Genomic DNA, 502,200 nt, shown 5'->3' on the forward strand with positions numbered 1-502,200 from the left:
CGGGATTTCACACCAGTTAAATGAGAACATGAAATAATACTGTATTGAAAATGCTGTTGTCAATTGTCAAGTGCAGAGATATGTTTAGGCTGTTGTCTGGCTAATAGCTAAATATGCTTTATTAATGGACACTGATGGCAGGAAGTAAGTTGCTTAAATGTGCATTAATAGCTATGGGGACTAATGGCTACTAGCTAGAGAAAACTTTAACTCGCTCCACCTCCATGGGGGTTTGGGCACTGGAAGGCAGTCACCAAAGGAGAAAGAAGCCAAAATTATTTCAGCTGACGGCAGGATTCCTAGTGTATGCTGTTTGCTTTTGGAGGGCTGATGCTGTTTTAAAGACTAGCATTGTCAAGCTAGGTGTCTGCCTGCTCCTTCAGTTCAACTTGCATGTTTGTAAATAAACATATTACAATAACACCCACTGGCACAGCTCTTTAGTAGCAAAAGGATCCGCACAAAGCAGCTGCAATAGGTTGGTTATTATGTTTTATATGGTAGCAAATTCCTGAATGGCAGCAAAATGTGACCTCCCAGAGTTCAAAAAGAATTTGGCACACAAAAGTCCATTTTGGAGCTTCTTAATGAACTCCCAAGTTTATTGGAGGTTTCCTTGAGAAGTGAAGTGTGGCTCTTGTATATGCCTGGCGCACACACAGAAGGCTTTCCCCCATTCCAAATTATAGCAGTCCATACAAAAATGCAGACACTGCTGCACATTGTGCTGCTAGCTAAATTAAAACAGGATTCATATCTGATATACTGCATCAACACTAGAAGTTTTCCCTCCATTTTCTTTCCATTTCCTGCCACATTGTAGTTTTCCTTCCTTCCTTCCATCTGTTTCCTCCCTCCTTCCCAGGAAGAGCATCAGGACCACTGACTGACAAGAGAACCAAGGTCCACCGAAATTATGGCAAGGGGGAGATGAGGTTGGCCTCACTTACATTATGATTGTGATTTGGATTTCTTGCCTGCCCTTTACCATAAGATGATAGGGGATTTTACAATATAAGAAATCAGTTCTGTCTTGACTTCCATCAAAGGTCACAGCAGAGAAGATAGCAGCCTTCCAATCTAAGTTGAAGCTTAGCTTGGTGGTAAAACTACCGAACATATTCTTGAAAATCTTGGTTTGGAATCTTTGCTTCCATTGTGGCACCTTCACTCCATGGCTCCTTATTTGTGAAACCAGATTAATCAGAGTAATCCTTCTTTGGACAACACTTGGATCTGCTGGAGAAATGGTGTCATAAAGACATTGCTGCTGTTTCATTTATTTAAAGTTTTGCTTCTAGGATGCAGTGCAAGGAGAGAGGGTTAGAATGGCAGGTGTATTTCTTTGAGGCTGAAAATACAGTTTAGTTTTATACAAAGTGTCAGCATCAAAAGAATGGCATTTCTGATCCCTTCTTCCAGTTGCATCACCTGACCATGTCAGCTGATGACCCAGCTCCTACGGGACCGCCTCTCCTGGTATGCCCCGCGGAGGACCTTAAGGTCCACAAATAATAATATTCTGGAGATCCCGAGTCATAAGATGGCTAGATTGGCCTCTACTAGAGCCAGGGCCTTTTCAGTACTGGCCCCAACCTGGTGGAACGCTCTTTCCCAGGAGACCAGGGCCCTGCGGGATTTGTCATCTTTCCGCAGGGCCTGCAAGACAGAGCTGTTCCGCCTGGCCTTTGGGCTGGACTCAGCCTGACCCCTGTGCTTTTCTCCCTCATGGCTTGGATTTATGGCCTACTTGAAATGAGGCTGCACTTTAACTTTTAATACTGTATTTTATCTGTATTTTAATTGTTTTTATGTTTTATTGTGGTTCTGTTGGTGTCAGCCGCCCTGAGCCCGGTTTTTGACTGGGGAGGGCGGGGTATAAATAAAAATTTATTATTATTATTATTATTATTATTATTATTATTATTATTATTCTCACAATCAACACAACAGCTTTTTGTCTTGTAGTTTGCCAGTGTGAGTTCTCTCCTCATATAAGACATACTAGTAAGAGACTGAAAAGCAATCATTCTGCCAGTTAATATTGTTTTTAATCCATCCCTGCTTGTTCCATATAATTTATTCTTATACATAATAATCCCTGTCTCTAAACATAAGGTTTGTCCTGTTTGCCTCAAACATCTTGTAAATAAATATCTTTTTGCCCAGGCTTTCTTGGGCCCATAAGATTGGACTCTGATAATACTGAATTTCTGTTTTTATAGTAGTGTTTTACTGGTTTTTGTGTTGCATCTCTGTTTTTCTGAAACCATGCTATTGTTTTTATATGGTATTTTTGTATACTGCTTAGAGATTGTTAAATATTTAAGTGGTTTGGAAATCAGAGAGAGTCTTCCTTTGAATACCACTTACTGGGGATAATAAGCAAGAGAATGCTATTGCCCTCATATTCTGTTTATGAACTTCCCACAGGCATGTGGTTGAACACTGTGAGAGAACAGAACACTAGACTAGATGTGCTTTTGGGCTGGTCCATCAGGACTTTATTTTATGTTCTTATATTTGCTAAGGAAAAATTCTGGGATGAGAGACTACTCAACAGCTTAGCTCGTTGGGGTCCAAGTCCCCCGCGGGTTGATGCAGTCAGTAAAAGAAGAAAGTTCCAGCCAAGTAATTTGGAGCAAAACAGCTGTCAGTAGACTGTTATCTTTACTGTTGCGCAACAGGTCCCCACAGGAGTAAGAACCCCGAGCATGGGGTGACAGTGGCTTTTTAAACTTTCCACAATCACCCAGAATACAGTTCGTGCAGCATCATTGATACATCATCTTTGCATCACTGACATGTCATAAAAGGGGAGGGGTAGACAGGGGTTACACTAGTTCAACCTTGGCAAACTTGTCCAGACACGTCTCTTAACACCTCTCAAGTACCTATCACCAAAGAACAACAGAACTCTTTACATATCCTTGTCCTGGGGCAACTCCGGGGATGAGCTCTTGGGATTTTATGGTTAGCTATCAGCTCAGAGTTTTCTTGGCAGGGATACTGGAGTGGCTTGCCAGTTCCTTCTCCAGGTGGATCACGTTTAGTCAAAACTCTCCACTATGACCTGTCCATCTTGGGTGGCCCTGCATGGCATAGCTCATAGCTTCTCTGAGTTATTCAAGCCCCTTCGCCACGACAAGGCATTGATCCATGAAGGGGAAGAGAAGAATCCTTGGAAAAGACCCTGATGTTGGGAAAGATGGAGGGCACAAGGAGAAGGGGACGACAGAGGATGAGATGGTTGGACAGTGTTCTCGAAGCTACGAACATGAGTTTGACCAAACTGCGGGAGGCAGTGCAAGACAGGAGTGCCTGGTGTGCTATGGTCCATGGGGTCACGAAGAGTCAGACATGACTAAACGACTAAACAACAACATCAGCTCAGAGATTGCCACCCTTGGGCACTCCCTGCGTGGGGTGTTGTGGATGGATTATGGTGGGAGAGAAAGGTAAAGGAGTCCTTTCCTCTAAGGCAGGGGTGGCCAACTCATCACAATCTACCTGTGGGACATGCCTGCTCTAAGGCTAAAATGGTGTTGGAATGAAGAGAATCGGTCAAACTACTGATTTTATATGAATTTATAAAGCACGGTATCTTCCCTGAGCTGTCAAGTTGAAAGGATAAATTCAGGCATATTTGTAACATTGTAACAACTTTAAAGATGTGCGCCCCCGTAATTTTCATCAGCAAATGGAGGTCAGAATTGGGCATCATCTCAACACACACATTCACTCATGGATCCATGCATTCTTTTTAAAATGTCACCTTAACAAAACAATAGTTACCAAGCTTATGGATACTGGAGTAAAATGCAAGGTGATTACTCTGTAAGGCAAAGAACAATATGGATGTGCTCTAAGGATACTTCTGGCACACAAGGGAAGCACAAAAACACATACACACAGCTTGCCCTGATCCAAGTCACTGATGAAGTCAGAGTGTTCTTGGAGCTCCATGCAGGATAGTGGTCTGTCATACACAGCTTGTATCTGTCACCTGCCTTTATTAATCATTTTCTTCATTTTTTCATATCTGGCATTGGAATGAAGTACCTAAACATATCAATAAAAGATTTGGTATGACAAGTAAAAGCCTTTTTGTGTAAATGTAAAGTATTAATTCAGTAGTGAATTAAATATATTTTAATACATCCTAAGTTTTGAATTACAGCAGTACAATGGAGTTAGCAGAATGTTGGCTGTCAACATTCTGACTTTTTAAAGGGAGAATAACCCTATACGACACATAGCATAGGGAACAATGTGAAATGTTTGAAACAGTGCTGAAAAACATAAGATCCCATAATCTCCCCCCTTTTAACATCTGTTTAACACAGTTAAAAGTTTGAACGCAGTCTCAGCCTACCAGCTCAGCTTCCATCTGCCCATCAGAATTGATGTTTTAAAAGTCTCAAATGTTACAACCTTCCCTCATACGAAAGTTGCTCTGGCACCTTGATCATTTTGGTTGCCTTTTCCAGGACCTACAGTATACTTCTTGAGGTGTGGTGACCCAAACTGTACACTGTAGTAGAGTTGTCTCAGCCTGGGGGGTTGTCTATGTGCTTAAAAAAAATAGTTTCTCTAAGCATTATTCGCAATGTTTATGTGTGTGTTGCACAGGAAGAAGCACTGGTAAGTCCTGTCCATTTGTAAAAGGATTGATTGGCTTGGCTGTGGAAAATCCATCTGCAAAGATGTATTAACATGTGCCTGGTAAACAGTGGAAAAACACTGGCTAGGATCAGAGCGCTCCAGGCAAGCACCCAGAGTCTCTCAGAGCTGACAGGGTTCTCCATTCCTCCAGCTGAAGGCTGCATCTTGCATAAGCTTTCACAACAAAATATTACTTACCGGTATGCTAAAATCCTTAATGTGAGATGCCCTTTTAAAGAGGTTGCTTCATTTAATAACATTCATTGTATTAGCTCCCCCTAAAGTAATCACTGACTTTGATGAGAACATGCTCCGTGTTCCTTTATTTGATCTGGGAATAAAATTAGCACGTCTTTGCTTTGGTATCTGCTCCTTTTGCTCAAATAAATAAACATGAAGCAGTCACTGACAGAGAAAATCCAAAGCTTCTCTCTCTCTTTCTCTTTCTCTCTCTCTCTCTCTCTCTCTCCCCCACCTCCCTCCTGTTACACACCTTTGATTTTATGTAAAGAGGATTCTCCTACAACACAGTACTCTCTTTAAAGTACATTAAGCACATTGTGTTTGCTTTCTTCTGCTGCTTGTTTCCCATGTAAGGGGAAGGGGAGGGGCAGACACAGAGTCTCCTGTCCCAACAGAAGAGTCCTCTTATCAAGTATCCTTTCCTTTTGGTACAATTGGCTATATTGTTTACTGTGGTTAATAATCAGAGGTATTAATAGCCAAGACCCACCCAAAGCCAACAGGGTTCTAGCAGTAAATCTTGTCAGTGGCCTAAACTTGCACAGACTCACAGGCATGCTTGACTTGGCTCCTTTTTCTTAATGTGCTCTTAACACATGCTCTTGATATGTAACACATGGGCATAATACTGCTGCATTTCAATTGCAACTATGTTTGGAATGCAGCACACAGTTCTGGCTGGGCCATCTCAGGATGGATATAACAGAGCTGGAAAAAATACAGAAAGGGCAACCAAAATGATGAACTGGACTGAAGCAAAATAAAAAAATTCCTTCAGTAGCACCTTAAAGACCAACTAAGTTTATATTTTGGTATGAGCTTTCGTGTGCATGCACACTTCTTCAGTGTATCTGAAGAAGTGTGCATGCACACGAAAGCTCATACCAAAATATAAACTTAGTTGGTCTTTAAGGTGCTACTGAAGGAATTTTTTTATTTTGCTTCGACTCAGACCAACACGGCTACCTACCTGTAACTGGATTGAAGCACTTACCTAAAAGTAAACTAACACAAATCAGATATTTTACAGTTTATTGGTTTTTTTTATATCCTACCTTTCCTCCCAGGATCTCAAGGCAGCATATAGAGTATTCACTCACCCAAGTGCACCCTCACAACAACCCAGTGAGGAAGATTAGACTGAGAGAAAGTAACTGGTCCGAAGTCACTCACAGTTGGCTGAGAAGAGATTTCAGCCTAGGTTTCCTTGAGCTACTGGTAACTACTATACCACACTGATCTTCCAACCAATGAAAGATAAATAAAGGTGTGTACAGATGTAGCTGCAACAAAGGAATAGTTATGTTTTTTTCCTGGTGGGATGAGCTCTGCTTGAACTAGACTCTTCAGTATTGCAAATCCCAACCACTGAATATCCCCATAATAAGTGTAGCCCCCTTTTCACCAGGTCAGTAAAGAAAAGCACTAAAACTTGTGTAGAAGGAGCCAGGGTTCTCAGTAGGTGCCATGCCTCCACCTGATATCCCCTAAATTGTGGAGTACAGCCTGTTAAAGGGGTTCCTTGGACTCCTGTTTATTGCCCTTCCTTTCCTGATCTGCTCAGGGCACAGTAGCAAATATACCTAAAACCCTGCAGCCAATAACTGGTTACTAAGATTCAAGTCAATATGTTAAATACATTGCATAAGGATTGGCTTTTGTTTATGCTTTTTTAATAATAATATAATAATAATAATTTATTATTTATACCCCGCCCATCTGGCTGGGCTTCCCCTGACACTCTGGGCGGCTTCCAACAAACATTAAAATACATCAAATATCACAGATTAAAAACTTCTCTAAACAAGGCTGCTTTTTAACAATTTAACTGCTCTTTTGATTGTTATTTATGTAGAGCTCCCCCCTAGTGCTTTTATGAACCTGGGAATACCAGTTATGGCAAAAAGGTGGCATTCTATTTTCAAAATAAATAAATGTACTCCCTGCATCTTTCAGAAGGGGTTACCAAGTGACAGAGCTGTACTGGTGGTGGAAGTTTCATCTAACAAAATTTCTCTTTCTGGTTCAGGCTTTTAACCACATTTTCTGTTAATCAGACTTGTTCTCTTTGCTGATCACCCTTTCTGACCTTAATCTTTGTGAAGTCATTCCAAAATCCCTTCTTGGTGCAGTCCAAGAGTGAGAAACATCTTGTCTAATGACTGAATGTGATTATCCAGGCCTTTCTATTAGGCCCTCCTCAAGCCACACCATCTCTCTTCACTGTCCCTACTTTGTACCCTCTTTGAGTATTCTTTTACCTGTCTGGAATGCAGTGGCAGAGAGCAGGCGTGCTGCCCCCAGGGGCGGGGCATGCGTTCTGGGGGCGGGATGTCCAGCATGGGTGGGCAGCCGCGATGGTGCCCCTGGGATTGTGCACTGCCCGGGGCGGTGCACCCCCACCGCCCCTATCTTCGTACGCTACCGCTGGAATGGATCCTGGAACTCTGATAATGCCTCTTTCTTGCCTGGATGAAGAATCAAGAAAGGTGTGTGAGTGCATGTAGAAACTAGCCCATTCTACAAGGGCTAAATTTGCATTCATTGTTCTGCCCACTTTTGCCTCTGGTCCCACCCACCACTGGCATGTGGCCCTTGAAAGGCCACCTCTGCCCTTTTTGTTAAAACCATCTATCAGATCACTCTTTCTCGGTTCTTCAGATCACTCTTTCCTTCAGATCACTCTTTCTCGGTTAATTTCCATCACTGCATGTCTCATTTCTTCTAGGGCTCTTGGCTCTGTGTCCCAGAAACTATTCCCCATCTTTAGCCTGCCCCTGTGTAAAGTTTCAATCCCAGTCCAACCAACAAATTTCCTTTCCGTCACAGGACTAAAAGCTATTGAATCCCCTGAGCAACTGAATACTTCACACCACCACCCCAGCTCAGTCAATCAATGGAAGGAGCTCCCCTGCCACACACACAATATGGATAAGACTATGCAAAATATACATATGCAGACATTTTCATCAAAATTCTCAAGGTTATCAGTGGGGCTAGCTGCCTGCTTTAGCATACAACCAGGCTAGAAATGGAAGACTTCTAATTCCATCCTCCAACCAACTCCCAGTAGCAAAATCTGGCACTGAGCCTCTTCTTAGGAATATGGTAGTTCTGCTCTTTTAAGATATGGCTGCTGAAATTCAAATTTTTCATTGATGAAGCAGACTACTGCTGTTCTTTGTTTCGTGTGTTAATCTGTTTTCTAGATAAACGGCGTTTCCGTGCACTGCTCTGGTTTGCCAGAAGCGGCTTAGTCAGGCTGGCCACATGACCCAGAAGCTGTCTGCGGACAAACGCTGGCTCCCTCGGCCTATAGAGCAAGATGAGCGTGCACCCCCAGAGTTGTTTGCGACTGGACCTAATGGTCAGGGGTACCTTTACCTTTTAAAGAGTATTATTTTAATAACTGTCAACATATATGCCATAAAATATGTGATACTCCTGTCTAGATGGGGTCTGGGGCAGGTGTCCCTGTAACCCTACCTAAGCTATTCTAGGGCTATCTCCTTTTCCTCCTAAAATAGCAGAAAGGAAGAAGACTGAAACCTGTTGTCTTCTCTCACAGGGATCAGACTGAAACCAGGAAAAGCTGTTGCATTAAGAATTACGTTAAGTAACATGGTTTCACCAGCTACATGATTTAGCACTAATATTTTTGATAGCGAGTACATGTTTCCTCTTGTCTCTTAAGATCCTACATAGACTCCCTCTGGCTGCACTGGGATTTGGCAGGAACTCTGCATCAGGAAGAAGGGGTGATTCTGGGATTGGAAAAGGCCTCTGGGGGCAATATATCTCCTGACAGCGTTCGTATGTAATAAATTGTTAGTTATTATAAGCATATGCAATCATAACTCTAGCATGGGAAATTGTGGTTGTTCATTCTTTATCCTAAGCCTCCTTGTAAGGAAAGCTCCAGGGATAGTGAGTACACATTTCACATCATTATTTTCTACTGAGGTTGGGTGGAGAGGAGGGCAGAGATCTACTTCCACCTTCAACCCAAGATAAAATTGATTATTTCTAAACCATTCCCTAGTCTTTCCTTCATTTCATTTATTTAGATCAATAGCCACACCCACACACCCTGGAATGCAGGAATCAGTGGCAGACCTTGGAGTCTCAAATTTCAGTGGCACAACACTCAAATTTTTAGTGCAATACTCAAATTCTGCGCCACCCATCTCTCACCCCCCATTCTACATCATGTTTGTGGCACCCCCAAGGTTCTACGCCCAGTGCAAATGAACCAGTCCTGCTCCCCTAAATCCGCCTCTGCAGGAAGCCTCAAGTTGGGTAGTACTTCATTTTTACATGGGTATAGGGAACCTGTGGCCCTCTGGGTGTTCTTAGACTACAACTCCCGTAATCTCTGACCACTGACCACATTGGATGGGGCTGTTGGAAACTAGAGTCCAGTAATATCCGGAGGGCCACAGCTTCCCTGTTGGTGTCTGTGAATATAAACCTTAAAAACAGAACTTAAAATACTCTACCCCAGTCACAAATTGCCAGCTTAAAGGATTTGGAGCACTTATGAAAAATGCTTAAGCCTAGACTTTAGTAGATCTCTCAAGGAAAGAAATTCTACAAGTTTTGGAAGAGCCAGTGATAATGCTTCTCTTTGGTCACTTCCAAACAAATCTCATTTTGAACAATCATCCTGATTTATTTTCACAAAAAAATATGTGGAGTTTATATGATGTTGACATGAAATGGTTGTTATCCGGCATTTTCCACTGTAGTTTTCTATTACTTTTCTTATTCCAAAATGCTCTCTCTTTTTTGATGTGTATTTGAGTGCACAAGTGCAATGTAGCTGTTGCTATTAGCTAGCCCGGCAGGTGCATTACGTGACCCAGAAGAGCAGCAAATGATCAGGCAGGACACCAGGTGCTGGGATGAAATCAGGCCAAGTCTTTTATGGAATGCAGTAGGTGGGATAAGGGTTGCCATAGCAGTAGGGTCAGGATCACAGGACAAAATGACATGAACACCCAAGGGAGAAGGCTTCTTCCCCCTCTCGCCCCTGTGGCGGTCCACGGGAGAGCTTTCCCCCATGGGTTCCTGCAGAATCCAAGGTGTGGGCAAATCTTCCCCATTTACAACTCAGTTGAACCACACACCACCCAGCAAAGACATCTCACTCAGATTTGGCCCAGAACTTTGTGTGGGTTATGAAGCTGCTGTCTTATTGCATAAGAGTATATACCAGCATCTACCTGAATGTGTGAAAGATCTGCATAAACATGCGACTAGTGGGGGGGAACCTATGTTCATAGAATATTCTCGTAACACAGTGAATGTATGGAATGCTCTTGTTTCACTTTAGGGGCTGCAGTGGAACATAGGAAACTCCTATATACAGAATCAGACCATTGGTCCACCTTGCTCAGTGCTGTCTGCACTGACTAGCAGTAGCTCTCTGGAGTTTTCCTACCTGGAATGCCAGGGAATGAACCTGGGACTTCCTGCAGGCAACGGAGATGCTTTTCAACTGAGATATGGCCCCTCCCCTAATGGGACAAAGGACAGGAAAGCAGTCTGTTAGGTATGCTGTGTCCAGACCATTCTGGTTTTTATAGGTCAAAAGTGCTTGGCCTAAGGCTATCTGTTAAGGTTACTTGAGTGAGGCAAGAGATGAATCAGGAGCTTGCTAGTATGTACCCAAACCTCTTAGTTAGACTAAACTGAACTAGGTTTGGATGTATCTATAATGTCACAAAGCCCCAGCTCCGTACTTCTCATTCCTTATTTGCTTATTTTAGTAGCTGTTCAAATATCTCCTCTTCCCAGTTGGTGTCAAGGTTGTCAGCATTTATCATGACAAATTATGGACAGTCTAGCTGTTCACCATGTCAAGGGGCAAGATCAAGGGGCTTATTATGATGAGAGTATAACCATGGATTACATTGTTTTAGTTTTAATTATTAAATAAGGAGTTGGAAAACAGGTCACTAATACCTAGTGATCATTGTGGCCTATTATCCTGAAGAGCAATTTTCATCTTCAAAGCAATTGCATTAAAATAATTTCTACAAATTATCCTTATTTTTCAAGCATGCTTGCTGTTCAAGCATCTTTGCTGCCCCTACAATTTTTGTATTTCTACCTCATACACATTTAAAAAAACAAAACAGAAATGGCAGAATGGATTGAAATTTGTGCCTGCACAAATAAATATAGGCAGACTGCATCATAATCATGTGTTTTCTATTTATTATCTTGAGAAATATGATCATGGCTTGTTGAAAAAGGAAAAATATTGTAAAGAAAAACATGACTTTATTTACTAATCTGTTTCTTTAAAAATGTGCCCTTCATTTCCAGCCCACAAGATTCTCAAAGCAGCTTACAAAAGATAAGAATACAATGAAGTTTATCACAGTAATAAAAAACCCAGAATCCAAGATCAACCAGTTAGTGCTGAGTGGGCTGTCTAAAATACAACGGCCAAAAGGTTATGGGTGGCAACCCAGCTGGCAAACAAAATATTCAGGAAACGTTCCTCCCTGTAGCTTTGTGCATTCAGGAACTGGTCTTCTGAAAATCTGGCAAACTTCCCTGGCACATCTGTGAACACTCAATGATCATAACAAGCACCATCATATTATGGGCATAGAAAACATCAAAGGCTATTGAATATCAGAGTCCCAGCTCCCTCTCCTGGCAGAGCACTGCAGTGGTAGTTGAGCTGAGGGTCTTTGAATGCTGAGAATACCCCCAACACAGCCCATCAGGAGAACTGGAATTGATCAGAAAGCAAATATGTGTTTGGCTCTGCCTTCCCTGAGCAACCGAGTCTCTCCATTAGGGCCCTACCAATAATAAAGCCAACATAGCTCTACTGGCAGATTAATACTGGATTAGCAAAAGCAGGCTCTAGTCTAGTGCTGGACATCTGTGACCCAGCTTTAGCTGAATAACTGGATATGAATTTGAGGTGTAATAGAATGTGTGTGTTTTTTCTGTGCATGACTTGTAATTCTTAAGATTGGCAGATATTTTAGTTCCTAATCATTTGATTCTTAGATGGGTGTGAGTGTGTCTGTGTGTGCACAGCACTATCTGGTCCTGAGTCCTCATGGTCTCCCTTTACTGCCTAGTTTTACAGGCAGGAGGAACTGTTTCCCAAGATGCAGAATGCTTTAAGTGCTTAATATTTCACAGATGAAAAAAGGTACACTCTAGTAGTGTACTTCTAGCATCCCTTGCTCACATCAGAGATTACTGCCTGGGCCTTGTAGCTGAAATCTGTTTTTCACGTGCCTCTTCCTGCAGCAATTTAAAGCAGAGGGAATTTGTTCCTCGGGTTAAAAAGAAAGCTTTTTAAAAAGAGCAGCTTGTAATATGCAGTCAACAAATTGAACCATGCTCGTGTCAGTGTGTGAAATGGTAGCTAGCATGTGTATGCAGACAAAATACATTTCATCACGTATATTTTACACAGAGAAGTTCAGTGGAGTTAAAGTTATTTCAGTGACATTGCACCTCAGCAAGCATAAAGTAAATGTTTCATGATATGATTTTAAACGTCATGCAAATGAGATGTCGTACAAAAGATGCAGATACGTTTTCCCCATATTGATCACTGCAAATATAGTTGATCAAAAGGGGGGGAAGAGAAAACAGAAAAACCTTTGTAGATTCAGCAGGCCTGGTGGTGTGGGATGCTACAGTAGTTAAACAATTCCGGACAAGTAGCAAGGAGAGAGAGCACCACTGCATTACTGGAAAGATGAAAGCTATTTATTCCATATCCGAATAAAATGAAATGAAATATTGTAATATTATTTATTTAAACACTAGCCCCGTGGTGGTGAACCAAGGGTCACATTCCCTCATAGGCAACTTTCCAGGGGCCACATACCAGTTTTAGGAGAGGCCAAAGGCAGAAATGAGCACAGCAGTGAATGCGATGTGCCTTGGTAAAGATTACATTACAGCATTGCAGAAATAGGAGGTTTCTACACATCCATCCTCCTTCCAAGCAAGCAAGAGTTGAATGACACATTCCTACCACCAGGCAAAAGCACTCAAGGAGCGGATGCAGAAAGAACTGTGGCCTGGTGGGGGGTGATCTGGGGAGAGCCCTGAGGCAGGGGCAGAGCTTCATGCTCCGCCACTGGGGGCAGATAGCAGGCGCACAGCCCCCCAGGGACGTGGCACACATATTGGGAGTGGGGCACGCTGCGTGCAGGGGCGGGGCATGCATTTTGGGGGTGGGGCGGGCAGCCATGATGGCGCCCCTGGGATCTTGCTGCCTGGGGTGCCCCGCCCCCACCGCCCCTATATTCCTACGCCCCTGCCTGAGAGTAAAGTCAAGAGGCCTGGAGGGCCTGAGATTTCCCACCCCTGCACTAGCACCTTGATTTCAACAGAGGCACTACACTTGCAAATTCCCAATTGGGTGGATTGGAAACTGCATTGCAATCCTGGGCACATCATGGATCCACTTTTGATCCAAAGGCTGGGGCTGCATCCATTATTACACAAATGCTACCAATCTACTGTTTAAACATTTTGAATGGGTAGCAGGGCTGCAGCAGGAAGTCTTTTTGATCAGGACATAGGAGATTTTACACATGCATTTTTATCATAAAATAAGATGTAAGATGCATCCATCACCCACTCAGATTCACATCTAGAAATCTGGGAGAAGGATCTGAAGCCCCAAGAATGGCAGCTCTAGCATTCCATTCTAAGAAAATGTTGAAAAGGATGTCCTTTCTCAAGCAGACTGTGATTTACCTGGGACAGGTAACAATAAATAGGGACTGTCCCTACTTAAACAGGGATCCCTGGAGCTTGTGCAACTCCAAAGTGCTGCCTTTTCAGAATCTCTTTTTCTACTATTTGTGGCATGGGAGACAGGCTACATGTGGTGAGCATTGCCTTATGTTCAGGCATCTGCTGTTGATCCTGCATTTTGGAGAACATCCACATACCTGCCAACATTTTGAACACTGAAAAGATAGTTGCCTTTTCTCTCCTGGGTAACACTCACTATCCACCGATGAACAAAGCAGCACCCAGGCCTGAGAGCAAAGTCACAGGAAGTAGCTACTTTTTAGGGTTCCTAACCAGTGAAATAATGTTTAATTGCTTAGTGAATTCTCCTTAAACCAATTTATTGAATGTATGTATTGGCAGAACTTCAATGTGTATGGGGATTTTTAGATTGAGGTATGAGATAGTTGCTTTGCTTATTTCAATATCAGTTACCACTCATTGGCAGGGCAGGAAAGGCCACCTTTTCAACAAGTATTCAAATCCTTTTGAATACAATATGAATTACATGAATTAGACATGATTTGATTCTCACTCCCTTAAAAAAACAGTGTGCATGCACATGAAAGCTCATGCCAATAACAAACTTAGTTGGTCTCTAAGGTGCTACTGCAAGGAATCTTTTTATTTTGTTTTGACTACGGCAGACCAACATGGCTACCTACCTGTAATTAAAAAAAACAACTTATGGTAGTTCCAGAGGCACAACTATGGCATGTAAACCAAATAATTTGTTTAGGGCTCTGGAATTTAGTGCTACCCATATAGCATCCCGAAAGCTACTTCTAAGTAGGATATTTTCAGGATTGTGCATATACAGTACTGAAATTCTGCAAGAGCAAAGAACAGCCACAGAACATGACAGTGTCTACATAGTTCAGTTTCCTTAGAAACTTACGGTAGCTCTTTTTAAAAGGAAGTTTCTAGTGCTTATGACTGCAGTGCACGTGGACAATGCATAGTAAAATCTTCAGAAGTCAGAAGGTAGAGAAAGAAGGATTTCCAGGGGGCAGAGGCTGAGGCATTAGTATTTTGTATAGTGGTTACTTACCTCTCTGCCTGACTAGCAGGAAAATAAACTGCACAAAGTACAAGAAATTGTGAACATTGGTTTGAATTTTCATAATTTACAAAAGTCACAGAAATAATTTTTTCCTTTTGCAGAATGTGGCTCGCCATGGTGCATAATTGTAATTTTATTTTATTTATCATGCTCATTCCTAGAGCTGGCACTGCAGCACATCAAAAGGAAATTCCAGTTTGAAGAATAAGCACATCCCTGGTTTCTCATAAGCTTAGAATAATGGTTTAATTTTCAGTTTCATTCTCTCTTCCCACAATCTCAATTTTTTTGTGTCCTTGAGGTTTCTTACAGACACTTAAAAAAAAAGCTTTTATGGTAGTGATTATGTTCTTGCAGTAACATCATCTTAATGTATTTTGTCCTAAAGTATGCCTTGGAATTGAAAATTAAACTTTGCTCCAATGTTATCTCCTGGCAGAAGTCCACTGTCGTCATTTAAGTTGCCTCAACAAGCCATTTGGACCATTTGCTCTCTTCTCTTCTTTTCTTTTTTTAAAAAGTTCCCTTTTAAATAGGTTTCTGCCTCCCTTTTTTCCGTTCCTTCTTCAAAATGTGGACACCATGTAGAATTCTGAGTAGGCTTTACACTTGTTCTCAGTGCTTTGTTTTTGAATTAGTATTTAACTGTCCATGTTGACCCTGCACTTTCCATTTACAAGGAGCACTAGGAAAAAGCAAATGATAGTACCTGGTAGCATTCTCTTCTCTAAGCTAGTGACATCACCACCATTGGAGCAGTTCTCTAAGTAAAGCTTTTATTTACTTCTAATCTCCTCAACCTGTCAAGCTACGAGGGATGTAGCCAGGCTATTAGGAAACAGGTTGTGGTGTCAGAAACCAGAAAACATGATTCAGTGAGGATGAAAACACTGAAGTGCTTGTTCCTAAGGAACCCTGTCACTCCCTCACCACAAAGCGTAATCTTCCCAAACCTGATTTGGGGTTCGGGTTCTTTTGTCTCTAAAGCAGTCGCAGAGACAACCAGCTGAGACAACCACTAATCCTACATTATTCATGTAAAAAGGCCTTTTTAATGAAACAGGTCATGTCTGCCCTGTATCTTTGCGGCAGGTCTGGTGCTAGTTCAAGGCACCTCTGTACAGTATGATGCACATCTTGCCTGTCGTACTTCCAACACAGGCACAAAGCTAAGGGGGGAAAGCAAAAATGACATGCAGACTTGACATCCAATACCAGATTGAAAGTTGCCCTGTTTGTGACACAGCCCTGATTCTACCCCTGCATCTCTGGCAAAAGGCATTTAGCACCTGTCAATGGTCACATTTCAATATAATCTCAGTTCATTTGATACTGGGAATGCCAATCAGTATGCTTTAGGACTGAGCTCCCTTGGCTACAAAAGCCCTAGTCAGTTACTATGAGAACCAGTATTAAATTATTATTGTAGGGGCTTGGGGCTGCCCTTTCTGGTTCCATATCTGCCCTTCACAAGTAGGGCTAATGTCATGTGGGAGGCTGGGTGTCACCATGTGCTGCAATCTATGTGATATTTTTTTTTTGTCTGGATAAATGGCCCCATACAGTCTCCCTCTGCTTCCATAGTGTATGTGATTGTGAGTAGCAGTTCCACAAGTTGACATTATGATGGATAACCCTTGTCCATTCTTTCTTAATCAAAGTGTGAGGTTTGCTGTTCTAGTTTTGTTTTGCAGTTCGCCTTGTTAGAAGGATATACCAGGGCAGCTTTGTATCAAATCATCTTCTTGTGGTGAGAAAATATGAATTGTGACTTTTGTAGTTAACCTTATTTACAAATATACAGGTGTAGCAGATGGGAAGCAAGTACACCTATAGGCAGTATTAATCCCAAAGCAACATCAGTCCAGTGCCACAATATCCCAGGCAGGCTGCTTTTGCGAGCCACAAAGCTTTGAGCAACATTTTCCAAGCAAGTTGCAATCTCATGCTGGGTTTTCTCTTGTTTACATTCAAAATGCAAAAACTGTTTTGTGCAGCCCCCAGCCAAACAGCAGGTAAGGTGTGACACACATTATTAGAGCCTAGAGTAGTAGCCACTGGTTGTCAATGACTATTCATCATGACTATCAAGTGCCAAGCTACATTAGAAAGAGCCATTTGCACAGAATCTAGGTACATGTTTACAACTGTGTGTCTCAACTTTTCATGTCATTGTTGATTTGGCCTCAAAACCATAGAAAAATAGTAAGAAGCGGGCATAATGGCTTCCTTTAAAAATGCTGTTATGCAAATTACTCTAGGGGGTTGCGGGGGAGAGTCCTAGGAGGAAAATAGATACTAAACTACATCTTTCATATAGTTAGATTATTATTGCAAGTTGATTGGGCTGTCCATACTACATTGTCTAAACTAATAACATATAAATTATACAGTGGCACCTTGGTTTGCAACCGTTTTGGATTACAACCACATCAAACCCTGAAGTGTGTGTCCCTTCTTTGGGATTACAACCTTTTTTTTAATTACAACCATTTATTTATTTTTGGAGGCCCCATTGGCGAAAGCGCGCCTTGGGTTACAACCTGTTTTGGTTTACAACCAGACCTCCAGAACAAATTATGGTTGTAAACCAAGGTATCACTGTACTTCATATTCCCATGGTGCAGAGAGAAGAGCTTTACTAGCTTGCATATCAATGGATAATGTCTTGTTTATCTGGCTGGTTACTAACCAAATAGCTGTGCTTAATTGAAAGCAGGAACTGATGATGCAACTGCATTGAGACAGGACCTCTTGGCCTCTAACTCACCAGACACAGGATGCCTATAACTAGAGAGTAAAGGGAGCAGGAGACTAGATACCAACATGATTTACACACACTATGAGTTATGAGAACCAACACCACCCCTTGTACACCAGGAATTACCAACCTCTGTATTATTGGGAACATTTGGCCAAGCCTTGGAGGTGTATTATTCTCACAGATGATCAGGATGCAGACACCTTTGGCGATTAGTGAGTGATAGCTAGTGATTGTGCATTCCTCCACTCATTTCCCACACACTTTGTTCCTGTACCACTGGTGAGTAATTTTATGCAGGAGGACTAGAAACTGCTGTCAAATCATGAATACTAGACATACCTCTTTTTAAAACAAAGTTGTCAGATCTCTAACTCTATTCTGCACAATAGCATTTTGCTCTCAGCGTTGTTCAGATTTCAGAGGCCTTGTTTTCGTTGGCAGGAGAACATATTGCTGGATTTATAGATTTTGACCACCACCAGAACACTAATACAGAACAGCAGCTTGGTTATTCAATTCTGAGCCATGTGTTATCTAGGAAGAAGTTTCAACAGTAACAGCACCAGCATCAATTGCATATATAATTAGTAGGAAACATTTGTAATCATATTGCGTATCGAGGCCCCGTGACCACCCTCTTCCCCAAGATGTAAATAACTAGACATCACACAAGATACTTGGTTTAGGATCAAATAATGGCACAACTTTATTGGTTGCAAATATGGGGTTTGGTCATAGGCATTGTGGTAAGCAACTGTGCATGTCACTCCCTACCGTCTGCTGGGAGTGTTTTGAAGGGTGAGCCTGTGGGGGGGGGGACTACTATGCCCTATGACCTACATCAAATCGGGGCCTCCCTCAAGCAGTTCCCATTGGAGGAGTGGTATGGCCCTAGCCCCCATCTGGGCATCGGACAAGAGCTACTCCTCCTGAATCCTTTTAATAGGATACCCATACCCGTGGAGGGGCAGGCAGAGGCTACAACCTCCCCTCCAACCAATACTATGCTTACCCAGTGCCTATCTGCCAATCGAGGTGTTAAAGGCTCACCGCCAAACCACTCACATATTTTGACCAGCATATGTTTCAGAGAGTGTGTCTCATTGCAATTGGTTGGTTGGTTCCATGCCCGGGGGAACACCCCCTTACTCCTGCCACTGTTGGCCCGTTTGGCGGCAGGAATACGATCTGGCCTGCGATAGGCTGGTTGCCTGGGAGGCTCGTGGCCTACCTGCAAAGCTACCCGTCCGAAGAAAGGGGCAAACAGACTAAACCACAATGACTGTATCACAAAAGAAAACTAGCTCTTTGTGTTGTGTTTTTAATATAAAATGTACATACAGGCAGTGACTGTTTTGGACAAGTTCACTATGTGTGCAGCTGCACATGCATGCATCAGGCAAAACCTGGAAGCGGCCCCAAAAGGTGGGGAACAGGGCAGAGGCGGAACAAGGTGTTTGCAGACATTTTCAGTGGTGTTTCAAATATATGCAAATTCACTTAAACACGTGGTGCCTTGGAACGTAACCCCCGCATAAATTGGGAGTTGCCTGTATGTGATGTAGGGAGAAAGTAAGCTATATGTTTGCTGTAAACCGTGTTGTATCATGGCCATTAAGTGAGGAAGTAATGTTTTCTCTAGTCTTTGCTTTGCTAATAGGGAAAGAAAACACTTTTGGCTTGAAGATGGCTACTTAAATGAGTTTAAACCATGGACAGTGGCTGCAAGCTACTGAACATACCTACCAAGCAATATGGGGAACTGAAAACATAGTGAGTAGCACAGTTGTGTGGAGTTAAACCAGGGGTAAGAAAACTGTGCCCATCATCCCTGAAAATGAAGTGGACCATTGGTCTAACTAAGGACTGATTCACTGAGGATTTTTTAGGTGTACACTTAAAGCTGTTTAGTGTGAACTAGAAAGTTAAATCCACTCATCAAAGAGTTAGGACTAACTACCACACCCTGTCAAGCACACACCCTGTTGAAAACCAAGATTTGCTGCTGTGTAGTGTATAGAACAACCTTTAATTATACAGTGGTACCTCGGTTTAAGAACGATTCGATTTACGAACTCCGCAAAACCAGAAATAGTGTCCCGGTTTGAGAACTTTACCTCGATCTAAGAACGGAATCCGTACGGTGGAAGGGCACTGGCGGTGGGAGGCCTCATTAGGGAAAGCGTGCCTCAGTTTAAGAACGGTTTCTGTTTAAAAATGGACTTCTGGAATGGATTAAGTTCATAAACCGAGGTACCACTGTATAACAATTATACTCTAGGACAGCCTTTGGCAACACTGGGAGGACACCAATCAGTCTTAGGAAGAGGGAGTAATTGTCCTTCCACTTTCGACCTGGCATGGTTAGGGCATGAGGAACCTAGAAAAATCAACAGAAACAGAGAAGAGGTTATTATTGTACAAGTGTTGCTGTTCCTTCCAGGCAACAATAAATAGGTATATTATGAACGGGTGGAAATGCCATTTAGTATGAGATGAAATGCCTGGAGTTCCATAAATGAGGACTCATCTCTGCTGTAACCTTGGACAAGTCATTATTTGAGAAGGATGTACTGTCCTTCCACAAATCTTTAGCACTATGCTCAAACAGTGGTTCCTCAGGAAGGCACTTTATCACCTTGACCATTGTGATGTTGCCTACAGACAAAGAGCTAGCTTCTGCAGAAATAGCTTTGTTACTTCATAACAAAGGAAAAACAAAAATTCAATGTGTTATGAACCATCTTATCCTCTGCTCCAATCCCAGCCAAAGAATTATTGTGTTTTCAAAGGCAGAAAATGAACACTATAATATGTTGAAATGGTAGATCTACTTGGTGTTGTAAGACTCGTCAGAACAGCAACAAGATGGATAAGCTGGTAATTAGTTACATAAGTCTAAGGAAAACAACCTATGGCCTAGGAAAGAGCTAGGGAATGTGGCCCTCCAAATGTTATTGGACTCCAACTGCAATTTCCTGGTCACAGGAAGCTTAGACTAGCTTAATTAGCTCTTAACATTTGCCAATTCTGGGGGATTAGGTATCGTGCATACAGTTTAATACACACGGGGCTAGCTTAATACACACTGGCTCAATATATACAGGTGTGGCACCCAGTATTAACTCCTAGCCTTAATTAAACACCTACTAGCCCCAGGAATTTAGGGTGTCTAGCACCCACCAATTCATAAAACGATGTTTAGCTGAATGTCTCCCTCCTATGTACAAAGCCTGATCCAAGCAAGACAAAAGCTTCTCAGTTTCTTTCTCCTCCAATTATACACAGTTTTCGTTCACTTTGCTCAGCAAATGTTATCAGGCCTTTTCTCTTTGGCCTCCCTCTGTGCTATTTAAGTGACTTGTTAGGAGTTCTGCTCTAAGAGCATGAGAAGAATCGTGCAGGATCAGACCAAAGACCCATCTAGTCCAGCATCCTATTCTTACAGCGGCCACCAAGGTGGCTATGGGAACCCTAAAAGCAGGACCTGTGTGTAATAACAATCTCTCACCATTTGGATGATCTAAGAAACGTTTCTTCCCTTGAGTCACATCTTGGGCCAAAATACCTTCCCTCTGACTGAGCTAAGCACCCTGATTCACTGATTATGTAGTAGGCATTTTCAGCTATTCAGTATATTCCCAAGGAAACATAAACTCTTGCACTTCCATGGCAGGAACCTAGCTGGGATTGGAACAATTTTGCATTTACAAATCTTCCATAAGCAATAGATTTTAAAAAGCAAGTTTCTAGCAATTATGGCTTCAAAGAGATGAACAATGCCTGCTGAAATGAAATGTTAAAGCCCTGAAAGATGGCTTGCAGTCCCCCTGCATAGTTGATATGCTTGTTCTTGGGAGCATCCTTAAAATTTAAACGCTTTCTAATCCACTTGTTCAAAGATGAAAAAGTCTGCAGACTTTTTGCTCCCATTCAATACTAAGTAATTGTGGAAACTCAGTAATTTGCACATTGGGAAATAGTAGGGGAAATGCAAAACATACTTACTTACAAATTAGGTTTGATCCCAGGCCACAGATACTCAATTGCATTGTTCTTTACAATATATTTTAAAAATAATAACACAAAAGGAAGGAAAGACTTAACAGACTGATGGAAACCAAGCCATACCCACACAGCCCTAATTGCCGGTAATAATCTACATTGTAGGAAAGGAAGTGTTTTCTTTGCCTGGATTATACTCATGGTAAACTCAGAGGCTCAGAAAGTGATAGTTCTCCTGTATATCTGGACTAATATTCTAAGATTTTAAATATAATTGTTTGAAGCACAGGGTATAAACAAAGTTCCGGTTGTTGCCATTTCAGTCTGGCTTTGCAAATGAGAATAAGTAATGGGCTCATTTTTCAATTAACAATGAACTGGAGTGTTGCATTTATTAATGAAATATGTGGCCATAAATAGTTATAAATCTAAAATGATTGCATTTCAAGTCCCACAGTATCAATTCTGGCAGAGCATTTATTGAGATAAGTAAATGTTTTGAAGGAGAGCTCCATGAGTGGTGGTTGTTGTTGTTTTTTGCCCCAGTGAAGGAGTTCTGTTATATCAAACACACACACACCCAAACAAACAAAAACTCACACAAACCCTAAACTAAGAAAGTAAGCTTCTTGGGGATTTAATTTTTGCTACCTCATAAAGTGCTGTGTGGTGTAGTGGTTAAGAGCGGTAGACTCGTAATCTAGGGAACTGGGTTCGCGTCTCCGCTCCTCCACATGCAGCTGCTGGGTGACCTTGGGCTAGTCACACTTCTTTGAAGTCTCTCAGCCCCACCCACCTCACAGGGTGTCTGTTGTGGGGGAAGAGGGGAAAGGAGATTGTTAGCCGCTTGGAGACTCCTTCGGGTAGTGATAAAGCGGGATATCAAATCCAAACTCCTCCTCCTCCTCCTCCTCCTCCTCCTCCTCCTCCTCCTCCTCCTCCTCCTCCTCCTCTTCTTCTTCTTCTTCTTCTTCTTCTTCTTCTTCTTCTTCTTCTTCTTCTTCTTCTTCTTCTTCTTCTTCTGTGTACACTGATCATATTATAAAAATAATAAAAAATAATAATTTGCATCAAATCGGGGAATACTTTTCCTAAATTGTGCAGTGCCATAACTCTGCATCAGCTATGGGTTTCAACTGATTTGAAGTGGGAGAAGTGTTGAAATCAGTAAATGCTTGTAAGTGAATGAGAGGGAACAGGGCAGAATGGATTGCAGAAATTTTCTTCCTGCAGCAAATCTTTGAGAAGTGTTTGTCTAAAGCTGTTTTCCTCATATGAGATTGAAGTTAGGAACCTACCTGTTTGTACAATCATTTCCTAAATGCATCATCTTGGGTACGATGCTATTAAAATGAACAGCATTCCAGCACATGTACATTTGGTTTCCTGGGATAAATTCCTAAAGCCGCCAAAGGGAGTGGGAATTCTGCCATAAGAGCAGGATTGCCCTCCCAGTGTTTGCAGGGATTATTTAGTTGCCTTGGAAACTAGAATTGCCAACAATTAGGTATTGGTTCTAAAAACTGGCACCCAAATTAAAAATGTTTAGGAGCTGATAAGAATTCCTTCTCATGTTTGTACATGTAAAGTGAAAGTAGGACAGTGGCAAATAGACAGGATTGGATCAAACCACATCAATCTCTCTTGAAAGTCAGTGGGGCCATTCTAAATTCAGTGCAGACAACTAGTAGCTCAGGGGCTCTAGGGTCTTCCCATCTGGCCCTAAGGAACTTTGTATTAGCAACTTTCTTCTGCAAGAGGTAAAGTATAGGCCAAGTGCTATTTAACCCACTCTGATCCCATGTGGATAGACCCCACCTCAACTGCTGACTCTCATTTGTCACTGTCTTGGCTCATAAACAGCTGAGATGCATAACAAGTAGAGACTAGCGGGCAGCTTAACCTGTTTTGTTTTGTTTTGTTTTGTTTTGTTAAGTTCATGGTTAGTTGCTGGATAAGGGTCTGTTTTTCTCCCTTTAATTTGCTCCTTCTTAGGATCTGAACATGCAGCCATCCATGATAGGCAATTGCAAGCCCTGGATTAGGAAGCATTGCACTTATTTATTTATTTATTGCACTTATCTATTTAACAAAATGTACATATCAGTTGGCTGTAATAAAGCATCCAAGTGATCTAAAAAAAAAGCACCCACACACAACATTATCAATAAAAGACAGTTAAGACAGATATTTTAAAATATTCAAAAGATAACTGAAATCGATGTAAACTGAAAAGAGATTAAAACACTTGCTAACATTCTACATTAAAACACAAGTCAACATTATGCTGTGTGTGACATATTGCAAATGAACTGGGCAGCCGCCATAAGGAACTGAGCTTTGGGCACATACTAGTCAGTCAATGAAGAATGGTTAAAGGGATTGTGGAAGCCTATCAGGAGCCAGATGAAATTGCAGCCGGTATGGGGCATGACAGCTGTCCTGTGGTGCAATGGCAGAGGTAGCTTGGCCTCCACCCACTTGTCCTGAGCAGTGATGCCAGCCAGCTGCTGTACACACCAAAAGGGCAGCTGCACAAAACAGAGCAAAAATATCTCTGGGGTGCATGCCTGGGCAGTATGCATGGAGGTCTTGGGCTGCCCAAGGGACAAGGCAGCAGCTATGGATTGTTCTTCAGGATTTATTTCTGAAGTCTTCCTCATGAATGGCTAGAGCTGCAAGGCAGCAGACGTTTAGGATCAGTTTTCCGTCTCCTAGGTGGACTTCCTTCCCAGCTTGATGAGCCCCATCTGCCCCTCATTTCCCCCAACAGCACATGCAGAAACCGCCTTCTTGACTGATGGACCTGCTATTGGTCACATCTGCTCAATTTGCCAGAGCATGTCTTCACATGCAGGGGAAGTCCCTAAGTCACCAAGGGTTTAAACTCCATTGGCTACACTCAGGGCTATTTTTCAGCCGGAACTTGCAGGAACTCAAGATATTTTGAGCAGAGGGTTTTTCATCATCGTATGATATTTTATCACTCAATAGCCGACAGCTACCGTAGGTCTCAGGATCTTGCACTCAGCAGAAGCCACGTGGCATGTTCAACTTCCGAGGCGTGTTCGAAAACTGACACATTTACTTCTGGGTTTACAGTGTTCAAAAACCGAAATGTTTGTCAACGGAGACTTTAGAAAACCAAGGTACCACTGTACCAAAAGTACAACTATAAGACTTGACACAACAATTTTTTATAAACTAAAATTATGTAAAACACTTCTTTTTACATTAATAAAATTGACTATGTAACTATCACAACCTTACCCAAACTCAGAAATTTCAAAGATCACAAAATCCAGGTCACAAAGGAAATGCTTAAATGTGGAAAATATAAAGATGCCTTTTTTATTTCTAAAAAATTGCAAGTCTTCTGCTCTGCCTCCCCATAATCACCTGTCCAAATAGTAACTGTTTGCTCAGTTCATTATTTGTTTTTCAAAATCTAATAGCCATTTTCCAAATAATGAATTCAAGGTGGCTTACAAAACAATACATTATACAATATTTTCAAATATTTATTTAATCCATTTATAGACCACAATATTGAAATGATAATAATCGGTAAGTTGTTTACAAATGTAAAAATACAAAAACAAACCCATAACAATCACAAAGCTAGAATACAAATACAATGAAAATACATACTGTCAATAAAAATAAAAAATCCAAATTCTAAAAATTAGCATATAACAAACAATACTCCTAAAAACAGCAGTCAGGAGAGACCAATATTAACATACCAGGCTGGAGAACAAACTGGATGTGTTTGAGCTGCAGCTATTCTGAGGTAAGTGCAGTCAGCTCCACTGGGATATTGAACACTCTATTAGGCATTCATAAAGTGTATTTTTTATAATAAAAAAGGGAAATTATTACAGCCAGTTTACTATCACAGCAGGATAGGCTGTTGCAGAGTAAACAATTACAGCATACAGACATTTTAAAAAAGAGACTTTCAGTAATGTGTGTAGCAGGTGGGAGTGGGGGCTCAGATCTGCAGTGTGGGACTAGACCTGTGTGAATTACTCAATAGTTGCCCCGCTTTCCTTTGTGAGATGTTGGCAGGTTTGCTTTGCATACGGTAGTCAGAGGAGAACCTACAGCAATGTCTGACTAAGTGTGGTGCTGAAGGGCTCAGAGGGAGATGATTAGTATAGCAGAATACAGATGATACGAGTACCAAAGCGTATCCCTGTTTTCATCTGTAAAATGTTGAGGTGTGTATGTATGTACACACACACATACGCATGCTGTGCTATGAAAAAAAAAGGGTTGGCCTAATTTCTTTTCCATGTGCATATTCAAGATGAGAAAGAAAAAAGAAAAAGAAATCACATGCTTTCAGATGAGGACTGGCGAGATGAGCATTCCCTATTAAGAGGGAAGTGATATGGATTTGATGTGTTCTGTTTCCTAGTACTGTGAGCTGAGCGCTCTGGAGCTGATTAGGTGAACGCTGCTTGGAAGAAGAAGAAAGCACCAGGGCTGGGTTTTTGCCTCCCTCCCTCTCTCCCCCTTTAACTCTGGCTCTTTTTATCCGTCTTTCCTTTCCTCCTCTGTTGCCGGAGGGTACAGTTGGCTTTCTGAATGCACTACTTCCTTTTCCCTGGGCCTGCTTTGATTGCATCTCCTATTACTAAAAGGAGAGGGGCAACGAGAGGGGGGCAGGTGGTGGGGCCTGCTTCTTTTTCATTTCATTTTTAAGTCGGTGGTCTTTTTAGAGAAAGGAAAATCATTAATAAAAGAAAACCAGCCAAGAGGCTGTGCAGCTCCTGTGCAAAACCGTTCCCTGGCAGCTGACTGTGTCTGTTTTCTCTCACCTCTAAAGGGAATCAATACAGCTTTAACTGATTTCCCTGATGCCGACTATTCTTGTGTGGCATGACTGTCACTGCAGTCATTCTATTAGCCCATCATTCCTACATCCTCTCCCTCCCTCCTGGCCTCTCCTCGCTGTTTCCTCTGACACTGTTACAAACATACTCAGATTCCCTTACTTTCACATTCCCATTCATATGCTGTTTCTCCTTTTCCTGCACTTGACTTGCCCTTTCCCTCGGTCCACAGTCACAAACACAAGTTTGCATAAAACCTGGCCCGCTGGATCAGGCCAAAGGTCCATCTAGCTCAATATTCTGCTCCCAGCAGGGCCCACTGGAAAACTCACAAGCAGGGCCAGAAGGCAACATTTCTGGTCCCCGCCATCTGCTATTCATCTCCCAACTTGAGGGGAAGGGGTTATATTATAAGCGGCCTCCAAGGAGTTCAGAATGACATACATGTTCTTGCATGGCTAAGTGGCAGTGGTGGCCAAAGGTGGCTTTTTACCAATGCCAGTCTAACTTTGGTCACTCAGGTTTCAGAAACATCCAGATTGGACTACATAGAGCTGTAGGGTATTCAGAAATGTCAGTTGGTTCAAAACTCACTGTCAAAATATGAACAGGAGCAGACTAGTTGGTACCAGTGGTATAGCATGGGTTGCCAGTGCCCGGAGCCGCAAAGAGAGGGTGGGGGTGGGAGGGAGGAAAATGGACAGAGCATGCATGTACATTTGACTGCCTAATGCCACAGAGCTAAGAAGAGTTATTCCATTGTTTGGAGAGTTCACTTCCTGGTTCGCATGGAGAAGCTGTTTTCAACGGAGCCCAGAGATGGAAGCGTTCAGTTGTATTGAGGCAGCACCGGGTGTTGAAATTTTGCGCCTCTAACAATTTTGTGTTGAGGGCAACCACCCCTCTGGGGGGACCCCACTCTACGTCACTGGTTGTAGCATATATTACCCCAACTTGTATCTTCTTCCTTGGCAGACAGCTTGTTCCGAAGTCCATTTCGAAGCACTTGTCCCTATCTGTAACACCCTAAATAGCCTGAGGCCAACTTGTCTTGCCTATATAGTCATACCTGTATAATTAGGTCTACATCAGAGGCCTCGTTCTGTGTAGCTCCCATCATCTGATATTTGGCAAGCGAGGATGCAAAAGGGGCCTTTATAGAAGCATAGGATTTGAAGAGGCCCTAAAGGTCATATAGTCCAAACCCCCGCCAATGCAGGCATTCTATTTAGCATTTCTGATACGTAGTTTTCTATCCTTTTGGCTGCTGCACACCAGATGTGGAATGGCTTTTCTGAGTCCACTGGGCTCTGACACAATTGGCCTCCTGATAAGTAGTCAAAACATGGCAGTTTAGGAAGGCCTTTGTGGACATGGTTTTGATAATTTGCTGTATTGTACGGAGAACAAGTTTTTTGCTGTTACAGTTTTCTATCTGTGTTGGTAATTTTCTGTTCAGGTTCATTTTGTTTTATTATTTAGTGATTGTTTTGTGATGATTACTATCAGCTGTACTGAATAGTCTTTGAAATTAAAAAGGCATAGGGACATTTTAAAAAGAGGGAGGGTGAGTGTGCTAGCTCAACCTAGACCAGGCATAAGCAACCTTGGCTCTCCAGATGTTTTGGAACTGCAACTCCCATGATCCCTGACCACTGGCCCTGTTAGCTAGGGATCATGGGAGTTGTAGTTCAAAAAAATCTGGAGAGCCAAGGTTGCCTATGCCTGGCCTAGACCCCATCCTCATCCCCTTCCACTTGGTCTACTTGGGGAGGCTTCCCATGCAATTCAGAACCCTGGTTTTCTTCTTCAGAATTTGTCCCTCCAACTTGTTGGAGGTGGGTGTGGGTGGCGTAAAGCTAATGTGCTTGTTCCCACTCTCCCTCATCCCATTTTGGAAGGATCACCTGAAGGCCACATTTTGAGAAACACTAATAATATGGCGAGTTTGAATATTTTGATTTAGCTGTCATTCCCGCACCTGCATGTAGGAGTACAAATATGTGCAAAATGAAAGGACAGTTGAACTTCCAGATAAGTCTATGAAATTCCAAAACAAAGTGTTTTTGAATTCTAGATTTTATGGGTCTTAAAAACCCATCAAAGCAATAGCATCACACAGTAAGCACTGAGCGTGCAGTACTTATCCTAACTAGGCCAAATTTTTACTAAAGGGAATAAAATTGCCTAGGGAGTACTCTAGATGGGTTATTGCTTGCTTGATTCTTTATGCATTTGTTAGATGTGTAAAATGGTTGCAGTAGGAAAAAATGCTTAGAAAAACAAAGATATGTCTAAAGTAATAATTAAGATCAAAATCTGAAACAGACATAAGCCTGATTTATACATTCACTTGCTTTCTCTTCACTTGACTGGTGCCTCAATTCAAAATCTTTATTGTGGTTCTGCCAAGGGGAGCAGCCTATTATGCAGTGGCTCCAAACAGGGGCTTCTCTGTGAGGGCACCCTGCTGTGGAATTTCCTCCCTTTGGAGATGTATCAATCAGCTTCATTATTGGGTTTGTATCACCAACTCAAGACACTTGTTTACCAGGCCTTTGAGTGATATTGATGTGCCATCTGTATTGCTTTTTTCTTTCTTTCTTATCGAACATTCAGTGGTTAAGGGTTTATATGTACTATTTTTATTGCCATTACTGTATTGTGAACTGCCTTGTGATCCCCCACCTTCCCCCCAAGTAGTTCAGGGTAGTTTATTCCCCTGTTAATTTAATCCTTACAACAACCCTTGAAGGTAGATTAGGCTGAGAGATAGCAAGTGAGGATTTTATAGGAATCACGATTGAGGGGAAACTATTCCATTATTCCATTTGTCCATTTACTGGAAACCTCATTCAGTCCATAAAAACCACGCTCATCTTCATCATTCCCATTCATTTCCATTCTTCTTTTGCTTTTAACGAGAGACTGAGCTGCTCTTCTGCTGCCTTTAAGTGCTGTGTTTTCCATCCAACTGGTATTATATCTTCAGGCATTTTGCTAACTTGCAAAAGGATCAGACCTGTCAAATTTCAGACAGAGAGGTAAAGGAGTCCACATTTTATATAAAGTCAGAAAAGCACACAGACGTTAATTAGAATAACTAGTATCTGAATTGGTAAGCTACAAACTACAAGTAACTAACAACTAATCGCAAGGGAACGTATCTCAGCTTAAGGCTCAACAGTTTACAGTCCCAATCCCCTCCTTCCCCACTCCATCTCTCCCTCCTTCCTGTAACCTTCAACTGACCTATCCCAGCTTCTAGAGGAAAGCAAAGGAGAAAAGAATGTGTTCCAAAAGGATAATGAATGTATAGAAGATATTCTGAATTCATTCATGACTCTGGCATTTGTTGCTTAATTAATAACAAATGGACCCCATTTGTTTCACATTTTCATTTCTTAAGAAACAAATGCACATCCCTTGTCTGATTTGAACTCAGGCCAGAGTTGGCATCAGCACCGGGCACTCTGTCACACCAGAACCCAGGTAGAGCCAATTCTTAACACTTGCCCTGAGCCCTTCCATTACCAGGTCCTGGCAGCCACCAACTTTGTTTTCAGCTTCCAGGACATTGTGAAGCCAGTCCCCACCCCCGTGCCTCCCTTATGTTCCAGACAACAACTATGGGTTGCGTTCAGTGCAGCACTAAGCAAAAACCTCTGTCCTTGTGCAATGAAACTTTCTTTGCCTCTTCTCCCCCCATGCACCTCCTATTTGATTCTAGGTGTTCCCCAAACCTTCTGGAGCAAATTTAGGGACAGATGGGTCATGCACAACCGGAAGAGAGGGGTAAACCCCATCACATTAGTGCTAATCATTGCACTAGTGGAACTATTTAGTTAAATACAACCCTTAATTTCCAGGGCACTGTCATGGAAAAATGTGACTACCTGGAGTTGCTGCGTCCACCAAAGTAAATCCCGTCAAACCCACTGTAGTCGGACAACCACCAGACAACATCTTGCCTTGGGTCCCCTCAACCCTGAAGCTGGCCCTGCCCAGGTCTTCCCAGGCCCAGTCTGATGCTCTAACCACATCACAATAGCAAGCACTAGGAGAGTCATCCTTTCTCTAGAATTTTAACTGAAAGCATTCGGTTGCTAGGATGATAACAAGAGCAACAACAACAATTCAGCCTCATTCTAAAAGCTGCCAACTTCTGGCTTGCCTCTATTCCTGCCACTCTTTTCCACACACATTTGTTTGCCTGCAGGCAAGACTTTTCTCTAATCCTGTGACATCATTCCAGAGATGATGCTCTCCTCTTAAAGGAAGCCAAAATCGCCCTCAGATGTATCTTCCTCAGCTTACTTGCTGTGCCTGTATGTTAAATTTTTTATCGCAGTCCCAAAAATATTTAGGTGGAAAGAAGAGATCCATTGATTTTGATTAAGCCCGTTACTGGGTAACATTGCAAGCCTCAGCATATTTACTTGGAAATTAGTCCCAGTGAAATCAATAGTATTTACTAAGGAGTAAACATTGGTAAGAGGATAAAGATAGAATTGGATTTAGGATCTCAGCCTGTCTTGAGCTACCGTTCTTTTATGGGCAAAGCCATCTGAATTGTCATTTCGATTCCATTATCAGCTGCTCATCTTCTGCAAACCAGTTCACTGAATTCCATAGCTGCCAAGTTATCCCTTTTTTTAAGGGAAATTCCCTTATGCTGAATAGGCTTCCTCGCGAGAAAAGGGAAAACTTGGCAGCTATGCTGAATTCGGAATTGACAATAGATAGCTCATTGACAACAGGATAGACAGGCATTTGCAGAATGTGTGTAACCATGTGGGAACTGGGAGCCAGCAATCTGCAATCATTGTCTACTGTCGGAGGCAGAAATGTTTCTGAATACCAGTCACTGGAAACCACAGGTGGGGAGAGTGCTCTTGTGCTCGAATCCTGCTTGCTGGTTTCCCAGAGACAACTGGTTGGCCACGGCAAGAACTAGATGGGCCATTGGCCTGATCCAGCAGCCTCTTCTTATGTCCGTAAGCAAGAAAGAAAATTGTACATGTTCTCCACAGTACTTCCCTCTTAAAGTTGCTTCTTTTTACTGCTTGAGCTGTTGGCAGCATCTGAATTTGCATACATTTTGTGAGGGAGAGCCCTGTAGGAAAATTCCACTATGCTCTTGTGCAGCTTCCATTCATTTCAAGGAGACTTGAGCACAACTAGTTTGTGCTGGGTTGGGTGCCTAGTATGTTACCTACATCCCTCATTGGCAAATGGTGGTTGAAGCAAGGCTATTGCTGATATCTTTGAGTTTTGGTTACAAGCTTCCAAGTGCTCGGTCCATAAATGAAAGCCACCTCATGCTAATGGCCACAGTGCCCACCCTTATCACACAACTGAAATATTAATAAAAAATAATTTATGTCATGTGACTGCTTTTTAACTAGCTGCTTTCAAGACTTTAGATCAGGATTATAAAAGACACACATTTATAAATTATTGGCCTGGAGCACATAGGCACCATATACTATGGGGAGCACTTTTCTAGCACTTTAAATTAATTTATTGTTATTCATTCCAGCTGTCTGTGATGTAAACCTTTAGCTATAAATTTGTACCATCATCCAACACGCCATTAAACTAAAGTGGTGCCCGTGCTACAGCATATAATAAAACATATGAATAAGATTTCTGTGGGGACAGAAATCTCCCCACCCCACCCACCCTCTGCTTAAACTCTCCTCTTGGTTAATGACACAAGAGAAGTGAGAAATAATGTAAGTCATTCTGCAGCTGTGCATCCACTAAAATATGGCAGGGGAAGGGTAGTGAGACGCACATACCACAGTATGGTTGGATTTTGACCCTCTGGCAAATTGCTCCAATTCAAATCCTAAATCTGAAGTTTGGGCAGAATTCTTCATGAAATAGATGACAGGGGTGGTGCTCACACTAACCCATTTGTAGCACAAAAATGTCATTATTTTCCTCAATCCAGAATTGTTTGTTCTCGTCCTCAACATTCAATTTAGATTGATTCTAGATCCTTCTGTCCACAGGAGTGGGTGTTACTCCATACCTGTTTGGACACTCTCTACTTGATCAGGTTATCTGCGCCTTTTCTTCCTTGCACATTCACCCAGGGTGAATGAATGGTGGTTGTGATCAGGGAATACACCCACCCACAACATCATGGGTTTTGTGTGGATACAACCCTCATTTCTAGGACCCCATGTGCATTCCTACAACATACTGTGATCTAATTCTGATGCAACTAAACCTTGTTTGTGCCAGTTTCTCCTTTCCTACAGCTTATACTAAGAATGGTTATGCCATATCCCTATAGAGGAATTATCTATGGGCTTTATTATTATTATTGTTATTATTGTTGTTGTTATTATTATTATTATTATTATTATTATTATTATTATTATTGGTTTTCTTGGTTTACAAATATATGTGCAATGTCTCTCATAGCATTTTTACAAATCAGTTTCAATTGTTGAGACATTGGGAAGAAAAGGGGGAGAGAGGTAGATGGGGGAGGGTGGGTGGGTTGGGTGACAATGTTTCTATCTTGCTTAATATATGTGGGTTTTTTTTTGTCAGCATCACTTGTGTAGGTTCTCTGCTGTTCACTTGTGTTCCTTTGGTGGTGAGAGATGCTGGGGTTGGCCTAGGATATGGTTGTTCATTTGTGATTGGCTGTGGTGATCTTTGTTTCGTGTGTGAGTGGAGTGGGTGGGTGTTTTGGATCAGGTTGTTGGTGGATTTTTGTCATTGTCTTGTTGGGCTGTGTATGTATCCATGGGCTTTTTTAAAGACATGTTGTGAATGGGACCACATTCACATTAGACCTTTAATGCACATTCTTTCCCTGAAATAATTTTGAGCAATGTACCTCAGTTTACCTGTCAGAGCTACAACTCCCAGCAACCCATAACAAACTACAGTGTCCAGAATTCTTTGAGAGGAAGAATGCGTTTTAGATATGCCTTAAAGGTATAAAAGGTAAAGGTAAAGGTATACACAGTCTTTAATTTGCCTTTGAAGAGATAGATGGTTACTCTGATGCTGAAATCACATATGCTGAAGTAAGCTGCAGTGAAATTTGTGGGGCTCGATACCCAAGTAAACATATTTGGGACAGGACTTAATGTCATACAGATGTCAGCTTTAGCACTGATTCCTCTTGAGATATTTGCACACTTCCCCAACCTGGTACCCTCTATATTTTGTGGTCTACAAGTCCCATCAGACCACCCATTGCCCATGCAATGTATTGTGCACAGTGTTCACAGTGTTCACAGTGTTTATTATATTTCGTTTAGATTAGGGATGGGGAACCTGTGGCCTTTCAGATGTTCTACACTCCAACTCCCATCAACCCCAGTCAGCATGGCCAAAGGTCATGAATGATGGGAGCTGTAGTCCAGCATCTAGAAGGTTCCTTATCTCTGGTTTAGCCATATATGTACCCTGAAAGAACATGCCAGAATAAAGCTGTTGGTCTAAGTTGCCAGAAGACCTTTTGATGTTACTAACAACGCTACAGGAATATGCATGTGACAGAAAATTATGAGCTAATTTAGATTTCTCAGGAAAGATCTTTTTTTTTATAAAAAAAATCATTCTCAGAGAAAGCTCATAATTAGTAGCCCAGATAGAAGTAAAGTGGAGTAGAGCTTGCACATTGCTAATGGAAACCAAAAAAATTGCCCTGCCTCCTAGCCAGGCGAAGTAGCAGGGCTTGAAGCAAAGAAATTACACGCGCACACACAAACATACACATGCACACTAACCCAGAGAGGTGAGGTAGAAAAGGAATAAGGAAAGGATGTATTCTTATCAGAGGAATAGCTTCTTGAATGGCAGCAAAGTATCAAAGCTGGAGATACTGTACATCCTCAATGATTTCATACTCAAGGTCACCACTGGAAAAGAGGGAAAATGTATATGATTTGTTTTTGTGGTGATAATTAAAGGACTATTAGTTGGTTCCTATTGCAACTAGTAGTTATTGACCTCCAGGTTGCTATGAAAGCCTAGATTTTAGAAGATGGTTGCCTAGGGCAAAGAAATAGTCTTGCTGATCATCCAGCTAGACCCTTGTCAGGCTCCAACTGGCTTCCAGCCCAGCTTGATGGAGTTGATGCAGCTGCCCTATATCAGCTCCCTAGATGAGATGAAAACCTGCAGTATGAGATGTCTTCAAATCAACACTCCTATGGCCTTCTCCTTTGTATGCCTCACTCTTATTGACATTTCTATTGCTGTCTAACTGATTATTAAAGCCAACTTGGCTTCCTGAGTCAAATGCTTTGTTGCTCTTTACATAGCTGCCAAGTTTTCCCTTTTCTCGCGAGGAAGCCTATTCAGCATAAGGGAAAATCCCTTAAAAAAAGGGATAACTTGGCAGCTATGTCTTTAGCCAACTCCTCAGGGCTAAGGACAATGGGGTGAGCCTCCCAGACCTGAACAGAGATGAACACCGACAATGAGCTTGTGCTGAGAAGGGTACTAGCATTTGAAAACAAAAACAAAAATGCCCACTTATATAAAAAGATGTTGGCATCAAGGGATAAGAATGGTGAACAGGCATATGCTAGGGTTGGCAGCATTCTTAAACTTCCACAACACCTTGAGGCCTGTTTCTTGCAATGCGCTCTTTCAGATTAGGTGCCAGGAAATGTTAATTACTGCAGTGCAATTTCTTGTTTTCTGTGGAGCAATAACGATTAATTTATGCCGTTTGGGAAAACACTTTCAACTTATACATTTTTTATTAAAGATCAATAAAAGTAAGTCGATATGGTGCAAAGCGTACAGTACCAAAACAGAAAGCTCTTGTTTTATATACTTGGGATGTAATAAAAATTCGGTGTTGATATAGTCAATGCCTCTCTGCTCTAATGATAGGCCGTCATGCTTCTCTTTATAATCAAGAAAGCAATTAAAAAATGCTGGCCCTTGCACTTACTAAAATAATTAGCAGTTCTTTTATTGAGTGCTAACACAATGGGGTAAGACTGATTGGGTCTTACCACAGGACCTGAGTAGTCAATAGGAGGTGTTCTTTTTTGAACTGTTTATTTATATCTTGTTTATTTAAAATTATATTCATAGTAAAACAGATGTTTTTAGCTGTATGTGCAGCTAGGTGCCAGGCTGAACTGCAGCCTAATTTCACCTGATGGCGTGTACTGAGCTTCAAAGATGGAGTAGTTGAGGTATGCAAGTTGTAATACCTCTCCAAATTCAGGCCGTGCTAAAGCAAGAGCATGCTAGCATGACACGAATGAGAGCTGGAGCCCTAAATGGATGTTACCATGTATTAAACAAATCACAAAGGAAAGGATGTGGTAGCCTAAGGGTTAGTCTCCATCTATGCAGGAGAGGTAGTAGGCTGTTGGGGCAGAGCTGTTGTTTTTGTATGGCTGTATGTCTCCTGCCTAACAGAAGGTTTGGGTTCTGCATCTTCCTTGCAACCAGGCCCAGCTTTACAAAATATGTTCTGCTAAATGTAAACAACCCACAGTGTGAGTGTTACATTGTGATGATGGTTTCCACCTTAATGGATCTCCACCCTCAACTCAGAGCCAATCTGCATGCCTAGAAAAGATATCTGAGATAAGAGCAGGGATTGGGTAAATGGTGGCTGATGTCATAAAGGTACTGCTTCTTCTCCAACTATGACTACATTTCCATATTCATTCCAGCCATTTGGGAAACGGCATCCCATTGGTTTTGACATAATGCTTCTTGGATTGGAACCTAAATATTTCAGCTGAACCAATAAAGAGGATACTTCAAGAGAGCTTCCTTTTCAGGAAATGGAGTTAGCTTCAAGCTGATAATGTCAAAAAATAATATTCAGAAAATAACAGATTCTAGCTAGCGTGTCGGCTCCTCTAGTCTGCTTTAAGTGGAAGCTGATGATCAACTGAGTGGAGAACAGGAAAACAGCCAGTGCAGAGGTCAGCATCACTTCCTAGATCCAGCTGGTTTAGTTTAGCTTTTTAAAATTAAGTTTGGCTCAAATTAATGATGACAGTTTAAAGGGGACTCATTCACCTATTTAGCTGACTTTCCATCTGAAACCAAGCCCCTTCTGTCTCCTTGTATTTTGTCAAAGGATTTGTGGTTGGGATCCCAGAAAGTCCACTGATTATCCCAGATTATATTCCCCCTCCCCTGTCTTTTTGTTCTGTGGTTATTTCCCTCTGCCCTTTCTTCCCAATACCAGGAGAGTGCTGTGGTTGCTGCTACTGCGATAAGAAACAAAGTGCTGTCTAATTGATTTTTAGGAGTGGCTTCAGTTTGAGGATCATTGAAACCAGCAGGCCAGACACATTTGCTCTCAGATCCTGGGTCAAACCCTAGCTTATAGCTCTTGCAAATTGGCACAGCTCCTGAGAGTCAGTAGTGCTATAGAGGTTTTACATCTGTTGAAGGTCTGGACAAAGCTTGGTGAGCTGCTTGAAGGCAGTGTCCTGGAACAAGGTAGATCAAGAATAACCCTGTGCATAAGACCATCTGTGTTTACTGAATGCATGGAAGGGGGAGGTTAATGGAAGGAGGTTCTGACCCTGACTTACTTATGCTTGGTAAACTGTCAGAGCAGGTCTTGTGTGCAGCAAGCCCGTGCCCCCACCCGTCGCGCTGGAAAACGGGGGGCGGGGGCGGCGGAGGGATCCGTCGCACCACGGCGCCAGGACACCAAAGGTGCTTAAGACGGCCCTGTCTGGAGGGCCGAAGTTTGGGGATGCCTACCCTAAATGGACCACCGCCAGGGTGCTAGAAGAAATCTCTTGACCCATAAAGTGCCCCTGCAATCCATAAATCATTGTAGAAAGCCCTGCATGACCACCTAAATTTAGGCTGGCAGCTCTGAGTAGTCATCTCTGTAGCAGCACTCATTCTGTGCAACTTCCTCACAAGGGAAGCTCACCAGGCTAATAATCTATTTTATCTGGGTTATGACTGCTGGTGACAGAAAGCAAGGAGGGTCCCTGTGGTAATCCCCCCCCCCATCACTCATAGGGACCAAATCACACACAAATCACTTCACAAGCCCTCAATAATCCTTACAACGGCCCTGTAAAATAGACTAGTTTTATTATCTCTAAGGCTGAGATGGCGGTTCGTCTGAGGCTTCCCAGTAAATTAGGGATGAAGCAAGATTTGAACCAGTTCACAGAGCATTCTTGTTTTCATAGCAGCTCATTTTCTCTACTGCACTAGACACCTTTGAAAACACACAATAGAAGTCACAGATAGATGGCATTCGAAAGCAGGACACATAGCCACAAATCTAAAACAGTAACGCTGACAAGCATCAACATCCTCAAAATCAATTTGTCCTGCATGTAAGATGAGTGGCGGAGATCTCGCTGGTGGAATGTCTTCTTCCCTTGCTCCAACAAGCTACAGATTTCATTGTTGCACAGAATCAAACTATAAATAAATAAAGCAAAATGCATTCCCTTCTGGAAATAGTTTAATTCACATGAAGATAATCGAATGGGACGTAAGCACTGAAGCCTTGTCGGCTCTCAGGGCTCCTTTCCTACGAGCCATGTGTGGTGTATCAGCCTTTTAAATAGTAAGACAGCAGGCAGCACAACAGATGGATCCAGCATCCATCCAAATAACTATGTTAACGAAACAAACAATGGACAAGCATTTACGCTCTTTCTGTGCACTGGCAATTTCTAAATATAGGCAAAAGGAAGCTCCACTTGTGGGGCTATCATATAGGCTATTAAAGGGAATATTTGCTGGTTCCTGCAGGGTCTAAACAGCCTTCCTCTCTTCTTTTCTGTGGCAAATGCACACCCTAAACTAAAAAAGGCTTCCACTTTCAACTAATAATTGAATGAAATCTAACAGGCCACATTGTCTCTTGCAATAATGGTGTTACACACTCCCTCCTTCCCCAAGCAGTGAGAAGTTTCAGAAGCAGTGCTACACAGAATTTAGTTTCCTTGTGAGGAAAGAGCACTGGAGACGTGTGCTGTTTTTACGATAACTGTTTATTTATAAAGAGACATGCTGAGCATAAAGAAGCAGAGAGGCACCCAGGCAAGCAGTGCCGGTCCGTAAATCAGCATAAGCTCTCCCTCCACGCAAAGTACATTTCCTTGGGGCCTGTAAGGCTGGAGGTGTTGACCTGGAGACTAACTGCCAAGTCCAGATGTCTCCCCACCCCCCTAATTTAAATACTTTATTGAAATTCATAGATAATATACACAATATACCAAGATGAAAACAATTGTGTACTAATAATCTTATATATGTTTACAAAAATTAAATTTAAATTAAATTTATGCAATCTCTTTTTTCCTGTCTTTTTGCTAACATAGAATAGACTTCCTAACATTTCCCGATGCATATAACCTTTCTGGTGATGAATGTACTTATCATTATTACCTTACTCTTTCTGTAATTTCTAATACTTTCTTACAACAATTTGTACCTTTTTGCTTAACAGTTTCTTAACAGTTCGTTTAGACAAGGGTCATTCAAATGCTGCCATAGATTTTGTACTGCTGTTACTCTGTAGATATCTCTTATACACATCCCATTTTTTAATAAATGATTCTCTTGTATTACCTCTTAGCCTGTTAGTCAATTGCACCATTTCTGCATATTCCAGTAATTTGCACTGCCAATCTAATAAGGTTGGAACTTTTCCCCCTTTCCAATTCATTGTGAGCAGTATTCAGGCTGCAGCCGTTACATATAGAAAAAATTCTCTTATATTTTTTTGGAATGTCTTTACCTAAAATTCCAAGCAGAAAGGCTTCTGGATTTTTTAAGAATGTTAACTTAAAATATGTTTTTCAGCTCATCATAAATGAGATTCCAAAACTCTCTAATCTTTCTGCCTGTCCACCACATGTGATACATATCTCCTTCACCTTCCCCGCACCGCCAACAGTTGTTCGCTATGTTTTTATATATATCTGAAAGTTTTGATGGGGTGAGATGTCATCTATATTGCATCTTTAACATGTTTTCTTTAATGATGTAGCATGCTGTAAAGTCCATGTCTATTTCCCAGAGAGTTTCTCACTCACTCATCAAGATGGTATGTCCAATGTCCTGAGCCCATCTAATCATAACTACCTTCACCTTCTCCTCCTGTCACCACCGTGGCACCTTGCAAGTCAAGGGAATGCTTGGCTTGGTTTGTGCTGCTCTAGAATGTCCTCATCCCTGATGGCCAAATGATGGTATTGAAGAAGCTGGTTCAGAAGTGCTCCAAGTACTATAACAGAAGGAGCAAGTAGGGTCCCAGTACCTTTCCGAGCACAATTCAAAGTGTTGGTGCTGACCTTTAAAGCCCTAAACAGCCTCGGTCCAGTATAACTGAAGGAGCGTCTCCACCCCGATTGTTCTGCCCGGACACTGAGGTCCAGTGCCGAGGGCCTTCTGGCGGTTCCCTCGCTGCAAGAAGCCAAGTTACAGGGAACCAGGCAGAGGGCCTTCTCGGTAGTGCCACCCGCCCTGTGGAATACCCTCCCACCAGATGTCAAAGAGAAAAACAACTACCAGACTTTTAGAAGACATCTGAAGGCAGCCCTGTTTAGGGAAGCTTTTAATGTTTAATAGATTATTTCATTCTGGTGTTCTGTTGGAAGCCGCCCAGAGTGGCTGGGGAGGCTCAGACAGATTATTATTATTATTATTATTTGAAAGGCTGGTGGTTCTGTTCTGTTCAGGGGGAATTTCCTCCAGGTCTATCAGAGCCATTCAAGATCCCTTCTTAACAGGCTTGACACAGGCGCATAAAAAACTGTCATACATTGAGTCAGACCATTCTTCCATCTAGCTCAATATTGTTTACTCTAGGTGGCAGCTATTGTCCAGAATTTCAGACAAGCGCTTTCCCTCACCATACCTGGAGACACCAGGAACTGAACCTGGGACTTTCTAAATATAAGGCAGATGCTAAGTTACTGGGCTATGGCACTTCCTCCTGGCCCTTCGTCACCTCCCTGGTGTCTTCTCTCTAACTTTTAAAACTAGCCAGTACAGACTTAAAAAGCAGGTCATTCTGCATAAATCAGTACTCTTAAGATAAGTCATTCACTTTATATACTTGACTGATTATTGATGATCTGCTGATCTTTGCTCATTGACCAAGCATGGCCAATGGTCAGGGATGATGGGAGTTGGTAGTCCATCAGTATCTGGAGGGCAGCAAGTTCCCCAATCATGCCCTATTGCCCTAACACTTCCTTTAGATGCTTCCCTGTTTTACACATATCTCTCTCACACACAAAAACAAACAGACAAACAGCTTTTCCTCCCACTCACCTGAAGTCAAGAAGAGGGATAGTAAAGAAAGAGGGAAATGAAATGACCCAAGTACTTTAGGATAGATCCAGGCTAAGTTAGTTGAAATTAGTTCTCACAGAAATGACTAAGTTCTATTGATTTCAATGGGACTAACATTTAACTAACTTAAGGTAAAGGTAAAGGTACCCCTGACCATTAGGTCCAGTCGCGGACGACTCGGGTTGATTTCAATGGGACTAACATTCAACTAACTTAGTTACATCATAATTTAAAATATTCTTCATTGCAGGGGGCTGGATGAGATCGCCCTCCCGGTCCCTTCCAACTCTGTTGTTGTTGTTGTTTAGTTGTTTAGTCGTGTCCGACTCTTCGTGACCCCATGGACAATTATATAATTCATGGTTCCCTCTTTCTTCCCCCTCGTGTTTTAAAGCAGTGATTCCCAAACTAAGTGCTAGGACATACTAGTGTACCAAGAGAGGGGAACTAGGCTGCCTTGAAAAATGAAGGCCACAATGTTATTTATACACACCTACCTAGGAGTAAGTCCTATGGAACTCAGTGGGATTTCTTTCTGTGCGGATACGTATAGGATTGCATTGAAAGCCACTATGCTGGGTGCACAACTGCTGATGCAAGGAAGCCCAACACCATATTGATTACTCTTTCTCTGCCAGCATATGAGCATTGACATCATCCTGAGAAATACAGTAAGGACACACAGGATTCCTTGATGCAGCCAATACTTCAGCTGACAGGCACAGAAGTGTCCCTGAAGCATCACCATTGCTCAGAAAGCAAATTAATATCCCTGAGCTGTGGCAGGACAAAAGGACAGTGAAACACCAGCAGGCAGTGCTATCTGGACAGTTGCAAGAAGGATGTGTCCCGCCTATAGTTTTGAGAGCTAATCAAGACAATATGTGTGTACTTTATTTTATTTTTTTAGTATGGGGTAGTGTGTGCTTCCAATTTTTATCCAGGAAAAAAAATGCCCCAGATACCAAAATATTTCAAAGATTCCACCGCAGTTCAGTGGAATTCCCCCTGCTTCACCAGCAGAATAAACCTTGTGTCAAGTCACAGTGGAAATTTATGGGAAGGAAAGGGAGGCATGAAAGCAAAGGAAGTTTGAAGGGAGCCATTCCAGTTCTTGTGTAACAATCTGACAGTTCTTTTTTTTAAAAAAAAAAAAGCAGAGGGATGTGGCCCAGTTAAAAATTAAACTAAAATAATATTCCAAGTTCAAACCAGGACAAATGTAATCTTCTTTAGAAGCAATAATAAAATAAGCTGGAGTAAATTTTAAAAGGAAATTTAATGGAAAGAACATCAGCATGCATATGTGTAGATACACAAGCTCTACTGAACTCTTGTCCAGTCAAACAAAGATTTACAGATGCCTTTCTTCACAGAACTGTTGGCAGAAGAATGGTCCCTTCCCAAGTTACTAAATGGAGCATATGCTCAGCTTTAATAAATAGCTAGTCAAAATGCTATTTATTTCATTGTTACTGTATACCACTTGTCCCCCTGCCTGTCCACCCCATAACCCCCTGGATGAATAAAAACACGGTACAGGGCCTACTACTGACTCCCCATGTTTATGCCCTGAGAGTGAAGAAACAGGGTTGAGAATCAACCAGGCTAAAGTGACCAGTATCACCTACAAAGAACTGAACAATTAGTTACTTCCAACAGCCCAGGTAAGTAGAATTAAGAGGTGTGAATGGAAAAGATTTTCCTCTTCTGTTGACAGATCAGGCTAGTGAGGGAAACTCCACCCTGGAATGCTTTGTATGTGACAAGAGGGGAAGTCATTAAGTTAAAAGTAGATTTTAAAGGAAAGGGTACTATTATTCCCAAGGCTCTTCACACTTAAAAACCAGGATATGGAACCAGAAACTAATTCACATACAGGAGCACCAGAGCAGCTCCCTCCACAGGCAGTTAATTCTTGCTCTTGCATATTAAAAGTACAACTTTGGGCAGCCTTTGCCAACCTGGTGCCCTCCAGTTAGCCAGCATGTGTTTACTGGGGCTGATGGGAGTTGTAGTCCAAAACATCTGGAGGGCACCAGATTTGGGAATGCTGGCTTAGGTGCAAGAAGAGTGAAGTACAGCTCCAATTTGAATTCAGAAAAAAGGTGTGTTGCAGCTATCAGAATTTTTGCCCTGTTGGCAGACCGGTGGAAGATCTGTGAGATTTGTATGGAGGAAGATGATCTCTTAAACAGACAGGTCCTAAATGGCATAGAAATGAATGAAAGTGGCTATTGTGCTTAAAAGCATAAAAAACCAGTGTTTAAACTACATCCATGTCATGTGCTGGGAATGTCTGTTGAGTGAAGGGAGCCCCAGAGTTTCTACAGGCTGCTTTATGTACCACCATGATTCCAACAGGATTTTGGCTTCTGTTCTCCCACCTCTTCTTTTGTCAGATCCCTGCTTTTGGGAAACTGGCCACTAGACATTTGCCAAAAGGAGAAAATGCCACTAGTGCATGATACTGAATCTGAAATGAGTATTCCAAAATAATGAAAACTTACCTAAAATGTGAATGGCAAAATTTGGAATGTGGCCAGGCTTTGCATGTGACATTTTGCCCGACAGCCTGAAATTCAAAAGCTTTCAACTGGAACCTCTTGAAGGCTTTGATTTTGGCAAGCGTCAACTATGAAATCTCATAAACTGTCAGCCGCCCAAACACAATTGCATGTCATTTATCAAATGGTGTCAGTTAGTAACACAGTGATTCTGTCCTCAACGTACACCTGTAGTGAGTGGAGGTGAGATACAGCAGCCAAACAATACCACTGGGCTCCACCAGCACAAGGGGGAAACTGGACAGAATTCAGGATGTGGTGGAGGGAGAGTGGAAGTTAGGCTTTGCATACACACCCATTTGCTCCTCATCCAATGCACTCCCATTGCTGGTTTCGGAAGTGGCATACACGTGCCACTAGCCACAATCAATATCTGTCCTGTTGTTTCTTGTGAAATACTGCATATTGATGCATTTTCCCGCAAACAGTGCTTTGATCCAAATTGAGTAAAAGAACCACCTAGCTGTGCTTTAAGCCAACACAAAGTACCTCTAGGCATGTTGATACTACAGATGTAAGCTAGTACAATGGTCATTCTTCATACGTAACACTGAGGTTAGAAGCAAATTTGTGTGACAGGGAGCTAGAGCTTACTAAAAGAATTCCAATTTCCTTACCAAACTACAAGGCCCAGGATTCTTTGCAGGAAGATTTGCCAGCTAATAAAATATATGTTTGCGGATGAGGCCGCAGGATAAGTATTTCCTGCAACAAGGATTTATCTGGTAAGGCACATGACATCACTGTGCCATACTTGCAGATCCTGCTAGAAAATCTGGACCAGTCTTAATCAGACACTTTACAAAGTAATCTACATAGAAGTGCCGCAGCACCATTCTAAGCATATTTCCTTAGCAGCAAATCCTGTTGGTTGAAACGGGATATTTAAAAGGAAATAAGTTTAGGAGTGCCTATTTATCTAGTAGCTTTGAAAAATGCAGCCTTCCTAATTCTATTGACATGCCTGTGAGTAATATAGCAGGGGAAACACAATGCAACCTATATTATTATCTAGTGGATGTTACCCAGACTCTGCAAGTTGTGACTTCAGCAAGATTTGCTGAAGAAAACCCTGTTTGTGTGGAGTTGGTGGATGCAGAAATACTGGCAATTGGGAATGCAGGAGGTAAAATACAGAATGTGACAATGAGAGAGAATCTTCCAGGCTACCCTGATCTCTTTCTGTTTTCATTACACTAAAAGACAGCCAATTTCAGCAAACAATATAGTAGATTTATTCATCTGCAGAAGAGCTAGCCGTGTAGGGGCCTTGAAGGGGTGGAGAAAAGGAAAGCAGAAATGGGAAAAGGCTGATTAAACAAAGCAGTGGGGGAGGAACACTCTGGAAGGTTCCTGCACGCAAGTCTGCTGCACTAATGCTTTATGTCACTGCAGAACATTAAACGGGCACTTAAAAGGGTAATTAGCACCTTTTCATTGGACCAGAAATCAAAGGTGTAATTTACCAAAAGTCAGTGAACAATGTAAGAGATCTAATTGAATCATAGTGTAGAGCTTAGCCAGGGTGAAAAGTCAGAAGAACATCTTTGGTGTGCTCTGTGGTGGTTATATTAAAGCCACTGTCCTCCTAAGCCCACTGCTACTACCAGCTTGCTCTCATCCCAACCAGAAATGCCATGAACATATTCATGAAGATAGCTGGGCCAGCCATGATCCTAGAGTTTTATTCTATCATTGATTCTGTAATTGGGGGTTTTCTACAGTCTACAGCTGAACCCCTAATTTCATGGGCAAATTTTAGTTACCTAATGGTGCTCAGCACATCACGGCTTAACAGATGTTAAACATCAGCCGTAGCACCTATGCATATTGCCTTCCTGAACTGCCCATAACTGTCTCCTTACTTCCCCCTTCTATCAAGGAAAACAGCTGTTATTCCAGGTGGAATAAACCAAGTGGAGGCTGCAGAGGGATCCTCACTTTAGGGATGGGGCAGGAAATGCAGTCAGGAATTGGACTGCATACTCCACTTTAAAAACTGTCACGATTATTTTATTTTTTTTAATGACTGAGGATCCCTCCTTCCACTCTTGCTGCCACTCCTCATTATTGCTAGTCTTCTTCCTCCTCTCTCCATGTACCCCACAGACAGGCAAAGGTGCAGTCACAGCCCCAAGAGCAAAGCAAGGAACAAAGATGGGAGGAGGGGAAAGCAATGTGGCTTTCAGTACTAGCTTGCCACCATACCCCAATGACATCCCTCACTCCTCCTACTTTCTACTTGCAAGCCACCTCTGTAAACACCAGCTGATCCAGCAGGAAAGAGAGTGAGACAGCTCTGCTAGCAGCAATGTGGCACAGAACCCTAGTGCAACCTCTCCCCACCCCGCTTTATTTAAAAAGCACAAAGATGTGATTGTTTTGCTAAGCCTTCATTCATTTCCACTGAAACGTCATCTACTGGATGAATGTGGGAGTGGAAACAATACCAAAAAGTCATCATATTGTTGTGACACCCTAGCACCGTAGTGCAACAAAAGTGAGAATTTTTTTAAAAATGGAACATTTGGCTGTGGTTGAGGGGGAAATACAGACCACACATAGATTGCAAAGTGTGACCATCGAGAAAGATTTGAAGGCACAAATCTAAAAGCGGAAGCATGTATGACCATCTCAATATCCTCAAGAGCATAAATTGCCCTGAACGCACATTAAAAGTCTTGTCTTAAAGGACGCCAAGTTGCCCCATCCTGTTGTCCCCTTCGGCCATTTGAATTTAAATTGTTAGCTCCTTGGAGCAGTGATCTATCATTTGCTGAAGTTACTCTACATAATTACTACAGCTATTGCATTTACTAAAATGATGATGATGATGATGATGATGATGATGATGATGATGATGATAGCATCAATAATAATATATGTATGACCTGTTAGCCATGGGGTGTCTCCAACTCAGGGTCCATGAGGTGACTTGAGCTAGCTGCTAGAATTTAATGTGAAGCAAGCAGAAAGCACTGTTCTCTTGTTCAGACTAGGGCTGCATAGACATCATACATTTTAAAGCATACGGTTTCCCCCAAATAATCCTGGGAACTATAGTTTTTAAGTGTACTAGGATTTGTAGCTCTTTCTGCGTGAACTACAGTTCCCAGGATTCTTTGGGGGAAATCATGTGCTTTAAATGTATGATGTGTGTGCGGCCAAAGGCAGAACATTAGGCTCCTAGTGTTTATATTATAGTCCAATCCAGAGGGTTCATAATGGCTGCCAATCACTTTGAGGAGGGGCAATATTGTACACCCCTAGTCTTTTCTGTATTCAAAGTGGGTTCTTAGTACAGACTTTTCATAGTAACTCACAGCCTTAGACACTTCAAGCCCCAGAGTCCCTGACAGTAACCTTATCAGAAAATGCTGGTAGACCTAATCCACTTGAAGGACTTTGACAAAATTGCAGATTCTCTCTTGTGTAGCAGATCGCTTTAGATAAAAGTTGGATTCCACCCAAAGGCAAGCATTTATTCCCTTATTATTTCATAACTGTGGTAGATTTTACAAGTACCAAATGATAATGGCTGTTCAGTTGATCTTTACAGATGATATTGAAGTAATGGCTGATGGTGAGGAAGATTCAGTTTGGATGATTAATGTCTGTGGCCTCAAACTAAATAAAGACCAAGGCCATGTAAGTGAATCATATGAAGGGAGAAAAAGGATGAAAATTCTTAAAGCAAGGAAACAATTTAAACTGTTAAAGGGCCTCTTCTCCATATTTCTGTTGCTCCATTTCACCTCTGGTCAAAAATTTTTTGTGGCATGGGCATAGGCAGGGGGGCAGGAGGGGGCAGCTGCCCCCCAGAAGCAAAAAATTAATGTATTTTACAATCCATAACCAGCACTTTTCCCCTTCAAAAACTGAAGTGGAAAGGGCTTTGCTTTAGCAAGAGCAGCTCAGTCTCCGCTTGCTGGGGGGGGCGGGGGCGAGAACACAGCTATAACAAAAACACATCAAATAAATAAAGCAAAGTGGCTACCGGTAGTTAAGCAGTTAAGACAATGGAGCAGATATCCCCAGGCAATATGTGATAGCTCACCACTTCACCCTATTTTTCTTCAGTGGGAGTTGTTAATGAGCATTCGGGGATCGCATTAAGAGTTCTATTGACAATTTAATGAGGGTGCAGAGGTTTCAATTTGACTAAGGTGGCTCTGCAAGGCTAAAAGAAAGTGAATAAGAAAAGGGGGGCTGTAGCTTTGATAGACACAGTGATGTTTATAAAAAGCAGTGGTGTTCCAGTCTGCCTCTCCTCCTGCATCTGTATACTGTAAATCAGGGGTGGCCACCTCCCAAGAGACTCTGATCTACTCACAGAGTTAAAAACTGGGAGTGATGTACCCACTTTTGGGGGGTTCAGGTCAAAGCTGTTAAGTTTTTTTAAGGAAGGGAAGCCCTGTTTTGGGGGGTTTAGGTCAAACTTGTTGAGCTTCTTTTAGGAGGGAGGGAGGCCCATTTTTGTTTAGGGCTTCAGGTCATAGTTCAGCTTTTTTTAGGGAGGGGGAAAATTTTGGGTGAGCTTTTTTTAGGGGTGCCAGTGATCTAGCAGTGATCTACCACAGACATCCAGTGATCTACTGGTAGATCACAATCTACCTCTTGGACATGCCTGCTGTAAATCAAGCAGAGAGAAAGCTGCTTACAAGGTTCCTGTACAGGCGTACCGGTATCTTCCTCTTGCTGCAGAGTTCCAGCATCACAGCGTCACCCAGAGGCACCCACAAATATGAGTTATCCCTCTCTCTATTTCTTCCTTCCTTCCCTCCCTCTTCCATCCTTAATAAAATACTGGGGGGGGCAGATAAGCCCCACATAAAAAGCCCATCAACATGGGGGGGTGACTCTTTCAAATACGGTATTTACCAGTAATTGGGGGGGCACCTAGGCCTCTAGGAGTTGGCTGCTATGCCTAGGGAGTAGGACAATTCAAGAAAGTAGAATGATGCATATGCTATGGTAATATATCAATAGAATCATAGAATTGCAGTCGGAAGAGACCACAAGGGTCATCTAGTCCAACCCCCTGCAATGCAGGAATTTTTTTCCCAAGGTGAGGCTTGAACCTACGACATGGTTGAAATATTATGCTGATATGCAGCAACGCCTTGGAGCCGTCGTGACTGCGGCCGTGCCTTCCCTCGCCCGCCCTGCCACCCCCTCTCACCTGCCCGACCCTCTCGTCCTCTCCAGCCAAGCAGGGTAGCCGCCGACGCTGCCAGCCCCAGAAGCACAAGGTGGCCACCGACGCCGCTGCCACGATGTCATCAGGCCCGCTGGCCCTGTAGCCCTGCCCACATTCCCACTTCGTGACCCCTCCCCTCCCATGCCTTGGCCCCACCCCTGAACGACCATGGCTTCCCCCCCCTAGTTTTGATTCTGGCTACGCCCCTGTTTTGCGGGTCTCTGTAATAACATGAAAACCTGTTTACAAGGGACAGAATAGCCCAATAAAGACAGCAAAAAATAATAATTGCAAACTAAAATTGTGTGTGTGTCATAGCTGCCAAGTTCTCCCTTTTTTTTTAAGGGAAATTCCCTTATGCTGAATAGGCTTCCTCGCGAGAAAAGGGAAAACTTGGCAGCTATGAATTGTGTGTGTGTGTGTGCGCGCGCGTGAGAGAGAGAGAGAGAGAGAGAGAGAGAGAGAGAACAATCACATTAGCATTGAATCATAGAATTGTAGACCTGGAAAGGACTGTGAGGGTCATCTAGAATCATAGAGTTGGAAGGGTTATCTAATCCAACCCCTTGCAATGCAGGAATCTCAGCTAAAGCATCCATGGCAGTGGTCCACCCCACATGTCACTTTTTTCCAGGATGACAAGGAACCATTAATGAGTCCTCTTTGGGTTTGGTCAGTTAACCAGCTACAAATCTACCTAACGCTTACCTCTTTCAACACATACTTTACCAGCTTCCTCGTGAGAATATGATGGGGGACTTTGTCAAAAGCCTTACTGAAATCAAGATACACTATGTCCACAGCATTTCCCTGATCCACCAAGTTTGCAATTCTATCAAAAAATGAAATCAGATTGGTCTGGCATGACTTATTTTTGAGAAACCCATGCTGGGTCTTAGTAATCTTGGCATCCTTTTCTAAATGCTCACAGACCGACTGTTTAATTATCTGTTCTAGGACCTTCCTTGGACTCAACCTCCTGCAATGCAAGAATCTTTCAGCCAATGTGGGGCTTGAACCCACAACTTTGAGATTAAGAGTCTGATGCTCTATCAACTGACCCATAATTACAGCATGCTAAAGTTGCAAAATCTATCTAGCCTGCTGCAAAAAGTCCCCCCCCCACCTGCAGTTGTCAACATGGACTTGTAAAAAGCCTTCTGATAGCATTTCCCAGGCTCTGAGAAGGGGCGGGGCCAGATTCCACTTCCTGTTAGCTCAAAGCCTGGCCTTTTCCCTTTCCAGCATTTGGAAAGAGAATTCAGCAGCCAGCCTTCCAGCTATAAAAGCCTCACTCGTCAATGCAATCCTATGCCTGCCAGCTTGTAAGTAAGTCTGTCTACTGCATTCAGTGAGTTTTATTCTCAGATAAGTGTACACAGAATTGCAGCCACAGTTAGTTGAGCAGCCGGCAGCATGGAGGAGCATCCGGGGGGACAGGGAAAACAACAGTCCCACTTTCAGAACACCCTTCCTCTGGGGGAAACAAAACCCTCTCGTCTCTCTCTAGCCTATTTAGCATGTATAAATATTTATTTATAAAACCATACATATGGAGTGGAGCTGACTGGATGTGAAGCGTGGGTGACAGAAATGGAAGAAGGGAAATCGGGCTCAAAGTGTGCTGTTAAAGGTGAATGGGTTCCTTGATGAATTTTACACAAACTACACAGATTTATTAGCACAACCCTCAACTGACTTACAGTGTGATTCTGCACATCTGCTCATTGGGTGATTACCATAGGTCTTACTCCCTGGTGTAAAGGAATATGTCTATGTTCAACTTAATACTCTTGCAAAGTACCATACCAGTTACCTGCTCAGATGTGGACATTTATGTATTTGTTACTTACTGACTTTCACAGACTCAAAGAACTGTAGAGTTGTATGGGACCATCCCTCCTTCCTCCCAAAAAAAAGCCTGGGGATTGTTTCTTTTGGGAAAAAAGTCTTTACCAGGCCCCTACACTTGATGAAACTAGGCACTAGGAATGTGTTCCAGAGTTGGGCTGCCATGACAGAGGACCTCCTCATTGCCACGTGGCTAACCTCAGGTGCTGGGTGCAAAACAGATTTTAGGTTGCACCAAGGATTATTGGGAGTGGAAAACAATGGCTGTTCTTTGAAAATATTGTTACATGCTACCCCAATCTCCAAGCGGTGTGAGGTTCCAAGGGATCTAGGCGCTTACCCCCAAGGCTTGTGTTTCCTTTGGAAATAAGGCACAGAGGAGACTGTGGTGTCTTTATGATATATGGTTTATATCACACATATACAACCTGAGCCTATGATGGAGGGGCTCACAGCATTACACTCCAGGAGGTCCTTGCTTTTCCCATGGCCTCAGTCTTGGATGCCAGCAGAAATCAGCCATGGCCCTCTTGTCTCCTTGCTCAGCTTGCTGCGTTTAACAGACTGCCACTTTTCCTCTCTAGATTACAGCATCCTCAATTGCAATCCTAAAAACAACTGCCCTCCTTCCAACTCTAAAACTCCTTCAAAGGTTTTTGTCTTTGTAACTAATTCTGAGTTAAGAGAGGGACTCCTTCCATTTGCCCTCGGGCATAAAGCCACACATCCGTGTGGGCCATTACCAGACTGGCTCCTGGCTTATAGTTTAACATTCTAAATCCAGTGTCTGGAACCCAGAAATGAGAAGCAGGGTTCAGGAATTAGAAGAGGATCCATGCACCCCACAAACTCAAAGCAGTATTTAAAAAACAGGAACAATTTGGATTCGTCTCTTGCACTGATCGGAACACATGGGTTTGAAGGACACAACCTTTGAACAGACATGCTATATACATGAACTTCCACAGTTTATGTCATTAGAAGAAAACAGTGCAATCTGCCCTCCCCCGGCATATCCTCCGTCATAATAAATTTTAATTTCTTGAGCACCGGTTTGAGACTTTGCCTCTGATTTTACCATTCCAGCGTTGCTAGCTGTTGTTTTGTTCTCTGATGTTTAGTATTAGTAGGATTTTTTCTTGTTAGAAATTGTGGTCGTTAAAAAAAATGTAAGCAGCTTAGGGAATTTGTAATTGCGCCAGGCAGGGTATATCATTTCTTGAAGAAACAGATAACAAACCATCACTAGTACTGAATCTGTTGCACAACTGAGTCTGATTTAGTGCTACATAACTCACCTCTTCGGTTACCTGTGCCTCTCATGCAGAAAAGTGGCCCATGCCATAGAAATGGTCCGTTCATTTCTTAAGCAGTCATCACCTGTTCATCATAAATCATTCTACTTATCTTTCTCCCAATTTGTCACAGAACCTGTCAACAACCAGCATAGCATGAATGCTGCAACTTCCTTCCAAGGGCTCTTCACAATTATTTATCTTGATGACGTAAGTGCCTGGTACTGCTTGCACCAGATGTTAGAACTCGGAAGACATGGAGAACCTTTTTCCAGAATCAGGATTTGAACAAAAGGTCTGATTTAGCAAGAAGAAACAGATTCACCATCAACACTAGGACCCAAGCATTCGATAGCTTATCTTTCTCTCTGAGCAGATCCTTAGTTGCAAACCCCTTCAACATGATGGAAATATGGAGGCTGAACTGTGCTGAAAGTTGTTTATATTATCTTATTTCCCCACATGCACAAACTGTCTAGGGCGGGGGTAGGCAACCTAAGGCCCGGGGCTGGATGCGGCCCAATCGCCTTCTCAATCTGGCTGCGGACGGTCCGGGAATCAGTGTGTTTTTACATGAGTAGAATGTGTCCTTTTATTTAAAATGCATCTCTGGGTTATTTGTGGGGCATAGGAATTCATTCATATATTTTTTCAAATTATATTCTGGCCTACCACATGGTTTGAGGGACGGTGGACCAGCCCACAGCTGAGAAAGGTTGCTGACCCCTGGTCTAGGGTCACTACTAGACAGTCAGAATTTTGCAGGAAATATTCGAGCACTATCCTGGGAATTTAGATTTGCACTATTAAAGTGGATGAAAATGTTCTGTCTCCCCTGAGCAACAAATCTACTTTTTATTTATTTTTTAAATAAACTTTTTATGATTGGGGAAGTAGTGGCAAAATGCTCTGAAAAATGTTGAATGAATGAATGTTTAATGGGGAGACATATACCCTGTTTCTCATATTTTAAGACATACCCATAAAATAAGCCATAGCAGGATTTTTAAGCATTCAAGGAATATAAGCCATACCCCGAAAATAAGACATAGTGATAGGCGCAGCAGCAATGCCGGCCGTGGCAGGAGGAGGAGGAAAAATATAAAACATCCCCTGAAAATAAGCCATAGTGTGTTTTTTTGAGAAAAAAATAAATATAAGACATGTCTTATAATATGAGAAACACGGTAAATGCCATGCAAGCAAATCAGAATTAATGCAGGATGAAGGCTCATCGCCATATAACATCTCCGCAAACAAATCTGAATGAATTCTCAATGAAGATGAGACATAGTTTACCCTCCGTATAAGCTCTGTGCAAGCAAATCAGGACGAATGCTCAATAAACAGGTCATCCGAAGGAGCCTCAGATCTTGGAAAACTTGTAAGATTTGCTGGAGCCACTCAGAAGTGATATAACAACACAACAAACAATATTCAGAACAGCTGCTGGTCGTCTGTAAGAGAGAGAGGAAGAACAATTTTCAAGGGCCCCTTAGAACTTTTAGCTGGAGAGACAGGAAGAAGGGCACATTCCTAGATGTCCCTATACTAACCTTCTGGAATAGTTCAGAACAATATTTTAAAAGACTAAATTGTTCCCGTGTCCCCAATTTAACAGTCACCTTGGGCAAAAGATGCTGGAAAATTCAGAAATGCGTCAGATTGTTTCATGATGCAGCTCTAACTTATGTTGGTGGTGGTTATGCAAGAGAAGGTTCCTTGCTTTCACTTGCTTGCTAAATTGTTCCATGAGCACACAGATGGCACATGCATTGAGCAGAATAGTAAACCATGAGAAAAGAAAGCATTGGCTACAAAGGCTACAGAAAACATTTCTAAGGGTGTGAAATGATCTGACTGGTCATCACTTGTAGGATTGTGATACTGTTGCTCATTCCACTTCCATACAATGACTCCAGGGCCAGTTGGACAATCTTGTAAAGTGCAGGATATAATAGGACATAGCCTTTCATAGGATTAAGCTACAGTGGTACCTTGGTTTAAGTACACAATTCTGGAAGGCTGTATTCAATCTGAAGCGTACTTAACCTGAAGCGAACTTTGCCATTGAAAGTAATGGAAAGTGGATTAATCCGTTGCAGACGGTCCGCGGAGTACTTAAACTGAAGCGTACTTAACCTGAAGTGAACTTTCCCATTGAAAGTAATGGAAAGTGGATTAATCCGTTCCAGACGGGTCTGCGGAGTACTCAACCTGAAGCGTACTTAACCCGAAGTATGAATGTAATTGGTTCTGGAAGTCTGTACTTAACCTGAAGCGTACTTAACCTGAAGCGAACTTTCCCATTGAAAGTAATGGAAAGTGGATTAATCCGTTCCAGAAGGGTCCATGGAGTACTTAAACTGAAAGTACTCAAACTGAAGCGTACTTAAACCAAGGTATGACTGTACTAGGGGTGATGGGGGCTTCGGCCCCCACAATAAAATATTTGAGTGAGTCAGGCCCCCACAAAGTTGATGGGCATTCCCATTCAAATAGTGTGTGCGCACTGCAACATGTGATTGATTATGTGGGGTGGGGCTGACCTGTGGCTTCACAATATTTTATTCAAGTTGTTACCCCTGTACCCTTCCATTTCAGCCCTACCCCAGTTGCTGAATCATTTATTTATTCCATAAAGAAAATCAGAAACAGCATGGAAAGCGTGGGAAAGGGAGCAGAAATCAAGAATGGAGGCTTGTGTGGTTTAGGGAGGTTCAGTCGAGAATTGGGCCCTCAACTCCCCAAATCTTTTAAACAGACACCTCCTCTTCTAATTCTTCAACCAAAATCCATTGCATAAACTTTCAAAAGCAAGAAAGGCCCTGTTGGATCATGTAGCATCCTGCTCACATAGTGGCCAACCAGAAGCCTGCAAGCAGGACGTGAGCATAATGGCACTCCTGCAAAATAGAAAATGCAGGAATCTTAGGAAATGATTTCTGAACTTGTCTGCTTCTGGATTCATCCTGGTTCCATGGCACAAGTAAGCTCCAGATCTTCTGAATACATACATATTGCAGAAAGACTGGTTAATCCCTTAAAGATAATCATTTCCTTCTTTTGTTTATGGAAAACCTTTGAAGACATTTTGTCCCTAATTCTCTGTAGAGGACTTCTGTTCCTGATTTTTGAGGCGCACAGCATGAGAGAGGTATCAGGAATAGTGCAAGCCAGAGCAGTGTCATCACCCTGGGTGAAATGCGAAGCCAGCTTTAAATTCAGCAGGAAAGGGAGAGGAAGCCAAGCAGCAGTGGAAGGAGACAGAGGCCAAGTCAGACCTGGAGCCCAAGCCTGCTCCGCAGAGCTTGGTTTTCACTCCCTATCAGGAAAAGTCGAAGGAAAACAGCTGACTATGGAGTAAAATCAGAATTGGCTGGGCCGCTTTGGTAGATCCTTAGTAGATCCTTCCACCATGCTGGGCCGCTTTGGTAGATCCTTAGTAGATCCTTCCACCATGCCTATGGCTGTTCTTTATGCAGCTTACCTCCTCTGCGCTTCAATTTAAGGTTCCTAGAAATCGTGTCCTCCCTTAAAGAAGGCACACATTGCGGTGAGACCTGGCAACCAAACCCTTGTGTTTTGGGTGGGAAGGATTGGACAGCCACAGCACCCTTGATGCTGGGTTCAATCAGGCCAATGAGGCGCGAGTTAAATGGAGCAAGGGACCTATATATGCCCGTGCACGTGACCCAGAGCTTCCTCTTTTGGTGCGTGCATCGGAACACCCACCCACCACTTCCTATTTTTAGGGCTTTTGCGCTTCACCTTGCTATGCCGTCATGTGTCGTCTGTCGTTGGGACAGGGTCACGGCAGGAATTTTCCCCCTTGGCTAATTGGTTGGTGCCATTTGGGTTTCGCCTGCCGCATAGCAAATCATCACAACTTGCAAGGTTACGGATAGGCTCTGGTTCAGGTAATAGGCATGGGGGAATGCTCTCGCCATCCCTGTGTGAAGGGGTATTCCGTTAAAGGAATCCAGGGACTCAATGGTTTGGTCAACCCTGTGAGGGGTTGTGCCCGTGCCTGAGTCCAGGGAGACATCTGGGTGGCAGACATAGCATATCCCTGGCTTTCTACCTATCCGGGTGTTCACCCTTGGCTGACCTATGCTGGAACCCTGGGTCAGCGCTACCTGCATGGCAGAGAGCTAGTTGAGTGGCCTATGCAGCCACTCACTTGCTGTAATCAATAAAGTTGTGGCCTAAATTCTGCCAAAAGCCAAACCAAAATTATGAGTCTTGTGTGAATTTATTTAAGGGGGAGGTTTAAAGGTCTGAACATGCAATTGCCAGCCAGTGGGTCAAGGGAGATAAACTTTCACCAGAAAGAGAGGGCAAGATCTCAGCTGAGGCTGGTCATACAGCTTTCTTTAGCAGCAGCAAGAGTTTCCAAGAGAGTCTTCCAGAGAAGGCAGATGAAAAGAGGCCATTGTGTGTGGCTTTTTCTATGAAGAGCAGAAACTTGCCAGAGATTTGGGACTCAGTGAATTTGAAATTTTCTTAAACTGTGAAACACAAGTCCTTTAATTTTTCAGGAATGCTTCAAGGATGCAACAAATCAGCTCTACAGGATTCTCAATTAACCATAAATCATTTTCTTAGCGTGCAATGAAGGCCAGTGTCTGCTCCTTACCCTGAGCTGCAACCAAAGTAACACACGTTGCATACAAAAGGATTGTAACAAAACTCAGGTGATCAGGGGCGGAGCTAGGGGGCGTAACAGTCGGTGTCCCACCCAGCGACTCCCAAGACGAAGGTGATTCCAAACCACAATGCAAAAAGCATTGATGTTGCCTTACTTCAGGGTTCTTGCACATTCTGCAGTCCATTCTACAGAGCTTACTTGCAACTTAATTATAGACATCCTGCTTTTCAGAATTGTGAGAGCAGAAGAACTCCTACCTTGGCCGTAGTCTGTTAGATTTTCAGAGATTGCACTGCAAGACAAAATCACTATACTGTCAGGCAAACAAACTATAGAGCGAGATATTATCATTCTTGGTGTCCATTGTGTGGGAGACAGCAGAGGACACAACAAATAAAACATGAACTGTGAAACACCAAGACAGGCTCAATCCAAGTGGGATGCTTTCACCACAATAACTACATCCATTAGCCTGCATTTTTCATCTATATACTAGCAATCAGAAATGCTAGCAGCCAGGTCATTGTACAGAAAGAAATGGAAATTGGAAAACTGGAAAGGTGGCCTCACAGGAAAGCGGGGAAGAAGACAGATTAGAGTAGGATGAATTCTTAAAAAGGAGCCTGCCCAAACTGAAGCAGTGGTTTGTTCAATTGGACATTGAAAGCTGCAGTCCTAGGGATACTTGACTGGGACCTCTTTAAATGCAGTGAGATTTACTGCCATGTAAACATGCATCAGACTACACTGTAAAAATAATGAAATGTAGAAAACTTGAAACAGGTTGCCTGTGTTTTGCAACACAATAAATTTGTCAGTTCATACTTTATTTCAAATGTCTTTCCACCCAGAGGTTGTTACTATCTGCATGCATTGAAAAGCTGTGATGGAGAGAGCCTGGGGCTGCTGGCAGTATTTCTAGAACCTTCCTTTTGAGCAGCATCATATGTATCAAGTAGAAATGTCAAGTTGTTAGAATTCCAGCAACTAATACTATGTGACCCAATATTCTTGGTGTGAATATTGTTATTGTCTCTTTACTTCCCTGAATAGCAAGAAGACCAAGCGTGCCACAGGTTTTAGTTTACTTTGGATGAGAAAGCACTGGGGACTTGTGTTGTCTTTAGAATATCTACCTATATACAGTGGTACCTTGGTTTTAAGAACAGCTTAGTTTATGAACAACTTGGATTAAGAACGCTGCAAACCCGGAAGTAGGTGTTTTGGTTTGTGAACTTTGCCTTGGAATAAGAACAAGTTTCGCTTGTTCGCAGGGGAAAATAACCCGAGGTTGTAGCTTTGCCTTCTTTGGAATGGCTATTTAGGAAGGTATTCTGTTGATTTTTCTTTTGGTTGATTTCTGGGTCATACTATTTGTTGATTTGTGTTCAGAGTTTGAGCCTATATATTTTACCACAATACATAAGCATTATTAATCCAATAAGACTCAGAGCCTAGGCCCTAGCTGGATCCACATGACAATGCTATCTTGTATAACTCCAAAATATTTTCGCTCATCCCCAGAGGGTTACGTCCACACTTCATGCCACAGAAGACTCTCTGTTCCATATGGATGTCTATACAGTAATTCCTGTCTATAGAAGTTTTTACTCAGAAAAAGAAACTTAACAAAGCTAAAATGCGAAACATAGCCAGCTGTAGCATCCGGAAGAGTGAGGTACTGTATATTCCTGTGTATAAGACTACTTTTTAACCCAGGAAAATCTTCTCAAAAGTCGGGGGTCGTCTTATATGCCGGGTTGTATTTCTTATACAGCGAGTATATCCCAAACTCTATATTTTAACTGGAAAAGTTGGGGGTCGTCTTATACACCCAGCAGATTTTAGGAGACCATTAAAAGGCAGAAAATTTATTGTTATATAACAAATAAATATAACAAAAAATGATTTGTTATATTTGTTAAATCTCTGGGTTGGGGAATCCACAGCTCTCCAGATGTTGGGCTCCAACTCCCATCAGCCCCAGCCAGCATGGCCTGTGGTCAGAGATGATAAAAGTTGTAGTCCAACAACATCTGGAGAGCTACAGGTTCTTTCTGAAACAGAAAGAGAAGGCAAACAGGAAATAAGATGTGTTTAAATTTTTAAAGAATAGAAGGGACTTTCAAAAATCCTCACGCTTGAACCAAGTGTTTGCTTCAGATGGTCACTTCACAACTTTAGCTTTTTGATCTGTGACTTGTTTCACTTCTTGAATCATCTCCAAGTATGCCTTTAGTCCTTTCCCTCAAAACTGTGACATCCAGTTCTATTTTTCTAGAAGAAGTGCCAGCACTCACTGTGAACACCTCCCTCATTCTCTTTGAATGGTAATGGTGCCCACCTGATAGGTGCCAGAACTGAGTTCCAGCTGTAAAAAATCTTGTTACATCCTATTACCTATGAAAGAACAGAAGGGTTTTGCTTAGATTTTAGCCTTCTGCATTCGGTGAGGGCCTAAATTTACCTCATGCAGTTGTGCTTTTTGCTTAGTATATGCATTATTTATACCAGTGTGCTAAAATAGGCAAACTAAATGCTCTGTGAATGCCTTACACTCCTTGTCAAAAACTGTGGGGAATATCTGTGAATCCCTCCTTTCTGACCATTAGCTAAATGTTACCAACCTGTTGGCATTATGTAATACTGTATTTGAACACCGACATAGTTCCACTGACATTACAAAAGGGGTGAAGTGTTGTGAAGGTCATTAGAAAGAAAGTGTCCTCTCATTAAATCTGCTATTATGTCATTCTACAGTAAGAAAAGAAGGCTGTGCAACCAGGCTACCTTCAAATGCTGAGGCTGGAATTCAAAATAAGTTGTCATCAGGGAACCTCAAGCACACACTGTACTCTAGATTGCTTTGGCACATGACTGACAAGTGCACCTTGTCGTTGGGCTGGGCTTATGTATACAGTAAGTCCACAACCTATGTGGTGGTTACGTCGCGGGGATTGCACCAAAAGCAGAAATTGTGTATAGTCAAAACACACTAGGTTCAATACTTGGTGGAATAGCCAAAGTCATTTCCCCCAAACCTCACCACTTTTCACCCCACCTTTTTTGGGGAGGCGCACATACGTAAAGCTGAATGCACACAAGTTAAATGCACATAAGTCGAGGGCTTACTGAACTTACTGGGCATCGGTTGTTTGAACTTATCTCAGCTCACTACATTCCTGAAATGGCAGGTCCCAGTACAACCCATATCTGACTAGAAATATTAACAAAGTACAGTTCTTAGGATTCTTTGGGGAAATGGGTGAGGTGTACACTGCCATAATGTTTATCTGAAAAGAATATGAGATCTATACAGGATGATTGGATGGGAGCTTATGACTGTGTCAGACCTAGCTCTGCCATAATTGGGAGCCAGGACCATCTTTAGCCACCAAGAATAGATCTCTGTTCAGCTAAGTAAGCAAATCTGAATTAGAGGAGTTTGGGGGGGGTATTACTTAGCCCACTTTGGTCTGATTTCATTATGTGGCTGGTCTCCCTGCAGTCCCCCGCCCTTCCTTTACTAGAACAAGATAGTGGCTGAAACTCTGCCCAGTGTCCCCCCAAGTCCAAGACCCCACTGAATGTTCCTGACATTGTGAAAAAAATGTGAAAGGGTAATGAACTCAAGGTACTGGCTGCCATTCAACTTACATTTACATTATCCTTTTTGGGAAAACACAGTAACCACCTGATTCATCTATCAGTTCTAAAATCAAAAGTGTTATTTACAAGGTGTGAACCTTAGTAGATAAAATTAATGGATAAGATTAGTACAGTTAATTGGTAGATTAAGCAACCAAAGTTTTAGTTGATTAATTGGTTGAGGTTATTTTAATCATCAAGGGCAACTTTTAATCAGTGCGCTTATGATTTAAAGACTGTTCTTTTTGGAAGCCATTTTCTTCATGTGCTATTGTAATAGAAAATAAATGGGGAAGAAATATAATATAGCTTCTTTTTTGTTAAATTATAAGTTACCTTGCATTTCTTTCAATAGCTCAAACCAGAATTAATATTAAAATATGGTAATATGCACATTTGTTTACACTTAATTGCTTGGTTGGACAGATGATTAATCAGATAAAAAACTTTTAAATGATTGACAGCCATAATGTTGTATGGTCAAAATGATTCAAGTCTGCTTAATATTTCCTCTTTTAAAATGAGTGTTTCCCACTAGCAACCAACCCCCAAAAAATGTCCTTGTGTGAAACTGCAGGGAAGATTTTCTTATTGACTTAAGAGGGAGTATCCAAATAACGAAAGAATCCTGTGGTGCTGCCTATTTCTACACACATGAACTCTCACAGATTTTGGTACACAAATACTCACAGGAATTAACGGTGGATTAGAAAACCAGTGTGCTTAGTCAGAACCTGTAAATTCCTTGGTTCTTTCTGTCGCAACAGATCTTAGGTTCCCAGTGCAGTCAGAAATGATTTGCCCTTACATCGCCATAGCAATAAAAGCAGAAGAGTCTTTGGGTGTCACAAAGGGAGAGTCTGCGGTTGAATCAGATTTTAACAGTCATGCCTTTTTCATTACTAGTGTTATAAGAATTTAAGGTCTCATATATATATATATATAAAATGTGTTCATAAATTTACAAGGCAAAAACATACATAAGTATATAAACCACGTGTCTGAAATAGTACGGAAGAGCAATCCTGAAACTATTTTGACTCTCCCAAATTGACCTCAAATTTTTCTCTGCAAGGAGGAAGGAAATGGGAAAGCCTCTCCATTGTCTTTTGCCTACCTGTCTTTAGGGCATCTTTGTGTACTAATAGGGTGAGCCTGTGACCTGGATTCAGGAATTAAAGTATTTGCCATCACAAGAGAATGGCCAGGCTGCCCAAGTAGGCAATCACTGGCCATTGTCAGGCATCCTGGCAGACAGGATTTCTGTTGTAGACCGCCTCCTTCTGTGATGTATGTATGATGTTTGGGGGGTGGTAGTCTTGAGTGACAGGGTGGGCAATTTCAAAAGTATATAAGGGCTTGCACACCATGATTCTGGGTTCCTCCTCCCTCCTGCACGTGGTGAGTGAGAACGCTGTTGCAACAGTTTAATAAAGATCAGGCTTACTAGCTGCTTTGCTTCTCAATATTCTCTGGCTGGACTCTGTCGTTTTCTCCTACAAATAGGGAACCCACTTAAGGACTCTATACGGGCTCTTGGATCAGAAGATTGGCGGTTTGAATCCCCGCAACGGAGTGAGCTCCCATTGGTCGGTCCCTGCTCCTGCCAAGCTAGCAGTTCGAAAGCACGTCAAAGTGCAAATAGATAAATAGGTACCGCTCCCGTGGGAAGCTAAACATTGTTTCCGTGTGCTGCTCTGGTTCGCCAGAAAGCGGCTTAGTCATGCTGGCCACATGACCCGGAAGCTGTCTGCCAGCAAATGCCAGCTCTCTCGGCCAGTAAAGCGAGATGAGCGCTGCAACCCCAGAGTTATCCGCAACTGGACCTAACGATCAGGGGTCCCTTTTACCTAGGTTGTCTTACAGTGCAATCCTATACATGTCTACGCAGAGGCAAACTCAATTCAATTTAATGGGGCATATGTCTTTGAGGCATCTTGCTTTGCATATGCTCATGGTACTTCTGTCCTCCTTGGTATCTGGTCACCTGATTTTCAAGCAACACATTTAGTAGCACATACAGTTTAGCCCTACAGTAGGAGAAGGGGACGACAGAGGACGAGATGGTTGGACAGTGTTCTCGAAGCTACCAACATGATTTTGACCAAACTGCGGGAGGCAGTGGAAGACAGGAGTGCCTGGCGTGCTATGGTCCATGGGGTCACGAAGAGTCGGACACGACTAAACAACAACAACGGTTTAGCCCACAGTTACACATCTTTTGTTTCCATTATTGAAACCTGGGGTGTTCTTTTGTAAATGTTTAATTTTCCAACAAAAAAAAGCAAAATCCGTTTATTTTCTGCCTTCATTTCTCTTTTGCAGAATTGGCTTTTTCCCTTTCTTGAAACAAAAGCTGAGAGAAAAATCTAGAATTAAAAAGGCAAAGGGACTTCAGTGCTATCTATCACAGGCATCCCCAAACTGCGGCCCTCCAGATGTTTTAGCCCACAATTCCCATGATCCCTAGCTAACAGGACCAATGGTCGGGGAAGATGGGAATTGTAGTCCAAAACATCTGGAGGGCCGAAGTTTGGGGATGCCTGATCTATCATATATCTTCTTGTTTTCTCGAAGGGAAAAGCAATAGCTAATTGTTACAAATACGGTACTTCCGAATATTTCAGGGTATGTCTCTGAGTCATAGTGCAAATATTCATGGTACATGATGTTTTCCAAGGAAATGCCAGGATAATGTGTGAAATTCTTACTAATTGCCTGCATAGCTGGGGTAGGTGTGGCCTCATTTAAATACAGGAGCACACACAGAGAGAGCAAGTATGGTCTATTCTTACTGCCTGCATGAATGAATTTAATTTTGCTTAAAGATGTTAGATGATACACAGTGAGTAAAGAGTGGTCACATTAGGGCTGGTTCCATTTCCCCCCCTAATTGCATCTTTAAGAGGGAGCAAATTAGTCTGGAAAGAGCTGTGAAATCCAGTGTCTCCGTGTTTGAAGCACAGCTCTCCATGTGCCTCAGAGGGAACATAGGGTTGGTGTGAAAAGCACGTCTCCCAGATCATGTTCTCCCATCTTCTCACCATAACATGTAGTTATGGAAATGTGTGAAGTGCTATCTTCATGGACTGTATTTCCCAACAGCTGCTGTGGGGCTGGCACTCTCATGAAACAGTACATGGAATATTGCAATTCTGTTTTGTTGTCAGCTCTAAGACCTGTTCCAAGTGGGCCCATAATCAGGAACTTCCTGGCACTGGTGGAGGAAAAGGAGTGCACCGCCCCCCGGCAGCACGATCCAGGTGGGGTGCCATCGTGACTCCCCCCCCACGCTGGGGGTGGGTGGCACACCACGCCCCCAGGACGCACGCCAGCCCCGCCCCCACCTGAAACTCTGCCACTGCTTCCTGGTACCTCTCCTTGGTAACTTACTATTCCTCTTTTCTCTCTCTTTTGCCTTATTTTATTTTATTTTATTTATTTATTTTTGCAAATAAGAGCTTCTAGTGTTGCCTTTCTTCTAATTTCAGCCCCTTCCCTGTGGAATCTAGAATAATTCACCAAGTTGAGTGCCGAGTATACATTTATTGCTTGTTCACATGCATGGAACTGCACCTTCTTGAACACAACTAGCTCACCATTCAGAACCCAGTCTGCTATTTCACATACTGCAACAGGGAAGGCACATTTTGAACTGTAGAAAAAATAGGACAGTGTCTCAGATTTCAGCCATATTTCTGTTCTTTGGGTTAAACACCCTCTGTCTTTCTAAATATTTTACTGGGGTTATAATTTTTAACAATGCATACTTAAAATATATAGCTTCTCATGCATATATTCTCAGCTTTCCAAATAATATGGACTTCTTTATAACAACTTAACCTCTAACTTACTAGAATATTCTCAAACCTCTAACTAGAATATTCTCAAACTGCAGTCTGCAAACCACAGGGCGTTTGCAAGCTTTGCTCAAGTGGTCTAGAGACACATTGTGGAACTCTAAAGGATATTTGTACCTAGTCATATGGTTATTAAAACACGAGCTATGTATGTGACTTGATTTGTAGAATAAAACATATTAATTACATGGCCCACCAGGATCCCTAGCAATTTTCAAGTGGTGGGGTGGGGAGCTTGAGAACCACTGACTGTGCTAACCTAAAACTTGGAAAGGTGAGTTTGTACTACAGGTGAGAGAGGGGGAAATAAAATATAGGGCAAGGAATTCAGGTTAAGGAAGAATAAGGAAGTGGGTTGCTTGGAACATCACTATTTATGCTACTGCTTGATCTTATAATTGCTGTGTTTGCTTTTAAATCAGTGCGGAACAGGGTTTTGCAAGATAAATAAATACAACCTTCAGCAATATTTGATAGTATGTGCAAGGGGGTGGGGTGAAATTAGGTTGGAACAAGCACAAAAGAATGTCACTGTTTTCATCTGTGCAATCACAGGTGGAAAGTTGCTCTGTAATGGCTGGCTATAAATCTACCCCAGATGACTCACTGAGAGCAAGGTTACTTCAGTCCATTGCTTTTGTTGCTGCTGCCCATGGTAAGGTAGGACAAGGGTATCTTCCAAAATTGGGCATGGAATTGCTACCTATAAGAAGAGGTGCTTTGGCTGGTCTGTGGTGGGCAGACCACCTCCTCTCTCCTGCACCTTCCTCAGATTTAGGCCTGGTGCTAACACCCTGGCACCACTTCCAGCCATACGGTATTCACTTTAGGTGTGGTCAGTCATAACTTGGAGGTATCAGCTTGCCCCAAGCAGCTCAGTGCCTCATATAAATTTGTGGGGAGGTGTAGCAGAAAATGAACAGTGTCTGATCATACTACATGGTCTTGAGTCCGACTCAAGAATTGGTAGACTTCCTTGGAGGAGATTTTTGGGTGGTATGAGTCAAGGCACAATTGGGGTGTGGAATAATTTGTTCATGTAGGAAATGGCAGAAATCAAGCAGTGCAAGTTCTGTGCATTTTGCAAAGGAGGATGTATTGTTATGTTGTTGTTGTTTAGTCGTTCAGTCGTGTCCGACCCTTCGTGACCCCATGGACCAGAGCACGCCAGGCACTCCTGTCTTGCACTGCCTCCCGCAGTTTGGTCAAACTCATGTTCGTAGCTTCGAGAACACTGTCCAACCATCTTGTCCTCTGTCGTCCCCTTCTCCTAGTGCCCTCCATCTTTCCCAACATCAGGGTCTTTTCCAAGGATTCTTCTCTTCTCATGAGGTGGCCAAAGTATTGGAGCCTCAGCTTCACGATCTGTCCTTCCAGGGAGCACTCAGGGCTGATTTCCTTAAGAATGGATAGGTTTGATCTTCTAGCAGTCCATGGGACTCTCAAGAGTCTCCTCCAGCATCATAATTCAAAAGCATCAATTCTTCAGTGATCAGCCTTCTTTATGGTCCAGTTCTTACTTCCATACATCACTACTGGGAAAACCATAGCTTTAACTATATGGACCTTTGTCGGCAAGGTGATGTCTCTGCTTTTTAAGATGCTGTCTAGGTTTGTCATTGCTTTTCTCCCAAGAAGCAGGCGTCTTTTAATTTCGTGACTGCTGTCACCATCTGCAGTGATCAAGGAGCCCAAGAAAGTAAAATCTCTCACTGCCTCCATTTCTTCCCCTTCTATTTCACTTAACAATTTCCGTGGGGGGGGGGCATGGTAATAAAACGTCTGCTATATTTAGACTGAGAGGAACGCGGGTGGCGGTTCGAATCCCCACAACGGGGTGAGCTCCCATTGTTTGGTCCCAGCTTCTGCCCACCTAGCAGTTCGAAAGCACATCGAGTGCAAGTAGATAAATAGGTACCGCTCCAGCAGGAAGGTAAATGGCGTTTCCGTGCGCTGCTGTGGTTCGCCTGCAGTGGCTTAGTCATGCTGGCCACATGACCCGAAAGCTGTCTGCGGCCAAATGCCGGCTCCCTTGGCCTATAGAGCGAGATGAGCACCGCAACCCCAGAGTCATCCGCGACTGGACCTAATGGTCAGGGGTACCTTTACCTTTACCTTTATATTTAGACTGGATATTTCAGTACTGTTTAAGAATCATGACTTGGGGTTCTTGTTTTGGTGATGGTGATAATTTTAAAAAGTATCACTGAAATCATTACTTTTCTGCATCCTAGATGCTTCTAAAGAAAGGCAACATCAGTAGCTACAAAAAAAGAGAACATTATATCATTAGAGACAGGGTTTAAAATTCTATTCTTCGTGCTACCAATTAAAATGTTGCAATGGCCTCTATGTAGTACTCATATGATCACGCCTTAGCTTTTCTATAACAAGAGCTATTTTGTGTTTCTTAATTTGTGGTTTTGTAGAAGTCATTTGAGAAATTGCTGCCTCAAGAGGCCAGCTCCAGAGGTCAGCTTCCAGACCAGCAGTGATCACACATCTATAAGTGAAACAGGAGATATCTCCTGGATTTGAAAGGTGAGGTGTAATCAGTGGCTGGAGTGTGGAATTTGGGAAGAAACATACATATTTCAACAGCCATAGACTTTCCTACTGACCTTAGGCAAATCAATGTCTCTTAACCTCTGTTTTCGTAAAATGGGAATAAAGGTGAGCAACCTGATAAACAAAACAAAACAGAGAGCCTTGTGGCACCCTAAAGGCTGACAAATTCATTATGGCATAAGCTTTTGTGGACCATAGTAATCAAATGTGTGATGTGCAATCCAGAGTTATAGGTATATGTATACTTGGTTTGAAATTCAGAATCATATGGACAGTGATAATTATATAATTAACAGTGGTAATTCACAGAACAGGTCTTGATTATATTGCTATCCTGGCATTGGCAGGGCAACTCACACATGTAATGTTCTGGGATAGTGTTTATAGTGATAGTGTTTAAACTCTTGATGTAGTATAATTCAGTGGTTTCACGTTGCTGATAATTAACCTGATACTGTGTAGTACGTATTACTGCAAGGACAAAAAGTAGATACACAATATCTCTTAGCTATGGAGTAGATAGCAGTTTTTAATTGTGTTTACTTGGAGAATTTATAGTCTGGTTTTCAGCCCTTTTTTCAACAAAACAAAGTATCAATAAAATTAACACAGTACAACAATAAAAACAGAGCACAAGCTTTAAAACATGTTAGTTATAAAAAAAACATTCTGGAGGAGATTGATGTTGGCAACTCGTTTAAAAGGTATATGTCGGAGCCTGCTGTGTGCTTCCAGCCTGCAAGGGGGTAAAGTGTCAACCTCGGCTCCAAACTTTAGGTAGTACTGCCACCACTCCACATATAAGTCTCTAGACATCCAGACTCAAGACAGTATCTGCCAGCATGAGCAAGTTAGGATCCAGCCAATTCCTGATGCAGCTGAGCTAGACCGGCATAAGGCCCCACATCCCTGGTTGGCTAGTGATACTATGGTGTAACTCCTTCATCCTAGCTCAGCCAAGACAGCCAGCTGAGCCAAGGTAGGCAGAGATCTTGCTGGCATAAGCCCTAGGAAATGAGTGCTCCAAGGGGCGGGGGGGTGGGACTGGGCAGGGGGTGCTTAGGCTGGATCCTAAGCCCGTTCATCTTGGTCATGTGACCTGGCAGCGAAGTGTGAGTTGAACAGCAAACATGGAGATATGTGGGCTTATCCACACTTACCTTTTGCCTCACTCTTTCCAGGCACAGGTCCACACTTTAAAGTTCTGAGTCCAAGTGCCCCCCTTTTCTTTTGCTCCAGAGCTTTCCCTGCAAAAACTTGCTCTGTAAAGCAGAATTGGAGCAAAGATCAATTCAGGTTTTCTGCGGGTTGCTGTTTGCTCCAAGTCAGCTTTAAAGAGTGGGCTTTCACAGGGAAAGCTCCAGGGGGAGGAAAGGGGGCGCTTGGATACAGAGCTTTAAAGTGCAGGCCATGCCTGGAAAGCAAGGAGACTTGGGCTGTGTACTCACCATGTATTTAGTGCACATGACTCCTCCCCCCCCACCTTGGGAATTGTAGTTTAGCCCTCACAGTTCCAAGCACCCTTAAACTACAGTTCCCAATATTCTTTGCAGGAACTCATGTGGCCAGCCCTAACTTGCTGGCTTCCCACTGGAACTATTTGAGGTTTGTAGTTGTTATTTCCAGTTGCAGATGGGAAAGAGAATTGAAGGAGATGTGATTCAATGAGCTCCAGATTGAGCAAGGATTTGCACCAAACCTAGATATACTTATACCAACCCCAGTACTTGTCTGACGGGACCATACCGCCTGTCTCAAAGTAAGTGTAGATCCTTCAGACTTCATGTTCTAAGCTGAAGATCATGTACACCTAGCCTTTTCAGTGGCTGCTTTCAAAGAATCCACAGTAATGAAGTTCCATCTCATAATATCAAAGAGCTTTTCTTTTCTTCAGCACCCTCTTTCTTTCTTTCTTTCTTTCTTTCTTTCTTTCTTGCAAGCAAGCAAGCAAGCAAGCAAGCAAGCATATTAAAGCTTGCTTAGGTTGGTGTTCTTCCTTTGGGAGTAGAGGACAAAGGTCAAATTGGATTAGATAGCATGAAGTGTGCACCTTGGTTTTGTGAACTACATGGAAGAAAACACACAAAATAACAGCCGGCAATAAAATCATTACAGACTTCAAGAGGCACAAAAGGCAGAAACTAAATGTATATGCAATACATAAACATACCAGGAAAGATTTATGCATGGTTAAACCCATTGATTTCAATTGACTCCTTAACCATGCTTAGCTCCGTGGGTTGAGGTCTGATGTGGCATTTAAAGAGAACTCTCTGCATATTCTTCACCCATGGTGAGCCTGGTTTCCTTCTGGCTCTACAGTTTTCATTACAAGCTTCGGGTGAAGACAGATACAAATTTCTAAATGGGATGGAAATGGCTTGAACACACTTTCTTTGCCCAGGAAGCAAATGCCTCAGAATGCAGCGTACAAACCAGTCCTGACACACTCAGAATATATAGCTGTCTTCACACTTCCATTCTAGAAAGTTGAATGCTATGTTGGCTATTATCCTTCCTCACCCAGTGTTTTAGGCAGGTTTGCCTGCTCCATTGTATTGTTACTAATAATAATATAAGTTGCACCTACACTTACCAATGAGAACATTTTCAAACCACCCCAAATGCTCTACAAATGTTACATCAATCTCCACTATGTTGTTGGAATATGACCCTTGCCCCTTATTTCAGAAGAGGTTTTTTAAAAAATTATTTTTTATTTTTTTAAAATATATACAGTATTTATTTAATAGGCTCATCCATGTTTATTGGATATGTTGTTCCACATATACCATGTGACAGCTTTAAAAAAGAAAGCTCCCTCGAAAGAATTTTAGAGAAGGCGGAGTGGAGAAAAAGTGTAAAAACTCAGGAAGTCATCAATTACACTCAAGGGAGCTGCCTGGTTTTCTTTCTTTTTATTCTTGCTATTGCAAGAAGCAATAGCATCAAAAATAGCAAGAAATAAAATGGTCTCCTACGTTACAACGCAGCTCGCCAAATAATGTTTGGCTTGTTTTGTTACCTTGTTTCAGCATAACTAAAAAAAAAAAATCAGTGAAAGAGTTATTATGATTTGATTTCACTTATTTAGGTGTTGTGGCAGTTCTTAAGGAAGAAAATGAAATGCCAAATTTCTCCTTGGTCTTTCTTCTCCAATTCTCTTTCCGCAAAGCTTGAGGGGAAGCAACAGCTTTCCCTAAGAAGACAGCAATGCAATTGTATCACTGTTGGGTAAAATTTCAGTTATAAAAATGAATATACTCCCAAAGATGCTATTCCTGTTTCAGACAGTACCTATAGTTAATGACATCTGAAATTTTAAAGAGTGGCAATAAGATCTATCTGAGTTTATATGGCAGGGGAAGAAGCCCAGGATAAAACATAAGATTCTGATTGATACAAAAGAGAGAGGTGGCTATCAACAAAAGAAGAATGGCATATTAAACTGTTGGAATATGCAGAGTCGGCAGGGATGACCATTAGCATAAGAAACCAACATGATAAAAGATATAAGGAGGACTGAATATTATTTATTAAGTATATGAAAAAGTATTATGGACAGATAATCAACCTAGCAGGATGGTAATGCACTCATCAGTATTAAGTAATAATTAAAGTGAGGAGTAGAGATAGACTAGAGAAACCAAGAAAACACGAGAAGTGGAAGAAAAAAGCAACCATGAAAGAAGAGGGAGTCTGTTAATGACTGTTTTCTTTTTTAAAAAAATTCTACTTTTATTATTTACAAGGTTTTTTGTATTAGTTTTGCTAGTACTGAAATGTATCAGAAACACAAACATCAAAAAGAAAGAAAGAAAGAAAGAAAGAAAGAAAGAAAGAAAGAAAGAAAGAAAGAAAGAGAAAGGAAGGAAGGAAGGAAGGAAGGAAGGAAGGAAGGAAGGAAGGAAGGAAGGAAGGAAGGAAGGAAGAAAGAAAGAAAGAAAGAAAGAAAGAAAGAAAGAAAGAAAGAAAGAAAGAAAGAAAGAAAGAAAGAAATGTCCCTTGGTAAAAAGGTTAAATCACTTGCACCCCAAAGGGCACAGCTGCAGCCAGCTTTGCAGCCCCCACCACCTCTGTATCTTTGCAGCACCTTTAACTAGTTACGATGGACAAGATTTGAATGTACCATGCACAAAATTGAACTCACAGCTCCCGTGAAACCAGTCTATATCATCAGGGATAACAAATGGAAAGGTTTCCGTAATAAAGTTGTCAGATACCACTATAGCTACAACCATCTCTGCACAATATTTTGCAAATTGATCAGTGCAAGCTTCTGGAGCAGGCTTCCTCAAACTCGTCCCTCCAGATGTTTTTGGCCTGCAACTCCCATGATCAGTAGTCAGGGATAATGGGATAATGGGAATTGTAGTCTCAAAACATCTGGAGGGCCTGTTCTGGAGGTTCCACCAACTCCCTCTGCAGGCCAGAGCATAATAAGACTTTTACTGCCTAGAAAAGCTATACAGTGGACGCTCCGGATATGAATAAAATTTGTTCTGGGGGTCCGTACTTAACCTGAAAAGTCTGTAACTGGAGGTGCCACTTCTGTGCACACATGTGGCATGATAGAGTGCTTCTACACATGTGGGGGGGGGGCGAAACCCGGAAGTATACACTTCCGGGGTTGCCACGTTTGCAACCCGAAAGTTATGTACCCGGTATCCAGTGCGGTACATAACTCAAGGGTCCACTGTACATGCTAGCTGGTACTTGGGCTCTTCCATACTTGCTCTTGCCCTGCCACTTTCCCCCGGGGAAACCCAATCTTTACCACTGATTTGGAGCAAACATCAATTAGGTTTTCTCTGGACTGACGTTTGCTCCCCATTTATTGCTAAAGAGTGGGTTTTCCAAGGGAAAGTGGTGGGGCACAGGACTCAAGCCCAAGTCTGGATGAGCCCAATTGTTAGGTAAAACGTTGGTAGAAAAACAGACTTTTTGTCACAGAGTAGGCTCTAAAAAGGGCTTTAATCTCAAGGGTTTTTTTTGCCACTTGCACCTGAGTCACTATCATTAGATAGGATAGAGAACTGATTGAACTCTGTGGCTGTGTTGGCACACCCCACTAAACCAAGCCAAACACGGAAACATACTGGTTCCTAACTAAGATGACAGCCACTTTGCATCCCCCTGGGCTTTTCAGGTCAGTGTAGGAGTTACTGAGTGGTATCCAGCTACATTTTGCTCAGAGGAGATCCATTGAAATGAATGAACATGAATGAAATTAGGTCCATTAATTTCAACAGGTCTACTCTGAGTAAAACTTCATTATAAGCATTGTAACTACCACCCCTAGGCTGTTTCCCTATTCCCGAATTTGACCTTGGCATCAACAGAACCAGCAGACATGTCAGAAGGAAAATGCCCCAAAGATGTCAGGGATCTATCTAAATCCATAAGCTTTGAGGGCTGGGTCATCTAAATAGGTCTCCTACCCTTGCAGCACTCAGATTGTGGTGAAAGGTGGAAACTAATCATATGTTTATCGCCCCAGGAAGAGCTACTAAGCTCATATGTGGCACATCTGTGGTTATCTAAAGGGTCTTGCCCATGGTCCGAAAAGAAGCATGTTACAGAGAAAAGCCCAGTGCCCACATCACTTAACTCCCAGTTTTAGGCTTAACCGCAAACCACACTTCCAATGAATTCTGGCCAATAAGCATTTCCTTACATAACATTTGAAGAACAGATACGCTCAGTGTAAAATGACTTTGACATTTTCCGCATTAAAATATGTTTTTCCCCTCCAAAAAGAATATTGTAGCATCCATAAATGACAGGTGTGCAAGGGCCAACGCAAAGGAAATTTCACGCAATACATTAATTTAAGGTATACCCAAGATGTTCAGTGTGCACATTCAGACATAGGTGTACACTGAAATATAATGTGCAAATGAGACAAATGAACTTGTATGTGTGCTCTGCCCCATCCCCATCTTTTGCACATTTCTTCCATACAATATAGGGGTGTTGTCTGGGTGCTAAAAGAACAGTGGCCCCAGCATAAGAAGAAGCACCATCTTCCAGGAAATTTCCCCTCTAGCACCCGATCTCAATGACACTGTTGTTTATGTTATAAGAATTTTGAGGTCATATATATATATATAATAATTGTTCATAAAACATGTACATGAATGTACAGAAACATGTCTGAAGCAGCACAGGAAAACAGGCCTGACTGACACCATTTTGACTCTCTCTGACCAGGTGTTCCTCTGCAAGGAAGAAGGGGGGTGGGGGGAACCTTCTCATTGTCTCAGGAATTAAAGTGATAATCCCTGGCATCCTGATACCTGACTGCCAGACAAAAGGGTGTGATTAACTTGGCTGGGAAACAGGGAAATGTAAATATCTCTCAATTTTGTTGATTAGGTTCTGGGGGCAGGGGGCAGGGTCCAGGGTGCTCAGATTACTGCCACCAGACCTCCCCTTTCATGATGTACCTATGATGAATCTAGGGAGGGGGGGTCTTGGGCTACACCCCTTCTGTGACATATGGATGATGCTTCTGGGGGGTGGGCTGAAACCAATTTCAAATCTCTTTTTAAGGGCAAGACATCTTTGTTTGGGGTTCCTTCCTTGTTCTCCTGTGTGAGAGGAAGGACCCTGTTGCAACAGCAAAAATAAAAGTGCCTTGCTTCGCACGTCCTGGTTTGGTCTCTGTTATTTGGTGGGCAGGAGACGCTTAAACTTTGTCTGCTTGCCAGGATACCTGGACTCTTCCTGGGTCAAGGATCCACTTAATTCTAGGGCCGTGTAGCTCTGCAAAATTTTTACAACAGTTTGGCGACCACTTCGGGGACCCAGTTTTGCCTTGAGCTCCGGGTTCACTGAGGAAGGGGAGCCCAGCGCGCCCTTGCCTCTTTTGCAGGGGGGTAAACCAACCTCAGGACCCGAGGCACTTGGTAGTAATTGAGAGTCCAAGCGGGACCCCCAGGACGAAGCAACGTTTAAAGGGACAAGGCTGTTTTTTTTTAGGAACCAGTTGGAAGCTGGAGACAACGGGATTCGACTGAAAGGATCGGTCGTGAGTATTAAAAGGGGACACCTTGGGTGAGCTAAGAACCACAGCAACTAAAAATCTATTTCTCCACTTGGACTATCCTTTTCTACTCTCCTCTTTGGACCTTAGTTGCAGCAAGGCTGCCAGGCACAGTTACAGAGTAGAACTGAGGTCCCGGGCAACAGTCTTTACGTTAAACGCAGAGCTTAGAAAGACTGTCCCAGCTCCCTTCTGCCAAACTGAGCAGAAGTCTGAGCAAACTGTCGCTTTTCTACCAATCTGGGAATCTGGCTATCCCAGCTCTGTTTCCTATTCCTCTGCTCTTAATCTTCGGGTGAAGACGCCCCCCTGCCACGGCGACCCTTGTTGGGTAGGACCCGTGACCAGGGAATGCAAGTGCGCCTGTTCCTTTCTACTCTGTATTCCTCAGTTCCGACCTGACATTGCGTAGGCAAGCGTTCAGTAGGACCTGAGTCTAGTGTGTAAGAGGCAGGGAAGTTGCTGTGGAACCCTCAGGCAATTGATGACCAGTGGGAGGGTTCCAATAGGGTTTTAGCTGCACCAGGCCGCCTAGTAGTTAGTGCACGCGAACGGCAGGCAGGAACACCACTAGGACGTGGGGGTGAGTCATAGACTCGGGAAGTTAAGAGTGTCCAGGAACAGGGTCGGGGACCCAGAATTGCAGTATAAAAAGACAGAAGTAAAATGGGTGCAACCCACTCTAAGGAATTCCTTTCCCAGACTCCCAACCGAGGCAAAGCACAACTGAGGCTTTGCTCCGGTAAGGACTTTGAGGATGAAAGTCCACTCCAATTCGTTCTCTTAAATTGGCATGAAATCCCCGGGGCGGACAAGCTTGAAGGGAACCAATTGCAAAAACTTTGTAAGAAAAAAACATAGGGTCCGATTTACTATGGACCACCCAGATGAGGGGAAATGGCTACCAGGAGGTTCCTTTAACATACAGTGAATCTCCGCTTTAAAATTAACCCTGGTGAACTCTGAATGGGAAAAGTTTTGTGAGGAATCCTGCAAAGTATGTTATGGTATAAAATTATATATGTTTGCATGTTACATGTTGTCTGTGTTGTCTGTTACGTGTATGTGCGTCTGTTCCTTGTGTCTGCTATAGATAGTTGTTTCCTTTAAAGTAAATGAGAGATATAATCCAGGTTTAGGAAATTAGGGGTTTGTGTTTAAAATTTGGCCATGACACCCACAGACTGCCTTTTTAAAGCATGCATAGTTTAAAATAATATAAAAATTAAGGCAAGCTTGCTTAAATAATCTTATGTAAGGGCTTGATCAACCCAAAAACATGGCAAATATTTAAAAGAGTGGAGGTAGTGTGTAAAGGTTTGTTTTAAAGAGGCTGTAGAAGGCCATTGTTTCCTCTCCAAAAGTAAAAAGAGGGGGCAGGATGAAGGAAAATAACGAGCTGTAAGTTTAAAAATGCTTGCTCAATGCTTTGAAAATATTTTAAACTTGAAAATGTTCATAAACTCCAGCTATAAGTGGATAAGAGATGTACTCAAGGTTTAGAATGTTATGGGGTGTGTTTAAATTGGCTACAACATCCATAGACTGCCTTCTTAAGTGTGCATAGTTAAAACTGCCAACTTGTTTAAATTTCTAGTATAGAAACAATGTTGAACCGATCAATCTTAAACATTATAAATATGAGATGGAGGTGTGCAACCAGAGGAGAGCTAGCTTTTGACACCTGAAGAACACACAAAAGGGTAAACAAACAAACTGCACTTTCCAGTCAATATTGGTGGACCATCCTGTTAAATGAAATACGTAGACCATTTTTGAGAAATGCTTCTCCCAAAGTACTAAAACAACACATCTGGTTATTCTTTTGTGGGGCAACAATTTTTAAGAAAAATTATAGCCCCAAATGGGGGATATTGTTATAAGAATTTTGAGGTCATATATATATATATAATAATTGTTCATAAAACATGTACATGAATGTACAGAAACATGTCTGAAGCAGCACAGGAAAACAGGCCTGACTGACACCATTTTGACTCTCTCTGACCAGGTGTTCCTCTGCAAGGAAGAAGGGGGGTGGGGGGAACCTTCTCATTGTCTCAGGAATTAAAGTGATAATCCCTGGCATCCTGATACCTGACTGCCAGACAAAAGGGTGTGATTAACTTGGCTGGGAAACAGGGAAATGTAAATATCTCTCAATTTTGTTGATTAGGTTCTGGGGGCAGGGGGCAGGGTCCAGGGTGCTCAGATTACTGCCACCAGACCTCCCCTTTCATGATGTACCTATGATGAATCTAGGGAGGGGGGTGGTTACAGGTAGGTAGCCGTGTTGGTCTGGATCGAAGTAAAATAAAAAAATTCCTTCAGTAGCACCTTAAAGACCAACTAAGTTTTTATTTTGGTATGAGCTTTCGTGTGCATGCACACTTCTTCAGATATCTGAAGAAGTGTGCATGCACACGAAAGCTCATACCAAAATAAAAACTTAGTTGGTCTTTAAGGTGCTACTGAAGGAATTTTTTTATTTTACTAGGGAGGGGGGGTCTTGGGCTACACCCCTTCTGTGACATATGGATGATGCTTCTGGGGGGTGGGCTGAAACCAATTTCAAATCTCTTTTTAAGGGCAAGACATCTTTGTTTGGGGTTCCTTCCTTGTTCTCCTGTGTGAGAGGAAGGACCCTGTTGCAACAGCAAAAATAAAAGTGCCTTGCTTCGCACGTCCTGGTTTGGTCTCTGTTATTTGGTGGGCAGGAGACGCTTAAACTTTGTCTGCTTGCCAGGATACCTGGACTCTTCCTGGGTCAAGGATCCACTTAATTCTAGGGCCGTGTAGCTCTGCAAAATTTTTACAACATTTACATAGCATTTTTAGTGTTCAAAGCACTTCACGTACATTCTCAGCCATCTTCACAACAACCTTGTAAGGTAGGTCAGCATTACTGTCCCCATATTTCAGATATACCATCACCAGCTAGTGTGGGGCAAGGTTTCCACCACAGACCTCTCTTAGCCCCAGCACTGCACCAACTCTAGACTCAGCTATGGCTGTGTAGCAGAGCCTCAGCAATGTCATTTAGTAACCAACAATTATGATTTTTAAAGTGGCAGTGGGAAAAAAAAATCATTGACAGTAGCTCGGATGAAACTGGCCAGAATGAAAGCAAACCACATGGAGACTGATAAGATTCAAAAGTGGCAGACATGTGAATCAGCCTTAGTTGAAAACTGTAGTCAACTTGCTAGAGAAAGAGAACTGAGTAGTCTGTATCTATAGAGCCAAATGTTTCATTAGTACAGAGCTATCTCTTTAAAACTGTTTTAACATCTTAAATGTCCACCCATCCCTCATCCCATTTTTTGGGTTTATTTTTTTGCCAGCATTCCATGACAATCCCCTCCCCTCCAGTGACAAATCCATACATATTCCAGAAATTTACCATGGAAAGCCCTTAAGTAATTATTGTGCATTTACATAATTAGTGCAAATACATGCAATTATCATGTGTGCCTACACAATTACCAGCTACAATAGAGTCCTAATAATCCTTTAGTAAACTTTATGGCAGGGAGGGGATTGAACATGTCCTTTCATAAATAATATTTAAAGCACTCACCCCGCTGGCAATTTGCTAACATAGATTGGCCTCGCAGATAATAAGAAAAATCAACCCTCATCATGAGTTGGGTATCAAATACATTGGTACAATGGTCCTTTGTGCCTGCTTTACCCACAGCTGATTTGCTGGGATGAATTTATGCCCAATAACCATGATTTAAGCAAAACTGGTTAAGCAAAACATAGTGATAACAAGCAAACTGGGATCAGAAAAAATGAAATGCTGTACTGCCAATATGAAAAAGAAGGTTTATAATACAAATATAAACATAAAACCCCCAAACATAATTATTTTTATAAAAATTAAATGCGTCTTGATCAAAAGGTCTTATTCAGTGGTCATGAACATCAGGTGTTTGGCATATACATATGTAATGCAAAAATATTTCCAACAATAAAGCGACATTATTTAAAATACAGTAGCTGAATTTTGTTGTTGTTGGCATTTGTTGTTGTTGGAAGACAGTGGAGAAATCAGAAGTAGCAACCCAATTTAATCATAATAATTTAGAATAATATGAATTGGTGGGGGGATATCAATGTGTTTATCTTTTATTTAAAAACCTCACCCAATTAGAATAATTGTAATCATCGTTATCAAGCCAAATGGTTGCCCCATATATATATGCTAGTATATCAAAAATTACTGTGAATTGAAGGTGTGGGATTGCAAGGAACTACAAAAGAATATCTCCAGAGTGGGGGAAATGGGTAGCAAAATGGCAAATGGAATTCAGGGTGAGCAAGTGCAAAGTGATGGGCATTGAGGCAAAAACATTTCCTAACTTCATAGGTTATGAACTGACCAGGACAAAGATCTTGGGGTCATGCTGGATAGCTCGATGAAAATGTCAACGCAGTGAGCAGAAGCTAGGACAAAGACTAATTTCCTGTTAGGGAGCAGCAAGAAAGGGAATGAAAAGAAAACTGCCAATATCATAATGCCATTATACAAATCTATGGTGAGACCACACTTTGAATGCTGTGTACAGGTCTGGTTGCCTCACCTGAGAAAGGATATTGTGGGGCTGGAACAGGTCCAGAAAAGGTTAACCAACATGGTTGAGGAGATGGAGCAACTGCCTTATAAGGAAATACTGCGATATTCAGAGGGTTTTAGATTAGAAAGTAAGGAGGAACATGGAGGAAGGCAAGACCTCAGTCAAGGGCTCATCCATATTCCATTTGCTCCACCACTCTCCCCATGCAAATATATGTTAAAAGATTAAGAAATGGGTCCTCAAATGCATGTTTGAGTTAAAAGTGGGTGCTGGGTCTGAAAAGGTTAGAGACTCCTGTTTTAACCAATACACCACACTGTCTCACGTTATTCCAGCCAGGGACCTTGTGCTTTTAAAAGCCGCATGTTATGCAGAAATTAAAGAGATATGCCTTTCCTCCATAAGAGATATGCAGGGATAAGAAGTGCTTCACCTGTAGAGCTTCTGACCAACCTGCACCTATGAAAACACACAGGGGTATTCTCAGGGGTATTTTAAAAGATGATGCTGTTAAGGTGCTACACCCAATATGCCAGCAAGTTTGGAAAACTCAGCAATGGCCAGAGGATTGGAGAAGATCAGTCTACATCCCAATTCCAAAGAAGGGCAGTGCCAAAGAATGCTCCAACTACCGCACAATTGCCCTCATTTCACACGCTAGCAAGGTTATGCTTAAAATTCTACAAGGCAGGCTTAGGCAGTATGTGGACCGAGAACTCCCAGAAGTGCAAGCTGGATTTCGAAAGGGCAGAGGAACCAGAGACCAAATAGCAAACATGCGCTGGATTATGGAGAAAGCTAGAGAGTTCCAGAAAAACGTCTACTTCTGCTTCATTGACTATGCAAAAGCCTTTGACTGTGTCGACCACAGCAAACTATGGCAAGTTCTTAAAGAAATGGGAGTGCCTGATCACCTCATCTGTCTCCTGAGAAATCTCTATGTGGGACAAGAAGCTACAGTTAGAACTGGATATGGAACAACGGATTGGTTCAAAATTGGGAAAGGAGTACGACAAGGTTGTATATTGTCTCCCTGCTTATTTAACTTATATGCAGAATTCATCATGCGAAAGGCTGGACTAGATGAATCCCAAGCAGGAATTAAGATTGCCGGAAGAAATATCAACAACCTCAGATATGCAGATGACACAACCTTGATGTCAGAAAGTGAGGAGGAATTAAAGAACCTTTTAATGAGGGTGAAAGAGGAGAGCGCAAAATATGGTCTGAAGCTCAACATCAAAAAAACCAAGATCATGGCCACTGGTCCCATCACCTCCTGGCAAATAGAAGGGGAAGAAATGGAGGCAGTGAGAGATTTTACTTTCTTGGGCTCCTTGATCACTGCAGATGGTGACAGCAGTCACGAAATTAAAAGACGCCTGCTTCTTGGGAGAAAAGCAATGACAAACCTAGACAGCATCTTAAAAAGCAGAGACATCACCTTGCCGACAAAGGTCCGTATAGTTAAAGCGATGGTTTTCCCAGTAGTGATGTATGGAAGTGAGAGCTGGACCATAAAGAAGGCTGATCGCCGAAGAATTGATGCTTTTGAATTATGGTGCTGGAGGAGACTCTTGAGAGTCCCATGGACTGCTAGAAGATCAAACCTATCCATTCTTAAGGAAATCAGCCCTGAGTGCTCCCTGGAAGGACAGATCGTGAAGCTGAGGCTCCAATACTTTGGCCACCTCATGAGAAGAGAAGAATCCTTGGAAAAGACCCTGATGTTGGGAAAGATTGAGGGCACTAGGAGAAGGGGACGACAGAGGACAAGATGGTTGGACAGTGTTCTCGAAGCTACGAACATGAGTTTGACCAAACTACGGGAGGCAGTGGAAGACAGGAGTGCCTGGCGTGCTATGGTCCATGGGGTCACGAAGAGTCGGACACGACTAAACGACTAAACAACAACAACAACAACATTCTCAGGGGGGGGGAATGGCAACCTTACGGTAGTTTATTCATATTTTGGACCGTTATTTAATCTAAAAAGTAATTGAATCATGATGCTTATTGTGGCATGCATTTGAAAACACAGCCACAGACACCTTCATTGTGAACTAAATCTGTAGTTCAAAAAAAGTAACATGTCAAATTGTTTTAATATTTTCCTTGGTTTTCTTGCTGCTGCTGCTGAATCATAATGTGTGTGTGTATGTGTGTGTGTGGTTATCTGGAATGAGATGATCTTCACCATAAAGCCTCTTTAGCTGTAATTCACTTCCACTGTCTGTACTCTTAATAATCACATGCCAGATTGGGCTGGGCCTGCTTGGTTTGGTGTCACATGTAGGGTTGGATTGCATAATTTGGAAGAGATTAAAAGGAAAATTCTGACTCTTGAGGTCACTCAAGCTCACCTGACACTTTGGTGTGTGCACAAGAACAGGCTTGTTAACAAAGAGTATTTTCAGATTAGGTTAGTCAGGCTCTGAAAGTTCTCCTGTAAATGTAACAGATACTGTACTTGCCTGTTCTTTTTGTCCTGAACTGTTGCTTAATGTTGTTACATACATGCCCTCCCACATTTAACAGATGGAAATAGGGATGTGCTTGTATTCTTACACCAAGGATCACAGGCTGAGCTCCCTTCCTCCCACTGTCACAATGTTGCTGAAGCTTTTCTGCCTGCATTTACTGCAATGTTTACTGACTGATCAGCACTTATTTGGGGGCGGGGGGAGGAAGCGGTGCACCAGCATTTTGTATCTGCATAAACTACAGTTAGAACTGGACAGGGAATAACTGATTGGTTCAAAATTGGGAAAGGAGTACGGCAAGGCTGTATATTGTGTCTCCCTGCTTATTTAACATATGCAGAATTCATCATGTGAAAGGCTGGACTGGATGAATCCCAAATTGGAATTAAGATTGCCGGAAGAAATACCAACAACCTCAGATATGCTGATGACACAACCTTGATGGCAGAAAGTGAGGAGGAATTAAAGAACCTTTTAATGAGGGTGGAAGAGGAGAGGGCAAAATATGGTCTGAAGCTCAACATCGAATAAACTAAGATCATGGCCACTGGTCCCATCACCTCCTGGCAAATAGAAGGGGAAGAGATTTTACTTTCTTGGGTTCCATGATCACTGCAGATTAAGTCACGGAATTAAAAGATGCCTGATTCTTGGGAGAAAAGCAATGACAAACCTAGACAGCATCTTAAAAAGCAGAGACATCACCTTGCCAACAAAGGTCCGTATAGTTAAAGCTATGGTTTCCCCAGTAGTGATGTATGGAAGTGAGAGCTGGACCATAAAGAAGGCTGAAGAATTGATTCCTTTGAATTATGGTGCTGGAGGAGACTCTTGAGAATCCCATGGACTGCAAGAAGATCAAACCTATCCATTCTGAAGGAAATCAGCCCTGAGTGCTCCCTGGAAGGACAGATCGTGAAGCTGAGGCTCCAATACCTTGGCCACCTCATGAGAAAAGAAGACCCTGGAAAAGACCCTGATGCTGGGAAAAGTGGAGGGCACAAGGAGAAGGGGACGACAGAGGACGAGGTGGTTGGACAGTGTTCTTGAAGCTACGAACATGAGTCTGACCAAACTGTGGGAGGCAGTGGAAGACAGGCGTGCCTGGCGTGCTCTGGTCCATGGGGTCACGAAGAGTCGGACACGACTAAATGACTAAACGACTAAACAACAAAAACATATGCCTTTATAGCCATACATGTGCATGAGATTGAGAGGGAGAAGACTGAAATCTGAAAATAATAATAATAATAATAATAATAATAATAATAATAATAATAATATGAGCTGAAGCTTTAAAAATGCACCCCAAAAATCTTCCCAAAAATGAAATAGAAACAATGATTTTCCAGGGTCAGATACCAGATATTAGGGCAGGGCTCACCCAGTCAGATGGGTGATATATACCGGTATACACACACACACACACACACACACACACACACATGCAATTTTGCCCATTATACATAATTTTTGCAAAGCAATTTCCCATAATGTAATGCAGGTTATTGTCATTAATATGTACATTGTTATGCACTCTTTACCCTTCTATATGCATTTATGCACATTATTTGACCGAAGAACTACAGAATTTAGAGATGTGCACATTTCAAAGGATGACTGTGTTTCAGTGCACATATTATTTTGGAGAGCGTGAACTACACCTTAGAATGTGAACTGAATCAACTTTCTCCCCCATCCCCACCCAAGTATATTTGTAATGCAGTCAAGCATGCATGGAAAATCAGCATCTATGCACATGAGCGCCAAGAAATTAGTGTCCTCCTCAAGTCCTGGTGAGGGTATCCTCAGGAATGGTTGACATGTGATCCTGAGCATGGCTACTCTTCCATAAGTCCCACTACTGAATGCAGTGAGACGTCCTCCCTAGCAAATGTTTTTTGGCTTGCAACAATAGCCATTGCAACGAAGCTAGAATATTGTGCAGTTGACTTTACTCACTGTTACTACAAGCTCAGAATTCATTATAATGAGAATGCACAGCCAAACTAATAACTTAAGACTGCAGCTGGTTAGAGGGGGTGGCTGGGGGGCGGGAGTAAAAGGGAAGCTCTGGTTTAACGCACCGTTCTCTCGGGAGAAGGATTCCAATCTGTCTTCTGTTATATGAGAGAAATGAGTTTAGCAGAATCAGTCGGGTCCCCTTGTGGCTAGACCCACCGCAGAGTGCAGCTTGATTTGGCACCGTTGTCTGTCCCTGCTTACTCAAGAGGGCCTCAGTCGTACCACACCAGTAGAACACTACTGAACCACTAGTAGTGCGGTGCATTTGAAGTCTGCACACTGGCTAAAGGCTGGCTGCAGACACTGCTATCGGTTACAATCTTTCAGACAGGATTGGTTTGCGGAGATGACCTCTGATCCTTGTAAAAGCCAGTTGATCTGGCCCAGCAAGGATTCCCCTTGCATGGGAAAACCTTTGATTTGCCTTTGTAACTACAGTACATTGACTCCGAAATTGCCCCTCTCCCTAAAAGTGTTGTTTCAGGAAAGCTGTTCTGATGTGTCTGTCCCTGGTTACAGGTTTTATTATCCCTTGTGGCTATCATCTGCTGCTCCAATATAAACAAGGCTGGATCTAGTTTTTGGGGGGAAGCGGGTCGTCAGGGGTAAGGGGTCCTCTAGGGAGCTCTCTTCTCCATCGCTGAGCCCTGGCGGGTTAACATGCCACCACTGAACAGCAGCAGGCGCCAACAGCACTTGCAGCAGCACCATGTGGCTGCTTTGAGCCACCATTTTAATTTCCCACAATGCACCAAAGCAACACTGTATTGTGGAATATTAAAATGGGTAGATCCAGCTGCTTCATACTACTCAGAATGCAGGGCCAGGGAAAAAAAGAGAGAGAAACATTTAATGAGAATCAAGGCAGGCAATAAAATAACCAATAAAATTTTTGCTTTGTCTTAAGAACATAAGAAGAGCCATGCTGTATCAGATAAACTGCCACTGACCATGGAAGCAGAGCTGAGCCATCATGCCTAGTAGTTAGTGGTAGCCTTACCATCAATGAATTTGTCAAATCCTCTTTTAAAGCTGTCCAAATTGGTGGCCATCACTTCATCTTAAATCCCACCGTACTGAGAAAAGAAATGCCTCCTTTTTTTCTGTCCTGCGTTTTCCAACATTCAGCTTCATTGCCCTTATCATAATCTTTAAATTCCAGCCGAGTGCAACTCACTTCTGAGTAGATATGCTTAAGTTTGTGTTTTGTCTCCCATTGAAGACAGTGGAATGAGATTTAATTAACATGGGATTCCTAACTTACAGAACGTACTGCCACAAGACATGATGATAACCAATAACTTACATAGGTTTTTTGTTTTTCGTTTTTCAAAGGATTGGGTATGGAGGCAATCAATAGCTGCCAACCATGACAGCTAAATGGATCCTCCAGGCACAAAGGCAGTATATCTCTTGAAAATGACCACCAGCTTCATGATCCGCTTATGAACACCAAGACACACCTTGCTGGCTACTGTCAGATACAGAATGAAGGACTGGATGATTCCTTGGTGTGAACCTACATGGCAATTCTTACAGTTTCATTGGGACTTGAGCCTGAGTAAGTGTACATATGATTGCAGCCATTCATGACGAATTTTTCCTAGACTGTGTACTGGGGATAGGGGAGTAATTTGATTCAGTGTGTATTTAAAAGCAAACTACGTACCTAATTTGTACTTTCCAAAAGAATATGAGGAGAACAACAACAACAACCCCATATCTATCCATCAAAATCTGCACTTCTCCAAATTTTGCAGTGCTGTTTTCCAGCCATGTAGTGTATAGAAAAATGTGATTACTGGGGCAACGTGTTCATAACAATGCACATATTAACAAAATAACATTCCAGAATGTTACACATATTTATGGAAAGCAATTTCTCCTAATGTTTATTAGGCAAAATTGCATATAAAATGTGTAAATTAGAAGATACTTATACTAAAATGCAGTTGAATTTTCATAAGGACTTCAAAAAGAAAAAAATCATAAACAGATGTGGAAATGTGGCAAACTGAACCTAGGAGTGGAAAAGTGAGAAACAGAGAGAAAACAAAATGGACAGAGTCACCCATTCCTGCTAAATACCAAGTGAAAGTGTGCAATCTAGTCTTATAAACACATCTAAGAAACGACCATTTATTTATCAGACCTGCAAGTTCCCCAGTTGAAGTCTTTGCAGAATTGTTGAGCCATTCCCTTAAAGTTGTGACTCGTTAGCAAGTTGATTGTTCAATAAGAAAAGAAAATTAATTGCAAATTAATATGCTATTAAAGTGAGATGCTAATGGCATATCATCTGTGTTATTATAATGAAATGACTGCATGGGTACAATGTCATCATCACTTACTTAAGAAGGCTGGGTTTATTCATCCCACGCTTTAATAATGGGCACCAAAGGCAGTGATTTATGGCTCACGTTGACTAAACAGTATCCATCTTTTTAATCTCTGGACTGCTGGGTAAAATTATTGGGGTTTATATTCATCTCAAAGGAAGGGCAATGAAGTGTAAAAAATAAAAGGGAAGGAGCCACTATACTTCAGTAAGATCTGGCTGCTGTGATAGTGTTATCCCAGTACTCCTGGGGCTTCTTGAAAACATTGATGGAGAACCTGAGTCAGATATGGTCTATCCATAAATTACTGGCATGCTGTCACAAGGTTACAAACTTTGCAGAACCATCCAGCATATGAGTAGGATTGCAAACTTTAACCAGTAGTAAGGTGGTTGAATTCAAAAAACGACAGGGCACCTGGATTAATAATAATAATTCCCATTATCCCTGACCACTGGTCCTGTTAGCTAGGGATGATGGGAGTCGTAGGCCAAAAACAGCTGGAGGGCCAAGTTTGGCAACCACTTCTTTACATAGCTGCCAAGTTATCCCTTTTTTTAAGGGATTTTCCCTTATGCTGAATAGGCTTCCTCGCGAGAAAAGGGAAAACTTGGCAGCTATGCTTCTTTAGATCAAGTAAGCATAGGATTTATTTCTGCGCTCTTGGTAGTGAGCAAAGTTTTGCTTCCCTCCCTTCCTGTCATCCTCTTTCTTCTACACAACTGTCAAAGGTACAAGAACCCTCTCGTCTTGAACCTGGGCATCCTTATTAGCAGATGAAGTAAAATCTTGTATAGTGTGGAACTACCCCATAGGAACAGTAGGGCCCTCCCCTTCCAGGTCACAGCTATGAAGAAGGCATGGAGCATCACTGGTTGGCTCCTCATTCCAAGGTTGAGGTAGAACCTTGCAATCTTCACCTACAAACCTCTGCAAGCTCATGCTCCCTCATGCTTCTGAACATGGGTGTACATCTTCTCTGCCTGAGAGTAGATTTCTCCTGTGTGAGAATGAACCTAGGAGTACAGTGGTACCTTGGTAGTCGAACGGCTTGGCTCCTGAACAAATCAGCTCCCAGAAATGAGTGTTCCATTTTGTGAACGTTTTTTGGAAGCCAAACGTCTGACGCGGCTTCCGATTGAGTGCAGGAAGAACCAATCATGACTGATTTATGTAGGACAGCATCATACACTTTCAATGTGTGAGCCCAGCAGGATTGTACCTCTAAAGTTCTAATCAATTAATGGATTGACTAACACCAGTTCTAGCACAACTGTGCTGGCTGCCCATATGTTTCCAAGCCTAATTACAAGTGTTGGTTTTAACCTGCAAAGCCCTATATGGCTCAGGACCCCAGCATCTAATGGAACACCTTTTGCAAATTGAATATATCTGGACCCTGGATTCATCATCTGAAACCCTTCTTTTGTTGCCCCTTCTGCGAGAGGTTTAATGGAAGGATAGGTGCCACCACTAAAGGCCCAATTCCTCCATTGTGTGGAACAGCCTTCCTGATAAGATGGTATATGCAGAAGGCCCACATCTGAAGAGTGCAGTGATCAATTTGGGATAAATAAGGGATGAGATGACATTTCAGATATCCTGGTCCAAAACTGTATAAGGCTTTATCCGCAAAAACAGCACCTGGCAGCCAGTGCAATTCTTTCAGTATAAACTAATGGAGCTTAGATTAATAGTCATTTTGGAGGCTGTTGTGATTCTGGTGTGTTTTTTCAATAGGGAACAAAATACTTTAAAAATTCCTTTTAACAATGAGTAGCAGCATTGATTAGCCAATTGTACATTGTTTCACACTTCCTCAAATATCTCAATAGGGCATTTATGTTGAAGCTTTCTTAATATGCAGATTTATTTAAATTAAATCAGTTAATTTATTAAATAGTTAAGAAGACAGGTGACAAATCACCTAAAATTAGAGATTGACACCTCCAAATAACTAAATTTCTGTAATAGTGCTATTAAGAACTATACTAGGAAGGAAAATGATCAAAACTTGCTCATTTAACTAGTGCTTAAAAACTTTTGAATGTACCAATAGGCCATTTCACTAAAATGACTGACCTGCTGTATTCAAATCAATCCTTATTATTATCATCATTAAATGGTATATAGCATGCCAGTTAGATAGGGACCAACATAGAACATACCGTGCCCAGAATCCTATTAAGAATTGTAATTCACGCTGGCTGGAACTAGTAGTCAGTCAGTCAATCCAATCACCACCATCACTGATCTTCTCTTTGAGGAACCCCTGATTAACTTCTGAGAAACCCAAGGGCTTCCAGGAGCAGTTTGAAAACCCCTGTGCTAGGCCATATGAGTAAGGTGAGAAAAAATAATCAAGATAGGCATTCCAGATTAATTAACCCAGAATAAGAGTTACATCTATCTGTGCCATTAGAGATGTGTGTACCCCAGCAGCAGGGCGCACAGTCTGCCACACTAATCAACAAGAGTGCTTGATGCTGGAGGTGAAACATGATGGGTAGGGGGAAATAGGCACTTAACCGTATCAGTTTTGTTCTTAGATTGGAACTTGTTGCTAAGCACTATGCTTGTTAAATAATCACCTTGTAAACTTGTGGCACTGACAAATGCTTTGAAAATGGTCATATGGCACACAATGCCATTTGCATTTACCATTAAAAACTGATTATATCTGAGGAAAAGAATATGTCTTCCATACAGAGATGGTAAAAAGGTTAGCATCTGGGCATTGCTTATTTTAGACACTGATTTTCTGTACGCTGCTTACATTGGGCAAAAGTTTCCTCCAATGTTTTTGGAAGGCAGCGATGGTTGTTCCTCCTCCTCCTCCTCCACCACCACCTTGCAGTCCACTGGCTTTGTTCACCCACCACCTTTCTGGGCATGCAACAAACAGCGAGGAGGAGGAGGAGGAGGAGGAGGAGGAGGAGGAGGAGGAGGAGGTGGTAGGAGGCACCTCCTCTCCACAGGTGGCAGCACCTATGAAGGGGCCTCCGGAAAGTATTTTGCTGAGAGTGCCTTAAAAGAAGGAGCCAGTAGAGGGCAAAAGGAGGAAACTGAGGCAGGAAGAGAATTGATGCTAATGAATGAATGAATGAATGAATGAATGAAGAATTCTCATAGCACTCGAGACCAGGATGGGGCTTTATTATTTACTTATTAAATTTCCATCCAACCCTTTGCAGGGAGCCGGGCAGACAAACAACGCAGCAAAATGATACAAGTAAAAATAAAATAAGTAGAAATCTTTTTTTAAAAAAAAACCAAAGCAAAACATTAAGAACAATTTAAAACGGCCACATAGTGAAAATTGTCAGCGCATCTGGTTTGGCCACACTGGGTGCTGACACCACAACAATGATGCAGAATGAAGCGCAAGAGGCAGGGGGGACCAAATTATAGTGTCGCACAGGGCGCCGCTGAAATTTGAAAGCCCAAAGTCCACCGCTGAGTCTATGTTATGTGTGGAGGGAAATGAAACTCCCGGTGGGCTGCTTCAGAGACAGGGTGGCTGAAGGAAGCGGGGCAGAGTCCTCAGTGGTCTGAGGACAATGGGTGGTGGAAGCATGGTGCTGAGGAAAGGTGGTGCCAAGTTGAAAGCAGGACTCAGTCAAAAAATGCAACACAGGTTCTAGGGGCCAGGAGAGGTTTTGCATTGCTGGCAGGAAGTGAGTAGGCAAGGGATGCTTGGAAGGCCTGTTTAGAAGGGTTGCAGACCAGAGGGCCACCATTACATAGTTCTAGAGCAGGCATCCCCAAACTTCGGCCCTCCAGCTGTTTTGGACTACAATTCCCATCATCCCTGACCACTGGTCCTGTTAGCTAGGGATCATGGGAGTTGTTGGCCAAAGCATCTGGAGGGCCGCAGTTTGGGGATACCTGTTCTAGAGCAGCCTTTCTGAACCTGGTTTTTTAGACTACAACTCCCATCAGCGCCAGCCAGTGTGTCTCATGGCCAGGGGGGATAAGAGCTGTAGTGCAAAACAGCTGGAGGTCATTCACATTGGGGGAGGCTGCTCTAGAGTTCAGACCCTAACAGGGAGGTTTCATTTATTTATTTAATACATTTAGATCCCACCTTTTCACTTAGTAATCAAAAGCAGCTCATATAAAATATTATTATTATTATTATTGGATTCTGCCCAATGTGGCTTCTGTCATCTTTGTGCACCGCCAGCTGTATGGGGTGATGAGGGCCAAACTTTATTTATTTGACAAAAGGTATTTAGATTCCTATTGCAGGGGGTTGGACTAGATGACCCTCTGGGTCCCTTCCAACTCTACAATTCTATGACTCTACGATTGCAATAAAACCTCAAAGCAGTTTATCAAAATGAGCAGTGGGGGCAGATGTCACATATGAATTTGAAGTACCCAGCTAATTATTTGGTTTCAGGCTACTTTTTAATTAAACAATTAATTACTTAATTAGTTGGCAAAGGAAAGAGTTCTGTGGCACCTTAAAGAGTAGCAAATGCTATTACTGCCTAAATTCTTGTGGACTAGTGGACTCCAGTCCCTGAAAGCTTTATGTCAGAATAACATTTGCTAACGTCTTTTAAGGTCTCACAGGACTCTTTGTTGCTTTTGTTGCGAGAGACTGACAGGGCTGGCCCTCCTGGAAATCAATTACTTAAGCATTACTTTTATGCTCACAAAGTTCTTTGGAAGGAATTTACTCAATAAATCTCAGCCATTGAGTCTCGGGAAAGTTGCAGGACTGAGAACTTTTAAATATCTATTTAATGGTGAAAACAACCAATCTGTAATTATGTCTTAATACAGCATCTTAACTAGGCATATGAAAAAGCAGCTGTCCACACACACACACACACCCAGACGAAAACAATATCCCACTGTATTTTCCTTTGGGGGGGCATGCCCCCACTTAACACACAACTTCGCATGCATTACTAGTGGCAAGCGAGGTGGCGATTCAAAAGATTGCCTCCGCCTTAAAAGCAAGAACAGCAGCAGCCAGGCTGAACTGGCTGACTAAATAAAGGGAAGGAGGTGGGAAGAGCTTGCAAAAAAAAAAGCTCTTCTTTGGAGAGCCGAGGGGCATAAAGGGCCAGTGTCCCTTTAAGGATCTGCATCTCCGAGAGCAGAGCCCTGTTTGTGTGACCGAGGAGGAGCTGCTGTGTGTGTGCGTGTGCGAGTGTGGCGAAGAGGGAAAGCTGTTGGCACAGGCATTGTTCCCTGACGTCACTCAGCCAGCTCTGCTGCTGCTGCGGCTGCGGCTGCTCTCAAACTTGTCTTTGTTATTCAGAGCTCTCCATCTGACACGGCGGTTGCCTGCAAAACGCGGAGCCCGGGACAGCGGCTCAAGCTTCGGATCGGAGCCGTGGCAGGCTGCAGTTAGTATCGGGGAACTTTCCCTTGCTTTAAGGATGGAACAGGGCAAGGGAAAGACACTTATCCTTCCTCGTGGGTGGAAAGGACACACGCGCACACTCTGAACGCGTTAATACCGAACGGGGCAAGCCTGTTGACCCCAAACAACCCTCCCCAAAGCGATCCTGTTCATGTTTGCCTGAAAGTAAGAGCAATGGGGGGGGGGGTTGCCCTTAAGTAAATCTGTAGGATTGCAGCCCAGCTCCTTACACGCTTACTTGGAGGCAAGAACCCCTGACACCATTCCCCTTCGGCACCCCCCAAAAAATCTTTGAGCAAGCTCCCCCCTCCCCGTTAATGGACATTGCCATTCAAATAGTGTGTGTGCACCTCATCATATGATCAATTATGAGGGGCGGGGCTTCCTGCCCCCCCCCAATATTTTATTCAAGATGGCACTCCTGAGTGCACGCAAGTCAATGCCTATTTAGTGATGAGTAAGCCCCACTGAGTACCGCAAAACTTACTGTGGAGTAAACAGACACAGGGTAGGAACCTAGGAATCTGTCCTCAGAGTCGGGCCACTGCTCCATCTAGATTTTTTTTCTAGATTTTTATTTTCAGTGGCTCTTCAGGGTTTCAGATGGGGTCTCTCCCTGGAGATGCTAAAGACTGAACCTGGGACCTCCTTCTGCATGCACAGCAGATGTTCTTCCACTGAGCCAAGGCCCTACTGTATCACTCACACAGGATGGGGGCTGTTGGTGAATAATCTGAGTTGCTGGCAGTGTTTATTCTTTATTTGTGTAGACCAGGAGACCTGTGTAGTCCTAACTCAGCCACTGGTCCTGCAAGAGCTCACAGCTTATCACACAGAGACACACAGCCCTCTTTTCTGTTGTATGGCTTTTCAGACACCCCTTCACAAAAGCAAAGGGGAGGCAGAAATACTGGCGTGGGTCTTAGGAATTCAGGATTAGGTTTAATTAGGAACATAGGAATCTGCACCGTAGGGCTGTTGGGGTGAATGAATATTAGGGAGGTGAAGAGAAAATATAGAACCACTACCCAGTTTTCCTGAAATGTTGTTATTTAAATTTGCATAACGTGCTTCCTCCATAGATCTCAATATTTGAATTTAAGTAGTTTTCTACCCTGATCATAAGCATATTAATCTACTCAATGGGGTACTAACAATAATCAGGATCTCGGTGTTACTCAGGACCTAGATTCAAGCCCTTCGGAGCACAATATGCAACCTGCTGTTTGCCCGGAGGTTCCACCGAGTGACATTAATTTTATTGCCAAGTAAAGATAACGCTGACCCAGGTGGCTCTGTGGGTTAAACCACTGAGCCTAGGGCTTGCTGATCAGAAGGTTGGCGGTTCGAATCCCTGCAACAGGGTGACCTCCCGTTGCTTGGTCCCAGCTCCTGCCAACCTAGCAGTTCGAAAGCACATCAAAGTGCAAGTAGATAAATAGGAACCGCTACAGCGGGAAGGTAAACGGCGTTTCTATGTGCTGCTCTGGTCTGCCAGAAGCGGCTTTGTCATGCTGGCCACATGACCTGGAAGCTGCACGCCGGCTCCCTCGGCCAATAATGCGAGATGAGCGCGCAACCCCAGAGTTGGTCACGACTGGACCTAATGGTCAGGGGTCCCTTTACCTTTACCTAAAGATAACGCTACGCCTTTTTACTTGGAAATCTCTTTAAACTCACTGGGACCTCCTTCCGAATAAATACCGGATCGGGCTGCACATCAGATTGTTGCTTGGGTCTTACAAAAACAAAATCAACAGGCGCTCTCCTTAGGTTCGGGTGGCATGGCATCCAACGCTTCAAATGGACATTATTTTGGAGGGGTGCAGAGGGTTTAGGTGGGGGGATGGGGCTGCCAAGGAAGAGAAGTCAGATGAAATCGGTTAAATGAGTCTTTAATTGAGGGGAAAGGGATGCGGTGTCAGAGAGCACGGGGAAATCCGGGCGTCGCCAACCTGGCGCCCTCCAAATGTTGGGGACTACAACTTCCGTCCGCGACAGCGGGCGGAGGGGGGCGCTAGGTTTGCGATGGCTGCTCTAAAGTACCTCCTGCAAGAGGATTGAAACACGCCTCGAGATTTCTTTGATCCATCCTTGGAAATTAAAGCGCAGCGCTGGTAAAATGTACTCTAAATGCAGAAGTCCCGCCGGATCATATAAAGAGCACTATAAAACTCCGCAGCTCTGGGCCTCCTTCCAAGTGTGAACGCTGCGAATCTGAACCTCGGAGTAAGCCCACCCACCGTGAGACCCACGTTTGGGATCCGAACCCCACGTACCCGGGAGTAAGACCCCTTGTGTTCAATAGGACTCTGTGACTTTCGAGTAAAGGATGCATCGAGCCTTGGGTCTGTTAACAGGGATAGCTGGGTGTATTAGGTTCCACCCCCCCCCCACTTGCTTCAAAATCAATTCCTCCCTCCTTTCCCCAAAAGAAACGGGGCGGAGCCTGGGCGCTCTTTAAATCGCTTCTCTTCAGTTGCATAATCTAACAAGCCCTGTTGGACTCGACGGGCGTGGAATATATATTCGACTTCTTAACAGCTCGTCGTAAAACATTGCTAGGCCTGCAAATATTTTGTCAGGGAGAGAAGGGATGGTAGCGAGGGTCGGGGCTCTTAGAAGACAAGGACGATTTAGCGTGGTAATCTAAATCAATCTATCTATTGGAGACCCGGCTGGAATCCCCCCATTTGGAGCTCATGAACTCTTCCGTTGATCCGAATCCGCCAGCTTTTCAAGACAGCCTGATGGTGGTATTGTGCGCCTAAGCTTGTATGCAAGCCCTGTGTGTGAAACGCGTAAAGGGGGGCAGAGAGCAAGCACCACTTAAAAAAAAAAAAACCTGGCGCTGATTTTCGAGGAAAACGTGCGCTGGGATCGGGCTGCTGCTGCTGCAAAAAAAGGAACTCGCGCCAAAAATACTTTTTAAAAATCAGGGGGAGAAGAGAAGAGCCGGTGTGCCTGTCCCCCGCCCATAGCTGCCAAGTTTTCCCTTTTCTCACGAGGAAGCCTATTCAGCATAAGGGAATTTCCCTTAAAAAAAAAGAACTTGGCAGCTATGCCCCCGCCGCCTAACGGGGCATTGGATCGGGCTGCGAATTTAAAGGCAGAGAGGAGGAGATAGATCCGGTGAGAGCTCTGTGTAGTCGGGAAATTTTCACAAAAAAGGCACACAAACCTCTCTTTCAATTAACATCGAGACCCAGCAGCCTCCTCGCTACCGGGGCTCTGCTATTAAAACACACACACACAAACACACACACACGCAGCTCCTCCTCCCGGGATCTGGTTTCCACTCCCCTCGTCTCCCCGCTCCCGGTTCTTCTCAGAGGAAGATCCGGGTGTTGTGCAGAGTTAGGGACATCCTCGCCGCCTCCTTCCGCCTCGCTGTGCTAGGCGTCTTGCAAATCCCCCTTAAACGATCGGACTTTTCCTAAAGAGGAAAAAATATATTTAAAGTCAACGCGTTTCCTGCCATTGGCTACCCCGCCTTCCGATTTTATTGGCGCTTACTCAGAAGTAAATCACGGCTGGGTTCAAGTGGGTTAAATTCCTGGATAAAAGTGGGTGTGTGGGAGACACGGGTTGCCCCGTCTTACCTGGGAGGAAGCCCTATTACACCTAAATTAGATTTACCTCCTAGGAAGCAGGTCCAGGCTGCACATTACCGTGCGCGGCTCGTGGATAAAGCTACTGGTTTTCTAGTAATTAAAAAAAAAACCCACAAAACTCCCCCCTATAATATAAAGCACACACACACACACACCGCGCGCGCGCAAGGACCGTGTCAAAATACAAAATGTTTAGAGTGGACTGGTTTCCATTCACACGCAGAGAGTAGCCTAAAACAATGGTCTTAAATGGCCGTGTAGACTGGGAAGCGTTGCCAGTTTAAAAGTGCACTGGATTATGGACGTCTTTCTATGTGGGGTGTGTGTGTGTGGAAATTGCAAAAGGGTGTGTGTGTGTGTCCCTCCCCCCCCCTTCATTAATTTTTATAAACAGTCGGGCAATGGTGTGCGCGCCGCGCTCCGTTTCTCTCGACAGGAAGTTCTTCCCTTTGATGAGGGTGGCGGGGAGGGGAGGGGGAAATCTCGAAAGACAATTATTTGCGTTGTTCAACTTGGCTCTTAAAGATTTTAACTTTAGGTGGTCAGAAGGTGCGGTGGAAAGCGGGGTGGCGGGGAGGGGGGGGAGAGGAGACAGGCACATGCAGGGAGAAAAAGCTTCCTTCCAGGAGAGACAGCTCCCTTTCAGATAGGAATCTGGGACAGATTTTGCCAACAGCCAGAAGCAGGGCCCTTTGGTAATAAAATAGCCAATGTAATTTGACACTTCAACTTGCTCTGCTCTCTGCTAGTTGATTCACTTATTCTCCCACTAACACTGAGCTCCTTTTCACTGTCTGTGAGAGGTTTTTTTAATTTAGATTATATATATATATACATCTATTAAAGGCAAGAAATAAGAGATTTTTTTAAAGTAAAATTTTAAAAGCCACCTGAACCAGACCTGCAGCAGATCCACTGGAAAGAGGGAATATTTTGCTTTGCCTGCTTTCTTCCGTATGATTTTCCCCCCTTCTTGCAAGCCTTGCTCATTCTCCCCAGCCTGTAGGTAAGTTTCGTCTCTGTTCATTTACATCTCCTTGTGTGTGTGTTTTTGGAGGGGGGGGGGGTACTCCGGCCAAGGTTTGTAGAAACAATGGAAGTAAAAGCGAGATAAGGAAATGCACCGAAATCCATAGATATGTTGTTTTATGTTTGGTGTGAAGATTGGAAGCGGCGGCGACGCGGGGGGGGGGGGGAAGAGAAAAGAAGAAATCCAGGAAAACAGTGTGAAGACTTCTTAAAGGGGCAGCTTGTGTTTCTACGTTTGGCAATGTGGGGGGTTCGCGAAGACAGAGGCAAAACCCGGGAGATCCTGGGGGAAAGGCGGATGGACTTGAATCTTAGTTTGCTGTATTAATATATTGCTTTATTTTACGATAGCGGGGGGGGGGCATGAAGAAGCCAGACGTTTACTGGGGATCGCTTTTATTTAAAGAAAAAGAATCGAAAAGCGGTGCGCATGTTAGAACGTGGGTGGGTCGGAATGAGTGGAAAAGAAAGGAGACATACACGATTATATACATATAGATCGGCAAAAGGTGTTTTTTATGTGCGCGCGTCTCAAGTTTGAAGAGCCCAAACAACGTGCCTATTTTTGCACCCTTGACTGGCAGGGGTTGGGGGGCAGGCTGCCGGCAGGACCCGCGATTTTGCGCCCTAAAAACAAAGGAAGGTTTCAAATAATCCGGAGAGCTTCTGGTTCGGGGTTTTGTTTTGTTGTCCTTTCTCCCTGCCCTCCTGCCTCCCTCCTCCCCTCCTGGCCGGCTTTTTAAAAAAAAATTATATACTTTTGCTAACTGGTTTTGAGAAAAGGCGATTCCTTTAAGATCCTCCCCGACGAGAGCCTAATCGATCGATCCGGAGGAGGGTTTGCAGGGGAAGATGTAAGAAAGGTGGGTGGGAGGGGGAGAGGTGGAGGAGGGGGCGCCGAGCTTCTTTTCCGGGCGGTGGGAAGCCGGAGCGAGTGCAAATTCCTTGTGTCTGGATTCTGAAAGCCAGTTGGGACTTGGGGCCTCTCTCGCCGGCCAGGAGGGGCGCGCGGGGAGGGTCTCCCCCCACCTCTCCCTCCCTCTCTCTCCCTCCCCCGTCTCTCCCTCCCTCTCCCATTTCATCTGTCCAGGAAGCCAGTGAAAGAAGGTGGCGGGCGGGGGGGGGGAGAGAGAAGAGTCTAGCCCCTGCTTTCTTGGTACTCTGAACCGAGGGTGGGCGCGCGGAGAGGGACCGAGGGAATCGTTTTCCAGGGGAGACAAGTTTGAGCTATAGCTGGCTGCAAGGAAGAAAAAAACCCGAAAAGTAACATGGCAGTTAAAAGGCACTTGAGGAATGTAAACATTAAAAATAGGAGCCATCTGAGTTGAGTCTTGGATTCCTGGCCACGAACTTTTTGGGCAGGTCTCCTAGGCCGACTTCCAAAGGAAGATAATGGGAGGGGATATAAAAGTTCCTTGGTCGGGTTTCTTCGCCTGCCCTGAAAACTCTTTGGATATAGGGGTGTGTTGGGCGCACGTGTGAAGGTTCTAATTTGGTAGCTGACTTTGGTTGTAGGAGTGAGACCTTCTGAGATGCCTGTTGCCTTCTTCTGTCTTAATAATTATGAGCATCGTTAAATAACTGAGGAATGATGACGACGAGGAGGAAGAGAACAACCGCACACAATATGATGTTTAGATCTTTTCTTTTCTTTGCCTGATTGTGGTTCTACAGCCTGTGCAGCTGGGAAATGTGTAAGCCTGCAGTCACAGAGGGAATTGAGACGGTAGCCAGTTTTTAAAGTCTCAAACCCCTGTCATCACCACAGCCTGCTTTTCTGCACTGTATATACATGTTGGTCTTTAGTTACTGATCTGAAAGGGTTTAATGATTCTCCAGGGCCAAAGTAATAGTGTGTATCTGTGCATTTACTTCAACAGGCCTAAGAGACGCTGGGTGTTCTGACTGCTCCCCCCACCCAGACTGACATGAGAGTGGAGGATTTAACTTGGCAGCTTGAACAAATGCCCTCTCAAAGGTTTCCAGGAGACAGTAAGAGAGCAGGAATAGGAGTAGAGGGATGGGGGAAGAGATGAATGCCTGGGTATAGTCTTTAGGGTGCTACCTAGCTGTGCTTTCTTTCAAATATGAAATGGCTATTTAGGCACTGTGAATACAAGTGTGTGCCTCAGTGAGGCAATGGGCTTATCAAATTTGAAAGGGCAAAAAGCCTGTTCAAAGCTCTGGCGCCCCAAGTTCTAGATAAGTGGGACTTCCAGCTGCCAGTTCTTTTTTCTTTTAAGCATGTTTAGCAACTCATAGCTCGCCTTTAAACTGCAATATGGGACTTGGCCTTTGGAATTGGAAAGGTTAATGATGGAGTCACCTCCACCAAGTTGTAATGATTACTTTTTAGATATTTGGGGGGTGGGAGTTTACAAGGGAGGATTATTGGGTGAATGGAAGCCCAGCCTGGTGCTAGCCGTAAAAGGGTTAGAGAGTTGGACCAAGGTTCAAGTGGAAGCTCAGCCGTGGACTTGCTGGATTCGGTTGCTGTCTCTTGGCTTCTGCTGCTTTCCCCTCAAAGTGTTACCTTTTCTCAAAGAGTACTTGTGAGGATGTATATCATAAAAGGAAATATAGCCTGCCTTGGGAATTATGCAACAAACAAACCATCAAAAATGAGGACTAGCGGCTTGACTTATGAGTGGTTTAAGTTATTTTATTTCCCCAGTTAGTGTACCCAGGCTTGTAAATAGCCACTTGCCTAAATGCCTCTGGTGAGTAAGAAATGCCTCCAAGCGATCAGACAGGGAAGCTTTGTAAAGATTGGCTCTCATTCTTCTTTGGCCACAAACGTCTAAGGCAGGAATGTTTATAGACAAGCTGGTAACTTCAGTGGATGTTTGCAAGGCTGCTGTGAAGTATTTGTTACTGTGTCTTTAAAAAAATTAAAGTTCTACAGGAGAAACTTCTTATTTATATTATAAAAACAATGTGGCTGTGACCATGCAGGAAAGTTTTGAGAAAGGTCTCCTCCCCCTACTTTCCTTTAAAGCTATAAGTGATTGACACAGGTCTGTGTGTTTGGCTTATAAATAAAAATGTAGACCTATTTGCAAGTCTGCTGTAAATTTTTTGTATTCCAAATCCACATACACTGAGGGAAAGGTTTTGTTGAAGGGTCTAGCTAAACCACATGCTTCCAAGCATTGTTGTCTCTCACTTTAGGAGAGAATTGAGATTCATCTTGCAAAGTTGGTTTCTGCCTCCAACTGTCCCTGCTTTTGATCAAGGCAAATTTACTACAACATCAATCTTCCTTTGGCAGGGCCTGATTCAGGTTTATGAATGCCAGAAGACTAGGGCTGACCTTTTTCTGTTCAGATTGAGGATGTTGAAACACCAGCCATCAAACAAAAGACACATTGAAAGCAAGGTCTTGCAATGGAGCACGTGTGACTTTCAGACTGGTTGCAAGCATTTGCTTGATGCTGATTTCCTCTGTGTTTTCAGAGTATGGAGGCTATTGGGGGAGGGGGTGCAGAGCACTTTAAAAAGCTGTGTAAGGTTTGAGTCTTCTTGTGGGGAGGGATCTTAAACAGGAATGGGCTATCATGAGTGTAATAATTACTACATTTAGAGATTGGGCCCAAAACTTTTAAAAACAATTTCCAGCCACCACAAGTCACTAAGAGCGGTTTTCATTTGCTTTGCTGGATCCTTTGCTGATTTCAAACCTAGAAATTAGCTTGGGTTCTTTCAAGTCGTCTTTGTTCAGGTTTTCTCCCCCCCCCCAAAAAAAACTAGCAAAATAAATAAATAAATAAATAAATGGCAGAAAGCAACACCACCAGAAACACCAAAGTTCTGTGGAAACCACAGTGTAGTTGCCAGATCTGGATATCTGTCATAAAGACAGTCTTTTAAATGCTTTTAACTCAAAGGGAAGATTTTGCTATCATTGTAAAAGGGCAATTGACTTTAATATCTTACTTGATGGGGAAACTTAGGAGAGTATCCCATTGATTTGCAGTGCTTGTGGTCCCTAACACTTGACATTTGTAAAAAGCAACACAAAAAACCTTTAATAATATTACTGAGCTTAGTATTAACTCAGTATTGCTTAGTGTGTCCAATATGCATCTGTGAAAGAATTTTTTCTCCAAAAGGAGTTTGTTGCTGCATAAGCAACAAAAGTGTGTTGAGTTTGTTGCTGTGCAAGATTTATGCCTGTGCACACTTTTAAGATCACGCTGGGCAAGCCAAAATGAATAATGCTGTGTATCTTGCTGAAAGGCAAGATATGTACAAGTGTCTTCTGTCGATCATCTCCCCACCCCCCACCCTTCCAAATAGGGGTTACTAGGGAATTCTAAGTAGTAAAATTCTGCTACATATGTTTCTACTCAGAATTTTTCCCCGGTGTGTTACATTTGCTCTTGATGTAATGCTTCTTCCACTGCCAGAGTTCTCAAAGATTTTTGTGATACTACTTGCACCTCCCCCTTCTCCAAGTGTTTGAGAGGGGAGGAGGGGGATTGCATCAGTGGAAGCCCTGTGGAGTGAGACTGTAAGGTCTTGTGCAGTTTTAGTATGTGTTTCAAATGACAGGATAGCTACGTTGATGCAAACCTGGTACCATATATACTTTCACTCTCTCAGTACAATACAGTGGAACCTCGGTTTATGAACACCTCAGTTTATGAATTTTCGGTTTATGAACGCCGCGGACCCATCCGGAACGGATTAATTCACTTTCCATTACTTTTAATGGGAAAGTTCGCTTCAGTTTATGAACGCTTCAGTTTATGAACAGACTTCCGGAACCAATTACACCCATGTTTCAGTTTATGAACGCTTCAGTTTAAGTACTCTGCGGACCCGTCTGGAACGGATTAATCCACTTTCCATTACTTTCAATGGGAAAGTTCGCTTCAGTTTATGAACAGTTACTCTGCGGACCGTCTGGAACGGATTAATCCACTTTCCATTACTTTCAATGGGAAAGTTCGCTTCAGTTTATGAACGCTTCAGTTTATGAACAGACTTCCGGAACCAATTGTGTTCATAAACCGAGGTACCACTGTAATGGGATGAGGCACTACTGGTCTTGCCACACCTGCTTTATTTTTACTGAATGATTCTCCACTGTCAGATTTTATAATCCTTTGGGGTTTTGAGCTCTTGACAGTTGATGACCAGAAAGATCATAGGTCTCAAACATGGGTTCTTTGGATTTTATTATTCCTAAGCTTGGGCCTCTGTTGTCAGGAGGTTTTGAAAAGTCTCCTTAGGTGTATTTGTAGCTGCTACACCCAAGCTACTTTTCCATGGACCCACCACCCCACATACATTTTTGGCATCTTAAATGGTTCATTAAGATAAGTTTGCAACAGTTTAGTTAATTAGAATTTGCGAGCAGAGGCAGAACAACAACCATTATAAAACATGTTGCCATCTTTGTTAAAGGGCCACCAGTGGAAGATTGCATTTCATTTGTTTTGAGTGGCACCCTAGGAACTCTTGGGAGTTGGAGGTGCAAGACGTAACTTTACCACATAAAGAAATGTACATATACTATTTATGAATTGAGTGAGTGCAATGACTAAAAAAGTACTTGGCTTTGTTTTCAGTTTAGGTGAAAATATGAGTCAAAGGACAGCAGAAAATGACTGTATTAATGTATTGACCAAGTGAATGTGCTTATATATTCTGCACTCTGTGAATATGAATCTATGGTTTCCCTGGGACTGTCAAAGATAATTTCATTGGGGAAAATCTGTAGAGGTGAGTTTTGCTTTAGATTATTAAAATGAGATTTGGTCATAGCTCTGGCTTTGAAGGGAAAAAAATGCCCAGTCTCTCCCCCCCCCTCCCCATATTGGGTGATTGGATGCTATTGTCCCTTTTAAGAGTTATGTCACACCATACATTTAAAACACTATTATACCACTTTTAACTTTCATGGAAAATCCTAGGAACTGTAGTTTGTTAAAGGTGCTGGGAGTTGTAGCTTTGTGAGGGTAGCACCCTAAACTAACTTCAGTGCCCAGGATTCTCTATGACTGCTAAAAGTGGTATAACAGTGCTTTAAATGTATGGTGTGGATGTGACTTTAGTGTCAGCCCAAGGAGACCTGGCTCAGATTCCTTTCTCAGCCATGAAACTCACCTTGTGCCAGTTGCTATTGCTCAGCCTGACATACCTTGCAGGATCATTTGTGGGTCACATCATATATGCTGCAAGGAACATGGAGAAATAGCAGATGAAAAAGAAGTTGGGGTGGGAAGGTGTGCCTTCTAATGCAGGTGTGGGCAGAGAGAGGCACCTGATGAAATACTCCTCTACTTAGTTGTTAATGGTACAGGAGCTCTCGTCTCCTTTGTATCTAGTTCTAGTCACATCAATGTTGTTGTTCTTCAGTTGTTTAGTCGTGTCCGACTCTTTGTGACCCCCATGGACCAGAGCACGCCAGGCACTCCTGTCTTCCACTGCCTCCCACAGCTTGGTCAAACTCATGTTTGTAGCTTCGAGAACATTGTCCAACCATCTCGTCCTCTGTTGTCCCCTTCTCCTTGTGCCCTCCATCTTTCCCAACTTCAGGGTCTTTTCCAGGGAGTCTTCTCTTCTCATGAGGTGGCCAAAGTATTGGAGCCTCAGCTTCACGATCTGTCCTTCCAGTGAGCACTCAGGGCTGATTTCCTTCAGAATGGATAGATTTGATCTTCTTGCAGTCCATGGGACTCTCAAGAGTCTCCTCCAGCACCATCTATAGTGAGACAGCAATGCAGGCAGTACTGGTTATCCAAAGCTGCTTTGGGTTTGGGATTTCATGTTCTTAACAACTGCATGGTGTTCACATGATCGGTTCATCCTCTCGCTGCAATGATTTCCTGTCTACTCACACTGACTCCCAGTGGCATCAGCTTGTGGTGAGGCAATTGTGTGCACACAACTGCCATTGAATACAGGCTGGATCAGCTTTTTGGCATGGCATTGTGAACCTTCCAGTGACATGCCAAAAAAGGGAAATCAAGCCATGGCTGTTCTTGTATGTGAAAGGGCATGGCAATGAGATGGCATGGCTAGAAGTTAGCATGAGCACCCTACATCTTCCTTTAGCTGTTCTAGTTACATGAAGGGGTCCTGAGGTGAGTGGCCAAGAATGCAGAGAGAAATCTTTGAAGTTTGCTGCAGTACTGTACTCCTTTTCATGAGAGAGTTCCTCCTGTTTGGGTTTCAGGAAGCTCACCAGACCACTGTTCAGTCTGCAGATTTGTTTACTGCTGTCATCAAGTGAAGGAGAAAAAAGCAGTGGGGGAAATGGTTTCAGATCGGAGTTAAGTTGTATGGTAAAAATGCTTCCTAACTGTGAATACAACTTTAGGCAATGCTTTCCGCAAGGAACACTGGGTGTAGTAGGGGTGGATTCTGAAATATGGTCTTGTACCCCCCCCCTAAAAACCCCAACAAGCAAATAAGTGTTTTACAGCACGGAATAAATAAAACATGTGTCCAAGTAACTGCAAGAGCAGTACTGAACACTAATCAGCTGTTTATTTTCCCCCAATCCATTTTTTTAACTTGTGCCTTCTTAAGAGGGTTTGCAGATTAAACCAATAACTGGTTAAACACGAAGATGAATATAAAATCAACAAATACAGGTGCCCAGATAGCAAAAAAACATAGCCTAATAAAAGCATTCATGAACTAAAGATCTAAGTGAACAAAAATATTTTTCCAAGCTGCCTAAAACAGTACAGTGTGTGAAAGCCTGGTGGGTTTCCCTGGGGAGGAAATTCCACAGCTGCAGTGCCACTACTAGAATGATCCTGCTCCAAACAGTAGAATTTGTCCTTTTCCCAACAGGAGAAATTTGGTGCTCTTCTGATGTTCTTAGACCCTAGGACAGGGATAGCCACTGAGGTATCCTCCAGATGTCTAGAGCTGCATCTCCCATCATTCTTCGGCTGATGGGAATTGCTTTCCTGCATCAGGAGGGCATCTTATTGGCTACCTTGCACAAGAATTATAAGTGTAGGTGCTTGCATGTGTCCTGACTCTCATGGTTAATATATACTGTAGACAGTTCTCCCTGCATTTGTCCACTTTATCAACTTTGACCCCGCCCCCAAGACTGCTCTGTTTACTGCAGAAGGGGGAATCAAACATACTGTGTAGGAACCGATGCCACACACACAAACACAGTATGTTTGATTCCCCCTTCTGCAGGCAATGCCCTCCTCACCATTATTCCTTAACAGTAACTGATAAACTTGCCTTCCTAATAGTGATGCTGTTGAATCTGTTCAAATGAGCAGCAGTGAATTCAGAGCCTGTGAGATTTGGAGGTGTTGTGCCCTAAGCTCTTCTCTCCTCCTTCCCCAAAAGGAGAACAGAAGCTTCCAATGCTGATTTGTGGGAAATCATAATTTGCCGAGAAAGCAGAAACCCAAAGCATGTTTTGATGCTGTTTTTGCTTACATCATAGTTTGTCAGGTTTAGGCAAAATGGGACACTATGATTTGCCACAACCCAGCACCAGAAGTTGCTAATCTCTTCTCCTTGCATTCAAGCCTGAGCTTGTGTTTGTGATCGGAAGTGGATGGTTTGCCATCTTGTGAACTGCCCTGAGACCTGCGGGTATAGGGAGGTATACAAATTAATTAATTAATAATTATAATTCTATATGAATGAGGTCCACATAGAATAATAGGGACCCAGGTGGCGCTGTGGTTAAACCACTGATCAGAAGGTCAGCGGTTCGAATCCCTGTGACGGGGTGAGCTCCCGTTGCTCGGTCCCAGCTCCTGCCAACCTAGCAGTTCAAAAGCACGTCAAAATGCAAGTAGATAAATAGGAACCGCTACAGCGGGAAGGTAAACGGCATTTCCATGTGCTGCTCTGGTTTGCCAGAAGCGGCTTTGTCATGCTGGCCACATGACCTGGAAGCTATACGCCGGCTCCCTCGGCCAATAATGCGAGATGAGCGCGCAACCCCAGAGTCGGTCACGACTGGACCTAATGGTCAGGGGTCCCTTTACCTTTACCTTTATATGAATGAGGTCCACATAGAATAATAGAATAGTACAATTGTAAGGGATCTCAAGGGTCATCTAGTTCAATGCCCTGCAGTGCAGCAATCTCAACACGGGGTCCCCCATCCAATTTGAACCATATGTGCTATTGGTTTTGTTGCTGCACCACTAGGAAGGCTTGGTCCATTTGAAAATCTCCTGTATATCTGCCTTGGTTTGTAGTTTGTAAAATGGGAATAACCTAAATTTGCATAGATATTATAGGAATATGCAAATGAATGATTGGAGGTCATGCCTGTACATCTTGTGCCCCACTAAGCTGCATGCTTCCCCACAGAACACCTTAATAAATCTTATTTTGCTATTTCATAGAACAGGGGGGAAACTGGGGTAGGTTTTCATGAACAGGCCAAGCAAGACTATGGTGTTGTGGTCAGCTTGGTGGCCTGCAAGTGGGTGTGTAGTTGTGCTGACAATGGCCTTGCTCCCGTTACACAAGCAGCAGAATGCAGGGTAGGACAGACTATGCCACTTTAGATTGGAAGTGGATGCCGTAAATGAAATAATAATTGCAATGTTGCTATTCAATACTCCAGTATCTTCTTCCAAGGAGGAAACTAGCACAGCAGCCACACTCACAAACAATAGAGAGTTCTCACTTTCTTTCTCCATGGTTTCTTTGAAGAGGATCAGCGATACCCTCAGGAGCTGTAATCCATGGACACAGTGCTGGCCAGCTTGGGCTTTTTTGTAGTAAGAATCAGAATGATTTTGTTACTTTTAAATGTTTGCTGCCTCTGCTGACTTTAAGAATGAAAGATTGTAAAGTGTGGGGTGGGGTGGAGGACTAGCATAGCAGAGGGATAGCTGTGTTAGAGTACTCCTTGCTGTCTTGGGTGATTTGAGCTTGTTAATTTTGCTTTCAGGGAATTCTTCTGGACAGGCAGTAATAATAATAATAATAATTAATAATAATATATAAAAACGCTGCAATAAAAAAGAGAGAAAACACACTGCAGTCTGAAGTGGCACAGTCCACTCTATCACCTTAGGTTTATAGTTCCTCACTTCCGTTGCATGCATAGATCAGGCTAAAGTCTGCCCACAGGAAGGAGAAGTTTATACCGGGACCAGAAAGGGTGGTGGCGGTACATGGGGCAAAGGTTCTTGGGCTTTAGAAGACCTGTATGGTTTTCTGCAGATATGCAGTCTTTGTGAGGAGGGCTTGTGGTTGATGCTTGATCATGGCTGACAATCCTGACAGTTTGTCTGCATAAGGAATTTGATTTTCCTCCAGCTAAACATTTATGTCGGGGGTTGGTGGAAAGCTGATTTATAAAACAGATGTCCTCATACGAGGACATCTTTTCTGCAGTCCTTTATAGCCTGGCTTGCTGAAATCACACACCACCCATTCTGTGATTTGTTCCCTGCTTGGCACTGGAATCTTATCTCCCTTTCAGAGGCAGCATTCAGTTCCTCCCCACTTGATATCTGTTACAAGGTCAGAGACATTACTGTTTGCTCCAAGCCTGCTTTGCTGGAGTAGGGAAGCATTCAGGTAGCACTCGCTTTTGCCAGCCTAGCCACCTTGTGGGAATCACAACCAGTCTTTCATACACTGTCTTCATTTTGAAATGGGAAGGGTATACATTTTGTCTTTCCATTGTCCATGACACTCAATGCTCCCTGAAAGGCTAACATAAAGTAGGGACTAAGAGGTGATCCTACACTGATTTATTTTTGCAATCCTAAAACTGACTCTACCATAACTATTTTTTTAGCAAATCATAGTTTGGAAACAAGCCGGCTGCAAAACACCATATAATTGCACATTAATGAAGTATCCCATTAATATTGTTAAAAGTACTAAAATACTGGTTAAGCACAAACACAGAGACTCAGTTCTGTTGTTGCAGGAAATCATGGTTTCCTGCTGTTCAAACAACAACAGCAACAGCAACTTTATACGATGCCTTTTTCCTTGATGGGACTCAAGACAGCTTACAGATAAAAACAAGAAATGCTAAAAACATGGAAAAATTGCAAGTCTTTAGGACCTTCCCCAAACCCTCATGTTTTACAGATCTGAACTACTGGAAGTTCCAAAACCATGGGATCACCATCCACCATCCACTCCACAGACCTATGGGATGGAAGAGGGCGTCCTGATATTCCGATTCTGTCTTGTTTTCACTAACACTCTGTGGTTAGTTTAAAATCAGAAGCAGATACTTCTCTTCTCCTCCTGGGCATGAAACAATGTTTCCCATGAAGCAGGCAATAATGTGTAGTATGAGACAGGCAAAAATCTTTAGTCTAATTTATCCTTATGCATTTGTCTTTTTGATTAGTATTTTAGTAACGAAATATAAATAGGCATATTAAGGAATATTAATACAGTATATAGACTAATATTAATACAGTATATAGACTAAAATGTGGACAAGAAATGTTCCAAATTGTCCAGACAGTATGGAAAACCACTAATGCACTGGTCTTCAGTTGGTGGGTCGCAACAGGAGCACTACGACCATGCAAATATATGGTAAAAGATTAAGAAATGGGTTCCCACATGCATGTTTGAGTTAAAAGTAGGTCTTGGGTCTGAAAAGGTTGAAGTTAAATGCACTAGTGGATGGTGGACACGAATGTACACGAATCAGATGTATTTTGTACATTCCCTAGATTGGGAGTGTCTTGACCTGTGGGTGGACCAACACTCCCATTGTTCTTGACCATTGATTATGATGGCAGGGCTCATGGGAGTACAACAGCATCACAGCTTAGCTTCCTTTGGCCTAAATGATATGCATAGATTCCGTACTGCCTGGGCAAAATTCATGTCTCCTAAGATGTGAGGATGTATACGCTGTCTGGGTTACAAATATGCTACCTGATACTCTTATACTCATTCTTGAACATTGCCTGGAGACCAGGCAGTGTGCAGCAACCTCTGCACATGTTCTCATGTGCTGATTTTCCAACATCGACTTGAACTGGTGACCTGAGCAGAGATTGTCCCAATTCTGCTCTCCTTCCTCCAATAAACCAGGTCATGTCAGGAATATTTCCCAGTCAGGCTTGGTATTTGGGCTCTGAAACCAATACATACTCCTGTTACCTGTTTTTACCCCTGTCATCCACTGTTTGGCAAATAGGTCTGACAACATGATTTTGGTTGGGTGTGTGGTAGTTCTGCCAAACATAATGAATTGTGAATGTTTGTTTGTTTGTTTTAAGCTCAGAAAGATGGATGTTGGCAGACATTTTTATCTTGCGATAATTTTAGGAAACGTTTAGCATGTGTGTAAAGATGGAATAAGAGCAATCAAATTAAAGGAGCTTGTCTTACCTTGAAGATGCACTATAATTTATGTATGACAAAGATAATGTTACCGTGTCGTTAATGACTTATGTAAGACGAGTACAGTTTGCTTTTGGTCAGAAACAGACACTTGATTTCAGAAACGTTTAAAGATTAAGAGCTGCTTGCTGGTTGGTTTCTGCTGATAAGAATAAGTGTACAAAGATTTGTATGGCTTCTTATTTTGATAAAAAGTATTTCACTGTCAAAGCTGCTGCTGAGTTTTTTGTTTGTGAGGATTTTTTAATATAATACCTCTTGCCCAGAAAGTAACAAAATCAAGGTTGCACGTTTCATTATTCTTCCTTACACGTAACACTTATTTTTTGTGTGTGCCTTCATCTAATGGTTCTTAAACTATGGGGATGGTCCCCCTTTGAAGATGCAGGTGCCTTAAATTGAGAGGTGGTGGAGAAAATTCCAGAGCAGGATAGGATCTTGGGACAGGTGGACACTTTTTCCTCCCTACCAGTTACAGCCTGAGTGGGTTAAATGCCCCAAGACTTGTGGTATTGACTATATCACTGCTGCCCCGTCATTCCAATCTTATATTATGAGATGCACATAAACCTGGTAGTTTTTTCCCCTTAAAGAGCAGGTTTAGGGGAAGGGATTGCTATTCATTTTGTTCTCTACATAACCAGCTGCCTCTTCTTCCACTTTTCCAGTCACATCCAGGTTTTCTACTGCTACATTTTGTCCACCTTTATTGCTAAAATGAGGACTCCGCAATTTTTGGTTGGCCTTAGTAGCCAATCTAAAATTGGTAGTTACAAAGACCCTGCTTCTCCACTGTCTGGAGAGCACCATCCCTGCTCTTCCTCTTTTCTGAGAGCCCCATCAGCACAGCAGCCAAGGAATACCCTTGCTCCAAAGCAGGAGATGGTGTCAATTTTTCAAGAAATTTCAGACTGTTTTAGGAGTCACAACAGCTCAGTTGAGAAAACATGTCAAGCTAAGGTTAAGGGAGCTTAATAGTTTAGTATGATGATTCGATTTCATTCAGTGGACAAACCAGAATAGTAAACTAGGGTTTGTGCTAACTATGGATTTTTATGCTGTTTGAATTGACAAACCATAGTTACAACCACTACTCTGCTTTTAGACGTATCTGAACCTAGAAGCTGGATCATTGAGTAGGGAAAAATAAATTGTGGTTAGTAAACACCATGGTTTGGCATAACATCTTAAACTAAGCCCTAAATATATTTATCTGGAAAGCTGTTTAAACCTGGCATTTATCCTTTTGATTGCTTTACTGGATCAGACCAAAGGTTCACCATCATGTTTTCAGCACTCGCCAGTCAAATGTTTTGAGGGAGCCCACAATGAGGCTTTGGTCCAAGGTACGCGAGTTATAGGTTTGTGGTCTAAAAGGTTCAAGACCAGGCATAGGCAAATGCAGCCCTCCAGATGTTTTGGGACTACAACTCCCATCATCCCCAGCTAACAGGACCAGTGGACAGGGATGATGGGAATTGTAGTATCAAAACATCTGGAGGGCCGAATTTGCCTACGCCTGGTCAAGACCGTCTATAAAGCAGCAGCAATTATTCAGATATACACTTGTCTCTGAACACAGAAGTTGCATTTAATTCTCAGGGCTAATGACTATTGCCAGGCCTATCTTCCACGAATCTGTCTAATACTTTTTGAAAGCCATCTGAGTGGACTAAATCTCTAAACTGAAAGTAAATTGTTGTGGGTTTTCTTTTTTAGGGAAGATCTTGACAATTTTAGGCTGCAACACTATACCCACTTATTGAATTCATTATGATGCTTGTTACGTAATAATCCCTGACACTGAATTTGCCCTTTTCACTGTGGCAGGCCATGCAGTTCTTGGTTTTTATTTCCTGTGAGCTTTACACGATCTTATATTTTTATACATTCATTGTCCATGGAACTTGGGGCCGTTTGTATGAAGCTACTTCTTTTCATCTACTCAACACACGTGACAGGTGGACGAAGGTTGCAATTCTGCACTCACTTAGCTGGGTGCAAGCTCCATTGATACCATGGGGACTTAATTCTGAGAAGCAATGCCTTGAACTCCATTGTGAGGGTGATTTGTTTTTTTTCCTTCAAATATTCAAATTTCCTTCAAATATTTTTATTTTATGAAAACAAATATATAAACAACAAATAACACAACAACAACAACAACAAAAGAAAACACAACATTACAAACAAAAACAAGAGCATATAAAAGAAAATAGACCTTTCACAATTTTTCATCCTTTCTAATAATTTTGGGGTGACTTCCTCATATCCCCCCATACTGTGTTTCACTGTATTTCAACTTTAGCAATTTCTATTTGTGAGGGTGATTTGTTCCTGTCTACCCTTAAGTTTCATAACTGAGTAGAGATTTGTACCTGGTTTCTCATATCTGAACCCAACCCAAAATCTCCTCCCCGGGGTAATGAAAGATGGTATAAGCCCCACCAGCAACTTTCTGTATCCTAGGTTGTATCCTTTTGCACTTTATTTCATGCTGTTTCCAGGATCCCTACGAAATGTATTACTTTGAGCACAACAAACGTACTTTGGCTCCTTTTGAGAAAGGTTGAAGGTTGTTGGTTTTTTTTTTTTAAAAAAAGAGACTAATGATTTTTGTTGTGTTACAATATCCACACTTTAGTACAGCATTTGAGTTCCTTCGGAAAAGCTTTGGGAGTGAATGCCATCTGGCTTTGGTAGCTTATTTGTTTTTATTTTGTCATTAGTGTCATTAGTTATTATATCTATTGTAACCTCTTTGACATTGTTCTTTTGATGTAGAAGATGCTTGAATCTATTAAACATTTTGGCCACGAACACTGATGCAGATAGTTTTCCCCATGGGAGATGTTAATTAATACAGGAGGCACACTTTATTTTAATACCTGAAAAAATGTTTGAATTTAGAGTGTGTAATGGTGTGGATTTTGCACACTTTCAGAAGAGCCTATCCCATGGAGCTTCTGCACTGTTCAAGATGTGTTGCCCATCTTGGGGGGGGGGAGGCACCCCAGAGGAGTGACTTATGCGGAGAATCAATGGTCATCTCATATGAGGCACTGGGAGTAATTGAATTACAGTATCTCATTATACTTGATGCAGAAATGTGGCAGGATTGCGTGCTCCCAGCAAAAGAACCCGATTGGGAGGGGACTAGGCAGCTGGCACCTTCCAAGTCCAAGAAGCTCTGACATGACACGCTAAAAACAATTTGACTTATCCCCCCCCCCCCCGGAGTGAGCAGACTATTTGGTAGAGCAGGGGTGTCAAACTCAAATTCATCGGGGGGCCGCATCAGCAGTTTGCTCACCCTCAAAGGGCCGGTTGTATCTGTAGGACTATGTGTCCACTCTTTATTATTATAAATTATTGTCACTGCATTCAATTATTACTGTTTTTTGTAATAATGTAAGTAATAACTAGCTCTGAAAGCAAAAACATAGTCAGAATAATGGCAAGTAGGTATTCAAATGTACAATTATTGTACAATTTATTGAAAAATGATTTTTGGTAACAGAGAGTAATTTTTTAAAAAAACATACAAATATTGCCAAACACTGTTTATTACACATGTGGCAAACACAAGGCATTAACTTTTTAAAAAACTTTTCTGACTAGATTTTACTCGCTTGCGGGGTTCTTCTCTCCTCTTTTATAATGGGCTAATTCTTGTTTTGTTTTTGGAACCGAGAGGAAATGCCTCTTAGACATTAGCTCCCTCCCTTCTTGGGTTAGAATGGAAAAGGTGGGGGAGGACTGCAGCTGACAAATATTATCCCTCCTTGCCATCGATCGGAGAGTGTATAGATGTGAGATCTTGAGGCCGGCTGCAAAGCGGCTGCTCCCCGTTGTCTCCTAGCTCTCTCGCTCTCCCCCTCAGAGGCTCCCGGCTTGTCCTCCTCCCCTCCCTCCCTCCCTCCCTCCTTCTCTCCCTCCCTCCCTCCTCTCTCTCCCTCCCTCCCTCCCGCCTTCTTTCCATCCATCCCCGCTTGTTCTCCTCCCCTTTCCCTCTCTCTAAAATTGATTTCAAGGCGCTGCCAGCCCGAGAGCAGCTGTTGAGCTCTCCAGAGGGAAAGTGAGCGCTCGCTTCCCTGTCAATAGCCTCCCCACTTCTCAAACAGAAAACAATCCTCCGTGAGCTGAAACTGCCCGACCAGCCATCCCTCTCTGGTGCCAGCAGAGATCTCTAAGAGATCTCTTTCCCCGTCCCCAGCTCCTCAAGCCCCTTCCTTTGCATCAGCCTGCAACTCCAGCCTTGCCGCCTAACCAGACTTCTCTCGAAAGCAGCGGAAGAAAGGCAGCGGGTGAATGAGCTGATGGTACCCAGCAGCCCAAGGGTTAATCTGCCCGGGTGGGCTCCGGCTGCTTCTGAGAGCCTCCCTCCCTCCCTCCCTGCGTCTCCAGCGGCCACTAACCTTGCTCAATGGCTCAGGAAACGACCCACTCTTGTCGCCGCCATTCATTTCAGGGGGCTTTGCAGGGCGAACTCCCATGGAAATGAATGGCACTTGCGCAGTAGGGTCGATCTCTCTCTCTCTCTCTCTCTGTTCAGCTGGGGGGGGGGTCCAACAGGAACCCCCGGCACTCACGCGGCGGCGGTCTCAGTGGCTTAGGAGCCCTTTGGGCAGCGCGAACACGCTGGCTGCCCTCAGGAGCTCCGTGGCGCGCGCCGTGATGCCTCGCCGGAAGCCCAGCAAAGAGAAATTCTCCCGCTGCAGCTGGACTCCGCCCCCCTGAGCCCTATTGGCTGGCAGAGGGTATGATGCGGCGGCGGGGAGGGGCTGGTGCAGGGGGCCAACTACGCCCCCCTGCAGACGCGGGAGTCGGCCCCATGCAGCACAGGGCGGCGGCGGCGGTGGCAGTGGCGGCAGCGGGCGGCGGGCGGGCTGCTCAGCGCCCCCTGCATTCTGGCGCTCTAGGCCACATGACGAGGTCTCGCGGGCCGCATGGCGAGGTCTCGCGGGCCGCATTTGGCCCGCGGGCCTTGGGTCTGACACCCGTGTGGTAGAGCCTCAAAGGGCCTCCAAGACCCAAATCAAGGGCTGGGGCATGAGTGGCAAGAAGCATTGTCAACGTCTCTTTAGCATACCTCAGCTATTCTCTCTCCTGTATGAGCCAAGCCTTGGGCAATGCCAGATAATGAATACTTGAGAGATGGAATGACTCTGCTGCAGCTCACACTCAGTGGTGTGGGAGAGCAGGGACTGAGTGTCACCACTTAATTTCACAGTGTGGTTTATGATGTCATGTCCCTGAGCACTATTTGCCAATCTTTCTTGGAGAGAAACCCACCAACGAAGCTGAGCAGATCAGCTGACACTTAGCAGAGCGGAAACGGTCTAAATTAATCCCCATGGAAGCAGTTCTTAGAATCTTTCTTATGACGTATCCACACAGTGGGGAGAAAGGGTGAAAAAATCCTTTATCTTACCGGTTCACAGGATTTCTAAAGAAAAAATCTTTAAAGTGCTACGTCGGGTAAGGATAGCCTCTAGTTTGCAGATGTTCCCGTGTCTTCATGACTAGTTCTTCCCAGCAATCCTGCTGCTCTTCCTTATTGCTCAAACTTTACATTGCTCAAAACTTCCCTTTTTGTTGTATGAGAAGGGATGTGGCTGTGGGAATTGCCATGAAGAGCGCCTGCATTTCAGAATGTGATGTTGTGTCACTGCTTGCTGCAGGGTGGGTGGTCCAGAAGTTTGCCTGTGTTTGGCATGCAGTGAAGTGTAAATGTAGCCAATATTGCTGTCCCTTTATCTCATGCTCAATTGACTGAATGCACAATTGAAAATATATCTCCTATTTTTAAAAACAAGTTGCCAGCCAGGGCCCTTAAGATCAAGCAATGCTCCCAACTTCCTCCCCCTAATTCATTCTGCAGTCCAACCTGCTGTTCTGCCTAATTGCTCCACCAAGTTCTTACTGAGGGGTAAATTTAGCTTAGACTACAGTCCAAATTGGGAAAAGTTAAAAACAAGTTCACTACCTTAAGTGAGAACTAGGCTGCCTTCTCTGTTTCCTTCCCGAGCAAGCTGAACAATCCCTCCCTTCCTGAAGTGTTAACTCCTCTCTCTCATTTTTAAGTCTCCGCCTTTCTCTTCACCCACCTAAGGAGTAGTGGTTTCTAGTTGTTCTTGGCTGATGTCATGTTGGCTTATAGGCATTTGTGACCTACACTGGCACCCTAGCAACAATGACATCACAAAACAAGAGTTAATGCTTGGGTTAACACTTGAAGCCACATGTGAAGCTGTGGGGGTGAAAGTTGGGTAGGCAGGTATAGCTCTGAGCCTGTACAAAGCATTGCACTGCAGCTAATAGAATATATTCTTTACTGCCAATTCTCCAGGTTGCAAATATGCCCATGTTCCCCCTCAAAAGGTTGGCAACCCAATCCCTGGTGTACAAATTTCTCTTTATTTTTTTAATACCTTAAGGTAGTTTTAGAGTGGAATTTATTGATATTTAGCTTGGGCTGAAGTGATAGATTAATTAACTTTAGATTATCATAATCAATGGGATGCGGGTGGCACTGTGGGTTAAACCACAGAGCCTAGGGCTTGCCGATCAGAAGGTCGGCGGTTCGAATCCCCGTGACGGGGTGAGCTCTCGTTGCTCGGTCCCAGCTCCTGCCAACCTAGCAGTTCAAAAGCACATCAAAGTGCAAGTAGATAAATAGGTACCGCTACAGTGGGAAGGTAAACGGCATTTCCATGTGCTGAGAATACATTTTGAACAGTGGGGGCATTGCATTAAGTGTATACTTGTTTTTTGAGGTTGACTTCGTTACTGACATGTACTGTTGTACTTAGAATCTGAAGATAGCTAACTTACTGAACAAAATGCGAGATATAAGCCAATACACTTAGAGTTCAAAGCTTAATTGGTTAAAATGCAGGCACTCAATAGAAATTACTTAATTGGCTGGTAGCCCTAGGTCCAAGAGAGCTCTGTGCAAAGTACTTCCTAGTTGTTGTCCCCCTTTTTAGTGGGCCTTGTGTATTTTATTGACAGCAGTGCACCAGGCAGCCAATTCGAGGTGCCAATTAAATCTCCGACAATACCCCAGAGTTAATGCCACATTGAGGAAACTAAATGGGGGCTAGCTGTGGTTGCCTAGCACTGCCCATTGTGCTCCCCACCTGCCGAAAAGAAAAATTAAAGGACAACCAGGGCAGGAATTAGCAGTGGACGCTGCCAATGTACCAAGGCCCTGACAGCTGCCCAAGGATGCCAGTTGCTAACACTGTTGCAATAATTTATGACGGGGGTCATAAGTTATAAGGCCTTGGTCATGTGATGGGTCTATGCAAGGTTTGACAAAGGAGCTCTTTTCAGATAATGCCTGAGTGATAGGTCCCTTAATGTTCCTCCATTTGCTGCTGCCTCTTAAAATATAATCTCTCTATTCTGGTGCACATTGATTGCTGCTTACTTCTTTCTGAAGGCTTCTGTGACTTTTAAGTTAAGCTCCAAGGATTGGGATAACCCAATGCACACTGTACAGATCCCTTTGCACTGTTGCCTCTGATATTGGCTTTGATCTGTCTGTCCCACCTGTCTAAAACTTCCCACACAGCCTTGTGAGTAGATGCTGGTTGTAAGTTCAAGCAGCTAGTTAAAATAATCTTCTTGCTTTCAGCTTTACAAAGGTAGGGACGTATGGCTTACCCTTGTTGAAAGGCTCCTGGAAAAAGACAGGCCAGGACATCTTGACTACTGGCTCGCAGTGCTCCTTCCTGAGAGCTTGTGTGGGGAAACGGTACTTTTGGCCCCAACAACTATCTGCAGGCTATCTTCAGCCGCCTCAGTGCTGAGATACTGCTAAGCCTCTGCACCACTGCATAGCCCAGGGAAGGCTGAGAATCCTGCCTAGCTGGTTCAGAAACAACGTGCAAATTTATCATTTATGAGCCAACATAGCAGCACCTCTGCTTTCCTTGGGCTAGAATGGGGAGAGATTTCAGAGAAAAATAGAGACATTATAGAGCTGTGCAGTAGCGGAGGCCCCCTTAGGAAAGGAGTTGAAAATAAAACTTTGTAATGCCATTATACTAATTGAGGGCGCAAATGCACTTCAAATATCGTGTGCTGTTCTGGTTGCCTTGCATTGTTGTAGAGCTGGAAAATATTCCGCAAAAGGCAACCAAAATGACAAGGAGTTGGAGCAACTTCCCTATGTGGAAAGGTTGCAACATTTGAGGCTTTTCGGTTTAGACAAAAGGTGAATAAGGAGGGACCTGACAGAGGTGTATCAAATTATATACAGTGTGGAAAAACTGGTTAGGGAGAGGTTTCACTCTCTCATAATAGCAGAACTTGGAGACATTAATGAAGCTGAATGTCGGAAGATTCAGGAAAGAGAAAAGAAGGCGCTTGTTCACTCAACACATAGGGAAACTACAGAGTTCACTCCCAGGTGATGCAATGATGGCCACCAATTTGGATGGCTTTAAAATAGGATTAGACAAATATGGCGGATAAGGCAACAAATCTAGACTGCTTTAAAAGGGAATGGGGTAGACACATTTGTGAAAAGTGGGCCTGTCGACTACTTTTAGTCATTTTCCGGTTGTGGTAAAGTTTCTAACATGCCCCAAAGCCACCTTAGAATCATAGAATGGTAGAGTCCCCGAGGACCATCTAGTCCAACCACTTGCAATGCAGGATCTTTTGCCCAGCATGGGGATTCAACTCACGAACTTAGGAGTCTCATCTTGTTCAAAACAGGAAGATTGTGGGTGGGGCCTATGCTTCTACACACACACTTCTGTTCCTCCTCACCTTTTGGCCTCATGTACTGATACAGAGTGGGACACGGGTGGTGCTGTGGACTCTAAACCACTGAGCCTAGGGCTTGCCGATTGAAAGTTTGAATCCCGGTGACGGGGTGAGCTCCCATTGCTCGGTCCCTGCTCCTGCCAACCTAGCAGTTCAAAAGCACGTCAAAGTGCAAGGTACCGCTCTGGTGGGAAGGTAAACAGCGGTTCCGTGCACTGCTCTGGTTTGGTTTCGCCAGAAGCTGCTTAGTCATGCTGGCTACATGACTTGGAAAAACTGCGGACAAACATTGGCTCCCTCAGCCAGTAAAGTGAGATGAGTGCCGCAACCCCAGAGTTGTTTGCGACTGGACTTAACTGTCAGGGGTCCTTTACCTTTACCTTTTTTTACTGATACAGAACAGCTGAAGAAGTTGACTTCATAAACCATAGTTTAAAATTGGCATGCTTTGAAACGGTCAGTGGTTGGTCTTAAACCAGGAGATCGGTTCTTCTGATATGCCAAGACAGGATTAGTGGGATGTGAAACTAAACTCTGGCAAAGTCCTCTTCAGCACTGGGGGAGCAGAGTGTATGTGAGTCCAAGGCTCTGTTCAGGCCCACAACACTAAACCATAGCTTAGTAATGCATTGCCAATGCATCCTCTGTGAAAAACAGGCCTATTCTGTACCCTACACTGATCCTGGTTTTAAAATTACTCAACAGTTCATGAAACAGAAAGGGGCAACAGAGGTTGCATTCCCTGCTGTGATGAGAAATAATGTGAGAATAAAAATTGGAATTGATTTTTTAAAAGAGTGCTTTGACTGTATACCTGGCTGCTGGTACACTTACTTAACCACCAGGACACTCGGCTATTCTGTTGTTTTCTGATTTCCCATTTCTCATGTATATCCCGTCTCATTAAAAAAAAAATAACAGTCAGATATGCCAACTGAGCTCAGTTAAGTGGCACAAATGAGCTGCTGATGTGGGGAGGAGGAAATATGCAAATTTATTGTTCACTGCTTATTTTTTTAACTTTGAGGTGAATGAGTGATATACTGAATTAATTAATGATGATTGAACATGCATGTTCCTAGATTTTTGACCATCTTTTCACACAATCCAATGCTCATAGAATCACGGTGGCAAGACCTGCCATATGCACACCTGCATAATATCTAAATGGACAGGCTTGCATGACCCTGTTCAGATGTAATGCTAAACTATGGCATGTGCTAGAGGAGGAGATTGGAAGCACCTGCTTCCTCTTTTAATTTAACTGCTATTTGTTGTTGTGTCTTAACTTGGGAGCTGACTGGTTTATGGTGGCTTATTAAAATAAGAACAAACCAGTGTTAGAAACCACAGGTTGATCTTGGCTTGTTTGAGTGAACAGTAGTTTAAATGCATTTTGTACTTGTTGGATATAGCAACAAACCTAGTTTAGTTTAGACCTTGGAATGATGCTTTCAGTCTTCTCTTCCTCCTACCGGTAGTGTGTGTTGCAGGCAGAGGGGAAACGCTGAGGATAGAGCAGGCCCATTCCTGTAATGCTAAAATATGGTTTGGCACTGTATCTGAAGCAGCCAGTTCTGTGAAAGCACAGTCCCTGACCACATACATGTGTAGCGTTAGTATACACAATACTGTACCATATTTCAGAGAGGCCTGTGAACTTGCTGAGTTTAAGATGCACTGCCATGATCTTGCTTTGCTGTCAAATGTGCTATCCTTCAGAATGATGAAGGATAGTTTCTTATAGAAAGATGGTTTCTATTGCTTGGGTAATCTTAATTCTTATGTGTATGACATCAGAGCTAAATAGAATAATGAATAAAGCTTAAAAAACAAACAAAAGAACAACAACAGATAGCTTACTATATTACATAAGAAGCAGAACAGCAAAGCATGGGTATGGTTCAAAAAGTCAGCGATAAGCTTCTGAAGGCCATTTCAGTTCTGACATCATTTTTATGGAAAGCAGTTCCTGCAAAAATGGGCTTGAAGTCCACACATAGGCCTATGTGATAAATTACAATAAATAAATAAAATTTCCGAGTTATGACTCTCCAGCCATTTTGTGACCACTTCCCTTCTCGAAATACAAAGTGAACTCAGAATTTAGCCGTTAGTAACTTTGGCTGCGGCAGCAGCTGCTTTCCATTTTGTCTTTTGACTGCTCTGCAGTTCTTCGTCTAGCTTGTGACGATATCATCACTCCACTTGCAACCTAATAAGTGTGTTAATTGTCTAATGAAGATTGATCTTTACTGTGATGTGACACATTCTAAATGAATTCCCCATGATGCTCTAATGAAATCTCCATGTTTAGTGCTTATTTTGAGACTAAAACGTTGTCTTGTGTGAGGTTCTCCACAATACGGTTGGGCCAGAATGAATGGGTGCCCTTCATTTCAAGGCTTTAGCCCTGTCTTGCTTCTGCTTGAGAGATTGTGAGCTTCTTGGGGCAAGGACCTGTCTCTTTGTTAATGCGACTGGCTAAAGCAGCCTTATTTGCTCTCACCCCAGAAGCCAAAATGCTTGGAACTCCCTTGCTCCCACCTCAAGGGTCCCCTCTGTCATGTTCCTAAGTTAACCCTGAAACCCCTCAGTATGAAACTAAGGGCCATTTCACAAATTATGTTCCAGAGATGGCCATCCTGCATTAATGGGCTGCCACAAGCAGAATTTTCACATGGCCTCAAATATAGGGAGTTTACTTGGCTTCTGTTTGTGCATTTGGCTGTGGAGTAAACCTGATTTCAGAAGCCCATTTTGCTTAGCAGTGCATTCATGAATCTGGTGCATTTTAGTTTTATTTAGTTGCAGAGACGTGAGGGCTTGGGTGGCAGATGGTGTTGTTGCTGGGGAACACCCACACCAGCCTGGATTTTTCTGTCCCTTCATCTCTCTTGTTCACCTTTAGTGATGTAACAATTTGTAATATTTTAACTTTAATATGGAATATTAGATTAAATGCCTTAAAAAATTAATAATTGCTTTGGATTCATAATGAATGTGGCTAGTAGCCTGGTCTTTTGCCATGCACACACTCGAGAAGTATAGCAAAATTGTGTCAATTTAAACTGTAAATGCAATAGGCTGCAAAGTAGGGAATAAAGTTAGAATTTGTTGTACTCACGGGTTAAATTGTATTTCTCTCTGAGTCTAGTTTGAAATATGATTTTTTTTCCCCTGCCGTCAAATTGGCAATATTGAAGTCCTCCTACACCCATATTAGTTTAATGTAATGATTGGCAGGTGTTTGTGATTCTCTTTTTGTTGTTTTTAAGTAACTAGAGTAAGGAGCACAAGAAACTCGCCAAGCACATTCTAGTGCTGTGTTAATTTACATTATTTATTTTAAAACAACTTTTGGTCAACATTTAAGCAGAAGGCCATGTAATCCTATGTGTGTGTCCTTGAGAGTAAGATGCACTGAACACAGCAAGCATGAGTGAACATGCTTAGGATTTCACTGTGGCAAAATATTTATCACAAAACGTTATTTTTGAAATGAAGATGCAGGCAACAAACAGGAGGAATGCATATGATAGTATAGCAAAGATTAGTAATTAAGAGGAAATGAAGACACACTGACTGTTAGCATGTAAAGCTAATGGTTTAGTGTTTCGTGTGCAAAGGAGCCACTGTGAGTCTTGGGCTCAGATGCTCCCCCTTCCCTTCTCGTCACGCAGCTGGAAGGATAACTTCAGCAGAGTTAAATTTCACTTTCCATGAAACTTGGCTCGTTGGTGCATACAAACCAGAAATTCTGGTTTAAAAGGCACTCTGTTTTGCTTCTCAGCAAGCCATCGTCAAACCATGGTTTATGAAGTGGGCTTGTTTAAGTAACCAGAGTTTGTTTGAAACCAAACGACAAGCTGGGCTTCCGGGGAAATGAAACTAAACTTTGCCAAAGCTCTCCTCACATGCTCCTCATTCCCCTCTCCTCCTTCTGCATGACCAGTTTTGTGGTGGCTCCTTTCAGCTCCTGTGCAGAATGCTAAGCAATGGTTAAACTTTATGCATGGACCAAGCCACTGATTACAGCGCTTAGTATATCTTGAATAAGATTGTGAGGCTATTAAAGTAATACAGTATAAGGCAGGCACCCCCAGACTTCGGCCCTCCAGATGTATTGGACTACAATTCCCATCTTCCCCGACCACTGGTCCTGTTAGCTAGGGATCATGGGAGTTGTAGGCGAAAACATCTGGAGGGCCGCAGTTTGGGGATGCCTGGTATAAAGTGTTTGCCTCCAGGGAGCAAGGATTGATGTCCCACAGAAGAAGCAAGGATGCTTGGGCTAAGCACCAGAAAATCCAGATGTATGGCAGCCCTAGGCCTGACTCCATGCTGAGGGCAGTCATGGGCTCCTCCTCCTCCTCCTCCTCCTCCTCCTCCTCCTCCTCCTCCTCCTCCTCCTCCTCCTCCTCCTCCTCCTCCCCAGGTGTGCCACATATCTCTTTGCATGCATTCCTTGTGGAACGCCGCTTGCCCACCCACAACACCAAAGCCAGGGAATCATAGGCTCAAATCCTTATTGGCTGCTGTGATTTTCTTGGGTGGCCTGTTCCCCAGGTGGGCTTGTTTAAGTTGCTTTTTGATGCTGCTGTTAGGCTTGGGGAAATGGCAGTTCTTAGCAACCTGCTTTTCTGTAGCCGTTTTAGGGATATGGAAACAGTTGCAAATGCACTGTGCTTTTTTATAGCTAGAGAGAATCTCAGTGCAACGATAGTTACAGGAGAAGCTATTGAAATTTTATTATCAATATTAATAGACTTCAGATGAGTAAAGCACTTCCTTTTAGATCTACATGACACAGGAAAAGCTCTTGCTCTTTTTGCACATTGAAGTGTGTATAGTGTTGTTTGATGGAGATCTTTAGCTGTATTTATATAGCATTTCCCCAGTAATCATTAAAACAGCTCTGTAAGCCCAGACCAGAATTGTTTCCTTTCTGATGGATCCCTTGGTGGAGTGGTTGTTGTGGCTTGCCTAAGGCCGCCTAACAAGTTTTGAATTGGGCACTTCCAGGCCGAGGCTGCACAGTCTTGGCTGCTGTGCTTGCATTTAATGTCTGCCCAAATTTGTGGCTGCACTCTCCAAGTCCTTCACACCACTTAATGCAGCCTGCCGATTTGGTTTGATTAAAACGGTGTCTCTGGGTGTGTGCTCTAAATACCTTTTTGATTTTCCACCTACAAAACCAACTGTGGAATTGCCGATAAGAGTGACAGCTGCAGGCAATAAATGAGAATAGTAATAGAAGGTTCAGTGCTGGATAGAACATCATAAATCATGAGGAGAGAGCGGTGTGTGTGTGCTGACAAATCGTGGAGCAGCTGCAAACAGCACTTTCCAGGTAAGAATTATTGCTCCAGCTTCTGATCTGTTCAGAAACCACCTTTCCCTGCGCATGTAGGTGACTTTCCCCATCGCACAGCCAGTCACGGCTAGGCAATTAAGAGAAGTGCAGTCGCTTTGGGGCTCGATGTGGTGTGCCTACAGGATTATGGACTTTCATTTTTACTCATGGTGCATTTAATGGTGGTTTTTCCTTTCTATTAGGTGCATTGACTAAATCGAGGCTCTTTTTCATTTGAAAACTTATTTCAGGTGATTGTCCAGGAAGTTGGGAGAAAACAGTTCTCAGCAGTTGGGGCAATTATGGATTGTTTTCAGCTGCCTTTAAAACAGCTCCCCCCCCCTCTCTCTCTGTGTGTGTGTGTGTATTGGTGTTTTGTTCTGCTGTCTGGGCACAAACCACCAGGAACATCTAAGCAAGCTCCGTGAAACCTGCGGCCTTTGAGATGTCGCTGGACTTCAGCTTGCATCAGCCCCAGCCAGCATGGCCAATGAGCAAAGAATGATGGGTGAAGAAGCCAAACAGCATCTCGAAGGCCACAGGTCCCCCTGTCCCAGCATTTCAATTATTTGGTCAGGGTGCAGTTGTGGCTGGGAAAGAGCAAATAATATTGGTGCCCTCCCCTTATTGCTCCTGAAACAGAAACGTCAAGAGTAAAGAAGAAATGTCAGTGCTTAAATGCTAAGCAGGGAACGAACATGGCCTTGACATTGCCTAGGTACGTGCCTGGGGCAGCCCTCCTGCTGCAGATGGAGAGGGCTCTGCATTCCTGGCTCCATCTTAGTCATGGGCTGTGTGTAGTCTGCGCTATAAATTTAAAATTCTAATTCCAGGCAATATAAACTTAACCTGAACTCTGTGCCCTGTATAAATTATACAAATCAAGCACATTTTGTATAATGTCTCTTAACTTTGCATAATGCATTCCTCCATTTCTGCTGTTTTGCATCCAGGTTAGTTCTGACTTTGCCAGTCGTGGGGGGAACATCAAGGGCCCTGAAAGCCCTCTCCCAACCACTGGAGTGGGGGGATAGCCATTATTCTGGCTTCTGAGATTTCAGCAGGCGCTACTCACACAAATTTTCAAGAGACGCATAACTTAACTACCATAAAGTTCAGAAACTTGCTCTTTTTCTGAAAAGAAATGACAGCTAAGATTCCCAGGAAGCTGAAATCTATGTTCAGTTTTGCGCTGTGTGCCAACTTCTGCACTACTCCAGAATTGCAACCTGCACATAGCCCTGATCTTTGTGAAAAGAAGTAACAGAGAGCTGAATGCTAATTTTTGAGGGAGGGGCTGCTAGAGGGTCAGACTTAGGGGAAGTGACACAAGTAGATAAGGATGGGTATTGGGTTCACCCTAGTTGTTCTGAAGGGTGAGTAAAGGGCCATTGTACAAGGAAGCAGAGTTAATGACTTCCTTCTATCCATTTTTCAGCCAGACAGCATGGGAGCTGAAGATCAAGGCATCAAAATCAGGGTGTGACAAAGTTGATTAGGGAATTGTTTTCCCCACTATGCCCAGCCTCCTTTTCTGTCACGTGACTTACCACATTGGGGCTCATGACTGTGATGCTCTGGAGCTTAGGCAGCGAGGAGCGAGGAAGGAAGCAAGAGAGCCACCTATGGAGTGGAGTGGTTAACACAGTGCAGTGTTTTGTTCCCAGTGTTTGAAATTTGCCAGGCGCATTTTGTACCTGGCTATTGGCCACTTGCAACCAAGTGAAGATGCCTGGGTGCCAGGATGGTGCCTGACATCTCCACCATTTGGAGGTGCATGCCTGAGGATCATTGGATCTGGACTGTTTTCACACACTCATATCACATCCTGTAGGAATAGGCCAGTATATAGGTGAACTGTCCCTGGATAAAGGGAACTTTCTTCTTTTAAGTTCACAATGTTCTTAACCTAGCTTAAGGCTGACATCTGAACTAGCCAGATGTTTAACTGAGAATCAATCACAGCCAGTCCATCATTTGAAAAACAAGACTTTAGAACTGTCTTGCCCAAAAATGGCAACTAGGCATTCTGTTTTGGCGACTGTAATCTTGGTTTAAGGAGACATTTGGTGCCTAGCTTATATATCTTGAGTTTCTAACACTGTTTGTTCCCCAGGTTTTATGCTTCTCCAGTGTGTGTGTGTGTGTGTGTGTGTGTGTGTGTGTGTGAGAGAGAGAGAGAGAGAGAGAGAGAGAGAGAGAGAGAGAGAGAGAGAGAGAGAGAGAGAGAGAGAGAGAGAGATGTGATTGACATTCTTATAAGTATGGTCAGAAAGCTTGCTGAATCTATTGCTGAATTTTTGTTGCACATCTTAATTATTCTGTTGTGATACAGTGTGAGAAATTGAGAGCACCTTTTGGGGATGAGTGTGGGATGCAATTTTTCAGGTGCACAACTTTATTGCTTACATTTAAACGTTCACTTTTGGAAGGATTTTATTTTTTTCTGTTCCCCCTCCCCAACAGGGATTGTTAAGTGGCTTCAGATATATTCTTAAAAGACAAAGAATGCTTTTTAGATAAGCACCTAACTTTCAGATGCACCTGTCTTGGCTGAAGAAATAGAAAGAACTTGCTCTTGGCAAATATTTCATTTAAGATGTTTCAGAAATTCTTGAATTGAAAACATGGATTGAATGAAGTCAAATCTCACTGTTGTTTAAAAGGAGGGTGTTATTTTTGTTCTCACAATGTGTGATTAAAACCTTTTTATATATCAAAGTTTGGGTTTTTGGGTTTTTTTTAAAACCAGGGGAGTTGCTACTAACATCTGCTGTAATGTAATTGCTGCAACAACACTTGGTTTGTGGAGTAAGCAGATACTGAAAATCTTTAGGTGCTAGGAATTTTGAAATATTATCCAGCAGAGGTCCATTTCAGAGATTCCACAGAGGCAAACCTGGATTTCTTCCTATGTATACAACCATCCATCAAAAAGATGCATCCCACCATGACTCCAGGAGAAGTGTACCTTACAATATAGATATGTGCAACATGACTTTGTCATATTTAACACTTAGTATTACGTTGATGTCCATTTAAAAAAATTGTCACGAACAAGGTGATGGCGACAGCAAAGGAGCAATGGGACCATGTTCTCCAGCTTAGTGTTTATGTCCAAAATGGGGATAGTAGTTTATTTTTCCTCAAATAAACATAACCAGGAAGCTTTGATGCAGGAGCTAGAGCAGGCATCCCCAAACTGCGGCCCTCCAGATGTTTTGGCCTATAATCCCATGATCCCTAGCTAACAGGACCAGTGGTCGGGGAAGATGGGAATTGTAGTCCAAAACATCTGGAGGGCCAAAGTTTGGGGATGCCTGAGCTAGAGCATCCCCAAGAGATCAATGGCTGCCCAATCTCTGCTTGAAGGTCTGCAAGCAGTGCTGGCTGCCTGGAGGTACTCACTATGGTTTCGAATGTCTGCAGTATAGTCCTGTTAGGGGTCTGTTGACACATCCCTGATCATCACTCAACAGCTTCCATGTGTGAATGAGTCATCACAGGTCAAATACCACAGAATTTCCATATTGTCTCATGGAGTTGCTTCACACAGTCATTATGTATGGATGCGCACATATGAATTAAAGGATGCAGTGTTTGACATGAACAGGATTACCCATGGTGGTGGTGGTTTTTCTATGGTCGAAGGAGGTCTAGTAGACAGTGCATTAGATCAGGTACCCCTGGATTCAAATTCTACCATTCCCTGCCAGCGAGTTATCTCATGGGGGCAAGTTACCATTTCCGAAGCCTGAGTTTTCCATTCATAGGCACAGGCATACTAATAACCTCGCACTCAAAACGTAAGGCACATTAGTGTGTCATATACAGTACTGATGATAAAATACCTCGAGTTGAAGCTTTTCTCAATTAACAAACATGTATTTTTGTTCAAATTGCTTGGTCATTGTTAGTTGTTGTGATTTTTTTAAAAGCGCTTTTGGATATTGAGTAATGTAATTGCTTGAATAGGTCTGTCTCCTAACCTGTAACATAAATGAGTCAAAGCCACTGATTATCCAGGGGCTCTTATCCTTTATTTTTTCTGCAAACTCAGCCCTCCCACACTCTTCACTGGACTATAAATCTGGGAGAGGTGGAAGGAAATTAAGGGGTGCTTAGGAGGAGACGGCATCTGGTTATCACATAATGCATATTTTAAATATTAAGTTTATTGCCACAAGAGATGGTGATGACCACCTAGCTGAGATTGCTTTAAACAAGGATTAGGCAAATTTGTGGAGGATAGATTGAACCACAGCTATTAGTAATGACTGCTTACTGCAGCCTTCATATTTGGAGGTGCTATACTTTTATCAAATGCTGAGCACAAGCAAGAAGGAATGGCTTTCTCTCGTCTTATTCTCCTTGTGAGCTTTCCAGGGTCATCTTTTTGGCTGAAAATTGCTGAACTATTTATGCATTTATTTATTACATTTATAGCCTGCTCTTCCTCTGAGATTCTCAGGGTGACCTTATCGTGAAGAGTAAGTAATAAATTGAAATATTGTTCTTGTTATTATTGATAGTAAATAATAATACATGGTTCTTGCCCACCTTGCCAAAATCTATACTCACAACAACCCTTTGAGGGTGAAAGGGAATGACCTGGTCCAAGGTCATGGCTGAGTGGGAGTTGAACTTGGGACCACTTCAGTCCCAGCCAAATGCTCTTCAAAACTACACAACCCTAGACTATATATACGCTTGGTCTGATCCATAGTTCTAAGCATGCATGGATTTGGAGCTACTGACTTGAGAGTGTGGTGTGTGTGCACGTGCGCATATGCTTTCTCATTCATTTCTTACCCTCCACATTTGTTTTCCAGGGTTGGAAAAGAGAGTGGAAAGGGAACCTGTTGAACAGTGACTTCCCCTTGCTCTTTTCTAGCAATAGTGGGTTCAATGTACCTTAACAGTGTAGCAATCCAAAACAGAAATGAGAGGGTAGGAGAGATTCTTGGGAGGGTAGAGATTGTTTAGGGAGCAAGAGGGAGAAAATCTACTTGTTCTGCGCTGGGTAAAAGTGGAGGGATTAATCTGGAGAAATGGTCTTCTTGCCGAAATGCAGCATCTCCTCTCTAGTCAGCTCCCCCAGAAGGACCAGGGCTCCAGAGGAAGGAATTCAGAGCGATGCAGAGAGGTTGGTTGTGCACACAGTACATCTACAGAAATTCAATGCGGGCAAAGAAGAGCAGCTGGTTCTTAGCCAGTGTGCCTTTAAATGCTTTTTTGCCGCACAGCTGGAAGCTGAATTGAGCTTGCTTCAATGGAAGAAAACTCACCCTTGGCACTTGTGTAAACACAGTTTGAGAGACAGCGACCTCAACAAAGGAACTGCAAATGTATCTTGCAAGGCAGGAACATGGAGCACATGATGCCTGATATACACAAGTTGGGTTGCCAGGTTTTCTTTTTACAGATGTTGGCCATCACCCTGGAGTAGAACCGGGGTAAAAAAATGGACACTTGGCTCTTGTATCAGTTCTCAGCTTGGGTCTTTTAGATGAAGATGATGATCACGACAGAAGAACTGGGTGGTGTTGAGGCTGCAGTCACTAGCTAGATTTCTCAAAATGTGTGCTGCTTCACAGTATGCATATATTTAAACCATAGCTAAGCCTAGCTATGGTTTAAAGGGAAGCATGCAGCTTGCTGGTTCATGGGGCTTAAATTGCAATTGCTTCACACCTCCTGCTGGGAAACCTGTCGTATTCTAGCTTGGTGTTATGTCTGAACTTGCATTCATGGTCTCTGACTCTCCAAACAAACCACGAGCTGTAATCAAGGTTTGTTCCAGGCTTCTTTAGGGGAAGCAATCCATAAACCCAGATTTGGATGCCAAACCATGGCTTAGCTTAGATGAGTGGTAGAGGAGCAAAACAGTCACCATTTTAGCCCAATGGACTTCCATGCTGCTCATTCACTTTTAATCTATTTTTGAGCTTAGACGTGGTTAAAGTGATGTGTGCACCAGTGCATCATGTTTGGCTACAGTGAAGTTGCCCTCTGCTTAATCATTAAATAAGCATATACCTATGCCTGGGAGCCCCATTTGGGCTGCCTCACACATGCCCATTGCATGTTCCGAACGTGCACAGACTTTTTACACTTTCCATGCTTTGCATGGTAGCAGCAGCAAATGCAATTGTCATGGAAAGGGGCCCTGAGCTTATGGGGCCCAGAGGATAAAACATTGTCAATTCTGAGCCTTGCTTTTCGCACCTTTAAATATCTCATTTAAAAAATGTTTAGTCGCTAGCTTTGGGTACATAACAAAAGGAAGGGAAAGCAGGGTCCATTCTCCCCCCCCCCGCCAAACAACAACAACAACAACAGCAACAACAACTGTCCTGGAGAGTAGGCAGCTGGCATGTATATCTGGTTTGCAAAATGGTGGGCACTTCAAGAGTTCTGGGTGTTTTGTTGTCATCCCCACTGATTTAAGTGGGGGGAACTTAAATCTGCAATTAGCGCTTTAGTTGATTGATTGCTGTATTAATTACAGCTTGCAGCCCAAGTAATAATTAGTGATCTTATTGGTGCTCTGCTTTTCTGCTGCATTTATACAATAGCCACTGTGTAAATGGCTATTAGTCAAGGTAGCTGAAGAGCATTTGCATGTTCGGAGACAGCATACCAGAAGCCAGGGAGAAACGATGGGGAAGGAAGGTTGGTTGTCGTCATGTCCTCCTTGAAATCATGGCAGAGGCACATCACTGGTCTCTATCAGGAAAAGGATGCAGGGACCAGCTGGTCTGATCCAGGAGGGCTGATCTTGTATACAAGGTATGCAGTGTTACCAGATCAGTAAACACAAATCACTGCAGCAGGTTAATTGTAAGTACGCTGTAGTATGCATTTTTATCTAAATGTGCTGTGCAGAGATTGCTAAATTCCAGATTTTTGTTTTCTACAGGCATATGGCTGTGTGTTTTGCCCACAGAAATAGCTTTCATGCATTGGCAGATTTCTCCTCTCTCCTCTGTCCCCTCTCCCTCTCCCCCCCACCTCTGGCCCCACTTCCCTTGCCCCATGTTGATCCAGCTTGTGGGGAGTGTGGGTAGACATGGTTACATTGGTCCTGTAGCGCTCTTCCTATTGGTGTATGTTTCCAGCCATAAAAAGGGTGAGCGGTAATTTTATTTATGTTGGTCTCATTTCAAGCTGTCACTGTAAATCTATTTTACTTGTCACTTTGTAAATCATTATACAGTATTAAGCCTTTTACCAGCTTTTAAGAATTCTGCAATCATTTTAAGCACCTCCCCACCCCACCCCCAAGCCTGGTTCAAGTGCCTGGTTCTCCTATTACTGTTCCTTTACAACTCTTGACAATATTGTACGTGCTTAAGAGGAAATAGTTTGTCTTCAGAATACGGCTGACATTCAGGAGCAGAGACTGCAACAAAGGAGGCTTTACAAGTTAAATAATATTTTGAATGTTAAGAGTTGTAGTGTTTTTCCTATTGTTAAGGGAGATTTGGCTCGTGTCCCAGGACTGCAGTTAACTTTGCCAACAAACCTTATTTATCACCACTTAGAAGTTCAAGTTTTGAAAGTGCAGCTTGCTCACTCTTCTGCCCTCCCTACAAAACAGCAGTGAAAGTGAATGCCTACATTCAGGTGCAGAAAAACGGCACAAAGTTGTTACAAAGTATGTGTCTGAACCAGGGCTTTTATTTTCAGCCGGAACTTGCTGGAACTCAGTTCCAGCACCTCTCAGGTGGGTGCCATTGCCATTTTAAGACAACAAGAGAGGTGTTCGTGGAGAGTTCTGACACCTCTTTTTCTAGAGAAATATCACTGGTCTGAATCCGCATGCATGCCCAGCACTCACTCACGTGTATTCATGCACACACCACCAAGATCTTTCGATAGAGTATAATGTGTGTCAATTATGTGTATGTGTTTGGCCTTAGCAAGAAGTTCTGACACAAAAAGAATAGAGGAATAGGTTTATTATATGAAATGAAAGTGATGGAATATATAAATGCTGCTTCAGACAGCCAAATTACAATTTAAGCAGGCGGCAAATCCTATAACATGCAGCTTGATCTAAAGAATGAAAGAATGCCCAACTATTCTCAAAAGCTTATAGGATGTGAGCATGACAATTTCCCCACAGAACTCACACTAATAGCCAATCCAGAAATGGAGGTAGGGGAAGGGGTATGATACTGTACCTGTCTTTAAGGTGGAGTGGGTATTGGTTTCTTGAGGGCACTGAGTAAAACTCTTGTTGGAGCTTTGAGAATTAACAAAACATTTAGAATCTAGGGTTTTTAATCCTAAATTCAGCCAATACAGTAGGGAGGGGAAGGATAGTTTTACTGTTCTGTTGAGTTTGTTTCAAAGTTTACTATCTATTTCCCACTTTGTCCATTTGCCCATTAACAATTGAAGAACATGATGCTAGTGAAGGCGACTAAATTGGCCATCCTTGTCTGCCTTCTGTTTCAAAGTTATCCCACCATTATCTTGATGGCGTCCATTCAGGCATTGAGGAGATTTAAGTTAGATGATCCTTATATAAGTTGCAAGGAACTCAGGATATCTCCTGAATGCCTTTTAGGACATGTTTTTGAGATCAGACTGGTACCAGGGTTAAGAAAGTTTGTAACGGTCTCCTGTCATGTTAAGTTATGCCAACCTTTTAATCCATGCTGTGGTAAACCTTAGAAAAAGTTCAGATTGACACACACCTATTCACAAAGTGTAATAGTGGAAAGGGAGTTACTGTCCTAAGATGACAGCTTTTTTAAAAATAAAAAGGACCATGTTCTCTTAATGCCTTTAAGAAATGGGGTGCGTGTGTGCATTTTTCTTTTTTTAGAAACTAGAGATTTCCTGGGGCTAAGGCCTTTTTGAGGGCCCTGCATCTGATCTGGAAAGAAGCACTGCTCCTGAATGGGGAAAGCCTGCAGCTGCTCATTGGAAGGCATTCTGTGTATGCCCAGAGAAATTGATTATTTGTTAATCATCATTACATCACCCCTCTATATTTCTAAATAAGTTGCATGGCCAAAGATGTGATGGGTGGTGTTTAATGGTGATGGGCAAAGTTAGGAATTGATAATCAGCACTATTGGGGGGGGGCAGGGCGGGAACTTATGCCAAAGATGTAAATATGTCAGTATGGGCTGGCAGACGTTTGCACATTTCTAATCAGTTATTGAAATCTATTCAAGATACTGCTGAGGTTTATGAGAGGGTGATTAAATTTGCAGAAAGGTAGCAGCACTGACACCTTTCTGATGTTGAAATTTACAGGAAATAATTGGCTAGTTCAGATGTTATAGTCTCCCTTTGATAACACACAATTTTCTGGCCCAGGAACTAGCCATGTGTCCACTTGCCCCATTCCTCTGGCTCCTCCCCTCATTCAGCAAAGTTATATTGGTTTCTTAAACTGTGATGTCTGAACCAGAAAATTGTGGTTTAAGGTCCCCTCCAAACCAGGATCCAATCCTGGTTTCATAATTTGGTTTGGAAGAGCTCTTTAAATTAATTTGTAAGTGCAGACATCACAGGAGACTGACAATGATACTGTGGTTTCTTAAGCAAAACTCTGGTTCCTGAGAGCAGTAGGAAAGGGCAAGGAGCAAAGAGGACTTCCAGAGGTCACTGACCACTACAGTTTATCTGACTTTATGGTGTGTCTGAATCAAGCCAGTTAGACGTGTTTTGGCAAACTATACCGTTCATCTGCCCCAAGGAGCTACAATTTGAATGTTGGAGAGTGAAGATCATGAAGGGTGGAAATATGGGCTTGCATGCTACTACTACTACTACTAGTAGTAGTAGTAGCTGCTGCTACTACTATTTATTAAATTTATGTATCACCCTATTCCCGTAAATCTCAGGGTAGTTTACATAATAAAAGCAACCCAATAATGCCCCCTAGGTACCGTGTTTCCCCTTTTTTAAGACACCGTCTTATAACTTTTTCCCCTCAAAAAAACACACAGTGGCTTATTTTCAGGGGGTGTCTTTTTTTAAAAAAGTGCTGGTACAACTGGGACCCACTGGCTCAGGACGCTCAGTGCTCTCTTCTGCGCGCTGCTGGGCGTGTTGTTGGCGCTGCCAGTTCCGAGCGCCTGCAGGGTGGGGTGGGGGGTGGCAGTGCTTTAAACCCCCAACCCTTTAGAAAGCAATGGAAGTTATGGACCGTAACAATCCTTAAGAGGCGCAGGTCTTAAAAAAAACCCTGGTATCACCCTTGAAGCACAGCCTTCCAAAGTCAGGGGGGAAGAGGTCTGTTTAGACAAAGGAAAGGATCGGGGGTGATTCTGCGCCCTGGGACCCACAGAACTACTTTAAAAATCCCAACCTGGGGGGGGGGTCAAATAGTGAAGCCCCATAGCCCTGTAGCAACAGAAGGCACATTCTGAAGCACCCGAGCTGTTCGGTTCCATAAAAAATCCAGGAACTGTAAAATCAACAACAATAATGGGGGGGCACTCTATCCAAAGAGTTAAGAAGGAATGGGAAAGTGTTGAGTTATATATGGAAAAATATGGAAAGGAAAGTTAGTTAAAGATAAAAAATAAATAATTATCGCAAGGGAAAAAATAACATCATAAAGGGTAATAATATTAAATATAAAATAGACAACACAACAGAAAAAGCAAGTATATGACTAAATGAGATCGCACAGGAGTGAGGGAAGTGGGGAGAGAGGGAGGGGGGTAAGGAATGGAAGGAGGCAATGGTTGGAGGAGGGTATAGGGGGATGAATTAAAGGAAAATTAAGACTGAGAGGCGCATGGTTTTTGTTTTTTAAAGATGCAAAGGCTTGCAATCAGCCAAAGTATAGAGCCCAACTTCCAGGAGACTGCGATCTACTTGCGGATTTATAAACTGGAGGTGATCTACCCCTGTTTTATTGGTGTTCAGGTCAGAGTTGTTTTTAGAGAGAGGAAATATCCCATTTTTGAGGTTAAAGTAAAAGTTCCTGACCTTTTTTTTATAATGAGGAAATGCTGCTAAAACTCCGTTCTTCATTCCACGAAGGGGAGAGGGGGCGGGGCCGGGTGCTCAAAGACAAAAGAAATGGAAAAGGAGATAGCGATCAACTGCAGCCTCCTGCAGCCGCCGGGAGAGGCAGGGGCTGCAGCCGAGTGCTGCTTCGCAAACAAACGGGGGAAAGTGCTTATAACCCAGAGAATCCAGCTGAAAAACACGAAGCAGCAACAGCAATTGCACACACACCATCCCAAGCCAGCACAGTAACCAAGTCCCAAAAGCAAGAAAGGACTCAGCAAACACTGCTGCGGCCGGCGTTGCTGCTGCTGACTCGGGGAGCTCAGTGCTCTCTTCTGCACAGCGACTATCACTATGGCTTATTTTCCGGGTACGGTTTATATTTCTCAAATGCTTAGAAATGCTGCTATGGCTTATTTTATGACTACGCCTTAAAAAGGGGGAAACACGGTATTATTGGTATGGAGCCAAAAAGTTGGCAGCATTTATGAGTTTTCAGATGCCTGATGGAAGAAAAAAGAGGTGGCTAATGTGAAATGTGTACCAAGGAGGGAGTTTTCGGCAGAAAGGGAGAATGGATGGTACCATTTAAAAGAGCATGAGACTTTTGGGTAGCTGAGGAGGGCTGAGTTGAAGTGTGAAGGTCATACACATGAAAATACTGGAAAATAAAGGAGAAAAGATAGCGTGATGAAAGGTCTCAGCTGGTGTAAAGACAGCTTCCTGTGGTCTAAGATTTAGACCCGGATCCAAGCAACTTGCACTAACTGAAGCTGCCTCCTAGCTCAGTGGGGCTTCCCCCAATCCTTCCCCTGTGTGCCCCATACTTTCCCCAATGCACCATGATGGCAAGTTCATGTTCAGCAATAATCTTCCAGCCTGTGGCAGCAGCCTTTCTTGTCCTTTTTTTTTTAATGTAGACCTGCTTTCCAAGTTTGCTGTAATGTGTTTATAGCATTGCACGACTTAAATTGAGAATAGGAGTGTCACATGGATTTAAATTAATCTACTGATGGGAAGTAGTGCTGAGCACATTTCTTACGTCCTTGTAGAATTCATGTCTTCAGATAATTAGCTGCTTTTCTTAAGAAGCCGTTTGTTTGACATAAGCTGTCATTAATAAGATGTCTTCTGTCTGACATGGTGTCTTCCACATGTGGTTGTCATGACAGCATTCTGCACTTGCAAACTTCGAGGATGTGGGTCTTGGACTCTTACTGCCTTATGATATGTCTCCAAAGTCTTATTTCCTGTCCATTCCCAGGAGTCTAATTGTTATATGCAATAACGGATTATCAGACCAGATTAAGGCTGTGCAAACTTTCTTGAATGCATAGTAAATTGTAAAGTTGTTTTGAGGCTTGAAGCAGAATGAAGCGGGGAATCTCTCATCTCGGACACTCACTGTGGATCAGGGTTAACTTTTTCAAACTCTTAATCTTTATCAAAGAGCTGAATTGGATAAAATGTTGAAGAATTATTGTCATCAAGGATTGACACGATAGGGATTTAGGGACAATATTTAGGGACAATATTCTCTCTTTCACTCATAATACTTGAATTTGAGGTTGTCCAATGAAATCGATTGACAGGAAACTTAGAACAGTCAGCCAAAAGAAAATATTTCTTCACATAAAGCAGAATTCACATATAGAATTCACTGCCACCAGTCTTAGAAACTCAGATATGCCAAATGGCACCTTAAATAATATTATTATTATTATTATTATTATTATTATTATTATTATTATTATTTATACCCCACCCATCTGGCTGGGTTTCTCCAGCCACTCTGGGTGGCTTCCAACAGAAAAATGAAATAAAATAATTATTAAACATTAAAAGCCTCCCTAAACAGGGCTGCCTTCAGATGTCTTCTAAAAATCTGGTAGCTGTTTTTCTCTTTGACATCTGATGGGAGAGCGTTCCACAGGGCGGGCGCCACCACCGAGAAGGCCCTCTGCCTGGTTCCCTGCAACTTGGCTTCTCACAACGAGGGAACCGCCAGAAGGCTCTCGGTACTGGACCTCCGGGCGGAACGATGGGGAGAGATCCAGCAGAACTAGGAAACAGCTCTCACCTTTGTCCCTAGCCCGCCGGAGATCATCAACCAGTGCAACCAAGGCAGTTTCAGTCCCATGATGAGGCCTGAATCCCGACTGGAAGGGATCCAAATGGTCCGCTTCTTCCAGGCGTGCCTGGAGTTGTTCAGCAACCACTCGCTCAATCACTTAAACACTATGTAGCGACATAGTGGTTGCTACAGTGCATTATCTAGGTGCTGTTTTTTGTTTGTCTTTTTGCAGTGGAATCTATTGTTGTTTTCATTTTTTTCATTTCTGTGCTGCTTTATATTTTAAAGAACAAATCTCAGAGCAGTTTACAACACATTAAAACATCAAATAAAACAATCTAAAATAAAACAAATTCAAGCTTCAATGAATTTTTTTCAGATCCTTCTCTAAGTGACATTTTGCTTTCCCCAGTCACCAACATGGCATCCAGAGACCTCTGTGTGATCGCGATTGGACCCACACCAGCTGCAAAACGCGCCTGGCTCCTGGCTGCTTTCTAACACTGGCTGCCACAGGTTGTTGTGACAACCATTGGCTGAACTTTAAAAGGGTCCCACAGACCCTGCGGTGGGCCTGTGTGTGTGTGCATGCACACATGCGCAAACACTATTTTCTCCAGCCAATGGGAAGCCGGCCAGCATCACGGAAGTGGTCCCCGCTCTGCTCCGTGCCAGTTTAGTGCAGTGCATGGGAGCCAACCAAGTGGGCGGCGGGGGATCCCTGAGCGGGCGGCGGGGGTCCAAGGGCTGGTTAAACGACCCCCATGGGCTGCTTGTGATCCATGGGCCTTAGGTTGCCGATCCCTGATCTAGATGGTCATAATTGGAAATGGGATGCTGAACTAGAGACAAAGCATTCTGATCGCACAAGACAGTTTTTATTTTTCTTAGGTAGTGGAGTAAGAGAGCTGAAAAAATGCCAATATATCCCACATCTGGCAACCAATGCACCCCTTTGGTTTCAGTGAGTACATGGGTAGACGAATCCACAACGCCCAGGACACCAATTTCCACCGCCCTCTAGTAGCTATGGTGGCTCATTTACCAGAAGTAATTATTTAGTGTTAACTTTGGAAGTGTATACTCAATTCTGACCAAACTAAGCCTCCTGATGTATATTTTGCTGTAGGCAGTAGATTTTAGGCAGTAGATTTTAACGGAGAAGGAGAAGAGGAATGACACCCAGTTATTTTAATTTGGGTATAACTGGAACTATAAACTGTTTATTATTTTGTTATTGTTTTTTGTTAATATTGGTTTCTGATGATTTTTGGGGTTTGTGTAGGATATTTTGTTTTTTAATGTTTGATGTTTTATTGTGTTTATATATGTTGTAAGCCACCCAGTGTGGCTGGAAAAACCCAGCCAGATGGGTGGGATATTAATTAAAATATTATTATTATTATTATTATTATTATTATTATTATTAACATTTTGGTGTGGTTAATATGATTACACACACCTTTGTAATAAACCAGAGATGTGGTTTGCAGCATTGTCCCTCCCTGCTAGGCTCATTTGCTTGATCTTTACAACTGACCTGTCCTGTCGCTGGGGGCACTCCCATGGCACACTGTTGTCTTCCCCATTTCTGTAGGCTCTAGGGGGCTCATTGTTTGGAGGGACCCAGAATTAAAGACACAGATTGGATGAGATAACCTTCAGGTGCCTTTCAGTGCTGTGTTTCTAGACGGTTGTTTCAAATTCCTTTGTCTATAGTACTCGGTGTGCTAAACATATAACAGAAGGCACCATACAGCTGCTTCTTGAACTAGGTAAAGATCCAATAAATCAAACATAGGGGGGAAGAGAGAAACTCATCAGATGCTTAGCAGGATCTCATGAATATTAAGTACATTTGCAGTTAGGCTGCCTCATTCTATGTTTTTTTCCCATTTAAGAAAAATCCAAAACAATAATGTGACTGGCTAACACCACTCCAGCTGTACAGGAGAGATAAAATATTTGACTTAGGGTGATTTTTATCAATTTGTTCCAGCTAGTGTTTGATCGACAGGAGAAGACCTTCCATCAGAAGGATTTGTAGTGCCTAAGAATTGGTACCTCTAGATTGGACAGTGGGCAGCTGTTAGATGTTGCAAATGTCCAAGATGGACTAGGACAATTGACTGGTTTGTCACATATTTATTGCAAATTTCTTATTGAAATTGTCTCATCGTTGACTGGCTTGCCACATATTTATTGCAAATTTCATATTGAAATTGTCTCATCGTGATTTGGGATGTGAGATTACATTGTTCTGAACTGAATATTTATCCTAAATGACCCTGCCATACTCATAATAATGTTTATTTGTTAAGAGTCTTTTCCTTTGATCACACTCAAAGCAAGTGGTGGTCCAGTAAATAGATGTGTTGGACTGGGGAGACCTGTATTCCCATCAATATGATCTAAGGCTGTTTCTCTCCATATTATTTTGAGGATAAAATTGAATAATTGCATGTCCAGCCCTGATCTCATGGGGCAGGGGGGGAAGGCCAAATACTACAGATATTTATCTGAGTATCCCTAGAGTGAGCATTGGGTTCCTCCACAGTTTTGAAGGACTATGTAGGATTTTACATTGGTACCTTGGGTTGTGGACCTTATCCGTTCCGGGGTGGCGTTTGCACCCCAAAAAATCCACAACCTGAGCAGCGCTTTCGTGCATGCACAAAAGCGCGATAGAGTGCTTCTGCACATGCGCGGTGTGCGCAGAACGCTTCTGCACATGCCCGCACGGCGAAACCTGGAAGTAAACACTTCCGGGTCTGCCGCGTTCGTATCATGAAAAAACACAACCCGCAGCGGGTGCAACTTGAGGTATGACTGTATGTAGATTGTGTATAGCACTCTAAAGTGTTCAAAGCATATCACATACATTATCTCAATCTTTACAACAACTAGGTGAGGGAGACTAGAACTATCATCCTTTATTGCAGATGGGGGAGTGCTCTGTTTGAGGTCATCGGATGGGTTTGTGGCAAAGGTGAGATTAGAAACTATCCAACTTGCTGCTTACACTCATAGTCTCTAGACTCCATCAGTTCAAATCACACACAGGCCTAATTGTTGTCTAGGCAATACCACTTTTAAAAAAAAAAATCTCAAGAGGTACCAAATGAAACTCGATTTAAAATGGGGACTTGATACTCCTGAGTTATACTTTGGTGATTTGTAGAAGAGAAAGCTTAAGTGTGGGAGGAAGGGAAATCTTTCAGGATACCGCCATAGCTCTGAAGCATTATTATTAAAGACAACTACTGCCTTATTGTCCCTCTTCCTTCCATTCCCATATACACGCTACAGAGTGAGTTCTTATTTCAAGCCACACAGAGCAACCTCTTACCATTTGTAATTTATACTGGCTTGCTTTTACAAGAAACAAGATCTGTACTTCCTGCTTGACCGATAACGATGCAGTTTACAACCAAGAAGTTAAGAGCACATCCGTTAAATCGAACAAACAAGAGATGAAATAGATCCCCTCATCCCACATTACCTTCTAGAGGCTGTGATTAGCACTTCTGTGACTGGGGGAGAAAAATTTGTAGGGAAATGATGTATTTGCATATGATTCAGCTTCTGAAACCACTTGCCACATTTTTCTTTAAGAGTAATACCCCTTGCACTAATTCTATTAACTTGGTTTTACTGAAACTGCTGTTCAAATCTATAGCAATAATAAAAAATGAATTGTCTGACCTAGTTGAATCATGTAATTTGCATCAATCCGTACTCAAAAACAGTTTTTGAGAATTGCATAGTTGAGACCCTTTCAACTGACTCTGAATAGTGTACATCTGATGGCTTTAACCTTTGAACCGCCCGCAGCTAAGAAGTGGACCACAAGTTCACACACTTCTCATAAAATTCTCCCTCTCACCTTTAATTGTGTTTTAAATATATGTTGGTAATGACCTTGTGGTTAACACTAACCAAGTCCTTTCTTATCCAGGATTTGTTAGCCAACTAGCAGTAAAATGGCTTCGGTTTGAATCCCTACCTAGGCACCCATCCATCTCTCTCTGCCACTAATTCTGTTACTCCTCTAGCAAGTTATATGAGCCAGTAAAAAACTTGTAGGGCAGGCTATTAAAATTAGTTGTGGGCTACTAATATCAGTGGACTATGGTTTTGTTGTAGGAGATTGGATGACCTCTGTGGGGCCTCTGAATGTTCAAGGGATCTTGACCCAAAATATTTGGCACCTCTGTTTTCAAGTACAGTGGTGCCTTGACGTACGAATTTAATCCGTTTCGAAGGCACCTTCATAGGTTGAAAAATTTGTAAGTCGAAAAGCACCATTGGAAACGCAATTTCCCATAGGAATGCATTGGAAACGGAAAAATTCGTAAGTCGAAGCAATCCCATCTAAAAATTCGTAAGTCGAAGAAACCCTGTCTAAAACCGCCACGGTTTCCGTTCGGATGTCGAGAAATTCGTAAGCGTGCGGCCATTTGCCCCATTCATAAGTCGAAAAATTTTGGTTGTTGAGTCGTTCGTAAGTTGAGGTACCACTGTACTCCGTGAAACTGTTTTACAGCTACAGGTTCCATTTCGGACCTCCAGTCTGGAAGAGTAACTATCAGCATGCTCTGTTTTATTGCACTGCAGTATGTAAGTAAATCGGTGGTAGGCCAATAACTCATCGCCAACCCAGGGGTGCCTGGATGGGCCTGTGATTTCATGCTGAGAAATGAGGGAGTGAAATAATACAATGTAACCAAATTTTAGCCCTGATGTATTGCATGTTGGCTATTTAACTGTTTTGGTTATTGCTAAAAATTGTGGTAGGAAGCCGCCAGAAAATGAAATGCGAGGAACTGTGTATAATAATAAAATCAATTGGACTGTTTCCCCAGTAATTCTAGAGACTGATGCATCATTAATGTTGGTAATACAGTGGCTGTCAGACCACAAACTTCTCAATAAATGTGCAGCTGGCAGGCTTTGATGGAAATTGGAGGCAAGCAGAGAATGAGATTTAGGGCTTTGATATATGGGGTGTCAGGCATGTGATGAAGGTTTTATCAATTTCTGTCGCTTCTGTGTCTTGTGCTCACTACACTTGTGGCCTTCCTTGCCGTTTTCTCTGGGTGGCTGCAGTGCTAACTGAGCTTTTTACATGCTTAGCACTGGGAATATGATTTTAAAAAGAAGAGCTGCTGTTTGTGTTTCCAATGGGCTGCTCAAATGTTCCCCCACAGGAGAGATTTTTCATTTCAAAATTAGCAGTGGTGGTTGTGTATCTGTGTTTAGGAAATGCAGCCCACATAAACTGAGTTGGAAGTAGTGTTATCTATCACCTGCACTGTTCAAAGCCTTTAACAGGGATGTGAATGTACCACAGGTTTTGCCCAAAAATGATAGAGAAAAGAACACCATATGGGCAGAGGAATCAGTTTCTTGAAACTCTTTTCCTTTTCTTTCAAAGCAAGCTTCTAGTCCTTATGACTACAAGTAGGTGCTTAAGAATGTGCATGTGATCTCAGAAGCCAAACAGGTGGCTGAACAAAACTTCTAGCAATTGGGAGCAGAGCTTCAGGGAGTAGAGCACAGATCCTTGCCTCTTCCAATAACTAGGAAATTAAGTAAAACAATAACATGATAAGATAGCATGCATGCAGTCTTGAACTGCAGAATTTGTCTGAATTACCTTGGCACAGAATTTGTATAAGCTTTCTGTTTACACAGAATTTGTGTAAACACTGCTGTGCTTTGAACTCCTTGTGACAAAAGTATAGCAAAGGGTAGTTTTTCTCAGTAAGTTGCAGTGATGTTGGTGAACCACTTACTTTTTCCATGGATCCCCCCCCCTTTTCCATAAGTAGTAACAATGAATGGGTTCCAATTGCAAATACAGTATCGGGCATGCTTGGCACTTCCAAAGTTTTCAGCTAGGTTTGCTATATACAAGCCCCCGGGAGAGCACAGTCGGTAGAGCATGAGACTGTTAATCTCAGTATCTTGGGTTTGTTATAAGAAAATACTGCTCATTTTCCCTTTATGGGGTACTCAAGAGCCTGTATAGAGTTGTTCTGTAGGTTCCCTATTGGTAGGAGAAAATAACAGAGGCCAACCAGAGAATATTGAGAAGCAAAGCAGCTAGTAAGCCTGATCTTTATTAAACTGTTGCAACAGGGTGCTCACCCCCCCCCCCACACACACAGGAGGGAGGAGGAACCCATTGGTGTGCAAGCCCTTATATAGACCCTGTAGTGTAGCTCAAGACCACCCCTCAATACATCATACATACATGACAGAAGGGGCGGTCTACAACAGAGGAGGTGGTCTGGCAGGAAACCCGCTGATAGGTTTACCTGGCTGTTAATGGGTTTACCTGGAGAGCCTGGCCATTCTTTTGTGATGATAAATACTTAATTCCTACAGACTGTTCTCCTGTACTATTTCAGACACATAGTTTATATACTTACCGGTATGTACATGTATGTGTTTGCCTGGTACATTTATGAACATTTATTTTATATCTTAGACCTTATAATTGAGCTTTCTTTAGGGAGGAGAAAAGCCCCAATTTTGGGGGGTGCAGGGCAAAAAGATTCAGCTTATTTCAGGGGAGCCAAAGTTCTTGAGCTTCTTTGGGGGGAGCCTGTGATCTACCAGGGATCTACCACAGACGATCTACCTGTTGGATGTGCTGCCCACATTGGCTAGCCCCGCACACCAGAAAATTTTCCAATGCAATGTGGAGTTTTTCTGATGCAAAGTACTGTAATCTGCACAATAAGTTTTGCAATTATTCCCCCCCCCAAAAAAAAACTGACATCACTGATTATTTGCAGTATAGTTTTTAATATCAGTGTACAGGGGAGAATATTCTGCTTTGTAGAGCTGCCTCAGTAAAAAAGATAAGTAGGTCTCATAATTGCTTATCTTTCACTAGATGGTGCAAACTTGTTTTCTAAAACCATTTAATTGGTTGCTTTTTTACATTGTTTTGCTTAACTTCTTTTCAGCTTTATCATCATCATCATCAAGTTTAGTTTTGTTGGTTTCTATTTTTAGTAAAATTATTTTTTCTTCATCCAAATTGACTATTCCTTTTCGTATTTAGTTTTTAGCATCTGTGGAAAGACAGAAAGGTATTTCATTTATAAAATTTACTATTTTCCACCAAGAAGTCAGCTTATGGTATGGCAGCTTTCTGTGGAGTTGGCCAGGATGAAGGGTGAACTCAATGAGGAGGCCATAACAAATACCAGAGTAAACTGGCAAATTTTGGGTGCCAGTCAAATTCTACCATTGCAGCAAAAGAGTGTGCCTCAGAATGCAATTGCACAGCATTAATAGCCATGTTAGTGATACAATGGAGGGTCCCATCCAAGTGTGCACCACCCAACCCAGTTTAGATGCGACTGTGTCACAGAAGAACATAAGTACCACCAGGTGAAATCCGACGGGGAATATATGTTACCTGTGGCCAAGTTTAGCACTTGCTTGTTAGTTATTGTAAAGATCAAATGACAGCCTTTTTTGCAAGGTTAGGTCAGGAGGGCATAAATGGATGGAAAGTGGGACAACTATCTGGAGGTTTAAGGAAAAATAAATAGAGCCGGTTTGCTAAGAGCAAATACTGATAAGGCAGGTTGTGTTGGAACACAGCTCATTTACAGGCTGGATGGAATATATAGCCAGGTACAGTAGCTATGGTCTGGGGGACTGCCCTGGTCTAGTCATTTTTGAGCTGTTGTTCTGTCCATTGGTTCTATAATTTAATAGCAAATAAGGCATTTGACAAGTAACCCCTACTTTAAAAAATGTTAATTAACCCATTATAGAAGAGCATTAAAAGTAATAATATGTCAGAGTAGTAAAGAACAGAGACAAGCGAGCTGATTCCAAAAGTAACTGTTTTCTAGGGGACTCCAATCCTTTCCCTGAAAGCTTTGCAGAGTCCATTGCCGGAAAATATGGAAGCCCCTCCTTGGAGCAGAAAATGCAATGGATTTGGTGGTAGCATTGGCTTCTGCCAACTGCATGACTTCTTACACCTTGGTTTTCTGCTTCCTCCTGAAGCCTCTACTCCCGTTTCTTGTCAAGATTTGCTTGTATTGGGCACTTCCAGTCTAGATTGAAATGGGTTGAGAATTGTCCACTTTGCTAGGAAGTGCTTTAACAATTAAAAAAACCCAATCAGCTTGCAAAAGTTTGAGATGAAGATACTTGATGGTTTGGAGGACAACCTACTGAAGGTTTCACAGAATATTTGCCCAAGCTGCCAAGCAAACCCAGTTGATTGATTGGTGCGATCAGTTGCCACTAAAAAGTGATGGCTGCAAAACTAGAAATAAGTTCCTAAGCTGAGCTCTCTTTTTTTTAGGGACCAGGTTTTTCAATGTCAGTGAGCAGTATAACATATGACATCAGTGGAGAGCTGTGCATATATATGCTCTCTCTCTTTGCACATGGTAGAAGGTCAAACTGACTGAACTTTCCATACCCTTCAATATGGTTAGCATCCTGGCTGCTTAGTCACATGTTCATTTTGAAAAACTAGGTTGTTGCCTCCTCAATTTTTCAATAAGAAACAGAGTTACTGAGTGCTAAGGGCAACAGCCACAATAAGGGGGAGCAGAAGTTGCTTCAAGTTTATTGCTTCAGAGCTACCAGCTGAATTCTGTAGTCTTCTGGAAATCTCTCTCTCTCTCTCTCTCTCTCTCTCTCTCTCTCTCTCTCTCTCTCTCTCTCTCTCTCTCTCTCTAGCTCTGCAATCATTATTTATCACAAGGTGATGCAACTTTGAGTATGTCTTAACTTCCCTCCCATTCACAGATCAACAGTGCTGTGTAAATACTGCCCTTCAAGGCAAATAAGTAAACAACACTACTCTTTCCCTTCTGGTATACTTTGTCCAAGTGGGAACCAGTTCAAAATTGTGGTGTGCCTGAAGAATAGTGATAGTTTATTACAGAGTTGTGCTTGTATTTCCACCAATACTCATGCTTGTTCTTGAAATAGTGGTGAAATTTTTTTGGGCTAAGTATTTGTGGTTTCCAGTGACTTGTATCCAGAAGCGTTGCTGCCTCCCAACTGTGGAGGCAGAGCATGACCATCATGGCTAGTAGCCATTGATAGCCGTCTGCTCTGTGAATTGTCTAGTTCTCTTTTGAATCTAGTTAGGTTGGTGGCCATCACTGCCTCTTGTGGGAGTGAGTTCCATAGTTCAACTATGTGTTGTGTGAAGAAGTACTTTCTTTTATCCATCCTGAATCTTCCTTCCAACTCTCAGCTTCATATGGTGTCCATGAGTTCTACTGTTATGAGAGAGGGAGAAAATCTTTTCTTTGTCCACTATTCCTATGCCATGCATAATTTTATAAACTTCTAACATGTCACCTCTTACTCACAATTTCTCTAAAAAGTCCCAAATGTTGCAAGTTTTCTTCTCAGTGGAGCCACTCCATCCCCTTTATCATTTTGGTTGCCCTTTTTTGATTCCCCCCCCTAACTCCTATAATATCTTTTTTTGAAGTGAGGCAATAAGAACTGTACATAGTATTCCATAGTATTCCACATGTGGTCACACCATAGATTTGTATAATGACATTATGATGCTGGCAGTTTTATTTTCAATTCCTTTCCTAATGGTCTCAAGCATGGAATTTGCCTTCTTCACAGCTGCCACACACTGGGTCAACATCTAAATTGAGCTATATAAGCTGAAGTCTAGATATTAGCTAAGAATTTAAATACATCTGTGCCATCAGTTATGACACACAGTTAACTATCTCTGGATGATTTCTTGTTTTGAATGTTGAAGATGAAAATCATACATATTTTTCATTCATGTTTAATATGTTTTTCATGCTCAAGCATCTTCAAAAATGGAAAGCCATAGTTGATCTGCATTATAAAAAATAACTGGCAAATATGTAACAAGAAGGCAGAAGGGGAGAGTGCCACCATTATCCAAGAAATTTAGCCGTGCAATAAATAAATAAATAAGATTCCCCCGCTGAAAACTTTAGATTCAGTAGAAAAGAGAACAGGCTAATTCTGTTCCCTAATTAGTCTTAAGCAAATTAATTTTGGCTCCTTCTGCAGTCCTAAAATAAATCATTCACCTCTCATCTGTTCTCGTTTTCCTTTGGAACTGTAGAATCAGCAACTGTGTGTACGTGGAAGAAAATGATAGCGCAAATAAAAGAATGCCATGCTAAGTGCTTGGCTTATGGCTTTCGCTGGCTTCCCCCCCCACCTCACGTGGCTCTGCTAGTATTGTCACAAGTCTTAGCTTTTATATAACCGTTTCTCTGGGTGTTTGGACCACCTGTCCTGGAAGGTAGGTGAATATTTATTCTCATCCCCATATTACAGATGGGCAGCTGAGAGATGTGTCAAGGGGGACTGGGTGCTACAGAAGATCCCGATGACAACAACAAATTATCATTGGTGAACTCCTGTTGTGTATTGTTGCTACCATGCCCTTTACCCTAAGAGATTGTAGCTTTGTAGGATTCCCACATTTGGTTAGCTTCAAAGGTAGAACTGCATCAGATGCCTTCTAGCTATTTTGCAGCAGTTGCCTCATCCATCCTAGACTATTGGTATGCTTAACGGTGCAGGAAGGTCTACCAGACTGTTCAGGTGACCCTGTAAAGTTGGTATACTAATTATTTGAATCTGCTGGATATGAGTTGTCTGTAGCTGAACTACCAAATACCTTGAGTGCACTTAAATTCTCATCCTGTACAAAGTTGAAAAGGTCTCTGAATGTCCTTCTAATGTATTTACTGGGGAAATGTGTTTGAGCTGGAATTAAATGGACTCCCTATCTGTCACTGACTGTCTCTACTATAGACAGGAAGATCTGATGAGGAATATCTGTCGGTGTCAGGAAGAATAGGTGATAACTTTTATTAAATTATGTAGTCTCGCCTAATCTGTTCATACAGCTATGTCTGTTAGAAGCGACAAACTAATATGTCATCAAACTTGACAGCCCCCTTAGTTGACTGTACAAACGTGAAGCAAACTGTCATTTAAAGACTTTGGAAGTGATGAGTTTGAGATAAAAGAAATGCATTCCTCAAGCTACAGTTCAGAAAGTGTGTGTGTGTTTTTGCAAGTGGGAGAAACAGAACGCTAAAGTGGATTTGAGTTACAAAGTTGGGCGAGTGGGGCACAAATGCTCAACTCTTCTATATTTTTTGTGTTTTCTGCTAAAGGACGGTTGCAGAGCTGAATTTTGCACCTAACAAATGTTGGCATTCATGAGGATTCCTTAAATCCAATAGTATATATATATTTAAAAATATCATTTTATGCGTGAAGGGCATATACATGGTGCATTTTACAGCATATCAGAAGCAAAACATGGCAAGGGAGCTCCCCCCTGTCTGAGGGGGAAAAAAAGAGGACTGTGATGGTGGACAGAGGGAAGAGAGGCATATAAAGGGGGTAGCAAGAGATGAACACAAACATTTATTTATAAATTTCAGGGATTTGATGGAAGATGGGGAGAGGTGGCATTTGAAGCATGAAGTTTCAAGCACAAGGGGGGGGGAGGGAGAGCAAGGGAGAATGGGAATGAAGCTTCTGAGTGAACAGGAGATATCCAGGAGGCTCAGAGTAGTAGAGCTGAGTGGAGTGAGGTGAGCCATTGGTGCTTCCATTGTGTTGAAATAAAAGAAGCAGCTTTTTTGGGCAAGAACTCTGGGGGAACTGAGTTCCCTTACCTTTTAAAAAAATGTAAAAAAAAATTTTTTTTGTCTGAGGGTGTTCAAACTGATATACACCCAATGCCTGAGGCAAAAATACACCTCTATCTGTAAACAATGAAGTTCTGGCCATTTCTAATCCAGATCGCTGTCTGCTTGAGTTTATTAATCACATTTTACATTTCGACACTGTCGAGGGTGTGTGCGTCGCACTGTGACTGGTCCCGCAATAAACAAACAAGCAAACTTTGTTGTGAGTTTCCCCCACCTTTTTTTCCAGAATAAAAGCACGGAATACAAGTTTTTGACACATGCTTGTATAATGGGTAGTCATGGACATTTTTATTTGCAGATGATCAGAATAGGAAAATTGTGGGTTCTAAACATGAATTTCTAGGTAACGAACTGTGTTCTAGCAGTGAGATAAAATATTTTTATATTTTTGCTCCCAGTCTGTAGGAGAATATAGCAGGGCTGATTTTTGCTAAGGGCGCATTGCAGAGCAGATTTGCATTACAAGTCTGGTGGTCGAGTTTTAAAAGTCTGATTTGTTTCTAAAAGAATGGTTCTCCTGCGGTAGGAAACCTCACACTTCTCCCCACTCCTATTTCCTCAAGCTTCATGGATATTCCATATATTTTGAGAGATGAGTCATAGGGTGAAGGAGCCTGGAAAGCAATGAGCACTGATTGCCTCTTTAGCCCCAGCCAATAATTGCTTGATCCAACTGCCACCCATTTAGAGTGACTTTAATTCTCACCAAAATGAGGAGCTAATAGCACTGCCTTAAGCCAAGGCAGATGCTGGGCAAGTTTCCTCAAGTATTCGGCCAATGCTTCCCCCTCTTCTTCTTTTGGCTCGTAATATCCATGTTGTTATGTTTCTGGCTCCTTTCTGCATTGTGTCTGCCAGCTGTGCCAAACCATGCCGTGGGTTTGTATAACTGGTCGATTACATTGTGGCTGAATAAATATATTTCCACTGATCGGTTCCAGCTCCCAAACATAACACCTTTTGGCTTCCAGGGAAAAAGTTGACTATTGACTCCTACTTGCTGAGTTGAAGAACCATTGCTAACAGGGAAAACCCAATTATTTTAAACCTTTTTGTGGTCAGATTTGTTGTCGTATACATTTGAATCTGAATTTGGGTCAAACCAGGCACTGCCATCAGCCAGTCTTCACCCACCTGCCTCCTGAGTTACAACCTATCCATCCAAAGGGCGACACTGGCTGTCAGCTTCCTCCTCTTTGGTGTCGCCTTTATAGAATTCAGCGAGGAGGATGGGAGCAAAACCATAATTAGTTGTCTCTGCTTAACAGTGGCTCTGGCTCTGCTAGTTTTGGCATTCATGCCCTCTGCCCTAACACCAATGTTAGAAAATCAGATATGCAAGATAATCACCAAATTGCACCTTAAACCTAGGTTATGGCTGCCACAACAGAATGTCTAGGTGCCTTTTTGCAGTTGAATTTATCATCATCGTCATCAACATTATCAATCATTTCATTTCTATTGTTGTTTAGTTGTTTAGTCTTGTCCAACTCTTTGTGACCCCATGGACCAGAGCACGCCAAGCACTCCTGTCTTTCACTGCCTCCCGCAGTTTGGTCAGATTCATGTGGGTAGCTTCGAGAACACTGTCCAACCATCTCGTCCTCTGTCGTCCCCTTCTCTTTGTGCCCTCAATCTTTCCCAACATCAGGGTCTTTTCCAGGGGGTCTTCTTTTCTCATGAGGTAGCCAAAGTATTGGAGCCTCAGCTTCACAAACTGTCCTTCCAGTGAGCACTCGGGGCTGATTTCCTTAAGACTGGAGAGGTTTGATCTTCTTGCAGTCCATGGGACTCTCAAGAGTCTCCTCCAGCACCATAATTCAAAAGCATCAATTCTTTGGCGATCAGCCTTCTTTGTGTTCCAGCTCTCATTTCCATACATCACTACTGGGAAAACCATAGCTTTAACTATATGGACCTTTGTCAGCAAGGTGATGTCTCTGCTTTTTAAGATGCTGTCTAGTTTTGTCACTGCTTTTCTCCCAAGAAGCAGGCGTCTTTTAATTTCGTGACTGCTGTTACCATCTGCAGTGATCATGGAACCCAAGAAAGTAAAATCTCTCACTGCCTCCATTTCTTCCCCTTCTATTTGCCAGGAGGTGATGGGACCAGTGGCCATGATCTTAGTTTTTTTGATGTTGAGCTTCAGACCATATTTTGCACTCTCCTCTTTCACCCTCATTAAAAGGTTCTTTAATTCCTCCTCACTTTCTGCCATCAAGGTTGTGTCATCAGCATATCTGAGGTTGTTGATATTTCTTCCGGCAATCTTAATTCCAGTTTGGGATTCATCCAGTCCAGCCTTTCGCATGATGAATTCTGCATATAAGTTAAATAAGCAGGGAGACAATGTCCAGCCATGTCGTGCTCCTTTTCCAATTTTGAACCAATCAGTTATTCCATATCCAGTTCTAACTGTAGCTTCTTGTCCCACATAGAGATTTCTCAGGAGACAGACGAGGCACTCCATTTCTTTAAGAACTTGCCATAGTCTGCTGTGGTCGACACAGTCAAATGCTTTTGCGTAGTCAATGAAGCAGAAGTAGATGTTTTTCTGGAACTCTCTAGCTTTCTCCATAATCCAGTGCATGTTTGCAATTTGGTCTCTGGTTCCTCTGCCCCTTCAAAATCCAGTTTGCACTTCTGGGAGTTCACATACTGCTTAAGCCTGCCTTGTAGAATTTTAAGCATAACCTTGCTAGCGAGTGAAATGAGCGCAATTGTGCGGTAGTTGGAACATTCTTTGGCACTGCCCTTCTTTGGGGTTGCGATGTAGACTGATCTTCTCCAATCCTCTGGCCACTGCTGAGTTTTCCAAACTTGATGGCATATTGAATGTAGCACCTTAACAGCATCATCTTTTTAAATTTCTATTCTGCTTTATAATTGACAGAAAAAATCTCGAAACAGTTTACAGTACATTAAAACATCCAATAAAACAATCCAGAATAAAACAAATTCAAGCTTCAAGGAATTTTTTTCCAGATCTTTCTCTAAGTGACATTTTGCTTCCCTCATATTTATTTGCCTACTAAATCTATGCCCCATAGTAGAAGTACTCTAGGAAGCCAGTATGGTGTAGTGGTTAGGGTGTCGATCTAGGATCTGGGAGATCAGGATTGAAATCCCCACACAGTCACAAAGCTCACTGGGTGACCTTGGGCCGGTCACAGCCTTGTAGCCTACCTCACAGGTTAACTGAGGGGGTGTGTGTTGAACCATCTACTCCTTAGAGAAAAAGGTGGGATATAAAAGCAATAAATAAGTTTTTCTGCTTGCCTGCTTAAGAAAGCTGGAGGGACCAACCAGATGGAGATATCGCCAACCTGGTATCCATAGATTTCCATGACTCTATGATCTAAATTTCTGACATTACATTGATAGGTTCCATAGGGAATGGTTCTCTACTGTATATACACTCTACCCCTGTGTTTGAAAGGGCTACATATCTTCCTCTGGAAGTTAACAGCGACAAGCTTTTCAAGTTAAAACAAGTTGCAGTGGGGTCCATGCTTCTTTGCCAAAATGGAAACAGCAGTTATTTAAAGGATAAAATGAGTCTACCTTGTCCAGAACTCCTTGGAGGAAGAGCATAGCAAAAATGTAATAAATAATAAAGCTACTACATTATGAAACCTCAAAATGCAGGACTTGGAAATAAGAGTGGGATTGAGTGTGCCTTCCCTCTCTTAATTACCAGAAGTCCTGGAAATGTGAGGGAACCTTACTTTTCCAATCAGTGAAAAATCTGCAGAGCAAAGGGTCTAAAATGTACACAAATTCATCAAAATCTTCCTTAGTTTGCATATATTTTGCAATTTCTTCATTTGTTATTTTTCTGGGGAAAGAAAGTTTGCAAGTTTCTTTCAAAATTCAGAATGAAAAGGATATCTCTTGTGTCAAGATAATGAATGTTTTGTTCTCTATGTGCTTATGTGTGTGTTCACCTCTTCCTCCTACCCCAAAGTCTGATTTTGGAATTAGGGAGAGCGACACTTGGCTTAAATCCTCACTGTTTGTTTTATTTAATTATCTTGTTCCTCCTTGTGTGTTAAATTGGAATACAGCCAAACAGCTAATGTTGTATTAAGTTATTGCTCTATTATTTTGTTCAAGGAACAGCAAGCCTGCCTTCCGTGGAGAAATGGGGCCACTTATTTTTCATCCGTGGCCTGTCTATAGAAGTTGTCATGAGTTAATGTGACAATTTTCTTCTTCTGTTTCCCCGCCCCCCTCCTCGATGCTTTTTCTCTTATTAAAAATTACAGCAAAGAGCTGATCCAGATTAGGAAGGAACGGCACATCCGTGAAGTATCTAACATAATAAAATTAATGTTAACATATAAGATCAGGACCATTAAGATCCTAAGGTAATTAGAGATTGAATTAGCCTTGAATTGCATCTGATTTCATCTGTTTGAGATGGAAGACAAAGGAATAGTATAATAACTGAGCAGGCCAGGCTTTTTAAGGTCAAGTTTTTCCTGTAGGGGAAAAGGAGGTGGGGGGGGGAGGAGGAAGATGAGAATAAGATTTGCTTTGTTTCTTTCTTTTATGGAGCTTGCTGTTCAGTCTCATGAAAGATTAATCAGACTGGCTACAAGGATAGAGAATCTCTGTTGCGGTGCCATTGCAAAATGGTGGGTTGGGAACTGGGAATGTTTGGGTGTTTGAGAAATTCTGCTTCTGTTAATTCCGAAGGAAAGCAGCCTTACCCACACCTCCTGAACTAGCATGTGGATCAGAACAAAATTATCCATCAGGTTTTGCACATCTCCAGATTTTGTGATACAATTCCCACCTAAAAAATAAAAATTAAAAAACCATATTTTAAAGGATAAAATACATTTGGAAAATTGTGTATTTAGATTATATAAGTACGTATATAAATATTGTCATGGGTTATAAAATGTGTTCAAATACATATTTAAATAGGGATTTTCATATAGCTTGTTTAAAATAAAAAAGCTCAGATTATTGTTGAAACAGGATAGAAGTAATTTATGAGTGAAGACATGCAAAAGTGATTCAGACTGGAAATAGATCTATCCATAATCGCAACCAGCCATAATCACACCAGAAAGGTGTTTTGTTTTTTAAGTGCCAATGAAGCAGCAAAAGGGAAAATGATCACTGCAAGCAGTAGAGAAAAAGGCATGGTCTGGGAGGTTGGTGGAGAGGAGTTGTCCCTCACAAATACCGTGTTTCTCATATTATAAGACATGTCTTATATTTATTTTTTCCTCAAAAAAACACACTATGGCTTATTTTCAAGGGATGTTTTTTTCCCCTCCTCCTCCTGCCGTGGCCGGCATTGCTGCTGCGCCTATCACTATGTCTTATTTTCGGGGTATGGCTTATATTCCTTGAATGCTTAAAAATCCTGCTATGGCTTATTTTATGGGTATGTCTTAAAATATGAGAAACAGGGTAGTATAAATATAGGATGATAACAATTCTGGAGTAAAACAGAGCCTTGTTTAAATGTAGGAATGGACGGATGAGTCTACTTCTGGTCTCTTGTCACTCTCGAATGTGTTCATGTCTAAATCTATCCTGTTCCATTTCTTATACTAGTCTGAATATGTTTCCTTTTTTGCACGTTGCTGAATTTGTACCCTGCCCTTCTTCCTTCAAGGAGGTCAAACATAGCACAAGTGGTGTTACTCCATTTGTATCTTTCCAGCATCCCTGGCAGGAAAGCAAAGATGAGAAGAGAGTGTGACTTGTCTGAGGCCACCAAGTGTGTTTCATCATTGCACAAAGATCTGAAATCTCAGCTCAACATATAATAGTAATGTGAATTTCACTTGCATTATCACTGTCATCTGAACAATAGCCCTGCAAAACATGCCAATTTGTCCCTATATTGCAGGCTGAAGGGAGGACAGGTGGAGGCTCAGAGTCAGTGGCTTGTCTAAGGCCACCTAGTGAGTTTGTGCTTGGGGTAAGATTTGAATGAGGCACTTCCTGCTTTACAACCTACACATGGCACTATGCTGTTCCAGCTCTCATCCAGATCCTGCCCTCTAGCTACTACCGGTAGTTGAGTGCAAATTTTGGCTGGCTGGCTGATTGTCATTTGTATATTGTGAATTACCTCTTTAAAACTATTTGGCACTGGAGACCTCTTCACACATTACATTGCTTAGCGATTTACATTAAAGCAATGTACATGAGAAAAGCATATTTTTGTAACCGCATAATGTACAGGTACTGTATACTTGTTAGGGAGCTAAGAGTACAAGTACTGTATACTTGTTAGGGAGTTGTAATCTGTGTTGAATTTATATTCAGTGGCAAGCTCAGATCTGTCTCTGTCTCCATACAGTGTGAAATAAATGGTAATTAATCATGCTAGTGCGGTGGAACTGCCAGATGCAGGGGCACTATACCTCTTATTTCAATGCACTGGGGAACAAAGAGAGGTGATCTATGGGTGCCATGCCCAGCTTCTGCTCTTCTAAAGACATCTGCTTGGCTCCTCTTAGAGGCAGAATGTTGGGCTTAATGGATGGACCTTGGCCTGATATCTCAAGGCAATTTTTCTGATCTTGGAATCAGGTTTGTGTTGCAACTACCTAAATGACATAATGTTGAAAAATGGGCACAGCAGCCAAATGTTATGGTAACGTGTTCATGTTGCGTTTGTGTCTTTTGTATTTTCACACTTACTGACTAGTAGTCTGTAGCAGAAATACTCTTTATGAAATGGCATGGTGAGGTGCAATGAAAGGTTCAAAGTGCAGTTGACTGAAAAACAATAGCCAACAGTGTCTGTCAAGGCCCAGTCTTCCTGGCACCGCTGTTGTGGCAATCTGAATACAAGGCAGGTGTGTTTTCAGAAGGATGATTGGTGAGGTTTTAGAACACGATTCATGATACATCCAGAGAAAGATAGAGGAAGCATTATATTTTACAACATACAGCAGTTTACATAATAAAGTATCCCACAACCACAAAACTCCCCGATGAAAATGCAGAAGCCACAAGAGATGTGGATTTACAGTTGCACAGTGTTGTAGTGACCCGCAGATCTAGCTTTTCTTTTTAGAAGACTATGTTTAAATGCCTACCTGGCTGTGAAGTTTACATAGAGGCCTTGGGAAAGTCGTCGTTATCTGTTAGCCTACCTCACGGGGTTGTTGAAAGGCTAAACACTGCTCTGAACCCCTCAGCAGGAGGGTGGAATGCAGGTAGAACTAATGAATAATAGATTTGAGGGGAGCAATTGAAATTGTTTCTAGTTAGGGGGATACAGCTATGTGCTAAGAGTGTGCATGGGCTCCAAGATTTGCCTTTTATCCATATTTGTGGTTTTTGTTTTGTTTAATCCAATCTGTTTCTGATGCACTCTGTGTTTCCCCTTGCTTCTGTCTGCGCTTCTGATTCTGAGTCACTGTATAAAATGTAGCATTGTGCTCCCCATTCTCTATATTGGGGAACCTAAAAGTGGCTGTAACTTCTCGCATTTTGCTAAAGTGGATGACATCAACAGATTCAGGTGTCCCTCTGAAGTGGGTTAAGTCTGCCAAACAAATAGGTCCAGTTTTTTGTTGTGGAGGAAGTAGAAAATGATCTCATTTTCCTCCATCACCCTTGTTAGTACAATATCTTTATAAGGCCAACTAAAAACAAAAAACCCCTACAAAATCTGTATTAGTGGGAATTTGTATCTTATTCGTCCTTACTTTAAAATAATTACAAGGTGTCCAAGTGGTGTGTATTGTGACTTGTGCATTAAAAAACAACTTTGCAGCCTTACACTGCCCTTTTGATGCTTGTTTGTGTCCTCCAATAAAATACCCTCTGACATTTCTCCAATAAAAATAGGAACCTCCTCCTCCTCCTCCTCTTATTCTATTATTATTATTATTATTATTATTATTATTATTATTATTATTATTATTATTATTTCCCTGCACATCTGACTGGGTTGACCCAGCCAACATATATAAAAGCATTGGAAGCATTTATATATGCTTCCAACATATATAAAAACACAAGAAAACATTAAACATTTAAAAAAGTCCCTATAAAAGGCTGTCTTCAGATGTCTTCTAAAGGTTGCATAGATACTTACGGAATCTCCTTGGCTCCATACCCTCCAACATTTTTCCGATGAAAATAGGGATGTCCTAAGGAAAAGCGGGACAGAAACTGGAATGGCTTCTGTAAATCTGGGACTGTCCCTGGAAAACAGGGACAGTTGGAGGGTCTACAAAAGACCTTATAGGCCTCTTTATAGGCCTTCCAATGTGAGGTTGTCTAGAATGCTGCCTGCAGAGTTCTGAAGAGCCCTGGGTTTGGTTTTGTCCTACTAGTGGACCTCCCGAGAATATCTGGTTGGCCAGTGGGGGGGGGCAGGAGTGGAGAATCTTTTATCTGTTAACATATCTGACCCAGCATGTTCTCAAATGTCTCAAAACCATTTGTGCATTTGGTTGAGCACCATTGATAAATTTCATATAATCACAGACTGATAAGTTTGAAGGGTCTCCAAGGGCCATCTAGTCCAACCCCCTGCAATGCAAGAATTTCAACACGCAGCTCCCCATTCAGTTTAAAACCACAACGGACCCAGCTTAACTTTGCAAATGTGCTCGCAGTTTTATTGCTGCACCACAAACTACTACTCTCCCCCTTTCTCTTGCAGCTTCTTCATACTGTTCCCATTCTCTCATTACCTGTAAACATAAACGAGAAAGCTCTACAGTCATACCTCGGTTTAAGTACGCTTCGGTTTGAATACTTTCAGTTTAAGTACTCCGCGGACCTGTCTGGAACGGGTTAATCCACTTTCCATTACATTCAATGGGAAAGTTCGCTTCAGGTTAAGTACAGACTTCCGGAACCAACTGTGTACTTAAACCGAGGTACCACTATACTGAGATTGGCATTGCTACCTCCGCAAAGTGAGGAAGCGAAAGTCTATTACCAGTTAATGTTTGGAGTAATTATTACTGCAAAAGTTAAGTTTTAACTAGTGTAACTCAGAAAGTGTATGGAGTCTCAGATGTGTTGTCTTAGTGAATTGTCCTAAGGAGATGGTGAGGGAAAGGTGGAAGGAAAGAGCTTGACAATTTACTGTCATCAAAATTAAGTCTCATTCAGTTAAGTGTGAGAATTTGTTATTTGTTCTGTATCCATTGCTGCTCCTGGCAGATGCAGTAAAACATCCAGCATCATGACATTGGGATACTAGGGAGCTCGCAGTATGCCTTATGGAGGGAGGGAAATTTGACACAGAGCTGCCACCTTTGGTAGCAGCCAAAAGTCTGTTTCCAAATATGGAAAACTTTTGTCTGCAAGTACACGTGTCATGCAGGTAAACTCATCATACAGCCAAGGTTGGCTGCAGCTCCACACAGAGTGTGCATGTCTTGACAGAACCAAGTTTGCTGTCACATAATGTATAAATTGACTTTCTGTGTCGTTGAGTATTCAACTCTTGTTAGCCCTGCATTGAAAGGTTCATGTGCATGTGCTCTTGGCTGGGTTGATTGCGTCAAACAAAAATTTCCATTCCACCTCTTGTATCTTGAGCCCACAAGTGTTTTTCCCCCCTTTCCCTTCCTGCCAAAAATAAATTCATGCCTCCTGGGTTTGTGTTCTGTGTACTGCGCTATGCAATATCTACCCAGTGAGATGCTCCAGTGGAAACTGCATTAATGATTGATAAAACCTGAGAGCTGGTTTAATTCTCCCCCCCTCCCCTGTTTAATGGCTATCAATAATTTAATGCACTTACTGTGAGTTTTTTAAGAAATGGTGCCCACACTTAAAAAAAACAACACAAAAAACCTGGCCTGGATTTAAACAGGCTCAGAGATTTAATGATTAAAATGCTCTTTGGGAGGAACTTGAGGGACCACTGCCCCTCTTTGTGAACACTAAATCTAAAACATTTAATAGAAATATTTTAACCAAAAATAATACAACCCCCCCCAAGTTCCATGATCTTGCAAAATAATGTTCTGAATTGCAAAAACACGCACACACAAACCAAAACAAAAACAGTTATAGAGGTAAACAAAGGTCTGTGCTAGCCATAACTTCTAGCTATATAATGGAAAGTGTTGTCATAAGCCTGACAACAGGAATCCCCAATAAAATACCATTCCATGGATGATATTTGTTTTCCTGTCTATCCTGCTCTGCCATGTGTTCTCATAGAGGCCTAATGTTTTGAAATCACTTTGTTTCGTTTTGTTCTTTGGTAGTTTGAACCACAATGCCTGCTGTGTTTTTTTCCTTTCCCCCTTTCCTTCAAAGGAAATGCTCTTGGACCCCATTCATATGTAGTGTACCTTTACTGTTATAGATACCGCTCCCCCAATAATTATTATAATCAGTGCTTTTTCTCCCTGGGGGTACGCATACCCCTAAATATTTTGTGAATCTAAGTTTGGCCTCATTGAGGGGCAGTATTTCAATAGGAGTAAGAAAATGAGAGTACCCTAACCATTTTAAAGAGAAAAAAGCACTGGTTATAATTATATTATTTATTAAATGCATATACCGCCCTTCATCTGAGGATCGCAGGGCTGCTTACAGTATCAATGACTGCCTCCACGCTGGGCCAGGTACACATAAAGACTGCTCAAAGTGCTTTGACTTCCAGACATCTTTACAAACCATGCAAGCAATGCCTGGCTTTTTTGAGAGGCCCATAGCTGGCATGGTTTGCTAACGTGCCAGGAAGCCAAATCACATGGCCTTTCACACATCTGGTTTGGCCTGGGAGCAACTGCAGTCATTATAGCAACCACACTGGACAGGATACATATACTGTAAAGGGGTGTTGGAAAATAGGCAGGTGTCCAGTTCCAAATCCCCACTGAAAACACTCAAAAGTAATGTAGTTGAAAATGGTCATAAGCATTTGCAAGTGACATAGGAGTAAATGCTCCCAAGTCCAGAGTGGGGGAGCAGGTAGAGAAGCAGGGGGGGGGGTAATTAGGACTAATCACTTTAATGATGAAATTTGGGCTACCATTTACCAAATAGTACATAAGAATTGTGCAGCTCAGTGTTCCCTACATTGACTGACTCCAGGTTTTCAGGCAGAGGTCATTCCAGTCCAACCTGGAGTTTCTGTGAGAAACCCGTGACCTTCTACATGCAAGAAAGATGCTCTTACCACACAGTAAGGTACGAACCTGCCAAGTAATTGGGCAAATATTATCACACTTATCACTTGATCAGAAATCTGGACCAAGGGGCCAGTGGCAACATTTCCCACAGCAGTTAGCGGAATAAAACACTTGACTGGCTAAAGAAGTGCGTATGTAAACGCCATGGTAAGTTAGCATCTGATTTCCTCAGTACTGTGTTCATGCAGAAGTCGAACTCATCTCCTAAAACCTTCCTAAGTGAAGGCTTTGGGCTAGTGAAACCTCCTTCAGTCATCTATCCCTACACGAAATATATTCCATCTGCATTAATTCAGAGTCATTTCCCCCCAAAATGTTGCTACCTCCGCATTTGACTCTGAATTTAACCACAGGCAGAAATTAGTGGCAGCTCCAGTCTTATCTGCTTGGCCTGCCCTGGACTCCCAAGTGGACATCCAGTTTTAGCGAGAGGCAGATGGTATTTATTTACAAGCATGCTCACAACACAGCTTGACCGAAAACCTCCATTAATGTGCTGCTAAATTGGCATTTGATAATTTCCAAACCTCATCTTGCTTTCCTCAAAATTCTGCAGACGTTTTTGCCCAGGCAGGAAATTGCCATTCTTCCCTCCCCACTCCCAAAATGTTGTTGTAGATGAAATCCAGTGGCAGCTCTTGCCTTGAGTATGGTGAGCAGGGAGACGAAAGCAGGTGGAATAATTACTGCATGGTGCAGCAGGATGTTCCCTCCTCTCCTTAGGTTAGTTGAGAAGGCAGCATCGCACTGTGAAGTTTTTCCCCCACAATGAATATACCTGCAATCATGTCAAGTAGCTCATGATAGTAAGAGGAAATTAATTTCGCTGGCAGCCAATGACTACCTGAGTGCGAAGCTGGTTTATGCTTGGAGTGCTCCGTGGTCAGACTTTTGTCCACTGGCTCTGTGAGAAACAGCTGGCAGTCATTATGGGCTGATGGTGGCAGGAAATACAGCTGTGTGGGAAACATAACTGCTACTTCTGAAAAGGATGCATATGGGAAGGAACTGTGGTTTTCGGCAGGTCGCAATAATAAAGCAAACTTTTTCTGTTGTCTGCTTTATTAAAAAATATGGGCTTTGGTCAAAGTTCCCTCAACTAGAAAACATGGTTTGCTTTAAACCTCTTAAGTATGTGCGCCTGACTTTGGACGTAATTGTAAGTCCCCTCACCTTTCGTGATGGGCAGAGTTTAAAGAAGACCTGCCGCAATTGCAACGTAAGGAATTGAGATCCACGGGAATGTCAGATATTCTGACACTCGTGCTAAGAAGCAGGAGTCGACAGCAGAGCAACAAAAAAAGACACCTCTGCAAAATACATTGCTCTGTTATAGATGGAAGCTGCTTTTTTCCTGCCAGGGAAGTTGCGGACATTGTTTGCAATACCATCAAAATAAAAGATGTTCTAGATGGAGGTGGTGCCTGGCGAGGAATGTTGCGCCCAAGTTCTTCTGACAGTAAAAGCTCAGCATTGAATCAGAGGCAAGAGTTTTACCTGAAAGGTGGCGGCTTTAGTGGGGCAACTTTATGATGCGGTGATAAAAGACATCTCCCCAGGGTGCTACCTGAGGCACAAAACAGGCAAATATAATACATATTGACAGTTATTTAAAATAGTGTTAAATAATGCAATTTTGAATTATGGTGCTGGAGGAGACTCTTGAGAGTCCCATGGACTGCTAGAAGATCAAACCTATCCATTCTTAAGGAAATCAGCCCTGAGTGCTCCCTGGAAGGACAGATCGTGAAGCTGAGGCTCCAATACTTTGGCCACCTCATGAGAAGAGAAGAATCCTTGGAAAAGACCCTGATGTTGGGAAAGATGGAGGGCACTAGGAGAAGGGGACGACAGAGGACAAGATGGTTGGACAGTGTTCTCGAAGCTACGAACATGAGTTTGACCAAACTGCGGGAGGCAGTGCAAGACAGGAGTGCCTGGCGTGCTATGGTCCATGGGGTCACGAAGAGTCGGACACGACTAAACGACTAAACAACAACAAAATGCAATGCTTGCTTTTTATCATGGAGCTAGTGGAGACTTGGGGGAAAGTGCCACTGCCTTGTATATATTGCTATGGTGTCTTTGTTACACCCTCCTTTTTTACTTTTACTAATAGTAGGCTTCATTTAGGTTCACAATAAAACTTTGTGAAATATCTGGATTTTCTCCCCCCACCTTTGTGCATTTACAAACTGTAGTTGCAGTATTTTCCTCTCCCCGTGCCTGTAATGTTTCAGCGTACAGTATATGATTATTACTGGATTAGTAAGGCTACGCTGTATAGCAAATATTTTCTTTTGAATTTATTTGTGCTTGCTTCTGATGTATGTAGCATTTATAACTGCATTCTGGCTGACAAAGATAGATCTTCAGGATATACATTTGTTACAAACTAAGACACTGTTACCTGTCCGCCCCCCCCCCCTCCCCAAGCACCATTTCTAGGTGGAATATTAAAATTGGCTCCTGAATACAAAATAATTGAGTTGTTTTTGCTGTAAATATTATCTAGTACATGCTGTGAAAGAAGAAGTCTACCAGTTTGGGTGATTGTGCATTCATTTTTGTTTGTTTCCCAGGTTAGAGGATCTTGTGTCAATCCAGGGTTATCCCACATTTCGCATTGCATTTTCCTGCTACTTTATTGCAAAAGGTCTGATCTTTGGGGGAAGTGGGTTTTTTGCACAAGACCTCCTAATCAGCTATAATGGTGCAGTTGTGAATTTGTCAGGATGTGAGTGAAAATGGCCATTTTCGGAAGCTCCTTTTTTGACACACCCCCCCCCCCAACTTGAGTACTGTTCTAAAGGGACTGTGATCTTTCCATTGAAACAGTGCTCGGGCAGATGTAATTGTCATCACTTCTCCTCAGAGTTGAAGTGTTCTGGCTGAGTAAGATTGACACATATGTATCATACTGCCTATAGCAGAACTGATATGTGTGCCACTCTGAAGGGTCGTGTTTTTGTTTTTGACATACCGTACAACAGTCCTCAGTGTGTCCTGCTGTTCTCAATAAATTTTGTCACAGCTGTTTTCTACATTTCCCTGCTCTTGCTGAACGTTCATTTTGTTCAGCTTTTTTCTTTTCTTCCCCTTAATAACAGATTTCTTTTAGAATTCTTCCTCAGATCTACTGTTTGCTAATCTGTACACTCACATACATGCCTTGGACGGCCGCTCCTCTTTCTGCTTTTGGCATTTTCCCGCCTTCTTGTAATTCTGTTTTCTGGATACAAGCCGCTATAATTCCTGCAGTTATCTTCAATGTTTATACTATTGTACGATGTTACTGTAAGCTTATTTATCATTATTGCCTGTATGGCAACATAGGATCAATTTTGTCTTCTGTTTTATATGCAGCCTGGCATTCCTAGATTAATTTTATTTTTTTTTATATACACCTTTTATGTCACTGCTGTGGACTGTTATTAATGTCTGATGTCTTAAAGCAGAATTGAGTGGGCCTTATTGCTGTGTCTACATTCCCAGCTTGTTTTTTTATTTGAGAACAAATTTTCATATGCTTCGTTGTACTATATAAATTTCTCCCACATCTCCTTAATAGTATATTTATACAATGCTCTCTTCTGCTTCCCTTCACTCTATTGTATGAATCTCCTACATTGTTTTTTCCCTCCCCCCTCTCAATCTTTTGATATATTTCCAAAACACAGTCTATCTCTTTTTAAAAGCCCCCCCCCCAATCTTCTGTCAGTCTTTCTTGGATTATTATTAGTGCCGGGTAACTAAACTGAAATCTAAAACATTTCTTCTAGCCTTGTTTTTGCAGTGTGTGTATGAAACACAATTTTGTACTCTTAAGAATACACAATCTCTTTACCCCATTTTATCAGATACACATGCCATTTTTCTCTCTTTCCCCCTCCCCATGGGAAGTCTGTCCATTCGGAAGGCGCCCGTTTTACTTAATTGAACATAATAATTTTTTTATCAAAAATGTAGATGAAAAGGTAGAAATCAGATTCTCAGAGGCTTAGTGAGGGCAGCTGGCCAGGCAGAGTGACACTGTTGCTGTTTTTAACTAACCCAGAACCCATATCCTAATATACTGTATAGGGCATTCCATTAGATATTGCTGGTGAGGAAGAAGAAGAAAAAAACATAAAGGTGACCACTCTTCATTGTGATTGAATTTAGCAGCAGTCCCCTCGAAGGGCCACGATTGACCTGAATTCATCATAGTGCTTGTCTCTTGCAGTGAGTGAGAGGTGGCAGGGACGTGTAACATTGGTTGCCTGCCTAATTTGTAACAGCACTGAGCCTGTCAGTGCATCTGGCATGAAGCTGAGGATACTTAGGATGGCGTACTCAGTGGTTGTGGAGTTCGTTAGTGCAAGAGGTTATGCTTCAACTTTCCTCCTGAGCTGTGTGTTTCTTTGGGGAGGGTTTTCAGTGCTACAATGTAGGTGTAAGGGTTGGTTTTAGTGGAATAAACGTATTTGGTATATTTTTAGTGACATATAAAAGCTGAAATGTTTTGTGAGCTGTTGTGAGCCTACGGGGTGATGGTGGGCTATAAATCTGAATAAGGGAATCTTAAGTGCTGCCAAACCCACATTCAGAAAAGCACCTGATTTAATTTTGGTTCTCTGGGTCCGAGCTCTGACCAGAAATTACCCTGCTCAGCATGAGCTCTAATGAAATCCTGGCTCATGCTGGTTTGGCTGCAGGCTCATTTTTGCTAATGGTATGGCTTAAGAAAATGATTGGACTAAACCCATTAGAAAAATTTACAGTTGCAGATCTTTGTAGGAGGATTGTGAACACAGCTGTCTTCTCTTCAATTATCGCTTAAATTTGATTAGATTGAACCTTTGGGTTCTCTTGTCATGCTTAACACGCTGTTCTCTAATTTTTGTTTGCTTACTTGTGGTACGCTGGGTGTCCGTGCATATAGGTGTGTGGCTTAGCAAACTGAACATCCATAGCCTTGCAAGTTGGTGGAAAATGGGTTGGTTTGTAGGGTATATCAAGCAGAACCTTCAACAAAATTATGCAGTGCTGTTCAGGATTCCTGCCAGTCCGTTCCATTATTCTCTGCTTCTTCCCCCGCCCTCTATTTTCCATCTCCTCCAACAGTCAGCCAGCATTTCATGCTCACTAAGCATGCTCAGTTCTCATTGGACTGTTTCCAATTGAGGGAGATTCTGACCCAGGTTTTCAACACTAAATAGAAAATGGTTATTACCTTGTTTTTAGATATACTCATGTATATCTGCATGACAAACTTAACCTAGTTTAATAATCCCTTGTCATGGCTGGATCACTTCCTATTGAGATTTACGCTTTCAGAGGCTTTTTTTTCCTCCATAGAGGTGGGGGACCCAGAGGCTAAAAGTTCTGATTGGTTTGCAGATATAGTGGTACCTCGGTTTACGAACTGAAGAAGTCCATTCTTAAACTGAATCTGTTCTTAAACCGAGGCGCGCTTTCCCTACTGAGGCCTCCTGCTTCCAGTGCAGCTGTTTAAGCCAAGGAGATGATTATTGCCTGTATATGGGAGGGGTCATTGCCCTGAATGGTTGTGCATATTAGTTCCAGGGACAAAGACCAAATGAATGGGCAACAATGACTGTGACAGAAGGAGGCCCCATTCTGAGGGAGGCCCACTGAGAGATTCTCAAATGCCTGTAGTGGACACTTGGTCTAATGATTACTGGAACCATATTTGTGAAGTGATGGGATTATTTGTGTCGTGCTGTAAGGATGCTTAGTAGGTATTATCCTTCCTCTCTTTTTGTTCCCTGATAGATGGGAGACTAACACTGCAATCCTAGCCCTATTTACCTGGGAGTAAGCCCCACCAAATTCCATGGGACATATTTCTAAATAGGCAAAGTTGGGATTGTGCTGTAAAGCCTACAAATGTTGAGGCACTTTAGATTTAACTAGTACAGCAATTATAAACTGGCTCTGCCACCTAGGTATCTGTGTAATTTTTTGTGTCTAAGGTCATGGGAGACTTCATCATATCGCCCAAAGCATCTTAGTGTTATAACAGTTTAATTGAGAGGGATGTATTTGATTTATATCACTGATTACAGTGTCTGTCTTCCTTTTTTTTACTTGCATTTTTATTATGCCAACACTGGTCAGTTTTGGAAAGTTGAGTTGCAATTTGGTTCATTGATTGGGGTGCTGCATTTGGACTGGTCAGATATTGGTGAGGCTCTCCCTGGGTGGCCTTAAGGAAGAAGCCACCATTACTCAGCATCAGTCCCCCATCTGTAAAATCAGAATATTAATGACTTACCTCTTAACATTTTGGCAGGAATGACTAAGATAATGGTCATAAAGCACTTTGCATATATGTGTAATCCCTCAACTCACAAAGCAAGTCCTCAACTGACATAAGAATTACATTCTGGGGGTTGTGCCTAAAGCCAGAATTGCATATACCGTAGTCAAAACACAGTGGGTGCAATGGCAGGTGTGATTGCCAAAGTATTTTTCCTCCTGGACCGTACCCCCTTTCAACCCACTCTATATCTATCTATCTATCTATCTATCTATCTATCTATCTATCTATCTATCTATCTATCTATCTATTGCATAAAGCTAAATGTCCACAAGTTAAATGCACGTAAGTTGAGGGTGTTCTCTCTCTCTCTCTCTCTCTCTCTCTCTCTCTCTCTCTCTGTGTGTGTGTGTGTGTGTGTGTGTGTAAAATATATATAAAACACCATGGCCTGCCTAAGAGAGGTAAAACATTTGTTAAGGTACTTCTACAACAATTAGCTAACTGAAATTTGGTCTTGAAGATACACACAACTTTAAATAGGTCAATCTAAAATGCGTTAAAACGTCTGTTATTGATCCAGTGGTACCTCGGGTTACAAACGCTTCAAGTTGCAAACTCCGCTAACCCAGAAATAGTACCTCAGGTTAAGCACTTTGCTTCAGGATGAGAACAGAAATCGTGCTCTGGCGGTGTGGTGGCAGCTGGAGGCCCCATTAGCTAAAGTGGTGCTTCAGGTTAAGAACAGTTTCAGGTTAGGAACAGACCTCCAGAATGAATTAAGTTCTTAACCAGAGGTACAGTTATAAGATAGGATCCTTGTGGTATTGAGACCCAGCCTATGTTGTGTTATCATTGTTTCCATTTTTAGTGGTTATCATATGCTCCATCAAAAGACCTGAAAAGGGATAGCTAACTGCTTTCTTTTTTTCCTTATCTTTTTATTAGGAAAAACCTTGTGCATTGTGGATTCAGGCATCACTTCCAGCTCCCTTCCACCTTTTCTCCCTGTTTGTTAAGAGCTCCTGTAAGCTAATTGATGGTGACCTCTTCAGAGAGTTAAAAGGTAATTATTTGCCCGTTTAGGTGTTCTGCCTGTTAAGTTTCTTCCTGTTAAGTTTTCTCATGGGGCAGGGAAGAGCAATGGATGAGGTGTAGATTAGTTTGCCTGTGTGGAAATTTTTATTCATACATCACTTCTGAGCTCATATTAATTGCTTTCCCTCCCTTTACACTAGTTAATATTTTTTATGTATTAGGAGGCAGTCCTCTTGATACATTTTGTATACACATTCCAGTTTGTATTCCTTGCATGGACAGCATTCCTTTTGAGGGCTAGTACAGACATAATGCTGGGAGATCATTCAGAATCATGTGGTTCCTGCTCTCCTCTTCTCCTCTCCAGCAAAATATTTTCTCTGCTGGTTCTAACCAGATGCCCTTAACTAGCTTCCAGTTCTAGCTAAGGGGGACCCTGGTGAACATTTTTCATGGTTAGCTGAGATGCTGATGTAAATCTTAAGTGGAAGACAGGCACTTAGTGGAACGGGCTGCCTCTTACTCAAGCCTGGTCCCAATATCTTAAGCAGGGTGGTGAGTAGTGATAGTTAATTCAGTTTGCATGCTACTTTTCCATGCAAATCTTCCAAAAGTGACTCACAACACATTAGCAGCCATACAACAACAAACCTAATACAATATTATAGTGAGTAGTCTTATACCATCTCACTTCAAAACATTGAAAGATCTACATTGGCTCCCAGTACGTTTCCAAGCACAGTTCAAAGTGTTGGTGCTGACCTTTAAAGCCCTAAATGGCCTCGGTCCAGTATAACTGAAGGAGCATCTCCACCCCCATTGTTCTGCCTGGACACTGAGGTCTAGTACCGAGGGCCTTCTGGCGGTTCCCTCGTTGCGAGAAGCCAAGTTGCAGGGAACCAGGCAGAGGGCCTTCTCGGTGGTGGCGCCTGCCCTGTGGAATGGCCTCCCATCAGATGTCAAAGAGAAAAACAGCTACCAGATTTTTAGAAGACACCTGAAGGTAGCTCTTTTTAGGGAGGCTTTTAATGTTTAATAGATTATTTTGTTTCATTTTTCTGTTGAAAGCCGCCCAGAGAGGCTGGGGAAACCCAGCCAGATGGGCGGGGTATAAATAATAAATTGTTATTATTATATTATTATATAACATCCAAATACACAGTTCATTTTTATTGATCAGAAACAGAGTCATATAAGAAAATAACACTGCCTTCCAAAATATTTGGTCCAGAATAAACTCATCAAACTTTTTCTCATAAAACTATATCCCCCTTCACGTATATTTGAAGGTCAAGGAATGCCTACTAAATATCTTTACATTTATTCAGAATTTCTCTTTTTATACAGTCATTTTCTCATTGGTGGCAAATTCATTTAAAAATATTTGCTTCAGGATTTGTAAAGAAAAAGTAGGGTTTTTCTTTAGACATGTGATAGGGCAGCTTATTTTCCCTTTAATACCTTGCAAGGTCAGCAAATCAAACTTTGAATTATGAGCACTCTGCCTAGTAGTGGGATCTTCTGCTGATACCTATGGTACGTCTTCACAGATTATCAGTGAAATAATTTCTCAAGACTGAGGGATGCCAACAACAACAATTTATAGAAGTTAAAATGCAAAAAGCAATCGGCAAAATAAAACATTACAAACAAAATTCAATTACAAAAAACAAGCAGAATAATTAACAGCAAGGCAAATATTATCTGAAACAAAAGAACAACTTTACAAGTATAATTTAAATACAAAAATACAAAAAAGAAATCCAGGTATAAAGTATCATTAGCAACTAGACAAAATAACTGAGCAGAAGCTACAACCCTGCTCCTGTCCCAGAGTAACATATCCCAAACTCATCCTTAGCATTCTCTTTCATACAATGAACACTCTCAAGCATTCCCACCAGCCATGCCCATTATGACACAGTTAACCCCCAGCTTGGCATTTGTCACAGACTGTTTCCTCTACTAGCTGCTGACATGAATTGTGAATGCATGTAAAGTGAGCTAATAATTATTTTTTGTTGGCTATTTAACTTTTGTGCACTTAATTTCCATAGCTAACCCACCCATTTATCATTGCTGTCCTTCTCCACTTTGCCCCTCCGAAGCCTTTGCAGACTTTTAGCTGCAGATGTGTTTCTGTCTACAAGTGTATGGTGTTTCAGGGTTCCCATTTTGTAGGCAAGATGCGTAGGTGTATTTTATGCCTGATTATACTGGGCGGGTGTTTTTTTGTTTTTTGAGACGGATGTTCTCAAGGGTACCAGAGGGGAATCCTGGATTTGACACAAGGGTCCTTCTGAAAATCCTGTCCATAATCCTTTCCAAGCATTAAGAAGCATTCCTTTTAACCGTTTGCAATATAGGGAAGGAAAGAGCAACACTTCTGATAATAAGGGAAGTAATTTGTAATTGGGCACTTTAGGTAGGATATTTTTAAAAAAGTACCATATAGAATAAATATTATTACCACCCCAACACACTTTGGGTGTCAAGTTGCATAGAAGCAGGTGAATATGGAAAAGTATTTCCTGCTTGGTTCACAGTGAAGAAGATGAGAGGTGAGGAAAAATATTATTCAGCCTCTTCTAGTTAGTCATTTGTGTTCTAGAACAGAGCATCAGGCCTTCTAGGACTAGCCCTTCTTTGAGAAGCATTTGGGAACCAGCTGGCCAATTGAAGGCTTCTTCCAGAGCCAACTGGATTTCCCTGACGCTCATGCCATGTAATTACCTGTCTGTTGCTTTGTCTCTTACTTCCTTATGCAAGAATGTGTGCCAAATTTGCAGGAGACTTAATCTGCACAGAGAGAGAGAAGGAAAACATGCCCCTCCCTTTCTCACACACTTAAAACAAAAACAAAAAAGCACCCACCACCCAACTGATCCTCAAAGTCTTTACTAAAAATACAAGGTTCTTCCTGCTTTGGTCAGGTAGTCCATGAACCACAAAGACTGGAAGGAGCTGAAAAGGTTTGGGAGGAAAGGGAGAAAAAATGCTGATCTGAAGGAGCAAATTTGTAAGACTGAAATTCATTCAGACTGGAGCTGTGTCTGGTAACTAGATGAGTGAGTGTGCATGTCTGGGCTGATCTGCGTACCTGGGTGGCAGCTCTTGCAAAAATCTAGCACCACCAGCAGAGTTCATTTCTAGTTCTTGGGTCCTTTGAAGCTGCCACAAAATCATACAGGTGAGACTATCCATGTTTTTGAGCTTCTGGTGCCTGGTTTACCAGTTTTTCTAACAAGGGTCCCCCCAGTTCTCTGGCATTCTGACACCGCTTATTTGAAATCTTATATACAACTAGCAAGTTGTATTCAAATGAGGATTCTTATGTAGCCAAAGTGGCCAGGGGTGCAGAGAGGAATTAGCACTTCACAAAACACTATACAACCTGAGATCTTTCAAAATTTGCACTTTTCCCAATTTTGCAAGTTCTCCAACCAAAAAGTGTGTACTAGAAATCATGTATTAGGAGAAAGTGCACATAAGAATTCATGTATTGCACATACAGAGTTCATTAGATTTTGGGTAACTGTGTATAGAGGGAGAAATATATCCTTAAAGGCTGTCAGCTTTTTAAACAAAACAATTGCAGACTGATTGATTGAGCAGGGATATACGGAAAGTAAGGTGGTCCGTGAGATACCCTGGATCCAAGTTGTTAAGGGCCTTCTGAAAAAATGCAAGACCCATGAGCCTGGCCTGGTAGCATACAGGCAGCCTGTGTAAGCTTTTGAGCACTAGTGTTGTGTGCTGGCAATAGACTGTTCATATCTAGCCACTGTTCATATCTAGCCACATTGCAAAAAAAAAAAAAAAGCCTTGAGGCTACCAATACAGGAATCACCATGGCCAGGCTATCCATGTTCAAGAGTGGCCATAGTTGGCATACCAAAAAAGCACTTCTAGTCAACAAGTCTACCTGAGCCTCCAGCGACAAAGATGGTTCAAGGGGGGTGCCCAAACTGCCCATCTAGAACATGGAGTGGCCAGTCTCCCAGACACAGGATCCACCAATCCACAGTGCCTCCATTTCCCCAGGGTTCAAGCTCAGTTTACCGGCCCTCATCCAGTTCACACTGTTTGCAGACTATGGTCCACATCATGCGCAGCCTCTCCTGACCCAGTTGTTATGGAGAAGCAGAGCTGTATGTCAGCATTATATTGTGGTGGGGGGGGGGGAGAGAATCTGAAGGAGCAGCCAGTGAAAACCTCTTGAGACATTTGGCTGAGATGCTGGGCTTCCATAGCGCACATGTGAGCAAGCAGCAAGCCCTATGGCCACATCTTCCCTCAGTGTAATCTGGGAAATGGTGGGTGTGGGTGAGAGAGGTGGCAGAGATGAAGGGAGAAGTGGCAGAGAGTGAAAAGGGCTGATCCTGCCCAGTGCTTGTATGTAGCACTCTACCAACTGACAGATTACCCCCTGGAAAAATACGGCCCTTGATGAAGATAAGGGTGCCAGTCCATGTCACAGGATGATCTGGGAAACAGATTTTATATGGCACATAGAGACAGAAGGGGCATATGCAGAGGACTTAAGTGTATCCGTACTCTATTAGGAGGGACATTTACAATTTTTACCGTCATAAGTACTTCGTTTAGAATAAAAAATAAATTACTATCTTTCGCTTTTTAAAAACACAAATGAAGTCTTTTCTTCTTCCTAACCTTCGTTTATATCTCTGCAATCTCCAAACTGAAAGGTGATACTGCTTCTAGCTAACATATTTTAGGTGTGTGACACTCTGGTATGTTAAGCACTGTCTCTAATAACTTATCTTTTGGTGTGGTAAGCCTGCTTTGTTTGTGTTTTTCTGTGCTATTACATAAATCAAGTGCAGTGTTCCAAAAGCTCAGAGCAGCCTTTCAGCAGGATATTTACTTAGTGTTTGGATTTTATTTTAAACCAAACCTTTGAGATAAGTTTGAAGTTGAAATTCCTAATTGGGTAAGCACAAACCGTTTCTGAGGGCACTTGCAGCAATGTAGGGCTGTCTTCTCAGTGATCATTTGCGATAAGAACAAATATTTATGTGTGAGTTGGGTGTGCGGTTTGTGGTCACCATTATGTATAGACAGCTAGCATTTGCATAGTGATTTCTCTACAAAGTGAAACTTGTAAAAACTTGTAAAATTCAGAATTCAAGCCTGATAGAAATTCCACAAGCATCACCATAAGATTAGCCTTGCTGCATATGGGAAGTACCATATAAGCTTTGCTAAGATCCTTGGCAAATTTCAGTCCCTTGCCGTGACCTAGTTATTTTGTAGCTTTCCATTGCTAAGAATGTGCTGTGTATTTTTCCTTTGCTGCTCATCTATAAAATTAGGGATGTATGGCACCACCCTCACAAGCTTTCACTATTCTTCTTGAGGGTTTGGGGGGTTTTTTTGCTTTCCTTTTAAATTTCTAAAAGGTTTCATCTAAACAGGAGTCTCAAAATTTGACTCAAAAACACTTTAGCTAAAGCTGGTGGCATTTTCTATTGAGAGTGATCCACAGATCACTGGACTGCCATTGTCTTGTACCTACTAACAGGTATAAGCATAACTGGTTAACAAGAAGATGAGCTCTGAGCTGGGAAGTCCCTGGTCGAAACCTTACTTGGATGCAAATGTACCAGGTGGCCTTGGATAAAAGCAGCCATTGACCCAGTTCACACATAATGCTAAGCTAAATCAATGCCTTAGCAAGAACAAGCAAATGTGTAGGTTCCAAAATGAAGGTTGTGACCACTGCACCCTTTCACCCTCCTGCTGCAGCTGTGCTATAAAAGGCTAAGCTATGGTTAGTCTTAGAATTATGCTCCAACCCAATCTTGTGTTTTGTCTCATTCCATACATACCATTAGCAGGAAGCCAAAGTTTGTTCTTTGTTCACAGCTCCTGGTTTGTTCGGGAGAGACAAACTATTAGTTGCTAATCTATACCATGGCTTCCCTCCAGGCACAGAGGGGGTCTGTTTTCCTGAAGTTGCACTGAGCCTCAGCGAGGCATTTCACTGCTTTCTGAATACCACTGGGGCTCAGTACAATAGGGGGTGAACCCATTCCCCTTTCAGCTGGAAAGTAAAGTAGGGAGAGACTTGCCCTTGTGGTTGTACTGGGCCCTGGGCATGTTGGAGTGCCTCCAAAGCTCCGTATGATGTGATCTGCCCCCCTTGAATAGTGGAGGCAGCGTGAGTGGTTAGGATCTCCTACACACGAGTAGGACCCTGGCAGGGACACATGCCTGACTGGCATGTTCCCTCCAGGTCGATCGTTCGGGAGCTTCAAAAGCTTTCTTCAGCCCGAACATCACAGCGACTGATGCCAAGAAACATCAGCACACTTATGGATCCGCAGAGTTTACGCAGTTATGCAACAGAACTCAGCAACTCAGCATTTGGGCTAATCTACTTTTATTTACATATAAACACACATGGAGCACTGCAACATGGCTCCCTCTCTCTCTAGCATCAGGCACCAAAGAGAGAGAACAAAGGACAATAGTCCCACTTCACGGAACAGAGTAACACAAACACCCCGTCTCTGTCACTTCCCACTCTGTGGAATGAAAAACATATACTGTCATGTGGTAGACAACAATCCCATGACTGCAGACAGGGGGAATGAATCCTCAACAGCTCCCACTGCCAGCCATAATTTGCAGCACTTTGCTTACAAGTCTATTGATTACCAATATAATGTTTGTAGCTTTTGCAATTGCAATGCATCATATGATTTTTTTGTTAATGAATTAGAAGTGTAGATCTGTATAAGTGTCCTGTGGTGTGTGTGATATAGATATAGATCACAGCACTACAGACAGTGCTTACCCTGAATCCATGACTAGGGAAAACAAAACTGTGGAGATTAAATAGGCAAGTTTCTTTTCCTTTATCACCCGTAGAGGTCTGTCTAGATTATTCTTTCTTGCCAGTACAAGATAAATATGCACTTCTGATGGAATCTGCAGGGTGAAAAACATCACTCCATCTGTGGTCTACATATGAGCTGGAGAAGTTTGTGTACTTAATTTGCCTGCTTTGTTCTTTATAGGAACAGGAAGGGAATAATGTATATGTCCATCATCTGTCCCCAGTTACCCTCATCAATTTGTGACACAACAACTTCTATAGCATGGGAATGGAGAAAGAGAGAAATAATTTCTCAATCCTGCTGCTGACATGATATGTCATTTTGTAATGAGACACCAGCAGCGCTGAATTCAAAGGCAGCAACTGAGTTTTATTCACCATTTAAGTCGCTTGGCTCGAGCCCCATAGTTTCCTAAATTCTACTGTGTGGTTTTTCATTTGTGATACAGAGTTTATTGCCATTTCCTTGTATAAAAGCACTGCCATGAAAGAAGTGGTAATAGTTTCTTGGTGAGTAACCTCCAATTTTCCGCACATCAAAAAAATAAATGAATGTAGGAGACCTGTTTTAGGATCCCCCCCCCCCCAATATTATTTACTTTCAGAGAGCATGAGGGCAGTTCATATGGGATTTTCAGTGGTCTCCTATCCAGGCACCAGGTCAGCCATGCTACAGCAGTGGGCACTCCTGGGATATGCAGAGTTATATATAAAAAAGTTGTTGTTGTTTTTGTTGTTTTTTTAAAAAAACGCCTCTGCTTTGGGCATGACAATGTCATAAAGCCAGCACTGGTTAAAGTATTTGATCAATCAGAAGTTCAGTGAGTTGCTTAGGGTAAGCTCCTGTCTCTTGACCTGTTGTATTTCACAGGGTTGTTAGCATAACATGGGATAAGACCTGGTGTAGGATACTGTTTCAGGCAGGGGTATAGCTAACCTGTTGCCCTCCAGATGTTGGACTAAAACTCCCATCATCCTTGAACTCTGGTCATGCTGGCTGGGACCGATGGAGTCCAACATCTGGATGACCACAGATTGGCCACCCCTGGTCTAACTGAATTGGGAAGTTCACATATTCCTCTGCCATGAAAGACAGCCGTCTCCCGTCTTCACTTCCTGTCTGAATTATGGCAGTAACAAACTTTACCTACCTTACAGCGTTATTGGAAGGATTACGAAGTTTGTTGAACATTCAAAAGCATTTACCCATATATCTCAAGCATTATCTCTTCACTAGAAATATATACCACCTTTCATGTAAGTATTTCTGTGTGTACATCACATTAAAAACTCCAAAGATGTACGGTGAAGCAACAAATGAAGAAGCAATGATCAGAAAAAATGTCTGTGTGAAATATTTTTATAACCTGCGGTATGTTGGGATAAACTGCTTGGAAAGATGGGTGGGATACAAATGCAACAGATAGTGAGAGCCTCTGATGTTTTTTCCTGGATTCATAGATGTGCTGGTGCGGAGCCAATGCTAGTTTCCTTTTAACTGCAGCTATGAGGTTGGGAATGAGCCGCAGGAGTGTGTGCTGCTTCTCTTTCCTCCCCTTCCCTCACAATAATGGGTAAAGGACACATCAGTATTTATATTTGCCATGGCTAAGACCAAATGGGCTTCCATTTAAGTAGGATTCAAAGGCATGGTTTAATACTAGTTTTGAATCTTAGTTAAATGTGACTCCTGGTTATCCCAGGAGCTAATTTTGGTACCAATGTATCCTGTAACCACAGTTAAGAAGGGGCCAATGCTAACAATTGTTGTGGCCTTAAAATTTTCTAATTTGCTGTTTGGAAGAAGCTGACCTAGGCTGTCTCTACAGGAACAGGATAAGGTTGCATCTGCTTGGGAATATTCCCATGGTACTGCACTATATAAAGTCTTCTGAGACAAGCATGATACTGCACTATAAAGACTTTAAAGTGCAGTACCATGTGTGTCTTATCAGAAAGTCCCATTGTAGAGCATATTGCCTTAGAAAGTGTTTGTTAAGTCTGCAGCCATTCCAAAACAACACTGTTGTCCTTACACTGATGCAACACTGGCGTAACTTAGTCATTATCCTACACATGCTCACCGCAAAAGCCGAGAGAAAACTGCTGCTACAAAAAGCACAGACTCAAACAACAAAGGCCCACACCCTGTGGCAACACTGTTGGAACAGCAGCAGCAGGCTGAAACAACTGCTGCCTCCATGGCAACATTCCTGGTTTCCCCCAGTCATGGGCTGGCATGACGATGTTGGCCCTGTGTGAGGCAGCTAATGTAGGAGCCAATATACTCACAATGATGGGAAGGTTCATCTAGGATTTATCCCTGTCCCATTTCACACGTAACACATGTTCCACTAGGCACAGCAAACTCACAGTGCCCTGCATAACAGAAACCACCATGGCACAGACAGCATGAACTCAGCAACTGAAAGCAAAGCACAACACCTGCATGGCCTCTTTTGACATGCAGATCTGAGGCCAAGCTGTTCTTCTGCAAGCGAAGGTACATGTAAGAGTATGGCAAGTTGAAGCAGTGGTTGGGACAGGATGCCTGGCATTCAGCCACAGTTTGCTTACATTCCAGTGAGAGTGCATCCCCACCCTTTGTCTCCAATGTGGGAAACACATATCCCAGCTGTTTGATTGTTTCACTCATGCCAGGGATAGCTCACCTGTGTGCAATACCCATTTGGCATGTTTGCCACACTTTTTTGCACACTTTTTGTAGTGCCGGGGGAAAGAGATATAGGAGACATTTGAAGCCACAATACTTTGAAGCATAGAATTACCCCTTCCTTTGTCTATGTGGGGTCCCATCAACAAAGTTCTCCCTTGCATGATGTTGGGAAGCCAGGTGCACAACACCTCGGCACCTGCACTGCAATGCTGACCACTGCTGAGGTAACCTAGAAAAAACAGTCATCTGCTGTCTATATAGATGTATATATCACACACCCATACGTACACTGTTTAGATAGGTTGTTGTTGTTTAGTCGTTTAGTCGTGTCTGACTCTTCATGACCCCATGAACCAGAGCACGCCAGGCACTCCTGTCTTGCACTGCCTCCCGCAGTTTGGTCAAACTCATGTCCGTAGCTTCGAGAACACTGTCCAACCATCTCATCCTCTGTCGTCCCCTTCTCCTTGTGCCCTCAATCTTTCCCAACATCAGGGTCTTTTCCAGGGAGTCTTCTCTTCTCATGAGGTGGCCAAAGTATTGGAGCCTTCAGGATCTGTCCTTCCAGTGAGCACTCAGGGCTGATTTCCTTCAGAATGGATAGGTTTGAGCTTCTTGCAGTCCATGGGACTCTCAAGAGTCTCCTCCAGCACCATAATTCAAAAGCATCAATTCTTCGGCGATCAGCCTTCTTTATGGTCCAGCTCTTACTTTCATATATCACTTCTGGGAAAACCATAGCTTTAACTATACGGACCTTTGTCGGCAAGGTTATGGCTCTGCTTTTTAAGATGCTGTCTAGTTTTGTCATTGCTTTTCTCCCAAGAAGCAGGCGTCTTTTAATTTTGTGACTGCTGTCACCATCTGCAGTGATCATGGAACCCAGGAAAGTAAAATCTCTCACTGCCTCCCATTTCTTCCCCTTCTATTTGCCTGGAGGTGATGGGACCAGTGGCCATGATCTTAGTTTTTTTTTATGTTGACCTTCAGACCATTTTTAGATAGGTCAAATCAGCTCTTGGCTTTAATAGAGTGTGTATTACAAGTACACTTAACCTGTAACTGATAAAATACGCAAGGAAAACATAAGCATTGTCAGTATGCTAAACAGAAATCAATTACTTTTGAGTTTTGTTTTTCAAATGTACAGCACCTATCTATTTATTATGGGCACTTTAGAATTGATGGTGATAATTGGTGCAACTGTACCCAGGATTTGTGGACGAGACTGGATGTGTGCTAGAAGGTTAGGAAATTACATTCTTGGAGTGAATTTGAAAGATAGATTTTCATTCATTTTCAGTCATGCTTAGGATCAGATTTTGATGCGTCACTATATTCAGCAATGAACAGATATTTCATAGGTTAAAAGCAAATGATATGAACATTAATTTCTCCATGAATTTGACTGACATGGAAATATTTGAATTCCTTACTTTTCGGCTAGTAGGCTGGACCATAGGCCTCACATATAAAGTAGGAAGAAGCAAGCAATCATTAGGCTTTGCTGCTATGGATTTGTGACACAACTGTCTGCAGTATTAAAATATCAAGGCAGACTCTCTTCAATTGAAGTTATCTTTTGTATCTCTATCAATTTTTTACACTGTTTTCTTTGTAAAATATTGGAGGGTGTGCTTAAATTGATGTAACACTGAAGTGTAGAGACTCTGCCTAAATGAACTTGCCACCCTTATGTTCTTCTTGACACCTACATTATCACTCCATAGATCATTCCCTGAGTATCCCATGCCATGCACACCATCACCATTATATTTTGTTTTAAGTTTCCCCAGCCTGCTACACTGATCAAAAAGCTGAGGATGTTTCTTTAGTGCTCACAAAAAACATAACTGCCCTATATTATATGTATCAACAGTTTAAAGTGCCAGATTTTTTCATTTTCCCCTTTTCAGAGAAGAATTAAGGTGCTTACAGATTTTCTAGAAAGGCACCCAGACTTAACACCCATGGCATGGAAACAGTAAACATGTTCTACCATGTGAGGTAGCACATGCTCACTTACAACTTGGGAGTCATCATTTACTCACACTTTATGCTTGTTTTTGCCACCCCAATATTCCTCTGCAGGTTGGAGGAAGAATAGCATAACCAGAAAAGTAGGCTGAGTGTAGACTCCCCGTTAACAACTAGTTCCCTTCCCTCCACCAGCAAGGTCACTTTGAGGAAGTCAAGCATAGCACTCCCCCTCCCAACTTTTCCCAAAATAGACTGCCTGCAAGTCCCATTGTCACAGCCATTACTCCCATATCACTCCTTTGCAACTGGACTGGCAAATGGGGCGCAGAGTGCTGGGACTCAAGGGGCCTGATTGGGCCCTGGCGCCCCCAGTTGCTGATCCCTAATGTAAGCAAAATGGGGGCCTCTGTTTGTTTTTTTATGGACAGCACATGTAATGAGTATTCTCTTTTTATAGAAATATGCCTCCTTTTCACTTCTGTTGCTTTTCCTATTTTGAAAATAAATCCCAGGCTTCGGAGTTCAGACATGCAAATCATTCAGCTCTGCACACATTGGGTCCCTTTCTTCTCTCTGCCTCCCCCCCGCCTCTCCCCCATTGTGCTTGTGATCTGTGTTAATGCATTGATGGCACAGACTCTTGACTGCAAAGGGCTTGTACATTTTTAGGTCAGCTGTGGATTATGGCATCTTCCCCCTCATCACCCTAATAGCATTTGCATGCCGTCGTCACTTGGTTTGAGAAGAAAGAGGGGGAAGCTAGATGGAAGAAGCTTGAACACCACATTGGTAATAAAAAGAGATGATTGGAAGCGTGTGATCCATGGCTCACCAGTGTGTGATCCATGGCTCACCAGCGTCACATTAGTAGCATCCCTAAATCAAGAGCTCATTCATTTTAACCAGAGGTTAATTAATCAAACAAGAGTGCATACAATTATAAGCAGCTTTTAATGAAGTGAAGCAGCATTATAAGCAGTAAGCAAAATGCAGGCTACATTCGTCTGAGGCACTTGTGTCTTGGAGTGGACTAGCAGTTTGCCATTGGCATTGCAAAGATGTGATGGTGTCCTTTGGAAGCAATATGTGTCTTGCTGTCAGGGAGGTGTGCCATTTGTGTGGAAAGGAGAGAGGAAGCTTTTGGCAGGCTTTGACACTGCTTCAGATAGCCCTGCGTATATGCAGATATTCTTTCTCTTGTGTGTCAATGGTTCTTAAAGACAACGTATCCCTGTCTTATGTGTCTCTGTGTGTAGGGCATGATCCCCCTTGTCCATCTGGAGGACAATGGAGTATGGCTCTTTATCAATCAGTCCCTAAGCTTCTCAAACAATTAGCCAGCTGTGGAGGTAATATATCTCTCTAGCTTCAACTGCATGCTAGGTGGTGGACTAGGTCCAACACGCATAGGTCCAAATGGCGTAGCCTTGCAAATTTACCCTCTGCCTTGGCAGTGCTGAGTATCGTGGTTTGCTTCTCCCACCTCCAGGTAGGCTGGAGTGAAGCGGGAGTGCTTTTAAGTGTTGTGCATCATCATGCTGCTCATTCCCAGCAACCCATGTTTTATCTTTTACTTACTGTGACATGCAAACCACCCCATAGTAATGACTTTTGTTTTGCATTATCCACACTCTGCCTTACAAGGACTGATGGCTGGGTACTGGAAAGGTGCCATGGCTTCTTTGTTTTTCCTTGTCTGGCTGCAATTTCTTTTCTACACTGCTAGGTAATGCTGTGGAAGTTGGCCTACATTACCCAGAATGCATTCCAGATTTATCTCTGCATCTGGAGATGTAAATGATTGTTTTGTTATTTTTGTGTGTGTCACTCACACTCTGGCATAAGGGAAAATTCTCTTGAGACTATAAAAGTGGAGAAGAAAATATGCCCTGCATTTTAGCTGTATTGTGTTTCCCTGAAATGTTTCCTACCATTTATTAAAACCTTTTGGGCCCTTGGTGCAGGCTTAACTTGATCCTACTGGCAAGGGCAGTTTGTAATGCTATTAGGATAGCCCAGTTCCTTTCTTTGCGACCTCCCTCGGGTTCTGACATCTCTGTCAGAGTGCCCACTGTCACCACCTACAACCCACCTGGGCCCATCAAGCTCTGCCACACTCTTCCCATTCTTCCTGCGGATTGGGCCATTTCTTCCATGACATCTCCACGACAGTGTTCAAAATTAGCCAGGCCCTGGCTTTCAACCACTTGCGACCAAGTGAAGATGCCTGGGTGCCAGGATGGCGCCTGACATCTCCACCGTCTGGGGATCATTGGATCTGAACTGTTTTCACACACTAATGGCCCACCCTGTGGAATTCTATCAGTTATTTCTGGAACCAAATTGCCTTTTCTGTGCAGCCTGAGCAGGAGGCAGCCACCATTAAGAAAAAAAGGTCTGAACAGGCCAGTATATATGTGGACTGCCCCTGGATCAAGGGACATTTCTTCTTTAAGTTCTCAATGTTCTTAACCTAGCTCAAGGTTGTCATCAGAACTAGCTACGTGGGGCTACCTTTGAAGGTGACCCGGAAACTACAACTAATCCAGAATGCGGCAGCTAGACTGGTGACTGGGAGCGGCCGCCGAGATCACATAACACCGGTCCTAAAAGACCTACATTGGCTCCCAGTATGTTTCCGAGCACAATTCAAAGTGTTGGTGTTGACCTTTAAAGCCCTAAACGGCCTCGGTCCGGTATACCTGAAGGAGCGTCTCCACCCCCATCGTTCTGCCCGGACACTGAGGTCCAGCTCCGAGGGCCTTCTGGCGGTTCCCTCATTACGAGAAGCCAAGTTACAGGGAACCAGGCAGAGGGCCTTCTCGGTAGTGGAACCCACCCTGTGGAATGCCCTCCCACTAGAGGTCAAAGAGAACAATTACCAGACCTTTAGAAGGCATCTCAAGGCAGCCCTGTTTAGGGAAGCTTTTAATGTTTGATGGATTTCTGTATTTTAGAATTTCTGTTTTTTGGAAGCCGCCCAGAGTGGCTGGGGGAACCCGGCCAGATGGGCGGGGTATAAATAATAAATTATTATTATTATTATTATTATTATTATTATTATTATTATTATTATAGCTAGTTGTTTAACTGAGAATCCATCACAGTCAGTACATCATTTGAAAAATAAGACTTTGGAGCTGTCTTGCCCCAAATGGCAACTTAGACATTCTGTTTTGGCAACTGTAACCTTTGTTTAAGGAACAATTTGGTGCCTAGCATATATATCTGAGTTTCTAAAGCTACTCCACAGGACTCATGACAGGAAGCCTGCACAATTTATAACCCAGCAAGCTGAAATCACAAGGATGGCCAGCCTGGTCCTTGGTGAGCATCTCCTTTTTCTTGCAGTCCCTTACAGCCATCAAAAGCAGGAGATTTTGAGAGCTGCTGGTGGGCCACATTCCATGGTGATGGGCTGCATTTGGCTTCAGGGGAGCAAGTCCTGGTGGCCTGTTTATTGTATGTGAACACAGTTATGTCTAAGCTTCTCCTGTTTTTTATTCCTTGGACTGTGGGCAGTGTGGTATTGCATTGTATACTCAGGCAGCATTGGACAGTGGAGAAATCCACCGTGAAGCATTGAGTGAGTCCTTATTCCAGAAGGTCATAAACTCCCCCAAGCCTTTAAAATGAACCAGTCCCCTTCATGTGATCCCTCTGAACATCAGTTGCAGCATTAAACTGGGCAGAATGCAGAGTCTCTGAGGGCTGTGGTAATTCCCTCAGCATTCTCTGATATTAATGGTTTGCTACGGAAATAATTGGGTGGCCTTGGGGTGGGGAGTACACCATACAGACCAGCCAATTGGAGCTTGTACCCTCTTATGAGAGGCAAATTATATTCTTTGTGGAACTCTGAAATAATTACTGAGTTATTACTGAATTGTCATGCTTTAATGCCAGTCTGGAATAGAGACATTTAAAATTTACTTATGACTTGATTTAAAACAAGGCTTTTAAATGCATGACTCTTAACTATTAATTTGCTCATAACAATCCCTTTGTATGCAAGGTCCTTTAAAGCCTTGTAGGATAAAGTTAATGCACGTCTGTGAACTGTAGAAATATATCCAATCATGATTTGGCAGTAAGGTACAAATTGTGTCAATGAGTGGTGTCCCCCTTTTCTTACCCCCACCTCCAAATGCTAAGCTGCCTGTAGCTATTTAAAGTATTAAATTCCCAGGAGCAAAGAAAGCCCAAGTCCTCAAGCAGCTCAGGGTTTTAGGAGCTACTGCTGTCATAAATGCTTATCTTTCATTCTACGTTTGCATTCACACATGCACCCCCTTGGTTTTTCTCCACTTGATTACTGTATATTTGATGTCCAGTAGTGGAATAACTGACCCCATAGAAAAAGATTTCTGACCTCTTCATACATTCACTTAATGATGAAAATCCATGTGTGAATGAGCTGTGACTGAAAGCCTTCCATGAATGGAAGGGCACGCTGGTAACGCTCAGTACAACTCCTAATACACTTCATTTACACGTTCAAAAATCAGCTTCCTCACGCCTGTTTCCCTCATGTCTTTAAGATCTTTCACTTAAGAGACAAGGACTCTCTATATATTATCTGAAAGCAATGTACATGTTTCTGAATGCCAGGAGCCGCAGGACACAAGAAAACATTTGGAAAAACAAGGGCTTCTGCCAGTTCCTCACAGGCCTAAACCACTATGGCAGACAGTGGGGCATTTTATAGTTGGCATGGTATCTGCATGACATGTGAAACTGCCTAATACTAAGTTTCACCCTTAGCTCAGTATGACTGACAATTGCTCTCCAGGATCCCAATAGCCCAGGTTCTGTTGAACTGGAAATGCCAAAGACTGAAGCAGTTGTAGGACTTTCTAAATGCAGAGCATGTGTTCAATCCCTAAGCTGTGAGTGTTGCATGTTGACTGCAATGAATACTCATTAGTATCTTCCATAATGAAGTTGGCACCAACTAGCCACAAAGACCCTCACAGTGATGGAGTGCTTACAGAGTCCAAGAAATGGGTACCTCAGTTGCCTACACAAGAGGTAAAATAGTACCTGGATGGGTTCTTGGTTATTTTCAGAAATATCTGTGTTTAGAGAGGGAGGAAATGAATGTATAGTTAAGAAAGCCTTGCATATGTGTTTCAGATACATTTTTCAGGGTGAAGTCTCTTTATCTAACAGTGCTTTGAAAGAGTTTAATGCAAACCTTTGCCATTGTGTGAAATGGATCAGGTTTCATATGCATTCTTCATTCCATAATAATAACCCAGGAATAATGGCTCTTGCCATAAGCTTTGTTTTGCTTGCCAGTGGTGATGGCTGTCACCAGTCTTCTCTTCACCAAGTCTGGATGCTGCAATGGGAGGAGGGGGCATGCACGCACACACACTCATGCCAAAAAATAATCTGGAATATGGTAAAACATTTTTGAAAGCTAGCAGATCAATGTCCTGATAAATAGCGTGATAATAGGCATTAAACACGATTGCAGAAATACTATGAGTTGAGGCCAATGGGTAATCCATAATATTGATTAAATGCTTGGTTTCAGTACAAGTTTAGAAAAGCCAACACATCATTTTTATTTAGCTTTTAAATCGGTCCAAGCTTTCCTTGTCTTTTAATGTCTTCTATTTTTAAAGGGTTGGTTTTCAAAAGACGTATCACAAAAAATGTTTTTTGTACAATATTAAAGACAGCGTTGACAGGGATAAGAAAGGTGTGTTTATCCATGCAGGGTGAGGGCCAAACTAGTCTAGTTTAAGGCGAGAAGGAGGCTACCTAGGGATTCTAGTGTTCATGCTTATCTCATGACTAATATTCTCTTTTGTCCTTACTGTTCACTGAAACGTAAGGTCTGTACCCTTCCCTCTCCATTCATTGCTCTCCTTTCTTGCTTTCTGATGCTGCAGCTCTTGCCGAAACCTTTTTGTTTCCTCAGATATCTTCATAACTCATTTTAACATATAGTTTTCAAAGTAGCTAGCTATTTATACATTTATTTGCATCATTTATTCTGTGTGCAGATGTTGCATTTGTATATATGTTTAAAAGAGCTTACAAACAATTGAACTTTTATACTTCATGCATTTCATGGCCTTTGGATCCCAATATTTTACAAACTGTTTTTCTCTGTCAGCCAACTGAGGGGACTACTTCATGCATCTGGCAAAGTGGACTCCAATCCAAGCAGGGAATAAATCTACCACAAGAAATCTGTAAATCACTGAAGTGCAACAAGACCTGGTAGTTCTTGCTGCAGCAGACTAATGTGGTTATCTTTGCTGTTGCTGTTGCTGTTGTTGTTGTTGCTGCTGCTGCTGCTGCTGTTGTCATCATTTAGTCGTTTAGTTTGTGACCCCATGGACCAGAGCACGCCATGCACTCCTGTCTTCCACTGCCTCCCATAGTTTGGTCAAACTCATGTTCGTAGCTTCGAGAACACTGTCCAACCATCTCGTCCTCTGTCGTCCCTTTCTCCTTGTGCCCTCAATCTTTCCCAACACCAGGGTCTTTTCCAGGGAGTCTTCTCTTCTCATGAGGTGGCCAAAGTGTTGGAGCCTCAGCTTCAGGATCTATTCTTCCAGTGAGCACTCAGGGCTGATTTCCTTCAGAATGGATAGGTTGTTTGATCATCTTGCAGTTCATGGGACTCTCAAGAGTCTCCTCCAGCACCATAATTAAAAAGCATCAATTCTTTGGCGACCAGCCTTCTTCATGGTCCAGCTCTCACTTCTATACATCACTACTGGGAAAACCATAGCTTTAACTATACGGACCTTTGTCGGCAAGGTGAGGCCAGCCATTGAAGAGCCAATCCATTTGGTTAGGAATGTGCATGTTTTTATGCCACATAGCATTTTTCATTCTTTTTGAGACAGAACTCTGTGCTAACTTGAAAGTTTACATACTCCTATCACAACTCAAAATTGGTCCAGTAACCAATTTCACATCACTTGAGCGTATGCTCTGGTTTGTAGCATTTGTAAAATGTGGGCTTTTCTTTCTTTCTTTCCCACTCTTGGTTGAAACCTGGCAGGAGATTGTTTGAGGTAAATTGTGTTGGTAATCTGTCCCTCAGGCACATAACCCTGCTAATGAATTACTAGAAAAATCCTTTGTTTACTCACTGTCACCATTCCTGGCTGTTTAAAGATTTGCTAGAGTAATGCAAGGCTTGTAAAGCTTTGACACAGCCTTTAAGAGCTTAAATGTTTCTTTTGTGTGAGGACTTCCTTGCATACATAGGCTGGGTTTCACTCACCCTGCCCCCTTCACCTGTTTGATGTATTGGATTTGATATTTTCCAGCATGGAGGAAAGGACAGTTGACTTTGTTCAAGCCATAGACAAAATATGGAAGCACATAAGGGCAGGGAAACTGTATGAAGGTAATTTTGCCTGAAATGGTGCTTGTTCTCCAAAGGGTATGGATCTGGACTATGTCTGGATGGGGGAATCCAGTACATGTGGTCCTGAGTATCATATTGGAAGAAAGGCAGGATATAAACATCCTAAATAAAGGCAAAACACAACCCTGGCTTCTGATATGAATTCAAAGGCATCACATGGCCAAGCCTCATCTGAAACTATTTAGGCTTTCCTATGAAAGGGCCCGTACAGACTGCGCATGTGCGGTGCCCCGTGTGGAATGCGCACGTGCGGGGTGCTGCACAGGCGCCGCACCCGGTACCAGCTGGACTAGGAACACCACTGTGTGTGAATGGGTCCATTGAAGTCCTCAGAATCCATCCTTAGGTTTTTATGAAACCTAAACCCAGAGCTTAATTTATGCCAGTGCTCAGCTCTGGAATCTATTGACAGCCCGGAGATTTGAAGGATGATCACCTGCAAAGCTGCAGGGAGAAAGTGTGATTTGCAGCAAAGGGGCAAGTAAGGGTGTGTAAAACCCTTCTGGTGCTTGCTCCCTGTGCCTTTCCCCTACAACTGCCTCTCCCAGCCTCTGAACAAATGCAGACGCTGTTTCAGTAACCAGCACCCACAGGTTTCGGATGAAGGTCTAGGGCAGGGGTCAGCAAACTTTTTCAGAAGGGGGCCATTCCACTGTCCCTCAGACCTTGTGGGGGGCCGGACTATATTTTGGAAAAAAATATGAATGAATTCCTATGCCCCACAAATAACCCAGAGATGCATTTTAAATAAAAGGACACATTCTACTCATGTAAAAACATGCTGATTCCCGGACCGTCCACGGGCCGGATTTAGAAGGCGATTGGGCCGCATCCGGCCCCCGGGCCTTTGTTTGGGGTCCCTGGTCTAGGGGGCTGCTGGGTGTAATGTCTTGGTAAAACCCGGCACCTACTTAAAAAACTAAATAAAATGGAAATAGAAATTTCAGCCTGCCTGAAAAGTGCTATCTTTTCTGTTGCTTGTTTCTCATTGACTAACTTGAATGTAAAAAGGATAATCCATTATGAAATATTTCCAGCCAGCGGAGACGGAGGAGGCGGTGGCGACTTGCAAGTAAGAGTCTGCAGGCACAGCTTGTGTACATATTTGTTGAAAGCTGGTTGGCAAATGGAGCCGCTTTTCAAACGTGTTCTTTCACCTATCAACAGAGCACAATTCTTGAGTACTTAATGTTCTGCAGATTGCATAAGCGCTGCTCTGGAAATATTTGGACAGGCTGAGAGCTCTTGTTTTCCTACTACTTTGTTTTGCTGCTGCCGTAGGCTGAATCCCTTGAAATAGAGGCCGGACTACTGGTGTTGCGAAATAAATTCCATTGTAAGGTTTATTTATAACACTTGGAGGGATAATTTATTTCCCCCCCCCTTTAGTCTGGTGTGTATCAGACATGTTGTCATCAAGAAGAGCAGCAGCCTCCTGGTCATAACTGGGCTGTTAAAAGTCTTCACCCAGTAAAATATCCTGCACTTTGCAATAGTTTGGCAACTATCAAACGTGCTGAAGCTCAAGAACAAAGCTGTTCCAGAAAATTCTGTGCCGGTGCCAAGGCTCCAGGGCTTCCTGCGCTACATTTGAATGTTTTATTTAGTCAGTTATTTAAAATATTTATAGGCCGCCTTTCCGGGTCAAACCCTCTCAGGGTTGTTTCCAGCATGCAAGCCACCATAAAAATTAAGAATGCAATGCAATGCAATGCCAGCAAACAAGCACTAACAATATAATGTAATCTTAGTATAATAATACTGAAGGCAAAGCAAATGATCATACAGCACCAAACCAAAGAGTGGCACAATCAAACTTATGCAAACACAGGTTTAAACAAATAGATCCTGAAAGCCTGATGGGGACAGTTAGACTTCACTTGGAACGGAGTTCCCCAGGCATGGGGCCATCACAGAGAAGGCGGCCCTATCTGTTGTACTCATCAATCTAATTCATTTCACAGGTAGGCAGCCAAGGAGGGCCTCCGGGATATTCTCAAAGTGCAGTCATGTTAATATGGATGGAATCAGTACTTTCAGATAAACTGGTTCCAAACCACGGAGGGCCAGAAGGCAAATCCCATCACTTTGAACTGAGCTTGCACATGCAGCAGCATCTAGTACAGTAAAGGTGTTACATGTTCCAGTTGAGGGTAACCAGAACTATTCAGAGTATTTGAAATGCAGCTGCAGTGTGTGTGTGTGTGAATATGAATAATTTAGGCATTCTAATATTGGCATTAGAATATCGATCATTCTAAATCTCTTTCCCACCATTGAATTTAATGCACATGATGTTGATGCTTTCTTGGCCTATTAATTCAATCTCAATATCTCTTTTCTGGGTTGATCACTGCCAGTTCTAATGCCATATGTGAAATTAGGATTGTTTGCCTCAATGTGCATCACTTTGCACTTCTTTCAGGGAATCTCATGTGCCATTTTATAGCCCTTTTGCACAGCATTCAGATATCATTTTGGAGCTCTTCACAGCTGGTTTGGAACAGTTCAGTCCCTCCTGAATAATTTGGTATCATCGACAAATTTGGCCACCTTACTGCTTACCATATGACTCCATATCATTTGTGAACAAATTAAATAGTACCACTTCCGATATAGATTTTTGGCGGCAGGGGAATACCACTGCTTTCTTCTCTCTGTTGTGAGAATAGTTTGTTCTCTGCTACCCACTGCTTCAGTATTCGAACCTCCCATTGTTCTAGGCGCATTTTGCGGCAGGGAATTTCATTAGCGCAAGTTGTTTCTGAGCTCTGGGTGCAGTACTGCACTTAAAATTTCAGATTACTGTAAATTTGCAGAGTGGAAGGAAAGGAGGACCTTTTTCTGCCTCCCCACTTCCAGCTACTCTCTGAAGACTGGAGAAGGGGGGGTGGGCGGGGGAGAGGAAGGACTAGAGTGACCATGTGAAAAATGCAGTTCATTCATTTTCAGCTTTGTATTCTTGTTATTAAAAAAGTGTGCCTGGACATTCCATTGTTGCGTCCATAACCTAGGTTTAAGGTGCCATTTATCTCCTAGCTTTCATATCTCAGTTTCTAACACTGCACTGCTTCCTTTTTTTGTTTTGCTCCTCATATCTTAAAACCACTGAATTATGGTAACTCCAAGAGCTTTTGGAGAGGAACTTTGTTTTTTTTTTAAAAAAATGGAAGTCCACATCTGCTCACCCCTATCCAGATGCTTGCCAGCATTATCACAGAATTCTAAAAGTTTAATGAGTCAGGACTTCCCTTAACAAGAAAAAGCCATGCTAATTCTTCCATGGTCAGACTTGTTCTTCAGTCTATTGATATAACAGTCTTGGCTTTAGAGATACTCTGCCAATTTTTGCTGAATAAACTTTTTTCCTCACTCACCTGGAATATCATGTCTTTCCTTTGATTCCCCCCTTTAAGATCAACATTATATTGCTTTCCAGGAGTCTGGTCTTAGTGTCAAGTTTCTTATTTTTGTTAGAAGAAGTCTCATCTGACTTCTTAATGAAGTCTTCAATATATGCCATCTAGATCCAGTGACTTAGTGGTTTTTAATTAGCCTCAGAATTTCATTGTGCTCACTCCATGATCAACCCAGTTCTTCAGATGCTTCCTCTGAAAAGAGTTCAAGCATGGGTATCTGTCCAGCATTTTTCACAATGAAGACCACTACAGCCTTCACGTTGTTCCTAGAGACTCTGAGAAGCACCAGCCAATTCTTCAGTTATTCTGCCCTTGAAAATGTATGCCACTGCTTTAAAAACTTCTCTCTCCATTAAGTGCACATTCCTCCTTAATATAAAAACGGTTAATATAAAAAGTTTCACAACAACTCTTTACAGGCTATATTGACAATTGCTGTCAGAAACCTTCCCAATGGACGCCACATGAGCATGTTTTCTATTTCAAAGAGCAATGCAGAGAAGACAGTGGTGCAAAGGAGCTTTGAAATGAGAGCCTCAGCCCATCCTGTTGCAATCAGTGCAAGGCAACACAGTCCCATCACGTTGCTCTGAGTATCTTCTTCAATTATATGTGGGAACTAAGCCAGATTTCATAGCTGGAAAAGTCTTTGGGGCTCTTCTATAATCTTTTTGTTTATTTGCAGGATGGGGTAGGAGGTTAACAAAGGAATGTATAGTGAGTATAGCTTCCTAATTGGCTCTTGTTATATGGTTTTCTGTGGAGGATATATCTGATTCTGACCTTGTTGTTAGGGTACTCACAGCAATGATGGCAAAGATAATCTAAAATGGACTCGATTGATAAGCTGTGTACAATTGCATGGGGTGGTGAAACATAAGCTTTAATGGGCTACAGTCCACTGTGGCAAAATACAGAGGCAAGGAGAAACATCAGAAACCTCACCCTTCACTACACTGGTCCTTCAGTTCTCCTCCACAGAAATTGGCAGTTGTACTTTTTTTTCTCTTTGGTGCATTAAAAAAGTGGCATCTTCCTTCTTTTTGTAACAAGTTGGAAACCTGTTTTCTTTGCTTCAAGGAAAATCAGTTTTGTTGGCATAGCTTAGAAGTGTATTACTTATCACGCTTTTTGTGGCAAATCATGAGAGCTTTCCCTCATCTTCTCCCCCCTTCATTTTCCTCTACTGACACATGCTGCTCAATTGTGGTGTTATATTTAAACAAATCAATTTTGTTGCAGAGTTTTTCCCTGTCACGATGATCACTTTTACAGCACAAATCCCATTGATTTTTCCCGCCCCACACCCTTGAAGGAAAAGGGAAGGGGGGTGGGGAGAGAGAAGAGAAACCAGTTGATGAATTGCATCAAGATCTCTGGAGAGACTAATTTTGTGGCTTCTTGGAAGAATCAGGCTCCTGGCTGCTTTCCATTCCTCTGTTCCTCTTGCTGGAACAAGCCTCTGCTCCTGATGGAAGTAAAATGGTACCCACACGGGAATGTGAGCTATCATAGAGACTGATAGAGAGAAAGCCTAAGCATGAGAGAGGCGAGGGCTGCAGGGTTGAAAGAGTATTCCAGCTGAGGTCAGCAATGGCTTGTCAGCCAGGCCGTGAACTTGGTCAGACCCCAACCTTTTTACCAAAGAGAACCCAATTCTCAGTAGTAATGGCAGGCAGTATGAAGCCCTCCTCTGACCGCCCTGACAGTCTGCCCTTAATGTTTACATTCTGTGGACTTGAAGTCAGAATAATTGGTGTGCAACATGCTGACTTTGATTTTTCTTTCACGATTTTCAACTGTTCTTTCCCAACACCACCTTTTTCTTTTTCTTCTTCTGATCGCAAAGACAGCTAAGTGGAAGGGAATGCCTCAGTTGGGGTGTATGTGTGGTCAGTTTACTTGCTAATATAATTGCTTGACTATTTTTTCACAAATCCCCCCCTTTTAAAAAAAAGCAATCTCTGTTACCAAGACTTCATTTTTAACTTGCTGTCTATGCTAAGCAAATAAATGATTGTAAATTTACCCACTCTTACTTTTCATCCCCTAATATAGGGGTGGGCCACCTTTTATTATTATTATTTAGAAGACATCTGAAAGCAGCCCTCTTTAGGGAAGTTTTTAATGTTTGATCTTTTATCATGTTTTTTATATTCCGTTGGGAGCCACCCAGAGTGGCTGGGGAAACCCAGCCAGATGGGCGGGGTATAAATAATAAATTATTATTATATTATATTATATTGTATTATATTATATTAATTTTATTTTTCATACTGAGGGCCATATTCCCTCCTGGGTTGCCAGTGGGGTGTGTGCCAGAGGAGTGGATGAAACTAACAAATGTATTTTTGACATTTTGTGGTTAGTGTTCCAAACACACTGTTCTCCATCCAGACAAGCAATAGTTCAAGGGTGCATTCCTGTCAAGACAGGGTGCAAAGTAGGTTCCCCAGTGTGAGACCTGGGAAAAAGAAGTATTGACTGAGGAGGTGCTGTAGCCTAGAAGAGTCCCAACGAGAGAGGTGGGTTGCATTTGGCCCCTGGGCTTGAGCCCCCCCCCCAAAGGTAAAATAGCCACAGAATGTAGACTTAACCATGCAACTTGAAGCTTGCCTTCTCAAGCATAAGTCCATGTGATTCAATGGGACTTACCTTTTCATGAGCATGTCTAGGACTGTAGCTTTAAAACACTAAATCCTAAAAATCCAGCTCACACAACTTCACAGGCTTCTCCAGGCTTTACAGGATAGTCAGATGGCCATACAGTGCTCCTGTTCAGATGGTCACCCTCCACTTCCACTGGCCCCCTTTGTCCTGGATTTTGTCCAAGAAGAACAGACATCAGGAATGGCCCTCAGACTTTTGACTCCCCCTTCCATTTTAGTTGCCCCCAGTGTGAGAATTACTTAATAACCAGGAGACCTTATATCCTTAAAAGTAAGATGCTCTCTTACCCTGGGAGAGGAGTTGTTATTGTTGTTGTTGTTGTTGGCAGCGGCATGAGCTGAGAGTTCAGTTGTTCCAGGACCTCTCATTCAAATGGGAAATCCTGGCTCCATTGTTTGGCTGAGAGTGAGACTAAGAACTGCTGCTGTTCTCCCCATACAGACCTGAAGGAGCATCATCTGCAAGAGAGATTTCCAAAACTGCTACTTGGTTAATGTACTCAAAAGTAAAAACAAGGTGAAGGGTTAGTTCCTAGTGCAAAGAATGTAACACTTTTATTTGCATGCTGCTCTATTTTGATTTCCAACAGCTCGTTTAAAGCATTTTAAATTGACCCAAAATAGTTTTAGTTGCAACATTCTTCCACTCCTTTATTATTATTATTCTTGTTCCAAATGATTTTTCTGCCCATAGTGGACCTGTTAAGTTTGTTTTGGAGGTAAATCTCATTGTAGTAAACATCCTGCCTTTGTAACTCTCCCTTTTCCTCCCTCCTGCTTTCCTTGTCTAAACAACTCAGAATTTAGTGCAGCAGCTGTGGGGGCTGCACTATAGAGCCTGACAGGAGTGCTATGCTGCTGTTGGCTGTTGTTTGCTGCGTGCCATCAATCATCCGCACCACATGGTCCTTAGCTTCCAGCTGTGTGTATGTGTGTTAAATGCATGGTGGACAATAATAATCTGCAATAACCTTTTTTCTACACTATGATGGAGCATTGTGCTGCTGATACCTGGATTATATCACCATTGCAAAGTATCAAACTAGAAGGGCAGTCTCTCATTCACAAAAAAGGCATGGTCTATGGTATCCTGGTTCTGGAAACCGACAGCACAGCTCCATACTTGTAATGTGCTGTGTGCATTGGAGCAAAGAGCAAGGCATAAAACTCACCTTGCAGAGTTGAGTCACTGATGAAAGGGTGCTTTTTGACACAAGTGTGGGTTTTGATTAGCGAAGAAAAATGCCTAAAAGACCACATATAGGCATTTTCTTTTTAAAAATTGCTAAAATTATGAGGGTTTTAAAGTGGGTGTTTGTTTGTGTGTCCCCAGCAATATCTGTTTAATGTTTCTTGGTATGTGGCACCAATTGCACTGCAATAGTTGCATAATGGTGTTCACAAGAACCAACAAAGGACTTAAGTTCACATTGCTTCTAGGCCAATAACATTATTGGAAGGCCTTACTGGCAAACCATTGTTTAGGAACACTTGCCTGCTTTTGTTTTACATTCTCTCAACCCTCAGCTTCATAAATTCAACACCGTCTCCATAATACAGCATCCTCTGGAAATGGAGGAAATCCAGTAGCCATAGTTTGCCAAATCATTGTTAACCTTTCTTCACCATGCTTTGGTGTGATGTCCAAATAGAGCCTTGGATTATACCGTAATCTGGGAAATTCTCTGGGAAAGATTTAGACAGGCTTTTCTTCTAGGAAAAAAAGGTGCCAGTATTGCATATCCTTGAGTTCCCCCAGGAAAATAAGCACTAGGTTTAGGTGCTGGTTGTGATTTATAGTCCTCCAGATACTTTTAGGTAGCTCTAGCCTCACCATGCCATAATAATTACATATCCTTCTTGATAATACACTCCATGTACTGAATGCAATTGATTCAAATGTGAGTTCTTGGTGACTTGTCTCATATCTAGAACTTTGTTTTAGGATGGAATTCTTTCTGAGCCAAGCATCTTCTGGGGGCTTTTAATCCCTGGGAAAATAAGCACGGAGTTATTTCAAAGTATATGTTTATATTTGTTGTCACTCAGTCTTTAGCACTATCATTAATTAACAGTTTTTGTTTTCCCGAAACCAATTGGATACATCGGAATATAAACTGAAATGGAAATAAGGAAGGCTGGGATATAGAAGGGGACTGCATTGTTACAAGATAATGCTACTGGCTTGGCATTGATCTCAGAGCTTGGAAGGGCTGGCAAAAGAAGCAGGATTTTGAAAGGTGACCCATTGCTGCTGGTCATTATCACTGTATTCTACATCCAGTGTGGGGAAGCATGTGTCTGAATACCAGTTGCTGGGAATGGCAAGTGGGGAGAGGTCCTGCTTACAGCAGATGCCCACAGCATCTGGTTGCTCACTGTGAGAACAGGATACTAGACTAAGTGGGGTTTTGGCTTAACCTCATATGTTCTTATGCAATAACCACCTATCTTAGTTTCACCCATTGCACTTCTCTCTCTCTCTCTCTCTCTCTCTCTCTCTCTCTCTCTCTCTCTCTCTCTCTCACACACACACACACACACACACACACACACAGTTAGAGCAGAAGTATATAGTAAAAGCTGCTGTTAAAAGGATGTAGAGGAAAGCAGGGTATATAACATATTGCCTCCCTCCCCCCTCTGCACCCAGCCCTAAAACATAATATTTAGCCAGCAGATCAGTGTTGAAGATGCATTCCCCACTCCACACCCCAAGGAAAAGAGGGAAAATACAGCGCTGGCAAAGCATGCTTGATGGAGGATTATTGGCCATGCTCAAGAACCTCAGTGTCATTAGCCTTGTAAAGAGGCAGCGAACTGCTTCTTGCTGAGGCTAGTGGGCAGAATAAAAGGCAGCCTCACACGGTGGCCTTTTCTCTCCATCTGCTCCATATCGTGCTCCATACAAATTAGATTTGGCAATGAACCCAGCTATCAATGGGAGTGTTAGATACCGGACCTGTGATTATGCTTCCCAGGCCTGCCCTGGTGCAAAAGAGTAATACCAGCAACCAGGCAATCAAAGGCTGAATGTGCTCAGTGGGTAGAAGGCAAGGGGAGAGGAGGGCTGGTATTTCTGCAGTGCTTAAAGGTAGTTTCAGAATGTAAAAACAATTGATTTGTAAGTGGCAATTAGGAAAGCATTATTTTGTACATGGCTTTGGTGCATTGACTCCAAACAAACAATTTGCTAGGAAGCTTTACTGGTTTTCAATCTTATTTGAAACCCTGTCCTCCACCCCCACCCTCCACACCATATATGAACAAACCTGCTATTTCCTAGACTGCCACAAGCTATACGAGTAGGGGGTAACCTATACTTTATAAAGTACAACTTGTAAAATATATCTATCTCTCGTTCAAACAAAGAAACACACACACACATCTAGGTTCAGAATAATTTCAGATTCTTATAAATCCTAAGGGCACCACCACCACTACCAACCACACCCCCCAAAATTAAACATGCCAAAAACTTTCTGCCCTGCTGTGACAACATACCAGGAATCAAGAGAGGTGAGGCAAGCAGAGGTGTTAAAGGTGGAGTAGGTGGCTTCAAGAGTGATGAGGCCACTGGACGAAAAGAGAAGGATATAACATAAATGCACCCCATCACCCCAAGATATTCTTAAGTAATTTTAAACAAATTTATAATTTACAAAAGTAGAGATTGCTCTTTACTTGACCTCATATGCATTAATTTGTTTTAGTGAAATAAACTTAATTGCTTCATTTACAATTGACAGGAAATCATTCCAAGTGGTGGGATTTATACCTACTCTTTTAGAACACTTTTAGATAAACATAGTAATTATTTGCTTTTCTGCTTGTAAAGTCCTTTGTATCCATTGGTAAGCAGGCCTTGGCTTCTTTTATTCTTGCCCTCCTGTTACCCAGGAGGAATGAAGAAATAATACTATTCTCCTTTTTAATTTTCCTCACTGAACCCATTAAAATCTGTAATCTAAATTGCCTCTTTTGTGGCATTAATTTTTTTTAAAAAATAATAATAATAGACGTAAACACATGCATAATATGTAGCATATTCTGCATTGAGGACCTGATTTCAAAAAATATGAATGGGAAGACTGCCGCTAATTTGCATGTTCTAGCTACCATTTTAATTTGAGTAATTATTGTTTGGCTCTGGCTGGGAGTGCTGCACTCAATGCATTGAGGTGTGTGTGTGTGTGTGTGCCCTCAGAAATGGGGAAAAGATGTCCAGCGCATGCTCTCTAAAGAATTTCAGGAAGACTGGGGGGGGGGACCTGAGAGTTTCAAATCATGCAACTATGAGGACCTGAATCATTCTTTTAAACTGACAACTTGGGTTTCTTTGGTTTTGTTTTGTGTTTTGACTTTTTGTGCCTCCCTGCAACCCATGGCTTTCATCACTTCCTTCACAGAATAATAGAATTGTATAGTTGGAAGGGCCCCCAAGCATCACCTGGTTCAACACCCCCTCCCCTGCAATGCAGGAATCTCAACTAAAGCATGTATGACGGATGGCCATCCACCTCAGGCTCGCCTCCCTACTATTCCTTTTTCATATTCTTTTATATTTTAAAGAATATAAAGAATACCTCCCTGCTATTCCCGAACAGGAACATCGAGGTGGTAGTTTGGAGGGGGACCACTGGGTCTAACAGCAGCTACAGTTATGGCACAATGGAACCAATTGACTTACTGGTAGTCACAGAGTTGCTGCTAAAAAAAAAGTAATTCCTGCTTTACACCCCATAATGAGTAGTTAGAGAAACCTGTGACACCAAGGCAGGTGACTTGCACATTCTGCAGGTTCTCTCCAGCTTCACATTATTGGGTGTTGAGAGAAAGGGAGAGCATGCCATATGGTTTGATGATACTGTATCACGTTTTTTCTTTTTCTTTCTACGTGTTTTGGAGAGCGAAGGGGGAACTGGATGCAAAACTGCTCATTTTGGTTGCAAACCTGTGCTTAACATTATGCCCAGTTTAACTCTAAAATCTCATTGCAACAAAACCAGTAAAGTCCACTTCATTCTTTCAGCGAACTTCCACTGATGTTTGCAGCTGTAAACTTTAAGAACATGAAGGGAAGGGAATCCCATGTTTCTTGGAACCCCAATTGGTTGTGATTTTATGACACACATGTCTCTTCCATGCTTATGTTCCACTATACTGGATGAAATGAAGCCACTTTGTTATGCTTGCACCAGATTTTAGTGCTGCTTCCCAAAGTGACCCCCTGCAAACCATGCTTTTTAAATTGCAAGCATGCCTTCCTTCTTTCTCCAGATTTTCCTCACTGTTCTTACAGCTAACCATAGGTTCCTGTAACATGTAGCTACACAGACCAGATTACCTCAAAACTGTGGTTTACAAACACATTTAAAACCATGGTTTCAGTGCCTGGTTTTACATGTCAACCTTGGTTTGTGCACCACTAATGGTGTGAAGAAAGGATCAAATCACTCTACTGAGGGGTAGGAGGGAGGAAATCTCTTATCAGCAGCCATGCAACTTCATCAGGGCATGATGAAGTCAGAAATGGAGGGGTTTGTGGGGAAAGAGAACTTCTGGGGTCTTTTTTTATTGTTTGCCACTGGGTGTGTGGTAAGTGGTATCTTATAGAGTGACAGCTATAAAATTAGATAATCGGTTAATCGCTGGCAAATTAGCCTCATGTCTTTTGCAGAGAACAAATACGGTATTTATGTAAAAGTTGTTAATAGTTTCTTCCTTTTTTAATTGGCAGAAATAAATGCAAAATGCATGATAATTAGGCAGCTGATGAATTCAGTTGTACAATTATGCCTAAAGCTATGCCCCAGCACTTAATGCTGCATGCTCTGAGCAATCAAAGGGAACCTATTTATATGGTTTATTTATAAAACAAAGTTACAGATGAAGTAACAGTGGCAGATAGACTTCAAACACAGCAACTTCAAGTCAGCATTCTAAAATGTTTATATAGTTTGCAGGAGATACCTACCTACTGGGTTGGCAACCTGATATGTCCCCACCCCATTTTAAAGTTCGGATTCATAGCTGTAAATGTATCTAGATAATATTGAAAAAATAGCCTTAGTTGGTATGTGCATGAAGCCCCAGTGCATGTCTGTGTGGCATGTAGGAAAACATAGGAAGTGAGTACTTCTGAGGATGGTTATAATTCTGATTTTGTTGACCTCAAATTGCAAAAGTGAAGTGGTACCAATTTTAATTCAGGAAAAGTGACTTTCAACTGTCAGTTGTCTGAGGAAAGGATCTCTCTCTCTCTCTGTGTGTGTGTGTGTGTGTGTGTGTGTGTGCATACATACACACAGAGAGACAATAAAATATGGGGAAATAGGTTGGCAGAAGTGTGGGGGGGCACTGAAAGTTATCAGATTGTGGTGTGTCTGAGGCTGTTGTCTGAATGATGGATATTTCCCTATTGAGACGTCTTTTCAGCTTTTGAAGAGGTATAATCTAAAACCAAATCAACAGACCCAGCTTTTGCCATAAGCAACTCCTTGCCTTGCTATTTTGTACTTCCAACCTTGGGCTTTTCATCAAGTAGCCTGCTATTTTCTTTCTGACAACCACACATTACAAACATAAAAATTTACTAGTCCTAACAGAGTAGAAATTGGCACTTGCTCATTTTGAGAAGGCTGCAATATAAAAATCCTTTCTGGTGTGTGTGTGTGTGTGTGTGTGTGTGTGTTGGAGTGGATGTTCCTAACACTATTAGACAGGGGCTTCATTCCCAAGTAACTGCATTATCTAACACGAAGATGACAGTTGGTTACTTTGGTGCCAAGAGGGCTGTTCAAGCCACTGAAGGGTGATCTTCACCCATAAGCCTGGCTTCCTTCTGGCTTTGCAGTTACCGTAGCCTAAGAGTCATATGTAACGGTGTATTGAACCATTCAGCTGGCTGTTTTACCCTTTCCCTTCCTATATTTACCAGTAAAATTTACTGTTGAATGGAGTCCCACTCAACTCAACAGGATGCACTGGGCAAACATGCATTGGATTAGGCTGAAGTCCTATGCATACTCATTTGAGAGTTGAGTCCCATTGGAATTAGTGGGAAAACATGGCTAGGATGTGACTGCAAATCTCTAGCCATACTGACTACGCTAATTCTGTTTTCTTCTTGTTCAGTACTTGCAGTGCCTCTCGACCCAAAGATGACTGTTTCTTAGAGAAGGGCAAGTTCCTGCCATGCTAATACCATGTTGGCTTGAAAATAAACTCAGCTACTTAAAAACAAACAAGCAGAAAATGGCTTGGCCTATTTCCAAGAAAATCAGATGCACCATCCTAGCTGTGCAACCTACAAAAATGGACCCCCCCATTCTAGTTCTTTAAAAGCCTGCCTTACTGATCCAGTGACAGCAGCTGCAGTAAGAGGGGAAAGACACTATTCCCTCCCTCCCTTCTCCTTAAGGGTCCCGGGGGGGGGGTCCTTTGTCCCAGCACAGGGAGGAAACTAAAGACCCCCTTCCTCTCACTCCTCTGGTGCTGGAATGCTGCCCCAGCTCTTGTGGTATGTGGGATCTTGAAAGGAAGGGAAGGGAAGGGGAAAGGTTGTTCATTGGGGGGTGGTATTGAGTGAGTGGATCAGATTTTAATCTGAGCCAGATAAGAATTTGGATGTGTGTGATGCTTGGGAGAAATGCAACTTTGGGAGGGAATGATAGCATTGAACTGTAAGAGCAATGGGTGAAAACCCAACCCAACCTACTCCATTTGACCTTGTGGTGTCAACACTTCACATAAATCGGGTTGCACCTGCTGAAGAAATAGGGCAGGATGTCTGCAGAATGGCATTAGGCTTGCTAGAAGAGGAGAAGAGAAGAGAAGAGAAGAGAAGAGAAGAGAAGAGAGGAAGATTAAAAACTTTGCCCCTTCCCTGCCTTCAAGTCCAATTGGGCCAGTGTTGTACAAGAAAGCAATATCCAAGTGTCTGTTAAGGACATAGACTCTCTGTTAAGGATTTTTGGTTGCTATATAGTACTGTGCTCCAGTTCAAAACCCATATTTTAGTTACCTCTTCCCGGGAGTAAATATCAGAAAGAAGGTAAGATTCTGGCCAACTGGGAGTAAGATGGAGGAAGAAACAAACTCCATTTTTTTTTCTGGAGGCATGGGGACTGCCATGCTTTGGAGTGAGCAAGCAAGTGGTTGGTTGTTCTGATGGAAAATTTAAAAATAAATAACTTTTTTCAAGTAACCCTTATGAAACAAGAAGTCTTTTTCCCACTCAACCGTTCTCCTCCACTGGTGGTGTTTATTCTCCATCTCGGTAACTTGCAGAAGAGCTGAAAGTGTTATTTGTTCTAATTGCTTGGAATTTTGGCAGACTAGATGAGACGCCACTCATGTTTGCCTGCCTGGGCATTTATAAGTTGCAGCTGTGCTCTCCTGGTCTAATCACACTGTTGGAAAGTCAATCTAGTCCTGCAAAAATGTAGTCGCCTTTGTTGCAGGCTATCTCCTTTCCATGCTTTCTGAAAGAAAAAAGAAAAGAACTTTAGAAGAGAAGTGATTGGTTTTTTAATATACAAGGAAGCTTTGTGGAGGCTTCACTTGGAGGGAAACATTCCTATCAAATGCAGGCTTTCGTGTCCCATGTAATGGAAGATTATTATTATTATTATTATTATTATTATTATTATTATTATTATTTTATTGGAGAAATTAAGTGGCTTGGAAAATTAGGAAAGCAAAAAAGGAAACCAAATTCAATAAAACAATTTAAATCATGTGATTGAGTCAGAAATCTACCTTGCTACAGTTAACTGATTCCAACCTTATAAATGAAGTGTTGATTTTTCAAACACTGTAACTACCACTACTACCAGGAGCCAAAGACTTTTATCAGTTATTGCTTATTAATATATGATATTCAGTTCCCAGTCCCTTGGCCCTCTCCCCGTCTCTTAGTTCCATGCTAAAAGTATGCATGCCTTCCTAAGCCTGGGTCCACCTTGACTTCTCTAATACTACCTCCACTTTCACTTCTTCAACTCTGAAAACAATCTTTAACTTGGGAAGGCACACTTGAGCGCTACCGCAGATTGCTTTTTGGTGTAACTAAGTGTTGTTGTTGTTACATGTAAATCTGAAAATGTAATGTCTAGTCTGTTTTTGAAAATGTGTGCACCATGCATCTGATAAAGTATTTCATAATGAGCCTATGAAAGCTCATTATTAGTACTTAAGATTCCTCAACACTCATTTTTTCTGCATCAGTCCCTGCCAACTATCTGGATGTTCATTCATCTGAGAGCCAGAAATTGGTAGCTCCCCTTCAAAGTGCACACTCATTGGCAAATCTCTTTGCTGCTGCGTAGTGATGTGGTTTACACAATAAAATCCTGGCTTAATAAGCCAGGGCAAGCTTCATATCCATACAGCCCCTTCATGCAAGTAGGGCAACAAAACAAGAAGTCACAGTTAACCATAGCTTTCAGTTACCTGGGAACTGGGGACTATGGTTAATGGCTTCTTTGTTTTCCTGCTTGCACAAAAATAGCAGTGAAGCAGGAATGAAAGAGCTGCATGTAAATATACAGATTTGTTGATAGCCTCACTAATTAAGCTAGTATTTGGCCCTCTGAACATGGTCAATGTGCTGAATGGCTGCAAGAGCAGCAAAGGAACAGAAAGCTCTGGTGTGTTGCAGCACATGTATCCAGTAGAAGCTTTACTCTATCACCCAGCTCTTCCCATGTGTATAACAAAAGGTAGAAAATACCTTCAGGGGCACAAGCAGCCTAATCTGAAGTTAATTCAATTTGAAATTAAAGGGATTTTCTTAGAAAGTTTGTAAAACCACAATGCTGCCAAAATCTATCCATAAATGAAGGTGTTAGCATGCAACAGTTTCCTGCATTGCTCTATAACAGGCATCCCCAGACTGCGGCCCTCCAGATGTTTTGGCCTACAACTCCCATGATCCCTGGCTAACAGGACCAGTGGTCAGGGAAGATGGGAATTGTAGTCCAAAACATCTGGAGGGCCGAAGTCTGGGGATGCCTGCTCTATAATATAAATAACAACATGATAGTTGACTAAAAAGGCACCTTCTCATAACTTTTTGGCCCTAAGTATTGGCAACAGATCAGCAGCCCCTGAACATTTCTGACTGTTTGATGGAAAGGCAGCTATGCTGAGAGTTGACAGGAGAATATTTTAGCATTCAAAGGCAAGAGAATTACGGAAGTGGCAGAATTGTATTAGGAGCGACATTCATACCCCTTGGATTCTTCTGTATTTAATTCTTTCAAAATGCAGATGCCTACAAATTCTTGAGCCTTAGCATTTGCATTGTGCAGGTGCACACCCCGAACTAAGATATAGTCAACCAATTTATGAATTTTAGTTGAGTAATCATGACCTTTTGAACTGATTGATAAAATTTAAATGAGCCTCTAACCCCAATCTTTGATGCGGCTGTCTTTTTGAGACACTAAAGGAAGTGTTAACATAGTTGCAAGTGAATAAAACCTGCCACTTACCCTTTCCTCTAAATAATGGTTACATTTAGCATTTCTTTTTTCATTATATATTACAGTTACAGTATATCCCCAGCAGCAACATTGTGTAAAATCAGCAACAAATTGTGCCATACTGATATAGCCACCTACCCACCTACCTGTCGCTGCCATTTAACCAATTAATCTACTGATTAAAATTTGCAGTTCTGGGAAATTCATCACCTTGAATGGGAGGAACTTGTATATTCTCAACTAGCTTCTACTTGTTTTGTTTCCTCCAGAATGTTTTTTTCTTAAAGCAAATCTAGACATACGCCCAAATATGAGAAATCCCATTTGTGTGTTGTCAATTTGATTTAGGCCTTCTGTCAGACACTGGAGTTTTTTATTTAAATCAAATACTAGATCAGTTAAATAAGAAGGTAGCACAATGGTTCTGCCTTGGTGAGCTGCTTTACTGCTCATCTGATGCTTAGAAACCAGCAGATGCTCAACTGCTATATCATAAGAGCTGATGGAGGTGCAAAAGCCCTGAGTGGTGTTCAGCAATGTGCTTCTGCTAGTGCAAGGACTTTTGGCCACACAAAGAAATAAAATCTATTATGGGGGTTCCTACAACTATTTGGAGCAGGTTTGGGTTGGGCACGTGGAGAGAGGAGATTCTCTGCCAAATCCTTCTGAGAAGCATTCTATATTTCTGCCACTGAGCAGAGAAGAACTTTCAGCCAGTGTGTTATAGCTAGAGGGCTCTGTTTCAATGTTTCTGGGAGGTTCAAAGCTCTACTTGGCTGCAAGGTTCACTGAATGAATGAATCACTCCCTCTTGGGTTTGGGCAAATCACTGTCTCTGCCTAAGCTACCTCCCAAGTGTATTGGGAGGCTAAAATGCTCTTCTCATCTCCTTGAGTGGGAGGGCATGATACAAATGTGATAATTTATCAGAAAATTTATCAGAAATTTTGTTCTACTTTTCTCCTTGCAGAACAAGCCTGGGGAGTTTGCCATCAAGTTGCACATCTTACCACTGGTATTGAGTGAGAGATTAATCAGACCAGCAGTTTTTGTTCCTAAATGCTGAACCACCTAAAGGTAACATTTCCACTTGCACTATGAAAAATTGGCAATTCAGAATTTGGAGGTTCCTGTATTATGTTGCCCCCTGTGGATTATGAGAGTTTATTTTCATTATGACAGGTAGGGTCTATTTTACAGAAATATGGTTGCAGCAACTGTTGGTGTTGTTTGATTAAATTTTTGACCTTCCGAATTTTGTTGGAAAGTATCTGCTGTATAAAAATTAGGCAAATTCATGGAGAGTAGGTCTATCTGCAGCTTTTAGGCAGTGCTTTGGTAGTCTTAAGAAAAGGCACCCTCAGTGGGTTTCCTTAACTGGTAAGAAGCAGGGAACATGAGTTGAATTCTCACTTTTGCTTCCAACCCACTTGGTAGCACCTTGCAAAGTAAAAATAGGGCAGAGGGCCCTTTACTGGCCTTGGAATCTCAGGAAATGCCTGGTCTCACTGTCATCTGGAGCCAGCCATGGTTATTAACTATGACAGCTGAATGCAACTTGCATGTTTGGAAGCGATGCATGCTTGAGTGTTGGATGTTCAGAATAAAAATCACCATGAGAACTAGTGCTGTTGAGCCCTGGTGCTTGTTCACTCTGCGCTTTCCCCCCTTGCTTCATGTATGAAGGAAAATTTTTTACAAGCCAGGGTCCAAAACCTGTTTTGAGGTCCTGGTTTGATATCAAAACACTTTGCTGTGTTGAGGCAAAATGGCAAACAGTGGTTTGTCACAAACTGGAAGTGAACCTTGGTCTAACCATGAACGGCAATTCTGTCTCTTTATCCCGTGTCTTTCTTCAACATGGCTAGTGTAGTTGAACATCTGTCTGCTTCCTAATGAAGACAAAGGATAGATTTGTACCCCATGTGTGAAAGAGGGGACAGAAAGAGGGAGTCGGTCGAATGAAGTTCATTGGTGAAGAATCTTAAAGGGGCTAATTTAGCTAGGAACAGAATACTCCTTTTCAATATCTACTTCTGTGGAAGCTGACTTCTTGTCGGCATCACTCCTTTGTTGGGAGCTGTGTGATAACTTTCAGGAATGAGCCACTGAAGGGTAAGGAAATGCTGGCTCCTGTGGTTTAGTATTAAGTCATCTTCATGCTTGGGTGGAGAGGACTGGATAGCAGCACACAGATGGTTGTTAGAGGCAGTAGGGAGATAAATAGATGGCCTAGGTTACCTTGAAGCAAAAGAGGATGGCTGCTAAGCAATTGCCCACATACTTTCTCTAGTTTCTTGTCTCCTGGAGTAATCATTAGGCCAGATGTCTCTAGGGGGGTGGTGCTGGTCCCCCCCCCACAAATGTGTGTTTGTGTGTGGGGGGATGCACTGGTGGAGGGGGTGAGCCACAAAATCAGTCCTGAGTCTTCTTCTTGTGAAATGCACTCCATTCTTCCCTCCCCCCACTCACAATTTAAATTAGTTATTTGCAATAATTTGTTTCTTTGTTTCTTTTATATAGGTTGTCACTGCATTTCCAAGTGTGTTCACCTGATGCATGCCTTTGTGGTGGTGATACTTTGCCCTTGTAGCTACTGATTTGTAGCACAACAATTGATGTACCAGTACTTAAACATAGTCCCCCATATTTCAGCAAAGCCATGTTGCGGTAAAATTTCTAATCCCAAGAGTAGCTTGTATAGCATATTTTGTGTACTTTTTATATTAATTATGAAGATAGGTGTCCTTAAAGCACCCACCAATGAGTTTAAAACATGGATCTGTTGGAATTAAGAATCAGCTGATGTGACAGGTCCATCTGTTGCAATAGCAGCTTTGTACCAGCTTTGTGCTGATACAGAATCCACAAGACATAAAAGTTGATTTTTTTTTAAGAATTTCTAACAATTTGTAAGATGAGCAAAAGTTATGCTACAGCATAGTGTATTTTGTGTGGCTGAAATGGTGCTCATTGGTTAAAAGGTTGGTAACTCTTACATAACCCAATATTTGCAACAATCTTCTGTGCATTTATTAGGGCAGTCATCCAATTAAACAATTTTAGTTGAATACTGTAATTGTTTCCTCTTTATCTGATTAAAATCAGATTAAAATTTACAGATATTTGCATATTATTATTTTTTTAGAAACTGAAGATATGAGCCTGCAATTTAAACAAAAAAGCAACCACAAATAGTTAGGTGGAAAGGCCCCTAGCATTTTCGGTTTAATTTCCTGTAACAGTAGAAGTAAAATAGTCATAAAATAATGCCCTTAACTCTCGGACCCACAGATTAAAAATGACCCCCAATGATTAATCAACTGAAACTTTGGTTGATTGAACTACCAATTAATGCTTGAAACATTTTTTGGCTGATTCATACAACAATTAATTGAAGTAGGACCAGAATCTTATTTAACTGAATAAAGAGGTTCAGAACAATTAAGGGTCCTTAACTTCCTATTTCATCTTGAGATATATCTTGGGATTAGAAGGTCAGCAACCCCTTGGATATAAAATAGTTATCAACAGTTATCATCCCTTTAATGTTTTCATTTTGACAACTATTGCCCTCCTTTCCCCCCACAAACATGCAGCTTTTTAAAGGCCACCTCACAAATGGTCACAGGTGACTTGACTGTCCTTCTAGCAATACAATCTGAACATGTATATTTTTTCTAGATAAGAATTTCCCAAACATAATTTTGTCGGGTAGTCTGTCTTTCCTGCTCTCTCAGTCTCAGCAAAGAGGAGAAATTCCTCACAGCCCATAACAGATTGTGTGCTTGCTTATTAATATGTTGATATTTAGCAAAGCAAATATTTCATGTTATTTGTTTAGGTTGCCTGGATTTTTAGCTGTTCATTTGTTGTGAGCAATTACACTCTCAGGACTCTTGAGCTCACATAATTTCCATGCAGAACCTGTGCTTTAAGGAAAATAAAGATCACAATTTTTTGAAGGAGGAAGGAACTGTGCTTAGCCACTCAGAGTAAATGTGCACATTTCTAAATAGAATAAAAAAATATACCGTATTTTAAGAACAGTACAAAGAATCTTGAGTTCTGTAAGGAGCTGCCATGAAGAAGGGGGCTAGGACTTTTACCAGGATGCATGAGAGAGCAAAAGCAATAACATCAACTTGTGGAACAGCAAGCTGGACATGTCAGGAGATGCTTTGGCAAGTTGAGTAATTGGATGGGATGCACTACATCCCTTCCGAATGTTTTATTTTAAAGACTCCAGGGAGAGAGATGCAGGGCCACTTTTGGAAGGATATGAATAGTGAAGGGCAAAGAGGCTTGATTCCAACTCCCAAAAGGGGCTTGCCACATCTGTACTGCTTCCACATCCTGTTTTCATCTATGGATTGGCAACAGGGAGTCTAGGCAGTATCTCGGGGAGCTAGATATGGCTCAAAGATTGCCAATTGTTGACCTCTAGTATAACAGGATTTCCAGGGATCAACACACATTATGTGGATTGGGTCCCATGTACACAAACTCCTCCTATTTAAAAATTTGTACCCCACCTATCTGACTGGGTAGCCCCAGCCACTCTGGGCGGGTTCCAGCATATACAAAAACATAATTAAACATAATTAAACATCAAAAACTTCCCTATACAAGGCTGCCTTCAGATGTCTTTTAAAGGTTATACATATTTTTTATTTTATGGTGACTGCATATTAACAAATAACAGCCCTGTGATGACAGACTGGTAGTGGCTATGTGAGAGACATGGAAAGTCAGGGGGTGAGTGCTGCAATATCAATATTTTGTCTTGGTAGGAAGGAAACTTCATTTATTTCAAGGGAGTTACTTCCAAGCAAAATGTACAAAGCCAGCTAGTTGTGTTTTATTCTGTAAAGGCAGGGCATTTGGGGTATGTGTGAATGAAATAATGTGGGAATGAAGAATGTGCTTAAACAAACATGCCCCAGTATCTTCCACCATCCACTGTTCAGCTAGCAGCACCAATCAGTTTCTGGTGTTTTTTCTCCTGCTCTGGAAGGGCCCACCTCTCAACATTCCTTTCTCAGATTGCTTAGCAGCAGTGGTCAAGTGTCCTTAGCAATGGTGCTGCTTGCTGAAGCCTGAAAGTTGTCTCCACATTTTGTTTCATAACTTTCATTAGAAATGTTTGATTTACAGCAAAGAGTCTGTGCACCCACCTGTCGGCAGCCCTAGTTGGCCTTGTTATTTGTGAATGTAGCAGCTACTTGTATAGCTTATTTACTAGTGCAATTATTGTTCTTTTTATTATTTGTTAAATGTCTATCCCACCCTTCATCCCAAAGAAGCCCAGGAGAGGACAGCCCACTTGTGAATTAGCATACAAATGTGTTAGCTGACTTGAGCAACACATTTAAAAAGCAGTCAGTCATCTTTGCTGTATGTGACCCTCAAATCCTTCTGTGTTCTTGCATGACCTTTCTGCTTATAAAAGAGAGCTGTTGTATGTGTCAGGAGGATCTTGGCTTTGTATCATTTCTCTCTGCCTTAGCATTTAAACTGACTGGAGACAGAGGCTGCTGCCTGACCCAGAGTGTTGCCGCATGTGAGCAGAGCTCTCTTGGGTATAAATACATCATGTTATAAAAGGAAGATGACTGAGAGCAACTGCTCTCTGGCGTGTTGATCTTCTTCCTGGAACTGCTAGCAATGATTCCCTTCTCCTGAGATCATCTCTCTAGAGTGATTCTAAGGACAACATCAGTTCCGAGCCCGTTGTGGAAAACCACACTAGAGGAGGTGCAAATGAACCCTATGGGATTCCCTGCTCTCAGGGTGGTGTCCAGGCAGAAGAGCTATTGCCTATTGATTGTACTTTCTTTCTTGGTTTGTAATGCTATGCCTCGTTCCTCAAAAGAAGCCATTCTGTTTGTGTGATCTGTAAATCAGTGAACAGAGAAAAACTTACTTTTTCACATAACTGGAGCACCCTCTGTAAGTTTATACAAGGGGTTGAGGATTTATTCTTAAACCAAATGTAGTGTAGATATGTGCATGCAATGTAATATAGATATGGAATTATAATTCACACAGATTGCAGTTTATCTGTGTCTTGAGGCTGGAGGTTGTCCTTCCCATCTTCCTTGCCTCCCATTACAATTACACTGATCTGAGAACAGCCCTTTCTATCAGCTGCAAAACAATTGCTGCACACTCCACATGGCAAGTAATTTCCTGCTTCTGCAGCATCAAATCCTTTCTTCCTCCTGGCCTTGAGCAGAAGCATCAAGGTGACAATAAGATGGGGAAGTTTGTTCCACCACCAGCAGGACAGTCTCCCACAAAATGGACCTGGAGGAAGCTGTGTAGATATGAGGCTGGCTCTAAATATTTTGCTTCTACAGCCCCCAAAAGGGCCACTTCACATTTTTGACAGTATCCAGGTTCCATCGTTGGTGTTCTAGTGTTTCCTGTAGAAACCATGTTGAGTGAAAACCAGTGAGGTGTGTGTGTGTGTGTGTGTTAGCGTGAGCTCATGTTCCTTCTGAGTGTTTAAGGATATGTGTCTTCCCTTCAGGATTTGCATATTTAACTTGGGGAAACCCCAGTGTAGTCCCAATGCTATGAACAGTTTAAAGTTGAAACTGTTACACATTCTGCATTTTAAAAACAACAACACAGCACTCTCTGCACTAGTTTCCCTGAAGCATTATTAAACTCTGGGTATTTATTTTTAAGTAGTGCAAACCTTTAATGCTTGAACTTTCGCTAGCATCTCCAGTTAAGGGATCTTGGGTGGCAGAGCTGGGAAGGTCCTCTGCCTAAGATGTTGGAGAGTCACTGCCAGTTAAAATAGACCCACCGGTTGGGGCTGATGGGGGTTGCTGAAGTCCACAATATCTATTGTAACAGTTTGGAGAAGGCTAGGAGTGGCAGCTTATGTCCTTCCTTTACGCCAGTGCTTTTCAACCAGTGTGCTGTAGCACCCTGGGGGGCCTTGAATGATGGTCAGGGGTGCCACGGGCAACACTGGCCTCTGTCCCTCTTTCCTTCCTTCCCTCCTCTGATGCCCTCTTGCATCTCTGCCTCCCAAAGACTTGTACAGCTGTTTGTTGCGCCAGCCCTCCAGAACAGGAGAAAACAAGCTTTCTCCATCTTCCATGTGACAGCCCTTTAGATAGTTCAAGATGGCTATGATATCTCCTCTCAGTCTCTTCTTTTCCAGACTAAACATACCCAGCTCCTTCAACCATTCCTCATAAGGCTTGGTTTCAAGACCCTTGATCATCTTGGTTGCCCTCCTCTGCACACGTTCTAGCTTGTCAGCATCCTTCTTAAATATGTGTGTCATTGCTAGAATCCTCTAATGATACAATTTCTAACGATTCATTTCCTGATATTTAGGTATCCTAATGTTAACATCAACTCCTGACAGCCATTGTAAACTGTGGCTATTAAACCCTATGTTTCACATTAAGCCAGCTCTATTGTTTGAATATAGATTAATAATGAAATGCCTTTTTATTGCTTTCTCAGTGAATACTTTTTTGTACAAAGTTAATTTGCACTGTTATGTCAATTCTGTCTAAATTCAATCAAGGTTTTTCTTTTAATTATGTTTTCTCCACATTAATTTCCATTTGATTTCTCATCTCCTATTAGGTATTTAAGCCTTTGCTGGGTGATTTTTTTTTTACCCCGCTCATATGATTGGCTTCACCTGAAATTGGAGGCACTCCTATTAGGAATGAATTAATTTGATTTTCATTCAAGCAAGGTTTGCTTTAATAATGATGAATTGCACAAAATGTAATTTGGAATCATTATTGGTATGACATTAATGAGCAAGAAATAAATAAAAATAATGGAAGAAACACATTTGATACGGAACTTCACACTGTATCTTTAGTTTTGTTGATGTTAGTTTTTTAGTCTGAGGTTACACACTGTATCTTTAGTTTTGGTGATGTTAGTTTTTTAGTCTGATGTTAGTTTTGTTGATGGCAGGATGACTACAGGACCATCATTTTAAGAGTGAATAGTAGACACTGGGTGGCAGGCAGATGTGAATGTCTGCAGCAGGCATCCCCAAACTGTGGCCCTCCAGATGTTTTGGCCTACAACTCCCATGATCACTGGCTAACAGGACCAGAGGGACAAAGTTTGGGGATGCCTGGTCTGCAGGATCAGGAGTCATAATTGCTGGGGAGCTGGATGAGCTGATGGCTTGAGATTCAAGGAGGTATTTTCAGAAAGGAGTTGCCCAAATCCAAGTCACTCTTTGCCAGGATTCTGTCTGAAAAGAACAGGATACAAGAAAGTATCAGACAAGAGGTGAATGCAAGAGGGTAATAAACCAGATCAGCAAGATCTAAACCAGAACTGTTGCGCAGGCCCAATGTGGAATTATTTCTTGCTAGGCCTGGTCGGGAGAATAAATAAACTGTCTGGGGGTGAAGCAATGATGCAATCTCAAGAGGATAGTTCTGTTATTTGATAGTCTTGTTTTGTAGCCATGGATTTCTTGCTAAAGGAGGAACCAGCCCACAGTGCAGGAGGTTCCAGGTTGAAGTCATGGCTAATGCAACAATGGATCATGTACCAGCAATAAGTGGTCTGGGGGCCCGGAAAAATGATTGACCTATAGAATATCTCCTATCATTTTTTTGTCAGAGAGCTGAGGTTTGGCAAACACACAAAAAATCTGATATCCTAACTGCCATCTATTGGACAAAGACCTCCTTTGAACATCCCTATAAATAATTATTTGTTTGTGATTGTTACATGTAGGGTATGATGGCTAAATTCTAAAATAGTGTAATAATAAAGCAAAAGGACAAACTGTGCTGTAGTGAAAGTAATAGCTGTAATGAAGGATCAAGGGAGCTGAGATCTTGTGATGGTGTACTGAATGGTTTGCAAAAAAAAAGACTTAGCCACGAGGAGTAAGTCATGTGTTCTTGTTTGCAGTGGCTAGGTTTGATCATAGTCCAATACCAAATGTCACTACAGCGAAATGGAACATGAATGTCCTTGGTCATAACTGAGCTGCCATTTAAATTACTGCAAAAATACTTGAACTGGGGAGATACAGGGAAATGGCCAACACAGTTCCTTGCATTGCATGGTTTCTTTCATGCTGGCTGAGAATATGTAACTGGTTGATAAAAACCACCCGTTCTCTAGCCTATCTATTATCAGGCAAAACCTGTTGTCTAAACTTGTAATTATTTTAGAGTTCACACAAATTAGGTAATCCACAACTCAGCTGAATTCTTCTTTTTAAGACTTAATTGAAGCCTTTAAAACAGTGGGATTCTTCCAGCCTTTCTTTTATGCTTACATGTGGAATGGTGTCTTTTAATCTCCACCGTTGATCATCTGTACAGAAGCAGGGGGTGTACTCATAGTTCGATATTAATTAATACAGAATAAAAAGGGTGTGATCTTGTGCATACACCCTAAAATAAATGGTGTGTTATTTGGATCGTTAGCTTTGTCAGCTGGATTTTCCCTTAAGCTGTTAGAGAACAAAAGTCCTTCTGGCAGATATTTTTAGACGCTGAGAACTTGTGCTTGATGTTACAGTAAGCAAGAGGAATTCTGGACTGTTGCTTCAGGTTTGTTTTTTTTCTCAAGGCAGCTCAGGCAGGAGAATATATCCAGTGACCTGAGAGGGAACTGTCCTTTTCTTTTTTCCTGCCATACCACTGCTCTGTAAAGACCTTTATGCACATTTATAGAATAAATGCACATATTATTGTCTGTGATTAATACAGCATCACCAACATAGGCAGTGTTTTTCAAAGTCACATAAGCAAAAGACAAGTTGTAGCTTCAAAGAGCTTGCAGTCTAAATATGAGGGGCGGGGTAAAGGTAAAGGTACCCTTGACCGTAAATGCTATAAACGGCATTTCTGTGTGCTACTCTGGTTCTCCAGAAGCAGCTTTGTCATGCTGGCCACATGACCTGGAAGCTGTACACCGGCTCCCTCGGCCAATAACGCGAGATGAGCGCCGCAACCCCAGAGTTGGTCACGACTGGACCTAATGGTCAGGGGTCTCTTTACCCTTACCCTTACCTTTACCCCTGACCGTTAGGTCCAGTCGCGGATGACTCTGGGGTTGCGGCGCTCATCTCGCTTTACTGGCCGAGGGAGCCGGCGTTTGTCCACAGACAGCTTCTGGGTCATGTGGCCAGCATGACTAAGCAGCTTCTGGCAAAACCAGAGCAGTGTACGAAAACGCCGTTTACCTTCCCATCTACTTGCACTTCAAAGTGCTTCGAACTGCTAGGTTGGCAGGAGCTGGGACTGAGCAACAAGCTCACCCCATCGCGGATTTTCGAACCGCCAAACTTCTGATCAGCAAGCTCTAGGCTCAGTGGTTTAGACCACAGAACTACCTGCGTGCCTGAAGGGTGGGGAGATGGATTTAACTCTTAACCAGGAAAAAGAGGAGAGGAGAAGGATTCACATCAGGTTTCATGTTCAACTAAAGGGCTGTGTGATCCTGAAGCCTGCTTTTCAATCTCTTAACCAGGGTTTTTTTAGGCTAGAACTTTCCGGAACTCAGTTCTGGCTTTTCTCAGGTGGGCGCCATTGCCATTGTAAGAGAACAAAAGAGATGTTCATGGTGAGTTCTGGAAGCTATTTTTCTAGAAAAATAGCACTGTTCTTAACCATGGTTAACAGGTTTGGCTCCAGTATGTCTGTACCAGCACTGGCCAAAAAAACGTAATTAACCAGAAAAAAAAATATGGGATAAAATGAACCATTATTGGACTTCCACAACCAGAAGCCTCTTTTAAGTCATTAAGGTTTTTTGTTTTTTGTTTTTTTAAAATACTATTCCATTTTAATCACATGAACTGTAAAAGTAAACATGCGGTGGAGAAGTGGGTAAAACATTATACAACTGCATTTACTATACAGTAGTGCAAACAAGAAGAAAGGTGCAGTAGCCAACACTTCACAGTAGCCTTGCAAATAAATCTCTGCAACATTTATGAACCTGCAAAAAATGTATTATCCTGCCTGCTGGAGCATCTGTATGTTTGTAATTTGTGGCCTAAAAGGAAAAAAGGAACCAATTATTGTAAAGCTTCCTTGACTGGTTACCTAAAGGCCATTCATTGTTGCCACAGGCAATCAAGTACAAGTGGCCATTTACAAGCTGGCTTCATAGGCAGCCTTTTAAAAAGACACCTGCAAAAAGCCCTCTTGCTCTTGCACCTACTGCCACATTTTTAAGGTTCTTTGGCTGCAACAGAAAATTTCTCGTCATAAGGACTGAACAAACCCTTTCACATTCTTGGGGCAGTTAGTCCTTTGTGCCTCAAGAAAAAGAGATGTTGGTGAAGTGCTGAAACAGAACCAATATTTTCTTTGCTGAATCTTTTCCAAGCAAGTGAAGTTACTTCCCCTTCTTTTTCTGCCACTCCCCTCCCTTAAGAGGGAAGCAGTGGGTTTTTGGTTTTTTTAAAGGGGGGGGTCAAGCAGAAGGAATGTCATTAGCACACATGGACACCATGAACGATGCTATTTAGAAACCTGCACGTGTCACAGTGTGCATTTGGCCGTTTGTCACATTGCTATTTTTGTCTCTTTGGTACAAGTGGTAGTATCTGGTTATTGGGATAGGGAGGGGCAGTGGTGGATGAGTTTTCTTCAAAGATGAATGTGGGGTGTGCCATGGGAGGGCAATACGTTTGAGCAAGATAGATAGATAGATAGATAGATAGATAGATAGATAGATAGATAGATAGATAGATAGATAGATAGATAGATCTGTGCAGCATTAGAAATATTAGAAACAACAACAACAACAACAATTTGTTTCCTGCCCATCTGACAGGGTTGCCCTGGCCTCTTTGGGTGGCTTCCAGCATATATAAAAACATATAAAAACCTTAAATCTTAAAAAGCTTCCCTATACAGGGCTGCCTTCAGAGGTTTCCTAAATGTTATATAATTACTCATCTCCTTAACATCTGATGGGAGGGTGGGTGCCACTACCGAGAAGGCCCTCTGCCTTAATCTATTCTGTGCCTAAAGCTGGGGAGTAGATGGGGCCTTTCACTGGTACATTTCTAGGCTGAATGCAAAATCAGACTGATCTTTGGTGGCATGTTACCCTGCTATGCTTGGGTCTATGAAGCCTTTGAAAAAAACCAGAGGCCTACTCTTGCATGCAGACTCTCCGCTGTGTCCCTGTGGAAGAGGAAACGACACAAACACTTACAGAATATCTTCTGCCATAGCTCTGGTGGCAGTCCTATATGCATGTGAGACTCTGAGTATTGTATATGGAGTGTGCTTAGTGAACGATGCTCTTGTTCTCTAAGTAAGCATTTTAAAATACTGTAGTGCTGTACACTGGCACCTTGGTTGTCAAATGGTTTGGCTCCTGAAGAAATTGGCTCCTGAACGCTGCAATCCCGGAAGTGAGCGTTCCAGTTTGCGAATGTTTTTTGGAAGCCGAACATCCAACGCAGAAGCTCCTGCAGCCAATTGGAAGCCGCGCCTTGGTTTTCGATTGGTTCCGGGAGTCGACCGGACTCCCAGAATGGATTAAGTTCGACAACCAAGGTACCACTCAAAATGTCCATTCCTGCAGCTGGTCCCGAGGCAGGATACAACTTCTTCACAAATAGAGAGACAAGCTAGGAATAATACCAGGAACTGGGGGCTAGTTCTAATTTCACTCCCCCATATTCATCCCCCCCTTTTTTTGTTAGCTGAAATGCTTGGTAAGCAGCACCGTAAGTAATTTTATAAACTGATCCTCCAAAACCCTGAGCACACTTGACATCACAAAGGAGAAGCAAGGAAGGATAGCATGGGACAGAAACGCTGGTGTGAGTTTTTAAACTGTAATCTTGAAAGGCTAAACCAGGCATCCCCAAACTTTGGCCCTCCAGATGTTTTGGACTACAATTCCCATCTTCCCTGACCACTGGTCCTGTTAGCTAGGGATCATGGGAGTTGTAGGCCCTCCAAGTGTTGTAGGCCCTCCAAGTGGTGTTGGACTGCCACACCTGTCAGCCTTAGCCAGCATGGTCTGGGATGATGGGAGTTGTCAGTGTTTTGTGTATGTGTTTGATAAAATATGGGTGGTACTCCTTAGTGGTGAGTCCCATCACAACAAAACCCACTAGGAGTTACAGATTGGGGATGAAATTCAACATTGCAGTATCCCAGTCCTTCCATTTGCACAAGCATTGCAGGTTGCCAGATGAAATACTTTCCCCTCCCCAGTGCTGCTCCGAGGGTTCTCCTGAGTCCTGACCCCCTTGACTCAATTTGTGAGGAGGAGGAGAGGTGGGAAAGCTCTATTGCATAGGTGGAAGCCTTTGTGCAGGGCTTCTGATGATCGGGCTTGTTAGGTGAGTCCCACCCTAGGTAATTAAATGTGTAGTGAGATTGGAGCTTTGGAACTCCCTCCCTAGAGAAGCTAGAATGGCTCCCTCCTTGCTGTCCTTCTGCTGGCAGGTGGAGGAGAAAAACAGGTCTTAAGGAATTGCCTGCTTTTAATGAAAGGGCTGGTGCCATGCTATTTTTATTGCAGTCTTGTTTTTAGCTGTAAGCCTCATAGAATCATAGAGTTGGAAAAGACCACAAGGGTCATCCAGTCCAACCCCCTGCCAAGCAGGAAACACCATCAAAGCATTCCTGACATATGGCTGTCAAGCTTTTGCTTAAAGACCTCCTTGAGTCGCATCAGGGGAAAAGGGAGGGTATAAATAAATACAGGAGCAGGAGGTGGCAGAGGAGAAGCCCCCACTTCAAATCTCACCTTGGCTATAGGTGAACCTGGGCAAATCACTGTCTCTCGGCTTATTCTGAAATAATAACACTGGCCCACTTTACAAAGCTGTTTGTAGGGATTACAGTCTTCTTGGGTTTGAAACGCTCTGAACATTCAAAGAGTGCTAGATAAATGGCCGGTTAATTTGACAAACATCTTTCCTAAATCTGACTGAACATTTGGCAGTTAGAAGAATAACTTTTCATAAAACTCCTATGAGCAAATATATTTTACAAAAGTTAAACCAGATGGGTTAGGTTCTCACACCCTCTTGTCCTTGGGAAAAAACCTGTAACTGGGATCCTGTCTTTTTGTTGTTGAGTCTATTCATAGGATTGTTTTTGGAAAGGACTTGGCACTTCCAGGTCTTGGAGACTGACCTGTACATCAAATGGTTTCACTTACCTTGTCTCAGACTCAGAGTGATACATGAAAAGGAAAGGGACAATTTGCCTTGCCTGGCTTGTAAGTTTCTGCTATTAGCTCCACACCCATGTTTGCCCCATGGCATATGAGATGCCACTAGACATTATCTCTGTACCAACCCCAGCATGACTCACCCTGATGTATTCTGGGCTCCTTCCCCTGATTGTGAGATCTGAAGCTCTGGAGAACTGGCAAATCTACCAGCTAATCCATTGCAATTAAACTTTCCCCCACTTACATATGCTCACACAATTGTGGTATAATATTACCCTATGTTGATTCAGTTGGCCTCAAGTAGAAGAAAAATCTAGTCATTTTTTTCAGTGATTAGATTGGAAAACATAATCAGTTGGACTTGCCTTTGCTTATTTTTCTTTTTTCTTTTGTGACTGCTTTATTTTCCACAAAAGCTAGAATGAAGGCCAACCTAGTCTTGAAGTGGTCTGATGGTACTGCTTCAAAAGTGAAAATATAAGGCATCAGTCTAAGGGTGGCAATTGGACCTTTTTGCCTCTTGCAGCAAAAAGGCTAAGGCCAGGTCTGTAGGAAGGGTGGGTGGATGGTGGAAATAGTTTGCAAATTGTACAAAATGTATGTACAGGGAAGGGGTTATAATGAGAATACCTGGGTTTCATTTTGCTGTGTCCAGAGCCATGAGAGCTGAAACCCTGTTTTGACTTTCAGATTCATGGAAAGGATAAATGGGCTTCACACTGTGCCACAAACATTCGATTTGGTCTCTGATGCTCACTGCCTCTCATGCTTATAATACAATGGGTTGTGCAATATGAATCTTTAGTTTGTTGCATTTTTTTCACATTGTCCTTGAGCAGTTCTTTGGAAAGGCATTTCATACATTTCTTAAATAAGGTAATAGGCATGAAACCTAAATAAAAGTCAATCTATGTAGTACCAAAATTTGCTGCTTTTCTTATATTGTATGCATACTGCACAACTATCTTAATATCTGTTTTCATTTTTTAAAAATAGTAATATTATAGTACCTATGATGAGGAGAAAAGTGAATCCATTCCTGATTTTATTTTATTCTGGTTTTTGTTTAGTATTTCAAAAGCCAGATGTGTTTACACTTCTGTCAGCCATAACCCAGCCATTTGGAATTATTTTTTATGGCTACTGGCTATTTATATTTTCATCCTGTATATCTCTTTTAAATGCAGTTCTGCAGGAGAATGGCTGGAAAACTAAATGTTTTGTTTCCTTTGGGTATTAGCAGTTGACACTGGTGGATGTGTCAGACACTTTCTGGGCTCCTCTCATATTACACAATGCAAAATATAAATTTAACATGTGTAAAGGCAGTTTTGGCTAAATTCTTCTGTCTCAAACACATATACTTTCAGCCTTGTGACTTTATTATTACTATAGAACCACCTAGGTGCCCTAGCTTAGTGTCAAGATTCCTTATTTATTGTAGCAATGCCTGAACCCAACATGAGGCTCCTATAACTTAACTTTGAAGGTCCCTCCCCCAGTTGTTCATCTTCACCTCATAGAAGACAACAATTAATCATTTCCAAATGGGTCCCTTTAGCTTTTATAGACTTCATGTCCCTCCCCAAAGTTCTTTATAGTGGTGACCTTCACCACTATAAAGATTGAACATGGAAACATTACTTAGGAAGGAGTGTTGAATCTGTTTCCTTTGGAAGCCATACAGCAATATCTGCCCACCTTTTTTTCTCAGCTCTGGATTGCATTTCTCTTTGGATCACATGCAGATATGATTATTCATCTCAAGCGGTATATCAAAAGCTAGAGATTAATCATAAATTGTGCCTCCTAGCCCTCTCCTTGTCAAGAGACTTTCATAGGTATGGCATTACCGATGGTTGACATAAAATACATGCTGTTATTGAGAACTGAACTTAGAACATGGTGCTGGGTTAAAATTGGAGACTTCTCTCTCTTCCAGTCCTCTCCACATACAAACAAACCACATTGCAACCAACTGAATGCAAGCAACCGAGTTCTGGACCCTCTAATCTCTCACAACGCCTAAATGAATGAATGAATGAATGAATGACTCACCCATGTGATGCTAGCACAAACCCTATGCAATAGAATGAAATAACATTACTCCCCATCTCTCTCCCACTCCCCTCTCGAGAGATGTCTATCACAATAGTGTCCCATACCAAATGCAAATGTTTTGATTCATACTTTTCCTTGTTTGTTTTATAACACAAGAAAATCTCTTTTAAAAACCAAATTTTAAAAAATGTTCAGAAATTAAATATTTTAAAAAATCCAATACATAAGAACAATGATCAGGCATTCTCCTTGCAACTGTCAAACAACTCAGTTTATGCTGTCTTCCAAGGCAACACCCTCTCCTTTGCCCAGTAAGGGTTCAAGGATGAGACTGTGCTATCTGGGCAGTGTTATTCTGGATCCCTGTTTCTGTTAGTTGTACCCTGCATCAAAGTACCCTGATGTGTTGCTATGACTTCCCTTACGTTGATGCAATCACCCATATTTGGGTGGGTGGAGGGAGCAATCCATGCTACATAAGCCCCCTCCCCCGCTCCAAGGAACATAGAGGATGCGCCCGACATGCACATTTTAATCTTTAATAGTACATTTCATCCCCTTTCATGGCAGACAGCTTCGGAGTCAGTGGTATAGGAGAAGAAGCCTGGAAATCACAAGTAATTGACTAGGAATGCTCCACTTCACAAAAATCATCATCATCACCTTCTGTTATTAGTGCCTCAAGACAATTTACAAATGTACCATAAAACAGTTTAAATAGTTTTAAAAAACAGCACAAACAACTAAAAAGAGGTTTAAAAACAATACAGGATGAACACCTAAGGCAGAGAACTTTTCTGCCCATATCTGTGGTTTTAAAAAATGCTCTTATTAAATCATGAATCTAGATTGTTTACCAAACATGGTGACTGACATTCAGAAGTTAGCAGTTTTCATGAAATTTCCAGACTCATTTGTAGGATCTAAAGAAAAAGAATATCAGTTTGACAGCTTAAAAAAAAGATATATATGGAGGCTCATATCTTGCATTAAACATAATCTGGTGTTTACTCCCCTTTTCATGTTTTAGCTCACACAATTTGCTGCAAGTTTCTTGGGGATTATGTAAACAGTTATTAGTACCATGTGGTTTTAACTAGCAGGGGGAAATCCTGGAGTGAACCTGCTTTCCAACTGACCTTTATTTTTATTTTCTAATACTCAGATTAAGCAAGGGAGTCTTATAACAAGAGTCATCTCTTTAATGTAACACTATTTGCAAATCAAAAGAGTGACCTGCACCAATACTGCCTTTAGAAGAGGATGCCTGTAGGTTAATACAAAACTATGATGAATTCAACAGCTGGTTCAGAGGCTTCCAAAGTAAAATCCATCCAAATGAAAGAGAATCAATATATGCATAGGAACTAAACGCTGTGCTACAAAGTAAGGTTTTATTTTGCGGTTGGAATTCAATCTAGCTCCTGCTTGCATGCCCCATTACTGCTGAAGGTATTTTGAACCTGGCCCTCTCAAAGATGCTTGTTAAATGACTGATTCCCATAATGACAGGCTTCCCTGACCCATTTCAGCACCGTTATCTTAATCATAAACCTGTAATTTCTCATGTTAGGCTGCAATGGTTGCAAAGGTTTGTATAACATGATACAGTACTTTATAGCAGGGCCGCGCTGAGAGTTGGCCACCCCTTTGAGGGTCATGTGTTGCATGTTTGTGTACCCATTCCCACAGCATACATATCTGTATAGATATATAAAGGTAAAGGTCCTTTAGGTCCAGTTGTGGACGACTCTGGAGTTGCGACGCTCATCTCACTTTACTGGCCGAGGGAGCCGGGGTTTGTCCGCAGACATGGGGCCAGCATGACTAAGCCCCTTCTAGCGAACCAGAGCAGCGCACAGAAATGCCGTTTACCTTCCTGCCAGAGTGGTACCTATTTATCTACTTGCACTTTGACATGCTTTCGAACTGCTAGGTTGGCAGGAGCTAGGACCGAGCAATGGGAGCTCACCCCATCACGGGGATTCAAACCTTCTGATCGGCAAGCCCTAGGCTCTGTGGTTTTAGACCACACCCATGTCCCTTGTATAGATAAACAGATACACACAGATTCAGATTTCACACACGTAACAGAGGAGAGGGTGGATCCTTTTTGCTCACCTTTCTCTGTCCCCCCCCCCCCCCGGTCTTATCTTTCCCACACTTGGTGTAATCAGTGCTTTTGGAATGTTGCTAAAGAAAAAAAAATAGTGTTGGCATTATTGGCAGTCCTCTCATGACTGGGAATCAAATTATCTCCTCCCCATATCACAGGTAGCTGAGAGAAGGTTTAAGGCCACCCAATTCCTAGGATAACCAGTAACAGCATAGCAAAGTGCAGAGTGTCACTCAGAGGTACTTTCCTGCATAGTAATTTGGAAGTCTGGGCAAACTGGGTGGGAAGGAAAGGGATCTGGATGCAGAGAGCAGGGAGTTCCTGTTCACTGTGGATGTGCTGCTTAGGGCAGTGAATCAGCCTTTGCAGTTATTGGGGAGCTGGGTTCAGCAGAACGCACATGTAACCATGACAGTGTGGCATCAGCTTTTAAGCTGGGTTGCCACCATCCTCTCCTATGGATTTGAACAAGATTGCCATTTTAAAAAAATGCTGCCAACTTCCCACCAAAATGTCAAAGGCTACATGGGCCACCCCAAAACTCTTGGCCTGCAAGCGACAAGTTAGCACCCCTGTTTTATAGAATAATATAATGAAAAGCTAAGTCCAGTCAGTTGGTTCCAGACTTAGTCATGCATAGATTAGACCCACTGAAAGAGGCCCTGTGGGACTTATTGTAGGTTAGGCATCGCTAATTCATGTCCCATTGATTTCAGGGAGTCTAAGTACAATTAAGTCTGGGCCCAACTTTAGATGAATTTACAAGCTGAATATAGAAGAGAAGTGATACTGCTCAATTGCAGAGGATATGGTTTGCTCGCCAAGGTCCATCCCCCAATTTCTTTGGCATCTCCACATTAAAGGGATCGCAGTTAATAGGGGGAAAACGCTACAGTACTTGAGACCTTGAAATATGTGTGTGTGTGTGTGTGTGTGTGTGTGAGAGAGAGAGAGAGAGAGAGAGAGGAGATAACTACTGTAAGTAGTAGATGGAGAGGACCATATTGAGATGAATGTGAGTAAATGTAATCACATTGCCTTTTGTTCACATAATCTTCTTCCACCAAAAGACTCTCTTTTTATACTGCATAAAAATACATTGATAGCATTTAATATTAATTGGTGCTGAGAGCAGTGCAATTAATCAGTTAATTCTGTCAAAAAGCAGAGATTCCTAATCATATTTAATCAGATTCCCCTATGCCAGGTGTGCCATTAGTGCTAAATCAAACAATAATAACAATGATTTGATTGGGAGGTATTGCCTTATCTATTAAAGGTTTTCAGTGCTTGATATTTCATAAGTTCTGAAGGTAAAAACAATACAGCATGTGTCCAGGTAACTGGAGTTCCCCAGAACATTATTCTACTTACCGTACATAATTTTTTATTTTATTTTTATACAGTGCTGAGCAAATTTGCCAACCTATAATGAACAGCAGTTGCTTTTTCTGCTTTTTTCCAAACTACTCCCTAATAATAATAATAATAATACCCCACAATTCCAGGTGTTAGAAGTTAGAAGTGTGTATGTACAGAAATCATTGAAAGATTATTCCAGGAGAAATTAAATAATTGGAATGGGGGCATGCCTAACAGACTCAAACTGAAAACAAATGCTATGAGATAGTCACAGTTCCCTTATCTGTGTTTAGTATATGCTTTGGGAGCAAAGTTGGAATGCTTGCAGACATTAATGGATATATGATAAGAGGGATTTACTGGTTTTTCAGTTAAAGGTCTATTAACAATTTAATCAAGATAGAGCAAAATGTTTTCTTGTGAAGTTAATTGTTGGTAAATGGTATTAATAATAGTTATTTTAGTACTTTGCTTGAAGGAAAATGGGACTTAAAACTGGACATAACAGTGTATTTTCACAGTTGCCGGAAAATGCCACTGATTGGACATAAGAGGCATGCCAATGGTCAACCTTCTCTTTCTTCCAGGTTCCCCTCCACTTGCTGAATGTATCTTGAAGACTTGTGATCTATTCTTGTCTAGCCTAATACATATATTAGCTTGGGCAATGGATTATTTTTTTTGCCGCATACCAGCTCTGCCGGTTATGCTGAGCAGCCAACATCTTGCTAATCTCCATTCCTTCCTGCTATTGCCAATGCTTAATGCAGTCCTTGCTTGGTCATTTTGTTGGATAACTGCAGGGCCCTCTCACGTCTCAAGATTTTAGAAACGGAAACGGGGATGTCTGGTAACCTTAGTGTAAAAAACTTGCAGACTGTGGTTCTGGTGGAGAATCTGGTTTCCTGAGCTGTCACTGTTCATGTTTTTAAAACCAGACTTATTGTCCTCCTGATTAAGTTGTTGTAAACATAATAGTAGTAGTAGCAGCAGCAGAAGAATAATAATTATATTGTGCAACAGTAAGCTTGTAACATCATGAAATTAAAATAGTTTTATAAATGATGTAAATTCTGGTCAAATAAATCAAATTTCAAATTGGATAAAAATGGTTAAACTTGTCCTTATACAAATAATATCCATTAAAATAATTCAAACAAACAAAAAAATCCCAGTATAAGGTTTCAAATTGAAAGTTAAAATCAATTAATGTGGCAATCCACACTGACAGTCTTTTAGAAGCTAGCCCTTATGGCTGCAAAACTTTGCATCAAAGGATGTGTGGACAACGCTTGCATGCATTTCAGAAGCATTTCAGAGGATTACCAAATAAGGCTTCCAGTGTTTGGGGAGGAGATGCTTGCTCCTCCCCGTAACTAGCAAAATCAAAATATATTTTGTATTGTAGAATAAATTATGCAAAACAAAAGAAACTGTGCAGATTTGCATCAGTTAAACGGGTCACAGATCTAGCCTCTCGTCATGTGATTTGGCCAGTCTAGATGCAGAATTTTACGGGTGGTTTTTTGGTTGTTGCTATTATTATTATTTTAAGTGAGGAGTACACACAGCTCTGTTGACTGGCTGCCATGGGAACTGTCTGGCCTGAAGCATCAATGGCTAGAGAAGGTTAGAGAAAGAGGTAGAGCTTAGAAGCAGTGGAGGAAGTTGCTTCCTAGAACAGTGGGGGAGAGGGATACAGCTGAGTGCCACCCCCTCCTCCCTCTTGCAGGGTGCCCTGAAGCTCAGCAACATCTGTGCTTAGTGCATTGCATTTTCTTGTTTAGTTTGGGTTTGTTTGTTTCTTTTCTTCTGATTGTTAGGTTTTACTGCGACATTGTACGCAGCAGAATGTATTGCTGGGGTCACGTGCAAAGGATGCTGGGCAGTACATGATTTTGATCTGGGCACTGTCCTATTTTAACAAGAGTTTTTCAGCTTGTGGCTAAACAGTTGTGCTTTCATCGTTTAAGTTTTCAGTACCAGGATTAGCATTGTGTTTCCAAATCCTCCCCAGATTGACCTGGAAACGTTTCCTGTAGTTACGTAAGAATAACCTATTAGGGAATGAGAAAGAGAACATTTATCTCCACTTAATAAAGGATATGCCCACAATCTCATCCATCTGAAAGATGTGATTTATGACCTTTATCTATCTTGCTAGGATTAAACTGTTTAGCCTGCCATTTGATTCGTGCATTTAATTTGTTTTATAATATTAAATAATAATATTTCTGTAGCTGTGCAAATTGGGGAGGGGGGGTCTTCATAAAAATCTTAAATCTGATTCACATTTTTTAAATGTTTCCTTGACATGATAGCATAACAAGGGAATCAATTTTACAGACACTTTTATGTTCCTATCAAGAGTCAGTATCCCGGGGGTAAGGGTAGATTTTTCCTTAACAAACTCTCATGGGAATTCCTATCAGCAATAATATGCTCGCATTTGTCGCAAACCTGAATAGGTGCTTCCTGCCTGGACTAGTGGCTCTCAGATATTTTTCACAGGGTTTGTGGATTATCTTACTAAGAACAACAGCTCTGTGACGTGAAATAACACTGGGCACCTAGATGCTTAAGAGCATGAGAGAGAACCAGGCTGGACCAAAGGCCTATTAGCTGAGATAGCTCAGTCGGTTGAGCATGAGACTCTTAATCTCAGGGTTGTGGTTTTCATCCCACATTAGGCAAAAGTATTCCTGCATTGCAGGGGGTTGGACTAGATGACCCTCTTGGTCTCTTCCAACTCTGCAATTCTAGTCCAGCACCCAGCAATAACAGCCAGGTGCTTTCAGGAAGCTCAAAAGCAGGGCAGGAAGGAAATGTCCTTCCCTTGTCAATAGCCCCCAGAAACAGGTATTCTGCCTTTCGACTGGAAAATTTCATTTAGCAACCATTGAGAGGTCTATTATCCATCAGAGTGAGTGATGGAAATCAGGAAATTGATTTTCAAGTTCCATTTCAATTGGGGTTCAGGCATGGTTTTGGCACAGAAACTGCTTTTGTCACCCTGTATCATAACCTCTATTGGGAGAGAGGGCAAATGAGGCCCTGTTGATTCTCTTCAACCTCTCAGCGGCTTTCGATACCATTGACCATGATATACTTCTGGAGCAGCTCTGCAGTGGTTCCAGTCATACTTGGATGGTCGTTTCCAGAGTGCAATGCTTGGGGAATAGTCTTCAGCTGTGTGGAAGCTTCACTGTGGGGTTCTTCAGGGTTTGGACTGGTGGTCAGAGAACTTTGAATCCAGGCCATTACAAACTGCCTACAGAACTTTTGTTTTTAGGAAACCATAAATGGAGGGAGGGAGGGAGGGTTGGATTCAGTCTAATTTATTTGAACTTTGTTTCCATTGAAATCAATAAGAATTAACTTAAATCATGAATAATATGCCCCACAGTGGGGCCCATGTTCAACTCACCCCCTTCATTTCAGAAGCCTTGCTTAAAAAGGAAAAACTGCAGTTAACTGTTACTGCAGTTAAACTGAGAATCAGAATACTTTCTGATCTACTGCAAATTACTCTGAGATCTATCAGTAGATTCCAATCTACTTTACATCCCTGTGGTAATGTACTGTAATTATTAAGAGACAGAGCCAGTTCACATGTAACAGTAAACCCAAACCATGGTTTAGCTGAGGGTTGCGGGTTAGGGAGGGAATGAGGCAATATTGCAGCTGCTTCACTCCTTCCCCCAGTCTTGCTGCTGCTGTACTTCCATAGTTTTGGATTAATCCGCAAGTGGTAAACCAAAAGCAAACCTTGGTTACAGCTTGTCAGGAGGAAGACAAACCACAAATCCTTGTTCAAATGCTAAGCTAAGCCAAACGATGGTGCAGCACTTGATAGGGTGACAGCAGCGGGACTAGGGGAGGAGTGAAAAGTGATTATCTTACTGATTTGCAGCAAGTCATGGTTTGGCTTTGCATTACATGCAAACTGGGACACAGAGATTTGAGAACCACTAAGTTGTTTCACATCTTTCCTATGTCATGAAGTAGTCATGTAGCCTTAGGTAAAATGCTATCTATGCCTCAGTTGTTCACCTGCAATTTGTGAATGACAATACTATTTTACAGGGCTGTTGTAACATTTATCAATATTATATATTAAAACATAGTTAATGTTATAAACAAGCATGGGGAATCTGTGTTGGACTCGCATCATCTTTCACCAGTGGCCATGCTGGCTGTTGCTGATGAAAGTTTGAGTCTAACAGCCTCTGGAAGGCTGTAGGTTCCCCATCGCTGACCTGAATGCAGCAAAAGAATTGCCTGTTAGTAGTACTACTATTAGTACTACTGCAAAATAAGCCACACTGAAGGAGTCTTTTTAAAAGTGGGGGGTGGGGGGCACCCTCATCACTTACTATGAACATTTGGTGCCAGCAGTTTCACTTTCTGTGGAAAGAAAGCAGCCCTTAATGTTTAAGGTGGAAATCTACATTTTACCAAACCTATCCCAGGATATTTGCTCCTAGGACTAATCAGCCTGTTGAAAATTCCTAACACAGTCAGACACTAGAGGCATTATCTGCATGCATACTTCACGTCTTGTGAAATCGTCTCTTGGGCTTGGCTCTAGATGGTTTCCATGCTGTGTCAGAGATTTTGTGGCAGATGAACAGAATCACTGGGTGGAAACCAATTGCGGGTGGCTGGAATCCTTGGAAGTCTGCATGTCAAAAGGCAGTTGGGAAATTAAAAGTTCATCTCTATGCAGTACAATGAAAAATGTAGGATGAAGAAGTGGAAAAAATGGTGAACACAGGTTCAAATCTTTAATTTCACCAAAGTAGATTTAGTTATTAAAAGCATTTTTATTTGAAATTGACCTCTTTGTAGCCTCATGTGACAAGTGTTTATGAAGGTGGAGCCTCAATTTTTAGCATAGCCACCCTTTGCAAATTGAGAAAAAATTCATCAGCAAGTATAATTACAATGAAGCACAACCTGAAAGTTTGGCTGGTAGTGTTTACTCATCCCAATAGAACAGGGGTGTCAAACTCAAATTCATCGGGGGCCGCATCAGCAGTTTGGTCACCCTCAAAGGGCCGGTTGTATCTGTAGGACTATGTGTCCACTCTTTATTATCATAAATTATTGTCACTGCATTCAATTATTACTGTTTTTTGTAATAATGTAAGTAATAACTAGCTCTGAAAGCAGAAACATAGTCAGAATAATGGCAAGTAGATATTCAAATGTACAATTATTGTACAATTTATTGAAAAATGATTTTTGGTAACTGCACTGGGTGGTGGAGGCTCGCTAGGGTTTCATGCAGGACCTTTGCAGAGCTACTAGTACCTGGAGATGCTGGGGTCCTTCTGCATGCAGGACAGATGTTCTGCCAGTGAGCCACCGCCCTTCACCAAAGGGACTGGCTGAGGTTGACTCACTGGAGCTGCTCTCCTGGTTCCAGGGTTTAAGGGCCAGAAGTATAAAGCAGCATCCTATGTTTCTGAGGAGAGGGAGAGGGAGGGGAGGGGAGGGAGGAAGGGAGGGAGGGAGGGAGGGAGGAAGAAAAGAGGGAGTGGGAGGGAGAGAGGAAGGAAGGAAAGAGAGGAGAGAAAGAAGAGTAGGAAATAAGGAAGGGAATAAAGAAGAAAAGAAAAAGAAAGAGGGAGAGAAGACGGAAAGGGAGAAAGAAGGAAGGAAGTAGAGGGAAAGAAAGAATAAGAATGAGGGAGAGGAAGAAAGATAGGAAGGAAGGAAGGAAGGAAGGAAGGAAGGAAGGAAGGAAGGAAGGAAGGAAGGAAGAAGAGGGAGCAGGAGGGAGAGAGAAAGAAGAGTAGGAAAGAAGGAATAAAGAAGGAAAGAAAAAGAAAGAGGGAGAGAAGACAGAGATAAAGAAGGAAGGAAGGAGAGGGAAAGAAAGAATAAGAACGAGAGGAAGAAAGAAAGGGAAGGGGGGGGTCGCCGCCTTGATTCAGCGCCAAAAAAGAGCGCGAAAGGACCCAGGGGCAAAAAGCATTTCCCGTGCAGCATGAGGCAGCAGGTGTCCGTTTTAGGAGAAGTGCGTAAAGCCTCAGAGTTGCACGTTCGTGAGGCTGAGCCGCTGCTGAGCTCACGTTCATGAGGCTGAGCCGCGGCAGGAGGAGGAGGAGGTGAGGCAAGAGGAGGCGGAGGTGGAGGCTTGCCAGGTCGGTGCCCAGCAGCGCCGTGCGGAGAGTCCCGAGCCTCTGGGACGCAGCAGTGCTCTGTAGCACTTTGAATCCTCCTCCTCCTCCTCCACGCGGCGCTGCTGGGTGCTTTGTCTGTGCTTCAGTAGCAGCAGCAGCAGCCATTTCCAGGCGCCGAGCCATGGCAGGAGGAGGAGGATTCAAAGTGCTACAGAGCTTGGGACTCTCCGTGCAGCAAGCTGCCTCCTCCTTCTCCTGCTGTGGCTCGGGGCGCTCCATGCAGCGCTGCTCCGGCTGCCTTTCTACCCCCCCCGGCTCCAGCTGTTTGTTGGCGCTGCGCTTCAGCAGCATGGTCCCGCTGCTGGGTCCCGCTGGCTGGGGCGCTCGGCGGGCCACATGACGAGGTCTGGCGGGCCGGATTTGGCCCCCGGGCCTTGTGTTTGACACCCATGCAATAGAAGGTAGACAAAAGGGAGGGAGTTGGGTGTTTTTTTAAAAAAAAAATAAATAAATCACCACCACCAAGAGGATTAGAACTGGTGGCTGCAGTTGCATGCATGTATAATAGGTGCTATACCGAAGCAGCTGTTTTTCAGGTAGACCTTGGCAGGGCCGGCTCATCGTAGACCCCCAGTGGCGCAGGGCACCATGGCGCCGGCCCGCCAGGAGGGCGCCGTGAGCTGCGCCCACCCACTGGCTGACCGGTCCGCCACGCAGCTGCGCCTGCCCGCCCGCCTGCCGCGCAGCAGCGCCTGTTGCACCCGCGCTGCGCGCGGCGCCCACCCGCCCACCGGCTCCGGGGGCGCTTAAGACGGCGCTGGACCTTGGATACATGAGACCAGTCTAGGACCCTGAATGCAATACACATGCATGTATGATATCATTGCTACACTGTGCATTTGTTGACATTTTGTGAAATGTCAAGAACTTGCCTTTAAACTGCTTTTCAGTCTCTTGCAAAGCTTTATCCCACCCTGTGGCAGTGCTATCCTTGGCCTCCAGGACCCCTAGATCTCCCAGGGCCCAAATTCTCAGTCCTGCAAAAGACAAAACTGGATCTTCGAAGCTAGCTGTTGCATACCCTCCAACATTTCTCCAATGAAAAGAGGTATGTCCGGTTCCATAATGATAATTTTACTACAGTGGTACCTCTGGTTAAGAACTTAATTCATTCTGGAGGTCCGTTCTTAACCTGAAACTGTTCTTAACCTGAGGTACCACTTTAGCTAATGGGGCCTCCCGCTGCTACCGTGCCGCGGTGGCACGATTTCTGTTCTCATCCTGAAGTAAAGTTCTTAACCCGAGGTACTATTTCTGGGTTAGCGGAGTTTGTAACCTAAAGCGTTTCTAACCCGAAGCGTTTGTAACCTGAAGTACCACTGTATTTATACCCCACACATCTTAGTGGGTTGCCCCAGCCACTCTAGGCAGCTTCCAACATAAAATAAAAACATAATTAAACTTTAAAAAACTTCCCTATACAGGATTGCCTTCAGACGGCTCGAGGGTCGGATAACTCCATACCCCCCGACATTTCTCCAATGAAAATAGGGACATCCTCAGGAAAAGTAGGGCATTCGGGATCAAATCAGAAACTGGCATGGCTTCTCTAAATCAGGGAAATAGGGACACTTGGAGGGTCTGGCTGTTGCAGGTGATCGCATGACAACTTTGCTCAGAGATACCCCCCCCCCCAATTCATTGGCCCAGATTTCCTTTGTCTGTGCCTAAGTTTGATGTCATCTGCAAAAGGAATATATGTATTTATACTACTAGGGGAATCCTGGTTTATTCATAAAAGGGCACAGATAATGCTTCTCCTCCCACTCTCTGTCGCTGAAGGATGAGTCTCTCTTGATGAGGCTCGGCTGCATGCTTTTGATGGCTTTATTTTTATATATAAAGACTGTGTTTGTATTTTCAAAGGTCAGGTAGCTTTTGTCCAAATGTACTTTTCCTGGTTTTAAGAATGATGCCTCTTTAATATGATTCAACCATCTCCAGAAGCAGCAGCCTGTCATAAAGTTACTCTATTGATCTGTCAATACCCCCGTCCTGTCTGCCAAATGAAAGATGTTTTAAACTCATAACCCAGGCCAGCAGCTTTCTTATTGTAAGTCGGACAAAAAATGGCATTGATCTTCCCAGCTGAAGTGTTCTTTTCACAGCTTGCCAGCATAAACACAATGTTGTCCCTTAGTCAAGGCTAATTAGCTAATAATTTAAGGCAATGGAGACAGCAGTCTTAGTTTAATTCAGTGTTGGGGGAAAATAGGCAGTAAGGCTTAAAACATGCAGTAACTTTTCTGCTCAGCTATGTTAAAAAAAAAGTGTCTCAACTATTTTACTTGCTGTTCTTGATCTTTCCTCAGCACTAAAGAATAATGTTCTTGTTAAAGCAACTACAGTGAGGGAAAAAATATTTGATCCCCTGCTAAATTTGCCCGTTTGCCCTCTGACGAAGAAATGACCAGTCCATAATTTTAATGGTAGGTTTATTGTAGCTGTGAGAGACAGAATAACAACAGGAAAAACCCCAGAAACCCAGAAGACAAAAGTCAGAGATTGATGTGCATTATAATGAGTGAAATAAGTATTTGACCCCCTATCAACCAGCCAGATGTCAGGCTACCTGGTATCTTCACTGTATGTAAGGAGCTGAGATTAGAAGCACCTGCTGTAAGGGAGAGGTCTTACCTGTAATCCCAGCCCGTTACAGTACCTGTACAAATACTTTCCCCCCTCACTGTAAGTGGAGCTCATTGTTCAGGCTTTATAGACAAATCAAAAGACAGAGGCTTGCTATCTGTAATACATAGCATTTGGCTATCAAGTTAAGAAGAGCTTCATGATTATTTGTTTAATGAAATCAAATCATTGGATTGATATGGCATGCAAAAGAGAAACTAAAACTAGGGATTGAATGCTGCACTATGTCATATCGGGGCTCCTCCACCTTTTGGCACATTTGGAAATCTAGGAAACTGTTACGGAGACCACAGATGGCCATTTCACAGAATAAAAGCTGGCAGCACTCCCCACGCAAATCGGAAAAACGCGCGTACCCCTTCTCAAACAAAAAAGCAGGTGTCCAAGCCCTCCCAAAGGGCTTGTTAAGGGTTTTATTGTTAAAAAAACACAAAAGTTCTGAAGGACAGGGCATTGGTGCATGTCTGTGGGTGCCATGGTGCCTAGTTTAGAGACTACAGTGTGAAATAAATGGCCAGGTGGTATCCTAGATGACAACAAAATATTCAATCAGCCAGGTTCTGAAGTTCATTTGTGGCTGGACTGCTTCCAGGGTAATAATAATAATAATAATAATAATAATAATAATAATAATAATATTTATTATTTATACCCCGCCCATCTGGCTGGGTTTCCCCAGCCACTCTGGGCAGCTTCCAACAAAAAAATAAAATACAATAATCTATTAAACATTAAAAGCTTCCCTAAACAGGGCTGCTTTCAGATGTCTCCTAAAAATCTGGTAGCTGTTTTTCTCTTTGACATCTGGTGGGAGGATGTTCCACAGGGCGGGTGCCACTACCGAGAAGGCCCTCTGCCTGGTTCCCTGTAACTTGGCTTCTCATAGCGAGGGAACCAGCAGAAGGCCCTCGGCACTGGACCTCAGTGTCTGGGTAGAATGATGGGGGTGGAGACGCTCCTTCAGGTATACTGGACCGAGGCCGTTTAGGGCTTTAAAGGTCAGCACCAACACTTTGAATTGTGCCCGGAAACGTACTGGGAGCCAAGACCGGTGTTACGTGGTCTCGGCGGGTTTGGTGTTGCCCTTCAGCAAGATGCTGTCTGCAGGTCCCTGCTTCTCAGAGTACTGACCTCATCACTATTCTTGCAGCTGCCCATTTGCTTACCTCTCCCTTTGGGGCCGAGTCCTCACCATCTCCCAGGAGGAGAGGGCAAGGTAGGCTGAGGTTGCAGCTCCTCCTCTTGCTGTTCACTCCCTTTCCTGGAGAAGAGAAGTGAACAGGCAGCATGAGGTGTATGAGCAGTGACAATGAGTTCTAAGGCCCTTGTAATGGAGCCTGGCAATGCCCCAAAGTATTGCTCAAAATCATCAAAGGGAGATTAGTTACTATGAAATACATGCAAGTCACCTCTTAGTCCTCATAGTCGATATGGCAAAATGTGGATATGTTGAATAAATGCACTTGGAGTTCCATAGGAGCTGAAGATGTCTCATTCTCTTAAACGTCCAGCACACATCATTGTTTTGCATTGTAGAATTTGCTGTGACGTTTTACAGGAATAGTAAGGACCTGCTTATGTAGACTTCTGAATGCAGTTGGAGTTGTTGCGTGCAAACCAGAGCTCCTACACCCACACCCACCCACTAGCGTGAATTGGCAGATTTTTTTTCTTCTAGCTTAATGACTCCAGAATAAAATAGAGTTGATTTGACTATGCATCTTATTTTATAAAAGCCCTATAGAAAAATTGTGATCAGTATCTCTGAAGAGCTTTCTCAAATGCCCTTTTTTGTTTTTTAAAGGGAAATTTCATTCATGAAAGTTAATGTGTTCTGAGTTATCTTCTACTTTTTTATGCCTAAAGATCAGAGGGTATCACATTTACAGTGAGACCTCTGAATGTGACTTACTTGCAACTACCGCTGGAAAGGGCAGCATATATAAACTATGATGATCTATAAGCCTACTTTTGTCCTCATTTTGTAGTTCATTCTGACCTATAGAGAGAGAAAGAGACCCTACTAATCCTGAGCTACCTGACTGCAAACACCTTGGGTTGCCTCTAGCAAATGCTCAAGCTGAGACTTTGGCAGACCTCCTGTAGGAGTTTCCAGCTTTTTTTTGTCTAATTAGGGATGAAATAATATACAGGCAAGTGTTTGACTTCCCTGCAAAAACTCCCATTCCCCACCAAGATAATAGTCTGATGATGCAAACAGTTGTGCAGTTCTATCACTTGACATGTGCCTATCGGATGAAAATACTGTGATGACGTCCTCTTGCTTAGCTGTGACAGCAGAAAGATTTTGGAATAAATTCACCCTTACTAAGGCCTCTAGAATGTACCATTTGAATATAGGGACTTGTTTCCTGTGATGTGCACATAACAATCTTTTAATGTTTGGATAAGCATCTTCTTTAGTTTGTATACATTTTCTTTTATTTTAAGCACACACAGGCTGTTGCGGCATTTTGGCTCTCTTATAAATAAATAGGAAGGGCTTTTTTTTATCCTTTAAGTCTCTCTTCTGAAAATTCCCAATAGCAAATGTATCTAATTTTCAAGACTGCACTCCATCTGTCAGGGTGAGGGAAGGGGAGGGGGAAGTACATTAGTAGTCTACACATGAACAACTTATTAGTTCATTTGGTCTATATGGAGTACGGTGATTCAAGACTGATTTAAAATATTCATCCTCAATTACTGGTGCAGCACAGTTCAAAGTGCTGCAAATCTGCACATTTGACTGAGAATTTGAAGGAAAATCACTGCAAATGTGTCTCTGTGTAATGAATGGAACTATCATTCTTATATAAATACTTGGTGTGTGACTGTTTTGTTGTTGCTTTTCTCTTCCCATAAAACGTAGGGCATACATCCCTTCTGATTTCCTGTGCATTTCATATGAATATAGGGCAGTGTCTCTCTTGGGCATGCAAAATCACTTCTATGAAAAAATAGGGCTTGCTTACAGGACTCCAAGGTTGAGCCCACGGAGGAAGTTCGAGGGGGCACAGTGCAGCCACCTTGCTGAAACCAAGCAGGTCTGGTCAGTAGCAAGATGGAAGACCACCTTGAACTCCCAGACACATTGATCTTTTTGATAAAAAAGACAATATATAAATGTACTAAAAAATAAAGACAATCAATTAAAATAATTTAAAATAGGGGTGGGGAACCTGTGACGCTCCAGATCTTGATGGACTTAAATTCCCCTAATCCTTGACTGCTGGACATCTAGAGGGCCACAGGTTTCCATACCTGATTTTTTATTTTTATTTTTATTTTTAGAAGCATGAAGAACTCCCCACAGAGTTGTCATCTTAACATCTGATTATGTAGGCTGACCTAGCGTTTGAACCTGGCTCTCCAGGGCCTGCAGGCTCAAAGACCTTACTTTACTCTGCCTTGCTACTCTGCCCGGTGTGCATGCAACATGTTGCGACATCATGTCATGACAGTCAGCTGGGGGTGTGCACTGTGACGGCAACTGCGTTAGGGCCTGCGCCTCTGCCATGGGGCCTCTATTGGGGCCCTCAAAATTCAGCTTCTTGAAAATCTGAGTTGTTATTTATTTTATTTTTAAAAAACTAGACTATGGGCTGTATCCAGTGCTGTAGCTCCACCAGTGCAAGTCATTTCCTTTCCCCTGCAGCCCCCTGAGTCCACGCTCAAAATCGGGCAACCCTCAAAATCAGCTCACCAGGGTTGGGGGATCCAATGGAGCAAGTGGATTCAGTGCTGGGGGAGGAGGGAAAATGGAAGTCCCATTGTGCCAGCACAACCCCACTAGTGGAGCATTGATTACAACCCTAGGACTGCAAGGAAATGCTTGGAAGTATATGGACATCTCAGAAGGAAGAGACGTTGCTGAATAAGATTTCCAAAGGTCATAAGTTGAGGCTCTGCTATTTCACAAAGCCCTTTGACCCCCACCGTATGCCTACCAAGAACAGAATAAATTATGTAAAACGAGAGAAATCAAATACTTACATTAAATGTACATAATTCATGCAGGTCATGGAATCCAGCTTTTTTTTTAAAAAAAAAACACAACGTTATTCTGAGCTATCAGTGCAGATTTTTGATCTAATGCAGCCCTAGCCATATTTGCTAGGGTGGACAGAAACACCTTGGGAAGTGCCCGGCTCCTTTTAAGCATCTGAATGCCATGGCAGAAGCCTGCTAAATCACCCTCTTCTAACTCTGTTGTAGAGCTGAAAGGATTTCTTCGCCATCTTTACGTTTAGCTAAGCTGGCTAAAAAACAGCCTTGGTGGAAAATAAGGCGTCCCCCCACAAACGGTCACGTGAATTGGCCTTAATTATCTTTACTTTTTCTGCACTGTTTCTCCGGTTTAGAGGGGCCTGCTGTGACTCTTTGAGAAGCCTTGCTCTGGAGCATGCATGTAATACCCGGCTTGCCATCTGTTCAGGTTCCTTGTTGAAAACGGCAATGTTACTCTACATTTGTGTATAGAGAGAATGAAGCTAGCACCACAGGTTTTCACAACTGCTTTTTACTGTCAGGCTCAGCATCTTGCTTTCCTGTGGCAAATTGTCATTGACATGAGTTTTCCGGTAGGTGAGACAGCCAGAGTGAAAGAGGCACTCTGTTCTCTCATTGAAAATCTCAGGAAAAGCTTTGTTTTCAGAGCCCCCATAAAAGAGTAAAACTTCTTGGACAAACTGCAGCAAGGTGGGATGTCTTTAAATAATTTCTTTTAAAAATAAGAGTTCTGAACATAAGCAATTTTGTAGTGTTTGCAAAAAATTTACAAATTAATGTCTCCCCAAAACCAATTAGAAGCATAAAACGCGAACATTATATTTTAGTACTAACAAAAACAAAACAGAAACCTCCAGTTCACCAGGGACTATGGAATCTTGAGAGTGGGTAAATTGTAGGGTTTTCAGGCCATTTAAGCTCAGATCCTGAGAGTACTGTACAAGTAACATCAGAGCCGGGTAGCTTTCCTAATGTTGCTCAGAGCAGGCTCATTGTCGCCTCTGCTATATTTTTTTAAGTTGCTTTCGTTCATTTCATCGGTATTTACACCTGCCTCTTCTGCAGAAAGTGGGGGAAAGACCAGAAGAATGTAGCTGGAAGAGGAAGCTTGCTTCCATTGCTTCTGGCTTCTCGCTCTTGATATATAACTTCTTCTCCTGAAAATCGCGAGAAGAGGGCTAAAACCTTGAAAGCGTAGTTAAAAACCCCTGAGGCATGGCTGGTAAATGAACTTTGCCTTCACACTCTTTCTGCAGTAGAATCTATCAGGAATTGACAACCTGTAATATATAGCAGATCTTTTTGAGATGTGGGATAGGATTCTTTGCAGAGAAATACTTGTCAGTTAGCAGAGGCCACCCCGTTAGTAACTTAGATGGACTATAAGATAGAATGCTAGTATAGGAGTACACTTATTTTGGTGATGTTCATGATTTTCCAAGGCACCTTGGCATTTTGTGGGCTAATGAACCCCTACTCTTTCCGTTCTTTGTTGGTCTGCTTTACCTCTAGCTATACTGCAGCATTTGAGGCCCAAGCCATTATTTTCATGACCAAGGACGGAAATTGGCATACAACAACCCTATAGTATTTTCTGTGCTTTCTAGCTGTCTCATTGGATTGTCAGTTCTTCATAAATTCTATTTCTTCAAGCTGACAGCATTTCATTAGGAAGGGAAGCCCCAGGATCGTATCCTAAAGCTTTCCCTTCCTGTCTTGGAATGTATATGCAGGGCTACCAGTCAAGGGACAAGTTGCGTAACTTCTCCTTTGATAAATCACTTGAAGAGAGTTCTGAATATCATCTGTTATAATTGAACAAATTGCATGTTGGGGTCCTGGGGATGGAATGTCTGCATCTGGCCACTCACCCCCTGGTTATGAAGCTCAACTCCTATTTCCCACATGTATTCTTGTAGCCAAGATGTTGGGGCAATCAGTTGAGTGGTGAGTTTCTTTTGGATACTCAGCCCTCATCAAGCGCTTCATCACTTGAGTTAGTGAAGACGCTTAGGAATTGTGTAAATTCATCATTTCCAGGGAGTCTGGACTGTTTGGAAGTTGCCTGACCTCCTGCTCATCACTGCAAAGTTGTTTATTTAGCAGGCTGACGCAGGAGAATTGGAATATGCATATGATGTTAGTGAATGCACTACATACATGTGCCTTATGGAAATTGTGTTATTGGTCTTTGTATTTACGAGGACCTGCTTTTTCAGGTACCATCTGTCTTGGATGCTTTTGCTATATACAAAGGACTCCATGACAGCCATCTGGGTGTGTGAGTTTGTGTGATTGCAGCTTGGGGATGGAATGCATATATTGTACCTGAAGGATGCGTATTGTTACCACACATTTTGGTTTACCTATTTGGATAAGCACAGCAGTTGACGCAGAGAGGTGTGTGCACTTAAAACAATAACACGAGAAAGAAATAATAAGTAATATCTGTTTTATAACAGTGACATGAAACCTTTCAGAGAGAATTAACAAGTTGCATATTCCTAATGTCCAGTCAAGTATATATTTCTCTCTTCCTTCCACTCATTATCTTTCCCCTGTGTTGGTAAACTTCCTGTTAGTTGTATTGAGGTCTTATCTTAGTATTTAAAGGTTTTTAGCATTACTGATTCTAGATTCTACTTTTTTTGTTGAGTTGAAATTGAGATAGATTTAGCAAGTGTGTTTTAAAAGGAAAGGGGGGGGGGAGAGAGATGGTGCTTGGCTTGTCTGCAGGCAAAACTCTCCCAGACTGGAATCCTTCAATCAAACAAGTTTGTCTTTTGGATATTTTTGTCCTCCTTCACACTTTAAAATAACAATTGCCTATAATTGCTATGTGCAAAGTTAAAAGCACCCTCTGTGTTTTGAAGGGTAATAATTTTGGTGTCAAAGTTACGCTTATTGCATTTCACCAGAGAGAGAAAGAGAAACTGAATGGTTAAAAACAAGCAAGTCTAATCTTGCCTCAGCATTTATGCACCTATGAGTGATACTTTCATTTGAAAATTAAAACCGAGGCTCGCACTTAGGTGGGTGGTTAAGTGCTGTTATGTAGCAACAATCTGTTTAAGAAGACACTGAAACACTCTTGCCCTTCCCCTTGTTAGACTTTCATATCAACCTTGTTCATGCAGATTTGGGCTTTCTTTCTTGGTCATCCATCCATCACTGATTCTCAAAGCAACAAAAGTTGCCAAACTAGCTGATGAGTCACCTGCACTAGCAGTTTTTTTTGCTTTTAAGTGTTAATTCTGAAGGACTCCTCCTGCCTACAGTTTCTTATTCCATCTATTGTGGGGATTGAAAAAAACCAAAACCTCTGAAGGTGACTTCTGCTCTCAACAAACAAGCCTTTGGGGCATTCCGTCAGCCCTGCCGAAGAGAAGCCTGATGTGACACAAGCAGAATGTTCATGCCCACGAAGTATTTGTGCCAACTAAGCTGAACTGGGCAAGTGTCACTACATTCACATGAGTCGAAGGAAAAAGAGCTTCTGTAGGTATTCTAGTTAAGAATCTGTGTCAAGGCCAGCCTAAATATGGTTCGGGATCCCCAAGTCCAACAGAAAACTCTGCTTTGTTGACAATACAAAAGCACAGGATCCTGCTAGAATATATGTAGTAGGCTTGGTCAATCCAAAGGCTTGACACTGCCTGCTAATTGAAAGGGTTATTGCTGCACAAAACTATTTCCTTCCATGTTTGAAGTAGACTCAAAGGATCTGTGCATCCACAGGCCTTGTTCAATCTAGGGTAGATTCTTGATTCAAAACTAGGTTCCTTAGTCTTGTGGTCTTTCCCGTTACCAGAAGACAATCCAGTTCAGGGGTCATATAAGACTATCACAGGACAGCATCTTGCACAGTTTTTCTGCAAAGGACAAGTTCACAGGATTTGCACTGTTTTATAACCCCACATTACTTATTCCTGTTTCAACCCATAAGGAAATGGCAAGATGGTGGCATGGCCATGGAGCATTTTGCATTGCTTTGGCTGGTACCCTCTTTGGCTTCCACTGGGTCCTTGTGCCTGCTGTCTATACACTAGGAAAAGCCCTGCTGGATCAGACCAAAGGTCCATGGAGTTCCACATCCTGTTTCCCACTGTGGCCAACCAGATGCCTATTGGAAGTTCACAAATAGGACGTGGGGGGAATGAACTTCTTTTTGTTGCTGTCCCTCAACAACTGATATTCATTGGCATGCTACCTTTCAACTGGAAGATAGCATTTGGCTATCATAATTAGCAGCCATGGATAAATCCACCCTCCCTGGATCCACTTTAACAGCCATCCAAGTTAGTGGCCACCGCCACATCTTTTGGCAGTGAATTCCAGAATTTATTGTGCACTGTAAAAACTCTTCCTTTTGTCTGTCCTTCATCTTCTGACAATCCCTTTCAATGGATGAACCCCAACCTCCCAAACTTATGAGGGGGGGGAAATCCCCTCTATCCTCCCCTCTCTTTTCACTTTCACCACACTGCTAAAGCATTGTTAGTGTAGGAAGGGTTTCTTTCAATTTTAAATGTGAAATTTTCTCAGGCAAGAGAGAGAGTTGGTGAGATCCTCCAATATGTATGTCGAATCCCCTTTCCCTTTATTACAAAACAGAACAGCACCTCTGACCCCTGAATTTTAAAAGGCTAGTGTATAATCATCAGTATTTTAACTAGTACTGTAAGATAGGACTTTCTACAATTGTGTAGGAGAGAAGAAAGGAAACTTGCTTGGTGTAGTGGTTAAGAGCGGTAGACTCCTAATTTGGGGGACCGGGTTCGCGTCTCCGCTCCTCCACATGCAGCTGCTGGGTGACCTTGGGCTAGTCACGCTTCTCTGAAGTCTCTCAGCCCCACCCACCTCACAGGGTGTCTGTTGTGGGGGAGGCGGGGAAAGGAGATTGTTAGCCGCTTTGAGACTCCTTCGGGTAGTGATAAAGCAGGATATCAAATCCAAACTCCTCCTCCTCCTCCTCCTCCTCCTCCTCCTCCTCCTCCTCCTCCTCCTCCTCCTCCTCCTCTCTTCTTCTTCTTCTTCTTCTTCTTCTTCTTCTTCTTCTTCTTCTTCTTCTTCTTCTTCTTCTTCCATTCTTGGGGAACACAGTACAGATTTAGATGTAGCACCATGCCAATCTGTGGACCATCCAATAATTTGAGGCAAGGGACTTCATAGTTAGCCCACACCTAGGGGATGTGGGAAATTTGATTAAATGCAGCTGCTTATTAAATGTTTGGGCATTCTTTTGAGTCACAAACCGGCTAGAGTGTCAACACTCCAGTAAAATTAATTTCCTGAACCTTCTCTGCTGCCTGGAGGAGAGGCAGGAACACAGGCTATGTGACTCCAAAGGATTCTTTGATAACTCCCTCTTTCATAACAAACCATTCTCACTGCTTTCCCTCTCTGGGTTACTGGAACTGGACTTCAGGGACCTGTACTACTACTATTACTTTTTTCATGCAGAAAGCACACATTGCTGCTAAGCTTGGAAACCAAATGAGTGCCAGGTACTTAATGTCATAGTCTTTTTGGGACCCAGAAAGGCAGGGCAATGGGTCGCAATTAAGTGAGCATATTTAAGTGGCAGGCAGCTGAGGGACTGCTAAATATCTTTCCTCTGTGATCTGTCTGCTGCTCAGTCTGAAGAGGAGTTGCACTGCTTAGGGAGAAATGTGCACATGGTTGGTTCCTCCCAATCACCTAACTCCCAGGCTAGGGGCATTCTCTCCCAAAGGTTTCTTCCTGTTGAATTGAAAGGCCTGTCTTTATTCCCTTGTAAATATTCCCTTGTGTTAACCTTGTAGCACTTTCCGTAAAGCTCTAATGCCTTACTCCCAGCTCTGCTTATTTGAGCTGTGCCCTGCCTGACAAGGGAGTAATACTATTAATACACTGATGCTCCACAAATAAATGACAGCATCTCCTTCACCCAATTTCAATGTTTATAGTTGTTCAATATCAGCCTCCTTATAGTACAAAAAGTACAAATTTTGAGTAGAATTTAAGGATATCTTACATTATTTGTATTCAGGATTTGTTGCATTTTAATCCATACCAGCGTGAGGGGGATTTAGGTGTAATTTGCTAGGCATTTTTGTCTTTTAATTAGAGCAGAAACATTTTGGGGAGAAAGGAATATAAATGCACTCAAAATAGAGACGTACACAAAATCTGAATTTCAAATACCCCAAACCCTGAAGTGAAATATCGCATATTTATTTTTCCTGGTAAGGCATCCCTGCTCTGTAATTTCTCTTGGGGGGTCATTCAAACCCAGATTTGGTACCTTTTAGGACTGATCTACAGCACTTTCAATCACAGAATCCATCTTTAATTGTGACCTGCAAGAAGAGGACTTTAAAAAAAGAAAAGAAAGAAAGCATATATGCCCGTATGATTGGGCAATCCATTCAGATGGGTGGGATACAAATAATAAATCATCACCATCATCTACCTTTTTTATCTAGGTTTATAAGATGAAGCCAAGCAACCAGACAGACACAAAACCCCACATAGATATATCAAACCAAAAAAGAAATACTCTAAAAACATCCCACCTGATTTTAAAAGGCCATAGTTAATCAGCCAAAGGCCTGGTTCAAGAGAAACGTTTTTGCCTGGCACCTAAAGATATGTAATGAAGGTGCCAGGCAAGCCTCCTTAGGGAGAGCATTCCACAAGTGGGGAGCCATTGTAGAAAACGCCCATTCTCATGTTGCCACCCTCCAAACCTCTTGTGGAGAAGGAACATGAAGAAGGGCCTCAGATGATGATCACACGATCTGGGTCTGTTGGAGTTGGAATTCAACCCCACCTGTAGTTCCATAGGTTCCCCAGATATGTATAATGATTGCTGTTCAGTCTTCATGTATTTTTCAGTTCATTCATGTAGACAGCCAATTGTCTCACCACCTGTATTGAATAAAAAGATTATTGCAGATTTTTGAATATTGAAAGAAACTTGTTTCTTTTTTCTGTCAAAAACATAAATGTGCCACAAGTGATAAGCGTAGGCACATTATACCCAGTGGAGGATGCTGGGGGGAAATATGTTTATGTATTTTCCAGTATGTTTATATATAATCATATACCTATGTAAACTAAAATACAAAAAAATATATGTTTTTTTTAAAGTCTTCTGCCATGAGCCAGTACATTATAAATAAATATTATTCAGCCTACGACAGGAGGGAAGTGTTAGCATTGCCTCCATTAGCACCTTGCCAACAGGGCATTAAAAACCTGTTCCACCAGCTTAGTATGAACTTTCTCCTCTGCCAGACAAGGACACGAAAGCTATCTGTAGTGGCAGAAATGTATGGGCGATAGGTGTGCTAAGAGGCAGGAATGCACAAAAGGTCTAGTACTAGATTGATTCACTGTTCTGCTGCTCTGTACTTTCTGAAACTTAATAACTTGGCTACCCAGTTTAGCTAACACCAACTGCCTTTTCAGAAAAACATGTTTTCCGCATGCTGCTTACCCTGAATATTGACATGCAGGTCTGAAGATGACTATTTGAGCATATTCCACCAAGCTAAATCTTCTCAACTAAACACTTTATAGGGTGAGCTAAATAACCAGAAGAAAATAATGAAGACTTTTGTCCACTGGGAATCCTTTTCCCTTTCAGCTCTGAGCCTCTTTTCAGAATTTGTTTTGGGAAAGAGAAGGAGAAGGTTAAAAGTTTCAGAAGTTGCATTTGAGAGCCATGGGGACCACCAGGAGGCAAGGTGTCTGCTCTGGGATGAGGGGAATGGTTATCCACTGTAGGCTTATAGGATCAAAGCCCTGTAAAGGGTCCCCAGGCCATGTGCTACCCCTAGAGACATACCAGGGTCCTCACAGTCTCTAGGCCTCATCATCAATCACTGGGGGACAGCATCTAAGAGGAGTGGTTGGCTGGCAGCCCCCTCCCCTTTAATGGTCACTTAAAGTTTTATATGCTAGCACAGACCACTTTCCCAGCCCTTTTCTTCTTAGCACACAAGCTACCCCCTTCCTCCCCTTTGTCTTGTCTACCATTAATATGAAGATGATGATGATGATGATGATAACGACTTAGAAATAGGGGTGCAGGGAAAGAATTGTTTTAAACTGCAATTACAATCCTGGCCTGCCACAGAGCCAGGAAGGCAAATGTGGGAAGGGGGTGTGTGTCTCTGGGCAGGGAATGAAAGGAATAGGGAGAGGGACAGAGTCAGAGACAGGAGAAGCTGCAAATGCTTCATGAGTAATTTTAAAGGGTCTGAGCAAATTTCTGGGTAGCTAACTGGCAACCCTGCTTGGAGCAATGATTTGTGCAACTAGAAATATATCCTTGTAAGCCTCTAGGTATTCAGGGCAGATTTTTTGGAAGGCCTCTGAAGCTCCACTCTTCTGGAACACCACCTGTTCTCTTGGTGCCAAGTCTAACATGTGCTAACAGGCCCTTATTAACTGCTTGCCTGCTTTCCTCTCTCTGGGTAAGCACCCGAGAACCAGATCCTGCAATATCCTAGCAGGGCCTCTCTGAGGACATGCAGGTTGCTGAAAGAATTGGCTACACCTCTTCTAGCCTTTATATGAGGCTGTCTTAGGAGAGAGTTGATATTTACTCTTGCAATACAAAAATGATGTTCCTTCAATCTGTGTCCTGGATCCTTCACACTTTTGTTCCTGGGTATGCTGTCCCTCAGATGAATGTCTCTCATTTTAAGGGGGCTTAGCTTGTGGGCGTTTTTTTTCTGAGTAGTTGGAATTGCAGAAAGCACCCGTTTTGGATCCATATGTTTCTGAGCTTGTTTGTGGGCAGTTACCCTGTGTCAAGCACAGCATTGTGTCCCTGCAGAGTGACTTGTGGGGCTGGATTAAGGGTGTGGGGCTGGATTAAGGGTGTTCTGCCCTGTGCTATAGAAGCCTGTCTGGATACACAGTGTGCAGGGAAATTGTGACGGTTGCAAATGTGGCTGTGTGTTGCCATCCTTTGGCCCACTTTGCCTGGGCACCTGCTGAAGATGGTTGACCAATTTTCTTAGTCATAGGAACTTGGAAGCCACACAGTGGGGTGTTCCAGGTGCATTTCCTGTCCTCACTACTCAGGAAGAACCACACCTTTAAGCTGTATTGGAAGTGATGGGCAGATGATAGGCCTCACTGTTGCTGCCACCTGAGGTGAGATGAAATAACCTCTGTGGAGCATCCTGGCCATGCTTCTTCTGGGCCCTTTAATGAGGTAAAGAAGTGGCATTTATTTATTTAATGCATTTATATCTCACCCTTAAAAATAACCATCCAGGGGCAAGAGCAAGGATCAATGCACATAATAAAACACACCAAGAAAGCAATAAAATCAAGATATCGTGCTGCTACTGGAGAAAGAGGAAAGTGTGCCAGAGAGGTTGAGGCTAGGAGTGTCTGTCCCCACCTGTCAGGGCACTTTGTTGCTTTCTCACAAGAAACGTGCTCCAAACTCCATAAAAGGTTTTTACAGAGTTTTATTATATACATATGTACAAGACAGAGCAAAAAAGAACATGACCGTCTAGTCCAAGTCAGAATCCGGAAGTGCCGCTTGGCGGGAACGTTTCCAACAAAGGAACTTTAGTGCTCTCAACCTGCGCTTCTGTTCCCGCCGTTTGTCCCTCCTATGCACCTGGGGTGAAGGGGCGGGCATATTCCCCTCTCCCCCTGAACTGCTTAACTGTCGAGCCCGTCTCCCCTTCCACCATACTCTGGTCCGACACTTCTGACCTTCCCCAGTGCTCCTGTGAGCTGTCAGCATCCCCCTCTCCACTGCGAGAGCCTCTGACATCATCCTGGAGCTCAGGCACCTTTCCACTGGGCTCCGCGCTGATTCCTGGTGTACCCCTGACACTACCCCTTCCACCATTATAATTTTTCTGAACAAAATCTAAATGTTTTCCAACTGTTGGTTTTGTATCTTTTCGCAGCTGCAAAACTTCTTGCTTTCCAGGACCTGGTGTTGCTTCTCTTGTGTTAATATCTTTCCCTGGCCCCTTTTTGGCTTGAAACATTTCCACTGTTCCCTTCTACTTCCTAGCTCTTCACTAGTCCATTTCCCCCACATCTGCTTTCCTGGAAACCTGTGGTTTGTTTTGTGCTTAAAAGATCCCTTCCAATCTAACCTTTTAACTATATACTTCCTCTTTTTTTAAGTTGTCTTTGTATTCATTGGTATGATTTGACCCAGGGCTTGTCTGAGCTCTCTTCACTGTTCCCAGTTGATTCTGATCTCCTCTCAACAAAATTACTCCCAGTACATTGCCTTAGTGTGGTGTTCCTGGTAGCTGTCATCTTCACTGTGTTAGGGCTGTCTAATTACTCTCCTGCAGAATCCTTAGCTCAGAAATCTGTACTTCCCTTATGACAGAAACTGCAACAACTCACTTTGTTTTGCTGGACACCCAGGCCAGTAAAGTAAACATACGTCAAAACCTTTCTTTGTCTTATGTTAACAGAGAGCCTGGTTCTGTGATCAAGGAACAACACACCCTCCGCTTTATTGCAACACAGAGATCTTCACTATAATAAATACTCAGCATCGCCTACAAATAAGGAACACAAATTATAATTTTGCTTTTCCTCCACTGACTGTTTCTGTGCTCCCTCTGCTGGATCAGGAAGCACACGCTGCCCCCAGAAAACCCCAAAGACTGCAGTAGTGCTGAAGCTGTATAAAGAATAAGGGCTGTTACATATTCATACTGACATACAAACAATATTATTGCACATTAAGATGTGCAGTTTACCTGAAAGGGGTGGCAAGCAAAACAATTTGCTTACAGAAAGTAAATATCTCAGGCAGTTTATGTAGACAGCTTCACATAAACTTTAAGATTTAGGGTTGTTTCAGTTAATCAGCAGTAACGGTGGGTAAGGAAGAGAATACAGTGATACCTTTGGAGCATGTCAGCATTGCTCTTGAGTGAAAATAATTGCTTCCAATTAAAACAATGCACTGATAAGGTATTAGTTGTAAATGACAGGGCCACTTCAAACAACATCAGCAAATTTCAAGCAAATATATAAAACTAAATTATGTAATCAGATAGGCTTGCTGAGAACAAAATGTTTGTAGCTGGCATCTAAATCAGTATAGTGAGTACCTGTGTGATATTAAGAGGCAGGGAGTTTCAAAGAATTGCGCTGCTGAACTGAAAGATTGCCTCCTAGCATATAATGCAGAATGACTATTATATGGCCCTGGTAGAAGTGCAAGTTCTACAGATCAAAGCCATCCAGTAGGTGATCCTTCAAGTAGGCTGTTTTTGAGATAGGGGGGGTGTTACCTAGAAGACCGGACAAGGATAGTGCTTTTTGGCATTAATCTAGTCAAGATCGATGGTCGTTTGAAAATTCATAAATATTTCTGTAACATTCTCCCACTGTGGCTCTTCAGACCTATGGAAGAGAGCCTGATAGGAGACCATGCTTGGCTGATAAAACAGCACATGGAAGGCACATTGCCTATAAGCTTTCCATTGACAAAATAGCTTTCCCCAGAAATCTCTGTGATTTGCCAGGGTAATTTGTAAACTTTGTCTTTGTCTTGATGGGAAAATGTCTGGGGGGCACCAGGTTGGGAAAGGATGCTATAAAAGAGAGAACAGCTTATTGACTGTGGCAGGGCTAGCCAACCTGGTACCCCCCCCTGACCCATTGCTGCTAGACAGTGCTGCCATCATCCCTAACCACTATCCATGCTGGCTGGAGCTGATGGCAGTTGGAGTCCAGCAACACCTGGAGAAGAGCGACATTGGCCACCCTTGTAGTATGGGCTAATGGTAGGGTTGCTCAAAGCCCTGCTACATAGACTGTACATGCAATGCTACAGTGGAATGGCCACAGAAATGGAGTGGCACAATTAGCAGGCAAAAAGAAAAGAAAAAGGAAGTGGAAATTCCACATGCTACAAATAGCATTTGCTGTGAGCTCAAATAAATGTTAATTTGTAGCACCTGGAGTTCCTTCATTCCTTCACTTTTTTTTTCTTTTTTAACCTGCTTCTGTGGAACTAAACACCCACACTTGACTATTGCATGTAAGAACTTTTGAATAAGATTCCTATGCAGGCAGCACCACACACACATGATCTGCCCACTACAAAACGAGAGTATATTATTGTCATGCTTGTGTAGGGATTCACATACGTAGGTGCCTGTTCTCACCCCCCCCCCAAAAATATGTTCCACAAGTACAACCTGTATGCAGGGAATATTTATGAAACACCCCTATGGTGCAGCTTTGTAGAGGACATCCTGGCTGCAAGGGAGTGGCCATAGCTCTCCCCAACATGACATGGGTGCCAATAAACTTGGGAGCACAGGTTGAAGGAAAATTGGGGGATCCATTGTGGGTAGCAGGCAAGCCATCCTAGTGCCATTGAGGGAAAGTGGATATGTCAGGGACAAACAACAGCAGCCTATTGAACTTTTGGTACGTGATATTGTATATTCTGTCCTGCAATCAAATTGTGAGAATGCAGATGCTTGGTACCTTTGGTAATAATGTGCCTTTTTATTGTAGGAAATTGGATCTTGTTATGTGAAGCTTCAAAGGGCCTAGTCATTAGCGGCCGCTAGATAGGAAGTGCTCGTGGAACACTCTGGTAAGATATTTCTCTTTTGACCAGTTGTATGCATACAAGTTATTTGTTCATTCTTGCTCCATTATAAGAAATTAGGGTAAGGATAAGTATATCTTGCATGCTACACAGCTGGCCCTGCCATGCAGCAGAGCAAAGCAACCTAGTCCTGGAGGCACCATAGATAAATGGCAGAAACTGGTGTCTGAACGATGCAGCAATACTTTTTGGCTTGTTGGCCCTAGCTGGGAGTGGTTGGGGTATGCCTTTTGCATGATAGTTCAGGAATGGGGAACTGCAGGCCCAGGTGCCAAATGCAGCCCTCCAGTGCTCTGTATTTGACCACCAGAACTCACTCCAGGTCACTCCTCCTTCCCACCCCATGCCACACCATCACCACCCTGCTCTGAAATCTCCTTGAGTGTTTGCCTGTCTGAAATGTGTCCTTGAACTATGATAATGGCTCTTGCTTGTCTGATGGAGGGCAGAGATGTGTAGACACTACTGTGCTATACAAAAGTAAAAATAATAGCAGTTGTGGCCCTGGGAGTATGGCCCAGAAAGCCTAGGGCAGAAAATGCACTAGTTAAAGAGCTATTGGTATGATTCATTTCAGATGTAACGACACTACGCTTGAGGAGCCTTGGGCTCATGTTCTGTCTCTTCCCCATGTGAGGGATGAAGATGAGAAGCTGTTTGATGAACCACAGTTGCTCATGTTGATGGGAAACTGTGGTTTGTTAAAAAACCGTGAATAGAAATGTCTCATCTCATGTGCATAAGAGGGGGGAGGGGATGAGGGAGTGCACATGCCTGAGGCTCAATATACCTCTTCAGCATAACATTGCATAGTTGCATATTAGCCAGGCCTATGCTGGGCCTTGAGTGCTGCCAAACATTCCTGAGGTTCTGCACAGCCCTATTTTCTCTCCTTAGGCTCCTTTTCTATAAGAATGTCTGCTTGTTTTGCGCCGATGTGAGGGGCTGATCTAGTCTAATATGACAGTAATCCTAGCAAACAGATGTGCCTTGGTCCTGCCTGCCATCTGCTCAGGTTCTTTAGCATCACATGAGGCTGGCCGGAGGACGGGGGGGGGGATGGGACACAACCCTTTGGATCTACATGTAACCTATGTAAAATTAGAGCACAAAACTATTATTACAGTCAGTAAAAAAGAGTACCTGGAAACATGAGAAGCACCCAGGTCAGACTCTTTGTCCCAATTATCGTAATATTATGTACTCTCCCTGAAAACAGGTCTTTAAGGCCTGGGACAGTGGCCTATTGCATCACTTGCTACCTGATCCTTTAAATTGGAAACACCAAGAATTGAATCTGACACCTTTAGCATGCAAATATGTGCTCTGTCAGTGAGTTGTGGTTTCTCTCTCATTGGATGCAAATTGGTTGGTCAGTTTCAGAGCTTTTTGAGAGACAGGCAATAGTCGTTGCTGTGGATAAGGAAAGAGATGGATTTCTATTGCAATCTGTGGCTGGTTCTTGCTTGTTCAGACAATTTGTACTCTGTTGTTTTGTTTATGTGCTGGCCTGGTTTTGTTTTTTGTTTTGTTTTTTGTACCTGCTGCTCTCTAGGCAGGGATTGAACTTTAAGAAATAAGAGATCTGGGTGTTTTTTTTTTACTTTATTCAAAACTGTTGGTTTCTAAGGTGAAAGACTGCAACAGGCTCAGAATGTAATAGGTGCAATTACTGCAAAGGAAAGTTGTATGGCCTCTGTTCCCCTTATTACCCAAACTGACTACTCTCCCACTCAAGACTGTTTTCTGCCTCCACATCCTTCTGCAGTCATTAGACATTCCTTCTGGCAGTACCAGTCACTTACACAGATGGAATAAACCATACATTTACTGGCAGAGATGTTCCATCTCCCCCACCTCAGGCAGGGCTTTGTGGAGTCTGGAGCTTGCATACCGGTAACAGTTGATCCCAGCTCAAGATTCAGTAGATCCCAGGCTAGCCCTCCTATGTTTCAGGGCCTTCTGCAGGCTAACAGGGGAAAACAAGACTTGCTCAATCTTGCATGAAACAACCCTTTAGATATTTGAAGATGGCTATCATATATCTTCTTAGTCTCCTCTTTTCCAGGCTAAACATACCCAGCTTCTTCAACCGTTCCTCATAAGGCTTGGTTTCCAGACCCTTGATCAACTTGGTAGTCTCTCGTGGAGAGCAGCTGTGGTGTCACAAGCCACATTTGCAATCCGACTGGGCCTGTTAACATTCTCTGATCTTATGACTGACATCCCTGCTCTAGATGCTCAACTACATCATCATACATTACCAGATGCTAGAGTGATATACTCGGGCCTGCTTCAGCTTAGGCTATTTCCTTCAGTGCCCTAAGTAGTCAGCTGACACATCTTTATGCCCAGGAAAAGATAGAACAAGCTTTTTTTGTGTAGATATGTTTCAAATATTATATAGGGGGAGTACAGTGGCCGCCATCTCCTCTCCTGGTACCCACATGTTTGTGTGTTCAAGCTGAGTCATGGATTTGAAGCAATTTATTTAATTCCTCATTATATTCATATCCCGCCTTCCCTCTAAGGTGCTCAAGGTGGCATCTCCCCCTCCTCATTTTATCCCTGCACCTGACAGTAAGGTATTTATATTTATTTCAGAGACTGAAAACAAAGTGACATCGGTTTCTTTCTGTGTTGATGAAATGTGTTTTTAAGCAGTCTTGTGCTAGATACAAGCAATTTCCCTTCCCCTCCCTCCAAAAGTTCAAGGCAGTTTAGAAAAAGGACCACACCTCATGGTGTTTGCACACATCCCACTCTTTCACCTCTTGTTTAGCTAGATTTCGTGTTGCTTCGAAAACCTGCAAAAAACGTTTAACCAAAGGTAAGAGAAGGCAGTGGAAGACAGGAGTGCCTGGCGTGCTCTGGTCCATGGGGTCACAAAGAGTCAGACACGACTAAGTGACTAAACAACAACAACAAAGAGAAGGGCACCAGAAATATGCGGAGCTGAGCGTGCAAACCAAACCTCCTGTGTGTTCGATCCTTCAACGGTTCATTTTTGGCGAGTGTCACCATAAGCAACATCCACTAATCTGATTTGATAGCTGTCATCTTGAGAGCTGCAGTAATGCAAACAAAAGATGATAACTCAAACGAGGTTAGAGTGAAGAGCTGTTCCCCAAGTCTTGCTGTTGCCATGTGGAATCCCCAAGTCAAATTAGAGTGTGGCATTCGTTCCTTTAGCTCCTGGGAGTCTGCAGATAAGATTCAGACAAACTCTCTCTCATTTCCACTTGGAACCACAGTTCTTTGGAGACTCCCTCTAAACACCAACTGAGGTTTGATTCACGTAACTGAGAGGCTTATTTTCAAAATGTGTTGTCCTTTTTTCTGGTGTGGCAAACTAGTTCTGTGCATAAGGTTCACTACACTGCTAGATGCCAATATACCCAAAATTGGTTGCATCAGGAAGCAGCTGTGCTGCTTTTCAACTTTGCTGAGTGTAGTCATTATAGGGTGATATTCTTAGACAGGATGAGGCTGGAACTTTTCCACCCTTCAGAAAGAGAATTTATGAGCTGGGTGAAGTAGCTAAGTGTGGGGCTTGAACTCTGGCCTACTTAGGGGTTGCAAAATGGAGATATTTTTTGGCCCTCCGCCTACTACTTTAGAAATGCTTTTCCTTTGATGGTAACTCTTACTGTTCTGAGAAAATATATTTGGGTATTTTGTTTGGCTTTATGTAGTTGCGCCACAAATTCCCAAGTGAAAGAGAAGACATAATTCACAACAACAGACCAACACAGAATATACAAGTGACTAAATCTTGGGTGTAAATTTTTGTCTGGAAGAACTAACATGTTGATGCAGTGCAAAACACTCTTCATTGTCAGCCTGACCTGCACATACTTATTCGCAAATAAGTTGCACTCTATCAAGTGGGACTTTTCCCGTGTAAGTGTCCATAGGATTGCAGCCTTGTGGTAAAATAATTGCAAGATGGGCCTGTAGTTTCTCATGTCAAAGAGTGGTACTTTAGCCAAGCTTTCTTCCTGAAAAGGTAGTTTACACATGCAGGAAAGTTGTTGGGTTTGTTTGCTTTGTTATTAAATGTGAGGCTTCATTCAAATTATATTATCTCCCCAAAAGAACTGTACCACATGCTGTTTCCTTGTTCTGCTGCCAATCTCTGCTGAGAGAGGGTTCTTCAGCAAGTATTGCTTTCTTGCCTGAGTTGTTTAAGTCCAGCTTGTTTTTTACACACTTCACTGGGCCTTGATATTGCAAATGATACAGCTTTTTGTATGGCAGTCCCAACACATGGATAAATTTCTTTTCCTTGCCTCTCATACGAGCTCCAGTGCACACTCACAATGCAGGCTGGATCTTAGTTCAGGCTCCCTTTCTCTGCGTTGATTTAGATCTGTTTCTTTGCCTTCCTTTAATCTAGTTCTGTGGTGTTAAATTTCCTCTCTGGTGATTACAGAAGTATGAAAGGCTGGGGAGAAAGTGAGAGAATCTACTGTAAGTGTGGTGGGTTATATGAATATGAATATGAAGTTGGGAAGGGGAGGGGAGCTGGCAGGTGTAGAAATTTAGAGTGGTGTGCAGAATTGGTTGTGCTTTGTTCATTACTTCAGTTTTTTTAAAAAAAAAAAGTATTGGAAATGCTTGCTACATGAATGGCCTGACTGATCTTAAGGCTTGGCTGCACCTTTAGTTGGTAAGACCCGCCGACAGTTGCACCAATACAACACTGATATATTGCCTCTCGTGTTGCAGACACATTTCACACCACATAATCCCAAATGGGAAAGAAATATTTGCCTATGAAGCGCTGAATGACATGTAGAGGAAGGAGAGCAGGTTCCATATTGAGAGTTGTGGGTACTAATATAATTTTGCAGCAAATGAAATTTGTCTTTAGTGGAGAAAGGCTGTATCTCAGTGGGAAAGCATCTGTTTCTCATGAACAAGGCCCTGGGTTCAATTGCTGGTATCCCCAGAGAAGAAATTGGAGACCCTGCCTAGAATCCTGGAGAGTGGCTGCCAGTCAGCGTAGACAAGATTGAGCTAGATTAGATTCATGCATTGCAGGGGCTTGGACTGGTGAGCCTTCCAACTCTACAATTCTATGATTCTACGGGGTTGACAAAGAGTCTGCCAATATAAGCCTGCTTCCTGTATTTTGTAACTAGTTAAAAATTGCATAATTTACATAAATATTTACAAATATTTACACAAAGCCACTTTTTATAATTTATTTTGTGTTTTTTTGTTTTGTTTTGTTGATGGTGTGTGTGCTTTGGGTTGCTATTTTGTACCTGGCAAGGAGCAAGGATCTCTGTAGGATATTAAAAGCCAGCTCCCAGCCACTGTAAATCTTCCTCAGCCACCTCTCCGGTTTCTAAGATTTAACCCAGAGTTGCCCACACACTTCCAAGCATTTCTTTGTGTCCGTAGGGTCTATTCGTTCATTTATATTTTGGCATTTGTGTGCTGCACTATAACACAAATTCCTCTCTCGGGCATGCAATAAAAACAATGCAAAATGAAACATAAAAACATAAATTCGATGCTAGATTAATACAACAAAAACAGATTTAGAAACAGAAAGGTCCATGCTATATCAAATGTTTAGGAGGCCTGGGTAAATAGGTCTTGACTATGTGCTGAAAAGGCCCTCTCCCTGGTGGTTGCCTGCCTTACTTCATTAAGTAGAGCAGAAATGTACCCTTTTTGAATCTGAGAGATGGGGTGGTGGGGAGGCTTCTTACACACACACACACACACACACACACACACACACACCCCACACACACACCCCTGAGCGATCCGATGCCTCAGTAGCATTGGACTTCGCGCAGCTGAGGCGTAGAAGAAGCCTCCACCCACCCCAGCTGAGGGATCCGGTGCTGCTGAGGCCTCGGGGTCACTCAGATGTGGGGAGCAGTTTCACAGAACTGCCACCCCACTGCTGGCTTGGGCAAGCCAGTGCCGGACTGGGGGCTCCTTTAAATGCTGAAGGGAGCGGCAACCGGGTGCCCCTCAGCTGAACAATTTAAACATGCGGAGGGAGGAACAAGCTGTATGGCATCTCTCCGACACAGCTTGTTTCTCCCTCTACACTGTATGAAGGCAGACCATGATGTCAGTTTCACTTAGCGGTATACCGCTGGTGAAACCGCTGCGCTTCCGAGTCCCTCTGCTAGCAGTACCCCCTGGATGAAGTTGCACTGCTAGCAGAGTGTCTTAGGAGTGTGGTGGTTTCATCAGTGATACACTGCTGAGTGAAACCAACATCACGGTCTGCTCCTCATACCAGTCCTGGGTGATATATGATGTATCGCCCAGGCCTAGGCAGGATGTAAATGTACTAAATAAACAGGCGGTTATTGTTCAATCAAAGTGAATGCAATGTTTTGGCAAGAGGGAAGAGAGGAATCCCTTGTCCTCCAGATAATTATTTATGGTTTGGCAAGGAGCTATGCATTCTTGGAAATGTAGGCTGCCTAGCTAAGCTTCCCATTCATGGGCTCTTCCCAGTCACTCCTTCTGTCCAGGCTACATGCCTTACCAGCTCTGTTTTTCACCTTCCTTGAGTGTTTTGGTCAGTCCGGAATGTGCCCTTGAACTTTTGTTAATGCCTCTTGGTTGCTAGGATGTTGAGGGGTACACATAGAAACTAGCCCCCTGTACAGAGGCAAAATTCACATTTGTTGCCTTGACTGTTTTGGCCTTTTGCCCTGTTCACTGCTGGCATGTAGAAGGGAGTATGACCCTCTGGCTGAAAAAGGTTCCTAGCCCTTGTCCCAAGGGGAAGGGAAAACATCTTCCAGGTGAAAGGCTGCAAGATCTTAATGAAACAGCAAAACCTGTCAAAAGCTTTTCTGCATGGTCATTTCTCTGAAGTTCAAGAAGGTTGTCATCAAAAGTATGTTTAAAGTATTTTCCTCTCAACACATTTTAGAAATATATACGGGGTGTGTGGGTGTGTGTAGTTCAGAACAGTGTCGGAACATTTGGGAACTGGAAAGCTTTTGCGTAACTAAGTTCATATCTGCATATTAGTCTGGAAGGTCAGAGCAGTTCATACTGGAATTTGTAAAGCATCCTGAAGCATTCCTAGCGGTAGCTAACAAAGCCCACCTAATATGTCTAGAGCTGGGCAAATATCTTCCCAAATAGCACTGTCAGCCTTCTCTCTCTCTCTCTCTCTCTCTCTCTCTCTCTCTCTCTCTCTCTCTCACACACACACACACACACACACACACACACACACACACAACCAGCCTATTAAACCAGCTTGATGATCACATCTGTGATCAGGACAGAACAGAGTAATCAACTGTGCTCAGGAATTAAATATAAAACTGCAGCAGCCCTGAAAAAAACATTTTCGCAGCAGCAACATAATCCTATTCGCTGCACATTATCTGCAGCCAGTATCTGCTGCTAGAAGAGCTCTCTATGTTATTTAAATGACCATCACATTTGGATCATTAGGAGGCATTTTATAGGATTGAGGTTATTTGGCAGAAAGTCAGGGGTGAATTCTATAATGTGCCTTTACTTTTTGCTCTCCAAATATACAGATTAGAGGTTTTACAATAACAATTACACCTTGGGTTGCAGCACTATTTCCTCTGCTTCAGACCATCGTATATCATCTGTGGCCAAATTCACTGTTAACATGTATCTAAATAAATGCTCTGGAGAAAAAGGAAACAGAAATATTGTGTGGTGTTGAAGAAATTGCTGGATTTGAAATTTTTTAGGAGCCATGCCCAAAGGACAGTTGCCCTGTGATTCTGTTTGTAGGGGTGGGGGAAATTGTGTCAAAGACAATGAGTGCAGATCTGTGAAAATGTATGAAGGACACAGAATTTTATGGTGAATTGTTTGTCTATATATGTTTCTTCACAGAGTACATGCAGGCTGCATTCAGACAATATGTACTTTATTCCATTTCCTCAACATTTCCTAATTATTTCCACATTTTATGTGATCTTTCTTGTCTTGTAAAAGCCGCTTATAGATAGGTGGTGTTTAAGCTGTTCTGGGTATAGTGGCATTTCCTCTGGAAAGATCAGATGTGCACTTTTTTTAGTCCTTTCAGATCCAGTTTTCCTGTGGTGGCCCAAGTGGTCTCTCTAACATGGAGCACCTTTCACCAACTAAGGCTGATATGTTAACTGTGAATCCCCCTTGGCAAGCTCTCCATATTCACCTAGGCTATTGCAGCACATCATACCGGGAGCTTCCTTAGACAACTATTCAGAAATTACAGCAAATGCAAAATACAGCGTCTGGTTACCAGCTTGGACTGGGTGAAGTAGGAAGCGTATATTAACAGTTCTGAAGTAGCTACAAAGCTCCCAGGATATTTCGGTACACAATCCACACTGTTGCTTCTAACCCTTTAAAGTCCTAAACTGCTTGGGAAGTGGGAACCGAAAAGATTGTCGGCTCTTTCAGGAACCTGTCCTAATATTCAGCCGAAGCAATCTTCTACAAGTGTCTTTTCCATCACCATCAGATGAGGATGCTGTGACTAAGCCTTCTCAGTCATGTATCCCATCTTTGAAATTTCCTCTCAAGGGAGGTTCATCAGGTACCATCCCTGTACTCTTTTTAATGTCGGGGGAAAGTTGCTAGGCTTTAATGCGGTTTTTTCCTAAGCGGTAATTTGATTGCTGCTGTTACCAGTTTTAGTGTACTTACTATATTGTTCATTCAAACCGTGGATAAGCTATTCTCAGCACTTCAGCTGAAGAAAGGCTAATATATTTCATAAATAAAATGGAAAGAAATATTTAATAGGCATTGCTACTCTGTCTAGGGATTTAATTGGAAAGCTACTTATTTAAAGCTATGGATGTGGAGTTTGCACGTGGTCAATGCTGCCTGGATGAAATTTGTTGACTACACTGTCAGTTCGTTTTACCTTCACTCTCGGATCAGTGGACAGCACATTTGCTTGGCTGGTATCAGAGGGAGTTCTTCTGTCTTATGTGTAAGGTGCCGAGGGAAGGGGGGGGGAGTGCTTCACAAAATGAACTCCCTAAATAAGTTATGATCATGGGTTTATATAATTTATGTTTGTTTTCCCCCAGGACAAAATATAAGAGAGATGTTTAGGTAAAGGAGCATAGAGATGATGCTATCATCAGCTGAATTTGTATCTGCCACCAAACATGAAGCTATGACAGAGAAATACTGTTGAATGTATAGGATTGTCAGTGGCAACCAGTCAGGCAGGCACTCCCTGAAATTTAATTTCAGGGGGCAGAATGTTAATACCTGGCCATGCTGCCATTGTACCCCCGTATTTCTTCCCCACCATACATTCCCATTTGAGGGCACACTCCTGGGCTGACTACATGGCCAACTGCATGAGTCCTATATTTGGAGGTATGTGCACATGGGCATTTTTCAAAACAACCCGTTTTATTTAGCAAGTTAATTAGTGCTTTGCACCACAGATTTATGCTTTGACAAAGTGCTTCTCATCTTTCCAAAAGCAAATGAACATGTATGCTCCATAAAATAATATGCTATTGGACTTTTAAGAAACTTGCCAGGAGAACCTGAACCATGAGATTGCTGTGCTAGAACATTATTAAGGCCAGAATGAATTGCTGCAGAACTCTATACTAAGCAAACGAATTGTTGCATCCACACTGCTAGGTAGCTAAGATTTTGCTCAGAAATGCTGTAGGAAGAACGTGGTTCAGTGGGACTTACTTTTGATGGGGCATGTTTAGAGTAGGTCTAAGAGTTTGGGGTTTATTTCTTACATTGCTGAGCTACAAAAATATGTTATCTGCTGTTTAAAAACTAGTAATCACCATTCTGTACCAAGACAACCCAATTTTTGTACTAAATGAAGGCAAATTATTTGACCTATATAAAATACAGTTATCTGCTTAATTTGCATCATTTATTCTACTTTTGTTAGTTATGACAGAGGGCCAAGATGGTATGCAGATTATGTCCATCTTCTTCTGTGAGCACTAAATCCTATTGAGTACCAAGGTAAAAGGTAAATGAGCACTGGACAATTAAGTTCAGTCAAAGGCGACAATGGCATGTGGGACTCATCTAATTGCCACCACACTACTAAAGGGCTAAAACTTGATTTTTCTTTTTCTTTTAAGGCTAATATTCTTAGGGTGCTGTAACCAATACTGAAGGTTGCTGTCAATATCTTTCTTCCTGCCCCCACCCCCCACTTTCCGTACTTGTGCAGATTTGTAGAATTTACACACGTGTGTTATTATGATTATTTTATTATCATGCTGTCTTATTATTATGCTTTTTATTAATGTGGTTTGTAAAATATATTCTTAATGTTTTACACTGCCCTGGGATCTTTTGATGAAAGGTAGAAATTTTTGTCCCAGTTCACATAAGAATCCAGCAGTGTAATACATCCTATGGCAAAGTTATCCTTTATCTTCAACATTAGTGGAAGCAGAGGTGTTTTCACAGCTACTGGTGTCAGTAGAAGTAGTTTTATTGCCACTGCAAACTGAAAGGTTTTTTCAGATGCTCCCAGAAGTGTGAAACAGGTACTCTTGCATGAAAGGGCTTTCTATTTTTAGTGTTTACACACTGTTACTGGCATTATAATGGCAGTCATATATTTGTACCTCGCCCCCACCACAATTTAATTTGGATTTATCTACTTGCACCGGTGTGCTTTTGAACTGGGAGGTTGGGAGCAGCTGGGACAGAGCAATGGGAGCTCACCACCGTTGCGCGGATTCGAACCGCCAACCTTTCAGTCAGCAAGCCCAAGAGGTTCATTGGTTTAGACCACAGCTCCTGCCAACCTAGGAGTTCAAAAAGCACACCAATGCAAGTAGATAAATAGGTACCACTGTGATGGGAAGGTAAAGGGTGTTTCCATGAGCTCTGGCACTTGTCACAGTGTCACGTTGCGAAAGGAGCGGTTTAGTCTGCTGGCCACATGACCCAGAAAGCTGTCTGTGGACAGATGCTGGCTCCCTTGGCCTGAAAAGCAAAATGAGCACCACACCCCATAGTCGCCTTCACTGGACTTAACTGGTAATTGTCCAGGGGTGCTTTACCTTTACCTTTTTTATATACTAGAATTAGTGCTAAACCTCCAGAACAGTGGTCATCTCTGTGTAGGTAGATTCAGATGCCTATTTTTCTTTCTGCCTGGGTGATTTTCCTGTAATTACTGTGCGGTGGGATCTGTGAGGAACTGGGTCACATAATGGATATCTGTTACATCTGCAGCTAAGTCAACACTTTGAGTGCATCATGTGACCCATATCCACTATGTAGAGATTGCAAGCTTCCCTGCAAGCAAGCAAGCAAGCAAAAAACACAACTCTTGCAAAATCGTCTTCCAATGAGGATATTGACTAATGGACTTTCCTCAAAGAGCCTTGAAGGGTTAAGCACACTGTGCAATTAATTTTTGTCCACACTATTGTAGTGGTAACAGGAGTGCCAATTTATGGTTCATTAAATACAAGGGCTAATCAGTAACCAGTCTGGTTTTAATTCCACTGGCTTCATGAGCACATGAAGGTCACCACAGGACTCAATGAAGCTTTTAAACCAAATTAATGTTACTGTGCTGAGCTGTTTGATACTTGCAAAAAGCATGCCAGTGTGTTGGAATGTGCTTTGACCCAAAAGTGTACTTGTTATATAACCCACTTAATATGTGTTTTTATTTCCAGCGGTCATCTGGTACTGTTACCCTGTTCTAGCGTTGCAATATAACTGACAAGTGAAATTCTATTGTAGTTCCAGCATAATAAGCATCTGTACATGTTTCAGTGAATGGAGCGCTTGATCAAACACAAACCAATACTTTAGGGAAGGGGTCACCAATCTTTTTTGGACCAGTGGGCACATTTCGAATTCTGAGGTAGTCACAGAATAACTGCAATGGGGGCGATTATGACAGAGTACAAAATGGCTGCCTTAACAAATGTGGCATAGCTCAAAATGACAACCATATGCTTTTCATGAGAGGTCAACTATGACTTGCTGGTCCTGAGTGTGGAAATCCCACAACCCCCTGGGAAAATTGCTCTTTAGCACTCAGTTGGAGAAAACGGCAACCGGATTTTCTGCAGAATGGAAATTGGAATGAAAAATGGAAATTGCAGAACGCACAAAAATACACATTTCCCCAAAAGAGACACAAAACTTTTGATTCCTATGCCAATATGAGAAATTAAAGAAACCGCTCAGACCCATGCCTAGAAATTGCGGAGAAAGCGGGAAACTACTCAGAGTCGTGCTTTCTAGGCACAGGAAAAGCGGAAGTGTGGACGAGCTCTGGCTCCCATTTCACAGGTACCTGCACATTTCAAAGGTACCTGCACATTTTGCACCATAATTTTAATTCTAGGAGGGCTGGAGGCTTGGTATTTTTATTTTTTTAAAAAAAAGAAAGCTTGGAGTCTGGGGCACCTGCGCAGAAACACAAGTGAACACCATCATACATAATGGGTTGGTGACCCCTGATTTAGGGCATGGCTGCTTCCATACAAATCCTCCTACTTCTGAGGCACCGGGAGAGACTTTCCTCCATGTATTGCGTTGTTTAGGAGGTTAGACTGATATTGACAAGAAGTAGCATTTTCTGTGATGGCCTCGCAATAATGTTGCTGTTTCAAAGCTAGATCATGGAACAGCTCCCTCCATCACCCATTGAGGGGTTCATATGTATAGCTCAGGACATACTTAAAACCTGGCACAATTCAGAGGCTAGGACAGCAGTAGTGCTGGTTGATCCATGGCTGTCTCCTTTGTGTGCCTCAGCTCTGACAAACCCTAGAAGTTCGTTTTGCTCTGGCTGTAATTAAGATCCTATCTTCCTGCTGTGACCTGGAGGAGTGGAGGAGGTGTCAGCAATTCCTTTGGACATTTGTCATACTCGGCATTTATTTTCAGAATTATGTCTACCGTAATCAACTTAAATCAGGTTTGCTTAATATAAGGACTTTCACATTTAGGTCTACTTCTGCTCTCTGGCTAGTGTCAAATAACCTCTGTTTTTTATATTTGCAATGAGCCACTTGTCCCAGCATGCTTTGCTATAACCTGTTAGACTTTGGTACTAAGTACTGTACATGCTAGCTTAACACGCAGTCTGAAAAGCATATCTCCTATTCCAGCTCAACATGATTGCAAAGTGTAGAGTGGAACTTCTGTCATGTTTTCTCTTGGATTAACACCCACCCTACAGGGGATCTAGCCAGTGTGGTGTAGTGGTTAAGAGCAGTAGACTCGTAATCTGGGGAACCGGGTTCACGGGTGACCTTGGGCTAGTCACACTTCTTTGAAGTCTCTCAGCCCCACTCACCTCACAGAGTGTTTGTTGTGGGGGAGGAAGGGAAAGGAGATTGTTAGCCGCTTGGAGACTCCTTCGGGTAGTGATAAAGCGGGATATCAAATCCAAACTCCTCCTCCTCCTCCTCCTCCTCTTCTTCCCAACTTGAGAGCGTGCACATTTTGTTGTTGTTGATTGTGTGTGCATGTGTTTTAATGGTCACTGTATGGAATACCCAGCACTGAACCTGAATAATATGTGAGAATATGAAGTCCTTCAGCACCCCAGAGGCTAACCATTTTATTTTGGCATAAACTAGTTTTTAAGGTGCTACAGGACTCTTCATTTTTTTGCTATGCCTCTGAATAATGAAAATTGCAATTTTCAGTTATTGACTTTGAAAGATACCGTATATGTGTTAAGTTTTTGTCTCTGAGGATACTAGGGGGTGCTTGTTCATGGGCAGTGGTATCAACTGCTACTAGGAAGACAACATAGGGGTTTGGCAGACTTTAAGAATAGAAGTTTCACACTTCAAAAGACTTTGGAGCAAAGATTGTGGATAACTGGAGGCCTTTGTAATGGAACAAAAATAATACGAAGGCACAAAAGAATAAATACATGAACATTGTTTAATATTTGTAAATTGCAGCTTCTCTTTGTTTTTGGTGAATGCATATTTTATTTTATTTAGTTTGTTTTTTATTTATATAAAATCAATTATTAAAATATTAACTTTAAGAAACATAGGGGTTGTCTGTATGTTTCTCTGCCCACATGCAATAGGATCAGAGACATGCCTTGGGTTTGCCCACACTCCTCATTTATTTGAACACTGACTCTTCTGATCCCGAATATTAAAATCCATTTTCTCCAGTCTGGATCATGCAGTCTTCTTCCTGTGTATGTAGGATGTGAAGGGGTAGATTGTGCCTTCCTACCAGACATGTGTGCCTCCCAGAGATCTGCATTTGAATGGAACACTTGAATGTGGTGTGTACTGTATATGTAAAATCTAACATAAGTAGGCCTAAGAAGCTTGACTGCTTTCCCTTGTACATTCCAAGAATCAACCATTTGTAAATGGCTATAAGCTTGCCACCCATTTTTCATACATTTGTCTTATTCAAATATTAGTCGCATGGAAGGGGATGCGCACTTGGTGGTGCAGGCAGATCGGAACCATCTTGTTCTCCCAACACATAAGCAGAAGATCAAGAAGAAAGTTTCTTTGTGGTGTGTGTGTGTGTGTGTGTGTGTGTGTGTAGAAGGCACCAATAACCACCAGTATTTAATGTAGGATTTTCACATTAACAGAGGGCAACACACAACACCACAAGAAACAACATATTACTTTACTTACATTACTACATTGCATAAATAAGAAAGTACATTTTGATCCAGGCCCTAGTAGTTTCAGTGTCTTGCAGTCACATAAATATGCAGATTTCCCATTTTAGGTATTACCTTCAGTGTTCAATGAGATGGCAAGGTAAGAATTATGCCCTAACCCCTCAAAAAAAAATTTTTTTTACGGCACAATCAAGTGTTTCTATCTAATACATTACCAAGTCACGGGTTTGGTTATTCCTGTCATTAAAAAAGAAAGAAAAGAGTTTTGTAATACTGAGTCCCTGGCAGCCTTAACAACAAATAACAGGTTTTTTTTGGCTAGGGGTGGGTGGAATAACCGCTTTTGAAGGCACAACAGTATTTTAACTGTAGCTCATAAAAATTGTGTGGTGTAATCCTATCGAACAAGATAGAAGAAATCTGAAAAGGCTCTGCTCAATAAACTGATACATTCTTCAGGAAATTGATGGTAGTTCAAAAGCTGTTTCTTCAGATAGCAATCATTGGGCTTAAGCTTGCTCAAAATGAGTGCTCAGTTGGAGCATGGCGAGGGGCCCCCAGATCTGCTTTAGAATGGTCCCTGTTTAGTAGACAGGGTTCATGGCTTTATCTGAAAGGGGATTTTGACACCTGACACTGCTGCACAGAGGGAGGGGGCGGAGGCAGGAGAAAAACAGCGAGCAAGGAATATAAATCCATTTTGAACTGAGTGTGGTTTCCTGTGCCGTAAGTATCATTTGGGTTTTATTTGTACGTATAAAGGTTTATTCAAAGAGGATTTCACTTTTATTAAGTGGCCAGCCAGGCTGCCTTAAAACGTGAAGGTGCAATTAAAAGATAAGAAGTCAAAGGAAATGCGTAGACTAGAAGCTCCTCTTCTGGGGGCAGGCATTCCCCCCCCCCCCAGTTCATTCAAAACCTCTGTGACTTGGGCATAATCCCAGTGAAGTTTTGTATGTTAAGGATCAGCAACTGCATGTCCTGGAGCTGAATCTGACCCGCTGGGTATGACCAGCTCTTCCCACCCCCGCCTCAGTTGCTAGCACAGTGGTTTTAGGGAGGTACAAAGGGAGCAGCGGTTGTGGGAATAGCACTTACTATCTTCTGCTATCCTTTCTTGAAACTGCCCCTTCTGTAAAACCTGTTGCTGGTCAGAGCCTACGAACAAAGAAATGATCCATGTGTAAAAGGACAGAGGTGGAAGTTGCCTCAATGATCCTGATCACAAGTGCTTTCCATGAGTTGTTTCTACAGTTTTGTAACGACTGAGAAAGGTTTCAAAGAACTTGAGGAAGAGTAAAGACCAACTCAGGTGTTCTGCTGTAAGTAAGATGGTTTGTTTCCATCTTTACAAAGACCCCCGCATGTTCTCATTTCACCTTTCCCCACGGTGGGCTCTGTTCTTACCAACCCTCTACTTCTCTCAGTTATGGGAAACTAGATTGTAATAGGAAAGGCAGGCTTTTTTTCAACAGGGATCCATCAGTGTCACTGTAGCATAGAAAGAATGGACAGGCAAATTACTCTATTTTTGTTACTAGCATTATTTTTGTATTAAAAAATTTCAATTGATTCGATATCTGCCTTTACCCAACTGATTCAATGCGGTTAAACAAAAACCACATGTTTCTGAACTTTCAGTATAAGTAGATCCTTAACATGCTGAAGGAAGTGCAAGGTAAACTAGTAAAAAAAAAATTATTAGAGAGGGTACCTTTCCTTTTTGCATGCCCTGTTTCACTGAACTCACCAGAAACAAAATAGCCTCAAATAAACTAATGTGCTTTTAATTCACATTGATTAATACTCTCTCTGTTTACTCAGCTAACCCTTTTAATTGATTAATTTAGTAGATCAACTGATTAAAGCCCTAATAATTATTTATCCAGAGCTTTTGCTGAGTATTCAAAGCACTTCGCATACATTATTATGACAACCTGTAAGATAGGCCTCGTTCCTTAGCAATGTTTGAGAGACTAGTGGATTCCCTAAGGACATCTAGCGAGTTCATGTCTGAGATGAGATTTGAGCCAAGAATTTCATAACTCCTGGCCAGTTTCTTAACCGCTACAGTGCAACAGCTCAGAGAATCTAGAACACACAACATTTGCTCCTATGGGTGACTTTTATTTCAATACCTTTTGTTCTGCCAATATGCTAGCTCAGGGGTCAGCAAACTTTTTCAGCAGGGGGCTGCTCCACTGTCCCTCAGACCTTGGGGGGGGGGCGGACTGTATTTTTTTGGGGGGGATGAATGAATCCCTATGCCTCACAAATAACCCAGAGATTCATTTTAAATAAAAGCACGCATTCTACTCATGTAAAAACACGCTGATTCCCGGACCATCCGTGGGCCGGATTTAGAAGGCAATTGGGCCAGATCCGGCCCCTGGGCCTTAGTTTGCCTACCCATGTGCTAGCTCAAGCAAGAATGTTCTTTGAAATGAATAAAACTAAATTCACACTTGTACATTTCTGAATGTGTTTTATGTGAAATGATGTTGTTAGATAATATTAATAAAAAAAAGATTGATCTGTGAAGAAACACGGCTGGTTGATTCTGAGTTTCTTTCTGGGAACATTAAGTTTTGTGCAAGCGTTTAACCAAAATGCTTTTCTTGCTTTTCTCATAAAATTTATTGTTGGTGAGAGATGATAGTTCTAGCAATGATGCCACAGAAATAGATTTTTTTTCTCTTGAAAAGGCAGATACTGGCTTGCCACTATTCTTCATTAACAAGTAATTGTGTTAGAGTTCACGAGCAATGCACCGTGTGTTTGTCCACCAGTCATGCCTCATGAGTATCAAATTGGTATATTGAGTGGATCCTGGAAGTGAATAACTTGAAGAGTTATATTGGGCAGTGAATTGATTGCATGAGTCTCCTTTTGCATTCATACAGAAAATACATTATTTGAAATTGAGATCCATTCATTGAGATCAATCGACAATCAGAAAATTAGTAAATGGGTCACGAAAGTTGACAATCAATCACTTTATACAAAAAGAGTGGTTATATTAAAAGGCAATATATGGGTTAAAATATTGACTGACCATAGTCACTCTTGGGAGTGAAAATATATGGTTTCTATACTGTTGCAGAAAATTGTAAGACTACCTCTTCTCAGACAGCAAAATTAATATATTCCAGGTTCCTAGTGGGTGCTTATACCTAAATGTCTCAGTTGACAATAATCTATAGTTTCCGGTCTATTTTGCTGTGAAAGCTTCTTTCTTTAAAGGAAACAGGAATCAATTCACCACACCCTGCTTCTGCATATTGGACATATTGGACTTGCATCCAAAATGCATAACCTTTGGATTTAGACTGATTCACCTTACAAGGCTCCAGTTGCATCCTACACTTATATACCTCCAACCAGATATGTGGTGCACTGAGAGATGCAGACAGCTGTAATTTCTTCCATCCTGTCCCAAACACAAATACTGTACTTCCAGTCCCACCCAACCACCTTCCACTTTGTGCCAGGCTCCTTCTGTCTCTGGAGAGAGCTGTCTCTCGTTTGGGAAACTCTGCACTCAGGATAATGAAATCCTTATTTCACCCATATGAAAATAATGCTTTGATGAATAACCAAGCCTCCTCTAAAAAAAACCAAACATATTCCCCCAAGAAAGATAGTGTTTCTAAGCGGCTGGGGGCACAGAGAGTGAAAAGTGCGAAGCCAGAATAAGAAAAATAAGTTATAAGCACGCTAGGCTTGTCAGTTTAGATCATGTCATTCCTGTTAGTGCCTAGTAAATACAACACCAGATCAAGAGCCAGAGGATAATCTTTCACTCAGAATCGTTCTCTTGCAGTAATCCAGTATTGGGTCCATAGTGGAGAAAAGTATTGTCAGTGTCTTGCTTTGTTTGCGGACACGAGCATCTTTTCAGTGTATTAAAAATTGCTCTATTAATTGTAATAAAAGGTAAAGGGGCCCCTGACCATCAGGTCCAGTCGTGTCCGACTCTGGGGTTGCGGCGCTCATCTCGCTCTATAGGCCAAGGGAGCCGGCGTTTGTCCGCAGACAGCTTCCGGGTCATGTGGCCAGCATGACAAAGCTGCTTCTGGCAAACCAGAGCAGCGCACGGAAACGCCGTTTACCTTCCCGCCGGAGCGGTCCCTATTTATCTACTTGCTCTTTGATGTGCTTTCGAACTGCTAGGTGGGCAGGAGCTGGGACTGAGCAACGGGAGCTCACCCCGTTGCGAGGATTCAAACCGCCGACCTTCTGATCAGCAAGCCCTAGACTCTGTGGTTTAACAACTAATAACAACTAATAACTAATAACAACTAATCCTCTTCTATGGTAACTAGCAAAAGAGTTCTTAAAACGAACCCCAAAGTGAATATATTGGAGTGGTAGGGGTAGCTAATTAAATTTAAAGGGAGGGGAATGTGATTGCCCCATGGAGGGACTGTGGTACCACCTAGGCTGGTGGTACCAAGAAATGCTTTGAGCTGAAGCACCAATCAAACTGCTTCACATTTCTTTCCTGTCCTACTGACATATTTTCACTAGGAAGAAGAAGAAGAAGAAGAAGAAGAAGAAGAAGAAGAAGAAGAAGAAGAAGAAGAAGAAGAAGAAGAAGAAGAAGAAGAAGAAGAAGAAGAAGACATTATACAATTATTATAGACAGGCAGTAGTACAGGGTTTCAATGCTTTTACTAAGCAGACATGTCTTGTCTTTTGCAAAATGAAGAGGCCATATGAAACTAACAGATGAGGTCAGGACACGTGCATGTTCTTGGAGGACTTTAAACCATTGCTTGGGACAATGTGGACTGAAGCTTTTTAATTCAGTGTTCCTTTTCATACTTCCTGCATGTTGGTTGCAATTATTATTATTTATTTCTTTTAAAAGGTGGAGATAAAATAAAATGGGTGGAGGTGAACTCTTTTTTTTTGTAAATCTGTTTTGAAAACGGAAGTTGCTGTATAGTAGTAAATATATTACAAACCTTCTTAGTCTAGATAAGATTTTTGTCCCGTGACTAGAGCTGTATATGGCATAAAGTAGCGACAGGCCATCAGTCTTTACAAATCAAAATCCAGAATAGTGTAGGGTCCCTGGTGCCCAAGCATAAGAAGGGTCCACAACACACCTGGCTGTGTCTACATGTAAGACTTTACTTTGCATAAAATATTGCAGCATGCAGTTATAGGCATACCTTTACATATATCAAAACATAAAGAAAGAATCTGCCAAATATAAATTCAGCTAATTCTTTTTATGTGGTTCCTATCCTCAAGACATCATTCTCCCAAAGCAAGCAAAGTCATTAGAGCAGGATTAGCAAAATGGCTTTTATGAGGCCATTCTGTCCTGTTCTTCATTGGGGAGGAAAATAATGCAACCAGAAGAGCTGAGAATACCAGACACATCCTGACTCCTGCTGAGGATCGGAGATGCATTTGCTGAATGTCTGTGTTACTGAATCCCACCCATTGTGATTATACGGGAAGTGTGTGGGTGGCAATTTTAAATGGTAAATAAAACCAGGCAGAGAAGAAGAATGGCATTACCTATGGAGTTATAGAGAAAAGCAATGGTTAGTAAAATATAAGTAGTAAAAATATTCAGGAAATATATGCAACTACAATGGTTCTTAAGCTTCAGTGCTCCCTTAGCAATTTCAATACATATTCTCTGAATCCTAGCCTTGCACAAACGCAGGTGTGCCAGGTTTTCCTCAGATAACTGGGGCCTATAAGCAGTCTGTCTTCTCCTTTGCTGCCATTGCACCTTTGATGCGAAGCCTTACTTTTTTATACTGTATAAGCATTCCCGTCTTGCATTCCTTCCTCTTCTTTGCAGTTTGTCTGTGAGAAGGAGGGGGCACCACATTAATGTCCACAAAATTATGATGTCAAGCAAGTTCTTCACCAGAGATGCATCTGTAGGGGGACCCCTCTCCCATAAATCTGTTCAGCTCAGAGTGGCCATTTGAGAGCCTCACTGCAGATCAGTGACAATGAAGTACTAAATCAACAAGGTTTGGGGGGAGGGTGTATGTGGGCTTCCATTGATAGGGTTGTCTCTTACAGAACTGACTCAGGAATAATATGTTTAATTCACTGAATGAGTAGGTGTTTCCTATTAGTGATCCTTGAGTTTCTATTCCCTGGGCCCTTTTTTTTTTAATGGGGAAACTGTGTGGCTCAAACTGTTAGCAACTGAGGAGAACAGAAAGATATTTTGTCGCAAAATCACACTTGGTTGAGGATCCCTAGGGAACTTTTTCACTGTGTTGGAACTACAGTATTGATTATCTGACTTTCCTTGTTCCTGCTGCTTTTGAAGACCATATGGAAACTAAGAGTGCTATGTGCATGCCAGTGGTTGGCTGGGAGAGGAGAATAATGTTCCCCGAGTTTTGCAGAAGGCCTCTTTGTCTAAATGGCAGGACTGAGTGATGATCCATTGCAGTGTTGGCCATCAGAAGTTTATCAGCCTCCAGATTTGAGCATGCCTGGCTGTTTCTGAGAAAGGGATGTTCTCTTCAAATCCATGTAATTATCTGTTAGGAAATAAAATGCCTCTTAATTAAAATGAATTAAGTTAATTAAATTAGAATTAAAATGAAACTGTATCTATGGACTACGCACAATGGACTCAACCCTGGCTTTTGTTAGTTAAGGACTATTTCAGGGACTCATTTCACTGGAAGTTGGTTTTGTGTATTCGAGAGGCTAACTTTCATGAGAAAGTTTCTCTCTTGCCCACCCTCCTCTCTCACACTCACACCATATCCCATAGCAGGCTGGTTGTAAATGTAAACACACTAAGCCTGCATCAGTGAACAGGGGAAGAGAGGATGGGGACAAATAAAGGGTTCCTCGGTACATCCTGATATGCACTTTTTCCGTTTTAACTAGTTCTGGTTTATCATGCAAGCAGAGAGGAAAGACATGGTTGTGTTTTTCTCAGGTCCACCTGCCATCTGTTGAAATAAAAACATTCTAACATTGGGATAGGGTCTTCAGACAGCGTATTCTGGTTCAGGAGGCAGAGCTCCCCATGAGTCTTAAGGGCTAGCACATCTGGTCATTTTTTGCAAGGGTGGGAAAGCGGCTTCTGTCCATGGGAAGCGGGGAGGTGGGAGTATGCCTTTTGGGGCCTGCCAGATTCTGCCTTGACCAGGTTTCTGTTGAACTTTGGCTACTGACTCAGGTGTAAGTAATGTAATAGGGTTATATATGGCTACAGGCTTGCAGCATGGTTTCTCCTAGGCCAAGAGAGGAGCCTGGGCTGTATTTAATTCACTGTTCTTAAACACAGACCAGACTCACTGCTCCTAACAACACTAGGGTTGCCATATTTCAAAAAGTAAAAACCAGGACACCCCAAAGTTGCATAAGATCCAGGACAAAGCACTGCCTTTCGGAAATCCCCCCCCCAAGACATCAATTCTGCCTTTGAAATCCTGGTAATGTCTGGAAAAATCTAGGTGTATGGCAGCCCAAAATGACACATACCCTCCAACATTTCCCCAATGAAAATAGGGACATCCTATTGCATATTAATAAAAAATTTACATATCTACCCTGCCCATCTGACTGGGTTACTCCAGCCACTCTGGACAGCTTCAAACACATATAAAAGCATACAAAACATTAAACCTTAAAAAAAAAACCCTTCCCCATACAGGGCTGCCTTTAGATAGCTCGGGGATCGGATAACTCCATTCCCGCCAACATTTCTCCGGTGAACATAGGGACCTCCTAAGGAAAAGTCGGATATTCCAGGATCAAATGAGAAACTGGGATGGCATCTGTAAATCCAGGACTGTCCCTGGAAAATAGGGACACTTGGAGGGTCTGACAACATACTCATGCACTGGGATGTTCCTATTTTCATCTAGGGTATGTGGGCCACAGGTATATGAAGGCTGGAAGATCTGCAAATGTTGGCCTTTATAAAGGGTTTCAGGAATGAAGAAAGGGTTCTGAGTAGCAGAATAATGTTTGCGCTGGAGTTTTCTTTTTCAGAAGATGAGAGATCAAGTAGCCTTGCAAATAATTACAAAACATTGCTAGTCCAAAGCTTCCCCTCTCCTACTAGCTCATCTACCCATGCATATACCAGTGTTAGTAATTTGTTACCGTAACTAAATGAGGGAAGAGCCAGCTCCTTTAAATCTTCACTGCCTGACTACCTCAAGGAGGGTAATTTCCCCTCCACTCCAGGCAGGGGCTTGAAATTAGTGCCAATAAGGATGGGGAAGAGAGACATGGCATTCTCTACTGCTCAGCCTTCTGGTCCTGACACTTGCCTGGACATCTGAAAAAGCTACAGCTTGACTTGGATAAAAGATCCAGTTCAACAGTTGCATCATCCAGCATGGCCATCAAGCTGTGTGTTGTTTTCTCTTTACTGCATGGACCCAGTCCTGATTTGGAGTCCATTTATTGCTTTTTGCAGAATCTGATCCTTTAAAATTTCCCCAAGCCACCTCTTAGGAGTTGATTTTTATCAGTTTCATTTTGTACAGACCTTTTAAAAATGCTGAGACGATAATGCATCCTGGTACAAAAACCCGACTTCTCACTAAATCAATGAATAGCAATTCTGATTGCTTTCAGGGCACTGGCATTGTTACAAGGTTAACTGAAGGCTAAGGGGACAGATCAGATATTGGCTTTGGTAAACTCCAGTAAGGAAAGTGGAGAGGCAGACACTCTGCATGGTAAATGACTGCTGGTAGTTTGCTGACAATGAATGAATTCTGACCTTTGGTGCAGTAAAGTGCAAATATATTATCTAGCTTAATATGTAGGAGGACCCCTTTTGCTCAGTAGGAGAGAACTACCACATTAATTGTAATTGGTACTTTGTTAAGAGGGCTGGATTAACTATTACACTCAGTGCTCCTTAGAGTAAGGTTCTGGATAAATCAAGGCTCTCATTGCTCCAGAGAGCCTGTTGAACACATCTCTCATCCCTTATGCCAGTGGCCAATGGAAACAATGGGCATATTCTCAGTTGTGAGGAAATTTTAAATACTGATATCCAATTTAGCATAAAAGGCAGATCATTTGCCCTTTCCCCCTCAGCTGGGGCAAATTTTGAATGTGGAATTAAGTGGAACAAGGGGAGGGAGTTTGTGTTTGTTTGTATATGTATGGCTAACTGTGACCTACCAAAGTTCTTGGTTCAAACTGCACTTCTACTTTAAAAGTAATTTTACATAAGCTACTTTCACAACCTCAGCCCCATATCTGTAATAAGAGACAGTACTAATATTGACCTACATTTATAAGGTTGTTGTAAGACTTACTGAGATAATGTATGTGGGTGGTTTTAAAATACACTATATAAATAGCTGCTATTAGTGTTCTTGTTTTTTTTAAAAAATTAAAGGAGTCTGTTGCTATGATATAGTTCAGCCACGTCTCAGAAAGCCCCAAGAATACTTTTCATGGTAGGATTTCTTGTACATTATAATTCTTTGCCTGTTTAATTATTCTGTAAAATATTACATAAACTTTTGGTTTCCAAACATTTTTGATTGGTTGAAAGTAATAGACATAAGTAATAGATAATGTCTCTAAAAAAGTCACACTCTTTAAAAATTAATAAAGATAAGAACAGAAGGCATTTTGTATGCTGTGTAAGACTTAGAATAAAACACCGGGGAGATATTCCTCTTTCTCTCTCTCAAATTATAGTTGCGTAGTACCGAGAACATTACAGTTGTTTAGCCCAAAGGCTGCAAAATGATGTCTGATATTGTGAACTTTGTCCCTTTCTCAGTTTATAAACAGGCATCATGAAAAAATTAAGATTTCAATCCCAAGCAATCCAAATTGTGCACCAAAAAAAGCTTGAATTAGTTGACTTCTTGGAATTATGCAAATTTAGCAAATGGCATAATTTCTTTTCTGCATTTTTTAATCTGCATAATTTATTTTGTGTAATTCTGCTTTTTGGCAGTTGGGAGGAGGGGAATTAACTTTGCAGGGCATTGAAGCCTTTTTTCCAACCACTGGAAATTTTATTAAGCCACCCCACTTGTTTCTGAAATTTCAGCAAGCCTTGCCCATGTATTCTAAAGCTTATATTCAGAGCCATAAAGGTTAGGTACTTGTTTCCCTTCCCTTTTACAGTATAGTGATACTAGCTGGCCCTGCCACGCATTGCTGTGGCTTAGTTGTGTTAAATGGGCCCTTCAAACTCCCCTGTAGGCCCCACTGTGGTTTAGTCTGTTAAATGGGCCCTCAGAGTCCCCCTTTTGACTCCTCCCCCCACCCCCACCCCTGTGATCGGCCCCACCCTCTCCTGACCCATGACCTTTCCCACCCCCTCCTCCCCCATCCCCCACCCAGGGGAGCCCCCACCTCTATTCGGCCTAGTCTTCAAACCTCTACTTGGCCTAGTCTGCAAAGGCGAGCCGAGCTGCTGTGGAGTGGGAAGCTTTCCTGCCTGCAGTACCAGTGTAGCTGCCGCTAGAGGCTGCTGTTGTGCAAGGTCTCCTGATTCTATTTCCCAGCATGCACTTTAGGGTGCGTTGTGTGTTTTTGAACATGGGGTTTGGGTTTTTTTACGTGGCCCGGGTGTGACATTTGTCTTTGAAAATGGTCTGAGCTTGCTATTCCAGTCACATTTGACTTTGTGTTAAAATTTGAACGCAATCAGTCCAGCGGTTTTGTTGACATTGGAGAGGAACACACATGCCCAGTTTACATTTTTATGTATATAGATGAGCTGGGAGTGCCTGGAATCTGGAGAAACCAACAAATATTGGGATTGTAAAATGAAAAATGCAATTTGTGAGTTTGGACCCATCATGCCCAAAATCAGATGAAGTCACACTAAAGCCACATTCGGGTCTGCCTTCTTGATTCAAAAAGGATCCTGGCATCCAAGCATCAGTGAAGATGGCAGCCCTACCACATAAACCCTTGAGCCCAGTTTGACTGGCAAACCTATGCCAAAAAATGGTAAAGTCATGTTTTGGTCTGCCATATTGAATCAAAATGGCACTCAGCATTCATAAGTCAGTGAAGCCTGCTGTCCCCACCTTGGGAACCCTAATGCTGATTTTTGGTGATGATATCTCAAGAGGTGGCCAAACTTGTGCCAGAAAATGCACACTAAAGTTGTGTTTTCATCCATCATCTTCATTCAAAATGGTGCCTGGTATCCACATGGTGATGAAGTCCACTGCCCCCCACCTTAGGAACTATTGTACTGTGTTTTGTGATGATATCTCAAGAGGTGGCTGGACTTTGCCATAAACGGGGGGCAAAGTCATGCCAAAATCATGTTGTATCTGCCATCTTGATTCAAAATAATGGCTGAGTCTAAATGTTGACAGTGATCACCAACCCGAGTTTGGGAACCCTAATGGCAAATTTATTACTGATCACTTGAGAGGTGGTTGAACCTATGGCAGGCATCCCCAAACTGCAGCCCTCCATATGTTTTGGCCTACAACTCCCATGATTCCTAGCTAGCAGGACCAGTGGTCAGGGAAGATGGGAATTGTAGTCCAAAACATCTGGAGGGCCGAAGTTTGGGGATGCCTGACCTATGGTGAACAGATGGACGAACAGATCACTTTCCAAAATAAGTAGTAGAAGATAAAAGATTCTCAAAAGCTTATGCTTTCCCTCAGAATCTGTGTGCTTACATATACAGCTTTGACAATAAAGTACTTCAGCAATGGTCCATTCTAGTCCAATAAGGTCTGTAATTTTCCTATCATCTTGAATTCAGCTATCCAAAGTCTTTGTTAAATATCAAACCTGAGGTGTTTTGTGCTTATGAAGCATTATATTATGTACCCACTTGCCTGTGTCCTCTTCAAAGGTGATTGTGTAACCACACACTTCAAGTTTGTTGCGGATGGTGACAGCAGTCACGAAATTAAAAGATGCCTGCTTCTTGGGAGAAAAGCAATGACAAACCTAAACAGCATCTTAAAAAGCAGAGACATCACCTTGCCTACAAAGGTCCATATAGTTAAAGCTATGGTTTTCCCAGTAGTGATGTATGGAAGTGAGAGCTGGACCATAAAGAAGGCTGATCGCCGAAGAAGTGATGCTTTTGAATTATGGTGCTGGAGGAGACTCTTGAGAGTCCCATGGACTGCAAGAAGATCAAACCTATCCATTCTTAAGGAAATCAGCCCTGAGTGCTCACTGGAAGGACAGATCGTGAAGCTGAGGCTCCAATACTTTGGCCACCTCATGAGAAGAGAAGAATCCTTGGAAAAGACCTTGATGTTGGGAAAGATGGAGGGCACTAGGAGAAGGGGACGACAGAGGACGAGATGGTTGGACAGTGTTCTCGAAGCTACGAACATGAGTTTGACCAAACTGCGGGAGGCAGTGGAAGACAGGAGTGCCTGGCGTGCTATGGTCCATGGGGTCACGAAGAGTCAGACACGACTAAACGACTAAACAACAACAAGTCCTCCTGCCAAACTGCATGAAATGATTCAGAACCGAACTATGTATGATGGGGCAGGTATCTTTAGTGATGCTTTTAGAAACCAAGAGTTAAAAGCCATTTTATGTCATATATCGTAGCTACATTGGAACTTCAGCTTAGCATGAGATGACATGATTGTCTGTTTTATGGTGTCATGATTGAAGATGTGTGTGATTTGCAGGAGTCTCTGTAGATGTGAGAATACTCAACTCGGATGTGACCTCCTCCTTTGTGAGCCTTAACTGGCTTCTGGTAAGCTCATTTACTTTACCAGGCCTTAGCAATCAGAATTAATTTTCTCAAGTCTTGTGAATAATTTCACCTCTGAAATCCAAATTTAAATCACATTTCTTTCTTTTCCGAAGCATTTAAGCTAGTGAGTTGCAATATAGAAGAATGGTGAGAGAATGCCTATTTAAATCTCTGCCCTTTTTTGCATAGCACAAGCCAGCAAGTGTCCAGGATCTCGGAGAGGAGATTGTGGCTACTTTGCTTCTCCACTGGTTGTTCTGCTACTATGCCACACTCTGTTAAACCATGTTTTTGCTTCGCATGTCTTCTAAACCTGGGCTCATGGTTTAGCTGTCCTGGACAAACCAACTGAGAACAAACCCTAGCTTGGGGTGCGGTGTGAATCTTAGCTGCCAATGAGAGAGGGAGTAAGAATGAGAGAAAATGTACCCCAAAGCAAAGATCTAATCCATATCAACATTAATTCTTTTCTCCGTTTAATTTCCTGTATAGATTTGGCGGGCTGGCATTGAAACAACACAGTTATGTAGTGCTGTGTTTACAACGCATTTTACCGCCAGTCCTCCCTCCCATCCTTTCTAGCTACAGTAATGTATTTATGTGCAGCAGTGTGCCAAGGTAACATGCAAATGCACCTCAAGATACAGTCATTTATAGGGGCTGGTGGAAAACAAGGTGACAGCAGCAGATCTGGCTGGATTTCATTGCTTGGAATTTGACTCTGGTTTTATTTCCAGTAGGCTTTTCAGTGTGTGTATGAGTTTCCTTAACCCCATGGTGCTAGAAAAAATAATTAGAAGTGATGTCGGGAAAAGCAATAATAAAGGAAGCCTTTCTCAAATTCAGTTTTGTCAGTTAATAGCGAGTGTCTGGAACAATGCAGCAGATGATTAAACGGGTTCATTCTGGTCTAAGAATATAATCAAAGGGGCTTTTGGATATCAACACCAGCATTACGGCTAAGGGAGAATAGTAGTGTTATTGTGGATAAAAGATGAGAAGGGGGCAGTGCTGGCCAAGTTGGTGGTTCTTAAACTGTGGTCTGGGGACCTCCAGTGGACCTCAGTGCATATTCAAATGGTTCCTGAGACCATAATAAAGGAAAATACTGAACAGAATTTTTTTGATTGCTTCATCAGCTCTAATAATCTTAAGTTATTTACAGAAGATCAGCATGAAAGAGAAAAGTCCTTGCAATTACATGTAATGCTGGAGATAAAGGCAGGGCTGTCCTTCAAGAAAGCTGGATATCTTACTGATAAGCACCATAAATGTCTTAATGACATGGAGCAGGAGCCAGCACAGCAATACTTTCCCTTTTCTTTCATGTTGGTTCTTCTATAATTTTGGTTGCTGCATAGTATAGTGGCATTGTGGAGAGGGAAATCCTTCTTTGTGACTTTGTCAAGTCCCCATCATCATATTTTGTTTCATCTGGGCATTTTGGTGAATATTTCAGAGGAACAGCAAATTATTTAAATTGTATTGAAGTAGCACTGGGTCTTTTTAGAAGGCTTATAAGTAGCCACTTGCCTACTTATCTGTGGTGACCTAGAATTTGTCATGGGTGACCAGGCAGGAAGTCGGCCAGGCTGTCAGCGTGCCACAGATGACTAATATAGGTATGTGTGTACAGGAGCTAGGGGGTAATAATTTGGGAGGCGGGTAGCAACATTCATGAATTTATTTGCCAGGTTGTCTTCAAGGCATTCTTTAGCTCTGTTATTTTAGAAAGTCTGCATTTCCTCTTTGAAAGAAAGTATAACTCTAATTAACATATTTTCTCACCCTTTGAATGCTATTGGCAAATTGAGACTCTTGCTGGATGACCCATAAGGTGCATGATGAAATGTAGCATGAATATTTTCTTCCTCATATTGAAATTTGAAATTTCCTCACCACTAGAAGCTATCCTCTTGCTCCTGGTTTGTGCCTAATGAAAAACCTCCCTCGCCCCACCTTTCTATCTTTTTTTTGCACTGTATAGAATTTTAAACAAGCCTGGCAAATAAATACTGCAGAGAAGCATAAGCCCCTATCCTTGTAGAAACTCTCTCAAATAGTTACATTAGAACCTGACCCTCTGTTTGGTGGAGGCCCTAGCCTAGAGCGTACTGATTAATCCAGCCCTCGTTGTGACCCGTTCTGAACATGACACAAGGCAACCTAGAAATGAAGCTTCTTCAGTATTTAACTTGAAAAATGAAAGTGTCTCTTGATACTGAAGTGAAAATAATGCATTATATGTGGAGATCACAGAAGCAACACTTCATTATGATTCCCATCAGCAGAAGAATATTCTATCAAGGCAAAGATATTTACATTTATAATACACTAGGGATACAAGTATCTGTGTTCTCCTTCAAAGAGGGGAGGGAAATACCATGTCATTCTTAATTAAGGCTTATAATGGACCTAAATCTTAATGAGGGTTTTTTTTTTGTATGTGCGCATTAACTCACAATATTGCTAACGTGTGTGGTTAATTTATATGCAGCCATCAACAATAATTCTGGCAGAAACTGGATGCAAAATGCTCTTTAGTAGATGCAGAACCCTCCAACTTTTCCTCTTTCCAATGAGTCCTATCTAGAAGATAAACAGAAGAGAGGTCTATCAGCCGCTGTTAGTTATGATAGCTAAATGGAACTGTATGCATTGCTAGAGGTAATAGTCTCCTGAGTGCTAGATGTTGGGGGCAACTAACCAGGGAAGGCTCCTTGCCTTTCTTGTGGGCTTCCTGAAGGTATTGCACTGGCCACTATTGGAAAGGGAATGATCTGATCTGTCAAGGCCCTTCTAATGTTCTTAAGTCTGTTTAACACATGCCTATTCATCAGTTTATCTCATCATTCATCTTGCAGTTAAACTTGTAAATAGCATTTTTTTGCAAAGTATTGGTTAGTCAAACAAATAAATTGCATAACAACTTTTTAGGCTCACCAATTGAAGGGTATTTTAATTCCCCCCCATGAGCTTCACCAGAACCCCCCCCAAAAAAACCCTGAATCTTATTTATTTAATATATATATCACTCTTTTGCATACAAAGATCCCCAAGCAGCCACAGCCCAGGCCAGCTTTGCTTCAGCCATGTCAGCGACATCCTAAATTTCACAAAACGTAACAATAAATAAATGTGGTGAAACTTTTTTTAAAAAAAGTTTTTAAATACCGGTAATAACAAAATCCATTATATAGTAATCCATTGTGTTTTGTCATTGGAACTCAGTTTTTTATACTATTGATAACATTCACTGGAATCAAAATTTGGTTAGCCTTGAGTGGTGTTTTTTTTAAAAAAATAAAATAAAACTTAGGTTTACATGTTTGGCATTATTTTTATTCATTGGAACCTACTTTATAAAAACCACACCATATCTCTCCCAGTATAAATTTATATGCTATTCTTAGTGGTAAATTTCAGGTTATACTGGAAGACTGAAATTGTGCAACAGAGAAATAACACATCCTTCCATTGAATTTGTTTTTTGTAATGTAAGTAAATTATCCAGAAACCATTCATGCACAGTATTCTGATAATACAGGTGTTTAAATGGTAATAGCAGCTGAAATCACAATGTGAGTTGAAACAATAAAGTCATTAGGGTGTTGCAATATGAAATTAAACCATCTCTATTGCTGTGCACTATTATAAACATTGTACCCCACCTACACACACACTGCGCAAATGAAAGCAATGTCACACCCATTTAACAAGAGTTTACATTAGGGATTTAGACTGGGTTGGGTGTTTAGCGGTCGTAAGGGTAGCACAATTAGAATAGTGTGCGAATTATGGAACGTTTTGTTGAAAAATGTTGTGGTTCAGAAAATCTCAGGTTCTGGCATATAACCAAGGTTTCTGTGATTAATGCCTTTAACTTTTAGTATTCTCTTGGATGAACTTGGAGTTTTGTTTGTTTGTTTGTTTGATATAGAATACAAAAATATGAAATCCTATCACATAACAGCATCTTAATACTCCAGTCCATACAAACTATTACAAAAACACATTTTGTTAGAGAAAAATGTGAATAAGGAGATATATATTGCTCCAAAATAAAATAAGTATTGACCAACTGGAGATAAATTTGGTTCCATCAAAGGAGAGCTGAGTTTATATGCAATGTGTCGATTTTGTCATTGTAGTGATGTCCCAGATTCGTTAAAAAATTGATGAGTGAAACAATCTTCTCTCCCTCCAGTACGATATAGACTTTCTTGCTGCATTTAACAGGCTAGTTACAATTTCAACATCATCTTTCTCCATTCAGTTTATCAGCATAACAATGGGTCCTCCAGTAAATTATATCCTGTAATTTGATCAATATACCTCAGTATTGCTTCCCACAACTTCTAACTGAATCTTATTTTCAAAGTAATAAATTGACACCAAATTCACCACCCCTCCAACAGATGTATGTCTCTAAATTTCAACTTATGTTTGCTCAAGTTACATGTATTTATATACATAACTAAGGATAGATATAGTTCGTATATTCTTCTTAAGGTACAGTTAAGGTTAGGTATAAGATACAGACACTGCTTTCTTCTCCTTTGCCTGAAAAAAAAAAAGAATTTTTCTGTTCTTGTTCCTATTCTTGTGCTATGGTATTCAGAGGAAACAGTATATACTTAACAGGACCCTGACCACTGGTTCTGTTAGCTAGGGATGATGGGAGTTGTAATCCCCAAACTGCTGGAGGGCCAAGTTTGGCCAGGCCTGACTTGACTAGTAACCATTTAGTTTCCTTATTCCCAATGAATGGGTCTAAACCCCCTTTAAAGCCATATAAGTTGGTCCATGGGGTCACGAAGAGTCGGACACGACTAAACGACTAAACAACAACAACAAAGTTGGTGGCTGTCATAACAGCTTGTGTCAACAACATCCATAGTTGGTTGTGTGAAAAAGTACAGACATACCTCAGTTTAAGTACGCCTCGGTTTGAGTACTTTCAGTTTAAGTACTCCGCGGACCCGTCTGGAATGGATTAATCCACTTTCCATTACTTTCAATGGGAAAGTTTGCTTCAGGTTAAGTACACTTCAGGTTAAGTACAGACTTCCAGAACCAATTGTGTACTTAAACCGAGGTACCACTGTACCTCCTTTTGTCTGTCCTGTATCCTCTTCCCTTGACTTTCATTAAATGACCCTGGGATCTAATATTGTGCATGGGGATAGGACTCTTTCCACCATTTCCACACCACAGGAGTAGCCTTGTTCTGTTCTACCGGTATTACCCCTTTCTTGATTTTCCCCTAAAATAAACCCCTGTCCCTCAAAAAAGCATTTCTCATAAGTGAGTTCCTGCAGTCTCCTGATCATTTCAATTGACTCCTGCACCTTTCCCAAAAGCAACTCTCATTTTTGAGATGTGGCAACAAGGACAGTATGTTGTTCCAGGTGTTGTTGTATCAGATATTGGAGGAATGAAATTTATTCTTGATCCCATCCCTAATGATCCCTAACATGGAATTTGCCTTTTTCACTGCTGCTGCACACTGGATCGACATTTTAAATTATTATTTATTATTATTATTTATCATATTTGTATACCACCCTCAGGGTGTTTCACAACATAAAATTACAACATAAAAACAACAAAATACATAATAAAAATAGGAACAACAACCAACCAATAATATCACTCCCATAACTCCATTAATGATTTCAGGCACCAGAATTTCCATAGTTTCCTGAGGATGAGATGAAAAAGCAAGCATATGGATGACATTGAATACCAAATCTCTCAGTGTGTCAAAACTGACTTGCATAATATCAAGTTTTGCAAGCATTTTGTTGTGAAGAAGCCTTTTGGTGATCACAGTGAGATGCACAAGTTTTATGCTTTAGTAGTAAGTCTTATGGGATTCCCAGCCATTTACATATATTCAGAGTCAAACTATGCTGCAGAAAATGTGTCAACTTTCAAATTTACTGTACTGTACAGTAATTTTCGGCTCTACTACAATCCTATAACACGAGTTAGTGTTAAAATTGCTGAAATTTTAGTGTGGGGACAATTCTCCACATGTGTTCCGAGGTAAAGAAATGATTTGTGGTGTTTTGCTATTTCTAGCAAACGTACTCTAAGGTAACAGTAAGCTATAGTGAAGTTAAGGGCCTCCCCACACAGCATGTCATGTAAGATTTCACAAGGGTATGCCGAAAAAATGTGAAAGGTGAAGGTGAAAATAATGTAATTGAAATCATACAGGTATTCTCATTAGAGAGCCAGGATTGGCTGTGGTTTCTTTTTGAGCTTGGTGGCAAACCCAGGATTGCTGCTGTGTTACATGCCTTACGAATTCACTCCAAACAGATTTTTGTGATCCCCTCCCCAACTGTTTGCAATAATATTCCATATTGGAAAAAGGTGGCCGTATGAAAAACTTCTTAGCTTCTATACCCTCAATAAAACACAGCCTACTTCTGCAGTTGCCCTCTGGCTTAAAAAGGCTGGTAACTTGAAGCTGATCATTTGTACAAAAATATGGCTTGATTGCTCTTTGAATGGGAGAAATTGTGTTGTACACATTTTTTTCTGTTCAGTACCCATTTTATTTGGAACACTAAATGGTCTGAATACATTTTCCAGGGGAAATAAAAATCAACCCTTCTTACATTAATGAGTTTGTCTATGAAATGTAATAACTGTAGCTGCACTTAATTGAATATGTGAACTATAAAGAGAAAGCATGATTGTTCCTTTTTTTCTAAAAACTGTATATCAATGGCAACTGAATGTGTGAACTTGACTGCACTAGAAAATATTGTGTGGGAAGGGAGGCGACAGATGGCCTATTCAAACGTGTGTCACCATTGGAAGTTGTGTTCATCATAAGAATGTAACAGGAGCATCATCAGTTCCAGTATAAGAGGGCAATATGCCTCTGAATACCAGTTGCTGAGAGCATAAGGTGTTGTCCTTATGCGCTGCTTGTGGGCTTCCCGTAGGCATCTGGTTGGCAGGATACTGGACTAAATGGACCTCTTGTGCAAACATGCCACGTGAACCAGCCCCTACTTTCAGCAGGTAACAGTTGGCTGCCTCTTGTTTTGCAAAAACAATGCAAAAAAGTGGTACCTCTTTCAAGTTGTTCGTTCCCAATTCCTATTTCTAGAAATACAGAGGTGTCATGTGTCAGGGGTTCTCACCTCCAGGAGGTGGGGAAATGCCCTGCCCTTGGCTGGGGTTGTCCTCCCCTGCAAGGCCCACGTCAGGCAGCTTGGGGGATCCTAGATTCAACACTGTCACTTGAGAATCAGGTGGTCTCTGTGGCTAGGAGTGCCCCTTTTCAATTACAGTTGGTTCACTGTCTATAGCCTTTTTGGACAGCGATAACGTGGCCACTGTATCCCATGATCTGGTAGCCTCCAGATTGAATTATTGCAGTATGCTGTACATGACGCTGCTCTTGAAGATGACTTGGAAACCACAATTGATCCAAAATGCAGTGGCAAGATCACTGGATAGTGTTCCATTTAGTTCACAAATTGAAACAGCTGCATGGGTTGACAGTTTGTTTCTGGGCCCAATTCAAGTGTTTAAAGCCCTCAGCAACTCAGGGTCCAAATATCTGGAAGACTGCATCCTTCCCTAGAGACCCTCTCAAGTGTTAATATCAGCTGAGGTGGCTCTTCTTGATAGTTCCAACATCCTCAGAAGCTTAGGGATGGTGTTGGCACAGGAATCATAAAATCATAGAGAGGACATTCTTTGTGGGCAGCCCCTAAATTCTTGAACTCTCTTCCCACAGAGGTGTATCAGGCAACTTTATTATACAATTTTCAGCAAATGCTGAAGATGCATCTCTTTACCCTGGCCTTTAACACATGAGATGTATATGTTCAGGACCCAGTGTATTTTTTGTAATTTGTCTTTGGATTAGTGTGAAGTGCAGATAAATAGTAGTAGGAATTAATAATAATCCTATGTGATGTTGACTTTGAGCCGGTTCACATGTTATGAGCTGGTTGCATGTCTTCTGTGGCCAGCTTTTGGGGGATAGGATGTGGTAAATGACACCATCCTCTCCATCTGAGCCACTGACTGCTGTAGGTAGTACCTTGTTTTGTTGTGAGGTTCTACCTTTTAGACATTATTAGAACAATGTAGGATCAAGCCATAGGGAAGGCTCAACCTAACCACTATGGTAATGTATGAAAGCGAACATTGAGAACTGTTAACTGCAGGTGATACTCACTTGCATCCAGATATGGACACTTTCTTGGAACTTTTGCATGTGCACAGGTATCCCGAGAGGTCTGGATTCGGGTTTTTATTGTTACATTAATTAAAGACTTGGTCCAGCTGTTCTAATAGTTTAATGAAGTTTCTATCTCAAGCATGATTTGCATCTGTATGAAACTCAGATCTGTGTGTCAACAAAGGCATGTATAGAAAGACTGTCAATGAATGCTCCATTGATTTTTATACAGATTTATTTTAATCAGATGGTGTTGGCTGTCCAAAGTCCTTGGGATGGCATTGTGAAAGAAATGTAAATAGATAAATAGAAGTACTTTCTAAAAGTTGGAGATAAAACCGAACTATTTATGTAATTTATATTTCGTGCCACCTGAAAGGCTCTGAGTAGCTATAAAATGTAAGGAAATCTATACAAGAGTGACCTTAAAGTGGAAGTGACAGGAGTGAACCCACTTCTGAAGCTCTTTAGGAAACAATTTATGTAAATGATTTTATGCAAATTTCAGTGATGCAGAATTGTTTTTGGGTTTCTTGGTATTTCCTGCCATCACCATATTATTCTGCTTAGCAACTATATGGATGTCATCTGGGGTTTATCTAGTTCAAAGAAAGACAAATAAATGCTAGAATGGGGGGGGGAGTATTTTCTGCCAATTTTAAATCAATAATTATTCACATATATTTGTTCTGAACCACTCTCATTTATTTTTGTTTAAATGCCACTCCTGCTTAAGAATTGAGAAAAGGGGCACATTAAAAGGAATATCTGAAGTGTCTGTTATCAAGTCCACAAAGGTTTTTTTAAAAAAGGATCAACAGTAGAAAAAGTATTAACAGGCTATTTGCCGTTTTTACATAAAATATGGTGTGAATATATTTCCCTTCTGTTTTCTTTGGCAAAGTCTTTAAAACATAGGAAATACAATCTCACATTTGATTAATCTGACCACTACCATAATTATGGTTAAATGTGGGTGTAACATTCTCTTAGGAGCACACCATGATGTAACTGGTACTACAGAAAACCTGATTATATTACCCTGCATTCTGTGGAGCTGTTAAGCAGAAGTCTTCCCTCTTTTTTGCTCCAAAACTCATCTAAATGGAAAACACATTGTCTTCATTATACTCCAGTGTTGAATGAACAGGGTTGCCATAGCAACAGCCATCTGAGGCCTAGCTGATTTCAGGCCAGTGAATGGAGTAGACAAACAAAAAAAAAGTACCTTGAAAACCAAATGGGAACAATTGCTATTCATTCAAGCCAGGTTTAAGATCAGCAAATGTCTTTTAGCAAGAGAGAGGCAGATAAGGAGGTATCAGACATGACCGCGGAATAATAACAGAAAATTATCATAATCTCGAAAGTTTTCATCCTGGTTGTGTAGCATTAGGAGTCCTTTTTTAAAAAACTGTAACATTTTTAAAGTGCTGAAATGGACAACAAGGTTTTGTCTACACAAGCTTGGAAAGCAGTTGTGAGGATGTGCAATTACATTGGAACTTCCTTCTAACCTCAGCAATCATGAAACATTGTGAACATTTTAAATTTAAGAAGGCATGATTACTAGCTGGCCTGGCACTTATTAATGCCAACTGGAGAATCGTTCCGTAGTAGCACTTTCCTTTCCCTCCTCCCAAAAGAATGTGTTATGAAGGAAGAGGGGATAAGCCAGGGGCATTGAAGTGCCCTACTTTTCTAACTGTAGCTATTTTCTCCTCTGTTCCATTTGATTGTGATTAATTCTGGAGAATATTTCCTAATCCTCCCTCCCAAATTTGACTGGTAGAAATACCAGCTTTTTAGCTGTAGTAAACAGTATGCGGTTAAGTTTGGAAATCTGAAAATCCTAATAAATTAGCACTTCGATTTATATACACGATTGTGGTGTTTTGTTTTGTTTTATGTACCCACTTTTTGTGATGCTAAGGACATTAAAATTAATTGTTTCCAACAGTGAGAATTTTGGGGTAGTCTTTAGAATGATATTCTAGTCACCAGACCCATTTTTCCATCTGCCTCCCCATGAAATATGACAACCTGATTTTCAGCATGTTAGTTGCTGACATCATTAGCCCAGTTCAGGTACATTACTGTGAGATGGCACCAGGCTTTGCATTGTAAAGGAATGGGTGGAGGTGAGCTCTCCTCCCCTGCATCATGTAAATAAACTAATTCAATATGTGGACGCTCCACACATATATCCAGTTAGTATACCACCATTCATTTTCTGAGAAGAATAATTGTGGAAGTCAAGGGCCTGTGCAGTTTGGTATTTGTGTGGCGTTCACATCACACTGATGTTATCTGGAGGGGTGTGGTACACCTGTTTCACTAACATGAGAAGAGTGTCCCCAACCGAGTTATGTTCTGAGCTTAGCCACTCTCTTCCATTCTAGAATTATTCATTCTGGCCCAGAATTAGTAACAAGGAGCATTTATCTCCCTCCATCCCTGACAGATGTCCATCACTTTCTGAAATATCCATTCCACTGTCAAGCAACTCTTACTGTCAGAAGGTTCTTCCTAATGGTTGGGTGGAATCTCCTTTAAAAAAAAGAAGAAGGATCCATTGGTTTGGTTCCTACCCTCTGGAGCAGCAGAAAACAAGCTTGTTCCATCTTCCATGTGACAGCCCTTCAGATCTCCAGGCGAAACATACCCAAGTCCCTCAACCATTTATGTACAATAGATAATTAACAGACTGTACTTTGGCCACAAGTCCTAGGACCAGCTGTTGGAGTTGGTAAGTGATGTGCTCTGGTAAGAAACAACCACTGTTTTGTGTACAAATTAACTGGGCACACAGTAGACCCCACAGAGACCTTTTTACCAGTTCATTTGCTGTAGTCACAGCACACCTGACATTAAGATTGCACAGAAAGTGGGGAAGGAATTAAAAGAAAATATGAAATTGGACAAGTCTGTTTTGGATGACCCTCACAACTGGACCTAATGGTCAGGGGTCCCTTTACCTTTACCCCTCCTATATACACATACATATCTACCTATAATCTTTCTGAATTCCCTGATAACATAATTGTTAGCTGAATGCATGAAAACAAAATTTGGCAAGCTGTGTATATCTATGGTAGAAAGCAGGACTTCTTAGACTCATTTACCATTGTTTGACTTAACGGCAGAGGGGTGTTTCTGTGGTCATACCCTTAAAGGACAAACCTGTGCAACTAGGTCAGAGAAGGATGGACATCAAGAGGTTGCAGAGAATATTGATAGTTAAAACAGTTTCTTCACCCTCCTATGTAAGTATACTGTCCATGATTTGGATATTACAAGTAGAATGCTTCTCAGGTTGTGAATAATGCTTTATGTAATAATCAAAATGTAAGTGCTTATTTTCTAGCCTGGGCATAACGGAATTCAGTAATTGCTCCTTACTGTTGCATATATCCACTAATAGTTCTAACTTGCCCAGCAATTGGTCAAAGAGATCCGGAGGGTTCAGAAGCAGGCCAGCATATCAGTCATTAGTAGCTGGAGAGAGATGGAGAGAAACATTATGCTTGAGGCCTGTGTCATCTCTTATCTAATGTGCCTGCTCTTGACAAGAGGTTATCTAGAGAACTAAACCAGACCCCTGCATCCCACTCTGGAACATATCTGAGCAATTCTTTTGACTTTAGGTAGTTATTGTTTATTTATTTTTTTAAAAGAGGGGATGGGGTGAGCGCAGGGCTCTCCACTTGGTACTGCCTAGGTAAATCAGTCAGTGTGATAATATAAACCACTTACTGTGACAGTTGGGGAGTTGGAGACAAGGTGCCTTTGTGAGGAGATCAAGCTCCTCCATAATGATAGGCAAATTGTTATCTTGGGAGGCTTGTCTCAAAGATGGAATCTGTCAGGTTTTAATTAGTTTGCCTACCATATTTCATACAGATACAGCCTGCATGTATCTGAGAGCAAGTGGGAGGGGGTGGGATAATAATTAGTGGACAGCCACCAGGTCCGTTTTTGCTTTCTGGCATAAACAGTGATCTAACGTTTAACCGCATTCCAATTAATAGCAATATTGAGAGAAATGCTGCAGTCATGGCTACAAAGACAAACAGATGTAGACACACATCTCTTAAGTAGAGAACCAAGTGAGTACATAGGATGTGAAACACTCAATTGGGGGGCAGCTACATCACTTGATTCTTAGAATGTTTTTATATTCTTTAAAAGGGTAGTATATTTTCTAGAGCATTTAGGCATGGATGTAGTAGAAGCTGAAAGAAAATGGGAGAGAGAAGGATGTCTGTCAATGTGGCATGTCCCTTAGAGGTTCTCAGGTTACAGGTATGGAAAAGACCTTTGTCTCTGAGATCTTGGAAAGCTGTTGCAAGTTAAAATAGACATTATTGGGCTCTGTTGTCCCAATAGTCTGTCTCAGTAGACGACAACTTTCTATATTCACAATAGCATTATATATACACTAAAGCCTTATGACGTTGTGTATTATGTGTTTTTGCCAGAAAACTGTTCATTCAGGACCAAAAAGTCAGTATTTCCCCATAGATGAGCACTGCTCACCATATTACAATTCAGAAAGAGGGAATTAACAAAATTAAAAAATGACCGACTCCCATTTTCATTCCCTGAACAGTGTGGTCGCTGCTGCTTCCATACTTTCCCATGCTAGTTGTGATCCATGTAAAGGCTTCTGGACACATCATTCTTCTAATAGCATACTTAATATATCACAAAAGTGATGCCCAGGCAATAACCTTCATCTGTATTTTGGGGCAAGCCAGAGGCCTTTAAAGTTGCTGTTGAGGATGAGAAAATTCCAACCAAATTTGCTATCCATGTAGTTTTGATGGCTTTTTACTCTGATTCACATAATTTTATGATCTAACAGTGGATGGGCCTACAACAATTTCCCTGTCATTTTTAATCCACAATGAGCTTTGAAATGTGGAAACTAAATGGGATATTAAAACCCGTTGTCTAAAAACAATTTCCCATTATATGCAGTGACCTGTCCTGACTTCCTTTATCGGCTCGCCCTCTTTCATCTAATAGGTGCATTAATCCATCTCCTTGCCTTGCAAAGACAGCATGATCAATGGCACATCACTGCATGTCAGCTGTACAACATGACAGTAGCCACAAATGTGTGAGGGTAGATGAAACCCCAGGGATTCTTATGGTCACAGCCCCTGCGGAAAGGTACTTTCAGAGCAAATTGCTTAATACCTATGTTAGAAGAGCTTTACCGGATCAGATCATGAGCCCATCTAGCTCAGTATCCTGTTTTTGGCAGTATCTAGCCAAATGTCCATGAGGAGGCCACAAGGAGAGCATGAAGGCCGCAGGCCTCATATCCTTATCAGCTGCTATATTTTCTTTGAGCATAGAAATTCAGCTGTTATAACTAGTAAATGTTTGTAGAGTTGCCCTCCCAATGAGTTTGCATAATCCCTTTAAAATGCTGTCTGAGGTAGTGACCTTTTTTGTATAACCAGAATTTGAATAACATTGTAGAATTGGAAAAGACCATGAGAACCATCTAGTCCCAACACCCTGCAATGCAGGAATCCTTTTCCCCAACATGGGGCTCCACCCCAGGACCCTGGGATTTGGAATCCCATGGTATATTTTATATAAATTTTATTTTTCTGTTTTTCAAAAATAGGTTGGCAAAAACACAATCCAATATTTTCCAACAAATATGTACATTTTGACACCCCCCACTTATATCCAGGGCCGGCACTAGGGGAAGGCTGGGGGGCGCGGGACTGCCAGGGGAGGCGCTGCGCCCACCAGCCGCGGCAAGAAACGGGATAGGGCGGGGGCGCTGGAGCTATCTCCGCACCACGCCGCCCGGGCGCCCGACATGCTTAAGGTGGCCCTGCTTATATTTTTATTTGTAACATGGCATTTCCTTTGGCACTTCAATTACAAATTACTCCCTAGTTTTCCTTTAGCATTAATTTTAACTGTTTGGTTTAAGTTACTCTTGCTAATGAATTTATATGTGTACAATAACATTTCAAATAATCCACAATCAGGTAAGCTATCATGCTTACCTGAACTTCCTTGATCCTCGAAGAAAAGGAGACCAAAGAGGCCTGGCTGAGAACCACAGCCTCTTTCCTTTGGTCTCTGACCCCACCCCCCCAGCTGGCCGGAGGCCAGAACAGAGGCCAAACAGAGCCAGAGGGTGGTACTTGACCGGCGTGCCCGCCTGGTGCTTCAAACCCCACCCACCTGTGGAGGAGGGGGAGGGCGGATATTTTTTCCAAGTCTTTGGTAAAGTGTCCCCCCCCCTTCCTTACTGCTCCCATAAATTTTGCTTTTCAGCATAACCCATTACAGTAGTTTAGTCTGTCACTCCTCATTGGTTGGTACTGAGTCTTCTTTCCAAAGAATCCCATGCTCTACCAACTAAGCCGTCTGATGAGAGCACAGCACATTTAGACTGAAACTTTCAAGTTTGTTAAAAACCAATGTCTACAACTTGACCAGAAGACTAGAAGTCTGAAGAAGGTCTTGTAAGTATCCAATATGTAAAATTATGGAGTAACCTCTCTGTTTTGTGAGAGCAGTGCTCATCATTGGATTCAAGAATTATTGGACACATTTATGAAAGCTACTCGGGGCTTTTTGATGCCTCAGTTGTCCTCAGATGCCCAGGGAGGGTCAGGGGTTTATGTTTACTAACTTTAAGAGCTTGCCTTTCCCCTTTACTAGTGATAGAATAGTAGTTTGAATGGTGTGGAGGTACTCTTTGCTAGATTTCCCTTATGAATATTTTGTGAGTGGGATTTTCTTCATGTTCATTGTTTGTGTTCTATTTGGGTAGAGAAGAGGGGTTTACCTACCTGTGCGGCCTGTGATGCTTAGTTTATAATACACATTTGGTGGTAATGCCAATCCTGTTGTGTACCATTTTAAGTGTTGCTTTGTTTCACATATCCCCCAAGAGGTGGTGGTGGTGGGGACTTGGAAATGCTAGTTTTGTACATTTTAGAAATTGGCTTTGAAGAAATGTATGAGCTGCCCCAGACCTGGCTTGCTTTTGCAAGTCATTTCAAGCAGTTTGATGAAAACAAACAAACTTTCAGCAAAGCATCTGCTGTCTCTAGTTGTGAATTGATACAGTGTAGCATGCCGGATTGCATAGCATGAATTGTGAGGTTGATTTTGGGTGGATAACCATGTCCCTTTGGGTGTGCTTTGGGTCTATGTGGCCTTTGTGCCATGTACAATTCTGTGATTCTATGGAATGGCTGTAAGGAATCAACCTCTTGTGTTCAGTGAACTCTGCTAAGTTTGGTTAATGGTATTGCTTTTCTAGGGGGTGGATAATTAAGTAAAAGAAACAATGGCTTTGATTGCTCAGTGGTTAGTAATTAGCGCAAAGCTAACAGCCAATATATCTTGGGCTGCCTTGGTATGAATTGTAGGCTACTTAAGAGCAGCCCTCATACAAGGACAACGTAAACATGGCAGCCAATAACCTGATGGCGAATTAAGAAGCACAAATGTTAGAATATTGAAGGTGAGGCAGGGTGGCGGCTTGTCTGTTCCTAGGAATTCATTACATTGCTGCATTTCCCAAGCAAGCTGATAAGGAATATTTGTGTTAAAGATCTGCAGTTCTGTTTGTTGCTGATTTACAACATGGAAAGTAATCATTACTAATAGGCAAATGCTGTGGAAAGAGCAGAATGTATTAGTGGGTACAACTTAATGGTATGGAGCTTTTCCTGATTATTTCCTAAGGATTTTTTTGTAACAGAAGGGTGTGTGTGTGTGGGAGAGAGAGAGAGAGAGAGAGAGAGAGAGAGAGAGAGAGTTGATGATATTGAGCATTGGAATCTCTTGTGTCTTTGTATTGCTGGAAAGGTAGGTCTGTGGCTTACCATGAGCATTAGCCATTTTATAGTAATAGTGTTTTATAAAGCAGTCTTTGGAATGTTCAAGGAGTGTCACATACATTATAAACTGAGTAATTCTTACAACAATCTTGTAAATTAGGTCAGTGTTGCTGGTAAAATATTGTGTTGCTTGGTAAAATATTAATAAAAGGGTGTTGGATTTCTCTTTTGAACCTTCCTTAGGTTTTCGACAGCATCTTGTTGAATGAATGCCTATATAATTAATTGACACAAACTTTAATAGATAGTGGATCAGATCATGAAGCCAATACTTTTTCCTACCACTAGTTCCTGCTATTGATATGTAACTTTTGCATCCAGATTTATTTAGACTATCTTACCCCAATGCCAGTCTTAACCCACTTGACAGGTCACCAGAATGTGCTTTGTTCACTGACACAGCCAGCCATGGCCATGCCTCATCCTGTGCATTTCTATTGTTTTAGATTAAGCATGGCAGCTGGTTAACCAAAACTGATCATGTGGCCATGAGCAGATATTCTGCAATCCCACATCCTGATTTTGATCTAATGAGGGACTGCTTGCTGCTGCAGCAGCTGGCACCTGGAAATGATGTCATGGCCTGCTGGGCATCCACGAGCCAATCCAGAAGCAGCTAAATAGGCTGAAAGGTGGGAGGCAAGGAAAAGGAATAAAGTGGTTGGTAAACACCCCTAAAAGGGAAATATGATTTGGCTGGGAGTGGAAGGCTGGGCTCTCCTGCATAGTGAGGAAAGAGCCGAGGCAGTACATCTGGATGATTTTATAATAAGGCTGCAGAACAGGAAGGAAGGAATAGCAACAGCTTGTGTAATTGGACCATGCCAGTAAGTTTACTGTTCTGCATGATACTTACGGTACGTGGTCATTTACTCAGTGAGGGGGAGCAGTCATGTCAGGTGACCTGAACACAGGCCAGCAAGGCAACTTTAGGTACGGTAGTCTCTATAAAATCTGAAGTCACAGTTTCACAAATGGTGAGAGACTGGGAGATTCCCCATTTGAACCATTCAGTAAGGTTTCGGCGCTCTCACTGCCAAGGCTGGGTATGATTCCAGGTCAAGGGAACACTTCTTTGAGCTGCACAGGTAGCTCAATTGGTTAGAGCGTGATGTGAATAACGCCAAGGTCATGAGATTGATTTCCATATGGGCCAACTGCATAGTCGTGCATTGCAGGGGTTTAGACTAGATGGCCCTCGGTGTCCCTTCCAGCTCTGATTCTATGATTTCTTTTGCAACTTTTTTGTGTATAATATTCCCTATGTGCATGTGATTGATAGGTGTGAGGCTCTTACTGCTTGGTTGCATCAGCTTTACTATAGAGCCTGGCCACATTAGATGGAGCTGGCTTGTGTGGTAAAATACGCTACAGGGAGAATAGACGGGCCCCTGAGAATAGAAAAGCTGGCTGTTTCAGTCTGGACAATTCAACTAGGTTGTCTGGATAAGCATCCTTGAATAATGTTTCAAATTCAATCGCAAGGTAGATTAAACCACGGTGAAGAAGAGAGTACGTATGTGCTGAAAGTGTGCTATTAAAAACCCAAGCAGGAAAAAACAAAAATGAGTACCACTTTTATTAGAATGATTCACATGTATTGTGTATTCAGAGTTCACTGAATTCTTCGTTAGGATTTTAAGCAAAGGAGGAAATTTTGTAAGTGAGAGTATTTTAAGGGGCATGGTGGTAAGCCTATTCTAAGCGGGTGATGGAGGCAGTTCCTTGCAGACTAAAACTGTACCTTGTGAAAAAGAACTTATTACACAAAAGAAAAGAAGAAGAATTTGGATTTGATATCCTGCTTTATCACTACCCTAAGGAGTCTCAAAGTGGCTAACATTCTCCTTTCCCTTCCTCTCCCACAACAAACACTCTGTGAGGTGAGTGGGGCTGAGAGACTTCAGAGAAGTGTGACTAGCCCAAGGTCACCCAGCAGCTACATGTGAAGGAGCAGAGACGTGAACCCGGTTCCCCAGATTATGAGTCTACCGCTCTTAACCACTACACCACACTGGCTCTCCTGCATGCTGGGGAAGAGGAGTGATGGAGGCTCTCCCTTTGTAAATGAAGAAATAATACTTTCAGAATCTTTGGCGCTAATAGGAACTCACATGGCCCTCAGAAGGAACGGAAGGATAACAACTCTTATTGGGTTCTATTCCAAGGGGCCAAATGGCTTACTTATTTTTGACCTATTGGACAGTTTCAGGGTTGCAACTGTAGAATGTATGTAGTTAATTGTATGTTTACAGGTATTTAATCTCTAGTATCAATGCCCTTCTTATAATTTGTTGGGGGAGAAATATGTTGGGCAATTTCAGTTTAATGTTTTATGTGCAAACGGAAAAATATGTGGCTGGGTGTAAATGAGGTACTGTCAAATATTTGCATTTTTTCTCAGCTGTTACAATCTCATCTTACAAAACCTGACACAAATCACTTCCTGCACTAATTTGCTTATTTTCTTCTGCTTAGAGCAGAGAAATGGTTTCCCTTCATTTTCTGTTGAAGCTTCAAATCAACGTGCCATTTAGATAAACGTGCCATTTATATACAGTACTGCTTTTCAGGTGGCTCTCAGTTTATCAAAAAAAACCTATTGAAACAATGAGTATCAATGACAATTATACAATTTTTAAAAAGGCAAGCAAGGGAAAGAGACCCTTTTTGAAAGCCTGTTTCTGCTTCTCCTTCCCTCGCCTCAGGACAAAATGGTTCTTCAGATGCCCCTGTGGTGGCAGTTGTGAGAAGAGGGGAGGGAGGGGCCACACAGGAAGTTACAAGGTGGGCAAATCCCAAGTTCTTGCTTCTTTTCTCCTCTCCTTATGGCAAGATGGTTCTCCAGAATCCCCTGTGATGTCAGTTGTTGATTTTAATGGGTCTATCCTGAGTAAACCTTAGTTGAATACCACCCCATGCTAGCAAGAGTGGGAAAGTCTTCTACCTGAGATAATTGAGAGACACTACTTCTAGTCTCCCACCCTCTTCCCCATCTGCTGTGTCATTGGAAAACATAGTTAAGGGGAAGATAAGGTTGCCAGGCAAAAGCGACAGAGGGAATGGTTAGACTTACTCAGACTATACCTACATGTGTGTGGACTTGGACATTTCTGTGGTGGCCCCACAATTATGAAGTGCCCCTATCAAAGAAGGTTGTTCTTCTTAAAACATGCATTTTATCATGCTTTGGGGAAATATTTTTTAAAAAATTGTATTACAGATGTGCATTACATTGTAAGCAGTCTGGCTTTGTCACAAGAAAGATGGAATATAAACTCAGGGGAGTTAAAAATCAGCCATGTTCACTTCTCCTGCTCCCAAATTGCAATATTACAAATTCCAATACCTGGCCGCCCCAATGAAAGCTTGAAAAACAGCCATTGTGACAGTTCTTAGGTAAGCCTCACGTGGAGGTGGCAGTTCATACAACTGAGCTGTGAGCCTGCAGGCAGTACCCACATATGCTGCTGGGGTTTATTTTTACCCCCATCCCACTTCCACCTTTAATTTCATGTCATTCCCTCTCGCTGCTACAAGATACGGGTTCCAATGCCCTGTCTGCTCTCCATTATCAATAACAAATGGACCTATATTTTTTTCCTTCCTTGTTTGCATGTTGAGAGGTTAGAGGTAAATTCGAAAAACCCATCCATCTAAGCAGGGCAATTTCTTGAAATAAGGATCTTTTGCTTTTAGTACATATGAAAGCCATCCATTTTAATTTGACAGGGCAGAGGTGAGAAACACTGGCATAAGACAGGAGTCAAAGCTTTATTGTACCAGCGAATGACCAGCATACAAGGACTGAATGCCACGATATACTTGGTTGGAGATGTAGTATTGCTCTGACCCTGTGAAAAGTGTGTGTGTGTGTGTGTGTGTGTGTGTGTGTGTGTGTGTAATATTTTCATTCCTTCTTCCTAGCATAGGTCACATCACAGGCCTGCCTGCTCCGCACAGCCAACCTCGCCACCTTTTTGCTTTTGTAATCAGACTGCAGATGTGCTTGATGATTGAACAATTTCTGCGCACCGCCGCTCCTGCTCCCAGCGGAGTCCAGCAGGCTCGCTTATGCAAGCTGTCATCTCTTCTTTTTTTCAAAGCTTATGGGGTTGTGCCACCGTTGTGGCGGAGGCTTGGGGGGGGGGAGTTCCTATCTAATAGACATGTATGGGGGAGGAAAAGAATTAGAAAGCACAGGGCTGCAGAAAGGCTTTTCACAGCCCAGCATGACCGCCCTCACTCACAGCTCAAGCCACCATAAATTAAATAAATCCATTCCCACCCCTCGCTGAGACTGCGTGCGGGCAGACACAGAAACACACACACAGAACCCGCTTGCTTGCTCTCGGAGACCAAAGATGATAGAAAGTCTTCTGGGGATTATTGCCCATTTGTAGAGTGACAATGGAAAGCTGCATCGCACAGATATCTATTCTCCGGCTCCTGGCATGACAAGTCCTTCCTTTGCCTTGCATCTGGTCCCTTTTTAATAGCCCCAAGCCAGCCACGGTAGCTATTTAGTTGCTTGTCGTAAATAAAGCTTTATTAAAACCGACTTCCTCTCCCCCTCAAGTGTTTAATGATTAAAATGACCTTTCACCTGACATTTTCATGCTGCTTATTTTGTTTCTGAAGTACCATTTCTACTAAGGGAATAAACCAGTTGTTGTGGGTGGGTGTTTAAATCTCTGGCAGTCCCTCAACTTTTGAAGTGAACTATCCTGGGGGGAGGATCCTTAATTTAAGTGTTTTTTGATATATTAACTATTAATGTCATCCAATCACCTTGACACACTCAGACATGCACAGTGCATACGTAGGTGTGGTGATGTTCAGTTTTGGAACAACTTCTGTGTGTGCCTGTTTTATGTTTTACTTATGATCTTCCCATATTCCCCGAGATCATAGCACAAGGTTTTTGTAAAGCAAGGCAATTGAAACAAAGCAATAATACACACTGGTAAACGTAAAAGTAAAAATGAAGCCCAGTTTATTTTTAACCAGTTGATGTTTGCCCAGATTTAAAGAGATTTATTTTGTCTTTAATTTGATGCTTAGGTAAACCTCTCATAGGCATTAAGAGTTTCTAAATTAGGGAGCAGACATTGTGTGGAAGTACTCCCTGAGTTTTGGAAGGGAGATGACATCTCTTATCCTTACTGATTCCTCAGACCAGGTGGGGTACAAAATGGCTTTGCAAAACTCACTTGGCTCCAGGTGGTTTACCTGAATGCGGAGAGAGCTACAGCTTAGCAGTTCTTAAGGGTTGTGGTAACTTTCCTCTGATCCTTTCCCATGACTTTTTATGTCCTAAACCACACACTACAAGAACATAGAAGCCTCCCACCCCCAACATCCAGCAGCTCTTCCCCTTTTTTCACCTGAGTCCAAGCAGGGCGGTCGTATCCTCATTTTCTCTGAACTGCAGCTGGGGAAATCTGCCTCTGTTCCTTGGCTTTTCTCTGATAACTCACCTAGGAACCTCTTCTTAGGAGGCACTTGGTGCAGTTGAAGCCCCTCCTTTCCTTCTGTGGAGAGTTGGGGCTTGGGCATGCCTCATTGAGCGTTAAACATGGTATGGTTGGCCCAGGGCCAGCTCTACATAGCCCCCCGGTGGCGCAGTGCACCACGGCGGGGGGCTGGCAAGGAGGGCGCCGGCCTGGCAAGGAGGGCGCCGCGCGGCAAAGCCGCGCGGAAACCAATTGCGCCCTGCGAGGGCAGGGCGGGCAGCGGAGCGATCTCTGCCCCTCAGCACCAGGGCGCGCGATCTGCTCAAGACGGCGCTGGGTTGGCCTGTGAAAGCCCAAAGCACAATACCCTTTTGATCGAAGTACCTAAGAGGTACAGGCAGGTGTCCAAGTATGACATATTTTTGATGTGTACAAGTGGCTAAACATATTTTTGACATGTTTTACCTAATACCGGTAGCTTTAAGAAAACCTTTTCCATTAAGAAAAATCAAGTCAAACTGTAATTTTAACATACAAAGCATGAATAATTTTTAATGCCCTCTCCTATGTTTTGTGCTTGCATGGAAATAAGTTGCTTCCCTAGATCCACATTTTACTCAATCACATACTCTTTTGTCTTCCATTGTTATTGCTTGTGCCTATGGAAAGCAGTTTTAATATTGCAGCAGATTTAACCCCCAGTTTCTAGGGCAGACAGGTATATTGATAGTGTTTGAATGCAATATTAAAAGATACTGTGATATCAATCTTATGGCTAAAATCGGTGACATTAAATAGTCGTAACCTGTCATCTTTTCCTGTCTTTTGCTTTTGGTCCAGATTGTAATATTTGCTGTTACCCCTGAATTATTCCACCTCCCTCCTTGTTGCTATTTGTGCTGCATTGGCCCAGCAAATGTATATTAAACTGTACAAGTCGTGTGGTATTTAGTCTTGACATTAGAACAGCATTTGATCAAACGGCACTTCCCGCCACATCTCCAAAGGCAGGCTTTTTTGAGCATAGCTGTCATGGAGTATGACTGCTACTCCTTAGCTCTCTATTTGCTAGCGCCAGAGGTGTGAAAGATGGCAGCGAATGGGGAGATAGTTAATCAATAACCACAAGGTCAGACAGACAGTGTCAGTTTTAGTGCTCCCTGTTAGGAAGCAGAGGCAGAGGATTTGTAGGGACTTGTAAAGGCTTAAAAGAAACACGAGGCAGTGCTATGTGAAAGGAGAATGGAAACTCGCTCGTCTTCAGTAGAGAAGGGAGACATCTGCCGGCTTACTTGGGAAAGAAACAGTTTCCTGCCCAGGGGACATGGTAAGCAAAGGCGTAAACCCTTAAAGCCCTCTAAATGTCAACAAGCTTTTCATGCACTTCCTATATATAAATTAATATGTCTCTCTTGACAAATGATACATACCTGTATTATACTATTGGTACATACCTGTATTATATTCAACACACATATTACATACAAATAATTGTGTCTGTGTGTTCTGTCTTTGACTATGAAACCAAAATGATGCATGCATTTTCTTTCTAAATAAAGCTTTTGGAAGCCGATCAAAACAAATCATTTGTGATGTGTGTATCAGTGGAGATGATTCATGGTTGCTCAAAGTAGAATTTTTATAAGCCCCTGATAGGTATTCATTTATACAATATTAACTTGGGAGGAAAATAGAATGTGCATAGGAAGAAACATATGACTTCCTTTCAAAATTTACTTTCTTAATTAAGATTTTTATACTTGATATTTGTGCATTAAGCTCATGAGTAAGTGTTTAATTTTTGACCTTAGGTGCACAAGTTGTTGGCAAGGTTGAAGTTTCAACAAAAAGCACGTTTCAAAATTGAAACGTAACATTTATTTGCTATTAAAAGCAAGCTGCTCCAAGAAAGTACACTGTGTATTGTCGTGAGCTCTATATTGTGGTGAGGAAGAGAAATATGTTTAAGGAGGAATTCAACATAGCACTAAGCAGATCACCAGTGCTGGCATTTCTCCCCTTCTGATGTAACACCTGCCTTTTCCTCCCTTCGCATGCTGTTCCAGGGGTTATCCTGACCCCTTGAGCCAAACTGGAGGACACAGTGGGGGGCAGCCCTGTTGTATTAGCAGATGTTCTTGTGCAGGCGTCCACTGGTGGGGCTTGTTATTTAACTCCACCCCCTTAATTTTTTAATTAAAGATCTTTTTGCCCAAACCCACCACTTAAATTCACAATTTTTCAAATCTGCACATTTAAAAAGCAAAGACAGATTTAATATAGTGAAAATCCTGCTGTATCTTACGTACACATAAGATGCAAGTCTTGGAGGAATGGCACTTCAAATGTATTACAGTGTTACCTTGAGTTGCAAACGTTTCAGGTTACAAACTCCGCTAACCTGGAAGAGCTACCTCAAGTTGAGAACATTGCCCCAGGATGAGAACGGAAATCATGTGCTGGTGGCGCAGCAGCAGCAAGAGGCCCCATTAGCTAAAGCATGCCTCTAGTTAAGAACAGTTTCAGGTTAAGAACGGACCTCCGGAACGAATTAAGTTCATAATTAGAGGTACCACTGTAGTTGTTCTTAACCCCCTCATTTACATGTCTGTAGTAAACTCCACCCCCTAACTTGAACCAGCTCCTATCTGATTATATAACTGATCATTTTTTATGCGTAGTTCCCTCCCATCCTGTTTGTAGTCTAGCTCAGTGCTTTATCAATGCTACCGGTACTCAATAGATAGCAATCATCTGCCTTTGCGAATACCTCTCAGCATATAGGAAATAGAGCAAATTATTCACTTTTGTCTGACAGATGAAACTTCATCTGTCTGTAGGCATAGATTTTTGTGCTGTTTATTGTTTCCTTTTGCTCACTGCCAGGTAGCAAGAAGAGGAAGCGGATATTCAAAAGCACTGCAAAGCTACGCGCACTGGGGTGGGTGGGGAGAACAGCTCTCAGTTCCTTCCCTTGTGACCCTTCCTGGGGCTACTTCTGATTGTATCCCTTACTGTACCAGCAAAGAACTAGGCTACATGTTAACATTTCTCATCTAGAGCAGGCATCCCCAAACTGCAGCCCTCCAGATGTTTTGGCCTACAACTCCCATGATCCCTAGCTAACAGGACCAATGGTCAGGGATGATGGGGATTGTAGTTCAAAACATCAGGAGGGCTGAAGTTTGGGGATGCCTGATCTAGAGGATGTTGTTGGGTGTAATGTACATCATATGGTTGGTACTTTGGTAGGGAATACACTGTAATAACTCTTCAGTCAGCCATGGCATTTGGAACAAATTCTAGACCTGCATACAAAGGTATCTGACTCAGCTTTTCAGAGTTCACATTTCTCAGGGACGACTTTCCACCACAACCTGCCTGCTTAACAGCATCTTTGCAGCTACCACTGGATGTTGCAGAGTATTCTGGGAAGAAAGATGCAGAACATGGCAAGTTGCTTAATTTCCCCGTTAACTCCTTCCTGTCAGTCATTCACACATTAAGAAAATGGGATGGGTGGGTCTTATTCCTACACACTTCAGATGCAGACATTTGGAAATAATTGCACTAAGATGAGACATGCCCCCATCTTCAGCTCAGAAAAAAGTAACCCTCTGTCAGAAGTCTGAGGAAATTTCCCCTAGCCTTGTCCAAACAAGAGTCTTAAGTATTCCTCCCTCCTAGTGCTAGAAGACCAGCTTGTTTATGCTTGTGCTAGGACAATTTACATAATGCACTTTTTAAATACCTTAAAGCAGGCATCCCCAAACTGCGGCCCTCCAGATGTTTTGGCCTACAACTCCCATGATCCCTAGCTAACAGGACCAGTGGTCAGGGATGGTGGGAATTGTAGTCCAAAACATCTGGAGGGCCAAAGTTTTGGGATGCCTGCCTTAAAGTAAGGAGTGGGGAACCTGCAGCCCTTCCAGTTGTTGTTATACTCCAACTCCCATCAGCCCCAGCCAGCCTGGCAAGGAATTATGGGAGTTGGAGTCATGTAACTTCTGGAGAGCCACAAGCTCCCCAGCTCTGCTTTATTTTGCATTCATTATTATATTGTTTATTTAAATTGTTATCTGTCCCAAGTCCTTGGGGTTGGGTGGATAACAACCAACTTTAGTAATAATGATTTGTTATACCCAGACACTTAATTGAGGTTTAGCTATTTACAGTCATGCCTCGGTTTGAGTATTTTCAATTTAAGTACTCCACGGACCGTCTGGTACGGATTAATCCACTTTCCATTACTTTCACTGGGAAAGTTCGCTTCAGGTTAAGTACAGACTTCCGGAACCAGTTGTGTTTGTAAACTGAGGTACCACTGTATTTACATTGCTATTGCAGTGGCTACTATTACTAACCATGGAATTGGGTTTCAGGTGTTGTCCTCTCCAAATTGCTTCCTACTATACCAGCAAGATCAAACCACTCTGTAATTTTTGTTCCCAGTCTTTCTATTTGCCTATTACTACTAAGTGCAAGCCATTTTCCTCACGTATGCTAGCTCTCCCTGCTGTTTTGTGGGGCCCCTAATCTGCCAGCAGGAGTTGCTTGATAATGTTGGCTGACAGCATGAAAGGGTGGTATAGCTCACTGCTGGAGAAAACAAGGCTTTTGCCAAATGATTTCTATGTTTTGACCAGAGCTTTTAAATAATTTTAAGCTAATCACTGAATAATGTAGCAAGATCGTTAAACCAAATGGTCACAGAAAGAAGAGTTTGAAGAGAAGGGTCAAGTGGAGAGAGACAGACACATTTCTCAAAAAATCAGGGTTGAAGCCATTTTGCTCCCTAATGTCCCATTGCCTGATCAAGACCTCCTCTTTGACTCTCACTCACATTAGACTAGGAGGGAAAGAATAAGGAATACTTTATTGGCCATGTACCAAACATACTTGGAATTTTGCTTCGACTACATTGCAATTAAAAGCCTTTTAAGGTGGGAAAATCTGTATAGATAATGTTAGTTGGGCTGAGATCTGACAGTGGCAGAATAGACTCACTGAGATTTGATTCAAACTGCATTTAGGATGGAGGGTTTGGGTGGAAAGGTTGGGAGAATCACTGCTACGGTGTTTGGCAGAGCTTGGGGGACCTTTGCTGCTGCTCCCGTTTCAGTTACACAATTTAAAAACTCCTACATGAACCAATTGATGCCATGTGTAAATGTGATGTATATTTTAGGGGACATTAAGTTGTTTTTAACAGCATGGGCTCTATTTTTATTTATGTATTTCCTACCCCCTATGAACAAAATGTTTTGTTTTGGATCATTGCTGAAATTGTGTCGTGTCTGGGTTAATTTATTGTGCAAGTAAATACTTCTGCTTTGCACTCAAATATTAAATTTTTGAGGTGCTTTGAGGGTTCTGCAAACAGGAGCACGTGTAGGCCATATAATCATAGAATTGTTGAGTGGGAAGGGATCCTGAGGGTTATCTAGTTCACCCCCTGCAATGTAGGAATCTCAACTAAAGCATGACAGATGGCCATCCAGCCTCTGCTTAAAAACCTCCAGTGGAGGAGAGTCCACAAGCTCCTGAGGAAGTCTGCTCCACTGTCAAAAAGTTCTTACTGTCAAAGTTCTTCCTAGTATTTAGTGGGAATTTCTTGTAACTTTAAGGCATTGGTTCGTGTCCTACCCTCAGCAGTAGCAGAAAACAAGCTTGCTCCATCTTTCATGTGATAGCCCTTTAGATATTTGAAGATGAAGAATAAAGAGAAAATCCATTGGCTCAATCTACTTCTAATAGCAAACAAACCTTCAATATTCTTTAAGCCAAGTTGTGCTTTATGTATGCTACAAGGAATGTCTGAAATTTGGGGGATGTCATCAACAGTTTTTGAGAATGTCAAAGTATACACTGGTAACATTGGCAATCAAAACGTACACAAATAGGAGAAATTGCTATTTTTAGCATTGCTGAAATTCATCCGGAATTGCCCACATTTGAGACTATTTATCTATAGCTCTGCTGCGAGAGACTGTGTTTATCTGTAGGCTGCACCAAATATTACACCCAGGTATATTGTACTAGCTGTAATAACGTCATTTGGTTCCTAGCCATTTAACACATCTCTTTCCTAGTGTGTTATGCTGAAACTTTGCTTGGGCTTCCTTTGGTATAGGAAACTTGCATTTTGTGGAGGGTGGGGAAGGGGTGGAACATTTGTTTTGCATACAGAAAACCTCTCAAGTTCAAGCTGAGAGAAACCCCTGGGAGCTGCTGCCAGTCAGTGTGGTGACGATACTGATGGGCCAATGGCAGATTCCTCTGTGTTTCTGTGGGGGGTGGGGTGGAGTTTGCACACAGCATCAACGTAAATTTACAACTGAAGTTTGTTGTATGTTGTGATGTTAGTATCCATCCCAGGTGCCTGCAGATAGCATTTTGTGGTGACATTTATGTCAGACACCCTAGTTCCCTCTCCCCTCCCCGCTGCTGAACCAACAGCTGGATTTGAAGCAGGTAGAAGAGGAGGAGGAAAAGAGGAGTCGTCTTTGGGCTAGAGTTGATGGCACTGACATGATGGGAATATTGGTGGAAGGGATCTAGTATAGAATGTCTCTAGGTTTGTAGTTAGCAGCCTCTGAATAATGTGACTGGGATGTCATTGTTACTCATGGAATGAAAAGGCATTGCTTTCAAGAGGACACTCATCCTCTTGAAACAGAAAAAAACTACCACAAAGGGTAAACATCTGCTGTGTAGTATCCAGCATCTTGTTCGTTTTAGTGTTGGCAGGACTCTATTTTACTTTTTGTTGTCTTAATGATCTTTCTTGTTCTTTTTATATCTTGCAGCTTGAGGAATTTTAATGGCTTTCAGGTAGAATCCAAGTGGAGACAATCAAAATGAATTCTATGGACAGGCACATACAGCAGACCAACGATCGGCTGCAGTGCATAAAACAGGTAAGCCAAAGACATGTCATTAGACAAACCTGACGGTTGAAAGCACCCGTAGCATTGCATGTCAGCCTGTGCTCTTCATGGCGTTTGTGTTGTAACAGACCTTATTTAACCACTGCACTGCTTCTTGATCTTGAAACTCCATTAAAACTGAACACAACCTCATCCTTTGTGAACATTTTCTAATCATTTAAGTTATTTCTCAAGGGGGTGGGGCTGGGGCTTGTTAATATATATATATATTGTCTTGCCATTTGCTGACACAGACAATGGGCCTCTTTATATTTTATTACAGCCTTTTTATATATATAAATAGTATTCATTTCACATTCTGCTATTCCTCCAAGGGCCTTGGGGCACAGTAGATGTCTCCACCACTCACAACAGCTCTGTAAACTAAGAAATTGTGACTGGTGTGGGGTCACTTTAAGTGAGCTGAGTGGTGATTTGAACTCTGGCTTCAGTGGTGTCGGATGCTGTATCTGTCTACCACACCAGGCCAGTGTTGGACTATTGTAAGCATAAAAATGTTTCCAAATGAGCAATGGACATGCACCAGTGCATATGTGTTACTGCGCCTGCAACTAGTCATGGTACCCCAACAAATGTGCACCACATGTTCCTGAGTGTGATCAAAACCAAAAGGGGTTAAGAGCAGCTGTGAAAGGATACCTTCAGACTAGGGAATGGGCAACCAAACTGTAAATATGGTTCACTTTAAATATGTTTAAAGTGAGGCGCACCAGAGCAAAAATTTCTAACATCAGTATATACACTGATGAGGTGTAAATTGGTGGCATAACTAACCAGGAAAGAGATCTTAAGAGTGGAGGTGGATATCTCACTGAAAATACTGAGCTCCATGGGGATTGTTAGGAAAGGAAAGGAAAATAAAATGGAAAACTATCTTATCAGAATGCCTTTATCCATGTTGCAGCCACATTTGAAATATCTTACAGTTTTGGTTTACCCATTTCAAAAAGATAATATAGATCTGGAAAAGGGGGGATTAAATGACCAAATCGTTAGGATGCAGTCCCTAAGGGAAAAAGTTTAGAGGGAGTTTAATTTAGAAAGAAGGTGCCTGGAGGCATGATAGAGGTTCATAAAACTATGCTTGGTGTAGAAAAATGGGACACAGAGGTTTTTCTCCCTCTGTCGTAATCCTAGGATTTGGGGTCATTCAGTGAAATTGAGCCTTGCATTCTCATGTTCCTCTTTTGTCTTGAAAATTGGGATTCACTGTCTTGTATGGTATGTGCAAATCTACTTCATTGTCCTCTATGTGTAGTCTACTTCTCCCCTTTACTTAAACATGTTTAAAAGTATTTTCCTAAAAAGATGTGTGCAATTTTGCCATGAAATATGCTTAGCACCTAGGGTAGAAGCTAAGAAGAGGCAAATTTTGCTTTTGCTTCCAGTTGCTACACATTTTGTAGACTTGCTGGCAGCAGTTACTGCTCCAAGGAGGCAGACAGCCCTCCCTGGCCCCCTCACCCCCACCCTGCAAAAATGGTATAAATGATGTTCTGTGTTCTGCTTGAAGTGAGTCAGGTTACAACAGAGGGTCAAGGCAGGTTACTTTCTTTTTAGCTCAGACTATGTTCTGGCACACAGACAGCACATTTGCTGTAATGTTTTAGACTCCCCTTAGAACTGTGTAACTTCTTTCGCTTCAATTCAAGAGAGAAATAACCCCAATTACTCAGACAGAATATAAGGGTAGCTTCAGAACAGAAAGCACAACAATTAGAAATATGACATTATTTGCCCTTATAAAAATCTTACAGAATACCTGAGGCAGTTACCTTGTATTGTCTGCCTGTAGGGACACATGGGACTGCCCTATGAAAACAAGGTTGTCCTGTACTCAATTTGTGGCATTTTTGCTCTTGCTCTATGTACTAGGCACCTTGCTACCTGAGAGAAAGTACTACTCGAGTTTCCTTTTTATGCCAAGCTTTCTAGGGTGTTTTAAAACTGCTGTCCCCCAAATTTCCAGACATTGTAGCATGTTTTGAGGCTCCAAGAATGGTGTCTAAGCCAAAAACAACAACAACCTCTGGCTCAAATTTCACCTCAGCCATACAGTGGTATCTCGCGTTACAAATGCCTCAGGTTATAAACCCTTCAGGTTACAAACTCCGCTAACCTAGAAGAGTTACCTCGAGTTGAGAACTTTGCCCCAGGATGAGAACGGAAATCGTGTGCCGGCAGCGCAGTAGCAGCAAGAGGCCCCATTAGCGAAAGCACGCCTCTAGTTAAGAACAGTTTCAGGTTAAGAACAGACCTCCGGAATGAATTAAGTTCGTAACTAAAGGTACAACTGTACTAGGCAACTTTAAGCTCTGGCAGCCTCCACCCCTTCATCTCTAATTTAAGAAGAATAATTCTGATGATAATAAAAGTTTACAGGGCCGGCACATCCATTTAGGTGAACTAGGCAGTTGCCTAGGGCGCCAAAATGGAGGGGGCGCTGGCCAGCCTGCCGGGGGGGGGGGAGGAAGCCTGCTCTTGCAAGAGGCGGCAGTGGGATGAGTGCCCCGAAAGGAGTGCTTTCGCGGCGCTGATCCTGTCACCACCTCTCGCAGGGGCGCATCTCCCTTCTCCCCGGCTCACTGTGGGGCGGGGGGAGGGAAAGCGGCCCAGGCAGAGCCCTCCCTCACCGCTTGCCCCCCTGTGAGACGTGGCGACAGGATCAGCACCCCAAAAGCGCTCCTTTCGGGGCACTCATCCCGCCGCTGCCTCTCGCAAGAGCAGGCTTCCCCCTCTTTTTCTCTCTTCCTGCTCTCTCTCTCTCTCTCTCTCTCTCTCTCTCTCTCTTACCCACCCCTTCCTTCCTTCCTTCGTTTTCTCTCTCTTCCCTCCCTCCCTCCCTCTCGCTATTTCCCTCTCACCCCCTCCTCCCTCCCGCCCTTACACACACTCTCTCTCGCTATTTCCCTCTCACCCCCTGGGGGCGCCAGAAGGTGATCTGCCTAGAGCACAAAAAACCCTAGCACCAGCCCTGGGTATAAGGATTACTGTTTGCAACACGTTCACTTAGAAAAAGTGTGTGTGTGTGTGTGTGTGTGTGTGTGTGTATTGTGTTGACATTTGAAATAGGTTGATATGTTGTTATTAAAACACACACACACACACTTTATAACAACAACATATTACCCTATTTCAAATTTGAGTGTGATGCATGATTACAGTTGGCTGCCTCCCTGGTGAATATTGAAGCTGCACGACATGGCCATGCAGCTTCAGCTGAAAGAAATAACTAGAAGTTCTCTGTTGCCAGGAGCCTTTTTCTGAGTGAGAGCTTAGACTCTTGTTTCATGTTATATTAGGAGGTGTTGGGCAACATCTCAACAATTCATACTGTGTGACTCAGTTGATCCAACTTAGTGAATGTGTTCACACGTAACCTTAAACCATAGTTTAGTTTTACATGTGCAAGTAGAAAGGAGCCCAGGCAAAGTGCTGGGCTCATGTGCTCCTACTCCACCTGCTTCCACAAATCCCAGAGAAGGAATAAACTATGATTCACTTTTGCTTTCAGTGAATCATGGCTTGTTGTTACAAGAAAATTAGGAATTGTGATTTAACATAAATTCTGCTTAAGTACAAAACAAGCTACATAAAAACCATGGGTTATAAACATGGGCCTATTGTAGTGCAGAGAGGGAGTTATCCACTCGCTGTTGGGAGTACATTTGGAGGTGGCACAACAATACAATTCTATGATTAATGTTGGAAACAGCCAGGAGGCTGCACTCTGAAAGTTTGGTGCACACAGATCTGGGAGGTTGCTCTGCCTGAAAAGATTGATACATCAAGTTCTATGGGCAAGGCCCCAGGGGAAAGAAGATATATTTCTGGAAAGTTGGTTTCCATTTTTCACATATATAAATGGGCAGTAAGGAGAGGCTCAGGTGCCTCGATCTCAGAGGTCTTTTTGGAGGCATATATTATAAGCCAACTAGAACGAAGGGAGCTTGATTTCTGACAAGATCTTTGTAACTGACAATGCAAAAAGGAAAAAAAAACAAAGCAGAATTTGTTTTAAACCAGAATCCCTGGTTTGCATGTCACAACAAACCAAGAATCTTTGAAAATGAAACTGATCTTTGTTCATATGGGAAAGGGCAAGTGGGAGCACTCAAACCTGAAGGTTCATTCAGTTTCCCTCACATTACGAAACTCTGCTAGTTCTAGCAAGTAGTTTGACCTTTCACTCTTAATTTTTTTTTTTTACCAAGCATCTATCAAGCCTCGAATTGAACAATATACAACCTGTGCAGTTTCACACTCCCAACTCATCCTGTACTTGGCTGCAGTCTACAGGATTGTCTTAGAATATCACAAAATTCATCAAGGAAAAAAATAGGGACTCAGTCCATTCAAATAGACACATTTATGTCCTGTTGATTTGAGTGGGAAATTTAGATCAAGGGGATTTTTAAATGTGCTTCACTTTGACTAGATCATATGCATAATTTATCCCTTTTGTTGCAAAGTTACATTTAAAAGTGTGTTTGGAAAAATGTGAAATATTTAGAAACAATGAAAGCAACGAGGATCTAGATTTCATTATGCCCTGCTTTCATGAATTTGTGGTCTGTATACCAATATTTTCCCATGACTGTTAAACATTTCCACCCCCGCCCCACATCAGAGTGTAAAAATGTTTGAGTTAGACTGTTGTTACATGTTCACTATGTAAAACTAGGAGTAATATAAAATATGCAAATTGCACATAATTAAATTAAGGGCTTTTCCTGCAGCCCTCTGGCATATGTGTTGCCACAGATCTTGCCTGTGTTATGGAACATGGCACTTATCCCTGCCCTTAATGACAGACTGTTTCACATGTATTGTTTCAGTCTGAAGTGTACAGTCAACTTTAGATGCAGTCAAATCTGATTCCGTTTCACTGGTGCTTTTAGGCATGGAGTGGTGTCACTAACCCAGTGTCAATATCAACCCACACTTTAAAGCAAAGGAATCAATGCTGAAGCAGTCAGATGTCTTGTACATTGTTTCGGTCTCTTCTAAAATATCCTAGCGTCTGTCTAGCTTTGTGCGACCTCTTGAACAAATTCTTTGTCTCCTTTCCTCGTCTGGCTGACTGTTGGAATGTGCTTCTCCAACAGTAAGAGTATGTTCAGGGGAAAGCTGCATTGATAACAGCCAGACATTCTTGGCTTCTCGGGCAAATCACAGGCATCCGACTGACATTCCAACCATGGTTGAATCTCCCATCCTGGTAGGCTGCCCTCTTTGGCTCTGGCAGTTGATGGGCAATGTGAAGATCATGACTTCAAGTCAGGAAGAAAACCTATCTTTAGTATTCACATTTGCTAGGTAGAGTTGAGCCTATGCACCCAACCATATATGATCTGTTTAGCATCAGTAAGCTACGACTTCTGAGCCAGGCTGGTGGCCATTGGCTCACCCTATGTCCTGAACCCCTAGCCTACCTGGCAGCAAGTCAGCATGCCACATCCAAAGTTCAATCCACACAAGTGAAGTCCAAAGGTCAGGAAACGAGGCTCAGGGTCAAGCCAAGTAGTCAAGGCCAAAGTCCAGCAGTTAGGATACAGTCCAGAGTCAAACCAGAGCACAGTTCCAGGATCATCCAAACCAAAAGCTCTCAACATGGGCAGTTGAGTAGACACAGCACCTCAGCTCTGCTGCCCTTTTATACTTTGCACACTGATTGCAGCACCTGGGCTTGATGAGGCATGTGACCCTCACCTGTTCTAAGCCTACTCCAACTGAGGAATCACACACCTGCTCCCAGAGCTAGTGATCCCTACTTGGCCAGCTAGTGAGCTGAGCTATGGGCCCCTGGCTGCCTCAGCTCATGGAGTATTCGTCCTGCTGCTCCCTATGCCTCAGAGTCCACTGTGTTTGTGGAGACAGGAGCCCCTCTGGCTCTGGTGATGAGTCCTGCTGCTCTGGTTCCTGTGCACTCCGTGAGTATTTCCTGCACCAACCTCTCCTTCCCTATTCTCAGTTTGCCCCAGTGTGTCCCAGTCCTGGCTCTTGCCGGGCTCCTCTTCTGCCTCCCATTTGTCCTGCCAGTTCATGACACCCTAGCATTCTGTGACCTGGAAGCCTGAAAATTTTATTTATTAAGAAGCTTCTTTCTTAACTCTAGGCCTGTGCAATTCATAATCATCTAAGCCAGGCAAGGCCAAACTTGGCCCTCCAGCTGTCTTGGGACTACAACTCCCATCACCCTTAGCTAACAGGACCAGTGGTCAGGGATGATGGGAATTGTAGTTCCAAAACAGCTGGAGGGCCAAGTTTAGCCATGCCTGATCTAAGCCAAACTCAGCTCTCCGTTGCATATGGCAGCTCATATCTCTCTCCCCATCCTACCTTGCTTTTCCTTTTTCCTGCCTGTCTTGAATTGCAAAAATATGACCGGGCACAGGGTTGGCAAACACTTGGATGCCCAGAATACATTGCTGATGGACTGGGCTTGACTTGCTGAGTCTAAAATCATGCAAACCTGTCCTGAACAGTCCTCAAAAAAATTAATCTGCTTTGATGCCCTCTGACTTGTTCAAAGTTTGCTAATTTAAAGTCAGCAACCTCACCCAAGGGAGATAAGAAAGAAGCCTTTTTAGTGATTAAGAATGGTTCATAAGCCTGTTTGTTGATGTATCTTATTTATTCTTAAAGACCAACTAAGTTTGTCATTGGTATGAGCTTTCCTGTGCATGCACACTTCTTCAGATACACTGAAACAGTGTGCATGCACACGGAAGCTCATACCAATGACAAACTTAGTTGGTCTCTAAGGTGCTACTGGAAGGAATTTTTTTTATTTTGTTTCAACTACGGCAGACCAACACGGCCACCTACCTGTAGCTTATTTATTCTGTCCCTGCAACTTTTAAGTTGTTAAATTACTTCATTTTCTTTTTAGTTATCAGAATGTGCAAAAAGCATTTTTAGCATTGCATTCTAGAGAAAAAAAGAATCTATTATTAAAAGTCAGAAGAGTTTTTTATTAACTGTGGTATGGAAGTCAAGCTGTTTATATCAGGCCCTTTTCAAGTTGGTGGGTGGAACACCCATGTTGTTTTTCAACAATGCATGGTGGTCTTTATAGGAAAAACTTAGTCTGTGTGACATAATAGAGCATTTCCTCTTGAGCAGGTTAGAGCTTAGCTGCCAGAAACCTTGCCTCATGCTTGCTGCTCTGGGATATTGGTTTCTAACTGACAGAGAAGCTGATATGGCATGGCCCCCTCCCCCCACTGAAATACACAGAAACCCAAAGAATTAACTAGCGCTATTTCGCAGGGACAGGCAGGGGGTTGGGTACTTCCTGTTTGGATAAACTACTTACAGGAAAAAAACCGTAAAGGAGAGGTTCTGCTGCTAGTCAACAATATTTTTTTCCTCCTCTCTGACTTGATTGAGATGGTTGATTACATTGCTGGCTGTGGCCTTTTGCTCCTTTTCCTGGAATTTTGAGTTTGGTTTTCCCTCTGAACGGACCATCTCTGTTTTTAATTGCAAGCTGTCAGTCAGGAAAGGTATGGCTCCCAAGAAGAGAGATGGTAGGGCTTATCAGCATCATGAACCGTATGGAATTTTGAAAGTTCCTTCGAGTTCAAAGTTGTTCCTCCAGCTGCCAGAGCAGGTGGAAAATGCACCCAGGACCAGGCCTCTTTTGGCAACTGACTATCTATCCATGGGCTCCCTCGCGCAAGCAGGCAACGAGGAGCAGGAGAGTCTGCATGCAATCCACGTTTTGGAGGAGAGCCTTGGGCAGGTAGGTTTTGCTGAGTGGTTTTTTTTTTATTTAAAAAATCTAGACTGCAGAGGAGAGGAGGATGTGGAGCTATGTTAGAAAGAGTCTGTATTCAGTAATTATCCAGGTTTCCTATGAGGAAGAATGGAATTGGTGGGTAGCTTCACCGGTGATGTGGAGATATTGTTAGAGATTTTAAAGATTTAACTGGGTGTGTTACTTCAGGTTTGGAGGAGAGGAAGAGTTAAGTGGCAAAGACACCAGTGGTACTGGTTGGAGATAAGGTTCACTACAAGAACTGTCCTTTTCCAGCTGGTCTATGGTGTTTAATTTCATCTGTTCCTTTATTTGATTTTGTATGTGCATTGGCACTGGCAATAAAACATTTTGGTTGTTTTATGGCTCTGCCTTTTATCTTAGCATTTGTCAGGAAAGCTTTCAAAGACACACATGATAGGAAGCTAGATGAGAATTTTGCTGTCTCAGTCAAGAAGAGAACAATCACATGAAACTTCGGACTCTACCCAGCCCAGTGCCATCTAGTGACTAAGCCAAATAATGACACTATCCACACTTCATCTTGTCTTGGTTGCTGTTACATTCTTTTATGTTTTATCTCCGGTTAAGTTGCATTGCCTGTTGTCTTTGTCCATGGAGTTTTCTTGGCAGGGATACTGGAGTGGCTTGCCAGTTCCTTCTCCAGGTGGATCACGTTTAGTCAAAACTCTCCACTATGACCTGTCTATCTTGGGTGGCCCTGCATGGCATAGCTCATAGCTTCTCTGAGTTATTCAAGCCCCTTTGCCACGACAAGGCATTGATCCATTTCACGCAGTCACAAAATTAAAAGACGCCTGCTTCTTGGGAGAAAAGCAATGACAAACCTAGACAGCATCTTAAAAAGCAGAGACATCACCTTGCCTACAAAGGTCCGTATAGTTAAAGCTATGGTTTTCCCAGTAGTGATGTATGGAAGTGAGAGCTGGACCATAAAGAAGGCTGATCGCCAAAGAATTGATGCTTTTGAATTATGGTGCTGGAGGAGACTCTTGAGAGTCCCATGGAATGCAAGAAGATCAAACCTATCCATTCTGAAGGAAATCAGCCGTAAGTGCTCACTGGAAGGACAGATCGTGAAGCTGAGGCTCCAATACTTTGGCCACCTCATGAGAAGAGAAGACTCCCTGGAAAAGACCCTGATGTTGGGAAAGATTGAGGGCACTAGGAGAAGGGGACAACAGAGGACGAGATGGTTAGACAGTGTTCTCGAAGCTACCAACATGAGTTTGACCAAACTGCGGGAGGCAGTGGAAGACAGGAGTGCCTGGCGTGCTATGGTCCATGGGGTCACGAAGAGTCGGACACGACTAAACGACTAAACAACAACAAAAGTTGCATTGCATGCATAATGCAGCAAGGTGGTGTACAGTTAAGTCAATAGAACTAAATAAATTTCAAATGGCCTCCTTTTGTACTCTGCGTTTGCTGGAATACTGTTTATGCTTAGCAATAACAAAATAGATTCATTTGAGAAATAGTCACAGGCAGTTTGAAGTGCTTTTGGCAGGAGGGGTGAAAATGCCTCTTGTGCTTTAAGCAGTTACCCTTTATCTAGCAAGCACAGAGGGTTGACCCCAGAGGCAAGGAGGGAATGGAGTCACCCATAGCTACCCTAATTGAGTTCTTATTTCATTACATTCTAGATCTTCCTTTCAACACTTGTTGAATTCTCTAGTTTCTTTTTTTTACTTTTTTTTAATGCAAATAAATTATCTTGAAGTAGCTGCACACTTAGAACAGAGGCGGATAGCCTTTATCCAGCCCACCAAGGATTTTTTAATGTGAACCATCAAGAACCCACCAAATTTTGACAGTGGTGGCAAAAAGAAATATAAAGTAGCCGTAGTGCTGGGGTAGCCCTGATGCAATGCAAATCACCCCTCCCTAGTCCTCAGTTTGCTCATTTGATGAACTCAGAGGGGTAATCATCCCCCCTCCTCAATGACTTTGTGAAGATCAACTGAGGAGGGGGCTGTGTACACACTAAAGTGCAGGATGGTCACATTCACAGCTAGCATGATGCCCTAGTTTGATAACTCCCCTGGTTCCCCTCAAAAAATAGTTCATGGTTCAAGGCAAAGTGACAGTAAATGAGCCCATTTTCCACTGCCCCAAAGAATGACCATTCAGACCAATTTTTCTCAGCTTTGTGTGTGCTTAGGTTTAATCATATTGAAACAAGAAAGGGGTGTTCAGGTAACATGTTAACAATCTATTTGTGTGGTAGGGACCTTATTTAGTTGTGTCTTTGTTCAGATTATATCATACTCTATCCGAGGGACCCAGCTCTGCTAAAACTGTAGCCCAATGTAGAAGGACACACAAATTTAGACCAGTGGTGTGTAAGGATAGCCAGTAGTATTGTTCTCAAATTGCTGGGGAGGGGGAAATGAGAGAAAATTGGGATTTGAACCAAGGATTATGTGAGCCACAGCTGCTGTTCTTAGCCATGATACAGCATTGTCTTTTTTAACACAAGGAGTTGGGGAAGGGGGGGGGTTCTACTATCAGCTTCTTTTTTGAACCATAAAGAATCCACTTGCCTAAAGAAGATATTTGTCAACCTTGGGCAGTTCTGGTTGGTATGTGGTACTGAAGAAAAATGTTGATGAGTAGTGGCAAGTGACTCTCAGCCTCATTCATATATTTCCAAATATCTGTTGTTAGAATCATGGTGGCAGTTTGTCATATAATTCCTTCCTTGCTTCACTGTAATAATGTCGTAGTTTGTCTGCTCAGGATTGGTTTCCCCTCCTCCTGTAATTTTATTTAATTTTTTCACTCTCTAATTTTTGCTATTCTTACTGCGTCCTCAGACTTGTACCTATTCTGTGACCAATCAAACCCTCTTGCAATGCATCTTTTTTCTGTAAGGAGCTGTGCATTCTGCTGCTGAAGAGGAGCTGTCACAGGTCTCCAGAATCTAAATTTGCTTTAACTTCATAACAAGACTATTGCAGCGGATCTGCTTGACTTCTTCAATACTTTTGAGATCTACACAGTACCTAATTAATTTGCTTTTGCTCAGCTCAGTATCATCTGAGGCTTTCAGACTTTTAATGTCACTGAATATCCTCCTCTTTAGTTGCATTTGCACATCATGGTAAGCCAAACAGACTGGGCACAAATGTGCTGGCTCCTGAGGAGGAAATCGCATCCACTTTGCTCCTTCCAGGACTTTTTAGAATGGCACGGCATCCAGCATAAGGTTTGGCCTAGCATGTTTTCTCTCCTCCTTAACCATGATCTGTATCCAAGGTTTGTGCTACAGATTGAGGTTAAGGAGGCAGGGGCATCACAATGGGAGGGTGATAGGAGCGGTACGCCCCGGGTTCCACTCTGGGGGAGTGCCACTTGGCGCCCCCACCCCCGCGACTCCCAAGTCGAGCCTCCAACCTCCCGGCGGACTTTTTACCGGGAGGCTGGAGGCTCGACTTGGGAGTCGCGGGGGTGGGGGTGCACCCCCCCGCTGCACCGCATGGATTGGAGTCGCCAGGGGGGGCAGCGATACCCCGCTATGTAACACGCATGCGCAGCGGGATGCTGCGCATGTGTCGTTACATGGCGGGGTATCACCGCCCCCCCCGCGCCTCCAAAGCCACGCGCCTCCAGCTACAAACTCTGGGCAGAAAGCCCCCACTCCCGCGACTCCAAAGCAGAGCCTACAGTCGTTACTTAGCAACGCTGTGTCCCCTCCGGGTGCATGGCAGTTTGCCACCCCAGGTTTCGCGGCACCTTGCTATGCCCCTGTAAGGAGGAGAAACTTTAACCACGGATGTTCTGGGTTTGGATGGCATGCTAAGCCAAAACATCTTGGCTTAGCTGCTGTCCCACAATGAGATAAAAAGCCTGCAAGGGAGCAAAGTGAGTGTGAGCTTCTCACTGGGTCACTGCACATTTACACTGTGGTGGTAAGCAATACGTTGGCTTACCAGTGATGTGTGAACCTGGCCAGCTGTTTTCTCTGCCAACCCCCACAGATGCTCCTGTGTAGAGCCAACTTCTAGGTGCATTGTTCATTGTGGTTTCTGATGGACTTCACAGTTGCACTGCATAAACTGAGAGTTCAGCCTAGAACAAATCCAATATTTCTCTACAACTGAACAGCCCAGGATATTGGTAATAGCAGGCATGACACTGTTTGATGAAGCTCCTCTGCCATTACTGATCTGCTCTGTAACAGGGAACTCCTGGTGGGAACTCTAGGTCTAGAACTTCCAGGACACAACTTGGAAAGTACTTCCTGGTAGAAGGCTGCCTTCAGATGTCTTCTAAAAATTGTGTAGTTCATTATCTCCTTGACATCTGATGGGAGGGCATTCCATGGCAATGTTGGGGCTGCTTCCCTGTGGCATCTTCTTATGAACACGACAGTAATATTGCAAGCATGTGTGTGGCTCCAGCCTCACAGGTCCTTTCTACCAGATCATCAGCCCACATGATTGGCCCCACCCACGTGTTTTAGTTTTCCTAAGTAGTACTGTGGCAGCAGAGGAAAAAACCCCCGCAGAAAGCAGCTTCCATGCCACTGCAGTAATGTATGAAGGGGCCCTAGGCGACCCTTGATTGACGTAAATGCAAACGCACTCATTCAGCACCCACATCATTAGTTGTGTTGCTGTTTAGCAGTTCAATTAAAGCAAGAAGCAGAGCAGATGTAACTGGGCAAAACAAACAGGCAGCTTGAGTCAGCCTTCATAATTTGGCATGGCATCCCATAAATAAATGCAGTAACTTGTTTAGCATAGTTAAGTAGTTTGCTACTCAAACAGGCCATATTTGCATGACATTCCTTTTGAGGAGCAGTTAAGATGTGGCAAATTAGCTCGATGTCTTCAGAGTCTGGCATGTTTCAAAGAAAAGAAAAATACCCTGCCCCCAAATATGCATTATCCTATATTAAGATTCTGCACTTATTTCCTTCAGCAGCAAATCAAGCTAAGCAGAGAGCTTGCAGTGTGATTATTTTGTTCCATATTGTTGCTGTCATTCTTTTGTGCCTTGATAAGACAACTTGAGCCCTGAGTGCTCTTCATTTGAACTATTACTGCTCTTGTGCAGAATCTAAAACATATTGGCATGTGATACCATCTGTTTTGTCTTCTCTGCTTAAAGAAGTGTCTCTTGTTGCACATCTCAAACTTCATTCTGCACTATAGGTAGGTTCTCTACCTACCTCTGTGATGCCCTTCAGATTTCAATCAGATTTCAATCTGTAAAAGTTCTATTTTTATTGGGTTCTTAAAACTCAGTGCATACATACATTTGAATCTAGTGTTTTAGGGCCTTGGTCTGTTGAAAGTGTTGTGCCATTGTGTTAATTCTTCTCTCCCCCCGCACTTCCCAGTCTGGATGTTAGCCTGGATAGCTCAGTCCTGGGGTTGGACTAGATGGTCCTCAGGGTCCCTTCCAACTCTACAATTCTATGATTCTAAGACATTTCAACACACTCCTGCAGCGTGCCCCCACTCTCTGTGCCCCGTTTGCCATCAGATCTGCTCTACCTTGGAATGTAAGCTCATATGAGGCCACTGTAATTTCTTTGCTTTCTTTGGCTCTAGTCTCTCAGCAGTTCCTGTTGGGCTCCTGCTTCAAGCTTCATGTCTGTGCCTTGCTGAGTCATTTATTTTCCTTTGTCTTGTTGCTCAGCCCCATGTCTCCCTGAATACTGTCTGGTCTGTTTGCCTGCTCCCTGGCTCTTTGCCTTTGCCTTTCTCCTGATCCAGCCAAGTCATCTGCATCCTGGCTTCCTACCCCCAGCCCCAATCATGCACAACAGCTAAAGACACTGCATGTTGAAGCTTGCGCTGCCAAGAAGTCCACCTTGGCGTAGGGATATTAATGAAGGTTTTCCAACTATAGTGCAGTAAGAGAGAAGTCACCCCATTGACTGATTTTTTAAAAAGTACTATACAAATAAATGGCATTGGGTGGTTAGAGGAGCTGTGCTGCTAGTCTTGTGGGGTGTCGCAGGCAATAGCCTCTCATTCAGCGAAGTACGGTTTGCAGGAAAAAAATGAATCAGAAGTTTTCCAGAAAGTATTCTGCTACCCTAAATTGATGGAGATTTGATTTAGCATGTTTATTCGATTTACATTTAGTAAGCACAACTAAAAACACCTGAAAGGATTTCCCAGAAGTATTTGAACAGAAATACTTGATTAGGGGGGAAAGGAATCAATAAAGTGTAGTTAGTGTGGTTTAAATGCTCAGTTTTTCACTTGGAAAATCATGTTAAGCGTTTTAAGGCATGACAACTCTGTTACATTTAGATTTATGAAAAAAAGACATTAAGAAACTGAGAATTGTTAACATATTATTTTAGCAAGCCTCAAGAGCTGTGCACATAAATTTGCGTGCTTCCTTGGGGTAGTCACCTGAAAAAAGTTAATTAGAACTTTGGCTAACATTGACCTTGTTTGCACATAATGATAAACCACAGTTAATGGCTTGCAGGGTCACTCGTGCTTTGTTCCTACGCTGCTGCAAACAGGAGCACCAAGCCATTAAGCCTTGACTTGTTGTTCTATTCAGACCCAGGATCGTGGTTTGTCCCCTGAACAAACCATGCTCACTACTCAACATGAAGCCATGATTTGTTGTTGACTTTATGATGATAATGATTTGTTAGGGAGGAACTATGATCACAGTTCAGATATAACAACAAACCATGGCTTATGACTGCTCCCAATTGCACCTGGGAAGGAGCAAAGTAAGAGTGATCGGGCATAATCCCAGTAAATCATTTAACCACGGCTTGTTAAATATGAACAGGCCCATTGTAGTCATTCCACTTGTCCGATTTGACCTCTATTGCATTCATTCACAATTCACATGGAAGAATATGGAAGGTGGGGTGAATTCCATGAACAATTTCCTAGCTTCCCCCAGGATTCCTGCAGAATTACTCCTATCCCATCTAGCACTTTCACATATATTGAACTGTGCACATAGAAATGCAAAGTGCAATTTCAGCAATTCAGTATAGGGGTTTGAATGCCCAGAACCATAACACTCGCTCCTAACACAAAACTCCTAAACAGTATAAGCTCTTGCTAGGGTAATGTTGCCTGGGAAGTGCTCAGCAGATTACCAAGCACCGGGTATTCTCTACACACAGAACCCCACATAGTTCAGACAAGCCTTAATACAGTACCGAATAGGCTTCACATGCTCAGCATAGAAATTGCAGCTAAATTGAAATGGGGGGGGGGAGAGTCTACATTATGGATTTACTGTGGGAAAGCACTGAGTTTAAGCTGATTCAATCAACAGATCCCTTTTCAACATCTATACTGAAATATTTGGGTACTGGCACCGACAGTCCCTGTTTATATTCATGGGGCAAGTTGCATCGCCTTGAAGGGAGGCAAATGCTCCTGCTAAAATAGAACACCAATAAGCATAATAATCGGGACAGACTTTGGTCTTTCAGATTTCAGCGATGCCCTGTGCAAGGCCATCATTCAGTGCCCACCTCTTGCCTTCACTATGTCATAGTTGTCAAAGAATTGTTCACTATGTCAAAGAATTGTTCTGAATCATTGTTAAGTGAGTGTACTGACAATGAACTGTTAAGAAGCCCACAGAACTGCCACTCCCACCTTCCCAGTTGAAGTTACCTTGTTGATAGGTCCTTATGTATTGTACGATATACATGCAGTATAGTCCTCTGTTGTGGTACATATTATTAAATTTACATTTACTGTATAAGCACCAAAGGAATATATAGAACTTTAGTTACTGAAGTGAATACCAAGTCCTTGTAGAAATTACTTAAGATAGGGAAAGAGATGGAATATATAAACAAGGGGTTTGAAAGCAAATTATGTAGAGATTTAAGGGCAAAATCCTTTCCATCTTCTAAATTTCTTAATAATTTTCATGGTTAGAGTACTTTGATGTAAAAGGGCAGAAACTGAACTCCGTAGAACATGGCTGTGATTTGGTCAGTCCCACAGAGAATGAGATAGTGAAGAATGCATTAACTCAGCAGGTGTCCATGAGGCACAAATTCACTTCTTCCTCCTAGGCATAATAGGAGATAAATTCTTTTTTTTGCTAGGGTGGAGAAGCAGTGTGATCTTTCTTCTGTAATCTTCAATATGTTCACTTATGTCATCGTCACTGAAATACTTAGATGCAGTAGTTTCCCTCCATTTATTATTTCCCCTACTTTATTACTATCGTACCTCGCCCTTCCTTCAAGTAGCTCAGGAGGGCTCGCACCACCTTTCATCATCCTAGCATGGGTAGGTAAGTTAGCCTGGGAGGCGGACCCAGTAAACTTCATGCCTGAAGAGGGATTTGAAGCCAGATCTCACTGGCTAAGAAATGCGTAGACTACTGGTTAAAGGGGGGGGGCTCAGTACTGTGAAAGACCACAATGGATATATATGGCTTATGAGAGAGTGAGGCCAATTTGTATGCTGCAGCTTTGTACTGTTAGCATATTTTGCATATCAATGTTGTAACCAAGAAGGAAGAGGAAAGATAGCAGATGGACGTGAACTCATTCTCTTTATATATAGACAAAGGAGTAATTGGTAAGCATAGCCTATGTCTCTGATTTTAGACATAGTCTGAAAAGATTGCCAGGATTCTAGTGAGAATATGCAGACAAATATTGTAATTTTCAGAACTTTGAGGCTATGTGTCTATTAGCAACACTATTGGGTCCAGTTGCCAAAGCAAAGATGGTGGCATTCTGCCAGGTCAAATAACTACAGTTGGACATTATGTGCCAGGATTGGATACAGATTTTGGTACATATTCGTGAGGGAGAAAATTAGATACTGTGTATATAACCTGTGCCAGCTGTACCTATAAAATACCTAATCTAAAACACATTTAGTTGGAGAGCATCTATTTACCTAATTATATTTAATTTCCCTTCTCTCCCAGCACTTACAGAATCCTGCCAACTTCCACAATGCAGCTACAGAACTCCTGGATTGGTGTGGCGATCCGAGAGCGTTCCAGAGGCCCTTTGAACAGAGTCTGATGGGTTGTTTGACGGTATGTCAACTCTAGTGCAGCAGAATTATTTTTCCACTGGCATTTTAAATTGCTGCCTGCATCCCTAAGAATGGCTGGTTGGGGGGGGGAGGAGGAGGAGGAGGCTGTGCAGCTAAATACACTGATTCATTACCTTCCTATTCCTCTTCCTTTACCTCTCCATCCCTTTTCTAACAGAGCACCTGGGTTTTCTCATCCTATAAGTTGTGGGGTAAGAGATCATTAAAGGTTAGAGGACGTTGGATTTGAGAGGTGGATTTGTTCATCCTCAGGGCTTTAGGACTAAACTCGGGGATTTTGACTAGCTTGGGCAAATCAGTCAAGAAAAGCTACTAGCCCATGAAAAAGTTTGCTAGCCCATTGCTTATATATATATATATATATATATATATATATATATATATATATATATCTGTGTTATTCATATGGTATGGCCTAAAAGAAATGAAAGGAAATTGCTTTTGTGAAGTTTCTGATCTTCATTGCTTGGGCTTCTGACTTGGCTCAGAGGACTTGTTGAATGGCTATTTACAATCCTGTCTTAGACCATGCATACCTTAGCTCTGCCTTCCACCTATGTCTCCCCTCTCCCCTTTCCAGCTGTGTTTGGGACAGTGCCATTATATTAAATACTAGATACTCAAGGCAAATCTAAAAAAAAATGTAGTATAAACACTGACAACTGGGAAACACTGGCCTGTTGGTGCTCCAAGTGGAGAACAGCCTTTAGCAAAGGTGTCATGGGCTTTGAAGACACTCAAACTCAGGACGCAAGGGAGAAACGTGTTAAGAGGAAGGCACACTTGGCAAAGCCACAGGATGATCAACTTCCGCCACCTGGAAACTAATGTCCCCACTGTGGAAGGACGTGTGGATCCAGAATTGGCCTCCACAGTCACTTATGGACCCATTGTTAAACCGTGTTTATGGAAGACAATCTTACTCGGCTATGAGTGATCACCAAAGAAGAAGAAGGTGACTGAGAATGTGTGGTGTGAGCCAGGAAGTCTCCAGTTCAAAGCTACTATACCCACAGACTCACTGGGTGGCCACAGGAAAGCCACTATTCTCTCACACCCAACTGTAATATCGCCACACAAAAATGGTGTGTACATTACACATCTTTACTGCTGAAGCTAAATTTGTTCTGGCCCTGTAAGCTGCTGTTGCCAAATCACTCCATTTCAGTGTTTGATGTGTTGTTTACCCATGGTTTTTCAGCTCTGTTTAAAAAATAAATAAAATAAAATATAAAATAAATCACTATTTAAGCACTAGCCCGTCTAGTGGGAAGAGGCAGAGTGCTAGAAGGCCCGCTGAGCCTTTAATTGAACATTTTCTTTTTGTAGCTTCCACTTCTGTTATTTCTTCCTGTTCATTGTAACTTGGGGATTGCCCCGTAATTGCCCCTTAATTCATCAACGTCCTTTCCTTGCAAGAGGTACAGGATGGACTGTTGGCTTTAGTTCCTGACATTCTTGCATTATTGTGTGTGTGTGTGTGTGTGTGTGTGTGTGTGTTACAGTTTTATGCATGTTTTAATTATATTGTAAATCACTTTGGGATACCTCGTGAGAAGTGATTCATAAATGAAATAATATTGTTGGTGTTATTGCTGTTAATGCTAGTTTGGTTTCAAAGAAAAATAAATATAAATGGAAACTAGTAAGGCACACCCCCACCAACAGCAGCTGACTCATTAAAGAACAATTAATCACTAATTCCCCAGCTGCTCTGCGAACAAAGCAGAAGCAAAAAGGGCATGATGTGCAAAGGAAAAGGTTTTAGTGTAGAAGCAACCTGGATTCTCAAGCCTCACCTCCAGGGGCGTAGTGAGGCGCTGCGACACCTGGGGCGGCAAATTGCCATGCACCCGGGAGGGCACGGTGTCGCTACATAATGACGCATGTGTTGTTACGTGGCGGGGTACCACTGCTCCCCCGCGCCTCCAAAGCCGCATGCCTCCAGCTACAAACTCCAGGTAGAAAGCCCACTCAGCATGGCACACCCTCCATGCTGAGTGGGCTTTCTACCTGGAGTTTGTAGCTGGAGGCGCACAGCTTTGGAGGCGCGGGGGGGCGGTGATACCCCACCAAGTAACGACGCATGCGCAGCATCCGGCTGCGCATGCATGTTACGTAGCGGGGTGCGACGAAAGTCCCTCTCACTTTCCGTCTTATAACTCTGACCTCTCAATTATTAAAAGCACTAGCAGGGATTTCTGAGGTAAATCAAACCGCCCACTTATCCCTCTAGCCTTTCTTTAAACCCTCTGCACTTGTGGGTTTTCAAAAATAAAAGAGAGTCCTCTTCCAGCCTAAACGTGACCAGGTACCTATATAGACTTGGAGCTATAAGTAGGACTGTTCCTATGTGCACTCAGATAAGGGTTTCCCTTCACTAGAAACTCCCTTACTGTAAAGCCAGCCTCCTTCCTGAGGTAACTTTATTATCACTCAGAACCTGTCTCCTCCTTTAGCCCCCCCCCTTTCTTGGTGCACTCTCAGCCACAAACTAACCTTTCTCCTCTAAAAGGCAGTTTTGACAGTTTAAAAGAGTTCCCCACCACCTGGGTTCCTGGGTACCTTAGCTGGAAAATGAAATAGACGATTACTAATGTGACACTTTAAAGATGGATATTTATTGGCTTGAATCTTAATGGTTGCTTTCTGGTAACATTGATACAAACTTAATTTCACAGATAACGTTCTTGGTAATCAAATAACAGAATACCTATCCACTACTTCATCTACTCTAAATTCTACCTTCTCCACAACCACCCAAGCTCCCACACAGAAAAACCCTCAACCGCCAACTGACATAACAGTTCCCCTTTCCATTTAAACCCCATGCAGGCCACGCCTCCCATGGAATGTTGCTGCCAGTTAACCAGGAGTCTGGGTTAACCCTTCAATAGGTTGGTTGTGAAACAAAAACATAACATAACAGTTTTCAAATTCGCCACACGGGGTATCGCTGTCGCCCTCCCCCTGGGGACTCCAATCCGCGTGCCTCAGCTACAAACTCCAGGTAGAAAGCCCACTTGGTGCGGCGGGGAGGGTGCCACTTGGCGCTCCCACCCAGAGTGGAACTCGGCGCGGACCGCTCCCACCCACCCCCATTGCAACGTCCCTGCTCACCTCCTTTTATCCCTGGCTCTTGAGTATTACTAATACCATTTATAGGCATAAAAGCATTTTTTTAAAACATATCCTTTTTGTAACAAAATATGGAAACAAAAAGCAAAACAAAACAAAAACTTAACTGTGTCTTATAGCTAAAGACACATTGTTAACAGTTCTTTTGGGTTTTTTTTAAATGAATGACCACATTTGCCTCTGAATATTGGGGCAAGGATATTTTAGAAAACTCTGACTCTAAGGAACCATATCTAGGACTTCTCTTTAGAAACCTTATTCAAAATGGAATGTATGTAACATAATTCCCTTATCTACTTAAATCTTTGTTATGTGTTCAATGCTGTAGTCTAGAGCAGGGGTTCCCAACAAAATTTTCTCGAGGACCCCTCATCGAGCCGCTATTGTGACAAGGACCCCCATTAATTCCTAATCCTAAAATTAAAAAGTGAGAGCTGAATTAAGAGTCTTTTTATATTTTATATTTATACGTTTTTACAGTTACAACAGAGTACTCCATCAGTATACAGTTAGTTTTAATTTTCAGTTCTTAATGAGATGAACCACTTTTTAACCAACGGTCCATTTTTAACTACACGAACTGTAGCTTCCGCGAAAAACAACGCTTTGTTTACAAACACTACTGTTTTGCAAAGAGGCAGCGTGCGCCAGGGAGGAGGGAGGGGAATGGAGAAGACAGGGTACCTGCGCAGTAGCGCACAAATGAAGCCGACGCGCGCAAAGCATCTTGGGGAGGTGAGCGTTAGTAGAATGCGCACGCTGCCTCTTTGCAAAACAGTAGTGTTTGTAATGCGCCACCTAACGGCATACAGCAGAACTACTGCCTCTATCTAATTCTAGTTTTGCGCTAGACTCTGCTCATGCAGGAAGCGGCCACAACAAAAAATCTGTTACCATACGAAATATATTTAATATATTTTTTATTCTAATAGCATCTTGCGGACCCCTCTGGCATAGCTCGCGGACCCCTGGGGGTCCGCGGGCCACCTGTTGGGAACCACTGGTCTAGAGTGTTTTTTCTACATTGGGTTATTTAATGATTATACCTCAAGTTATTATTAGGTAAAAGTTTCTGATTTATTTCTTGTTCAACATTTAAATTTTCATTTGTTGCCGAAAGGAAAACTGAAATTACCATCCAGCCTGCAGAACTTCAATTGCAAATATTTCTGTTGCCACCTTTCATTTATTCTGGTTTAGTGCTGGTATTTTTAGTTTTCTTTTTACATGTGTTTTTGTCCTTTTTACATGTGTTTAATTGGATTGCATGTTGCTTTGAGATATTGTAGAAACGTGAGAAGACAATAAATATTCAGATAATTTCAAGCACACTCAAGTGCCTTAAAACAGAACACTATGAGTTAGCAGCCGGTTGCCATTTTTTTTCAGTAACTGAAAAGCTAGCAAAATTGAATGAGGAAAAATTCGTTCTGATACCAGCAGGGGGGGTATGCACTTGCCTCTTTCTACCAGTTATGAGATTCACTGAGAGTTTTGTAATTAGCAGTTATTAAACTCTTGATTAGCAGGAGAGTTAGGTTAAGAGACATTTTCCTAGCAGTATGGTGATGTGATGAGGGAACCAGAGAAAGCTGCAGCCAAGTGATCAGTTTTCTATTTGAAAATATAAAAGGAACCCTTGCAGGCTGCAGTGTGGAAAAACAGTTTTTTTTCTGCAGAAAAAATGGTGGGCTGATTTGCTTTGTGTAGTTTCCTGTTGTCAGCTTGCACCAGACCCACTTCTTCCATCTTCATTTGCAAGCTATTCTTTCATTATATGATGGGATCAGCAGTAGGGAGAAATTGAATTCTGAGCTTTCTGGGAATGGAGTTGGAATTTCAGCTTGCAGAGCCTGCTCATCCTTCCCCCTTCCCTTTTCAGCCCTGAAAACCTCTCTTCAGCTTCCCTTATCATGCTACTCCCATTGCCCTTTTCTTTTTCACATTCTGGCTGTCCATAGTAGATTCTCAACTTGGACCTCTCAACTTATAATTATTTCACCCTTTTGTGAAAAATAAATTTATATGATATATGTTGAGTTTTTAATCTTAGTTCTGTGTTTCTCAAACTTGGGTCTCCAGCTGTTGTTGGACTACAACTCTCATCATCCCTGACCACTGGTTGTGCTAGCTAGGAATGATGGGAGTTGTAGTCCAGCTAGAGATCCAAGTTTGAGAAACGCTGCCTTAGTTGGCAACTAATGTTTAACAGGTTCCATATTTGGATCAAGCAAGGACCAACAGCATTGGTTTTGGCCACTGAATCTCCCATCCAAGGGCAAAGGTCCCATTAACCCTCTCTGCAGCTGCTCTCATTTGCCTGATCATCTAGCACCGGAGCCAGCAGGTGAGATGGATAATAAAGAGACAAGTTTGCCAGAACATCTGTTGCTGTCCGCACTGGGGGAGAAGATTAAAAAGCCCCTTGGCTTTACCTTGGCTTGGAAGGAAGCGGCCAAGATGCATCATAAGGAACAGGGTTTTGGGTTCAGGGACCGTGCTAGGGGCCAGACTTGGCTCCTGAGCTGCCAGTTGTCTCTCCCAGCCTTAATTTTTAAGGCCGCCTCTCTTCTAAGTGTAGAATAATGAGAGCAGACTATTTTATAAGTGCACTTTAAGGGTTCTGATCTCATAAAGCAGCAAATGGAGCATTCGTTCAGCAACTGCTGCCAACTTTCCCACTAGTTTAATTGAGTTAGAATGTAGCGTCGTGGTTGCAAAGCTGGTGCATTTAATTAACTTTAGAAGACAGAAGGGCTGTAGCTCACTGGCAGAGTACATACCTTGCATACGGTTCAAACCTATTTCCAGGTAAGGCTGGAAAGGCACCTGTCTGTCACCCTGGAGAGCCACTGCCAGTTAGCATAGACAACACTTAGAGAGGTGGACCAAGGGAAGGAGGCAGCTGCTGCTCTGCCATGTCTTGTCTTCCATGCACTTGTCTTGTGACATCAGTGTTTCTAGGTCACATGGGAAGAATCCATGATGCAGCTAGGCCTGTAGCAGGGGCTGGTGGAGGCTAGAGGGGGCTGCCATTTAATTTTCTGCACCCCCTAATGTTTTTCAACCAATAATTCAATCACCTGGAACCCATATGTTTAAATGTCCTTTTGCCCTGGTTGTTTTTTTCTCAGCAAGTTTGTGAGTGTGAGAGCCATTTTTATTTCATTTTTTGACCACAAGGCAGTTGACAGTAGCTACAGGTTTCCTTTGAGCAGAATGACTCAACAGCACATCTTTTCTCCATTTGCTAAGGTGGGTTGTGAGAAAAAGTGGACTTTTTCCCCCCAGTCAGCAGTGGGAGAGAAATACATGTTTGGGGAGCTGGGAGAAGAGAGAGAATTCTGGAGGCTTCCATCGAACTACATGGGAAATCATTTGTGGCCAAGGAGGCTAGCAATCCTATACTCTCTGGGTTGTATTAAACTACTCAGAGTAAACCCGTTGAAATTAAGTTTGATGGGTCTACTTTGAGTAGGGCTGTCACTGAATATCACTTATGCCAGTATATACGTGTGTTGATAATGAGACGTGTGGAAAAGAGAGAATTACGTTGAAACTTGAGGGCTGCTTGGGGAGAGGGGGAGTTTTATTAAACCCTTTTCTCTTGTGAGTCTCCCAAACTTTGACATATTAAGAGGTAGACTGCCCCTGAACCTGGAGATTCCATGTAGCACTCCAGTGACATATATCTTTCATTCTCCAGGTTCAGAGGAATATTCTGAAGGAGGCAAACAACAGAAAAGCACTGTTGGCTTCAGACCTTGCTTGTGGGCTTCAGTATTCACTGGGTACCATGGGGAGAAGCAGGATGCTGGGTAAGATTAATTTTTGGCTGATCCATCTTGCACAGCATCCTGCTTCTCACTATGATCCAGCACAGCTGTTCTTACATTCAAAGGGATTATTGCCCCCTTTGAAAGAAATGGTTTTTATCTTTGGTTTATTAGAGTCCAGACTGTTTTTATTTTTGCTAGCCTGTGAACACAACACAGTGCTTCAAGAATCTTGGCAAACTCTGCTGTTTCGAAGCATGAATACTTTTTTATTCTGCATGCTATAAAACTGACAGAAAAATGAAACAATTCACTCCTCAGCCTAAAAAAGTTTCTAGATTAATAAGAGTAGACAGTCAAAAAGTGGGTCTCCCTTTGAGGGGAAAATTTAAAATAATATAAATACACATACTTACTGGGGATGTAGGAGAGGGGAGTAGGCACTGCTTCTAGCTTTGTTGGTTGGAGAAGGTGAGAAAGCATGTACCGAGAAGGAAGGGATGGTGGCTGGAATGTATTATGTTATGGCCACTACTACATTGTGACATCATAATGCGTTGTGTTGGGTTGATCGTCATGACAACCTGACCACAGTTATCCATGCCCTAGAATTATCTCAGATTGACTACTATAATGGGCTGCCCATGGGGCTGCCTTGGAAGACTATTTGGAAGCTCCATTCAATTCAGAAAGCAGATGCTATCGTATTTTTCCACTTGCAAGTGATCATTTTGAACCTACTGTATTACAACACTGCATAAAGAACTTCACTGGCTACTAGTCTGCTTCTGAGTGCAATTTATAGTGCTAGTGTCTACCTTTAACACCTTTTTATAGACTGGTATCATCATCATCATCATCATCATATTTATACCCCACCTTTTTACCTGAAGGAAGCTTTGCTTCACCATCAACTTGCCTACGTATAGAAGTTGTCCTTGGTTGTGCATCTGTCTCCAGAGCGGGCCCCAGAGAAGTTTGCCTATTCTGCCTTTTGGTGCTGGGCAAAGCACCCCCTCCTCTGGCTTTTTAATGTTGTTTTAGCATAGTTCATTTATATTTTTTGTATTTTATCCTTTTTTGTAAAATATTCCAGAAGCACATCTAAAGGTTGACATATAAATCTTTTAAGCAAACTGATGGTGATACTACCTGTTACCTGAATTTATAGCAGACTTATACATAGCCACTTGCTATTAAAAATTAAGAATTGACTTTGGGTAACCAGGCAAAATAGCAAGCTTTGCGAATGTTGGTTCTGTTAGACCCCAGGTGACCTAATAATTATATATAAGCAGACTGGACAGTAGGACTTGTGAGCTACCATAGTAACTTTTGTTGAGTAATTTGCAGCGCTGATTTATAGACAAGGTTAAATATGTCACTTCTGTAATGCCATGCAACTCACATTGAAATTCAACCAATGCTCTTTCTCCTCTAGTTTGCTTGCCATGTAAGTTAAGAATGATGGTATCAAGAATGCAGCACTTGAAAAAGTGATGTTTTCTCAACTGTTTTTATCCAGGAAGACAGAGGTTAGGTTGAAACTAAGAAGAAAACACTGCTTCCACTAAGAGAATATGAACATGAAAACTAAATCAGATGTTATTAACCAAGAGTTTTGTGGCACCTTATATATTGATAAACCAAATCTGACACAGAAAGTATGCATGTTATAGCAGTAGATGCAGTCTAAGTGGGGGGGGGAGTATTAATTCAAAAGTGGAACTATTTCTATACATCAGCTTCCCCTGCAGATGTTTAGCATTTAGTTTTCAAATTGCAACAGCAATGAACTTGCCATCCATCAATCTCAGTGTTGTTGTGAATCTTTATTGTTAATTAGGAAAAATGGGTATTGGAGGGCAGTTCAGATTAATAAGAGTCATGCAATTGTGCTGACTAGTTAACATAGAATAGGAAAATTTCATTACCATTTATAGGTTATCACATATCTTGGTTTCCCATTCTCTTCTCTATCATTGTTTTATAGCAAGCTAGTGTTGGACACAGATAATTGCACACTAATGAGTGCCCTCTTTAATTCATCAAAGGTCTTGCGTATTGAAGCAGAGGTGACAAAAACAATTTATTTCTTGATTTGTAAGCTCTTTTGAATAGGGTGTAGCTGGAAATAAAGGTTGGTATAAAAGAAAAGAAAAATAATGCCACTACATGTCTTACTGTTCATCTTTAACTTCTGTTTTAAAGGAATGTTGGGGCAACTCAGAAATAATACACATATGATATAGTGTGTATGAACTGAGGCTACTTTTAGATTCTGGAGGTTCTGCTGATCTGATCACAGCTGTGAGTTGGAGGACATGGCCAAAGGTCACATAAAAGCTGTAGTCTTCATTTTAAAGCCATTATTTTGATAAGTGGTTAAAATAAATCAAATGTGTTTCCCTTATTTTCATTGTGCTGCATTGGCATGTTTTGTTCTAAATACAATAACTGAGTTTCTGAAGAGCACATTTGATAGTTTTTATAGGGTCCAATGCCATGTGAATAATAGTCCCTGCTTGTACAGGGTGAGTCTTTTAAAAGAGGCCCCATAGAACATGTGTACTCTGTATCCATGGGGCCTCTTTTAAAGGTCTCACCCTGTACAAGCATATCTCTCTGCAGCACCAGAGGCCCATTCTTCTCCCTGGATAGAAAGTAGCATGTGACCTGACATAATGCCAAGCTTACCTGTACCTAAGATCTTCCTGAATCTGCTGTGTCTTCCCCTCAGCTTCCTTCCCATCCTGATAATGATGAGACAAATGTGTATATATAAGCAGGTCAATTCTGGTAGTTAAGGTGCAGCCTGGTAGTTAAGATCTCAGGCCAAGTCTCAAATTCAGTGAAACATGAAACAGCTGTCTCCATTAAAATTCCCTTTAAGAACTTGCTTACATTTAAATCTTGGTAGTTTATTTTTATGTTTAAAGTGTTTTTCTCTCATGGCAAAAAGTCAAGATGATGGCCCTCACATTCAATGTATGCTCTGCTGGTAAAGTTGTGGGAGATGGTGTGTTCCAGTGGACCCAAGTTTTAGTCCGTGTTCATTCCTGGGCAATCTGGATGACGCTGTGCCACTTGTGCCAGCTCTCTCACACTCCACTTCAGTCCTGCAGAATGTAAATAGGAATTGTAGTGGCCTGTTTTACAGGGTTGTTGCAATGTGGATAAATGAGAAAGAAATGAATGCACATCTTGCATCATAAAAGTGCTATGAAAACCACAGTGGCTTTTTAAAAAAGACAGAGAAACAAACCTCCTTGGTACTGTTCTTTATATTGCGGGTGATGCTGCAGACACATTGGCTAGCTTGCTACAGCTGTGCAGTAACTCTCAGTGAATGATTCCCCCTCTTCTTTCTTCCCAGGTTGTTAGCAGAGTAGCAGCACAGCAAGGCTTTGACTTGGACCTTGGATACAGGCTGCTGGCCGTTTGTGCAGCCAACAGAGACAAGTTCACGCCAAAATCAGCTGGTAAGAAAATCCATTTTTCTTTCTAGCAGTTGCCTGTTGACAGAGAGAATCTTGACACACTTTGCTCTGCTGTAGGAAATGGATAGGCTTCTGCCATATAGTTTAGCATTACTAGTATGAAGTACTGAAACAGGATCCCTGACATTCATTCCCTTTCTGTATTCTGTATTTGCCACACCAGCTGCAGAGAAGTGCTATCTGAGTGTGCATGTGTGTACTGGACAGAAAGACATTTTTGGCAGTTCTTTGACTGCATTCACTCATAAAGCTGAAGAGGAGCGATGTTGCAAATATGATTTCCTGCTCCAAACATTATCATCCAAACCATGAAAAAAGCTGCTACAAGTGGATACATGATATGATTATCAGTTAAGCCAACTACAGTGGTACCTCAGTTTGCAACCGTGATCCGTTCCGCAGAGGCAGTCGCTCGCCGAAGCAGTCGCTTCCCGAAGGCACGCTTCTGCGCGTGCGCGAAGCACCAATAGAGCGCTTCTGCACACGCACACGCTGTGCAGATCGCTTCTGCGCAGGCGCAAGCTGTGCAGATCGTGTCTGCGCATCCAACGCTGTGGAACCCAGATGTAAACACTTCCGGGTCCACGGCGGTCACTCGCCGAAGCGGTCGCAAACAGAGGTAGACGTAAACCGAGGTTTGACTGTATTGAAATGATTTGCAACAATGCTACTTTGTATTGCACAACAATACAAATGGAATGGGGAACATGATGCACAATTAAACCTATTGCAGTTAACATGCATGTGTTGTGAAAGTTGCATATCAGTTTTTGCAGATGAGTGTCTCAAATATGTGATGTTTATGTGTGGGAAGGTGGCAATATCTGTGGCATTTAAGGAACAGGTTTCATTGTGACTGGAGAGACAAATAAAAATGGAAAAACTTCAGCAATGTGTGTGACTGTTGTGGTAGTGAGGAATGTCAGTTAAGCTTTCAGGTGTATGTATGGTTCCCTCTGGACTTTGTGCTGTTTCTTAATATGTTTTGGTTCTAAGAACTTCATTATATTAAGTGTTCTGCACATAATTCTTAGAGCAACTTTATACATAATAACCAACTCTCCCATTCCATTCTGTTATTCTATGCCTGTGATTCCTACTTAGCAGGGGGTTGGGCTAGATGACCCTTGGGGATCCCTTCCAACTCTACACTTCTAAGATAAGGAGTCTCTGATACATATGTTGACATCTTAGTAAAATTGGGTGAAAGAATAAAAGGAGAATTCCCTGGATGCCTAGATACAGGTTTGAGGGCAAGTTCTATTTGGTAAGAGAGCCCCAGCAGAAATTTACAATCCCCATACAGGCAGGAAAGTAAAGCATGGGAATATAGGCTGTCGGACCTTTAAAATACCCCCTTATAAGTTACTTCCAAAGTCTCCCGCTTCCCGTAGCATAGAAAGAGATTGCACATTTGGAGAGTTAAAAATGGCTTGCTTACAAACACATCACATGCTTTGTTAGCTGTGATGCTTCATTGCAGGGGGGTTGGACTAGATCCGGCATAGGCTCTCCAGATGTTTTGGAACTACAACTCCCATGATCCATAACCACTGGCCCTGTTTGCTAGGGATCATGAGAGTTGTAGTTCCAAAACATCTGGAGAGCCAAGGTTGTCTATGCTTGGACTAGATGGTCCTTGGATCCTTTCCAACTGTAAAGTTCTATGATTCTAATTTCGGGACAGAACCACAAGTTTTGATGGCAAACATGTTTTCCAAATGCATGTTTGCTGGTTAATAGTAATGAAATGACTGAGTTTGGGCACAATGCTAAATTACAGTTCAACATTATAAGAACGGGCCTTGGGTTCATGCACTCACCCCTTCCAACATGATCACGGGGAGCAGATTAGACTTCTGATAGAAATTTGGCATTATTTCTGGACCCAGAAAAATAGCAGCTACTATTAGCTGTTATTTAGAACAGCCTTTGACAACCTGGTGTCCTCCAGGTGTTTTGGGATGTTTCAGCTGGCTGGAGCTGATGGGTGATGTAGACCAAAACATTTGCAGGATGCCAGATGTTTCCTAAAGTTTATAAATAAATAAAGGTAAAACCCGTATAAACTGTGGATACACAGCTACGGTTTAGAGAAGCAAGGAAACTTCAGATTGTGGTTAATCACCCCTGCTTGTTTCCCAAAGTATTGTTGTATTTGAACCCGTCACTTTTAAGAGTTGTCATTTTGTGCCACTTCTATGCTGCTAGTTGGGAAAGCATTTCCTCCGCAAGGAGCTTGTTATGTGAACTGTTACAAATAGCTCTGTATTTAGCATGATGGGCCTTCAAAGAACATCATTGCACAATGGAGACCAACTTCCTTATCTTCTAAATAGATCATATCCAGCTTTTCTAATAGAGTAATATTTTAAAAGTAACTGGCATGAGGAAAATGTCACAGTCATGACAAAAAATAATTTACCACTGGCAACAAATGGCTTCCAAGAGTTTGTACAATAACGGAGCTGGATTTGAATTAATCTCAATGTTCATTGGAGTGAAATTAATTCAACAGAATTGGTGGGAAAGTGCGCCCATTCATTCAAATTCCTTTCCATTTTGCAACTTTCTATAAGTTAATGACTTGGTAGTTGCTTAACTTGCCGTTTTTAATTTTAGTCGTCAGGCTTTAACTGTAGAATGTGTTCTTAAGAAGTCATTTGCAATCCTTGAACAATTTGCATTCATGATCCTTGCAACTCTAAGGCAGGTTATTATTATTATTATTATTATTATTATTATTATTATTATTATTATGCCTGTATTGGAGATGATGGGATGGGTACAGCCACCCAGCAAGTTCAGGATAGAGGTAAGATTTGAACTGGCAAATTCTCTGCTTAAGGTCTCAGCCACTACACTACACCCGAAGTGATTCTCCTGAACTACTTTGTATCTTTTCTGATATTTATAGGATCCTAGGAAGTCAGCTGCTCTTGCAATCAAAGTTACTTGCTATTAATCAAAATCTGCCCTTTTCATCTGGGACAAAAATCTTTATGCTTGGGGGCATCCCCAGATGCCTGTCCAAAATAACCCATCCAGGTACTGTATTTTGACCTTCTCCCCAAGATAGTTATCGATATCGCAGTGTTTGCTTTTCATTTGCAAGTATTTACAGACTTCAGTGCCTGTATGATCAACTCCAATGAGTGCCATGTTGAAAAGTGTTTTATCTCAGATTTCAAAGAGAAAACACATGTTAGTGTAGTTATGATCTTTTTTAGAAGAGGACATTCTGCCACATTTTAGCTTAATGGTCTTCACATTTTAGAGCTCTTTGCTTTTCTTATTTTGGTAAAGAAATAATTCCTTTTGGGGTCATCTGTGCTGCTAACCTGGGTTTTGAAGTGATGGTTTTAAGTCTTATTTGTTTAGCCTAGCTAATCCCCAGTTATCCCTGTGGTTAATTTGAATTGTTTTTAAGAACGCTAAGGGCAGGAGTCAAGTGGTGTGAACAAGTATACGGAAATTAGAGTGCAATCCTGAAATAAGGATATAATAAAGTTGTGCCCATGTTACGCCCTATGATCTACTACTTTATCAATATAGCATTGGCATTTCCTCCTTTATTAACAAGAATAGTGCTTAGTGTTTTGGAGTATTCAAAGCACATTGCTGGGCCTTCCCATTGGGTCCTCTGGAGTTGGCTACCCCTCTCCGAAGCTGGGCAGTGTGCCAGGCTAGGTGCAGTGGGCTCCCTCAGGGGCACGCTCAGCAGGAGCACTTGCTGACACCGGGCACAAACAATCCTGTAGCGTGCACAGCCCCAGCGCAAAAAAATGTGGGTGCCCTGCCCCTTCATGGGGAATATTGTAGGGGCTGGAGCACCCACACAGCACCTATGAAGCACATCATATAGTGCATTTAAGGTAGACTTGTATTATGATCACCCTTCATATTGCGGATGGGGGAACAAAGTGAGACTGAAAGACTATTACCGTATGTGCCAAAGGCCACTTAAGGCATTTGTTGATTTCCCATTTCAACGTCGGCCTCTTAGTCACTGCAGAGCCCAAGTTCTACGCTCGACTTGCTCCTCTCTCTTGGCAGGAGGTCAGACGCAGCATTTCCCACCTTGAAGGTAAATGAAACACAGCTTCTTCTAAATACACATGACATTTGGTCCTGAAACAATTGTTAGTGAGTGGCATTGGCTTGTTACGGCACAGCAGGTAGGTCATGAGCTTGTTTGCTTCCACACTGCAGACCTCTACACCGTTTGACTCTATGCTGCCTCCCTCTTTCATTGAGCCATTTAGACTGCATAATGGAAGAAATAGGGACAGTATTGTCTTTCTGGATCCTGGCATGACTCCATTCCCTACCACTATGGCTCATTGGTGCCTTCTCACAATGCTACAAATTCCTCCAGGTCAGACATGCATTTTTGCCTAGGCAATATCCATTATTGCTGCTTGGTTTCTGCCTGTCAGCCTGCCTAGACCCTCTGTATATCCAAGTATACCAACTTCCTTTAAAAGCTGGAAGGATGTCAGTTTCCTTATCAGTCTTCCTGCCCTCCCTCCAACAGTTTCCTTGCATCAGACCTTGGCCTCCAATTGACTATGCCTTTGAATTGGCCCTTCCTTCAGGAAATCCCCATTCTTCATGTTGCTACTAGATCAAGGCTTCTGGTACTTACACTTTAGCTCTCTGCATGTTCAGTGCCAAAGCCCAGTGCTGAGAGTACATATTCAGAGATAATGGCAATAAAAGCAAAAGTCACATGCATATCCTTCGTATTTTATTGTATTTCCTGTGTAAGGTTGCAATATGAAGTTCATGCATTCTCCCCAAAGTAGGTTTCCTCTGTTGCTCTTTCCACCCAGAGATGCTTATTCATGTTGCTAGAGGAGAGTCATGGTACCTTCCAGTTGTTATTGGACTCCAGCTCTCATCAGGTGGACCACAGCATGGATAGTGGTCAGGAATGTAGTCCAAAAGATCTGGAGTACACAGTATTGGCCACCCTTGTGCTAGAGGCTCAAGGAAGAGGAGCACTGGCTGCCTCCTCTATATTTAAACAACAGAAGGTGATACATTGCTTTCAAAGGATCTGTCTCAGCAAAAATTGATATATTCCTTTTGGCACTTATTTGGGATGGGGCGGGGGCTAAAAGAAGGAAATAAACCTGCTATACTTAAATGTTTTACAGAATAATTTAATGGTGTGCTGTGGTCCGTTTTTTCATTCCTCCTGGTGTTGCTTTGCTCTTTGCAGAAGGGCAAGCATGGGCCAGGCGAGGGGACTGAGTGCAGGATGAGATCACACACACACACACACAAAAGCTTTGTCAGTGAGAGACACTGTTCGATTCTCTGCAAGCAGATGAAAGGGAGAGGGGAGGTGGGAGGAGCAGCTCCAGGGCAGGAATGTGCAGGAGAAAGTACCTTTGCAGATACTGAAGCAAATTAATCTTAGACCACCTGGATAGGAGGCTCAATGTGATGTTTAATAGCAGAAATAGCATTTCTGTTCTTTCCTTCAGCTCACTTCAGACATCAGCCAAATTTCAACCTTGATAGAGTCAGAGTAACTTTATTTTTTTAATACAGTGAGAGGAGAGTGCCGCTGAATCATCATTGTGATTGTCAGCTTTGTTAAAAAAATACTATTTAGTAGTTTTGGATGTACAGTATATGATTAGGTAGTGTTACAAAGGATGTGTCTTGTGGTACAGTCACAAGAATCATATCATACCTGTATCACTTTAGGCGGAACGTATTGCATCTTTGACTGGTTCACCATGCTGCAACCATGTCAGGAAAAAAGAATTTTAGCCGCCTCTTCAGTATGCTAACTTTCCATCTGCAGTGTTTTTGGTTTTGTTCAAATGTACTGTACAAAGCTCTACCTGGAGTCTGCAGTGGGACAATCCAGGAAGGGGCAGTGTTCAATTTGGCCATTGTTCTGTAATTGCTCCTTGCCCTTCAGAGTTTTGAATAGGTTTTCTGTAATATTTGTGGAAGTAAACTTTTTTAAAAAAAAACTAACACAATTTGGTTGCTCTGTTTGTTCAAGCTGTTTGTTTCCTAAGTTATTTGGAGTGTGTCTGGGGATGTGGCTTAAAGAAAGAAGAATCTTATGTTTGTGGTGGACTAAGTCTCTGTGGGTTTTGTGTTTTGGTTTTGTGTGTTAATTTCCTAAGAAGTCTCAATTTAATATGCTGAGAATGACATGCTGGCAGTAAAGAGGGAGGGCATATACACCCTGAAGGTGGGATTCAGACAGAGGATGAGATGAAAGAAACAACAGTTTCCTAACAGAAATGCCAAATGTGACACAGATAGATTTAAAATGAAGGTTCTCTGGCTTTGTCTAATTCAAGATCTGAATTCCATAGGATGAGCTTGCCTCTTTGTTGAAATTTTCCATGTTTGAAATCCTGGGTCAGTGTTGTGTGTGGAATCACTTCAAGCTAAAAGAGTCAATTTCAGTTTTGTCATTGGATTTAAACAGGATAAATGTCTTTTGGAAGAATGATTGTGGTCAGAAGCATAGAGTCCTAATGTATGATAAGCCAATAAGTATCGAGTTCCTTTCCTTCTTTTTCCTTTTAACCTACAACGTGTCTCCTTGGCTAGGTCACTTAACCTGCTTGCCCTTCTTACTTTCTGCTTGTAAGAAATTACCTAATGCAAGCAATCCTTTGTTTTTACACAACCAGGTGTGAGGTATTATGGAGACTAATCACCACTGGGGCAGGGGTAAGGGGATTTCTTTCACTTCTGTAAATTGGTAATATTTCCCTGGTTGGCAACTAATTATGCCTAGAGAGATTTGATGGCTCTAATTATTGTGAGTGTATCCATATCAACAGAGTTATAACATCTATAAGCAATGTTCAAAATTCACCAGGCTTTTTGTGACCCACATGGTGATCACAGGGTGCCGGGTTGGCGACCGACATTTCCATCTGGTTTGCCCCTCTAGCTTTCTTAAGCAGGTAAGCAGAAGAGCTTATTTATTGCATTGATATCCCACCTTTTTCTCCAAGGAGTGGTAGATCATCCATACCCCTCCTCAGTTAATCTCTGCAATGACTCTGTGAGGCTAAGAAGCTAGTGAGGGTTGGGGCAGGCAGAAGGCTAGAGAAGGAGATATGAAATAAGGAAGGGTCCAAGAAGGAAGACTGTGTGAGGGCATATTATTGGAGAGAGAACATGGACAGGTCAAGGAGGTGGATTGAAATGATCAGCTGCTAAATCTTTGCCTGCAAGAATTTGGTGGAAGGGAGATTCAGTGTAACTCCCTCTGTTTCATTATAATGAGCTGCAACTTCCATGCATGGTGGAGAAACGAGTACTAATTCTCCTTAGAAAGCCTAGGGAGGAGAAATAGGATGAAAAGAATGGTGGTCAGTGGAAGGAACTTGGACTTCAACAAAAAATTTTACAAGGAAATAGATTGAGCCTAGATTGATTGAAGAGGTCATGGAGTTAATGCATATGCATCCAAAAGTAAAAATAGCAATACTAGTCTGGGGGAAAATGGTAACCATTTTAATAAAACTTAGAAGGCACCTCTCAACACCGCCGACAAATATGCCCACTATATCTTTTAAATGGGACAAAGAAATACAATATACCAGTCCAATGTTTTTGCACACACAAAAATTGGTCTCTTTATTATTCTTCCTTTCCTTTCATCACAGCTACCAGTAATTTCACATAAGGGAAGACATGTTTCTTGGGGAATTTTTTCCAAAGTCAGAAAGAACATATTTTCAAGTCATCTCCATGAATTTCCACCAGTTAATCTAAGATCCTTTGTAAAAGAACCAATTGATCTAACACAAGCTACACCAATCCTTGCGCAATGAAAATGTATAAGAACCCCTTTCCATTCATTTCAGACTTCATTTTGGAGACGCTTCAGCATACCAGGTTCTTCCCTGGGGATGTTATTCTGAATATTGAATATCTGAGTAAAAAGTGGGACAGTTGGTTTCCTGTATGATGAGCTCTCCTAAATCAAATTTGTCTTATTCGCTTCAAACATCATGGATTTCCCATCATGGAGGGGGAACCCTAACAAATCATATTATTTGATGTGCTTACTGCAGAAGCAATTTCATTAAGACAAAAAAAATAGCAGCTTCTGGAATCCCAGTGTGAAAAAAATGATTTGCTGCTGGTCTAAAATGAGATCTGTAGATGTAAATTGTTGGGAATTTGTAATGGTAGTTGTCTCCCGCTGGGAAATATTGAACCAGCCTCATGGCCTTGAAATGCAAAACCGCAATGTGAAAAGGATATTTTTAAAAGGACAACTGGGTGTTCTCTGTAATACACATAGCTGCCAAGTTATCCCTTTTTTAAGGGATTTTCCCTTATGCTGAATAGGCTTCCTCGCGAGAAAAGGGAAAACTTGGCAGCTATGGTAATACAGCAATCTAAAATGTAACTTTCTCCAAACAGTAAGTACTCATGAAAACTTGACTGCTTCCAAAGTGCTATGTATCATCCTGTCAAATCCAGTTTTTTGCTGAATGGGTGGGGGTTATGTAGGGCCCCGCCCTATTGCTGAAAACCATCTACTATCTAGGGTCTCCTGTATGACTGTGAAGTAGCAGAGGCTCCTTCACTGGCCTCATAACTTTATCACCATCATTTACATTTTATTTATTTATTACATTTATATACCACCTATTAATAGAATCAAAGAGTTGGAAGGGATTGTGAGGGTCATTTAGTCCAACCCCTTGCAATGCAGGAATCTCAACGCACAGCCCCCCATCCAATGTGAAACCCTACTTTGCTTGTGAATGTGCTAGCAGTTTTATTGCTGTACATATTGTGTGTGTGTGTAACAACACTTTTTTGTTCTTTTTAAACAATGCGGATAAACATTTCTAAAAGCCAGCCAAAATGCAGAAGGATAAAATAAATTTTAAACCAGAAGTTGTAAAAATGCTACCCTATTATGGGCACCAGGTGAACCTATATGGGGAAGGCATTCCATACAACAGATGCCACCACCAAAAAGCCCCTCTTCCTTGTCACCACACACTCTTAGTAAGGGGAAGCTAGAGAAGGAGCTCTGATAATCTTGAACCAGACTGATGGATTATGGCAGTGCTTTTTTTCAGGGGGGCACGCAGGGGTACACATACCCTTAAACATGTTGTGAATCTAAGTTTTGCCTCATTGAGGAGCAGTATTTCAATATGAGTAGGAAAATGAGAGCACCACTAAACATTTTTTTAGGGAAAAAAGCACTGGATTATAGAAGAACGTCCAGTTTTTCTATTCAATGTGACAGTTTTTTCTCTGTTTAATGGATTGTTGTCTTTCACTTATTATACTAACCTGTTATGATAAATCCCTAACTTTTCTGACATACCTCCCATTTCCAGTGTGCACTCACTCGAGGACTAGAGCAACATGGTTTTGGGATCTTTTCAAATTATCAAGACCTGAAAGAGGGGTTTTTGGGGGGAGGGGGATGGATCTGGAAATGTGCTATTTTATTTAGCTAGGGCTCAACCATCAGTAAGAATATGTAAGGTAGTGTTGCAGATAAGCCAGAATGTGATGGACAAAACTAAAGCGATGCTTTTAGACTCAAAATGCTGAGCTTATACTGAGTTATAATCCTTTCATGGCAAGAAAGGAAAATATGACTACAGATTTTAAAGCCAGATCCCAGGGGGTGAGGGGTGGAGCTAGGAATTTTGAAAAACAGGAATGTTTGTTCATACATGTTTAATAATGAATATGTTCTCGCTCATCTGAGCAAAAATAATAATATTTGCAATAATCAGAATAGGGAGAACTTGCAGCTCATGTCCATGAAATATATTTAGCATTTGTAAATGTTGTAAATGGGAGAGATCATCAGGGGGTTTGGGCTGGGTGTCCATCAGTATGCGGATGATACCCAGCTCTACCTCTCCTTCAAATCAGAACCAGTGAAGGCAGTGAAGGTCCTCTGTGAGTGCCTGGAGGCGGTTGGAGGATGGATGGCGGCTAACAGATTGAGGTTGAATCCTGACAAGACAGAAGTACTGTTTGTGGGGGACAGGAGGCGGGCAGGTGTGGAGGACTCCCTGGTCCTGAATGGGGTAACTGTGCCCCTGAAGGACCAGGTGTGCAGCCTGGAAGTCATTCTGGACTCACAGATGTCCACGGAGGTGCAGGTCAATTCTGTGTCCGGGGCAGCTGTCTATCAGCTCCATCTGGTATGCAGGCTGAGACCCTACCTGCCTGCAGACTGTCTCGCCAGAGTGGTTCATGCTCTAGTTATATCCCGCTTGTACTATAGCAATGCGCTCTATGTGGGGCTACCTTTGAAGGTGACCTGGAAACTACAACTAATCCAGAATGCGGCAGCTAAACTGGTGACTGGGAGCGGCTGCCAAGACCACATAACACCAGTCTTGAAAGGTCTACATTGGCTCCCAGCGTTTCCGGGCACAGTTCAAAGTGTTGGTGCTGACCTTTAAAGCCCTAAATGGCCTCGGTCCAGTATACCTGAAGGAGCGTCTCCACCCCCATCATTCTGCCCAGACACTGAGGTCCAGTACCGAGGGCCTTCTGGCGGTTCCCTCGTTGCGAGAAGCCAAGTTGCAGGGAACCAGGTAAAGGCCTTCTCAGTGGTGGCACCCTCCCTGTGGAACGCCCTCCCATCAGATGTCAAAGAGAAAAACAGCTACCAGATTTTTAGAAGACATCTGAAGGCAGCCCTGTTTAGGGAGGCTTTTAATGTTTAATAGATTATTTTATTTCATTTTTCTGTTGGAAACCACACAGAGTGGCTGGGGGAACCAGATGGGCAGGGTATAAATAATATATTATTATTATTATTATTATTATTATTATTATTATTATTATTAAGAAAATGATATTTTTGTGTGTGAATTTTTTATCACACATGTTTCCACGGTGGTTTTGATGCTCTTTTTCTGACAGTTTGGGTGCAATTCTAGATACAGATACCTCTTTATAGGAAAGTATGTAAGCTATGGGGCCCTTGTGAGGTTAGCTGGTACCTTGAAAGCTACATTGTGCAGCCATAAACCTCACAAAAACTAGAGAGAATGGAAAAATGTAGGAGAGAAATGATTTAAAGAGGCCTGACCATCTTAAAGAAGCATTTACATGTGGCTTTTTGTGAATCATATTTTAATATCACATAAATAAATAAATAAGTAGCACACTCCCCAGCTTTATCTCATTAAGGGACTGGTAGTAAGTTTTTTTTTTCCTACCCAAGGGGAAGATGCAAAGGACACTATGATCTTCTCCTTACACAAGAAATCTACTCATGGGACCTTCTGTAAAGCCTCCTAAATTAGCTAGGGCTGATTGTTAAGCTTTTAAGCATTGTTCTCTGCTTAAATAACATTGTAAATTTGCCCTGATGTACTAGCCAAGGGATTAAGCAAGGAGGGAACTCTGCAAAATATCAGATTTCTTCCACTTTGTAAAATTCATGCCAGAGGGATTGATGAGCTGCTAGTGAAGCTAATAAAGTTATCAACAGCAATTAATTCAAAAGGGGAAAGCAGGTAAGAGAGCTAAATAAATCATCACTTTTATGTTAAAATAATGTGTTTAACATTCTGATCATTTACATACATCTTCTAATCTTTACCTGACAGCCTGCAAGTTAAATATTTAAGACTCCTTAAGGAAGTAGAAATGAAACAGGATATGTGGGTCAGTGTGTGTGTGTGTGTGTGTGTGTGAGGGGGCTGCATGCTGTGTCTCTTTCAGGTCTACTGTGGGTACATGACTTGAAGGCCCCCCAAATCCTTGAGTTTCTATTAATTTATAGTTATTAAAACTCATATTCACATTTTCATTGTCTATCTGAGCCCTGTTTGAAAGTCTGTGTTATGCTTGATAACTTTGTTTGCTCAGGATAACTCTCCATTATTAAATCCAGTTGAAAATGGATGCTGCCCTCATATTCAATTGTAATTCAATCATATTTGAAATCACCATGATGATTATTAGTATTATTTTAGTTTTTAAAGGGGGGGGGGTTAGCTGATGACTCAGCATTAATATTCTGGTTTTTATTTTCCTTTTTCTCCTAAACACACAGCGTAGGATGTGACATAATGGGAAGTGCTTTAATTTTTCTCAGTTTCATGTGGTCTTCAAACAACTTCCTTATATGTTGGTGGCAGATGTTCAGAATTGCTTCCTACCAGTTAAACATCTGCTGAAAAATGACCGTGTGGGATTGCATATGTTTAAAGGACCAATTACTGTATATGTGCATGCTTTTTTTCTTAAGGACTCTTTCAAGAAAAAATGGAAGCAGCTAAAATGGAAGCTTTGCCTTGTGACTAAATGCACATGTGGCTCCAATTTATTGGGCTCTGTGTGGGGAGAATATATGGAGTGACTATTTAAAAATATTCTTTCTTGCTCATTTTCAGTGTCTGGGTTGGTTCATTTGGGGAGAGGCAGTCCTTGAGGTATCGCGGTTCTGAGCTATTTAAGGCTTTATAGGTCAAAAACCAACACTTTGAATTGGGCCTGGAAACTAATTGGCAGCCACTGTTGTTGGGCCAGGATTGGGGTAATATGCTCAAACCATTTTGCCAGGGTGAGCAACCTGGCCACCAAATTCTGCACCAGCTGAAGTTCCCAAACTGTCTTCAGAGGCAGCCCTACTTATAACACACTGCAGTACTCTAACCTAGAGGTTGCCAGAGCATAGACGACAGAGGTTAGGCTATCCCTGTCCAGGGAGGGGTGTCCCTGGGCCACCAGCTGAAACTGATGAAACACACCCTGCGCCACTGAGGCCTCCTGAGCCTCAAGCGATAGCAAAGTATCCAGAAGTACCCCCAGTTTACGCACCACCTCCTTCAGAGGGTGTGTAACCCCATCAAGAGCAGGCCACCTCCCATCCATCAAGTCTAGGGAACCACCCATTAACATTGCCTCAGTGTTATCTGGATAGAGCTTGAGTTTTTTTGGCTCTCATCCAGTCCATTACTGAGGCAAGACAACAATTCAGCACATCCACTGCCACACCTGCAGATGTAAAGGAGTTGAGCGGTGTGTCCTCAGCACATTGCTGACAGCGTACTCCAAAACTCCAGATGACTGCACTCAGTGGTTTCATATAGATGTTAAACAGCATAGGGGATCAAATTAAGCCCTGAGGAACCCCACATTGAAGTTTTCACAGGGCTGACCACCACTCTCCCAAGTATCATCCTCTGGAAACAACCCTCCAAGTAGCACTAGAAGCACTGGAAAGTGGTGCCACCCACCCACAACTCAGACAGATGCTCTAGATTAGAAGGATACAGTGGTCAATGATATCGAAAGCCACACAGAGGTAGAGGAGAATTAACAGGGGCACATTTCCCTTGTCTCTCTCCCAACAGAGGTCGTCATACTGTGCGACCAAAGGAGTTTCTGTATCAAAGATGGTCCTAAATCCCAACTGAAATGAATCTAGAAAATCAGTTTCCTCCAAGAGAGCCTAGATCTGGTCCACAACCACCTGCTCAAGAACTGCTTAATTTTAGTTAAATGTAACATGAAACATTTAAAGCCAGCACTTGGAATTGTGTTTGGAAATGGATCAGCAACCACTGTAGCTGTTTTAAAACTGAGAAGATATGTTTAATGCAGCCATTCCTAGTTAGCAACCTAGCAGCTGTATTTTGAGCTAACTGCAGTTTCTGAACATCCCCACGTGCAATGCATTGCATTAGTCCAAAAGCAACATTATGAGAGCATGTGTAACTGTTGCCAGGATATTTCTGACTGGGGGGGGGATTATTTGCAATTTGTGCACTAGCCCCAGGTTGTGGAAGTTACTTCGTTCCACTTGGGTTTCCAAATATAAGGCCAAAACAGATTTTATAGAGGGAATTCTATTCAGAACAGGCCAAATACCACCTCCCCACTTTAAAGCAAGTGAAAAAAAGCAGTAAAACAAACAATAAAGCAAAACAATAACAAAATTAATAAAAGGTAGGGGCAGCAGCAGCAATTAACAAAGGTGAAGAGACATTCAAGCCCGTAATCCTGGCTTATCATGGAAATCATAGTTTTCACAAAATGCTGAATATGTGAGCATTTGTACACATTCCATTGGAACTTAACCCTCCCGCTGCAATGGATCCACATGTGGAAAGGCTGTCAAAGTGCCTGAAGAAAGCATCTTATGTGAGAGGATGGCATTCATTAAAGTTTCACTGTTCTGATGCATTTGTAATTCATTCACTGTTCCCTTTCCAAGTATTTGGTCTCCAAATCCGTGGTTTGTATTGTTTCATTCCCACCCAGCATTACTGTCCTCATATTTTTAGAAAGAATGGATAGCGGATAGCAGGAATTATTATTTTTCAAAGCAAAAGATGGAAAATAGTAACCTGACTATTTACTCCTATTGCACCCTGGAGCAAGAACTTTTGGCTTGCTTGCCCCAGTTGGACAGGAGAATATTGGCAGGAGTCTTCTTTAGTGGCTGCCGACCATTAGAGTTTGCTCCTGTGCCATCTCTCCTACGTGATTGGAAAAAACACAATCCTTTTTTTTTAAATCGCCTGACAGTTCCTATATCAAACAGCAATGTATATTGCCATCACTTGGCGATTAACGCGTATTCATGGTGGGCATTAATGATTTAATGCACGAGTACCAGTGCTTCAAAATGCAGGCTGCTTGATGCTTATTTCTCTATGTTTTTGGTAGATTAGCTCTTAAGAAGCTTCCTCGATTCCCTCTCTTAAACCCGCAAGATAACAACATCAAGACTTGTCAAGGAATAGATGATTTGTCTGGAAACTATGCCATGAAGTGGTTTGATATGGCTATGTGATTATACGTGTCAAAAGCAATAGTTTTTAGCAGACCACAGGCACAAACCAGGAAGGTCTCCTGCACAAGCCCCATACTTGAAATTAATACTCCTACTCATTTCAGTTTGATTCACACAGGAAAACTTGTCATATTGTGGATGCTGTATCAATCAAAAGGGAACAATACTGTAGTAATCATTTCTAGCATCAATATAATGATTTAATTAGAGCATTTGATGACTTTTCACCTACCTCCATTCCGTATTCTTTTTTACAGTAGCCCAGTGAGGCAGGTCAGTATTATTAACATACCGCAGATGTAAGACGTGTGTGTGTGTGTGTGTGTGTGTGTGAGAGAGAGAGAGAGAGAGAGAGAGAGGAAATAGTGGTGTACCTCCGGTGACCTAATGAGTTTATGTTCAACATGTAATCTGCACTGTTTAGATATCTTGGCTCACAGTTCACACCCTTAGCCACTATATGTTACTTCGAAAAACAATTGAACAAGATGTGGTAATGGCTGCCAATTTAGACAGCGTTGAAAAGTGGTTGGAGAAATCTATGGAAGATAGGGCTATAAATGGCTATAGGTTATCTTCAATATCCAAGGCAGTATGCCACTAACTGCCAATTGATGAGGAACCAATTGTGGAGGGCCATTACCCTAATGTCCTGCTAGTGGATTTCTATCTGGTTGGCCACTTTGAGAAACAGGGTGCTAGCCTGGATACGCCTATGGTCTGATCCAGGGGGCTCTTTTTTTAGGAGCAAAATTTCCAAGCTTTTGTTTGGGGGGGAAGTTTGTTTAGCATCTGCTGATAATGAAAACTTTGACCTCCTTGACCCTTGTACTGTACAGAATTTTTGTAATACATCTATATAATATATTTCAGTATTTACATGAAAATGCAGATGTAGTAAAGCTATTAATAGTGTATCCTAGTATTTCTTTCACAAGTACGAGGGAGTACTAGCGGTAAGTGTGAACAGCTGTACCAATGCAATATGAGGCTCATCAGCAAATGCGTGGGGGGATTCTGTAAGATACTTTTTGCCTGATTGGAACCATACCTAAACAGCCTGAAAGGCCCTGCTGTACGCTTGCTTCCCATGCCAATCCAATAGCCTTTGAAGGAAGTGGACTGACTGAATGACATGGTTGATTTCTACACCAGTGTGATTGCTCATTGATTGGTGCATGATCTTAATTCATTTATGTAGTACAGTGTTTCCAAAAGTGGGCGATACCGCCCAGTGGGGGGCGCTGGAATGATCCAGGGGAGAAGTAGCCTCGGGTGCAGTTGGGGGCATTGAATAAAAATAAGGGGGCAGGAGAAGAAAGAAGAAAACCCATTCATAATGGTTTCATTTGTTGTTTAATGATGCTTACCGCCATGTCGGACGTTGTTGCAGGATGGCGACAACACCTTCCATGGATCTGGCACTTGTGCTGGAGGCAACAAGTTTTCCCGAGCTTGGGTGAACCCATTTCAGCTTCACTCAGGCCCAGGAAGTGGATCACAGCTTGCCTGCCTATTTGACCAATGGCAAGCAGGCTGTGACACAGCCCTTCTTCTTTGCTTAAAGAAGGCAGATTTCCAGGGGGCACTGAGTCATGCTTTTTCCTGAAATGGGGGAGGTAGGCCAAATAAGTTGGGGAACCTCTGATGTAGAATGTGTAAGAGCAACAATCTTTCCCAGTGCCTGGAAGGGACTCTTCCTATTCCTTATTTACTTGGAGACTTCAGGGCTGGGGTTTTTGTGTGGCACTGGATATCTTGATGCCAGAGGGCTGAGGGCATTAACCTTTTGACCAGCTGGTGGCGAGGGGGTTTGTGGGCATCTCTTTGTGATATAGGCCAGAACAACTGGAGGTGAGGGAAGAGTCCTAAGGAGATGTTTCCCAAAGGAGATAATAAAAGCAAACCATTTCTTAATTTACCATCAGCAAAGATGAGTGTGATCAGGTCTGCTAGTTCTTTTGGACTAGGCTGAATTAGCATTTGAAATGGAAGCATCTTCATGGGACCAGAAAAAAATAAAATCCATAAAAACATATACATCTTTTTTAAAAAAACAAACAAAACAAAACCTGTCAGTTTCTGCTTAAAATGTTGTAGAGATACTGTGTCCTGTTTTTGTAACTTGCTTGTTGCAACTTGCCTAATAGAAAGCAAAGAGTTAAAGCCCTGAAGTCTTATAAATGGAGGTAAATGCTGACGCAAGGTCTTCAGTACTTTTCTGACAGAACACCCATCTTTAATTTGCTTGTCCCTTTACCCATATAACATTGTACATCTGCCCTTGAAAATAGCTCTTGCAAGCATGAGTGTAGCCAGGGAAGTCAATTTAGCAGAGGTTCCTGTCTGTGTCCTAGCACTGCAGGCAGACAGCCTGGAGCTAGGAGTTATTATCGGCTAAACAGGTATATGAATAATTACTAAAGAGAGAAGCCTGGGTTAATTGCAGTTTTTAATCTTGTTCTCATAAATTCTTAGATAATTTTTTCAGGGGGGAGCATTCATAAAAGCTTCAGTAAGTGTTTTCTTTTCCCCAATGATTTATTATTTATTTTTCCTATCATAATTTGACATAATACCTTCACTGTACATGAAACTCCTATCAATTTTGTTCATTTTTGTAGGACATGTATATCCCACCCTTCCTTTAAGTAAGCTCAGATGGACCTCAGGTTATATTGTTTCTCTTGTCAAAGAGGAGAATTTAAACCCCAGTCATGGAGTTCCAATATGTTTTAGCATTGTGCACAGTTTGACACATAGGCACTTAGCTAAAGTCACCTAATGGCTGAGTGGGGATTTGAAGGACATTGGACCAATGTGGTCTGCCCCTCCCCCCCGGGGGGGGGGAGGGGAAACCCTTGGGAAAATCTTGCTTCACTTCTAAGCTTCTTAGATCTCTCACATCATTTTCACATGTGCGTAATCCCTACTAGAATTGCTTCAAAAGTTGGCATTTGGTCGACAGAGCCTGTCTTCATAGAGTCTTCACAGAATTGTAGAGTTAGAAGGGATCATAAGGATCATCTAGTCCAGGCACCCCCAAACTTTGGCCCTCCAGATGTTTTGGACTACAATTCCCATCTTCCCCAACCACTGGTCCTGTTAGCTAGGGATCATGGGAGTTGTAGGCCAAAACATCTGGAGGGCCAAAGTTTGGGGATGCCTGATCTAGTCCAACCCCCCAATGCTGGAATTTTTGCCCAGCATGGGACTCGAACCCACAACCCTGAGATTAAGAGTCCCATGCTTTACTGACTGAGCTATCCTAAAAATCTGAGTGCTTGCTTAGAGGATATGAGGTAGTCAGACTTCAGTGCAGGCCATATCTTTTCTTCACATGCTATATTGTAGTCGACTTCGGGAAAAAGTGTGCATTAACCACAAAGTAGCTTAATGTGCCAGGTGTCTTATGACACCTTCCATAGGAGTTTTTACCATTACAACCCTACATTTCAAAACAAACATACTTAGACATTAAAAAGCCAAGACATTTTATATTTTTATATGTGGCCTTTAAATTATGATTATAGGGGTATTTTATTTCCCTAGAACAGTCTAATTTAAGAGAGCAGTGGGGAAACATAGTTTCTCATTGCTACCCCACAGAGTTAATATACCTGCTTTTCTCTCATTCTCATGCTACTCCTGGAGTGTTTCTGTTTTTGAAACACAGACACCACTCAAAACCATATTCGTTTGGTTTGGCTGCTTCGTATGTGGTTGCTTTTTCCTTTCTCTTTTTAGTATGCAGCTATAAAGGCCAAGTGCACCTGCATACAGCTTGTGACCCAGCCTACCAGCCATGCATGGTGGCTTCCCAAGGGTTCAGTAAACCTCTTGTTTCTGCTGCCTGCCTGAAACGCCAAATGCAAGGCAGTGTGTTCTTGTAGGACACTTGTTAGGCAATAATATATGGCTGGTGTGAGTTCCTTCAGCTTGAGGGCCACAGGGTGTGTATGCCTGGTTTATATTATTGAAAGTTCATATCTGAACAAGTAAATGTTTAAGAGCATTGTAAGAGCCTGCTGGATCAGGCCAGTGGCCCATCTAGTCCAGCATCCTGTTCTCACAGTGGCCAACCAAGATACCTGTAGGAAATCGACAAACAGGATTCGAACATGAGAGTACTCTCAGAAGCATTCCTGCCTCCTACTGTGATAGCAGAGCAGAGCCTGCTCCTCAGTGAACGAAAAACACTTGTACTTCATATGTGAAAATGAATTATTTTTCTTATAGTGGGGTACCGTATATGTCCATGTAGGGGAAAAGTCATACCTTTTCTTCTTGTGATTGCCCACTGTGCCTTTACAGTGTAACTTATTCAGGCAGAGGGTGTTATCAGTAGTGGCACCTGCCCTGTGGAACGCCCTCCCACCAGATGTCAAGGAAATAAACAACTACAGGTATCTGACTTTTAGAAGACATCTGAAGGCAGCCCTGTTTAGGGAAGCTTTTACTGTTTGATGTTTTATTGTGTTTTTAATATCCTGTTGGAAGCCGCCCAGAGTGGCAGGGAAGGCCTGTCCAGATGGAGAGGGTATAAGTAATATTTTATTTTATTTTATTTTATTGAACTCAAGCCTCAATGTGTATATTTTGGATATGTTTGCTTTAAAATAATATGAAATATTTGTGTGTGTGTACTTGTGTGTGTTATCCAAAGGCAAAAACTAGGCAAAAGGGTAGATTATAAAATCGAAGCCATGTTTTGTAGGTTCTGGAGCTGAGCATCAGTCTTGGCCCAGTTCTTCTCTATGGCAATATTCCGCCCCAATACAGAGATAGATATACTCCTCCCTGGTATAAAAAGACTTCAGTGGGAGCTTTTAAATAGTTATCCCTGTGAGACAACATTTCCCATGATGTAATTTGACACACAGTCGTCATTGGAGCTTAAACATAGTAATCTTTGAAAATGATTGGGAATTTGCCCTGGAGGGGGGAAGACCTGTTATGATTAATTTCTACCAATGATAAACCACTCCTTGTCCAAAATGCAATGTGCTATGAAGTATGATTTAATCCATTTAACTACAGTGCCTGGTGCCTGTGACAACTGTGACTCAAATGTCATCACAGAAAGTGATATTTCAAGTGGCATGGTGGGATTAGAAACCTGCTGAAGATTTGTCAAAGGAAAAGTAAGTACATAATTTTTAGATAAGTGATTTGTCTACTGTGAACTGCTTCTACTAAAAGAGAGAGAGAGACAAGGAGAGTTGGGGAGGGAGGGACTGGGAGGCAGTTTTTAAATTAAGCATCCCTGAACCTTTGCACTTGACCATGGATATAACTACATAGGAAGTGGGGGGGGATTTTAAAATTTAAAGTGGAAATTATCTGTATTGGGTATAAATTTATTAAAAAATATAATTTGCTGGTGGAAGTCCTGGTGGATCATACTTTTAATTTTTCTTCTTAGAAGTCTAAGCTCAGTTTGACTTTTGACATAGGATAGTGTCCAATCTTGGAAGGTTATGTGTGTTTTTGAAAAGAGACTGGGAAGTGTGAGGCAGGGATGAGTATTTCGCTCTGTGGTTTCTGCAGCTGAATTAATGGAGTCCCAAACTGTATGCTAAGTCAAAGTAGTGTCCTATATGAGGGGTTGAAGCTACACCTTGAAGAACTCCAGCCCTCATGAATCCAGTGGTCTCTGCCCTTCAGAGCACAGGAGTTCCATTTCAATATTGACTGAGAAATTGGTAGAGGTGATATTGCAAGGGAGAGAATTAGGATGTACTGAATCGCACGAGGCATTTTATGCTGTAATCGAAAGGTGCAGGGGACTCCCAAAAACATCCTCATTGCCTATGGTATGAAAAATATGGGGAAATGCTTCTTTATTCCATCAACCCATTTAGTTGCATAGCTCTGTGGGTGAGGCCCAGGCCTTAAGTGAATTGCAGTCTTGTGCCTTCTGGATTGCATAGATAAATCTTGAATGTACAATGCCACCTGAATAAATGTTGATATGGGAGATAGACGCTATAAGGCAATTGGAGTAATTTCAAAGGCTTAGCGAAAGTACCATTTAAAAATGAGTAAAGTGCTGCTCTGGTTCGCCAGAAGCGGCTTTGTCATGCTGGCCACATGAACTGGAAGCTGTATGCCGGCTCCCTCGGCCAATAACACGAGATGAGCACCGCAACCCCAGAGACTGGACCTAATGGTCAGGGGTCCCTTTACCTTTATCTACTGGCTAAGCTAACCAAGGCTTCCTCAAGGCATTCTGCTGTTGGCAGGTGGCAACCTCTCACCCCCAATTCCAGATACAGAACCCAACCAGATTGACAGTTGAATATCTTAACATTGGGGACACTGATGGGATAGTGTCTTCCGCCGTGCCCGAGGCTGCTTCAGGCAGCTCTATCACTCTGCCTAGTGGTAGCACCAGCTCTGCTTCTGAAAGAGCAGCTATGTGTGGATACAGTTGCCACTTGCGGATGCAGACCCAGCAGCATTATGACGGTTACCCAACTCCACTGACCAATTGCGTGAGTCCTTTGAGGTAGATGGGATTGTGGGATGCTCTTCCGCATCTGGGACTGTTACTTGTTGCACCCGGATGTAGTTGCCCATGGGTAGAGCAGGATTAGGATCATAGGGATACGCAGTTCTTCCCAATGTTGCTGTGGCTTAGACTTTGGTGAGTGCACCTAACTCAAGCAATTACTATCCAAACCCAGCACCTAGATGGGAAAAGCTTAGTGATACATACATTAAGATTCATTCCTAATGTATGTTGGACCCAAACCTGTCACCATGAGTGGAACCACTTAGGAGCAGCCCTGTAAACACCTGTGCGATTAGTGTTGAGTCATGACTCCAAACTCTAGATCAGGCATCCCCAAACTTCGGCCCTCCAGATGTTTTGGACTACAATTCCCATCATCCCTGACCACTGGTCCTGTTAGCTAGGGATCATGGGAGTTATAGGCCAAAACATCTGGAGGGCCACAGTTTGGGGATGCCCGCTCTAGATGAACCATTTATCAACTGCAGAAAGATCTAACAATCAGTAGGGCTCTGTATATAAGCCCCTGAAACATATGCTTATCCACAGACCTGGCTAAGGCTCAGCTCCTAATTTTAGACTTAAGTCTTGGAGGGCCGCCCCACACATCCATTTTCTTACTTCCTCCTGCATACACTCTTGAGCAACTCTGCTGTCTACATAATTATAGTTTTTAAAAGAGCATGAGTTCTGTTTTAATAAAAGAGAGTGACATTCCAAATACCCTGCTATAATGTCATACTGTGGGTTTTATTTTATTTTTTAAATTGAGAACAACAATTTCTGTGATGTACAGCAGATGCTTGCAAAGGAACGCTGGTCCTTTCTATTGTAACAATTTCCAGATGAGTAGGTGCGTTAGCTGGAGAAACATGGAATAAAACTAAAGGGTCTTGTGGCACTTTAAAGACTAACACATTTTATTATGCTATGAGCTTTCATGGACTAGAGCCCACTTCACCAAAATGAAGTGGGTTACAGTTCACAATAACTCACACCATAATAAAATTGGTTAGTCTTTAAGGTGCCACGAGATTCTTTCTTTGCTTTTTTAGTCTGAGAGAAAAAAGGCAAAACACATTCTTGCCAGTTTTCAGTTCTTTTAATTGAAATCAGCAAGATAGCCCAGGCAAGCGCATCTGTGGCAAGGCTTGATGGATTTTGTGAAGGTTGCGCTTGGATAGGAAGTGGGTTTTTTACCACAGGATGCTGTGTCAAGGAAAGACTGGTTCTTGGTTGGCCACAACTTAAACTGCCACTTTTCCCTCCGAGAAGGGGAAAGCTCTCATTGGCTTCCTGTTTACGTACTTTGCAATCATTCACTCCATACAGAAAACATGACTTCTTTTAACTTGAAAATGTCTTGAAACGAAAGCCAAGTAGTTGTTCTTTAAAAGGTCCGGGATTCAATTCCCTTTTTGAAATTTAAACCTTGTATACAGAATTCATTAAAACTATTATTGAAAGCCTTGTTAAAAGGTATGGTATGTTGACCTGTAAATAATTTGTACAGTTGGAACAATTTTAAAATCTCCAAAATATTTTCTCAAAAAAATATTCAGTATATTCCTATCTTGATGCTGAAAGCTGCTGCTATAAGAGGAATATAGTACTCTTGCTAAGTGCTCAAAGTGTTTCTTATAAATGACCTCAGTAACCTTTGCTACAGCCCTGCATGGTAGGCCAACTTTATCCTCATATTAGTAATCTGGGGGTTGAGGGTTAGTCTGGATGAGGCTGCTGTTCAGAGTGTAAATTATGGCTGGGATTTTTTTTTCCTGTTGAGAGTCAATTATCTTCGAAGTAATATGTCAAGGGAAGAAGTTCCAGAACAACCAGCAGTGGGGCAGAAGTGGCCTGCCTTTCAGCTGGAGTGTTGCCCCCTCCCCAATACCTTTGTGCTAAACCTTGAAACTCCTGGAAATTTGGCACAGCTTTAATTTGAACTGGGGATTTCCCAGGGCTGGATTACCAAATAGGCAGAGTAGGCACTGGCCTATGGGCACCTTTTTACAATCAAGCCTTCTTAGTTTTACGAGGGGCCCCCCAAGATTTTGGCTGCCTAGGGGCCTCCGCAGGGTATAATATGGCACTGGGATTTCCTAGCCCATAAATTATTCTCTTAAGTACAGTACTACCCCTTTGTGGGGCAGTGAAATTGATTTGGGGCTCCTTTACCTCCATTATGATTCTTCACCTTCCTCACTTGTTCAGAACATCAGAACTCTGGTTCTTTATTCTCCCGTTGCAATGCTCGTGAGTATCTGAGTAAGGCATCTACAAGCTCAGGATCATGTGCCGTTGTAAGAAACATCAGATCCTGAACTTAGGCATCCCTTCCTAGATATCAGATTTGTTTATACTGTAGTAGTAATTGCATTGACATGCCTTGTATACGGTCCTGATCTACTGCTTAGGGGATTAAATAACACATCACAGCTCCACATTTAGTAAATTAAATAAATATATTGTATAAAATATACTGAGTAAATTTGGGTAGCTTTTTCTTGTTCTGATAGTCATGTGAAGGGACAAGGACCTGTGGTTCAACCACTTGAAATTCTACACAGTCACCTCTCCTGAGATTCCTTCAGAGTTTGTCTGCATAGTATCAAGCATATTTTTGAGCCATAAGATCTAGAAAATTGCTTTTTAAAAAGCTGAGATTCCAGAATCTAAATTCTGTGCCCTATTCTGCACCATAGAATTGTGGAGTTGGAAGGGACCCCATGGGTCATCTAGCCCAACCCCCTGCAAATGCAGGAATCCTGCCCACAGCCATCCCTGGTTAGCAGACAGACACAATGACCCATTGCATCCTTTGGGGTTCTTTGCCCTGTGATCTTATAGAATTATAGCATACACACAACTCTCCTTGAAGTATCCTAAACGTTCTGCTGTCCTTTGACTGCTTCTCATTTTATAATCTGCTGGCACAAGAATGGTCCCACAAGTCACTTCTGGATCTGGGGAATGGGTTGGGGCAAATAATGTGAAACAGCTGACAACTAGGTCAAAGAGAGCCATGATTACTGTAAATTTGGCTGAGAAGTAAAAGTGCCTTTTTCCATTCTAATTGTGTGTGTTGCTCCTTTCCTGCGTTAAGCTTCCAGACATGTGTGAACGAGTGCCAAATTATTAGACTGCAGTTGCTTCTCACATGTAGTTTGTGCTGAGCTTTGAGCACATAAAGGTTTGCATAAATACTGGATGTTCCCCAGAGAGTAACCTGCTGGATGAGAGGAAGACAGCCAAATGAAAGCTCGGCTCCAAATCCATCCACTTGAACCTTCTTTTCAGGTGTACTAGCTGATGAAATGGCAACAACCCTCTTTGTTTTGTTCTTTCAAACAGTGATTCATGCCAGAATTACGCCAATATGAATTTCGTATTCTGGTACAGGTGGCGTGTGTCCACTTCCTCCCCTTCCTTTTTGTGGGCTGATTGCCTTCACGCAGGAAGCCACCAACGTAGCTGCTGTCTCCTAAAAAGCAGAACCTTCCTCCTCTGGACGCTTAATTAGCATGACTAGTTTGATGGATTTAGTCAACAGTATTTCTAAATAGGGGATGCAGGGAGACCCTGTACACCAGCTCTCTCCCAAACAGAAGCCCCTTTTTTGACCAGGCGCCCTTAATGGCTTGCTAGACACACTCAAACAAGTGTTGCTTCTGATTAATTGATCGAGGGGGGTAATTTTAGCCTTTTGGCAGCGTTCCAGAGAGCAACCCTTTGTCCTAATATTCCTAGCACCACCCCTCCTTGCAAGTTTGAAATGTGAGATGCCTGGATCCCCCCCCCTTCCCACCCCACTCCCTCTCTTTCTCTCTCCCTTCTGGCAAAGTGGCTGTGTCTGCTTGTGTGTATCTCTGTCTGTGAGTGTATGTGTGTGTGTGCGTGCGTGCATGCGCACGTAAGTGATAGATGGGTATAATGGGAGAGCAAAGGGATGGACCACTAGAGACAGCAAAAGGAAACCATCAATACCAGTAACATGCAGTTGAGGTGAGAATTTTCCTAGTGTTTGATTCCCCCCACCCTCTCCTCTTCTTTATTTCTCTCCCCCTCCTCATCTCTTTCCAGTCCTTTCAAGCGGCGTTGGGGAGGGGGAGAGAGGAGGGTGTTTTTCTTTTTTTGTTAATGGAGCCTCCTTTCATATTTGCAAGCGCTGCACACAGACGCCCGCCCGCCCACCCTCTCCCAGCAATGTCATGCGGACGCCACTGCGTGCCCCCTCGCTTGTTTCAGGTCTGTCCGCGTAGATGTGTGAAGTTCTAAAGCTGAACCTGATTCTCCCTTTATTGTCTCTGGAGGGTTGTCGCTGGCAGCACAAATAGCCTGTTGGCAAGTACGGCATGAGCCCATTAGCAAGGCTCCATCTGTGATTGGTTTTGCCTGGAAACCGGGAGACAAGCGATGAATAATTGATGTGTGTTGTGCAGGAGCTGGACAGGCAAAGAAAAAGAGCGAGAGCGCAGGATGCCCTCGGAGAGGGGGGAGAGAGAGAGCAGACTCGAAAAATAGCTACTGGCTGCCTTGCGCTGCTGAGATTAAGGTAGCCCTGGCTTTCTTTGTTCTGCAACTACATGCTTTCTTTCTGCCTAGAAGTGTTTTCAGATAGATGTGGCCTTCCCCCCCACCCCACCCTCCTTGCAACAGAAGAGAGGGAGAAACACCACCCCCCTCGAGGTAGGGGAGTGGAGGACGCCAGTTTCGACTGAAATAGAACTTGTGGGTAAGTTGGCATCTGCAGAGTGTCTGCATGTGTGTTGTGTGTGAGTGTGGGCTCACTCCAGCTTCTCTGACGAGGTGTGTGTGTGTGTGTGTGTGTGTGCGAGAGAGAGAGAGAGAGAGAGAGAGAGAGAGAGCATGTCTCTGGGTGCGTGCTTGCGCGTGCGTGAGGCATAGAGAGAGAGAGAGCATTGTGGGTAGAAGTGTGTTGTCAGGTGGCAAAGGCAGCACAAGGGGATGAAAGACAGGACTCCACTTGCAAACTAGGGCATGATTTTATACAGCTTCAGATTGCATTCCCATTTTTCATGAAATGGTCTATCTAGGTTTTGGGGTGTGAGTGCGGTTGGGATATGTGTGTGTGGTTTGCGGTTGTTGGTTTTTTCCCCATTAGTGTGGTTTTTTTTGTTTTAGGATGATTTTATTTTAAGGGGAGAAATCCTGCCCTGTGCAACGAGGTATTTGACAAGATGTTGATACTTTAATTTATTTAGCTAGTAACCATGGTGAACAGAGTGCATGCAAGGTTACAGTGGCCTTTCTCTTCAACCTCAGCATGTCTGCGCTGCCCAAAATTACTAGATTACTAAATACCAAGCAGCTGGAATATTAGGCAGCACTGTTGTGCTTCAACTATTTCAAGATTATTGCCATCATTTTGAAAATTAATTGCTTTGTATCAGGCTTTTGGCAAACATGCCTCAGTGAGCAATCTTTCAAGGGTGCTTCTTAGTTTCAGCTGGTAAAATATCTAAAAGTTGAGTGTAGTTTGTATTGTTGACATTTAATGCATATATTTAAAGGCTATTAAGCAAGCCTAAAATCTGCAGTCACTGGAAGAACTGAGATACTAGAATTCAACATGCTTGTTCCAAGGGACCTGTTTTGTTTTAGTTTTGAGTGTTGAAGGAATTGGGGGGAAAGTGTGATTGCTCACAACTGGCTAGAGAAATCAGTTTTTGCTTAATAGGACCAGAAATCTAGCACTGCAGAGTTTCAGTTTTAGCTTAGCAAGCAGCAAAATAAGGGCTGCAGCATGTTAACGGAAGCTGTGCCAATGTTTTGGTTTGTGCACCTGAGTGACGTCACCGTTTAACTGAGATGGAGTTTCAGCACTGGGAGCCTCCATCAATTTGCTGAGTGAAGTAGGTGTGCTTTGCAATAAGCAGCTTGATTGGCGGGTTTCTGTGGCAGGATAGAGCATTGGTTTTTTCCTATTGCTTGGGGCCTGATTCTTGGAAGGGGTGGGATTCATTCCAGCGTTCTCATGCAGGTCATGCAATTAGCAGCAACTGATCTGTAGCTGAACTAAGGCCAATTGGGGCTTGATCCAAAATCTCTTGCCTTTTAATGGCTTTTAAAGTCTTGTTATCCCAGAGTGGCTTTAACTGAACTTTTGATGTAATAAATTAATGGGAGCTATCATAGTCTTAACAGGTGTCAGGCTGAAGAATCATATAAATGTGGCATTTACTGAGTGCAAGAAATGTTTTGCAAAATAGTGCAAGGGGAAAACAGTTTTAAAAGATCTTAATCAGTTATCAAGATACTATTAAGAACTTTGTTATCTCCCCCGCCCCCTGAGAGGGGGGAGGTTTCCCCCACTATCCATGCCCTCTTTTGTGATGGAACGAGAGTCAGGTTGAGGATACGGGGACCAAGTAGACCTCCTTGGCTTCAGGCTCTGATATCAGTCTCACTACTACATTCAGGGTCATGAAGTATCAACACACACACACACACACACACACACACACACACACACACACACACCAGCAATATAATACCATTACTGTACTGGGGGAGGTTTTGTTTTATTTTGATTGCTATCATTTCAGCCTTCCTCGTTAGCATGAACTAGGCTTGTTGTCTGAAAGCACCTACATTCCTTAAATTTTGTAAGCACCTCCTTCAGGAGGCATCGTTGCTTATGCCACAGATGAGGCAGAGCAAGGTGTAAAAGGGATTTTTGTGTAGTGTAGGTGTGAAAGGTTTTGCTGCAAGGGGAAAGGGTTGGACTGGACACCCTTTAGATCTGTGGGAACCCTGTGATTCAGTGCACATTGGGGCAAAGCTTTGGAACTTTGTGGACATACCAGCAAAAGATCTATTGATATGTTGGATGGGGCATGAGTGTGTGAAGGCAGGAAGGACACTTTCCGGTGCAGTGCATCTGTATGAACTCTGCGTACAAAAGCACATTGAACCTCTCTCACACACATACACCATAGAGGCTGAGGCCACCCAGCCTTCAAAGGTGAGGGCCAAATTTGCCCTTGCTACAAAAGTGCTTCCCAAAAGTACATTAATTTACTTTTCCACATCATAGGAATGAATCTTAGGCAATTGCTCATTTAGTAGGAAGCAAAGATCACCTGCTCTTGCCCTGGTGATCCCAGCTATTGAGAACCATTTTTAATCCTTATGGATAGCCTCACCCTAGGAACGTCCTGAAAGTGTGAGCTAGCCATCCCCCCTTTTTTTGCTCTATTGCATTTTTTTTAAAAAAATAATGACTATATTTACATATATTCATTTTCCCATTCAAATCCTGATCATTATTTCAGTTTATCATATTATAGTTCATCTTAGGCTCCTCAGAGCTGTTTTACTTTATACGTTTTTGAAATAAAATGTATGGCAGGTCACAGAATTGTTCAGACATCGATTGGCAGGGAGAAATCTTAACCTTGGTAAGAGTCCTGGGTGCATGCATGCCCCTTACTAAACATGAGGAGAGAGTGACGTCTGATCCAGGCTGTAGTACATTCAGCATATCATTTTCTTGATGGTGCAACCAAAAAATTCCCTCGCTCTTTACTGGGATGAATTGGGGGAAAGGATGAAGCGGTGATCAAATAAATATGGTGCAGTCTGGATTAGATTTCATGCTATTTCTGCAGTGGGGAGGCAGAAGGAGCCATCATAAGATTTACTTTCCTCCCAGTAAGAAACCGAAGAAAGGTTCACCTTAATTCACTTTCACACGATGCAGCTTCCCCCCCCAAATGTGCCCACATAGCAAGGTCAGTAATAATCATGTCCTAGAAGACAGTGGCATTTGACACAGGTGTGCTCTATGTATCAAACTGTCAGTCTGATATATCAGCTCCTCTTTAGCACTTTTTAAAAGAATTGTAGAGTTGGAAGGAATCCTGGGGATCATCTAGTCCAACTCCCTGCAATGCGGGAATATCCAGATGTCACATATGGGGATCAAACTTGTAATCTTGACGGTATCGGCACCATGCTCAAACAGTTCTGAAGCTAGGAGCATGTCCTGAGAAAGGGAGAGGCTGAGTTTTTCCAGGTAGCTGACGAGCAGCCGATTTGGGCATCTGCAAAAATCTATTGTCTTTTTTTTTCAAACTAAGGACTAGACTAGCAGTGGTTGCTTGTATGCCTTCCTGCTCCCTCATGCTCTACTTTTATATTTGATGTAAAATAGATATTACAAGAACACCATGAGTCTTGACTGAGTCATGGGGGAGACATCCGTGCCTCTACACAAGCCTGACCCCTCTCTGCTTCTTAGCCTCCCTCCACTGCTGCTTCAATGCCTCTCTGCCACAGACTCTCCCTGCTCCCTTTTCAGCTTCCAACACCTCCTCCTCCCAGTCTTCTTCTCCTTCTGAGTACTCACCGTAGTCCCACCACCACTCCCTGGGCTCTGAGTCTTCTTCCCTTGGGGGTTCGCCAGCTGGTTCCTCCAACCAAGAATACCATCACCATTTTGAATTTTTTACTGAAAAGCTATCTATCTACACAAACACACACACACACACGAGAGAGAGAGAGAGAGAGAGAGAGAGAGAGAGAGAGAGAGAGAGAGAGAGAGAGAGAGAGAGAGAGATGTCGAACCTTCATAAAACTATCTCTCTTTTGCTTCCTTTTACCTCAAAGGCTAATACTATTTCACACATTCCACAATGACAAACTCAGATTTTCCCCTATCTTGTCACTTTGGCAGGGAGATACTGTCAATCGCAGCTCTCTGCTCAGTGTACCTATATGATGTACTGTATATGTCTTTCCAACACCTGTCTGTCACATTGCATTTTAGGTACGCACACCCAAAACATGATACATGTAAAATTAAAAAAGTTATCTGTGAAATCGTCCTAAACTGATAGGCATGTTAGCATCATGTTAGCGCTTCATGCACCTGATGAAGTGGAAGGTAACCTATGGAAACTGATGCCATGATAAAATTGTTAGTCTTTAAGGTGCAACAACACTCTTCGTAAGTTTTACTGTCACCTTTTTTTCTCTCTTGATTGTGACTTCCTGCAGGAGTACTTCCCAAACTGGGACAGCCGTCCAACATAATGCTATTGTTTCAAATTCTATAGGAACATATCCTTGGAAACATTTTCACCTCACTGGAATCTTTTAATTTGATTACCCCCCCCCCAAAAAAAATTATAGCAGCAAGCATTTTACCTTTGCACTTCTCCTGCACTTTAGCAGTTCTTTAGAGTACCACAGAGAGCAATTTAAGGATTTTCCCAGCTCTTCCAACAGGAGACCTGCAAAGGAGCTTATAAACACAAAATGTATCTATCAGTCAGTTTTCAGAGTCCTTCGGAGGCTACTGAGAACATAACACTTGTGTCTTAAGATACTTACATATGTCTTTATCCAAGCAAAGATGCATATTTTACCGAACTCTGTGAAAACCATCTGACTCATATGCATCTTCCATGGGAAAAGTGGTGCATTGCACTATCCTCCTATTTAAAGTTTACGCTCAATATTTAGATCTCATAAAATAAACAATGGAAATTCCTGGTGGTCAGTGCCCCTCCCAATAAAGTTAGAGACAGCCACACATTTCACCTATCACATAATTTTTTTGGTGTACACCTAAATGTGTAATGCCTAAGAAGGTGGAGCATGAATGCAGCAAATGTATGTTTGCAGACTTGAACATACCTCAGAGAATTCAAATGCTCCATGGCTCCCTATCAGGTGTGCACTCAGTGGTAAACTTGGATAGGTTGAAATGTGCCCCTTGGAGAAATGTGAATCCCACAGAGAGAGGGGCAGATTTAATGATAGTTCTGACAATAAACCATCCAGTAAGGAGAAGTGTGTGGATTTTGAGTCCCATCTGCTTTACAGACCACCTTCCTCCTAAAGGCATGTAGGAGAAAAGGAGCAGCGATTGTTTCACCTGCACCACCCTGTAGCCATGGTCTTACAGGGCCTTTAGCTGAAGTTCTCCCTCTTGCTTAGGAAACTCCATGAATAGTTTTTATATCCAGCACCTTCCCCCATTCCTCCTCCATCCATTGCTAGGAGATACCTGTGTCCTCCTTTCCTTGGTCGAAGCAACGTAGCCGGTTTCCAGTTGCCGCATAGTAAGTTGCAGTAGAGGATTATTTGTGCACAATTGTGTAGAAAATCCCAGTTAAGGAAGACAACTTTAGCGACTAAAGCAATGATGGAGGCAAAACACTGTTGGGGATAAGATATTGTGTGGCTAGGAGAATGGCCACTAGAGATGTCATTTGTCCAATATCTCTTGCTGCAGTAGAAAAATTGATTTCTTAGAGAAACAGATTAGAAATTAATCCATTTATTTGGATTCGAGGGACCACCTAAATAATGCTTGGTGGCTGTGAAATCCCTGTTATCCATGTGGTCCACAGCGGGGGCGTCTGCCTGCAGGATGATCACTGACACCTGGCCTCATGATACTCGGACTGTGTTTCTCTTCCTCACTTCTAAACATAATAGTTCCATAGGTCACCCTGGAAAGGGCTTGAACAAGCCAAAAGAGACCTGCCAAGATAGATAAATGTCTGAAGGAAGCTGGCCCGTGATCAAAAGTGCTGGAATTAGCTGAACAAGCCCCTGGGCCAGGAAATTCACATAACCTTAAGAGTTGGTTGGGCTCTCATGAAACGAAAGTGTTCTGCAATGATAAGAGGCACACAAACGTGCCATAAAATAACACAGTGATTACTGTTAAGTTGCGGCGAGGAGAGCACATCATTCATCATCCATATGAAAGCAGCCAGCTGTTCTGGCACACACCTAGGCTCTTTTGAGGACTAAATCCACTACTCTGTATTTTCATAGTCTTAATTAAGGATGCAAGTTTGCCTTTTTGAATCAGGCTAAAGTCCATCTAACCCAGGCATGTCAAACCTGCGGCCCTCCAGATGTTTTGGACTACAATTCCCATCTTCCCCAACCATTGGTCCTGCTAGCTAGGGATCATGGGAGTTGTAGGCCAAAACATCTGGAGGGCCGCAGGTTTGACATGCCTGATACCCAACATTCTCTTTCCAACAGCAGCCAGACAGATGCTGCTAGAATCTTGTAAGCAGGGCCTGGTGGTCGTGTTCTTTCCCAGCAGCTGGTGCTTAAGGCTGAATCACACATTATAGTGTCAGCTCAGGGCAAGACGCTGCTTTGTTCTAATGAGGTCTCCCTGTGCTTGATTATAGGAAGGTGTCTTGCACTGTTCCTCTCCTAATGCCAATGTTGGTTTAGTTCTTCAACTGCTTGCGAGGATCTCCACCTGTGGAACAGATGGTTGGTGCTTAAAGCAGAAGAGGTTTAAATAAAAAAAACTTTCAGAAGCACTAATTAAAGTTAATAGGCCTCTTTCATATAGTTGACATCATAATATTGTGGTACATTTGGTTTAGAAATTGGCTCCATGAGATCATAGGGCAATATGGAGCATTAGTGAAAATCCCACATGTATAATATCATTTGGCATAGATTTCTGCTGAAGCTGTAAGTAAATGTGATTAGAGGCCAGTTATCTCGTCGCTTTCCTTCCACTGCCTTAGCTTACACCTGTTAAATAGGTTGACAGAGAGGAGCCGCTTTCCAGACTAAAGGCAAGCTTGCGCACTTTGGACATATGTGAGAACATCATGTCAAAACATCATGTGCATATATCTGCTACAGAAAGATGCATGTACAGTGTGACACTTTTTTGTGAGGCAGACACGTGTATTTTGGCTCTGATCATGGATTCCACCCTGCCCCCACCAATTAACCATAGTCCCCAGGTACTGAGCTTTCACTTTAAAAAGACTGCGCCAACTTTTAGCATTCATAAGACCTGTGATATGTGACAGGAAGTACAGTGACTGTTCTCATTTGTGTGTGAGATTAGTCTTCTCCATTCTTTCTGTGTTTGACTTTGCCTCCCCAAAAATATTGCAGTTGCCCATATCTCTGAAATTTTTGCAAACCTCTATAACAGAGATGACTTAAGAAAAATCCTAGATGGCACCTCTCCTGGTAGTAAAGTTATAATGAATAATTGACCATTTGCTGTACTTCTGAGATTTTTCCTGCTGCCAGAAATGTCTTTCAAAGGGTCATTACCTGGATTTGCCACTGAGAGTACACTCAAACGGAAACTGTAACCCAGAATAGTAAAGTGTCACATTTAGACTTCACGTATTTCAGGTTTACACACAAAATATATGTGTAAATCTATGCAGCATGGCAAACTATGAGACTGAGGAGAGGATAAAAAGCAGTTTGTGATATTGAGCAAGTCTTAACACCAGGAATGGTGCTAATGTCCTAAGTGACGTCAGGTGCTTCCTGATTCATAAGTTGAAATTTGGGTTCTTTTAAGTTGCAGCTCTGATTGTGTTTCAGTAATACTGTTGTGCTTTCTGTTATCTGGCAGCTTAAGAAATTTCAATCTGTCTTCATAGCAGGGCATATCACCAGGACTTCCAGGAAGAGACTGCAATGATTTACTTATTCATGCAAACTCCACTGGTTTATGGAGTCTTGATATTGCTTGATCTGTCAGCAGAATTTGATTCTATTGATCATGGAACACTATTTGACTGCCTGGAGCACCCTGTCAGTCTCCAAGGCCCTGTTAATGGAGTTCACTTCTGATATTTTCCTGCTACCTCATTTTGCTGCTGTCAATAGTTCTATCTCTGATCCTTTCACTATACAAGATGATATGCTGGGATTGAGGGGTGGGCAGGCAGGAGAGATAACTTGAAGCCCTAGAGGAAATATCCAAACCACAATCTGAGGTTTATGACAAACTCCATATGTATCCTGACGCACACATCTGTAGGAGGAAGGTAATTTGCTCTTATCAGTAGGTATTTGCTCTTAAGTGTTGGACAACCTTTCAATTCTGAAGTCTAATAAAACAGGAATGCTTGAGACTCTTCATTCCTTATTGCCAGCAGCAAGGAAAAGAAGGCAGAGAAGGGCTGCCCTCTCCTGTATTTCAGACCACGTTTCATTACTCTTTAAGAGCACATATATTTCTGGTCAACTAACTCATTCTGAACTAGTTACAGGTAGGTAGCCGTGTTGGTCTGGATCGAAGTAAAATAAAAAAATTCCTTCAGTAGCATCTTAAAGACCAACTAAGTTTTTATTTTGGTATGAGCTTTCGTGTGCATGCACACTTCTTCAGATACAGATACACACTTCTTCAGATACTGTATCTGAAGAAGTGTGCATGCACACGAAAGCTCATACCAAAATAAAAACTTAGTTGGTCTTTAAGGTGCTACTGAAGGAATTTTTTTATTTCATTCTGAACTCTAAGGCCCAGTCCAGATGTTTGGGTCTGCAACAATATCATTTGCATAGTGGAAGCTGAGAGAAAGTATGAGAACATCCGCATTCCTTGAACCATGCACACAACCTCTTGTGTAATCCAGTCAATTGCATTCATACATATACATGTGTTTTACCACATCAGTGTGATCATTGCACCGCTTTTGGGCAAGAAGAGGATCGCACCTATCAAGCAAATCATGCAAATATGCTTGCCCAACTTGCTGCTGTGGGCTCAGACATCTGGTCTTGAATAACGTAGACGTGTATTATAGGCATGCCTGCCAAAGGCACAAATCCCTTTGCTTGAAAAGGAGGAGTGATTGTTTTGATCAGCATTGAAAATATTGCTATAGTCATTTTGAAGGATAAAAATTTTCTTAAATACAGTGCACTTTAGTCTTGAATATATCCAAGAAAGAACCTTTGGAACTTTGAAATCATCCCTGAAATTTGAAATGGTGCCTCTACTTCTGACTTTTCCTTTACACAACAACTTTCTGCATTTCAAATTCCCCCCCCCCAAAAAAAATCCTCTTTCAGGAATAAACAAACCCAAAGGTTATCTTTGGAGAAACGTCCAAACTATGCCGTCAAGCATCTGACCATGTATGGTAGTTTGCTGTTTCTATTTTAATCTGTTCTTCAGATGATGCTCAGTTGTGTTCAGACTGAACTCTTGAAAAATTAATAGTCTGCTGATTGGCCTGGTAACGTAGGGCACAATGCAGCCAGTGCTAAGCACTGTCTCCTGTAGGAATCAGTGGGACTGAATGAGTTTTACCTTTGCCTAGATCACAATTGAGGGCATTCACAGGCCATCTAATCACTTCCATTGTCAACACGGTGACACATTTTTCATACAGAAAGGTGAAGAATAGGACTCGCTATGTATCACCTGCAGCACAATAAAGCATGGGTAAATTGCTCCATGCCACACAATTATTTGGGTTATCAGGAGAAGCAAAGTAGCTTTGACTGAAATGTGTGTATTTAAGTAGAGGGCTTCTTCACACATTGCATTTTATATATTGTAAGTATGAACAGCCTTTAGGGAAAAATTGGCTGCATCATTGAGAGAACTGGGTCCAGACATACGTATTATAAATACATTCACTCAGCTGTCTGGATCCTTTGTGACTCTCTGTTGAGTGTATTTCAGTGGCCTTGCCCCACTGCCCTATGCAAAGAAACCCATATAGTCCAGTAAAGGTAAAGGGACCCCTGACCATTAGGTCCAGTCGTGACCGACTCTAGGGTTGCGGCACTCATCTGTTATTGGCCGAGGGAGCAGGCATACAGCTTCCAGTTCATGTGGCCAGCATGACAAAGCCGCTTCTGGCGAACCACAGCAGCACACAGAAACACCGTTTACCTTCCCGCTGTAGCGGTACCTATTTATCTACTTGCACTTTGACATGCTTTTGAACTGCTAGGTTGGCAGGAGCTGGGACCGAGTAACAGGAACTCACCCCGTCATGGGGATTCGAACCGCCGACCTTCTGATCGGCAAGCCCTAGGCTCTGTGGTTTAACCCACAGTGCCACCTGCGTCCCTATATATTCTAGTAACAGATGTTAAAAGCTCTCAGTGACCTGAAATGAAGATAAAAGGTTACATGATCTTAAAATCTTGATAAAAATGTCTACAAGCTATTGTGTTGCGGGTTTAAATTCTGTGAAAATAAAGAATTGCTTTGGTGAATAAAGATTAGGTGGTGAAATAAAGTTTACTTTCTGTATACAGAAAGTATGCTGCTTTATCTCATAAAATTACTAAAGACTAGGGATGCCATTTCAGATTTTGTCAGGGGGGTTACTTGCCTGCAATAGATTAGTTGGCCAGAGCATGGTGCTGATAACCCCAAGGTTGCAGGTTTGATCCCCGTATGGGACAGCTGCATATTCCTGCATTGCAGGGGGTTGGACTAGATGATCCTCAGGCTCCCTCCAACTTTAAAAAATCAGTGATTCAAGGTTCTTCAGCAAGGTTTAAAGGCCCAGTTTTGATTGTATTCCAGGCTAAATTGTCTTCTCTCCTCTGTCCCCTCCACTCAGTGCTAAAGCCTTTGTCATGGATATTTTCTTCATAGAAAATGCATGAGCCACCAATGCACTTCCCTGAATCATACCCAGTCATGTAAAGTTTGTAGCAAATAAGCACTGCCAGGGCTCATTGCTCTTCTTACCTTTGCTCTGCATTTCTAGGCACAGGTCTGGGCTGTCCAGGCCTGTGTCCGTGCAGGGGTGGTTGGTTTTTTGTGTTTTTGTTTTTTTGTCCCAGTGATTTCCCTTGGAAAACCTGCTTTTTACCTCTGAATTGGAGCAAATTGCAATCAGGTTTTCTGCAGATTGCCATTTGCTCTGATTCGGGGGGGGGGATACTCAGAAAGCGCAGAGCCCCCGGTAAGTGTGGATGACCCCCTCAATGACACCTCTGCATTACAGTCAATAGCTGTAGCAACTACTGCAGGAAACAATAAACAACAACAACATATTAAATTTAAAAATTGCAATCTTTTTATTTCCGCGTGTTTAGTGGCAAGATAGCACAGTATCAGTCATGGCTTGTAATTTTTAATTTCCTGGGGCAGCACAGTGTTTCTGATTATTAGCACCTGTCCTTTGGTGCTCTTTGCCACTCTCCTTGCTATCTGCAGACTTATTGCCTACCAATGGTTTGGTGATCACATTGTCCATTCAAAGCTATATCTGTTGTTAGACATGGTTGTTATGCACTCCAGATGAGGCAGTAGATTAGATCAGTGTTTAAGGGCGAATGACATCTAGTTTGTGATGCAAAAGACAGAAAAAAACTGGAAGGGAACAAATGAGTTATTTGCTTGCACAGTATAGTACGGTAGTGGATTCAGTTTAGCTGCAGAGTTTACATGAGCCACTGCTACTGCTCAGCAGTGGAGGCTAATAGCAGGCTGGGCACCAGGATGTGTTCGTCAGGATGTGATCTAAATGCATTTTATTAACAGACTGCCTTGAAATGAACTTTAAATACAACAGAATTAGCTGCTTCCCGTTCTGATTGGCAGAAGAAACACATGCCAAATAGAACCAACGAAACAAACAAAGTGGCAGCTTTGTATCGCTTGACTGCATGCAACTTTATCAGTGAAAATATCATCAGTCCTGCTTCCAACTACTGTACAGGCTTGCAGATGTCAAAAACCTGAAAACTTTGGAAAGGATGTGAGACTTTTTGAAAAATTCAGTGGATAATTAATAAAGCAAGAGAGAACTAGTTGGAAGGGGAAGTAGTCACAGCAAGCCACTCTGCCCTCTCTATCCTAATGAAAGTACATTAGGGGAAATGGGTAGGAGTAATTGTTCTTTTTCATGAAGACCAATTTCAAAGCCTGCATCTGATCCCAGGCAAGGATTCTTGCAGCAGAGTTAGCCTATCAGTTCCAAGTACATCAGCTCAGCAGGCTGGCTGTTCATCCAAGAGTGGTATTTTAGGAACCTCCTGAAATGTATTGCTTGGGTAACTCATTCTTCAATTGCTGCTTTGCACAGGCCTCCTATAGATACTAATAGCCACTTTCAGACTCCGACAGAAGGTGTCTTATTATGGGCTCTGTGAAGTTGCTCACTGAACATCAGGACCAGCAGGGGGAAGGAGGTTGCATGTATTGGTGAGGCTACTACAGAAGAGAATTGACAGAAAAGGGGACAACTTTGAAGGGAGCCCCCTTGAAAGAGAGTCCCAGAAAATACAATCCACCTGGATTCATTCCACAAAAAAGGTTACTTTCCTTCCTCCTATTTATCCCAGCCACATTTGTTTGTGGGGTTTTTTATGTGGGGTTTTTCTCATATCCTCCTCTCTTCTTCCTCCATATTCTCTTCCTCTTCCTCCTTGCCCACATGTCGGCTACTTTGATTCCCAAGGCCTACTTTGGCAAAAAGCAACTAATATGAGCTTGCTGCCGCCGCCTTATCATGTCAAACCCCAAAGTTAATCCCATGCTCAACAGCTCCAGCAGATGTCTCTCCTTGTTTTGTCCTCTCCAAATCTACTTTCCCTCCTTGGATTCTCTCAAATCCTCCTGCATTCTTCAAGTCTTCCCATTGTGCCCGCTGGCCTTTGTAAGGGCTAGGATAATAAGATCTATGCAGTCATGTGACCAGGGGATTTTGGTGCATATGATCGCAATGCCCTAGGTTTTGACATACAATTTTGATATATTTCTCTGCGTCTCCAGGGGAAGGTGTAAATAGATAGGGACAGCACCAGGAGGGTAGCCTTTTTTCTTACTTGAAATATTTTGCTGTTTGCTTAGCCCCATCCCCACGTCTAACAAGCTCCCCACCCCCACCCCCAGACAAGCCTGGTGAGATCCTTACTGTTTCCTCTGAAAGCCACCCCTATCTCAGAATGCAGTCATTCCTTTGCTTCAAGCTCTGTTCCTGCATCTTGAGGTCTGAACCTTGGGGATCGTGCCAAGCCTATGAGTGACAGTGGACCTCCTGCTTTATTAGAGGAACTGAGAGTAGAATAGTAAAGTTTCTAGTAATTTACTGTATATTCCTGCGTATAAGACTACTTTTTAACCCAGGAAAATCTTCTCAAAAATCGGCGGTCGTCTTATACTCTGGGTCGTATTTCTTATACAGCGAGTATATCCCAAACTCTCTATTTTAACTGGAAAAGTTGGTGTCATCTTATACGCCGGAATATACGGCAATTAATAACTAAGAGAAGGTAACAATTATGATTATATTGCAATGGGCTTGTGGCCATAAAGTTCTGCATGGGTAGGGTCATCTGCTTGTTCTGTCTACCATCTCCCCTTCCTCCAGCTTGAGATGGGAGTACCCTGCAGAAGAAGTGTGATTCCACCCACCCGTCCACTTGCACAGAGGACCTGATAAGGCTGCATGGTTTCCTCTCTTGCATCCCCTTTCACTGCAAAATGAAAAGGATCTGGATCACTGCCCTCTCCTTTCACTCCATTTCAAGGAGGAGAAGAGAGGTTTTTTCCTTTGCACAGCAGCAGTGCAGCAGCATCTCTCAGTTGCCCACAGAATGTGAAAGAATATTCTCCATCCCCTCTACTCCTTTGTAACACAAAGTGGATTTTTGCAGCTCTTTCTTTATCCCACCTCTAGCAGGTGGGGGGCAAAGAATAATGATGATTGGCAGGCATAAAAACAGGTGAACTTGCGACCAGATTACAGACATTTCAGAGCACAAAATATGGCCTCCATTGCCAATATATCTGATCTTTTTATTTTTATTTTGTTTTTTATTATTTTTATTTAAGTTTGTTTAAAATGTTTTAACCTGCATCTCATCATTGTGCAATTCTTTTTTTAAAAAAACTGTCCCTAAGTGCTCTTACCACATTCAATAGGAAATTGGCACTTTAAATGAGAAACCCCTTCCCCTTGCTAAACGATGTGTAATTTAATATGTGAGGCAGAGCTAACAAAGTGATTTATTTGCAGTCTGTTCATCAAGCTTTTGACACAATCTATAGCATGCCCATTCTTTTGGTTTGGGCTGACTGACAAATTAACAAACTTGCTTGTGCGCTGCCACTATTAAGCATATTCATTTGGTGTGTCTTTTAAACTAATTTGTTTTGGGTGAGGTAAATTAATATTACATTGCCATTCATCAGTAAGAGGGGGGACATAAAATATTTCCCTGCCGTATATCAGTTTTGGAGAGAAATAACTGTTGTATCAATATGGTTTTCAGGTCACCATTTACTTTCAACTGTGTTGTGCTGAGCTATAGAGAGCCTCCCCCAACCTCCAGGGGATTTTTGGATTACAACTCTCATAAGCCCTAGCCAGAATGCCCAATGGTCAGGAACAGTGGGATTTACTAGCATGCTGGGTGAATCCCAAGGTATGTAGAAGCACTAAAACTTTTTGGGGTGAGGGGAGCAGGCAAAAAACCACAAAAACAAATATGGCTCACTGAGCAATGAATTTTTTTTAAAAAAATCCTTCCAGTAGCACCTTAGAGACCAACTAAGTTTGTCATAGGTATGAGCTTTCGTGTGCATGCACACTTCTTCAGATACACTTCTTCAAGAGCACTTGGGGACAGTTGTTTTTTAAAGAATTGCACAATGAACATGCTCTGCAGCCTTTGAATGTCAGTTGTGGTTGGTTGGAAGGAGTCATATAATGCAATATTGGGAAGATAGTAGGGATGGCTGACTGGAACCCTAAACAGGAGCACTCTGGGAAAAGCTCTGCCAGACAGTGCAGTGAGGATGCAATAGAGGCAGCAAAGCATGCCTTGTTTGTTGTCTTCACTGCCACTGAGTCGGCCAAAAGTGTCCAGAGTCAATGCTTGAGATTGCTTCTTTGCCATTGAGTCTAATTTTATATTGTACACAAACACCAGTGGCTCAGGAGCCTTGGGTATCACAGGTCTATGTAAGTGTTTGGCTTTAGTACAATTCAAGGTTACAGTGGTACCTTGACTTACAAACGACTCGGCAACCGAATTTTTCGACTTACGAATGGGGGTAATGGCCGTGCGCTTACGAATGTCTCGACATCCGGGGGGAAACGTGGCGGTTTTAGATAGGGATTTTTCGACTTACAAATTTTTAGATAGGGTTGCTTCGACTTACGAATTCTTCCATTTTCAATGCATTCCTATGGGAAATTGTGTTTCCAATGGCGTTTTTCGACTTACGAATTTTTCGACTTACAAAGGTGCCTTCAGAATGGTGTAAATTCATAAGTCGAGGCACCACTGTACTTTTTAATCTTCATTTTCTGAAACAAAATTTTGTAATTGTTTTGATTTAGACCACAGGACACTTTGTAATTATAGTGCACACATCCTTTTCCTCTTCGTATGCTTTATTATTGACTCAGTAAATCATATAACTGTATCCTATATTTCTTTATTGGCAATTGTGACAATTAATCATTTTTTTCCTTCCTTTTAAAAAAACTAATTTTTCTTTGGCGCCTGTAAAATACTTTGGAGAGCCACTGAGAACTACATTTTAACATAGCACATTCCAGCTACATTTAAGATTGTGCCAAAATTATTATCTTACCAGATTCCTCCCCCACCCCACCCCCGCACCAGTCCTCCAAACCCATCTATTCTCTGCCCCCTGCTATTTGTATTACAAGATTGGGAACTTCTAGTGTAGATGTAAACGGTGCCCAGGCTTCTAGCAGTGTGCCAAGATATGCTGTAAATCCAGATGGAAATGCCAGTGAAATAAAGAGTGCACAACGATAAATTGGAATGTTGCTTTCTCCTGTCTTGAATAGCCTTGTGTTTGCTGGTTTAATGCTTGCTCTTGGCATTGCGCAGCTTGACATGTTTTACAGGCTTGCATCTATTTAACCTTTAATGCTTTTTGTCAACATGTATCATGGCCTCCCGACCTGCAGTTAGTACAGCATGCCCTTGCAGGCTGCCAGTTGCAGTAATGGAATTAGAATTTTAAAATAATCAGACCTGTCAATGGAACATATAATCTCTATATAGGTTCATTTAGTGATTTCATACCCATATGTGAATATATTACCTACCTTGTTACAGATACCTCTTACAAAAATCTTACAAAAATCTTGCAGGAATATCTGTGGAAGAGTTGTGCCTGCTCTCCTTTTGGATTTGCAGATCCAGCTGCTTCTACATCTGCATTCATGAAAAAAACATTTTGTAAGAGGGCTTTTCATGCATCCATACACATATAAATCTGCAACTACATATACAGTATTTTGTAATACTGCATAAATACAAGGATAATTGTAAAACTTCTGCTAGCCACACAAGTCAGCATCCTGGGTATCACACTATGTTTAAAATAAAATAAAAAGTTAAAGGTTTATAAACGTTTTTACTGTGAAGATAGGCTTTAAAGCATTGAGAGAATTCATTTTGAAATTCCAGTAGTTGGAAGGTTGGGATTTAGTGTGTGGCATATCTGATTGCTGCTCTTCATTCATTCATTCATTTATCATATTTATTTAATATGACAAACTTGTGTAGGTTGTAGAATTTTTCTTTTTGTGATTTAGAATATGAATAACCCTGGTGCAGTTTTGTTTAATTAGTTTAACTAACGTATTTATGAATAACTTTCTACACAATTGATTCAAGGCAAAGTAAAATAAAAACAGTTTTTAAAAGCCCCAAAACTGATACATTTAAAACAAAACTAAAACAATACAAAATAGATACTTCTGTCAAAGACTCATTTATCCAGCTAGGAAAGGCTGTCAGAACAAAAATGTCTTCAGTTGCTTGAACAAGAATGTTATTCCACAGAACACAGGCAGCCACACTAAAAGTTTTGCCCCAAATTAATCTGAGATTAAATAAGGGATGAGGTGCTCTCTCAAGTAACGTGACTCTGAGCTGTAGAGGGCCTTATATGTTACTAACATGCTGAATCTGGCCCGGAAGTAGAGTAGGAACCAACACAAATTCCTCAAGGTGTTAAATGTTACTTGTTGGTGGTAGTTGCCCCCCCCCCAGCAACCTACCCATCCAAATACTGTAAAGCACATTGCAGTAATCCAATTGTGAGCTCAGCAATTCATGGAAACTGTGGTGGTCAAGCTATCCAGATCCAAGAATGCCCATAGCTGTCTTACCAACAGAAGCTGGTAAAAGCCATTCCTCGCCACCTGCACCTCTAGTGGCAGAGCTGGATGCAGAAGGACCCCCACACTGAGCACTTGCTTCTTCAGGGAGAGTGTGACCCCCTTCCAGGGCAGACAATTTGCCAGCTTGCCAGACCTAGAAACCACCTACCCACAGAGCCTCCATCTTGCCAGTATTCAGACTCAGTTTATTAGCAGTTTACCACTGCATCTAGACACCAGTCCAGGTTCTTCTCAGCCAATCCTGATTTAGATGTTGCTCAAAAAACCCCACTCCCAACAGCTTCATATGGATGTCAGATAACATCAGAGACAATGTAGTGCCCTGCAGCATCCCATAGTTCAAGAGTCAGGGGTCTGAAAAGCACTCATCCAATGCTGCCTTCTGGAACCAGCCCTGGAGATAAGGCTTGAATGCACTGCAGAACAATACCTCTGATACCAGGAGGATACAATGATCAAATACCAATGAGAAATCTAGTAAGAGATACACTCTCTACTGTCCCCTCCTGATAGAGGTCATCCATCAGGGTGACCAAGGCAGATTCAGTCCCAGACCCAACTTTCTAATGAGTCTAGATCAGGGGTCCCCAAACTAAGGCCTGAGGGCCGGATGTGGCCCAATCGCCTTCTAAATCTGGCCCGCGGACGGTCCAGGAATCAGCATGTTTTTGCATGAGTAGAATGTGCCCTTTTATTTAAAATGCATCTCTGGGTTATTTGTGGGGCATAGGAATTCGTTCATTTTTTCCCCAAAAATATAGTCCGGCCCCCCACAAGGTCTGAGGGACAGTGGACCGGCCCCCTGCTGAAAACGTTTGCTGACCCCTGGTCTAGATAATTGGTTTTCTCCATGGATGTCTGCAGCTGCATTGCCGCAATCCTCTCAAGTAACTTGTCCCCAAAGGAAGGATTTGCAACAGGGTGGTATTTGTTAAATACCATCAGGTCCATGGTGGGGTTTTTCCAAAGGTGGCAGAGATACATAGATAGATAAGAATGAATATGAATGAGTGTATATATGTGAGTTCCCTGGCAACAGTATTTGCTGTTAGTCTAACTTATCTGGGGAAAGGGAATTAATTGCCCTGGTCTCCAGGAGACTTTCAAGATTTGGAAGTTTAATAGCTTCTAGATGTACTTACTACAAAGGTACACTGTCTATTCTGTTCTGTACAAACTTCTGGATTTGCAGTGCTGAGATACAGGGATGCAAGAATTTTTGCATGCAAAGGTGACGCCCCTGCCTGTGGAGCTGCTGTCTTGATACAACTGTCTAAGGATAGCTCTAAGCTTCATTTGTGTAGCCACTTTCTGCAACGGCAAACACAGCTCATCCCCACAAGCCCTCACTTACAGACCCTATTCAGTGCCTTGCTGTGAACAGCTACCTGTCTCATGTCATTATTTCTGCTGTTATCTGGCAGTATCTCTTTAGTTATATCATAAGCCATGGTTAGTGCGCCAGTAAGCTTTGAATAGCCTGAAACGCTGCAAGCAGATAAGAATCTACAGATCCTCTTTATGTAATCATTTCATGACACTGGAGTTCCATGACCTTTGGAAAACATTAGAGGGCATCACGCTCCTTGCTCTTTGCAGCTTATCTTTAAGATGCCTCCCAAGCAGAGCCGCACACACACTTGAGCAGCTGCAGGTTGGATAGGTTTGATCACTTGATTTTAAAACCCACCAAAACGCCTCTTCTGAGCAAAAATCTGTTTTAAAAGCTTTTGCTGGGGACTACTGGGAGAAAGAAAAATGTTCCTTTGGCAGTGTTGTTAGAGGGTACAGAAGACCTATGGCTATGTTGTAGATCATGGTGGTGGTAGTGTTACTGTTTATTCATACTTATAGCCCCTATCCAGTGTACTTGACAATTTGCAGTGTAGCATGGCAGGACTGTGTCCCATGGAGCTTACAAGCAGGGTATAAATACAAGAGCCATTCTTTCTTATGCTATCCATTCTTTGCACTTTTGCTTCCTTTCTATTGCGGAATCAGGGAGCCTTAAAAGATGTTATATATGTATAATGGTATCATTGCACCGGTATGTATTTAGTTACTCCATGTATTTCAAAACAGGCTTTACCTGGTACCTTTTATTATGAATTAGGTATTCCACCTTTTCCTTTTGATTTCCCAGCCAGAATTAAGCATGTTTTGTATTGCATCTGTAAAGGGTAAGCAATCCTTATCTGAAGTTGCATCCGAAGTGATACTATTTAGAATTCTCCCACCTCATTGTGCATGAGATTAGATCAAACTTGAGAGGTGAAGATTTTTTTTCTTTTTATTTGATCAATTCAGGTTCTGTATTAATGAGTGAGTTTCTAGGGCTCAGAAAACCTCCAGGAGAGATTAAAATAAAATAAATAAAATAAACTTATTTTAATGTCCCCCCCAAAAAAAAAACACCTCTAGAGCAGGCCTTCATGCACCCACTATTCCAATGCAGCCCATTAGCTATGTATGGCAGCTTATTAAGGGTTTGTTGCTTAGCTAGAACTGCAAAATGGGGGAGGTTGTTAAGCAACTGGCAGGTTATAAAATGTTGCTTGTGGACAGCATTTGGCAGCCTGCAGATTGTGGAGGCCTACCCTAAAAAGAAAATCAGTTGTGTGAAAACTGACAAATATAAATGGGGTTGTTTCTTAAAGCACCACCCTTCATTATGATTTTGCTATGAATTAATAAAGTCAGCATTAAGTTCTTTTCCTCCAGCTGGTTGTTTAACTACATTTCAAAAAGCATTTGGAGTATCTCTTTAGAGACAAACAAGTCTCTAAAGTCTGTCTGTCCCTCTATTTGGCTTCTGTAATTAAGGGTTTCTCCCCCTCCCCCCTCTTCTAATGGTGAGTAAATATCTAGTTTTAATCTAATGAAAAATCCATCAAGTAGAACTCTTTCTCTGTTTTCAAAGTCCAGTTACGCTTGATCACTCACTACTTCTAGAGTTTTATAATCTCTTCCGGAATTTCATGTTTTGCCTGATTTAATACTTCGTTAATCCCAGCCAAGGTTTCCTACAGATGATACATTAAGCGAAGTGAAGCTACAAAATGTTAATCCTGCTGAATAAGGGTAGCTGTTGAATGTTTTGGCTTTATTGTATAGAGCCCAATTTCAGAATTGATAGCTTTTATCTGGATGAGAATTCCGGCACATTCTTTTGTAATAAATAGTAATCATTTTAATAGTAAATTGTAATAAATAAACAAACAAACCCAGGGTTCTGATTCCCTCTACCTGTGTTCTGAAGTGTCATGGTCTCATGAGGATTGTACTGTGTGTTTTCTGAACATTTGAATTTGTTTTCGATTGCAATGAATCATACGAGAGAAGCAAACAATAAAGTGTACAGGCTCCTAGCACAGAAAGTTTTAAGAGATGTTTGGATTGCAAATATATACTGTGCTTTTAAATTTAAATACAGTGGTACCTCGGTTTAAGTACACAATTGGTTCCGGAAGTCTGTACTTAACCTGAAGCGAATTTTCCCATTGAAAGTAATGGAAATTGGATTAATCCGTTCCAGACGGGTCCGCAGAGTACTTAAACTGAAGCGTACTTAACCTGAAGCGAACTTTCCCATTGAAAGTAATGGAAAGTGGATTAATCCGTTCCAGGCGGGTCCGCGGAGTACTTAAACTGAAAGTACTCAAACCGAAGCGTACTTAAACCGAGGTATGACTGTACCAATACCATTTGGTATTAAATACCATTTCCATTTGGGAAATGGACCATCTCATGGATCCAACTATAGCCTCCAAATGGTCTTCAAAGACAGCCCTGTGCCTACAGCATTACAATAGTCGAGGCTTTTAAAAAATAAACACACCCCAAGATTTTCTTTAAGAGGGAGTTTGTGAAATGTCCCCCTGCAACCTTACTGTCCATTTGACTCTGTGGGTTTAAAATGTCCTAAAGCTGTCAACATCAGGGACTTGGGAAGGCCAAATCTCAGCAGCGGCAAGTGTCCATATTACATATCCTGCTAATCTTTGTCTGTAATCAGAATCAGATTATCAATATCTATTTGTTTGTTTAAACAATTGCATTCCTCCCTTCACTGACAAAATGTATAATAATAATAATAATAATAATAATAATAATAATAATAATAATAATAATTATTTATACCCCGCCCATCTGGCTGGGCTTCCCCAGCCACTCTGGGCGGCTTCCAACAGAATATTAAAAACAGTACAGCATCAAACATTAAAAGCTTCCCTAAACAGGGCCGCCTTCAGTTGTCTTCTAAAAGTAAAATAGTTACTTATTGCCAATAATAATAATATTACCTTGAGTTAGTAATATTCATAGCAGCACAGATTAAGAAATAAAATAATGACAAAAATATACACATGAACATCTGAAACCAGTACAAACAGACGTTCGTCAGTCAGCAAAAACCTTGATTGGGGGGAAAAGAGAGAAAAGGTTAGTGGTTCATTGGGTTTCAATTGCCCTCAGATAGCTAGTTTTCTGTGAACTGGGGTTTGTAGGAGCACCCCAAAACGTGTCCTCCAAAACAGAGTTTTGCAGCTTCCAGGTGCACTATTAATATCACTAATCAGGGGCTGCCTGTGATGCTGTTGGCAGCCCAAACTCAACAATCACTTTCAATTGCTGCTGTTATTGGTGAAGATTGCCCCTCCCAGCAAAGACAGAAGGTGGTGGAGAGAGACAGGAAGGTAGGAAAGACAACAGGGAGGTACCATCCCATCCGGTTCTGCTCTCTCACCACTCTAAAGAGAGATCTAGGCACCTACTCCACCTGTTGTCTCTTACTTAGAAGCATGATTTACACGGGTACCATTGTAAATCATTCCAAGGCAGCTAAGGCTGCTGTCCTAGCCACACTTACGTTTAAGCAAGCTCACAAGCAAATTTGTGTCAACTAATGTTTTCAAATTCGTGATCATTATTGTAACTATGCTGTAATTGGAATTCATTGTTGGTGCTTGTAAAAAAAACCATCCCAAGACAATTAATTCATTTCTGTTTGTGTATATGTGAGTGTGCTTGTTTGCATACCTGAATGTATGAATGTGTATGTGTGCACGCATGCATGCACATCTGCCTGTCTGTATGTGTATCCCCCTTCACTCTGTGTATGTGTGTGTGCATATGTAAATGAATGTGTGCAACTCCATGCACACTTGAGTGTGTGCATAGATGTTTGCTGGCATGTGGCTGTCAGGGGGGCAATGAACCCTCAGTGTGACCCTTGAGCCAAAGGGAAAAGGGAAAAAAGAAAAAGCTTTGATATAAAATTCATGCAGGCAAGATAATTCTATACCTTGATTTTGCTTAACAGCCTGTGGAGCTTAAATGGGGTGTTCTTTTGTACATCATACGAAGCAGAGATAGGTTGACCACGCTGTCCATAAAGCAAGATAAAACTGCAGCACTGAATTTTGCATTTCCTTCTGCTTTGCCCAGTTAATTTCCCTAAGCTTATACCTTAACATTATACCTACTGTTGTTAGTATGTTTATTCTTTACCAATGAACTATATTCTTGTTTGTTAAACAAGAATGCCTTAGGAAACAAATATATTATAAGCACTAGTCATAAACACATTGAGTTACCATACAATTACAGCCTGGAAGCTTCAGCCAAAGATATAATCATGTAGACAAGAAAAGTACAGCAATAAATCTCAGAACAATTGTTACGATTTACTGTGGAATTACATGCCAAATTCATCCAACATGTGTCAAAATCTTAGCAGAGTTAGGGCAGGTGACTTGAAAACCTGCACTTAAAAGGGTGTTTTCGCACTTCACCTCACTTAGGAAATCAAACAGATTTTTCATAGTAATCGGTTGCCAAAGACTTAGAGTGCTTATCTTGCATTGTTCTATCACTAACATGGAAGCTGGCTGTGGAACCGCTTGCTCCTGTGGCTACCATGTTTGATTATCTCCTAAACATTTGGTTTAGTACCTTACTTGCAACCTAGGAAGAATCTATTCCATTTAGTTGCAGACAATTTTTGGTTTGTATTCCTACCAAAGGGACCCACTCACAGAGCACTGGGTTTCTTTCCACAATGTATCTTCAATAATGATGCAAGATTTATAAATACTAAGTAGGTCACCCTTGACCTGGGCATCATTCTAGGGGGGTTCTTTATTTAGACTTCTATATTTCTGGGTTTTGTTTGTTTTAGGATAACTGAATTTGGCCCTAAAAACTGCATATCTGTGTAACTTCCTGGTGTAATTGGATATTTTCCCTGTACTGAGATAGTGTCAGTGATTGTTGTACTCTCAGGAGTGGCATCCATACATAAGCACCAGCAACTGAAAAGGCAGTAAGTAGCTTCTCTAGTACAGTGGTACCTCTACTTACAAATAACTCTACTTACAAATTTTTCTACTTACAAATGGAGCTCCGTCCGCCATCTTGGATGTGGTTTAGATAGGATTTTTTCTACTTACGAATTTTTAGATAGGGTTGCTTCGACTTACGAATTTTTTCTCCCAATGCATTCCTATGGGATTCGACTTACAATTTTTTTCGACTTACAAATGTGTGTTCGGAACGCATTAAATTCGTAAGTAGAGGTACCACTGTATTGTTGAAAGCAGCAGTCTCAGAGTATCATGGGCAAATGCTGATGAAGCAGATTCCTTGCTATATCAGATGTATACAATGACAATAAAGATACCTTATCTTATCTTATCTTATTGTACTGTTCTAATAGCCAACTGGCCTCTACAGTAGTGAAGCTTTCATTTTTATATATATAAAAAATCTAAATATCATATGTAGATATTCCTAAAAAGGAAGAAAGAAAGAACACGAAACTTAAAAGACCTAATTGAAATTATTTACAGGCCACTCTGGTATAATGGTTGCCATTTATTTCATGTATATGTTTATTTTGCTGTGTGTGTCAAAATTCAGTTCATAGTTTCTCATAGTTTTCCAGGACACTTTTCAAGTCTTTCTCAATTGCTAGAGGTTATTTGTTAATCACTGGGAGCCCAGGCCATACATGCACTGTCAGGGCCATCTTAAGCATATCAGGCGCCCCCCCCCCCATTTCTCACAACGGCTGGCGGGCGGAGCGCTGCTGCAGTGGGCGCAGCCGCGCGATGCCCCCCTGGCAACCCGGCGCCCTGGTGCCCTGCACCACCCAGCCTTGCCTTAGAGCCGGCCCTGTGCACTGTGCATGTTGCATCCAAATTTAGTTTCCTCATGCATTGTGTTTCCTTCATGGCTTTCCACTTTTTAAAAAAGTTTTATAACTATTTCATTATTTCATAATTGTGAAAATTATAAATTTCATGTTTTGAAAAGAGAAAATAAGAACAATGGAATAGGGAGTTTGGGGGCTCTGTAGACTCCTACATTTGCAAAAGATGCACACACACTCACACAGGCTTGAAAGTCCCATAAAAATTAGCAGTTTGCTCATTCCTGAAATATTAACATTTTGTTTGCTCAAGTATTAGGTTTCTCTGTTTAGTTCTGCTACATTATTTAATTTCCACAGCAGTGGCCAGTTCATTCTATTGTATGACTACTTGAACATGAAAGGCCAATTTACCTTTTTATAAAATGATTTTATGCCTCATTATAGTTTCATTCTTCCAGTCATTGAATTAAATAGACTCATTCTTTTCATTCTCTCCTCTTTGAAGGCATCTAATTATCTCACATACACATACCTTCCTTTCTTTGAAAAACAGATAAACTACCGGTAAATATCTACCTACCAACCTACTTCCCCTTACAATACCGGTCAGTTATGTTTTCACTTGACAATTCATTGTGGCATTTATGGTTGTAGTAGATAATCTGGAACAAAAATGATACTTAAATGCCATTAAAATGGTTCTTTGTGCAGTCCTCAATAATACTTTTTAATGCATGCGGGTTTTTTTTTTGGTTTTTTTCTGTCTGGCTAACCATCTATCTAAGCTTTAAAGTGTTGGGTTCTAGCCTGGGGGTTTGGTTATAAAAAAAAAAAAAACCACATCCGTCCAAAACCAAAAGGTTTCTTCTGCCATCCAGTCATTTTGTTAACCACTACCATCCATATCTGGGATGCGGGTGGCGCTGTGGGTTAAACCACTGAGTCTAGGGCTTGCCGATCAGAAAGTCGGCGGTTTGAATCCCCGCAACGGGGTGAGCTCCCGTTGCTTGGTCCCAGCTCCTGCCAACCTAGCAGTTCGAAAGCACATCAAAGTGCAAGTAGATAAATAGGTCCCGCTACAGCGGGAAGGTAAATGGTGTTTCTGTGTGCTGCTCTGGTTCGCCAGAAGTGGCTTTGTCATGCTGGCCACATGACCTGGAAGCTGTACGCCAGCTCCCTCTGCCAATAACGCGAGATGAGCGCCGCAACCCCAGAGTCGGTCACGACTGGACCTAATGGTCAGGGGGTCCCTTTACCTTTTACCATCCATATCTATATCAATGGTTGCTGCTGGCAGGGAAATTCTTTGCCAGATGGTCCAACATATATAGCAAGTTTTGCTTTATGATATATGGTGGAAGATGGAAACTCATTTAACAGGATACAGTGTTGGGAATCTCAAGTAAGATAGTCATGCAGTGTAAGTTGCTTCCAGTACCAGTCACCAGACAGAAGCAAAGACCAGTTCAGATAGTTTACTGTTGAGCAGATAAGGCTCAGTCAAACAGTTCTGGACAGATATATATATATATATATATATATATATATATATATATATATATACATACATACATACAGCTTGTGGGGTTTACACATACAGATGCATACAATACAGTGGTACCTCAGTTTAAGTACACAATTGGTTCCAGAAGTACTTAACCTGAAGCGTACTTAACCTGAAACGAAAGTAATGGAAAGTGGATTAATCCATTCCAGACAGTCCGCGGAGTACTTAAACTGAAAGTACTCAAACCGAAGCGTACTTAAACCGAGGTATGACTGTACAAAGTAAATGCATTTGGAAGCTATGAGAAGTGGACAACCAATCTGAAAAGGGGTTAATTAGCACATGGTGCAAGCATCAGAATGAGATAGAAATACCAGGATTTAAACATGATGTTAGGATGCCAAGATGTTAAGATTACTTTGGAGTAAGCCCCATTGAATTAGGTGGGACTTACTTCTGAGTAAACTGGTATAGGCTTGCACAGTTAGTCTGTATTTAAACCTTGTTTTAAAATTGTATATAAACTGGAAATTGTTAAAGCACCCTTCGAGTCCCAATATTTAAATTGAAAGATAAGTTAAAATATAAATAAATAAATGAAAAGAATGCTGCCAGAGGACTTAGAACAGAGCTTTCCAAACTGTGTGTCGCAACACGTTAGTATGTCAGCTTCAGTGTGTAGGTGTGTTGTGCAAACGCTCCCTGTGCTCCTCCCAGGCCTGGAAAGGGGTTAGTTTCACCTCCGGTTTGGTAGTAAAACTGAATTATTGTGTCGTGGATATGATGCAAGTCTAAAAAGTGTGTCACCAACATGAAAGGTTTGGAAAGCTCTGACTTAGAAGGAAATTTGGGTCCTGGGCCAGCTTGGGGGAAAGAGTCGATTCAGCCCCCTTTATAAGTCTCCAGAACATGCTAGCAGATGTGGTAGGCTTTTAAAGCAGACGGATAAATGAAAATTCAGGTTCCAGAATGATCACTTTGTGATTTTGCCTGTCTTGAAGATTACTGGTCGTTTTCTTTTCTATTTAATCTTCTAACTGTTCTACAATTTCTGATCTGCAGTAATAATTCCCCTCTCATCCTTAAATGAAATAAAGGATCCTCATGAGAGGCATCTAATATGTTCTGCTGAATCACTCAAGGAAGTCTAGAAGTATAACTTATTAAATGTGTATATTTTTGACTGCAGTACCAGCAGCATCATTCCTAGTCTTATTGTGTTGTGTGTTTAACGTACATGTATGTGCGCGTGTTTAAGGTTAGGACTATATACATTGCTTATGTATGTGGGTGAATAAGTATTTATTATGGGGACCAGTATATCTTGTTTGATTCTGTTCCCCAGTAGAGTATAAATTTATTTTGGATGTTCAGGATTTAAAGGTCTAGTTTTAAAGTCTTGAGGTTAGGTTTTACTCCCCCTAGAGGCAGGAACCAGTTAGGCAGAGAGAGATCTTTGTTGTTCCCCTTGATTTTCCTCAAATGCTTAAAGGCACTGGCCACCAGGAAATTCCATAGGATAGATAATTCATTGTGTATGCTGTGTGAACAGGTACTGTCTTTTGTCTGTCCTGAATTTCCAACCAATCACTTTCTGGTCTTAATGAGGAAAGGAGGGTGACATCTCTCTATCTACCTTGTCTGCAGACTACGCCATGTATTGCTTTATAAACCTTGTACGTATCAGAACATATGCCAACTTCAAATAAACCCAGTACAACCCATTTCACTGCTTGCTTTGGTCAGGGTGGGGTAGGAGTGCATACATACTCAAGATTTTTACCAGATTGGGGCTTCACCCTAGAAAGTCCTTCGTGAACAAGTTGGACTAGAGTGTATCCCACCTGCTATTCTATTCTATTGTACAGTATTGTGTTATATGTCTTACAAAGCTCCTGTTTTTCTGTATATTTTGCTTGTGGCCAAATTCTCTCTTTCTAGGTAAGGAGATGTTCATTTTCACATTTCCATGTTCGTTTTCTCATATTTAACTTTTAAAAAAAGAAACACCTCCAAAGAAGCATGTGCAGTGTTTAAATGTTTGCCTAGATCAAATTAATGATCTTCCATTATAGAAAGCACAGTCATTGAAATCATTAGCCTGGTCTTCTTTCTCTGACAAACAGATCCAAGAGCTGCAGCACTATCGTTCTTCTGAAATATCTGCGCTGTTTCCCTAATGGTTATATTGCTTTACTATGTCTCTCATATTCTAATCAATAGCATCCTGTCAGACTGAATGTTGTAGCAGTGCTTGTAATGAGCTCCTCCTACCATGCTTAGCTAAGCCTATTTAAATGTTAGCAAATAAGAATCTTTTCTCAGCAAGTGCCTTAAGCTATTGTGCTCTCGTAGGCCATGTTCTCAAATTAAAATTCTTATTCCAGGGGGAGCAAATTTTTGTTCGACAAATTAAGCTTTAGATATATTAAAATATATATATTTGTAAAGCAGTTGGGGCGGGTGGAGATTGGATTGCAAAAGAAAAGCAGCAGCCATGGGAAAGGAATCCTATGGTTACAACCAATCATCTAGTTCCCCCTTCTGGAGTTGCTCCGTCTCTGGTCAGGTGTTGTATAAAGGGTCAGGTTTCATTTTGTTAAAATTTCTTATTGGCAGAACCATGTGGGTGGAAGCTTTTACACAGACTCTCCCCATTGTGGGAGCGACCAAGGAGCCCAGGTTATATGTGAATGAAGCCTTGGGTTCAAACTAGATTTGTGCTGACAAATAGAGGATTTCCTTTTCTTATCTGCTACTTTTCTCCTGCAACCTCCCCCATAGCTGTTCCCTCCCCCTTGCCCAGTAAACACGTTTGGAACCCCAGGAAATTGGGGGGCAGTAGATGGGGGGCAGGTTGCAGAGGAAAATGACCACCCTCTTACCTGACTGATCCCATTTTGCCTGCTTGACAGTAGACATGGGGCTAGCAATCCAGCATTTGCCACCAGACATGTAACTCCACCCTAGGATTCTCTTTCTGAGTCTCTAGGTATTCCTTTATTCCTGGAATCCCCCCCCCCATGTGAGATTGGGTGTGGGCTTTGGACTTGCTCTCTGTCTCACCCTCAGGAGGGCAAGGAGTGCACGAGGAGATCAGGCATTTATTTGGACATGGGAACTCTTGCTGTACTTTCTTCTTCTCTTAGACCCTCTGTTGGCTAGGTGACCTGTCTTATCTTAGTTCCTCTGCTGACTAGGTGATCTACCAAGGCATTCCTTGTTTGGAATGCCCACAACAGGTTCAGCTTCCAGGTAATGCCAGGTTCAAGTCCCTTGATGAATGGTTTAACCTATTAGGACAGTCATTTACATTATTTATGCCCCAGTTTCACCCCATATTTTATTGTTTCAACTATTGATACCTAATTTGTATGGGAATAGCCCTCCAAATGTAAACAAACCATCCTGTATTTGTTGCTTAATGGTATGGCTTGTCTTCTAACACAAAGCAGACATCTACTGCCTGTTCATACTGGTAATACTTTGCAGGTTTTTATCTGCCACATTATTTCTTTCCGTGATATTTTGGTAGAAACACATACGTGTGCCTATGCTCTCTTTCTTACATTTGCTATCTCCTTTGTTGGGTATAATAATTATCTAAGATCCTGTACATGGCTGAGTTGTGTCTTTCATTATCTGCTCTGCCTCCTAATTAGGGATGCTTTGAAACTTCGGCAAGCATCCTGCATTTGCTGCCAACAACCTGTCTGGTTCTAATTATTCAGCTTGGCTAATATGGACACTGTATATGCCATGTTAACTGCTATTGAGTGCCATATTTTTAATGCCAGTTACCACGCAACACTGCCTACAAGAATAGCACTGTTTACCACCAGGCCTTTTTTAAATATATATAAAAAGGCAATGATTGATGTACATCTTCTGTTACTTGGCCTTTGCCATGTGGGGTATATGTTTGGGGGACGGCTCAGTAATAGATTACATGCTTTGCATGAAAAAGGTTCCATGTTCAATTCCTGGTATCTTTCAGGTGCAGCAGGAAAAAACCCATGTCTGGAGAATTGGAGAGCTGGTAACAGTCATAGTTGACAATACTGAGCTGGTTGGATTAATACCTTATTGCTCTCTCTCTCTCTCATGATTCCAGGAAGCTCACTGACCAACCTCACAATCTTAAACAGAAACAAATATAGGTGAAACTGGGTGTTAGAATATAAATGTATAAAAGCACAAATCAATGTACTGACTACATATGTTCCAACTTCTTCTGATTCACATCTCAAATTACTGTAAATTCATAGGTTATCAAAGGCCCCTAGTGCCATTGGCTGTGAGAAAGCTCCTTTAGATTTTGTGTGCCTATGTTTAAAAAACCAAAATAAGCTGGGTTGCTTTGTGCAATTTGGAGGGAAGGGGCTTCGACTATGTTGATGTCACTGATGGTTTGAAACAGGCCAGGGATATTTTAAAAAGTACAGCTGGGTCAAGCACTGTGGCAGTAATGAATGGTAAAAATTATGTTTCTCCTCCATATTTTCCTTCTTAATAATGGGACCTGAGTCTGTTATCCACACATCCCTGAGATAGAAGGCACCAGCACCTTCCACTGAAAGATTGGTCTTGTTAAGTAATTCTGAAGCTCTTGATGTCTGTACAGTCATACCTTGGGTTACAGATGCTTTGGGTTGTGCTTTTTCAAGTTGCGCACCGCGCCGAACCCAGAAGTACCAGAATGGGTTACTTCCAGGTTTCGGCACATGCCGCCGCGGGTTGCAAATCCTGCGGGTTGCGAATGTGCTTCCCGCACAGATTACGTTCGCAACCCAAGCGTCCACTGTATTTGCTGACCCGGCATCTACCTCAGAATCTAAAGAAGGAGGAAGATGTTGGATCCTGCAGTTTAAAGCATGTGGAATCCTTTCTGCATTCTTCAATGCCACCTTCCTATCTCACCTCTTTCTCTGAATCTGTATCTTTCAGAGGTACACACTTCCCCCCAATGATTGAGCTGCCATGTCAATTAGAGGGGGGTGCGTTAACAGAGCTGCCCAAGAAATCAATTGTCTTCTTTTCTGTTCTGGCTGTGTATGAAGCAGCACATGATGAGATTTTGCACAATACCCAGTTAATGCTGTAGTCAGCAGTTCAAAAGCAGCCTTCCTCAGCCTGGTGCACTCCATCAGGTCCAGCTTCCAGAAGCCCCAGTGAGCACTGCTGTCAAATCTACTGATGGGGGTTGTAGTCCAAACATTTAGAGCAGGGGTCAGCAAACTTTTTCACCAGGGGGCCGGTCCACTGTCCCTCAGACCTTGTGGGGGGGGGGGCGGACTATATTTTGGGGAAAAAATATAAATGAATTCCTATGCCCCACAAATAACCCAGAGATGCATTTTAAATAAAAGGACACATTCTACTCATGTAAAAACACGCTAATTCCCGGACGGTCTGCAGGCCGGATTGAGAAGGCGATTGGGCCGGATCCGGCCCCTGGACCTTCGTTTTCCTACCCATGATTTAGAGAGCACTGGGTTGGGTAAGGGTGCTCTAAGAAAAGATGTTAGGAATAAGGATGGTGATGACCCACCCCCACCCCCAATTTGGGCATCAGTTGTAAAAAGGAAGGAAAAAGTTGGCAGTGCTGGAGTGGGTGGAGCCCCCTCCCCAGCCATCAGATTGATCATTTGAGTGGGCAATTGTCTTCCTCCTCTGAGGGTATGCATGGATCAGCTCCTGTGTGTGCGCCCATGTGTCCACTATGTCCGTGCATGTGACAAGTTTGTGTGTGAAAGAGTGCATAGTGGTCTGATATACACACTGCTCAAATACATCCCCCAAGAGTGCATGTTACCCTCAGGCCAGAAAACTGTTAATTGTGCCTGCCATATGGCATCAAGGGAGATTCCCCATCAAATATGGGCTACTTCCTGCCTCAACTCCAACTCCCATTTCAGAGAGGGAGTGGGAGCATGTGGAGGCCATCCCATCCAGGTGGTGTCAAATAGGATCTGTGGACTGAAATGGGAATTGGAGACTATGAGAGTAAGCTGCCTGATTCTGTCCTTGTTGGTCCATGGATTGACAAGGAGAGCAAACATTTTATGTTTTGAGTCTGTGGTAAAGGTTTGCTCAGGTCTGAGGGGCTGAGGCCTGGATGCTTCAGAAAATGAATTTGGCAGTACTGTAGAATACTTGTCCCTTTCCCCGTTTGAACTGTTATGCCTCTGAATTAATGGGGATTAATGCACCCCTGTTGTATTTTCACATTTGAAAGAAGGGGTGTATTAATAATTGTTGCAATTTGCAATGTGTTTATGGAATACTTCTCTGGAAAATTCATATCAAAGGCCATTATTTGACTTCCTCCCTTTCCCTTCTGCCATTGTAATATATATAAGTAATCTGCTGAAGACAGAGCAAATTTTGAAATCCACATGTGTGCCGTTAAGCTCTTAAATCCATATTGATGCTTACAGAAAATTGGCTTGTGGTTTAAAGGTGCTGAGCACCTGCCATTTCATTCACTTCAAGCACTGCAGGAGTCCTGGCTGTTCAGTATCTTTTGGAAATACACCCAACAGTGATTTACTTAAGGGTCTAGATATAGATTAGAGTCTAGCATTAGACTCTAAATTCTGCCTGGGACAGCCAGCAAGCAGCTATGTAGCTAAGAAACCAGGCTGAGCAGCAGTAGTGTTAGTAGATGGGTGGGGTGGGTGGGGTTGGGCAGTGGGCTTGGGTCCAGAGGTGTCTGCCAGGTTTCCTGACCTCTTGGCAATAGGGTATGGCAGGGGTAACAACACAGCACTCTCCCAATGTTGTTGGGTGACAGCTCCCATCCTACATGACAGCTGAGCACAGTGCCTGAGGCTGATGGGAGCTGGATTCAGACAATATCTGAAGGGCACCACTTTGGCTTCTCTGGACAATGGCAATCCAGGTATATAATATAAACTCATAAAGCCGTTCTGTAGGGCTGCCATACGTCCAGGTATAACCTCATTACTCTGTGATCCTCAGCGGAAGGGATAGATAATAAAGATGAAAGTTAAATAAATAAGGTTTTGTTGCATAGCTATTTGAAATATGTGCCTGACGGACAGTGTCTTTTGAATTTTTCCAGTATCGCACTTAAAATGTTGCAACTATTTTGTGACCAAGACAACGCTCTTTTGCCCAAGGTGCTCTGTCTTCTCTCTTTGTAAACAGGATTTAAGTTTTCGTAGTGATGCAGCAACTGTGTGAACCGTTTCTGCAACTGCTCAGCAATCTTCCATGGAAGAAAGTACACTGTGCAGTATGCAGGATTGCACATCTGTAAAGGGTGCCATTAAGGGGTGGTGGTGGAAACATTTATTGGTTTGTTTTGCCTATAGCAGTGCATCCATTAGCATTGGGTGGCTCTACTTGCTGTGAATGAAAAGCAATCAATGCAGAGATGCATTTATCACAACCAAACCTTGCATCTTCTTTAAAGATTTCCTGGAGCAGCCAAGAAGGAAATAGTGCTGTGCTGCCTATTGAACTCTTGCTGCAGCTTAACCGCAGCAAGAAGCTGTAATCCTATTGTGCTTTCCCTGCTGTCTCCTGGGAAGCAAACGGCATTGAAATGACTGAGCTGCTGTCCTGCCCTTCCTCACCTGCCTTTCTAGCTGTAAATATAGTGTACGCCTATAAATAACAGTTTGTCGCACCTTCAAGCACGTTTCTTAACAAGAGGCGGTAATTTACTGAGGTGATAAACTGTAACTAATACTAGGGTATCATAATGGGTAAATAGATTAGCACCATGAGCCTCTGTATTTCACTTTCCAGGGAGTCCGTTCGTTCATTTAGTCTCTCATAGATGCTTACCACAGCGTTTTGCAACACAGCAGCTATGCCTGATGGTTCCAGAATCAATAGTCACATGTGTTGTGTTAGCTTGGTGCACATTAGCAAATTTAGCAGTAACTTCTGGTCACTGAGCCTCTTTGCCATTCATCCTGGGTCCTGCCTATTCCCCACCCCCAAAAGGTGGAATTTATTGGCCCCGTCTATTATTAAATCTCCTGATTTGAAGGCATTAACTGCCCCCATTGTTTTGTTTCATAAAATAAGCATGAAAACAGATGTAAGCTCTTCATTTTGAAGTATTCATTTTGAAAGGAAGGAATGGTCACTGGGGAACCACACCCTTGTTTAAAGATCTCTAAAAAAAAGGTTTCAAGCTTTAGTTAGTAGATCAATCATGTCAAGCTTGATTAATTGCTCAGGAAAAAATTAACAGGGACGGCAAGTTTTCATTGGTGGGAATGGGATTGTAGTTTAAGAAGGCCCTTGTTTCTATTTTTCCAAGCTATTTTGCCTACTGTAATTGGAAATTACAATGGTTAAAGTTGTTTATTAAATTGTCGATGGTCTTACACTTCTTTTAATATCAAAAGGGCACATACGTTGAGGTTTGGGGTAATATGCAAATTAATTTACATTTTAAAACTATTTTTATTTGGTTAAAAGATAGGTGAATAATAAGATAAACATTATTTGATTAGTTAATAGCCCTAATATAAACATAGTAGTGGAACTATAATACAAAGACCTGTCTTGGAGAGAAGATATGTTTTCTCTTGGAGCACCTACCGTGTTTCTCCAAAAATAAGACACCGTCTTATATTTATTTTTCCTCAAAAAAACACACGGAGGTTATTGTCAGGGGATGTCTTATTTTTTTATTAAGTATGGTACAGTTTAACCTACAAGGTTAAACTGCCTATCACTATGGCTTATTTTCGGGGTGTGGCTTATTTTTTTGGGTATGGCTTATTTTCGGAGAAACACGGTATCCTACATATGTATTAAAGATATGTAACAATTATTTTCTTCATCAAAGACAGATGCAAAACAGACATCAATTTTTCACACATCTTTAAATTTGGATGAAACTTTTGACAATGTTCTCAAGGACAAGAGGACACAAAGATTCTGCATCATTTTGGTTGGAGGGTGATAATGATAATTAGTATTTATATTGCACTTTTCCTAAGTACTAAAAGTGTTATTCATTTATTATCTTTGTCATTTATTCTGACTGTCCTATGAGGTAGGCCAGTATTTGTTGTTGGCATATGTCTGTCTCTGGGGACAATGGAGGAGTGCACCTTTGGGGGTGAAGGCAAACTTTTGGAAGTCCAGGCCTTCCAGGGGGTGGGGGGTGAACTGGAAGATGAACTAGAAATCATTCAAAGTTTTGTCCCAAAATGAATTTAATTCATCTTTAAAGGTAAAGGTAAAGATACCCATGACTGTAAGATCCAGTCGTGACCGACTCTGGGGTTGCGGCGCTCATCTCGCTCTATATGCTGAGGGAGCCGGCGTTTGTCCACAGACAGTTTTTCTGGGTCGTGGGCAGCATGACTAAGCTGCTTCTGGCAAACCAGAGCAGCGCACAGAAATGCCGTTTACCTTCGCCCCGGAGCAGTACCTATTTATCTACTTGCACTTTGACATGCTTTCAAACTGCTAGGTTGGCAGGAGCAGGGACCGAGCAACGGGAGCTCACCCCGTCGTGGGGATTCAAACCGCCGACCTTCTGATCGGCAAGCCCTAGGCTCTGTGGTTTAGACCACAGCACCACCCACATCTCCAATTCATCTTTAGTTCACCCCAAAATTATGGGTGGTAATCAACTAAATTGGGCCCACTAATTTCAGTAGATCTGCGCTGAATAAAACTTAGCTGACTACTGTACTACCCTGTAGGAAATATTTTCAGGTGTAGTTTAGAATTTTTGTTCATTCCGAGCATGACGCTCTTGTGGTTCAATACTACGGTACTTCAGTCTTGAGGTGGGGAATTGTAGATTTGAATTATAATTCTTGCCATCTATCAGAGAGGATGGGTCTGGCCTGGTCTTCTCTGTGGGCTTCTTGTTTTCTGTATGCAGGAGCATTATGCAATATGTGGCACAATCCATTAAAACCTGTACTATCTGACCCTTCCACTTTTCTATCTAGACAGGGTGATGAACCTTTAGATTCTTTCTTGCTTGACTGAAAATTGTACCTGTTTAGGCACAAAATAGATTTAATCTCTCCACCGATTGCTCCCCTTTTCATCTGTTTGACAAGCTGACAATATTTAATGTTGCATAGAGTAGATGTTTGTACACAAATAAGCTCTTTTTCCTTTCTTAATTCTCCCAAAATGAAACACTTATCCAGAACCATCAGTTAGCACCCCAAGTTTGACCATGTCTTGAGTTTTTATCAAGTGAAAAAACTTGGCCACCTCTTGTGCCTATCAACCTTGCAGATTATTTATTATAGGACTGTTTTTAAACTGTCAACCTTTCCCTGTCCTGTGACATACAGGGGAAACCTTGGTGGCTGAAAGATTGGGGTGGCCAGGGGGGTGGGGGGGGTGGAGATCAGGCTGTCTTTGTGTGCTTCAGCCAAAAGGACAACTTTCTTCATTTAAAGGAAGGCAGTCAAGAGGGAGATGGTTCTTAATGTTCAGTTCTGCAATGCCAAAGCAATGCAGCGTAGCAATGGGCTGAAATCCAGGCATTAAACTGCAGCAGAAAGTAGAGCTGAGAGGGTCCATCTGTAAAATCTGTGCTCCTGTTTTATAGGGGGGGAGGGGAACGCAGCTGCTTGGCTGCTCTGTGTGAGAAGGAGAAACTGACTGTTGGCACCATCTGCGGCTGTCCTTTGTGCTTGCTGCTTTATCTGTTCATTATAGTGTGATACTGAGTTTCTCGTGCTTTGAGTTTCAATGAGATGAGATGTGCCTAAATACAGTTGGGGCCTAAAAAGCGGCAGCTAAAGCATGCTAAAGATGAATAGAGTAATCTGCAAATTAATTTTCTGTTTGTTACATCTTACTGGAATGGGCAGAGCATGGTCATGTTCTTCAAAATCCAGCTGCACCAGATGGGTCTGTGTGTGGCCTGTGTGTATTCAATTTTCCTGAGCCACATGCAGCCTGGTACAGTGGAGGCAGGCTTCTGTAGCAGAGAGTGGTCTGGAAACTCTTACGTTTCCTCCCTGTCATTCTTCTGCAGCAGGGCAGTGGGAGAAGATAGGATAGGTTTTTGTTTCTGGTCTATGCTTGTTTAACGTTCAGTCACAAAGACTTTGGAGGAGGTGGAAAAGAGCAATAATGGCACCATTTCACATTTCAGTAGGGGGGAAGATTCTTTGCAGGGTTTCCAGTCCCACTATTAGATACAAAATAAAAAATATATAAAAATTCCTTCCAGTAGCACCTTAGAGGCCAACTAAGTTTGTCATTGGTATGAGCTTTCGTGTGCATGCACACTTCTTCAGATACCGAAACAGATACATGCACACGAAAGCTCATACCAATGAGAAACTTAGTTGGTCTCTAAGGTGCTACTGGAAGGAATTTTTAAATATTTTTTTATTTTGTTTTGACTACGACAGACCAACACGGCTACCAGTACCTACCTGTAACTAGAACTATTAGATACGTTCAGGATATAAATTACTCATGAAAAAAAGAAGAAAACCCTTTTAAGAGCATTGTTGCATTTACTGTTTTATGTCCCCTCATTATCACTGTGTAATTCCCACCCCCACACACATATTTTAAAAGAGATTTGTGGCTTTGGACCATTTTGTTGTTGATAAACTAAATTGTAATTATAACCAGGGAGCAGGCAAGAAATAAAGATGCTTTGGAGGAATAATCACATGTGGGTTGAATTCTGGGGGCCAAGGTTCCCTTCTCTCTCAAACTACCGGTAGTACACCTGACAAAAACTGAGAAAGAGTAGCCATTGAGGGCACAGGATACTGTTGCATTGGTTGTTGCCCTCTGTGGAGAGGCTGGCTTTCTTCAGTCTTTGCTGAGGACTAATGTAACTGAGAAACTCAGTTTTTGGAGTTGTTGCATTTACTGTAAATGCACTTCTGATTTGCTCATTTTAGCTGTTTTCAGTGTGCTTTTTAATGCCCTGGCATAACTATGGGCTCATAGTTAACATGGAGAGGCAATTTACGAAAATTTAAAATAAAATAACACCAGTTAAGTTGAGAGGCATGTGGTTCATGTTGCATTGAAGGACAGCAGAGTGGGAGATCTTGCAGAGCTCCTGTTGATTTCTGTGGTGCTTGTGCAAGAGAACTTCCCCAAGTACTTGTACTCCAGGACTGAGCCTTTACTAACACATGGAGGCCATTTTCCCCCACCATGGGTGTCATAATATTTCTGCCTTCATACAAATGTCCAGAAATCCCAGAAGTAAAAGATGGCAACGGGTAATTTCAATTTCTCTCTTCCCTGAAATTCTTCCTTTAACAAAAGCCAAACAGCCACCTACCACAAACATAGATGTATGATGCATCTACCTAAAGGAGGGCCATGCTGTGATGTTTCACGTTTCAGTTACAACATATATGAATGGGATATTTACTTTAATAGATATTGATCTCACCTTGTTTACCCTGGGTGAGGGGAAACTTTCCTTCAGCTAACCAGGTGGTATTCTGCTGTTGTCACTCCTTCTCCTGCTTTCCCCCTTGTCTGTCTCCCACTGAAAGCAGGTTTACTGGCACTCATTTGCAGATTCATGTCACAGAATCATTAGACTGCTTCCTCCTTTTATCTTTATTTGTCGAGAGCATTATATGCTCACATTTGAGGAAGAGCTCACCCCTTGCATCAAAGCTACACTTAAGATGGATGGTTTCCATTCGACATCACCATAATTGCGTTCAGCTTGTGTGGAGGTGCTCTGCATTTGCTTTTATGCCAACACTGGCTGCATTTACAGTTTTTCCAGAACACTTTGTTCATTTCTCCCCCTGCTTCCCCCCTCAGAACTCAAGTGGCCACAGTGTAATGTTAGATAGTGATTGTTATCTCCAGGCAACATAAAAGAGAGGGGAAAGAGGGAGGGCGAGTACCCTTTGTTGCTGGCACATTAGTAATAATGTGCCAGGGATAAAGGGTGAGCACAATTTGATCAAATGCTTGTTGACAGATTCCTTGGCTAATAGAGAGAAGGAGCTCAGTAGTTCTCTGTGCTTGGAATGCATTAGTCCAGAGCATAGTGTGCATGCTGTTTTTAAGGGATTAATCACTAAAAGTGCAGAGGGGATATAGAAATTCTAAAAGAAAGAAAAAACAGTGAGCTTCCTCACTGAGCAACCCCTTCAGATGTTATACCTACCCAGTTTTAAACTAGGGGCCAGCAACTAGTGAGATCAGCGTTTCTTAACTTCTTAATCAGTGGGCATGGTGGCATTTTCTCATATCCAAATCTGTCTGTGTGGGTTTGTGATGTCATCATGCTGACTGCATGATCTCTGGTGGTCTGGGACCATGTAGCTGGCAAGAAAATGATGCTGGAAGACATGGCAGTGGAAAATGGGGGGAGGGGAGTATCTTAGTAGTTGCCAAAGCCTTCCTTTCATGCTGAAAATAATTTGCATTCAAAAACTTGGCACAGCTCATGAAATCTAGTCATTTCTCAGGGTGCTAAACAGCATTTTTAAAAAAATTCTTTAAATAATAACTGGAGACTATTCTGATTTCAAATACTGTAAAGTGGTAAGGCTAGAAAGGACAGAAATGAAGGAAGAAGAGGGTTATGGTACACAGTTCTGGTGGACCAAGAAGGTTTTAATCACCAAGGCAAATGAAATTACAACAGAATACTTCAGGATAAACTTTAATAAATCAGTTTATATCAGAGATGAACCTGTGGTACTCTAGATCAGTGTTTCCCAACCAGTGTGCCTCCAGATGTTTGGGGACTACAACTCCTATCATTCCTGACCACTGGTCTTGCTAGCTAGGGATGATGGGAGTTGTAGTCCCAAAACATCTGGAGGCACACTGGTTGGGAAACACTGCTCTAGATGATCTTAAATCCCAGCTCCCATCAGTCCCTGCTACTATAGCCCAATGGTCAGGGGTGATGAGTTGCTTTTTTTTTGTAAGCGTTATACTGGTAAATATATAAATAATATTCTTATCCATATATGTGTGTGTTCGTGACTGTAATACACAATTCATTCTTCCAATCCCCTTTGTGTTTTTGTTTCCAGCGCTGCTCTCGTCGTGGTGTGAGGAGCTGGGACGACTCTTGCTACTGCGTCACCAGAAAAGTCGGCAAAACGACCCTCCTGGGAAGCTCCCCATGCAGCCACCCATGAGCTCCATGAAACCCTCCCTTTCACACAGGTGAGTCGCCCATGCAGGCCTTTGCCCTGCAACAGCACACACAGAATTAGTTACTGTGATCGGTGGTGTAACTGGAATGCCTGCTGCTAAGTAGGGAAAACAGCTGCATTTTATACACAGGAAAGAGCGATAGAAATCCAAGCATCTTCGGAAGCTTGGCTATAATTCTGCTACGTTTGCACCAGGCACTGGTGTGAAGTGCATGAGTATGTGTTCTGATCAACACATACTCATGTGAACCTCAGCCTCTTTGGATCCCACATTGCTGAATTCCTCTTACTTAGTAAATTATTTCTTATATTCTGATCTGTGTGGAATGGTCATGTTCAGATGTAATGGTGGCCAGGAATTATACTTGGGGAGATTAGCCAATGCACAAGTCGCTGCTCTCTTCCTGGAGTGGGGAAACAAACCCTGGAGCAGCTGGTTTAGTGTTAACATTTGAACCAGAGCTTATGGTTTGTTTCTCTCCAACAAACCATGAGTACTGATTCATTCATAACGTTAAACCAGCTGCTCCGGGTTATGTTTCCCTGCTCTAGGAAGTGAAGAGCCAAGTGGAGATCTCTTGAACTGCATTCATCAGCCAATTTCCCTAACCATGGATTTTGGCCAGCATTACAATCAGTATAGGGGGGTTATGGACAGGAGTGAGTGGCTCCAAATGCTTGCACTTTGGCACTTAAGATGGAAATTCAAGCTGGAGAAGAATTGACAGTTTTGCCCTGCATGGTTCTCCTCCTCCCACCCCAAACAAAGTTATGCAAGCTAATGGAGAGGCTTCACTCCATTTGCTTGTGTGGGAAGTTTATAAACCCTGCATGGCTGAAATCTGAGGATGTGGGAGGCAGGGAGGGTCCTCCCTCCACATGCTGAGGAAGAGGAGGAAAGGAGCCCCTCTTTCAGCCTCAGGTTTTGTTCCTGTAGGATTCCCCCATCCTAGTCAGTTTAAGCTAATGGAAGAAAACTAGCTTGTATAGGGGTGGGGTGGGCAGAGCAAATAATGTTCCTAAGATCTTGGATTGGGTTTGAAAAATAACCTGAGATATTCCCCTCCTAAATAAAAAGATCTCAGGTTTTCTTTCTGTTAATTCAAGGCGTTAAGAACTTGCTTATTTCAACATGGCACCCTCTTTTCCCTTTCTCTGCTCCATCCTTTGAGCAAACAAGCAGCTTGAGAGGGTCATTTGGAAAAGTAAGCTCTACCTGAAGCTTTCTGAATCATTTTTGTGTGATGTACCCCAAGAAAGCAGAGGTGAGGTCAGCAAGGAAGTGGGTCTGCAGCACCCTCCACTCTCATTTGGCTCTGCTCAGAGTCCTTGGCCACTCAGCTCACTAACACCTCTCTCTGCCTTTCTCTCTTGTATCACTTGCTTCCCCCTTATTTCCTGCTCTAGCTCCACCATCCACTTAGGCTCCTGCATTCCGCAGGACTAAGACCCTCCTGTTTTACTTGCTGATCCACAATCCCTCCATACACTTAACCCTTTCAGCAGCACAAGGTGGCCAGGTTACACCACAAGGCAGGAAGGGTCCCCACTTTAACACAGCACACATTGTCATGAGAGTCACTTAACCAAACCCATCAAATTTCCCTCTCTCTGTGGTCTTTTGTTACAAGCTTCTTGCTGAGGATATTCTGTGATCTCATTATAATTGTACTCAAAAGATCAGTGTTGTCCTTTTTTCCTGCTGCCTAGTCAAAGTTATCTGGATTCCCTCCCCTCTCTTTTGCCCCTTTCCTTCCCATGCACATTTGAGTGATGAGTGAAAAAAATAAGCAAGGACATAAGCTCCCAGGGGCATATTTATTGCATGTTTTCTTAAATACTCAAAAGTTACAGGAAAGAGACCCAGTTGCACAGTATGGAAGTGTGACGGTCCTTTTCTCCCTATATGTGTGGTGGTAGCTATAAGACAGGCATATGCAAACTCGGCCCTCCAGATGTTTTGGGACTACAATTCCCATCATCCCTGACCACTGGTTCAGTTAGCTAGGGATCATGGGAGTTGTAGTCCCAAAACATCTGGAGGGCCGAGTTTGCCTATGCCTTCTCTAAGACAAAGAATGCTTGGTGAACTGGCTAGAAGTAGGCAGCCAGGCAGATGCATGAATATAAAATACGTGAAATATGCCACAAATGTTGGTGGGTGCCTGGTAGGAGAATTGAGGGCCATGATCTCAAAGAAGTGTTATCCACATGTTCTAGATGACAGTTATATTAAAGAGTTCACAGTACTTCTTTCTAAGGATATTATAAATAGATAGATCTTTCAATTCTGAAAAAAATATGTACTTTTTAGTGCCCTGAAACCATCAATATGTTACAGTGACTTTCCAATTTTTGGTGACATTCACACATTCAGATTGACTGTCAGAGGCAAATCCTGTGAATATTTAAAAGCTCAAGAATACATCTTCAAATGTTGACAGTCACCTGTCAGCATGCAGTGGTGAATGTCTGAAAAGTGATGACATTTCTACATTTGGACATTCACACACATCATCTGAGATTATCAGCATTCACGTGAGAATAGTCTGTTCAGAGAAAACAGTCTCTGAAGTATTTTATGGTCCCCAGCTGAAGTGTAGATTTAAATTTTGGAGGCAGAGTTGCTTAGAAGACAAAGCTTTTCTGTAAATCTAGTAAGTTATCTTAAGAAAGAACTGGAAGTATTGGTTTTTTTAGGATTTGCACAGTCTTAAACTCAGAATAAATGTTCAAGTAACTTGTGGGATATGTGTACTGAGCTGTAGAAGGGGAAACAGAACTGAAAACAAACTGTGGCATGGGTATGCATTGATTTCATTGGATTGTATGTAAACTACATTGGGATCATTTGCAATTAAGGGCAATATAGTTTTTTTTAAAATTAAAACTGCTGAATTGTGCCCAGTATATTCCTTTTGAGCCTAAAAAATAATGAAAAGATGAAAAAGGAAGGTCTAGCATGTATATTTTGCATTTATATTGTACATTTGAAGTGTTCAGAACAATTCCCATGCATTATCTAAATTAGCCCCACATCAGCCGAGTCAGTTTGCAGAGGAGCATGAGAAGGCTTGTCTAAGACAAGAGAGTTTGTGGCAGAGACAATATTTTAACCAGGATGAATTTTATACCCAGCTCCAACTGCTTCAGCTACTACATGGTTTCTCTGCAGACCTTTGTGCATTTAGCATGAAGGTCTGAAGGGGATTTCTAAGTGCATTCCATTGAACCAGTACACAATCAGGAACATGATAAGACAGGGAAGGGAAGACTTGTAAGTTCAGAGACTTTGGGGGAAGGGTTTCTGTGCCCCACCCATAGTTCAACCTTTTGCATGGTCAGGCGAATACCTAGAAATGCCTAATGTGAACTCAATTGGTAGTAGGTAATTAGAGCATAATTTTCTGCCGAAATCAAGCTTTTAAAAATAATTGTAAATTAAAGAAGGCAGGCGCACACCAAACCTTGTCCTGGTTTCAACTAGAGCATCTACTTAGTAGTCATTCAGAACCATTCCTTACCCTATTGTGCTTTGTACACTTAGTAAGGTGCTTGTTGCAGCTTGTATAGCACATGTTAATGCTTTGCAGTGTCAGTAACAATGTCTGCAAACACACAGCTGCTCATTGCAGCATTTTCTGTTATCACAAGTCTTTTTTGGCTCCTTTTTTATCTCCTATCATCCCCAATTTTGCCTTCAATATTAATTAAATGGCAATTTCCTTACAACCAGTGATCGTATTTAGATGCTTTCTTAGAGAAATCAGAAATGATTAAAGTAAAGAGATGAAGGGTTTTTTAAATAAAAAAAATACAAGTGATTTGATTCCAGAGGTTTGATAAAATTAAATGGAAGTTGAAATTAACTACTAATTCAATTAGGGGCTTTATTATTAATTAGCATTATTAGCATTATTAGACATCCATGAAGTTCATCTGAAATATCATATAGGTGTTCTTTTCAAGCTTGAGGACAAGGAAGGGATTTTGGCTATTTCACTCCCTTTTGCTTTAATATTTTTGTACCAGTCCTAGGAAGAATCCATTTGATTATGTGGTTTGTGGAATCATATCTAGAACATAATAACCATTAAAAAAACCCAGAAAGAACCATGAACTGGAAATGGAACTGTATCTACAGCTAAAAAATTCCTTCAGTAGCACCTTAAAGACCAACTAAGTTTTTATTTTGGTATGAACTTTCATGTGCATGCACACTTCTTCAGATACCAGGTTGATGGACTTCCATTTCATGCGGCTCAATGTGGTGCCTTCCATAGTTCTGGTTACAGGTAGGTAGCTGTGTTGGTCTGAGTCGAAAGTTTTTATTTTGGTATGAGCTTTCGTGTGCATGCACACTTCTTCAGATACGCACACGAAAGCTCATACCAAAATAAAAACTTAGTTGGTCTTTAAGGTGCTACTGAAGGAATTTTAAAATTTTGTTTCGACTCAGACCAACACGGCTACCTACCTGTAACCTGTATCTACAGCTGACATCAGTGCTTACAATTCATAAGCTAAATCTAGACTTGCTGCATTCTCGTAATATGTAAACCATAGTTTACTTTAGTAAAATCATTTGATAAGCACCTGCTTCCCTCTTCCCTTTTCCTCGACTGATAGTGAAACTGAGAGGTTGCGTAGGTCTTGATTTGCAACACATTTGAGCCTACAGAAATCAAGTCCTTGCAATCATTCCTGCAAAGATGACACAGCCGTCTTGATTGCCAAGCTACCTACGTAGTACTTTTTGAAGGCTACTAGAAAAGGGTGGGCACAATTTGGCTAAAATTGAAAGTGGTTTTCATTAAGGTCCCGCTACATTCTCCCCCCCCCAAATAATAATAATAATAATAATAATAATAATAATAATAATAATAATAATACTGTAATAAGCCTTCTCTAGTCTCTAGCTTAATCAAGCAAGGAGAACATTAACTGAGAAGATTAATTTTGTTGGGTGAATAAATGTTAACTCCAAGAATACACTTATTTGGCGAAGGGGTAGGCTGCTTTGGTGCTTGTTGTTCATCTGTATTTTTTTTAAAGGGTGAGAAAGAAAATATTAAAGTATGGATTCTAATAATGAGCTGCAGCATTGTTAAATGGTTTCCTCTTATGGCCCAATTCTAGCTAGTTAGCAGTTTTGAGGACAGTAAGTGATTTGCAGTCAAGAAAAATGGTTATGTGAATCTAGTCATGGTTTTCCTTCACATGAAGTGATGCTCAGGCCCTTTTCAGACAAGAACACAACAAGAGTAATAATGTGTTGTGCATGCCCTATGTCTCCCCCTCATATCAAACACAAAGACCCATGTTTGCTTGAATGAGGAATCTACCTGTGTCTAAGTTGCAGATCAGATTAGGAACCAGGTGCAGATGGGACTGTCCCATTTCCTGACGACTCGTAACTCAGGGATTCAAGGGATGTAGTTGGGAGCTAAGGTGCAGAGCAGGACTGGCCCAAGATGTTTAGCCGCTGTAGGCAAAATGCCCCAATGATGTCTCCATCCCCACTATGCCAGCCCCTTCCCTGCTTCCAGCCCCACCACCGCAACTGCACCCTTGCCTTAAGCTGTGTGTGCGCTGCCACCACAACACAGCAACAAGGACACAGCAGTGAGGGCAACAGCACTATGGTGGCAGCATGGCTGAAGGCCCAGTGGGGCTGACAGCGGCACGGAAGGGGTCAGATCTGCCTGCCGAGGCAAATGGCTTCACCTTGCCAGAGTCTGGTAGGGATAGCACCTGGTGGGTCAAGAGCCACCCCTGGCTGTACACTGTGACTTAGGTTTGAATCTGGGGTGGGTGGGTGTTTATAGCAAAAGAGCAGGTCATGACAATAAAAATACATTATAAAATACCCCACAAAGTTAATTAAAAATCTTTAAAGCAGCAGGCAAAATGCAGTTCATTCATCTGTTCATTCATCAGATAAACCAGGTGGATCTATTTGGCTATGGACACACCCACCATTCCCAAAGGGCTGTAGGAAGAAGTATGTTTTCTGCTGATGCAGAAAACTAATCATTCAGATTTTAAGGGAAGAATATTCCACAGTTGGCTTGCCACCACCAAGAAGGCCCTGTTCCAAGTACCAGGTCCCCAGATTCCACATATAGCAAGAAGACCTTTCCTGGCAGATCTTAAATATTGGACTGGGCAATGCAGACATAATTGCCCCTTCAGATATTGGAGTCCCAGCACTTAGGACTTCATATGTCAACACTATAACTTTAAATTCTGCTTGGTAGCATATAGGAAGACAGCACATACCTTTTATAACTGGTGTGATGTAGCTGTGAGTGGCCAAATCAGTCTGGCAGTCGCAGTTTGCTCTGGCTGTGATCTCCAGGCCATTTTCAAGGGCAGCATCACATTGAGTGGATGTGGATCTGGGAGATCAGATTCCTACTCTGCCATGGAATTTCCTGCATGACCCTGGACTAGTCACACACCTTGAGCCCATTCCACCTCACAGGCTTGTTGTAAGGATAAAAATTGATAGCTCCCATATACCGGTATGTCACACTGAACTCATTGAAAGAACAGCACATGAAGTGGATGAATATGTAAATAAATACAAATACAAATAGAAATGTGATAATAGATTAATATTGGAAAGAACTGATTCCAATAAAATAGATTAATTAGCATGGCATGGCTGGGTTGGGGGGGGGGCAAAAACGCTAAATAATAGTTTCTTGTCTCTTCTTTTCAAAAGCTATTTTTGCTGGGTATTTTGGGCATGCATACTAGCATACTAGCTGGATTTACAGACACAAGTCCATCAAACCCTTCATTCATGCTGCCTGCTATACCTTCTCTGATTCACTCTCTGTAGTAGATCATCCTTCAGTTCCCTGGTTTCTGTGCAGAGCTTTTTTCTTCCTCCTCTCTCTCTGGTTTTGGAGGCAAAAAGAAAAACAAAACAAAACCCAGAAGTGGAATCTGTTTCAGTAGCTCCTTTCCTGATTGTTGTAGCAATTGCTGACCTCCAGGCACTATGAATAAACAGCAAAGCTGGGAACAAAAGGATTCTTCTGGCTGCCATTATCTCACATTAACATAGCAGAGGCACTGCGGTGTGAACAATGCCATTCCCATTCACCGATAATCAGTGAGTTCCTGGGCGTTTGGATTACCAAGGCAACAAGCAATGGTAGAATACTGGGTGGGTGTCTTGGTTTGGTTTTTAAAATTATTGTTATCCTCATTATTGAAGGATCAACTGGATAGAGATTCCTAAGGTATTTTGATAAGTACAAGTAAAATTAATGCCTTGCTACTTAACGGGGTAAACGGAGAAATTTCCTTTCAATGCTGGCACATGGGTTGAATAAATCATGGATGAAACAGGGCTGGCTGATGCTGTGAAATACAATAAAGATGAAATTGTGTATGTCAAGCTGCAAATGATTGCGAGGCATTTTTAGTTAGTGTCTTTGGAACACAGGTAACAGGTGGAATGTTAATAGCAGGTGGGATTTGTTGTAGAGGGGCTGTAGCAATGTGTGTATGTGTATAGTCTACCTGAATGCCGGAATTGAGTGCAACATTAGAATCTTTTTTTTGGAAGGGGAGTGATTCTATCCCATAATTTGAAAGTATGGTAATAAATAAATCCAATATCTGGGGTGCATTTTCTGTAACAACTCTCTTCCTTTCCAACATAGTTTTGTCATTTTCCTAGCATGCTGTGTATGTTTTTCTGTGTAGAGTTTACATGGGCACCAAGTGTATATGGGGTTTGCCTCAGCTATACACTCTTGGCTGGGCTCCAAAGAGTTATTTGGGGCACACTCAAGAACTTGGGCATGGCCACTGGCAGATGACTTCTTCGACTTTAAACAGCAGACACCTGTGCCATATCGCAAACTGCTTTTGAAAGCCCCTTTCAAAAGTGGAGACTGCTGTTTGAGAAACACAAGACCTTTGGTGCGTAGAACTAATTGTGCTGTTCTTTGGATCCCAACTGCTTTGCTTCCAAATCCAGAATAATCCAAACTGAGCTTCTAAATAAAACTTCAATCTCTTTCCCTAATCTAAATTTAGGAGGGCTGGGTTCTGCCATCTGCTTGCATGATTTATAGCATCTTATTCTCCAAATGGATTGCCTCACTGTACCAACAACCACTTTAGGTCAAGGTCTTTATTAGGGTCAACTAAAGTATCACAAAATGGTGAGAAACCTTTTGAGTTCTCCGTAAAATCAGGCTGGATGTTAAGCAAAGAAGGAAGATAGATGGGGTTGGGGGGGAAATAAGCTGCAGTGGTCACAGTGTTTAGAAAATGTTTAGTAACCCGGTTTCCAATGGAATGGTATACTCTTGCTTCAGTGCTCATACTTTTGCTTCATCATTGAAAACATTCTCTAATAGAGTGAGTTGGCAGACTTAGACCACAACCCAGTTCATTTTGTTTTCATGACTTTCCCCTAACTGTTAAGTTCCACGTTATCATTGAACTTTCACACAATGTAAAAGCCACTTTTGGAACTCTAGTGGAATATAGTGGAAGTTTAGTGCTTATTTCTGTGTTATTTGCCTCCAGAAAAAAACTGTGCAGATAATATGGAAAGGAGTGCTATATTCCACAATAGTTCCAGAAGTGAAATCTCAACAGAACTTCAGTTAGGGAAACATCATGGTGGATTAAATTGTCATGGGAATGCAGCCTTAGTCTCTACTAGGTGCTCTGCAGGTTACACCTAAGGATCGTAATGTTTGCATTGGTTACAGTGAGTTTGTTCTTGGCTACAGCTTGTGAGTGGTGAGGAGAGAGCTTAAGCACAAGCCCAGGTTTGAATGAGACTTCAACTCAGCATAGTGTAAGAGTAAAAAACACCAAGGGAGGAGTAATGTGGCTGCATACTGGGAGCAACCACATAGTTTCTCTGTCTGTGATGTGCAATGCGGAATTTGCTAACATAGCATACCTTACCACATAAGTCAAACATGTAAGTATTTCATCAAATACTGTGCTTAGGCTTTGTAGGTCTAAATCAGGCATCCCCAAACTTCGGCCCTCCAGACGTTTTGGACTACAATTCCCATCATCCCTGACCACTGGTCCTGTTAGCTAGGGATCATGGGAGTTGTAGGCCAAAACATCTAGAGGGCCGCAGTTTGGAGATGCCTGGTCTAAATACACCAAATCTTGAGGTCAAGGGGGTGTAAAGTTTTGAGCATTTTATGCAGTGGATAAAATATTGAACATGGTGAACCAAGAATCAAATACTTGCTCAGCCATGAAGTATTATCTTACTACATTTTTATCCTACTTTCCCTTCCAAGGAGCTCAGAGTGATGTACATGATTACATATTTATTTGCACAGGGAGAGGTAGAGGTATCATCTAGTGAGATTTATGGTTGAGTGATGATCTCCCTGGCCTAACTCTGTTATTGTACCCACAACACCACACCAGCTGTCCATCAGAATAGTGTGTGGCTTTTGACAACTCACTCTCTTACATCCTAGTCTCAGCTCAGAAGGTTGCTGGGAGGATAACAGAGATAAGGGTTGTAAACAGCTTTAGGAAAAGAATGCTATAGAAATAATTAGTTCAGATTGGGACTCAGAAGTCTCTATTATGAAGATTAAACAAAGTACATGTAAGAGACATGTGAATGAGTTTTACAGAAACAGTTTTATTTGCATATCTCTCACCTGCACATACAGGGAGGCAGGTGGCACTGTGGGTTAAACCACTGAGCCTAGGGCTTGCTGATCAGAAGGTCGGCGGTTCGAATCCCTGTGACGGGTTGAGCTCCCGTTGCTTGGTCCCAGCTCCTGCCAACCTAGCAGTTTGAAAGCACGTCAAAGTGCAAGTAGATAAATAGGTACCGCTACAGTGGGAAGGTAAACGGCGTTTCTGTGTGTTGCTCTGGTTCGCCAGAAGTGGCTTTGTCATGCTGGCCACATGACCTGGAAGCTGTACGCTGGCTACCTCGACCAATAAAGCGAGATGAGCGCCACAACCCCAGTCGGTCACAACTGGACCTAATGGTCAGGGGTCCCTTTACCTTTACACCTGCACATAGTAAAAAAAAAAGATTCCTCTTTTCATTTCATTGATAGATATCCTAAATTGTCCTTATTCTTATTGTCTTATACCACAATGTATGCCCTCATGTCTGTTTCTTCCACTCCACTCACACTAACTCAAGGATGAGCAGAGATTTCCTTCAAGGCAGGCAAAAATGTAGGCAGCTATGTTGATCTGTTGGGAGGGGGATCCAAAAAGAAGCACAGTAAAATATATATATATTTTAAAAAATATTTTTTTGCAAGAACAGCAAGAAGGAGGGAGAAGAAAAAGGTGTGTTTTTTTTAAGGGCCTTTTGAGGGTTTCCACTGCAATATGTGACTGCAGTAATACAGTGCAGCAGAGACAGCTTCTTTCTCACAGGATACCTTGGAGCAACAATCTTGCCATGAGGCAAGGTGAAGCCACCATTTTGAGGGGCAGACTTGGAGCAACAGAAGTTATAATCTACCAGAGTAGTTATCCTGAGCATTTTCCATTCGTTTTGTTAAGGCTTGTACAAGATGCTCTGCATGGGCACCAACATGTCCCGGACTGACCCTGCAAATGCCCAGATAACTCACTGCAGGCTAGAACCAGTCCCATGCAGATCACCCTTTGCCTTTCAGAAAGGTACTTAAAAGTCCAATACCTCAGGACCATTGGTTCAAATGAACTAAGCCATGTGCTGCAATGCAGTAGAAGACAACTTCCTCACCTCAGTCACTGCCTAGAGGAAAATTCTTCACTGCCCCCCTCCAAGTGTAAGAGTCTGACTCTAGGAATAGTCAAAAGGAATTCATCAATGGAATTCTTATCCTGGAACTCCCCACTTCAAAAAGCAGGCAGGGCCCCAAAGGCACAACAAGTAGCAGTGCCTTTCTTAGGGCACGTCAACACATATCTTTTACCTCCCCCCCCCACTCTCCAGGTACAGACCCATGCGCCAGGGCAAAAGAAAAAGAAAAGAAAAAGTGCTCAGACACAGACCTGCAAAGCCCAGACCTATGGCTAGAAATGTAGAACAAAGCAAAGTGTGGATGAGCCCTTAGTCACAGTTCTCATCATGCAGTATCTTAAGATGCTGGCAGGTTTGGTTAAGATATACCTGTTTCTCTTTAGTGAACAGGAAGGTTAATGTCCGGTGACTTTTCCAGCGTATTGGGTCAAGTCCATGTTTCAGGCATGTGTAAGTGAGAGCAAGTCAAGTGCAATTTGAATCTCACAATCATGAGAAATCTATTGACCTGGTTACAATAAAAGGTAAAGGGACCCCTGACCATTAGGTCCAGTCGTGACCGACTCTGGGGTTGCGCGCTCATCTCGCATTATTGGCCGAGGTCGCCGGCGTACAGCTTCCAGGTCATGTGGCCAGCATGACAAAGCCGCTTCTGGCAAACCAGAGCAGCACACGGAAACGCTGTTTACCTTCCCGCTGGAGTGGTACCTATTTATTTACTTGCACTTTGACGTGCTTTTGAAATGCTAGGTGGGCAGGAGCTGGGACCAAGCAACGGGAGCTCACCCCGTCACAGGGATTCGAACCGCCGACCTTCTGATCAGCAAGCCCTAGGCTCAGTGGTTTAACCACAGCGCCACCTGGGTCCCTTTCAGGCATGTGTAAGTGAGAGCAAGTCAAGTGCAATTTGAATCTCACAATCATGAGAAATCTATTGACCTGGTTACCATACATCACAGTTAATAGAGGTCTGGTTTCTTAGTTGCTGTCAGTGTACAGATAATTCCATCATTTCTTTCCTGAAGTCAGTTTACTCTTCCTCTGAAACTTTAGAGCACAGTTGGAATTTCTTAAAAGGAATGTATGATGTACTACCGTAGTAGCAGGAACAGTTAAATGGTGCAGAAAAATTTAAATTAGCTTGCTTCTGGTATGTTGTAGTTCACTGCAGTTCATTTTTGAGGTGTATATGAAGAGCTTTTCAGAAGAGTCAGTATATGTTGCTTTATTATAAACGTGCAAGATGACCCGTAAATGATGGGAATGTTTGAAGGCTGCAGCATTAAAAATCTGAAGTTTTCAGATATGTAACTAGTGAGATGAACACAATGGAGAGGGTGGTTTATTGAGTGCTGCTGTCAGTGTGCCCTTAACTCTATATTGAGAAACTTTCTTCATTGCTATTCCTAGTAGGATTGGGCTCTTCCAACTGAAGGGTAATATAACTACTAAATAAATTAAAAATACATCTTCCAAACAATAGTTTGTTACCTTACTTTTTCTCTCAGGTTGTGAGGTTTGTCTGCTGACCTTTTTTTAAGGATAGAAGAGTATCCGATTCTACCATTGACCGTCAAATGCAGCAGAAGTGGTTTTCAGGCTTTCTTGCTTTAGATAACAGACCCATACATCTACAAAGGAACCACTACATTTTTCTGAAGATTCTGAAGGATATTTTAAAGCAGTGTTTCCCAAATGGGGGCCATATGGCCCTCGGGGGGGGGGCAGGATATTCCAAGGGGCCCACAGGTGAAAAATGTGTGAAGGGGTGGCACAGCACAAGGCTAGGGAGTCACAGACAGAAGTGAGAAGTGAAGGGGGGGAATCATTTAAATCCTGATTGGCTGGCTATCTGCTTGGCCAATCACAAGCATGTAAGGGGGCAGCACACCAGGGCCCAACGCTCCTTTTTGCCATGTGAGTTTTCTTGGAGCAGTCCTAGTTTGTTTCCAGCAGGAGAGGGCGATCGCTGAGGCTTCTGTTTTGACCAGTAGAGCCCGCGATCCAGAACCCCCAAGTCAGGTGGGTTGTTGCTGCCACCAGTGCTGGGCGGATGTTGCCAAGGGGCACAGGGCCCATTGACAGCGTAGGCCAGGCTTTGCAAGGCGCGTGGTGAAATCCACCCCAGCACCTAGCCGAGTGGGGTCGTCTGGTGCTGCTAACTTGCATCTATAAATAACTAAGTGTCTACTCAGAAGAAAGCTGCACTGAGTTCAGTGGGCCTTACTCCCAGGTAAGGGTGTGGAGGGCTATAGTGTTTTATCTAGGCAGCCAGGGCTCCTCTGGATGACAAGATCTTTTTCTACCAGGTCAGTGAGGACTGCTTGCTTTTTAAAATTCTCCCATATATACAGAACTCCCTGTGTGCCTTTTGGACTGTATCTGTAGATTTCCACCTCCATGTCAAATAACCACAGAGCCTTGGGCTTGCTGATTGGAAGGTCAGCAATTCGAATCCCCGCGACGGGGTGAGCTCCCGTTGTTCAGTCCCTGCTCCTGCCAACCTAGCAGTTCGAAAGCACATCAAGTGCAAGTAGATAAATAGGTACCGCTCCAGCAGGAAGGTAAACACCTTTTCCGTACACTGCTCTGGTTTGCCAGAAGCGGCTTAGTCATGCTGGCCACATGACCTGGAAGCTGTCGCCGGCTCCCTTGGCCTATATAGTGAGATGAGCACCACAACCCCAGTCATCCGTGACTGGACCTAATGGTCAGGGGTACCTTTACCTTTACTTTTTATAATACATGGAAGATGGATCTCCCTTGGGAGGTTGTGGACCCCTTTCTTTGGGGTTTCTAAGCAGAGGTTGGATGGCCATCTGTCATGGATGCATTAGCTGTGTTTCCTACATTGCAGGGGGTTGCACTAGAAAGTTGACCCTTCCAGCTCTGTGATTCTATGTTTTTCTGCTTCGACAATATTTCATTATGTTCCTATCATTTTATGTAACTGTATTTTGTATAAATTATTTTAAAATATATATAAAATGTTCTATTTACAAACAAAACATTTAAATTGCTACCTTTCTATCGGTAGGGCAGGCGCATGGGCGCAGCCAGGATTTTTGTTGGGGGGTGGGCAGAACCTCAGATTTGTATCGATTTTTACTACTGGGGACAGCTACCCTGCCCCCCTTGGCTATGCTGAAAGGGGCCCACGGTCAGAAAAGGGTTGGGAAACACTGTTTTAAAGTATGCACATAGGACATTGCCCAGGCCCGTTTTTGTTAGGGAGGCCCCTTGAATGAAGCATGCTACCAAAAAAATCTCATGTGGCTCTGCATGGCAGGGATGGCTTTGGTTGTGATAAAGAAGTTGTCTTGGGCAGCTTGCCCACGTTTCCTGATTTTCTCATTGAAGATCTCTAGAGGTCCCCAGAACACAGTTTGAAAAACACAGCAATAAAGAACCAAGCTTTTGAAGCTTTCAGTGGTTTTTAAAAGATGGAGTCTTGACAAGTACAATTTTTTCTCAGTCCTGCAGCGGTAGTATGACATGTCAAGCTGCATGCGCCAAAGTTTCCTCTTGTGCACAACTGGTACAGAGACAAGAGAAATGTCTTCTGTAGCATCTTGTCATCTAAGCCCCCGTTCTGGTATTATCCTGGCAGCAAGGAAGCTGCTGCTTTTCATGCCGCCCTAATAATGCCTGGAGCCTGGGAGGAGTCAGGGATTCGGCTACCGGTAGTTCCTACACCAATGTTTCCTTCCTGGGAGCTGTGAGAAGGAGCTGCCTCATTGTCCTCTTCACACGATTAGGATTCCCAGCATAAAAGGAGCAGTGCAAGGAGGCAATTTCAGAAGGGACTCTACATTTACCCCTTTGCAACAGGATGTACTACAGAGCACCCCAAGGTCCTCACCTGAGCTCAGTGCATTTGAGTAGGGTGAGGAAGGGACGTAATACATGCATAAAGGTTTCTAGTAATTTATAAATTTTATTTAGACACAAAAGGGATGAGGGCAGTATTTAACCTCACAACAATGTTGTGAGAGGAGTTAGGCGAAGAAAAGGTGAGTCACCCACAACACATCATAGATTTGAACCCAAGTCTCTTGGGTCAAAGTTCAACACACTAAGCAATACACCACACTGGCTCTCCTCAAAGTTAATTGGATTACAGTTAGTTTTATCTTATATTGGCAGGTTTCTTATAGTTCAGTTCTTTAGAATGATTTTTTTTTATGTCAAGTCCCTGTTGAACACTGTAGTCTAGTATAGCTGGTCTGGTCACAGTACACTGGTTTCAATCAATGGCATATGATGCATAAGGGAGAGATGTGTCTTCTTCGGCTATACCTGGTATCCCCATGGATCTGGCATGGGGATCAGGTCCACCCTAGTGCTCACTTTGTCCTCTACCTTTTCCCTGGCCTCCTTTCCTAGTTCTCTCTCTCTCCCCTAACCTCCCATCCTGCTGTCCCTCTATCAAGCTCTCACTTTGGAGTCAGCGGCTGTAGCTCAGAGGCAGCCCATGCCTTGCACATGGAATGTCCCTCGTTCAATCCCTGGCATTTCCAATTCCAGATATCGGGTATCAAGGCTGTGGGAGAGCCATTACTGAAACACTGGAGAGCTGCTGTCAATGAGAGTAGTCAACACTGGGCAAGATCAGCCAATGGTCAGACTCTGTATTAGGCAGATTTACATGCTTATATGCTCAACTGGTCTGTCATACACTCTAGTCCTCTGTGCTGTTTCTCGCTTTGCTTCTGAGAAAGCCTCGTCTTCTAGGCACACCAGGCAGGGTGAGAACGATGGCATAATCACTTCACTGGGCCTTTCAGAATGCTCTGCACTCCAGCACATGCCTGTCTGAGCCAGCCTCTGGCACCAGCCCGCACAGTTACAGATTAACTCTACTCTCCAATTGTTTTACTACCTGCATTACTTATTTCCCCATCAGAGCTGCTAAGTGGTTAATGTCCAGTGTTGTGACTCTGAGATTAATACTGTTTTTCACAGATGCAGGGGTCTTTGGGAATGTCAGATTTCTCGTGCATCTATTCACATAGTCTGCAGTTTAAAACAGCAATCCCAATATTTCTTTCAAAGTGCTTCCCTTGTGTCTTGGGGCAGAAGTACATATTCTGGAAGCTGCCCAGGTAGGCAGGGTATAAAGAATAAAATTATTATTATGAGCAAGATGATAGGCATCCCTATGTCAAGTACTCTCCCTTCATACCTGTAACATGTAGAAATGATAGCCTTGTGTCATGGTTGCAGCATTCTGTGTCTTTCTTCACCCCCAGTCCATGCTGGCAGCGCCGGATTTAGGGTTGTGCAGGATGTTCTTCTGCACAGGGCGTGCAAAATGGCAACAACAATTTATACTAGTACCTACTGAGAAGATCAATTTAAAAAGCAACTGCACTAAAAGTAATTACTGCAAAAATAATAAATATTTGGGGGGAGGGCGCCAAATTTTGCCCTTACTCAGGGCACCGTATTACCAAAGTCTGCCCCTGCTGCTTTCAAATGCAGGGAGGTGCACATGATGATGCCATGACATGGAATAAGCAATATTATATGTTGCAGGAAAAAACTCAATGTGAATATGGTATTTTCAGAATATCACCCCCACGCCCCCTGTATTGTATAGATACATATCAGACTGTAGCTTATTCTTTGTGTGTTAGTGAGTATGTAACAAAATATTAGCAATTTATCTAGCTTTGTGATTTGCTAATGTGCTCCTTTTCCTCTTTGGTGGTAAAGTAACAGAGGCTGATTAGATAATACTGCAATTTTCCTGTTTGAAAGCAAAAATAAGTTGGATGAAGTGAGGAAAGCCAAGGGTGTGGGTGTGTGGGTGTGTGTGTGTGCATGTGTGTGTGCTTGCCTGCCCATTGTCTGGAGTAGCTATAAGCATAACTTAGCCCCAGGTCATAGATGACATCATTGTGAGGACCACATGCAAAACAGGGTAATCAATGTGCTTTGTTAGGGCTTTCAATATTTATTCTGGACCTACACTTTCCCTTCTGATTCATAGGTGCATATGTGACGGCTGCCATCTTGACAGACCCCAGAGATTGAAACGGGGACCTCCAGAGCTGAAAGCGTGAGTCTCTACAGCTTGCGCTAAAGAGCCAGGCTCTGAAATAGGCTGTAAAAGACTCCCTTGTTCTCTGTGGATTAGCCACAGAAAGGGATAGTTCATATACTAAGATAGATTTACCCGTAGCTATTCGTCCCCAGGTTCTTCCCCTGCATTTAGTGCTTCAGGAACAGTTCTCTGCAGTGCTCTGTCCTTTGATAGCTCCCTCTTTGTACCACCAAATCCATGCTTTATGTTTCAATCCTAAGGAAACTCACCTTTACTCCTCCTGCCTTTACTCCTTCACTGGCATTACCAGTGGGGCATGTGGGTAAACAGCACCAGAGCAAAAGGCTGCTTTTGGATCAAAGCTGTTTTCATAGACAAGATGTGCCAATGTGAATATGGAACAGTTACAGTTACTGTACACAAAGTCAGACAGAAATGTCCCAAGGACATTTCAGTTAGGGTGGGGTAGTTGTTTAATAATTGAGACTTGTGTCTTGCCCTGTCACTAAGCCCCAGAGGGAGAAACAACATTTTTACTTCACTTATCTTCACATGATAGTTCTGTGATGAGATGGGTCACCATTATTTATGCTATACACATAGAACTAACTAAACCTGGGAAGGGATTTTTTTAAAAGGCTATTCACTAAGTCTAGGGTTGCCTAGGGATTTGAATCCAGGTCCCCTGATTCCACCTTCCAGTCCATGACCACTGGAGTTTTCTTAGCTGATTTTGGGAAGTTTAAGGAGCTGTGCTTACCCTCAGTGCATCTTGTTAGCATGAGACTCCCAGCAAACCGCCTAGCAGGTAATTGCAGGATTGGGGTATTAAAGAACAGAACCACAGTAAATGTGGGCATTGTGAAGAGGAACTGCAGAATATGTGAAAGCATTACCACCCTACAGTTAAGCATATAGACACTAGAGCGTTCTATAAAAGAATCAAGGAAACGCCGGTTGCAGTGACACTTAAGAGACTCAGACTGATAGAACGCATTATGCTGCCAAATTAAATTTCCGAAGGCTAGGTGCCTCTTCTCAAAAAGCAGAGTTGGGAGACAAAAGTTGTGTGTGGAAGTGGGGCTTCCATACCCCCAAACACCCCCTTCCATTCCCCTTGCACCCCGCTCCCTTGGTTTGCCCCTTGCCAATGTTCTAGACCAGTGGTTCCCAATTGGTGGTCCGCAGACTGCAGGGGGTCCATGGCACTAGTCACATAACAAAAGCTACTATAGAGATATCAAAATTTGCAAAAGTAGTGGTTCCATGGCTTGGCTTATGAAAAACAGGGGGGGGGGCACAGAACTTAGCTTATTGGAAACCACTGTTCTAGACACGTGATTGAAACATGATGCTGACACTCCAGCTGAGAAAAAAATGGCAGGGAGAATTGCAGTGGGGAAGTAGCTGGCAGGGAAAGTTACTCCTTCAGTGGAGAAGCAGCAGCTAGGAGGCTGAAAAGTGAATTGGCTGTAACGTATGGTCCCAGACGATGAGGAAAACTAATGTCCCAGCTGACTGCAAGCGAATACTGTACTTTGTTCTTGATCTTGCAGTTTCTTTAATTGTTTGATTTTAGTGCTGGAAGGATTTTGCTACGTTTTCATAAAATCACACTGTGGTATAAAAACTAGTATCCTGATTCTTGGCACATTTACTTGATATCTTTTACTAGATAGCAAGTTTCAGTATTCACAGTGCAACCTATTTCCATGTTGTGTGCAGTATTCCCTAGGTAAAGCTTAGTCTGAGAATGAGGGTCTAAATAAAAGTGTTGACAGACTAACAGATTATTTTCAGTCCTTGGGGTCTCCTGTAGCTTCATCATAGCAACACCTATTAGAAGTCTCAGGTTGCATTAAAGTGGTTGTCTTCAACCTTTCTGTTCACCTCTAGCCCCAATCTGCAACATGGAGCCCACATTTATGTTTTCTCTTTCTTTCCTTTTTCTTAAAAAAAAGAAAAGATGGTTGTGATGATGCCATTGGTACAATCCACTTCAGGTTACACAAGTTGAAAGCCAGTGTCTTTATGCTTATTTAGGTTAGAAAATTATCCACAATAGCATTGTCCTCCAAAGGAAAGTTAATGTTAAAACTTCCCCCATTGTTACTCTTGAGAAGTCAGCCTGTTTTAAGTTTTGGAGGAAGCTAAGCACCTTTTAAATTGTGTTTCTGTTCCCATTGCATCCCCTCCAGTCATGCACAATATCCATTTCAAAGGGATGCCCTCAAAATAAACATTTGCATTCTTAATTGTGTATCATGGTTAAGAAGATGTTTCAGATCCAGTTTGTTTATTCCATTTGTATTGTTACTTTTGTTTTTGTCCATTGCTCATTTTCAACAGGTAGGACCTGCTAGGTCAATTTTGATTATGAGTTGTTGCCATGTTTGGATCCCCATGCCGTGTACAAATAAAACTTAACCGCTGGTTTTTAATTTTTACACATAAACTCTCATTCCCAAGCTTTATGTAACACACATTTTGAGTAGGAGTGTTTCCATTATCTGTAATAAACAGCCTCAAGTGCTCCAGCACTGGAAATCATAGCAACCAAAGTTAGCAGAATTGTACTTCAACAAAAAGATAGCCTGACTTTGCCCAGCACCATAACCCCTGTATTAATTCATCACATTCATATCTATCTTCAAAGATTATTTAATTTATACGTATTGGAAAGCTTGAAATTTTATATTTTACATTCCTGTGTTAATGGCTTGCACCTATTTAAGTTTAAAAATATGATATGCAGGTATGCCAATTAATGCAGAGCAGGTGCACATCAAAGACCAAGCTGTAGGTTGCAGGTTTTGAGAATAAATAAATAATAATACATTTACAGGTGGATATAGTGCCTGCAGGCATGGTCTGTTCACATCTGCAGGTACAGCACTTGTGCATGGAGGGTCCCAAGACAGCATCCTACAGCCCTGATTTCCTTTCCCATTTATGTGTGAACAGGCAGCATGATGAGATGTTAGGAGAATATTGGGCTTCTTATGTCCACCATCCAACTCTCTTTTGTGCCTGATACAAGAGGAGGGAGGTGAGAGACGCATGCAAGCCTCCTGTTCTCCCTAATATCCCATCAGATTGACTGTGCACATGCCTGTAGATTTGGTGCACCAGGAAGCTCTCTTGAGCTGTATTAGAATCAACCATACATCTAGGTCCTGCTTGTGATGCAAATGGATTGTGACATTTGTAGAGTTTTCTACCATATTTGATCACCTATGTAGCAAGGTCATGGGGATTTTTTTAGAGTATGTTCTTTATATCAACCTAAGCTCACAGAAAGAGAGGCTAGATCTATTTAGCTGTATGCATGAATATAATTTATCGGGGGGGGGGGCAGATAATCCTGGCTATCCTATGTCACAAAATATGTAATTTTATTACATCAGGGTTTTATAGTAATAAAAGCTTTTATGCAGTGTTTTTCGAATGTCCAAAGTGCTTTGAATATATTTTATCTCAGTATACGTACAACAACCCCTGTAAGGCAGGTCAGTGTTGTTATCCCCAGATTGCTGATTCGGGACGATGGACCAAAAGAGAAAAGACCCTTACCTAGTAAATTCATTGCACTTCCTGTTTCACAGCTGATTCTTACTCTGTGTACCACAGTAGCTCTCATAGAACACTAATAGGGGTTTTTGGGTGTGCTGCTTATGCAACGTGTGAGAGGATGCCCTCTGAATTCTAATTTTAGCTCATGTAGCAACTGCTGTTCCTTTAAAGGATTGCTGTGAGCCAGTGCAGGAAGAAAGAGCTGGAGTCTAGACCTGATTGAGCTGGGACAAGGGAGCTAAAGCCATGGTGGCTCAAGAGCTTAAAAATAAATGACATTGCCAAAGCAAATGTATCCAAGCATCCACTTTGCTTCATGTGTTGCTTCAGTTGCTAAAAATCCACTTTCGCAAATTTATTGCCATTTGCTACTTCTGCAGGTAGCATAGTTTCAAAAGTGAAACTCTTCATGCTTCAACTAATTTCATTGCCATTCACCTCCATAATCATTGTCATATGCATTTGTGCTTCACTGTCAAACGTATTTCTTCCCTTCGCTGATGCAAAAGCAATTGCTCTCCTTGCAACCAAACAGAAGCTATTAACTTTGTAAATGTTATCACTGTCAGGCAGTTCACCAAGTTAGTGTATTGGCTGGGGAATGAAAATTAAAAGATTGCTCTTCCCACCCAGCCCAAGCACTCCTTTAAATTATAAAGTATGACTTTATATACTAGGTGTATCTCTTCTCCCCCCCCCTCCCCATTTTCTTTTTTGCAGTGATGGGACTTTCCCGTATGATTCTGTTCCTTGGCAGCAAAACACCAATCAACCACCAGGCTCCCTGTCAGTGGTCACTACAGTATGGGGTGTGACTAACACCTCCCAGAGCCAGGTAAGCTTCATTTTGTGGCTTCTCTCCTCGGTAACCATTCTTTGGATCAGAACGCTGGAGGCTGGAAAAAATAATTCCTGGGCCCTAGGAGGCTGGAGGGATTGTTTGGTTTGCATTAAACCTACCAAGTTCACGTGTCTGAAACAAAACATAGCTATCCTATGAAATTTGTGCTTCTCCAAATCTTGTGACACACTTCTCCAATTCATTGTAGGAAGTGCACACAGAGATGTGCATGTTTAACATGATGAAAATGCATTATATGGGGAAATTGCTTGCAAAGATGTGTATATTAGAAAAAGGAAAACTGCAAAGTGACTGGAAAAACCATCCATCTCTACTGGGCCTAAATTTGGCTTTCAAACAAGGCCTGCCCGCCCATAAGGCAGGCTGAGACAGCTGCCTTGGGCAGCTTCCAGCAGTATCCCACCAAAATCTTGCGAAATCTCGTGTACTCTGTGAGATCTTGACCAGCGTCATCGCTTTGTGGTTACTGCTGTGTGACCCTGGTAAGGGAGGCAGTGGCAGTGGCAGGGTAGGGTGACCCCTTCCCATTTCACTGAAGGCAGCGAATCAAGGCACATCCATGCTTTCAAAGGCAACAATAGTCCTGTGCCCTTAGGATCTTTCAGTGCAGGTGTGGGCAGAAGGTAGACCACTGTCCAGCAGGGATTTCAAGTGGATAACCTAGTAATTGCTGGTTGATGGGATTTAAAAATAAAATAAAGCTGCACTGGGTGGATCTTAATCTTATTCTGCAACACATTCCTTACGTTCTGAAGCAAGAGTGATCACTTAATCCCAATTCATTATATATTTAACTTTTGTGAGATCCTGAATTTGCATTCTTGCTTTGCAAATGTAAAACACATTAAGTGGACCATGGAGATTCTAGAGGAGAAAATAAGCAATCACCAAGACTGAATTTAGCCATCCCTCTTCTGGGGACTCTTACGTGGTTCCAGGTAGCCCATGCTCTAAGACCACTGGATAGGTAGGGACCTGAGATAATAAGGGTGAGCAATAAGGGAAGGTGCCTTAGACAGAGTCAGGCCATTAGTTCATCTAGCCACAGCGATGTTTCACGATATCAGGCTCCCCACCCCCACCCCTGGTCCCTCCAAAGATCCTTTCTCTGGATCTGCCAGAGATTGAAGTTGCAGCTGTCTGCACAAAAGCATACAACCTGACACAGAGCTACACCTCCTGTAATGGAATGAGTGCTGCTATCAGAGCTGTCAGGACTGTTCAGATGCCACTTCCATTTTTCTTCTTCTTTCAACCAGGTGCTGGGAAATCCCATGGCAAATGCTAACAATCCTATGAACCCAGGAGGAAATCCCATGGCTTCTGGGATGACTACCAGCAATCCTGGCATGAATTCACCTCAGTTTGCTGGGCAGCAACAGCAGTTCTCGGCCAAGGCAGGCTCCAATCAGCCGTACATGCAACAGGGCATGTATGGGCGGCCCAACTACCCAGGGAGTGGAGGCTTTGGGGGAAGGTAAGGCTGGTTTGTGTAGAATGGAACTTTGCCCTTCTCAGGCATCTAAGTAGGCAATGAATGGGTGTATTTTAAGCAGGAGCAGCTTAAATGACAAAGTCCTTTGCCATACAACACATGGGCCACATACACATGTCTGAGAGGCACATCACGCTCCCTCAGCTCGATAAGACATGCAAATAAAAACTCACCTGCTAGATCCAACCCAACATTCTTTTCTCAGCAGTTGCCAGTCTGATGCCTTTGGGAAGGACACAAACAGGACCTGTTGGTAATGAGCCTTTCTTGTTGCTTCCCCTAACATCCAGAATTGGGTGATATAGTGCCTTTCTAGATGGAGGATCCATTTAATTCTCACAGTTAATAGGCGCCAATGGATTGATTCTCTGTGAACTTGCCTTAAAGTCGGGGATAGGAAACCCAGGTCCCTCCAGACACTATGAGACTCTGATTCCCATCAGCCCCAGCTGACATGGACAGTTGTCAGGGATGATGGGAGTTGTAGTCCAGGAACATGGAGGTTCACAGGGTTCTGTTTCACAAGGACATGGAGACTGCATATGGAAATAAAGTCTGGTGATTTCTGGTTTGGTTGCTCACTTATCATCCCAAGGTGAGGAAAAGAACAGGCAAACCTGAGGGCCACTTCCAGTCTCTTAATCTGATCAGACCCCAAGAGACCCATACTACCATAAATCTGACATGCTAGAGAGATTATAGTCCTCCTATAATATGGTTATAAAATTATTGTCTTACTGAAAGTTATGTAGTTATGGGGTCTTTGAACCTTATATAGTTGGGGTCTTCGAACCTGAAGCATATATAGTTATAAGATAGTTAGCTTACTGAAATTTCACTTTTCTTATTGTTCATCACCTTTACAATAAGGGAACAAAAATCACAGTCTCAGCTTTAGGGCATTCTTGGGAGGGGGGACAGTGAAAAAAGAGGGTGACATAAACATAGGAGCTGGAGCCTTAACAGTATAGTGTCCTGTTAATGGATAATCATGCCATCAATTTGTTTTTCTGCTTATGCAAAAAGTCCAAAGGGGTTACAGTTAACTATGCCTAGTAAAACTACATAGTTGCTTTAAAAAAAAGGGGCTGTCTAGACTCAGAGGGAAATTAATCACAGTAGCAGGAAATGATTTGCAAATGACTTAGGTCAATCAATTAACTCTAATAAACACCTAAAATAAAGTTTTAATTAACTCTGAAATTGTGACACAAACCACAGTTTAGCCATGATTAACATTTTGCTAAGCTAGTATGTGAAGGATATTGATGGATACAAGTACTGCTGCTTTGCATGAGAAAATGATCTTTGAATGTGACTGAATCCGAGGCCCAACAATACTGTGCTTGCGTTCGAATTGTCACCACAGAAAATTCATCTGACAAAACATTGGTCTTAGATGGTTATATTTATCTGCATTGTTCAGAAACAATTCAGGCATGCCTCATTGATTTATGTTTATGCAGACTGATGTTGTTATCGATTCATGTTGGCATACCTAGACCTACCAAGTACCCCAACGTGCTGTCATTGCCCCACTGAGGAGGGGAAGCCCTTCTTTCCTCTAGGTTGCCTGAAGATGTGGCGGTGGGGTGCCTGGTGAATTTTTCTGGAGCTGCCACATTTCTGAGAAAATATGCAGATGGAGAAAAGCAATTCCCTGCAAAAGTTCTCAGCGGATGGGGGTTACAGAATTCATGAAAGGGAACAAAAATAATCAGAAAGCTGGGATTGGGGTGGGTTTGGGAATTGAGCACGAATGTAAATAGTACGTTTGCAGTGGATACTCTTGGGAGGGGAGAAGAGTGGAATTTGCAAAGGATTGCCACCTAGAATGAGGTGTGAGAATTAAAGCAGCAGAAGAAATCAGCGGAGAAGTATAAAGTGACTCAATTCTGTGGGGGCCAATGTTATATTTGAAAGCATCCAGAGTTATGCTGCAGTTGCAGAATTCCCTAAACTCTGTACAGGGATTATCAAATATTGGTATATATCTGTAGCATCTCACTTTCATTCTGCACATCTCCCCCTCCCCCCCATATTGTGTCTGTTACAGTCCCAAATGCAAGCTCGAACACTGATGCCTTTTAATTGCATTTTCTCCTTTAGCTACCCAGGAGGCCCTAATAATCCTGCAGGAATGGGGATGCCGCCCCACACCAGGCCGCCTGCTGATTTCACTCAACCAGCCGCTGCTGCTGCCGCTGCTGCTGTTGCTGCAGCGGCAGCTACAGCCACAGCTACTGCCACAGCAACAGTTGCAGCCCTTCAGGAAACACAGAACAAGGAAATGAATCAGTATGGACCGGTAAGAGAAGCAGCCTACTCCCATAGAGTCATTTCCCCTTTATTATGCTTTAGGTATAATTGGTAACTTCAAGTTACAAAAACTTGGGAATGTACTGCATGTGCAAGAAGCAGGTGATTGCTGGATGGAAATGCTAGTTCATTTTCTTTAATTCTTAAATACATTAATCAACCTTTCTGGAAAAAATGTTAATAAACTGCCAGTCACAATTGGAACTATAAAGACAAATAGAGGAAAAACCATAATTAATAAATGTGTAACATTTTAAAACCAAAGAAAGCAGTAAGAAACACCATAACTTTTAAAACTCAAACAACCAGACTTCTAGTAATGAGATGGCTTAGAGGGGTTCCCTGGGATGTTGGTTCTAGAGTTATAAATAAGGCTTCCACAAAGAGATGTGTTCTGAAAAGCAAAGCCCTTCTAGATATCTCAAATAATTAAAGGGGCAGAAATATTCCTGAATATTTATGTTGGTTATTATAGATGGCCTATCTTTGTTGCTAACACACCCAGCTTCTAGTTGCTCAGCCACTTTTTGAACCCCATGTTTTTTGTAGCTTCCTAGCTCACCACCAGGAACTTACATACTTGTAAACCTATGAAGCTCCCCTTTCTAGTGAAAAGGAAGTGTTAGACTCTATGTCTTAAGCAGGCACCCCCAAACTGCGGCCTTCCAGATGTTTTGGCCTACAACTCCCATGATCCCTAGCTAACAGGACCAGTGGTCGGGGAAGATGGGAATTGTAGTCCAAAACATCTGGAGGGCCAAAGTTTGGGGATGCCTGTCTTAAGGGTTAGACTCATTTAGGGTTTTGGAAGAGAGGCTGAGAAATAAAAAGTTCATACCTAGATTAGAGCATGGTGCTGAAAATGCCAAGGTTGCAGGTTCAATCCTTGTATGGGACAGCTGCATATTCCAGCATTGCAGGGGGTTGGACTAGATGATCCTCTGGGGCCCTTCCAACTCTTAAATTCTATGATTAAGCAGGGGTGCAGGTGGCGCTGTGGGTTAAACCACAGAGCCTAGGGCTTGCTGATCGGAAGGTTGGCGGTTCGAATCCCCACGACGGGGTGAGCTCCCATTGTACAGTCCCAGCTCCTGCCAACCTAGCAGTTCAAAAGCATGTCAAAGTGCAAGTAGATAAATAGGTACCGCTCCGGCGGGAAGGTAAACGGCGTTTCTGTGCGCTGCTCTGGTTTGCCAGAAGTGGCTTTGTCATGCTGGCCACATGACCCGGAAGCTGTACGCCAGCTCCCTCGGCCAGTAAAGCAAAATGAGCGCCAGAACCCCAGAGTCGTCCGTGACTGGACCTAATGGTCAGGGGTCGCTTTACCTTTATGATTAAGCAAGAGAAAGTCTCTTGTATACATTGATGGCTGGCCTGAAGTTTTGCACTTCAGAACTATGTTTTCTTTACCTTGGAGATTCATTTCACCCTGTAAGCCAGTCTTAGACCTTTGCTCCTGAGCCCTTTGTTCTAAAATACAACCACCTGACCTATAAGAGTAGCAGTCGCATTTCTTCCCTTTCATCTCTAAACTCATACATGAATAGAAGGGTTCAATGTCTTTTCTTGGAAACCATTCAAGCGCACCGACAAAGAAGTCTTTGGAAGTTAGTGGTTTACTACATTAGATGAAGCAATTCAGTTTAAAAGAGTTTTGTTTATGTACCTCAAAATTTAGATTCTGTAGCCTTTAAAGCACTCAGCTGGTGAGTTGCTCTGTGACATCAGAGCAGCAAAGCCTATGACATCCAGAGAACTGTGAAAACCTGCTAATGCAGAAGGACTATTAGGCAAAAGCATAAAGAGGTTCTGAAGGAAATGGAAAGAGACATGAGGGAGGACTATCAGATTTGGACAAGAAAATTGTTGGAATAAGAGTGTGGGTCCTCTTATGGGATGACAACGGGTTAAACCACAGGATGCAGAAGAAAGTAAGAGGGGGTGGTTCTCCAATGGGGAAGCTCAGTGATAGAGAACATGCTTTGCATGCAGAATGTCTCAGGTTGTGCTCCTAAAACTTACCTCATGACTTTTTATCCCTTTTGAAAAACCCAACTATAGTAGATAGTGGTGCATTCCTTTACTTTTTGTTCTGTGGTACTTCAAAATAAACTCATAATAAGTGTACAACATATACTTATTATGAGTTTATTTTGAAGTACCACAGAACAAAAAGTAGAAGTGTGCAACATATATTACAGGCCACAACATGGAGTTCCCATGCCTCTGAGAAACTTACTAACTTTTGCATACTTTTTAGTCACTTTTAGAATTCCAGCTACACCTGCTGTAAGCAGATAGGCGGAGGAACGCTACCGCCCTCCCCATTTGCTGATTTTAAAATGCGACATATCCCCGACTCCCTTCAACTTGGCTCCCCCTCTCATTTTAAATGCATGTCGCATTTTATTCTTTTTTCTTCTTCTGTTGAAGGTTTGTTCCTCTTTCCAGATGGGTCCAACTCAGGCTTACAACAACCAGTTCATGAACCAGCCTGGCCCCCGTGGCCCGGCTTCCATGCCAGGCAGCATGAACCCTGGCAGCATGGGAGCGGGCATGACGCCTTCCAGTATGAGTGGGCCACCTATGGGCATGAACCAGCCCAGGCCGCCTGGAATGAATCCCTTCAACCACGGGCAAAGGATGCCACAGCAAGCCTACCCTGGCCCGCGTCCCCAGTCTTTGCCTATGCAGGGCATGAAGAGGCCGTATCCAGGAGAGGTGAGCAGCAGCAGAGGTTTCTCCTGCTCTTATGCATGCTATACAGATGATGTGTTTCTGAAGGAGTCTTGCCAACCCCTATCATTCAGCTTGGACACTGAGATCCAGCACTGAGGGCCTTGTGGCAGTTCCCTCACTGCGAGAAGTGAAACTACAAGGAACCAGGCAGAGGGCCTTCTCGGTAGTGGCACCCACCCTGTGGAACGCCCTCCCGTCAGATGTCAAGGTGATGAGTAACTACATAACCTTTTGAAGACATCTGAAGGCAGCCCTGTATAGGGAGGTCTTTTAACATGTAATGTTTTATGTTTTTATATATAGTTGGAAGCCACCCAGAGTGGCTGGGGCAACCCAGTCAGATGGGCAGGGTACAAAGATTATTATTATTATTATTATTATTATTATTATTATTATTATTAGTGGTAATAGTAGTAGTAGTAGTAGTAGTATTTCATTATATGGATAGATAATTTGCAGAAAACTCACACATGGCTTATGCACCAGTCACTGAAATGTAATACATGGCTGGGTGTGTGTTTGTGGTAATTTCATTTACTCTGTGCGGCATACAACTCTACAGCTATATATATATGTGGTTATATATTTTAGGTCTCCAAAATATGCACTGCTATTAAGATTTATATGTTCTTTATACTGCCTTTCCTGAAAAACAGTGTTTTTGTGGTGCTGTAAAATATATAATTGATGGTGAGTAAATTAAGCCTCATCATTTATAATAGGAACAGTCCACATCAGAGTTAAGCACTTTTAAGTCCCATTGAATTCAGTGAAAGAAATTTGAGGATGTTTTTCAGTATTGTGGGCATAAATTTGAATTTTGAGTGCTCTGCTTTTACCGGATTGTATCCCCTTTTTATAAATCAATGTTTCCTTTAAGCCCTACACATAAGAAACATCACTTTCTTGGCCTGAGCACTCCATTTGGGCTGATGGGACCTGTTAGTATTCAGCAGAGCCTGGCAATTAAACAATTTAGGTTTTTAATTACCACACTAACATTTGAAAGTGTCAGCCAAGGTATAATGAAGTCAAACCATTTGCTTGTGATCATTTTTGTTTGAACTCGATTCCACTACATAGGGAGATCAGTTGCATTCAGCTGGAGGTGCACTTTCTAATTTGCCTTCCCTTTTTTACAAAATAGCCAAACTATGGAAACCAGCAGTATGGACCAAATAGCCAGTTTCCATCCCAGCCTGGTCAGTACCCAGCTCCCAACCCTCCCAGACCCCTGACATCTCCCAACTACCCTGGACAAAGGATGCCAAACCAGCAAAACACAGGGCAATATCCTCCTCCAACGGTCAACATGGGACAGTATTACAAGGTGAGTGATCCTTCATTGATCTCCATCTCTTAGGAATTAATTGGAGTTCACAAGCTCCATTCTGAAATCTGTAAATAAGTACAGTTGACTATTTGGAGCTATATTCAACTAGGTTTTACTTGAAATTAATGAACATGACTGAGGGCCATTAATTTAAACTCTGCGTAAATCTTAGTTGAATAAAACCCATACAATCAGATTGCAACTAGAACAGGCTGCATACAGACCTCAATTTTTTTTGGCAGCCCTTGATGCCTTTCTTGTTAGAAGGTGCTGGGTTTTAGGAAGGAGATGTGAGGCTCTGACAGGGTCCTAGAGTCCTCCTGTCTCCTTCCCAAAGTGCTTTCCCAGCTTTGGGAATAAGGTAGAAAGGCTCTAGGACCCTGCAAGAGCCTGGTGCTTCCTTCCCAAAGCCGGGTGCCTCACCTTCTTGGCTTTGGGAAGTCAGTGCAAGGGCTGGAGGGTAGGGTCATATTTTTGCCTCGCCCCCCTCCCCCCCCCCGCAGGATGCCACTGTTCCAGTCCCAACATTGTTCCTGAAAGTGTGAATTGGGAAACTTCACTTTTAAATGTGAACTGAATTGAATTTCTCCCCCTCTCTATCTAGTCGGGGATGGTGCAAGTTGTTGTCTTGCAACATCTGCAAGGCCTCAGGTTAGCACCCCCTGGCCTAAAGCATTCTCCTTTGTGAGGTGTAAAACATTCAAGAGAGAGGAAGAGGTGCCTCTCTCTTCTTCTTTACACACTAGTGCCAGGATCACTCCTGAGAGGCATTGCTTCCATCCAACTGTGGCTTAGGGGAGACCAGTTTTCCTTCCACCACTTTTCTGGTGTCTGCATCTTTCTTCTTCTTTGGCGATCACTCGTGTAGCCGAGTCAGATTGTCTTCCATAAACACAGTTTTAACAACGAGTCCGTAAGTGACTGTGGAGGCCAATTCTGGATCCACACGTCCTTCCACAGTGGGGACATTGGTTTCCGTTGATCACGGTGTGGATTACACCAAAATTGACTGAGCCAGAGTCATTTAGCCAGTTTCTGCGTAATAAGTAATAATAACAAATCTCTGAGACCACTGACCATGGAACCACAAGTTATAAGGAGCAAGGAGTCGCTAAATTACTCCATACTGAGTTATTTCCTTTTAGCTTTGTTTTGTGTAGTACATGTGTTTCCACACACACATCACTGGACGATGGTGGCAGGAGTGAGGAAACAACATAATAAGGTCAAAGTGTGCAGTAATTTGTAACTAAACTTTAAGAGAGAGGCAGCGGCTGCCGTTTCTCTCATTGGGTAATGAAGGTAATCACCAAGGGGTGTGGCTCCACCATGTGGTCAAAGGCAGGAAAGATTAACTGAGGGCTGGCTCTCATGGAATCCACCAGCTTGTTTTCCTGCCCACTTGGAAGCAGTTCTTTGTCTGTTGGCTCTCCTCAGGATATTTTTCCCAATTGGTGTGCTTTTTTGGACTGTAATAGCTTTGTTGTGTTGGATACTATGATGGATTTGATAGATGTCCTTTCTGAGACAATTAGTTTCTCACCTTTGCCTCTGTTTGACTGTGGGTGGGTCCCATTTTAACAGCCGCCACCTTCTGTGTTCTCATTTGTGTGTTATTCCCTTAAGTGCTGCCATCCTCAGAGTCCTCCTTGCGAGTTTCTTCGTGAGCACCTTCCCTCTTCGGATGGCAGAATCTCCTTCCGTTTTAAAAATGCCGACTTTTTTGTTTCCATTTCTTTGGCTTGTTGCGAGACTCTGCCTCAGCTTATCAGGACTTTGTGGTTATAATTCCACTCACCAGACTTCTGTTTCTATTTCCCCTCAGTGTGTTCCTGTTTTTCACCATTTCGGAGGCCTGCTTCTTAACTGTTTTGCGGTTGTGACTTATAGAAAATGTAATTGTGTGATTACGGTGACATTTTGAGCAATAGCTTTCTCAGCTTGACAAGAGCTGCCAGGAAGTCCTAATGTTCTCAAATTATAGATCTCAATGTGTTAGGCTTGCATAGCTTTATGCACCAAGCAGTGTGCTCATCAGCTTTGTATTGTGGCCAGCCAGAAGCTGTTGCTTCTTCCTATTTTAAATGTAGGCACTATAGTATCCCAGGCAGGCAGCAAAATAGGGTGTTGATTAAGTCCCTGGTTGGCTGCCACACATGGCTGGTGGGCTTCATTTGACATGGTGGATCAAGAGTTGTATAGACCTTCCCTGTGTCATTGCGTATTGTGTTAATACTTCTATGTTCGCATCGCCTGGTGTTTTAGCTCACATTCCACCGCTGTGGGGCACTTGCAATAATTTCTTCTCTTCTCTTTTCAATTGCAATTACCATTTTGCAGCCGTCAAGGCCTGTTCCTGTGGCGAATTACCCTCACTCACCTGTTCCAGGAAACCCCACGCCACCTATGACTCCAGGGAGCAATATTCCTCCATACCTGTCCCCTAATCAAGATGTCAAACCGCCATTCCCACCTGACATTAAACCAAATATCAATGCTTTACCACCACCTCCAAGTAAGTAGAAAATGAAGCTTCCTCAGAGTTTTTCCCATAACCCTGCTTTCTTCTTTCCACAAGCTGCATGTCACAGAAACTTTGCCCGATAAATACCAGCCTGATTGCTGCCTTCTAGACAGAAATGTTGATTGCCCATTGATACATGGGGTGACCGGCAGCCTTACGAAAGGTTTACTAAATAGAAGAAAACGTAAATGCTTCAGTTTTGGGCATACTTGTCTGGAAGCAAGTCTGATCAAAATCAGAACCTGTTTCTGGATAAAAGTAGATAGAATCAGGTTGAAATTGTCATAATGGAGGAAGAGATCCGCAGTGTACAGCAATGGGAATTGGAGGGTGGATTCCCACCCCCTTATATATTCCTTTATTTGCCTTATTTAAAGTCACATTGGGTGATACTGGGCCAGGTTCTCAAGTGCTCTCTCTCACAAATCTCTATACAGTGGTTCCTCTAGTTGCGGACTTAATCCATTTCGGGGTGGTCCGCAACTAGAGGTACCACTGTAGTCATATGGGCTGGAAAACTAGATTTATCCTTTAACATGAAAGCAGAAGATCTTGGGCTTCTAAGCCAAAACCTCTGGGACTGTGATAAAATTCTCTGAGGCCCAGGGGCAACAAGCTGCTCATCCTCAGGGTCACTAGGACATTACTTCCACCTTCTCCATCCCTGTGTACAGTGAGCTAAAATCTGCAAACTTTTTTCGCTCCCCTATACAAAAGCAAGTTCTGTATCTCAAGACAGGGAAGTGACACAGAACCTGCAGGGTGTGATAGATAAGAGCTACAACTGGGTAAACCAGTGAGTCTCAGTGTTCACTGCATACCTGCCATGTCTCCTGCTGAAAGCCATCTTGGTGGTGGCCGCATGGCAGCGGCCATCTTCCGGTGCCGCTCTGCCCTATTTCTGGTGCCCACACATGGGCAGAGCAGCACCCAAAATGGAGGCTCCCTGGCAGGTAGGAAATCTGGGGGATTTCCGGTATTTTTCTCCATTCGGGAGAACAGCGGGAAACGGATTAAAATCCGGGGGTTTCCCGCGAAAAACTGGATACTTGGCAGCTAAGGTTCACAGGGTGACTTGGCCAATCATGGTGTCCCAGTCTAACCTTCTCCACAGGATTGGTCTGGGTAGTGGAGCAGAGGGAATATAACAGGATATTCTGAAGATTAAAGTGGGGGGCAGGTTTGCAGTTATTAGCAAAGGATGGGTAAAGTCAGATATAGCAGATGATCAAAAAAAACACAGAACTCCCAACTTGAGCATTACATTATAGGCGTGGTGAGATGAGTCAAGTGGGGCAATGCTGGTGCGGGTGAGCCCAATCTTACTGCATGCATGTGAGTGGAAGGGTGATGCCAGAATAGGCTGTAAGATCAGCCCAGCAAAAGATTAGTGAGCCGTGTGATATTGTCCAGTATAAATATATGCGTTGTTATCGCACTGCAGATGCTAAAGGGAAAGTTCACGCTTTCTCTCCCTCTTCGATCCCAGCCAACCATAACGATGAACTGCGCTTGACGTTCCCTGTGAGAGACGGGGTCGTATTAGAGCCCTTCCGGCTGGAACACAATTTGGCGGTCAGCAACCATGTCTTTCACCTACGGCCCACGGTGCATCAGACGCTAATGTGGAGGTAGGTTTGTGAAGTGGCGCGGGGCAGACCTTGAAGGCTTGAGAACAAAATTGCAAGCGAGATGCTCTCTTTCTTTGGTGGCTGGGTGGGGAGGCTGTAACCTATTTTGCCTTGGGAAGCAGGGTCACATTCTGACATCCAGACTGCATTAAATCAATGGTTCGGAAGCATGTACACACTTCCTTCAGAAATCTAACAAACAACAATGCAAGTCCTGACTCTCTCCTTTTGCTACCATCCTTTTGGTTGCAGTATGAGAACAGGTGAAAGAAGATTGGTGGATATATTTCCTAAAATTGAAGTATTTGGCATCTAGCTGATTCTGCTATAGCAGCAGGATGACTTTATGCATCGTGCAACTTTTCACTTGGAAATAATTTATGCCAATATAAAATTGTGTTTAATTCTCTTGTGAGGACATAAAAATTAAGAATTTAGGTTGACGGTGGTGGTTCACTCATCTATTGTTCAGAGAGAGAGAGAGAGAGCGCACACACACATCCATCTTCTTAGCTTGCACAAGTTATCCAGGCAGCACAGAACACCATGGAAACAATTTTATTGCTTTAATCTTAATATTGCACATATATTAACAGCCACCATAATAGCAGCACAATAACTTAGATTGGCAGACCAAGAACCCAAGTGTTAGGATTTTGAGTGTCTTAGAGTAGCTGCACACTTTGTGGCAACCAGATTTGCTTTGGATAAACATGAAGTATTAATAACATACATACCTTGGGGAGGGGGGACACCTCAAAGCCTTTTAACAAAAAATAAATTAAATAAAATCCCATCCCAGCATAATAGCCTAAAAATATAGCACAGCACCGTTACACCAGTCTTCTCAAAATTTGGCTCTCAAAAATAAAAAGTCTGGGAAAATAAGATGGTCTTAGCTTCCAGCACAATCTGCAGCAGTGTTGCCTCGTAAGCCTCCATGGAGAGGCTGTTGCATAATTACACACCAACTGTCATAGTGGCAAGAGATACAGTGACATGAAACCGTAGCTAAGAGTGTCTTGATTATGTTTATTATTATTTTGTTTGTTATGCTTTATTTGGTCACTTTACCATACACAGCAATACTCAAAGAAGCTCACAATGGTTAAGACAAAAACAGTCCAGTAGATATAACTGATAAGTACACCAAATACTGTTATAACGTTTAATAAATAACGACGTTTATTTAATTCAGTTATTTATAGCCTGCCCTTCACTCAAAGGTCGCAATCTAGCCAGCTAACTAAACAACATTCCACCCATTATATTTCCATAAACATACCAAAAAAACAATACTTCCTAGTTCCCTACTTCAAGTTGCTTTTCTTATGCACCATATGGTTGAGATCTGTTTGGAATTTGCTCTTATGGAAAACCCCCAACGCAATACACCTTTGGCTCTCCAGCCCAGCCTCTCAGGGGACTATGGATTTGTTATGCTTGCCAAACACATGTTCTCTGGGGAGCCAAATGTATGATGGGGCCCACTGGCAATGTGTGCAGGACACACTGTCACCGCTGTGTGGTAGCCAAGTGGGGAGGAAGACATCCCTTGATGAAGGCGCAGATGGGCCAGAGCTGCAACTGGCTTTATAGCGGCTCGTAGCCGCGGGCATGGATCAAAACCAACACTGGTCGGTTGTGCTTCTGCACGAGTCATAGTAGGTGTTTGGCTCACAATCTCCCTCATTCTATCAGGTATAACCCGGAGGATTTCAGAAACTTTTCCTTTCTGATTCCTTTAAGTGCAGCTTATCATTTTGTTCAAACAAGGATTCCTGCTTTAAATCCTGGCTGGATTCAACATCATTCAAACCAGCTTCAGGCCATGGGTTATTAAGCTGGCTTGTTTCAGCACCACAAGCCCCAGTTTGGTTGCAATAAGCTGCATTTAAGAGCAGCAGAAAGTAAAAGCTTCCAAAGGCCTTCTGGCTGTGCCAGAATTTGGGGATCACAGAGCTCTAGACTCTGCTGTCTTGGTCTGCCATCTTTCAAATTCTTCGGCTCTCCTTTTCAGCTTTCAACAGGTAATCCCGGTTCTTTCTGGATGCTTCAGCACATTAGGAGAAAATGAAATCTCAGTTCATCTTTAACCTTCCTATGTTTTTCTTACCTGTTTCTAAAGCAGAGTGAAAGAATGCCATGTGCACTTGTACCTTACACAAACTCACGTTCAGTGGCATTTCAGGGCTGATTCACAATGTAGCTTTTTTAACCAAGCACAAGATGGTACATAAGTTTAAACGGCAAAAACACATGTGGAACTATCAAATGTGGTTGAACAACACATGTTTAAATGCCTGTGTTTCTTCGCAATAAACACCAAACTGGCAAGCAGGAAAGGATTGCTGCTTGTGCTTTGCTGCATGGTGTTTACTTTTGGGTCAGTTATTTTTCTGCTGGTCGCCTTTCTAGTGTTGCTTTCTGGTGAACAGAAGGGAATGTGATTTAAGCAGAATGAGACTGTTTATTTACTCTTTGATTATGGTAACATATTTTACTTTCTCATTTCTAAATCCTAATTCTTGAGGACCTTCCTGACCACACCTTTTCCCCTCTCCGCTGCTTAGAAGCTCACCTTTGCGTAAAGCACTTTGAGGTCAACCATATGAAAAGTCGTATTGAACTGTAAAGTATCGATATTATTACTACTCTCAAAATATATAACACCACACTCTTCCTTATGTATATAACCCGCCCATACAAGAAGTGTATCGTGCTTATTTGTCAAATAATTTAAAACAGTATCCTGTTGCACAAAACAAAATTAAGGGGGCAGAAAAATGTATATCCACGGCTTTCAAAAACAAGGGGAAATTGACATTTGTATGAAAAGCAGTTGCTTATGCCAACCGAAACATATGCCTTGCGTAACAGGTCAGACTTGGAGTTACAGTTCAAGTGCTATCACCATGAAGACAGACAGATGAACACCAACTGGCCAGCATCAGTCCAGGTCAGCGTCAACGCAACTCCGCTTACCATTGAACGTGGCGACAACAAGACATCGCATAAACCCCTGCATCTAAAGCACGTCTGTCAGCCAGGAAGAAACACCATTCAAATTACCGTCACAGCATGCTGTTGTGTAAGTACACCAGGCCTGCTGCGGCTGCCGACTGTGGTTTGGCTGTATAAAAAGAAATGTGCTGTTTCTTTTAGTGTGATGCACTGTTCCATCAGATCCCAAGTAGGAAAACCCTTGGCCCTTCAGATGTTGCTAAACTGCACTCTCATCATCCCTGGCCAATGGCCACATTTACTGGGGCTGGTGGGAGGTGATGTTGGCGTCCATCTGTCTCGAGAGACAGTGAAGTGCATCTCTTGGGGTGAACTTGAACCACTGTGCTTTCCCTAGTGATCTTAATGGGTGGAAGGATTCCTAAATGTAGGAGCTTTGTCTTTGTGTAGCAGCCTCTCCATCATGCAATATAGCACCCAAAGCCAGGATCTCTGATTGGTTTAATGGCAGATGTACCCCACACAGATGAATTAATTTTGACTCTTTGCTTTCCCCCACAGTCACATTTGTTCGTATTGCAGTTAGTACACCGGCCATCAGTGCGCTCTGTACTTCAGGGCTTACTAAAGAAACGCCTCCTTCCAGCCGAGCACTGTATCACTAAAAGTGAGTAGAGTGATATGTTCTCTGCTTATGCTCATAGAATGAGCTAAATGTAGGGCTGAAACTCAATTCTGTCTCGGGAATTTTATACAGAGAATTCATGCAACAGTGTTAAGATGGTGCCCCATTATTTATTGTATTCTCACCCCCTTGTGCCATCTTTCTTGAACAGTCAAGAGGAATTTTAGCAGCGTGGCAGCCTCCTCTGGCAATGCAACTCTTAATGGTGAGGATGGAGTGGAGCAGACAGCTATCAAAGTGTCCCTGAAGTGTCCAATCACATTCCGGCGGATCCAGCTTCCGGCAAGAGGCCATGACTGCAAACATGTACAGGTGAATGCCTTCTTCTGTTCTGTTGATGCAGGCCTGCACATCTTGCGACAGCTGAATGTACATTGTGGCCTGCCAAGCACTTGACAGCATGCAGCAAACCCCAGCAAAATCTGGAGAACCATCAAGCCCCTAATGGAGCACCATACATGGGTGGTGTGGGCTTCTCTTTCCTGGTCGATCACAAATTCAAAGTAATCTTCATAAGTTTAAATTTAGCATGCACATGAATTCCAGTGAGCCCTCTCTGTTCACCCTTTAGTGCGTTTGTTATTAAATCCCAAGGAATTTGAAATTTATTAGTAGTAGTAATCAATTTGAAAGTAGAGTTGTGTAGCTAATATCACTGACTTCTTGTTCTACAGTGCTTTGATCTGGAATCCTACTTGCAGCTGAACTGTGAACGAGGGACGTGGAGGTGTCCTGTATGCAAGTAAGTGTGGCTATTCAATGTTAAGTTGCAGTGAGAATTTTTTTTAAACCTTTTTTGCAACCACTGAGATTATATGTTTTAAGAGGAGCAAGAATAAGAGATGATTGAATAAGATGCATGAAAACGTAGAGAATAATTAGGAGAGGCCACTTTAAAAATTCAGGGTGTATATTTTCTTTTTTATGAGACATGACCCATTTGACATTTGAAGAGCAAAAGGTTTGGAATGAATAAAGGCTTGCCCTTGGAAATCCTTGTGTGCGGGGAATGGCTGGAAATTATTGAGGATGCAAAATGTACAGTAGTGTTTAAAAGAAAACCAACCACTGCTACACAAGTTCTGCGTCTTTAACTGGAAAAGAAAATGTAGGGTAGGGTTGAAAGTGTTTTAGGGCACTGTTTCAGCTCATACCGTGAGATCAAACAGCCCTGGCCAATGCCTGTGTGAATTGTGTGCCATTGCATATTCTGCAGAACCCTTTATGATGGACAAGGGTTCCATAGCAGCATGCTGAGAATGTTTTCAGTCTCTGTCTTAACCTAAGACTGTCCCTTTCTGCAAAATCTGAAGCTGTGATTTGAGGGTTTTCTACAAATCCAACATGAATTTATTAGTAAGGCCTACTACCAGGAACATTATCTCCTCCTGCTTTGATTGGGAAAATACCCCACCTGTCTCAGACACCAATCCCTCCTTGGAATTTCAAAAGTGCGCACACACTACAGACCTCATGTGATGTTGTTTGAGAATTACTGATTAAACCCCTTCATAGTTCACAACAAAATGAACTCCATGTAAATACAATCTAAATTCAGATTATGAGAATTAGGAAAAAAATATTACTTGTAAATTCTTCAGGGCAGGGGACGGACTTTTAGATATGTTCTACAGAGCTCCATGAACATGTGTGTGGCCATGTTTGTAAATAAATAAATGTGCCATCTTCTCTTCCAGTAAAACAGCTCTGCTGGAGGGCCTGGAGGTTGACCAGTATATGTGGGGCATTTTGAATGCTATACAAAAGTAAGTGCAACTTTACCATTGGAAAATGTGCAGTCCCTTTGTTTTTGATGCTGTTCTACTCTGGAGGTCTTTTCTGGGCACTGGTTTTAAGTGCAGAAATCCATTAAGCTTTAGGTCTTTGAGCTGTACATTGATAGCAAGGAGGAGAGAGACAACAAACTGAAATAATAAATAGGCATTGGCCATTTCAAATCCAAAGCAGGTCTACCGTGGGTTATACCTGTGGCACATCTGCTGCCTGTTTGGCCCACTAAAGCGACTTTGTATTTAACCTTCTGTTAACAACCTCACCCCATCAATGACAGTCCTATTAAACGGCCAATGAGAGAAGTAGCATGTAGATGAAAGCATGTTTGTTCTGCGAAAAGCGTAGCTAGTTTTTCAAGGCTATACAAAGGAGCTTATGCTGCTGTGGATTTGTCTCGAGTAAATAGACATGCTTGTTGGTTCAGAACCACCCAAGCAGAGCTTTTCAGATAATGAGTTTGTGGACCTAATTTAAGAATGGCAACTTCTACTTTTTTGGGGGGGGGGTGTACAGTATCAAGGAGACACAATAGTGTGGAGCGCCTCTTTTATTTTATAGCTCAGAGTTTGAGGAAGTCACAATCGACCCAACGTGCAGCTGGAGGCCTGTCCCAATCAAGTCAGACATTCACATCAAAGATGATCCAGACGGCATGCCTTCCAAGAGGTTTAAAACCATGAGTCCCAGCCAGATGATCATGCCTAATGTGATGGAGATGATTGCAGCTTTGGGTCCAGGCCCATCACCTTACCCCTCAATCCCACCTCCACCCGGCGGCAACAATTCCAATGAATACAGTAACCAAGGTGGGTTTAAACGTTTTGAGTATGCGTGTTTGCATCCATCAAACAGTATCTGCCACTAACCATCTACTGCCCACCTCAGAAGTAGTTGTGGAAACATCTTCCTCTTCCAGGCAGTTGATCCGAAACAGATGCTGAAGCATCCTGTTAGTAGAACAGTAGGCCGTCCTTAATAGTTTGGAAGGGAGATTACACAGTGAAGAGAAAAATGGCTTGATACTGATGTGAGGAGAGGGGAGATAGCTATTTGAGAACTTCTGCACTTCTATGTATCACAAAAGAAGTAAGCATCAGATGCAAATTCTTAAAGGATTCTACAGTGGTGCAGGCATGCAGAGAAGTGCAGAAGATGCTTATCTGCTGGTTTATGAAGCACATACATACTAACCTGGTGCCCTTCAGGTGTTTTGAACTACAGCACTCATCATTCTTGGTCATGCTGGTTGGGGCTGACTGGTGCTGTAGCTCAAAACACCAGGAGGGCGACATTTGATGTACAGGTATATGCAGCAAAATAGATGGTATTAAACGGGAGCATGTTTTTGTTTATTTTTCTTCCTTTTTTGTTGTCTGATTATTCTTGATGATTTAAGGAAACGTGTGCTTTAACAATTCCAGTAATGATTTCTTGCATATTTAGTAAAAATCAATACAAATACTTTTTTTAAAAACAACAACAACAGGTTAATGACAGGGTTTAAGCAAAATTGCCATCCTTTCTACCTGCTGATCTTTGGTTCCCACGGAGATGCATCATAGAGCAAGATTTTAATCAACAAGTTTCACACGGATGATTTAGACTTAATTATTAACCTTTACATTTCAGCATACTGCATTACAACTTGTAGAAAATTGTGATGTGTACATAAGAGACATGTAAAAAAGAGCTTCCTGCTCTTAAATCAGTGCTGCGAAAGGTAGGGGGGCAGGGGCTGCTAAATTCTGCAAGACATGCAACCTGCATGTATATGTATATTTCTCAGAAGCCAATCCCACTGCGTTCAGTGGGGTGCACCCCCGAGTCAGCATGCAAAGGATGGCAGCCTTAGCCAGTTTGCAGATTAGCAAAGTGAGAATTAGCGAGGCTCTGCTGTATTTACATGACAGATCAAAGCCTCCGCTTCCCCAAGAAACAGTCTTACACAGCTAATGACTTCTGTTCCTCTGAGATTAAATTTCTCCTCAAATTGAGCTTGTGCCGGAAAGCAAATGATGCAGATGCTTCAAGTCCCATCAAAACTCTGTTTTGGCTTGACTGTTGTAAAGCTGCTGCTCTTCAGTTGACAAAACTGTATCCCCTCTGGGCAAGCTGCAAAGCTGCCCTATTATTTCAAAGCTCAACATGATCCTGTTCAGTGGCTTATGTGAAATAACTTAGCAATTTTAGTTCTGTTCCTAGTTCACAGCATTTAAACCACAAGGGCTGCCGTTGCAGTTAAAGAGATTTAACTCAGATGCTCAAGGAGTAATGAAATAAAGAAAAAAGACCCAGACCTTTAGCATAGGTTTGAGGGACAGTTGGTCAGGTCAGGAGTAGTAATGGTGGGAGAGGGGATAAGGGCACTGCTGAATATACCCCGGTGTGTGTTAAATCTAAAATCCAATATATCTATCCTGATTTACCCACTGTTGGAAGCCTGAAAAGCCATGGGTGGATCATGGCATAAATGAGTTGGATGAAATAGCAGGTGTGCAGGAACAGGGAAACTTGACATTAGAAATTGGATGGATCTGTCCTGTCCCATTTCCCTTCCTGCATAAATGTGGGGTTTATGTTTTTCTCTGCATCTCTTTCTCCTTATATTTTCATTTTTATTAGATGGCCTGAGCAAGCTGCCTTGAAACTTTTTTTTATTAACTAACACATGCTGGTCCCGCTTTTCGAACACAATGTATTCCATAGAAATCATTTGTTAGGCGAGCAGTCACATTACGAGTCAACGATTTATTTATTATATATTTTCCTTATATGGTGTGTGTGTGTCAGAATACATATTAGACCATGAAGAGGCAGTAATGTTGTTAACTCCTATATAAGGATCCCTGGGATTTTTATACAATGATCACATTGTGTGTTTGGGTAAAGGTGTGGATATGAAGTACTCCTTTAAAGTAACTCTCCCTCTCTCTCTCGGCTGTCTAGGTAACAGTTACCAAGGTCACAGCAATTTTGATTTTCCACACGGGAATCCTGGTGGAACGTCTATGAATGACTTCATGCATGGGCCTCCTCAGTTGTCACACCCTCCAGACATGCCTAGTAACATGGCAGCTCTTGACAAACCTCTAAGTCACCCCATGCAGGACTCTGTAAGTAATATAATTTCTCGGTTTCTTCTTCATGAAATAATGAATTGTTTTTTAAAAATTAGGCCCAGCCAAGTCTTCAAAGTAGCTGACAACTATTAAAAGCAAAACTACTACACTAGCATAAAGAACAATGGCATAATTTTAAAACATTGGCTTGGGGGACTGACGGCAGCGCTTGCTCTCTTGGCTCGGGGAAGGCAGGCGGCAGCAGCCCCAGAGCCGAAGCACAGTTGTTGCTGCCTGCCTGCCTTCCCTGAGCCAAGCGAGCAAGCGCCGCCGCCAGTACCACTGTAAGCTGTTTTCCCTTAAGCATCTTTTCTACATAACGTATTTTTCACTCCATAAGACGCACCTCGTTTTTAGAGGAGGAAAACCAGAAAAAAATGGGAAGCCCCATAGTGGTCCTTCATGGAGCAGGGAAAGAGGGGGCAGGCGGCTGCCCGCCGCTCCTTCCCTGCTCCGTGTCAACCATCTTCTCCCCCCCTTCCGCTGCGGCTCTTAAAAGCAGGCTTTTGCAAGCGGCTGGGGGGGGGGGAGATGCTTCACAGAGCAGGGAAGGAGGGGCAGGCGGCGGCGGAAGGGCGAGCAGGGAGAAAGGGCTTTCTCTCCGCTCGTCTTTGTCCCTCCGCCAGTGCTGCTGCCCGCCTCTCGCAAGAGCAGGCATTGGGAGAGGTGCAGCACCCCAATGCCTGCTCTTGTGAGCGGAGGAGGCGGTGACTTTGCGCCACAAGACGCACAGGGATTTTCCCTTCCTTTTTAGGAGGGAAAAAGTGTGTTTTATGGAGCAAAAAATACAGTAAATATAAGGCCTTCCTAAATTGGGGGTTGTGAGTCACACAAAGGAATCCTACACTGCCTAGACCAGTATGAGGGGCAGACCGCAATGATGGTTTCACTCAGCTGTAGATTGCTGGTGAAACCACCACCAAATCCTTCTGCCTCCAGCACCTGACTGAGGGAGAAACAAGCTGCCGGCGCTGGAGGCAGAGAGACTCAAGCGGCAGTGGTTTCATCAGTGATATACCACTGAGTGAAACCGTCATCGTGGTCTGCCCCTCATAACGGAGAGACTGAAACAAACTGCCTGGGTGAGGTGCCAATATAGCTTGTTCCTCCCTCCGCTTCCTTAAACAAGTTTTACAGAGTCCCCAACCTGCTAGTGGCTTGTAGAAGCCACCAGCAGTGGTGGCGGGCTCCAACCCAGTTCCTGCTTGCACAGGAGCTAGATCAGAGCTGCTGTCTCTACCACACTCTGCACGGCTGCGCTCCCCTCAACAAAGAAGTTTAAAGGATCACTGCCTGAAGGCAGCCAGGCAGAGCAGGGCTTCTGATGCAGAGGTGGGGGCTCCTTTAAACTTCTCTGTTGAGGGGAGCGCAGTTTCCAGGTTGGGATCCCTCAGCTGGGAAGCCAGGGCTTTCCACCTCCCAGCTGAGCAGCAGGCTTGGGCCAGCTGCATTGTCCCCAGCCCACAAGACGCTCCTCAGTTCCCACTGTAAGAGCTGAGGCAGTTTCTCCCGGCAGCTGGGGCCGATGCACCTTGTTTCAACATCGCCCAGCCTTAGTGGGTAGATAGTTGCCCTACTGGTAAATCTCTGGGTGATCAGCACTAGGGCTGGGCAATGTCAGCTTTTCAACATCACAATATTGATACGGAGGGGGAAACAAGTTGCATTGGCCAGGAGCTGAGGCCAATACAGCTTGCTCCAGGCGCTGGGGATGGAGGGAATCAGCCAAGTGCACACCTGTCAGGCTCTGTTTGCAAGGCTGCCTCCCGCACAGCATCAGCACCGCTCCACAAGGCACAGGGCGCAAGCCACTCTATCTGCACCTTGTGGACCAGGGCTGTCTGATGCTGCTGGCGGGTGCTGGGCCCAGCAGCCTCTGCACTGCCTTCTGCCGGGAGCAAAGACATAGCCCACCCTCCCGGGTGAGGCAGTTGCAGACCTGCTGCCTTGGTACAGAAGTCTAACGGAGCCCCCACCCTGTCTCCAGCTTGGGGACATGAAGCAACCCATTACCCAGCTGAGGGAGCTCCATCTTTTTCCTGCTCATCTGTGAGCAGGAAAGGAATGGGGCTCCCTCAGTTGGCGAACAGGAGCTCTTTAATGGAGCCTTGTACAAGCCAGTCGGGGGCTCTGTAAAACTGCTTGGCTGAAGGAAGGGCAGTGGCACACTCCTCAGCCAAGCTGTATCACGCCTCACCGATGCAGCTTGCTTCTCCCTCTGTGCCGGTATGATGGCAGCTTCACTCAGCAGTATATCTTTGGTGAAACCGCCACCACTCCAGAGTCCCCCTGCTACCAGCGCCCAGCACCCAAGGGAGATGATCTCAGGAGCGGTGGCAGTTTCAGCCACCATTGCGATCTGCCCTCATACCAGTCCTGGGCGATACATCACCCAGGCCTAATCTGCACTGTATCAGCAAGAATCCCAAACGTTCAACAAGAACAAGCCCATCTCTTCTACTTATCTCAGGCTAATAAAATGAAGAAAGCTATCCTTTCTGTTAATTTCCTGAAAACAAAAAATTCAGAAGGAGCTCAGAGGCACCCTGTTTAATTCCGACTATGTCTTTTACACCTGGCTCTTATTGTTATATCTTGGGGTTCTGGGGTTCTAGTAGGAAGAAAACATGAAGTGCTACTACTCTGCCCTTCCAAAAATGTTCTGTACTGTGTTTTTTATTTATTTATTTAAAAAAACTTCCCAGCCTATTAGCATCTGTACTGGTGGATTAGTCACCAGTAAAGGAAATGTCTTCTCCTGCTTCTGCAAGGGCAAATACCCGATTCCTCACTTTCCAGCCTTGGCTGGGAAGGAAAGGAAAGGATCTAAGTAGCAGGCCATTTTGGAGTGTACTGTAATAAGGGTTATTGGCCCATGTGTGCCTTCTCAAATGATAGCATATGTCTCGACACCCGGGGGAAAACCGTGGCGGTTTTTAGATAGGGTTGCTTCGACTTGCGAATTTTTCCATTGTCAATGCATTCCTATGGGAAATTGCGTTTCCAATGGCGTTTTTCGACTTACGAAGGTGCCTTTGGAACGGATTAAATTCGTGAGTCGAGGCACCACTGTACTTTTTTGTATTCTTCCCTCTCTCTGTACTGATGTGAGGTATCCCACTGCTATCACCCTTCCCGTTTGACTTCCTCAGGTGTGAGAGGCAGAGGGAGGCATGAAGGAAAAGCTATAGGTCCATTGAACTCCCCCTCCAAGTATAGAGGGAGGGCCAATTTATGAGCCTGCTCCTTTGGCACAACCACATAAGGAAATCAAAAGGGAAGGTGATGATAGAAGAAGGGAGCACAAAAACTTTCTACTTCACTTTTCCATCTCTCACAGCCTCTCCCCTCAACTTCCTGCTTTACATATTGATGGAGAGGGGAAAGAGGGAGATTAAAATGAAAACAAAACAGCAGGCCATTTGTAGGGAAGGAGTGATCCCCTGCAACTTCCCACCCATGCAGTTGTGGCCCTTTGGCAGGATTAGTTGTAGACCAGGGTACTATATACCCCAAATGAAACTGGCAAATTAAATGTTGCTGTCTTAGAGATGTCTGCATGTGCAATGGGGCTATTTGTCTCCGTGCTCTTTTAAATCCCTTTGGAAAGTAGAGAGCAAAAAATTGGCTCACCAGGAGCTGGCTTCTTGGAATACCGAGAAGCATAAGCGCACACTGCCTTCTCTCACACCTGATGGCATGGAAGTCTTCACTTTTGCAGCATTCGCCTGTAAGGAATAAAAGAACTGATGCTAAACTGGTATTTGTATGTATGTATGTATCTTCCCCCTGTATTTGTATGCAGCTAATACTCTCTCATATGGTTATGTTTTTGTTAAAAATAAATAATTTGGTGAAGCACTGAGTTTCAGCATTATATAAACCACCTACTTCCACCCTGCTACTTGAGTTTGTTTCCTAGTATCACCAAGCATGGTATATCAAAGCACATGGGTACTGCTCTAAGGATGCAGATCTCAGTTTTAGCATCGTACTTCCAACACTCTCTTCAATTTATTGATTTGTTGGAAGAAACAAGTAGTCCATCTTAGCGCCTAGTCTTTGAAAGTGATTGGGTCCCTTAAATGAGTAAATGCCACCAGTGATATCTCTTTGATAGACAACTGAATAACTTCTTCCCAGAAGGAATTAGAAGTTTAACCTCTGCTGGAACATCCAAGATAACTCACAATAGGTGCAGTATAGACTGCAGTGATCAGTAACTTAAAATATAAGAATGCCTACTTGAATGTTCCGATAGTTTTAAAACAACTTTATTGTAACCAAATTTAACTAATTGCATACTATAGAAGTGTCTTTTATATTAATACGTCTACTGCGTTCTAGAATTCTTGCACTTCCTGTTCATTTGCATTGTGTTTTTGTGCTCATGCTATCTTTTTGCATCTTTATGTCAGCTGAATGTAGGGGGACATTCTTTAAACTATTCATGCACTTAATTTTCTCCATGGTGCTAAAGTCAGTTTACAAGGCATGCTCTGGCATTAAAAGGAGGCCTGCACAAAAGGAGGAAACAAATACATACTGTATGTTTCACTAGATACAGACATGCATGCTCATAATCTCTGTGTGTGGCCCAGTAGCAATATCTGGAGGGTGTTTTTATTTTTATGAGAACTACATGAGATGCCATGTAGTTTCTGTACCTTAATTGGCTTAAGGTGAATTTGCTGTGGAAACATCTGTCAAGAGCTGCTTCTTTGATAGGGATGCCTTTTTGCTCAGATGATGTGACTAAATGAAAACCACAGCAGAACTGATGAAGTTTGCCCACTCAAAAGAAATGTGCAGAAAGCCATTCCCTTCCCAGATGATTAAGATCTGTGTTATGAAAGTTAATGTATACTTCCATCTTTCCACCATCCTAACAATTTCAGGGCGGGATCTGGATAAAGAGAATTTTGGTCCCCTACCAAGCTACCTTTTATCCCATGCATCTATTTATTTTTACTGACACCTCCTAAATTCCGAGGGCTCATGATCCAGCGCATTGACTCCCGCACATTATTTCTCCCCTGGCGGCAAACGCCTGTCCAAGCCTAGCATTTTGCAATATGAGTTTTGCATTAATGATAAAGTAATTTAGAGTGACAAAATTTTTATTTCCTCCCCCTGCCATATCTGAGCCTTGTACCATGTAGCCTCACTTTTCCTTTCCTGCTTCTTTCCTCCTCCGCAGATCCCTCATCCCGGCAGCACTGATCAGTCCCATAGTTCCATGCAGCAAGGTTTGCACGTACCTCATCCCAGCAGCCAGTCAGGGCAGCCATTACATCACAGCGGTCCTCCTACCCAGCCGTCCCGGCAGCCGCCACAGGCCGCTCCTACCAACCATCCACACAATGACCTGGCCTTTAACCCCTCCTCAGCCTTAGAAGGCCAGGCTGGTGGGCAGGGGACGTCTGATATGCCGGAGCCTTCGCTGGATGTAAGTTTGTGTCATTCTGTCATCTGCTTGCTTTAGAATGTGCCTTGAGTTTCTGCAGGAATAAAAATAAAAAATAAAAAGAAGGGAACAGCTTTCATAGCACATGCCCTCATTTTATGCATTGTTTCTTGCATTTCTTCACTACAGCTGACAACTCAGAATCCATGTCACGCAAGTGGTGTCTTTCCCTTGACAAGGGTGGGTAGGCAGGGGCCGGATTTGGGGAAAACAAGCTTTCTGTGTGAGAAATAGGCCACAAAGCATGTTAGTTATTATTGATGTTTATATAGCACTTATCTGACTAACATACATTTTAAAAAGGGATGGGGTTTAGAAGTTGAATACCCCCCCCTGAGCAATCAGCTACTTACTTTATTTATTTAAATAATTTTAAATAAGTAATTATTTATTTAGACTTAAATGTCATCAGGCTTGATTTCAAAAAGAATGGAATAGTTCTATAATTTATTGGGCCAACCAGCTGTTAAAAAGCTGAAGGCCTGAGTGTTAGAGAGATTTTTCTTCCAACAGACATAGAATGTTGAAATCTGTGGCTGAGTCTGGGAGCAGACGTGTATAAGTTTCCAGTTTTAAATGTGTTTTGTTTCTGAATGAGGACATCTGAATGACTAGTGTTTTAAGATGGTAAGGCTTGTTACCAGGTTGTGCTGTAGTTTGGCACCTAGCAATAGAACCCATGCATTTCCCTCCTAGAAGGAGGAGATGCCGTTTAGTCCACAAGAAAACCATACGTTCTACTGCTATTTAGGACAAATTAAGCTGTGGGCAACGAAGAAACAGGTTTTGCAAAAAGAAAGACATCTTAGAAAAGTGAAGAAAAGCAGCCATGTGTGCAAAAGGCTTTGTAGAAAAGTGCCAGGGTGGGGTGGGGAATTCTCATCCATACAAAGGTTGCATTACAGTCAAAAACCCACACAGTTTCATATCAACTTACATTCTACTTGTCCAAGGATATTGGTCACTTGGGTGCCCTGAAAACAAATGAGATGTTTGGTGAAGGCTATGACAACACAGAGAACACTATGAATTATAATTGCAAGCCTTTTTGAATCACTGTCAAGCCAGAGTTGAAATATTTTCATTCAACAACAACATCTGACTTAAATCTGTTCATGTATTTCAGGAATACAGTACAGATGATTCAAAGGGAACACATTATATTAGCTAAACTGGACATAGTCACACCAGGCAGCGTTGATTCACTTTTAACTATATTAACTAGTTGGTGAGTGATTGTGGAATTTAACCTTTTCAGAAATAGAACCCAAAGGGTAAAAACAATCTATTTCTGAATTTCCAACAATAAGATTGTTTGTGAGATCATAGCATATTAATCTGTACATGGTATTTACACTTTCTCCTAGGAAATATCATAGCTGAAACTAAAATGCAGAATATTTGTGTGTGACTTTTAAAGAAACCTCTACAGACCATCTTATATACATGCTAACCTTTTCAGGTGGTGATAGCTCATAGATGTCATTTACAGAATGTGCTGCATTATCTGTATGCCATATTTATTTGCAGTATTTTTAACCCGCTCTTCACCTGTAAAGGCTCTCAGAGTGGCTGGCAAAGATACGGTGATCACAGAGGAAAACTGCCCATAATGTTGTGAGGCTGCTGCACCACCTCATCATGGCTTTCTGCCACACACTTGAGTACTACATTGGCACAAAATAACTTACAAGGCATGTCAGAGTGTCCTAGAGCTAAAACAAATGGGCAGAAGCCCTGTGTATTATTGAACTGCACCTTTTCAGGCGGGAGTGAATATTTGAATGCTCTGCCACATGAAAAGCTCCCCCGTGCATACAAAGCGACATGCTAGGGAGAGAGATTTCAGCTAGATTCCCCCACCACGTGCAATTTTTTTGTCTGTGTAGAGAATTTTTTTATATGGTAGGGAGGGGGCCACTCATAAAAGTGTTTCTTAGCACAGGAGCCCATATAATGCTTCAGTTACATGGAGGATCACAATGCCAACAGCCATGTAGCACTGGAGTGGAAATTCTTCCTGTAACTGGGCTGGCTATCATATATAAAGGACTCTCTTCTCTACCCATCAAGAAAATTTACAGACACATTTTGAGAGCTTTATCTGCCAGCAAATGTGGAGCGAAATACATGCCATTTGCCGGCTACTTCACCCCTGTGATGATGCTACCTTCAAAAATTTCCTCTTTCTTTTCCAGCTGCTTCCAGAACTCACAAATCCAGATGAGCTACTTTCATACTTGGATCCTCCTGACTTACCAAGCAATAGCAATGATGACCTTCTTTCTCTTTTTGAGAACAACTGAAGCCTTCTGTGTTTTGTCCCCAACACCTCACATTTGTTTGACAAGTCTGTAGCTTCACGGTGAGGAATCCCAAGCCACCCTTTTTTCACAAGGACAAACTCACAACTTAAGCAAATGGTGCACACTCCCTACTTAACTTCATCTCAGAACTGCTTGTGTCAAGCTTCATCAACTGCGGTGGGGAAAAGCAAGAGGACAATATGGTGGTGACCTCACAGACTACCACTCTACTTCACAGATCGATTGTGCAGCTGTGGAAAACCTCACTTGTTAATTATGCAGAGAGATAAGAGTTTTGGGATATGCCTAGTGAGAAGCAGCCCAGTAGAAACCAGTCTCAGCAAGGAAAGAAAGGCAACAGAACTATGCTAAGCAACCAGTTTTAGAAAGTCCTTCCAACTTTTGTTCTTCCATTAGCTCTCTCTCCCTCCTGCCCTAATGCTATATTGTCTGTCCCACTATGTTCCTTCCCTCCCTCTCCCAGTACACTTCTGCCAGACACAATAAGGACAAAACTTATTTGGCAGCACATTTAGACTAGCCAAACAAACTCAAACATAAAACAAATACCAAAAAGCACAAAAAAACCAATAAAGATGTCACAAGTAGGATAAAAATACAAAATGCAGCCAAGGGAGGAACCTGTTTCTTAAGACAGCGGTTTCTCCATTGTGGAAGAGTCCAGTGAATCTCCAGGGTATGGCAAGCGTGCTTTTCTAAATCGTAGCAATCTTTTTTTAAAAAAACTATTCTTAGAGGAAGGGTAGTTACCTTATCTTGCTCTGACACAGATACTTGGACACCTTGTTTTCTCCTGTCTTTCTCTTTCCCTTTCTTTTTCTTCTTTTTAAGGGGTTTGGTTTCGGATTACTGCTTTTGTGACAATAAAGCAGCCAGCTATTAAAAGGGGGCAGACCATATTCACATATGAAGTAGGAGAAGAGAAAAACTGTAAACCGTTGATCCATCACCAAGAGCTTTCGATTTTTGTAACCTGCGAAGTTAGATCACTGCTCAGTCCCTAACAGGAAAATGTGGCAAAAGTGTGGAGAAAAAGAGCTCTCACTTCAAGATATTTGGGGGCGGGGAGAGAGATAAGAGGAAAAAACTGTTCACAATTGTTTAGAATTGAAGGAGGCGTTTGCAATAAGAGTCACCTTATCTCTCCCCCCACCCTCCGATGGTTTGCTTTGCATTTTCCAAATTGTGTTATGTGGCTCTGCCTTTTTCTTTTTTTCAGTTTTATTGTATCATTTAGCTGACAGGACCTTTTCCCTCTTCTTTTCAAAAAATATATTTCCAAGAATAATGGGCACGGGAACAGTCAGTTCCTTTGGTATCACCGTACAGCAGGCTCTCGTGCCACAATGCTTCCGTGGTATTTGTGCTTCTCATGTGGTTGCTTCCCTCCTGCATGAGCTTCCAGTCGCTTCTGGGCCCATTTCTGCGTCCTCTCCGTTGTTCTCTCTTTATAAATTTTGTATAGTACCTGTGTGTTAAGACGTGCATGTGTGCCAACTTTGCCCTTGCGGGCCAACATTTCATCTTCTGCCTACTGTGTACAGAATATTGCTTTTTTTGTGGATAATACACCTTGATTGCTTCGTCCCGTTTGGAATCCAATCCAATAGTCCCATCTTTGATTTCAGCAGTAGGCTTTCGATTTTGTGCCAGATGGAACTCTTGCGTGTTGGTTTCAGTGTGTAAACAAACTCCACCCACCTTGCCCTCTGCGAATGGCATGACCTGTGCATTCCATTCTGAATTTGCTCTCCTCACCAAAGTCATGCTTGTAAATTCTTTGAGCATTTGTTCTTAGCATCTACCACCACTGCTGTATTTGCATCTTGTTATATATATATGCTAGTCGACAGCACCTTGCTGTAGATATTACAGGAAATGGCAGTTTTAGTTCTTATATTATTTTCCAGTTAGGAGTGTTGAATTTGTAAACATTTTATGTAGAGATGTTCCTACATTTACCTTTCCCCTCCCCACCCTTTTACTGAGGTTTTTATTTTGTTCCTTTTTTTGAAGAGAAGCGCTGTTCATTATGCAAGATCAATTATTTTAAGAATTGCTGTTGTAAATACCTTTTGTGAATATTTTAGTATTGTCTTTGATTATTATATTCAACATTTTCATGATCTGGATATACATGTGTTTTTAAAATACATAGGGGGAGCGGGTCTTTTTTCTTTTCTTTTTTTCTTTTTGTAAAGGGTTCTTGGACTAAGGGAGCATTGATTTTTCCTTCTGATAAATTAGCCCTATCAGTTTCTTCAAGAAATATTCTATATCTGGCCAGTGTCCTGAGCAGCCCAGCAAATAAATTGTTATGAGTGTGACTGTCCTAACCTGTATCACCCTAGACTTCTGCTTTGTAGGCAAAGAAGCTATTTCTAAGGCTCTCACATCCCTCTGAAAAGGATGCTGGCCTATGCGTAGAAGAGGGGAAAGCAGTACAGAATATAGTTTCTTATCCTGTATATACATAGCAAAGGATCTTTATTATTGGACACCTGGTGCCACAACTATTATATGGTGGCACAACTGAGATGGGACACCACTGTGACACTGAAGTCTAGAGCTTCCTTCCATTAAAATGCATTTTTTTTGTTTTCACTCTAGTAGCTTCCCCCTGCACCATTTTGCTGCATCATTTACATAATCAATGAAATCATTTGTATGAGCAGTTAAGGCTAATAATTTGACACATTATTCTTAATTTTTTAAAAAGCCTCTCACACACTATGAGCTCTAAACCGAATGCCACACACTTGTCGTAGCCATGTATTGTGGCCCACCAGTAGTGCAATAAAGCTTCCGGTTCCACTGTTTATTGAAAAAGCAAATAATAGTAATAATAATAAATACCTCTGAATACCAGTTGCTGGAAATCGCAAGTGAGGAGACTGTTGCCATCCTCAAGTCCTGCTTGTTCATTTCCTATAGGCATCTGATTGGCCACTGTGAAAGGAGAATGATGGACTATCAGTAGTCTTCAACCTTTCAGACCCAGGACCTCAAACATGCATTTGGGGATCCATTTCTTAACCTTTTGCCATATATTTGCATGGTAATAGTGCTCCTGTTGTGACACACCTTAGATCAGGTGAGACCCACTAGCGAAAGACTAGTAGACTAGACAAACCTTGGCCCTGATCCAGCAGAGTTGTTATGTTCTTAGTCAAGCACCTGGTAGGCTACAATATGTGGTGGGTGGGTTGCATTCAGTTTGATGGATCACAAGTTGTGTAGGCCTGTGTTAAGCCATATGCTGTGCGTTTGCCTGTTCAGCTTCTAGCACTGAATTTTATTTTATTTTATTAGCATTGCTCCACTGTTAGATATGCATCTATCAAAACTAGTTACTTGAAACTGAGGGGTTTTTTTCTGTGTAACTGGAAACGGAACCATTCTAAAGTCAAAATTGTTTAGCTTTTGCTGATGGCAATCAAAGTGCATCGTTATAAAAAGGTTCCTGTTGAGGAGGCATAAGGTGAGACTCACCTGAGACAAACATATTTGGTATAATAAAGCTTTCTATCATTTGATGAAATCTTCTCTCTAGTAACAGTTAATGCACATTTTGGCAGCTGTGGATTTCATGTACACTGATTACCGTAGGTCAGTAGAAAGACACAGACTGACTAAGCACAAGGGCTACCTGAGTTGTGTTTGTGAACGAATGGAAGCAGATGCTGAGATCTAGCCATGTACTTGCGTAATAGTTTATCAAAGCGCGTATTTATCAGAGGCAGCCTTTGTGTAGTCAACCCAGAATGCCCCCAACTTTCTCTCTCACACGACCACATTAGCATCTTATTAAATTACTGGATAGTCAAAAAAAAAGTTGCTGGTTTTTTGTTATCTGCTCACTGCCATCATGTTATAATGTGGAGAAAACATGTTAAATAAATAGCAACTCCATGCATGTCTTCTCAGAAACAAGGCCTACCAAGTTGGTATAGTGTTGTTTAAGAAATCTGCAATCCTATGCACACTTAACTGAGAATAAACCCTGATGAATGCTTCTGAGTAGATATACATAGGATTGTTCTGTGAATTAGTTGTTTTTGTGTTGAAGGGCAAAATTACATCACCAAAGGTTGTTGGTTTTTTTTAAATCCTTGTTTCATGGGCATTTGCTTTGGGGTTTTGTTTTTTTTAATTGTTTCCCTATAGACACCCACCTGGAAAAGAACCCACAGAGATTTATACTTCTACTGCCAAGACATTAATATTGTTGTTGTTATTATTAATTATTATTAGAGGATTATGAAAACACACTAATGTCTGCAGTGGAGACTCCAGGGACATCTGTACATATGTAAATGGAAAATAGAGACATGTTAACAGAAATGCATTCATTTTCCTTGGAATGTGCATTGTTTTTATTTCGCAGGAAAAAAATAAAGCTTGAAGCTCCATCTTATGTGGAAAATGAATCCTGTTTGTTAGCGTTTGTGAAGTCTCCACATTTGTTTCACTTCTTGTAATATACTCTGGATCCTTTGTGAAAAGAATTTTTGTTGCATTTTTTGTTTTCCCTTCATGTAATAACTAGCTTAAATGTACTAGTCTTATCACCTGTGTATTTTTAGGGTGCTACAAAAATAATGAAGAAAATAAGGGGATTAAATAATAAAAAAGATTGTAACCAAATTCATACTTTGTACAATTTTTTGATATTGTGATCAGAGGAGAATTTTAAAAAGTACAATCGGAATTAACATGCAAAAATGGCCATTGTCTTTGTTTGTACATTGTATGTACAGTACAATGCAATCATTTCATACTTTAAAACTGGTCAGAAAAAAATAATTGTGATTTTTAGTCTTGAAAAACTGTATGTAGTTAGATGATGTGACAACCTAATATTTATCTAATAAATATGTATTCAAATGAAACCTGTATATTAGGTGTTCATGTGGTTATTTTGTATTTAAAAAATCAGATTGACTATTGCTAGACATTTATATACTTTCTTGTAACACTGAAAGTACTCTCATTTTTGCTCATGTTATTTTTTTTCTTAAATAAATTTGGAAAATGATGGATGGACTAGTGGGCACATGTTTTGTAAATCTGAACTTCCTCCTTCTTCTCTCTCTCTCTCTCTTTTAAAAAAGCATTGCAAGGTCTTGGAATTCATTATCTGATATTTATAATACTGCTTGGTCCTAATGAAGATCATGTTCTATGCTGATTATGTACACAATTGTTTATTTACTTGATGAATACCAAAGGAGGTTATGGGAAAGATTCGTTGCACTACAGGAAGCAGGGCTGGTGCCAGATTTCAAGGGGTCCTCAGCAGCATGGTCTGGCCAATGGACCCCACCACTATCAATCCTCTTCTCTTGCCCCCACCTCCAGCTGCTGACAATCCTCTTCCCTGTGGCAGCAGTCCTGCAGTTCTTTGCCCACTCAACATGCTCAGTCTTCATTATACTATTTTGGAATTGTTGTTTTTCTAAGTAAACCCTTAACTGCCCCCACCCCAAGAGTTTGCGTAGTTCTTGCAAACCTCTCAATTCTCTCAAGCATACTGATCCCTCCCTCTTCTGCATGGGTGGTGCCATTTTGGTTAAATAAGAACTGATAACTCAGATAAAAAGGTAAAGGACCCCTGATAGTTAAGTCCAGTCGCAGATGACTCAGGTTGTGGCGCTCATGTCGTTTTACAGGCCGGGGGAGCTGGAGTTTGTCCGCAGATAGTTTTTCTGGGTCATGTGGCCAGCATGACTAAGCCACTTCTGGCACAACGGAACACCGACACCAGAACAGCGCACAGAAACGCCATTTACCTTCCAGCCAGAGCGGTACCTATTTATCTACTTGCACTTTTTTTTTTTACTTGCTTTCGAACTGCTAGGTTGGCTGGGACCGAGCAACGGGAGCTCACCTGGTCACAGAGATTCAAACCACTGACCACCTGATCGGCAAGCCCAAGAGGCTCAGTGGTTTAGACCACAGTGCCACCCACGTCCCTGGTAACTCAGATAACAGACTGCTATTAATATATGATACCGTGTCAGGTGGACATATATCAAGTCAGATCATTGGCCCATCTAGTTCTGGATGTTGTCACTGGCAGTGGCTCTTCAGGGCTTCAGGTAAGAATCCTTCCCAGGGCTCCCTGGAAATGCCCTGGATTGAACCTGGGATCCTCTGCATGGAAACATGCACTCCCACTGAGCCACTGCCCTTCCCATAACAGCTAGCATCTGCTGGAGATGTTCTGAATTGGGCATATTAATTCCTATGACCTAATCCTCTTCAGCACAAAATCTGGACAGAGGTATGCAAGAGGTTAATTGCATATGATTTTGGAAGCTTGCACTAGAACCTCACCACCATTATACGGGGTATGTTTGGGATGCAAATTCTGGAGAAGTTGCCCTGTTGATATTTAAAATAGGTTTCTGCAAAAGCCCTCCTTGGCATTCAAAGCCTCACAGGACAATGAGGCGGAGAACCTCACCTGTTCCACCCATCTCACTGACTGCCACATGACGGGAAAGGGACTTGTGCAGCAGGGAGCTGCTGCCTCTACCTGTGTAAGATCTGGGTTCTCAGTAAGCAGGGAGTCTACACAAGGACAGCAAGCACCCTGCTGCAGAGGTTTCCTTCCCAAAAATGTGAAAGGCGGTGAAGCTGGCAAGAGAGATGACAGCAAGCAGAGTGAGGAGCAAGAGGCCCCAGGGTTATAGCCATGTGAGGGAGAAGAAAGACTGAAGGTGGGTTCACTTATATGCCACTTTTCCACAACTGAGCTGTGCCCAAAGCTGCTTACAGCAAATAATCAAAATATCAAACTATGCAGCATTAGAGAAACAAACAAACAAAAGGACCATGAAGAGGACTAAACATAAGAAATGTACCTACTCTTAAACTAGACTGCTGGATTAAGAACATGGTTGCCCTCTCACTCTGAGAGAAAGTAAAGATGAAGCAGGCAGGACACTTACCTTTTAACCTGAGCAAGGCGGGAAGAGACATTTTTTTTGCAAAGAGATGTGTGCTGAGATATTTGACAGTGCCTGGAATTAAACAAATGTCAACACAGTAAGTGCACGTTAACCATAGCACTTAATAAATTACCCCTGGCCTTATCCCCCCTACCCCCTTCTTTGCCCCACTCCACAAATTGTTCCCTTTCCCCATTCCTTCCTCGAGTTCTTTTATCCCAGTTGTGATGGTTGCCTCATGTGTCTCTGTGTTAAGGGACATTCATTTTTAAAGAAATTTTAAATCACAAAAGAGTCTCAAAAGATTCCAAAATGAAGTACTATAGCTAAACTGAAGTAAGCTTCAGTTTAGCTACAGTACTTCATTTTGGAATCTTTTGAGACTCTTTTGTGATTTACCTCAAGGGTGTCAGCAGTAAGTTTGGTAACAGGAAGCCAAAGCAGGTTAGAGGGAGTTCCCAATGAGAAACTGGAAACCCACAAATTACTTCAGTTTCATTCTGGTAGCACTGCCTAGAACTCACACAAGCAGTTATGGTTACCATCCCTATTATTTCAATGGACTTTAAGTTAGTGCATCATACCTGCTCATGACTCTTAAGGAACGAAATGCCAATGAACTCACTGGGACTGTATCTGAAGTAAACATCCTTAGGGCAGTGCTGGCTACATTTTAAATTTTCAGGTTGGTTTGTTCTAAAGGTTCCTATGCCTACAACCAGAGGACCACCAAAAGGATTCCAAAAGGATTTATTTTTATTTATTAGTCTATAGTTGCTTTGTACAACCTCATTTTATGTGTATATGAGACGATGATGCATAACCTGTGAGTGCCTAGGGCAGCTTGCTAATTGGCTCAGTGAGCGCTCTTGAATTACAAGCACTAGCCTACACACACCAGACAGTACCTGGAGAACAGGTTATGAGGTAACCAGGTAATCAGCACGTGCAATCGTGGTGTTAATATGTATCTGAAATACATCCTTTTAACCATTAAAGGATCAAAGGAGCTTGGTGAGAGACAGCAGGGGAGGGTATATGAGTATCACAGCTGGCATTAGCAAGCAGACATCATACATTGGTTTCTGCTATTGTCATTTCTGTGAAATAGCGGTTGCACGTTGAGATGCAAGCGGAACTACCTTGTAGAAAGTAGACAAGCACACAATTTTAAGTGCTGCTTTCCCCAGAAATGTCTAACTGAGGCCTATTTTTAATTGATTTTTTTCATGTGAGATTGAGCAAGTTCCAAATTAAAGTATTCTCTCACACAGTTCCAACTACAAAAGATGTCCTATAGGAAGGGCTTGCTTTGTTAAGCAGTATAAATGTTTGCCAGACTGGTACCCACAAAGGAGAATTCAACTAGCACATCCCACCGCACTAAGATACAAGCTCTTGCACAGTTCTTCATTTCTTCCTGGTAGATTGTGCCCCACTGCTCAGATCTGTCTGTCAGATGTGTTGGGCACCTTTCATGGTACGCGAATCTATTGGCTGAAGTGGCTATCTCACCTCTGAAAAGCAGGTGATCCCAAGATGTTACTGTAAAGCCCTATCTTAAAACTGATTATCTCATTAACATCTTTCTATCAAACTTTGTTGCGGCAAGAGGGAAGATGAAATTATAGAAAACAGATAGCAAAGCACAACCCAGAAAGTTGTTAATGATACTGTTTAGCATAGGTAAAGGTAAAGGGACCCCTGACCATTAGGTCCAGTCGTGACCGACTCTGGGGTTGCGCGCTCATCTCGCATTATTGGCCGAGGGAGCCAGCATATAGCTTCCAGGTCATGTGACCAGCATGACAAAGCCGCTTCTGGCAAACCAGAGCAGCACATGGAAACGCCGTTTACCTTCCCGCTGTAGCGGTTCCTATTTATCTACTTGCATTTTGACGTGCTTTCGAACTGCTAGGTTGGCAGGAGCTGGGACCAAGCAACGGGAGCTCACCCCGTCACAGGGATTCGAACCGCCGACCTTCTGATCAGCAAGCCCTAGGCTCAGTGGTTTGTTTAGCATAGCAGCAGATAAAAAGAAAGCAATCACTATTATAGATCGTATTTTTAAGAATTATTTTAGTTATAATCTTCTCTTTTCCTGTGTCTTTAATAGTTGCCCAAGACATAGAAATTCAACAAGAAAATGATATGACATTGCTGTATCTTCCATACTGAGAAAATACGTGCCTGTTGAATTTCTGTCTGTTACACTAGTGTTAAAGACACTTGAAAAGAGTCATACCAGCTTTCTTTATGCACCAATGAATGTGCAAGTAGATATTAATTTAATTTCTGCAGAGATTTCTATACCACACTTCTATTGAATGATTAAGCCCCTGGACTTTTAAATTCTCTTGGTTAGTTTAGAACCAGCCAGATCCAGCAATCATAAAAGCTCTGAGTTTCCATACATTATATAATGCTCTTAGCATCCTGGATTCCAAAACACTGAGAACATCCAACGTGACTGAACTCAAAACACAAATCACAGAAGTGCAAAAGCCACATGGGAGAGGACAGTTCTCCCACATGACTTGGCAGGTGACTGTTATAAGAATTAATTTCTCAGGACATTTTGTTCCATATTGGCATGGCTCTTTTGAAAACTCAGCTTAAGGACTTAAATTTGGACCTAAATTCTTGTGAGAGAAGATTCCCTCTACAATTGAAAAAATAGCATTTGGTGCAGTTACGGTAGTATAAGAATTAGTAGCCATTTTCTCCACAGACATTGTTATGTAGAGCGGCTAATTAGAACTGCCTTTCAACATTTACTTATGCTAGTCTTTCTTTCTTGTACATTTTTGTGTTGGGAGTTATCTGTCCTAGATTTTCTTGTGATTTTTTAGTAACAAGTAGGGAGGCAGTGGAAGACAGGAGTGCCTGGCGTGCTATGGTCCATGGGGTCACGAAGAGTCGTACACGACTAAACAACAAAACAACAACAGAAGGATCATAGTCCTCAATCAAATTTGAGGGCTGAGGAAGAGTGGATTATTGGACTTGCCTTGCAACATTTCCAGCGCAATCCTAATCATGTCTATGCAGAAGTAAATCCTACTGAATTCAATCAGGCTTGCTCTCAAGTAATTGGTGTTAGGACTGTAGCCAAAGTTATGTAAGTCAAGGTTCCTTCTGAGATATAGGTCCAACTCAATTTTATTGCTCTTTTATGTGCAATATGTTGGGCATGATGAGGCACTAGATTTTCAAGTGACTTTCCAGTAACAGATAGCAGGTTCATAGTCATTCATCAAATTCTGAGGGATGAGGAAGAACAATTCCTAATTGTTCCCAATACTCCCTTTCAAAAATGCTGCAAGAGTTTCTAGCTTCAAAGAAACACATTTACCCTACTTCACACAGGAAGGGAACCACTTCCTCTTCCCACATTGATAACTGGTTATGCAAATCAACCAGAAACTGTGTGTGTTGCGCTGGTGTTGGAAGAGGCCAGAACAGCTGCAGTTTTACCACAAGTTGTTTCTTACTCCAAAGTGTTTTGGGCCCAAAAAACATCATTAAGGTGGGAAATGAAATTTATAAAATTAGGAACGGTCTGTATCTACACAAGGTGTCTTGTGAGATTTGCTGAAGCCAATCTGATACCTTTTTAGAACAGAATAAGCAACATCCTGAATAGAGAGAGGCTGACCCAAGCTTCGGGATTTTAGGGCTTGTCATCTGAGACAGAAGGGTGCTAATCTCATGTGAAATGCAACTTTCAGAGTTCCGCAGTCCTTGCTGCCATTTCCTATGCACTGGCAGAAGGAGCCAACAGAGTGGAATGGCAGCAGGATGGAGATCAATCAATTATAGACACTTGAGATCCCAGGGGTAATGGGAGCAACTGCTACTTGTCGTATTTACAAACCACCAACTGTATGGGAATAAATGAATGAGGCCTCCACTGTCCAGAGTGTTTCAGAAGAACTGTCACTAGATTCCAAGGACAGGCAAAAGAGTCTAAACAGCATTTGCCACTTGTATATAAATTAATATGCATACATGCTACCCTGCCATGTCTGACTATAAATACAAATCAGGCAGCCAGATACGAGGTTGACCAAAGGAACGAAAGAAACTGAGGAACTCCAACCATTTATCATTTTTTTCAATGCAGATTAAAATCTCTTTCTACGTTATTCCCTCTAATACTGAAATCTGGTAGCCCTATGACAATCACTTTGGGAGCAGAACAGGACCTCCTACAATTTTTATGATTTATATACTGCCCTTTATCAAAAGATCTCTGGGCAGTTTATACAAGATAAACGCACAAACAAATAGTTAAAACAAAAACAACAAAACAATAACCCCTCTCCCATTAACACATTTAGTAAAGGTAAAGGTAAAGGGACCCCTGACCATTAGGTCCAGTCATGACCGACTCTGGGGTTGCGCGCTCATCTCGCATTATTGGCCGAGGGAGCCGGCGTACAGCTTCCAGGTCATGTGGCCAGCATGACAAAGCCGCTTCTGGCAAACCAGAGCAGCACATGGAAACGCTGTTTACCTTCCTGCTGTAGCGGTTCCTATTTATCTACTTGCATTTTGACGTGCTTTCGAACTGCTAGGTTGGCAGGAGCTGGGACCAAGCAACGGGAGCTCACCCCGTCACAGGGATTCGAACTGCCGACCTTCTGATCAGCAAGCCCTAGGCTCAGTGGTTTAACCCACAGCGCCACCTGGGTCCCCGCGCCACCTGGGTCCCCTTAACACATTTAGAAGACTGCATTAATCAACTATAATCATGGGTGGGGAAAATTTCACCGCACAAGGGTCACATACCTGTGAGGACCATATGGTATCAAAAGTACATGACTTTCAAATTTATGTCCTCATCCCAAACTGTTGTCACAGCCACTTTGCTTCTTTACCTATATTCTCTTCCATCTGCTCAGCTGGGGGCATTTCATGTGCATGTCTGAGTTTCTCCTTCTCTATGTTTCACCAACCTAAGGAAAACACAAGAAATTGAGATCAACACTCATTGGAGATGGGCAGATCTCAGCATAGCCAGATTATTGAATATTGCTTCATTTTATATGCCGTTCCATTTTAAAGTCATGATTTATTACGACTTTTTGTGTTGGATCAGATTATTATAAGGTGTGTCTTCTTTGTGGTGTATTTTGTTCCTGTAAACTGCCTTGTGTACACTGTAGAGTAATATAGAAAGGCGGTACCCAAATTAAAAGTGAAGTGAAATGAAACAAAATGAAATGAAGGTCTGATCCTGCACACACTCCCACTTACCGGTACATCAATCAATGTTATTGTTTATAGCCAATGGGCATTACAATACAATATGAATACAAACCACAGCTGCAAAACAACAGTCATAGCATACACCAGAGCAATGTCCAAAAATTTAGAAATGTTCCTTCTAGTCAGCATCCCTGGGGTTTAGCACTTGCCCCATCCAGAAAGGTTGCTCTTATCTTCCTTGCCACTTGTGCAAATAATGCCACCCTATAGCGGAGGCACTTATCAACATCTGCCAACAACCAGTTAATTTTCAAATAATCTGATTGACCTTCTAAGATGATCTGAAAAGAAGAGCTAAATTGAACTCTGGGTGAATCATAAAATGGGCAATATGAAACATAATGCACCAGATCCTCAATAGACCCTGATCCACAAATACAAAGGCGCTCTTTTACAGATTTGTTAGTATATTCAGTAGGCACTCCCAGTAAAATCTTGAATAAGACATACTGAAAGCTTAATAGTGCTGGGGGGGGGAGAGAGACAAAATGTTGTTCAGCTTTTTTGGGGAGAACAGGTAAGAAATCCCCCCAAAAGAGGACATTACAGGGGGCAGGCTTTGGTTAATTGAGTATTTTTAATGCTTTTCATTAATTTTTGAAGATTTAGGCCCCTTGGCTATGCCCATGCCACTCAGCTCCTTTTTATTGTTGATGCATGTGGGAGTGTCAGTCAAATTTGGTCTGCCACTTGCAGTAATTATAGAATGGCAAACATGAGGGGTGTGGTTCACAGAGTGGAAACAGACCATGGGAAAGTAATGACAAGAAAGCCAGCCGATTGTGTGTGTCCCTAAGTACACTTTTTCAATGATTCAGTCCCATCTAGTTGCATGGCGAGGCCCCAGCCACCCCCCAATTCCTTAGATAACCAAACACACGGACACCAATATTTTGGGTTAATGGGATAAATTAGGCCACAACTTTGTTGCTTACAGATGTGAGCAGTATTGGCTTAGGCATTGGAACTGAACCGATTATACCTGACTCCTGCCCGTCACACAGGAAGTCTCATTAGGGTCAACCACCAGTAGGGGGAGCCCTATTGATGTACATCAATTGCGAGCTCCTCCAGGGTCCCCGATGGGGTCGTGTCGTGGCATGGCCCTAGCCCATACCCGGGCTTCGGACAGGATCCATACCCCTGGATCCCTTTAATGGAATACTCTTAAAGAGGAGGCGCAGGAGGAGAAAAGGAGGCTGAGCCCCGGCCACGTGGAGGTTTAAATCGGGAAGCCGATTGGTTGGCCATGGGGCGTGACGCGGGTGGCATCACCATGCCCCCCTCTGTACACAGGGGGTGCTTGTTGCCCACCTGCAACTCTGCCCCCCTCGGAAGAGGAGCGGTTTAGCAGTAATAGCAATAGCAGTATTTATTGTTGTTATTTTTTTTTATTACTAGCTCCACTTTTCAGAGATAAGATATTGTGAATATTCTGAGCACGGTCCACAAAAAAGGAGAGTGTTGAGGGCACTGTGCAAAGATCATACAGCATTCAATTTGCCATCCCTGAGTGAGTAGCATAGTTTGAGAATCAACGTCCACAATTCAAGCAAGCAAACAAACAAATAAATCCAGTGTACAGGAATGGCACCCCATGCCTTTTCTGCTGAGATGGCTGACTGGATCCAATTACCTTAATGTAATACACATCTACATCTACAGATCATGTAGTAATACTTACAAGTGTTACGTAAATTCAGCAAATTTAACTGCATACAGTGGTACCTCGGTTTACAAACACAATTGGTTCCGGAAGTCTGTTCATAAACTGAAGCGTTCATAAACTGAAGCGAAACTTTCCCATTGAAAGTAATGGAAAGTGAATTAATCCGTTCCCGATGGGTCTGCGGCGTTCGTAAACCGAAAATTCGTAAACCGAGGTGTTCGTAAACCGAGGTTCCACTGTACTTGGTTTTAAAGAATCAAGAGCTCTGTTTTAATTTTTGCATGATGGGGAGCACGTTCTAAATGGTTATATATACAGTGGTACCTCGGTTTACAAACTTAGTGCGTTCCGAAGTCCGTTCTTAAACCGCAACCGTTCTTAAACCGAGGTGCACTTTCCCTAATGAAGCCTCCCGCCGCCGGTGCCCTTCCAGCATTCAAATTATGTTCTTAGACCGAGGTAAAGTTCTCAAACCAGGACATTATTTCCGGTTTTGCGGAGTTTGTAAACCGAATCGTTCTTAAACTGGACTGTTCTTAAACCGAGGTACCAATGTACACTATATAGAGAAATAAATATTAAAATGGTTTGAATAAATATGGCTGAAAGTTCTTCGCCAACTTTGGGGGATAGTACCACAATTCCAAAAATCATCATCTTTGAAACAGCTACGTTTCTCATTTGTGTAGTTTGGCAGAACAATTCAACCCCACCCACCCCAACTCTGATCTGCCGTGGGATTGGAGATGTCTCTCCTCCTAGCCCTACCTGGTTCTGCCAGCTACTGCCAGTGCCCCATTGTGCCTGCCCAAATAGTGGACAGAAGTTACCACTAGTGTCATCCCTAACAGAAGCAACTCAAACAGGACATTTCAGAATTGGGACTGGGCCACCACCGGTTCTGCTGGATCCTGTGTCGACTCTGCTGCCACCACATTACAGTGGGCCCAGTCCAGGCCTCTTTGCTGCAACAGCCTTGGAGCTGGCACAGCAAAGGGACACCTTCCATCCCATCCTAAAGAAGCACTGGGGCTGTGCGCATGCAGCATGCACTGCACCATTACATCAGTCCCATCTGCTGCCAGCCAAGGGTTGGCACAGCGCCCTAAGCAGATAAATGTTTTCCTTGGAGAAAATAATTTAGAAATTGTCTCAAAACATTTCACCATGCAGCATGCTGTGTTATTCTGTTTACAAAAGCTATAAAATGCCGAACATAATAGTAAACATCTTTTTTTTTATTCCAGAATTGAGCTGCATCGTGTAAACCTAAGCTAATGTAAGGTTCTTCTTGGTTTATCATGTAAGGCCAGGATCCAAAGAAGCTGCAAAAGTTTCGAGTGCCCAAAGGCTGGTATTTCTTGAACAGCAGTCCTTCATATAACACAAAAACATTTTTCAATCGGAGGAATTTCAAAAATAGCTTGTGGCATGACATGGGAAATGCCTAGAAAGAAAGAAATCCCCGTGGGCACACTCAATACGACCTTGGGCATGCATAAACTGGTTCAGTGGATCCTGCCCATTAGACCTGAAGTAGGCTTTTGAAAATTGATTCACATATACAGTGGTACCTCGGGTTACAAACGCTTCAGGTTACAAACGCTTCAGGTTACAAACTCCGCTAACCCAGAAATAGTACCTCGGGTTAAGAACTTTGCTTCAGGATTGTGCTCCGGCGGCTAAAGTGGTGCTTCAGGTTAAGAACAGTTTCAGGTTAAGAACAGACCTCCGGAACGAATTAAGTTCTTAACCAGAGGTACCACTGTATACATATGGTGGCAATTATCCACAGACATGCTTCCTCTGCTCATCCCCACAATGCAGATATGAGCTGCTACCTTGCACAACCACATGCACAGTGTTAAGAGTTTGTGGGTGCTAGGCTCCTGTAATTCCCAGATTCAGCAAGTGTTAGAATTTTAAAAAGGCTTGAGGGGTTAATCCCTGGATCTAGAAAGTGTTAACAGCTAATTAAGCCAGGCTAGCTTCCTCATGAGGCAACTGGCATTGGGAAAATGGGCCATTAAAGGATGAAAGGGGCTGGGAGTGAGAGAGAAAATTGGTAGGGCCCCCTACCCACAACAGATAAAGCCAGAGTTGAGAGGTTAAGAGTGAGGTCACAATAGAAGAAAGGCAGCAAGCTCAAAAGCTAGAGAGGCAAAGCACCTTCGGGTGTTGATGCTGTGAACCCTTCCCTCATAGACCCAGGTTGTATATATGTGTAAATCAACCATTTATCACAAAAGCCCCACAGACTCTGCTGTGCCTCATTCCCAAAAGGAAATAAAAAACCCAGGGGGGCACCTGAAACTCCTGAAATCTCGCACCCCTCGGAGATTGGGTGGTGTGCAACGATATTACAGGATATTCACATACATTTTGTGTTATATTCCTTCCATGATCAGCAACATGCTGTTTCACCACAAACCCCATAAAGTAGCTCAATGGCAACAGGTGTCCTGCCATGATTATCTCTTCCTGCTGCCATCCACTCGTAATCTAATATAAAACTATCTAGTCCAGGCATCCCCAAACTTCGGCCCTCCAGATGTTTTGGACTACAATTCCCATCATCCCTGACCACTTGTCCTGTTAGCTAGGGATCATGGGAGTTGTAGGCCAAAACATCTGGAGGGCCGCAGTTTGGGGATGCCTGATCTAGTCCTACATTAGGCAAATTAACATAACAAAGACTTGCATCTATGGTCACTTCTGCAGTGGGCAGTCTCTGAAGTTGGTTGAAGTTCAACAACCAAGCAGAGGCGTAGGAAGGTCAGGTGGTACCCAGTGCGGAACATTTCTTGTCACACACACCCCCACATTGTTTTTTATTTTTTTGCCTGCAAAATGGTTTTACATTATTTCATATTTTCTTGCAAAGGAATGTGGATTCTGAGCCTCTGATAACAAGTAGGAGACTAGGGACAGATACTTAAATCTACAGGATGGATTGTGTTTTGGCTTGTGTTAACTTTATTTATATTTATTGTTTATTTAATAACTATTTTTAAAAACCTGCAAAGTGGTTTACCAAAACAAACAAACAAACAAACAAAAACCACCACAGCAGTAAAATCAAGAAAAATTAACAATCCTACTTTAAAACATACAAAAGCTAAAATATTAAGATTAAAACTACATCAACTTCCTAAGCATCTAGGTATGCTTGCCTAAAGAAGAATGCTTTTAGCAGGTGCCCAAAAAGAGTCTAGCAAAGGCACATGCTTTGTTGAAATTTCAGCCTTCACAACATAGGAAAACGGCCAAATAAACAGCTATTTTCGTGGAGCTGGGTCAAGATATTAACTGATATGCAAAATAAAATCCTATTTAGCTATATAATCCCTAGTGAAGTAAGATGAGACCTTTGGAGCAGACTTTTTTTTTAAAAAAAAAAGGTTTTTTATGAACCGCCCTAGTAGGGTAGTAATTGTTCTATGATAATTTGTCACACACACCCTCCATGATGGCACCTGGGGTGGCCCCCCGCCCCCCTTTCCTACGCCCCTGCAACCAGGTCTGGGGGGTGTGGTGCCATTTTTTATGCTGTTTAATTGGGGTGACTGACAGCTTAAAGGGCAATTGATCAATGAGGGGGAACCCATGTGAGCAATGGATGGTGGAGGAATACGCAATTAACACCAGTACAGTAATCACCTCTAAAAGGCGGTAAGAACTGAGATGGACTGGCTTTTTCTACCAGACAGTGTTGTGGAGTCAAAGGGAGGCTTCTCTGGCACATGAGTAACAGTGCACCATGATAATGGACTCTGCCATTACAGCCAAGCGTATGGAAGATTTATCACACAGTTCCAGAAATTCTTGAAAAATTCTTCATTCAAAAGCAGAGTACAATGCAGATGTGAATCATGCTTCTCAGGTACAACAGGCTTCATATTGCACATCTTTCATGTCTGTCACTGCTCCCTCCACCCCAGATCCAGGGACGGTAGTCTCAAACATGCTACCTTTTGGGAGCAGTTCTCAAGTTGCTGAATCTCATCCACACCTTTACTTCCCTGGTTTGTATCACTTCCTCCCTGACATCAGAGCTTCATCACTGCTGCTCCACTTATGCAAGAGCCAGCATCTCTTGCCATCTCTTACCTTCATCAATACTGACATTTTTTTCCCTAATTGATGCCCCGAATTTGCAAAACAGCAGGCAAACTCCATACTGTACAATCTTTATCATCAGGCTGCCACCTTCACTTCAGTATGCTCTTTTTGGTGCCTGCTAAAAACACTTTTGTTCAGGCAAGCCTACCATGTAGAATGTTAACATGTGTGTTAACCCTTTTTAAGCTTATCACTGATTATAATTTTAAAGTTTTAAATAGCTGCTTTTAGCAGATGAAAACGATGGACTTTATGGAACTTGCCGAACTGACTGGGATGATCCGCGACCAAGAGGAGGAGACGGTAGAGGAAGATGGGAAGAAAATTAAAGTATATTTGAAAAAAATATTGCAATATTTAGAAATTTATATTCCTTAGGGAAGTAGATATAGGTTTTCAGGATAGAATTAGGATCTAGGTATACCATGTATTTTTATCGATTGTTTACCTTAGTTTAAGTTTGGAAACTGTTAAGGATGAATGTGAGTGAATTTCAGATGGGAGGGAACGGGGGAAGTCACCCAATGATGTTAAGAAAAGTTATGTTTATATAAGAAGTATTTGTGTTTTGTTTATATGTTTGTTAGTTTATGTTTTCTTATAAAATGAATAAATATCATTATTAAAAAATTAAATAGCTGCTTTTAACTGTATTTTATAATTATTTAATTCTTTTTGGAAAGAATTAAAGGTTTTTTACAATCAAATTTTATGACATAAATAAAATAAATCACCATATCCCCAGTAAAGCTCTAGTAATTTTGGTATCGGTACAGTACTCTTATGTGGCACTGATATAAATACATTTAAACAGACTATCAAATAATTTCTAAACAAAACTGACAGTGGAATTCTTCTTTTAAAATACATGAAATTTGTCACTGTCACTGATAAAAAAAACTTCTTAAAAGACATTTTTTTAAAATGGAAAGGGGCAATGAAGTCAAACTACGTTTAAAGAAGAGACTGACAAATCACAACAACAAATTGCTAGAAAGGTCTCTGAAAGCGCCAATCCTGACCCAAGTGTGTCAGATGTCCTTGACATAAGGACCATTTTAAAGCTTTATTTTCCTATACACATTGACTATGATCATAGCTGCCAAGTTTTCCCTTTTCTCGCGAGGAAGCCTATTCAGCATAAGGGAAAATCCCTTTAAAAAAAGGGATAACTTGGCAGCTATGACTATGATGGTTGTTAAATATTAGCTCAAGAGCCACACACAGCAAAGCTTCTGGAACCTTCCATAGAATTCATGCATCTTGTACTCACACACAACTTTCTGATATATGGAACACACAAGTCTCCAGCCATTTTTAGGCCAACCTTTATAAGTAATCAAAAAATAAAGAAACATATTTCAAAAGTGTTCCTTGATCTCAAGCCTAACCCTGTAAGCTGAGCACAGAGGGTGTGTGGGTATTGGTCATTCCAACGCACCAGAAACTAAACCAGTGTTTCCCAAACTTGGGTCTCCAGCTGCTTTCAGACTACAGTTCCCACCATCCCTGACTACTGGTCCTGTTAGCTATGGATGATGGGAGTTGTAGTCCCAAAATAACTGGAGAGCCAAGTTTGGGAAACTTTCCATTATATGGAAAGGCTGCTTATAACAATGGATTGTAGTTGCTACATGGCTAATTTCCAAATCATTATCTTGGTAAGAAAGAGGAATCACTGAAAAGATTATGCAAGAGCTTTAGCACCTGGAACACCTCGTGAAGCGCTCTGAAAATGCATGACGTCAAAAACAGTTGTGTCACAAACAGCCCTGAACGTTTCACTTATTTATTCTCTATATAAACACTGTATCACAACAGATAACATCGGCTTTGGCTCTTACATATTTAAATGACTGCAGCCATATATCATGTGATGATTAGAAACTATTTACTCTCAACTGTGTGCTTCTTCACACCAGCGTATAACATATTATTAGTCTGCTCATGACATTCCTCCAAAGCATCTTAAACACTTTGCAATCAGCAAGGGCTGCGTCAATCAGACAGTCAACTCTCACAGGGACAAAGAGCTCAAAACTCCCAGACTAGTAATTGTCTGATATATGATCTACGTATATGATGTGCCGCAACCACAGCCCCAATTCAGCAAGAGGCACCTTGTCTAACCCTCACAGCATTCTTGGCAGGCACAGGAAAGGGATTCATCATGCACAGAATGACAGGCACAAATCAGCCTTTATGTGCCGTACATTTCACAAAATCTCCATATCTTCAAATTCCATTTAATTTACTATTCCAGGCATAAAGGTCCAATATACAGTTCGGTCAGCTCTGGGCCCAGCACTGATAATGGAGAAAGTATATGTAAATAATTTCAGCTGGAAATAGTAGCGTCAAGGGAAACCACTGCAATGTAATTAGGTAAACAATTAAAAAACACAGCACGGGTTATTTCCTGCATAAAATGGAGCAAACAGTTGATTTCCCCCCCTTTTTTCTTTTTTTTGATTAGGTACCTAAAACCAAAATAAATAGGCAAATTGGGAGGTTCCCATCTATTGGGTGGGGATTGTTGAAATGATCTGATATTCTTAATGATGACAGGGGTGTGGAGAGGAAGAGATCATTTATAGGGGCCTCTTGCTTGGCTAGAACCTTTTCAGAGCTTCATTTACAAGTTTACCAGCTGAAGAAACCACAGATACCACACACCTTATAACAATCTGATCCAACAAAAAATGTCATAATAAAAACATAACTTTAAAATAAACAACCTATACCAAATAGAGTAATATTCAATCGTCCATTAGAATGCAATAGTACACAATAAAACTTATTATCAGAAAATAATAATTAAATGGAAATTTGCTCTTAACAAATACAATAATTTCTAAACTATAATCAATAAAAAATAACAGCAAGTCACCGTGCATAACACAATACAAATTGAGAACCAAAGACACACCTTATAAAATTATTATTTTTTAAAATTTCCCTGACCTCCTCTCTTCCCAGCTGCTTCTGCTGTTCCTAAAGTTCCTAAATCTGGGAAAGGCTGCTAGGGCTGGAAGGTGGGGTAAGGCAAGTGGAAAAAAGCTGTTGCCTGATGGCCAGCACAAAGTCCCTCTCCCCTCATCTTCATGAAATGGCTCATTTAGTAAGACTGCTCATGTCTGTGTTGGCTTCCTAGTTGTTGGAGTGCCACTCAGTCTGGTGCAGAGCCAGGGTCGCCCACTCTAGTGAGAAACTGACTGCCACCTTATACCAGACCATCCCTCTGCCAATGTAGAGCCACTACCAACCTAGTCATGCCTGAAAATCTCCATGCAGACAAGGAAATATCCCCTTCACAAAGGAAAGCAATTCTGCACAGAGTCAAGACCATTGTTCCCTTCAGTCCTTAAAATAATAATAATGATAATAATAATAATAATAATAAGTGGTGGGGACAGAGCACCAAAGGTCTAAAATATCTGGTCCTCAGCTGCCATCTTTTCCTTCTGGCATAAGCTCTGAGCCTTCCACCACAACACAGTACACAAATTAAGCAAATACATCAAAACCACTCCTTGAAAAAGCTGCTCCAGCTGACTTTCTGCCTGTCAGGTAGGCAGCTCTTAAAAGGTCAAGAGTCTGCCAGTGAAAAAAAGAGCCTGAATACATTTGGCCTGAAAGTCTTAAGGTCCCATGCTTTTAATTTTTTTCAACGAAGCATTAAGGCAGGGATGAGGAGCCTGAGGCCCTCCAGATATTCCTTGGACTAAAATGGGCACCATCCCTGACCGCTGGCCATACTGAATGGGGCTGATGGGAGTTTGTGGCTAATAACGTCTGGAGCAGGGTGGTCCAAGATGGCCCCAAAGCCAGCCCTCAAGGTCTTTTTTAGAGGCCTTCCACAGCATTCAACACCCCCTCACCCCTCATGCTGCCTTCCTAAAGCCACATAAGTAAAATGCTTGGCTTTGGGCAGGAGGCGCCAGGGCTCTGGCAGAATTCTAACCCTCCTTCCCAAAGCCTAGTTAGCTCTTTCCCTGCTTTGGGAATAAGGGAAAGCTCTAGGACCCTGCCAGAGCCTCTTGGATCCTTCCCAAAACCAGGTGCCTCATTTTGCCAGCTTTGGGAAGGCAGCGTGAGGGCAAGTGGGGGGTGTCACATTTTGGCCTTGCTCCAGCCCGACCCCACAAGCATGAAAGGGCAATGTGCAGCCCACAATTTGTCTCAAAATATTATTGTGGCCTGCTTGGTATTAAAAGTTTGGCTGCCCTGGACTGGAGAGCTACTGGTTCCCCATCTCTTACATTTATGCTTCCCCCCAAAAAAATTCCTGAGCTGCATTCCCCCCCCCCCTTTAAGCTGGCAGCCCTAGGAAGACGGTGGCTATTTTAGTTTTCTGCCCAACAGTTTTCTACACTCTAACAGCGCACCTTCTGTACAGCTTCTAACTTTCTGTTATTGTTGCTTTCAACAAATAATAATAATAATAATAACGTATTACCAGTGCTATTTTTCCAGAAAAAGAGGTGCTGGAGCTCCCCATGAACGCCTCCCTTGCTCTCTTATAATGGTAATGGCGTCCACCTGGGATGCAGGAATTGAGTTCTAGCAAGTTCCGGCTTAAAAAAAAAGTCCTGTGTATTACTGTTACATTATCAGCACCTGCTGTCATTCCCACCCATTTCTACCCTACATTAAGGGGGTGAGCGAGGCACAAAGGCGCTTGTTTTAGTAATGGGAAACCGGCTTCCTCGGGTGTCCTTGCCACTGTTTGTTTATTTTTGCCCCATTTCATCCTCTCACAACAAACCTACGGCAGTAAATGAGAGGACTCTCCTTCCTTGGAGGTTTTAGCCGAGATTCCTTTGTTGCTCGGGGTTGGACTAGATGACCCTCGGGATCCCTTCCACTACCTCTACAACCCCCAGGATTTTTGCCAAAGGCCACCAAGACCTTCCAAAGCGCCCGAGGAAGGATTTGAACGCCTGGGCGGGGGGGGGGGCGTCGCTCTAAGGGTTTTCAGTAAAGCAAAAACACGTATTTGAAATGAGGGAAGAGGAGGAGGAGGAGAAGTAGCAGTGAAAAAGAGGAAAGTTGGGGGAGAGAAGAAGGAAGGAGAGGAAAAGGGGAAAGGAGGAGAAGCGGGTTTCCCACCACGGCGAAGCGCTTAATCAGCCACGAAGAATGAAGCGCCGTTGCCGCCACTTTTCACGCAGCCGCGCTCCCTGGGCGTCCTTCTCCCGCCTCTGGGGGCGCTGCGGAGGCGGAGGAAACGCTTAAAAGGGCCCGAGCCCGCCGGATGGCTGTTCAGTTCCGGGCGCTTTTACGCACAGAGACGCACGCGCGCTTGCCTGCCTGCCTTTTGAGTGACCGCGCCGAAGTTTGGCTCCGTTTCCAGCCACCGCAGGAGGACTGCTGCCTGGTGTCGTCTGCCCGTCCTTCCCTTCTTCCACGCCGACAAGCCGCAGCGATGTTGGCGCTCAGCTCTGCCCGCCGCCTGATGCTGCTCCTGGGGCAGTCTCAACAGTGCCGGGCCGCCGCTGCCTCCGGGGACCTGCTGCTGCTGCAGGTCTCCTCCGAGGGCGCCCTGAGCCGTGCCTGCCGCCGTGCCTGCAGCAGCCACAAGCGCGGCGACAGCGACGACAACCCGCTGGTCTACTTGGACGTGGGAGCGGACAACCAGCCCCTCGGCCGGGTCGTGTTGGAGGTACGCGCCGCTTCCTCTTCCCTGGGCTCCTTAAGCTGGGAGCGCGGGGTTGGCGCCTTCCCGCGTCCCTGAGGTGCCCTTGGAGCTTTTCGGGGAGGGCAGCCGAACTTGTTTTGTTTATTTATTGCATTTGGAGACCGCTTTTTCTTCCCAGGAGCTCAATGGCTCTCCTCTTCCTCCGATTTCATCCCCACAACCACCCCGTGAGGTGGGTTAGGCAGAGAGACGGTGGCTGGCCCAAGGTCACCCAGTGAACTTAATGGATGAGTGAGGATTTGAACCCTGGTGCCCCCATATCCAGTTCTCTAACCGTCAGGGGCTTAGCCTTGCCTGTAAAAGCGTTGCTAACAGACATCATTGCTTTGTTGTTGTTTAAGGGATAAAGTAAAGGACACTTTATCAAAACTCTGCAGCTTGGAAGTGAGTTCTTCTCACTTTGCAAGGAGGAGGCAAGAAAGCCACCACCTGTTGATTTTAGTCTGCTTGTTACAGTTCAGTTGTTAAATATTTTTAGGGCTAATGCCCTCTCCCTCACCATCAGCAAAGCTCTTGTGTTTATAAAACAAACAGGGTGAAAGTTCTTTTAACTCAGATTGTTGCATTTCTTCAGGAAAAAATGGGACCCAAAATATAGAAACCTAGAGAATACCCATTAAGCTTTTCTACGTCTTAAGAGTGTGGCCTTGACTATTCATTGCTTTTTTCAAGGTGCCTTTTTTTGGATGTCTCCTTGAGCCAAGGGCCTTTGGCACTTACTTAGAATAAATCAACTTGCTTTGTTCTAAGCAAATGGGCTGTAAACATGATTTAGCAATTAAGGATTTAGTTGATGAAAATATGGGTCCTTCATCCCCTTTTGATGTATTTGTCAATGCCAATATAAATATATTCCAAGATAAAGGTTAACCCCATTCCTCCTCAACAGAGTTCTCCTGGGGGAGGTTTACTTGTTGGAGGCAGAGACTAAGATTCAGTACTGGCATTTCTCCAGGGAAAAGGGAATTCTGTAACATTTGGCAATTACAGAGAACCCTTCTTGGCATAACCTTTGCTGTAGGAGCTTGACACAGCCATTGGATGGCACCTTTTGAATTTGTTCACTACTATCTCAAAACCATGAACTCATATTTGTGTCAAGACAACTTAATCAGGAATTAATTGAGTTCAGGTTCCGGCATGTGCCCTTCAAATGGGAAATATAATATTTTTATTAGAATTGTAAATTCTTATCTATTCTAAAGATGCTTTTTCTGGGGGAGGGGAATCCCTCCCCCAAACGGACCGCTAGTCTGAAATGAATTCCTTTGGCAAGCTTAATTTAGTGGCTTACATTGAGAGTAAGAGAGAAAGTGATATCTGTGTAATAGAATTTGGGGGAGAACTGTATTGGACAGGATAAAAGAAGTTGTTGAAGGTGTTTGGTCCCTCACTTATTAATTGGAGACCTCAGGGTCCTTCTCTTTTCAGGGTGTATAGCAAAGATCCCACAGCTACACCAAAGAGAGATGCTATTTTTCCTCACTGACAACTCCACTTATTGCTGACATCACCTGGAGTCTTTGATTTAATATTCCAATAGGGATTATTGGACAACAAATCTTACATAGACTAGAAATGTGGTTGCAATGTTGGTCCTAAAGAAAATGAAGAAGGGAAGGAAGTAATATTTTTTTCTTTTGGATCAAATAACCTTCAAAATATTAGGTGCAAACTGCAGGACTTGAGTGTTTGTGGGAAATAGTAAAGTTGATGTTGTACTAACTAGGGCAATGCTTTTATCTATCCGAGTCCCCGCTCATTTTTCAGATGAAGCAACCATTCCTGTCTGAGTCAACATGGTGTTATCAGAAAAGAGGAGCCAAAATGAGCAACTCCCCTATGAGGAAAGGTTGCATGATTTGGGACTTTTTAAGTTTAGAGAAATGGGACGCGGGTGGCGCTGTGGGTTAAACCACTGAGCCTAGGGCTTGCCGATCAGAAGGTTGGTGGTTTGAATCCCCACAACGGGGTCAGCTCCTGTTGCTCGGTCCCAGCTCCTGCCAACCTACCGGTAGCAGTTCGAAAGCACGTCAAAGTGCAAGTAGATAAATAGGTAAGCGGGAAGGTAAACAGCATTTCCGTGTGCTGCTCTGGTTCGCCAGAAGTGGCTTTGTCATGCTGGCCACATGACCTGGAAGCTGTACACAGGCTCCCTCAGCCAGTAAAGCAAGATGAGCGCCACAACCCCAGAGTTGGTCACGACTGGACCCTAATGGTCAGGGGTCCTTTTACATTTACCTTTAAGTTTAGAGGAAAGGCAAGCAAGAGGTGATGTGACTGAAGTGTCTAAAGTTATGCATGGAGAGAGTGGCTAGAGAAAAGTTTTTCTCCATCTGACATTGGAACTCATGGGCATCCAATTGTGGGAGATTCAGAACAGATAAAAGCACATCTTCATGCAGCACATGGGCTATGGAACTTGTTCTCCCAGGAGGTAGTGATGGCCGCCAACTTGGATGGCTTTAAAAGAGGATTAGACAAATTAATGGCTACTAGCCATGATGGCTGTGCTCCACCTCCACAGTCAGAGGAAGCAAGGTTCCCAAATACCAGTTGCTGGGAACCACAGGAGAGGAGAGTGCTCTTGTGCTCATGTTCTGCTCCCCAATTTCCCACAGGCATCTCTGGTTGACCACTGTGAGAACAGGATGTGGGGTTAGATCCAGCAGGGTCTTCTTATGTTGTGTACCCATTATACCTTTTATGATAAGGGTAGTACAAATATTGTGGTCTAGAAATGTTTGCTCTAAACAACTAAATTGTTCCAAGGATATTTATGGAGATGGTAGGAGAAGACAAACAGGTGCAGTAGCTTTTTTCCAATTCTTCTGAGATAGCCTGGACATTATAAAGGATATCTCAAAGATATCTCCAAGCTTGGTTGCATATGACAAGTCAAAATCACTTCTATGTAAACAGGAGCAGAAGCTTTTTGAGAGCCAATTCTTTTTTACTCCATAGTATCTCTGTGCCCCAAATCCGATGTTCACAAATTTGAGGTTCCCAAAAGCACAGATGTGTTGGAAGGCAGGCATATGTGTTAAAAAAAATATTACTAGGCTACACTTGTAGGTTGCAAGTCTGAGCAGCTGACACTTGAAGTAACTGTCAGTGATCTGATTAAGCTCATATGCACATAGAGATGGTGTTGTATACAAATTGGTTCTCCTTTGTTTTTTCCATGTACCTTTCTAGATGATCTTAAATGCTTGCCAAGTCATGCATATGGGAATCTTTTGGGAAGGTTATGTGGGAGAAGCATTCCATTGTAATCTTCCCACAAGCAATTACATGCAGGATCACTTCCAAGAACCATGAGTGTTAAATCCCTGTGTCATTAAATTGACCTAATGACACCATCAGGTGATTGTGAGTAGGCTTACAGACAACATCACATGATGTCACAGGTCAGAGGCAAGGGTGTTCAGAAGAATAAAACAGTTATACATTGGGCTAGGGCTGCTTCTTCTGTCATTGCAAGCATCTTTAACAACTCCTTCTCCAGTGCAATCTACAGTACTTAACTGATGAAAGGATAATGCAGTAAAATTCCATGTTGTGAAATTTCTACACTGTGTGTGTAGATCTTCACACATGATTTGTTGCCCTTTGCCCTTCCTCTTCCTTTTTAGTTTCAAACTGAAAGTACTGGTTTTTTTAAAAAAATATGAGCTGTTTGTAATAGGCTTTCTGAATGTGTCAGAGAATTTGGAAGTTGGTGAATGCTGGTAGAGCTCTGGTTTCTAGTAATTCTGCTGAGCTGAATAATTTTTCGTAGAATTGTAAAGCAGGTACTTGGTGCAGGTTAGATTTTTATGCTTTTAGCTAATACTGTGGTATTTTGTGTTTTTGTAAAAAAAGAAAAAAAGAATGGATTTTATACAGTATTTTATATTACATTGGATAATGTGTTCTCTCTCTCTCTCTCTCTTCCTAATAGCTGAAAGCTGATGTGGTGCCAAAGACTGCAGGTAAGAATACTTTTGCCAGTTCCTTATTGAATTTTCAGGGTTATGTAATGTTGGCAAGAAAAATGAAGGGAAATTGAAATGCTTTTTCCGAAACAAAAATAGTGTCTTAAAGTTAGTCAACAAGGTGGTTGCAGGGAAGGAGTGTAAAGGAGATCAATTTATTTCACTTTATCTTCCCTGTTTGTAGCACAGATCTTTTCCAGGTTTGCAGGTTTGTAGCACAGATCTTTTCCAGGTTTTGTGTATTACCGGTATGTACTCCCAACTTTCTGGAATCCTAAAATTATGAGAGTTGTTGAGCAAGCAAAGTTAATATTTTACATAAACTTGAGAGTTTTCACTTGAATAATTGATTCTACTCTGCTCCTACCCAAAGTTGATCTTTTCGTTTCTTGCTGTGTTTGCTTATCCATACTTGCCTTTTGCCCTGCTCTTTCCAGGCACATGGCCTCTCTTAAAAGCTCTGTGTCCAAGCTGCTGCTGCTGCTGCTGCTGTTCTTTTGCCCCAAGCTTTCCCTGCAAAACCAGCTCTTTTAGCATTCAGTTGGAGCAAATATCAATTCATGTTTTCTGTGGATTACTGTTTGTTCTGATTGAGCTTTAAAGGGAGGGTTTCTGATTGAGCTTTAAAGGGAGGGTTTTCTTGGGGAAAGCTCTGGAGCAAAAAAGAAGAGTTGCTTGGACATGGAGCTTTAAAGGAACATTATCTGTATGAACATGCACTCACATCCTTGTTTCATAGTGTGGTTAAGAGCGGTAGACTCGTAATCTGGGTAACCAGGTTCGTGTCTCCGCTCCTCCACATGCAGCTGCTGGGTGACCTTGGGCTAGTCACACTTCTCTGAAGTCTCTCAGCCCCACTCACCTCAGAGTGTTTGTTGTGGGGGAGGAAGGGAAAGGAGAATGTTAGCCACTTTGAGACTCCTTCGGCTAGTGATAAAGCGGGATATCAAATCCAAACTACTACTCTTCTTCTTCATGACGTGACCAAGGCTACAACCCTATACCCATTCTTCCTGGGAGTAAACCTCACTGGACTCAGTGGGATTTAATTTCTGAGTAGACATATATAGGATTGTGCTTTAAATCAAGTTCAAGTAGACCAGGCACCCCCAAACTGCGGCCCTCCAGATGTTTTGGCCTACATCTCCCATGATCCCTAGTTAACAGGCCCAGTGGTCGGGGAAGATGAGAATTGTAGTCCAAAACATCTGGAGGGCTGAAGTTTGGGGATGCCTGAAGTAGACCAACTTGTTTAATTGAGCAGCTGTAATTGTGAGGCCTAGTTTCTCATCATTCTGTGAGTCTGTGTGTCCATCGCTTCATTGCTGTTGATTTTAGCTGGGCAAAAATACTAGCCCAAATCCAGCATCTTTTTATATTGGAATCCTGCACATGCAAGAGTTTCCTGTGCTCACTGGAGAGTGCCTGTGTGCTTGCATAATTTTCCCTCTTGCGGAAGACAAAAGAATCCCTAAATCCTGGCAACTATAAAATTTTTAGAGGCAAGTAAGAATTTCCAAGAAGGGTAATTACAGCCCAGCTGTATAGTGCCTATCTATTGGCACTATTGGCAAATATATTTAAGAATAAACAATACTGTGATCAAGAGCTTCATGGTATGCCTAAAATATTACCACGAACTGCACTAGGATTCTGCTGACAACTCTTTGTTGTCTGCAGTCCTTCATTCTTCATGGGATGCCTTGGTCCAGGCCCATCTAGAGTTGTCTTAGTGTGTGGTGCAGGAAGTGTCTGTGCAACAGGGTGCTGTGGGCATCCTTTTAGGCCTGAGTGCCATTGCACCCCAATACCTGTTTTCCCCTCAGGTGGTAAGCCTGTTTCTGAGTTGGGGTCTACAGTTGGGGATTGACATGATGGAATACATATGGAAAACTAGCGCCCTAGAGAGACATGCAGCCTCCCACCACAACCTGAAGCAATATAGTCCTAACATGAGTTTGCTGCCTTTCCTCCTCCATTGAACCTGAAGCTCTGTTGAAGCTTGTGAAGTTGCACAGAGTTGATGTCAGCTGTTTGCATGCCTAAAATGCCAAGGCCCTTTTGCCATTACAAAGTTTAGGTATGCAAATCTCAGCAACCAGGAATGGCAGGAAGAGGTTTATAGTAAATGTAGAAATCATTGCACACACCCCTGGTATAATATCCCCCCCCCCTAAAAAAAAATCTTTCTAAAAATCTGTTCAGAATATGGCATTGAAGCACATTCTGTTGGATGGATTGTGTTATCATTGCTTGTATAGCTGTACAAAGTGTTTTGCCATGGTTGTCAAGCTTCCTTGTTAGTAACAATGCTGCCTTCTCCCCTTTCCACCCCCAGAAAATTTTAGAGCGCTGTGCACTGGAGAAAAGGGCTTCGGATACAAAGGATCCACCTTTCACCGAGTGATTCCTTCTTTTATGTGCCAGGTAATTAAACTGGAGGTTTCTACTAAGCCACTTGAAGTTTTGAAAGAGCAGCTGAGGTGTAATTGGAAGAAATGCAATTATCAGGAAAAAGCCTTTGCTGCAGCACTGGAAAGTTCTTGCATTGTATCCCTGTGTTCAGCAGCTGTCAAGTTGCCATGTAATAGTCTTGTGAATTCTCAGAAAGTCAGTATACCTGGGTGGTGAAGCTAGCATCTTACAGAAGGCAAACTGGCAGCTTCTGCAGGTGAACTCTTTCAACCAGCTGTGGAGAGTTGTCTGTCTTAGGAGTTCAGCTCTATAAGGGATCCACTTTGCATGTTCATGGATAACCTGGTTGCTAAATCATTCACAGACTACCTGAATCAGGGTCAGGATTTAATATGTAGCAGGGAAGGTCCTTTATGGCAACCGTGTTGAAAATCAGTCCCAGCAGACAGACGTGCGAATCAAAATAAAAGGGAGGTGGAAAACGGGATGAGAGATACTTTGTCAACCACTGGCTAAACCAGGACTTGAAGGAAAATCACTGCTCAAAGTGCTGTCCTTCAGCCACCAGGCACAATCAAATGAGAGAGATGGAGCATCAGTAACAGAGGCAGGACGCCTTCATTTCCCAAGGAATGAAATGAATGACTTTCTTTTGTTTTCTGTCGTGTCCTTTCTCCAAGGACCTCTGGGTGGTTGAGCAAATAGCAGTGAATTTCACTAGGGCGAAGACGGGACTTTAAAAGCTGCAATTTACAGTGAAGGCTGGAAGCTGCAATTGGTGTAGTTAAAATTTAATTCCACCTTAAATGAAGGGATAGGCAGATCCCAATATTCCCCTTCCCTGTGTTTACCTCCATGATTTCTATACTCACTGGAACCTCCACAAGCAGTTTAAGCAATGTTTGGGGATGGGGTGCTGTTTGTTAACTGCATCTCTGGTGTAGTGTTTTCTGCCAATATGTGGCATTTCAAATGCAGGAAATGAGTATATCAGAGTATTATTTCAACACTCCATCTGAAAAGATTTATACATCTAGAAAGTTGGTACTGTGGATGCTTAGAAAATTATTGTTTAATATGAGTAAATAACAGGTGTTGCCCAGTTTGCTTTGGGGGAAGCCTTATGAAAACAATCCTAGTCTGCTTTACCTCTGATAAACCAAATGGCTGTCTCACTAAAGGGACCATTTGTTAGGAAAAGGGTTGACTGTTTGTGTGGGATTATAATGAGCTTTATCTTGTCCTTGATCTCTGACATCATCTTCATTAGTGTTTGCATTAATAGAATAAATATTTGAAAAAGAAATATCACAGGTGTCTTTTAACTAAACCAAACCTGGAAAGAGTATACATTTTTGTTGTATTGTTGGAGTTAAATTGGCTGAGTCAGCAAAATGTTTACCTTGAAGCGTGTGTGAGGTGGCAGTTCCTTCTAATTTGGATGCAGATTCATCCCAAATTTCTGTAAATAAGGCACAAGGGATTTTAGTTACACCCAGAATGGTGGAAAACCTGTGAACCTCGGTCAGGATGGCCAATGGTTAGGGATGATAGGGGTTGCAGTTCAACAGAAGGAGGCACCAGTTTCCTAGATTTAAAGAAAGGAGACAGAGTTAAATCTGAGTATCTTCTTTGCTGTGGTCTAGAGAATTGTGGTTTTTCCTCTTGCACATAGTGGGTGCATTTCAACTATGTATGTAGCCAAATGACTTTGAATGCATTTGAGATGAAAGCCCTTAAAATAATTACATCTTGAGTAACTGGGCTTCAGGTTCTTGGAAACCAAACAATCTGGAAAGAAGCAAGACCGTATTCCTGTTCTACTCAAGCCTTAAACCTTCCCTTCTTTTCTTTTCTTGGGGGGGGGGATAATTCTTCCACAGCTGCGTTCTTTTTCTTCCTCATCTAAGGCAGCATAGGACTGACAGTGGTGCCTGGTTAGGGTTAGGGACAAATATCTAAACTGTTTAATGATGGGCTGGAACCAAAGTGTCTATTTTCCTTGTTTGCAGGACGTGATGTTGGAGGGAAAGAGTAGCTCTTACTTGCAAATAGTCTTCCTTCATAGTGTTGAAATAAGAAGGAATATTTGTCAGTAGGTGCTTGTGTCACAGTAGCTATGACAAGCTTGTTCCTAACTCCTGCCTCTTATCTCCCTCCCACAGATTCTCAGGAGGTAATATTTTGAGTTTATGATGTAAAGTTCTCCAAGCAGGCATCTGATCTTAAGCCTCTCTTATGATTGTGACATTCATTTTCTAAACTCGTAGTATGAATGCCTGTCATTTCATAACTAAAATGTGAAGTCACCGTGACGTAGCTAATTGGCAAAGTTCGAGGTACTGAACCTTGACAATTTAAATGCTCCTAAATTATAGGGTGTGCTTTCGCACTTGTTCAGGTATAACCAAGGGATTGATGTAATTTATTATTTCCCAGTTCCTTCCAAGCATAACCACTGTTAATCATCTTAGGAACCTTTTTTCCTCTAAATGAAAGTGTACTAGTTTTTCATTGGGGCATGACGGCGGCGACCCTGCGACAACAAGCACGTGGTTTTTCAGTAGCAGTTTTTGATCTTTCCTGGGGTACAAAGTTGTTGTTGTGACATGCTCCAAAGTCCTTGTAGGTGCATTAATCAGGCCAGCATTTCCCAACCTGTTGCCTTCCAGGTGATGTTAGAGTACAGTTCCCATCACCCCACCACCACCAGCATGGCCAATGGTCAGGAATGATGACAGCTAGGGCTGGGCGATATTGGATTTCCAACATTGCGGTATATCGCCAGCCAAATGTTGCAGTTTGGCGATCAACTGCAATGATGAAAAAAAGCTGCATTGGGAGATTGGCAACGGCTGTAGTTTTCAGCTACATTAAAAAGAAAGAAGCAGCAGAATCCTAGGTTTACATGTTCTGTAACTGCTGCTATGGAATATATCTTCTTGGTGTGCTTTTCTCTGCATGGTAACAAATAGTCACTGTGCAGTGGTCTAACAATTGTCAGCTAGAATGAATACATGGCCCTGTTTGCATACGACACACCCGTAAACTTCACGGCTGGTTGGGGATTTGAACCCCAGTCAGGTCAACACCATGTCAGCAACTGATGATACTTTCTTAAAACACTTTAAATATATTGTTTTAGTAGTTCTTAAGAATAACCTTGTCAGGTATGTAAGTGTTCTCACTGTTGGAGCAGGTGGGAGGCAAAGGGTAGAGGTTTGCTTAGTGCAGGCATAGGCAAACTCGGCCCTCCGGATGTTTTGGGACAATAATAATAATAATTAATAATAATAATTTTTTTATTTATACCCCGCCCTCCCCAGTCAAAAACCGGGCTCAGGGCGGCTGACACCAACAGAATTACAATAAAACATAAAAACAATTAATTTAAATACAGATTTAAATACAGTATTAAAATTTAAAGTGCAGCCTCATTTCAAGTAGTCCATAAATCCAAGCCATGAGGGAGGAAAACACAGGGGTCAGGCTGAGTCTAACCCAAAGGCCAGGCGGAACAGCTCTGTCTTGCAGGCCCTGTGGAAAGATGACAAATCCCGCAGGGCCCTGGTCTCCTGGGAAAGAGCGTTCCACCAGGTTGGGGCCAGTACTGAAAAGGCCCTGGCTCTAGTAGAGGCCAATCTAGCCATCTTATGACTCAGGATCTCCAGAATATTATTGTTTGTGGACCTTAAGGTCCTCCGCGGGGCATACCAGGAGAGGCGGTCCCGTAGGTACGAGGGTCCCAAGTCGCATAGGGCTTTAAAGGTCAAAACCAGCACCTTAAACCTGATCCTGTACTCCACCGGGAGCCAGTGCAGCTGGTAAAGCACTGGATGAATGTGATCCCGCGGCCGGGACCCTGTAAGGAGCCTCGCTGCGGCATTCTGCACCCGCTGGAGTTTCTGGGTCAATTTTAAGGGCAGCCCCGCGTAGAGCGAGTTACAATAATCAAGCCTGGAGGTGACCGTTGCATGGATCACTGTGGCCAGATCGGGGCGAGAGAGGTAAGGGACCAACTGCTTGATGCGGCGGCTCCCATCATCCCTAGCTAACAGGGCCAGTGGTCAGGGATGATGGGAGCTGTAGTCCCAAAACATCTGGAGGGCCGAGTTTGCCTATGCCTGGCTTAGTGGGTCCAAGGCTGAAGTGAGATTTGAAGTGTGAACTAACCTCATTTGTAGGCCATTCTCCTAACCACCTTGAGGCGCTAGCAACTCTTATGTTTAAAACCACTTTAAATACAGTATTTTGTATTGTATGTACTATCTGGCCATACGTTAGTCAGCTAGAACAGGCATATATTGCTATGTGTATGTACTTTGACAAAACTTGTATCCCTTCCAGGGTGGCGACTTTACAAATCACAACGGAACAGGTGGCAAATCAATATACGGTAGTCGGTTTCCTGATGAAAACTTCACCCTTAAACATATCGGACCAGGTAAGCAAAGTTTCCCTTCTCATATTTCTGTTTTTTTGCATGTTCCGTTTGCATAAAGGGATGGTGGAGGTAGGGCAGGCCTACGCTTGAATTTCCAAGCCTATGTTGAAGTTGTTGATTGTATGACCAGCTTCTGAGAATGACTAGGGCATTTCTGGGCCTCACGCCAATGTCTGAAGTAGATTATGGAAATCTGATAAAGATTTATTTGCATTGGTATGTTAAGTCTCAAGTTCTAGGACAGAGCTTTTAAACAAACATAATTAAAACTCCATATTGTAGCCAGGTATTGGTAATTTGAAACTATTGTCACTTATTAGTTGTGTTGAAATTGACAGCCACGATTTCCCAAAAGCTCAAGACTGTGTGAGTTTGTTACTCTTGTTCCATAGCGAAAGAAAGAGATGGCACAGGGCAATATTCATATGCTCCTTTCATCCTCAGAATTACCCCATCAAAAAGTAGTACTGTAGTTAAGTTGCACAGTTCTGTCTCCAATAGGCTATTCTGTCTCGGATATGCTATTCATCCTTTTAACATCTACATTATCTACATTGTTTAATTAGAACAGGCTATGTGTGTGGTGTTGCCATTTGCCAAGCTGAGCTTGTTGTTTAGTCGTTTAGTCGTGTCCGACTCTTTGTGACCCCATGGACCATAGCACGCCAGGCACTCCTGTCTTCCACTGCCTCCCGCAGTTTGGTCAAACTCATGCTCGTAGCTTCGAGAACACTGTCCAACCATCTCGTCCTCTGTCGTCCCCTTCTCCTAGTGCCCTCAATCTTTCCCAACATCAGGGTCTTTTCCAGGGAGTCTTCTCTTCTCATGAGGTGGCCAAAGTATTGGAGCCTCAGCTTCACGATCTGTCCTTCCAGTGAGCACTCAGGGCTGATTTCCTTCAGAATGGATAGGTTTGATCTTCTTGCAGTCCAGGGGACTCTCAAGAGTCTCCTCCAGCACCATAATTCAAAAGCATCAATTCTTCGGCGATCAGCCTTCTTTATGGTCCAGCTCTCACTTCCATACATCACTACTGGGAAAACCATAGCTTTAACTATACGGACCTTTGTTGGCAAGGTGATGTCTCTGCTTTTTAAGATGCTGTCTAGGTTTGTCATTGCTTTTCTCCCAAGAAGCAGGCGTCTTTTAATTTCGTGACTATAATGGTCCCATTCAGAATGAGGGTGATGCTTAGGATTTGTCAAAAAGCAATAGAGTCTGCCAGTTTATAGACAAGTGGGAAGAGGTAACCTTGGATTCCTGGCGAAGGGGATAGAATTAATGGGTCCCTCTTGCGGAAATTCTCTCATAAACCAGAGCCAGTGTCTGATTCTTCCAGTACAATATCAGATCTTTTACTGGATGCTTACAATGGCATGTTTTGTGAACTCTCAGTGGAATAGCATTCTCTTGTTTTTTTCAAATGCAGGACCTAAAACAAAGAGGAGGCTTCATGCAGAAACTCCTTGAATGGCCTGTTAGGGGTTTGTTTGTTTTTTGTTCTGTGTTATTGTACAGTGAAGTTACATTGCTGTCTTGATGTTGTTGCAGGTGTTCTCTCAATGGCCAACGCTGGACCCAACACTAATGGATCTCAGTTCTTCATTTGCACAGCTAAAACTGATTGGTAAGCATTCTGCAAACATACATGTGGGAAGGGCTTGTGTTTATAACTAAGCTTTCTCAAAGCGTGGCAAATTGCACATGTTTGTGTTCCCTGCAAAGGAGCATGATGGAAGCAGATGGAATTGTATAGGTTGTGAAAATGCCCTATAGGAGCTTTATACATTTTAATAAGCAGTTAAGCTATTGCTTTAGAGGGAAGTGAGAGGCAGATGAGGACCATCAACCTGAGAAGGTAACCTATCTAGGAGAAAGGGAAACTCTGATCCTAAACCTCCTTTGCCTTGTGGGATATCTTTCGGAGAAGAAAAGGCTAAGTAGCAAATCCTACATAAATCTAGAGTAGAGTCCCTTAGACGGTTGAATGGCGCCTTCTACGCTTCCTTCTGGCAACTTTCGCAGCCAAGCTGGTGCCAAATGTATTGCTCTGCTTTCCTTTGAACCACATCAGTGAGGCCAAGAGGGGGTTCTTGTTATCTGGGCAGCCCAGGACCTCCAGACACACTGCCCAGGCTTGTGCCCCAGGAAAGGACCCTGCTATTACAGTGGTTTGACTTCACTCCCAGCAACACACTCAATTATTTCTTGAGACAGACTGATTCCAACAACAACAAAAGCTGTTGCACTGGCTCTGGCTAATTTCCATTTAGAAGTGAGCTGTGTGCCTCCTCAAGTGCTTCCTGTAAGCTCTGATTTTAAGTTAGAAAACATTAAACAGTACAGGATTAGATTTTTTTTAACGTAAAGTAGAACTCTTCTGTTAATTGTGAATAATGGTCCCATTCAGAATGAGGGTGATGTCCCATTCAGAATGAGGGTTACGCAAAAGCAGATAAGGAATGCAGCCACAAAAAGCCAGTATAAAGGCTACAAAGGAGATGTGTGGGTTGGAAAACATTCACCCAACCCCTAGAAAGCTCCATTTCTGCCCATAAACGTTTTGGTGCACCTGTAAGAGGAATAGCAAATATGTACTTGTATAGCAACATATTGAGAAGAGTCAGATAACTATAAGCCTCAACACTGTTATTTAATTCTGCCAAAGCGTAGATAGCATTGCTGTCTCCCATACGTAACTTTCCTACATGCCGAATGCATATTTGGAGGAAAACAGGCAGAGCACTGCATCATGTTTTCCTGCCTGCTAGTCAAACACTTAATGAGTACAAAGTCACTCCATCATCACATGTGGTGAATCAACGCAATATGCAAGTGAGAGAGGGCTAGAGGGCTAGAGTGACTTCAACTAACATAATGAGTGCATAAGAATGAAAATGCCTTGAGTTGCTTGCTGGCATTTGGTAGCCTTAGTACATGTCAGGTTCTGAGCCATAAGTGGTTGATTAGGCTAAACACTGTATTTGGGATTTGACAGGAGACCTCTGGTATTTTACCTGCTCTCTTAAGGGCTGGGTCAAATAACTTTGCACTGAATATGCAGACTTTAAATCATGTCTCACACTATCCATCAGCCTGTGTCAGTGCAAAAACATTTATGTAGAAGCGCAGTGTCCTCTTCTCACGGTCCAGTTCTCGCAGAGCATTCTAGGGTTAAATCTACATTGTCCACGGTTCTGTGATGCTCTAGCCTATCCACTGCCACTTTAAATTTAGTTTTGAAATAGTACATCTCTCCAAAGAAATGTATTCAGGGGGGAAAGCATGTTGTCTTTCCTCCCCACCCAATTTTAAGCCTTTGACTGAGTGTGTCTGGGTATATTTAATCTGAGAAAAGTCTTGCACCACCACCCCAGAAAGAAGTGGAGTAGAGCTTTCCAAAGATTGTTGGATCGGAAGGTGAGATGGAGCCCATTTGGACTACACTGAACTCAGAACTATTGAACTCTGAGTGCTGCACCAGTAGGGTTGAGCTGCAAGTTGTCTGCACATCCATCTGCTCAGAAATGCTATCTCTAAGCACAAGAGCCCTCAGCTGGGTCTCCAGCTGTTTTTGGACTACAATTCCAATCATCCCTGACCACTGGTCCTGCTAGGGATGATGGGAGTTGTAGTCCAAAAACAGTTGGAGACCCAAGTTTGGGAATCCCTGGATTAGATGTTAACAGCAGTGGCTTCTCAATGCCAAGCTGATTGCTAAGCTTCCTCCTGGTTTGGTGTGATTTTATTTTTAAATTGAGTGTATCTGGCATGGAATACTGTAGAACCTTTTCAGTAAGAAGAAAATTATCCTGTGTTTCAAGTCAACTCATTCTAGATTCCTTCCCATTCCTACTACAAGTGCAGAAGTAGCTCTGCAATTTTCTTTTGCCTTTGCACATTATTCTTGTTTGTATCACAGGCTGGATGGGAAGCATGTTGTGTTTGGCCACGTGAAGGAAGGGATGGAGATTGTGAAAAAAATCGAGAGCCTTGGCTCCAAAAGCGGGAAACCTTCAAAGAAGATTGTCATCACTGACTGTGGCGAGCTGAAATAAGTCAAGATGTGGGAGCCTCTGGCGAATCGTTGATGCAAAAAAAGGAATCTGCGTGAATTATTACTTGCACATTTCTCATCTGGATAAGACTTTGTACTGATAAGGATACTAACTCCTTGCTGAGCCATGATCAAGGACAATAGATGAAGAATTTCAGCTTGGAAAATTCATTTGATCTCACATGACCATATTCTGGGTTTTTTAGTTTTGTTTTTTAATTGTACTACTTTTTATTTAAGTGTTACACTGAAGGTTCTCTTCAGTGCTTTATAATGGAAAATACAAGAACAATGGTTCCTAGCAAAGATCTGCTAAGAATTCTCTGAAGTATCTTATAATCTGAGCTGGGAATCTTATAAGATTCTTAGTTAGAGGGGGGAGTAACTAAGTTTCTTACAATTTAAAGATTATCCTGTAGTCTGATTGAACTTGAACTCTATTTCAAATGAATGTATTAATGTATGATCTCCAGCTTCTGTGGAACGGCCATCAGAATATGGGTAGCTAAATGATTAACTGATGTGACTTGGGAGTTCAGCTGATTGATCAAGGTAACATAACGAACAGCACTCTTTCCCCTCCCCCTACTGAGAAAATACAACGGAAGGTGCTAAAGATCCACTTTATGCAAGGGGACACCAGTACTTGAAGTACATGGCATCAGTGGATTTCCTACTTCTAAATTTCTTCCAGTCTTGGACCATCTAGAACAGGCATCCCCAAACTGCGGCCCTCCAGATGTTTTGGCCTACAACTCCCATGATCCCTAGCTAACAGAACCAGTGGTCGGGGAAGATGGGAATTGTAGTCCAAAACATCTGGAGGGCCGAAGTTTGGGGATGCCTGATCTAGAACTTTTAACAAAGGGCAGAATTAACTAATAATTACTTTGACTGCTTAGAATGTAATGCTTGTGACATGCTAGTGTTAGGATTTGAATCTGGGAGCATGTTACCAAATCAGCCAGACATTCTGAAAGGAACTAGCCAGACCTACATAACATGTAACTGTGAACTTTTAAAATGGAGAATGGGAAGGCCTTTCTTCTTCTTATTATTATTATTATTATTATTATTATTATTATTATTATTATTATTATTATTTTATTTCCTCTACTGTGATGGATCCACTGTGATAGCATCTCACTGTATTCCAAATATAGTAGGTTTGATTTATGTAAGAGCTGGTATTAAATACGGTTTTTCTGTGCTTTGTCTTAAAACCAGAGTAAGTAGCTGAGAGAAGCTATGGAGATTGATAGAATAATGCAAGGAGGGAAAAGTTGAAGCAGTGGATTATTTATCCCACTTGCTTCACTCTCCAGTTATGGGATTGGAAGGTTCAGCTGAAGCAAGCTGAATTTAGGAAGAAATACTGAAATGATAAGGAGGCCCTCTGTACCATATTCTGGGTATATCTACAATAATTCTTGATACTGGAGGTATTGATAAGTCCCAGAGATCCTTGAATGTACCCCATACCAGTCACAGATCCTATAAGTTCCTATGGTACCCTGTGGGAAGGGGGGATGTTAAACCGATTTCTGTGGTGTAGGTATATCCTGAATCACAGGAAAAGTGACCGACATAATCAGTAGCATTGTCGCTTTCTCTCAGGTGTGTTCAAAATTCACTGCAGGCCAGCAGTGATGAACTTACGATCACAGGTACAGAGCAAGGAAGGATGGCTGAAACATCCTGAGATTCCCTGTGCTTGCACATGACTCTGAAATGGCCTGTTGAAACAAGCTGATAAGTCTGTGTTCTTGGAGCTGGCTCCTGCTTGTTGGCTTCTGTTGAGGGGGAAATGAAACAGGGAACCTCGCATGGTTCTTTTTAACCAGACCTACCTTTTTAATTTTTAAGTACATTATAGGGAGCTGATTCTGAGCATTTGGTATAGTAAATATATAAAATGTGAAATACCCTTCTATGATGTGAGTGTTTTTCCCATAGCAGGTTACATCTCTGCAGGTTGAAAATACTACTTTTTGCACTAGGCTCGTGCAGGCAGTGAAAGGTTAATTTAAAAACAAATAGGATACCCCCAGTCAATTGTTCTTGCGTTCTTTGAAGTATATTTGAAATACTAGCAATCTAAGTTGTTTGGCTTAGGTTGAGTATCAATAACTGGTATTTTTGTTACATGTTCTTTTTTGTATGTGTAAAGTCATTAAATACCTTTTTGTAAAAAGTGATGGTCAGTTTCCTTTCTAAGTACGAAGGCTAAAATAACTTGAGAAGAGGTACAAGAGCAGCTGCTTCTACTAGGTTTATTGGCATCCTGTTGTTGGACTATAGCAGGCATCCCCAATCTGTGGGCCTCCAGATGTTCTGGCCTACAACTCCCATGATCCCTAGCTAACAGGACCAGTGGTCAGGGATGATGGGAATTGTAGTCCAAAATATCGGGGGGGGGGGCAAAGGTTGGGGATGCCCGACTATAGCTTCCATCATCTCGGACCATTAGCCATGTTGACTGGAGATGGTGGGAGATGGTCCAACAACCTGTTAGAGCAGCGTTTCTCAACCGGTGTGCCGCGAGACACCGGCTGGTGTGCCGCAACGTGCGGCGAGGAAAAGGGCGCTTTGCATTGCTGACGGACTTCCGGCGAGGCAAGATGGCGCGCGGCACGGCAGCGCGAAGCTCCTGAGAGCGACCAGCGTGCCCGTGCCGCCAGCCTAGCCTCCGGACCGCCGGAACCGCCGCCGCCGGTACGCGGGCGGCAAGTGAGCCCGGCGGATCGACCGGGGAGCCGTTGGAGGGCCCCCCCCCCGCAACCCCACTGGAGCGACACCGAAAGCGCCCGGCTGGAGGATCGACAGACTCCGGGGCTCCGCGGAAGTCGTGTGGGCGTCAGAATCGCCCGGCGGCTCAAGTGGGGAGCCGCTAAAGCCCCCCAGCGAGCCCGCCTGCGGCCGGGAAGAGCGCCGAAGCCCGGGACCTCCCACCACGCGACGGCCCTGCCTCGTCGCCGCAGCCGTCGCCACCCCAGCCACCCCAGGAGAAGAGGAAAAGGAGGGAGGCCCCCCCCAGGTGAGGGAAAAAGGGAAAGATAGGGAGGAGAGGGCCCCTCGCCACCCCCCAACCCAGGTGAGAGCGCCTGGTGGGTCCGCCTGGCTACCGCGCAGCAGTTCTTCAGTGGCATGCTTTACGTCTCCCCTCCAAACTAAACTAAATATAGGGCGGCACAGAGTTGGTGTGCTGCGGGATTTTTTTTCATAGAACAAGTGTGCCGTGGCCCAAAAAAGGTTGAGAAACACTGTGTTAGAGGACCACGGGCTAGCCACCCCTATGGCAGCCATTGTTGTTTCTTCCCTTCACTTGTTGGAATATTGCTTGAGTTTCTGTGACGTGCTTCTGTTTCAGAGCCATATGCTATAATAGCACTTATTTGTTTTAGGTGCTACTGCATTAGCTAGACACACCACCCCTTTGGGAATGTAAATGTCACTTGATGATCCAAACCTCAAATCTGATTAAACCTGTAATGCTGCCTTCCTGGGTTGGTTGGTTGGTTGACTGCCTATGGGTTCTTAGTCACCCACTCATTTCTATGACACATTTCATCTCTCCTGGTTCCTGTTTAAGCAAGTCAGCTGTGAGACATTACCAAAGTGCTACTTCATGAAGGCATGCTCTGTAGCAGAGGGTTCTTCTCTTAACCCCCCCCCAAAAAAATTAGGTGATTGTTCATATAAAAAAGTCAAGATTGTGAACATTTTGAAGTTGGGCTTTGAAGAGCCTAGGCCATTATTACAGCTATGCCAGGCCAACCAGCTGAGGGTCTGAGCACAGGAATGGATCCATTCCTGACTCATGAAGGTGACCTACATTCCTTGGACTATGTTTCTAAAGCCCCATCTCTAGATATGGACAAGTTAACTAGTTTAGATAAAAGTAAGCCTTTGGTATGTTGAAATTTTGTGCCATTTTATGGAATGTTAGAATTATTTTAATGTCTGGTTATAGGGTGGGAGTTTGTCCTTGCATAATTTTGTAAAAAATGCTGGCCTTCTCCATTATTTCAGAGACTGTTGTTTGCTTCACCCTTACAAAGAAGCTAGACGTTTTGATACAGTAGAGAGGCTAAAGGAGTAGCCAAAGTTTCGCTCTGTATTCCTATACAGATTGCAGGTTAGCCTGTTACATGAATTAATGCTTGGTTAAAGGTGCTGATGGTAGCCATCATTAAATATAAAGCCAGGGCAACGGATTATGCCTCTGTATTGGTGTGAACTGAGTGCTCTTTGGATGTTTACTGATGGATGGAAAGGAAGCACAATAACCTCTCATTTCACATCACTGCCCCCCACCAAGTTTGCTACTCCTGCTCAGAAAGAGCCCAGAGCTACAGATTCTGCTGCTGGGTGAAAAGACCAAAACACCAGCTGCTACCAGGCCCTTGTTGCCAGGTAGCACACTGCCAAGAGGGTGTTTTCATATCCATGGACACCCTGGAACCTTGCAATTAGGACAGAAGAAACAGCTCCTTATTTGCCAATTTGGGGGGGGGCGTGGAACCAAACTCGTTGAGTCCTTTGCATGGTTATTCAAAAGTCCCATGGAGTTCAGTCCCTCATAGTGTGCATGGAGTTGCAGACTCAGAGAGGGTCAAAACAGGGTGTGCCAAAGTGTTTAGAATTATCATGTGCATTTCAAACAATGATTCCTATTAAAGCCTTTAACCTGCAGGTGTTGAACTACAGCTTCCAACATCTGTTATCCTTGGCCATTCTGGCGGTAGCTGATGGGAGTCAGGGTCCAACATCTGGAGGCACCAGGTTAACCATCTCTGCTGTACTGAAATGAGCTGCATGCATAACAGCAGTATTAAGAAATTGCCGCATAAGAATTATGGCTAATGCCACGTGCAGACTGCTTCAAACTCTCTGGTAGTGCGCCAGAGCAATTGGTAATGTGTACACAGCCCAAGCCTCCTTTTATCAGCAGGTGGCGCCAAAGGATCAGCCACTGTCAAACAGCTGCTGGAACATGGTTTGCCCTTTCAGAGCATAGCAATTTGCAAAGAAACATGCACAACTGGAACAGAGGAGTGGGTAATCCTTTTGGAATCTTGTCCTCCTGAAGTGATTTCCCTCCGCAAATGAATCACTTATCTGCTTGATTCTGCTCTTATGCTTATACCCTAAGTATTTGGTTGAAGGGTTGTACTACAAGACAGAATGATTGACTTACATAACTCTGTAGCCAATCTTGAATTCTCGTAACATGAGGCAGTGCCAGCAACTGAGTCACAAATGGATTGGTTGGGTGTTAACGTGGGTGTAATTGGGAATACAGCCGTCAGTAACCTAATCCCAAGGTCATGGCAAGCAAAGTTTTACCAAGCATTCCTTTCCAGCAACATTTATCTTAATATTTTGTATGTTTATCAAACATCTCTGTTTAGTGATACAGCTGGGCCGTGCATAGAAGTCCTACTAAATTCAGTGGGCTTACAACCAGAAATAAGTATGCACATAAGATTGCCTAAGGAAAAATGCAACATTTTATAGCTCAGTCCTTAACCATGTCTACTCAGAAGTAATTCGATTGAATCAGGCTTACTCTCAGGGGACAGGCTTGCAGTTTAGAATTTTTAGTCACCACTTAAAAACACTGGTTAGAGAATTATATATAAATACATTTTAAAAATAAATAGGTATCTCTATGTATCGGGCTGATCTTAAAAGCCTACCGGTAGAAACAGGGCTTATAAAATAGGGGCAATTCTACAAAAGCTAGCTCATTCTGTATGGGCGTAGCCAGGTTTTTTTTGGGGGGGGCAGAATCTCAGTTTACTATGTATTTTTTATAGATTTTTATTAATTTGGGGGACAGCTGATTCAATCAATATTAATAATAACCAAATTTCTATACCGCCTTTCATCCGAAGATCACAGGGCGATTTATGATATTATGGTAAGTTTATTGTATTTATATATAACAAAAAAAATCAATAACCTCCCCCACACAAATATGAAATGTAACTGGATGTGTTTGAATGACTGCAATTCTTTAATACACAACTAGATCCATTATGATATAGAACATTCTATTAAACAATGCTAAGGTGCTTTGTGCTTTTTAAGGAAATTGTTATAGGAAATTGTTATGAGCAGTTTTGCTAATGCACTCTGCATCAAGCTCTGAAGCAAGGCAGGCAGTTATAATGTATAATAATGCAGTGCATGGCAAGGCAAAGAAGAACATGAGAGTGTACAGTGGTACCTCGACAACCGAACGATTCGACTTCCGAAGGTTTCGACTTCTGAAGTCGACAACCCTAGAAGTCTTTTCGCCACGCGCGCTGCCGCCTGCGCAAAACGGCGAGTGTGGCCGGCACATGCGCAGAAGCAGCACTTCAACAACCGAAGACTTCGACTTACGAAGATGGCCGCGGAACGGATCATCTTCGTAAGCCGAGGTACCACTGTATAGACTTGAGCTTCAATTCTTGGTTTAGAAATTGGGAAGTTGAGTTGCACCTGGTGGGTTTTAGAACAATGAACACATTCATCAGAAAACCTCAGCCATAGCTATTTATCTACTTGCACTTTGACGTGCTTTCAGACTGCTAGGTTGGCAAGAGCTGGGACCAGACAACAGGAGCTCACCCCATCGTGGGGATTCAAACCACCGACCTTCCGATTGACAAGCCCAAGGTTCAGTAGTTTACAGCGCCCACCCACCCACCCACCCCCGTGTTCCCAGTACATGTTTTTAAAACCCACGTTCACATATCGTTATCAAAAAATGAATATTTATATTTACTTTGATACAAAATACTGCTGTTTGAGGTGTGTTTCTCAAACCAGCTTCGCACCAATTGGAGTCCTTAAGCCATTCCTAACTTATGACATGAACAGCTAGAGGGGAAAGAGTTGGCAAACGCTTGGGGAAGGGATGACAACACTGCATTCTAAGGCGGTAATGTGAACACACCCTTAGTGTGCTGCACTTGCAGAGCTCAAAAAGGCATGTATTTTGGATGCAACATACATTCACATAATCCCCAACCAAGCATTACACCCAGATTGTGCACAGATTGTGGAATAGTGGCTCTTAACACACTGACCTCTGGCTGCATTCTCTCCTTGGCCTCTCCCCAGATGGAGATACATGCTGATCATTATTAAAAGAATGTCACACATTAATGTTGTGCTAAAGGGATGTATTCACCATTTAATCTTGGGCTAGCCTCAAGAATCCTTTACTACTCGAGGTGTCCCACATCAAATATGCTCTGCTAGTCACCATTGGTTTTATGACATCTATTCGACTTGGCAGCAAACTGATCAATGCTCATTCAAGAAAGGACCCTCCTAGCCCAGGCATCCCCAAACTGTGGACCTCCAGGCGTTTTGGCCTACAACTCCTATGATCCCTAGCTAGCAGGACCAGTGATTGGGGAAGATGGGAATTGTAGTCCAAAACATCTGGAGGGCCGAAGTTTGGGGGTGCCTGCTCTAGCCCAATGTTTCCCAAACTTTGGTCTCCAGCTATTTTTGGACTATAACTCCCATCATCCCTATCTAGCAGGACCAGTGGTCAGGGATGATGGGAATTGTAGTCTAAAAACAGCTGGAGACCTAAGTTCAGGAAACCCTGTTCTAGCCATCCATAGCCCTTGAAATAAATATTTTTGCTATTTACTATCTGATCTTCTCATTGAGGAACCCCAGATAAATTGTCAAGGAGCAGCAAAGTTCTTCAACACACAATTCCTAAACAGGATGCTGTTACCTACCTCTTAGGGTTGTTGTGAAGATGAATTGCCTAGGGTAGCAAAACATTATCCACTGTTAATTATGTTGCAGGAATGCACGCATCTGGGCTCTAGATACAAGATGGCACATTCAGCCACGTAGCCCTTTTGGCTAGTAGCAGTTGATAGCCTTGTCCTCTGTCTAATTGAACTTGCATGAAATAACAACAATAAATCTTCTCATTGACTTGTTAATAAGAAAAATATTTGCTTCTAGCAAAGCACAGTGTCCTCTGCCAGAGGTGAGCACAGCAGCTTTTGCCTAGGATTTTTCTGTCTTTCCTTGCAAACAGTTCCATGCGCAAGACAGAATTGTCAAGATAGGAGAAGACAACATGCACCTGTTTGGCACCAGGCAGCTCTCCCTGGGCCCTAAAGTACAGAATGTCCACATTTCAGGGCTGTTTCTGGAGAGCAGATGCAGTTTCTCAGTCAGGGATGAGACTGGAGATCTGGATCCAAAACACTGTGGTTCTCACTACTGTTAAAGAAATAGGACAGAATCAACATCAATGCAAAAAAAAAAAAGTGCTCTGTTTTCAACAATACCCATTTTTCTCCAAACCACTTTATGGAGGAAAGGGCAGCGGGAAGAAGCAAGCCCCAAAATGCCACTGGAAAAAGGTACTGAAAAAGCAGTACTAAAATGCCACCAATTAAATATAATATAAATTGAATATATAGGTTATTGAATAGTGGATGCTTTCCTTAGGGGAAAAGCAACACATTTTAAATATATACTCTATGAGTAACAAAACTAATTTCTGGGGCTCAAAATAAATTTAGTTTGAGGTGGCTTTCATCAACCTGGTGCCATCCAGATGACTTGCACTACAGCCCCCATCCGTACTAGCCATCTTTGCCTCATGAGACTATTCTCAGTGTTTCTCCATCTCTCAACTACCGGTATGGTTGGGGCTGAAGTCTTGGAAGAGCAGTTTCCAGTTGGCAGATGGACCAGCAGCCTAATGGACCAGTAAGGTGTGAGAAACGTTTCCTGAGGGTAGTTAGCCAATGAAAGCCATTTGCTTAGGTAATCTGGTAGTATAAAGTTGGGTACACACACACACACAACCATTAAAACACATTTGAAGCATGTTTTCCCACCCCACCCCCAAAAATTCTGGGTACTGTAGTTTACTCCTTACAATTCCCAGCAACTCTTAACAAACCACAGTGCTCAGAATTATTTGAGGGAGGAAATGTGCATTAACTAAAAGGGCACAAATGTCCTCTGCCTCTTTTCCCAACAGCTTAAACATGCATTGATTGTCTAATCTCTTGTGTGTTTGCTGCCCTGGGCTCCTTCAGGAGGAAGCGTGGGGTATCAAATGAATATAAAAAATGATATGTTAATAAACAGAGGTCGGGGAGCTGTGTCACTCCTGGGCATAGTTAAAAGTTTCCCATGACAGGGAGCCACATTCCACAGCACCAGCACAACACTAAGCTTGGGGAAGAATACAACATTTGGGGGAAGAATAAAATGTTCCTAGGTTAATAAACAAAACAGAGCATTCAGTGCAACCAGTACCACCATGCAAATTTCAAGGAAGACATCTAGACTGTAAGCTCCAAATGGATAACAGCAGCACATTTACCGTATCATGCCTAGACAGTCTGGAAAGGCCCTCACACAATAGCTGCTAAAACTCAATTCCCTTCATTTGCCAGCAGAGAGCAGTAGATATTTCCTCAATAGTGCCATCCTAACCAAGTAAGTCCTATTTAATTCAGTGGCACTTACTCCCAGGTATGTGGGGTTAGGATGGCAGCCTAACTCACATTGTTGGCTTGCATTTATTGAAATTCTGTGCATTATGTATTGGTGTCTGCAAAGTGAGTTGCTTCCAATGGCTGTATCCCCCAACGTGGTGAAGGAATGAATTTAGTAACAGTAGAAAGAGGACTTTGGTATTTGAAACTTCCAGTGAATATTTCTGTTTTGTATGAGGCTGTGGTTTTATTTGGTCATAGGTAAACACCCAAGCAGGACTAGCACCAAAGGCTGGAAAGACTAGGCAGTTGCAAGGTCCAGAGCATCTAATGAAGTGCCAATGCCCTCATCATGTTTTCGCTCTGAACCATCTAAGTATAAGTTCCACAGCCCCCTGTGATGACACAAAGGACTTGGTGGCAGTTTCTCTATCCATATACTCTTTTCTTTCTCTCACTGGTTATGCCTCCACTTCCTCTCCCCCAAGTGGTTCTGGAGCCCTTAGGCTCAGTCCTTAAAGGCCAAATTGTCTACCTGGAGACAGACAGCCCCACACCTTGTCTGTCTACAGGTTCCTACAGATGACCTGTTTATTAACATTCATTCTGATTGGTTTGCAGGGAGGTTAGACAATGTTGGCTATTTAGTAAGCATTAATCCTGATTTGTTTGGGGAGGTTAGATGATGTTGCCATACAAGTTATCCCCACACTTTCCAGTGCATATCCCTTATTGCAAAATGTCCCGTCCCCCCAAAACAGGCTTGTTGCACAAGAGCTCCAAATCAGCTTTAATTGTGCAACTCGGTTGGATCCCACAAGAAAATAGTGACAGTCTCTGGAAGGAACTTATGAGTCAACCTAGAGACATTACTTGGGCACATGTGCAATCCCAATCCTGTGTTTGTCGAGATGATAGGAATAGGATAAAAGGATCAGCAAGTGGGTGAAGGAACAAATTAGGACGGAGGTAGTTAACCCTTTCCATGCCTGCCAATTTCCCCCTGCAGATTCCCTGCCCTGAGCCCATTATTTTCTCAGTGAAGCTCACTTCCACGGGACAAAGGAGGGCATTTGCAGAGAAGAATAAGCAGATGTGGTAAAGAGTTAATCATCCTCATTTTGCTTATCAAATCCTTCTTTGCTAATATGCCCCCAGTCTCTTAATTAGTGTTGGAAAAGAAATATGGGGCTGGGAATTCTGTGTTTCCCTTGCAATGCCTTGTTTGGCCAGATGCCGATGATTATGTTTTGCTTGCAGTGCCATCTCTTTCCTGCCTCCTCTTTATGTATCTAATGTGTATTCCCCCTTTTCTTGTATTTACATGCTTATTTGTTGCAAGTTTGTCATTACTAGAGTAACTTGGGCTATTTCTTTGGAACCCTGAGGGGGTGTGTGTGTCTGATTGTCCGTCATGTAATTTGGGGGCTAGAAAGGACTAGAAGCTTATGGTGTGTTTTTAAACATGTATGTTTTAAGAAATTAAGAACAAACTTGAAAGGCCTTCATCATCTTTGGTCCAGGAAGACCCAGTTCAGAGCATCTTATTCTGTCCAAGCCTTAGGAAATCACAATGCTTCTGAGCTGTGGAAAATACTGCTCACGTATGCATTTAAGCAGTTGTAGTGGAACATAGCAGAGCAAAACAAGATGTTTCCTTTAACTGTAATGATGAGCTCACTCCTGGGTGATAAACAGCAGCATTATATAACCAGTAGGGTATTTTGTGTTTTTGCAAAATTCATGGAAATTGATTTGGTCTTGTTAAAAAAGTACGTTTATATTTTTCTTATCAGTGTATGATTTCAACACTGATTACATGTGACATGAAGGCTTTATTTTATACTCTCCCAGCCAGTTTGGAGAAAACAATAACATGACAATTTTGTTTTAAATAACAATAATAATACTACAAATTTGCAAAAGGCATAACAATTCAGGACATAGAATGCAAAATAAGCATGTGTGCTGAGGATATTTCAATAGAAGCCATGAACCAAAGAACATTCAGTTCAATCATTAAATAAGCAATTTGTTGGACCTGGGCAGCTTGTAATTTTCTTGTCTGCTCAGAGTGGGCTTATGAAGGAAGAATTGCTGTGGCAACAAATCTTCAGAAGACAAGGACCAGTAATGGGACTGTGGAGAGTACAACAGGAAAACATTTTGTGGTGAAATACAGGGCAGATATTTTTGAGGCAGGAAAATATATCAGAAAGGGACCAGGTGTTAGAAAAAAGAGTTTGACAACATACCAGGAAGAGTTAAAACAATCTCCTATCTAGACTGAGTGCTTAAAAAAACACGAATAGCTTTTGCACTGTGGCTGTACATGCACTGTAATAAATGCACCTTGTTCAATGGGCCCATCTCTTTGCCACAGTCTCAAATGCTCATTTGCTTGCACTTCCGCTTTGTGACCAATCTGCACACAGGGCTGGTCATTTTACTGCCTGAAGCAAGGGACAAGAGGGTGCCCCATCCCCATTCCACATAAACAAGCTGGCTGGGCTGAGCACTAATGACAGGATAGAACCCTCCTCTGCATTAGATTGTGATGCTGATAGCACCAAGGTTACAGGTTCGATCCCTTTAAGGGACAGCTGCATTGCAGAGTGGACTAAATGATCCTCAGGGTCCCTTCCAACTCTATGATTCTATGAGATACCTATGAGATATCTGAGGCAGCAGGCCAGACTAGGTGGCCAAAGGCAAGCTGTTTGGTAACTAGAGATAGAAGGACCTGCCAATTTCAGGTCTGCCAGATTCTCATTTTCCCCCCACCTTAAATTCAGCTCTCCAAATTTCTGCAGAAATCATGATCAACATTTTAGTGTGAGAAACACATTTTGGTATGTCGTTTGACTAATGCAGCGTTTTTCGACCACTGTTCCGCGGCACACTAGTGTGCCACGAGATGCTGCCTGGTGTGCCGCGACGAGGAGGGCGAGATGGGCAAGATGTTGCCTGGTGTGCTGCGACGAGAAGGGCGAGATGTTGCCTGGTCACGTGCCGCGACGAGAAGGCGGCCGCCATTAGGGGGTGCTGACCCGCCGAAAAGGAAGCCGGCCGGGTCACGACGCGGGGCGAGCGCGGCTCTGAACAGCCACCACCACGGCCTCGGACGCAAGAGGCAGCCGGTGGGTGCTGCTGCTGCTCCTTTTCTCGCTCTCGCTCCTCTTGCTGGCGGCGCACGGGGCTTGGTCGGCGCGAGGCCACCGGAGGGCAGCCTCCGGAGGGCAGCCAGCGGCGTCTACCGGGGTGTGAGCGGCCTCTTCGGCGAGGAGAACGTGCGCGCCCTGCAGAAGGTGAGGCGCCGGGGAGGCCGCAGCGGCGCCTGGCCTGGACTGAGGAGGGGCAGGCCCGTTGCTCCCGGGGGGTCGCGCGGGTTCCAATGGATATTTGGTTATTTATCCAGTGGATAAAAAACGGGGCAGGTGCTGGCGCGATGCTTGCCTTTGAGATGTGGGAGCGAGGGGGCAAGCAATGACCCGGAGAGGCAATATCCGTGTCCTCTGGGTTTCTGTGAGTAAGGATAGTGGTTTGTTTAATGGCAAGATAATAATACTGTAATGGGAAACTACCAACTTTACAGCTGCTGCAAAGATTTTATACTACAATACTAGCTGAAAAATGACGTGGAGGGAAAGTGTAGGGGTGATTATTGGAGTTGGAGGTTGTCATTGGCTGAATATAGTAAAAATAGGACTGAGGAATAGGAGTAAGGAATAAGAATGCCTTTATGGCACCATCACTGATAAAATAATTGACTAATAGCAATGGGAATAAGGAATAATGAAAGAAGAAAGGAACAGGAATGTTTTTTGACCATGTTGTTTTCACAAAATAATACCCCCCCCGCAAAAGCCCTATTCTTATGAATATTTAAGTCTCACCATTACTATTTCAGTTCAATTCATTTGTCAAAACCACAGGGCCATAACTCCATTCCTATAGCTTTGTGTTCAGGCAAACAGGCCCAGGTTGCGCACTGAATAAAGTATTTTATAATTTTTCATATTTCTGTTTACTTACTATTTCATAATAAAGTAATTATAAAATACTTTATTTGTGTTTATTTGATTCCTATTCAAGAGAATTACTTTATATATAGTCAATATAGGAACAGAGTTAATTTTTTTAACTTTTTAAATGGTGGTGTGCCTCGTGATTTTTTCCCATGAAACAAGTGTGCCTTTGCCCAAAAAAGGTTGAAAAACACTGGACTAATGTACATATTTTTACAAGCAATTTTGCTAAATCAGTGCATGTTATTTTCACTGAGATACTCATTTTTGTGCACATGTTTTGTAAACATTGGTTGAAAAACTGCATCACAAAATTCAGATGAACGCGAATTTCTAAGGAGGACTGTGCTTCAGAAAGTATTAATTTGATGGATTCATGGTTTAATGTGAACTGAATAAAATTTCTCCCCGATCCCTATTGGCAACACAGTAATAGCAGGCAAGGCCTAGGAGAAACAGGCGGGAACTGCTGCCCCCCCATCCCCTACATAATCAGTCACCTAAGGGAGTTGCCTCACTTTGCCTAATGGTAGGGCCAGGCCCATCTGCACCCCTATCCAAAAGAATATGCAAAGGCAAGCAGGAGCATCTGCTCTTTCTCCTTGTTCTTTTCAGTACTCACATGCTTGAGAGGGCGAGTAAAGAGGCAGAAACAGCAAAGGAGGAGCAGGGCCCCAGAGATCTCTCAGAGGGTCCTGGGCTTGCTTCCAAACATGTACAGTTACGATCGCATTCCAGAGCAAGACTGCTGCCTTGTTTGATGTCAGCAAAGACAGACTGAGCAAAGGGAACATGTTGCTTGTGAATTGGGCTTCTGGTTTCATTATCTTATTTCCAGTTAATATCATTAAAAATATATTCATTTATTATCCTGAAAAGCACTCTTGCCTGCCAGGGTTTGCCAGGAATGATTGACAGTACAATACACACAGAAATGTGGAGTTGAGGGCAGGAGGCAACAGGAGAAGAAGGCAAATAATTAAGATAAAAACACACAGGATAACAAATGACATCACTGAGATGGGAACAACCTGGGGCCCTGCTAAGCAAAGCATTCTTAGTCAGCAGTGGCCTGCTGCGGCAATATTATTCTAACCCAGTTGACTGCCTGATATGAAATTCAGGCTACTTTTTTAGGGGCCTACATTCTAAAAAATAACATGAACCAAGTTTACATTAACTGCAGGTTGTTAATAGCCAATGAATGGAAGGGGGGGGGAGAACCCCACAGCAGCAGCTGTGTTTCATCCTATGGAAACCAAGATGTGCTCTTCAGAGGTTAAAAAAAGCCAGTTAGAACTAATGCTCCTGTTCCAGAGTCAGCAGCTGGTTCTGAAAATATGACCCTGTGGCCAAGATGCCTAAAACTGCACAGACAAGCAGGCTACTTGCAAGAGCAGTGTAAGTTAGGGGTTCTGCCGTGTTCCATGGGATTTCCAAGTAATTGTCCAAAGCTTTGCAACTTTATCCTACAATCCTATATGCCAAGTGTCACCGACCTTTTTGGGCCAGTTGACACATTTAGAATTTTGAGAAAGTGTCATTTGTGGCAGCCACAACATGGCTGCCATGGGATGAGTAGCAAAACACAAAATGGCTGCCACATCCGCAAGAGCAGAAAAAGAGACAGGGCCACAAAACGGTCATACCTCCTTGCCACCCACCCCATTAACAGTGCAGCGTCAGACAAGAATGGAGCTGGAGGATCAAACAGTCTCTCATGTATAGTCAGTTTTTGAGGAGGTATTTACTGAGACTGCGCACACTGATATGTGCAGGCAACACACCTGGGAGTAGGCCCCACTGAACTCAAGAGAAGGACAAATTTGTCAGTTTTGGTTTCTCTCAGTTTCTTGTTCTTCCAGTCTTCTCTCCATTTCCTCATTAGTTTGTGACTTTATAAATAAGGAAACCATACAACATTTTGCATGTTATATTCAAGCACATTTCTCCTCCTAATGCACACATCTTTGAATCCAGCTTTGCCTAATAATTGCACCTTTGCAAGTAATTTCCCCTAATGCAACACACCTTTGTATGCTATTTTCACCAATGCACATTTTTAGTACACTTTACCCTAATACCGTATGTGTGTACTTTTGCGTGCATTTTATGGCTGGCAAACTGCATCACAACATTTGGAGAAGTGCAGTTGGCTCTGCTGAAAAGAAATTTAAAGTATAGGCACATTTAATGCATAATTTGGGATAACATACATATTTGCCACTTCACCAAAAAGGTCCGGGGGAGGCATCCAAAAGAGTTAAAGCAGTATAAAACTGAACCTCTCATCCTAGTTCACAAGGTTCTGGTGATGGGATTATCCCCACCCTGTAAAGAAAAAATGGTACTTAAGAGGTGGATTTAGAGCTATATGATTATACCGGTAGTGCCAATAGGCCCATAGAATCAAACCTTAGTAATCCCTCTCTCTGTCCCTATGCAGGACTGATCTTCCTTTTCAAAGCTATGAACATTTTTATTCCTTGTGAACAAGAAGAATCTAAATAACAGCACTTGAAACATGAGAGAAAATATACTCTTGTTAAGCATTTTCAACTAAGGCTCCAAGCTTTTGTTCCTTAAATTAGTTATGTCTTTTCAGAGGCTGTCCAGATAGCTTGTCTCCAAATGTTGGGGAGGTTATTACTGTGTTTTTGAAAATGGTCAGAGGTAGCGACAAGTGCTTAATTCCACAAAAATTTTACCTGTCTAATTGATCTTCATTTATATTTATATTTATATTTCCACAATGGTTCCTCAAAGAGAGAGGTGTCAGGGCTGAGGCTTATTTGGGAGCACTGCCATGAGGGCAAGCAGCAGCGGGATGAGGAAAAGAGACTTTGTACATGCCCACAGGCCACAGAATCATAGTGTAAATCTGGGAGGGACCCCAAGGGTCATCTAGTCCAACCCCCCCTTCAATGCAGGAATCTCGGCTAAAGCATCCATGACAGATGGCCATCCAACCTCTGCTTGAAAACCTCCAAGGAAGGAGAGTCCCCCACCTTCCGAGGGAGGCCATCCCACTGTAAAACATCTCTTACCGTCAGAAAGTTCTTCCTTAGTCAGAATCTCCTTTCTTGCAACTTGATGCCATTTTCTTTGCTATGTACTATCTCACTGTACTCCTGTAGGAGGAGAGGAGAGTCCAGGAGTTATTTCCAGTTGGGTGTGTGTATGTGTGGAATGAAAAAGCGAGGAACTGAAAAATGGGATTGAGAGGCAGAAGAAAGAGCCCGCAGGAGAGGAGTCGCGTGAAGTCACCGTGAAGGAGGTTGTCATGGCTTTCTAACTCAGCATCAGTGAGCCACACCTGGGTTCACCTGGTTCTCTGTAATAGGGATGTGGAACCTCAGATCTGGGGGCTGAATGTTGCCTCTCTAAGCCTGTCTATCTGGCTCCCAACAGTCTCCACAGGTCACAAATGGGTCTCCAGGCCACAGGCCTCACTGCCCCTGCTTTGAAGCTTTTTTGTGTGGCTTGAATGTGTCCTTTAACTCTAATAATGCCTCTCGCTTGCTTGCTTGGATGGTTATGTGTGTTTGTGAGATTGCATGCAGAAAGTAGCCTAGTATACAAAAGTAAAACAAGTATTCATTGCTTGGTCCACTTTTATGTGGAAAGTTGATCAGAAAGGAATGCGGGCCTCAGACCAAAAAGAGTTCCACACACCCCTCCAAAAAAATGGGGGGAGAGGGTTCAAAGTGAGTGAGTGAGATGAACCCTCTTCTCACTGTCCACTTTTTAAAAAGCCATTCTTCTCCCAACAGGGCTTACTTCCTTTTCTGTCAGGGAGCCTCACGAGAAAAGGCTTTTGAAAATTTGGTTGTAAGGGGGAAGGGTTGGCAAAGAGGGTTCATTCCTCCCCATGACACACTTTCAGTCTGCACCCTTTGAGAATTAAGACAGCAAACACAATCCTGTCCAAGGTTCTGGAGTATAGACGCTGATTCCAACTTAATGGATAACTGCTGAGATGAGTAGATTATTTAGGAAACTGGGCATCTAAAAACACACATATGTTGTAAGCCGCCCACAGGGGCTGGGGAAACCCAGCCAGATAGGCTGGGTATAAATAATAAAATCATTATTATTATTACATTGATCATTCAAACCATAAATAAGGATATTTTTCAGGATCAACGTATATTAGTAGTTTAATGGCCAGGAAGACTTAGATGCAGCTGTCATTGATTAAGCGTTTGTCAGCTCTTTCTAACAAAGTGGTGTTGTGTGACAAGACACCATGACTTCCTTTTGTCCTTAAAACAGGAAAAAGTTGTGGTAACGCCACAGTAGATGTTGGCAAACTTTGGTTTATTCTGTCAATATAGCCTCACCAAAACCACCAAAGAAATTGTCGTCTTTTTGTGGTCTGTTTTGTGGTTGATGAAAGAAAGCAGGAAGTTAACTGAGGTAATTTTAGATCCGTGCTAAGGATCTAATTATTGCCTGTCTTATACCGAACCTAAATAAAAGTGAGAAGAAATGCTTCATATACAAAATGTTACATCCCTGGTTGCTCCAGGTAACAGAATCTCAGGTAAGTAGAGCTAGGAAAGAAAAGTGCCTGAGACTTTTGGAGAAGCATTTCTTAGTGGAAAATAGTGAGCTAGAAGGACTGGTTAAGGCTGTTTCATATGTTCATATATGTTGTGGTATCTGACTTCAGAACCAGCAATGCATTATCAGCTACTAGATAAATACAGTACTTTTAGACGGGGAATTAGCTTTTCTGCAGTGGACTATTTCCTTTTAGTGGGGCTGTTGGTTTGATAGATTGATTGATTAACTAAGGAAGGAGCTAATTTAAGCAAGAGCATATTTTGGATGAGGGTACACTTATTTGTTATGAGTGAGGGCACATTTAATTATTTTGTGGTATTTCTTCACGTATCCACTGTTTACTGAAGAGGCCATGTAGAATTTTTGGCTATGCCCAATATGATCAAGCAGCAGATTTAAAGATGCATGTATTACACCAGGCTTCCTCAAACTTGGCCCTCCAGATGTTTTGGGACTACAACTCCTATCATCCCTAGCTAACAGGACCAGTGGTCAGGGATGATGGGAGTTGAAGTCCCAAAACATCTGGAGGGCCGAGTTTGCCCCACAATGTTTTAATAATTTTGTTCTGGAATTTTTTTAATCTGAGATAACAGTTCCTGCACACTATTTCCACATGCATGATGGACATCTGGAAAAAGAGCAACTTGAACGCCTGGTTTGGTTATTTAGAGGGACAGAATGATTCTCATCAATTAGTCTCGCATCTAAGAATAAATTATACTTGCTGAATGACAACATACGCAGCCACGCTGGAGTGAAACTCCATAAACAGTGAAACTCCAGAGATTATTCTGCACCTCCTAGGGATGTTCGTAAGGCTAAATACAGTCCTTCAGACAGATACAGAAGGATGGAATTTTTAAAATCTGGGAGTAACAGGGCAGCCTTCAAACTGTAACATGAGAAATAATCTTCATTGGTTGCCTTACAAAGGAAGTTCTGGGTTCACCGGCTAGGTCTGGTGGAAAGGAAATTGGCAACAATCTCTCTGTGTAAAACTATCAACCAGCATCTTATTTTTGTTCACTGATAAAGAATTCCTGTCAGGAACTTCTGCCCGACTCCAGACTGTTCCTTCCTTTTAAGATGTTGCTTCCATTGGCTGAACTCTCCTGCACCCCTCATAACTTACTGCCTTGCCTCTTAGGTTGTTTCTAATGTTACTTTACATGGTCAGGGGTCCCTTTACCTTTTTAATGTTACTTTAGTCATTAGATAATATAATAGTAATAGTAGTAGTAGTCATGAAATCCAGTGTCGGATACCAGTGTGTTCAAATTCCTGCTCAGCCATGGAACTCACTGGGTAACCTTGGGCCTGACACAGCCTCTCAGCCCAACCTATTTCACAAGGTGGTTTGGATTAAATGGGGAGGGAGAGACCCAGCTTTCTGAGGAAATGTGGGGTATAAATGTAA

At 42.4% G+C, this 502,200-nt stretch overlaps 2 protein-coding genes and 1 long non-coding RNA gene across 17 annotated transcripts; 2 read left to right on the forward strand and 1 right to left on the reverse strand.

Annotated features, from left to right (window-relative positions):
- Positions 1-94,298: 94,298 nt before the first annotated feature.
- ZMIZ1 (zinc finger MIZ-type containing 1) lies at positions 94,299-449,118 on the forward strand. 14 transcript variants are annotated; one of them, XM_088669487.1, is made up of 25 exons: positions 94,299-94,802; positions 164,484-164,601; positions 201,046-201,152; positions 245,181-245,262; positions 300,982-301,092; positions 317,816-317,929; positions 328,240-328,345; positions 394,300-394,435; positions 411,195-411,263; positions 415,542-415,656; positions 416,943-417,160; positions 419,288-419,486; positions 421,931-422,218; positions 423,384-423,566; positions 425,910-426,084; positions 427,538-427,724; positions 430,605-430,815; positions 431,250-431,355; positions 431,525-431,685; positions 432,048-432,115; positions 433,071-433,139; positions 433,726-433,973; positions 436,114-436,280; positions 441,487-441,735; positions 443,952-449,118. In XM_088669487.1, the coding sequence occupies exons 5-25, from the start codon at positions 301,033-301,035 to the stop codon at positions 444,057-444,059; spliced, it is 3,237 nt and encodes a 1,078-aa protein (XP_088525613.1). In that variant the 5' UTR covers positions 94,299-94,802; positions 164,484-164,601; positions 201,046-201,152; positions 245,181-245,262; positions 300,982-301,032; the 3' UTR covers positions 444,060-449,118. The 14 variants fall into 14 exon arrangements, with proteins under 14 accessions (XP_088525613.1, XP_088525618.1, XP_088525617.1 ...); XM_088669492.1 differs by having other exon boundaries at positions 427,583-427,724; XM_088669491.1 differs by having other exon boundaries at positions 421,949-422,218.
- A 1,918-nt stretch (positions 449,119-451,036) lies between these two features.
- On the reverse strand, positions 451,037-467,311 carry LOC148685585 (uncharacterized). 2 transcript variants are annotated; one of them, XR_015949974.1, is made up of 3 exons: positions 467,214-467,311; positions 455,920-455,997; positions 451,037-451,108 (listed from the first exon to the last, which is right to left on the reverse strand). It is a non-coding gene; the product is annotated as an uncharacterized LOC148685585 (long non-coding RNA). The 2 variants fall into 2 exon arrangements; XR_015949975.1 differs by having other exon boundaries at positions 455,831-455,997.
- Positions 467,312-467,343: 32 nt separating this feature from the next.
- Positions 467,344-484,893, forward strand: PPIF (peptidylprolyl isomerase F). The gene is made up of 6 exons (XM_035138140.3): positions 467,344-467,766; positions 471,746-471,776; positions 474,118-474,206; positions 478,542-478,638; positions 480,190-480,265; positions 482,561-484,893. Exons 1-6 carry the CDS (start codon positions 467,359-467,361, stop codon positions 482,694-482,696), a joined length of 837 nt encoding a protein of 278 aa, XP_034994031.3. The 5' UTR covers positions 467,344-467,358; the 3' UTR covers positions 482,697-484,893.
- Positions 484,894-502,200: the final 17,307 nt, after the last annotated feature.

This window comes from Zootoca vivipara, chromosome 5 (assembly GCF_965207765.1).
Source record: "Zootoca vivipara chromosome 5, rZooViv2.hap1.1, whole genome shotgun sequence".
In the NCBI taxonomy this organism is placed as follows: Eukaryota; Metazoa; Chordata; class Lepidosauria; order Squamata; family Lacertidae; genus Zootoca; species Zootoca vivipara.

Coding starts and splice junctions, on each gene's coding strand:
- PPIF (XM_035138140.3), top strand. CDS start 467,359: ATGGCTGTTCAGTTCCGGGCGCTTTTACGCACAGAGACGCACGCGCGC. Junction 474,207..478,541: donor TTCCTTCTTTTATGTGCCAG/GTAATTAAACTG, acceptor TATCCCTTCCAG/GGTGGCGACTTTACAAATCA. Junction 480,266..482,560: donor TGCACAGCTAAAACTGATTG/GTAAGCATTCTG, acceptor TTTGTATCACAG/GCTGGATGGGAAGCATGTTG.
- ZMIZ1 (XM_088669487.1), top strand. CDS start 301,033: ATGAATTCTATGGACAGGCACATACAGCAGACCAACGATCGGCTGCAG. Junction 394,436..411,194: donor AAACCCTCCCTTTCACACAG/GTGAGTCGCCCA, acceptor TCTGATTCATAG/GTGCATATGTGACGGCTGCC. Junction 411,264..415,541: donor GGACCTCCAGAGCTGAAAGC/GTGAGTCTCTAC, acceptor TCTTTTTTGCAG/TGATGGGACTTTCCCGTATG.